Here is a 576,716-nt window from a genome sequence, read left to right on the forward strand (position 1 = left end):
CATTATATAAGTATCATTTAATTTTGGAAGGCCATGATAGTGCGTTCGATAAGTTTGATAGAAAGTTTAAGATCAACACAAGTATTAGGTAATAACCTTAATCTTATTCATTAAAACTTTTTTTAACTCAATACTTCAATAGTAAATTAAAATAACAAGAATAAACAATGTTTTTTTTTAAATACCTTGAACAATTTTTATTATTAAGGATGTTTGGATGTGCAAAGAATGATAAAGGTATATTATTAAAAGGGATAAAAAAAAAAAGTAAAACAATTTTTTTCAGATAATAATAAATGTCCTGTTTCATATTTGATAACAGCACAACAATTATCTATTTCAATAGGTACATAGTATTGTATAACATTATCTAATAACCTAAAATAAATAAGTAATCAGAAGATTTGCGTATGAAGATTTCATATCAAAGTAATTACAAAATGTACACAATTAAAAAAGAAAAAAGTGTAAACAAGCTTAACTTAAAAAGTCATATATTATATTATACATACATATTATATATTTACATTTATATAATATAATAGACGAATACATGAACATACATGACATATAAATATGTATCAGGTAAGGACACTCAAATAAACAATATCAACAATGTGGAAACAAAAAAATTAAATTTAAAAATGGTATTTTTTTCACAGAATTGCACTTTTTCTAACATTAATGTCTGTGAAGGTGACAAATAACATAAAAAAAAAAAACAGATTACAAGAAATACAACCCACATAAAAATAAAAACATCTAAAAATCTAGGGCGAGAATATTTTCTTAAACAAATAAACAAAAACTTAAACTTCTGTAATGTTGTTTACAAGACTAACATATTGACTAGGTTTAGAGTCATGGCCACACAAAGATGTATGACTTTCATTTTTTAAAAACTTTAAATGCTTAAATTTCCAAAATGGTCAAAAATAATCAATTAAATCAGGCTCAAACAGCTTAAAACAGGCTAATTTAATAAGGCTTAAAATAGTATTTCACTGTATTTTTTACTAACTTTTATTTTTCTACAAATAGAAAATCCCAAACACTAGAGTAATGTATAATAAAAACTTCTAAGAAATTTTAAATCAAGAACAAAATTACATTATTATAACAATATTTAAAAATGTTTAGAAAGATAATTCACTCAATGTTTTTAAAGAGTAAACTACCTGGACCAAATGGAAGTGATAAAAATATATATTATATTTGTACACAGGTTTGTGGGAAGAACAACATGGGATATACATAAGTATATACTGTTATTAGATCACACGCAAATTAATTATACATTACAGAATTAAAATTACCGACAATCATTACCCTATATTACTAAAAATTTATTTGCCGAGGTCATCAAAGCACAGGTAATGTTGAAGTTGTTCTCATTGGTCCGAATTAGACATGTTTGCGCCTTCTTCTTTAATATCACCAACTGTAGCATTGATCAGTTTATTATCCTTTAATGAGATCAACTGCAACACTTGTTCGCCATTTTGCCCGGTGATGGCTACCAACTGATGAGGTACATTAATGGTTTCTACTTCACAATTTGATGAATCCATCCCACCACCGGGCTCTGACTTGGGCATATGATGCATAACTGGTGTGACGACCTAAAAAAAATAGAATTGTCAAATGTAATATTTAATTTATTTAATTTGTATTCAAGAAATATACCTGTATGCTTCCTTCACTAATTTGTTGACAAACACTTTGGTATAATGAAGTACTTACAGGGACTGTTATCATGCTTGATACTGAAAATACAACACTGTACATATTATTAAATAATCATTAGTAAATAAAAATAATAGTTAATCAATTATAAATGTTAGTTTTAGATTCTGAACGGAATGAATGTATTGATTCTACAATGATGTGCGTTCTTTTTGTGTACACAATAACTTATCGAAATAAGAAATAATACTTTAATTTAAAACTTCAGAGGTGGTTTCCGGTGGAAAATTTAATATTTTTGATGCATTATAGAGATCAGCATACATATAGTTTTCAGCAGTTTTTAAAAGCATTGGGAAAAAGAGGCGAAAAAACGGCAATTTTTACACAAAACCAGTTTTAGACTCTGTTTAACTCTAAAAATTTATCACTGTAAATATTTGAAATTGTCACCAAATGTTTATATTAGTATTATCTATACACAATTATATTTTCGAAATATTCTGAATTTTTTGAGCTATTTGAAATTATCGATTTTTCAATTTTTTTTTTTTTGAAATATCAAAATAAAACAATTTTTGGAGAAAAAACTTGAAAATTTGATACAAGGTTTCTTATGAGGTGTACTTATGCATTAAAAAAAAAAATAAGAAAAATCATTAAGTTATAATTTTTTTTTTATAAGTATTTTAAGTTCAAATTTTTACAAAATATGTCATAATCACAAAATTTACAAGTAATTTTGTAGTTGAAAATTCATAGTTTTTAGTATTATAAATACTAAGATATAATTTAAGGTTAAAAAATGCAACATAAAATATTCCATAAGTATTTTTTCAAATAGCTTTAAAGAAAACTTGAGTGTCATTATAGGAAAAATATTATGAACTTCTAAATTTTAAATTTCTACGATATTGCGTAACAATAACGCTTTATCCTCATTTTCTTAATGAGGATTATTATCATAATAATTCAATATAATTCAATTTTATAAATATTTCCCTTATTTTATGACTATTTATATAGATATTTGAAATATTCGTTTTTTTTTTTTTTTTTTATCAATTTTTAATAATTTTTTTTTAGCAAGTCAAAATACTTGAAAATGTAATTCAAAGCTCTTTATGAGTTAGACTTAAAGTGATTCAAAAATTATAAAAATACATGCGCACAATTTTTTTTATTGGCGTTTGAAGTTCAAATATTGATAAAATTTGTTTAAACTTAAAATCATTATGCAAATTATTTTGTAGTGAAAATCGTCCATAAGTTAAGTTAAAAATTACTAGTCGTAGAAACTTGAAACATACACTTGTTTAAATTGCCATTTTTTGTACAAGAGTTTATTTTTGTATATTCAGGTCATTAAAACATTAATCAATTTTTACACCACCCAATGAAAAATATACCTAGGCTGACAAATCATCTCAGTTCAAAATCGTTTTTCGTATTTAACACAACCATTGTAGTCACCTATTCTATGACCGAGATATTTAGACAGTAATGGAATATGTGAATTGAGTCCCAGAAATACTTTTAGTTTCGACAGAATTAAATCCAACAAATATTTAAAAAAAAAAATTAAGAGAACGCTATACCCTTATGTGTTGTCCTCGTCTTATAAATGTAAAACATAACAAAAACTGGTCAGGAAAGACCCAAGAAGGCTACTATAGTCATAATTAAGAAATAATATTTTCACCACATAAAAAGGAGAACTTCAGCTGTAAAATATTGTTTTTATTTTTTTGATATCAGAACTACAAAAAAAGTTATTCAAGTTTAAAGATAATTGATTTTGAAAAAATAATACCTTTTTTAGTATAAATGATATCAAAAAATAAAAACGATATTTTACAGCTCAAGTTTTTCTTTTTATGTGGTGAAAACTTTGTTTTTCAGTTATGACTGTAGTAACTTTGTCGGTTCATTCTTGAGTTAAACAGTTTTTGCTATGTTTAACATTTATAAGACGGACACAACACATGAGGGTATAACGTCTTCTTAATTACATTTTTTTCTATAAACATATAAGCATATTTACCTTGTCCATCTTCACCAGTAATAATTATTTGACCTTCTTGATTTAATGTGGCCTCAGGTACATTATTTAATATATCTACAGTTACACCATCCTGATTTTGGCCTTCACCAAGGGTATGAACAGAATGAACTGTATGGCCATTTGGTCCTTGAGAAGCATTTATCTACATACAACAAATATATATATATATATGTGATCAATATTTTTTAAACTAATTTTTAATGTATCAAAACAATACTTACAACTCCTTGAACATGAGCCTGAGTTCCATCAGGTAATGTAATAATTGGGTTATTTGGATCAACATGAAATATGGACATTGACCCATCAACATTACTAATAGAATGGAGGAACGCCGGAGAATACTGTACCTATCAAAAATGTTCGTTGTAAATATTTTTAAAAAATATTTTTGAATAAATTTCAAATTATACCTGGGTGAGTTGTTGTTGTTGTTGCTGTTGTTCCTGTGCATCTGGGGAATTTCGTGCTTCAATATTAGTTGCTTTTGGATTGAATTTGAGCACAGAAGTAACAATTGATTGACTTGCAACATTATTAACAATTGTTTTTGCTTCATCTTCTTCGCTAAATGTAGGCAATAAATCTTCTCGGCCATGATATTTATAACAGTTTATAACTATCTGTCGTAATGCTCGTGTCCAAGAAATCTGACAATACAATGAATATTGAAAAATGTATTGAACAATGTTATTAATAATTACTTACTTTTTGTTTCTCATCTTCACATCGAGCATCCATTCTAACATTTGCCCAAGGTAGTTCATTGGGCCACCAAGGTGGTCTAGTACTTTCTCTGCCCCAACCAGGTTTCCCTCTACCTAATAAATAAAATAAAATCAATTATTATAAATAAGTTATAAAACGAAAATAAAGACTCAAATTTTAATTAAACAAATCAAATCAGTTGTTGCATACAATTTTAATATATATATTATATATTTAAATATACTGATATTCAAATTGAATTTTTTTTTTTTATTTATTTATAAATAAATTTAAATTTGATTGTGGCTTTAATAGTTTAAATCAGGTTCTGATAATAGTTAGGCACATAAATTAAAATCTAATTGTTCAAATCATAACTATAAATTTAGCTAATGTAAAACAGGAACTCCTGTAGCCTAGTAGGTATTCATATTATATGTAAATTAAAATTAATAAATTATCTGTTCATATCAGTAGATATTTGTTTAATGTATTCATATGATATATATGAAATAAAAAGTTTTGATCATTCTAACATCCATAAAATCCATTTCATTAGTTTATATTTTAAATATCCAAATAATCTTACCCGTGGAATACTTCAACATTAAAGGTATAAACGCTCTTAATTGAGCTTGGGTCATTTTTTCAACTGGAGTAGGAATTCCATCAAGAATGAGTGGTGGTAGTTCATACAAAGTAGGGTCATCTGGAATAGGTGGTGGTGCATGTTGTGCTAATGCAGTATCCAGTTGGTCCATAATAGTGGCACGTAAATTTTTTACCTTCAGATATAAATGATACAATATTAATTTAAATATTATGTTACATTATAAATCTAAATGTACTTACAACATCTTCTAAAGGTTTTGCACCAAAGCATTTAAAACCCGTGGTTTCTTTCCCAGGTGTAGCTACTAATACGATTGCTTGTTGACCAACTCTGGTAGCAAACTCATCAATGGTAACCTTGAAAGCAAAATTTTTAATTTTTAAGTTAAAATTGTGTGTTTTAATGCTAAAAAACTTACTTTGAGTTTACGTAGTAACCGATTGTGCTGTCGTTTTCGAATGGATGGATTGGTCTCAAATGAATGTGGCCTTTTTCGTTTTTTTGATGACACAATTGCAGCAGCAGCAGCCATTCCAACCGGTCCTGATCGACACAAACCATAACAAAGACCCCTAGTGTTCGACGATCCGCTATTGCGTTTTTCTACCAGCCAAACACAAACACACACACGCAAAACGAAAAAAAAAAAATAGTGCAAAACAAAATAAAGACAAAACATGCATAATAAATACAAAGTTGAATCATTTTTTTTATGTTCTATATTTAAAACAAAAATAATATGTTGATAAAGCTATAAACATAAAAAATAACAACATAAAGTCCATGTCTATTGTTTTTATTATTTTTATAATTAAATTATTAAGTATTGTATGTCAAGTTTTCTAGTATTAAAAGAAGCGGTGAATAATAAATAATAATAATAGTAATAATAGTTAGAGCTGGGATTTCAATATATTTTGAATTTTTTTTCCAAAGTTAGTTATGCTATGCTCGATTAATAATACATAATATGTTATACACGATTCATGTATTTTTAATCATGATGAGAAGTTTTTTGAGAATTTTTAAATGTAAGGTTATTCTTTATTTTCAAAAGAATTTTAAGATTTTTAATGCTAAAATTCAGTATTTTTTAATTGTATTTACATTTAAAAATAAGTTGGGAACGTACTAAAAATGTTTTTAGCTAATCAAATATTATGTTAGTTATATTTTTCAGAACAGTTCCATGTGATGTAAAAATTGAGATTATGAGTGACGATGGAAAATTAAAAGAGAATAATTATTTTTTTAAGATTGAGAGAATATACAGAAGAGTTGAAAGTGTACAGTTTTAAAACTGAATAAAAAAATAATTTTAGGTTCAAAATTTTAATAAATAAAAAAAATTAAATACATTTTATAGGTGCATTATTTTGAATTTTAAAGGAAATAAAGCATTTTTTAAGAATAATATTCCCAGCCCTAATAATAAAAAGTGCGATTGGTTAGAACACAAATATTAACATAACATTAAACTAACCTGCTGCAGCAAGCTGTGCAGTCACATCATCTCCCATTGCTGCAGACATCAAATCACTTTTACTCTGGTTGGAGTCTCCGTCGCAATCATCGGAGGATAAACATCCATCATCGTCTAGATCGCTGTCTCCAGTCATGTTGATATCATTTCCACTACGATCCATCATAATAATAAGGTATCTTAAAAATGACCTATAAATAAAATTGTAATAAATAATTTATTAATAATTTAAATAAATGATAAGATATTTCATTACCTCAAAGTTAAAATTCAGTCAAATATTCAATTAAAATCTATAAGATTGGAACAATTTTAATTCCCGATGAATTGAATTTTCTGGTTGAAATCCAAATTGAATAATCTATAAGACAAAAATATTAATAAACTTAGTACATTTTTAATTTATAAATTTAATATACAAATGTTTAATGCATATACCACAATTATGAGCTATAATCAAATACATATATTTGAAAAATGAGTCATAAACATATAAGTAGAAACCTATTTCAGTATTTATATAAGTTAAAATTATTTTATACATTTCAAGATTAGGTATCTAATTTGTGAATACTTTAAATTAAGAAAAACTAACGGTTGCCTAGATGAAAACCATTATTGGGGAACTACATATTATAAGTTTCAATAGGTATATTTAGATATTTTTTGTTAAAATTGTAATTGAACATTGTTTTGATATTAAATTTATGTTTAAAAATAATATAAAAGAAATGAAAAAAGATAAATTATGCTTACCCATTTATATAAAACAACCCCAAAAACAACAAAATAGCCATAATAATCATGGTAATAAATTAAAATATTGTATATTATATTATTATTAAAGACTGGTTAATTTTAAAAAACATTAAGGTAGTAACAAACAACAATATTATAATAGGATAAATATTTTACTCCAACATATTAATGATATTAATACAAACAATTAATGCAAATTTAATTATAAAATGAGAACAAAAACATTTAAAATAAACAACCAAAATTACATAAAAAGTAAATATAGTTAAAATAACTAATAACAACTAAAAATCAGATAACATCTATTGTTTAAGAGATTTAATTTAATCATTTTAATCCCATTACTCTTATCTACAACCTAGTTAAGGATACTCCTGCATCAGGGCGCTATCAACAGTATTTTCCAATATGATAACAAATTTAATAAGTAAAAAATGTACTGTAAAACAAAATATTTGAGTGAGTTTGAACTCTTCGCGATTGTAATACATTAACTATTTCAACATGTTAAAAAATAGACTAGGTAAAATTCTTAAAGTAGGCAATCGGAATAAATTATTATTATCAAATGTAAACAAAGTTAACATGATAATCTGAATTACGGAATTGATGATAAGAGCAAATAATTTGAAAACGAGTAGGTTATCATCAAATAACTATGTAAGATATACTTTAAAGATAAATTTAATAACATTAAAAAACCTCAATGATTATATTTTCATTTTAAAATCGGTTCAAACCATATAACATACATGTAAATGAGCTATAAAAGTATATTATGTAGTTTAAAATTTTATAATTTCTCCATACCTACTAAATGTAGTCGATTTCCAGAATTGTTTATATATTTTGTTACGAATACGAATAAAGATAAAATAATTTTAATTCGTGATTGCAACTTGAAATTAAATAGTTTTGAACGTCTTATAATAGGAAAATATCTAACTCAAACCTCTAAAAAAATCGGTGGATATCCAGAGATAGGTACTGGCAGTTAGTGACCACATCGTTAATTATTGATAGATAGAGACAACCGAGAATGAAAATAATACACTCTATCGTACGTTTGGGAATTTATTTTTTTGAGGAATGTTAGTGCATCTCGACAACGAGATAATAATAACACAGTCAATATAGATAATAATTTGAAACTCTCGGCATGTATTAATTTTAATTTATGTTTTATGTCGACTCATTGGAGCATGCAAACGACTGAACGTTATAGACGTCGTAAACACGTTTCACGACGAACAACGTCGTGCGTACGTACTTCCGAGATAATGAAGTAAACAAACGCTGCTTCGCACGAATGATAAGTCGATAAAAGGCGGGACAAAGGAAATCGGACTACCGGAAAAATGATATACGTCATAAAACACGTTAAAATATTAGATAACGCGTGGATTTCCACCGACGAACGAAATTCGATTGGACTAGACCGAATGAAATCGTAAAAAACGTATTGTAAACTCCAAATTAGCGGGGACGATGAAAGAAAAAACAGAAGACATAATAACGAAATAAATCCGAAAACCCCGAAGACGCATCTCGGGTACACGGCTGGGGGAATTTCGAAAAGAAATTTTTTAACGAGTATTCACTGCACACCCGATCTCAGCAGGCTCGTCTGCCGACGACATCGGCGTCGGGGGGGTGTACGTCCGAGTTTGAACGGAAGCCCGCGAAACGGAAAAAAATTTTGGAAATCCGAAAAGACAATATCATATCTCGGCGGGAGAACCGTACCGTATACCGCGGCGACTGTGCCACCACCGAGCATCGTACCGTCGTCGCTCCTAAACAAGTCCAAAACAAGTTTCACCGCCTACTACGAGACGGTACGACTACTAGTCGTTACTAGTTCACTACTACTAGTACTACTATTACTACTACTGCTACTACTACTACTACGTTACTGTCGCGGATCACACTCGTGTACACATTATAATAATAATAATAATAATATTATGCCGGGCGCAACTCCTAAGGCGCAGCAACAACAACGTCGCGGCGGCGTCGGCGTCGACGGACTTCCTAGAGGAGCACCGTCGCCGCCGCCGCCAGCACCGCAGTGTGTGTCATGTGTTGTTCGTGCGTGTGCCGCGTCGATTATAATAGACTCGACGATATCGCGAGAGAGAAGAACAAGGTGACGGAAAACAAAACGCGGCGACGACGACCGGTCCGAAGCTCGGGGGGAACCTTCCGGCGAGCCAGTCGTGCCGGGCGATGGTCGCGCGAGAGACGAGACGGGCAGACGGTAAAATAAAAAAAAAACCTTTGGCCCGGTGACGCGACGGCGTCGTCGTGCCATTAAAATCGACGCGACACACCGATGGTGACGATAATGATGATATTACCAGAGTACGGCTGCGTACGCACCTGCGTGACGGGAGAACGGCGGCTACGGCTCCGGCGTCGGCGTCGACCACGGCGGCGGCGGCGGCGGCGTCGGCAGTGCCCGTGTCGGCTGAGTCCATCGCCCGTACGCGGCGCGCGCGAAAAACCGTCTCCGGCTCGTGACTGGCCGCGTCTTTTTCGCCGGCTCGGCGCCTTTGGAACGGGCCCGTCCGAGCACGCACACGTACAGGAAGAAAACGCCGCTTCGTCTCGGGGGTACGGCGACGCGAACGGAAGGTAATGTAAAACTGTGATGACGATACGTAACGACGACAGAAAAAAAATAACCCGCCGCGCGTATATATCTATACGTTACGGTACGACATTATATGCGATTAATTTATTTCGCGTGTGTGTGTATGTAATATAATAATATATAATATTATGGTTATAATATCGTGTGTAATGGTGTACGTGTGTATTATACCGTGGAACACACGCACGTCACGGGGACGCGGGCGGCGCGTTGTTATCGATCGGCCCCGTCCGTCCGGCCGATCGATGTCGTCGTCGTCGTCGTTGTTGTCGTCGCCATTTTGGTTGTTCTGCCGTCGTCGTCGTCTACCGTCGGTAACCAGCAGTCGCGTCCCGTGCGACCGTATAGCTGCTGCTGCCTATGCGATACACGGCCGATTATCTGCCCCGTCCCACACTGTTTTAGCCGCCCCTAAACACCCGTAAAAAATATATTTTTTTATTGTAACAATAATCGTATACGTATTTGTATAATTTATTGTTTTAATGATATCGTGATTTATACACCGCGCTCAAAGGTATATAATATATATATAATAATAGTAATAATAATAATAATATTATTATTGTGTTGATCGCGATAAGAGTTTTTGTGGTATAGACGTCGGCGTAGTCGTCTTCGTCGTCGTCGTCGTCGCAATTAAATACGCGTCTGCGCACCGACCCGTTCACGTCACTTTCGGATACTTCGCCGCCCCGGCGACACGTCGCGCCACTCGAGACCGTTGCCGCACCAGTACGGCCGTGTCGTCCGCGAAAAACCGTTCGCTCGAAAACCCGAAAACGTCAAATCGTTTTTCCCGTTACAACGGTGTTTCGACGTCAAAACGGTGGCGTGTGTGTGTGCGTGAAAGTCGAAAACACACGCGCGCGCGTCGTCGTCAGTAGGCCGTGCGGACCCGTACGTGTCGGTGGTTACTATTTTGCGCGCGTCGAGTGCTGAGCCGCGGCAGCCAGAAGACATTTTGTCACTCACCGTACGCCATTGGTGCGCGCGCCCCGCCATCTACCGGTAAACGAGCTCGTTCACGGTTTTCTTTTACCCGCCAAATTTCGAAATCCCCCGCGGAGTACTGTTTTTTTGGGGGGGTCCGAATGCGACTCGAATTCCCGAGGCGCTCTCGTTGTCCCGCGAATTAAAACTATTTTCGTTTAGTATTTCTGCGTACCGTCCGATTGACACATCGATTATTAGTTTTGATGTACGTCACATCAAATTATAGTCGATAATTTTGGTGGTCATTATAAGAAACGTCGTACTATATATTAATCGACGTTGAATAATAATTATTAATTACACTTTGGGAGATAAATTTTAAACCGTTTCAATTTGATAAATAGATAATTTATTTTAATATATACATCACACTTAAAAAGGTTTAATTGAATAATTTCACTAAAATATAATTATTGTCCATAGATAAGTAGAGTATTGTTTTTGTTTTAGATGTTTGTACAGTAAAACCTCATTAATCCGGACTAATTGGGGCTCTAGGTTGTCCGAATTAATGAAAGTCCGGATCAACAAAATAATCAAAAATCATAAATTATAAATTTAAGAAAATTTTAGTCTAATACATATATCTAACAATATTAAACCTAAAAAATGGTACATAATTGTATTATAGTCATTAAATATACATACATATCGTATTAAGGCATATCTTCTAGCACTTTCTAGTATAAACTAGCATAATTTATGTATTATAAACGTCTGTCTGGATTAATGAGGTTTTACTGTATTTGGTTATGTTATAGAACGATTTTAGTAACTTATTTTATTGGTTAGTTGTCGTTAACCTAAGCACATACATCTCAAGAAAATCTATATTTTAAATATACTTTACAAATCACAGATCATTTATTTATACATTTTTTTTAACACTTATAATTTCATACTAATTGAGAACAGTCAATGCCATCTATGATGGCTTTTGGGCACTTCATCATAATCATCCATATCATCATCATCGTCTTCACAAGAATGTGGATATCCTGGCCTATGGTTATCGTGTTTTGGCTTGAGTATTTCTAAATAAAAAAAAAAAATAATTAATTTAAAATGTTAATTTAAATAAATAATTATAAAATTTACTTCTCTGGCAAAATTTTCCAAACCATCCTTGTTGACATCGACAGGTTCTATTTGCTGTACAGTATCCATGACGACAAGGTCGTTTACAATTATAATATTGTTTTATTGGTTGACCAATTTCACAATGGTCTCCTTGAAAACCAAATATACATCTACATTTATTCACCCCTTTACATTTGCCACCGTTTAAACATGGTATAATACACTTTGCTAAAAATATTGAATATATATTAGAATTAATCTAAAAGGAATCTTTTTTTTTTTTCAAAAAGGAAAACTTACAATATTCACATCGTAAGCCATAGAACCCCTTGGGACATTGACATGTGTCTTTTTGTATACATTTTCCACCATTTAAACATTTTTCTGCACAAATACCTGTAAATTGTATACAAAAATGATTAATAAGTTTTGTTTTTCATGTTATTTTTGATCATAGGCTTTTAATAACAACAAAATCAAAATGGTTGTCCAAAAAATGACATCTTCCAGAATAATTTTCCAAAGAGGATTACACGGGGCTAACAAAAAATTAGATAGCCTCATAAGAGTCAATCACGCTGGTGAACTTGGAGCTGATCGTATATATGCAGGACAGATGGCAGTATTAGGTATGTTAAAAAAATGAATTTTCCGTTGTATATTATCATTATTATCAATTGTATTTAATTATTTTTATTATTTGTTCTCATTTTTATTCTTAGGAAACAGTAGTGTAGGTCCAAAGATTAAACATATGTGGGAACAAGAAAAAGTACATAGAAATAAGTTTGAGCAACTTATAACCCAAAACAGAGTGCGACCATCACTACTATTTCCTTTATGGCATTGTGCTGGCTATGTACTTGGAGCTGGTAAGTATTATTAGAAAACAACTATTGAATTTAAAAATGTTTTATTTATATTAAAATGGTATTTATAGGTACAGCACTTATGGGTCCTAAAGCTGCTATGGCTTGTACTGTTGCTGTGGAAACCGTTATTGTAGAACATTATAATGATCAATTACGAGATCTGATGGATGATCCTGAAGCTGATAAAGAGCTTCTCGAAACCATTAAAAAGTTTAGGGATGAAGAACAAGAACATCATGACTGTGGTATTGATCACGGAGCTGAGCAAGCTCCATTTTATGATGCATTAACAAAAGTCATAAAAACTGGGTGCAAAGTAGCTATTGAAGTAGCAAAAAGAGTATAAAGTTATTGTCTATATAAAATCATATTATAATTATGATCAAGTATTTAAATTATATGTATTATGTTTGAAGAATAAATATTTATATTAATTGGTTAAAGCTTTTACCTCCTTCACAGTGTGGTCCTTGAAAACCTTGTGGACATCGACAAACGCCTGGGGCAATACATGTTCCATTATTCATACACTGTGGATAGCACAATGCTGTTTTGCAGTACTGTCCCATGTACCCTTCAGGACACTGACATATTTTATCTGCATTGCACCAACCATTATTCTCACATTTTTTGTCACATACTAAATCTAGACCTTTGAAAATAATTATAAACATTATTTCACAATAACGAAGTTAGGTAATTACTTTAAAAAAAATAAATTTTGGCTAATATGAAATGAATAATAAATTATTTAGTTAGATAATTAATTTGTTTAAATTCAGAATTCAAACTACAAATGAAAAATCACTGAAGGTTTTATATTATTTTTCATAATACAGTAGACTAAATGTAAATTATGTAGGTAAAACCTATGTTAATATTTTCTGAAAACAAAGTAGCCAATTTTATAATGTTAATAAATATAAAATGTTTAAATATTTAAGGCCTTAAGGGTATCTGTCTATCCACAATATAAGGTTAATTGATGTAATTTTTCATTCCTTTAAATTATTTTTGTTAAACTATTTCATTGAATTTTCTTTGAAATAAATTAAATTTGATAATTGGACATTTAATCTAAAGAACAATATTTTTATCATAAATATTAGTATCTCTTTCCTTTCAAGAGTTTCTACTGATGCCATTATTATAGGTGAAGGTGATTAGACTAGACTATTATCCAGTAACTAACAGTTCTTGCATATGTTTTTAATTTTAAATACTTTTGTAGCTACAATGTGATACATATAATAAAGCTAAGTATGAATTGAAAAATATTACATTTAAATGAGGATATAGCATATTTTCTTACTTGTACTTTTACTTGTACCTCTAACCATACACTCTTTTCTGAGTTTCACTTTTAATGGTGTATCAGGCAAAGCACGACCTTTTCTATTTCGTATTAATAATCGTATGTTGAAACTAGCGATGCCTGATCTATTTCCGGAACAAGGCAACAATATACTAAACACTGAAAATAATAAATACATATTTAAAATATAATTAACATTAATATAGTATATATTTTAAACAGAATATATTTATATACTTTGTATCTTCAAATTAATAATTATACAGCTAACAGGGATAAATAATATTGAATTAAAGTGGAGCCAAATTACAAAATGTCTATGACGTTTAAAAAATCATAAAACTGAATTAGTTAAAATAAAAATTTTTAAACAACTGTTGTATAAAATTTTATTTATTATTTATACTTAAAATTATTTATTTTTATTAGAAAAATCAATACTGACAGTACATTAGCATATTACTATTTTAAAGTATATGAATTGACAGAATTAGGATGTACCTAGTTACTATTTATGATTTATAACAGAATTTTGTGAAAAGATTATTGGAACTCAGATGCAGCATTTCTATATAATAAATTAATGTATCAATTCATAGGTATATAAATACATATATATTTGGTATATAAATATGTTATAGGACTCACATATATTAAGGGGTTTAATTTAGGCAATTTTAATGACACGTTGAAAAATTTATATTAATTACTTGTTCAGAGTATTTTTAAAGTGGTTCAATGTCAGTACAACAATGGTTATTGAGTAAACGAGATAATTATAGAAAAACGAATTATCATGGCACAAATTTACAGTCTACAAGAGACTATATTTATAGAATTTTACCAAATTTTTAATATGTATAATTGTGATATCTATAGATCATCTTTTATTCTTCTACATCAATACTCACTAATTTCAAGTACCTAATTTGTAGTAATCAAATTATTAAAAAGACGTTGGTAAGTAGGTATCACTCTACTGTACATTACGATAGGACGGCGTCAATGTGGGGGGAGACAAAGATAGGCGTTGCCCCCAGATAATTTAACTGGTGTGTGGCTACCAGACTAAGTTATAATTTAAACAATTTTTGAACAGAAGAAATATTGCTATTAAGCAATAAGTATTAGATTTATGTTATATTATGGAGAAATGCACTCATTCAGTATTCACTGATAAATAAATCATTCATATTTTTTTTTTTTACTGACAGAATTAAAATTGCTATGAACTTGCCGCTTCGAAAAATTGACTTGCCTCTAACCGCCTTCATAGAAAAAAAAAATTTGACTCTGTGCCTGCATTAGGGTAGAACACATATCTGTAAGGGTAAGGCTCTTATCAGCGAACGAAATTGAGTACATTTTAACACAGACTTCTATACTAACTAGATGAGGAACTCGTATATTATTTATATTATTAACATTGAAGCTCGCGCATCAGTTTCCGCCATTTTTTCGGTCGGCAAAACATTACATTTCCTATAAATATGTATTAGAAATAACATCGTTTTTAATGGTAAAATATAGAAATAAATGAAAAATGATTTCTATAAAATATTCTTCATTTTTTTTAAACAACAGGTTTAGACATCATAAAATACAATACAACAAAATTAATATTTACCATTTAAAATACCATATAATGCCAACCGAAAAACCTGGCTTCAATTGATAGCAGGAGTTCGCTATCTAGTTCTTTATAGAAATCTGTTTATTTTAAGGTACGCGATTCCGTACATATCTAAGACTTTAGTGCTATGTTGCCAAATTTCCATAAGGTTACGTAAGTATCTATTTGATGTTTGACTTATAGTTTTAAGACACATTTTTTTTTATACAAAAATAAAATCAGCATTTAAAAGACGTTTCAATCAAATGGTCTTAACCGACAAATAGATTATTATTATTATTATTATTTAGATCATATAATCAACGAATATAATCAATATTTAATTCATCAAAATATAGGTTATGAAACATTTGTAACAAGTACCAAGGTATCAAATAACAATTATTTTTATTTTATAGTAGTTTGTATTTTCTACTTAGTAGAACATTTTGTATACTATACAATTCAGTTGAAAAAAATGTTCGATCTAGCTATTCAAGTAAGTTCCTAATTTATTTTACTTTTAATATTAAGTTAACTAGTTATTAATATCATTTTTCCAAAAATACTGCATATTTTATTATATTAAATACCTAGTATTTTTTTTTAACTATTATTTAATATTTATGCCATGTTAGATCAACTTATATTCATGTAACTCAAATCTGAATAACATCTTTCTGTAAATAGGTACTGTAAAACAGTAAAAAAAGGTTTATATAGTATAAAATAGATAATATCTTAAAAACAAATCTAAAATTTCATAGCAAAAATCATGTCATTATAATATACGTAAAAGTTTTAAGTTTAAGTTATAAAACTATGATTAACATTATTATTTATCATTTAAATAAGTAATTTCGTCAAATTTTGAACTTAAAATATCTGTACAAAATTACAATTTATATATTTTTTTAGATTTATGGTTCCACTATTAATCACTTATGAGGAATCTTGTGTTAAATTCTCAAGAGTTTTGACCTAGTAAATAATTTTTTATCAACAATTATATCAAAATCTATAAAAAAATGTCGAAAATTTATTTTAATTAATTTATTCATTATTATAATATAATGAAAATGATAACACAAAAAAATATCAAAAATTGTTTTTAATTGAGAAATTAACAATATATGAGGAGCTTTGTATTACATTTTTAAGTGTTCTGTTCTGTGAATAATTTTTAATCGACATTAATAGAAAAAAAATGTTATGCTTCAAAAATTGTCAAAATATTTTAAAAATGTTCTCATAAGAAGAAAATGATTAATATAAACATTTGGTAAAAATTGCAAGTAGTCATAGATACTTGCAATTTTCGATTTTTACCAAAAAATCAAATCTATTTTGTCGAAAATTGAAAGTGTGTACAAATTTCTAGTTTTCTTTAATTTTTTTTTTTTGTGTTTCACAATTATAAAAAAAACAACAGAGAATTTTTTATTTAAGACCTGTCAAAGCCCCAACAAGGATGGTCGTTTTCGACCAAAAACGTATCCTTCCCTTCCCTTTTCTGCCGATTCACTTTTCAACCCAATTTAAAAAAGGCTGATTCCCTTTGATAACCTAAATGGTTGGCTTCGCTTTTAGGTAAGAACAAAAAGTTTGATAATAATAATATTACCTATTTATTATATTACTTTAAATCTTTATGTACAACACATAGAAAATTATTAGAATTATAACTCATCTATAAAATATTAAAATGTGTGCACTATATAGTATATAATATAAACAAATAATAATATATCATTTATGTCAATAATTATTTGATAGAAAACAAAAAACTATGAAAAATATAAGTTCTATAAGATGTTGTACGACCACCGATCAAATAATTGATGACAAATATTATTGTACATTAGACTTTGATAATTTTTGATATGTATCATAAAGTATGTATTAAACTTTTTGTTTTGGTCGAAAAGGGAATCAATATTATTAAAATTTGGTTGAAAAGTGAATCGGCCGAAAAAAGAAGGGTTCGTTTTTGGTCTAAAGAGGTTCCATTGGTTCTAAAGAAAATTAAGAAGACACCCTATTATTGAAAATAAATGCATTTTTATTGTACTTCAAGGTGACAGACAGAAAAAACCGCACACGTCATGGTAAAATCAATGCATTCATCTTTCAATTCGTAATCTAAAAATGAATATAGGAGTAAATTATTTGAATGTTCTTATTTTCTTCAAAATATGAGAAAAAAAATCCTATAACATTGATAAAATATTTCTCTATGTGTTGTGAAAATTTAGTAAAACTATTGCTGAGAATACTTTCATTGTAAGCTTGTCTTATGCCACATTATTTTAGTAGGACAATAAAAACGGATGGTATGGTGTCCTCTTAAATGTTAATAATTGAGTTGTAATTTTGAATAACTAATATGCAATCTTATATTTAGTCCAAATAATAGTCTTATTTTTTTCTTGGTTTTATTAAGATATGAAATTTATTCAGTTTTCTTGTACCTAATAATATGTACTAACTACCTATTCATAATCAAGCCACGGTTATATCACAATAATAATTAATATTTATACAAATATACTGTAAATTTCATGTTTAGGTAATTTCAGACTATTGTAGTACATTAAACTAATGCTCTTATAATTATTCTATTATAATCTTCCACAATATTCAATTTAATTAACCATTGTTCAATAATAACCTACATGATAAAATAATTACATAATGTTATACCTGCCTAATTTAATATAAAATATTACAATAAAAACGTAATCATTCATTGTATTGATTGTAATATTGATGATAGTTCGTGTCCCCCTATCCATGTAGCATTATTTTATTAATCTATATATTATAATAATAAGTAATTTGTAATAAGTAACTATAGTAATCCTTTAAGTTGATCTGCAATGTAGATTAAAAAATGGGGCATTAGGGCATTGTACTTATATCTGTACATTATAAGAGCTACTATAATTATATCATCATCAATATTCAATAATCGTAATAATCAAGAAGAATTATTTAATTTTAAAATAGTTTGTGTGTTTGATAAAGTATGGACTGTGGACACAACTGACAACTCAACAAAACGTTTAGGGGAGAATGTATTTCGTTTTATGTGTCATATTTATATAATAACAAAATATATTTGATTTGTGTATAATAATGTATATTGTAATATTGTATTCAACGAGTCTTTTGTGTTTTGTCATTTTTGAAAACGCCTACTGCTTTTATCAAACATAATCCTTATTATTATCCTTACAAAATCGGAATCTGTAGGTACAAATTGTTTAGTTAGGGTGCTATACATAATAGGGTGTAAGTAGTATGTAACTACTAGCTGTTGTCTGATTATACAATAAATCATATTACAATAAAATACCGATTATGGTCATTTCTTTGAAATTCATAAAATCCTCTTTTAGCCCTAAGGACTAAAGGAACATAATATTTATGACTGTACTATAATATATATTATAATATAGTACCTACCTACTACTTATACATGGCTACACACATATTTTTAACACAAATTGAGTTTTCACAAATTTGACAATCATTCACCAGTGGCAAGTACCAATTTATAATAACATGTAGTCGTATTTTTTTGGTATGGTTGGTTTTGGAACCCGTACACATTCTTATTCGATGTCCGAAGAGTACCTATACACATTACACACCTAAAGTATGTATAGGTATATATATTATATACTTATAATTTTACGACTTTACGTAAATATAATACAATGCAAATAAATTAATAAATGTTCAAAAAAACAATAAATATATTGTAAAAATAATGAGGAGGTACAATAGTTTAGTGTAGCTTTATGTACAGCAATCATAGCTATACATAATATATTATTTTTTGTAGTTTTTTATACATAAATATTTTTAATAGTATACGTATTTTATATGTACTATAATAGTATAATCTGACATTATAGAATAATGTCATAATCTAAAACAGTTTTCACAAACCCCAAAATTTACTTTTGTTGTTAGTCCTATAAACCTGCGAAGTTGAGAAGAAAAATTTTGTTATAAAGACCAACTCCTGTATTTCACGGGGTACAATAGTACTATATATATATTATATATACATAGTATTTAATCATTATCAGAAAAAACAATGCATGTGGGATAAATTCACTTAAGCACTAAGGTAATACTTATACAGTTATAACTAGTATACAAACATAATTTTCGACTATGTCACTATCAATCATTAAAAGAAAAAAAATTGTTAATTATAAGGTTCAATTATTGAAATTTATTATAGAAAAATGAAAAAAATGATTACAAAATAGTAATATATACCTAAAATATTACCTATACATGTTATTTAATTTAGTGAATTCTTATGGTGAAGCACCTTGCTATTTACCTTATTATAGGTACCTCAGTACTTGCTTATATATTTTAAAATGTTACATGTTGGATTTATGTTTGAACACACAATTTTTGTAAAACGTCTTGATTAAACATTGTATTATTTTAATATTAAAAAAATATATATCAACGATAAAATCTGAGTAACCCATCAGTAAATAAAAATGTGACGCCCTAGTTGTGGCACCGACGCCAATTCATCGCTGTATATTATTAATGTAAAATAATTTTATTGGCTACTAGTGATGTAGTTACAAAAATGGATTATAGACAAGTTGAATCTTGAAGAATTCTTCCCGATTGCCGTATAATATTTTTGTTAGACGTTTCATTTTATCGATTATTAAAGATTTTTGTAATGGTTGTAATTTATTCAGGTAAACCTGAATTACCTATATAAATAATTACGACACACTATTTTGTATATACATTTATAATTCATTTATATATAATGTATCGTTTATCGTCTTCGTAGAATCAGTGCTTTTAGTAGCATATAAACTGATTTCATCAAATAAAATCAGTATTTTAAAGGTGGCTATTATTTTTACTAAATATCTTTCATACATATGACAGTTCTAGTCATAGAATTAAAATTCGTATATGTGGATATGAAAGTGGAAATATCATACATAGGTATGAAGTATGGATGACAAGTGACAGCCCACAATCAGTTATTGACACAATGATACACTACCTCATTGTACAAATAATTTAGTATCAAATATATTAATCTACTGTTAAGACTGTTTGACATATAATTACCTACCAATTACTTCAGCTACACCTGTAAGAACGTTTACTACGTTAAAGCGTTTAAAATCATATACTCGTATAGGTAAATAGTAAATACATAACTACTTAAAATCAACCATGACAGATTGACAGAGGAATATCTCAGCGGATTAGTTGTATAGCCATCATAAATTAAAATGAAGAATTAATTGACAAGTTGGAGCTATACAAGTTTTTTTTTTTAATAAAAACTCATCTAAGCGTACCTATGCATTTAATTGACCTAGGAAAAAAATTGTAAATTAATTTTATGTGTCTATTGTTTTTGTTTTTGTTTTTATTTTTAACGTGTTTTTAACAAACACTATAATAGCAATAGCAGGAAAGTTAGAGTGCAATGATAGTATATTACGCACATATACATTATTCTTTCAAATTTGTTGTATCTTCAAATTACTTTTTTTTTCAAGTCCCTCGTCGTAATAATATGTTGCTTATGTCGTTGTAGGTCTCACTATACATCAATTATAGCTCTGGTTCATTGATGGGTAATGATGTAAAAATGTATAATTCTTATGTGATTTTTAAGTTTGTAATGTTTCAATATGATAGTATAAGTTAATTTTATTACATTTTTTCTCGTTGTTTAGTGTAAATACTGTCTTAAAATTAATATTAAAATCTATATTTTATAATTTGTTACGGTAAAATCGAAAAGTTCAAAATTTCGAGTAATAAATCGCGAAGTTCTAGAAAAAAATTAAGTTCGACGCATCTCCGTAAACAATAATATATTGTGCTGCACTGTATGGCGTGACATGAACGGTAGTTTATCACAAGTGTACACTTATGAGTTATTTTGTAGATGAAAATTTGACGGGATTATAGAGTATAGTGACGCTTATCGTGTAACAGATTTTTGACTGTCGCTCGGCCGCTTTGGGTGTCGGCCTAACGTCGTAATCGAATCGGCTTCAGCACGTAATCACTGGTTGTACACTTGTACAACGTCGACATATCGTTTGAATTTTTTGGATTTTCCGTATACTAGAAAACCCGATCGAAACTCTTGTGAGCCGCATCTCTCCGGCGGCATCGGCGGGCGACGTTAGTTACAGTCACTAGTCACTACCTAATACCTATAGCACTTCAGAAGCATGGGTGCATCATCGATTTCATTACCCGTCGACTGGAAAAACGAACCGACGACGGTCAATCGAAACGGAACTGAAAATAGTTTTTCATATTGTTGTTCGTGACTAGCTGTGGGTCGAAGTACAGAATTTTACTGTATTATAATATTATACAATATTAATTGTAAAATTTAAATTATATTTAAATATTTACAACGAGATATCATTTTTATATCAGTAATGTAATATTATAACGATAATAATATTATTATGATTTTACTACCTGAGGTTAGGCAAGCTTAATTACGCCTATCGGGTGTACCGTACATGTCATACACGTAATATTTTGTAACTGTGCACTATGTCGGTGTAATATCGCGGGACACTTCTCGGAGGGCCACGACAGAGGACAGCAGGCTAATATATATATACAAAGTATATGGTAATAATTAGAGTCGTCACTGCCTTCCATCATTAGGCTGCAGAGAAAAATATTGGCGTTGAAGCATTATCGACATGTTGTGAAAATTAAAGAGATTTATTCAATAAAAAACTATGTACGGTTTTTTTTAGTAATTAATACTCTTTTGAGAGTAATATATTCTATAAGACTTCAAAATAAATATGCGCTTATAAAAATTACTAAATAGAATATATCTTGGACGTAAGACATTTGAAAGCCGGTAAAAAGTCACATACTTATATGCAATATGCGTTATTTAAACCTACTCATATTATTTTCACTCGCGCCTTATATGTGTCTCTTATTATCTTACATCGATATTGCAACGACAATGGTAATTATTATGTTTTGTTGTAATCACAGTAAAGGTTTTTAGTTCTTTACGGTAATCCATATAATAATGAACTTCAGTTGTTGTCTTATCTACATTCTCCATTACATATTTACATAGAAGTATAGAACAGCACGGGATTAACCCACCTAGCAGTTGATATTTGATATACGTATCATTAGTGACGTGATCAAGAATTTTGAATATGATATAATTTAAAATTTAAATATAATTGTTGTTAAATTCTTATACACTACCTATACAGGTAATTTAATTTATTTTTATCTTGTACCTATCAGTATATCTAATTTTTAAATTGTAAACACTATGTATATAGTATAAACATGTTTAAGATATAGATAACCCTGGGCCTCTACACGAGTTATCTCAGTGAGGCCCAGTAATCTATAAAAAGATTTTTAATAAAAATAATTAATATAATAGTACTGAACATATTATTACAGTAGGGCATGATGCGTATTAAACTTCTTTAAAAAATGTCAGGACAAACACAATTCATGTATTTTCATTTTAAGTAATTTTACGGTATTGAGAATCTTGTATTTTGTTCAAAATTATGTTCACACCTTAAATGGCATGGAGTAGAATATATTCGTATAGAAAAAATATTAAAATCTTGATTTTTAATTGAAAAATTCTTAAAAAACGTATTTTTGTAACTTTGATTTTGAAGAGAAGGGATTATTGTATAATTTTTAAAATTAGATTTAAATACGGTCAAAGGAATGGCGTTTTTATATGCTTTATTTTTATGTTTTAGTTATGCAAAAACAAAAAAGGTAAAAGTTCATTTTTAAAATTGATATGAAGTCTGAAGGTCGTAACATATTGGCCGACCGATTTCGTGTATTTTTCATTTATGTATTTTAAAGGGGGTGGATTTTAGTATGAATTTCAAAACGAATTTTGTATACTATTGCAGGGCATGACCTACATATTATATTTGTAAATTTCGAAAATCTTAATTTCTACTCAGATGGAGGTAGAATAATGTGTTTTTTGCCATTCCATGCAATTTTGGTTTTACGGGAGAAGGAAGAATTATTAATAATTAATACCTATAGGCTATAACAAACTTTAATATAAAAGATAGGATGCTTAAAAAGAAATTACAATTGTTAAGGTTATAAAGGACAGATTATAGGTTACATACATAGTATAACAATTCCTTAGATTAATTATATTGTAACTATATTATTATAATAATCAACTATCACACGTGGCAAATTAAAGAACTATTTTCTTTTCTTTTTTTTTTTGTAATAAGTTGTAATGCGGTTTGAGAATAGTCAAATAGTCAAATATTCATATTTCTCCTTTCAAAAATCCTAGTATACGTTACTGATATCAGGTGTATTGTATGTTTGATAAATTTTTTAACCATTAAGCATATTTTATAAGATATGTTAAACAGTGCTTTTTATTATTTTTTTGTGAGATAAAAAACATGCTATTTGTATATAAGTGTAGTGCGAAATAAATAAAGACTATTTAATTTGAATGACAGTGCCTCACTTGTTTTGGTTTTCAAATGCTGAATGTAGCTGTATTTAAAAGTGTGTAAGTGTACGGTTTCCGTTCAGTGCCAAACAGTAACACTGCACAACGTCATGAAAAAAGCAGCTTTATACGAAAAGAATAGTCGGTCACGGAAACACGTCATGGAAGTATCGTTAAACATTTTTACTTTTTATTGAAATTCATAGCGAGCCACATCATTTAGGCGGCGGCGACGCCGCGACGGGCCGCATTAAAAACGTATCAAAATATTATGCTGTATAATTTATAATGTATATAATTGATTGATTTTATTACTATATGATATATATTTTTGTCCCTGGTTGTATATTATAATAATTGTCGAGCTATCGTGTATATTTATTTTAGTAACATTATACATTTATAATAATAATCAAACTTTAATTGTGTCAACTTTTTTTAAATTTTGAGTGAACCATGCATATTAATCGTGAATATATTAATAACTGTATTATGTATACACGACGAACAGTCGAATTTAAACTTGATTGATTATGGTTTCTGATTGAAAAATTAAACGGAAAAACAAATAAACAAATAATTAATGAAAAACGGGAATTTTTACTCAAAATCAATTGTTGACAAAATCGATTTTGTATTTTGAGTGTGACCAAAAACGAGTAACTATACATATTTGAAATTTTCATAAAATTTTTATATTAGAATTTCGTTCATATATAGTAATATTTAATATTTTCAAATTATTTTGATACTTATTGAATTATTTATAGACAATTTAAATTATTATTATACATATAAATGTCAAACAAAAGTTTTTCTACTTATAAAAAAAAAATAGCTGGAAAGTCACAATATTTTTTTTATCAATGTGTATTGATGTTTACATTTTGACAAAATTCGATAAAATCACGAACATTTATAATTTTTTTTCTGTTGAAAATCTATAAAATGTAAAATTTTTATAGTTTATTCTTGAAAATTGAATACAAAGATCCTCATCATATATGATATAAGTGTTTAGAATAAAACCAAAAATATAGAAACGTAATTTTGCTTTTCGGACAATTTAAATTCAAATTTGAACGAAGTTAAATAATTAAATAATGCATATTATAATGAATGTATTCATTATTTGTTATTGTATAAATAAACGTTAAATTCAAATATTATTGTTTAAAATTTTTACGTATATCAATATATCATTATATTTTATACACACAATGGAATTTTAAACGCAATGTTTTCGACAACAATTAATTCAACCTATTGTATTACAAATAATAAAATAAATTACTGTAACTAATAAAAATAATGCAATTTAATATAATATAATAAAAGAAGATATATACTTAGTAACATAGTCTGATAAACCGTCTTTGATCAGAATTGTTTTTCGCATACAATATTAATATATCATTTAATTTAAATTCAACACATCCATAATTACAATAATGCGCACTCAACATTTACTATATAGCAAAGCAGTAATTCCTTAGGCCTTAGGTACTTAATACCAGATATATATCTGTTTTTATTTGTTTTGGACCTATTTTTTTTGTAGTCACCTAGATGTGGTATTAGGCGTAAGAAAAACGTTATATTTTAACGTTCACTATTATATGAATTCGTATATGGAAATTATAGAATAATTGTATTTCAGTTAGACTACTAAATTAGAGTATATTACTATAGTAGGTACTAACAAATATAGAGTAATATATGTATTATTATGTGTATGCCCGTAAAATAGGTACTAATTTTTTTTTTTAATGTTTCACTACCCTGTTTATATAATTTCTTATAATAGGAATATACAGGACTTTATTGGGTGGGTAACATTTTTTTTCTTCAATTATATATGTTTTTAGAACGTCATAAATAATTTGTGCGTTTTATATCATAATTATTATTATAGTATAAGATTCGTTATTTTGTATGGTATAAAATCCAATGTCTTGTTATATAAATTTGAGGCTCATTAAACGGATGCATGACACGGCCTGCGCCTATATGCAGTATATAATATTATATATTATATTGTTAGGTATATTTCAAAGGTTTTACATCTTTAACACGTGGTAACAGCTGTTTTAATTTTATAGTTCATAAAACTAAGAAGCCGTTATATTTATAGAGTATTTTAATAGCACACAATACACACCTAGTTAATAGTTATAAAAACTATAATTAAAATTGGATTTTAGTGTATATTATATCAGAAATGTATTTTACCTTTGGGTCTCTTGGGTATTTTACCATCGGTTTTCACGGTAACGGTTGGTGGTTCTAGTATGTTTTTGTCATCTGAATCTAGAGTATCGAACATGTAAAAATAATTCTTATTTCCAGACATCCATGTGAAGTTCACATAACCCACCTGTATGTGATTAACGTAAATATAAATTTGCATGAAAAATAATAATAATTTCATAACGCTCGTCGCTTACCTCAGATGGAATAACTGGCAAGTACTGTTCAAAATTTTTGTCCAAAATATACGGCGTGACTTTACCTTCCATAATTGCATATATTGGCATTTTTAGACCTGAAAAAATAACACTTGAAGATTTTAAGTTATAGACACATAGATAGAGTGTTGAGGTTTTTTTAGACGTCTAAATCACTCGATTTGCTTACTTGGGATGGTCACTTTTTGGTGATTATTGCTTTAATATTTGAATTTAACATCAAATCTAACTTAATAAGCAAATACACATAAAATTGAATTCGATTACAACTGTACTTAAAATTTATACAGCTTTACAAAAATCTGTTTTCATTTTGGCTTCTTGCCAACCAGCGTCGTTTTACTCGTTTTAGACTTTAGAAGTTAACATTTTTAATATATTTACATTATCTTTAGGTATAAATATTTATTTTAAAATGTTTAGCTTATAATCATCAAAATATTATGTTGCACCTCCAGAAATCAAATACTATTAAAACGTACTTATGAGATGTTAATGACACATTTTAAATTATATTTACATTTTTTCATACGTGTTTATGTTATGCGTCTATTACTATAAGACAGTAATTGATTTTATAGTATGAACTAATTATTGATTAATATTAAAAAATTTATAGTGATATATATATTATATAAGTGGTTTGTAATAATATTATGGCATCTACATTATAGGTTTTGTAATAATTAGGTACATCGAAGTACAATGTATACATTGTAATAATATCATAAATTTATAAATCATAATCATTAATTTTTTAAAGATTCTAACTACTTAACTAAAATTATAAGTAGGTACACATTACACATATACGTTCATATTATGATGTATCTATGCATACGTTTATTAAATATTGGATAAAATTATATTAGGTTTATTGGATGTTTTATAATACTTGTAATTAATGAATCTTTGAATAATTATTAGGTATAAATTATACTTTTATATATTTTTAGGTATATATCTAGTTTAAAATTAACGTTTCAGAAAACATATTCAAATTTCAAATACTCAATGTATTACAATTTAGGATAAGTATTTTTCTTATTTTACTGAAATATTAAAAATAAATAAATGAATATGGTTTAAAATAAAAATGATAAATTATTGTTATATTTAACTATTTACTCATAAACTTAGTTTGAAAATTGAATTTTCATACTTCATAGTTCATTTTAATATTTTCATAAAACTTTTAACCTAGATCTAGATGATCATTAAATATGGCTAATAATTTTTGAGGGGGTAATAATTATTCTTCAATTCGTGACTCGTGAGAGGTTACGCCCCCCTTACAATCAACATATGTTACGTCATCCTCATTTAATCTATTTAATAATCAAATATAATCTATAAATTATAAAACTAACTTTTATTTTATTTTATTTATATAGATAAACAGTGTTAAAAGTGTTTATGACAGACCAACACCTGTATCAGCATTTTTTTTTTTTTATATAAGGTATTATTTTATTTTCTTAGTGAAGTGTTAGCGATTCTTAAACATGCAATTTTCAAAATGAATTATGATCAATAAGTAGAGATACTAGATCATATATTATTAATTATTACTTGAGAAATGGTTTAGTTTTAGTATAAACAAAACCAATGTATATTACTATCTTAGGAGGTAGGTACCAATATAATATGTGAATGAATTTATCGTGCAAGTGGGATGTGACGTAAAATATTTCGATATTATAATCTAATGCATTGAAAAAAAGCATTTTGAAAAAATAACATTAGACTAAAATATTCTTATATTATTTTTGTCCATAATAAAATTTATAATATAAATATAGCTTTTAAAATGTTAAATCGATAATAAATTTGACAAATATCGAAATAACAATATTACAACAGTAGTGTACTTGTGTTTTAAACTTTAAAATTGTAAAATAAACTGGTCAAAAAGGTCTAAATTCTACAAAATAAACTCTAACAAATGTTGGTCAGTAATAATTTAATATTTATTTTTATGCTTCATGATAATATGTTTTAAAGTAATAATTAATAAAGATCTATGAGTTTTTTTTAGTAGTGATATGCTTGTATAATGCACATTATCATAATTATTTGTTCTTTGTCAAAATATCCACCGAAATTGTATAATATATATGTTAATTGTTAATAAATAATAATATTTCATTATTTGTAAATACGTGTTCACTGTTCACTTATTTACTAACTTTTAGAAACTACATATTATGTAGTTGAAAATAGCATTTTTATAATAAGGCCTGTAATACATAATTACATCTTACGTATATTTGACTTAACTATTTATCGTTACTATTAAGAACTAATAGAAAAGTTGAAGGATAATTAGGTAAAAATTGACACTCACATAAAATATTATGTATAATTTAAAATTTATCTCGCTATAATAATTAAATACTATAATTAAATAATATAAATAAATACGAGTATTTGGCTTCAGATTGTTAAATTAATTGTACAAATTGTTATTTGTTATTTTACTATAGTCTGTACGTATAACATAAATATTTCAGTTACCTATTAGATAAGGCTGACATCGTAGTTGTCACTTGTTTTACATATCTGAAATTTGCTGTATATAAGTTAATTTTTCTAATTTATACATATACACCTATTTTACCTATTATTTTAATGGGAATCAAACTTGAGTTTTATGTATATAATAATTATAGATAGTCCATGTAGTCATTAGTTAAAATAATTAGAATGTTTCTATATTTATTTAAATAATAAATGTAGCATACAGTTAGTACTAGGTATGCAAAAAATGGAGAAATCGTAGATATATTAGTAAGGATATTAGCTATTATAGTAGTATATAGAATCAAACAATCGGTTTTTAGTATAGATTTTGAGGAAACAATTAGGTTATGATTATGAAAAAAGTATAATTAGGTACAACTGCGTGCAAGTATAGGCTTTGAACAGTTTTGACTTTTTTTATCCAGACGCAACTTATTTACTATTAAATAAAACTTGGGACCCAAGTAATATGCATTATGCATTGAATTATCTGAATAAAATACATTATTAACAGTTTTGAATTTATTGTACTGTGTATATAACCTTTTTATACAAACATTATTTTTAGTACTTATAGGGTATCGGTCAATTATAAATATTATATTGGTCATAAATTTATAATAGGTACCTATATATGGCATATTTTTTAACATAGTTGAAGTAATTGCCGTTTCATAAATTTTTAATATTTTTTAGAACCTAACAAAATTTTGTTCAACAAAATAAATGTATAATCATTAGAATGTTGAGGAATTAAAATATAAAAGATTTAAGCAACAATCAGCAATAAAATATGATCTTTGATTATTAACAATGATTTATTAATTAGTATATTTAATAGTTAAACAGTTGTTTAATGATAAATATTTATTATTATTAAGTACAGACTGGTATCCAATAAAAAAATATAACTAATATTTGGTAACAATTATTCTATATAACAACAAATTTAATAATGACATTGAAATTGATGGAAAAAATAACGAAAAACCTTTAATAAACTTTAATAAAGATTCTTTGTTATTTTTTCTTAACCTAACCTAACTTTATTAAGTAATAAAGTTTATTAGTAAAGTTATTAACCTCATGATAAGATAAAATGGGCTTACTTTTTGTATAATTAGTTGAATTAAAGAAGATGTGATGGTTTTTATTTTAAATGAGTGAGACGAAAATTGATTTTAAGTTAATATGAAAAAAAAATTATTTAACCGAAAACGAGCTTGTTGAGAAATGAAATGTTTTTATGAATTATGAGTATCAGATAACGATTATGTATAAAAAAAAATAATGAAACAGTCAAACGAAAATACAAAATATCAATTTAAGTGTTATATTTTCAATCATATTAATATATCTCGCAATAGATAATATAGGTATCTATGATATGCGCAACAGGTATGCATTGTATTGTTTAAATAAAAACTGTAATTACAATCCTTTTGATAAATAACGTTATTATTAAGAACAATTCACGTGGATTAAAAGACAAAAAACTATCACTTCTGTATTCACCTTTAAACGTGTGTCCTTGAAAAATATTTATTGCTTATTGATACATGAATATAATTAAAAAGTTGTAGAGTAGCTAGTATATCTAATACCTATGCTGTGTACTTGTATAGAATATATAGTGTACTAAAACTTCTAAAAACACTTGCATTCACATTCGTTTCAAAATGTATTATCATTCATTGAACCTCTATAAAAAGTCCCTTGAAAAAACTATAAACCTAATCAAAGTGGATACTTATTTACAAACATTTTTAGCAGAGCTAAAATATGACATTGAAAAAGCATATTTTTATGGTAAGTTTTTAATTTTTATGACTAGTTCAAATTAAATTTTGAATAGAATTTTGATTATAAATAAATAACTGAAAGGATAACATTTAAGTGATTATATATGTGATTTACGGTTGATAATATAGTATACCTATGCATAATAATATAATATAGGTACTTTACGTAATATTTTTATTGTAAATAATTATTATTGTTATCTATCTATTGTTATATAATGTCATAAAAATTGTATTCCAATAACATTAAGTTTAGATGACCATGTAAGAAGAACTTATAATACTACTTATTAGAATAAAAAAATGTATTATATCTACTGCATGTTACTCATAATACAGTTTTTTATTTATATTTCTTAACAAAATTATAATTTGAAAGTGTACGCAATCTAAATTACTGATAATATTAATAAATTGAGGTTTCACACGTATCATTTATGATATTAGGTATTATTTATTTATTTATTAGTGTTATTAGTATTTTAAGTATTATTCATACATATTTTTACATAACAATTATCTCTTATTAGTTAGTAGTTACCATTAATTTCAATTATGTATATACGTGTAAATCCTCACATAATATACAGGGTGATGTTTTAGTAAATATTAATTCTTCTTGAAAATTTTTTGGGAAATCAACGTTTTGTATTTTTAAATAGCTCACTACTATACTTGTGTCTCATAATTTATTGTGATATTTTATTAATTAGCCCTTATAGTTTTTTATTATAAACCTAAGTGAAATTTACTCTACGCCCTTCTTCGAAGTTTTTTTTTATTGGCTAATAATAAATATAAATGCATATTAGTATATTTATATATTACTAACTTAGCCGGAAATATTTTGCTACTATATAATTTAAATTTCCTATTTAATTAATTATATTATGTTTCCGATACATTGTATTATTTAATAATTTCACATATTATTTTTAAATATTCAAAATAACTAAATTTGACAAAAAGCCTTGCACCATAATTCTATTCCAATTATTTGCTTTAATAATACATTTTTCGTGACTTATTGTATGATAAATTATACTTTGGGGAGTCATGTAAATATTTTTATCACTACCTATGTTGCATCAATGACTGGGTGTCCCGGAAGTTTTAGATGAACCTCGAGGGTGTCTTTAGCAAATATAAGAAGTCAAGCATCATTATCCATTATCATATGGTAACACAAATTAATGTTCGATTTTCAAATATCATGTTCAAATAAATTATTTTATCGGAAATTTTTATACACATAAAGCATATAGTATACTAGAATATAATATATAATATAATATAAAAACTACCTATTAGGAAAAATAATTACACAAATACACATGTAATCATTTTCTTCTCCAACAAATTATAAATCTAAAATAATTTTAATAAATAAATTGTTGTCCCGATATTATTATTATATTATTGTAAAGGTATACCTATTCAATAATTTGAAAAAAAAAAAATTTGACAACTTAACATTAGTATAATAGAATGTACCTACACCAATTTCAAAATTTTAAAAGTAAATTTAAATTCAATACATATCATTATAGTGGCGCACCCTAGGGGGGGATTTGGGGCTTAAGCCCCCCCAAAAAATATTTTTTCATTAAATTACACATTATTATAGCAAATATAGTATAACAATGATAAATTATAATGTTTTTTTTTCAAATTTTATTATTATGTTAGATACACATGTATAACATAATAGTTCAATATTATGCGATAAGGTTTACTTATGTTTAAGGATAAAAGAAAAACTATCAAGCCCCCCCCAAACAAAAATTTGGGTGTACGCCTGTATCATTAAAATAATTGAATAGGTAAAAAAATTACTCATTGTTTAAAAGCCCAGTTTTTTTTTTTTTTTTTATTAGCTTTCAGTATAACTATTACAGCTCAACAATTATTTTAAAAGACATAACAGATGCAATTCTATAGAATATAAATAAAAATACGAATACAAATACAAATATTAATATAACCTATAAGTATAGATAAATTATAACGATGAAATAAAAGGTATTACAAAGTAGTAAATAAACAAAATCATATTATGAAACCAGCCTCCAAAATAAAATTAATAATTAAATTTGTTACTATTACCGAATTAGAGTTGAGGATGGAGGTAAGAAAAGCCCAGTTATAAAGTAGATATAATTCGGTTAAGTTAAAAAATGATAATAAATAAAATAAATAAACTAACCACATTCATAAACCTTTCTTGAAATATGGTATTTGCGTTAAAAAATTACCCCATGAAATACCTTTACAATAAAAAGTTATTGGACACCTTAAATGTTACTATATAAAGAGAATGATCCATGAGTGTACACGCAACGTTCGTTTCTGAATACATATTTATGGTTTTAAAAAACCAAAAACATTTTAATTTTAATTCAAATAGTTTTAGATAATAATTTTTTAACAGAATATTTATCTGAAAATGTCGATTTATGTATGATATTAAACATTCAAACAATTTTTTTTCTTATTTATAAGCACTTAAAAGTTTCGATAAACTATAAACCATATGATGTATCAGAATTTCGAGGGGTGTTACTAGCTATACGGTGTTGTGGCTCAGCCACTTCAATTCGGATCTTATCTAAACTTTGAATGATAATAAGAAACCAATATTGGTTCAATATTGGATGTATGCATGTATCCATCATGTATTTGGAAAATATTCTACTTCAGAATTTCGTTAATGAATATCGTATGGGTCGTAGCCACTCAGAAAAGTAAATAATTACCACGATAAAAAGAAGAAAAAAACCATTAAAAATCAAATCTGTTTGCGAACTAGCATTTGTCGACACGTCGTGTTATAATCTATGTAAGTACTTAAATAGTACTTACAACTATGCATTAAGCGAGTTAATAAAAAAAAAAAATCACTAAAATTCGTCTAAAAAATCGAGCGTTATACACGATATAATATACAATATATACATAATAATAATCGTTGTCGATGCTTACCACTATACATTTTCACTTGCTGTTCGTCGATCCACAGGGACAGATCGTCCTTTTTCGTCTGTTGCTGATGCTGCTGCTGCTGTTGCTGCTGCTTGTGCTTGAGCGAGCACACGACCACTGCCGCTGCGCACAGTGGCAGCAAGTACCACCCCACGGCCGGTAGACGAGCCATGCGGCGTGGGCGGCGTCGCGAACTTTTCGCTGGCGATCGCGTGAACGGTGTACTATTTATGTCTTTTAAAACGTACGATTTACAATATTATACAAATAATTTAAGTAGGTATAAGGAGGAAGATTATAATAATTATTATTGCGCGTTACGCGGCACGGTTGGCTCGCGGACGTGTGAGGCACGCCGACACCTGCTGTGCTCGTGATTTATGTCGCTCGGTCGTGTTCGGCGAGACGACGTATGCGCGGCGGTTACGACGCGAAGTGATACACGATTTTACACGCCGATAAAATGATCATACGTGCGTGTAGTTTCGCAAACAACGGGGTTTTCGGAGAAGGGACGTGGCCGGACCCGTTAAAAATGATCTATCGTCGCACGATCGACGTATTCTCGGCGGCAGCGGCGGCGGCGATCGTCAAAACAGGTGCTCGCGCAGTATTTATTATTTTTGGTTTTTCTCCGTCTCTCTCTCACTCACGTCACCGTCCAGGGTCTATGGAAATCCCGTCCGGTCCGCGGGGTTACGGTGGTGTGTATTTAGCCCGCGGCGAGGTTCTGTCAGCGGCGGCGGCTGCGGCTGTGTCGGAGGTGGCGGTGGTGGTAGCGGTGGTGGCGACGATCGACGGTAATAATAATAATAATAATAATAATAATAATATACAATATGGTATATATCCAATATTTAGTGTATTTAAACCGATTGTGGTGCGAGCGCCGCGCCAACTGGTTTTCTCGCCTAACCTAACCCAACTGACCGGGTTCGCGCGTCGGCCGGCGGAACGTCTGCCCCGTCGTCGCTCCCGCTCGCTGCCGACGACGACCGCGACGCTCGCCTGTTACAATGCTGCCGCCTGTCGCCGCCACCGCCGACCTGCCCGTGACGGGCGGCGGCGTCGGCGACGAGACCGGCCGGACCAGTTGTTGTCCGCCGCGATGCGGACACCGCCTCGGCCCTACTCTTTTCACACACCGCCTCCGCCACCGTCTGCGCACATATTATTATAATATATAATAACATTATACTTTTTTATTATATTTTATAATATTGTAGATGTACGATAATCACCTACGACTGCCGATTCGACGACGACGAAGTCTTATACCGCATCATGTGTTTTATAATAATAATTTTATTATTATCGTCGTCGCCGTCGTTGCGATGCGTCGTACGCGTAGTTGCGTGTTAAGCTTAAAATCGCGTACGAGTACTACGCGTGATTCACCCTTTGACATTATTTTAAGTCCGGAAAATATTATCGGGGTTAAAAATACTATGTTCCCTATGTATGAATATTAAGCACTTGTGATATCTCAAAACATAATTTAATTATAATATACCTCCTCGGGAATCATTATAAACTGCAAGTTTAAAAAGTCAAATTAAATGTCATTAAATTGATTGTGCGGTATTGATTTCAACAGATTTTTATAAATCATCAGTATTCGCAAAGGGCTGCTCGTCACGTCCGTAAACGTATACGTACAACATATTTATAACAAATTTCCGTTCGACCGCAGTCTTAAAGTTGGCTTTAATTTTAGATTAAATTTACCAATCATCAGACTTACTGCTAAAATAAAGGCCGTTTGTTTTTTAAGATAATTACAATTCATCTGTGGTATGATCATTTTTCAAATGTAATAATTTACACATTATATTCATTGTTCATAACTAGCAAAATTAAATTAAAATATTGTAAAAAAACCACGCACAAACAACACAAGTAATATTTGTAACTATATAAGTTTGATAATTGATCAATTCACTCTAATATTAAAACTAACAAGAGTTTGTTATGCTAAACGCTAATCTATCATTCTGTACGAAGAGATAGAGAAGATAACAAAATTAGCTATAAACATTGTTGTTAATTACGAGTTGTGACTTATAAAATAGATATCTACTTTATTTATGCGAATATATATGAACTTAAGACTTAGTCTCGTCGTGATGACACATGTATATTATTATAGGTTATGTTCGAAGATTCGCTTGTTGCGTCTTTATCCGGTGAAATAATTTTATTATTTTTTTTTGTTCCCTACTCATGTACACTTACGGTATGATATGGGCTTATATTATAGTGTATCGAACATATTGTATTTTATATTACATCATTTTCGCATTTCGCACATCACGCATGTAAAACTATTATATTGCCTGAAAATTGTCAACGATTGCTTATTTTAATCCTTTTCGCTAGCGTGTTGATTTTCTAACAATTTTGACTATATACACACACACACAAATTATAGTTATAGTCACTTATACCTACTAAATTATGCATATATAAGTAATAAAACAAATTTTCATCTCATAAGGTAAACGATAGATTTATACTTACCTTGCTATTACATATTCGATTTTTATTTATTACATACTTACAGATGCGAGTTAGTCTGTGTTTGTGTTAGTTTTTAAATATTTTTTTCACAACCCTTTTGTTAGCTATTTTAAATTTATTTGCGTGTTATAATATAAATCTTCAGTAAACATCGACGTTAATATTGGTTACCATTTTCGTTTTACATTACCTTTATACAATATACATTATAGGTACATACAAATATAAATTAGCGCAATGTGCATGGTTAAAAATATTTTTGTGACTCACTCTGTACGTAATTGTTTAACTTAGTCCATTTGTATTGTGTCTGTAAATGGAGTGGTGAATAGTGATGATCACGTTACAAGAACTATTGTTATTAATAACAGAAACAAATTAATATGTCCCTGTCAGGCTGTAGTTAGACAGATTGAAAGAGAATGCACCTATATTATAATATAATGTAGGGAAGATAATTGATTGTGAAAAAAAGAGGGTGTATTTTTCGTTTTGACGTACGAACGGTATATCTTATAATTGTTCAATGTAACACACACACACACACACACACACACGAAAATAATAAAATGCGAGTTTTAGGTACTTACATATACTTATAATAGTCATTTTTATTGTTTTGATGTTGACTGTACCATGCATTCATATTTCATTTATAATATACAAATATATATTATATTTACTATAGATTACCTATAGGTATAAGTACATATAGGACATAGGTATATCGTACATATTAATGTTAAGTTTTTAATATAATATATCAATTTTATAATTAGTAAAAATAAAATTAGATTCATTATATTTATATTATTACTCTTCGTTATATATGGACCTTATTCATAAAAAAAAAAACATAAAACTTATAGAAAAAAGGTTATTAATACTTACGAAATGTCAATATATTTTTATACAGTAACACTGCTATAAGTATTAGTAGTGAATATGGACAATGGATTAAATATAAAAAATATCATATGAAATTATGTAAATGTGTAATAAGAAAAAAAATAATCGATGAAACAATAATAATAATATGCCTATTATAATTTATAAGTTATAAAATAAATCAATTAGACACGATTATTGTTATACAACTACCTATATATATTATGATTATTTTTTGTTTAAATATATAAATATACACCATAATATATATTAAGTGCATAATAATTTTTACGTAAATACAAAATCCAAGCCCTTAGAGTTTATAAAGGCGTCAAAATATTTTATTATTGTTTATTTGTATGCAAAATATTAAAACCTATTAGAAATATATAAATATAAGTATCCAATCCTTAGAATTATTTTGTTTAGAAATAATTTTATTTAAATAAATAAGATTTAATAATTAGTTTGGTAATATTATTTATACATATAGGTGTTAACGCAATACTTTATGTGGGTGTTTTATTTTACAAGTTGTTTGAATATAAAAATCGCACTACCTACTGTTTGCTTTAAATAGTAACTTTTATTTTGTAAATATACTCGCAGACATGGAAATGAAAATTAAGATAAATCTAAGTGAAAAAATCGAATTAAACATTAAATAATAAATAATACTCCTTAAAAAATTTAACCATACATCCATTAAAATATTTACTATTGTATTACCTATCGAATATGTAAATAATTATGTAATTAAGATGATATTCTTATTTAATATATTATGTAAAACACTAAAACGTTATACTTATTATATAAGTAGGTAAGTACCTATTAAAGGAATATGGAATAACCTTTACAGCTACACTCTGGCATGAAATATTGACTTTGACCAATGACCATCACTAATAAATTTTTGTATAATAACCATATAGCAGGTATTTAGTAAAAACAATTTAATAGGTATACATGATTTAATATATTATTGTTTTCTTTTATAGAATGTTAATAAAAAGATAAACTATAATCACTAAAATAATAACTACATCGCATCTAATATTTCAGATTTTTCACAAATATTTGTAAGTAGAATTAGAAATTATAAAAAAATCAATCTAAAAAATCCAAAATATCAACATACTTAACTTTTATAACATGGGCACCTATACTAATCGTAAAAGTTCTCTTTCATACAACTGTTGAGCTGAAGTTTGCCCTTAGATCTTGGTACAAAAAAATCTATCTTATAGAACATTCGTGATAGTTCAGAACTACGATGTAAATAAAATTATAGCATAAGCATTTTCGCGTGTACCTATTCAATATTTATCCAGTAGTCTAGGCTTACCTAACTACCTATGTATTATGTATATAAATGCCACTAAAAATATATCTTAAATTCGTTACCTAGGTACTGAAAGAAAAACTCTAAAATAAATTTATAATTATATATGAAAATCCTTTAAGTCAATTAAATAGGTATTAATAAGTAAAGAAAATAATTGATTTATACTTAAAGTGTACAAATATTATAATAATTTATACTAAATTAAATATCATACTGGGATATTATTTGAAATACATTAAGAAATAAAATGTTTAAAAATTATGCGTTTAAAATATAAATACTATTATGATACTTAAAAACCAAATGATACACATATTTTAAAGTTTATTATTGTGTTATAGTGAGTAGGTACTCTGTTTTTAAAGTAACATCATGATATAATTGTTAGTTAATTTAAGATAGGGGAATTTTCGTTGCATTACAACAATATTATAAATACCTATATATATTATACATATTACACGCGCCTATTGTAGCAACCTATACTATGTTCAATATTCTATATTATATTATTATTCATAAACTAAAGCATCTTTAACTATATATACTATACACTTCAATGCAGTACTCTTATATACAATATCAACATTTTATGTACTTCTATACAATGAGCTATAATTACAATATTAATAACGTATTTTAAAGGTACTATTATAGAGGCATAGGTAGGTACATTTAAAATGTGTTAACCAGATACCTATACTTACTTAATACTTGGAAATTATTTTTGTAAAATAAAAAAGTTAATATGATAATACATTTCAAAACAACTTGTTTTTGTACTATCAAAACGTATAACATTTGCAAAATTATGCGAATGATAATATCGGTACCGATGGATAAACTCAATAATAGCTTTTTTTAAATACAATACGAATAACGCAAGTATAACACTACCTATATATAGGTAGACTATATAGAAATGAAAAAAGGATAATATCCAAAGCGTCACGATATGCCGTGGAGATAAGACTTCTGCAGACACAAAAAACGCTGAATACACAACCCATACTATTCTTTATGCGCATATACACAATATAATATAATATAATATATATATGATAATACATAATGTAAAAAAAAACATGTTTAACAGGACGGCTCCATATTTGGCTCATCGAAACAGGTTTATGAGAGTTTTTACCCTGGGATAAAATATGTTTCGTGCAATAGCTTAGATCTTATAAAATTAATTATAAACACTTCTCGTATAGAAATATACCTATCTATGACTATTAAAGTGTTGCTACAGCAACTAGGTATTGTCTTGCAAACTCAATAGACATTTTGGGAATAACTTTCAATTTTATAAAACAAAATAACACGATCATGCGTGCATTAAATATAATATAAATGCAATGGTTCACAAATTACAAATATTTACTTACTGGCATCTATAATCGATGTATTTTAGAGAGGGTGTGATTATGATATTTTCAGTGTACTTATGTGCCATTTTCACGATTTTAAATATCTAAATAAAGAACCGATCAACTATGAATCGCGGTGAATTGGTCGCGAACATTTGATCGCCGGTGAATTGATCGCGGATGAATTTATCGTGAATATAATATTGGTCGCTAAGATAATTGATCGTCAAACGAACAATTTTAGTTTTTTAATTTTTTATTATAGTAATTACATAGGTAGTTAATATTTAATATAGGTACACATCCGAGTTTTATGTTTATTATTTTAGAAGATTCAAATACTTTTACTTATTTTTAAATAACGTACAGTAAATCCAATTTACAATGTGCAGATTAACAGATATAATAATCTTATATAGGTATTATTATATGATGTACACACGAGATAATTGAACTAGCGTGGCAATAATTTAGATAAGCTTATACGATCTTTTTTCTTTTTAATTTAATTCCAATAACTATTTGACTATAATTAATAATTAATAATTCAATTACATACCTATTTTCATTTGTTGGTAAAGAAAAAAAGTTTTATATTTGTATTCTTAAAATTTAAAGCACAACACCGCATTAAAAAACGTTATATGTAAATATGAAATAAGTTATCAAATCTTCTTTTACGACTTAAGAGCAACAAAGACTTAATATTATACTCCTAAGTCTTAATATAGAAGTCTATTGAAAAAAACAATGTTACTATGACTCTTCGATCAATGTCAAGGAGCTTAGAAACAACTTATACAAATTACGATTACGATGAACTTGTGTAAATAATTAAAACTCAGATGGCTGCACTGCTGAATGGGAAAGAGAGGCCCAACCACTATTTTGTACAGCAGACTCTTATAGTATAAATATAATATACTATTAATATAGTTTAATAGATATATATTGACGAAAATGGGATTTTATTTAAATGGTGGAAACGGAAATCAAACCTTTTTTTAAATAATAGAATGCCTTTTAAAGTAATACTTGAAGGGATTCAAAACGGACTGTTTTTCATGAAAAAATACCTACATTTTCATTACAATTTACAATATACATTAATATTGAATACTAGACACTAGTTGATCTAGTATTCTAGTTAGACGATATGGATTTTTAAAACAAGTTTATATTTTGTCTTATTTTAGCACTTACTAATAACTTTTAAACAAATTTATCCACCATATTTAGAGTTAGAAAAATGTTGCGCACATTTATTACCTATAGTATTCAGAAATTTATTACGCCTTTTCAAATAAATAAATGGAAAAAGCTGTTTATAGTATTTAAAAAAATATATATTCAGACGTTAAATCTGTTTTCAAAATGATTAAAATGTTTAAAATATTAATTTTAATAATTAATTATTAAAGATAAAAAGATTTTTTTTAGTGGCATCACTGTAGAATTGATATCATTAATTAATTATTATTGAGTTTTTAAAAGTGCGTCTATGGCATTCAACGTTTTAAATAGTTCTAAATTCTAATCAGATTTGTATATTTCATATTTTCATAATTCATATTGCTTACCTACAGTTCGTATGATTTTGGTGTTTTTCAATAAATAGAATTCAATTGAAAACTTAATATTATAGAGTTTGGCAGTTTGCATTTTTAATAGGCAACAAATTGCAAGGGATCAGCTGGTAACAAATAAAAAACAATATTAAATAACTTAAAAAAAAATATTTAATTGTAATAATTAACAAGATTGATATTAGGCATTTTAGATATTATATATGTGTAATATAAAAAAAACAACGTTATAATATAATTTGAAATTACTATCTTTTACAATAACTTAAAATGAATATGTTTTTATATTATTGTCGTCGATTGTATGCACAGTATAAATATGAGTATAATGAACAGAAACCATTTATACTACGTGCAACATAGAATGCGCCTGACAAAACTTTTCGTTTGTTACCACAATGATTTAGGTATTCGATTATCAGTTACAGATGACCATCGTCCAGGTCTCCTTATTACAAAATTCGGCATCAAAAGCATATCTCTCGTAAATGGACGGTCGTACCTAAATTACAATTACATACCTTGTCACGGTTTTCAACTATTGTAGGTCCGTTTGAACAGTCGAGTTTACTGGTATCTTCACCTCGATTCCACACACCGTTCCTGTATCAACAGGAAATATTATGTTTTTTGTAGTCTGACCATTAGTGTTCTTATTTATTGTCACTTTGTGGGTGTTTGGTCTATTTGGCTAAGTAAGAATCAATCAGACGTCGCCCCTACGATATTTGGCGTCGGAGTCTGATTTTTTCCTAACGGACCATCAAAATCATCGTTTTTCATGTCGATTTCTACTAGCCCTCTTTTTGGAACCATTGGAGGGCACGGCGTTTTGCTCCAGGATTCAGATAACATAAGATAACATAGGTATGTTATTATGTTAAGCATCGAAACAGAGCACCTCTTCAACGAACTTTAAGTCACATAATTCGCTATCACGTCTAGTGCAGGCAGGGATTTTGACCAGTTTCGATTCATTAAGGAGCGTGATGTTTTGAGTTTGGATTCAAAAGTAGCTGAAATACCAGGCGTATTGCAGTTTAAAATACTCGTGAGTAAATCAAAAATTGATATAATTCAATTATTTATAAATTTATAATATGATATTTTGTCAGTAATAAATGTTATAAAACGTTATATGACTTTGACTACAATAAGTTAATTGTAACAATTCTGAAATAATTATGTAACAAAAACTAATTAAATATGAATGTATATAAATACATGATATAAACAGTACTACAAATTTCCATTATCCAATAAATTTATTGTTTTTGTTTCAAGAATAAATTTAAATTTAAAATAAACCTGGTTATAGGAATGGACATTTGGGTGTTCAATACAAATATAAAGTATAGAAGTAAATAAGGTTAATTTATTTTAGATTTTAAAAATTTTAATAGAATTTAATAATTTAACCTATTTATAGATACATATAATAATAATAAAATGCATAGAAAAATATTTATAAAAATAAGAGGAAAGTAAATAATTTCTCTACGTACAGTTATTATTGATTCTATTTCGTAATTGTATACCTAGTATAACTGTATAAGTCACTGTAATTTATGTGTTAAATTTGTATTCAATGGTAAATTATTGCGTGTTATAAGGAGATTGTATTTTGGCCATTATTTTGTATTTTTATAATTTGATATTATGACATTATGTAGCTATTAGAGTAATTTATTTTTACTATGAGTAATTCGGTGAATTTTTTTGTCATAAACATTCTTTAAAAACTAAAAAAAAAAGGTAGAATTTTTAAATAATTATTAATAGTTCAAAAGTTTTAAAATATTTATAAATGCATTACTGTAAAAGAAATGATTATGTAAACATTTGCTGAAAATTTGAAATATCTTAGTTTATTCTTTTTTGAGTTACAAAACAAAATACCAAATCAATTTTGTTAGTTACAGATTTTGCGTAAAATTTATCTTTATTTTTTTTAATTAACAAGATTTAATTTTCTATTAGAAACCACCCTCAATACGTTGAAAATTATTGAAGTTTTCTGCATTAATATATTGTGGATACATATAAAACATTTCTTATCTCAATACAATCATTGCTCTGTTTAGATTGTTTAGAATCTATAAACTTTATTAACTAAAGATCACAGTTTAAGATAATAGACACTAGCGTAGGTAGTATTTATATAGGATTTTTCATGTGCCTCCCTTTCGTGGTTTACAATAAATACAGTAAAACTTCGATTATCCATCAACTTCTGTTACACGTCATCCATTATTTTAACAGTAGCGGAACCAGTGGCGTGCTCACGGGGGGGGGATCAGGGTGTCATATCCCCCCCTTTGGATTTTTTTGCAATGATTTATTGTTTACATGAAAAAAAATTTAGGTTTAAAATTCAAGATTTCGCTTGTAGATCAAAATGAATATCCCCTCCCATTCAAAAAAGCTGTGCACGCCACTGAGCGGAACCAGAAGTCACTTATGGGGGTGGGGGGGGGGGATTTTCACAAATGAAATATCGGATATCAGTAAGTTCCAGCCAAATATTATAATTTATAATATAAAAAATAAAAAATACAGCCAAAGGATCGCCCCATCGCCCCCCCCTCGTATCCGCTACTGTGTCATAATGATATCGTGAATTATAAATTGGTACATAGAATATTGCACTTCCATTATTATGGGTAAACAGTATGTTTGTAGAAAAATAAAAAATTTTATCTACGAAAAAAGATCGAGAGTTATATTATAAACAAACTAAAATAACTAATTTTTTCAAATATTTTATTTTATCATCATATACGCATAATATTAAAATTATTTATTAATGATATAGGTATAATAATTATAAATATAAAAATCCTAAATAGTATTTTCCTTTTATTAGTCCAATTCAATTATGCGTCACTTTCTTGGTTCCATTTAAGACGGTTAATCGAGGCTTAACTGTATTATATTGTAATATTAATTCTATGTTTTAACTACATACTATGTAAATTGTACTACCAGTGAAATTCATCATAATATAGTTAACCATGTTACATATGAGACTATAATAGACGATTGTGACATAAAAATATTGTACGGCAATAATGTCGTTGTAAAATTATCGCATTAGAAACATTGTGGTGAGTGGTAACTTTATCGCATGTCATGTTATCGGTACTTATGTACATCGATATACTATATCGGTGTTCGGAACATATTTGTACTGAATAGTGGATACCTGATAGTATTGGTTTGGTAATACAACAAGTGTCATAATTACATACATTCAATATTTAAATATACCTACTATTTAACAAGTAGCAAACAACATAAACTTATATGTATTTAATATGACGTACTACTGTTATTGCTGGTGAGGGGAGGAGCAAATAACTTAAAATAAATAAAAAAAAAACGAATACCTATTATTCTAATACTAACATAATTTAGTTAAGTATAATGTATACACTATTTATTCAAAGTAAATATAATCTATTGACCTAGCCATCGAATACTTTATTCTTAATAAAAAACAATTTAAAAATACAGAAGGTTAGTATTTTTTAAAAAACAGACAAGATGCATTGCTGTATAGTAGATTTCGAGTTTAGGTACAAGATACACCCTTTCTAGTATATATAGGTCACTATTATGTATGTGTTAAATTTTAATTTAATAATTATTGATCATTTTAAAATAAAACGACAAGAACGTATACGGTGTGTCAGACACTATTTTTAAGGATATTTTGTAATTTATTTATATTAATAATTAAGTCTATTATTAATAATACCTTTAATAAATAATAGGATAATTTAGGTTTTTAAGCAAGAACATAATTGTAAATACAAATTGATAATCTCAAAATTCTATAAATATATATAACCATATTTGTTTTGAAAATTATATCATGTCTTGGAAAAGCTAAATTAAATATATTTTAGATTCTGAATGGAGTTAAGAATGTATTAATTCTACAATAAGTAAGAAATTTCCATTAGTTTTCATAAAAACCAAGAAAACCACAAAAAAATTACGGGAAAAGGTTAATTTTTATGCAAAACCAGTTTTCGACATTATCGATTTTTTTTAAATAGTTGTGATTCAAAAAGGAATTACTGTAAATATACTTGAAATTTTCACCAAATGTTTATATTAGAGTATAATTTTTATATTAAAGGTTAAAAAATTCAATACAAAGTTTTCTATACGTTTTCCTTAAAAGTTCAAACTTCAAAGAGCTATGCAGAAAAATCGAGCGTTATTATAGGAAAAAATGTTATAAGCGTTTACATTTTAAATTCTTACGAAATCACGTAACATTATAACGATTTATCTTTAAACGATTTTAAATATTTGTTATTATTCAAAAAGTATAAGTTATAGATACTTGAAAATTTCACCAGTTATTACAATTTGTGTTTTCTTTACATAATTCAATTTTCAAAATATTTTCCTTATAGGATATTTATAGACATTTGAAATATTTGTTTTTTATTTTATAAATATAGATAAAATTTGTTTGGCTAAGTCAAATTACTTGAAAATTTAATATAAAGTTCTTCCCGAGTTAGTCTTATGGTGATAAAAAATGTAGTATAAATAGCTAATACTTGAAAGTTTACTACAGGAGTTTCTAAAAGTTTGGCTTACAATAAATATAAAAAAAGTTGAGTGTTGTCCAATTAAAAAAAAATTATCTACAGTTTAAATTTGTATGAACTCAAAAATTCACTCATAAAATAACCATTTATTTCCATCAAATAATTTAAAATTTTTGTTTTTAGTAAAAAACTACTAGTCGTAGGTACTCATTGTTGAATTAGATCCTTAGTTTATCTTACATACTTATGATATTGTATTGTAATCCATTATTTTTAAATCGTTTTTGTATTATGTTTTAAGAAGTTTTCTCCTAGTATGATTAATTCGTTCAGTTAATTAATGATGATACATATTTGGTGTATATGGTCAGTTTTAATAATTAATAAGATGTATTTGTAATTCATTATTTCAATTAGGCTTGAGTATAGGAATAGGGCTGAAAAATTACATACTTTTAATAGACTAATCAATGATCATCGTATTGTCCCTAAAACGAGTTTTTTTTTTTAATTGACAGATGTTTGAAGGGGCATCATCCTTTTTAAATGTATGTTCATGCATATGTAGTTGTATTTGCAGTTGCCTTATTAACATTCGTTTTCATTATTTAGTTAAGCTTGGTTAAAGTCATCGAATCGAATAATCGTAATGATCGTTTTTGTCGATAAGTGTATCGATTGTATCCATTATTAGGATGTCTACAGAATTTTTATAAGTCTTATCAGTTATACTTTTATACTTATTAACATTGCTCAAAAGTATATATCCTGGATAGCATTTTGATATTATGCTAGTAGTGCTGACAGATTTGATTTAGAAACGTACAAGCATTATATCTTTAAAAACGAATTATAAAAGTATATACATTGTATCATTTTATATCTTTCACACGATTGGTTGTCATGAATATCCCCATATAGGAAACTAAAGTTCATGTAATCAATATTTATCGAAAAATATTTCCTTAAATTCATCGTAGTTTTTCATTCTATGGTTTGGTTTATGGGTCATCATAGTTATAATAGTTTGTTTTGGTTCCACTTCCATTTACACATTTTACGATAGATCAAAGAGATTTATAATTGAATATAAGGTTCTTTATAAGTTGTTATCAAATTCATTCAAAAATATTAAAAATATATAGGCACAATTTTTTGCAAGTATTTTAAGTTCAAATTTTAAAAAAATTCATCAAAATTACAACAATTTGTAAATTATTTTGTGTAGTAATTAATTTTTAAAATTATCAATTTTTATAGTTTTATGTAGTTTTAATTTAAACTTGAAAATTTAATACTAGGTTGTTCCTAAGTATATTTATTTCTGAAACCAAAAACTTAACAAATATAATGTATAATTTTTATTGGGATTTGAAGTTCATTTGAAAAAAATCAGATATTTAAACAAAGAATAACGATGTTTATTGAGATTTTTAAATACCTATATATAATATACATTTGAATTTTACTTAACGCAATGAAATTTTAAAATTATGTAGATTAAATTTTAAGATATTACATATTTATAATTTATACCATGAACCTATTTAAACATTTTACGGTAAGGTATAGAATCAACTCGAAAATTAATAATAATGACGTTTAAAAATAATGTGGTGTAATTGTGTAAATATATATTACCTATTATAATAAGTAATCGTTATAATATTATTATCAATATAATAAATGCAATATTTTAGGCATTCATTAAAATAACTTACCATAATGGTAAAACATTAAAAGTAAAATAAATTATTTTAATAGTAATATTATAAAACACGATAAGATCAAATATACCTTCTTATTTATTATAAATTGAAAAACCGTCTATACTCCCAATCATTCTTTGTGTATAATAATTTATCATTGAATTTAAGACATCCATTGCAGTGACCCACTCGATACCTACTACCTATACACCAGAGCGATACCCACTTTTTTCCACCTTTTCCTTATTTTGTTATTAATATTCCTATGATTTCATAGTTTATTTATTTTTGATTATACGTTCGGACGCCAATTGTAAAATTTACAGTATTTATATTTTATTATTTAACATATATCTCAAACCCGAATGTCATCTTACTTTTAGTATTTATTAAAGTTATTTTACGTTTAGGTGTTTATTGTAATGAAAAAACGTATTAAGAAATAAATAGTTGTATACATTTTATGAATTATGTGTATATTTAGTTTTAAATTTTAATAAAAATGAGAAAAGAGAGTCATGTGATAGGACGATTAAATCTTTAAGTTTAAAGACACTAAAAATTTAAAAAGACTTATTAATTATTATATAACATATGACGTTATGTATGGAATAAATCGAATGAATCGATTGGCTTTGTGTGAGTAAGCTACATAAATGGTCAAACGGGGGTATCTAGCCGACTACCTATATGTACTGATGGTCGTTTAAATAAATATAAGATTGATTAATGCTTGGTTAATTGAACGGATAGGGGATGGGATTTATAGAATCAAGAATAAGGTTTATCAAATAAACTAATTATTGAAATGATTATTATTATACATCCATTTATAGTTGTATGACAGTAGTGTGAGATTTAAGGAATTATTTATAACAATCTGTGTTTGTAGTGTGTAATTTAGAAGTGTATAACTGTATAAGGAAAAAAGTAAAAGCTTAAGTCAAGAATTAATTGATATAGAAAATTCGGAAGACTTAAGGTTCTTGGGGATTAGATAGTTAACTCAACGCTCGAGTTGTTTTTAAGGATAGCATTCCTCCTTTTGTAAACTGAACCTATCTGCACGCCTCTACATCTTGATGCCACGTTCATAAGTAATATTAACTTTGAATATCGCTAGATCGCGCCACAATATCCATTTAAAAGTTAGAAGTGAAAATTTATTTTTAGATTGTTATTTTCAATAAATGAAAATTAGGTACCTATTTAACATAAATATTTTTTTTTAATAAAAACTATAACAATGATCATAATTTGTATAAATAAATTATAAAAAGCGTGGTTAAGTGAGTAACGCTCTGCAGTACAATAGGTATCGAGGGGCCTCGGATAAAGAGTAGTCACCTGTTGATTTTTAACGATGGATGCATTAAATGCAAAAAAAACCGAAAGTATAAAGTCACGATTTTCACAAGTCGTAAATTAATTTTACCATAGCGTTTTGGAATTTTTTACTAATATACTTGTATCAAATAAAAACCAATTAAATTAAATGCCGGCAGAAGGCATGTGCAACCTGTGCAACTGCACAAGGTGGCAAATTTTTTTTTGGCATTTTAGGGGAGGCATTCTTTGTAAATAAAAATTTATGAACTATATAAGGGTGGTAAATTATAAATAATTGGCACAGGGCAGCAAAAAAACTAGCGCCGACATGGATTAAATCACTCAATAAAAACATTTAATTGTTATAACTATTATAATTGTATATTAAACATTTAATAAATGAACCAATGTACTACTTTGGCGACCATGCATAAAATACATTATTAGAACAATAATCAGCTAGTATAATTAGTATATTTTTAAGCTATTGCATAGCTTTTATCACGGGCCTGGCGTGGTGACTGAAAAAATATTTTTTTTTGTAACGAAAAACTGTAAGACGTAGGATCTTATTGTTATTATTATTATTTGCGGTTGACGGCGTCGGTGCAGTGTTCCAACCAAGTCCCCCCTAGCGTGCCTGCCTAGACCTCGCATTCCGGACGACCTGCGTACCAACGCCACATTTTCGAGCGGGCTGGTCGTGGTTTTTACTACTTCGTACTACAGCCCTTCATTATATATTGCCAATGCATTCACAAAACATGTATGGTGATCTCGAGTCCCTCGACTGAATATCAGGTCAAAGATCCGTGAAGCACACCGAAGATGAAGTTCAACTGAACCGAAGGAAATGGTTCAGTTAAACTTCGTTGTCATTTGTGAGCTATTTATGACAAAACAATGATGAGAAATATCAGAAAATCTTGTTGAAATATCTGAAATCGTAAAACGGCTGATTTCTCAAACAAATTTGTCAACCGCATCTTCGGTCATGATCGATTTACACCCTTGACCCTCTTATTATTCACATTTGTGCATCCGTTTTTTAAATTGTCAACACTCTCCATCAATCATGTGCCGAATCATCACTCATCAGTATATTACTTTAAAAAAAATAAACCGGACGATGCATTTGAGCTGTGCTATTTCCTTCGGTTCGCAAAAAACGAATTACATTTCGCATCTCATAGGCGGTGAGAGATAAAATTGTACTCTTCATGTTATTTCAGCTAATAGAACTACCTAATAGAACAACACTGAATGAAAATGGTTGAAAGTTGGCTTGGCTTATTATATGAGAATAATGTAATGATGACATTCGGAAAAATGTTACTGAAGGGGCCGTATTTAGTGAATTATAACACTTTGAAGGTGGATTTTGAGATAGCCCTAGTAGATACATATGTCATATACCACGAATATCATATACAATCGTCAACCATAATTTGAAATCGTTACGTTTTCATATTATTTTTGACGATTGTTTGCCTGGTAAATAATACAATTTACACATCTGAAGCACAAAACAAAAATATATTAATTATACTAGCTGGTTATTGTTAAACATTTGGTGAAAATTTGAAATATCTTAGTTTATTCTTTTTTGAGTTACAAAACAAAAAACCAAATAAATTTTGTTTACAACGGATTTTGCTTAAAAATTTAGATTATCTTTAATTTTTTAATCATTAACATTTAATTTTCTATTAGAAACCACCCTCAATGTTGAAAATTGTTGCATTTTCTACCTTTATATCTTGGATACATAAAAAATCATCCTTCATCTCAATACATTCATTGCTGTTTATAATCTATAAAATATTTATTGAAATTGAACAGTGTAAAATAAGGTTTTTATGTATAATTTAATGAATATGCAACAATTTAGGTCCAATTATAAATTGCTCTATGGACTATGAATTAGATTTAATTATACAATTTCATTGTTTTTAAAAATATGTTTAATTTGCCTATATAAAACGCCTTCATTAATACATGGACTCTATATTTACACAATTACACTATATATGTCACCATTGATTATAAAATAAAGTATACACTATTTATTTATAACTAATCGTAACACTAAAAGTTATGAATACACATTCATGTAAATGTTTTCAATAGAATATACATAAGGATACATTTAATATCGATTTATCTAAATAATAACTTATAAGATCACATAAACCGTTTTACCATTGTTATATGATATACTATAAAATATTTTTTTAATAGCTTGGGCTTTCAAAATATTTTAATTTGCTGGGTGTAAGTACAACATATGAGGAACATAATCATATTTAATTTTCAATCAATTTGACTTTAGAAAAACAATTTATCAAACAGATTGAAAAACTAATTTCAGTTTTCAATAAATCTATTAAGTCTTTTTTCTGAAGTATTTAACGAAAAAAAAATCTATTTTATCAAGAATTGCCTATACATGGCATTTCATATATCGGAACATTTTTTTTGTTTTTTTATTAAAAATACATTTAATGCTAATTTTATTATTTACTTTTTATAGTTGAATTTCCAAAAACTCTATTAAATATAAATTATAATTTACTGTTAATTTCAAATTTAAAAAAAAAACCTGTTCAGTTTTATAGTCAATACATTATTGTATATTGCTAATTTTTTTTATTTGATATTATTTTACCTAAATTACACAATAGGTACAAGACCTTTACGAGTCATGATAATACAAATATATAATAATACCACTAATATAATATCACCTGTATAAATCATAATTGTGATTAAAAAAAAAACACTAATTCAACAATTTAATTAAACATAATTTATAATTTATAGTGTAGGTATTATAATATAACAGTTATAATGTAAATACTAAATAATGTGATGTTTGTTACTCAGTTATTCACTTACAATATGTATCCCTAGATTATAATATTGTATCTATTTGTGTTGTTTTCGACAGAGGAATATTAATAATTATTATTGTTAGTCAAAGCTGAGGAATTCGAGATTTGCATTGGTTTTATTGAAATGAATACTTCGTACTTTATCGAACTCTATTTTAAAATATATTGATAACATATTATATTTTACTATTTTTACGTTATATATACTATTTTTTTTAACTATAAAATACTATATTAAACTTTGACATCGTGAGTCATGGGATCATAGTTCAATGGTAAATATTAAAGTAGAGAACAGTGTATCGCAAATTACAAACTTGTATTAGATATTTTAGTAATAATATTTTTAAATTCCAAATACACACTCAATAATTATCATAAGAATTTTAGTACCCAAGATTTTATGGTGATTATTTGATAAATATTTATGAGTTATGAATTTATAATACGATGTGATGTTTTGTAGTCATATGACAACTAAAAAAGTCACTTGAATTGAAAAATATGAAAACAAATGTACTCCGGTAATAAAGCCTACGGAATTGAAAACTCATAAGAGTGACATATAATTGTACAATAATATGTATTACGTATAATAACATAAATGCAATATTTAAAATTTTAAACATGTTTAACCACAAACAAAAAATCATTACATCTTATTAATTTGTCACTTTTATTGTCACCTGCAGTACTTATCATAACCTTTATTTGAAATTATAATCTCAATTTTTATGATTAATTAAATAATATTATATATATATAAATTCGAATATATATTTAAAAGTTAAAACTACAAGAATTTAAAGCACAGGCTTTTAAAATTTAAAATTCTAAACAAATATTTTATCAAACAAGTATAATTTAGTGCACATTTCAACCATAGTATAAAATAATTTTTAATTACTGAAATACGACCGGTTTTAATAATTATATGTTTCAATAAATTACATTTTATAACCTAAACATTGATAAAAAAAATTTACATATTGACTGCTTTTTAAGCGAAAAGTACTGTTTACGTGAAAACACCAAACAGTGTATTCTCTCGATCGTTATAAGGTTTCGTTTTTCCGAGTAGAGTCTAGTACTCTAGTATCATTCAAAGTGACAATCCACTAAAGATCAAATGCAAATATACATTATACATTTAAATGTATTTTGAAAACGGGTGTTCCTAATTACAGATTTCTAGGATGATTTTAAACAAGCTCTTTTTTAATTTTTTGTTAAAATATTTTTCTATTGTTTAAATTAATTCTTGGAGGTGTATTTCATCCCAAAATTTTTTACAGAATTGAATTATCATTATTTCATTAATGAATCGATTTGAATTGGTAATCAAATGTTCAAAATCGTTTCAAGTTATTTAGATTGGCGGTACTTGGGAATTGGGATATTAAAACTTACTAGTAAATTGGTAAGTACCTGCACTACTACACTAAATAATGTAAATATTTGTTTATTTATTGTTAATAAACACCTGCTTAATAAATTATTGTGATTGATATACAACATTAAACATATTATATATTATATTTATCACGCGAATTTGTACATATTTATATAATATTTTTATTGATAGACTTGCAATTTATATTTTAATAAAAAATGATATGTCTACATTTTACTTAAAAAGAATATGTACATAATGTACATACAAATATTCAGATAGGTATAATACAAGAAAAATATTATACAGGTTCAAATAACACGAAATTGAACGATTTAGCTAGTATAATTATTGATATATTTGAGATAGATTTGTACCCAATTTTATAATATAGGTATTATATTATTATCTACTAAGGTATACCTAATATTTACACATTAAAATATTCAATATTATAATACGATGTGGCAATTGGCTCGACATTAAACATCTATCACGAATAGATAAACAATATATACCAGGGGCGACCAAACGGTTGATCAAGAGTAATTTCAAAGTCAATTATGTTAAAATTTATTTTAAGTATATATTATACACTTTATGCAAGTATATTTTTAAATAAAAAAAATTCTTTATGGAAATCTAACCCTACATCAAAGGTGAAGTATATTTTTAGTAGAGTGTGACCAAAAAAAGTTTGGTCACCCCTAATATATACAGTACACTATACAGATAAATATTAACTATAAAATGACAAAATATGTTAGATTATTTTAAGAGTTAAAATTGTACTTTAAATTGTGATTTGTAGGTCTGTTTTTGTAAGAAAACATTTAATACACATGTGTTATGGCGGTTATGCACTCATGCAAGGTGTCTAGACGTTTTTGAAATTATACAATACCTATGTAGCAGATAGCCTAACCTATATAGTATATAAACCTATTGGCATAGGTATATTATACATACTTATAAATTATATACGATCGTTAAAAAATCTATTAACCTTACTAGACACGATATACAAACCGCTATGGATATGGAATATCGATATTCGTATATCTACCAATTTATACTAATTATTATAGAATACTATCCATAAATGCTTAAATGTTAATTGTCTTGCTGTTAAAAATAATTACATCACTTGAGTTTTAACTAGAAATCCATAAATATTATATACACTATAAATTATTTTATTATAATTTTTTAAAATCTAAAACATAATTACTATGTTTAATTTGTTTATTATACATATAGTAAAACTATGTTTAATGTTTATATAAGTAGATATGCACCTACCTATTGTCTATACATCAATAGAAATTGTAAGCTCGATTTTTATTTGTTCATTTTCTCCTTGTGCATATAGATTAACCAATTATCTGTAATATTTCATAGTAGGTATACATTTTCGACAAAATTGGTTAATAAATATAGTACCATATTGATGAATGTAAATTAAAATGGAACATAAATAACAAAACAATATTATAAATTGATTAAAAATATCATTTAAATGTAAATTATGAAAAATTAACATATTCCTGAAATCGAAATAGATATACCTACCAACAAAAATTAAAACAAACAACTTACTAATAAGTAATAATTATGAAACAAAAATATTATTTTGTATGTAATATACATGTATTTCACATAATTATTATTTTATGAGATTATAATATATAAAAATTATAATTTTAATTTTTAAAACTTCACTGTAAGTAAATAGGTATTTTCGTCATATACATTATGCTTGAACCTTATTATATTTTTTAATTCAATAAATACTAACTCCAAGGAAAAAAATCCAACTTATTAAAATTAAATATTTGTAAGGTAACAAAAATTCAATCCGTTACGCGTACAATTACGACATAGATCATAATACAATAATGTGCTAAATGCATAAATTAAACAAAAATAATCAATTAAAAAGTCTAAATTTTTATTAACGTACAATTATTCTTTTCTCTTAGATAATTTTTGAATTTAGAATTGTACCATTTAACCTTTGGAGATTAGATAACATTTATATTTATTTATCCATTTCTTTTACTGATATATACTATATACAACATGAAAAGTACAATAAACATTTATGATGAGTGTACCTAATGTTGACTTATAACTTATAAGTATAAAATAAAGTAGTGACTCATTAGTAATAACATGGGGGGAGGGGGAGGAAGTATAGTACCTAAGCCTGAGATAATATTAAATATACTAAGCAATAAGTATAAATGTATAATATAATGCCTGCAGTGAAATTGACTTACCAATCACAATTATATATTTTTATGATAATATATAACTAATAATAATATAATGATACATTAATATACCTTAGGTACATATTATAGTTTGAACTAAGGAGCGTGTTTATGTCAAATATCGATGTATATAAATATACTGATTCGATTTTTATTAAAAATAAATGGTAAATCGTAAATATTTATTATCATTATATAGGTTATACTTATATATGTGTTCTGCAATAGGTACATTTTTAAATATATTCATACTATGTATAGTATATTTAAGTATATACAATAGACACATCGCACATAATAGTGTTAATGCAATATGGCAAATATTAAAAAAATAAAATAAATAAAATAGCAATATAAATAGTAGATGTAAATTATATTTATATTGAAAAAAATATGTGTCTACATATTCTAAGAAAATCTTAATAACTGTAATTGCTATGAAAATTTAATATTAATATTACTTTTTTACACATGAGAGAAATATTCAAAATGTTTTTGAATACCTATTGTAGTTATTATATAACCATAATTGAAATGAGCATTAAAAAAAAATCTTTTTATTCAGTACCTATTTAGCTAAGTGATAAGTAGTCTGTAGATATCACAATGTGCAGGAGAAGTATCTTGTACAGTCGTACTAGGTACCTACTCATACAGTCGAACTATAGTTGTAACTAAAACCATTGATTATAAATTTATTTATAATCAATGCTAAAATTTATATACTCTCGACTCCGTGCATGCCATGGACCATGGCGTATTAATTATAATAATTAATAATAATCATCGTATTAATATTTACTCAAATAAAATACTTAAGTGTAATACTGATTAATTTATCAGTGTTTGAAAATTACAAGACACATTCATATTCATAATTAGCGAACGATGTTTGAATGTCACTAATTAGTAATTTATATGTTATATCAATGATTAGAATGTGAACGTAATTCATATTATTAATGAATTTAAACAATTTATAAGTCGTTTAAAAGAAATTACTTTTTTAAATGTACTTTTAATTTTGTTATAATGTATAGTATAACTGTTATCAAAATTGTATTAGCTTTGTCGTGTATCGACAAATAATTATAAGCTATAACCATTATGTTATTTAAATATATCAAATGTAATATTTTTTTAAATAAGTTTTTACATTTTTAAAAATACTTAGCTTATACGGGCATCAAACATTCATACGAATAGGAGAGTTGATAAATTTAGTGTTTATTTTTAACATAACTTACTAGCAAACCCATGCCGACGATTTTTTACGAGAGTAGTAGTTATATTAGTGATTTAATCTAGTATAGATAAATTTAGTTAAGCAGTTAACTATACGCTTGCATCGTTGTACCATATATAATATTCATTAATGATATTAAGATGCGTGTTTATCTCTGACCCCTGTGCTTTATTAATCATCTTTGAGAAACATAATATTATAGAAAACTGGAATTATTTAAATTGAAGCGGTATATGCATAAAATATAAAAATGTTAACAAAGATCCTCATAAATTGTTCTTATAGTAAACAAATAAAACAGCCATAATTTTAACACAGTATAAATTAATCATACAATAGCATTTTAAAATTTATAAATAATAGGTATAGAAAATAAGAAACAGTATTAAATAACTTAACAAAAAAATATTTAATAATTATAATAATGATTAAGATTGATATTAATCATTTTAGATATTATATATATGTATATATATAAAAAAAAACAGGGTAATAATATAATACTTGCAACTTATATCAAATGTTATATTTTACAATAATTTGAAACGAATATTATGTTTTTATAATCATGACATCGATTGTATGCACCGTATACCAACAAGTATAATAAACAGAAACCATTTATACTAGTATATAGGTACTACGCGCAACATAGCATACGCCTGACAAATTGTTTGGTCTGGTACCACAATGATTTACGTTTTCGATTATCAGTTAAAGATGACATCGCCTCAGGTCTCCTTACTACAAAATTCGGCGTCAAAGGCATATCTCTCGTAAATGGACGGCCGTACATTACATACCTTGCCACGGTTTTCAATTCTTGTGGCTCCGCTTGAACAGCCGAGGTCACTGGTATCTTGACCTCGATTCCACACACCGTTTCTGTATCATCAGGAAATATAATGTTTTTTGTTGTCTGACCATTAATATTCTTATTTATTGTCACTTTGTGGGTATTAGGTCTATTTGGCTTAGTAAAAACCAACCAAGCGGCCGGTTCCTCGTGATCGACGGCTCCAGACGTCGTCCCTACGATATTCGGTGTCGGAGTCTGAATTTTTCTTAAGGTACCATCTGAATCATCGTTCTTCGTGTCAATTTCTACTAACCCTCTCGTTGAAACCACTGGATTGCTCGACGATTCAGATATCATAATTGGTATGTTAGGCATCGAAACAGAGTATCTTTTCAACGGACTTTTCACCACATAATTCGCCATCAAATCTAGTCCGGGCAGGGATTTTGACACGTTTCGATTTATTGAGGCGCATGATGTCTTGAGATTGGGTTTAGACATAGCAGAAATACCAGGTATATTGCAGTTGAAAATACTCGTGAATAAACCAGCGATTGATATAATTCAATTATTTATAAATTTATAATATAATATTTTGTCAGTAACAAATGTTACAAAACGTTATTATATATCTTTGAATATCATAAGTTAATTGTAACAATTCTGAAATAATTATGTAACAAAAACTAATTGAATATGAATGTATATAAAATATAAATACATGAAATAAACACTAGATAAAAATTTCCATGACAATAGCAAATAGCAAGTTTATTATTTTTGAGTCAAGAATAAATTTAAATTTAAAATAAACCTGTGAATGGTTCTAGAAATGGAAATTTGGATGTTCAACACAAATGTAAAATGTAGAAATTAAATAAGGTTAATTTATTTTAGATTTTAAAAATGTTAATAGAATTTAATAGTTTGACCTACCTATATTTAATATATATATAATGAAATGCATAGAAAAATAATTTTTAAAATAGGAGGAAAGTAGATAACTTCTCTACTGTACAGTAGGTATTGAGTCTATCTCGTCATTGACGAAAAATCTAAAAATAAAATAAAATAAAAATAAAAGTACTGCACACGTAAATTTTTTTTATAATTTAATAAAATTTAATATTAAACAAAAATTAGAATATTCTATTTTTAGTTTTAATATTTTATCAATAACTATTAATCGTAGCACTTAGGGTACTGAAACTTTTCACCATTACTAAGTATACTATTATTATATTCTTATACTTACACAATAGCATTATAAATGTATTATAAATATTACAAAAGTAAAATTTAATAAAATTTGTTAGCAAAATTGCACGTACAAATAAATAATATTAATGATTTTAATTACGATTATAAAAAATCTAAATGTGCTCAAGTTTTATTTGAAAAAAATAGTGCAACAGTTTATCAGAACAGAACGATAACCTTACAAACTTTGAGTTAATGTATTAAGTACTATAAGTATATCTACTACTATCATTATTTATAGGATAATTATGACCAAATATGAAATAATCACAATTCATCCTGCAAGCAAAACCATGGTAATCAAAGATAATGGTCTACAATGTCTAATAAGTTATATACATTCAAATTGGGTGTGAACTGTGAACATAAAATAAAAACTGAAGTGGTAAAAAAAAATATGGTAGTTTCTATACAAAATTAAATTGGGATAGGTAATCGGAAATTCATACATTTTCTCGGCAAGGAACACTTGAAATCTACAACTATACAGCTGCAGAGTGACTTCCCAGCTATTTTTGATATTTTGCAAATTGCGATTGTATATTTGTATTATACCTATTGTTTTATATTTCTTATTCATACTTATTCTCCTCAGTATTTCTTATTTTTATTAGTTTCACACTTTCACTTGTAGGTTTTAATACTGTAAACTGTAATTATAATAATAATAATAAAACATTTACTTTTTAAAATTCATCGTTTCGGTAAATTATAAATTATAACCTAGTTTGGTTTTTGACTAAGGTATTGCACATTGTGTCTTTTGTAGTAACGTGTCATTCGAACTTTATTTTAACATAATAATTTTTGACATTTATAGGATTTATATTTTATATTGTATACGAATTATTCGTAATATTTTATGAAGTTGTATGTGAATTTAATGTTTCATTACGTTTTGAGTTTCATTATTATTATAATTTAAATGTTTATAAATTAAAATGATAAACACGTCCCCTCAATTGTGTAACTAAAAATTATAATATTTACCTACTCCTATATTATTTCATAATGCATATAAATGTAATAGTTTTGAATATGTGTAGTAGTTACCTACTATACCTTTTTTTTTTTTCTGGTTGGAATCGACGACCGGGAGGGGGCCGCTTTCGCATTACTTCCTCCCATACCTACCTATTTTAATCATATTTCCTTCATTTTTATTAATGAATAATGAAAAATAGTTATTTTCAATAAAACAAGTCAATTCATAGTAAATCATCAGAATGAATGTAACGTTTTTTGTTCAAGAATTTAAGATAAAAAACTATTTGAGCCCGAAACCATAGATAGGTATATTATAGTACTATATTATAGTAGTCATTTAACGATTGACCGACGGGCGACGACCGTATATTATTTTGTACATATTCACTGGTACTCGAATGGTTCACATGTAGGTGCACCTCATGTATATTCTATAATTTCCCAAGGTCAACCTCAACCGGTAAAAGTTGAAAATTCTAGTACGTTTTATTTTAAACACGGATAGACGTGGACAATAGGAAATATAATATATTAATGAAGCAGAGTATTAGCGGTACCTGCTCAAAATTACATTTTTTATAACTTTGTAGTCGTAGATACCTAAGAGTTAAGTTATACTATACATATTACATACCATATACGACCATGCATATTATCCATTAGGCACTTTGGTCATTATACGTAATTACTAATTTCTATAATTACAAATGTTAAAAAGAAATGTAGTAAGAATCAAATTAATTAATATTAATTATTTTTACGAGCGCTATCGATCAACAATTATTGACGTAGACGTAGTGTAGAAAGATCGGGAGAGTATTAACATCAGTACAACAATAATGAAAATTAACAAAAATAATATAGCCTTGTTAAATATTCTTATAGTGGTTAGTACAGAGTCTACCCGCCATTTTGTTAAATTTGTGAGTTCGTACTCGGAATGTTACTAAGTATAAAATAGCTATAATTATTGGATTCTACACAAATACTCAATAAATTGTTTTTTAATACTTATATATTTAAGTGTGACGTGTGGAATGTACAAATGTAGTACAAATATAATTACACACAATACAATGCAATACTGCAGCATATATTTGTGTTGGTATATTGTAAATGTTTATTATTATATAGAGTACCTATACAACAGAAAAACAGACTACTACAACCAGGCAGTGTCTATATAGTGTGTCCCGCGTGGACACAAAACGAAATATACAGAGGCAACACAAAGAAAAAAATAAAGCATAGTTGATAACATAAAAAAAAATAACATTAAAACAACATTAGAATGACATCGATAAGGCGCGGGACCTCTACCACAGTGCTTTGTATATAAGTACTAAGAGGCACTACGCTACAATCTACGTGACGGCTGACGGCTATCCAACCGAACTGTAAATCTGTATATTACAATATAATATTATTATGTACATATAAGATATATCTACTATAATATATGTGTTTGGATTTGAAACTGCATTTTTATGATGCGTCGCAGACCTAGGTATTTTATAATTATAATAAATTATAATAAGAATGTTATTTTGTTACTTCTTAGTTATTTTGTTCAATAACCCGTGTATATGAGGGGATATCAACCTAAACCTACCTAAAAACTACTTAAAAAGGTCGAGCCATAAAGAAATCAACCAGAATGCGTGTCTATCTATATTATACTGTATGTATACATATATATGTGTATAGCTAGATAGAAGTGATACTTGCCCATATTGACTCGTTTCTTTTTTTTTATCAATTTAAATAATCATCCCATTTTTCACCAGAATTCATTAAAACTATAACATAGGAATACGTTTAAGAAACTAAGGGCATAACATAATACATTTGTAATGTAATGATATATTATGATAATCGGATAAGTTTCAGATGTAATCTTTGCCGTAGACTGTGGGCTCAGACCACAGTGTGTTATTTGAGTATATTTTATTATTGATATTGCATCAGCGGGTTATACACTACACGTGTTTTCAATTTGGTATAGACACCAGAAATATGTTCAACTGTATTATGTTTTAGGTATATAGATGCGATAACCGGCTAGAGCTATAATATTGTTTTTTTTTTTTCGATTAATGATAATCTTTGAACTCGCTCCATGATTCTTTTGTAAATTATTAAAATATAAATATTGTAAGGACATTTCAATAACAAAAAACTGTTCTTGTTCGATCAAATAAGCACATAACATGTCTATATTTTCATCAGCCTACACTGTAATTATTACATGAACGTAACTGTTTTTATTTTAATATCGACTAATTACCTATATTGTTGTTAATTTTAATTTATGACGATTAAATTATATTTTAACTAATTAGCATTAATTTATTTAGATAAAACTATTACGTCTTATATATTTACAAAAAAACTACATAATGTACTTGTAAGTTGTAATTTAATAATATATTATAGTCTTTCAACGTGACTATTTGGCACATTGATACTTCCGCTGTCTTATAACTTAAGAATATTTTAAATTCTAATACTTACATTTAATACATTATTCACATTAATATACTAATAAATAAATAAATTTTCAAAAATGTTTTATACAACGATTGATGATAGGTTAAAATTCGATACTTTGTCTTTATTATAGTGTATAATTATTATTTTAAATGATTTAACGTAATTCGAAAATGAACTATAACTCAAAATTCAATAGATAATAAATAAATAAAATTAGAATATTACACAAGACCAAGTTTTATGTCATCCGAGTATTGATCTCTTTCTAAGTAGGCCAATCAATATAGTACCTACCTTTGGTATTATATTATATACTGGTATATCATGCATCCACTCACTCTTCTCAAATGATATGGCGTCTGCGTATTTGATGAACCGTCATCTATATGGAAAATATATTATTCAAGTGAATTCAATAACGTGAACCTTGTAAAATGTATCACCTAACCAAACTTTAATCTTAAGTTATATTGTAAGTAACATTGAATATACGGTACGTAATTTATAGTGTTTTATAAATTTATACTGTCAATATATCTCGAGTACCTCCTATAGATCACTATTCACTATAGATGGTTCCCAAAAAATAATAAACTATACATAGTAAATAAACGTCAACCAATTTATGGTTTTAAAGGTTGACATACTTACGTTTAATGAGTTTTTCATATTTAAAATGTATTTTGAAATTGAGGTAATAAGTAAACATAATAATAATAATATGTATTATATATACAATGTTATACAAAGAAATTTTAATATTTCTATTCACTTTTTTCCTTTTTGTTTATAATAATTAATAATTACTTACTAATTGCCCAATAGTCAATTATTCCATACAGTATGAATACATATATTATATTATAATGTATAAATAGGAATAATATTTAACTTCTCGAGTAGGTATATACATCCAATATCCATAAAAGTATTAAATAGGTAGTCATGTATAGGTACCTAAATCAAAAATTAAAATTAAAACGTGCTCTATGTATGGAAAAAAGAAACGAATGACGTAGCTATTTACAATGATAACTCTTTGTGTAATAAATACAAAACTTACATAGGTTTAAGGTTATACTGGTTAATGGTTATAGGTATACAATATACATGAATATTATATAATATTATTTGTCAAAGATTATATTTTTGTTTTTCTTACCTGTAGCTTTGTGTATCTATACCTATTTTGTAAATAGTAACTACCAAAAAAGGCATGAAATATGCAAAGCATAACAAATTTCACTCAAAAAAAAATCTAGTATCTGCATATAATTAAATAAGAAAAATGTGATGTGATAAACATTTGACGATACTTCCAATTAATATTTATGTACATTTTATGATTTACCTGCTAAAATTAATAATTAATTTTGTAAGTAGTTACCTACATATGTTAGAAATATCATAGTTTGTACAAGTGATACAAGTATAAATACTTTTAATAACTACTTTTCTTGAGGTTTGAACACTGATCGAACTTTGGGAGCATAATGTATTATTTAACCATTGCTTTTACCTAAATTATTTGGTTAGTCGAGTTTTACTTAGCCATATTAAGTATACATTATACATACATAAATAATTTTTTGTACGAATAATTAATATTTTCTTTATATAATAAAGCTGAGTAATTATAAATATTATATTTTTTTCTATTTAAAATAATAATATAGGAATTTTTTCCTTGAACTTTATTACTGCCATTCTCTAAGAACAGAATAAAAATATAGTAGTAAACGTGAAAATACGTGCGTATCGCGTATGACGAATAACATAATATAGTATATTATACTTATACATAAACTCATCTCTCACAGTACTATACGATAGACGATAGACCATCACAATAAAAATACGTTTCACAATTCGATGAAAGCATCATATGACAATTATTATCATAATACCTAGTATCATACATTCATATACTAGGTATATAAATGATATATTATACATTATACATACCTAGTACATTCGGTGGACACCTGTTTATTTTTGTCGGTACAATATATATATATAGGTTTTGGTTGCGTTTCTGGGACTCGTATATCCCTATTATGTACATAGATATAATCACTAATCGAATTTTATATTTTCTTTTCAACGGCTGTATACGTCGTTATAACCATAGAGCGTCGAAGAAGCAGCTGCTACAGCCAAGTACAGACACATTATGTTCAGCACTTGCTGAATATTGTCTGCATTCTGCTAGCTATAAATTTTTCGATTTATAATAATGTGAGCCGAGGGTGTGCAGTGTGCAACCATAAAATAGGTGTATAAAAAAAAGTAACCGGGTTTCCACTTTTGGGTGCGGTTTATAGAGGCTGTCGTGTGACGCTGTAGTCTTATCGTTAACATTATAAAAAATATAGGGGTGAGCCTAACTGCCTACACATTATATTATATATTAGGGGTGGCCAAACTTTTTTTGGTCACAATCTACTAAAAATATACTTCATCTTTGAGAATCGACTTCCATAAAATATTTTTTTTATTATTGAATAACTATAATTATTAAGAAACATATAGAGCGCGTGGCCCTTAAAATAAATTCTAACATGATCGACTTAGATATTGTCCGAAATCGATCGCGATCGACTGTTTGGCCGTCCCTGTTATATATTATACATGTGCATCACGGCTATAGATACTATAGATACCCGTGATGTGCATTATATACGTATATAGATAGTCATCATGTTGGAAGTTGAAACTCCTAATAGTCGACCCGCAACAGCAGTAATGCTGTCGCACGATTTACGAAGGGGAGAAAACTCGTTTTTCACCGTACATACACATCCGACTATCCTCATTCCTTATTACAATATACCTATATACCTATAGTGTGATATATAATATTATATATTTTAACGACTAACGGTTAGCTTTAAACACATAGCTAGCTGCAGGTTATGATAATTGTGCAATACAGAATGCATATAAATTTAAGTAGCAGTCAGCAGGAGCATATAATGTATACGTAGACATTACATTTTTTGACCGAACTGCAGGGTTGCTAATTGCTATTCGACTAATATAATAGACTCAATCCGAAGAGATATGCGGATGTCTAAAGAGGAAGCGAGAAAGAGTAAGAGAGAGAAGGGAAAAAGATGTTTTAAGTTATTTTAAAATTAAGAATAGGTGCCCGTTGGGCTTAAGCCGACCACTGTGAGATATAAATTAATGTTTTATAATATACGACACACAAATCGTATTGCCGCGTAGTTCGGGATTCAAGGCAACAGGTTCTTCTAGAATATTCCATATAGACAGAACTGAGCATACTGCCATAGTGCAGTTGTTCCAGAACGACGTGTTATAATCAAGAACCTTCGTCATTCCAATTTCCATTTTTACGATAGACCCGATGAAAATATTATTTTCAAAAAATAACGCGTAAAGTGCGCGTGCGGGATGTCTGGGAAGTTTGTGAAAGGCCAAATGTTTCGACCGGGGAAAAAACGAGTTAATCGCTGCGATGTACGCCACATCAGTTTGTGACATCATCATTTACATGTTATTAATTACTGATCTGTGGGAAATTATGTTTATATTTTTCGTAGGAACCGCCGCTCGATCCATCACGCACACGACGAGCGCAGCATTTGGGATTCGCACGTAGGCGGTCGGTCACCGCTCGTCAGCTCGATCGATCGCCGTTCGGGCACCGATTCCACGAAAACGCTATGTGAAAGCAAAAGTGCGGGCGAGCGAACGAACGGAGCATCAACAAAGCACGGGAGGGGCGGGCTGCGGACAGCAGCTCGGCGGGGGGGAGCGCCTGACGACGGTGTCGTTCCGTTTTCACAGCGCGCCGCCGTGGCGAACAGCTGTTTTCGTCGGAATAATGTTGTTGGCCGCCTGCCACCGCCGAACCGCGACCGACCTTCCTGCCATTATTGCCGAGCAACTGTAACTGCGTAGCACCGCTGTACGTCGTCCGTCCCCGTCCCGTCAATCGACGACGTCACTAATCCCGACGGAACACGAATCCGTGGCTGGTGTCAGTGTGCCCATTCTCCACACGGACTCCGCCGCCATAGGTCTGCTCGTCTTCCGCCGCCGACGCTCTGCGCGTGCGCCCCCGATTCCAGTCGCCAGTCGGCTCTACAGGGACATTCATACCGGAGTCCAGCGGTCGCAGTTGGTAGTTGTGCCCGCACACTCTCACTCGACCACTTGCCGTTGTCTCCTCTCACTTGCGTTGTTCAGCGTTCTCTCGACGGGGGCGGTTTTCAGTACGTCCCGTCATTGTGTCCGCTGACGACAGAGGCAACCACCACCACCCCCCACCATATCGCCGTCGTCGCTGATCATCTGTTCACCCTTATTCGTTACCTGACCAACACCACAAGAGCGAGTGAGTAGTGTCCTCGAGTATGAGATAGTCTACCATATATATATATATATATTATATTTATATGTATATTTTTAATTTTGTACTATTATTATTAGTTATTGTAGAGCGGAGTATAGATTTAGTTAGACTTCATCTATCCTGCGCCACTTCGAAATAATACAGTAAATTATTCTAATTTAATCAATTAAATTGTTAAATATTTACTATATTAATTTTGATATTTGTCTATGTATTAGGTCGACTACAAAATATTATTTTTGTTTTGAAATATTGATATTGCTTGTTGCTGACGATACACATCTCCCAGACACCTTCAATCATCTCTTTAAGTCATGGATGAAGACATGGACTGCCCACACATTGTCGATGCGGCTGAGAAGTTGAAGTTGGATGTGGAGCAGATCAGAGCTACACTCAACAACAGGAGTTGCAATGGTGAGATGTCACGTAGACATGTAAAATAGAGAGTACATGACACCACAGTAATAAATATATATTTTAATGTAATGTGGTGATGACGTCTCTAGCAACTATTATTATTATTAGTTATTACTATGATAGGTTTCTTAGCTTTTATTGTTATTTGTATTGTTATTACCTTTACGGAGGTAAGACAAGAATTACACAATTGGCCATATAGGTTCAGACAAGGTAGGTACTAATTAAAATATCTTAGCTTCTATGATCCTTATGAATTTATAATAAATTCCTATTAGATTTGTTTTCAGCAAGTAGGTTAAACTCTTTTTACCTAGTTAAGCTTTTGCATGTTATAATATAAAACCTATTTTTTTTTGGAAAAAATTATTTCTATTTAAATGTGAGCTTGTTGTTTGGTGTTCTTATAACTATCATATTAAAGTAATTATAAATATATTTCATGACGTTAAACTGAAATTTATCAGTCTAATTAATCTTTGACCTTTTTTTATAATTTTAGTTATTAAATTAAAAACTTTTTTATATTGCATGTAATTTTATTACTTTTATTGTTTTATCTCACAACTATAATTAAAATACCTAAATGTAATTAGTATTTATTTTGCTATTCTTAATATGCATGTGACTTTAGAAATATAATTGCCTGGAATGGAATTTGAACATTTTTTTTGCTCATTCTAAGGACAATTTTAGGTATTTATTTGTTAAAAAAAATAATTATTTGGTGATACCTTTATTTTCAGATATTTTTAAATTCCTTGGGAAACAAATACTTGTATAGTACCTATATATTTTCCCCTTAAGTATTCACCAATCGTTATTTTCTTCAGGTGTCAATTCAGACAGTTTATTAGTTATTAGTTACAGTATACATTAAATAGCATTGAAATAAAATAATTACAGAACGTGTTAATAAAAAAGTTAGGGTATGACTTTAAGATTGATTAAAAATATTTGGGGTGGTTAATATATAATTGATCTTAACTATTTTTGGAATCTGATATAATGTCTTTGTTCATCTCACAAGCAATATAGAAATATAATCATTATCTCTTTCAACTGAACAATTAATCTTGTAATAAGATATGAATTCTAAAAACATTCGTCTAATTTGAAATTATATATTTTTTACTTTAAGAAAATGTTTTGCCTTACCATTTTTAAATAGATTATGTTCTGCTACTGGCAACTGAAAACCATCACTTATGTGCAAGCTGACTGAGCTGTCACATTCCTGACCCCCTAAAATTATTTTGGGGCTCTGTCTTGGTTCATATTCTTTTTAGTGACCGTGTTGCTGTTATATCTGCACTTTATATTTATTATACTATGTTCAACCAATTTTAATTATAACAAACTATTTTTTCTACCCTAAAAACTAATATTGTGCAAAATTAAAAGAAGTTGTTAATTTGGCGGTTTAAGCAATCAAAACAAAATTCTCAAGACAATTAAATTTGATTTTGTATAAGAATTCCAGTAAAGACCCAGTTAATTCGTAACCCAGTATAGCAATTATATAAGAGATTTTTCACTGATTTTCAATCAACGATTATACAACTATTTTTCTAAAGCAGAAGCCGCCAACCTTTTTAAATAAGTGAGCTATATTTTAAATTCGAAGTTTTGGGTGATCAACATCTAGGAAAATTTAGGTGTTCAGGAAGAAATTTGTTTGATGAACAAAAAAAAAAAAGGTCTAAGCTCTAAGTTTATAATATTATTAATTTATAATAATAATAATCCAATATTCTAATAGTACACGAGAAAAAGTAATAATTTCCAATTACATATTATGCGATTGAATGATAATGGTAAAATTACTTTTTTATAATGGTTGACTATTCCTAAAAAGATCAATTGGTTGGAGACCCCTATTCTAAAGGTTGGGAATAAAAAATAGGCTTGCTGAATTAGTTTTTTAAAAAATTATTGTTATTGTCTTTAGAATTTAGATTAATATGGTTTATGAAATGAGATGGTAAAACAAAATGTTAAGCTTTTTCGTATAATACAAATCGTATTGTATCATTGTAAAGTGTGTTCTTATCATTCAATGTATAAAATGATTTTAGTTTATAAATTCCTAGGACTGAAAAGTAAATTATAATATTTATAATATTTATTTATTTATAGATGTTATATATAAGATAAAAACTTGATATTTTAAAAAAAAATTAAAATAATTTCATTAAATTTGTATAATATGTATACCTAAAAATTATTTATACTCCTTTTATTGAATATCATAATCTTCATACTGTTATTTAAAGTTTGTGATATTTAAAATTTTTACTATCTGTATAGATTATAATTCAAATAGTATTCCACAAAATGAATACTAGTAAATAATTATTTAACAATATTAGGTATATTTTATTGAAATACATTCGAATAGTCATTAATTTTTTTATGAACAATATATTATGAAAAATGAAAATGTTATGATTTTTTTTTATGATTTTAAAATTAACTTAATTTAATCAAAAAATTCAAATCATCAAAGATCTTCCCAAATTATTCATACTTATATATTTATTAAAGACATTTTTGTTGCCTATTTTTGAAATTCCATACTCAGTTACATTTTTCCTATTCAATAAATAAAAAAATATTAGATTTCAAATATCTTGTTATTTTTATTTTTACTAGTTCAAGTTTAAGTTTATTGAAAAATTAAAAAATGTAGTGATCTTAAAATATACATCACTATTTATCTCTATATTTTCATCACTGAATTTTTTTCTATTTTTCAGGTGTTATTTTTTTTTCAAGTTTTCAAAATTGTAAGACTTGAATAATAAATGTAATTCTTCATCTGTACTAAAATTATTCACATTAGGTAGTAATTAATATCTGATAAATATCTTTGACTGTACCCAAATTTATTTCAACAGATTGCAGTTGTTTATTGCTATAATTAAAGCATCAAAGAGTATCTCGACAAAATAACAATTAGACAATTTTTCAGCTGTCAATATTTTAAATGTCAACTAAAATTGTAACAGTAATAACAGCACCGATCATTATATTATTTGTAATTGTGAACAGTTATGAAATCAGAAATTATCAGTATAATTAATAATTTTAAAAACAAACCATAAAAGAATCTAACATTTTCATTATATACATTTAACAAATCCTACAGTAAGGGTCGCCAAACTTTTCAAACAAGTGAGCTATATTTGGAAATTTATGTCTCTGATGATCGACTTCAGTGGCGTAGCTAGACGCTTTTTTTTGGGTAGACCCAATATTTTGATGTAATGATTATCAATGAATATTTGTATTAAATAAAAAAGTAACAAAATATCGTATATTATAGTACATTTATTATATTATGCATATTACGAGGCATATTATGAATATTTATTTTAAAATTTAAATCTCATAGTACCTACTAGTATTAGTCTTATAGACTACACATTTAATGTGATACAAAACATTTTTTGGAGGAGAAAAGTGGGTAGGCCCAATATACTTTATAATATACTTTATACTTTATCTACTTTATACTTTTATTCTAGATTAGTATAATGAGGGGTATAATGTTTCCTAATAAAAAATGTTACTTTTTTAACCCAGTGTTACACGCGTACAATTTTATTACATAAACACAGTACATACACATAATAATTTTGACTAGGTACAGAAAAATTTCTCTCAATTTAAATATTTACAAAATTTCACTTTGTTATTTTTTTTATTTATCAGTATACATATATTATACATTAACAATTTCATGAATACAAAAACAAAATAACTATCAATAAATGCAAATGAAAATTATTTTGATTAAAAGTATAAAATTATATTTACAAATGTCTAATACAAGAAGTTCTATTCTAGTTGCATAAAATCATAGTTCAACAGATTAACGAGTTTTATGTAAAAATAAAATGATTTTTTTCTTGATTGAATACATAATTGAATTCTCAAAATATTGAATGCTCATATAATTATCATATTTTAATAATTTAATCACCTATTTTGAGTAATTTTTTTTTATTTCATTATTAAATCTTACATTAAATATTTTTTTAAAAAAAAGTGGCTAAAATAAAATAATTTATTATTTATAAACTATGTAAAAACTTATTGATAAATAATAAAATGTTGAAAGATAAGAACTCACTTTTAGATACATCTTGTAATTTGAAAAATATGACTCATTTCATACTCTCAATAGTCATGTCAATTACAGTTGTGAAAGTTCATTTTCCATGATGAATGTGATAAAATTAAAATTAAATGAATGTAGTCAGTGCTGAGCCTAATTGTATGTCATTAAAACTCACAAAACACACAAATGTTATTAACAAACATCCAATGATAAACAAGTACAATAATTACATAAAAAATATAATGAAATAGCCATGGATCTGTTAAGGTTAAGTACTCGTATTATAAAAACATTTTAATAAGTATTAAATATTTATACATTTTTTTTTTCAAAGTTCCTAGATGAAAGTATTCTTCACTTTATAGTCCATGTTCTGTTTTATTCATTTTCACCCCTACATTCCAATTTAATAAAAAATAAATTGGATACAAACATTACTATCACATTTAAAAAAAATGATAATTGACATATTAATTCATGGTCTGTAAATTTAGTTGCTTTTTACTTTAAGGTTGTATTTATTATTGTTTTAATAAAACAAACATTTTTAAGGAATTTATGTATTTAGGGTTTTAAAAATGTTATCCTAGTTGTTAAAATATGATATATATATTCTAACTTACATTAGGTACTTATATTTTTTCATAATACACTGTGCCTATTTTAGATAATAAGAATGATTGATTAGGGGCGGACTAGGATTAAAATTGTCACTGAGATTTAGAATTAGAGTAGGCACATCTATAAACTTATTGATTGCACATAAAAAAATATTTTTTATTTAATTTTGGCAACAACGATCATTGGCCACAATAGGCACTGACCCTGATGATTGATCCATTTTTTCAGCATTATCTTGAATTTAATATAACCATCATAGGGTATTATTCTGTAACTTATTTCTCATAAATTTGACATTCCCTAATTATTCTTTTGTAATCTGTGGTCTTGATATTTGAGAATTAAATTAGATTAAAGTGGTGTTTTATTCTAGAAAATCTGAGATTTTTAAAACATATTCTGCATTCTAAAAGGAGTTTTCTGTTAGAGAATTTTAGAAATATGATAATGATGTTCGCAGTATTTAACGAATTCATACTATCCTTACTAGAATAATTTTTACCTGAATTTTTATCTATAAAGTAACGACAGTTCTAAATTTCTAAGTACTTTTATTGATATAGGTTAGTGTTTCTTAAATTTTTTTATCCGTGGAACCTTTTTTCATGTTCACTTTAATCGTGGAACCCTACGTTTTTTTTAGATTTTTAGCTACTTATATTAAGCTTTCAACAATACGTTATTACAGCTCGATGTTGAACTCTGTACTTTGTTACTTTTAATAGTTGTAATGCGTAAAACATTTTTTCCCGCTAGTTGCTTATCTTTAGTACGATTTTTTTTGAACATTTTGAAAAAAAAGCACTTTAGTTTTTCAGAACCTTGAAAGAGTTACGCGGAACACATTTTAACACGTTGACTGCCACATGGCCGCCGGCGGTCATCTACAATTCTTAAATTTTGTGAATTTGTGACCGCTGGCGCCCATAGGTCAACATTCCTACCACACCATATGACCGCCGGCGACCACATATGAATTTGGTTTTACATTATTAACTTTTCTATGGCGCTACAATAATTCACTAAAATAAGGACAGTGGCGTAGCAGGAATCATTACAATTTTTCTGATATACGTTTTTTTTTTGCATTTTTTTTTCAATTTTTATTTTTCTATTTTTCTATTTTTTCAATATTTGAGGTATACAAATTTGGAATACATTGAAAAATATGCTTGGCATATAACAAATACCAATTGAATGACCGCTGGCGGCCATGTGACAGTCAACGTGTTAATAAACGCTGATATAGGTAGTTGCATCCTGGTTATTTTATTTTATAAAAAAACTATTAATGTTAGTGGTTTATAAAAACATTTTAAGAGCATATGCTGCTTATAAAAGTACTCATCCATAATTTCTCATTGTACTCAACAATTTTTATCATATAATATTCATTCTAAAAATTTTAATTTTAATATTATAAAATATTGATAATCTAGACCCTAAACTGTTGACAAGCTATATTGCTATATTGGATGGTTTTTATACCTGGTATATATATAAATATAGTTTAAGTAGTTTATCGTAGATATATTCCTAGACCAGCAGTTCACAAACATTTTTGATTGCCTTGAGATGCTAAAAAACAATCCACAGATCTGTCATAGTAATTCATTAAGTTTCATAATTTTTAATGATTTTGTTTTATACTTGTTCATGCTTCAACTTTTTATGGGTATTTTATGTGATACATAAACCATGTTGTTGTGGACAAGTGAGTATGGCATGTTCTCTATATCTAATTTAAATTAAATTAATTATGGCTATGACACTGGGGCTGTGTCAATACATTACTTACCATCCATTTATATTTATAATCACTTTTAATTGTAAAAACTATAGATATTGTATTTATACATTCTGACTATCAATTGCTTCCAACAAAAAGTTAAATACAATTTATTTAAAATTTGAAAGTATTTTTAAATTGATTATTTATTGAATACAATTTAAATATTTTAGAAACGGTTCAAAATATTTTGATCACTGAAAAAAATTATAATTGTATGAATATTTTTTTAATAGAGTAATAATACTAATAACTCATAAAAGTTTAATTTTAATACTGTGTCAGAAATAAATTTATTTATAGAAAAGTACATACACCCAAATTATAAGTCTAAATAAAGAAATACTATTAAAATATTTAGGTTAGGTATAGGTTGTATACATATAAATAATATGGAAATTATTTACTGAAACAAATATGAATTTATACTTAACTAATCATTAGTAAACTGATGTATTGCCTAATAATACTTGCCAAAAATTAAGTTTATAATTGATTTATTTAGATAATTAGATAATTATATTGTAGTAATTATTTAGTTGTATGGTAAATAGTTTTACAAATACTGTATATAATAAAAGTTGGTGTTTGTAGAAAAAAAAGTTGCAGAGTTAGTTTTCAATAACAAGATAAGTAATTATTATACAGTTACTCCTAAAATTATAATACAAAATAATATAAAATTGGATTTCATTTATTATAACTGATGTTAAATTGTTTCTGTAGTATTGACATTTAGTTTGGTTAGATATTCCATAAAGAAAAATAAATGCCAACAACTGAACCTGTTAATTTTTTTTATTAGATTTGGTCTGACATAAATACTGGTTTTATATTTATTAAGTGTACAGTTTGAAATTCTAAAATTTTTTATTTACATAAGTTTTATCTTTATACTTAATGGGTTTTCATTTTATTTTAACCTTAAGCATAAAAATAAAAATAATATAATTTATCATGACATTTAGAATCAATACAATAAACTATTGTATAATAACTTGTGTAGTATAGCCCAGAATTTTTTATTAAATGTGATGATTAGTTGATATTTTTAATTATTTTAATTATTGTAAGCCAAACTTATCTTGTATAATTTTCAACTAGGTATTGTTTATTAGCTGTTTATACAAAATTTTTTGCAAAAATTCATGATTTTTGACAAATGTTGTCAATATTTGAAATTCAAACGCTAATAAATAATATATATATATATACCTAATTGGATTATGTAAAGAAAATACCAATCTAAATAATTTATGACTAAAAACCGATATTTTGAAGTATCCACGACTTGTACTTTTTGAATAACAACAAATATTTAAAATCGTTTGAGAATAAATCGTTCTTTATTCTATTTCGTAAAAAATTTAAAATTCAGACCCTCTTAACTAGGACTGGGATTTTAATGCCCTAAAAAATCTCAAAAAATGCAAAAATGACTTAAAAAACTCTAAAAGTGCATTAACATTAATTGTTATGGCTTAATAAAAAATTTAAAAAAATTGTATAATTAATTTTTTTGTTATTGTACATTGTTACTTGTTTTGTTTTGTTGTATTTCTGTTTTCTTAATCATTCATTATAAAATAATAATTAAAAAAAAAATTGTTTAATATTTTAACTTGTTTTTGCTAGTACAATAGTACATATTAGCCAATAGGTATATAACGGCGATAATTTAAGCGGAAAATCCTAGCTATGATAAAATTGTTATCAACGATAATCGATTGTCATGCTATACAATTTATAAATTGTACCGTCGAGGGTCGGCAGTTTGCCAAAAATATTTTGTTAATCACAACAATTTTCGTTAATTTTATGAACTAATTGTGAAAAATACTCTAAAAATAAAGAAAATGCCCTAAAATCTTCAAATAATGTATTTAAGATTAATATTGACATAAAATGGAAAAAAATAAAAATTACTTTAAATTAATCAGCATCACCCAAAACACATTTTATACTTACAGAGCAACGTTTTGAAACACTAAAAAAAAAAAAATGTATTTGCATCAAAATCCCAGCCCTACTCATAACATTTTTTCCTATAATGATGCTCAATTTTTCTCTATAGTTATTTCAAAGAAAACTTTAATTTAATTTAATTTTTCAACCTTAGATATAAACACTAAATATTTTATGAATTTACAACTACAAAATTACTTGCAAATTTTCACAATTTTGACAATATTTTTAAAAATTTTAACTGTAGTACGTACAACTTACCATAAGAAACCTTGTACTAAGTTTTTTTATCAACATTTCAAAAACAAAAAATACTTAGAAAAATCAAAAATAATAATATTCTGAAAATTTAACTGTATATATAAAATTATAAAAATCTTATGATAATTTCAAGTATCTACCTATTTACAGTGAATAGTTTCTGAGTTACAACAATATAAAAAAATTGATTTTGTCGAAAACTGGTTTTGTGTAAATATACCCTTTTTTCTGTCATTTTTTTTTTTGAGGTTTCTCTTCATTTGTTTGAAAACTGCTGGAAACTTCTTACTGTTGACCTCTATAATGTACTAAAGATATTCAATTAGCCATCGAAAATTACCCCTGAAGTTTTAAATTGAAGCATTATTTCGATAAGTTATGGTATACACACATAAAAAAATTTAAAAAAATTAAAAGTACATTCTCATCACTCATTCAAAATTTAATATAGAGAATAATAAATAATGATTTTGTTCAGATTTTATATTTTAATTTTAGATAGATAAAATATATGTTCATAAATCTATTTGAATGTATTGCAATTTGTTTTAATATTTAGTGTAAATAGATAGGTAAGAAAAAATGGGTTATTATTAATTATTCATATGATCATTGTCTTTGGATTACACATATATTTTTATTAGTTAGTTAGTAATTTTTTGTAAGAAACTTTTTAATTTTTTTTACATTTCCCATTGCAGTATTGTTTGCTAATATCTGATATCACATCTTATATTTATTATTTATTTTCTAGATTTGACTTTATATAGTACAATTTCTATAGGTTTGGTTTTTTTTAATAATAATACATATTTAATTCAACACTTGTCAAAATATATAGTTTGATGTCTGATGTTTGTAATTGTGTGTAGTCTTTATGAATTATAGTCTGATAATAATGTAGATAAAGATTTGGAGAAAAGGAGATACATAAATTAAAAATAAGTAGGTCCAAATAAATTATTTAATGTTCAACAAATTCAATTATTTAGGCTTAGTTATGCAAAATAATGATGAAATTATAGAAGAAACTTTAGAATATTCAATATATATATGTGTTGTGGGTGAAGTAAAAAAGAGTATACTAATATCCTTAAATATAAATGGTACATAAAAAGATTAAAAGGAAAATATTATTCTATTGTAGTCTTGATGATTGAATTAATTATGGTTCATTGAGTTGAAAATATAATATAATTTGAAATTTGAAAGTAATACAAGTATTATCAATTTTTTATATGCTTTTATTGATATTTTACTTTTGAAGTAAGTTATAGTTATGTAAAATATTAAAACTTTAAAATACTTATATATTCGTAACTTACTAAAAAATTAAAATATCATTAAAAGCTTATTAGATACTTTTTTTTTTTATCAATCCTAAGATTAGTTAAATGATTATTGATGTTTCTCTCCACTTATCTCTTATCACTTATAATCCTCTTAATTTCTCAGTATGTTCCTATACTGGTATCCATAGATAATACATCACCTGCTTCATAAATGGAGTTCTGGGCCTTTCTCTACCAGGTTTTCTTTCGATTTTTCCCTCTATTATTATGGTTAACCAAGGACTATTCCTTAATACGTGTCCGATCCATGCTTTCCTCTTCAGTCTTAGAGTATTCTATATTGATTTTTGGGTATTCATTTTCCTGAAAACCTCAGTATTTTTTATCTTCTCTGTCCATAACATTTTTAGCGTTCTTCTCCAACACCATACTTCAAAGGATTCTATTTTGGCTTTTTCAGCCTTCATTATTGTCCAAGTCTCTGTTTCATATAGAGCTACGCTTCACACAAAGCTTTTTATAAGTGCTTCCCTGGTGTCCAATCTTGGTTTTCCGTTGGTTTATTTTCATGTAGTGTTCTTTAAACGTGTTGTTCATGTTAATCATGTCTTCTTCACTTTCTCTGACTTCAGTAATATCATCCGCGAAATGCAGAATTTGTACTAGTATTTCACGTATCTTTACTATGTATAACTTCTATTGTTATATTCTGTTCCAATGTCTCTCATAATCTTAAAAAGTTTTGTCCATTTAACATTATCGAAAACCTTCTCCAGATCTAAGAAGGCAGTAAATAATGGTTTGATGATTCTAAATATTTTCTCTATGATTATTCTTAAGCATATTATCGCCTCTCTAATGCCTCTATTTTTCCTGAAACCAAATTGGTCTTCAGTTAAATTTTCATTTATCTTCGACTCTATTCTTTTGTCCATCATTTTTGTGAGAATTTTAGAAGTATGTGTTATGAGGCTAATTTTCCTGTATTCTTCACAATCTCTGATTTATTTTTCTTGGGAATGGGAATTATAATGCATTTTTTGAAGTTTTTCAGAATGATGCCGTTCTCATATGCTTTTCCTATTATTCTAAACAGAATATTTTTTCCATAACCATCTAATGCCTTTAATAGTTTTCTGTTTAACTCATCTATCCCAGGTACTTAATTACTTTTAAGTTCTTTTAAGGCTATTTCAAATTCTTCTCTTAATATAGGTTGTCCTGTGTTGCATTTCATATCTTCCTGCTTCGTCATGGATAATCGTATAGTATCTGCTTGCTCGTTTCCATACATTTTTATGTATTCTTTCCATGTCCTTAGTTTTTCCTCTTCATCACTTATAACAGTTATAACTTTTTCATCACTGCTTTTTAAGAACCTTGACCTGTTTTTGTGTTCGCTGAAAAATCTTTTTATTATCTTGTACGCCTTATCACCCATACCTTTGGAAAGGCAGTCGTCTAGTGAAGAGCATTTATCATTCAACCATTCTTTTTTGCTTTCTTTGACTCTCTTAAAATCATGTTTCTATATACTTTGTATTTTCTTTTATCTTCATTTTTTTTTCCATTTTTATATTTTCTTCTTTCTTCTATGAGGTCTACGATTTTATTCGTTATCCAAGGGATTATTCATTATTGGGATATTTCTCCTAGTCTCTAGTTTCGTTTCCGCCACTGTTGTGACTGCTTATTTTAACGATTTCCATTCGTCATTTAATCCATACGGCTCTTATATTTGCAATTCTTTTAGCTTATTATTTACTTCTTCGCTGTAATTATATCTTATTTCTTCATCTTTCAGTTTATCTAGATGCCATTTTTTCCTTGTAATTTGTTTGTTTTCTACTTTTTTAAGGCTAAGATTGGATTCCATTATGACTAAATTATGATCACTATGCGGTCCCCTCCCGGTCGTCAATTCCAACCCGAAAAAAAAAAAATGATCACTATCTATGTCTGCTTCAGGAAAACTTTTGCTTTGTTTTACTTAAATTCGGTATCTTTTTCTTACTAGGATCTAGTCTATTTGATTCTCAGTCTGGTTCTCTCTCCTGGCATAGTCCACATATACCTTCTATGTTTAGGCTATGAGAATAAAGTGTCTGTGATTATTAAGTTTTGTTCCTTTAAACCTATTAGTCTTTCGCCTTTTTGATTTATTTTTACCAGCTCAAAAGCATCTGAAATACTTGCTCTTTTATTTCTCTTACGAATATCATATTATCCTTCCCCTTTAATAACTTTATAACTTCGTCAATTTGCTCATACATTTCTTCAATTTTGTCGTCTCTGTACCTTGAAATAGGCATTATACTTGGATAGGTAACAAAGATATTAACATACTTTGTATGCATTTTAATAGCAATTATTCTACTATTATATTGAATAACAGTGTTAACTCTTTTCCCCAAATCTTTATTCATGATTATACCCATTCAGTACTCTTACTATCTGGTTATCGTCTCCAACAAAAATTACTCTAAAACCATCCGACCAAAAATCATCTTGATCAGGCCATTTTATCTTACTCATGCCTAGTATATCAATATTATGATGCTTCATTTCTAACTTGTTGTTTTCTAATTTTCCACATATTCCTAACATCTCACATTCCATGTAGTAATTCTCCTCTTCTTTTTTGATGAAATGATAGTGTTAATACCCGTCCGGAGATTCAAATGGAGGACTATTTACCTCTGGAATTTTTTAACTCTACTTTATTCATCATCAACAACAAATTATTAAACTCAGAAAACAAATTCAATTATTTAGGCTCAATTATGCAAAATAATGAGGAAATTAAAAGAGAAACCGTAAAATATATATATTTATATACATATATATGTTGTGGGTAAAGTGAAAAAAAGTTTACTAATATCTAATATTTTTAGATATAAATGGTACATAAAAAGATTCAAAGAAAAATATTATTCTATTGTAGAAAAACTGTCTTGGTGATTGAATTAATTATGGTTCATTGAGTTGGAAGTATAATATAATTTCAAATTTGAAAGTAATACAAGTATTATCAATTTTTTATATGCTTTTATTGATATTTTACTTTTTAAGTAAGTTAAAGTTATGTAAAATATTAAAACTTTAAAAATTAGATACTCTAGATAATATTGTTACCTTTAAGTTTGATTGCATATAAATTGACTCAAATATTAAAGCTAACAGCATAAAATTGATTTTGCTGAACACAAATTTAATGTGTTTTATATTCATAAGACAAAGACAACACATACAGGTATGATTGATTGATAGGTATTATTGCTATATGTTAAAAGGAACTATTATAAAAATATTAAAAGAAATTAGAAAATTAAACAGAGAAAGAAAAGTATTTGGAAAAAATACAAATAATAAAACAATAATTTAAAAAAATAATAATAAGAATAAAGAGTAATCGAGTAATAAAAACTTTTAATATTTTTGAAAGTGTATTGACTAGTTTAATCATTAATTGTTTTATCAACCTTTGCAAAATGAGTTATTGTAAATACATTGCTTGGTATTACTAGTAGTATATAATGAAATTAAAATAGTTTAATACAATAAACAATTTTAGACTTAATATTTAATATTACCAAACATAACTTTTAATATATAGACATTTACAACTAATTTACGAGGTATTTCAAATTGTAATACTTAAAAAAATATATGTTGTGTATAGATACATAAACATAATTATAAATAATTACTTTTTTGAAAATTTTTAATGCAATATTAAAAATAATTAGTCATTCCTACTTTCATAAAAAAATTGGAACTAGTTGTTCCCGACATACATAAAAAAATATTTTGATCTACCACCTTTACCTATAATACTTTCTAATAATTAATTTGTTTATTAAATACTACCAAAAAATATATTTAAAAAAAATAATAAGTATGTATGTAATAATAATAACTATACAAACAAAATTAAGGATTAAATTCAAATGTTATATATTTTATAATTTGATTTAAATTATTATTATACAATTTGACATAGATTTTTAAAATACAATATTTTACAAAACAGTATTAAAAAAATTGGGAAATCAAAACTGAATAATAAAAAATGTATCAAGACTTGCACAAAGTGGTTATAATAGGGTATTTGATTTATCAGTTTGATGATTGCCTATCAGTTTTTCCAGCAGTTTTTAAACAATTCAATTAAGTAATACCTTTAGTACTGTATAGCAGACCATATTTTCAAGATCATACTAATTATTATAGGTATTAGTTTTTTATAAGCATTAAACTTAATATTGACTGTAAGAGTGATGAGACAATATTACTACTGTATTGGTTCAAACTAGTATTAAAAATTAAATAATATGTAATTCTTATTATTTAGAAACTGCAGTTTTACATAAGAAAAATACTCAAAATGCACTTGTTATTAATTTTATTAAACTAATACAAATAACTAAATATTTAGTTAATTTAATTTATAATTAAATTTAACTAAATTCAGTATTTTTTTTCAGTTTGTTTACGAGTAGATCAATTATGGATGTGTATGGAGTGTCGACAAATTCTTTGTGGACATAATGCTGCAGGACACAGTACCGCACATTATGAATTTCACGAAACTCATTGCATATTTATAAATATAGAGTCTGCAGCTATATTCTGGTTAGTTTATAAAATAATTACCATATAGTTTATTTGACCTAAAGATATATTTCAAAACATTTTTAAATATATTTTCATAGGTTTATACATAATAATTATCATAATATTGTTATTTTTTATAATATCCAGAGTTTTTAAATTTTATTTTTTATTTTTAAAGTTACAAGTGTAATTCTGATATAGAACCAAAGAACCATGATGATGAATTGAACCGTCTTCGACAATTTATTTTGTATAATCGTGGACCAATTGTTGCAAATAATAGTAACAAAAAGAGAAGACGGTAATTATTTTAATAAAAAAAAAAATAATAATAAACAAGTTGACCATTTTTAATTTAATACATTATTTTTATATATATATAGGAGAAAAGCACCTAAAATTACTAAATCAAAAAAGAAAAGTGTTAAACAAGGTCCTAAAGCTATTAAAAAAGTCAATGTACCTAATATTGAAAATGACTGTTTAATGAATACAGTTTCCCAGGCTCTTAGGTAAATATTACTATTGATTAAATTTTAAGTGTTATTTAAAATAACTGAAATAGGGTTAGATTTCATATAAAGTGTATAGGTAGTGTTTAAAATTAAAATGTTTGTAAATAAAATCTGAAGTATTTTATTTATGTCTTATAATATGCATTCTATCTTATACTTGACATTATATATTATAAATTATTATAAATTTAATTTAATTTTTAAATTGTTCATTCAATTATTTGTGTTAATATTCTATAAAAATAAAATATTATTCATAAATTACCAATTTATAGAATGAAATTATAGAAATCACACCTCTATTTTTTTTCAAAATTGTCTTTAATCATAGTTTTAGGTTCCTTTCTATATTGTTGATAGAATACCTTAACCTTGATGTATCTGTTGTAATTTCTGTTGTCTTTGTTACTAATACATATATTATATTGGTTTTACAATATTTTTTGGCTCATATTCAATGCTAGAGAAATATTATTGTGTATACTCAGTGGCGTATTTATAGAGGAGATCTAAGGGTACTGACCCCCCTTCCCCTCAAGGAAAAAACTGATACATATTCTTGCAAAATATAAATATAAAAATCGGTATTCTATGTATTCTGACGATAGTTTTCAAGTTACGGCTAAATATAATGTGTGAAAAGGTAATAGGTATTATAGTTATCAATTTTATCATAGTTTTTAAAAATTATTTAATTATGTATAAACTGTGGACCCCCACCCCAGAAAAATTTTGAAAATACACCACTGTGTATACTGATATTGTATGCTATCTATACAGATTGTTTGGTTATACACGATCTCCACAAAAATGTTAGATATGATGTACCAATTTATGTTTAATGGTGCCAAATTCTACCACTCCAACATTAGTGTCTATATATTATTTTATAATTTGTTAAACAAATTAAACGAACATGCTATAAAATATATTTTTATATTTTGTTAATGATAAGTCAAAGATACCAATGTTCATTTTGGAATCAATTTAGTTTTATTTTAGACATTTTTATTTGTCCTAAAAGTTTTTAAATTGTTGAATATACAATCTATTTAAGACGATAAGTCTATTAAAGCTTAATATATTTTTAATATTTAGTGAACAAGAACCTCAAGCTGTTGTATCAGAAACTGTTGACAATTCAAACAATACAGTTCAAGCTGTTGTACCAAAAACAGCACTGAAAGCTAAACCTAAAAAACTATTATTGAAAAGAGGTCCTAGAACTAATAAAAAAGTTGGTATATCTAATAGTGGAAATAATTGCTTTATGAACGCAGTTTGGCAATCACTTCGGTAAATATTATATTATTATTTATTAAATTAAAAGTTTAACTTAGTTAATCCTGACTTATTAAATATAAAGAGTAGAATGTACTGCACTTAACCTTTAGGTAATAAAATATATTCAAAACTTTATTTAAACTTTCCTAATCATCTTAAAACATAATTCTATATAGTTTTATTTTTATTAAGAAAAATATGAAATGCTTTAAGAAATTTGTTAGCCCAAACCGTGTATTGTCTTTACTTATACCAGGGGTGGCCAACCGGTCGATCGCGAGATGAATTCAAGTCGATCGCGACACCCTTTGGCATTTTCTTAAATTTTTGAACAATTTGTGGATCTTTGTATATCCCACGAATATAAATATTAGATTTAGAAAAACGGCAATAAATAACTATGAAAAACAAGATTATACACTGATATGTAACACGCCTGTACATATAATATATTTTTTGTTTATTGACAATCTTTTTTTTTTTTTTTGGTCGATCGCGACCACTTAGAAAAACTCGGAGATCGATCGCAGGTCTATCAAAGTTGGCCATCCCTGACTTATACCATTGATATGGTTCATTATCCCGATAATAATTTATTTTTTACACAAGTTCGGAACAACAATATTTTGCCTTTTTCTTCTTTAATATTTTTTTTATTTATTAATATAGTGTGTTATAGGAAATTGATCATTAAATTAATTATTTTATGTATAAGACATCCATGTTAACATATGAATGACTAACTAGTTGAATTTAATTTCTATATTATTATATTTGACAACATTTTTCTGAAAATCAGCTCCAGGCAAAAGATTATTCTATAATTTTTACTCCTATATTTCAAAATCAATTCTTAAGTCTCGCCTATAAGTAAAACTATCCCTCATTATAAGCCATTAATCTTCTTTAGTTTTATATCAACATTTCCAATAGATAATTACATTTTTATTTTGTATTTGATCTACTTTCTCTGGTAAAATTCTAACTCAAATATTTTTTTTTTTTTTTTTGGTACTCTATACTTCACTGTGATTCAATTTAATGTACAAGTTTTAAGTTCATATTTTTAAAAAATCATCTTAATATTTGTATCATGCTTTCATATAGTTGTTTGAGTGATTCATTAACCTTATTAATCAGTATAATATTAAATGATATTGTACACATATTTAAAATAAATGTTAATTATGTAGGTAGATATAAAAAATATAAATTTAATTTCTTAGTTATTTAATTTCATTACTTTTATGTTTAATTTGTTTTTTACGCTTAATATGTAAAATCATTGTACTTGAACTTTACCAATTTAAGTATATTCTACTCAATAATTCTTTTATTATTGCCAAAAATCTTTAATAATTATATAAAACTTATTTCTTTTCTGAAATTGATTTCTATAATATATTGAAATTAGTACTTTCTGGGTGTACATAAATAATTTCTAATCAACTAATTTTATTTTTTGTTTGTTTAAAATTTAACATAACAGTCATTTTTTCTGTTTTCATTTATAGTTATAACTCATGTTAATTGATGTCAAAATTTTAATTTATTTTTATATTTTGATATGATTTATTAGTATATTATCATTATTAATAATATTTAAGTGTAATTATATTTTTTAGCAAAAAAAGTTAAAAATTAACTCCAATTATAGCTATAGCTATAGCTTCCTTTTTTTAGTGTTACCCATTTTAATAAACTAAACACACTGTAGCCCATCATAAATATTTTTTATTGGTACATTGTACATTAAGTAAAGTAATCGACTTATTATAACAATTGCAAAATTGCTTACATATATATTGTATGCATACAAATTATTTTATTTATTATTCACTAATCACTAAATGTCATTAATTTAAAATTTCCCTTCTAAATATTAACATACCATCTATTCCTTTTACAATTTTGTATTAAAGACACTAATAGTACAGTATGTAAGAACTTATTTCTTGATTTAGACCATTAATGTTCAGGAAAAAAAATTAAATCTTCATTTTTGTCTATCAAATAGATTTAAACCTAAATAAATACACTTATGAATAATTTTTAATTAAAAGTGTGAATAAAGTATAATTTTAGTTAAAATTATAAATAAGTAAAAATATGTAATTTATACTTTTAAAACTCAAATTTTCATGTTTAAGTAATTTATTTTATTTAATTTTTCAAATATTTCAGCCATTTAAAGCCGTTTATATTTTGTATGAAATTGTTCAAACTTGCTGAAATTAAAATATCCAATCAAAATAACAATAATAATTCAGATCCAAGATTGGAACATTGTATATCCCAAGAAATGTGGAAACTGTTAATGTCATTAGTTGAATGGCAAAAACCTGAGGGTTATAAATTTAGAGAAGCAATTTCACCAACTGCTCTGCTCTCTATTGTTTGCAAAATTAAACCTCGTTACAAGTTAGTAATTAATAAAATACATTATATTTACATGGTTTAAAATTAAAATAAATAAGTATATTTTATAGGGACAAATAATAGTAATTTAAATGCATAAAATAGTTGTATTTTTCTATTTATAAATATAGGTATAATTGTATTTTTATGAAGCAGTGATAGTAGTATTAATACATTTTGCTGTTATAATTAACTTAGTATACAAAAAAATGTCTATACTTTTAATCATAATCATGTAATTATTTAATGACATTATTTTTATATAGGCGTAAAATATTTTTTATTTAAGGTATGATTCTCATTATCTTCATTACATATAAATATTATTTAAAATTAAGATACTGTGATTAATGAGTGAATAGTTGTATTTAGTATCTACAACTATGGTAACTATAAAAGTAACTTGCTAATGATAATTATTTTCCATTAGGTATAACAAAATGAATATGTTAAGAATTATAACATCTATTAAGAATCTTAGTACAACAATTGTAGTTTTTATTTTATATGAATTTCAAGAAATATTTAATGTCATCATTCTGCTATTTATAACATTGTAATTTGTAATCACGAGTTTTTAACATTTTACTAGAAGTTCCAATAACTACACACAATACAATTCATTTAATATACAATGTAACTACCTTCCTAGATATATTGACTATCTATTTATATTTCAAATGATTAAATCATATAAATTCTCATTCATTTTTTTATAATATATTAAAAACCAATGTTAATTAATGTAGGTGGATTTACTAAAAAATTCCTAGTACTTAATTAATATTAAATAAATAAACTGATTTGTACAATAGACATTTTGAAATTGATGTACTTAGTTTATTTTATAATAATTGTTATATAATCTTGTATAAAAAAAGTATTAAATAGGACTAGAAAAATTGATATAATTTTTACAATCTCATAGGCTCTAGTTTTAATAAATATACTTTGAATTAGGATTTTTACTCAACTTAATTGATTTCGGTTTCATACATCCAATTTCACATTTATTCAAAAATAAAAATGTATTTCAATTTTCAAATCCTAATAATATTTTTAATTTATTAGGTAGTAATTATTCAAAATATTCAACTTAACAAATATTAAATTTAATTTTATGTAAGTCATTAAGCTAAATATTTTTTTAGTATAGTAACTTTCTTTTTCTTATACACTAAACAATTATATTTTTTGAGTAAAGTGTAGTATTATAAATGGTTTATAGTTATATTTAATTAACATAAAATTATTTGAATTTTGCTTTTTACTGGTTTATGTAATAACTATTTATTCTAGTTTTAAAATGTCTCTTTTAATACAATTAAGTCTTATTTAAGATTAATAATAATATATTTAGTTGAACAAATACCATTTGTAGCATAATGTGAACCAAAAGTCACAATATTAATATGAAGTTATACTAAAAAAAATGCTGTATAATATATATTTAATAATAATATTGTACTAAAATTATAATGAATATTTAGAGGATTTCATCAACATGATGCTCATGAATTTTTGATGTTTTTATTGGATACTTTACATGACGAGCTGACAGATGAAAAAAATAAATTGTTGTTAGAGGAGGGAATAATACATCAAAATCCTAGTAAAATTGATACACTTGTGTCCTTGATGTTTCGTGGGTATTTATTAAATGAGGTGATTAATTTTTCACTCAATCACTATTCTTTTTAATTTTCATATAATATAGAGTAAGGCGTAAAGTTTTAGTCGGATTTAACCAAAATTAAATGGGATATTTAGAATAATTAAATATATCAGAAACTTTTTAAAAACCTATTTTTTTAAGTATATAACTTAAATTATATTAATAAGTTTTATGTTGAAAAATTACTTCAAACTTTTACTGACTAACATTAATTCGACTTTTGGAAAAGGTTTTATTTAAATAGTTTTTAGTTACTTACATAGGTATGTGAATAGCTTAAGCTAGAGAGCCTATATAAGATATTATATACATTCTTATATAGGCTCTCTAACTTAAACTTTTAAATACCATTTAGACTGTTTAAATGAAATTTGATACAACATTACGCTTTACTCTATGTGATATAAACAAGCTGATCCATGGAATGTGGTACCAACAGATCATGTATTTTATCAAATATATAAAAAAATTTATCTACGTTTAATGGATCATCTTATGTTATAGTAAAATGTGAATTTTCCAAACAGGTTCTTTCAAATTGTATGTTATATGATATTATGGGTGTTCAATGATAACAAATTCAGTGATATTTTATTCAAATTTTAGTTTTTTAACTTCATAACTTTTTAAATAATTAGAAAATACTTAAAATTATATTCTGTTTTTTCTTTTTTAATAACATTTAAAAAAAAAGTGGATGTAAGATATTTTAATAGATAAATAGATAAATATATAAAATGTGTAAGGCCCGTTTTTAAAAACAATAATATGATACTTTATTAATTGTATATTAATTGTTTTTAGAGTTTCCATTATTTATGATCATACAATTTGTAAGAATCTATAACCAACTACTATATTTAATTCAGTGAAAATAATTAATATTGGTTTTTTATTAGGTGCTCTGTTTAAACTGTAAAAAACCTTCCAGAAAGAGTGATGCATTTTCAGATATATCATTAGATATTCCAGATCGTAAAATTGATAAAAATGCTGACCCATCAGTAGTTCAGCCGGTTGATCTTTTAGCTAGTAAATTTAACCTAAATTATATAAATATTTTTAAGATTAAAAAAACTTCTTTTTTTTAGAATCTTTGGAACATTATTTTGAGATAGAAGAACTAAATGATAACAATTCTTATTTTTGTGAAAAGTGTAAAAGCCTACAAAATTCCACTAAGAGATTTTGGGTTCACGCTTTGCCTAATGTAAGATTTTGTTTTTACTAATCAATAGGAAAATAATTCTACTTTTCTATACTTAATAAAATTACTAAATTTGTGCAGGTACTTTGTCTCCATCTAAAACGGTTTAGATGGGATAAATCTCATCGTTCAAAAGTCCATACGTATATTAAATTTCCTATGACATCATTAGATATGTCTCTATATTTGGCTGAAGAAACAAAAAGTGTGTTGGTTAAACCATGTTCATACTTGTATGATTTAGTTGCAGTTGTTGTACACGATGGAGAAGGGTAAATAAAAATCTAATTCTTTATATATATATATATAATTAATCATGTATACTATTTTCAGAGGAGGATCTGGGCATTATAAATCGTATGCTTTAGATGTAAAAGAAGGTAATTTTAAACAAGTATTAAAGTTTTAAAGTTAAGAAATAAAAAAGTTTAAGTTTTGTTTCTAAGTGCAATTTTTTATTAGTTTAAAATCTTACAAAAAAAGTTTAGGTGATTTAATCTTAGAGAAAGCATGTGTTGTCTCTGTTTTATAAACATAAAACATAGCAAATTAGTGTTTAGCATAATTAATTGTATTACTGTTGGCTTTAATATTATAGTCAATTTATCTATTATCAAACTTGAAAGTAATAAATAATATTATCTAGTGTTTTTCATAGGCTTGTATTGATATTTTAATTTTTAAGTGAGTTATAGTTGTATAAAACTCTTAATGCTCGTAATTCACTTAAAAACTAAAATATCAATAAAAGCCCATGGAGATATCCTAGATAATATTACTACTTTTTAAGTTTTATAACAGGTAAATTGACTCTAATATTAAAACTAACACCATAAAATTGATTTCGCTGAAAGCTTATTTTCTATGTTTTACGTTCACACAACGGAGACAACACATGTGGGTATATCACCATCTTAAGTTTTTTAAATCCCGATTATATTCCTAATTTTTTTTTTTTATTATTATTATGATTAGATTAGTAGTAATTTTAAATATTATGAGTACTACTTAGATTGAAAATATTGTATTTAACTAATACAAACCCCAAAAAAATGAAGTTACAATACAATAGATGGTGATAGTAATTTCGAAAAATCACCAAATCTAAATTTCTTGTCTTTATGTCATAGATTTTTATACATATTTTATTTTTTATAATTTAGGTCAATGGTATGAATATAATGATGAAAAAGTACATGAAGTTGGTGCGTCTTTGGTAGAAAATGTGCAAGCTTATATATTATTCTACATTAAGAGGGAAATGGGTGTTAATTTTTCTTGACTGGACATGTCCTCGGTTCATTAATCGAGCAGCTGTAATTTAAGTATCAGCATTTTATTCATCCTAATTATAATATCCTTTGATAATTTATAAAAGAATATCTATTTAAAAATAATTTAAACAGTATTCTTATTATTGTATGTGTTTTTATGCTTAAAATGTCATCACTACGTGAATATTTACTTCTTATTATTATTTTTTTTTCTAATAATAAGGTTTTTTTATTTACAAATAGTACTTTAAATTATATATTAGTTGAGTTTTTGGCATTTAAATAACTATAGTTAAAATTTAATATTAAAACTCATGTATGAATCATATTTTGGTGGCTGGGTTAACTATTTAATCATGGTCTCTAGTTTTATTGATCAATATAATATGAGAAAATAATATAATAATATAATATAATATCAAATTTAAATTCAAGAAATAACTACTATCTAATTTCTAAAACTGATAAAAAAAAAAAATGAATTTGAATAACATGGTTAGGCAATTAATTTTAATTTTCATCTTTTAATGCTTCAAAATTTTGAGATTTTAATAAAATATCAACTTGAGGAGTTAATAAATGTTAGGTTTTTATTTGTTACTTTACACTGCCAATTTTTTTTAAATTATAGGTATATGTATTTTTTTTTTTTTTTTTTTTTTTAATTAATTTTTGCTATGACCAATGACTTATTTGTTGAAAAACATTCCCAAAGTTTATTTAAATGTTTATTAGTTATTACTATAATCAATAATAATAACTACATTATTGTTTTAAAGGTTTATGTGATAAGTATGGTAATGGGTATAATTCCATATTGACCATGAGTATATACAGTATCATAATTATTTATTAAATTAGAAAATTATATACCTATTCTTTCATTAATTTAGTACAATTAATATAATATCATAATGAATTATATTTTTTTCATGTTGGGTTGTAATTAATTTATAATTTGATAAAATTGTATTTGTTATATTGGCAATGATGGATTTTGGATAATTAAATCAGGAATTTGGATAAAGGTTTCTCTAAATTTGGATAATTTTTGTGTTATTATTAATAATTATTCAATTATTTATTCTTAATTTGCCTATGTTTAAAATGTATAACTGTTGACATTTATATGCAAAAAATTATAATTTTAAAATATTTTACTAATTGACGTTCAATTTATAATTTAAAACAACTAATATTACTACTAATTATTAATTTTTGATTGCATTTTAAAATATAAAATACAAATTATCGACAAATAAATAAAAAATATTAATAAATATTGGAAAAGTAAATCATACAATTATTTTTCCTATATAAAGGCTAATAAATAAATATTATCTACATAATTTTTAATTTAATAAATTCATTTTCAGTAACTATATTATACACTGATAACTATTATTAATTTATATTTATTTTTTTATTTTTTAATAATCGTGTTCCTATATTAAGGAATTAAAATATAATATATTTATTATTGAGTAATTATATTATTATTAAAAATATTAATTCTTCTCATATATTACTTATTATATATTATATAAATACATTTAATTATTGGTGAATTTTATTTTTAAATAATAACTATTTTAATGGTTTTTAAATAAAACTAGAAGAACAGTAGTATAGTTTTTGTGTGATTTTTTTTGACAAATTTTAATAACTAACAAATGCATTTAAATAATGTATTATATTAGAAAATTATTGTGTTGTCATTTTTTTTTTTTTTTTTTTTTTTAACCGTTCATTGGGTGAATTAATTTTATGCATAAAATCCTAAAATATGTTCATATTATACAATTTCATATCCAGCAAATATCTGTGTGTGTGTTTTTTTTTAATTTGTTATCTGTTTAATGTATTTTTAATTATGGATTTGTAGTTTTAATAGCTGTTAAAAATTAATCTGAATGTATTCATAATATATATTGATTTTAAATAACTTAATTATAAAATAATTCTTAAGGTGTAGCTGTAATTTACTTTTACAATTATTGTGAAAACTATGTAATTCGTGTTTAGATTTATAATTGTAATATGTTACAATATAGTTTTATGTTAGTAATTAAAGGCATGATCCAATAACTTGATATTCTTGATTTTTTTTAAATAAAAGTGCTTTAAAACAATTGCAATTTTTAAGAAATACGAAGAAATGGTTCTTCTTTTCATTTACTATTTAACAATACTTTCTGAAAATAAAAATTGATAAATCTGGTTATTGAATCAAGCCTTTATTTGTTAAAATACAGTAGAACTTAAATAATGAAAAAAAAAAAATAATAATAATTTGTAATAGTTGTAAACCGAGCATTTCCTTAGTATCTCATTAACTTAAAATTACTTCAATACCTCATTAAAAATAATTTTTTTTTGATTTTCAAATTAAAATGGCCAAAGTTCTACTGTATTTTGGAAAATAAAATAATTTATATTTATCAGATTATTATACATTTTATTATTAGTTAATTTAATTTAACTATGCTAAGGCTATAATTTTAAGAGTAGAGAAGGCTTTGCAGTATAATAAGTACTACTTATCAATTAGTTTTGAAAACAATAACATATTAATTGCTAAAATGTTTCTTTTTAAAAATTTGAATGTTATCCAAAACTTAGAACGTTAAACATATATTTTAAAAGAAAAAAATATTAAATTTTAACCGAAAATTGCATACCTATAACTCTAGAACATTTTAATACTTAAATAAAATTATACCTTAAAATTTGTTTAAAAATAAAATAATATGGTGTGCAATTTGACATCTTTATTGTAATATAAGTGTACAGGATAACACTTATAAATTTAAAAATGTTGACTTTGTAATTTTGAACAAACGTGTCCAGTTTTCAAATATATTTAATGATATGTTGTCTTCATTTTCCCACTCCCTGATAAATATTGCTAACATGAAGCAAATATTTTATAGGTTTGGTGCAAAGTACTCATGCGCTGTTGTACCTTCACCCATCTATTGGCTATATTTGAATTATTTCTTATTGAAAGAAATTGTTTTATTTTGTACTCTTCAAATATTTTGACTTTATCCTTGGTGTGTTCTTTTGAAATAAGGTTCTATTTTAGGATGCCTTCAATTGACAACATCGGTGGTCAGAATTGGTGCCTATTGAATATTTGAATCTATATTTGTGTAAAGTGTTTTCCTCGTTATTACAGTAGCCATGGGCTCTATAAAATATCTGTTCAGTGGTAACTCTTGCAACTAACTTTTTATCAAATTCTGATCGAGTAGAGATCCGTTATTAATTCTATATACATGCATGACAATTAATAAGTTGACAATTTTACGTGGAATTACTTTACTGACGGATGAATCGCAGTTTTTCGTATACAATCATCTGTATCTCCGTCGATTATGTGTATAAAATCTACCTTCGATTTGGAGGTTTTTTCGTTTTATTCATGGTTACCAATATTACACAGATTCCCAATATTATTGAAGTCTTATACTTTTACCTAACGTCCATGAACGGAATGTCTGATAACGGATTAATTTTCTACCTCCATCGTCTAATTGATCTGCTGTCAAACGATTTCCATCAACAAGTGTTTAAGTCAATTTTTATCGTTTCCGCGCATTCGAGCCTTCACAACATAACGTCTCTACTTCCGAATTCGGTGCAGTAATCTATTTGTACCCTCCTACGACCATTCTACGAACGAGACATTTTGCGCGTATTGTTTCTACCCCTGTTAGTTTCGCGCAAATCTACCTCCGTTCGGGTTGACTTAGTTGTTAAGTTCGTGAGTGGCGTTCGCACCACATATCTTTTTTACCTCCACCAGACAAGAAACGTTCTGTGTTTTTCAACATTTCTTCTTCCTCTGGCAGTGTTCACCTCGCATCTAAATTCGATATTTAACGGGGTTGTGGTGCAGTGGACCCTATGTCTCCGCTCATAAGGACTGAAGACGATTTTGATTTTAATCTACTTGATAATATGTATTATTAGGAAATAATTACAATATATATTGTACGTGGTTTATTTGAATGAACCTCCTACATTATAGCAAGCATAATGATGATCGCCGCCTCAAAAGTAGGAGACACATAATATATTATTACATATGCGATACCTGTACTAATTCGTCCATACCAGTAATCAATCTTCTCCCCTAAACGTTATCTCGGTATCTCTATTAACCGGGCTACAGATTATACGAAAATATGTGCCCGAACCGTTGAATTTTTATTTTATATCATTGAATGGCCAAAGAAATGTAATTTCCTCTCACGGGCTATCATCCGAATATGAATTCCCGTTTGAGTTATAAAAGCGTTATGTACTTTTAACGCGGCCGAACTTGATTTATAATACGTAATACATACTGCAACTCATTCGCTTTCATTCGATCGATATTGTCCCATTGAACAGACTTCTTGTCTTTTTTTTGTTTGTTTTTGAGTTGTGCACCACTTAGTTGTTTTTCTTGTGTAGAGCACATCGTTTATTTTTTCCTAGTACCTATTTTGTCTTTCATGCGTGTACGAGTAACTGTACTATAGTATATTAATATAATATTTAACTATATTATATTGTATATTATGTATTTGAACTTGATTACAATATCATACCTAATTTATAATTGTGCTGTGTAGCCGTGTAGGTATCGTTGTACATATTTTTGTACCTCAGGCAAAAGCCTGTTAAATATTCTAAATTAATACCAAAAACGAATTTTTTTGTGTACTTATACTCGCTTTAGAATGTATTACGATTAACGAGAGACTGTGTTTTATTTTATATATTACGATAAATTGTAAAATAGCGTTGACATATTGTGTATTTTTTTAATGATTATAAAACAAAGTCATAGGTAGGAATATATTATGTTTATTTAAATGCAAATAATGTTGTTAAATATTGAATACTTTAATTTTAATAAATATGACAAAACGAATTTGATATTTCGTGATATATTTTTCTCTGTTGTTACTAAAATGTATACCACGTGGCACGGACGTATAATAAATAATATAATATTGTATAATTTGTGTGTAATACCTGTATAACCAATAAACAATTATATTATCTATATGTACCTAATTAGTAGTAATTATTTTGTTATAATTATGTTACCTATGCCTATTCGTTTTCACTATCTATTGCAATAATACAATACATAATATAAAGTAAAAACTATACCTTTATCATATATTCTATGTATGTCATTGGCTATTTATCTAGTGTATTTTGACGAAATATCGTCAATAGGTACTACAGTTTTTTTTTTTTATATAGAGTTGTACTAATTTACTATCGATGTAATTATTCATCGTCTAGTTAGGTAAAAGTTATTATGCTTTTTAAGTCGGTCTATTGTATTAAAATATTTTCTCATTTAAAATAAGACTTACTTAATTTGGAACAGCAGCTCTGCAACTCCAACGTTATACATCATCTTTTAAATTGTATGAATCCGATTCGTAATACCGTTAATTAAAATTATTTTTTTTACTGACAAATTCATTTTTGAACGAAAAAACTAGTTGTATTATGAAACACTTGTAAGTATACTCACATTTTAAAACGCAACGAGTGCCATTAGAATAACGACTGAAAAACTAAATCGTGGACACGATAATAACAATGTTTAAATGCAGTTTTGGACGTGTTATGTTTATACGTTTATTTATTATTATATAGGTACCTATATACTATCTAATCCGATAGGCGATAAGGTTAATAATGGGGAAATCCAAATATCAATGAAAAGTGCCTGAACAAGTAGTAATTCACCGGATAGCAATGATATTGTCCAACTTGCAGTATACAATTTACAAAATTCATATCAACATTTATTTTATCAGACACAATACACCGAAACCGATTTATTTATACCATGATAATAATTATAAGAGTGCTTTCGAACGAAACCTTCTCCTCAAAGCGAATTCATTGTTTCCTATCAACTAAATTTACATAGTTATGATACAGAAAATTGGTATTGTAAATATTTACAGTATTTTTTTTTTCATAAAAAAAAAAGAGGTGAGCATGTGTGTATTGCTCTGTTGTAAATTAGGTGATGTCTGAGTCACTGTAATAACTGTATTAGTGAGGGTATGTACATGAATATGTTAAATTTGAGTTCAATTTTACACGAAAAAAGATTGTGAGTTTGTTAGCGTGTATAACAGATACATTTTATCATACGTGCAAAAATTAGTTTAACTACCTACCATACTACTAAGTGTAGATAAATAAATTATCAATACAAATGTTATTTAATAAAAAATAAAATATTCTTGTATAGGTAAGTTCGAGAATATTTGTACCTGGTTAATACAGCGGTTTCCAACCCATGGGCCGTGAACTATACAATATTAAATATTATATATACTATTATGTGCATATGAGTATACGTGTGTTATTAGTGAGTCTCAAAGATTTTTTTGCAAAATGAGTGCTCTGCATAACTAAAAAGGTTGGAAACCGCTGTTAAATTAATATAATAAAATGACTATTTGCTCATAAATGATGAGATTGAGGGTCATGTATAGATCTAAGTACGTTATGTACTTATGTTTTCATCAACACTCATGAAGATACCACTGACTAAAATAGGATAAATATATTTTATATTTAAATATACAAATTGCAAATTGTTATTACTAACTGGTAATAATAAATTACTATAATATTTCTTTCAGGTGTTTCCAAATAGTTTTAATACACATAAGTACAAAGGTCATAAAGACAGCTGAACCACAACACGACTTATTTTAGTATTTAATTAAGTATTCTGTGATAGTGTTAAAGATTATAGTGAACATGTGACATGTGTCATGTGTGACAGTTGGTATTTAGTAAGTACATGTACCTGGCTGGTTTTTACTATCAGTAAGATGGAAGTTAATTATTCTAGGTATGTGAAATGATTAGAAGAAATTGAATTTTCTTTCAAATTGAGCTTTCACATATTATTTGCATATGTATATACACAATATACTGACCTGCTTTACTTTATTGTGACAATCAATCTGCAGATGAAACTCTTCCACTCCTCTCGTATAGTACTATAGTCGTATTAGAATATTAATTAAATGACACCATAAGTATCCTGGTTGAAGAACTTAAAATCTATCTATGAAATGGTAAGTACGCCATGATTAATTTGGAAAATGCATTTACACCGTACAATGTACATCCACACAAATGCGTATTTATACTAAAAGGTAAGTATTGATTTAGTATGTCTAACTATCTATAGCTAATAATTTTTTTTTGATACGAATGATACTATTATAATGATATTGTAAGAGTTTATTTTCTATTCATCATATATATATATCATTAGTCTGATATACACCAGTTCTTATAGCTCTATCATGGCATTGTTATTTCAGTTATTTGTGACGGAAACTATCATAATATTATTTTCCCCACTGTTACCATCTATTATTATTTAAGCTATCGTAATATTAATCATCAGTCACGATTACAACTATTGCGTTTTACCAACATCGTGTAGATACGACTTAATATTCCAAGTCAAAAAGTGATGGCTAAAGTGGTGAGATTGGTGGTTAAATACTTAAATCTATTGTGTCTAGCGTGTGTATAAAATATAATTTATAGAATATTTTAATACTACAGTTAACTCGTGGTGTAATGAATTCCAAGGGACCGAAAAATAAATTGGTTATTAACTATCGAGATTTTCGTTATACCGACTTTCATTATATCGCGTGTTAGCTGAATGGGTACAACTGTTATACTGTGTACTTATTAAGTCAAATGACAAATTCGTACGTTACTGCTGTTTGTTATTAATTATTTCTTTATCAGGAATATTTAAATATTGTATTATGTACAATGAAATAATTTAACTGGTTTTTTATGAACATAAACAGTATTATGACTTATATTTTGAAACGTTTTCTAAAAAAATACTATCTCTTTAAAAAAAAAATCGTGTCATGAGGACTGAGGAGTGTATCGCCCGCCAATCAGTCTGTTGGCTAGGAATAGGAAATATGAAAAATCTTATGACTTAAGCCGTACGCATTGTCATCAATGCCATCTAGTGATTAAAATCAAGCGCCAGCAGCAGTCACGGTCGATTCATATGGTACAAAACAATACAGGTAGATAACGATGAAGTTATATATTGTCTTGATTTCTGACCTAACAAAGGAGGGAAACTGGGAACTATCTATCTTGTCAGTTTATTTCGTCTGTTCGTTAGTCATCAATGTCTGAATGTCTCCGATGTTAAAAATTATAATTTCGATTCGAGAAACAATAAAGTTTCTAAGACAACTAAGTTTCAATTATAAAGTATACAAAAATCGTGTTTGCTGGTGTTTAATATACAATAATATTGTACAAATCGTCTCCACTCAGAATTGTGTTTCATACAGATAGATGATTATAACTTTACTTTAATTTTATTTTATAAACCTAATCAATTTAATAAGTTACAAGAGGTTTAATTGTATGATATCTAAATACAAAGGTTACATAAAAAATGTTAACAATATTTTTACTCTATTATTATACTTCCGGACTAATCGATTATGAAAAAAAAATATATCTGTGCTCAGTCAATCGTGAAGGTCATCAGACGGGCGACTTTGTTGTCTGGCTGTTCAATAGCATATACTTCAACCTAACTATAATGTATGTCACAAAAATTAAACTAAATTGTCCACTAGTTACATTACGCTACAAATTCTGAACGAAGCAATAAATATATTGATTGAACATTTTGAACAACGATGGATATTTTTATTTTTATAAGTAAATTATGTGCATCATTTGTAGAAGAAAAAATTGCTTCGATCTTAAATTTTGAGGGTGGTTTATGATAGAAAATTATATTTAGGTAATTAATATTTTTAAAAAGCTTAAAATTAAAAATGTAAAAAATAAATAGTCGCAATACTTTTTAATAAGCATTTAAGTTTTAACGACATTTGTCAAAATTATGAAAATTTTCAAAATTATTTATTTTGTAAGAGTTGGAATTTCATATCATTTTTAATATTCATACTATTAAATTACTTAAGATCTGTAAATTTAATATAATATTCCTTATGAGTTATTATTTTTATTATCACTGCATTTAAAGAAAATATTTAGCGTTATTTCGTAAGTACATTTTATGAGCGCACGTTTGATGTTAATGTTTTTACGCATTAGAAGATTTAAGTGCAAAATAACGATTTCTCATAAAAAGATTAACGATACCCAAAAACAAATAACTGTAGATACTTGAAATTTTCATCAAATGACTATATTAGTATTTTCGATAAAATGGTATAAATTTATTGCTAAATATTTTGAGCCTGGGCTATTTATAGATATTTCAAAATGTTCAGTTTTTTTCTATAAATGTTAATAAAAATGTTTTTGCTCAGTGAAAAAGTTTGAAATGTTAATATACAGTTTCTCATAAGTTTTATTATAACCATTTAAAAGTAGCAAAAATTTTCTATATAGTACTCGTATATAAGACGGAAACAACATACATAGGCACTAGGCAGTGGCATATTTACGGAGGAAGATGAGGGAGATATATCTAGATAACCTTTTTTTAGCTTATTTTATATTAACTGCATTAGCTTGTATGAAAAGATTAAAAACATATTTAAGAAATTCTATGAAGGAGGTAAATATTCCCTATTCATTAATAAAATATTTGTTGTATATTTTATTAATTGTTTAAATTTTGAATATTGTTTTGATTTTAGTTCAGATTGAATGGGCTTACAATTACAAAGCTTAACATTCATAACAAGATAAGAATGGATGTTGAAGAAATTATTGACGAAATAGTTAAAACCTAGAAGGCTACAGTTTGATTCATATTATTTAATATGTTATAATTATAAGTTTTATGCACCTACTATGAACATTGAACATAATATAATAATTAGGGCTAGGATTTTAAAGTATATACTTATTTTTTTATGTATAAGATAGAGATCTAATTTTTATACATAAATTCGTTTCACGTCAATCTGATTTCAAATAAAGCAATTTTTTTTTGCTTTTTTAAAAATTATTCTAGCTGTGGATTTTTATATGTTTATTATGCTACTGTAATAAAAAATAATAATTAATAAGAAATATAAAAACCCAGAATTATTATTGTTTTCGTTATCGGAATTTATAATGATATACATTAGGTATGATGTAATAATAAATTGATAGTATCTTCATATATTTCGAGTGGAGGAAGAAAAATTATTTCAGTCATATCTCCCCTCTCAAATAAATCCTAAATACGTCACTGCTACACAGGTACGACGCCTCTTAACAAATTTCGTTATTCAAATGAAACTTTTGTTGTATCATAGTTCAAATTTTTTACGAAAAAGAAGTACTATATCTACTAATAATATAACCTTCGATATTCTATTGTGAACTAAAAAAAAATTTAAAAATTATTTGTTTCTTAGTATAAGATGTATTACTAGTATCATTCATTAATTACGTTAATTTACACAAATGTTAAGAAATAATGTACCTACCTACCTAGTTGTTTAAGTAAAAAAAAAATTAATTCTTTACATAAGTAGCTATGTATTAATATAAGTCTTATATTAAATATATATATCAGTATTCAGTATCATTTTTCTGTTAAAATAAGTTACAACATATAAATTTTAGTGATTAAATGCAGAAAAATGCAATGAAATTCGATTTTTTAATTTTTTATCTTTAATGAAAATGAAAAACAAATACATTTTTCAACACTGGCACCTCTTTCAATACTGAGCGAGTTAAATTGTTATATTTCATATTACTTAACAGTTAATACCTTAGTATTACTAATTAGTAGAATATTATGGCGTAATAATAACAAGGAGCTAAGACTACGTGTAACACTATTTATTATAACTAAAATAATGTTATTGAAATCGAATAAAAGATAATATATAGTATATAGGTAATAGGTATTAGTGCGTATTAATTGTAGGTAGGTACTATTAATACTATTTCATAACTTCATTGTTATTGTTATATTTTGTTCGTATTGTAGTAAAAATTTGTAAAATAGGTGTTTGTGTGAAAAGTTGAGATCTATAAATTTTAGAAAATGATCTTGGTTTTTATTTTTCTCTAGATGTTATTTGACGTACTGCAGTGACAAACTTATTGTTATTTATTAAGACAGCTATAAGCAACCTATTCTAAATTGCTTCTATTCTATAGACAAATGTGACACCAAAGCGGTCACATCTCTGATAATAATATTCTGAGCACGAACACACAAAGGAGTTAGGGCAAAGTTGCACCTAAGCAACGATTTAAGTATGGTACCTACGCAGTTATCAAATTCGGCGTATTTTAATAAATGAACTCTGATATTTCTGGACTGTTAACTATACGTGTTTAGAATGACAGATAACTTAGAGTTAAGTTTTCTATGTGTCTAGAAAACGAAAATAATAATGTATTTATTTTTACATAATACGACATTACGACTATTACGAATACCGAGTATGTAATGATTAATAAATAATGATAATATTTGTAAAAAAACAATAAAGATATTGATATAATTATAATTTATAATTTATAAATGAGATTTAAATTTTAAATACTATGAAAACATTCGATACAACTGACACTTTTAAAAACGTTTTACAGAATTATTCTCTTTAAACTTTTAGTTGATTGTATACTTTTAAATTATTATAAATCATAATCTATTCTGATAATTAAATTAATTTTCATATTTATAATATTATAATAATATGTTGAATAAAATTCCACTCATCTAGACAATTTTTAAATATTATGATACAGCACTTCTATATAAAAACGTAATCACGTAGTACAAAAAGTAATATATTTAATTGTAACATAGCTCAGAATTTACAATAATTGAATATGGTTCAGAACTCCAGAAGCATTTTTATTTACTGAGTTATAATCAAGTAAAAAAATCTTAGTTTACAATTATTAAAAACAGAACAGTTTTATAGTAGTAATATACATGATAAATGAAATTCCTACCTACCTACTTCATTAGCGTTCTTTATTATTATACGTATACTAATTAATAAACATTTCAAAGATAATAATAATATAAGTTATAACTGTTATGAGAGACGTGTTAAGAAGTAGTCTAAAATTATCTTTTAACAAATAACTTACAATAACCAATAAAGAGGCGAGTTTAAGTGGGGTGAGGGAGTAGTTCATATTCGTATCGATTATCGAAGTCAATTATTTAGTAATACATAAAACTAGTACACACAATATTATAATATATTATAATATTATGGTCGAAGTGTTATACATTAAAACGTTTGTATATTATGTATGATTATATAAAATATTATCGAGTATTTTTATCATAACTATGAATCCTTATTTTTATTATATATTTGTAGTCTTTAGATATGATAGTATAATATTGTATTTTGTGTATGGCATTATAGAAATTGATACAAAATACAACTACTTGTAGCCAAATTTTTGAATCATAAAATATTGGACCGCCCACCACATACCATAATCACGATACGAGAGTGATACATTATTATCAGTTTCAATTGATAATTGAGCACACAATTTATAAGAAAAACAAAACATAGTTATTACAAATCTTTGAATAAAAAAACCTTATTTATCTATCTATATATTACGTATAATAATAAAATGCACGAGAATGTATTGTGGTAACTGGTAGGTAATAGGTTCATTTAATTATGTAAACTATGATCATGATTCATGACGCGTGTGTAATGTGTATAAACAATGCGGTACTTTTTTGTCTATCAACTAGGTATTTACTAGTACACAGCAGTGTTAGTACTTAGTAGTTAGTAGGTACCTAACAACTACTTGTAACAACTATACTGACTAGTGACTACTAAGGCCAAAAAGAAATATTAGTTAGTTAATACCGACTTGTTAGTTGTTTATGTAACCTATTATGCGGGTACAACTACTCTAGTTTACACGTAAAATGGATACAATAAACATCTATTTTAAGTATAATAACAATATTATGTTCCTATTGACCTATTTGTTTTTGTATCGTATTGTCTATAATTACTAATTAGTTTCTATTTTTATATTTTTCACTCCAAATTAAGTTAAAAAGGCAATACCGTACGTATTCTTTGATATATTAAAATGAAGTAAGATGACTATTACGTAAAAAAATCAGCAAAAATCTCAGTTTTAGTGTAAAATTTTAAAATATTTTTTGTTATGTAAATTTCTCCTGCTTTTTTGTAGTTCAAGGGTTTTATGTTTAAGATTTTAAGAGCTGTTATTTATTATTTTGTTCAAGTAATATCTATTCTTTTTAACCAAATTTGTGATAATAATAGCAAGTTAAATTGTGTAAACATATATTAATTCACAATTATTAATTTAAGTTTACAATTTATTGAAAATTAAAGTACTTTGAAAAAAAAAAAATATAATTAAAATATTTTATAATTTTAATATTAATTAGTTAGTAATTTGTTTATTGTTATATTATATTATACTTACAGATTTAGAAATTATATTAGTCTACTCAATAATAAGGATATATATATTTTTATATTACTAATGAGTCATGTCTAATAAGTAATAATAGCTGATTTATTAATTTGTTATATAATAAAGTACATTTGTATACAACTATTTTTTATTATATATTTGTATAACCATGGACGTCCCAAGGGGGGCAAGGGGTGTACTTGCCTCCCTAGAATAATGTTATTTCCACAGCAATTGGTAAAATTCCCAATAAAAAATAAGCTTCTAAAAATAGGTCTACCTATGTATCCAGATAAAAAAAAAAATTGCACCCCTTAGAAAAAATTTTGGGGACGCCCATGTATATAACTACTTTTTATTTAACATATAATTATTTATTTGTTTAACTCTTTTATTGATGATTTGTTTGAATATGTGTTTATTTTTATCATTTGATTGATTTTATTTTATACTCACAGCCATAAAAAAAGTTACCAATTAATTTTATTTTCATACTTCGGATATATTGTATATCTTATTAGGTAGTCATTACTTATTAGGCATATTCAAAAATATCTTTAAAATGGTTTTTTTTTTTAAAAAGGGAAGAATTTCAATTGTAAATTCTTTAGTGTTTATTGTTTACCTTCTGCTACACAATTAAATGTATCTTTTATAGTCCATTAGATAAAGTAATTATTAGGTAAGATTATATGGTGTACTGTACTTTATTTGTTTAAGACTATAGCAATAGAATACTACACATTTCGCGAACTTCTGCATCAATAGAATAAACCAAGACAGTAGGGAATACTTAAAATGTCGTTTTCATTGCAGTATAATATAAATGGATCTATAAAAATTTCCTTCATGTCAATTAAACTTAATGGTAAGAATTGTATTAATCTTTCCAGGATTGTTTATCTTCATCGTAAATTATATTCATTTACAAATGAAAATCATGAATAACTATGGATAATGGTTTATGGTTATAAGTTTATTAAGTTTAAATAAATAGGTAAATTAAACATTTTTTTGAATGGATATTTTAAAACATTATAATACAATTATTAATATTAATTTATTTCAAAACAGATATAGAAATTAAAAATCAGCCATGTATCAAATATTAAGCCAAGATACTAATTTACCGTTCATCATATTCGGCAAAATGATTCTTAGTTGAGCTTGGTAGGAAGTTTTAACTATACCTATGTTAAAATTGTCATGATAGTTAGAAAGACTATATCTAGGAAACTAAAAAATTACTTCTTAAAAACTATAAGCCTGATTATCGATCGATATAATATAAGGTCATCCTAAACTTTTAAAGTACTAATTTCTTCGAGTCTTTCTATGAAGAAAAAAAATTGTAAAAAATGAAATAACATTATACAAAAATTCTACTCATCGCTAAGAATCTTAGATAAATTAAATACCTAATTAATATTTTTTGTTAAAACATATTACCAAAATGATTATTTTAGAGTGATAAAGTTACAAACTGATTCTTTCAGAACAAATCAAATTAAAAAATTTGCAAGTTTTGTTACATTCAGAATTCATACCCGAACTAAACTTAAAAAATATATTATGTCGATAAAATGGTGAAAGAAAATACGGAAAAATATCATATTATATTCATTCTAAAAATTCTATTTTATTTATTTTTATCGTTCGATAAATATGTAAACTTATTTAAAAGACTGTACAAATTCTGTTTTTATGTATAAATTTTTAAACTCTTATATTTTAGGAATTTATTGTTTTGAAATGAATATTTGCAATTTTTAGTTGGTTTAAGAACACTAATAGTTGGATAGATACGGTACGAAAGTCGGAAATCAAATAGTTTCTGCAATGTTACAGCTTTATGCCATATTATGTTCTCTTAACTTTATATTAAATGGCGCTTCTAATTTTAACATATGAGTACACATTTGAAATATATATATTATATTATTATTAGTATTATTTAGTTATAAAGTTTTAGAAAAAATAGTGTTTTTGAAAGAAAATAATTCTAAAAAATAATTATTTAATATTTTTGTTAAATATATAAATATGTCCGTACAACCAATAATAATAATAATTATTATAAGTAATGATTTCATGATTTTGTGTTCCTATGGGCCACCTTTTTCCAGCACATAGTGATCTAAAATATTAGTTATTACTTATCCTATAAGTTAGAAAACAAATGATAAAAATTCACTGATAATAATAAGTAGGTAATAACCATTATATTGTTATATTATATTGATATACATATAACATTTTATTGAAAGAAATTGCTGTGGACAAATTTAAACAAGATTACAAGAAGCCCGTGTCACCATTAATTATATTTTATATGTCTACAAGGCGAAGTTTAATAAAATATATTTACATCGATTCGGTATGGTAGAAAAATTCAAGACAGGAAAATTATTTAGCAAGGCCACAAGTAAAAAATTTCCAGAAATTATTAAATTCTGAATTTATTAAGTATTAGGTACCGTTATTTTTCTATAAATTAATAGATCTCAGCTTTTCTCAATCAGAATATACTTATAGGGCATAGGTTGTAAGTAGTGATGAACCTATACACTGATTAATGAATTTACTAGGTATTAATTAAAAATATTTTACCACCATAAAGTATAGAAATTCTCATGAACACTGAACAGTTATAATATAAACATTAGGTGTTTCATGAGTTATGATTTATGAATTAATAAAAATAATATAATAACAAAATATATTGAAATATTTAAAAATACGAGAAATGAGATTAGTTGTGAATTAATTATGAATACATAATAAAAATAATTTAATAAAATTGTAGAAACTGTATGTTAAAATTTGGTAAAAATAGTTTATTTTTCTATTTGTACCTTCTTTTATATACCTTAAGGCTAAAAGGTATAAATATCTAGTATTGTACATAGACTGTAAAAATTTTCAAATTATAGTAAATTTAGTAAAAAAAATAAAAATAAAAATATAAATAAACATATAAGTTGGAAAATTATAACTAGGTTAAATTTGTGTAGATACTTTGAAATATGTTTTTAATCCCCAAGATTTTAATTTCAGTATAACTGCAAGTTTAAGTAGGTAACTTAAATAACTAGGTACAGTAGTTTTATTTTTATAATTTTTTTTATCAAAAAAAGGAAATAAATATATTTTTAGAATTATTTGTTGAAAAATATTTTCAGTAGGTTGTACCTAATGTACCTAGAGTACTTTTTATAATGGTATATACATACTATATATAGACTTATAGTTATTTTATAAAAATAAAGTTTCATCTGTTTAATGGTTAAGTTTAACACGAGAATGAAGTTAAAATTCAGTATATCTAGTTAAAATGATGACTTATTGAAGTAAAAACATTGACCTACTTTTTAAAGTTTGTTCAATGCATTTATGCATATAAGAGTATCTCAGTATTTCCTATAAATATTAAAGAATTTTTCATGATACTATTGTAAAGTCTGGGAATTGGGAATAATTTAGAACAGTAAGCAACTTATATTTTTTGGCTTGATAATATTTTCTTTTAGAAAAAAACGAAAAGTGTGATACTCAAAATTCAACCATAATTTCAGAATATTTCAATGTAATAAAGGTAGGAATACAGAAACGCAATCAGTACGCCTGAGTTTAAACCCAAAGAAGTTTTGGGAGGAAAAATATGTAATGCAAATATACGATTCATTAGGACTGCCAGTAGTAGCGTTTTAAGTATTTAATAAATTGTTATACAGTCGTTGGGTATTGGGGTTTGACGACTTTTATACAAAAGTTTGAAAGATAAAACTTATTCAAGTTTTTGATTAAAAATTTAAAAATTGAATTGTATATTATACAAAATAAAATATAAATACTTAAAAATTCTAACATAATAATATAATAGTAAATAATTAATTAATTTTTAGTCATATATTTTATTTATGTTAGGTATATTATTTATTTTATGTATAAGTAATTTATTTTTACATTTTAATTCAAAATCTTTTTTTCAACATAAGCAAAAAAAACGTACAAAATATATTATAAATTAAGTATGTAGGAATATGTACTTACGTCTTGTGATTCAAGATGTATAAAAACTACAGCTAGGAGCTGATCGGCTGATGTGTTAATAAATTAACAAATCGATAATTTTAACGATAGTAGTTTAATAGTACCTATTGCATACTTATTTTTAGCAGTAATTTAAATTTGTTATTTTATTTAACACTAATTTTACAATTTTACAATTTTATTATTTATAGATAAAATAAATGTTTGTCTGCGTGTGTGTTTTTAGTGTTATATGCATTCCTAAACTGTTTATCCGATTGCGATTTAATTTGGTAGAGACTACAGACTTCTGGGAAGAAGATAATCTAATTTAAAAAGGGAGAGGTCCAACTCGGGAAGGTGCTCAAGCAAGGATTTTTAAATTTACGATCGAAATTTTTGTTTGTAAATCCCTAAATTTTATTATTATTAAAGTCATAATAATAAATTATTTATTAAATAATTAAATAATAATTTGTCCGATATTTTTTCAATGGATGTCTTTGGATTTATCTTTTTTTTTCATTGGTATCACTGTAGAATTGTCAACATTAATATTAATAACAATTATTATTGTCGAGTTTTTTAAAGTGCGTTCATGGCACTGTAAGTTAGAAGCATGCATATTATATGCGTCTATATAGTTGTAGGTACTCAGTTTTAATCAGATTTGTGAATTGCATAGTGCTTAGCGACATTTCGTATGGTTTTAGTGTTTTTTTCGTTAATATTTCGTTGATAATTTGTCTACTGTATTCCGTGTGTTTCGTGAATATTATTATTAATACTGATTTATTCGCTCAACAAATTTGAATTCATTTCCAACAGATCTCAACGCCATTTTGCAGTGCAGTTATGCCTCCCAAAAAACGAGCGATCGGTAAAAAAAGATAAAAATCGATTAAAAACTTATTAATTAGAGTTCGAATTCTTAATAGGCACTGAAGTGCCTCGGATCAGCTATATTAGATATTTTAATATTTACAATTTGTATTTATATAGGTATAACTAAGTTGTGATAGGTACTACTATTTTTGTTATTTCATGTAAGTACCTACTTAAATACTAAATGGTCTTAATCGTAAATTATTAATTATTAATGTACCTAATGATGTATTAATGATCTCGTTCTCGTAATTCGTAACTCGTATTTCGTTAAATTCCAACCGAACGAGCTATTTCATTTTTATACGGTACGGTATAGCATAATTATTGTAACAGTTTACATTCTGGTTTCACTGTGCGGCCATATGATTTCTAGAAACGTGCGATGCTATATCACTTTGTAGTCAATTTTTATCAAACGAGTTGTAACTTGTAGACTGTAGTTTACCGTCAGTCAGTTGATTCCCGATCTCCGTGCTTGTCATTCGGTCGCTTACTAATTCTAATTATAAATTTAATATATCACACTATTCAACTAACGTCTTATTATTTTAAAACTATCGCTTTCTATTATTTTAGTTTTTAATCTAACTCCAGTGGACATTACTTTAATGTTTTAAGAATTAAATTTATTTATATTTAACAGTTCGATTACAAATTGTTTTCGGAAAATTAAAAGAAATCATTAAATTACATTATGTTTAGTGGAATTTTGTGAAGTGTATCAAAACTCTTAGTCTTCACCTCATTAGCTCGTATGTATTTATTTGTTTAATGGAACTTATGTTAGGTTTTAAATCGTTACATTGTTTATGGTTTACCTGTTTTATATTATTTAATTAATAGATACTTGGATAAAGTTTTTAAATTAAAATATTGAATAATCTAATTTATTGAGCTAAGCTAGATTAATTAGATTTAAGATATTTTACAGCTTTTGTTAAAATCCTTCATTTGTTGATCTTTAGCATGAACAATAAAATAATCCTTATGACAACATTTAAGATCCTTGTTACAATTTGTACTAAAAAACATTTATCTATTTAATTGGGTAGTAAAATGATTTTATTTAAATTTACTTAATGCATTTGTGAATTTAAAATATAAATTAATTTAATTCGATATAATAAAATTTTTTATATTTTGTTTATTTTTGAATAACTAGGTACCTACTTTAAATATATTTTAAAATATTTATAATTAGTTGTTTTTATGTTCAACAAACAGACATTACAAACATTAAAGTGATAGGTGTATCATTTAAAATGACTAAAAGAAATAGTAATAAAATAAAGTTATTATTCTGGCTGTAATAGAAGATTGATTCCTCTTAAGTATAGAAGTTACAGTTCCTTAACCTCTTTAATTTGAGTTTATTTAGATATTTTTGCAATAGGTATTAGTTTTTTCATAAAGTATTTTAATATTTGTTTTGAAGTTAATAATGAATTGATTGTTGTTTAAACTGTTTCAAAAAATCTTTGTTAGGTTCTATTGACACTTATGGTCCCTGGTTTAGTTTGATTTTTGTTCAAGTATTTCTTCCTACAAATAAAAATCATAGATTTTCTCAGTAAATAAGATTTGTATCATTTTATTAATTGTGTTATTTATCATACTAATTAGGCATATGATCATATTTACTTATACTTAATACATAGTATAAAATAGGTATTAAAAAAAATATAGATTCTTGACTTGTATATCTACTATTTACTCATGACATTTTATCAAAATTATTTGATATGTCAAATGCTTAGTAAAATATATTGTTCAGGTCAATAAAGTATTTTTTAATAATTAGTTGTCTTAAGTGGTCATGAATAAAATTTATATTTATTTAGTGATATCTATTGAACAAATGTTAAATCGATTTTATAACTAATATTATTGGTATCTAATTATTTATTAGTTTTATATTACTATTTTAAAAATTGTTAGTTTTATTTTTATTTTATGGTTGGAAGACTTAATATTTATAACTAATTTTGTTTTTAATCAATGGTAAATAATATAATATAATTATGAATGATTTTGTGATAATTTAAGAATTTAATTGAATGATTTTGAGTTAATAGATTAGTTTATTACTTATTTATCAAAAGTTATTTTGTACCTAGTACCTATTACTTATTGGTTGTTTATATTTATATCATATTTTAGAAAGGAACAATTTATACCTTATTTTATTAATTATAGTAAATCTTAATAATATCATTGGAAGTATTAGTTTAATTTTATAAATTTTAATTCATGATTCATATTATAAGTTATTTGACTTTTTATATTTCCTTTTAGTAGATTAACCTATAAGCCATAGATTATAAGATTTAAACATTTTATATTATTGCTTTTTATTATTATTCAAACTAATACATTTATTTTAGGATCGTCTACGTACAATGAGACCATGGTTTGGCCTGTTGTGCCTAAGCATTGTCACCTTGTGCGTGGGACAGCGTCAGCGTCCAATATATATGAACCAATTCGCCGTGCATATACCAAAAGGGTCTGATCAGGCTGAACAAATTGCAGCTAAACATGGTTTCAATAACGTAGGACAGGTAAATTCACTTTTTCATAATTTAATTTAACAATGGATTTAGTAGAATCAAAATTACTCGTTCAAATTTGTACAATGGATACATAACTTAAACTTGAATATAGATCTGTAGTCCGTAACTAATCAATACTAATGAGTTAATAGTTGGTTTATAAAAAGGTTGATAATAATATGGTCTATAAGTGAATCCTTTTATTATCTTTTCTTAGCATAGCCGTAAAAGAAATATGTACCTATAAGATATTTTTACTACCTACCTATTCAAAAATATTTCTTATAGGTTCTTATAGTGAAGAACTATTTTTATTTAATTTTATTTGTTGTCTTGGATATACTTATAAGTTACACGTGTGGAAGTCGATTTATAGATTTGAGTATAGATTGTATTCTCTGTTGTTTAATTTTAATGTATTTTCTTATGCTGACTATGAGATTTAACAGTTATTTAACAGTAAACTTGTAATATTTTTAAATATATATTTAATAAAATATCTTCATATATTTTATGTATGATATATATATATTAATTAGAATTGAAGTTCACAATTAATACGAAATACTTAGTGTTTTACATTTTACACTTTTGAATATAATATTATAATTGATAAAATGCTAAATAAAATGCATTGTTCTTTTGTAAATTGAAACTATCATAGTTTCGTATAGTCAAAAGCTTATTTTTATGTTTTTTCATTATATAATTGGAAAAATAAAAAAACTAGTCTTAAAAATTGTTAAATATTTTTCATATTTATTCTTGTTGGGCTTGGGAAAAAAAATTGCTAATTTGCTTAGTGTGGAATGGGACTTAGTCGGGATCGATTTAAAATTTAAAATACTAGGAGAATAAGACGAGCAGAATGAAGCGTGGTGACTGATGAGTGTCTAACACCCACTCACTGTATCCTTGCTGTCCATGCTCGTTTTATTATCACTTTTTACTCTCGATTTCTTTGGTGATGACCCAATAACAGTAACTTTATGTTCTTGTTGAATAAATTGCATAACTGTCATTTTATATTAATGTAGTAATGAGTAGAGTAAAAAGTACAATCAAACCGGTTATGGTGAATTGGCGTAGTCTAAATGACGCGTATGACTTTTTTCCCTGATCCTTTCACGCAACTAGTGTGTTCCTTGATGGTCATATACTCATATGTTTATCGTGGAAGAATTTTTTACTTTCTCTGATCACGTCTGAAACATTGTAATTATTTTGCGTTTGCTGTCGTAGTACTACGACGACAGACTCGACAGAGTACCTCAGCTGATCGTCGTCTCCCTAACAACTAACTGGTTTTGAATATAGGCTCTTATATAGATTTGTTGAACAAGTATAAATTTATTCGTTTAGCTGAAGAAGGTATACAGTTTTATAAGTTATTGGAGTGGGAAGAGTATAGTGACTACTGACTTCATAATATTAGTTTATAATAAGATCTACGTGTTTAGACATTTCAGCTTGCAAAATTATGTCAGCGCAACGATATTTTATTTATGTGATCCGATTTATATATTTTTTTCTGGGGCGTAAACCTTAAGAAATAATTTTTTACATAATATTAGTATATTATATAGCAGGGGTGGCCAGCGAGAAGAGATGGATGAGCCAAAATGAAAAAAAAAAACAAAAAAAGATCATATTATTATTTATTATAATATAATACGTAAATTCATATTAAAAAAATTTGTTTGTAAAAATTTTACGATAAGATGCGAGCCGCATAAGTATGTGGCGAGCCACATGCGGCTCTCGAGACGCGGTTTGGCCACCCCTAGTATAGGTATAGTTAAACTTTATTACTATAAATCCTTAATGTTAAATAAATACAAAATATACTTTAGTTTATAACTTTGGAAACAACTAATATATTAAATATTGTTAACAAATAAAAATAATATGAATTCAATGAACTTTCTTACATTTACTATAAAGAGTAAAAGTTACATTTTTGTAAATTTAAATAGAAATATTAATAGGTATAATTTATAACTTATAAGTATGTTTCATATTATATATGGTTAATACTCCGTTTATTTAATATTAAAAATATTAATGATTTTAATATGTTTGTATTTCGTTGAAGTTGTAACTTGGAAATTTTAAATTTTAAATTATTTATATTAGCGAATATTTTTAATTCAATGAAATCCTTGTCACTAGTATATATTAAGATACTTGATACAATGTTTTTTCGTATATTATTTGTATATTTTTATTTTTTTGTTCCATCTATTTTCCTTGTTAATTCATTTAACTACTATATTATTATAAAAGCTCAATTTGTTGTTTCTGTGTATAAGTAATGATACTATTGTGCTTAAGTGTATTGTCCCTTATTTATTATTATGTAGATATCATGCAGTAGGTACTTTAACTTATAAAAGGTATACAGTATACAGTATCGTAATTCTTAACGTTTTGGTAGGAGAGCGAAATTATAAGTGTGTTTTTCATTGACTCGTGTCTATATTTTGTGCTTATTTAAATTTTTTTTAGACTTGCTAGTGTTAATAATCATTTAAATAGTAAAAAAGCGCGTCACACTTTTCCTAAAAATTACATACTTTTCTTTTCCTTTATACATTACCACAAAAACGAGATATGGCTGGTTTCTCAGTTCGGCTAATAATAATTAATAATAATAATAAAAAAAAAATACAATTTCGAGTGCATATAATATAGTAATATAGTATTATACTAAACTTTGCAGAATTTAGCAGAAACAGAATATGTTATAAAAAAAAAAACTATTTTGTAATAAATTAAAATCATTTATCATGAACACTTAAATAAATTTAATATAAATGGGTCATTTACGTAGGGGACGACTGATAATTTAAGTGATAAAGTACCCGAAACGTACTCGTTCAGTCCCCAAAAATGTAAAGAATACTAGTGAATCTTGGCATTTTTATTTAATTATTTAATTTCGATCTAATATACAAAATACAGAAATCAAAAACTATTATTAGGATAATCGAAAAAATGCATTGAACGATTTAAAAATTTGTTTGGTTGGTATTATCTAAGTAGAAAGTATATTTTAAAACTATTATTAAATAATATGTATTAGAAATTTTACTACACTATTTATTTATAAATTATATTTAATGATTAATATATTATATTATTCTACAATTTAATTTAATTCAATTATCAGTTTAAAATATCGATAAATTTTCTGATTTCTAATTACTATTTGTTATAGCCGTTATATAGATATATTTTAACAAAATCTTCCAGTTTCTTATCACAATAAAAACTTATTACTTCCTTAATTAATATATTTTCTTTTCTTTTTACAATGAATTGCATTTTGTGTGTGTCTCGTTTACAATATAAGTATTTCTGTTTTACAAAATAATGTGAATTTTTTAATTTCTCATTTTATACTACCTATTACTTATCATAGTGCGCCCTTGATTACATACTCTACACCGAGGCATTAATTTTGTTTTGTGATAACTGATAAATGTTTTTATATATAGTACTTTTTAACACCACATTTTTCTGACGGTTTAATACTTAAACGACGTTAGATACAACTAGAGCTGTAAATGTTCATGAAAATTTTCAATAATCTTAAAAATTTTGAAAAATAAAATAAAATAAAATTTTTCATTTAGACTTTTTAATTACAGACAATTTGTTAATTGTATATTTATACCTCAAAAACTCAAAAATTTACCAACTTACTTAAAAAAATAAAAATAAAAACGGTTTAAGATATTTTATTAATTAAAAATATTCTGTTACAAATTAAAAAAAAAAAAAAAAATTCAAATTAATTAAATCTTTATTAGGTAGTTAATTACCGTTATAGTTATTACATCTTACATAATATGTAAAATTTATTAAGGTATTATATAATACTATAATTATATATGTATAGCTTTTATTATTATTATTTTTTATTATGAAAACCGCAAATTTCAGTCATTGAAAATTTTCAATGTAGCTAGCTGAAAATTTTCAGAAAATTCCAATGAAAAAATAAATGTTCGATTGAAAATTTTCAAGCTCACATCTCTAGATACAACTAAAATTAAAGATATCTGTTCATTTTCATGGTTAAGAATGATTGAGATCTATTAAATTGTAAAATATATTATACTATGTTATTTATTTTTTTATTATTCTTCATAAGATATACACAATCATCTATACAACATTAGTGTAAAATAAAGTTATTGAGGGTAGGGTTTAGGGGGGGATCTTGGAATTATCTGCACGCATTTATACTGAGTAATTCTTCTATTGAATAACATATGTTATAAGTTGTATTTTAATTTTCTGAATGACGAAATACATTTTTAGTTTCATATTCTAAAGTAGAATTAGAAAATATATATATATATATATATATGAATATACACTTTTTTGTCATTCAAAAAAGTAAACATCTTAAAAAAATATAATTTTTTTTAAATGTTATTTTTTTTGACTAAAAATTATCTAAAAATAAAAATGTCAAAAATATAAATAGATTTCGAAATAATGAGTTTTTTTCGATAAAAGATTCGTCGTGTAAAATTATAGAATAATTTGATTTTGGTGTGAAGACTGAAGAGTGACGTCGATGATGTGAGCGACTGTTTCTTTTACAGTTTATGCAGGTAGGTACTTACTCGTATATGTGATAGTCTGCAGAATGTAAAGCTTTATTCTATGTTACTGATGTATGTTTTTATTGTATTGCGATGTAAGCCGGATTTTATTGTGTAGTTTGTTATAGCAATCAAAATTATAGGTATTAAATTAATATATATATCAAAAGTTGATTGATATTGATTAATAATACACTTGATTCATAATAAAATAATATATTATCAAATTAACACAAAAAAACTACACTCCAAAAAGTAATTTATTTTCCTATGTATTTATTGATAAAAGTTTAAGATAAATTTATGTAGAAAATTTATCGTTTAAAATAGCATAAATTATTGTACATATAAATATCAATGAATAGTGTACTTATTATTTAAGAACTAATAATATATATATATAAGTTATTATAACCAATTAAAATAAAGTAGTTTGTCGATTTGGGCCATTATAACCTTGGATGAAATGGCGTATTTCTTTAATTTTTGTCGGATGAAACACAACCATCGAACTGCTTTTGACGTTCGGTTGTAGACACAAATCAGCGTCATGAGTCGAATTATTATTGTTAGTAATTTTCAAAATCGGAAAAGTGGTTTTTTCCCTGGAGAGCTGCTCGGTTTTTGACAGAGATTAATGGCGTACCGATCATCGTTGAGTTATAATTTGTTTCTTGGCAAAAGGAAAAGGGGTTCTTATTCGCAAGTAATTTAAAACAAATTACATTAGTTCTGTCTGGTTTGGTGTACAGGAGCCAAAGAAAGATACTGACCAAATACAACCAGACCATCGTCGCCATCTCATTGTCAGTACATTAGTTTAATTGTTGTTTAAAGTCGAGATAGATAACATATTCAAAACGTTTATAACTTGTTATTCGTTTTTAATATTTAATTCCAAATTATTTTTATTGACAGTATTATAGTATTTCACTTTAAAAAATAGCGTACTTTATTATATATTGTATAGGTCTGATCTAATATTCACTACTATTCATTATGAAAATTAATTAATCAATCATACACGTGCTATATTTGTGTTGGATATACATATACATGTTATATTATTATTTATTTATATCACACACATTTTGTGCTCAATTTCATCAAATAAATAGCCTGTGATGCGTGAAATTAATGTTAGTTTTTAATCATTTAATTATAAAATGCACGTAGAAAACATACTTAGTACCAATTAAAACTGGGTTAGAATTTATACTAAAAATACGCTTATAAATAGGCTTTGATAAGTATAGCTAATAAGAAGGTAAATTTTTAGTAATAGAATATAGAACTGTGTGTTGATTGTTGACTTTGTGTCAGATTGATTGTTTTTTTTTGTTAAACCTCGATCAGTCTTTTGGTTATCCTTAAAGATCATAATTCTGACTGACTATGACACCTGCTCCTCTCATACTTCTGTAGCCACCTTCGTATTTTTCATCTTTACCACATTGTACCAAGTTTTCTTTGGTTCATTTGAATACAAATCACATTATTTACAAATATATACGCGCACGCGCGTGATCACATACACATACACATACACATTAATATTAATGTTGATTGTATATATATCTGAAATTTAGTTCAACTTCCATAATTTAAAACTGAAAAGTTACAAAACAAATTTGAGTTGACGAGTTTACAGGAAATGTATTTAATTTTTCGAATTATGAAAGTGTTGGAGTACCGAGTATAGTAAAAGTTCGAATTATCGAAGTTTTCTGTATAATATACTTTAATTATATATTTAGTGTTTATAAGTTAATGTTTTGTAACAAAAATATTTTATTAAGTTTTTGAGCTTAGAACTTTTTGTAAGCTTAACGTGCCGGACGTTTTAATGGTATACTTTACGTTCATCGCGGTTAACCGGACTACAATTCAATATGATGGTTACCGAATCATCTTGATCACGTTTTGTTGTTTTTTTTTAATACTAATAACCGCATTATCATTTATTTGTTTCATTTTTTAATGGTTTTTGGTTATTAAATTTCATATTATTAGCAGAAAAGTTTGGTATCTTTGAAAATATATTTGAACCAAACAATTTATCTATCTAAAACGTATTGTACCAACCTGTCTTGAATGAGTAGTATGTAATCCTGTCAAAGTTAACAAACAAAATCAGTAAATAAATGTGACTTATGTTTGGGAAATTTGGCTAAACAATAAGTTTTAATGTGTCCGAATTATATACTAATTTCGTAAATATAGTAGGTATACAGACGTACGGTTAGTTATACAATAGCTGTTGTTTTAATTTAATTTAATTGATTTATGTTATCTGAAAAAATAATATTTTGTTACAATGATTGATTAAAACTACCACAATAAATTTGAACAGAAATTTAACAGGTTAAATAAAACTTGATATAATAAAATAAAGTAAGATTAAAAATGATAAAGCTAAACAAATTATTCGAATTTGTTATTTATAGTTTTTAATCTATTGAAACTCTAATTATTTTGACTATTATTGTGTATAGTACTATATAGTGTTTTGTTTATTAACAGTACCTAGTAAGATATACTTAACCTGTATTTTTAAAATTGATAAATTATTAAAATCTGTCATATATTAATGCAGTTTTTACTGTATGTAATTATAATATTAAAGGTACATATATTACATTTATGATATTTTTATTATTCATCAATATAGTATATTTAAGTATATTAATTATAATTATTGTTAAAACAAATATCAAATAGATACCTATATCAAAACAATACATATTAATTTAAATGTTCAGTTAGTCATACTATTAATTATATTAGGCAGGTGTTTAAAATAAAAGTTAATAAAAAGATATAGGTACTGTTTATTTTGTTGATGAATAAATTATATAATGCTAATACTATAACAAGGGAGGGCTACGTTTATTCTTTGTTGATAATATTGACAACCCATTTGTATTGCGTCCGTTCTAGAATAATTTAATTTTGGATAGAAGTGGATCGAACAAATTATTTATGCGTGAAAATAAATTTTAAAATACTGTTAGTGAAATTAAATTCTAACTCATTAACAGAATGGTCTTATTTCACAGTATATCCCTTGTAATTTTAAAATTTGTATAGAAAGTGTTAATACTAAATTAAAAAAAAATAATATTCAATTCGTACCTACTTGTTTATAGTTGTCTTGTAATTATTTGCAGAATGTATTTATTGATTAAATAGGATAGTATAATATAATAATAATAATTTCATGACGTCAAGTTTGTATCATTACGGTGTAAATTAATAAAAACAATTGAAAACATTTTATCAAACTGTAGTTTTACAGTTTTTGATTTCATTCAAAGCACAATACTATTTTATTTATTGATTAAGGGATGTGTAAAAATTATAAGACCAAGTTTTTGTTTAAGTTAAATAATAGAAAACGTTTTATTAACTGTAGTTAATAATGGCTAGTTATATTTGGTTTGATTGTGAAGAAACTCAAGAAACCACTTGGATTGACCACGATTTAATGTATTTGCTTTAGTTTTTATAATATATATATATATATATTTTTTTTTTGTGTTAAGTAGGTACTCGATATTTGTGGTTTTGGGGTTTATGCTATAAAAAAGGTCGTCAAAATATCTATAATATATATTTATATAGTATAATTAAATTTGTATAAGTTATCATTGTTTTACATTCATTATATAGTTACTATATTATAGTAGATAAATGTTCACATATTCATCATATAGTCAATATTTATTATATTATTATACTGATAGTCAAGATGTGGGACCACGCATCCAAAAATACATCAATGTTTAAGAATAAAAAACTATTAAAATAAAATAATAATGAATTGTGTTTATTTTCTTAAAAATTCGGTTAAATTAAATTTTTTTTTCAGTTTCTAGTGTTATTATTTATAACTACAATTTTTATACTTTTTTTAATAATTTATTATTACCCAATTAGTTAAAAATTATTAAGTATGTACCTTGTGTAAATTTAGTATTCATGACATACATATTTTGTTCAGAATATTTAAAATGATGTATAGTTTTTTTATCACGGGTAATTTAATTACCTACGTGTGAATATTATTCAAAATATTCAAATGTTAAGCTGGAACGAATGGTAAATTATAAATCGGACCGAAACGATTTTTTAAATATCTCAGTAAAATATAAATATAATTAATTTTCTTAAATCGAACTACTTACAAGTCATAGTAAACTAATAGAATATCTGTCGTAAAATGACATTAGAATCGCGTTACACTAGGGTACCTATACATAACATTTTTTTCAGTCCTAATAATTCGGATCAATAAACAAATATGTCAGATCTTAGAAATATCAATTCATTATCATTGAATATGACGTACTCAAATTACATATATTTCATGTACAACATATTTTATAGAGGATCAATATTAGTTTTAAACTAATTAATATTAGCGGTGTATTATTAGAAAATTACGCTAAATATAATATCATAGTAGGTATAAGATATTAGATACATCCAAATACAAATAATTTGTTGGAAAGTTAATGATATTTTTTTTAATTATGTATGTCTAAAAATTGTTTATGCATATGATATCGAAATCTTTTGTTATGTAATCAAATTTAAAATACATTGAATTGCATAATGTTATGTAGGTATACGTTTTTATTTTAATGTGAAGTTAATTTTATCATTTACAGTCTTGATTCAATTAATAGGTAATTTAAGTAATAAGTACTTTGGCTGTATTAACTCAATTGAACATGTATTGTTTTAGGACTTAGGTTCCTATGTTACGTTTAGAATATCTATTTTACCTCTAACTACCCATTATGGCAGTCCATCGAAAATTTTGTTTTCATTGCTACTATCTAATACCAATTGTCTTACCAATGTTGATTTTATAAAATATTATTTAATTATATTTTTGGTTTACATTTTATGTTATTTAGTTTTGTAAATATTAATTTGTTTTATTAAATTGTCTTCTGTTGTTTATTACATCTACTCTGTTTTAGGTATTATTTACCATTTGAGTTAAGATATTATATTTACAGTTTTAGTATCGATAACTTAACCGAGTTAAATATGATTAGGTAATTATTGGTTATATTTTATTTTAGATTCATAAATTATTTATCAAAATCAGAAAGTTCAAAGACAATGATATTCTTTAATTATTTATATTAGTTTTAAATTATTGCGTAATTCGGCATTTATGTCAAATTAGAAATTTATTATTCATTTTAACTTTATACAGTACCAACAAATTGATTTTTATTATTATAACCATGTATAATACATTTAACTTGCAAATTATACATTTTATATTTTGAGTGTAGCAATGTATTGATTTTACAATGATGTGTGTGATTTATTTTGTTTATATATATATATACGATAAGTAGTCAAAACATTTTCCAGTTTTCAATGTTGAGAAAGACTTTTGATATAATTGGGTCCAATTTATATTTTAAAGAGGTAAAAATTAAAATTTTTTTGAACTTTTTAAAATAATAGGAAGAAAAAAATATTATAAAAATTATAGTATAAAAATAAAAATTTTTATGCGGAATTAGTAATTGACAAAATCGATTTTGTGATTTTTTGTAGTTTAAAAACAAATAGATACACCGATAGATTTTCACTGAATGTTTTTAGGTAATAGGTATTATTATTTTCTATATAAGATAAAAATGTCTAAGTATTTTGATTTTATTTGAGTAATTTACACATTTATAGACATTTTAAGTTTTTAATATATTTCAAATTGTCTATTAAAAATTATTCACCTTAAAATTCATGAAAATTGAATACAATTTTCTAAGTAAGTTGTTCTTATATCTGTACGAAAACGTTATAAATACATACGTATATATTTTTTTGTATACATTTGAGGTTCAAATTTTGACAACATTCTTCAAAATCATAACAATTTCTTACACGAGTTTGTAAATTCATTTTAAGATATTAATAATATAATAAGGGCATATGTTTACTGCGAAAAAAATTAACCTACTGTAATACAATAAATTACTTTAGTAGAAATATCAAAAAACACATCAAGAAATGTATTTAGTGATATAGGTTGACAGATCGTCTTCGCTTAGGATCGTTTTTCGTATACAATGATGTATCATTGGATTCAGATTTAACACATCCATTACAGTGACCCACTCGACACCTGCAACTGTTCAGCAGAGTGAACCCACATGCTCACTTTTTTTTTTTTTTATCTATGAATGATGTTTTTTTTATGATGATGTTTGAAATTTTAAGTATTATAAAAATTCAAACACTCATAGTATCAAAATCTTAATTAAGACATTTAAGCCTATTTTTATAAAACATAATTTGACTTGTAACATAAAACTGCTTAAATCTAGTTTAATAATTAGACTAAATTTTAATTGCTATTATGGTTTTTACTTAGTAGACTAATTTAACTAAACCCGGTATTTTTTTTAGATATACAAGAAATAATGCTAGCAATCCCAGCAAAAATGTTTCTCGAAAATCGTACTAGTAAATTAAAATCTTTTAATATTTCATTTAATACTTGGTTGATTATAGCACTATTATGCGTATACAATTCGTATATATTATAATATACATTTAATTAAATAAATCATAATTTTTTATGTTATTTATACATATAAAATATAATATTTATTTGCTGGCTTTAAACTACTTAGATTGTTGCAGTATTTAAATGTCTACAAATTCTGTTTCATTTTGGTGTTAATTTTTTTATATATTATATTGATCTAGGTATCATGATTGGAATGTTTTAGTAAAAACTTAATTCTTGATAATCGTAGGTATTTGGTTTAACAGTAATTTATATTGGATTTAACCTATAAGTTTTAACTCTATAAAGAGTATAAGTATTTTCTTCAAAAGTATAGTGAAATCTGTGATTTTAATTTATCAAATTACGATTGATATTCAATATAATTCAATAGGTTATAGGTATCTCTGAATTAATCTCGGATTGAAACAATTTAAACTGTTAGGTAGTTATTTGTGATTATAGTGGTACTCTATATTTAATATCTAATAATTTATTATTCATAGTAATTGTTTGTAAACATAGAAGCTTAAATAATTAAAACTGTAATATGTTAATTTATTTATTTTATGCCTTTTAAACGAGTCATTGTATTGCTATATATTATCTGTAATAATTTGACGTTAGGTTCAGTGTTAAAAACATAAACTTTATTAAAATAATATTAATTTTCTGGAAAGTTTATAGTATAAATTAATGTTTCGATCGAGGGCGTATGGTAAATATTTTTTTCTTGCCAATTAGCGTCTTGAAGTTAGATCCTTCTGATTTTCATCTCACGTAACTTGTGCATAACGTTAAACGTAAAGTTGTTCAGAAACTTTTCGAATTCGATTATGTATACAATCAGGAAGTTTCCGTTCTAATTAAATGAATTTCACTGATAAATTTGGATTAGCTCTCCTCCAAGGATAAGGAGTTATCGCGATAAATATAATACAGTCAAACGGATGGCACATAATACATCAAACAGTAATGTGCTTACCTAAACCTGTTATCCTATTCCTGAAATTATTATTATGGTGTTGTTTAATCGCTTGGATTAGTTAATTCCTTGCAATCAATTTATCATACAGTTATAACTAGCTCCGTTCAAGTGGTTTTCACTATGTAATAATTGTATATAAAACGTTACGCTTTGACTATGTTATGACTTGATCGTTGTAGTAAAATCGTTGAATTTTTTTTTGCTTGTTAGAGATATTCAGTAGTTAATAATTAGTTGTAAGCTATTATTTGTACTATATGTTATTTAATTTTTTTTTTCAGAGAATATATTTCTTTTTTAATTATAATTATCTACATTATAAGATGATAAATAATCGTTGGATCAGTTTAAAAAAAAGTTAAAATGTTCTTAATAATCTTTTAGATGTTTAGAGAAATGAGAAATGATGTATTTGTACTAAAATTTTTTTTTACAAGTAATTGTACGTTATTTTATGAAGTTTTGTACGATTTATTTTGTTTATAGAAGAGCTTTAAAAATGTTAAGTTGCATTATATAGATCGGTTATTTTATCTAGTTGTTTTCTTAAGATTAAATTAACTATATTTATTCTATATGTAGGTATTAGAATTATTAATTAATAAGTTAATTCATGAATTTTATTTTATTATCTGTCTTTATAATGACGATATTTATACCAAATATAATTATTTTAAGATGGCAACTAACTGATATCTAAAATAATAAATTTTAAGATAAATGATATATTTAATCACGGTGAAATTTATGCTTAAAACGTATAAATCGGTAATATTTGGTAAAATCATTTTATTTTTATGAAACAAACAGACGTTTGAAACAATGTTGTGGTGTTTGGAATTAAATATGCGTCTTCTAAAAACACGAAACTGTAATTTTACAGAATTTAATAAAATTAGTGTATTAATTTTTGTTTTTCGTTAAATGATACATATTTTTAGATTAAAACAACTTATACTTGTTAATAGTATAAATAATAATAGGTTTTCTTAATTTGGGGCCTTTAAAAGAGGCAAGTTGACGAGAGATTATTTTTAATACTCGCTAAATCGCATTATTATGTTTTTAATTTTGCTCATTTCATTTTCGACACGAGTCGGTAGTTAATTTTGTTCATTAGACAAAACTTGATTTATAAGTTATTATTAAGTTTTGCGTGTTGAATAAACAAGTTTAAAATTCGGTACACATATAGGTTGTGTGTGTTATGTACTAAGAAACGATAATTTTTGCTCACAAGTCACAATGATGCATGTTAGAACTCTTGAAACAAGAACTATTCCTGGATCTCACTCGCAGGGCTCTATGTGGTTTTATTACTGTAAATGGATACCACGGGACTGCATGTTATTGCAAAGTTTTCGCATTTTCGAGCCCGTTTGGGAGGGCAGTTACTGTTCTGACAGATCCCTAGTGATTATGTTATTCATACTACCATCAATGTGATTTTCTCTTCGAAGGACAGATTTATCTGATGAATAAACGTAAAAAAGGATTATCTTGTTTCGGTATTAGTGGTATTGTAACCGTTTTAATCGATTTAAAACACATGTATAAATTGTAAAAATACTAAACCAAAATATTACATTAAACGTTATGTTTCGACTGACTTTATGTATCTATTATTGTATTTGTATTTTCATAACTATTGAAAAATATATGTTATAAAAAATAAATAGTTAAATAAAAATAAACTTAATTACAACATTTATTATCTTGATAATTTCTGTTATGTTAATTATTTAATTTTAATGGAACGATTTAGGCTGTATTTACTAATGTAATTTTCTCTAAATTACTATGTTTTTTTAAGACTAATTAAATCATATTTAAATATCATTCTTTATTCAGTTTCACTGCTTCTGAAGATTTTTGTGAATATATTTTTTTAAAGGAAATATTGTGCCTACAATTCTTAGAAATATTAATTAATTTACGCTTATATAGTTGATAGATATTTATTAGTTCATACCTAAATATTATAATCTACCTATTCCGACTATTACTTTATGTTTAATTTCGAAAATGATACCTACATAGTTTATAATTTATAATTTTAAGTTTGAGTAAATTATAAAAAAAAAGTATGAGTATGTCGTTTTAAAAATAATAATATAAAATAGGATGTTATTATAGAAAAATATTGACTTAAATCAAACGAAATTAATTAAAATGAAATCGTAAAATAAATTAAACTATTAACTAACTAGTAAAAGAAAAAAAAAACGTTTTGATATTTTGTTATAAATTATAATGGTAGATGACTGTGTTGGATTATTTTTAAACCTGTCAATAGATATCTATTAATTACATTTTGTCGAAGGTTTTAAAACAATTACTCGTTTTTAGTTGATTTTTTTTAAAAATGACACATGTCTAATTTAAATATGAACCCATAATATAATAATGTATTATACATACACACACACACATATATATATATATATTTGATTGTATTATATTATTTTTATTTAATTACATGAAAACCAGTCATAACCATAAGTATTACTTAATAAATAGATAGTAACCTAATATATATAGAAGAATGTATCTCATCATTAATGTCGTATTATTCTAAAAATCGTTAAACGGTAAATGTTTAATTTTATACCAAAAGTATATAAATAGTATAATTAAGTGCAATTTTTTTTTACTTTTTAAATAATACGCACGCCTAAGATTTAAAACAGTTATTGCCTAAAGTAGTAATACATATTATTGATAACATAATAGCTATTATCTCATATATTCATTATTATTATACTACAATATTAATATTAATGTGTTGTTGAATATCTTCTCGATAATGCAATTGTCCATTTTATATTAATCTGTGAGCATGTTTATTAACATATTGGTTGATAAGTAAGCAGGTATTTATTGTATTGATTTTTTAAAAGCAACAATTATGATGAAAAAAAATCACCCGGGGTTTGAACTGTTTGTTTTGGTAAATATCGTATTAATTCATGTATTATATTATGTGCAAGTTGTAGTTTTAAATTCGTTCAATAAAAATAATATACTCGAACCTTTCTTAGAGTTTTCAATATACCGATCTGTATTTTATGTTTGTATATTTGGTGCATACATTGGTCCATCAATTGTTTTTTATTGTTGGTTTCAAGGTCTTTACATAAGTTACAAGTACACCACCGCGCTGTGTGAACAACCAATAGTCGTGTTGTTCTAGTTGAGTGCAGGGCTGTTGGCAGCAGCCAAGGTTCGCGTTTGTATTGAGTGCCCGGTGAAATGTTTGTGTGGTTTTTGAGAGCAAGGAGAAATTATTTAGTTTTATTTTTTTCGTCAGTTACCTGAATTGTGCAATTTCGCTAGGCATACATAGTAATAGGTATATAATATGTCCCGGTAGCGTGATGAAACTCATTAACCGCCTGTCCATTTTTTACATGGTCGGAAGAGAGCTGAAGAAGAATAAAAATAAAATGACCAAAATCAGTGGTATAATAAGCAGTACTTCATTGCTCTGTATTTCAGTGGCACTGGGGCTCTCTCGTGTATATACAGTATGCATTATTATATTTTATTCTGTTTTTATGTTTTAATTTGCTTTTCCAAACTTTTATACAGTATATTTTAAAATAATTTGGATTTGAACATTTTGAACTATTTTAATGTAGCTAAAATAATTGAAATAATATAAGGTCTAAATAAAATTCAATTTTTTATTTATTAATCTATGCATTTGGTATTATTATTTTAGAATTCATAAATTGTATAGAAGCGATGGTAATTGTACCTAGTGTAGTTAGCAGACCGCAAAGATAATACCTATTTCATATATTATACAAATACGGTGGTTCAAGGAAATTGTGTAGGTACCTAGTATTTTTTTTTTTTGATTTGCCGTTATCGTTTAAATTTTAACTTTTTATTATGCTCAATAGGTATTTACTTTTATTATTTTTTCTAACAACTTATTATTGTCTAATTTGTAGATTTTGGTCATTTTAAGAAAATAATAGTTGTAGCATTATAACTTTTATAAGCTACTAAATTTGAGTGTTGATTATGTGAAGAGAATATTATATTAATATTATACTCAGTAAAGTTATTAGTTATATTTTTACCAGTAGTTTTCATGTGTTAGTTATTAATTTTTCATATTAATTCAATAAATAGTATTTTGTGGTAGCAAGTTATCAATAATTCATCATATGTAAAGATAGGAAAGTAGGAAATTACTTGAAATGTGAACCAATAGTGTTGAAAACTCAGAAATTCGGATTATGTAAGAAAATTAGAGCGAAAACGATTTAGAGCATAAAATATCGTTGAAGCGGAGTTAGACCACATGAAATTTATGTAATGGAGAAGTATTCTAAACTTTTGTAGTAAAGTTTTACAATAATGTGGTAAATCAGCGATAGAGTACGGGTTCAGATGATGTACGTGTTGTGCATTGAATAAGAGACAAAACAAAAACTGTGTATAAAGGAATGAAAATTATTATGAGGGTATGTTATTTTAGCGTGGGTGGGTTAAAAGCTAAGAAATAGTGATAGGATATTTTATAAAATTTTATTAAGACATTCAATGTATACTCATAAACTTGAATACTAGTAAAAGTATTCTTATATTGTCTTAAACTATATAACAAAAAACAAACCATTTTCTTTATCTATTTTAGTGACGTAAATTATACAATTTATACTTAAAAGATCGTTATCTAATTAAGTTAAATTGTAAGTGTATGTATTTTATATTTAAAATGTTATGCAAATTAGTTGTTAGGAGTGATAAATTAGTGTTCATCACTAAACGTCATTTAATTTAGATGTTTTAAAATATTTCGCTTGGTAGTTTTCTGTAATTTAAATATAAAATAAAGACCATGAGTGAAACGTCAAGTTGGTTGTGCTCTTATGAACTAATATATTAGAAATCAACTATAGTGATATACATCATTGACCATGAAGGTTTTTTTCGTATTGATTTCTGGGTTTAGAATTTATGTGTACCTAACCGGTTTAGAGCTATTTGTAATTAAACATTAACTTTAACCATAAATACATTAACCCAGACACATACACACGTATATATTATGTACATATATTTTATATGTATACATTATACGTCGTTAATTGTCCGGTTAAAGTTACTGTAATACGTATGAAATGGAAAGTAATTATTTTTACTACAAAATGCACATCGTGCAGATTTGAATAATAATAAAAAACAAATGTGTATAAACGACTATAATCCGGACTACAGTCGTGATAAAAATTGTATTTAAAATTTGGTGCACTGTACAAAAAGAAAAAAAAAGTGTGTCTGGTAATTACTTCTCCCTTTATGTAAACCAGCTTTAGAGAAGGTCGAGAGATTGTGATTTTTGCAAGTCACGCCTATAAGACGAAGGTCGATTATGGGCAAAAAGAAAAAAAATAAAAGGAAGGAAACACTTGGGAAACACCCTATAGCTTATTTCAAATGGTTCTGATCGTTTTTTTTTTTATCGTTACGATTATTGCTAGATTGCGTTTTTAAGCAAAATATCTAACGTACATTGGTTTTATTTAATACATACACTTGTATCGTATATGTAGTATTATGTGCGTATGTACGCTGTATATTATAGGTACATATAAACAATAATAATATGATCTGACCTAGACTTAATTATCAGGACTGATTATGGCTTATATGGTAATTGCACAGAACCATAATAACAACACAATATTACCACATAACTGTCTCCTGATCTTGTAATCGTATATGCCTACATAACAATCGCGTTTCCGGCGTTATTCAACTATATTGTAATCACAGCGATGACGGTGTAATTAGGAATATTATGATATGCATAAAAACAAAAAGGAGAGTAATATTATAATTATAACTATTATGACCATAATCATTATAAGATTGGTTGCCAGCATTTAGTATATCTAAGACTATATTGGCATCCCGACTGTTGTAAATTGTAATTATTCGTCATCAAATCTTTCGAAGAATCGAGGTTTTGGTAAAAGAATGGGGAAATAAAGGAATATTGTGATAATGTAAAAAAAAATTTAAGTTAAAAAGGAAGTAGGTTTTATTTACGAGATCACTCCTTTGATGTGAAAAAGCCCTTTTAGTTTTTACATAGTTTATTTTTTTGCATATTGTTTGTATCAAAGTATAAATGTAACTTTGAATGTATTTCAACTGAAATTAACGTACTAGTGAGGTACATCAGGGTTGTTTTCGTGGATAGGTATTTAGAATGCGCACGCACATTTGAAACATATTTTTGTGTAACTTAATAAAGTGTTTTTTCAATCTATACAAAAAACGCAGTAAAAAAATTACATGTCAATGGATTTTTAATTATTTTTGGTTTGATGTGGGTGAGTGGGAAAATTTTCATCTACAGCACCTCTTATGTACTTATATTTTTTTCTTAAAATCATTTTTTATATAGTTGAAAAAGAAATTGTTTTATTGGTGTATGTGAATATTATTGTATAGTGAGTTTATTCTTAGGTACTGTAATTAACATTTTTTATTTTGTAACATTTCTTTTTAAATGATATCAAAATAAGAAAATGATCAATTTCAACGTAAAGTAAATATATAATGGATGATAAATGGTTGAAAATGAATAATTCATAATTAATACATTTAAATAATTAAAACTATTTTATAAAAACTAAATTTAAACAAATACTTGAAATTTGAATTTTTAAGATGTATCGGATAAATTGATGTAACGAATAAAATTAATATTTAGGTATTTAATACACGTACTTTAATACTTATAGCGAGTACCTACTCATAATCATAGCCAAGTGCCAACTAAAAGTACTCAACAATCTATTCTGTAAAACTAGTAGTTGTTTAAATAAACGGTTGTGGTAAAAGTAGTATTGCTTGATACTTCTGGAAATACCTGTTTAGACTTTCTTTCCATTTAGCCGTTGCGTTTATTATAAGCATTTATCGTGCACCTAATCTATTGTTAGCAAAATTAATTTATCCAAAAAAATGAAATAAAATAACAATGTGTTATTTGAAAATTTGTAATTTATAAAAGTTTTACATTTTATTCTTACTCAATTTGTTTAAATGTTATGGTTATAATTTGTATAATTTATTTTTTTTTCAATTACGCGTAATGACGAGTATGACAAAATATTTAAGTATCTTATTATGATTTGTGTGTAATGGTTTTCAAATATTATTTTATTTGTTATTAAGTATAGTTAGATGGTAATTCAATATTATTTTGGTGTAGTGAACATTCGATTTTTAAGTCTTGTTGTATTTACAGTATAAATGTAGTATGTTGTAACCATTTTAAGTGAAACTTTCAATTACTGGTTTTTGTTGAGAAGGTCAAGGTTTATCACAAATTAGACAACAAAATATTATAATATTAGCTGTATATGTACCTATATCAGATATGTATATAATATTATAATAGTTCCTTATTTTAACACTTAATTTATTGTTAGTATAAATTTGAATTAATTTTTGAAAAATGAAACGCTTTAATAATTTGTTATTGAAGATTAATTTTAAAATTATTATATAAGCTTGTATAAGCTTAAAAATTTGGTAAACAAATCGTTTTTAATTATTTGCTTTATTCTTGAAATTTCATTACAGAGTAAATAGTTTTTCTCCGTGTTTATATAAAGTTCTACAAAGGCAAAGATAAATCTTTGTCATTCGATGTTTAAACCCTTTTAGTGATAACTAGTCCATGTCATTAGTCATTATGCAAAATTTTTCAGTTGAGTGACAAATCATAATGTGTACATAAAAACTCAATTGAGTAGCCAAGTAATACGTTAAAGTATATTGCATTATTTACATATATGGTATTAACATTGTAGTTATAGCATAAAAACTAAAAACTATAATAATATTAATATACAATAAATGTAAAACTCATAAAGTTGTTTATAAAAAAAAGTTTTCTCTTAATTTACTACCCATATAGTGCTTTTGTTTTAATTTTATCAATGGCCTAAAATTTTAAAAAGTTAAGTAAATAAAGTAGTAGTTTTAAATTAAGTAGTTTTTATTTTCAAGACACTATTTATTTTACTTTTTTTTATTCTGTCATCTATTATTATAGATTCGTTTATAATTGACATAATATTAATCTAAAATAAAAGTAATTTTTGTACATGCATTATATTGAAAATTTATTAAGTATACTGTATTTTATTCCTAGTAGTATTTTCAGAAAAAAATGTCATAACGAAGTCGAGGAAAACTAATTTAACGTATTCGACTCTGTAAATAATTTAGAGATATATGTTGCGGGAAGTTTTACGTCTGTATACATACGATTGTGGGAAGTTTGTAACATAATAAAACCATTTTGATATCATTTTTTTATTTCAACATGTGATATTTCGGTCGCCGTATTGTAAACGTATCAGCTTTATGTTATAAAATAATATTTCGTCATCGACGAACACACACAGTATGTAAAATGTTTTTTTGTACCTAAAAACTTATAGAAACTGATAATCGTTTACAATTTAGTAATACGAAAGTCATTTCCGTTTTGTCAGCTCCCACGTATATAATATTATAATATGCGTTTACTCGGGTACATAGATCACACACACCACCGATACTAATAACACTATAGCACCACCTTTTTTTATCACAACCAGCTTCCTTTACCCATTTTTGGCACTGTTGGAGACTGAATGTAGAGGTTTTTCCTCGTGTGGAAATATAATGTACGTGCACAGTGTGTGAGTTAGTGTGTGTGCATGTGCACTTGTACAGTGTACACATAATATAATACTTGTATTCCAAACTAGTGGAAGACGGCGAGCGACAGTACGCAACTATCATCTTCTCTCTCTCGTGTCTCTTCCGAACTACCACTTCACTCGGACAGATAATTTATCTGTCAGAAAAAATACACCACCGGATGGTATATATTATTATATTGTGCTCTGGGTCTAGATTTAATTTCGAGACCAAAGTATAATAATTATGATCATGCGACTGTGGAGATGGAAGTTATAATGTAGCGACAGCAAAAAAGCGTAGACAATTTGTTATCGCTTGGACGTTGTTTCATTCATCACAATATTTCAATTATAGTTAATAGGTGTACTGTTACATTATGAATAATGTTTTGAAATGTAGAAGTACTATGAAATATTATAATTTGCAATAATGCCTTCAAAAAAAAATTTCATGATAAACTTAAATTATATTATTATCTATTGGAAAAAAATATCTTCATTGATTATTGATCATCTGTTTGTAGTAATATATTTGATGGTTTAAATTGTCTACTCAAGCAAGATCAGAATGCTATAAACCACAACACAATTGGTATATTTAAATTTCACTAATAGCTTTCATATCGGAAACTATTTAAAATGTGTAGATTTTAATTTTATTTTCTATTGATGCAGTATGGACTAGTTATCGGTGAAATAAATTCTGTTAAATTATTTAGGATTGTTAATAGTGTGATGATCAGATGATTACCAAACATTTACGCTCGTAAAAATTAGTTTATACAACAAAAATAATTTACAGTTATATAGTTCTATATAATATTATACAAGTATAGTTGTTTGTTTCAATAAAATCTAAGTTTTTTTTTCATTTTTAAAAAAAAAATTATTTATGTATTTATTTTAAATTGTATACTTAAAATGATATAATTACTTATTAAAAGTATATGAAATACATTAAATGTTTTAATAATATTATTACTATTGTTATCTAGATCTTCAAACAACTTTATAAACTATAATAATTTACTTAACTTATTACCGCGGTGTTAATATTAATTAAGTTAGTTGATTAGTGTCTTTAGATAGTTTTTAAACTTCCTAGTTTTTATTTCAAATAATATCCTTAAAGATAGTTATGGATGCATAACAAAGGCAGATCACATATTGGAAATGATTATTTCTAAACTTTCACTTTTGATACTCGTCCAACTATCTTGTGGAGACTTACATAAGTCATTACTTTGTGCTCTGGATAACGTAGTCTTACTATCCTTTCTTAATTATTCACAAAACATTTCAAAGTTATTGGCAACATTTCAGAACATATTGAACTTTTCGATGTATTGGCAAACAACTGTTGTTGTACGAAAAATGAAAATAAACTAATTTATGAGGCTAATAATATTTAGATTATTTAAAAAAAAGAAAATAATTTAATGATTTGTAATTGTTTTTTTTTTTGTATATAATTAAATATTTATTTAATTATATGAATAATTGAATGCATTAATATGATTAATATCTATGCTATTGTATATTTTTTATTACCGAATCGTTTTTTTGATAGTAATAGACAGGATAGTTTTTAATTATTTATTTTTATTTAAAGTATTTAAAACCTCATATTGCTATATTATTTTAAATCTACTCCTAAATATTTTTAAATATTTTATTTATATTAGTATTGCGGTATAAAGGGGTTTTTATTTTATTAAATAATAAGTGGTCTATTATGATGAAGGTCTTGATAATATTAATTCATTTTTAATACATTAAAAGAAACATGAAAAATAACATTCCTATTGTAAAATAGCCAATCAATATTTTATAACGTATGAAATTTCTTGAAAATAAATTATTAGTTACAATTTAAAATATTTAAATTTTATTCTTTGATTAATTAATGATTATAAATTATTTATATTAAGAAAAACTATAATTTTAATTTTAATTTTAAGTAAATACTATTTTTAATTACCATTTTATTTTAAATAGTACCTAGAATGAATATTTTTCAAATTCACTTTCATATCTACTTATTTAATTATAATTTTTTATTTCATAATGGTGATTTGTATAATATAATATTCGATAATTTTGGTCGCCAACTTTATGAAAACAACTAACTATTCAACTGTTGGTGTTTTTAATAGGTTTAATAATTGGTTTGGCAGTGATTACTTTCTTTCAATTTATTACGTGATTTGCAATTGTTAAGCAAATTTTAATGAATATTTATAATGTACCTATTTGAAAATTATATAACATAATTTCTCCGAATTGTTTAACCTCATTATACGATTGATATTTTTTCGGTACATAAATAGTCGTAAACGTATATAATTGTAAATAATATGATTTACTAGATAATTTCTTATGTTCGTATTTAGCATAAAGATTTTATTTATTTTACTAAATGTTTATTTATAAAAAATATCTAACTTTTATTCTTAAGTAGGTAGAGATACTTTTGTTTTTATTAATTGGAAGTACATTTCTTATAAGAAATTTAAGTTAGAAGAATTTGGTAATTTTAATATTCTTTATATTACTTATCATTAACGTTTTTACCAAAGCCATTATTACACTTATCATGTATACTATTTTTTGCTGTGGACTTAATGGTTGGTAAACAATAGACATTTTCATTCTATAACATTTGAAGGACGATCTACAATATTCGAATTGTATGTTGTATCAATATTTTTGATTGGATAACTAAAAAACAACTTTTATTTGATTGTATGAAATATTAGAATACATAAAAGTTAATAGTTTCGAGAATTTTTCCACAATCCACAAAGTTTATTTTATATCATATATAATTTTATTTTATTGTTTTTGTCTGTGTAATTTGTCTCAAAATATAATTGATCAAATAATCCTCATTTTCCAACCCTCAAAAAAAAAAAAAACCCGTATCATATTATATTACAAGTATACTTATCTACTTTGGTATAACGATGATGATATTTGTATTATGAGTATGATCAAACATTTTGATAATAAAAATAAAATAGAATCAAATGAATGACTCTTTGAATAGAACAATTGAGAATATATTAATACTTATTACTTTCTCTTTTTTTTTTTAAATCAGTTTTACACTTTTGCACCGTACACTTGACGTTTGTTTTACTACTGTATTATATGTGTATAATATATGTTGGCAGAGTACACTCACATTCCATTAGTGACCACGGATATATTCATTTAAAATATTTAATTTTATATCAAATAGAATTCCAGACCTCAATAATAATGTATGAATTTCGGTATAAAAACATAAATACAAACGTGTTAGGTCAATATAATTATTAGTTTTTATTTTTTACGATATTATGCATTAAGCATATTATATTATTAGACTTTGTGTAATATTTAAGTTAGGTTTTGAAAGTAAAAAATTAAAATTTTAGAGCAGATAAATTTCTATTTTTATTTTTTTGTTACTAGAATATAAATTATTTAATATAGTAAATTTATTGTTGGGCGTGAAATTGGTATATTGGTTTAATAAAACACTTAAGCTATTTTAATTTGCATGTTGAAAATAACACCATATTATAGAACACAAAACCATCTACATTTTTCTTAATTTATAAATGTAGTAAAGTAAATTTAGACACTTGCGAAAGAATAAATATTTTTGTATACACCATAATATCTGTTTTAAAACGTAGGAGTGTACTTCTCAAAATTTGCGTCTATTTGTTTGGATAGGTAGTGAATATGGTAAAGTCTATCCTATATCCAAGAATAGTTGAGCTCTTAAATTCTTACTTTCCATTAAAATAATGATCTTGGTTTTTAGTTTAACATATATAGTTAATATACCCAATACTTATTACTATTACATTAATATATTAAGAATATAATGTAATTAGTATTTTTGTTTTTTTTTATCTAAAAATTCATAATCTTTAACAATTTTAATATTTTACAGTAATAAAATATACTACAATATTAAACTATAATTATCTACTTTTATCATCATAAATACTTTTATACATAGTTTATATAAGTAGTGGTGTACCTATACGTAACTTTATTGTATATATTTGAGTTGGGGTACGGGGGTTTAAAAATATGCGTTTTATGGTATAAATATACCATTATATAAATAAAATGTCCCGAAAAAAATGTCATTCTTATATAAAAAATAATTTTAGTTGTGATTCAAGTCCTTCAAATTCGAAGTTCTAGTTACGCCAATTTGTATATAATAGTTCATAATAGTTCTATAAATTATATACGAATTGATGAGTTTATAAACTATATAGCAACTACCATCTACCTATACACTATAATAATAAGTAATAATATATATATAATATATATATATTTAATACACTACACATATGTCATTGTGACAGAAACTGAAATTATCGTAACATTGTTCTCACGGTGACAGTCTCTTCAATAACTATCATGATATTAACTGTCACGATTGCTACTATCGCTTTTTACTATCATCGTTTGGACCTGATTTTAAAGCATAATACTATCCAATTCTTATTTGTATTGCGCTGGTTTTTGATATTTTAATAATATGTAAATATTGTGAAATATGTATTGCAATGAAAAAACTATATATTTTTTTAATGAATAACAATATGTTGTATTTTCAAGCTTTTTCTAAAATAAAACGTTATTTCATGAAATGTCTTTTAAAAAGAGTTATCTGACCTCATATCCTCTCATCTGTATAGATGCTTTTGTGTATAGGTGTAATTATGTATGTATGGTGTATTTTCGAAGAGTAAATAGTAATTACTAGACTCGTGTGTTTCGAGGGTTAAGAAACATATTTAATATATAATTACACTAGGGCTGGTGGTATTTTCGGCTTATCGAAAATGGGTTGTTATACTGATATACCAAAAATAGTTTCTTGTACCAGAATATCGAAAATATCGAATAGCCAAAAATACAATATAAACCGAAATAATAATAAAAAGAAATACAATTTATTAACTTAACTAATAAATGTTTTTAATTTTATTGTATTGTGTTTTTTTTTTATTAATAATAATTAATATCTGATACAAATGTCCTTTATAGTGGATTAAAGACTTAGAACATTTAGTATGACATTTTAAGTTATTAAGAGTTAATTATTGTTTTTGATTATAATCAAATTATTTTGAAATACCGAATGATTGAAAATAACAGCCAATACTATCAAAAATACGGAATAATCGAATACAATTTGTAAATACCGAAATACTGGTATTCGTATCTCTATACCGTCAGTATACATAAAAGTTATTGGTGAGTAAATCGGATTATGGAAATATATAATAAATGCACAATATTTAAAATTGAAGATTTCTTTTTTTTTTTTATTGGTGAACGCTTTTATTATTCATCGTTTCTATTAAATTTGAAATCGGACGTATGGCTTCGGATGTAGAATGTGTGTTCCGAGAAAACACTCTTGTCATCTGCATGATTTTCGTTGCCGTAACCCGAAGAAGGACTTTTCAAAAACATGTATTTTTGCGCGAGTACATTATATTTAGGTATACACTCGAAAAGAGGGAATAAAAGCTTTCGTCCACACACGCGCACTCGCCTATACTATAAACATCATCTATATAAGATATTAATATGTTAAAAGCTACCGTATCTAGTTTGCAACTTTTCTGTAAACGTTTGCTTTGCGCTCGACAATAGATTTCGTTAAGTCTGAGCGGGTGTGTGTAGGCGACTACTTTTGTTACCACGAAAATGCTGTACATATAGCGTGTTGTTCCTGGCCATTCAATCGCAGTGCCGCAGTTCATTTTCCGTTTCAAAAGGGACCGCTATTATATAGTTGCACGCGTTCAATTTCTAATTAAAAGTTAAGCAAAAATGAACCGCGCCAGTTGTTGTTGTTGTTGTAATTCATTTTGAAAGATCTTGCGAGCTGGAGAATTTTCTAAAAACAGTTCAATTTAAGTTGTCACATAGCGTTTAAAATATGATCTCCCAGATTTCTGCGTCTGTGCTAGACCCGTTCGTTTAATTGAAAACATGCTTTTATTAAAATATACAATTAACGTATTCGGCGTAAATTTTGATTGTTTTTACTATAATGATCAAATGACTTGTGAATGCGTGGGATATACATAATAATTAATTTGTTTATTATAGTGCATAAGTTAAATATAGGCATTGCGTTGTTAGATTTTTTGTAAGCAATTCAAATTTCAACATTACTTAACGTTTAGTGTGTTTGCTTTGTCTTCAAATTATAAATGTTTTAAAGTATCTGTATTTTCAAATCATATATTAAGCGTGAGAATATGTCTAATGTCTATATTTTTATGTTATGATTTAGTAACATATTTGGTAACGAAATATTGCAAAAATAAAATAATAAAATAATTCCGTGTTGAATGTTTTTTGTGTAAATTCGATTATTTTATAATATAAATTTATGGACTATAAAGATATGTTTTAAAATTATGTATTTCACACCTGTCACTGTATATACAGTGTAATATCTACCAAGTATATTGTATTTACTTGAGCAACTGTATTCAAATTACCATTTGGAATGTAGTCCACTGGATATAATTTCAAGGTTTGGGAAAGTAAAGTCTACTTGGATAATAGTCGGATGATAAACCAACTATAGTGTTTGTATTGTTTATAATTACGGCTAGGATTTATAGATCGGTTAAGTTAGGCCTGTTTTTTTTACAACGTCCTTTAAAAAAATTGTTTTGTAATTTTTTCGAATCGCCTAATATTGATACAAATAATGATATTTTTATTTCGTATATTTTGAGAACAATGAACATTATCGCATATTTTAATTGTAAACAATAAAAATGCAAATTATAAATAGTAATGTGGAAGGTGTAAAAGATGCTAGATGTCACGACGTCATTATACGCTCCTGATTTAAATTTCTAAAAATCAGTACCTAATCTTAATGTTGACAAAATCTATAAATATTTTCTAATATATTGGAAATGTTACTAATTTATTTAAAAGTATGACCAACAAAAATTATATAATTCATTTAAAATAAAATTTGTATTCAAAAATGTATAAGTTTCTATACTTTTTCACTTATCCACCTATAATAATAGTGTGGAAATTATTGGTAAATGCATTGTATAATAATATATTATAATGCTTTTATTGTATACTTCACTATTTATATTGAATTTAAATCCTGTCGGTTATAAAATTTTTATTTTCTATTAAACATTAACTTAACATTAAATAGCAAATCCTATGCATAATACTTTCCGCATAATGTTGTTTGTGATCTAGCGTCATCTAATTCACCAACGAATTTCAATTGGGATTTCTGTTTACTAAAATCGGCGGTGTTTTGTATGCATTATTAATTATCAGTTTTGATAAATTGGTTTTACATAAAAAAATAAAATAATCAGAACGCTTGACATTTCGGAATAACCAACGTCGTTCACATTTACAGCGTGCTCATGTTGTACAAACCATGTGAAATAACATCAAATCCTGTTTTACAATGTACGTATAGACAATGTACAGTTGTCCGGCGGTGTGTTGACAATTTTTGGGGCGGTGTCCAGACAAAACAATGCAAAAAAAAAATAATGTATATGCAAACCATATTAATTCGAAAACTTCCTGTTACGATAGCTGCAGTATATCAGTTTACCTTTATATTATTACGCTTCAGATGCATGTTTGCGTTTTAGTTTGAATTTATCTCGTTACATAATGAAATCATATCGCCCACGTAACGGACGTATTATTATATTAAGAAGGCGTATTTCATTGAAACAGTATTTAGGTACCCGAATTATTTTGAGGTCACAATCGACATAACAATCTGGTTTTTGATGCTCTGGTTTTCAAAACGATCAATTATTATATGTTTTAGTTCAATGATAATTAATTTGTTTATATAACGATTTGTTATTATAATACAATATAGTGTGGTGTATGACGCTAACTATTTAAATTCATATTTTTTTAGATTAGAATATAATCTGTTTTGTTTCAAAACATTTGATATTTTAGTAAATTAATGTTTCTTATTTAATGTCAACGAATGACTTATATTTATTTTTTTAAATACGTTTCTGGTTTCTATAATTTATTTTAGTATTGAATTGATATTGTATAATTGTTTTAGGGTGTGCTTAACATAATATTATATACAAGGTACATTTTTTACAAAAAGTAGTAATTTATGTTAGGTATATTATATTAATACATTATTTAAATTAATTATTTTTATGAATTGTAACTTAGTTACTTTAGTTATCGTATTTAATTAAGGGTTTTGATAATTCGTGTAATTGGTATTTACGTTTACTTTTTACTTTTTAGTCAATTAACTGTACCTAATTTTTAAAGCCTTTTTGTGTGTACACTAATATTTTTATTAATTAATAGACATTGTATATTCATAATTATTTTATAGTTTTAGATACTGGCGCACCTCCATAATGATATGCTAATAGTGCAGAGTAGGTATTGTTTAATTAGCTTACAATATTCTTAAATAGTCCTCTAAATTTTAGACTAATGTGGTAGTTATGTTTAAAATAATTATATAAGATAAATATTCAAGGTTTAGAGGTTTATTTATTTTTTAATTTCTATTAAATTTATAAAATAAATAATTTATAGCACTTACAATTTACTTACCTACCATTATATTTGAAATGTGTAATGTGTATACTATAAATATATTATATTCATGTTGTACCTATTATGTATAGAAAATATTATATTATGCAAAAAAATATACATAACCTTGGAAAAAAATCACCATTAAATTACTGGAAAATTCACAAAATATGTATTGTAAGCAATTTTAATTAATGTGAAATAACTAATTTTCTTATAAAAATTATTATTATTTTTTTTTTACTAATATTTAAAGGAATTATTGCTAAATATGGCAGCATCTTAATATACGTGGTTATGTGGGTTTATGTATTATGTTTCTTGGGAAATGTTTAAATTAAATCTTTAGTTAATGGATAAAATACTGGCTTAATTATATTCTATTTGAGTTAAATATTATTTTTATTATACAATGTTCAACTTTATAATTTTGATGTTTGAGAATATTAAAAATATGTCCACCGAAATTACCTTCTGGAATTGTCGATTTATGTATAATGTTCTATATCCATGAATAAGAATGCATGAATGAATGTATTATAAATGTATATCATAAATGGTTTTTTATTTCTAGCTTGTATAAGTAGGTTAGGTTTATTGTTTATTGGTAGTGTATTACTTATACATATACATATATTTATATAGTATCTATGGAATTAATTATTTTTTTTTAAATTAGTTTATTTTTCAATAAATATTGGTATTTATTTAAATTTTATTAAATCCCTATCAATATATTATTATTCTGAATACAAATTTTGTTAACATTAAAATATAAATTAATATTATGAATAATTTAAAAATCATCGAAAACAGAGTCATGGATGTTTTTATTGTATAAATCGTGTAATTACAGCTAGTTTACAAAGTTTTTTTTAGTATAGGTTTGTTACACTTAAAATTATGTAGACTGAGTACAACTGAGAAAATATTTTATTTGACTTGAAAAAAAATGTTTTAAAATTATATATTTTATGTTAACATTTTTGTTCACTATGAACTATTTTATTTATTGGCGGAAAAAAAATACATCTTAAAATAAATTCGTAAACCATGATAGAATTTCACGTTACATAGAAAATTGAATTATTTGATTTATTTGTTTGGTGTTTGTTATAATTCGTAAATTATAAATATTTTTCATTTTATTGTAATTGGGAATAATAAATAGATGATTAATTAACCTTAAAATTACGGTAAAAATATTTTGTTTAAAAAAATTAAATAAAGTGATTATTGATGGTATAGTTAACCGTTATCATTAAAAGCATTTAAATTAATAAAGTATATGATAGTATTACTTCGATAGTCAGGTAATACGATCAGGAAATCGAACGCGTGCACGCAGCTGAATCGTTGCTAGGAACGAATCGGATAATAAAAATCGTATAAACACTTTAATATGTAAACAGAGCATAACAGAACAAGTGATGATGCAGTTTTGTAATATCCATATTATATATATACAATCCATATACACTGTACAATCATAGATAGGTAGATGATAGATGTAAACATGTGTTTAAACATGATTTTAAATGCTTTTTACTGCTCGTCTCCGAATTTTTTTTCGGTCTATTGAAATAATGAATTCACCGTGTTTGAAATGTATCATTTATCTATATTGATTAATATTATACAATTGAACTGTTTATTTTAATTGATTACAAATATAAATTCGTTCAACACTAGCAAAGAATTTTTGTGAATTCAAAACTGACACGTGATAGTTTAACCATTCATCAATTACTATAGTAGAGTTTAAAGTTATCAAACATAAGTTTTGAACAATAATAAAAACTGCCATTTAGAACATTTTTTTATTAGAAACATATTTTTAAATTGAAATGATATAGAATTAAAAGTTTGTGTTTTTGCGGTTTGCTGCTTGTTGAATTTAATATAGTCATATATTTTTATTTTGAACAAACTTGTTTTCCAATCGGAGTTCAAAAGACCATTTTTTAAAAATAATAAGAATTGATTTTATTATTAGGTAGATAAACATCATTATTTTATAATCACAGTAGTTAAATATTTTTTTATTTTTTCAATAAAATATTACATAAATATTTTGACACCCTGAGAATGTTATGTACAATATATTTATGCCCTTATATTATACGATATTATAGATAATTATTGACTAAACCATTCAATTTAAAAATCAATTCAGTATAAAAAATACTTTTTATTGAAATTTTACTTCGTAGATAAATTGTTTTAATAATTTTGTTAAAATATTAATTTTATAACGTATTCGAAATTAAGTTCATTATATAACTATTATTGATTCGTATTTTATTTTGAGTTACAAAATACAAACCATATTATCAAAGAGAGTAGTGTAATTATGAATATTTTTTTTTTTGTTATATTTCATTGTGTTTTAAAATTCTCAATAGTCACCTGAATTGTTGATACAATAATGGCAGGATAAAAAAAATATTGGGAAATATGTAATAATAATGATAATAATAATAATAATAATAATACCTAATCCGGTTTGACTCTCAAATATTAAATTTTAAATTTTAAAAAATTTGGGATATTCTCTAATTAATAATATTATATTTAATATTTAATAATAATTCTAGAATATAGTATATTTGATTTATGTTAATTGGCAGTAGCCCTTTTAGACGTACATTTTACTTTTGGGTTTTCAACTGGGAAATGATCTCTAAATTTAAATAAAAATTTCAAAAATAATTTTCCATTAAAAATAACTAATATGTATGCATTCTAATATAAAAATCAATATAAATATGTTGATGATTTAGAAATGTCTAATTCAGTTGGATTTTATGACTAGGTTAATAATTTTAATAATTTTTTTACATAGAAATGTTTAAAATCACGTTTGATTATAACCTTTGAAATAATCTTAAATATTTTTAGGCTGGAAGTAGTGTTAATTTTAAAATACTTTTTTGTTGATTGAAAAAATAAAATAAAACCAAAGGTTAAATTTTATTATTGAATTAGTCAAATAAATATTTTTAATTTTATTTATTATAATATACTATACTCACTCCAAATGTTTAAGTGAAGTATAGATTTTAATTTAAATATTAACTAAAATAATGTTGGTTATTGATTCACAACAGTTATTTTAGTATTTAATTTAAATTTCTCTTTATTATTTTGATACTGAGTGTTCCGTCGTAAAGGGTTAGTAATTGAAAAATTACGAGAATAAACAATTCCGATTTAAAATGTTTATAATACATTATAAATGTTAATTTATTTAAGATCCAATTACTTTGTAGAAATTGTATCCATTATGATTACCATAGTTATGTTTTAATTTTTATTTGGTTTTATAACTTAGTTTTTATTTTATTATTGTTATTTTTATGTTTACTGCCTTACTGGTTATTGTTTAACATAACAAAAAATACACTGTATAAAATATTTAATAGTTTATTACCTATGTAAGTTTTAAAAAAAATGCAGACTAGGTCTAATGTGTTTTTAAAATAGTAATTTAAACTGTTAATTTTACTATCTAAATTTTTAATTTATGAAAAGTCAATTATCTTTCTATCAATAAACCTTATTTAAAAAAATTAAAATGTGATAATTAAACTAAATATTTTTGTTTATTTTTGGAAATATGTAGCTTATACTTATACTATTGCTAACAAAGTGGTATAATATTTACAAAGTTGTTGATATGTTTACACTTATATATGGCAATTTACCATCTTCTCAGTTCTTAGTGTTGAGCAAAGGTATTTAACATCCTTTTATTTATATTTTAACAACAATTTTATTTATTTTAAAAAATACAGCTATTTATATTCTATTAAACAAATGACAAATTTATATTCCTCACGGTTCTTAACATTTTACAAAAAAATATATATACTTATATATACCTTTATTATTTAGAATTGTCTTATTTTTAAGTTAAAAAAATGCAATGAAAGGTTGTTCAAGTATTAATTACTTTCTTATATTCCTGTAATAATTGTTTTGTATTATTACTAAAAAAAAACTATGGCATTTGAAATTAAATTACTTTTAAATTACATGAATAAATTTAATTGATATCAAATATAATGGATGTGTGTTTATAGTTTGTAGTTCACACGTTAAAAATTCAAATATATATATCTACACTGAAAATTAATAATTAAAAATTGTCGACGGACATCACGACCACAACTACCACCATCACCACCACCACCACCACCGATACCACCTCCACCAATACTACCATCTTCACCACCGCCACAATATTACCGCTCTCGCTTCAGTAATATTGTGTCAACGGATGTTTGGTTTGGTTATTTTTATTATTATTATTTTTAATTAGTGCACAGAATTTGGACTAATTGCGGTCGTTTCGTGTGATTAAAGCTTTTGGTGGGATCTATTCGCGAATGGCCGACGTGGAGATATAATAACAATGGCAATAATAATAAATAAAATTGCACTGTAGCGTGATGAGACTTCCGAAAAGCCCAACGCTAATTAAAATCCCCACTGTCGCCTCCGTAAATATTCATCTTTAGAACATATTCCGGTGCTGTCGTCACTATCATCGCCGTTGCCGCCACCGTACAAAACAGGGTACAAATGGGCGATTAAATTTTTTTTGTCCTTTCTTTATGCCCCGCTGAGGAAAAGATACATGTTTTTAGATATGAACTCGAAATGGGTAATCAACAATGACCGCTGCGGTCGTTATTCAACCGCTTTTGATTAAAAAAAATAACCGTTTTAAATGCGAAAAATTATACTGTGAAGAGGACGATAACAATAAAGACGTTACGCGATAAACCCATGTCGTCATACTATTCTTTGTCTATGTATTATATTTATACTCTTTGCAATTTCATCAATTTCGAGATTAAATTTTATAAATGTTGTTAAATTTCTGCTTATAGTTTGAAGTTTATAAATATGTTTATATATTCGTATAACACGTGTCGCATACGTATAAGGTTATCGATTTTGTTGTAGTAAATTTAAAGTCCAAACGGATTGATCAGTATTTTTATTTTCTGTCATCGCTGTAACATTATATAATAATTATAAATTGTTAACTATTTCAGTGATATGTTTTTTTTTAACAGTTAATTATTCTGGTGTACTTACTACACTTTATTTCCATTACATATAATAACAATATGTATCAGTTACAGTTTTTCCTATTTGTATTTTCATTTTGATTATAAACAGTTTATATTTACCTCGTTTTCGTTGATGTCAGCATCATGTTTGTCATAAACAATAATTTTGACGTATTCCGTGTTTGTCAATTTTCATAATATTGACAGAACGGCACAAAAAACAATGATAAAATAAAATTAAGCACATCATTGAATTTTGACGAACAATATTGTAATTTATATATTGGTATTTTTAAATCTCTCCTACCTGAAAAGCATTTTGGTTGCAGGATTATCAGCATTTTTATTAACAACCCGCCATTTCTGTATAAAGAGTAGGTCCCATGAGCTTTTATCGATATAGAAATGCATTATAATTTTAAATTATTGCAATATAAAGTCGGTAGGATAGAGGTGCAAAGGTATTCTACAGTTATTTAAATTTCAACTCGAAAAGGATAATTAAGTTCTCGGGTATGGTGTCGGCTGCGTTGGGTTTGTTCGGAAATTGTGGGTAGGGGTTGATCGTTATGCTTTAAAGTTTCGCATATTATATTCAAATATAATCCTAGACAAAGGGTTTAAACACGCAAATGAATATACATGCATTCCTTCTGTTTGAGGTTGTAACATTTAATTACATTATAAACATTTATCATTTGATTATTCGTGTAACACATACCAATAATAATAGTTTTACTGAGTATCTATTAAATGTATGTATGTCAGTATAATACAGTCATAAAAATCATGTTTATATAAAAAAAGTTAATAACTTTGATATATATATATTAAATATGATTATTGATTATACACTTTGTTGTCATCAATGGTAACTTTAACTAAAATGATCGTTTATAATAATTATAGTATTTTATATTTTTGTTTTGCTTTTAACGTTTTTGATAATATAATTTATTTTAATCAACTATAAATCAAATATCGTATACAATAACGATTTTACATGGATGAATCTAACCTTGTATACAGTTATCGTTTAAATGGTCAAAATGTTTGATATTATAATGTTGACTGTATTATATTCATTGTATACGTTTTCTTTTAAATTTCTTCAAATCTTTATTTTCTGGTTCGTAATTTTTATACACAAAAACCGTTGCATTAGCGTTACGGGTCACAAATTTCATAATATATATGCGTAAGTTATGAACTTGTTTTTGTGTTCACCGAAAAAAAGTCGTTGGTTGTACATTTCAGAGTTGTTGTTATGGTTTATTGTAATGAATATTTATTTGAGTAAAAATGTGTTTGCCGCGCTTGTACACCGTACATAGCTGGTTCTTCCATGTGCCGAATACTTTGTATCTTATAGAAGGGATGAGAGGAAGTATCCGATGATCAACGATTAGAACTATTCGAAATATTTCCATTACACACATGATCCATCCAGTACTCGCACGAGGGCTTGTATATTGTCTCTAGGATATTTGAGCTGGTATTCGAAATTTAGTTGTAAAGTTAGTCATTATATAATAATATATTATATTATATATATTATCGCGTTTATATAATATTATATTGCAATATTACGACTAGAACGTCATCCGCATAACTTTATAATTAACGCGCTCTTGACGTTGTTGTATCAGGACGATAATAAAGGTGTTTGCTACTCTTGTGGTATAATTTTAGTCGGTAAAATTTCTGTTGATAAAACATGTATAAATATTTTTTGGAACATTCCTTATCGTGTAACTTATTCGTTCTCAATGTTGTACTTTTAGAAATAAATTTGAAAATCATGTTGATATACAGTATACATTATATTGTAATAAATTGATAAAATTAGTTGGATGTCATTACTCATTAGACCTACGATAGTGTACAATGAATTATATGGTAAGAATATATTGTCGATTATAATAATTTACTACAATCATCACTTTATTTTTATTATTAATTTTAGTTTAATAATAATTATGGTATAAATTGGAGAAATTATCATTTATTATAATTAATAAGTTAAAACATAATATAACTTAGTTATTTCATAATACCACGTAGTTTTATTACAATGTTATGAAATTATTAGTGTGCAGATATAATACGAATTCTTGGAATTTACCTCGTTTAAAGATTAAATAAGGTTGTTGTCGCCGTCATGGTGTTGCCCAGTAACTTTTTGTAATTACTGAACAACAAACCTGACCTCGACTTAACTTTGTAGTACACACTACACACCTTGTTTAAGCTCAACGATATGTTATAAATCGTTTAATGCTTTAAAATTGCTAAAAAGAAAAAATTGTCACTTATAATGGAGTGTAAACATTCACAATTCTCGGTTATCGCGCACTATATATTTAATATAAAAGATGCTAATCTTTTAATTTTATGGCTAAGTGATAAAATAAACTCAATATTTAGTTATTTAGTTTAAAAATTAATTAAAATTTATAATTATTATTTTAAAGCTCTTATTGGATGTAATGAATTAAAGAAAAAAAAATTGTTAATTAGAATTCTACAATAAAAGTGTGTAATTGATTTAATACGTTAAATAATTTATATTATTATAATTAATTTATAATGAGAGATTTGTGGTATGAATATATATTACTATATTAGTTATACAATTTTATGGAAAATAAATACATATAGCAAGTGTTTTTTTTTTTTTTAAATGATATATAAGCTATTTTAATAAATACAAAACTAAAGATGAAAAATAGGCAGGACCGTATTTTGATGAATTTATTGTTTCCCGTTGACTGAAACAAAATAAAGTATAACCTTTAGTTATTAAAACGGAATACGTATAGAAAAAAAGTACAGGAAGTATATTTTAATAAATTACTTTTTTATGAAAATAAAATCAATTGTTATAACTATTGCCGAGGTTTGAATACAAATGAGAGTTGACGTGACTGCAATAGTATTACGAAGGAAACAATAATAATTTCTTTCATTTTTTTTTTTAAATCTCAATTTTTTTTGAAAATCTTTGGGGAACGTGATGTTTTTATTCAATTAACGTAAGCCAAAATGTCTCTCGAGAATAACATTGAAACCTCGATACCCGTGTGAAAACATTTTCAGTATTCGGACAAGGCAGTAAATAATGTTATTTAATTAATTTAATTAATTATAAGCAAATCAACAAAAATAAAAAAAAGTTTCATTTTAAAAGTATACATGCTGATTTTTTTACCAAGTAGCACTCATTATTTCAAAATCTATTGATTTTTCAGAAAATATTTTTTTTTATACATACACAATTTCTATTTAAAAAAAAAACAAATTTTTAAAAATTATATTATTTTTATGTTTATAATTTTAAGTTTTTTTTTTAAATGCTAACATACTTTTTTAATTTTATATGCTGAAGCAAAATATTTTTCTGAGTATTTTCGAATAAATGGAGTAGATAACTAACATTTTGTGGGTAATCTCCATAATACACCATCCCACTCCGTTCACCTAAATTTTAAATACTTATCTATAATATAGTTGTAACCCATATAAACTAACGTCAGAATTTCGATTTGATGTATCGATATTCGATATACCCCGAAAAATATCCTGCTTCAGAATATGAAATTAAAAATATATGTTGTCAACAAATTAAAAAATTATAACCATAACAAATCTCAATAAATATTTTTTTTTAATTTTATTTTATTTAGACTAGAATAAATTAGTGAAAAAAAAAAATGTTTTCAAAAATTTTGAAAAAATGAGACAATATTCTTAGCCTACCTGTTGTATCCTTATGTTTGTAAAAAATACCTATTCTTTTTAAATCAAATAGCATGATATATAAATATAGTCAATAAAAAATTATGGCATTTTAAAAGCTTTCTGATTTTATGATTTGGGATAATGATAGCATTAATACCAAAGTTGGTTGAACTGCTATCAGGATATTTTATAAATACTTTTTTTTTATTGGAAAAATCGATATAAAGGTTTATTTTCTGCTATCTAAAAAAAAAAAAAACAATAATGAGGCCAACCGAAGAGGTCATTCGATTTATAGTGTTGTGTTAAGAATAAACAAATTAAATTTTATGTTTTTGTATTCAACCAAGAATTACTATTTAATATTTTATTTACATTACTATTCGTGGAAATTTTTTTAAGCATTTTTAACTACAATATTGAGTTTACGTTACATATTTTGTCAATTATAAATTAATATTTCTTGGTATAAACATAACATTATTAAAATAGGTAGAATAAAAATACTTAATTACAATTTAAGATTTTTGATTCTGATAGTAATCGGTGAACGTATTGATTTTACATTGAATGCGTGTGTATGGTTTTTTCAAATTTATTTTTGTGTCTTTCATCGCCTTTTGAAGTTTTGAAGCAGTAAAAATGCTTCAGTATGTTTTATTATAGGAAATTGAACTTAGTTGATATCTTGAGGGAGTTAAAATTATAAAACTCAGTATTTTCTTTATAATTGGCCAAAACAATAGGTATTAATAGGACATTTATGAAAAACTATAGTTTTTAATAAAATCGATTAACTTATTTGGTAGTGGCATCTAATTAAAAATCCTATTATTTGTAGAATCTTAAAACAATTCACCGTTACTTAAATAATCATTTTTTAAACTTTATAAATGTTTTATAATATAGGTATTTAGATTAATTTTAAGCTATTGCCTATTCAATTTGTATTACTTGTATTAAAATAAATAACTGTTTAAATATATTACTATTATTACTATAAGTAATACAATATAAATTTAAAACTTTGTAATATTGACTATTGACTAACAAATCAGAATTGTTTTTGGTATGAAATGATTTATCATTGAATTGAATTCTAAAATATATCCACTACCGTGACCTATACTCAATGACATACAATCGACTTCGGTTGTAGAACAGAGTGGTTACTTACTTGATTATCCTTTTTTTTTATAAATTTATGTAAAATAAATTATTTAATAATAACTTATATTTTGATATTTCTTAATATTAAAATTATACTATAGTGAGTTTAAACTTTAATTTATAATGGAATATGATATTTACCCGACTTATTTCTGCATATATATGAACATTATACATTTCATCATAAGCTTTTGCTCCGAAAACAAATTCGATGTACTAACGGTCTGACAACCCATTTGTAGTAATACGTATTTACTGTATTTTTATCTTTTAAAATACAAAACGTGTAAATACATCATCCTAGTAAATCCGAATCGGCTTATGGTTAGGTATAAATCGCTTTTCTGGTTAAAATCATTTGATCATATATATATATACTTGAGTAACGTGATCGAATCATATTTTATTAAATCAAATTTTCACACTTTGGCGTGGCGATAAGGTTAACGCGTTTGTTATTAATAGCATTTACCTGTTCGTTTTTATCTGTGCAACGTTAAATGATATTGAATTTTCGTGGGATTATTGATTTTATTTTTTAAACTTTTTTTTCTATTATTGGTGTCACAATATAGTTTTTAAATTGAAAATTGTCATCGTAGGTGGGTTTCTTTTATAAAACAACATCGATCACTACACTACGACTGCGAAGACTCACTCGTTCGATTTAGTCCCTTGGCTACAAGTCCCACGAAGGTTTGTGTTACAACGTTTTTGACAGCCACTAAATTTTTATTGCAAAATATAATATGGTTGTATAATTACGCTCAGAGGTTAAATTGGAAAAATAATTGTTTTAATAGAAACTGTTCAACTCAAACCAACTTGTAAGCCTTCATCACCTAACCATTAATCTGTAAACAAACAATTCATTGTTCGATAATGTCAGTATTATACTGGTAGTATAATAAGACTACTTATGAGCAATTCAAATATACTTTTTAGAACTTAAATCATTGTAGTTTGTTTATATTTTTTAATTATCATATAGAAATGCAAACATTTAGTATAATTGTAATAATGTATTAATAATAAGTGATTTAAATCATCAAATTGAGACTTGAGTAGTATATTTATTTTCAATTTGATAAATTCAATCACTTATTATTATTATTATATTATCAAGTACAGTCTTCTTCGTTTTAATGACAATATCTCTATTTGTGGGGAGATGTTCTAAAAATATAAAAACAAATAGTAGATGACCTTCGTTATCCTGCTTTCCTCCCACCAATTGGAACACTTATTGCACCTCGCCACGTCACACGGGTGAGGAGGGTTTTTGTGTCCGTATAGGTTTGTAGCCGTTAGGCGGACGTTTATTAATAGTTTACGGTTCGCAACTTGCCGTTTGGATTGCGTTAATATAGATAAATGGAAGCAAACGTGTTTTCGACTTAATTGACTGAATACATTTTCGGATTCAATAATACGATTTTTAACCGTTTCATTATTTACCACCGCCCCACTGGTCTGACGCATCCACATCCTTCGATCGTGTCGTTTGACGGCAATCAGTAGTGTAAACCTCTGTTAGAATTCCGTCCCTTTCTTCCTCGTCTACCGTAAACGCACGTTAACGCGTATATATACACCAGCATAGTGTCATAATTAGCGACGTCCGTCGTGTTTCGTCGTTGGGCCTGAACGTTTGTTTACATTTTGTGCTTCTGTACCTATTGTTTTTTCACCTTTTCGCTTATTATTTGTTTTTACTGTTCGCTGCACGACATCGTTTTCCGTTTCGCACACTTCCGCAACCAACGAGCTGCTCTTTTACGTCTGTATAATATATTATTTCGCTTGCTGTTTGTATTTATGTTTAGATGATTCGTTGATATCGTTGAGCCCATACACTGCCGACCATTTATTTCTTATGTACACAGACCAGTTATTTTGAGAATTTAACAAAAGATTTATTTATTACTCATAAAACGATATTGATATACATTATTTTTAAAATATTGAACAGTATTTTAACTTTTTTTACCTTTTACGAATCCGTTTTTTTTTTTATTATTTTTCTATCTCCAAGTGTTTCGATAATATAATGACAAAGCCTCGGGTTATTCTCCGCGGTGTATTCGTAGTTTCATTAGTGACTATACTCATATGATTGTATATTATTCATATTTCAGATATTTTACGTTTTTTAATGAGATTTTCCTGATAAATGTTACTATTGTTTACATTTATCTCTTTTAACTTGTTCCCAATATTAATAAAGATAATACCGCATTATAACTGTTCATTATTATTTCCGATTATAATAAGTTTGTATTGTATAAGTTATTATTATATGTTGTTATATGCCAATTAAATTCGTTATGTATGGATATCATTAGTTTGAGGTTTTTTGGTAAAGTTCTAAAATCCCTTTCCATATAAATTTTTGCAGTATATGTATATATATTTCATTGTTGCGTCGTTAGTTTTGTTTTCTTCACCCAAAATTGTTACAGGAAGTCCGAAATGATATCGATGTATTATTATTCATATAACTTTTGTCTGAAAAGCGTTGACCGAAACGCTAACAACTCGACCCGGAAAAAAAATAAAACGAAAAAAATTTTTTTTTTCAAATTATATTTCATATTATAAATAATATTATATATTAGTTTATTACATATTATTATATTATGTACATATCGTCGAACCAGATTTTTCTTCTTCCACAACATGCTTTATGCATGCTATGTTTGTTGCATACGTCATGTTCATCATCCTGGTCATTATGTCATTTAATAAATTCAACATTTAAAGCGAAAGTAGTCTTTAGCTTTCACACTATGACAGTAAACTAATATTTAGTTTAATTTATGCACTTCCTTTAGACAAGTTATCTTTTTATTACTTAAAATTGAGGACGAAAAATATCAAAATTAAAGTCGACTTCTTGCTATTAAACCCATTTGTAAATTTACTTATTATTTTTATTTAAACCTTTCATTATAACTTTTATAATTTATGTATTTATTATAAATAGAATTGTTGAAAACATATCACTTTAGGTACATCCTATACAATTTTACAATTGTGAAACTAAAATCGTTTAATTTACTAAATTATAATTTTATTAGAGTTGTTAGATACATTTTTATATAAGCATAGACATTATATAATATGTAAAACTCTAAATATTTAGTATTTGTGACAGTTAAAAGAAAAAGACAAATTTATTGTAAAGCTTAAACTAAAAGTGAAAATATCTATATAGTTGTTTATTAATATTGATTTATAAATTGTATTAAAAAAAAAGGATAGATGATATCATTTTCAAAGTAATGTTGTTTTTATTCAAAACACTTATCGGTGATAATTATAATTCAGAACCTTAATATTTCAATATAAAATGTTTATAAAGTATAATTAACGATATCTATCATTGGATTCAAATTCAACACATCCATTATAGTGACCTATCTACTCTTTGTCCGAGGTCCACTCGATACCGCCTACACCCAAAGAAAAATCATTAGTAATATTGATCATGCAAAATTGTTGACTGCCAACAAAGCAAACACTGTGAATTTGACAAAATCTTTTTTAAATTAACTTAGATAATTGTTGAATTAATTATATTTTTGTCACTTCGATAAAAATGTATTATCAAGAAAAGAATAATGTATAATATTATTATTGAATCGACAATACTATTTATAGATTATTATATTATATTTATAAACAGTATACACACAGTATATACAACCAATATGAAAGGGACAACAATATTTTTTTTAGATTGAAAAGATTATTGTTATATTAATAATATGACTTATCAATCAACCGCGATTATTATATTGTTCTATTCATCAGCTACACATGCTTTATTTAATCGTTTAAAGTGCTTTAAGTGTTTAAACACAATTATTTTGAAGTTGCGAGAATTCTTTTTTGTTATTTGAAAATCGATCATCGGGATCAGGCGAAAGGTAAGTATAACTTAATTTAAACAATAAGTATGATTTGTTATATTTGTAAGTCATCTATTAAAGGATGGTTACCAGCATTAGTGGCTCACTATAAAGTGTTCCACATGCTTAAGCCTGACAGTAATTACACTTGTTGTGAAGACTCGTGCAATCAATCATTCGGTAACTTGTCATCTTTTAAAAGGCACGTGAATAAAAAACATATGGAAATGGTACCTCCTAGCAATATCTCAATTGTGCCAGAAAATCAAAAAAATGTTACAAATAATGCAATTTTAAGTAGTGATATGATGATTTCTGAGGACCACGGTGTTAATGTTTTCAATAGTGTTACTATAATTAATGAATTTAATTTCGAAAATTCTGTCAAACAACTTTATGAATCTACCGTGCAGTTTATTTTGAGTCTTTACAATAATAATAATTTTAATAATAGTGATGTCATTAATATACAGACTGGAATAAAGGATAATATTTTAAAACCAATGGCATCAATTTTAAATAATGTAGTAAAAATTGAAATCCAAGATCCTATTAAACTTTCTAAATTTAATAACCTTGAATCAGTAATTAAAGACCCTTTTCTGTATTGTAGCACTGAGTATTGCTTGATACGTTGGTTAAATGCAGAAAAAAAACTGCTCACAAGTATACAACAATTTACAATTAATAATGAGATGTGTGCTGTTAATATTGGGGGTACTCTTAATTATAGTGAACATTCAACTAAAGGTGTTCTAATGCCTTTAAAATTTCAATTTAAAAATTTTTTTGAACATGGTGACAATTAAAAAATATGAAAAATAGAGTAGAGAGTCTCAGAACAGATAATAGTACTATTTCTAATTTTGTACAAGGTAAATTATGGCAAAGTAAAATAAGGCAGTTTGAAGGAAGGTTAGTTTTTCCATACTTCTTATATATTGATGATGTAGAAATTAACAATCCACTATCATCACATGCTGGTTTTCAATCAATCTCTGCTATTTATTATAGCTTTCCCCTTGTTGAAAATAACTCTAAACTATCAAACATTTTTTTAGCAGCATTAATTAAAGCAACTGATATAAAAGAGTTTGGTAATGATGCTTGTTTACTAGAGTTAATAAATGAGATGAACAGTATAGAAAAAGAAGGTGTTAGTATTTCTACTGAATTTGGTAATATACAAATTCATTTTGTGCTTGGTTTAGTATTAGGAGATAACTTGGGCCTAAATAGTTTACTAGAGTTTAGTAAATCATTTTCTGCTAATTACTATTGTAGGTTTTGCAAATCACACAAGTTAGTTTCCCATAATCTATGTGAAGAAAATAGTGCATCTATGCGTACTATAGAAAATTATGCAGAAGATGTAGCTTTAAATAATTTTAGCGAAACTGGTATTTATAAAGAATCAATACTAAATAAGTTAAATAGTTTTCATGTGACACAAAATTATGTTGTTGATATCATGCATGACATTTTTGAGGGTGTTTGTCATTATAATTTGTGTCATATAATTAAGTACTATATTGACTTACAGATATTCTCTTTGGAAACATTAAACCTAAGAAAAAAAAATTTCAACTATGGACCACTTGAAAGTGGAAATTTGTCTCCCGAAATCACAGAGCTACATTTAAGTAAATTTCGTTTAAAAATGACAGCAAGGGAGATGATGACATTTGTCCATTATTTTTCACTTATGATAGGGGATTTAATACCCATATATGATGAAGTTTGGAATTTTTACTTGGTTTTTATTAAAATAATTGATATTCTTTTATCATACAAGTATACTGAAAGTACAATATCATATTTAAAACAATTAATAAGCCAACATAATTCTATGTATACACATTTTTTTAATGATACGTTAAAACCAAAACATCATTTTCTAATTCACTATCCTTCTATTATTGAACAATCTGGACCACCTAGGCATTACTGGTGTTTTAGATTTGAGGGTAAACATAAAGAATTGAAGATGTATGCTCGTACAACATCTTCTAGAAAAAATATAACTTTAACTCTTGCAAAAAAATTTCAGTTTAAGTTTGCTCACATTATTTTACAGCCCCCTACACCAAATGTTTCATTAAAACACAAACATTTGACAAATAGCATACCTATAGATAGACAAATGATTTATAATAGTTATTTTTCTGGTAATTCCCAATTTTCATGCTACAATCAAATAGAATATATTGGAACTTTGTACAAAAAAGGATATTATCTTACCAAGTTTACAGACCAGGTCTGTTTATTTGAAATTGATGAAATTATAGTTGTGCATGAATCTATTGATAAAGTATATTTATGTACTAAACAAATTGAATTAGAAGGTTTTAATTCACACCTTGAGGCATTTGAGGTTAATATAAACAAAAATATATTAAATAACTGCTTGATCTTAGGTATCGATGAATTTAGTGGCCCTCCTATAAATATTAATGAAGTATCATCAGGCAAATTGATGATTCGCCTTAAAGAATTTTATTAAACATAATTATTATACCTAATTTAGTAATTTGTACATATGTATATATATATATTTTTTTATTTATTAAGAAACAAAATGAATGATAATACTGCAATTGGTAATGATTCGGATTTAGCCTTAGTTAACGATTTTTGGAACTGCAGTAATTCAAATGTAAGTATATGTTTACTTTTTGTATGTAAATTTTAACAAACTTACATGATTATGTACCATTAAAGGAATTTTAAATATTACTACTGTAATATTATTATTATAATTTTTCTGTTTTAATATTTTATGTTCATAATATAATTATATTATTTATATATACAAATATCAAATACTAATATAAAATTGATGGTGCATGTGTAGGATAGTTTTAGGGACGAAAATGTTCAGGAATCGACCAATCCTCAATTTTTAAATGTACCTACACTGGAGGGATATCAATATCCAGTTGATGACATGGTACCCCTTCATGATTTACTCACTAATTGGGGCTTAGGGTTTCTTTTTCAAACTTTACTAGGTGAATACCTGTTACATTTTTATTTATTACATGATTAAACTAAAAAATATAAAATTAAAATATCTTTTTGTTTAGATGAACTTATCTGTATGAAAGGTATAATAATTATGGAAGCTGATCAAGCTTATGAACTTCTAAAACATTTTCCATTAGGGATAAGACTGTTGTTTGTATATAATTTAAAAAAATGGCAAAAAACTCAAGAAAATGATATGAAGTCTACCAACACACCACAGTTGAATTTAAAAGCCTCTACTAATCAACCTATTCAATATCATCATCAAAATAATATTAATAATATAAGTATAAATTTAGGAGAAGTATTAAATTCATCAAACACTGGTTTAATGATACTTCAATATTATAAGTCAAACCAAAAATTGAATGACGGTATAAGATCAATGTTAGTAGATACTGTAATTAACTGGGTCATCACTAAAAAGATAAACATGTCTGTGAACCTGGCAGAACAGTTGGCAAATCAATTAGTGTCTATATTTCCTACAGAAGTGAAAGTAAATAACTATTATTTAATATTACCTAAAATTTTTAAGTACAATCTGTTTTGGCTATTTACAGGATTTGTATTTTATGAAGCACGATTCAAATAAAAACCCTAAGGGAAAATTATACGCTAAATATTATAATTCTATAAGGCTTCTTAAGACAACAGGTTTAGTGGCAACAAAGTTGACTTCTAGAAATCAAGAAAAACATAGTGGTCGTAAGCATTGCACAGAGTTTGGTAAGATTATATAGAACATTTTAAATTGTTAGTTGAATTGGTATTACAAATATGTTGCAAAAGTATATATAATTATTCAAAAACACTACCTTTATTAATTTAACTACAAAATCAAACCTCTACAGTTAGTCGCTCAAAAATGTTTCTTTAGCTTATTTAAGTGCAGTGCCTTTTCAATTTTGTACCTAATTTGATGCATTTGTATTACACTTTTCAACTTACTGATTTATTATATTTTGCAATAATATTATAAACTACTCTAATGTAAAGAAACTAGAAACCTTATTCTTGACCTTACCCTAAGTTTTAAATACTGATTTTTTTTTTTTCTTTTACTGTTATTAGAGCCGGAACAGAGTGTTCAATATGCAGTAGATGAAATAAAAAACAATAATAATTTTTCAAATTTTAATGATTTGGAAAAGTTGTGGAAGGAAACTGTAAATTATCGACTCAATTCCATTCAAAACACTAATTCTACAAAAGAAATAATGGGAATGTGGAAGCCTTACACATTGCCTTATGGGTTTAGATTAGTAAGTTCAATCAAATTTTTTACCAATTTCACTTATATAATATATACAAACCAATTAATTACAAATAAAAATGTTATATGATATACTTATTATAGGTTGACATTGATTTTAAAAAATTGTATCCAGAATGCCCAGACTTTATTAATTCTTATGAACAAAAACACATCAAGGTTAAGGAACTCTTCGAAATAAAAATAAAAGATAGTTCTAGTAGAAAATTATTTGAAGAATACAAAAATTCTTCCTGCATCACAGAAAGTAATTATATTTATTGTTACTACCATAATACAAAATTACTACACTATTTACATCAAATTATAAGTTAATCGTGAATTACTATAATTAATCCCATAGGCGGAGATTCTATATGAAATATTGAAGGGGGCTCAAATATTAGATGCCAAACAGACCTGTAGGGACAATTTTTACATTAAATCACTCATCAAAATCGTGGAAGATTTTCGTTATCACAATATCTTAAATGCTTACAAACAAAAAAAATAGCTTCATTACTTAAAACTTTAGTCTTACCTTTTTCAATACATAATACTGAAAGTTCTTTAAATTCTTTTTGTTGTATATAGATGTTCTTAGCCATGTTTTTATTTTCCTCATACTAGAAAAACCTTGATTTAAATTTAAATATTTCAAACATATTTGAACTAAATTATTTATTAAAAATCTAAATCACAATCTCAAAAGAAATGTATTCCCAATAACATCAAACAATAAGTAAAATAAAATTAAGTACAAAATAGTCAATACGGTTACGCACAAGGTTACGGAATTACTGTACGAATACGAATGAACGATACCCATCAGAATGTACGAATAGGTATTAGGTACATTTCATTCAATCATGATAAACGTTACAACGGGTCTAATACAGGTATAGCGTTTTTCCCATAATAGCCCCCTATCTGTTGGGTTATTAATTATTATCGCTTCTCGAGAAATAACAAATATTAGAAATGAAATGATATTTCCCCCATCTATAAATAGAACAGTACCTGTAATAATAATATGTTATTATATATTAATGGCCAATTGATACAAAATATGTACAATATAAACACAATATAATTAATGATTATTTATTATTACAATAATTACATTAATATTATTATTACAATATTTTTTGTTGTGAATTGTAACTTAATTGTTCGGTATATTACCGTAAAAAATAAATTGGTATTGGGTCTTACCCCCCTGATCTCCGCCTATGATTAATCCTAATTCCATTGGACCCAATCCACGCTTACCTCTAAAGATAATTGTTATTATTGATTTAAATTATATAAAATTCTACAAATTACATTTTTGTTTATAGGTGGAAAAAATACAGTTTTTTTTTATTTACTACATTCCATATTTGTACCTACTTCTAAGAAAGTAACAAGGGATGGTAATGGGAAAAAAAATCAAATTAAATACTCAATTAGAGATTCCCAAGATACATTTTTTGTATTCAAAAATACAATTGGCGAAATTGAAGAATATATTTTGCATCTTGGAAATGAAAATATGCCTATTCAACCATTCATTCTTCTCGTTGGTACTCCATTAAACCATAAAGAAATTATTGTTTATTTTGATTCCATAAAGTATAGAATGTTTAATATTTTATCTGCAATTGACATATGTTTTAAGATTTTTCATCTTTTTAACTTGGAATATCCACCTGCCAGTAGTATTGTATGGACATTTATACAAAAATATTTTTACTGTTTTAATACAAAATATGACAAACCTTACCATACTTTGAGCCAATTTTTGTCAGATATAAACAATTAAATTAAATACTTTTATTTTCTTTCTTTTATTCGACCATTAAAATCATACTGGCATACATAGGTAATTCTTGCCACTATTCTCTATATATTGACAAAATATGTCAACCAGGATCTAACTAGATTCTTAATACATTATTATAAATTATCATATTATCCTTATTAACTATTACTCTTAGAGTTATATTTTAAGCTGTATGTATTTTTTTAAATATAGATTTATAGATTACACATACGTTTTATTGCTTAAATATAATAATATATACAAATGTTGTTACTTCGTTAGCTAAAAATTTGCGTTACTTTTATATTACAATTTGAATTTTTTTTCAGTTATTAATTTATACAACATAAGTGATTTGATGATATTGTTTTGATTTAATTAAGTTTCATATGTTACACATGCATTTTTTTATTTGAATTAAATAATATAAATGTTAGTTAAAAATTTGTTACTTTTATATTATTATTTGAATTTTTTTTTTAATTACTTTTATTTTAGCAGTACATTTTTACATCATAAATTATTTAAAAATATTGTTTTGAATTAATTTTATACATTAATTTTTTTGTTTGAACTATAAATATTGTGTTACTTTTATACTACAATTTGAATTTTTTTTAATTACTTTTATTTCAGATGTAAATTTTTACATTATAAATTATTTAAAGATATTGTTTTGAATTAATTTTATACATTATACATTAATTTTTTTGTTTGAACTATAAATATTTTGTTACTTTTATACTACAATTTGATATTTTTTTTTTTTAATTACTTTTATTTTAACTGTAAATTTTTACAACACAAATTATATAATTATATTGTTTTGTTTTTTAGTTATGTTTTTAATTAAGTGATTCAATGAGATTGTTTTGTATTAATTTATATGAATTTAATAAAATACATTTTACATTAACTTAAGTCTAATCATTTTGAAAATTTACAAATAAATAAATTGAAGATTAACAATTAAAATTATTGAAACAATAATAATTTTGTTGATTCAACAATGATATTTGTGGTATTAAAAAAGGTTTTTGTCTTGACAAGAATATATATAATTTTTATTATAAGATGTGTATGTTAAATTAACAATTAAAATTGCTAGAAAAATTATAATTTTGTTGGTTCAACAATGTTATTTGTAGTATTTAAAAACGTTATTGTATTGGCAACAAAACATAATTGTCACTATGACTATCATTATGATTATGATAAGAAATATATTATTATTTCAACCATAATTATTGTTGAATTGACAATTTGACTCATTGGTATTATAAATTCAAGACTGTTATTTTCAACAACATGGTTTATTAATTTCACAATAAAACTTTGTTGGCTCTATACTGACAATGTTATTATCAAATCTACGTACATTATTATCAATATGATTCCAGTTTTTTTTTCAGTGTACTGTACAGTAAAATGTTATCCACTTTTTTTTGGATCTTATAGCAATTACAAATACATTATGGGTTTGTTTGTTGAACAATATTATTCATACAAATGTACATCAATGAATTATTTTTGTTTTTGCAGTCCAGTATAGTGAATTCCCTTGGAATTTCTGAAAATTTCTAGTGCTCAAAGCTATTGTTTTACTCAATTTAAAACGAAAATACCAAAACGAAATCCGCTTAAATATGGGAACTTAGGCACATTGTGGAATTTCGGATTGAAATTTACCAACGTTGAACGCATGAGTGAATGGTATGTGACACACAGCGAACAGTTGCGTGTTGTGTTTTGGCCCGGGTATAATAAATGTTGGTAGAATCACGCGAGTTGGGTAGACCGTTTTTATTATGTCAAACCACTGTATCATCATGACTGTAGTCGCTATGTCTGCTAACATCATTGGAGAGAAGGATAAAAAAAAAACATTAGTTTCTCTCTATCATTTTTTGTTGTCACGTATCCGTTGGTCAATGTGAAGTATGCTAACCACGTGCAAGTAGAACTCTTCTTGCAACGTTAACACGTTTTCTCTATTTTCTACGAGAAGATGAAAGGGATGAGGCTTAAAAACAGCTCTGTAAGATGAATTTGGTGAGGATTTTTATTTCATTTTATTTTATAACTATATATGTATACTATCAGAAGACTAATCGCATTTGCATGCATTTTAAATGTCTCGATTTAAAAAAACAAACTTAATAACTTTGCTAAACACACTTTTTATCTTGAAAATAAGTTAGTTAATTTTTATGTTATTATGTTTTGACCTATGATTAAAAGTCTTTAACCGACTTAATTGTATTAAAGTGCGCCAATAAAACAACCAAATTTGATAAATTGCTTCAACTATAGTTTTAAAATGGAAATAAAAATTGTTGATTTATAGAAGAAATATAATATAATATAATATTAGAAAATGTATGGCTATTTTTAATTTCAGTTGTTGTATATTTGATTATTATGTTTTTAAATTTAAATTAGGGTATGTCTTATGTTTATGACAAAAATGAAATAATAGTTAGTATAGGTTATTAGGTTAACTTAACCTATTATTAAATTGTTGTAATACGTAATAAAATGAAAAACAAAATAAGTTATAAGTCTTGATAGAATTATTTTTTTACTATTGAATTAAACATTTCATATTTATGTGTTAAGTGTTTATGTCTCTAAATAGTGTAAAGTAAACCATTTTAGTATAGTATTTTACCGTAATTATATTATTTCAAAAACGATTTTTCCTTTGGGTACAATTTCGTTGTTTTTAGTCGTGGTATTTTGTACTCTGTCGAGCTATTCTATTTCAAATTGCTTTTTTTTTTTACTTATAACCCTTGAATAGCTATGTAACGTTCAAAGAGACCGTTAAAAGAGATTTCACGCTTCCCCGTTTACTCCTGAATACTGAGGTTGAAAGCTATGTACCAATTTTTTTTTAATTAAACGGTTCCACAAAGAGTTGTGTTGAGAGCACACACGCTTATACAACCGTTCAATGTATTAATTTCGTATATTTCAAATATTAATTCAGTCGTTGTATTTTTTATTATACCTGTCTAATAAACATATGTAATCCGACTTTCTAGTTTAATCCAGCAGTACTATACTTTATGATGTGTGTTTTATATATGTATTATTATATTTTGTCATGTGTAAGTAAAATATATTAAATAGGCAAGATTTTTTACGAACCGTTTTTTTTTTTATAGATTGGCAGTCTGGAGGGTTTTTATCTCTTCGAACATAAACACGTGCACAAACGGTCAATGGACGCCAACGATGTACATCATAAGAAACTCACGGACGAACCCGACGTAAGTGCCATCTCATAATAATATAATAATACAATTACGATTATCGGATTACAACAATAACGTTTAAATGACAATAATACGTGTGTATATGTAGGTTGCCAAAGTGCCTTCGCAATATTATTAATATGTTTTTATCATTATTATTATAATTTGTTATCACAATTCAACCTTGCTTTGTCGAAACTGTATTCAATATATTATTATATGTGTATCGTGCTGCCGGCTTAGACACTCATTAGGGAATAAGTTATATTATATAATATTTTAAGACGAAACGCGCACCGTGTATATACGTTTGTTGAGTTTTCCCCGTTCATTACCGTCGCCGATTATACACGCAACCATTCACTCGACGCCTCGTTTAATGCGAACGGCGTAGGCGAGTCTTAGCGCCGTTATCACACACGCGCGGCAAAACATTCTATAAGTGGTGTTTTCTGGTCGAGTGAACAATTCACAAGCCGAGCTGTAAGAAATAAATTCGACGATGTATACTATCGATAGAGCGAAAGTTTATGAGCATTTTTTTCGTTAAAAAAAAAACGATTATTTTAATTCGACTTCTGTATATTTCTGATCTACGATCTTATTGAACCCAAAACATTCCTGCAGTCGTCCACTGCTTGTCAATAAATAATGTGTAATTATTACTACAATTGCGGAGAGGGTTACTTATATTTTCGTCAAATATTTTTAATCGATATTAACATTTTGATTTATCGGTTTGTAATCATCATACTATATATCACTTTATATTATATGAGCACATAAAGTAATAACATGACGAATTAACTATTGTGTGTTGTTCGTTGAAAATTGTAAAAAAAAATACTTCCAACCAATCGTATTCAATGTTTTTAGATGATTTGTATTGGTTATTAAGTATTTAGGAACTATAGTTGTACGTTTCTTTTTTTTTTTTATTAATTATTGTAAATGAGCTTTTAACTATTTTATTTTGTCTCAGTAAACGATCTTTAAGTGGTTTATTATTATGCTTGAATTTAAACTTCCAGTATATTATACAAAATAACGATGATAACTTTTAACTAAAATTGTTCTTAAACTTAAAAAGTTATTGAATGCTAGTGTATTAAGAAATCTTAGAAAAAAATTATTTATTTTATATAAAAATGTTATTAAATATTTAGACACATTGATAATAAATAATACATTTTTTTTAAGAATATCAATTATAAAATAGTAATTGAGTTACACTTAAATTTAAAACAAAATTATTTATTTATGAGTAGGTAGATAAAAGGTAGTTTAAATTTTATATATTTTTATAAATTATTATTATTTGTTAAATATTTAATATTAAAACTAAAATGTGTATAAATATTATCATAAATTATTAGTATTTTATTTAAAGCACGCATGATGCATTTTAAAGATTATCCAATTTGATATTTTTAGGAAGCGACATCATTGTATCTATCAATAAACATAATGAAAAAATAAAAATGCATCAAATATAAAGTTTATCGTTTATGCGTTTTTAAGTGGTTGCCATTTAAAAATGTAGTTAGAAGTTTCATGAACTATATATATATTTTTTTAATATAGGTATTATTTTACTCATATTTTTCTTCTATGAGCGTATTGAAAAGTTGTAAAGATGTTTTATTTCTTAACGTTTCCGTTTGGCTTGGCAAGTGTACAAATAATCATAATAATATTGATGTTTTATTTACTATCCAAGTGTTATCTGTAAAAACTTATTTCCTTTTATCAAAGGGAATTGTTATTTTTTTTAGTTTAACGGATATTGAACAAGAAAAAAAACAAAACAATTTTAATTTAAATAACAGTTCTAAATGTTTGATAAAATGTTTGTATGTTTTAAAATGGCAATCAGTAGTAAAAATGTTCAGTATATTTTTATTTATAATTTTTAGTCTGAGAATTTTTATTTCATTGAAGGTAAATGTAATTGTTGTTAACGGTTACATATATTGTATGATACATTCATCATCGTAAATCGTAATTATAATAAGGAATAAAATAAATCGTGTTTTTATAAACCAGTGTATATATTAACATTTATTTCTTTTGAAATTTTGCGTGTTGTTCATACTTTTATTCGCATTACTTTTAAAACGTATTAATTTATTACTGACTTACGAGTTGTTGTTATAGCTTATGTTATCTTCTTAGTAATTTAATTGTTAGTGAAATAAATGTATTTTTTAGAATTATTTCTTTTGTTTTAAATAACTTTTGTACTGTTAGACTATTATTCGTTATATATCTATATACGATCCACAGAATGGATCAAAAGTTCAACAGCTATATAGTTAGGCACGTGCATAACAATAAAAATCGTAAATCGTAAAGATAATAACATTGTTTTGAATTTTTTAAAATAGTACCACTTAAAATATTTCTGTCAACTATCGTAAAACAACTTTATTGAACAAGTTTAACGTTATACTGGAAAAAATAAATCATGTAGTTGTTTCACTCACAGTTTATATTATAATAAGTTGAAAACTAATGTGACGTTTTATTTAAAATATTATTTGTGGTTCAAAAATAATAAATCATCAACCATAAGAGTTTTCTACCTATATTCATTACATACATAATTTTTTAATGTTATATAAGAGTAAAATAATATAAAATGCAAGTTATTTATAGCTATTTTGGGAATTATGTCATAAATTGTGTACCTAGTCTTAACTTTCAAACACAAAATTAATTAGTTAAGTAATTTATCCTAAATGCTTTAACGTAATGTTGATATTTATTTCATAACTAATTACATTATTTCTGAGTTAACGTTAACTCTTATTTATTTTGACAAAAATTCTTAATCCTTCATAGAAAATGTAAACAACAATAATACAAATAAAGTTAATTCGATTAGGTAATAAAACAAAGTAAATATATGCAGTTTCATTGCTGTTGATTAATGTATATACAAGTTGTAGTTAAACGTCAAAGTTAATTGGTAATATACGTAAATCAACTAGAAATTCACTACAATTTTCATTTGATTTACATCAGTGTATCATTTTTTTTATCTGATTAATTTAATTTACTTAGGAACAGGTTATCACTAACAGAATAAATTAATTTTATAATCCATTTAAATTAAATTTTGCGATTGATAAATATGTTAAAGTAAATAAAAAGGAATGAAAAAATTAAATGGAATTCTAATTCGAATAAAAGTGTATAAAAAAATATTAAAACCTTTGAGAAACAAATAATTTAATTCATATTGATTACACTATATTGTAGAATTATTAGTATAATTTTAAAATTAACCAATATTTATTATTCGATACATCGGATACATTGATTTATAAACAGTTGATTTCTTATAAAATTGATTTAATAATAGTGTATTTAATTTATTAAAATATAGGACCATTAATAATAAATATATATATTGTAAATCGAAGTGCAATTAACACATGATATTAAAGTAAAAACAAAACCATGAATAATTTCGAAAACGAAACCATAAGCTGATGACACGTTCAACTATAAAATAATGTATTTAATTTAATTTTATTATGTTTCTATATATTTAAAATGCACATACGCGATCGGACAATCGGACACCGGTGGTTCGACGTTATAAACCAGGAAGTCAATTATTATTATGAATATGATATAATTTAATTTTAATAATCCAGAAAAGTGTTTATTTTTATAACTAAATTAACTTTTATTTTTGTATCTTTCCCAATCTATCATTATATCGAATAAACGAATTACAGAGATAAACGCAAATTAGGAAAAAAACACACTGTAGTAGGTATAAGCCATTATCACAAAATGCAATACGTAATTAAAAAAAAAAAAAAAATTAAATACAGTTTTATTGTATTCTAAGATTCTATAATGATAGTTTATAAGGATATTATTATTATAATATTATTCTAGATTTCGTGCTGATAATTGGCGTGTATCGGCACGCGGTATATATCAGTTCACATCTGTGATTTTTAGCGTCTGATGTAATGGCACGTATTAGATAATTACGTTTTGTTTTATGATTCGCAATATTATGTATAATAACAATAATATCGCAAAAACCTTCCATAAGTTTGTGTGTATATCGTGCGGACAGGCAATATAGTGGCACGCGATTTTTCGTCTTTCCCGATATAGTATGATGGAGGTAGTATATAGGTACCTCAATTATTTTTCGGTACTACGTCAAAATTACCTTAGTCGAGGGTCACTCCATAGAAATTGTGCATCGCGAAGTAAATCGTAGTCGTAGCTTGGTCTTTAATAATAATTATTATAATGATAATAATATAGTTCTTCGAGGGACGGTGAAAGGGTCGATTAAAATTCACTTCAATACAAAACTCTCTGTGTTTTTAGTATTTATGCTCAAATAATGGTTATATAATAATGCTATTGGTTTTGAATTTAAACTGGGCACATATTTTATCTGTCATGTCTAAGAATCAATTTTTCGGTCTAAAAAAAATGTGGTCATAAAGTTTCTACATCTAAGCTGACCTCTGTGTACATTCAAACTCGTATATAATTATTATTTATAACTATAAGTGCGGCTTTTCAGATAAAGGGGTTTATAATATGTATTATAGTTTACAACGAATATTTTTTTTCCTGACGTCAAATTTGGATTAAAATATATTAGAATTTTAAACTTTGTGACTGATTTCCGGTAACAAATTAGATCTAGTAGATTTTTTTTTTTTGGTGGGGGGATCGAGATCAACAATTTTCTTTTCCTACTTTTCAAAATATACGAAAAAATAAAAATATTTATCTACGCTTAACCAATTTTCGACAAAAATAATTTTTGTTTTAATAATTTTATTGTTTATCTTATTGTAACAATTAAAATATTAATAAAATAATAACTGTAAACATGAATTTTTTTTTATAATATACCTATATAAAATATTCATATTAGTATTTTCTACAGTTATAATTTTGAAAAAATATTGGCTCTTTTTGAGTTAACATTTGAAGTTTTCAACTCTATTAATATTTTTATTTTATTTTAATTTATGACAATATTTTGATTTATCAGACGAAAATCTTGAATGTTTAACACAACATTCTCCATAGGTTTTCTATGTAGTACAAACAATATAATAATTTTAAACTGTTGGTGTTTTTTAATAACCTTTTTTTTTTATTTTTATGATTTTTAACTAAAATATATTATTGTGAAGCTGAAATGTTCGAAAAATCTTGAGTATTATTTATTAAGTTAATATTACAGTGATATTATTATAATTAATAATGAAATTATCGATTTGTATAATAAAAACTAAATACCTTACATTTTGCAAACATTTTATACTGTGTTTTAACATGAGAATCAGTCAACGATCTAGGGATAATATTAAAATTAAGGATTTCTGTTCACAATGACTTAAATTACACGGTCATCATTTATCACTGTAAACCATTTTCTATTGTATTCTTTTGATAAAATAATGTATTAACCACCTGGTATCCAAACATTGTCCGTTTTTTTGTTTAAATAAATATACGTTGGTTCAAAGAGTACCCATGACTTATGACTCGTTCCCATTTACAAATTTCAATTTTAATTAGTATTGGAAAGTAAAATATATTATATAGTGTACAAATTTGTATCGACTTATAATCAAGTAAGGAAAAATTATTTTGAGTTTTTAAACATTAAAAAAACGTATATGTATATATATATAATTATACAAAATTGCAGCATCTAAATATAGATATTTTTTTTTACTATAACAAATATCGCAATTGTATTGAAATTAAACAATTGTGACAAAGAAACATAATATAACTAATGAGAAATGACACATAATGCACCTTTATTTATTAGGGCACATTTCATTTTGGATAGAATACTTAATGAATTATAGTTCTTTTATTCGGTAAAATAATTGATATTTCAATTTTTTAATCGTGAATAAAATAGTGTTTTATTTCAAGAGTAATAGCCACACAAATCATGTTTATAAATAATAATATGACGTTACTATTTTTTATCTTTTTTTTTTTTATTAAACTTTAAGTTTTATGAGTTATTTTATTTTTAAATTACGTACCTACTATTGAAAATATTAAAAAGAATAAATGTGTACTATAAATTCATGAAATGTTATCCTATGCGTGTATGAAATAATTATAAAATTCCGTTAAAAACGTTTTCTTGTCGAAAAATGTAAACCAAGAATGCTGGAATTCGTTTCATTGTATGTTCTTGCAGGTAACGCTAAATTTCTGTAAACCATCAACACACATAATTCATCAGTGAAGGAAAAATGTATTATGGAATACATATTAATTTTGAAAAGTAGTTAGTGGTTTATCTCAAAACATCGCGTTGATCCAATGGGGATATTCATAAATAATAATAATATGGTGTATTGAACTAAAACGAAATAAAGATAAAACGTATGTGTATTTTTGAATTAAAATTAAAATTTGATTTATTTATAATGAACCACGATACACGGTATAATTTTATACAGGCAAACAGCCAAAAACAAAGTTATAAAATTTAATCAAATATTATTTTATTGAAAAACAGATAACTTATCATGACACGAATCAACATTATTTAAAGATTATTGCGCATTGTGGCGACTGATACAATTCAGGACGTCGGTGACTATTGCACAACATAGTTTTGACGACTATGGGGCACGCACATTTAGGAAAGAGTCTTCCCGCGATATTATATTAATTAACCCAGGACATTACATGTGTACATTCAATAATTAACTTACAGATATAGACCATATTATAATATTACAGTGTTATGTCGCACCCACTGCAGAATCGCATCTGACTAATATGGTGTGTATACTAAGTTTGTTAAACGTAACGAAAGTTGTGCTTGGTTAATATTATAATTTCGCGTTCCATTTATATAATATTACATACAAAACATTTTCTTCATAATTAATAGATCAGAATAATGAAAGTCCCGATGTAAAATGCATTTAATCACTTGGATTTTGGACAAATTTGTAGGCAGTCGTTTTTCACAAATTCTCATGTTTATGCCGCATTGCTTAACATTTTTAAATTTTATAAAGTTTTAAATAATTATTTTATAGTTCTGTTTCATTTTTACAATAATAAACTGTTTGTTACTAACTTAAATTTATTAGTTAAAAATATAAGTTTTATTTATGTTTATATACCTATTCAATTTCACAAACATATAATTTTTTTTAAATAACTACCAGAGGTATCACTCGTTATAAGTATAAAATTATAAATTTATAAATAAGGTGTTAAGGTTAGCTTAGATTAATTCATGGGCTGTCTGTAACGTTGCAGTATTGTTTGAAACAAAACTTCTAGTTGTACATCGTATACAATTCTTAGAAAATTACACCTACGTGATGATATTTTATATTATAGTAAATACATTTTATATTCATCGATCTACGGTTACTACGTTATAAAAATATAAAAGTAAAATGAATGAATAATATTGCGATTGGGTATAATTTTATTTAGGAACCTACCTAGTTACTTATTTATGTTTCTATATTTGAGACCTAACATAGACTAATAAATGTTTTGTTTAAAAATATAACGTTTTATTTAAAATATGTGTCGTGCGAATTTAATTTTGAATATTTTATTATTATCATATTGATTATTAATTTCATAATTTTAAAATATAGATAAGAATTTTAAATACTAAGACTTAATAATATAGTCTTAGTACTTAAAATTATGTCTAAAGAAAGACTCTTAATTATATACATATATTTATAATTATTAAATTACATTATAATAAATAAAACAATTAATTGTGAAACATAGTTTAAAATCATTTTGAATTACGTAATACATTTTATAATTAAATCAAAATACATATTTGTTTCTCATACTTGTGTTTGTAAACAACAATAATAATAATAATAATTTGATTATAAGATTATATAATAATTGATAATCAATTAAAATTCCTATATTTAATATTTTGCTTATTACAAAAGTATATAATTACCATAAGGAATTTAAATAGAAATATGTTTTTTTCTTTTGTATTAGATATTCTAACGATCGGAGCGATATTTGCGGGTGGGTATGTGTGTTTGTGTGTTTTTTTTTGTTTACTTTATGTAATTTTTAGAAGCTGTAAAAATGATTTAACCATTAACTTTGGGGGTGGTATCTGATAAAAAATTGAATCGCATTAGTACTTCTGGAAGGGGAAAGGTCAAAAAAATAACTCTTCAGTTTCTACTTTTCAAAATTAATCAGGAAAAAAAAGATTATTTCGTTTTTAAATTAAAAATTTACTAATTTGATATTTTTTGCTCTAATAAATATAAATAGCTGTAGAATTAACATTTTAACAAAAATGAAACAATTTAGAATTTTATAGCAATGATTTACCAAGTTATTGGCTATTACACATTTTTAATAAGCAATTACAAGGTATAAATTTTAAATGTTTGGTTAACAATCTTTATTTTTACTTTTTATGTTCAATGTGTTCGTAAATTATATAAGTAGGAGCTATAATTATAAGCAGTCATCTCACTTCGTTCATTTTGGTCGAGATAAACCTTATGGGAATTGCATTTTAGGAAAATCTCTTGAGCGGGTTTAAGGTACTAATTGTCTTAGTGTAGTCCATTACAAAGTGACGAATTCTAAAATATCTACCCTTCTACTATTTTAAAATCTTACCTACCTTAAGTCTTTAAAACACTAAGCTTCAATTTCATTTATAATAAGAATTAGCTTCTGTACTTAATTTATGTTTTGTTTCATTACTTTAGTGCTATTATATAGTATAAAGTTCCATATTCATTATTATTTAGGTTATATTCATATTTAATAATCTCTCAAATTATATTTCACGTTTGGGATCATCATATATATATGTATTTACTAATAAACTTATAATAAAATTATCAATATTACTGGATATAACTGTTACTTGTTTGCTTATAAATGAAACTATACCATTCTATAAATCGTTGTTTATGATTTCGTGACATTCAGTATATCTAAGACCTAACTATATTGATCTTAAAAACATTTGAAGACTTGCATTTTCCAAAAATGGTTGTGTACTTTCTCAAAATGAAATATTTTAGTATTTTGGATAATTTAAATGAGCTGTATTATGCTAATAGTATATTAAAGAATGTTTAAATTTTTAATTAAAATTACGTTTATCTGACTATTAAGTATAAATATTTGCAAAGAATTGTTTTCGAAAACAAAACATCGCTCGTTTTCTTACTTTATCAATGTTAACAAATTACATAATCTTTTACAAATTAAAACTACGTTCAATGTTCATATTTTATACGGTGTTTATATTTTAGTGTAAGTTTTTTGTGTATTGTAAAATATTAAATTACATAATATTACTTTGTATCTACTTACATAATGAGATTAAAAATATTGAAAGGACGAAGTGAATTTTTTTACTGTATAATGATATAAAATGTACATAAAATGGTAATGAACGGACGAATGTAAATATAGTAATTGTTTAAATAGTTTTATGAACGAAAAATAAAAATAACTGAGCATTATAATTAGCCATTTCCATCCCGTACATACATTAGGAAAATCTTGTTAATTATTACAAATGGTGAGTTGACTTATGTATGGTTTTTCCGCTGTTTTTCCCAATGGTTTTTGTTCTATTTCCTCGTCCGTTTATTAAACAAAGAACCTCTTTTTTAACTTCGGATTTGGTAGAAACATTAGCCTCATTTGTAGTTCCTATGAATACTGAGAGAAAAAGTGTATATGTATTAAAATGTCATTATAACCAGAGAATAGAGGTTTCTTTTTGTATGGGATTATATCTGTATTTCAGCCCGAAGTTTTTTTTTTTAACATATTCATTTAGCCTAACCTACCTTTTAACGTTCTAACGAGCTTCTGGTAATTAGATTTTTGAAATGAATAAAACAGATGTTTAATTTTTTCAACATTTTAATGATTTTATCACTTTTAAGCCACATATAATTATATATTGTTGTTAACTGTTAAGTGTCATAAATAAAGAAATTAATTTGAAAAGTTATCAAAAATATTTTAAGTTTAAATTTGGTGGGAGGTTTGAAAAGTTTATTAAGTGCTAAGTTTTTTAAACTTATTTAAGACAGTGTTTGAGACTGATCATTTTATAGACCTGCGTATTGGCTGAATTATTTAATCAGTTTTTATAGTGAAAAGTTGTGTTAGTTGTGTTCTTTATTGTCTCAAAATAGATTTTGGTTATCAAAGGCTAGCCGAACAATAACATTAAACTTCTATGTGTTGTCAAAGTTTTTTGTTTTGTGTTGCAATTCATTGTATATAAAATTGAAAAAATAGACAATTGGGTTAAACTGAGGGATACATCAGTAGTTCAAAGCTATTATATTTATGAACAATGTGTTAAGAATTGATTTAAATTATTTCAAATCACAATGAATGGTCGTTAAATTTTACAAACTTTAGTATAATTTTTTTTGAAGTATTATTATTGTTTATATATTAACTTTTTTTAATAAATATTATTAATCTTATAACTTATATTGTAATCTGCCCATGACGCAGTGCCTTTATTATAAAATATTTTCACTCCTCTAGGTATATATGTATAATTTATGTACGTATAAATATATAAAGCCACTAATATCTTACAACAGTTACATTTTTCGTGAAAATATACTTACAAATTGTTAGGTAAAAAAAATTAAAAAAAATAAAAAAAAATTGTATTATTTATAGTCTGTTATTTGATATAGATAAACATATATTTTTTTTATTAATAATTTTACCTAAATTGTATTGGCTTTTTATAATGCAAAGTATAATAATATATTACATTATTTTATAAATTTAAGTACCTTCCAAATATAAATCACATTTTGTATCTCTAAACATTTAAAATGTTTAATTTTACATATGATTTGATCATTACATAATAATTAATGACTTATTTATGTGTGTATTTTGATAGTATTTGATGGTTTGGCATTCAGCTTCTTGGTATTATTAGTGTTTTAGTATACAAATATTGTAATGACTATTAGAATTTTTTGATTTTCTAAAGAAAAAAGCTTTAATTTATTTTTAGTTTGTCAGTCAAACGAAGAATACCATTGAATTGTTCTGTTACTTGGGTTGAAGGGTTTTGTCCTTTCCTGAACTCCCTACCCTTGTGCAATTCGAAATGAAATGTATAGTGTTTGTGTTATATTAAATCTGACGTTTTTAGTCGTTAGAAGAAATATAAAAGCGTTTGACCAACAGCATATTTTGAAAATCATGAAAAAAAAATTTGGCTTGCAAATATATAGCCTTACAAATAAAGATTTAAAACAAATACCTATATTTAAATAAGACAATTTAATTTTTTTTTGCATCTTCATATTATTTTAATTCAAAGAAATTTTAATCCATGATATTTTTGCTTATAGTACTACCAAAATATTTACCGAATTAATCTTATAAAATATTCACTAACATCTATCTGACAATTATTAAATTAAAAGATAAACATATGACATTTGCCTCTTTTAAGGTTTCTAAAATAATAGAGTACTTATCGGACATCTTTATTATTTAATTTTGAATAAAAATGTATTTTTTTTTCTAAAATTAAACTGAAGCTACAATATATTATATGTATATAATCGTCTCAATCTCTAAATTCTCAAATTATTTTTTCTTAAATTAATATTATAATAATATTGAATTTTAAAAAATACAAACCTATTATAAACGTTTATTGATATATAAAATAAAATACGGGCATTTAATTTAAAATAATTTTTTTAGTACCATTTTTTTTTATTCTAAAATTGTTCAAACTGATATTGATCAAGTTGATTTAATTATCTACAGTATAAATTATTTACCTCTATTTGTTATCACTTAAATAAGTATCGTGGAGACATTACCATCATTTTACAATTTATGATTTTTAATTATCTTTTATCATACTCAAATATATCTCCCTAATATACAATTTATTATACACTACCTGTGAGGATTTAAACATCTCAAAAAAGTTTTAGTAGAGTGTAATTATTAAAAACTTACTTCTAGACAATAATAACTGAAGATAGATTGTCTATCTTGATAATATAATAATTTAGAGAACTAGCTGCTGAAATAATTGATTTTAACAAAGTTATTTAAATCTTTGCCCAATCGAAAAATTATCCTTTTTTGTTTTGAGTTATAAAAATATAAATGTTTTGTATGTTAAATAAAAAAATTCGATTATAAATAACAGTTTAACGGTTTGAATACACTAAATCAATGATTTTTTAAAATATTTTTTAATATCGTTTCTTAAATTCAGTTGACCTACAGTTATCTTAACCCCGAATCCTCCTCTAAATTTACTTTAAATTTTAAATTAAGAAAAACGTAGAAAATATTCTCCGTTTTTTATTTCAAATGTGATAACCAACCTATACTCTGAGTCATAAAATTAAAAAAATAGTGAACTGCTAATTGATCTAATAATAATATAAATTTAATTCATCTTAATTCCACGATATATTTAAGTATTGTGGATTTAAATATTATATTATATAATAATACTTATTTGTTTTTACATTTTGAATTATATAATTTTATTTTTTATGACCTGTCATTATTGTTGACTTATAACATAGTATTACAAGTTTTATATTTTTATTTTGTTCAATAGGGAGGATTATGGAACCGAAGTGGACCGTTCTATGGTCCCTCCGGTCTATTAGTATACGTTTTATTTAAACTGGGCTTGTAAAGCTCTAATATTGTATTAGGACTCTAATAGCTTAGGGTATTCCAAATAATTGATTTGTATTATGTGAAATTTAAACGATATTGATCGGGAAATAATATTTGTATTAAATTGAATCTAACGATGCCAAAACAAATATAGTGAATTCGTTGTAGGCTATTTGTTATCTATTTTGTGTATTTAATTAAACAATAATGCTTATGCACACAGTATTTCATATTTCGTTTAAATCTAAACGAAACGAAACTGTGTTGCTATATTTTATGTTTATAAATAATTTACGTATTAAATAATCATTTATTTTTCTTCAATAGTTTGTTTTAAATTATAAATAGATTGTATTGAAACAATATTGTTATTCTTTATTACATTTTGTTACAAAAAAAATAAATAAATAAATAAATAAATAAATAATAAAATACAAAATAAGTGAAGAGACTCGTCGTGTTTTCTCTATTGGTACCAAATTGACAGTGCATATAGGACTCTATAGGATGCTTTTATTCAGGTGAGTAATTTACAGCCGTAAGTAGCGTACGGAAAGGACCATGAATTCCAATTAAATATTAGTGTTTTTTCTTTTTTTATTCAGTCACATTTAAAAAACATTGTGTAAATAGAAGGTATAGTCTTCGTTTTGGATTTCCAAAATTGCTCTTTTCCCGACAGGTGATACCCCATTCAAAAGAAGATCGACGGTAGCCCATTATGTAAATTCTTTTCAAAATGATCCCGGAAAACACAGAAATACGATTGGCGATTCTTCTTCTTTCATCTTTAGTTTTCATTCCGTATCTCCCATTTTCGCTCTTATTCTATCTTATACTTCAATTTTATATGTATAAAGGTGGTGTGTATACGTGCACACCACACAACAAAACGTTTCTCATTCAAACACAAATAGTGCTATAGGTTTCGATAAAAGTATCCTTTTTTTATTTCCACAAATCGTCTCGGCTATTCATCTCTCAAGGAAATTTGTATACACTGTTTTTCTTCCTGTTTTTTTATTTTTTTTATTTTTTGTTCTATAAAAGCTTTCTATACGCAATCCATCTTGCGTCTCAAGTGTCATTTTGTGCGGTAGGTAGAGGATGTAAAAATAATATATGTAATTCACTGGTGAATCACTACAAAACTGTTATCAGCCCAGCCTTATACATTATACCGAATCGTGTATCATTCATTCGGAATACACCCATATGTTTAAAACACATTGCATACATGTACGATTTAGATGCTTTGTTATTGGCGTAGAAAATTGTGTTCGGATTTCTGTTAATGGCTTTTTATTATTATTATTATTTATTTTCATTTATTTGAAGTGGATTCTTGTAAATTACGATATACGATTTATTTCGGTCGTATATTGTTTTTAAACAAACAACTACTATAAATTATATATTATTATATGTATTTGAATGAAAAAAAAAATGTAGTGATTTAAAAAATATTTAAATTGTGTGTATTTATACATCTATATACTCATAGAATACTCAATACTTCGTACAATAAAATACTTTGATGAGTTATAGATATAACTACCTAATATGAATTTACATTATACAATAATAACTGATATATTGATTGTTTTATATTTAGGAACTTATAGTTGGTAGTTAGGTGGTATTATTAGATATATATAGCTATAGCACAGTTTATATTGTAAATACTATTAATATTAATTACTTCAACATACATAGTGTTATATGGTATAATATAATATTATATATACATATTTTTAAACTAAAATTTATTTTACTCAGAAATAATTTGTCTTATTAACTTGTTGTATAAACAAATTACATTTTTCTAACAATATCTTATGATTTTCAGTAATAAATAGATATCAATATTTTATATTTATTTGTTATAAGAATCAATTCAATGATTGAAGAAATTGTTTTGTTAGTAGATACTCAAGCTTATACAAAAAAATAAAACATACTTTTTTTTATTGACAAATGGTGTATGTGTGTGTAATGTGTATTTATATAGGTATTCAATATTTACTTTTGAAAAATTGACTAAATAATGTACATTTTGGATAGATATAAGAGTAATTGGATTAGTAATAACAGTCTTTGTTCGATTTCAAGATGTATAATATTCTTTCTGTTTGAAATTAGAAGGATATCTTGTCCAGAAAAATCAATATATTATATAAAACAAACTTCAAAAACTATTACAAATTTAATATTATATTTTTATGAAAATACTTTATTCCTACAATACAGTTATACAGTTTAAACATTAAATATATATACACGTATATTTTTATTTACAATATTTTTAAAGAATAAAGTGTGTATAATTTTTAGAAAGGTTGAAAACTGTAGAAAACTATAATTTTAAATGGGCTACCACAAAATTAATTATTTACCACCATAGGTTAGGTTAGTTATATAGTTTAGGATCTAAGATAACATTTATCAGTATTATATTAATAAGTAATAGATGAATCGATAATTTAATTTAATTGATTTTTATTTTTATTGAAATTTCTTAAGTATACTGTTAACTATACAAGTTTTAGTTTTAATGTATGGTCCGTATTTCGAATTTGAGGTTTCTGAACGTTCTAGATACAATATACAAAGTGTCTAAAACAGCATAGTAAATAACTATATTGACCACGACTAAAGCTGTACATTTTTATAAATATCACCTAAATACATTTACATTAACTTAAATTGTATAGTTAAAAAAGTTTTGAAAAAACTAGAACTCATAATTACCTAGTTCATTTTCACAAAATCCTTAAATTCTATATTTTAAATTTGGGCCGTTGTTTGCTTTTAAAAAAAAAAATGTTGTTACCTATATTATCATTATTTGTACACTAAAAATAATTTGTAATAATAAGCTTTTAATCAAATATCCAAGTTTTGTATTGGTATAGTGATTTTTATATTATCAAAAACATAATTATATTTAAAAACATTTCTATGTTGTCTCTTTTCAAAATTCTAAGTTAATGTAAACTTATTTATTTTATATTATTACATCTATTCGTTCAAAAAAAAGTAGATAATAAATTGAATACGCTGTTATTCACTATAACATTTCAAAATATGGAAATTACATTAAAGGAGTATTGAAGAGAAACTTCGAACCGGGTTAAAGATATTTGATACAAGGTATTTTTAGCATATTCTGTTATTCAATAATAATGTATAAACTTCTTTTTTTTTTGTTTATATTAATCTTATAGCAGACAATTTTTGAAATAAGTTGAAAAATATGGTATATACATATTTATTCTTTTATAATATAAAAGTCAATGGTTTTAAGTTTGTTTTTTAATTTACTTCCAATCGGATATTTTAAAATACATTTTTATAGAAAATAATTTGATCACAATTTTTAGACGAATTGTTTTTTTTTTATTATTAAAATTCTTCAGTATAATATAAAGGTGTATAATAAAAATAAATTGTTACACAATTAATAAAAGACAATCATTTATTATTATTTGAAGGAAGTATTATAGCTAAAAGCGTCTCGTGGTCAATCGTTAACATTTACACAATACGGATAAGGACTAATGTACACTGAAGTGAAAGACAACAACTATTTTCTGCATCATTGCTCTCCCTCAAAAGATAAATACTATCTTTAAACTGTCCTCAATAAGATTTTCAAGTTTCCAAATTATTTAGACGTGTTATTAATAAAATGGAAGTGTAATACGTTCTGACGTCAATTGATTGTGTAACACAATGTAAAGTAGTATAAAAGCTTGGACGTAAATAGAAGCAAAGTTCTTCACATGTACAAGAAAAAACCTTTTTGAGTGAGATAAAGCGATTGTCTGCCCATCCACAAAAGAGCTCGTCGTCACATTTTCCCATTTTCTTTTTTTTTTCCAGTCCAAATATGTCCAATTGGAGGGAATTGTCTTTGATATAATAAATTAATGTCATCAGTTCGAAAGCGGTTTTTCTTTAAATTCTTTTCCAGTGGGACCTGCGATCCGGCGTGGAAAAAAAAATCTGCCAATATAAAATCTCTATAATTAATTACCATCCATTTTATACTGCCTGTGTTTACGACTTATGCAGTAGGTTGTTATATATATATATATATATATATATATATGTATTTAGTAATCGAGAAAAGGGGAAAAACCACGTTTCAAATAGGGGTTTTTTATTATTATTTATGTATATAAATATTAACATTTTATTGAGTTTTATCTCTCATTATTATTCCCGTACACGTATTTATAGGTGGGTGGACAAATTTTTCTATAGTACATTACATTACATATTATTATGAATCTAATTATATCCATCATTCGTTTGTTTAAAAAATTTAAATTTAAATGAGTTCTTCTCAAGTAGTATTTAATTGAGAAATATAATTCAAAGCTTAGTGATTATTATGTATTAAACTGTACGTTTTTAAAATATCATCTTGATGTTCATTTAATTTGTATTTATTATAAATGATATCATAATTTGCACATAATTCATGTTTAATAGGTAGGTATACATAAAATAAATATACTGAATTAACAATCATTAATCAAACAATCATTTATGAAGTGTTCACACGTGTTCATTTCTTTCAATTTAATTTCAATTCAAATTTTGTATAATTTCATAAAATGAAAAACCATTTTTCTCCATAAAATAAAAAAATACAAAAAAAAATCGACACTTGCTGCTTTGTAGCACTATCCTAATCGCTATATGCGTACAATTGGATGTGTACTGTACTTAAACTTTTTTTCTACTACAATTTAATTTGTATGTATTTTTTATTTTTTTTATTTTTAGACCCATCATTAAAATTCGTGTCGTATTGCTCTCCCGATTTAACCAATGTATTGATTTTCCCACTTCTCCCACGTACATAGTGGGTTCATAAATCACCAGTCTCGCCGCGTGTACATGTCTGTACGCGAGGACGAATTTATGAATCTGGCCTTTAGATAAACTGTAGAAAAACATATAGACTAAATATTTATAACGTTGATATTATCAACTTTGCAATAAATGATGGAAACTAAGTTGTTTAAATTTAAATCTTTATAATGTAGGTAAATATTGTATAAATATTATATTACAATTAGTAATTTTATATAAAAGTATTTTAATATTAAATTTGAAATCTAAAATATTTGTATAACTTCAAGTGTCCATGGATACAGTTGAATATAGTTGGCAGTATTATACATATAACTTATATTTACTTCGCGTTCAAATTGTATTTTATTGAAAATATCACTAAAAATAAATATAACTCATATTTTTTAAATAATTTTTCGTTTTTGATAATTTATTGTGAAAGTATAGTATATATACATTTTTAATTTAAAATGTTATGAATAAACATAATACATGGATAGTGAGCAATAGAAATTCATAATTTAAAATGATAAAAGTTAAATTTAGTATGTATTATTTGTTATTATTATTATTAATGATTTAGTGTATATTTTCATAATATTACATACATAAAATGTTGTTTAATATATTTTGTATATATATATTGTAATTGTTATTTATAAATATATAAAAAAATGAAGTATAAGAATTTGGTGGATTTTGGTAAATAGGATAAACTTAAAAACATCGATAAAATATTTTTTTCCAAAAACTTTGACTTACTCAAATCATTTTCAAAACTTTACTTATTTTGCATTATTTTGCTGTCTTTTATATAATTTTCTCGTAAACACTATTGAGACATTTCAAAAATGATTTATATTTAGTTAATCTATTCGGCATACAATTTTCAATCTACAACAGTCCAGCGTTTAACTTTGTGAGCTTTTTCACTGCAACATATATGATTTGTTCAGTGAAAATAAACTTTAAAAAAATATTGTTAAAGCTATTGTATCTATGTTAATCTGTAAACCGTTTATTGCTCAATAATATACATTTAACAACCCTACGAAGTTGACAATGGTAGAGGTTACTCTGTGTATGATGTTTGTATACAACCAGGATGTACATGAGTCAACATATTATGTTGGTAATTATTTTACTACTTAATAGTTAGCGATGATCAAATAAAAATTTACGACTTTTCAATTTAATTTTTGAAAATGGAATGTATTAATAACATTTTGATTAAAATTTTAGTTATACATCACATAACCTAAAATTCTAAACATTTATAATTCTATAGTAAAATTCACAGAAAATACTTTTATTATGCGTTGTTTATGCAGTCATAAACAACATATAATAATTCTAACTAACCTATACTGTTATATACAGTCAATTCAAATCTTGCGTAACCAAACTGGTAGAGATTACGTTGAATATCTTATGCAATCCTCGCCAATTTTGTATCTAAAAATCTCTATACCCTATGTACGTACTCCAGATATAAATCATATTAATTGGTTCGTGTAAATTTAACTATTAATTAAATATTTTTGTGTATCATATTGCCAATGATACTAAGTTAAATTTAATAATTACTATCGATTATATTTTAAACTCAAATTATATCTATTTTTGCTCCTATACACGTGTGTACTCAGATTGCCTATTTACTTTGCCGTGTTACTACAATTTTTTATTTTTTTTTTGGATTGGAATGTTTTTTATAATAGGTATTGATTTATTCAGACTGTTTAATGATTATTTTTTTTAGTTATTCATTGTTTTGAGTTTATAGATGTCATTATTTTAATAAGGTTTAGTCATAAAACAATTAGTTACACTCCACTGAAATATTGGTAATTTTTTTTTTGACCGTAGACGTATTTTATGTTTTAAGTTCATTAGTGTTATTTTATTATGTTACTATAGACTTAAAACTTAAAACCATATAAAAACTTCTTAATACCAAAGATATTGTAAACTAATTCTAACTAAAGACATTTACAACATTTTTTTTTTTTTATAGCTATCTTCATTAAAACTTTAATTTTATGAAAATGACTGCATATCCTACTTCTAAACAGTTCATATTATCCATTAAATAATAATCTGCGCTGTTATTTTTCGTATACAATTTTTTTAAAACTTTAAGTTTATATCTATGTATGTTTTAAATAAAATAACAAAATCATTATGCATATCATGTACAATTATTCCGAGTGTTACGATTAAAATCCCATTGAACGTTACAAAGGTTGAATAGAAGTACATTTCAAAATGTTTGTATTTTATATTTTTTTTCTTTAAAAATACATATCTAACTTGTACCTAAAGCCTGGAGGTATTCAAAAATATACAAGGATACGGGTAATAATTGTATTTTTGACTTCGAATAAACTTTCCTGAGGGTTTATTTTTTGAGGACTTCCTCCTATTAGACCTACACTTATATTATCATACGTAGATGTAAAATAAGGATGGCTATACATTTTAACGATAACGCTTAAACGAGTATCCGAAAGTATGCATTTTGATAGTCGATTTAGTTGATCATATTTTTTCCTTTTTTTTTGGTTGTAAGTTCAATATAATACTATATAGTCCAAAATTACAATATAAATAATCAGTAGAAGTTCCTTGGCACTTTTGTTTACTATAAATTTAAATAACTACTTTGCGTATAACTATTTTTCGTAAGTATAATTGAATTTTTTTTTTAAATTTATTTTCATTGTAGGTATATTTATTTGTATACAATTTATTCTAGGTAATTATATAATATCTAATGCATAAACATTTATTTTGTTCATTATTTTGTTATTATAATTAATTATACAATTGCGAAGTAGATTAAGTTTGTGAAATTTTACGAAACAATGAAGAATAACCTCAATATATTAACCATAAATTAAAAACCCGCTGTAATGAAATAACGGAAAAAGTAAATTTAACTTAAAACAATTATGTCATTCTCGGAGTATGAAAATAACAAAATTATTAAGTCCATTAAGTATGCTAATATTTCAACTGTAAATATAAAGCTTAAATAGGTATAAAAATATAAGTAATCACATTTTGTGTCAAAAATTAAACCCATCGATACGGTGTTTCGGTAAAATAATTATGGAGTAATTGTTGTGTGATTTGTATCTACTATTATCTCAAGTTATTACGCATTTTTATGAATGTGTAGAATAATAACGATGCCACCCTTTTTTTATTATTATTTACATTCTTTTATGTATAAAATGTACGCAGTCATATATTATTCAATACCCCTAAACCTCATAAGATTATTATTATGTTTTAATTGGTTTATCAGTCCCGTACATCGTGCGGAGAAATGACCATCGCATATAGGTTATATGAACCTCTATATTATAAAAAAAACGTTTGCAAAAATGCCTAATTTTTCATTTAAAAATATTCTTGCCGCCCATATTGTATCATATTTATTTTAATTATTACAATCATGGTTCATGGCTAGCTATATAGTTATATAGTTTATTGTTTATTACATTAATAGAATCAATATTTATTCAAACCCGAATTCTAACATTTAAAAATTACGATCACATATTTTTAAAGCTGAATCATAATCTTCAATAAATTTAATTACGAATTATTGTTGACACAGTATTAGCTTTAAAACTTTATAAGTGCCAACAAATGTTATTACAAAAATGTATATCCGTACCGCGTGATTGCAAATAAAGAAAAATTCTTTTGCTTTAAAATTTGATTATCTACCATCATTCGTAGTGAGCGTACATTTTTATATTTTTGAAAATTGTTCAACTAACGTAATTATAATTAATTTCTTTTTTTCCATACGACCATGCCTGTATTTATTATTATATTATATGATCTAAGTATAAAATAAAGTACAATACAATACTAATTATTTAGTAAATATTTAGTAAATAAAATAGTAAATCGCATTACTTCTTTTTTTATGGGAAATCAATTATTCGTTTAAAAAAAACATTTTTTTTATTATTATTATTATCATTGTCGTATATATGATATAATAATTTTGTAAACAATTAAAATAAAACTACGTTTCGCTCAGTTTGGTTGGTTGTATGAAAACATCGCATCAATCAGCGAAAATGCAGTCCGGACGCCCAGTAGTTAAAAATAAAAATTACATGATTACAATACGATCAAAATCCGCAAACTATCACTATAATCGGCCGATTGATCATTTTCCGTGATTCGTTAATCGCATTGGTATACCATTAAAGTGATTCTGTGATAAAATAATTAAAATCATTTATATCCGTACACACACCCACGCTTTATATTGGACGTGCAAACACACCTACGTATTGTTACGATGTATAATATCATTGTTATATATTTTAATACATTGTTTTTATGGCACCGAAAACCATATATTCCAAGATTGATGACCTACATAGGTCCTAATTTTTTTGTGAGGTGGATCACTGCGGGTGGGTATATTGTAGGCGCATGGATTTGTACATTGATGATTAGTCATTTGATTATAAAAACCACTCTACTATTGAGGTACCTACTTGTCTGTATTCGCATTTTTTATCTGTAGATCATGATTAAATATTATAAAACCTTATACATTTTCGTGCAAGAGGTCCCTTTTGAATGGCCAATTCATACGAGGGTGGTTAGAAAAATAATCTACATAATCAGTTTTAAACCACTGCGGCGTCACTGAATTGTTCAATACCTTCCTTCACGCCCGCTAATAATGTCGTTCGTTCCTGCACACGGGTAACGGGAAAAAATACCTATTAAACACCCGTACATAAGTGCCGCAAAACTTTGTAATAATAATAATAATATTAATATTATTGCAATCTACAATCGCGTTATTTCGGATGGGTTTTGCCGCGCGCACGCATCGTAAAAGTGTCGAAAAGCATCCGGCTTGATAAACCGCGTGTTCCGCGTAGTACCTATACAATATAATATATTATACACGTTTATATATATTATATTATATATATATATTTATGACATTAATATTGTATTTCGTATATAATGTATGCACGCGAGATTTATAGCATCGTATCGTCTTGGCGACGGCGGCGCAAACCTCTTTCCGGCTGCTGTGCGAAGGAGTTCTCTCCACCGTTCGTCGTCACAATCTCGTTTGTGAATATATATATATGTTTTACGTCCCTCCGATAAATTAGCCTACAGGGAATGCCAAGTTTACCCGTACCATAGAGGTGTATATTATACATTTATTTATATATATATAATAGTAGGTTTCGCGTCGGACACACGCGTCCCATTGTTGTTGTCCCCCCCCCCCCCACTCTCTATCATTATATATGTGTTATATATAATATGTATAATAATAATATTATATAGTATTATATAGTCTATATATAGCCGCCTGGCTGCAGATAGACGTGAACAGCCACGTTCCTCCCACCCGTCGCTCGCTCGTCCACCGCCGTTGTTATTATTATGCATTTTTCGTCTTGCTTATTTCATCCGCCGTTGTACGTATTTTCCGGTTCATTACCGGTTACGATGGGTCCGGACGTGGTGTGTTGTCGTCGGGTTTGGCGTTATGCCCCATCGTCCGTCGCCGTCGTCGTCTTTGTCATCGTTGCCACCGCCGCGGCAGCCGTTCGCAAAATAAATGATGTGAAAGCGATCGCGCGCACGTCATACACCCCCTGTAGACGGGGATGAAATCGTTGGCGAAGTGGTGAATGCCGTGGGCGCGCCATGCGCGTAAAACATCGTCGGGTGGAGGGGATGACGTGCCGAGGTGGTGGTGAACGTCTGTGTGTGTGATAAAATTGAGCGGACCTCGTAAATAACACCCCACGTTGCGCTTCGTTAGATCGAGTTTGGTGTCCGTGTAAGCGCGAAAAATTTCGTACACGGACAAACATGATGCCGATTGACCTCGTCGCTCGCACCTATATTATCCACGCTTTTCGATAGTCCCACATTATTGTCCTTAAAAAATAAAAATAGGACCTCCTTATCTGACTTGCACGCTACGCACTCTTTTATTTTCTCCTCCTCAACCTTTCTCGTTGTCTCTCTAACTCTCGGTTTTTGACTCATACTTTCACTCTATCTCTTCTACTTTAATGACCCCTTAATGTATCTCTCAAATCCTTTGTGGAATCTTCGATTTCTATTGCGTGGTTTTAGCTTGCCAGTGCTTTTTTTTTATCAAAAGACATACCTTTTTTAATTGGTCGTCCGAAAAGGTTATTTAAACGTCAAACGAGATTTCACAACGTCTTACGAAACAAATTAATCGTCGTTATCTGGTTTTTTTTTTTAATCTGTTAGTCTCTCGTTTTTACTGTTCATCGCTCAGAAAACAATTGCGAACGGTATCGTGAGGATTTAACATTTTCAATAATACGAGTATTCTAACGTTAAAATCCCTATCGACTTAGTCACAAACTATGTTTGTATTTGAAGAAAACGAGTTTAGCTGTCCAAGCGACCAAATAATAATATTTGAATGACCAAGAAATAATAATATCTATCATAATGACTTACAAATAGACGCTATAAGTTTTTTTTGCAATTGAAAATAAATATTTGCTCAGTGTAGTTGAATAACGGAAAAAAATAAAGTCCCTTTCTTTAATGTCTATACAGTTTATTAATGTATTTTCGTGCAATGATGTGTTTATTTAATGAATATAATAACGATATGTAGATATAACCGAATTGTTGTCAAGCTCGTTTACTTAAATTAACGTGCGTTTTGCGTACCATTGTATATTATTTAATTTATTATTGTATATAAAATACTATTTAGTCCTTAACAACTTTTTGTTGTATACACTTTGATATTCATATTATGAGTAGTAAAAATGTCTTCTCGACATTTAACTCTATCTATTATAGGTATACACAAAAATTTTCAGTTGCCAGAGCAGTTAATTGAAATAAGTATATGTTTTATTTTGAATAAGCATGAATAAGTAATGCGAAACCTATAGAAAATCGTGATATTCGCCATCACGACGTTATACTATTATGAAAAACCCTTTATTTATTATTGTATAATTTGTTTTCTGTTAATATAAATTACTGGGTAGTAGCTATATTTAATAAATTGTATGCAGTATTCAGCTACACACGTGTTTCATATTTCATGATCTCTGTCTTTTTGTGCGTTTGAAGATAAAGAGAGATCTAAAGCAAATAAAATATTTTGAAGTGAGAAAAACCAGCGAGTTTAAGATATAAAAAAAAAAGTTTGAAAATTGGTGGTAATTTTGAAGGGACGAAAAGAGAGCAATCGATTTATCCTAATAAACAATCCACTTGCGCGGCACTGTGCGGCTATACGATACTACGGCACCATGAGTATGTGTGTTTTTTTCTCCCCTCCTACTCTTATCTGTTGTTTGAAAATTTCAATTCGTCTACAAGAAGTCTTCACTCGTCTTTCGCCTAAAGTCTGTTTTTATATCGTATCGTACATGTATATATTGTACTACTTAAACTTTCCATGTTTTTCCGTCATTTTGACTTCCTTGACTTTTCTTAGATTCGTTTAGGTATCTTCACATTACCACTGCGTAATAGAGCCTTGAAAAGACTAATTTTACGATGACATATAAAAAAAAAAAATTCCAGTCGCGTTAGACGAATGGGAAGTAAAAATGGATTCTTCTCGTATATAAACGTATTACTTATATAAATGTATACTAGGTATACATTTTGGTCGTTTCTTATAAAGATTATGCATTTAAAGAATCTTATTATCACATATTATATAATAAATTGTATACATTACTGAGAGTTGAGTTTTCTTATCAAAAGATATCCATTTATACATTTATCATTTAGTTAAAGTAATATTTTGAGATTCGTTATTCTACTTTTATCAATGATAACATAATACGTCAACAAGACTCTAAAGAAAATAGTCATCCGTTTTCCCGACATTTTACATTTAACATACAAACAAATCAGATACCCATCTTGTTATGCTTATAAGTAATATTTTCTTATAGACTTAACTGGTATACTTACATATTTATACGCATAAAAACTATTTTCGTATCATATCTATGTGTTTATAATATTGCAGTATATATCGTTCTTAAATGTAAAAAAAAGTATAATACTGTGCAACAGTATAAATTATACTTTGTTATAAAATTATTATGTATTTTTAAATACACATATATACTTATATGTATTATGTATATTGTAGGTATATTTATTAATTACTGTAATAATAAATACTCGTACATTGAAACAGTAATTTTAATTAATTTGACAAAATTTTAATTTCTTAATAGGTAACACATTTGTAAGTAAAAAATGTACAATAATACTACTAGCTGTTACTTCAAATTACTTTACATTTTACCTATTTACTATTAGCAAATTACTTGTAAATACTAAATAATTAGTAAGTTAATTTATTATTAGCTAATTAACTAGGTAATAATTAAATTTGTGTTACTAATTTTTATCCATGGCTAATGAGAATGTCAGAAAACTTTTGAAAAGCTTTTTACTTCATTTCATTTAGTTTTTGATTATATTTTGTTAGTATATTCTTCGTTTGCCATTCAACATAATATTCTACATTTCTCAGAAATATCTGTAGTACATAACCATAGTATTATACACTATACACTGTATACAGTGTATAGTTAGTTTTTACTTTGATACGTTTTTAGTTTATACAAAACTATCTTATTTTGACCATATTTAATTTCGAGTCCCAAGTTTACCGCCTTATGATATGATTCGAATAGTAACTTCACGATCTAACATGTTAAGATGTACACTGTGCACATGTATTTTTTAATTAATCATTGTTGCATATCTTGATATTAAAAATACATAATATTGAATGTTTTTATTGTAAGATAACAGACAAGTAAATAAATGATGCCTCATCGCTAGTTCGTTCAATATGGAATACATTTGTGAATCTGTATAAGACATTATAGCAGTATTTTTATCTTGTTTTGTTATTACATATTCATTCTTAAATATTACTGCAGCAGTGCTGTTATTGCATACCGTATACTAGAGTTGATCGGACGCGGGATTGGCGATACCGGATATGATGTTCGTCTGTGTAAAAAAAACATTACTATTTTTATAATATTATGTCTGGAATCATAATATTAACCATAAATTTAATTTTTTGAGAGTAGTGGGATAAAGTGATGATCCGTGTTACTTATGCCATCTGCAGTGCTCATCGCAGTACACAGTTCCCGTCCTTCGAGCCCTAAAAACCTGCTCGTGTGTTTTAGATTCTGAACGAAGTGATGAATGTATTGATTTTACAATGATGTATGTTTTTTTTTTTTTGTGTCTGTGTACAGCATAACTAGTCGAAATAATGCTCCAATTTCAAACTATGGGGGTGGTTTCCGATGTAAAAGTGAATATCCTTGGTGCATTATAGAGGTAAAAAGTTAACATTTTCCAACAGTTTTCAAAAAAATCGAGAAAAACAAAAAAAAAATGACGGAAAAACGGCAATTTTTACGCAAAACCAGTTTTCGACCAAATCGATTTTTTTTTATGGTTGTAATTCAAAAACTAATCACTGAAAATACTTGAAATTTTCACCAAATGTTAATGTCAGTGATATCCGTATATAGTTAAATTTTCAAAAAATTTTGACTTTTTTTGAGTTATTTATAGACCACTGAAATTTTCGATTTTTTTGAAAAAATTTTTTTAAAGTGTCGATAAAAATTTTTGGATTACCAAAAAGTTTTGAAAATTTAATACAAGGTTCCTTATGAGTTGTTTTTAATGTAGCTAAAAAAAATTAAAAATCGTTAGTCACAATTTTTTTTTATAAGCGTTTTTAGTTCAAATTTTTACGAAATCTGTCGAAAACGCGAAAATTTGCAAGTAATTTTGAAGTTGAAAAATCATAAAATTTTTTTCTTTTATAACTAAGTTTTGAAAATTGGTACAAGGTTCTCCATACATTTTTCTTCAAATATCTGTAAATAAAACTCTACCGGATTCAGGCAAAAAATTTTTATGAGTGTTTGAAATTTAAATTTTTACAAAAACCGCGTTAAATAACAGTTTAGCCTCAAACGATTTTTGATATTTGTTATTATTCAAAAAGTATAAGTCGTAGATACTTGAAAATTTTACCAGTTATTAAGATTCGCGTTTTCTTTACGTGATTTAAATTTCAAAATATTTTGACTTTTTTTGAGCTATTTATAGACAACTGAAATTTTCAATTTTTCTGAAAAAATATTTTTGAAGTGTCGATAAAAATTTTTTGGCCCTATCAAAATACTTGAAAATTTAATACAAAGTTCCTCATAAGTTATTCTTATAGTGATTAAAAACTTATAAGAATACATAGGGACAATTTTTTTTTATTAGCATTTGAAGTTCAAATATTTACAAAAATTCCTCAAAATTATGAATATTTGCGAAATATTTGAAGTTGAAAAATCATAAAATTTTTTGTGTTTATAACTAAGGATTAAAAATACAACACTAAGTTTTCCATAAGTTTACCTTCAAGTATCTATAGAGAAAACTCGAAGCATCATTATAGGAAAAATTTTAAGTGCGTTTGAATTTTAAATTTTAACGAAATAGCATAACGATAACGATTTATCCTCAAACGATTTTAAATATTTGTTATTATTCAAAAAGTATAAGTCGTAAATACTTGAAAATTTTACCAGTTATTAAGATTCGCGTTTTCTTTACGCGATTTAATTTTCAAAATATTTTTTAATATAAGCTGGTTTTTTTAAACCACCTTTTTTACCAACCACTAGAAATTATATCCTAGGCTGACAAATCATCTTCGTTCAGAATCGTTTTTCGTATACAATGATAACTATCATTGGATTCAAATTTAACACTCCTATAATATATAATAATGATCCATACGGCACCTAATGTACAGCAGAGCGGTACTCACTTGCCCACTTTTTATATTTAATTATTTCAGAGAAGTTGCGCAATCTTCCGCCAACAGGACACTCTTTACATCGAACGAAATTTCGGGTTTAACTACCGTAGTCTCCAAGTATATTACATTCCTGATGGAAAAACTCACCGCCACCGCGTCGCGACATCAGTCTACGGGCCATTTGTTTGCTATGGTTTTCGATCAGTCGTTTCGCCTAGCCAAAAGTATCGATTGCATATATACATGCAGTATACCTATGCTATTATTATTATGATTATTATTATTATTACGTACTAGTAACAGTATCGTATTACATTATTTTTATCCGTGGTCTAATGGGTTAGAGTAAATCATTATTTTGATGTATTTTATTTTTGGTCTTTTATGTGTATACCATGTTTTTATTCGATGCGATTTTACAATTCGTTCTCCGATAAAATGTAACAATTATTAGAAGCAAAGCACGTGCATTATAACGATAATAAATCATTTAACTCCATAAATGCAGTATATATAATATATATATATGTGTATTGTATATATGATCAATCAATTATCTCAACTATTTTCTTTTCAACAATTCTATAACAAAGTACCTATAGATTTATATATACCCAGAACCTCTTTACTGCAGTTCATCGTGCTTCCTTCGACGGCGAATTTTATGGTATATTATGATACTTATACATTATTAAAAATTGTCGTAGGTACCTATACTTACCTATATAAATAAATATAAACACACAGACACATGTACGCACACTAAAAGTCGACCGTGTAAATTATTATATTTTCCACAACAATTACCCACCGAAACGTATTTTATACTCCACCGAAACAAATTTGCATTTGTATTTCTCTTTTGATATTTTTCCTTTTTCTAATCGTTTTATATTATGTAGGTATTCTCTTGTACGCGTACACGGCCTTTGTAAATGTATTATATTTTATGCGTATTATTTGATTCTCGCAAGTCACGACTAGGTTGACCTGGAATCTACTCTCGCCTCTCCAGTACCTACAACAACTCAAAATATAATAATAATAATTATAATTCGACGACCACCTGCGACTCCGCAATTGTACGCTCTACAAACATCGTGTAATTCGCAATACAGTTGACGCGAGCCGCGTGTATTATATTATGCATGCCGAGTTGTCGACCTATTTTTCCACTCGTGCTGCGTCCAGCAAAATTCCAAATTATAAACTTCATGACAGTACGTTATTACGTAATATTAGGTGTAAATCATTCGAGCAGAGTACCTACTTTATTGACGGAAGTAAAGATGTGTATCGTGCATTGAGTCTATTTCTGTATCTGTCTCTTTCTTTGTCAATACATATCTATATAAATTTTTCTATGTGCGCTTTTCTTGGGAAACTATTTTTTCGCTTTCCGAGAAAAAAAAGAATAATAGCGCGTACACGCCAACGACTTCGTCCTGACGTTTTGTCAAACACCGAGTATTTCAAAATGGTATTTTACTTTTCTCATCCCTTTACCACACTCACAACAAACGAATAATATTCATCGAATTTGTATGGATGTTACACGTTTTGAATTTTATTGTTCGCCTCTTTCCGCTAGGAGTAATATTTTCGTAGAAAATTCTATTATTTGTATTGTACAATTTTATACATTTATTGACTTAGAAATATTTAAAAAAATTTACACTGAGCATGCATAAACGTCAATTTAGTTTCTTTCATTTATTATATAGTTTATTTATTATTAATTTCACAACAATAAATTAAATCTCAATTGAAAATTATAATTTTTTAAACTATTATTGATTTAAAGTTGAAAAAAAGTATTTCAATAAGTGCTAATTGTAATATTGTGTATTGCTTAGACTTTCAATATAACCCGTACTCTCACGAATTTTAAATTTATATTTTAATATTTATAAATTTAAAAATAACAATGACGGCCTGCAGCTGTCTAAAGCATTTATTCATCCTTCAACTTTCTTATTATGATTTATTGAATTATTTAAAAACAAATAAGAACAAATCTGATGTATACAGTTTGAATAACGTTATTTTAAATCTTAAACTGCAGATACAATAATAATATATCAATTCATTTGGATTTGGTTTTATAAGCGTTTATGTTAATTTGTTTTTTGTTATGCTAAATCTTATAAAGTTAAAGCGAACCATTATTTGTTATAGAAATACTACACAATGCCAAATTATATTTTAATATATCTTGGTATTATGTATTTTATACAGTTTTTGAAAATTTTTATCGAATTAATGTTTTAAAACTATTAATATACAACAACAAATATTTTTGTTAATCAGATGAATACATAATAATTTTTAATGTTTTTCTGCTTGTAGCTTTATCATTATATTTTGTTTAACAAATGTGGTTTGTTCATTTTATTTTATTTCATTAATTTTATTGTCATTATTAAAACTAAATTATTCAATTCTCTATTATAACATTTAAACTATAATGTAACTGAAACAAAGATCTCTTAAAATAATGCTCATAAAAAAAGCTAGAAGTTACTCTAATGAATGAATGTCATTCTCATACTACTAATTTATTCAATTCATATAAATAATCTAACAGCCTATAAGTACGCGAATTATTCATTTAAACATTATTGATTGTTTATTATAAATCTATGAAAATAAATGTTTAACATTTTTCTTATTAATTTTCGAAAATTATTTTCTTTAATTTTAAATATATTCTTATTGTTCCTACTTTATGATTATATGTTTGTAACACAACATGGTCAATAGAGTCATTCTAATTGAAATTCAAAGTTTTTATTTTAATAAAACTGGTAAGAACAAAGACTGTTTGTTTTGATATATATACTTATATCTAATATCATCTGTTTATTTATACTTTCTGTTTTCTCTGTGATAAACCTTAAATCCCATTATACCCCTTTATATTATTTTTAAATTTCTGTTCTTAGTTTGTTTTTAAGAAATTTTTTAATAATTCAAATATACTATCAACTAATTCATTATTTAATCCACAGCAATACATTCACGTGAACATCAATATAGAATAGTGATAAAAAGATATAACGACTATATAAATATGCAGTAGGTAAAAAATCATAAAGTATTCAACTATTTTACTTGATACGTTTTTTAAAAAAGGATTCATCTGTTTTTCTTTTTAAGATATTTCATAATCCCCGTCAGTAAATAACTTAAAATACAGTTCGCACGAACGAGTCGTTTTTTCAGGCGAAATAAATGTTCATTTTCGCCACTGCTGTAATATACTTTTGTCCTTTTACTTAGCATGTTTACAGTATTATTAAAATAAAATGTATTTGATATTGAATTCTTTATTTTATTTTGAAATAATGATTGTCACTATACATGGCATAATGATTAAATGTTTATTTTACGATTTTTCAGGTGCATTGGGTTCAACAACAACATGAAAAGAAAAGGCGGAAACGGGATTTTCCTGGACCTAATTTACCGGCCACTGTATTTACTGGTTCCACAGATTTCTATCAGCAACAGACATCAGGTGGACCATTATCACAACTTACACAAGGACAAGCATTCAGGCGCCTTGGTAATTCTGTCCATAACGTATTTCCGGATCCACTATTTAAAGAACAATGGTACCTGGTAAGTATTATAAAATAAACGTAAAATATAAATATAATTTTAATACTATTAGTAAACACGTTTTATCAATTTATCATATGAAAGTTTTCCATATTAATTTATAGTAATCAAATAAGTAAAAGTTAATAATAATTAAGTCTATGTTATAAATCTATAAAACAAAATTTTAGTTTATAAAAGTTTATGATTTTTACATAGTAGAATTATTAATAAAAATTCAGTAAAAAAATTATTTTCCTTTTTTTAAAGGAAGAATTAAATGTTTACTTTGAAGAATTTTTATTTTTCATTGGTAAAAAACTATAATTTCTATTATTCAAATTTTCAAATTAAGTTGATAAAAATTCCAAATATTAATAATATTGAAAAATATTTGTTCGATAATGGTACTCGTTGGAACATGTGATTTTTCAATAAATCGTCAAAAAAAAAAAAAATAATAATAATAATAAATAAAAAAAACAAGATAATAATTGAAAAACGCAAACATAGGATCAATAGCTCAATAACAGATTTAACGTCCGATTGGTTAAAGCTCTCAAGGTAATTCGCCTAACCTAGCTGTATCCGGTGTAAGTCGATAATAAGGGCTTACATTTAAAATATATATATTTATAGACCATGAACACACGAGACTGGATGTTGATCACTGGTCTCATCAGTCATCTCTACGGAAGCCAGTTATATTATTCTTACTAATTTCAGTGATAAATCATTCCTTTAGAAAAAACGCTTTTAGCTTGGTTTAATAGTGCTAACAGGATATTTCTAAATGTTTAATGCCCGTCAGAAAAAAAAAAACTGTTAAATATGATTATTATTTATTAATATATAATATATGCTAAGTATCTATAACATGTATAAATTAAATATTATTTAATAGTAATATAGGTACTCAAAGTTAATTAACACTTAAATTAGCTATATATACATTGAGTTTATTTCTAGATTAATTTGTTGAATATTTATATTTTTAATAAACTGTATTTATTTATATAGACTATCGCAGACATTTTTTCAAGGGGGGAGGGCATTAAAAATATTTATTTACTAAAATTGTTGCTATGCAGGTTTTGATAACAATATTAGTAGGTGATACAAAATTAACATATCTTATGATAAATTAAATAAATAAATTTCATTAACTAATTAACAGTAAAAAAGATAAAACAAAATTAATTGAAATTATATATAACATTAACATTAAAATTAGTTGAACGGAGAATATAAATACCGTTATTGAATATTAAAATATGCTTTATAGAAATTAGTCAAGTCACAAAAAAATTTTAAAATTATTGACTATCTAAATCATCCTAATTAGAAGATATTTTTTTCCAAAAATATTACGATTTAAATATTTAATGATGTATCATGAATAATTTTAAGCTGGAGGTAAATACACCATCACGACCATCTTCGAATGTCTGCTATGATTTACCAAATTTATTTCATATCATTGTGTGTAAAAATGTAATTGAACATTTTAATTACGATTTGTATACTAAGAAATATTCTATATTTAAAGAGAATAATAATAATAAAAAAAAAACGTATTAGCTTAGTAATTAATAACGAAAATGAAAATATTACATAAATTCTACTTTAAATTATATTTCGCTTATTTTATCTATAATCATATGCATTTAAAAATTTACATCTAAATGTTATGAATATTTAAGAATAGTAAATTAATTTCATACATTTATTCTCATCAATGATTTTTCAAGCGAACTTATAAAAGAATATGAATGTTAAGAAGAAAATATTTAGGCTGATAATTAATTTAATAAATGTTATACTTAAATTTTATACATATAATGTTCTAGAATTTATAACAAATTATTATATATATTTTTCAAAAAAAGTTTAGAATTCATTAATTATTTCCTTTTAAAAATAATTAGTATTATAACTTAATGCGTTATCCATTAACTACAATATTTTTTAACGAATATAATAGTTGTTTTTGATTAAAATATATCTTTATATTCAAATATAGCACAAACGGTTTGTTGTATAATTTTAAGAAAACTCCATTAAAAGTTTGAAAAAGAAACTATTTTTACCAACTGTTTTTACTACCGTGTTCCACATCTTTTATTACTTTTCTAAATTAATATCTGAGAATTCTTCCATTTAATTTCAAATAATTATATTATTATTTTTCTTTTAAACATTATACTAAAAAGACAAAAATCGAGTTACATGTCCTACGCGGAAAAAATGCGTTTGCTGCTTTCTTTTTGCATTGTGTATAAAGTTTGTACAATTCCTCTTTTTTGTTTACATTATGCTATAATTTTTTAATAAATTAAACTCCGTGTAAAACAATTTGAGCGATGAAAAATGTAATATCATTACGAGTGTGGCCCAGCCAAACTTAGTAAGCCTACATATTAACTTCTATGTTAACTTCAAGCCTCATATACGTAAATGTGTATACACTGCGGCCAATTATATATAGTGCCCTTCGCTATATTTGTATTAATGCTAAACAATTATTTGATAATGACAAACAAATAATGTATAGTTAAAACTTAGAACATGTATAATGTATATAATTCTCACTATTTACATATAGGTATACATCAGTTCAGACCTTTTGCAAAGAAATATTAAGGTTTTCTTTATTGCCTATCTACATTTATTATTAATGATTTTTCACTTTCTAGTAATAGTTTATATCCATTTTGTTATTTTATAACATTTAAGAAAAAATATCGCTGTAATCTAAAACTATTATAAAATCTATTCTCGCATTAAGCGTACTCTTTAGCTGAATAAACAAATAGTAAATACCTTTATATTACTCACAATATTTATTGCTATACAATATTTCTTGTTTTAATAAAATAATAATTATATAAAAAATTATGAAAAACATTGAAACGCTGTTTTTTATATACTCCTAACTCCTATTGGTATGACAACTGTAGTCTGTACCCTATACTCATCTGTCATGTACATCTGTCAATTTACCCATTTCAAATCTTTAGATACTTAAACTCTTGTATTATAAATTAATAATAATTTTATTTTTCTTTCAGAATGGCGGTGCTCTGGACGGTTTCGACATGAATATGGGTCCGGCTTGGCAAAAAGGGTATACTGGCAAAAACGTTGTCGTCTCAATACTTGACGACGGTATACAGACCAATCATCCCGATTTGGCACACAATTACGTGAGCAAACACTATGATAATAATAATAATAATCATAAGAGGAGTAACATACGTGTCCGTATTTTCCTTTTCCCTCTTATTTCAGTATTTTTTCCTCTTTTCATTCTCGAACTGATAGAGCACTAAACATACCACGTTTTCCCATCCCCTAATGAGGGTGTGCATTTCGTTTCCCGTCCGAATCAGCCGACGACGATGACGACGCTGCGGAATAGTATTAGTATCCGATTTGCACCAGGCAAACAAATTGCTTTCTTCTCCCCCTCTCCTATCACTCACTCCCTAACAGGCTGTCACACACCAAAACATCGACGGTACGCATTGTAAACTGGGATTTCAGCGTTTTCGGACCCATTTGACGATTTCATATTCAGTGTTCGCAGAAAAGTGCTGTAGTGCGCACCGCTTTTTGCGACAATGAGAAAAACGAAGACCCGGGCGAGTGGGGTATAACGTAGAATAAGGGGTGAAGAGGAATAGAGTAAAAGGAAATGCGATTTTTAACTCTTGTATTCCTCCTTCATCGCTACCGCCACCACATATAACCACTCGCCACCGATTCGATATCGCACTCTCTCCTTCCCTACAGAACAAACCGTGTCATGAATTTGTTGACTCAATAAAGTAGTCGCGAACATTTTCGACGCGAGCATAAGTGTTTGGGGAATTAATGCTGGGGCGTTATACCGTGGGTGTGGAATAGCTGTATCGATTGCTTTTAGTTATTCATCGTAGTTGGCATTGTTATCCTATTGTTATTTTTTTAGAACTATTTTTTCCTATATTAGTTGAATTATTGATTCAACTACTAAATTTCTGCCGTTCCACTATTAAATACATAATGTAAATAGATAGATTACCCAAGAAATAATTACATAAGATTCAAAACAACACTCGTTGTCATGATATGTTACAAAATAATTCAAGAGAAATATAATTTTTTTTTAATGTTATTCTTATCATTTAAAACTGAAATAATTAAGTTCTATCTATAGGTATTATGAAATATGTATGATACATAATACCTTAGAGAATATTTAGTAGATTTTAAACTTTTCAGGTACCTATACAAATTATATATGTACAAATTTAATGTACATTATACAAAACGTGGGTGAGCTTCCAAACAGTATTAGTGTAAAGCCATAAATAATATATATAATGTACTAATGTAACTTTTCATGTTTCACTGAGTATCGGAGTATATAATATTTATATTATTATACTTATAAAATTGAATGTATGTACAAATTATGGGGGCTTAAGATATAAAACATAAAAACCTTAATTATAAAATATCTTAAATTAATTACCTTTAAAACATTCAATAAACAATTATACTTATTCATGAAATAACTATTGTATATTTAAGTGGATTTTATTCATTTCATACTTTTGATATTGATTTTATATTTATTACATACATTTCAAATATTTACTAATTTCACAATTTGACATATCCATTGTATAAATTAATAATTTAGTCAAACGTTTCATATATAATAATATGCGTTTACTGTAGGTATAAAATTCTATCAATATTTATAGTTATACATCGTTGCTTTTTTGTTTTAAAGAGTAAAATTTTGCTGAAGATAAAATAATTACATAACACTAAGCATTATAATCAATATATTATAATACCATACCGCAATACTTTAGGTACTTAAGGGTTTTTATAGTAATTTAAATTATAAATGAATTGAATTAATATGGAAATTAAAATATTTTTTGACATGATTATAATAAAGTTAATTGTAAATAATGAAATTTTATTAGATATCTTATTTAAGTTAAATTCTTTTACTTTTAAAAATTCGCTGGAGGATCGCACACGTGCAAAGTGGGTTTATTTTGATATTAAAATATAATAACCGTGTAGTCTGAAGTAAAATCTGCATAAGGTTTTACATGTGTGTTGAAGTGTATTAAAGTTTAGTCACCTTTAAAAGCCTTGGGCGTTCCAAAGATTTTCACGAAGTCGTTGCTCATAGATGTATAGAGTGTGAATGACGCATTTGTAAAGGTTAATATGCAAACTGTTTAATAAAACTTTGATAATGGAATTTGGCTAAGCAGCTAGTGATGAGCACGTACTTATATAATGTGAGCTTATATTATGTTTATCGAACAATGATGAAGATTCCCATTGCACAAATATGAAATAAATAAGCTTGGTGTGTAAATTATAAAATGATTTGTTGGTTTAGAAAAAAGTCGTTGTTGTCAAAATAATAAATATAATTGTATTGTGAAAGAATTTGCTTATTTTTTTTAATGTTTATGTATTACATATAATTGCCGACTTTCCGGGTTTATTTAAATATTACTTTTTTTGTTCAATTTGACATTTATAAGTACACACACAATAATTGGCGTAGCATTATATACTTTAATATACTTTGTGCTTTTATGTTATTACATAGAATATAAATATTAAATTATTATAAAATACACACATCCCATTTAATATTCGTATATTTTCCTTTGACAGTTGCATATACATTTTTAATGATTTCCAGTATTAGCTGCTTACGTAATTTTAACGAACAATCTGTATTATAACATAAAAATATACACGTGGATGACTTAACAACTTTACTCTAAAAATTACATCTTAATAATATGTATAATAATGTATATAATAATTATACGTGCCTTTATATATATATTTTCATTTCTATATTTTTAATTTTAAATGTCTTAAAAAATATTCCAAAGGATAACTCACGTTATTTTAAATGTTATTGAGCTATACCTAGTATATCAACATTTTGTCTTTTATCGTGTACACAAATTATACAACATTAATGATATCGTTTTTGGTGCTCCAAAAGATACTTTATTACGTGCTTGGGTTTAATTTGGTATTAAAGTATATATAAACGCACATGTACTACATTATACACTATTATACTATATCATGGTGAATTCTACTCTCGAATGACCATCAGATTTATCAAGTATGATATTATATATAATATATATCCCCATAGAAACCAATATTGGTCTAAATACTATGTCTGCTTTTTTTTATAAATTTAAATCCTTATAAACTTCAATTAGAAAAAAAACCACGCCACATTCAACTTTTCCCTGCGATCGGTTAATACATTAAAACACAAATTATATTTTTATTTACTAATAGTTTCTACCAGATATTCCGTCTTATACGTTATTAACATTTTGTATATGTGAGTATTGCAATATTTCGGGAAATTCTTGTTTTTGATTAAAATTATGAGTTTGATCCTTGATGGGTTTGTTTGTATTACTTTACAATTTTACATCATTAATTTTATTCCTACATGTTTACATAATATAGTTATCGAGTTATTGCTCGCAGTTATGCAGGAAAGAGGTGAAAACATTTTCGGTCGTGCTAATGAATGATATTATAGGATTATATTTGCATCTCTTTATATTATTACGAACAACATAAAAATTATGTTTTCGACAAATTTAGTAGATACGAGTTTTTTCATCTTTTGAATAGATATGAATATTGTTTTTTAATTTAAGCTGTATCATCACCATCGACTACTTGAAAATTATCGATTGACTGCTACCAATAAACAGAGAGAGTGCACTCCACAATAATAAGACAATAAGCATGTATACTTAATACTTATATTATGCGTATATATAAAAAAAAAGTATTTCGGGCTCAAGGTGCTTTTTATAACCAATATAGTCTCCATAAGACCATATAGGAATGTAAACAGTTTTTTTAAATTTCTTACTAAAAACTTATCCCTTGAAAACGTCAAAAACAGCAACTTTGTGTACACTCAAAGTTTTACAAACTCGTGTTTTTTTCAAGTCGTGTTTAAGACTGTATAATATATAGTATACATCCAGACCTAAATGGCTTATTTGGTATCTAATTAATAGCTAATGTTTTGCTCTTAAGTTTAAAAATTTTGATTAAACAATAAATTTGAGTTCTTATAATTTTTATTTTATAAAATATTTCAATATTTTAGGTATCTTATATTTATTTGATAAGATAAAGTGTTCAAAAACATAATAAAGCGAATCATCTTTAGTTTTATTATATGTAGGTACCTACTTATATTGAAATCTTAGTCTATAGAAATCTTTTTCGTAATTTAAATACATTTTAAGTTCATAAGATTTCCGTCCCTGATAAATAAAATCTTTTAATTTTTCTTTAGTTTTAATAAAAAAAAAAAAACAAAAAATGCTTTGACAAGTTTTAAATTTAATATTCCTTTAGTTTTTTCCTGAGCCGTTCGATTAGACCATTTAAAATACCATATCCAGGAAAAATATTGTTTTCTATAGTGGGATTAAAGAATGTAAGTTACAACGCAGAACATAAAATTCATTATTTATTATTACCTCAATAGGTTTATTATTGCTACTATTTATATATTTATGGTATGAAATATATCTGCATAACAATTTGAGTATAATTAAATAAACATTTATATTTTATACTTTTATATTAGCTTAAATGTTTTAAATTTAATTTAATTTACGTTTGAACAAATCTTTAAATATTTAAACAATTATTTATATTCTGTAATTCTGTACGCCTGGTCTTATGATTAATTTATATTTGGTATTAGATATATATGTTTTACATGCATCATATTATACTTGTATGTGGATAATATATACATTATACATTCATTTTTATGATGAGATGTTTATATAGAAATATATTTTATGAATTATAGAATAATGTTTTTATCATACTCTTGAATAGTTACCAGTAATTTCCAGCAATCTTCCTATATACTCCATCTTTTAATGATTTGAGTTTCTTGCTAACTTCAAACATCGTGTATTGATTTTAGCTTACATTTAATATAATATATGTATATATATATATATATCATGTTAACAATAATAGTACAATTTTATCATGATTTTACGTTTAAAATGTGTTGAATTTGTTTATGCAGGACCCAAGCGCTAGCACCGATATAAACGACAATGATGATGACCCTATGCCTCGGGACAATGGCGACAACAAGCACGGTACGAGGTGCGCCGGTGAAGTAGCTGCTATCGCATTTAACCAGTACTGCGGTATCGGCGTGGCATATAACGCTAGTATTGGAGGTACAGAATTAATTTAAAAATACAAATGCATAATTGAACCTAAAATGTCACTGAATTTTTTTGAAATAATACTGGAACTATCCATCAAAATTAAAATATTGTTAATACTCAAATAAAAATTATATGTAATCGGTAGCAGAAAGTACATTAAAATTTATCATTTCATTAAAGAAAAAAAATTAACATACTGTACTCCGTTCGCCGATGGGATTTTGTTGCTCTAAACCAGCGAAACGCATTTGACTCTGCCGCGACTACCTATAATTCCCTACATTCCAGTCGTATACGCACAGTATCCACATTCTCTCAGCAAACCGAGTATAATAATATTTTGTTAACAAATTACTGCAATAACTATATGTATATTACGTATTATAAATAAATTCTAAAAAATATATAGGTATATAAAATATACTTTATCACAATATTACTTATTCTTTCTTCTTTAGTAAATACATGTTTATTTATGCTTTTGCAGGAGTAAGGATGTTAGATGGTACAGTAAATGATGCTGTTGAAGCTCGTGCATTGGGTTTAAACATCAATCATATAGATATATACAGTGCTTCTTGGGGTCCAGAAGACGATGGTAAGACTGTTGACGGACCTGGACCATTGGCAAGACGAGCATTTATTTATGGAGTGACTTCGGTAAGTTATATTTGTTATTATACCAATTACATTTTGAACTATAATTGTTTGAAATTTATTGCATTTTGGTAAAACTAAACTGCAATTCATTTATTTTAATTAATTTAACAGTTTAATAGTAGTACAATTCACATAGAATGAACAAAATAAATATGGTTACTAATTTTCAACATGACTGAGTCAATGAACTACAATCGTTTACTCATTAAAAAATGTGATATTTATTTTTTTATTTAATTAAAATTAGTTAGTTTAGGTGAAGAGCAAACGAATAAAATAACAATTTCTCTACAATTGAATTTTAATTATTTTATTATATAAAATGTGTAATTCAACAATTAGTAATATAAATCGCAAAGCAAATCGCAATTTATACCATGAACCTATTAATACCATTCTTCGTTACGTGAATATTAATTTTAAGTTGTATATTATGTTAGTATGTTAATATCAACCTATTGAATGAAGAAAATACTAATAACAATATAAATATAATATAACATAAACTAAATTTATAAATAGATGCTGATTCATCATCTGCCTCATCTACTCAAAATCGATTTTCGTATTCAATTAACGTTGAATTCTAATTCAAATTTAACACTTCTAATACAGTTACTCAATGCACTCAAATCCTACTATATATTGTGTATACACTATGTTCTCTGGTTTTTTTTTTATTTGGTTATTTCCTAATGAAAAAATTACTGACCAAGCGTGTATAAAATGTAGGCATAGAATACATGACATATTGACATTTATTATCCTCTTCTGTAAATACTCTATTTTCGGATATTGTGTATAGCGTTGGACAAATAACTTCATGTTACACTATTTATTTATTGAAAATCTGTTATAATTGGCACTTTGGGATGTCATTTTTTTTTTTTTTTGATTTTCGTATAAAAGTTTCTTAAGCATAGAGAAAAATTACCGATATCTAGTATATAATTCTATGATTCGTTAATCGATTTTGAATAAATGGAGCAAATAATCGTTTTGGTATACAATCATTTATTATTACTTTAAAAACTATACCACTTCTCAGTTAAATAAATAACCAATAATTAGCAATAATTTTATTCTCTCCGACTTCTTTAAACAGTTAATAGCTCCGGTTTAAGAATTGAAAGTATTAGAAAAAAATATGGTTATAATAATATGTTAACAAGAATCTATTTCAACAAACTCTACGTTGAATACCATTTGAATTATTTTTGGAATCAATTGAAGTATTTTTTCAATGTGAATTTGTATTTCGTAATTCGTAATCTTACATTTATAATGTAATAGTAAGGTTATGTGTAATAATCAACTTAATATCTATAACATACAGTGTTAATGGAAATTATACATTTTAGACAACCTAATATGATAATAATAATTAATATGGGGAGCTTCAAGAACCACGGAAATATTGTAACAATATTATTATTACATGAATTTCATGAACCGCGCTGAAAATTATGATTCTAACTATTTTGTATGTTGGTTTCTCTCACTTTCAAAAATAAATATTAATAAGTGCAAACATGTTTGGGCGGAGGAGAGTACAAAGACTATACTGTGTTAAAATTCGTCTTACCATCGCTTACCTACGCAATTGACGTAAGTCAGTATATAATGCCATTTTATATTTTAAATAAATTACAATAGTATGTTAGTACTTGATTATGAAAAATGAAGTATAGTTTACTGACTAAAATATCTATTAAATTTAACATCATTGAAGTTTCATAAAAATATTATATTAATATAAATTGTATAATATAATTCTTCTCGTATTCAAGTATCAAGTCTCAAAATCCAACATAAAAAAAATTGTTTCAAAAGAAATATTCAAAGTTTCGAATTCCAAGCATTTGTCATTATAAACTATTGTAAAATAATATATAACTCATTCCCCCTTGGGAATGGCACCCGATATTTTATTCTGTCTTGGTTTTTTAATAGTTTTCTATACTATTTTCTGAATCGAAATGCATATAAATTTTCGTCCGTAAACCTAAAAATATAAAGAAAATTACCCTAATTAAACTATTAATGTTTATTAAAATATAATAAACATATTAAAATTATTATAGAATTAAATTAAATTATTAAGATTATAATAGTTAGTGGTTATATTTACTTCATTTTACTTGTTTAAGTAAAATACTCTTACTATATATCAAATTAAATATTAAACCTTATTATGCCCTTATATTTTACAGTCTTAATAAAATGAGATCTTATTAGAAGTATAAAATAAATGATAACAAATTCTGAAATAATTGTCTATTGTTTTTTTAATCCTTTTAGTTTAAATGTTGGTATTTTATTTTTAGTAATTTGAAATCACCTTTTTTATTTTTACTTTCATATTTTTGTTTGACTTTAAGATAAACTAATAATTAATAAATCTAGTTTTTTTTTTTTTTTAATCAACATTTCAAATACTCATAAACATTTTCTTTGTAAAGTTTTACTTATAGGTACTATACAATAATTATTATTCGTTGGGTTAAACTTTATAATCACATTTCTTCCAATTTTACCTGTTTTGAAAAAGATCAAGTTTAAACGTTTGTTTACGACTTTAATCCGAAAGGAAAATAAAATTTTAATGACGTTTTGGATTTTAATATATTTTTGTTGTTAATGAACTGACTTTAAAAGTTGTTCGATATTTTTCCCGTTAATGCGTAATCGTAAAACGACCAAAACCGAATCGGAAATACTCTTTTCACCACACAAATTCTGTTCATGCCGACCGTTTATATCTACAAAGGTATATAGTGGTGGCCCATTTTCCCTTATTACTTCTTTTTTATTTCTGCGGACAGTTAAATAGAAAAGAGAAAAAAGAACATAAAATTCATGCACAGTGCGGTGTACAAGTGCCATGTATATGTATATGAACCAGTTATTTATACGAGTTCGAGTCATTAACATTGTGTTTAATATTCTTTTCTTTCTTAAGCACGCACTTAAAAATTCTTTTAATTTCATTTGGTGTTATTATACAGTACTTACCTACTTGACATAAACATGTCTGAAACACATATAATTGTGACTTCATTGAACTGGCCAAGGCATATCAAAAAACCACTTCTATAGCGCTCGTGTTCCTACGTTATAAAATATAGTATATTATGTTCAAAATTTTACGACTACCTTATACTTTGACATAATTATTACATACGTGTCAATTACACGTGAACACCGTAATATATTATTAGTCATTAATAATATGACTTAGTTTTTAGACAACTAATTTGCCAAAAAGATTTTAAGATTTGTGACATTTCTAGTACGAATTTTTATTTTTTTCTTCCTTGGCTACAGAATTATCAAATATGTGTGTTTTTTTCGACAGATGTCATTACATTCGAAGTACACAATTTATACGAAAGCGTGACATAGCCATGAACTTTACTTGTTAAATCGTCTATTTCCCTGGACATTTCAAGTCCTTGTTTGTGACAAGTGATAAATTAAATACTTGAAGAACAAAAAAACTAAACGTATACACTTTTAATTCGGCCAGTATGCTTAAAAACTATTTCGACTGTTATATTGAAATGGTTAGGATTTTAATATAATCTTTAAAAAATTGTATTTTAATTTTCGTTGTTTATTTATTTTAGTTATTTATTATACTATGACTAATATGTAATAATACAATTTTAAATCCAATTAATTTAAATAATGCATTCTATTAACAAGTTCATAGTACTTTTAGAAATTTTATTGGGCTGCATAATAATAATAAAACAACGATTTTCGTCACATTCTAATTTGATTCTATTTTGAGCTCAGGCTATTGCTATGTGAATATATATATTATATATTATATCTAATGTATATTGTATGACAGTAGTTACAAATAACAAGATAATCGATTTTGTTGAAAACTTAAAAATTATCTTAATATAGTAAATCTCTGTCAATTTTTTTTTTTACCAATATTTTTCTTTGAGCTTAGGAAAACTACGTTGTAAAATTAAATTGTATTCCTTAAATATACCCAAATGTAACTGATTTCTGGATTAAATATATCTAAAAAGTAATTTTGAAAGAATTCTATTCTTCATTGTGGTCTATGGTTACAAAATTACTAACATAAAAAATCATGAATTTAAAACATGTATTATCCTATAATCCTCGCTTTGCTCAAAATCTTATACAGGTATTTAATATGTATATATAATAATATTAAGCGCATGTATACTATTAAAATAAAGGATAATAATTATACATACGTAAATTTTATATGGTAACATTATTATATTTCAACGAATATATGGTATAGAAAGTGTATACTAATCACATTTAATAATCGTAATAAATAGTCGGTATACAATTAATAATGTCATAATTGAATATTCATTAATACACATCATAATATTACATTCCAAATGATGGAAGTAATTATATTAAATTAATTAAAAGTTGTTTTCGATTAATTAGACTTTTTATAAATCCATTTATAATAATATGTATTTTTAACAGAAAAAAATTGTCTTACAATCTATCTTAAGTAATAATATTTACACAATTATAAAAATAAAATTTAGTTTTTGTCATAAACTTAACACAAAACTATATGTATTAAATCTTTTTTTTTTCAGAAGAAAAACTTACTTTTAAGTTATAATAGATTATTACTGAGTTAAATAATAATTAAGATTATTCAATACAAAATATTGTTTTATAAACTTTCAATATTATTTCACCACAGGGCCGTCATGGAAAAGGGTCTATATTCGTTTGGGCCTCTGGTAATGGTGGACGGCATACTGATTCTTGCAATTGTGACGGATACACAAACAGCATTTTCACATTGTCAATATCCAGTGCCACACAAGGAGGGTAAGTTCACAGCATCAAAACTTTATTTACATTAAACTTGTAGGATATTAAATGTTATGATTGACAATATTTAGTTAATGATACAGCTATATTAATTATAACGAACTAAAGGAATCAATATTTAGTGTATATAATGTAAGAAACAATATTTATTAAGTATTTGATTGAATCACTGTGTTCTTAACCCTCGGTATGATATTTATGTCCATTGAAAAAATGTAAATACATTCCATACAAAATATAAGCCTTATACAATTTTATTCATAAACTTAAATATGTTTTTATTATACGTTTTATAATATTATTACATTACTACTTTACCCCCTATAGTCATCAATACATACTTGGATTTAAATATTTTCATATATTACTTATATTTATTTAAATCATACGTTTTTGATGAACAATTTTCAAATATATATATATAAGACAATTTATTAATATTTTAGTATAATATTATAGTAATACAAGATCATTTAGATATTATTATTTATTGGGAAATGGACAAAGGCCACACCAAATGTATGTGGTGTAATGTTGCGCTCATCTAAAATTAAAAGTTTATAATGGTTTCAACTGTGAACATATAATGGTGAAAAAGTAAGGGCATTATAAAATATTAGAATTGCTGTAACTTAAGTTTTCCATAAAGAAAATTTCGAAAAAGTTAATACTTTTTGAAATAACGAGTGTTTGCTGTTAAAAGAATCATCTTTAATATAAATATTATATTATATACCCAGTCGTTTGTTAGTAATATTGAACATCGTACCTTCTACCGTAATGGTTGATTTCCATTATTAAATTGATTAACTTTCATGCGTGATATTGTTTCATATCCTGACTTTTTATAATATTTAATTTAATATTCACGATGTAATACCATACGTTATAGATAACTTCCATGAATAAATAAATGTATAAGAACAACGGTATTTCGTATGCATATACAGTTTAAAGCAAAATAAACACAATAACACAGTTATACAATTATTCGCGTGTGTTCTAATAGCATGATACCTATACATGTATACATAATATATTATATTGCATACGTGTAGCTTAAAATTTGATAGTCATTGATAAAAAGTGTAGAAAACGTAATTATTTAAAATTGAAATTCGAGGTTCGAGTAACAGTTAACTTTTCAGAGCGTTAACTTTACATTTTTTTCTTAGAGTTAAAATTCAATATTAATGATCCGTTCCATACACAGCAAGGTAATTAGTTTTTCCAATTAATTATGTTGTTGGCAGAACATAGTGGTTACGGTTTTGAGACGAAACCTGTGGTACAAATATAATTTAATGTACCTATAATATATTAACTGGAAAAAAACCAGAGATATTTCTTTATAGTTCATTTATGAAACAACAATGACTCGTGATAACTGAATCGAGCCAAACTTATTTTTTCTGTTTATAACAATATTGTTATGATGATATTAATTATTTATGAATTCATAGCTAACAATATGTCCTTTAGTCATATAATTAAAATAAAAAGTAAATACAATACGAGTGTGAAACTTTTCCAAACGAGCTTTTGATTATGATACAATTGGGAATATATTTCTACATAATTTACATTTAAAAAAAATACATAATAATAAGAGTGTATAAAAACTAGTCTAAACAAAAATTAAACTCCCGTTAAAAAAAAAGTAGTCATTCAAAGAAATATGAATTCATGACTTACTGTTACTAAGATTTAAAAAAAAAATATTTTTGAAATAATTTTTAAGCAAAGTTTACAAGCTTTCTACACTTGATTTAGTTTACTGATTCATATAAAATGGAATAGACCTATCAAACATTTTAGTATAGTATAAGTATTTACTTGAAACAAATGTTTTAAATGTATGTCTACATAAGATACACTTATTTTAAAACATTGAAATATATTTCAAATTTCATGAAAAAATTATGTGTGCTTATTTTGCAGCATTTGAATTAAAATTCATTAGTGTATAGTTATTGAGAACTATTCAGATTGTGTATCACTTTGAATATTATATTCATATTTTTATAAAATTCCGACAAAACTTAATTTTATTCCCAGAAAACTAAATTCAAAAAAACTCAATCAGAACAAATGTAAAATATCTCTCGTTCCTTATACAAGTATAATAAAACTTCATCAATAGTACTTTATCATAGTGTTTCGCATTGTAATCACTAACGTACTGTTGGAGTTAGTAAATTATAAAACCATTATTTTTTTTAAAAAGCTTGATTGTTAAACATCTTATCAGTATCTTTATTTATTTAAATTAACATATATAATAATGTATATAAACAATAACATAATAAGTATTACATTATCTACTATAAAATTCAGTAGCTATGTTTCTAAAATTAATTTAGAATATTATATAAATCGTGTAACATTCAACATATTTTAAAGAAATGTAATCAACTCATTGATGAAAAATGTTGTTGTTAATTTGTTTTGTATACAATTTAAATAATTTTTAATTAGTTATTAGTTATTTTATTATTTTACTTTGTAATGATATTTTAAACTTTGTTAAGAATTTTAAAACTTTAATCAAAATTAAGTTTGAGAAAATCTAGAATCACAAAACTTCAGAGACACATTAAACTTTTATTGTTAAAAATAATTTTGGCTAATACAATATTAACATTTTTGTAGCTGTTTCGATTTTGAGCTCTTCTTATTATAACAATATAAATAATTTGACCCTTAACTAACTAATCTGATAAAAATGATAACATGATGATATATTTAAATATTTACAGAGTTTCTTATAAATATCACTTAATGCTACAATAAAAATGTATGCACAACGAAGTAATACATTATTTAATATAATATTGCAATATTTTATTTTTTACAATTCTTAATACTTCATATTTTTCAGTTAATATTTTAACAATATGTAATGTACAGGTATATAATAATGTGTTACATAAACAAAGTGTTGCTGTAAAAATAAAAAACAAAGTCGGTTAGATACCTAATTATACTATTAAAAATATAATCCAAAACTGCATTTAATTTTAGTCTGTTCTATAAAATATTAAAAAACCATTAACTTCACTTCTCCACCAAAAACGTTTTCGATACTCAAGCTACTTATTAAGGACCCGAATAAAGTTATTGTAACGACTAACGGTACTACATTCCTTCTACAAATTATGGTTGTAATAATCTATAATAATTGTTAACCTTGTAAACCTGGTATAAGCTATATTTGTGAATGTGGAGTAGTTATTTAGCAAATATTTGTTGGATTAGTAAGTTAATAATGTTACTTGTTGACAATTGTAGTACATTCTGTTTGTATACAAATTATTAGATACTTATTAATATGAAATATTATATAACAATAAGACAAAATTTAATTAATAACTGATACACTAGGTATACAATCTATACATCATAATGTGATATAGGTAGGACTTGGGTTATGTTGTTGGTTGTTGAAATTTAATATACGAATATTAAACATATGTGAGTATTGAGTATAAATACAGTACACATTACACATGCCGAGAATTTTTTTTTACATTTAGATTATAATATATTTTTATTCATAATTCTATCATTGTAGACTATGGCATGTTGGAATAACTTGATAACTTAATACATTATTTTAATATTATATATAATATAATGTATATTACATCAAATGTTAAAATTAATACTCCATTAGTTTAATGTAGATTCTTTATGGATTATAAATTCAACACTAATACCTACTTTAAAAAATCCGTTTTTTTTTTTTTTATTTCTCAGTATTTCTACCAGAAATTTCTTTAAACTGCTGAAAAATCAACATTGTAACATACAGGAGCTTGTCTACTTGAGTTAAAGAAAATCTTTAGAAATGCATGACTGCAGATTTTTAATCACTGTAAAACAATATCTAGTGCCAATATGTGCGTGCCTTACATCCAATATCTGAAATCTGTATCCTTTCGTACTTCCTTAAACTCAATATTCATTTAATCAGCTCTTTATTCATTTTATTTTTTTTTTATTGAAAATTGATTTTAGAGACCAAACCATTAAATTTTACTACATAGTCATCACATTTTTCAGAACAAAAGAAGACTGCTTTTTTATTATCAGCTTTTATGTTACCAATATTAAAGTCATTATTCTCATAATCATCATCACTAATAATCGTTTATCTTATATTTTCTTTTAGTGGCATTTTTCTTAAAAATCGTACTCTTTTCACAAGAACCACATATACGTCATACCCCATCTATTTTTGAGATCAAACTACTCCAATATTTTTATTAGCTACATAATTTTTATACATTCTGTACAGTTTACGATTCTGTAGTACTTATAAAGAATTTTTTTAACTTTTCCCTGAGAAAATATTTGAAAAGGAATACAGCGGTATACATAATTATACTATTTTTTTTTTATTTATTATTATTTTCATTATTGCATCTAATGTAATTATTTTATGCTTGTCTTTTACGAAATATTTTTCATGTTCCTTATAATTTTCAATAATATAATCTCAGAAAATCTATTATATCAACATTGGTGTTAGTAATAGGTACATTCAATTGTTTTTTTCTTTGTAACCAATAATTAACTTAAAACAATATAACAATAAGAAGATAATGTTTCTGTCGAAACTTAAAATTTCATTTGTTTTAATCGATTTAAGGTTTTCTTTGCGTTAAGTTCATGTACTACTTCCATATTGTATTCCGTCTGTATACTTGCGAAAGCGACGATTATTGTGCAATTGAATTATAATTTCTTTGTATAAATGAAATGCTGATTAGTACTGGACAAAAACGTGAAAACACAAAATCAATAAGTATTACCTACTTATACATACAAACAATATTTAATAAATTTATATATTTACTTATAATTGTGTACATATAGCCTTGAGATATTCACCGTTTCTCATAAGCTAATATAAGCTGTTTATATTATAATCTACAATTCACAGAACTTACCTCTCTGGTATACTGGATAAATTAATTATAGACTTAATACTATAATGTTTCAATGGATAAATATATTTGATATTTACTAAATTCAGTTAATCAGATTTATTTATAGATAAACCAATTTTAATGACATTTAAAATTCATCAACTCGTAATATATAGTGAGATATACATATAACAAGAAAAATAATTGTATTACATGAATTAAATGTATAATATGAATCTCAACTCTCAAGTGATTTTCTAATTTAAATTAAGAAATTAAACGTATTATTATATATATATATGTATAATATATATCATCAATATAGTTGCATCTTGTGAAAATCAAAAATTATTTAACTATAAATCATATGCCTAACATCTTGATCAAATTAGTTTTTGGTTGAAACACGTACAATTTTAAAACAATTTAGTAACCTAACGTATTATTATTATTACTTATTGTCATAATAAAAATACTCCATAGGTTTATTATATTAGTCGGCAAAATTATATTAGCATAATTTTAAATATTTAAAGCATATTGTAAAAAAATATCCACATTAGTGTAACATATGGTCTATTATTAAATCATTAGCTTTTTAAATGTAATAAAGTATTATAAATCATATTTACTATTTATTAATTAGTACAACTATTATGATATATTTTTACTTTCATACATAAACTTAATACAAATTTTCTTGAGATAAAGTTTTATAAGATTGTATTAAGATTTACAGCTATACGCTTAAATCACTATAGAAAATTTACAAATATCGATTTATCGTTTTTGATTATTTAATTATAATGTATAGGATGTAGTAACACTATATTTTTTATTAAAGAATACTCGTGATTTTATTATTCATACAGATGTAAATGTAGTTTATTGGAATTGTATTTTTACTATTAATAAGGTATGTGCTATATAGCTAGTATAAATATACAAAATCTTAAAATTAATTTATGTATTTTGAAAATGTATTGATCATCAATAGAATGTAATAACTTCAATAATTTTAATTTCAAACATTTATAAAATCAAAAAAAATCCTCATTTTATATTTTAAAATTTCTACAAAATAACTTATCTGTAGTTCGACATACAATTTTCAAGCGTTTAGCCCAAATTAAACAATGTTTTTACATTAAAAAAAATTTTTTAATGCCTACAAATAGCTAAAAATATGTCGAAATATTTTTAAAAATTTCATCGAATAACTACAAAATAATTTTTAAAATTTCATAAAACTCACGTATAAAAAATGTATGTATTGTATGTATCATATATTCATAAAATTATATTTCTTTCTTCTTATATACTTTCGATATTTTTAAATGAGATAAAATCAACTTATGAAGTACCTTGTATTAAATATTAGAGTTTTTTTAAACAAGAACAATCATATTTAGATCTAAAAAAGCATTGTTCTTATAAATAAAATCTGTTAACTACAAAAGGTATAACTTGTTTTACTGCCCAATTTTTTTTTAAATTATGGCGATGGGTTGAAGTACGCATCTATAGAGCTAACATTGGTGTAAAGGTTTTTATTAAAAAAAAAAATTAATCTTACTCGAATAAAAAGAAACTATAAAGGAAATTAATAATTAATTTGGAAAACTTTTTAAATTTACTAATTATAGAACAGTAATTGGGAAAATATGAATATTATTTATGAAAGTAAAAAACTAATATACTTATATTATTATTTAAGTACTTTTCGAACAAAATTAAAACATTATCTTATCAGAAATAAACAGTTTATCAAACCATAAGCACCGTGTATTTTATAAGAAAACAATTACAAACATATTATTTATTCAGCATGTTATATTTATATAATCTTAAACATGAATACACATTTGGTATATTTTTACATTACATTTGTACTCCGAGACATGATTTTCAAAATTACTTATATAGTTTAAGCCGTCCTTAAGACTAGTGATTCCCAGAGCTAATACACTTTTGTAGGGTTTAAAGTTATAGATTAATTAAGAGAAAAAATAAAAATAACTAAATGTTGTACTGGGTCAAAATTAATATATTTCAATAAAATAAGATGAGTTATTTCATTTTTATAAAACATTTATCGACATGAAAAACATTATTATGTAACAATTATTTAATTAACTATAAAATTATTTATTCGTACGTTATATATTCTTATACATAAATTAATATTTTAATTTAATCTTACAAATTCATATTATCGATTAACTACATATAAGTATATATTATTATTATAGAGTTTAAATTGAAAACTTTATTGGATATAGTTGGTAGGTAGCACAAAACTTATTTTAGTATACAAACTGTTCAGAATGTAACGTTTTACTGTATAGATACCTACAAATGTCATCAAGTTGAATTAAAATTTAATCAAAAAATCTCAAACATATATGTATAATTTAATAATTAAGTTCATCTTACTAAAAATACATTATCCAATCGTTAAGTGAACAATCTAGATATAACAAATGTATATTAATTTTCTTGCAGTATATTATTATAATAACTTGAGTATTTTGAGTGCAGCGAGAAAGATATTTGACAAATAATTATCTTGTAACTTCAAAAAAATATTCTTTTGTTATGATCTATTGATCTCTGATTAAAAGTAGAAGACATTATCTTATTTTTAATGGAACTGTCTGTTCAAAATGAAAAATTAATGTTTTTTTTGTTTTTAATATTTTGCGCAGTGGACTGAAAAATCGGAGGAAAAAGGATAAAAATATTACATACGTGAAATTTCACAAGTATAAAAATAAATAATATGGGGAAACTGATGTATTAAATCATTCTGTCACTCTGTTATAGTTGTTCACAAAATATTATTATAATAATATACTTAGAAATATAGAATTGTGTAAGGTTAAGACAACTGTAAGTAACATTGAGCAAACAAGCATAATTCTTAGTAACTTTATTTTAACTTATTATCTAATTGTTGTAAGTGCCAACGATTTCATCAGCTTATATTATGAATAATGTAATATTCTGAAACGTTACTTCTGTGCGAACTCTGCAATTAAAAACGTTAAGCCGTCTAAGAAATTAAGTAATTCCATTATTTTCGATGGTTAAAAATATGACTGAGCTGATTTCTCCGTGTAAATTAATCGCATTAAACATTAAATATTAAAATATTAATATCATAATTTTTGTACATAAATGTATCAAAACTGAAAACATACTATTTGTCCGTCAGATGTTTGGACCCAACGAATGTCTTGAATGATGAGATCGACTGTTTCGTTTTTTTTTTTTTTTTTAAGTTCCCGTAAATTGAAATTAAATCTATAAACGTATGTAAATTTTATTATCATATCTATAGATTTTCTTTGGGCTCAGTAACACGTTGAAAAACGATTCGAAGAAGGCGTTTTCTAAATTAAAAATTAAAATTGATTTGAACGGACGACGATAAAAGCCCTCTATGCGGTATATCGATAACCACGTTTACGCATCATATGATCGGTGTCTTCGGTGGCGTGTTTACCCGTTGGACAACCAATAACCTCTCAAAGTTCTAGCCGATAGCGATTTCCGTATAGGTTTAACACGCGGAGGCGTGATGTCAGGCGGTGCGCTCGAAACGACGACCAACAGACGTGACGTGTGGTGAAGGGGTGTTGGCAAGACGACGATGAGGAAGTTCAAATAAATGTATATATGTGTAGCGTGTTGTGCGTGCGTACAACGCAGCGTGTCGTCGTCGTCGACGAAAATCTTCTTTTATTGTCGGAAACCCGGCGGGGGGTCAGAAACCGTCGGGAAAAACGCAAACTTCGAGCCAGCTACATGTATGTGTATATATATGTATATAGTAATATACACTCGTATATACATTCAGTGTCACGTCCGTCCGGAGTTTTCTCCGGGAAAGCCTGAGGCTTTTCAGCCCTTGAGCCACTGCAAAACTCGTGAGGATATTATACTTGTGAAAGGTTTCGGACCATGTAGTATACCATTTCGTCTATAGGTACACACGTATATTATGCATGTATTATACATAAAATGTATAAGCTGCCACTATTTTGGCGCGTCCCGATCGATTCATTTCAAGTTTGTCCGGAATAATATATTATTACTCCTTGACCACCGCCGTGGTTGCGGCACAAAGTTTAAGTCCCCGTATTACGTCATATAGCGGCTTATATAGGTAATGCTTACATATAATTGACCTTAAAAACCATCTGACGTTAAAAATCACCTCGACTGAGCTGCGCTCAAGCAAATCGAAGTCTTCGAGCGTAAACTTGTTTTCTCCCGTCCCCCGCTCTTCATGCACAGTTCACCGACTGATTGTTACAATGTGTAAAACTTAAACGGTGTAAAAGCAATAAATATGGCTTAAAATTTAAGTATAATTATAACCTAAATAAAATATGTTCTTATCATATATCTTAAACACTATGCAAACAAATATAGAAGTCCAATTAAAAGCTGTGTAGGTATGTACTAATTACTACCTATATATTTACCAAGTAAAACTGTATAGTTATCATTTATAAGCTTATACTTGCCTCGATTTTACAAACAAACAATACCTATCTACTTATATCAAATAACAGTTTGCTATTTTGTGGACTGTTTATAAAAGTGTGTATGTATTTATATACAATAATATTTTTTCTATACATTATCTATAAAAAAAAAAAAAAAACAAATAACATTTTATCATGTTAAGTTAATATCGTTGTTACTTTTTTAAAAAACAATAGTTTTTTCCTATTATTTCTTTTGAAAATCCTTAAGCTAAATCACACCAGTCAATAATCTTTCAAATTTCATGCATAAGATGGAAAATTATAACATTTTTTAAATTTCTGATGATGAGTAATGATGATGATATCTTTTATCCTTCTCGAAACCACCGTTTGTAATTATAACATTTGAATAAAGTATAGTTATATATTTATTTGCTACTATATTTTTAATAAAATCTATTGATGGAAATTTAGAGCTTATTTGATATTGTTTTTTTTGGCATACATTAAACCATATCGATTTCCCAACAGTCAAATGTTAAAAATATAAGTCCGCGAGGTGCTTCTTTGACTGTGCGCACTCATATTTTTACATAATTTAAGCAGTCCTGGGCCACTGGCTCTCTTTTTACCAACCAATCACTGATCGACACGCCGCGACCGTTCTACATCTTACCACGACGACCGTGTCCACCGGATTGGTCGATTCGTCAGGGTTCAACGTTATAATATGTTGCTGTGGAGAGCGATTGGAGTGATTGGAATGAGGTGCTTGGGTTTTTATGTACATACGTGGGTATACGTCAACGGAATAGGTAGAACAAGAAACAAAATTGTTTTAAGCTAAAAGCGTTGGCGTTTTACGAGCAAACATTTTATTTTTATTATTATATTGATATATAAACTGTATACGGGGACAGAAAAAATGGTATTCAGTATTCACCGATGGTGGCGTCAGCGTAAAGAAGTATATGATTTAAATACAATCAACTAAATATTGTAAAAGAAAAAAATTTTAACCGATACAACAGACTGCAAGAAAATCGATAATTTGATGATTTAAAAAAAGAAATATGTATAAAATATAATATTATTTAAGTACAGTTTGTCTCTGTCCAATAGCAAAACTCTTAAAGTAATAAAAATTCTATTGAAAATACTTTTTTATTGTGTAAACATCAGTTTAATAAGAAATGAATGTTATAATTAAACATCAAAACAAAAATCGAGCATAAAGATCTGAGAAAAACACTCACTGTTGAGTGCATAATGAGATCGTTTTGTGATAAGCGCACTTATGAAATCCTCAACATAGAAATTAATAGAAACGGACCTCGTCGAACGCATCACATGATAGTGGATTGTTGATTTTAATATGCCTTTGTTTTAGATTGGGTTATGTACATGTATATTTAAACGTTATTGGTATTTTGCTGTAATATTATCTATTTAGTATTTGTTGCTTTCAACTCCGTGACTTGTAATTTAATACTTAGCCTTTTTTTAGTAAATGCCCCTTAAGCGAATCATTTTAAATTAAAAAAAAACACTGACGTAAAAATAAAAACTGTAACATATTATTTTTAGGTTTTGAGCAAGAAAGTTGTTGGTATTACAATATAATTTAACTTCCTTTTTTTCTCAACACTAAAGTAATGTTGCCATACTTTTATCTTTAAGTGATTAAATATATATTTATATTAAATATCGTGTAGACAAAAAAAAATCCGAAAAATTTAAGTGAATTGTATATTGAATTAATTATTATCTAAAAAAAAGCATTTTTTATCTTATTAGAAAGGCACCCTCAGAAAAAAACCTTTGATAATGGTAATTATAACGTTAAAAGCTTATTTTATTGTATTTTTGGCTATTTGAACAAGTCTTTATTGCAAATCAAATAATGTAACTAAAATGTATTATTTAGTCTTGCTTGGTTTGTACTTCATAATAATTGTTACCTAATTTAAGTTATACATAATTTCTTAATTGTTGTTCAGGAATTCATGACCTTTCAAAATTAAAATAATATTAAGTATGAAAATCAGAATAACATTAATGGCATTATTATATCATTGTTTCTCAATCTCTCAGTATTTGTTATATAGAATGCAATTAATAAATAATCGTCTTAAGTGAATGATAATCTCATCAGTTATACATTTATGTACAACACCATCAACTTAGCCATGTCTATTAATGGCGCATCTGAATTTAGTATACCTGGATGAGGAGATTACATCTTACTATTAATTTCAAAATAATGTGTTGTTATATAGAGAGTTAAAACTCAAAACTGTAAAGCTGTTTAAACTTTTAAAAAAAGCATATTAAAAATGTATAGGTTGTATGTACCTTGTTATCGATGTTCATCCATAATTAATATAAAAGAAAGTTATGATTTAAAAAGTATTAAAAAGTTCCAATTTTTGTTGAATTCTGCCCCTGTTGAATATTATAATATACATTACAATTTATATGAATGGTGTTTAGTAATGAAACTACAAATATAGTATATGTTATTGTTATTCAAATTATTATATATTAAGTCAGTGTTTCGTCTTATAACTTTTTAATTTTAAAATTAATAATATTTTTGCTATAATTTTGGAATCTATTTCTATAATTTTAAATGTATTGTATCATCTAATTCTTATTTTAAGCTGTGCATCTTCTCTAAGTTTAATTTATCTTCTGGGAATCATTTCTATCTATTGTGTTAGGATACGATTAAGTATCAGTTATTTTTAGGTGTCAACTTTAAAAAACAATAGTATACCTACACACCATCAATTAATTATTTTTTCAATCTATTCAAATTTGCATAAATAAGTTATTTTGAAATAAATTTATATTGTAATTATTATTTATTGGTTTTAGATTCTGAGCAGAATGATGAATGTATTATTATTTTAAAATTATATTTTTTATCATCTTGATATAGGAGTAAACAATTTGCTTCCATCTTTACATTAAGGTTATTTCCGTTATTCAATTTAGTCTAATTGATACTATGGGTATAAAAAGTAGGAAATTTCTCAATACTTTTCTAAATAATTAACAAAACGTGGAAAATCGAATATTTATGGAAAAATAATGTCTACAAAATTAATTTTCTTTTCTTTTTGTAATTTAGAAAAAAGTAACCATAAAAATTTAAATATTTATATTAAACTAACTGTCACCCGCGTGCTCCGCCCCCGTGAATAGTTGTTTGCAAATTGTGGAGCTGTTTCCAATCCTGTCTAGTCGTCTTATAGTTATTTCAATCATAAAATGTTATTAAATGTACATACCTTACACCTACGCAAAATTATAATAATTTAAGGTGTTTATAAATTCTCATAAATATACTTATAGATAATAAAAACAATTTTATTATTATATTATTATTAAATAATATTATAATGTCGTTAAATGAATAACAATAATAATGATTATTAAACTATAACATTGGACATGACATTCTGTAGGTCTTCGCATCATACAGCCAATCAGTGCTACTGACTTTTTATACTACTTTTCTATTGGTTATTATTATTATTGAATGCGTTTTAACATATCTTAAATACTCAAGTTTCAGTCCTAGTCGTCAGTCGTAGTTAGAACGCAGTGATCTATACTTCAAACCCCGCAGGACCGTTCAAAGCAACGAACCGTTGTCACATCTCATATACGTCGACAATAATAATTGATTCTATTTATACATTCTGAGGTGGGTCGTGGGTGATTGCTTAATTATAGGTATGCTTTAAACAATTATTTTAATATAGGTATTATAATATATAATACATCGATACGTCGAAATTCAAATTTTACGGGAGAGACAAAAAACTTATTTTGTGTAACTTATTATGTTCGCTTTTCGAAGTAAATGAAATAAAGATATTCATACAGTTACTTAAGGAACACGTAGATATATTTTGTTTTTACATACCAAATAGTGTATTTAGAATATTTAGATACGAATAACATATTTCTGTAAAAATCTGAAAATGTCAAAATATTGAACATGTTCCCTAACAAAAGTGGTACCATCAACAGATTGTCAGGCATAGGTATAACAGTAATAAATTTGGTAACTATACGTTGAACGGTGTAGATTTGTATGCGTAACAAAAAATAGAGACTTGCTTTTATAATATAGAGTTTTTAGACATGAAATTATTTTTTATTTCAAATTTAAAACTTTTCCAATATTTTTTTTTTGGTTCGTGTTGATTTGAGTTTTTATTTTCGGTCAAAAATCTTAACATAATAAAAGATAATAATCCTAAGGAATAAATTCTAACTATATCTCTTATTATTTTCATAATCTCGTTTTATTATACAATAGTTATCATTGAATTCATATTTAATTTATATCAATTACCAATATTTTATGATGAGGAGTGTGTATAAGGACTGCATTTGTTTAATTTTATGTGTTATGTGTTTTAGTTACAAACCGTGGTACCTTGAAGAATGTTCATCTACACTAGCGACCACTTATAGCTCTGGAACTCCGGGACACGATAAAAGCGTAGCAACCGTGGACATGGATGCCAAATTACGACCCGATCACATTTGCACCGTCGAACATACTGGTAAATTCAATTTTAAATGCGACACAGTTTATTATATATCACTAAATATTATATAGCGTTTAAAGTATACATAAAATTAACATTCACAGCAATAATATTATTATCATTAATATGTTCCGGTATAGGACCAACATTGTTAACTGCAAATCGCTACGATTGCTGTATTTAGGATTGACTATACATTTAATTTCTTCAAATTAAATTGGAAAAGGGACACGTTCATTTGTATTATGATAATACATACAAGTACACATGTACACGCGTTATTTTTTGTTATTGTTTACTCAGTTTACTTATATTAAACTTGTCCTTGTATAAAGTTTTATAACACATCTACAGGTTGTCGTCCCTGGAGCATTGACAAACTTTTGTATATAGTTTTAGATTAAACCCCTGTTTATTCCAACACAGTTGTGTGTTATTTAAAAAACCACATTTTAATCATTTTTCTGTTTTGAGTTGTTATCATCTCAATAAAAATTTTCGTGAATTAATTAACATTTGTACATATAATGTGTTTGTTGTTTTCGGTACCGCTGCCTAATGCAAAAGTTTTACGGTTTATGTGCGAATTATGTTAATTATGTATTCTTGTTGCATCCAAATAACGCTACATAGGTAAATTGAGCTAAACTTTCTAATTTTTTTTTAACATATTTTTTCTAATTCCCGCATCGTTACGTTTGTTTTTAATCGGTTTAGAGTATTATTTGATTTATTAAAAATAACAATATAACACGTTCACATAAATCTTAAAAAACTAATATACCTACTTTTACAAAAAAAAAAAAATATATCACATTATTTTCACATTCTTATCAATGGGTCATTTTCAGGAACATCGGCTTCTGCTCCACTGGCTGCTGGGCTTTGCGCACTGACACTCGAAGCAAATCCTGCATTGACATGGCGTGATATGCAATACATTGTGGTACTCACGTCCAAATCGGCACCCTTGGAACGAGAAGGAGGTTGGATATCCAACGGAGTGGGTCGTAAAGGTAAACTTAACTTAAGTAGTATAGTAAATATAGGATACAATAGTGTATACATTGATATATACATCTATACTTTATAGCATACACGAACTCACACACTTACGCTATAAATGTATAATATATTTTTGTGTTGATGGTGGGAGGGCTAGATCGTAAAATATCCATGCCCCATTACCGACTCTAGTAGTCGATGGGAGGAATGGTGGAAAGTTATACTCTGTGCTTGACCACTGGTCGTTGGCGGCCTCCCGTGGCATATGTACGTGACTGTCCGACAGTGCACAATAAACTCATCGAAGAAAATTCTGTTTTCAAAATAATATTTCTTCGGTTTGGGCAATATAGCCAACGCCCTTTTTGTTGATAGACTAAAAAAATATATATATTTTTCAGATTTCCAATATGTCTTCAAAAACCGATTTATTTTTAGTATTATTTATTATTATTATTATTTTTTTTTTTTCATTAATTTTGATCGAACAATTTAACGCTCTACATAACAACGACGTAAACAAACAATTACGCCAACCATCTCGTTTTCCTAACAAAAAAACAATTCGAAACAATTACAATTTTCTATGACTTTTGTACCATTATTATACATTATTTAGTTAATCCAATGAACTAAAAGGATTTATATGTATTAATTTAAGCATGACGTCGTGTATACAGTCGTATGCTCTACTAAAAGCATTTTCTTTTTTCGATAACAATTTTATTGCAGCTTAAGTTTATTTTCGAAACGAAAATGTTTTAAAAACTGTGATTTTATTGTATTTTATTGGTTTTTAAATCGTTGATTGAATTTTAATTTAGTAACATTTAATTTGGCATCCATCCAATTAAATTTAATAAATTATCATACACGCTCACATATTATATTATAATATATTATATTTATTTCACTTTTTTACTGACACTGAAGTTTTGTGTTTGATAGTTTTGGTAATTATCTTTAAATATAATTATAGATTTTTCCCGATTTTTCCGATTTTTGGCAGCAGCTAAATGTTAACGCATAAAATAATTATGTTGCTTTTGATGAATTACTAGAGTAAAGCCACGAAGCTGTAATTTCAAAAACAAAATATTTAAACTTTTTATTCAATTATGAACATTTCAACTCTCGTATATTTAATCAATGTTATTAGCTTGAAAATTGAAATGTAGGTCAAAAATTTAAAAATTAAGTAGAAATGTTTCAAACATATTTGAAGTAATTATTAAAAGCTTAATCATTTTTCAGTTTAATCGCCTCATAATTCCCATATTGTTATAAATAATTATCAACTCCGTTTAGTTATTAATTATTATTTATATAATTTATTTTTAATTATTTTAGAATTATTTTAGCAATATTATCAATTAAAATCATTACAAAATTGTAATATAAAAACATCATTAACTAACTTTAAATAATTATAATATACGTCATGACACATTACTCCTAATAATCGAATTGCTTTGATCGTTTCGTCTAATTATAGATTACAATAGGTACTAAAATACCTATATAAGTTTATAATATACATACTAAATATTATGAAACTAACGGAACTACTATAAATTGTAGTCAATTTTTGTGACGTGTTAATTCATGCATGTTAAATATGACATATTTCATAGATAAAACCTCTTTTTTAAATCCCTTCAGTAGTTCAATTCGTAAATTATTAAAGATTCAAAAATAGTGATATTCTATATCAAAATACATCTATTTTGCTGCAAAATATCTACATGAATAAACATTTCAAATTAATTAAAAACAAACAACTGCACATTGAAGTACAACTAAACTCGTATAGTTGTGTACCTAAACATATAGGTCAACCAATTACCTTTTATACTTTCATTTTATTAATTTAACCCTATCCTTTGCTATTGTAGTGTTATTTGCAGCGCACATAAAATGTATAATGCGTATTATGTGTGCATCAATATCTCGTCAACAATTATTATTCTTTGACAAAAATAATTTATAGATATGATACTGCATTTAAAAAATATTAAAAAGTATACATTAATTTTATGACATCATAATATTATATGTAATAAGAATTTAGATCCTATTACGAAATTTAAAAAGTCAATAATTGGTCATTGATCAATATATTTTTTAATATAATAGTATATAGTATTATAATAAAAATGAAATGCCTAAGTTATCATATTTAATTTATATATTTGATTGTTATGGCATGAATGTATTAAGTACTTATGTATCATCATAAAAATTTAAAATAAGTTCTCTTAACATTACAACCAATAATATTTTATTTATTTATTTATTAATTAAATAATAGTATACACACTTATACGTTTTTAGTATCTATACAGTACCATCTACGATTTTTTTCCACTTAAACATAATCTGTATTTTCTATTCGTATGTATGTTCTGATGAATTATTTATAGCTTCTTATAAGAATAATAATTTTATTTGGCGTGGGTAATTCACCGATTAAGGTTTTTATATGCTAATCGATTAATTTCTCGGGAAAACTAAAATGCGGTCAATAGTGTGTCTTATATCGAGAAAGTGTAAATAAAATCTTATGACCCAGTTTTCTTCGTCGAAACTATATTACAGCCATAGGGAATATAATAATATCCATGGATGGATAAAAATCACTTATTATTTTTTTTTAATTGTCCCTCCGGTAGGGGTAGTAGGTAAATGCTATTCGTTTACTCTACTGTCAAATAGCATGTGCGGTGTATAATATGTATACGTAGTATGCGTGTATTGCACTATTCGTCCAGAGATATTTAATTTTTTTATGTTGGTTACAGTTTCTGAGTCAATATAATTTACAGTTTTATGAACAAATGCGTATTTGTTCAAGACAGCTCGTCTAGTTTTCCAGTTCCCTATTTATTTCAACCTCATAATTGATTTTGAAATGGAACATTAATTTGCTCGTTTCCACCGAAGTGTTTGTACAGATAGTTCGAATTCGAATTATTTCGTTCACACGTAGTATATAACTGCAACCGTATAAAAATCTACAATAAGGAATTTGACACATTATATTCCAATAGATATTATATTATATACAGATGTACTGTTGAAAATCATTTTTTTTTCGTTTGAAAACAATATGAAAATATTAAAATCGATAGCATCTACTACGTTTCGGTATTCGTTAAAAAAAAAAAAAAAAAAAAAAAATATACGCATATTATACATTCAAACTCTTCGTGTCCATCGCCATGATTTCACGGATACGTTCAAAAACCCACAAACGTAAAATAAAAAATAAATTCTATTTAGCCGGTGTGACGTTTCACGGGATCCGCAAACCGCGAACCGAATCGAATGCAATTAACCCTAAGCCTGTTCGTAACATGTCGGACGTGTGCGTCGCATACATTATACATTAATGATATGTATGTATAGTATGTACATACTATATCTATATACTTATGTATATGTAGGACGTAGGTGTCTACACACGTAAAATAAGTGTATGACGTAAATATACTCGTGTATATTATTATGCATTATTTGTATTATTATATCGTTTTTGTTTTCGCGTATTTTTATAGTGAGTCACAAATTCGGATACGGTCTGATGGATGCTGGCGGTATGGTGACATTGGCCGAACAGTGGACCACGGTGCCGCCGCAACACATATGCAAGTCCCAAGAGATCGCCGAAGAAAGGTGGGTACACCCGATATTGTTTTTTTATATTTTTTTTTTTTATACGTTGCCATTTTGTTGTTACATTTGATTCGACGCAATATCGCATATTATAGTATCCAAACTATATAATATTATACATGCATTATTATTATACAATTATGTAGATATACTGCGTAACACCGTTGCGATAAGAAACATAAACGATAGCGATGGGCGTGTGTGTTTATATTATATATATATATAAATTATGTTTATATACATATATGCTTATAATATAGGGTGTATATTAGCTTACGCGCCTATGTGTGCGTGTGAAACGTGCGCTCGCAGTCGCTGAAAAACAAAATATAAAAAAATAAAACCGAAGAGATCGACTCTTTCTTGGAGCGTGCGATAAAAGAAAAAAAAAGTGTTTATTTCCCCGAGGAACCCCGATGATGTATAATTTAACGTCAGCATCTCGTCCGTGACCGAACGGTACACATATTAAGCGTATAATATTATTATATATTATAATGCGAACTTTGTGGAGGTGCTTACGTGCAATATGTATAATTATTATATGTTATATTATTATCCATATGAATTATAATCGACTGCCCGTGCGTAAACTTGCTGTAAGAGGATATAGGTACCTATCTAAATTGTTTTATTTTCTATGCGAAACCTTAAGACGATTTATAATATCATGGTTGTTGACGTGCGTATGTTTAGTAACACCATGAATTTCAGGGGCGCCGTTGTATCAACAGTCGATACGAAAAAGCTTAATATGATATCTACTCGGTGTAGGACACGATTTGATAACATTAAAAATAGCATACCATCACGACTAAGATTATCGGGATTATAAATAAAATTACCAGGAATGAAAAATGTTGTCACTTTTTTTTCCTAGTAATAAATACATAATTTAATTACTTAAATTTAAATACCTATACTTTTAAGTTAAAATGTTTAAAAATGTTTAAAAAATATATTTCATTGTAATAGAGAAACAGTATTCGTGCCGAAATAAATATTAGTCAGTAATTCGAATAAATTACGTGAATCATACCAATACAATTATATAATTTTATTTTATTTCAGCCGGATGTTTTAAGTTGATAGGTAAGCAATTCTATTCAAAGAATGTATTGGACCTTGAGTATAACGTATTTAATTTTTATGATAGAATAAAACTACAACACAGTGACTCCTTGTACCCGCTGAATAACTATTATTATTCTGTGGTATAACCGCTGTGATAAGCGCCATTTAAATATTAATATTTACCAGTTATCAATTGATTCAAATTTTTGTCACGTTTTAACTTTATATTTTATCATCACTTTTAAAGGCATACACTCACAATACGTATAAAATTATTCTTTAATGGCTTACAATAGCACTGTCGCTTATTTTGAAAAAAGTTTAGCAAAAATCAATTAAAATTTAAATTATTTTAAAATTTTTTTATCGATTTATAGAAAATTAAGTTTGATTTACTTATATAATTTATGATTTATTGTGTTTGATTAAAAAGGGACGTGTTAAACACAATTCAATAATAAATCATTGTATACGTAAAACGATTTTTTAGCGGAGGCGGTTCGCAGTCAGCCTATATATTCCTAAGGATATTTTATTATAATATATTTCATTGCCTTTAATAATTTATTTTCCGATTAGTTATACGGTATCTAGATCAAACTAATATCAGACAAAAATAAACCACATATATTATTACATAATATTTATTAAAATATAATAATTTTACTTCATATAATATATTACTTACTAGAACGGTATGAATAAGCTCGTGATATGAGTAGTTTAAAATTTGTTGTATAATATAGTAAATATTAATATACGTAATAACTTATAAATTACATAAACATTTAAGTTTCTACAAATATTATTTTTTGAATCACAATAAAACAACTAAAGTCGTTATATTTTATTCAAATATCCAATTCCATAAAAGTTTTTCCTAAAAAATATATTTAAAAATAGACATAGTTCATTACAAGACCAATCAAATATCTAATTGAAATATGAAGTGTACAATATCAAGTATACCATTAATTAATACATTGTTTAGTAAATATAGTACTTAATTATTTCTCATGAAATGTTTAATATTCCAAGGATTCAATCCTTCCCGGGCATTATCATGAATTCCCAGTTCCCACCAATAGTTATATCGCCTGAAATTTTCCAACTCTATAATATGCAAGTTTGCAACAATCTAATGATCTTTTTTTAATCAACATTGTTATTTATGTTTCTGGTATTCGTACTTCAGTAATTCTCAGTTTATTGTGTGCAATGATTTTCTCAATCCCAAGATCGGTGTTCTAAGAATTTAAATTTGTCAGTAAAATATTTAATTTTTCTTTCATAAATCTACTGATGAATATTTGATTTATTGTAATTATTTGGGTAATTAATATGCGGTATTATATATCTATCACCCATTTAAAAAAAGGCGTAAAAGAATTGTTTGAAAAAAATTTTTTTGTACCAACGAATTACCAGTATGACTACAGTTATGTATGCATATCATATACATAAATAAATACATAAATACTCACAATATTTATATTCAATTCGTTTTTCAATTTTAATGTTTGAGCTGTATTTGCTTTCGGGTTTTTGTTATTCTTTACCTTGCCTTTTTTTATACCATTTCAAACCAAATATTTTAGTCGTAATTTATTATTAATTAATAAACTCTGGTGGCTTCCAAACATATATTTGAACAGGACTGTGCACAACACAAAAGGTTTAAGAACCACTGGCCTACATACAATTTAATCATATTTACTCACATTTATTCACTTCCAGTCATCTGCAGTCATCATCCAGAAGTAAATTCAACGAAGTTCTTTAACAGAGTTGCTATTTTAAAGTCGAATAATTCCTTTTAAAAAAAAAAAATGAAAAATGAATCCTAAGAGAGCCCTTTCGGTTTCCTTGTACCGATAGTTATGTGTTTTATAGATGTTATACCGAGAATAAGAGTATTCTACGCACTTCGAATTGAATAAAATCGATCCGATTTATTTAAAAATAATTTTTTTATCTCTTGCGTTGTTAGTAAGTATGTGCAATTGCGTGTATAAAAATATTGTTAAACACTAAAAATCGTATTCAACAGATATATTATATATACAATATACATAATATTAAAATGTAACATCAGGTAGTTGATAACATTGTATAGTATATCTATATTGATAAAAAGCAATTTTTGTGTGTATGCGTGAGCTATTCACAGTTATAGATAAATAAGACATAAATCCAAGGATGTGCACCTCAAATCCAATTTTTAAGTTTTAAATTTCTAAAAGGCACTTAGTTTGTATAGGGTTGCCATTTTGTCACGGATAATAAAATAGTTATTATTTATTGTTGAGATAATTTTAGACCTGCATTTTATATTTAACGGAGTTTAAGACCGGATAAGTCATTCACTGTCAACGCCTCGCAGGATCAGTTAGATAATTAATAAATTTACAATATCTACTACATAATATACAATCAGGGACCTTGAGATGATCCTTATTCAAATCCATCTATAGTTTTCCACCGATCTTCATGACATTTTCGTCAATAGATTTAGCGAAATCCGTCTAGTGTCGTAGACTACTTTTTACTTTTCGTCGTATACACACACGTCGATCATAGTTAACTCGCGAAAAACTAAATAATATTGTTTTTATTTATACATACTGCTGTTCAAATTCGCGCAAGCTTCCTCGTACATAACATACGCGTATGTCATATAATATAATATATGTTTTAATAATGTCGACAGGCAAATCGACCCGACACCGGGTAGCACGTTGACCGTCACCATGGAGGTTGGCGGGTGCGTGGGCAGCCTGAACGAGGTGCGATTCGCCGAGCACGTGCAGTGCAAGATTTCGCTGCGATTCTTCCCGCGCGGCAACCTGCGCATCGACCTCACATCGCCGCTGGGCACCACGTCCACGCTGCTGTTCGAACGGCCCAGGGACGTGGTGAGCTCCAACTTCGACGACTGGCCGTTCCTGTCTGTGCACTTCTGGGGCGAAAAGGTGGACGGCACGTGGACGATGACCGTGCACAACGGCGGTAACCGTCACGTCAACCAGCCCGGTATACTCAAGAAGTGGCAGCTGATATTCTACGGCACGGCCACCAACCCGATAAGGCTGCGGTCGCCGCACTCGCAACCGTCGCCGCCGTTCGCCATATCGCAGCAACAGCAACAGCAACTGCTGCTCCAGCCACCGCCGCCCAAGGCTTCCACCGCCGGTTTCCCGTTCTCCCAGCTCGGCAACGGACAAGGTTCCGGCACCCCGTCCATATACCACTCGAGCATCGCCGAAATATTGTCGCAGGCCGGTTTCCGGAACCTGCCCGACGTGTTCGCCGCCGCCGGCAGTGACATCGAGGTGAGATATTTCCGAGTGTACAACATGTAAACGTAATAATATTTTCGGAAATCGTCCCGGGGTGGGAGCAGTTTTAACTTTCACCGGAATAAGGATGTGTAGGGGTAGCCGGAAATAGCGTATGCGGTTTGCGTCGAATATTGATTCGATGTACTTGCATGACTTCCCGCCTCTGTCTTGTCTGCAGGCTGTATGACGTCCGGTCCGTCTTTTTATGGAACTGCCACCCAGTATTACGTTTATTGATTTTCAACAAAAATAACGCATTTGTTATATTATATTATTAATTATTGTAATATATTAATATTATTACTATGATTAGGTATAACCCATAAGTCTATAAACTGAAGTACCGTAAAACGTTGTCAAAAAAAAAAAAAAGGCGCTCATGAGAATAGGTCAGTTATATAACCGCTCACAGTCTAATATAAAAGATTCTGTGTATTGCTTCTCAAATAACTCGTACTCTGTGTAGTATGTACTATCAAAATATTTACGTATATAATTTCGAAAAAACAGTCCATTGGAGTTTTATTATTTTTTTATTCCTTACTATACCTGAGATACCTGAGATAGTGCATATCACTCGAGTTTATTTTGTTTAACTTGTTCGTCATTAGTTTATTACCCATGATCTTAGGAAATTATCGTTTGCCATTGTCAATATAATGTCTATAATATGACCGGCATATTATTGTTCATCGCTGTAGACGATTTCTGATAATTAAAAGTCCATTTTCCTAGCAACCCAACTTCAAAATTCCAGATGAAACTTTTATACATATCGTTTTTACCTAATCTGTACTAGCAAACCCTGGCACTTGTTATCAATACATTTTTATGTTACCTAAGTTATTTACTTTCCGATAATGTGGATGCGATCAGTTACTTACATACACAATATACACATGTTGCGTATGTGTTTACTTAATTGATTAATGTGCCATGCTGTCGAGCTGTATATCGTGGGTGTTCTTGTGTCAAATGATGTTTTTTGTTTCAAAACAGTTTTTTTTGCCATTTTTCATCGTTAAAAATATTATGTTTGAAAAGATGACAATTTGTGCAAATTTTGGAAATCTTACTTAAAAATTGATAGACCGTTAGCCCAATCATACTTATCTGTGTATAAATATCAAAAATGGAAGTATATAACAAGCCATTTAATAATAATAATAATAATAATAATAATGATGATAGTATTTTTTCAAATAAAAGAACAAATAAGTATCAATATTATACAATATATATATATCAATTTATGAAAGAAAAAAAATAGAGTAAAAAAAAAATGAGATATTCATTATGCTTTTAGTTATTTGTTATTTGTATTTCTAAAAACATTTGCCATGAAAAATTTAAAAGTTTACAAAAAAAAAAATCAATATTCTTAACACAGTAGGTACCTCCAGACATTAAAATGTTGATTGGAGAATTTCGCTTATAATTTATGATTAAATGTTTTTAGTAAAATAAATTGAAAGATCGTGGCAGCTTAATGTATTTATTTTAAAATTTATATTTTTCACTGATTTAGCACAATCGTTCATATTATTTAGTAATTTATATAAAAATTTCAATTTGGTTGGCGTGGACCACTTTTCCAGTGACTGTATATTTAAAAAAAATTAATCGTAGCATTTTAATTAGTGATTAGAATCAAAATGAGAATCAAAAATTCTGTGTGTAAAAAATAAATATTTCAATCCATCGATGGATATATAGGCAACGTCTATTATTATTACTTGATTAATATTTAATACAGAGAAATATTTTTTTTTTTATTATTTTTCAAAAATAATATTATTTGTTAGAACACTGGTATCCTATATATCGCAAACAAAATGATACAGTTACAATGAATACGTTTCCAAATTACAGTTACGCTATAAAAAAATGCATATTTTTGTCGTAGACTAATGAACGAACTTAATTTTATATACTCGTTATATTATTAGGTTTATGTCGATAATATTTACATTTTTTTTTCATGTCGCAATGTATTATTATACTGAAAATTCGTCAAACAGCGCGTTTTACATATTTACACCTTTATAAGGTTTTCTTGGGATTTTCTAAATACCTACCCATATTATATAACGTTGTACATAATATGTAAATACCTACAATAAATTCTAAATTCCAAATAACGGCTGTTATGAAACTGTCTATTCCTTCTCAGAACCTGTAAACAATATAGATGACTTTGTACATCCCTCTTCGACACACGATCCTCGAGAAATGATAATTAGTAATAAACAATATTATGATATAAAATCGAGTTTCACCACAACACAATACCACATACTTATTATAATAAGCACTTGCTAACACATGGTCGTTTTAAAATTGTGCGCTTTAACGGTTTATCAAATTTAAGGTAAAATATACAAAATATGCACCATCGGTTATCGGAGGTTTATTACAACACGATTATTAGTCTTATGCTAATAAAAAACAAAAAAACTTATAAATAATATCAGAAGTTTAAATTGCAATTTATCAAAAAGATACTTTTTAATATAAAATAACATCCGTGACATAAATATGCAGACTTATATTGACTTTACAAACGGACTGCGCCGTTTTCATGACGAATTTATTCATCATCCCAATCGATAATTTATAAGACCATAAAGAGGGCTCTGCTGGAAAAATGAGTATATTTCCATACCTAGCCGATTTAATTTGCTCAAATACAGTGTGTTCTGTTTTATAATGGTTAAATGTCAAGACTGCAGTGAAGTAATATTATCCCTATCACTCTATTGGTATATTTTTATTTGCTGGATACCTATGCTAGGTCCTTCAATTAATATTAACTGGGTCGTTATAATAATATACAGTATTATAAACAAACATTTTAGTATTGCTTATACGTAACATATTATATTAAAATAATTTATAATATAACACCCTCGATATGTGTCCTCGTGACATACGAACGCTGATAAATAATAATATAATAATGATACAAAACACGAGGCGTATGACGTACATATCGTATATTTGTAAGTAGATTATGATAAATGTTCAACTCTATTTCCTCATTTCGACATTTTTCTTCGAAAAAACACTTCTAAAGTGTAGAAGTCATGAGAGCAAACCGTACTACCGACAGCTACACCTGACGAAGTTTCTTCTACACTTATCCTGATCATTCTGGTGTTTGCCTCTCTTCAACCTCTCACATACACAAAACCTTTTTTATTATGTAAAAGTTGAAATAATTCCAAACGTCTCAAATTGTCTCATTCATTCCCGACAGTTTCTCTGCCATCGTTTCCGCCCACGTTCCCATTATGAAAACACTGACGTAACGTACTTCTCCTTAAGCCGGAGATCAATATATTTTATATTAACGACCCCCCCCCCCCCCCCGACGAGGTCGACGAGAAGCAGATCCTGGGAATCTTCGGGCGGATTAAATGACATTTGATTCCTCAAAGACATTTTTTTTTTTTTTTTATTATTATTATTGCAATTGCAATTGATCCCTGTGTGCGCAAGAAACAGCAGAAACATTCGCTAACTTCCGTTATACCTAATGAAAAACCCTTTGTTTTTCATTTTTTATTGATACATTTTCAGTGAAATTTCTCCGAAATTGTATGCTATACACATCAGCCGTGTAATATATAACAAACAACTAATGTTATGCATTGTTTTGTGTGTTTGTATTTTATATATATGCAGACGTCAGTCACGTCGCTCACCAACACGCGTTCAAACTCGCAGACCACCCCCGCCGAAAGACCGATCGACGGACAGACGATTTTGCACGATTGCGACCCCGAGTGCGACGCTTTTGGCTGTTACGGCAAAGGTCCCACGCAGTGCGTCGGCTGTCGAAACTTTAAGCTCGACAAGTAAGACTACTATAAATATCTATCTATACGTGTCGTATGCATATTGTCGTATTATTTCAATGCATATATAGTAATATTGTTATTGTTTAAATGTCATGTAAACCAACTAGCGGATGGGCGTTTTCCATTTTATAACAGACGTGAAATATTGTATTTTAATATTTTATGAGAATTATTATATTATTATCGTATGACGATAATACACACAGACACACGACAATGTGATGACGTAACGTTTATGACAACAATATATGTATATATATAATATATTGTTACACGACGTTTTTGGTATTTGTGTGTGCTAATTCGGTATAGCAGTAACGGTTATTTAACGACGTGGCATTATTATAATACATAAGGTGCGTGCAGCAGCAGCGGGTGCCCACAGTGATTATTATCGATTATGTACTATCCGAATAACCGTCGAAAATCAATAATAATCGTTGATCTCGCCGCGTGTGCCGGTGCGATCGCATATTTTATTTGCAGCCCGAGAAGTATGCCGATGAAATATTGAAATAATTTCAACGGTGTATATACCTTACCTAAATGACACGAATTCGGTCGTGCTAACCGATTTGTCGTGTAACACCGATGCCGTAATGTTATAATCGAGTTATATACCTGTGCGCGTTATATATTATTATGTACACAGACGCCTGCGTTCTTGTATAATACGCGGAGAGAAATTTAGTTCCTCAACATTTAGAAATAATTATTTATGATCATTCCGCGAGTCATTTGGTTTCGACGAGCGAACAAACAATATACGCGTTGTATGTAAAAGCGAGAATTCAAAACCCGATAGAAACGTAGTACCGTATAAATTATTAACATAATGAATCCATTGAAATCGCGCCGTAATATCACGCGGTTGACCTTTACGTATTATACGCCCGTACAACTTATTTTATTTACTTAATACTCTCAGCTACAGTCATTCATCGCTAGTATATACAACGTTTTATTAAACCGATCATGAATCAAAGTATTAACCCGAACGTCTGTGTGAGTTATGTACCTACCTACTTACCTACAGTTTTTATTAAAACGTAAACTTTACTTTTTAATATATATTATTATATATCTCTATAATAGTATAGCTGTGTTTTCAGTTGAATATTAAAGAAGAAATGTCCATAATATTCAGTCATCTTTTAAGGTTTATATTTTATGCATTTCCTTACTAACAAACAAAGTAAACACATTTTTATACCGTGTATATATATATACCTTTATAAATACGACAAATGCAAAAAAACCCTACTGGAATGGAAGTAAACTCGTAAACACAATAAAACAGACGCGCTGGTTTTACGCTTGCTTGTTGTACGTATTATTATAGTGTTATACTGTTACGGCAATGTATTTTTGCCATGCAACCCCCGTGAAATAATAATAAATAAAATTCGATCATTGGCATTAAACAAAGTTAGGTATGCGCACCTAACGGCTACAATAAAATATATATATTCAATGGTACAACGCACGCATACGCGATTTAAACTATATTTCGAATGGAAAATATAGAGGTACATAATATACTATTTTTTATAAGTTGGCCGTATTGTAGTAAATATTTTAAGCATTCGCATTTCTAAAAAACAAACAGTACTATAGAATTAGAGAACTTTGAAAATGTTGTGTTGTGGGCGCCTATATGTATATAAATATATAATGTGTAAATAAATGGATAAAATGAAAAGTTGTGAGAGTATTTTAAAATAAAAAATATGTTTTCCGAACAATTTTATAACTAAAATATAAATAAACTTTTTGGGAGCTGTCAATCCCAAATTTAAAAAAAAAAAAACAAAAAAAAAACTTACTCTAAATAAAAAAAAAAAAATCGAAAAAGGGGAAAAAAATAATAATAAATAAATAACTAAGTAGAAAGTTTTAAATTCCATGCATTACCTTCACATTAAATGTTCTACATGGTCACCTCCAAAAGCTATGCAAAGTTGTATTAATGAACATAACCGTGTTTGCAACACTATTATTACCGTGTCTCGCGCGTGCAGCGCGGCGTATATTTGTGTTTTGCGACTTTCGTAATGCGATTTCTCAGTTGTTCAACCGTTGTTATCTCTACGGCAGAACTTTTCATTCGCAACTCGTCGTCTCCTAATTTATCCTGTTGGCTGCGCGTCTGCAATAGGTATTGTACACATTGTTAGAATTTAAACATCGTATAACCGAAATACGTGTTCGTAAAAAGGTTTATTCGTCCTCGAACACATTTGTGTTTCGATAACATACTATTGAAATTTCAATATGTTTTTATGAGTTCCGTGTTCCGCCTAAAGCCTATTCTTTTCTCTTGTGTATATATACGTACCGACATTTAACTCGAAAAGTTGTTGTTTATTATTTTTCTAAAAAATATTTTATTTCCCACGCAGCATCTTTTTTTCTTCTCTGTTATTAGTCATTTTATTTATATTTTGAGCGTGAAATTCAATACGTGTGTGGGCGTTTACATAGGATTAAGTGTAATACTCATATTTTTGAAATGTTAACTTTGAGACAACCTCATAGCCATTATAAATGAAATATAAATTTTGCATTGCATTCTGCTAATAATATATTTATCGAACCGACGGTGTCCCTCTGGTCTGAAAATTTCTTTTGACGTCAAATTTACTTTTAATGAGTTCTGCTATATGTACGTCATATATATTATATATATATATACTACCTATTAAAATAATAACAATTGGAATGATTCCCATACTTAGAGTTCAATAAATTTATTTGCCAATTATTTTTATTAAACTTCCAGAGAAGAAAAAATATAATAGCTATATTTTTGTTCATTATATATTAATATCAAACTAATGGTGGTATATCCTGAGGTCGAAACGTTTTTTTTTCAAACAGACCATATTTTAAAATGTTGATATCATAACTTAGTGGAATTGACCACATTTAAATTGCACAATTGACAAACGTAAATAGGACAAACTCGGTTGTTCACAAAATCGAAGTATATTTTTTTAATAGTATATTTATATACTGCTATTTTTCGTTGTATATGCATGTATATTGCATTGATACTACTGCGTGCTGATCCTGCGATGCGTGCATATTTAATAATGTAATTTTTATTCATTTTTTATTTTAATATTATTCATTGAATTTCCGAATATAATGAATGTCAATAAAATTAATGCAAAACAATATAATATAACTAAATAGTTATCATTTCAACCCTTAAACTAATAATAAAATTGGTTTTAATGTAGTCAGCGAAATTATCATTACAAGTGTAATATAATAATAAAGTGCTTTTGCTCCTTCTAACGTAATTGAACTTAAAAACCTCGAAGGGTTTTAAATTTTAATGTTTAAATATTCAGATTTTCTGATAAAAAAATTGATTATGAAAATAATATTAAGAAAATTTTACTAGTTAATTTGCATTAATATAATCACTTCTACTTTGAAACACTTTCATCTAATTAATTATTTAATATTTTAGTATTACATTTTGCATAGTTGATAGATTTTTTGAATTTAATTAATTATTCTTGAAATGATAAATACTCAATTTCGAAACTTCGTTTTTCCTTTATTAGTTATTTATTTATTATATATTTATAAATTATAGTCGTATAAACAATTAAATACAATGCCGTTTATAAACATATTTTCAGCTCTTAAAGTTTAAAATAATGTTCAAATTATTCTTTAAAAATTTTGAACTTAAATTTATACTTATCCTTACAAGTCAAATACGCAAAAACTACTATTAAAATATAAATGAATGCATATTTACGTATAATAATGAGTCACTTTAAAACATAGAAATTCTGAATTAATTAGAACGCGCTAACAATAAGGATATTTCCAAATTGATACTTTGCGAATTATCAGTCTTATAATTTATTTCCGAAATTAAAACTTGCTTAAAATACGTTTAAACGCATTGAATTCTTCTTTTTGTCACTATCCCCGTTAAACTTTATTGTGTTTTCCTAAAAATAAAACCCATATACATTCTTGAACTTATAAAATAAATTGAATACTGATTATTTACCATGTGACGTATGTCCTTCTCAGAAACAAACAGACGTGTCTGCTTTTAGATTTTGAATGGAGCGTAGAAACTATTTACAATGAATGATATTTTTTCTCATTCTTCCGCATAGGAAAACTATATTTGAAATAATAAAAATCATCCAAAAATGTCTTTTGGTTGAATATTGAGCATAGTATATTGTTAAACTCGTGAACTAAGAGAGCAATGATTAGATTTTACTGGCAATTTATATAATAACGCATTTCAATAAACGGTGAAATTTATTGCTCACCTGACACCTATTTTTAAGAAAATCTCGACCATTTTTTTTTGGTTCCATACCACTAAGAATCGTTTTACAGACGTGATCGTTTATCAATTTTCTTTCAAGTACCTTCCTAAATAAATACTCCTGTCCCAGATGTCCACCCGAACGCGTATCCGCTTGCAGTATATACCTCACTTAATCAAGAACGGAAACTGCGTGTTTTTCTCGGCGGAAAATATTATATTTATTTAAAAAATGATATATTTTTTTTTTTTGCACTTTATAAAGTTATCATTACGTTTACGAATACATTATCGATTCATTCGTTTTCAGCACTTGCGTCAGTCGTTGTCCGCCCCGCAGTTTCCCTAACAAGGGCGGCGTGTGCTGGCCGTGCCACGAGTCGTGCGAGACCTGTGCTGGAGCCGGACAAGATAGTTGTTTGACATGCGCTCCTGCTCACTTAAGGGTTACCGATTTGGCCGTCTGCTTGCAACAATGTCCGGATGGATACTTTGAAAGTAATTATTTTCTACGTGTCAAACATCGTTTGTCTGACCAACAATATAATATTATGTATACTCAAAAACCACCGATTTTCTAATCCGTTGCGTCTTTTGCGCACTTGTGTAGATACGGAAGAAGGCACTTGTGTCGCTTGCGGTCCAAACTGTGGGAGTTGCGAAGGTCGTCCGGACCATTGTACTAGTTGTGAACATCATTTGGTACTCCACGATAATCAGTGTTACGCAAACTGTCCTGTCAACACATACGAAACCAACGATTACCGGTAAGACAATGTTATATATATATATTATATATACTTATACGGATCGCTGTAAATTGGGTTTCATTTTTAATTTTTTCAACCCGAAGAGTATATGTTTTATACAAATTATGTAAATTGCGACCCAGGTATATTTTATTCATAATATGTAAATTGTGGCCTAAATATTTTTTATTCATACGTAAATTACGTCTAGAGATATTTTTACAAACCGATATTTTCCTTCCCATTTTCGGACTTGCAATATAATTTTATTATGATGTTATTATGGTTAAAAACATTGGGTTTGTAGTTTATTCTTAAAAAATGTAACACCGCAGGCTGCTTTAGTAATATTAGATTAGTGGACAACATGTTATCTACATCGTAGATTATTACTTATCTTGAAAATGTTTTTCCAACTGGAAATAAACAGAATATCCCGAGACGCAATTTACGTGTTTAAAAAATACCCTGACCGCAATTCATGTAGTATATGATAGTAACCTTTTTTTGGTAACGAAATATATCGACTCAATACCTACTTCTCAACTCAGTTTTGTAAAGTATTTCTGTAAAATTTTATGAATTCTTTCATTACAAAATATTTAAATACCTTAAATATTTAAATTATTATTGGAATTGTCTAGACTAAAAAGATAATTCCATATAATTTAATGAGTTGTATATGTGTAGTGTATACGGATGACTAATAAACATATTTCGAACAAATGATAACGCCGAAATATAATAATGGTTTATTTAAACAAATATTTCATTTTCATTTAATAATTTATTAATATGATTTTAAAGTCTAAACGGAGTTATGAATTTATTTATTTTACAATGATGTGTATCTTTAATATCAAATTTTTTTAAATATCCTAGCTTTGCTGAGCTATTTATAGATATTTTTTTTTGTTTTTTACTTTTTAAATGATAAAAAAAATTATGAATAACTAAAAAAACTTAAAAATTTAATATAAAATTTCTTATTGTAGTTAAAAAAAATCAAAAATTTGTTCACATTTATTTTTATAAGCGTTGTTTAAAGTTCCACTTTTTATGAAATATTCGTATGTGAAAATCAGGAAAATTTGCAAGTAATTTTGTAGTTGAAAATACATAAACAATTTTTTATATATATCTTAGGTTAAAAAATTCAATACCAAGTTTTCCATAAGTTTTCCTTCAAATAGTTATAGATAAAACTCGAAGCGTCATTATAGAAAAAAAAAATTATGAGCATCTGAATTTTAAATTTTTACATAATCGTGAATTTAAATATTTGTTTTTATTCAAAAAGTATACGTCGACACGTCGTAGATACTTGAAAGTTTCACCAGTTATTTAGATTGGCATTTTCTTTAAGTGAAAATATTTCGCTTATTTTAAGGCAATTTATAGGCATTTGAAATATTCATTTTTGTTTAGTTTTTTTTATATAAATGTCGATACAATTTTTTGGCTGAGTCAAAATACTTGAAAATTTAATACAAAGTTCCTCATGAGTTAATCATAAAGTAATTAAAAAATTATAAGAATACGTACCTAGACATAATTTATTTTTATTAGCTTTTGAAATTCAATTATTGACAAAATTCGTTAAAATCATGAACATTTGCAAATAATTTTCAATTTTGTAATTAAACATTTTTAAAACATTAGTGTTAAAAAGTTGAAGCTAAGAGTTGAAAATTTACAAGTTTTCCATATGTTTAGCTTACAATAATTATAAAAGAAGCTGAACGTTGGCCAATTAAAAAAATTTTATCTTAAATTTAAATGTTTACGAAATCAAAAATTCACAAGTTAAATAACGATTCATACTATCAAATAATTTTAGATTTTTTTTGTAGTTAAAAATTACTAGTCGTAGAAACTTGAAACATGCACCTTACCTTTTTCACCACCCAATGGAAAATATACATCCTAGGCTGACAAATCATTTCTGTTCAGAATCGTTTTTCGTATACGCAATGATACCTATCATTGTACTCAAATTTAACACACCCATTTTAGTGCCCTACTCTATATCCGAGGTCCACTCCATATGTACAGCAGAGCGTTACCCACTTGACCGCCCTTTATATTTTTGTTATTAATTATTATTATTTTAGTAATTCTGAAATACGATTACCAAAATATAATATTATATTATGCATTTAAATTTTAAATACTTTAAAATAAACCGCGCGTTTTTGAGTAGTATTTTAAAATTATTTTTTACAATACTGCTTGCCCGTTTTTATTTAATTTTTTTAAGATCGATTATGGAACCGCTAAATGTTCATAGAATAATAATCATGTATTTCCCCGTAATTATCCTTTATTTTCTATACATTGATTCACATTTAATTTTAATTTACCACGGTGCCATCATATTATGTCTGCACGCATTTACTTACATAAACGCTTTGATGATTAATCGTGTCTTGAAAATCATTTTAGGTGTGGCTCGTGCGATGCTAAGTGCGAGTCGTGTACCGGACCGAATGAGGACCAGTGTATAACTTGCAAGTCGGGTTATTTCGAACTCAAAGGCACGTGCCATTCGAAATGCCCGGACTTTTATTACCCGCACCAGAAACGCCACGAATGCCTGGAGTGTCCCGTGGGCTGCGTATCTTGCAATCTGACCGAATGTCACTCCTGCGACCAGGGCTTCACGTTGAACAAGAAAGGCCGATGTTTGAAAAACGGCAGTCAACAGTGTCAACCAGGTGAGAAAACGGTGAAACGCGTTTAGTAGTTTGCTATAAACGAAAACGTGTTTATAAGTATAATATGAATTTCGCACGCCTTGCCGCGTGCACAGAAAACGATCGTGGACTCGTAACGATCGGTCGACGTTTTTCAATTATTATTCTTATAAAACATAAACTAAACATATTTTAAAATCAACGAAGCAGGCCAGTTTTGGACCGGAACGGAGTGCGAACAGTGTCACGGGTCCTGTGAAACCTGCAGCGACTTTTCCAACGAAAACTGCCTGTCCTGCCGTTCGCCGACCATGTTCCAGGCCCCTGGATCGTGCGTGGAACAGTGTTCGCCCGGGTTCTACCCCGATTTGCGTTTCGGCAACTACGCCACGTGCCAACCGTGTCCGCATCCGTGCGTCGAATGCGTGTCGCGCACCAACTGCACAATGTGTCACTCGCCGTTGCTCTTGCAAACCGGCCAATGTCGTACGACGTGTGCCCCGGGGTACGTATAAATAATATATATATATATTGCGGTTCATAACGATGTGTTTAACACGGCAGTTTGTACAAAGTGCTATTGTGTCGCCGGTTTTACGTGTCGGTTTTCGTGTGTATTCGATAAAAACATAAATATTTAATCCGTATATATATACAGCTTGAACAAACTGCGTTAACTTTACATTTTTACAGAAAAAAATTCGTCGTTTTAATATCATATTCAGTTTTTATGTGTATAATTATATTATATTATAAGACAATTTTTGATGTCTTATAATCTTTTTTTTTTTTTTTTTTAATACGAATATCGAATATTAAATGAATAGAGCTTAGCAGTATATACATTTTGTATGTTCATAGCACTTTTAAGCAGGAAGATTGTAAAAGTTAAGTGGAATATACACACCTCTCAACGCCATTAATTTTTCTTCGTAACACTAAATCATAATAATTTCAAAATTACTTACTTCACACAAACCTTTTTTCAAAATTATTACTTATAATTTTTTTTTTTTTTTTTTTAATAACTGTTTCAAGTTATATAAGAAAAGATACATATTATCGTATTCGATCATGAGCAATTAAACAATAAGCAGTTGTTCCGTGTGAGAGATTCTGATGTTTCAATTTCTAATTAAACATCTACCGTTGAAACTGTATAGCTGAGTCATTCTGTTTCGAAGTATCAATAACCATAATTGGAGAATCGTATAGAAAAATAGAAGTACTTAATATCAGGTTCCATTCCAAATACTATTTTCATAATACGATTCTTGAAACTATAGTGTATACATATTATAAGTATAATCACTGTTATTTCGTGTTACGAGGAAAAAAATGAGCTCTAGGGGAATATTGCTCACTTAAGCTTTTTAAGTCTCCCTGCTGAAAATCGCTGTGAACATACTTCTTCGCTTTTATGCAGTAGTGTGTATAGCTCGTAGTACGACGGACATACCGCACAAACAATTTATTTACCACTAATCGTGTAATATGTTTTATAACAACGAGTGGGTTTAAAATGTGTTCGCAGATATTATAGCGACGTGGGCTCGTGCGCCAAATGTTATTTGAGTTGTATGACGTGCAGCGGACCCCGCAGGGACCAATGCGTCAGTTGTCCGCGTGGATGGCAGTTAGCCGCCGGTGAATGTCATCCCGAGTGTCCACAAGGTTTTTTCATGTCAGACTTCGGTTGTCAGAAATGCCACCACTACTGCAAGACTTGCAAGGGTAAGTTTTAAACATTTACTGATTATCACTGTCAGTCATACGTCTCGTTTATGATTAATAACTATTAGTATCGTATTCTGTACTGTGGTACGCTTCGACGATACTTGAAAAACTCGAAATAGGAAAAATGCGATTTACATAATATTCTAGATAGTCTATCGATAAATTGATAATACTTTTTCACTAGCACTCCTATATAACATAATATTACCTATTATTTTTCTTGTAATTTTTCGAAATCGACATAACGTGGTTTACTGCATAAATATTAAAAAATGCCAATTCGCAAAACAACAATACGTCACAGATTTTAAAAATAAAAAACATGATTACATGTTAAATTATACTTATAAAAAAGTGTTTTTACTGTTTTTAGAAAAATACATTTATCGCTCCGCTCGAAATCTCTAAAATCAAAATGTTTATTTTTATCTATAATTTACGAATAACTTCAAAATGTTGATAATACTGTTTTTTAACTATCATCTGAAAATATGGAAGACGAGATAAATATACACAGTATATATAATATTTATAATAAAAATATATAAATAATGATATATAACGACGTCAACTCTTACAGGTGAAGGCCCGTTGCAGTGTACGTCCTGCCCGCCGCACTTCATGCTCGAGGACGGCCTGTGCTCAGAGTGCTCGGGTTCTCAGTACTATGACCCGCCCACACAGCTGTGCAAGCCGTGCCACGCGTCGTGCCGAGCTTGCAGCGGACCCGGCCCGTTTAGCTGTTCGGCCTGCATGTTCCCGCTGCACCTCGACCGGAAGAACACCCAGTGCGTTTCGTGTTGTGGACCGCGTCCGCACGAAGGTTGCTGCAGCTGCAACTCGGACACGGGCGAGTGTCACAACTTGACGCCGGCCGAGAAACGTCGGACGTCCGTTGACAGCGAACTGGACAACTTGGCCGCGGCAGAGTCTGTTGATCACTATTCGATCGCCAAGTCATCCGGCATCAAGCCCGACGCCACTTTGTTCGGTTATTTGGCCTTGGCCATGTTCGCTTCCGGCTTGGTCGTATTGTCCGTAATAATGGTGAGTATCGTCTCAAATAAAACACTTCCGTCGCGCTCAACTGTCACCATAAACATTATTCGCCATTCAGCACAGATGACGTGCACGAGCGCGATTAATATCAAACTTTTTTACCTGTCATTCTTTATAGTACGTCCACATAACGCGCTATAAAGTTTTTTCAAATCCATGAATCGAAATCTTGGTTCGGTGCTTATGAATCTTTCTTATATGAAATACAGTTATAGAATTTCTGAGTCGTTCTCCGTTACCCCGGCCACCAGTTCGCGATCGGCCATCCGAAATAAAATACTCATCATTTTCTATCGCTTTTCTATATTTTTTGGGGGGAGAGAAAAACTCTGTAGGTCTTGAAGACGATATCACCCAAATCGCTCCCTCCTCCACCTCACCACAATCTCGTGTTATTTTCGATAAGCGAGCACGTGTCTGTGAAACGATGTACAAAACGGTACAAGTTCGCCCCGGGGAAAAGAAGTTTCCGTAGCTCATCAACCAGAGAGAAAGACGGTGCGCTTAACAAAAATTAAAGTATAGGTAAATACTTTATTAACCCAAGAACCGCGGGACGAACCGATCCACTGCGCACAGACCTCCGCTCTTTACGGCTTTTTACGGACAGATTTATTTTATCTTACCGTCGCGGTTGCGTTCATAAAGAACTCCTACAATTTAATGACAATAAAATTATTGTTGCTAACTTACTATAATTTTTGTCGTCTGCTATGTAGGTGAAACGAAAACAGAGACAGCATTCGGGTTACGTGAAGTTATTGCGGCCGCAGGGCGACATACACTTGGAAGACAACGACAGCAGCACTGCACTGTTCGCCGAAACGTGACCGGCTCACTCGGCATCATTAACTCGACAACAACACGCCAGTCCAAGCGGCACTTGACCGGGCAGTAGCATCAGTGTAGTCTCCGGCGGAATGTATATTTTAAAATCCCAAAAAAAAAAAAAAACATAAGAAAACTACCAACAAACATACAAAAATTATGATAATATTATTATTATTATTATTATTAGTGCTTAATACGTCTTCTCGCTATTTGTGTTTAATCACTCTCTCTGTCATAGCCAAACCGTATATACATATATTACCCAAGTGTTTATCAACGGCTTCTCTTCGTCGTCCTTCTCTTTCTCCTCTTTCTCCTCTATCAAACCCCTTCCTAATCTTGTTTTTGCCGAATCTCAATATGTTATTCTCAATATCGTCAGATATCGTATTATTAAAATATTTTTATATTAATGTTATTCCGCCGCTTGTTAAAAGATCAAACAATTCATTACAATAATGTTATTAATTTTAATTTTGGCATGAGTTCCTTTTCAAATGTAATCGTCTCTCGAATCACATTTCTTTTGCATTCCGTATTTTAAGTTTATTATTTTTTTTTTATTATTATTATTATTTATTTTAATTTGAAATCGATGCTCTCTTTTCAACGCAGAACAAATTTCTTTATTCAAACATGAATATAATATTATAAAACACATGTTTTTGCATATAATAATATGTACCAACTCGAGTCGGGTCCATCAAAATATTTTATTGTGTTAGTATTGCCTCACAAATTTTAGATTATATACCTATACCTCTAAGTTAATAATTGTTAAAGATTATACGTTAACGATCAATATGCGAAATAAAAATAAGTTTAATTTTATTTACTTGAAAAATTTACATTCCATGTATACGCTATAATAGACATTTGTTTGCCACTTATGGTATTATTCTATGTTTGTTTTAATTGCCCTATCGGTTATAACTCATAATAAAATGTGTCAAGGATAGAATCACCATGTATTTTATCAAAGTATTATTGTTTTGTTTTGTTTGTATTATGTTGTTATTATAAATTATAATTCTATCAGTCTCAACGGGTTAATTATTATTATTATTATTACATACGATTAAAAATACAGAATTATTGCAAGTTGCCATGGTGATAAATATATTGTATAATTTTCTGTTGCTACTTCTCTGTCGATATGACCAAATAAGAAACAAAAGAAACGAAGAATTAATTAAAAAATGTACAATTCTCGACCGTTTATATTTGTGTAAATAAAAAAAAAACCCTATTAAATTATAGCAAATATGTAGAGTATTCCAAGTTTATTATTATTATTATTGTTTTTATCCCCCGTGGAAGTTATATACTACTTAATGCAAAAATAATTTATGTGTTGTGTTGGATCTTTACAATTAGATAATATATTATGAAATAAAACAATATTATAATTATTACCATTTATTTATAATCTATAAACGACCTACTTAGGTACCTATATATAATATTTAGCTTATATACCGTTTATGTACCTGCATATCGACGAACATAATATTATTGTTATTGTGTACTCGTCCGTTTTCTACTTATTTTAAACATAAAGTATTACGTAAAATTGTTATATTATGATAAGAACGTCAGTAAAAATACTCTTAAGAATGAATCTTATATATTATCCATAATGTATATGTATTCCATGTTATGGAAATTAAAAGCGTACACATCATTTGCGAACACTGTTCAAAATGTCTGTGATTAAGTTTGTAATATGTAAATATATATATTTTTTTTTTTTGTTATGTTCCAATAAATTATACCATTATTATTGTAAGATTAAATAAATATAAATTCAATTATCAAAAAAATTATTTGTTTACAAACACTCTTCGTTAAGAAGCGTAAAAATATTTATAAGAATATTCAACAACTGTTATATTCTGATGGTAGGGGTTAAAAATTGGACAGTGCGTAAAGTAACAAAGTATAAAACCTTTCTGGTAAATAATTCTTGTGTAAAATGATATTATGACGTAAACATACGTATGCGTATTTCACCATTGATATAATTTAGTTTTGTTTTAAAATTTCTCAAAGAAAACAAACTTAGAAGCTAATGCTCAGTATAGAACAATATATAATTTATAATTTAGATTAAATCCTCTGCGGCTCTACTTTATACTTAATGTTTTGAAACAATACCGACTAACCAAAGATTCTAAATGCCTGAAGGCACGAGTTTAAAATTGTGTATATAAAATAATAAAACAACTTTTATATAATGGTATATTCTAAGACATTATAAATCCTAAATTCATAAACCATAATTTTCTACAAATATGTTTTGCACAGACTTGAAAAAATTATGATTATTATTGTTTATTCAAAAAAAAAACCCCTGTTGGCCGATACTCGTTTAAACAATTCATTGCTTTTAAAAAGCGATGTGAGCGATGTTTATGTTTTGAATACGAATAAATACGGGTTCTAAAGATAATATAAAGAATTAATAATTACTTACAGTTTAATAATGGTAAATGCTTTTAAAAGTACTTTTACTAATTAACAAAAATGTATTTATCATGAGTCATGTCATTTATTTTTGACTTTTTTTTTAATTTTTACCTAGTAAGTTGAAAAATAGGTACCTATCTTGATTAAAACTCGTTGTAAAAAATGTAAATTGATTCATTGATACATTAAATATATGACAAAAATATGAGATCATAACCATCGGCACAAATAGGGCATCCAATATAGGAGCTTGGTGGATCACTTTCCTGTACAATTATTCAAATAATTTAAGTCCGCGCGAGTTAAAATCATCACTCATCCAAACCCCTCACTGAGTGCTTTACGTTAAATGAATCACCTGTTACCTATAGTTTATGATATACCTACAGCACCTATATACATGGCTACATTAAGTAGGCAGATAATAAGATTTAAAATTTAAACAACAAGAATTTTAAAACATTCATCATTCTTTTACAATTATGTGATAGAGAATTTTTACCAACTTTATAAAATCATACATTAATACGAGTTAACGATTAGGACTTTAATTTATGTTACGTGGTTTGAAAATTATCTTCGTTTTTCGTTAGAATATAAATTATAATTTAGAACTATTATCAATATAGACAATTAAATATTATTATGGTACTGGTAAATTGTAATAACTAAACATTTCAAACATTTTTACCTACGAAAATAAAGGATTTGATTATTAGATTGGGGTAGCTTGGTAGATTTTAGGTTACACATAGATTATTTTATAAGCTCATTTCGGCACTGATCGTGGGATGTCATATCTATCGTCACTCGTTATATTATATAGTGTTTCGCGTGCGTATATATTATTATAATATTCATACCTTCAAAATTAATCGAAAATACGATTTCAATAAAGGTGGACACGTGTTCGCCAGAGTACCAGATAATATTATAATAATTTCACATAATTCGATCGACAAAAGCCACTCGACAGAAATGTATTGTCAACCACCATTTATACTATCGACGATCCGCCCACCGACAGCTACCGGTGTTCGGCATAAATCATAATCAGGGTTCGAGACTTATATCATTTGCATATCCATCATAGAAGTGGTAAAACATAGCAGCGAGAGTGATATAAAAATACGTATTATAGTACGAAGAATTCAAACATACCTTTTAATTTTGTTTGTTTTTGCATATTTTTAATTATTTTGCTATATTAACGCATATTCAACGATTTTTAACGATTTATGGATGATGTTCAATATGTAATTAAAATGTTGGACGATTAATTACAAAACATGTATTGAGCGTACATATTAATATTATAATTTGTGTAACTATATTTGTCATAAAAATGTTGTATTTAACGTGATTTATAAATACCTCAACAAAAGCAATTTGAAACGACCAAAAACAATGTAGACATCTGAGTTGATTTATTGAAAGTACTCAAGTATTCTCCCATAATATCTGCAGTTAACGTAAAATGTTCATTTTCGGCGTATAATTTTATTCTGGCCGACTATAGAAGTTTTCCTGTTTGAAAACGTTCGAAAACAACTAATAGTTCAATGCAAATCACAAAGATAGAAATGTTATTAACAACAAAATATGTTTAATAGGTAAATATTTACCTATATTTTATAGGTATCTATTATACCTACTTATATTTTTTTTTCAGAATATTCAAATATTTAGAATATACCAATTTATAAATGTATTATAATATTAAAATGTCCAATAATAATAACAATTTTTTTTCATATCAAATTAATCCTTTTTTTAATTATTTTCAAGTGTTTTTTTTTTCATTTTTAGTGCATATTTTTAAGTTTATTGGGTCATATAATATAAGCGCATATTTTAGTGTTTTTTTGTGCTATAAATCCCAAACTCTGATTACAATGTTATTGTGGGTAGTCTTGTTATCGTTATACCGCCAACAACTTACGTACTTACTGGTTTTCAGAATTAATATTACAAATTTATTGGCTTCGAACGTATAATACAATAATATACATATCGACATACACATAAAATTTTGTAATATTATTATTATCATCGTTACACCACTTATACAAGTTATACACCGCCTCAGCAACACACACACACATACATAGGTTATATAATATATGTAAATATAGATTGTACGTTGGTATTGAAGCCGTGATGTGTATAATATAATATTCATTATCCTGCGTATTGTAATAATATAGACAATATAGTGTTGTTTATGGATTATGAATTGAATTATGCGTCCGTGTATTATAGCGGGTGATAACATTCCGGAATTAGGATCGGTCGCATTAAGTGAAAAAAAATATAACAGTCATCTATAGTTTAATTCATATATTTCTATTGGAAATTCAAAACTCTATATATTTTACACGCTCTTCATTTGATAGCAAACTTATGATATGTGATGGCCCATTCAAATATTAAAATAACAGTTATAATAACCTAATTAGCTATACAAAGGTACTGCATAGAGGAAAATAATTTAGAATCGAGTTTAGGTAGACATTTCAATTTTTGTCTCAACAACCTAAAAGTATAGATACTAAAATTTCATATTTTATAAAATATGTATACTCCTTACTCCTTAGGTGTTGATGTATAAGGTCCATATTACATTTTACGAACAATATGCATTCAACATTTATTTTATTCATATTATATAATACAATAGACTTGCCACAGCTGTAAGACAGTTATATTTGATTTGTTTTGATTATAATTAATGAAATTCACCATATAATCCAAGTTCGAAATATTATTCCAAATACCTATTAAACAGGTCCTTAATTATTAATCTGGCTATAACACTATTCCGCAAATTTGCAAAATTTAAATTTTTCTTTGTTGGTTAGTAAAACGTGCAAGTACCTACTTTCATCTAGCGGCTACTCAATTGCTCAATAAAAAGTTCAATGGCATGATATTATGATGCTATATTCAATATTGTATACCTAGTACATACAGTTATATTAAACAGGTCGTAATAGGTAAGTATAAAATGCACAAAAAAATGATCAGCTATATTAATTATACAATTCAAAACATTTATTAAATAAAAAATATAATAATGACAGTTTTATTCGTTACATCGATATTTTTATTGTATCATTATTTCGTTATACACTATATTATGTGTAGAGCGATTTTGACGCGCGGTGAAAACGCGCGTGTATCGCTAGAGTACCGCTCGTCATTTTAATTCGCGTTACCGGGTATCACCGGTGTATGCTTAACGCGCGCCAAAATTACTCTAGTGAGGCTCGGCCCTTACAATAATTTACATTTTGTTTTCAGAATGGTTACATTTAAAATTATTCGGAATTGTGTGTATATAATATATTATATATTATATATGGAATTTGCGGAGTCGAGTGTGCATATCAATGGCTATTAAAATTAACACGATTCCGCAAATTTTCAGAATCAGTTTCCACCGATTAATTTTGCCAACTGGCGGTTTGGGATTAAATATATAGATATATAATATACCTACCCAATTTCCAATGTTCCTCATCTCTATTACTATACTTATACATAAAATAAATAATTATAACCACGTGAATGTCACTTACAACCTATAACACCCTTAACTCATTGATTTTTAATGGATCTGAAATATGAGTATATTTAATCATTACTTGAACGGCTACTTCATCCGAAGTGCCATGGGCATTTGTTCGTATTCTGATTGGCTTTGTGATCATTCTCTATAACTACGATCAATTACTGATACATTTCTAGAGTTGGGCCGAGCTTGACTTTTAGACACGACACGACACGACAGACGATGTGTATATACATGTAACTATGAATCCAGATTTACTTCTATAGTTTGGTACCTACTTACGTAATACATATTATATTATACATTAAAATAAAATTTTAAAATAACTTATTAAGAGTTAAGATCAATTACAGTTTAATGAAAACATAAAATACCAAATTAAGTCAATTATAAGTAATATGGTAAAGTCATTTCCAAATTAACCTCTTTATTAGACATCGATTTTACTTTTTATCTTAATTTTATAAAAGATAAACTTTTTTTTAAACGTTAGTGGATTTTAGGTTTCTAAACATGTGCATTTATTGTCCATGGTTAGTAGTTGCTACTTATATAAAAATACATGTATAATATTATATAATATATATACATAAACTTATATACTTATAGGTATTTATAACTTTTTGTATTATGATATTCTGGTAAGACTGTTAATATTAAGATAATTACTTATTGTCAATAGTTACTCTACATAATAGAGCATAATGGTAACAATTTTTTGTAATAAGATATTTCATTACCTCGAAAACTTTTTTAATTGTATAATATGAAATTACAGCTTATTCGAGTGTTTTAAATATACGTTTAGAAACTGAAAATTTAGCATGCTCACAAAGTGAACTTCCTTAACTTGTTTTCTTGTTATAAAAGGGTTACAATTACAAAATGCTTCAGATCTTATTTACTAATAGGCACACCATTTATTTTTGTTTTAATTATCAAAATTAAAAATTTTTGTGATCCGGAAACTTGTAATATCGTCTATACCGTGCGTACTGCATTATGACATGCATAGGCTACATAGGTAAAAAGACTTTCAGTGAAAAATACAATCGTATTTATCTATAATATAGCTGATCATAGGTTAATACCACAAAGAAAATGTATTTTTATTTTTATATTAGAAATAATGCTATTTGATAATTAAATTTACTTTTAACTAACTATTAGTCATTAACTCTTGAATTCATAACAAAATTGTACTTGTCTGTCAGTTGAAAATATAAATTATAATACATTTTTCAGTAGAGAGGTTGTTTTAGCTCAGTCCTAAAAATAATTAAACATTATAAAATAATAATAATTAATAAGTTATTCCTATAAAAGTATAAAAACTACTGTGATTAATAAGATCATGTTTTCAATTTCAGTGCCAACAGTTAAAATAATCTTTGTGACGTCGTCTTAATAATTGGTAACAGAAGCATATAACATAATAATATAATCATAACAGCATTATAATAATAAACAAGAGCAAAATAAATATACGGTATCGGGTGTACAATATTATGTAGTTTATTTTTAAATTCTTAAATTCATTTTTAATTTTGCTTTAATCAAGTTAATTAATTTTTTTAATTTTTTTTTTTTAACAATTTTACCAGTTAGCAAAATATCAAACGCTTTTAGAGTCTTTGTTTTTTATGGTACGTATTTTTATAATTTTCTCAAGCAACCTATAATTAATCGTCCGGAATAACAGTGTTAATTTTATACAATTTTCCGGAGAGACAACCAATTCCACACCCCGAGAAAAATTGAGTTATGTGCATTGCAAATTGACAATAATCAATTTTCATTATTCCAACATCATAAAAACAAAAATTGTAAAATGGAATCAATAATTAAAGCAAAATTTAAAGCAAATAAAATAATTTAACTTACTTCTATTGTATTTACTTTCTTTTGTTAATTATTATAAAAATGTTATACAACGTTTTAAATCCATTTATATCCATTCATATGCATATAAATTTATGAATATAAATCCTGAAATTTAGGAACACCTCTCCCAACCACCATCCACAGACAGTTTTCTGAAAAAAACATTCAATACCTACTAATGCTGTCGATGAGGGGCGAACACGCGCCACGACTAATGATGAAAGATCGGTAAATTTACACAAATTTTATCGATGTTTTTCATACTCGGTAAATTATTTTACCGTTCATCAAATCGAGTGACCCCTCATTTCAATCGTTTTCACGTGTGGAATAATATTTAGTCCTCGAGCACGGGACAAAGGACGTGATGTACCACAATGTATAATTACTATTAAAGTATAAACTACAATATTACACTATTATAGAGATTAATATGCTTGTTAATAATTATTATTTATAAGATCAATATATATATACTGATATTGATATATCCGCTGGTTATTTAGTCTTTAACTATTGATATTACTGAGTTTGTAATAAAAATTTTATACCTACACTGGCTACACCATAATATCAATGAAAAACATTTTAAAAATGTACTTAAATTTAAGTAAAATTGCGAAACGTCTTATTCTCTCGTTAAAACTCTCATGTCGCTGGTCACGGCCATAAAAAATATTACACTATAGCGTATTTTAATCGCGGTCATGAATATGTGCTCCGAACGATCGTGCCGCTTTGACGCGCTCCGGTCCGTATCGATTTCTGCGATTCGGACGCCTCGCGGGGGTGGCCGCGGCGGCACAGCTGACTGGTATTCGTGCCGCCACGAGATAACGCGCGTTGCCGTCGTCCGCGCCGTCAGCTGCGAGTGTCGTCGTGCTGCTCTGCACTCTGCTTGGCGTCCGACGCTGCGCCGCACCGCCTCGAGTCGTCGTAGTCGCCACTGTTGTTGTTTTTGTTGTCGCTGTTGTTGTTTTCGTCGTCGCTGTTGTTGTTTTCGTCGTCGTTGTCGTTGTTTTTGTCGTCGTCGTCGTTTTGCGGCCGTGGAAATGACGGTCTCGCCATCACCACTGGTGCAGCAGCAAGCCGTCGCCGTCACCGTCACCACTGCGACCGTAGCGTTCCGGCTGTCGTTGGTGATGTTGCTGCTGTTGGACGTCGGCACCGCGTCCGCGTCTATATGCAAATCCGGACTGTGCTCCCGCGAACAGTATTGCTGCGGTGACGGCAAGTGTTGTGACAACGTGTACAGCCTCTGGTACTTATGGTGAGTGAGACGCACGTCCCGTTGATTATTTTTGCTCCTATGCCCCCAAACGTTTTAAGTACACTTTTTTCAACTGTCTACGTAAATTTTGTGGTGTCGTTATAAAAAATAGAAATCAAATTTGCTTAAGACCTTTAAGTGCTACGAAAAGAGAAAACCGCGGGGACAACTGACCGATTTCTTCTATTATAATTATTATTATATTTTATTGTTATTCTTCGTGTCTGCAGCGGGGGTGTAGCTGTTATGCTGTTCGTCGTCGGTTCATTTTGTCCGGTCATCAGACAGTGCTGTTGTTTCCGGACTCCGGTAATCGTCAAGTACGTCCCGGTGCCCACGTCACCAACTAAATTCGTAAGTATAACACATATAATACATATGGGTAATATAATGGAAGCTGGCGGTGTCATTTTGTGTAAAGTAAATGGTATATTGTCCAGTGAGTGGCCTAACTTATAAAGGAAAGCTGAGAGAGTTACAGCATTGCCCTAAATATCAGGAAAATTAAGAAAAAAAAATGTTTTTTGTGTCACGAGTTGAGCACGTCTATCAGTCGAGTAGCCATGATAAAGTCTATTTTCATCAATTAAGCAGAAAATTTTCGCCACGTTCAGTCATCTGATTGATGCTGTTTAGTTTCGTGTTGTAGACATATTTAGAGATAAATCTGTCAACAATATCGCTAGAGATATCAAAAAATAGAGAAACAACATTACTCAGAGAGACCATGGGAAGGTACAGCATCTATCCCATCCACTGAATAGTTTCCTGTGAACGTGTATTACATAAGAACAGTGACGTAATATTAGAACCATATTGTGGGAGGTAATATGGATATTCCATAATTGTCACAAGTTATAAGGCACAAAACAAACAAACATTTATACCTCAATAATTCAAACATTATATTTATTATTTTTTATTTTTATAGTAATACTTTTAGTTTTCCTAATACACAGTATATAAAAAAATATTTGGGAGATGATATATCACCCATATCATTCCCTAGTTATGTCACTGCATAAAATATAATATAACCACGTAACTATAAACATATTAAAATCGAAATTTGTATGAAAACTGCAGCAAAAGTCTAAAATTATTTCTAACTCACGATATCTACCTACCAACGTCATGAGGATTCCTATAGTAGAATCTCCCCTAGGCAATAATTTATCATCCTCGTCCCCCGAGAGCAAAATTTTATTCATACCACTGATGTTAAACTAGTGCAAGTGTAGTGGAAACTGTATATTATCATACGACGAAACACAAATTGTCGCGTTATTATTGTACACACCTAATTACGAGGCGAGGAGGCCGATTTTCAATCAAATATTATTTTATAATCAGTTTCTGTTAATATCGTTTGAGAAAATAAATAAAGTATTTTTTTTTTACCAATTAAATCCACTAAAATCATCTTCCTGGAACTCTATGTGGTAGTACAACGGTCTATATCTAGTGACACAAATATCAAATGAAATTTTTACACTGTATTGCATTTCTTGGTAATAGCGATTTCATTTAGGATATATTGTTAAAGAAAGTGTCTGCCTCTCTATTCCCTTCTCACGTACTTTTTCCTTTAGATACCTGCCTACATACCGTAACTATCTATTTAAAGTAAAGTATTTAATCCAGAGCCCAACTTAGAGGGGGTTAGGGGTCTGCAGCCCCGGGCCCCTGTTAATATTTAATTATTAAAGTTGAATTTAGATAATAATTAATTTTAGGGCCCCATTAGAAAATTTGACCCGGGCCCCAAAATTCCCAAGTTGGGCTCTGATTTAATCTAACCTAAATACCCAAATATCTTCCTATCTACCGCGCACTTAAATATTAAAGCTTTAAAAAAATTATAATAAATTTTAACAATTAAACCTTTTTCAAGTATTTATACTACTTTAATATATTAATCAAATTTATAAATTAGCCGTTTCAGATTTTATTAATAATATACGAAAACAAACTTACATTTTTTTTTTTACTTTGACTTTGTGTTTAATTTGTATGTCTGCATGTCTGCCAAAGATATATTAAACAAATATTATTAGCGCCAATATATTAAAATTTTTATTAAAAGGGGCCAAGATCAACATAATATTTTTATAGTTTATTACAAATACTAAAATACCTGTTATAAATCGCCAATATCAATATTATATCTGACACCTGGTATTTTGGCGCTGCTATGTACAATATACTATATATATATCTTCCTTCTTAAGTCGTTCTGATGTTTTTATGACAAACAACTACCGAAAGTATGGCGTGCATCAACTGATGACTGCATGTATGAAACGAAACGCACGTTGTGCACGTTTCAAACTACTGAAAATATTTAAATGACTACCGCCAGTTACCCTTTTCGGGGTACCTAAATAGCAACTCTTAATTTGTATTCAAATGTTATTATATTTATGAAAACCCGTCGAAATTAATTATTTGTAAATTTTTTTTTATTGTTCCCGTTCAAGAAATATTCTGATCATGAAAAATGCACCAGAGTGGACGTGACGCTGCCCATGCCGCCTCAAGCTACCACGATGGGCGTCACGAACTGCATATAACACACGGACACAACACTACTAAAAACAGTACCTACACATATTGTAATATATTAATAATACTATTGTTATTCACGATAATCGCGGAGTACACGCGGTCATGTGAATTGTTGTTTTCCCCCTACCCAACACCATCGGCAGACATCATGTTTTAGGGCATATAAGGCGTGTACTGGGATTAACCATTGATAATATATTATATAATCATTAATAATACATAATTTACCTATGTTACATGTAATATGTAAATATAGCGTAGAAGTTAGAAGTTTAGAACACGTCTATTGTCGGAGTAGTGAACGAATGAGGTCTCCATCGAGGCTTCGTATATTTTTCTAACTAGATAGATACCTATTTTAAAATATAGTAAAACTGACGGTTGACGGGAGCCAAAATTATACACTTCTCAATACACAAACACCCTATTTATAGACAGACACTTTAAGTAGCTAGGTACACCTAAATCAGTCAATATCTTTGTATATAGGTACATATGAATTATGCCATCGTCATGTCTTATAAGTGCATTTTCAAACGCTGTAGTGCACTCGTATTCTCGTCGTTCATATTTATTTATACACGATAGTCTGAACTTTATGCTGAGTAGTGCGATAAGATTTTTCTGCAGGTTATCCTGTGCTATCCCATTCGCCTTATGTTCTTATAATATGATATAATATTTTAATTTAATTTAAATATATTACTTATAGTACTAAAATATGAAAATTAGAAAAATTACGATTTACGCGTGTCTTTAAGTTAAAAAAAAATAGCCACTTCTGAAATTCTAAATATCTATGTACACTTGAAAACGAATAAATGCATTCCCTAGTCAAAAAGCTGTAATTTAGAACTTAGACGCTTATAGTAGCAATAATTCAAAAGCGGGCGTAAAAAATAGTTGCAACATATAATTGAAGGGTTGAGTGAATGAATAGTTAAGTGACATTATCCATAGGTTTTTCTAATTTTTCACACCTTTGCCAATGTTACGTGGTGACACGCGTGATGTAATGATATCGCCTCAATCAACGCGTGTATCTCGGAAAATTATAATTCAAATGACAATATTGTAACACGCATTGACAATCACATTCGATTATACATACTAAACGAGTACAATAACCCTTCAATTTTTAGTTTATTTTCAATTAAATTACCGCTGTTACTAAATTAATAGGTACCGAACGAATATACACGAGCTGCATATAGTAGGTACGCGTGTGAATATTGTACCATAATTTTAAGCGAACAAAATATAGACGTATACTAATAGGTATTTTAATAATATTAAATTTCCGTCCAATTGTGTATAATGCCTACAACAACGTATGTGCTTATTATTTTATATAACTATTTACAAGTTAATCTTAGAACTACAAACACATTTATATTATATACATAACGTCAAGTCTTGTTAATTGTATTACATAATATACAAGATGATTCACCAAGTATGCTCGCCCTAATTTTTTTGTTTAACGATGAATTTATTCAACTTCTGAATTTTAGAATTTTAAGTGTATATACTTAAAGTCCGCCTATATTTTTCATTTTTTTTTTTATCCTATTTGAGGAGTCTCCTGCGGTAATTCAAACTTATTCATTTCAAATGAAAATTACCCTTGAATGGGAATAGTCTACTCTATTATTAACATACGACTTTTTTTATGTCGATATTCTCATCAAAATCGAAATTCAAACAAGCAGTATCTGTGTTATTCGACTTTATGTCTTTATAACAATATAAGGTTGATTTTCATTTTAAAAAAGAAGTTTGTATTGCCGCAGAACTCTTTTTAAACGGTATAAAAATCTAAATAATTTAAAATAATATTGTACTCCTTTGATTATACGTAAAAATTCGAAAAATCAGAAATTGAATAAATTTATTAGAAAACGGGTTGATCACTAAACATGTTTCAATTTTTATGTATACGAGTGGTTTTAAAAAATAATATATTATCCACAAATTATTGTTATATCATACCGCGTTTTGATTCGTAATCAGAAACCAACGAATTTAAAACAAAATAGTTACTTGTTTTCCTTTTTAGAATACTTTTTACTCTTTTTCTGAGTACTTAATTTCAAGTGTGTGTACTGAGATATTTTTGATGAGAAAACACTTTTGTAAAAAATAGCAAAACACTGTTTTACTTATCTTTTCTTAAAACAGTATTCGTTATCGTGATCAATGATTTGAAAGTAAAGAGACTATAAAATGTAAATCCTGCGGGGTCTTGTTAAGTAATTCACTAAAATAAGCATTAAATAATTTTTACCAATATTTTATCATTTGATGGTTTAGGTACGATTTAAAACCGAAAAACATTTGTTCTATACGTCAAGCATTAGCATGGCATATACTACACAATGTTTGGTGAATCATCATGTATAATATATTATTATTACTATTTAACGTATTTAATGTTTGGCATAATAATATATTCCTTTTACTTCCTACTCAATTACAATAAATAACCGAAAATATTATCGTAGGTAGCGTTCAAGAGTAGTTAAAATCGGTAAGATACATACAACCTGTCTACGAAATGACGACATTCGATATAGGTATGACAGCAGACGGAATATCGATTATTAACATATGTTATAAACATATATATATATATAATATTATAATATGTAGTGGGTCAGTCACGAACATTTAAATATAGATATTGTAAATTATATAATATTGCATAACAATGCGTACTTACGATGCGTTTCATTCGATGTTCTAATTGCTTGTGTAGATATTTTCAAAGGGGCCGTTAGCATTGACACAACTATTTTTTTTTTTTTTGTAAGATCAACATTCTGGGATGAAAACGAGGGCTTATATGTAGCTCCGAAAAAAAAATAATAAAAGCAGCATAATAATAAACTGTATTACATTATATACAAAAAGTTCACATCAAGACTAGAACTGTAAAAAATTAATATTTTTTTTCGGGGGGGGGGACTATTTCTAGTTATAGATCTGTTAATATATTTTATTTATTAAAAACCTACATACATGAGCCTAAATACGTACTTGACTCGTCGTCCGTAATATCTAAAAAGGTGTACAAGTGTTGTTTACTTTACCAATTTGTCAATTTTCGGAGTATTTTGTGAAAACATCTAAAGCCAAATTAACAATTTAGTGTTAATATCTGTATACAATCAAATCGATTTTAGATCATAATATGGCCTTCTCTGTGAAAATAATATGATATTTTTAATGGAATTAATATGTTATACAATCATTTTAACATAGGTAGTTAGCAGGATAGATTAGGGAGTAATAGAAGTCTCTCCCATATGACCATATTAACTGAGCATTTAAATGCAATGATTATTTTTCTCAAATTCTTTGTGTCAAAATTCCCATGTCATTTAACCATATACGCTTTTGCGTTTGAGTATGACATGATAAGAATAATAAGTAGGAAATTACCTAATTATCATTTAAGGGTTATGTAAAATTACATAAATAAATATAAGAAAAGTATCAGTATTAAAAGTTAAAACACTACCTATATGGCTGAATTAATTTGTGAAAGATATATTTTTTAATGTAATTGTAAGACTTAATTAATGGTTTATATAAATCATAATATAATATAATATAATAACTGTTACCTATGTATACTAGTTTAAGAGTGCAAATAAACATTTTATTTGCCAAAGATAAAATGTTGTTGACTATTATGTAAATTCTGTTTGTGTCAGTATTTAATAAAACATTATTACTTATGTTATTGTATAATTTATTGTTGTATTCTCCTATTCTGTATTTATATAGTAATTTATGATCATTATTACCTACTTATACACAATTGGTTCAGTTAATTTAATAATAAATAAATAAATAGAGCAAGAATTTACTTAGGTACTTGATTTTATAATATCTACATGAAAAAGGAAAAATTATTCTGAAATTATCATTTCATAGAGTGTATGAAAAATTCAACAATTTTATAAATTCATTTTTATTTTATTTTAATTGAGATTTTTAATTAGATTTAAGAATACTTTATGGAAATTAATTTGTGTGAAAGCTTTTTTGTCTTATACAATCTCATTCAATATCAATATTGAGTTTTTATTTTGAGACATATTAATAATTAAAATTGAGGTTATTTATTTTTTGAAACAAGAAATGCAAAGAATATGTTCTAGAAAAAAATCTACAGTTTGAATGTCAAATATAAACTAACGACTATCTTGGAAATATTCAGTACTTTAAAGTACACAACCAAAATCATACATTAAATTATTTCAATTTGTATTTAGTATTATTAATATTATTATATTATATGATAAAATATATTACCTATCCATTGTATACTTTATCAAAATGAACAGGCATACACAGCTTGCAGTATAAATATAAATTTTGAATGTGGCCTGCAAGTTAAAAAAAGTTGGACACACATTAAATAGAGTATAGACAATTAGGTAGACAACTATAACAAGAGATTATGTCAAAGAAGCCGCCTCTATATTTGAGGGAGGGTACACAAGCAGGATTGTGGTACAGCTTTAAACTTTTAGAACCAAAACACTATTATTTAATTTTTCACATTATAACAGATAGTACCTATTTATTCATTGTATTATATTCAATAAAAGGATATTAAAAAATTCTTATTTTTTAATTTATTAATTATATAATATTATACAGTTGAGTCTCAACTCAATTTTTTTTTCCTTAGGGAATTCTTATATACTTAATACAATATTTGTAACTCGAAAAAACATAAGTCAAATTAATGTTTACCTCTCTTGAAATTCAAATTATGGAGACTCAACTGTACAAATGAGTATGTAAATAATGAATTAACATTAAGATGATATTAAATATATTTTTTAACAATACATACATATTATACAGTCTAGTTATATAGGGATGAAAAAATATAAAAGGCACACAATTAGTATGAGGATCTTATGGCCAATATTGTATTGAATATTCAATTAATTTGCTTTATTCCTAAACAAGAAACGAATAGTTTTTGATACTCCAAATAAGTTCATAGCCTAAAACAAAATTAAAACATTAAAAAAACACTGTATTTAACATAATATAAAATGTTAGAATTAATTAACTATAATTAATTTAAAGAATTTAAAATAAAACTAATGTGTCTGTGTCAACCATAAGAATATTTTCAAGGAAATTTAAAAAGATTTTAGTGTTCTATCAACATACATTACATAAGAAAAAACTATATCATATTGTATTAAAATTGTAATTTATATGAAAACTGCTTTAAGTCTAAAATGACTAACTCACAACATTAGCATACAAAACTTATGAGGGTCCTATACTTAAATCTCCTCTATTCGACAAATTATCAGCCCCTTTCCTCAAAAGTAATGGTTAAAAAGTTACTAAAAAATATATTAAAATTCTAAAAGATATGTGAAATATTTAATAAACAAGATAAAATGCAATGTATTTTACTAATAATCTTGAAATAGATTATTATATCAGCCAGCATTAAAATAATATGACTTTGCTAGGTTGAAATGCATTCACTTTAACTTTTAAGCCCTGATAACAATATTATGTTTTTAAGTACAATTAAAAATCAATAGTTTAGACAATTGATATCCAATGAATATAGTAGTCAGCACAATATGTTTATCAATTAATTGTAATGTCCAAATTTTAAGGATACAATTAACACCACTTGCATATTTATATATTATACTGTAGTATTATTCAAAAAATAAAAGTTGAGAGCCATACTGTTCTTAAAGAAAAATTTTTTTCACTAATAAATAATTTAATGTAACCGGCACTTTTTAGACACCTTTTGTATTTATATTTTTAATTTTTTATCAGAACTAAAAAATACTATACTATTATACTAACTTCTAAAACACCTTTATTAAAAGGTGATGAATGATGTTCCCATTTCATCAATTCATTTACACGTAGTGGTGCTTCCGATTTTTTGTCATCACATTCAAATGTACTATTATCACTAAGAACTAAACCTTTTCCACCACAATTACACTCCAATAAATCATGAGTTGAGCATAAAGCATCTTTTTGGAAATTGAATAAATCCTAAAACATAAATTGTCAATATTTTAAGTTATTAAAATTCTAAAAATGTCCAACCATACTTTAAGTTGATCAAATGACAATTTTGTATTATTTTGATTATCAGGATTTGTGATGGCTTCACTTAAACCAGTTTTACTAATTTGTCTTTGGAATATTTTTTCTTCAATTGTACCACTTGTTAGCAGCCTATAAATGTGAACACTTTTTTTTTGACCATCTCTCCAAATTCTAGCCATAGCTTGTTGGTCAGAAGCTGGATTCCAATCAGAATCATACAAAATCAAATTGGATGCACCAACAAGATTCAGACCAACGCCACCTGCTTTAGCACTTAATAAAAGAACACCTATAAATAAATTTAACTTATTATAAAATTAATTTACAATGAATGTCTTTTTGTAAAAATTAATAAGTACTGTAATCAGAATTTGAATCATTGAATTTTTTAACTATATCAGTTCGTTGAGCAGTAGCAGTAGATCCATCAAGTCTCAAATATTTGTAATGTTTCATATCACATAACTTCACAAATATATCTAAAGTCTGAGTATAATATGATATCAAAACTGTTTTTTCAGAACTATTTTTATGTAACTCTTTTAGTAAATTGTCAACAACTATAAGTTTTCCTGAACTTTCTATTAATGAATGTTTTAAAACAATAGTGCGATTCAAATGTTGACTTAGTGTTTCCTAAAAAAAAAAATATTAATCATACATCACCTATTTATGGTTTTAAATTTATTTATTATACATAAACTAGTGATGAGTTGAGTTGTTTGAATCACAAACCAAACCTTTGATGTTTTGTTCAATTCAAAATTCAAACTCAATAAGAAAAAAATTTAAGCCGATCTATCAAGCATCTTTTACTGATTGAAAAACGAACTTGATAATACTTGTTGAATCAGACTTTCTGACCATAATAGTTCAAAAACCAAATATTAATACAATTCATCAAAGGTTATTTTTAAAAATTGATAGTAACTGTTTAGAAATAAATAATAATTATACTATTAAAAGCCGTGTACCTATATTATAGCTATTTTCGTATGTATTACATTTATTTTAATGGCAAAAATCTATATGGGTATACCAGACAGAAACTTTTTCTTTAATAGCAAAAAATTGGTATTTCTACATGATAATATAAAATATATAATTAATAATAATATTTTATACATTTTTATTTTTGAAATATGTATATTTCTATTACTAATTATTGTTTATTGTGATCTATGTAAAAAAAATAAAATAAGAAATTATCTAAACTTATTGTAAACACAGTTGTCAGTTACATAGACTTAAAATTTAGAATAGATAATATGAAAACTCAAAATATAATTGTAATTATAGTTCATTTCATTTTAAAATGATAAAAAATGTTAGAGTTCAAGTTTGACTTAAATTGTTTTAATTTTGGTAATTTGATTTGAATTTCAGAGTTCAACCCATCACTAATATAAACATTAAATTTTTCATACTTCAGTAGTATCATTGTTATTGTAATTGTTTAGTAATAATTCTGGATGATTGCATGCTTTCTTTAACATAGTAATGACACTGAAGTGTGAAATAGTACTTAAGCCAAATTCTTGTACACGATTTTCCCAGTATGAAACAGTTTCTTCATATAAACGACACTAGGATATTATTTACATTAAACAAATTATACATTAAAATATCAAAAATGATTACCTGAATAGGAGCCATTGCACAAAATACTACAGATTCATATTTAGAAGGTAGATATTTATTGTTAACATCTTGAGTCCTTCTTAAAATAAATTTTTCAGTTACTTCATTAAGGTCTGAAGCTTTTTGTTTTCCCAAAGAAATTATTTGTGGATGGCATTCCGGTTGTTGAGATTCAACAATTTTATCCTCAAACTCACGTTTAAACATTGTATAAGTTCCCAATATTCCAGGATTAACAAAGTCTATTAGTGCATAAAACTCAGCAAGTTCGTTTTGAATTGGTGTACCAGTCAATAAAATTCTTCGTTTACATTCTATTTTTCTTAATGCTAATGATGTATTAGTACTGTTGTTTTTTAATCTATGGCCCTCATCACATACCATCAAATCAAAATGTATTTTTTCAATTTCTTCAATGTAACGCACTAACATTTCATATGAAGTTATCATTACTGGATAACTCCGAGCAGGTAATCTAGCAAACTCTGAGGGTTTTTTTTTCTATACATTTTAAAAATAAAAATAAATATTTTATATTAAATCTATAACCAATTAGATATATAAATATGTATATAGTGCATATATTAACTCACTTGATCTACAGAAAACAACCTTAGTCTATCCCTTCCTAACCACCTAGTAAATTCATTTTCCCAATTTCCCACGAGACTACTAGGAGCAACTATCAGTACTCTTTTGGCCAACGGTATACCTCCATACGGCCCTCGCTTCAGTAACATCCTGTATTAAAATATACCAAACAAATTAAATTGTGATAAATGAAATTGATAGTTACATACCAAACCAAACAAATAGTTTGTAATGTCTTTCCAAGACCCATTTCATCAGCTAATATAGCACCAAAATATTCTTGAGCTTTAAATCCAGAAACACATTCATACAAAAAAATAACGCCAGTTTTTTGATGAGGTCTTAAATGTTTTGCCAAAAAAGGTTCAAGCACAACTGGAGTGATTTCTTCTTGTTTTTTGTTGAAGAAAGACTTTATATTTCATAAATAAATAACACAATGAGCATACAATTATTAATTTATTTTAACTTATTTACTTGATGATCAATATCAGGTTTAGGCATAATTAGTGCTTCAGGAGAATTATCATCTACCAATATCTTTGGTCGTTTACGGGGAGGTCCTGGGCATGAAATAACAGTTGGTTTTTCAATTGTTGCAGTATCGAATTCATTAACTAAATCTAATACCTGGACTTGCTTATTACCAACAACAATAATTGAACCATCTTCTAAATCTAAAGATTTTAGGTCACTGGTAGTACCTAATTTATGATCATCTAAATCCTAAAATTATAAATTATAATATTAAATAAGAAAACTATAACAAAATTATGAATATTTAGTATTAATTATTACATAAAGTGCTGCGAATTTATCAGATACAATTAAGTATCCATCACCTTCCCATGTTTTGTGCTTCTTTTTTGTTTGTTTACCCCATGTAACATTATACCTAAAACCAATATTTTAATAAATTAACATATCATCTATACAATATTTCAATGTTTAACTATAAATAATAATAACTTTTTATTTCCTGAGGTATTTGATGATTGAACAACATTCTCTTTAATTTCATGTTGGTCTTTATTTTCAGGTACATGTAAACTAGGCTTGATTATCCTTTTATGTTGTACAGACTTAAGAATATTTTTAGTTATATTTTGAGGAGGTTTTAAAGGTTCAACACAGTTGTTGATGGTTTGGTTATCAGACTGAACTATACCAGACACATTTTTTATTGTTGTACTATCACATGTATCAATCAGTTTAAGAATTTCTGATGGTGATCTTATGACTCTCACTCCTTTTTCTAAAATTTAAATACATTAAGATTATAAAATAATAGATATAAATACTAAAATACAAAAAAAAATATTTTATAAATATATTTTTAATTTTCATACCTATTATAGGTATATAAATCAATGTATTTTTGTAATTACCTATAATAAAATTAATAAATAAATTGTAAAACTACCTAGACACTGCTATAAAAAAAAAATAATAATATAGTAGGTACAGACCAAATGTTGGAGTAGATTAATATCTAGCATTAGTACCTAGGTACCTATTATTGGTATATTTCTATATTAAATTACTTTTAAAACTATAACAGCTGCAAAAGAATCAAATTAAATTAAATAGAGTACCTAGATATTATAAATGATGGCAGATAGAAAAACAATTAAGTTATCTTATACTTTAAAATAATTATTGATGAATAAATTTACATAATTTATATGAAAAGTTTTCAACACTAGGTAAAACAAAAGGATTTAAAAAAAAGTATTGATAGAATCTGAAATTGGTTTCAATTTATATCTATTGATATCAAGATTCAAAAGTAGTCTAAACTATTAAAATTAAAACATTTAAAGGTATAATAATAAAATAAATAATAAATAAATAAAGACTTACCAATATCCTCTTTAGGAACAAGTGGAAACTTTTGGGATGGTGCACGGCTTCTTCTCATGATAATTTAAACAAAGTATTTGTGTAATACACTATCCAACAGTGTAGTTATAATTTACAAAAAGAATAGCTATTAACAGTTAAAATGTAATAGTCATAATAATACATTTATTAACTCTTAATAATTCATATAATAATAGTATAAAGTAATTCAGTATTACGGTCACTTAAGTCTCTGCCGTTTCTGGTGGCCGTTAAGAGTTTAAGACTGAATTTTAACTTCCGGCGAAATAATAGATAGTAGATGATAAGGTACTATATAGATAATATAATACATAATCATAAACATAAACACTATACATATTATATACGTATATATTGTATATTATCACTTGTTTTGAACTTATACTTATTATTATCATAATTTAAGAATCAATCCAAAATGACAAAAACAATAACATCATTTGACATTAACTACTTGCCGCCAAAATATTTAATAAAATAATTGTATGAATGTTATAATATAGTTATTACTTATTATACTGTCATAATTTATGAATGAATCGCATCATACGATATAAAATAAGAAATTATTTTAATTAAAATTATCTGTGATTTATTAAGTTATCCAAATTTGTAATTTTCAAATGAAAATGGTATAAAGCAGACTAAAATATATAGGTATTTTCAACATCCCAGAAAAATTGAGATTTTCATACCTTTTTTTACAAGTATAATATGCTACCATATACCCGTGAACATACAAACTTACAATTTTAAAATCCGTATACAAATAGTCCTCCCTATAAAATGACGTAAAATTAAAAATACACGAAAACAGCTAGTAATTATAGGTCTCTCAAACCTCTAGCCCAAACAGATTTTAAAAATTAACTTTTTCCTTTGCAGATGTGAATGAAAGAAAAAATAGTTATAATTTTTGGGCCATAGTACTATAAAACAAACCCAATTCTGATGCTAGGATTTGATTATAAATACTTATTAGTTATTTTTACTGCAATATGATAAATTACCTAGGTAAATAAATGATATATATATAATATATATTATATAATAGGTACCTACATAAAAAAAAAATACATAATTACCTATATGAAATATAGGCATAGGTAGTAGCCAATAGGTATACATAGGTACATCATAATATAATTGATAATTATACACATTTTACCCCTTTTTTTATCAATCAAAATGAGTAAACGATACCGTGGTATAATATTGTATAAATAAAGACGGTAGCTACCTAAAATATAATTAAAAAAAACTCGCAAAAGAAGAATCCTCGAACAAACAGTGAGATGCTTAGTGTTAGAAATTTTAAGTTATAAAAATCAAGCCTTGATATTCTCAGCTTTTGTGTTAAATATTAAATAATATGAAATTTGTTACAATAAACGAGGTTTTTTATTTTTACCTGTAGAATTTCTTGAAAGCTAACATAAGGCAGTAAAGCACATTTAAGCATTAAACGATGGAGGCGATTAAAATACAATATTTTATTTTTATGCTATTTTTTTTTTTTAATATAGACAGTTTTTATTGAGTAACTAAAAGTGGATTGTAATTTATTTTAAAATTTAAATGCATTAAAGTATTTTATTTTAATAATAATAATGGATAGGCGGCCGCGGCAGCCGGCAGTAGACCGTTCGACAACGCTGTCGAAGAGAGACTGACTATTGAAGAGCTAGCTGCTAGATAACCAAATAGTAAACAGTTTTGCGAATCGCAACTTTTTGCGATAAGTATTTATTTATATTATCTTTTTGACGTGTTAATTTTGTAGGTACGCTACTATTATAATTATTTAAATAAATACCTATTTTTGTATAATATAGTTCAAAATTTAAAATGGCAACATTGCAAAGTATTTTATCCTCAATCGTTAAAATCGTTTAATATTTAATTTTAAAAACTTAATCAAAATTTTAATATTTCGATTTCTTTTGATACCCCGATAATTTGCTCAATCGTGTTACAAAAAGGCCTTATATGCCATATTTTATAGAGTGCTGTAATTTAGGTATAATTACTAGACAAAGATTGTTTTAGTAGTGTTTATGTAGCTTGTAGGCACCAAAATATATTGACATAATATTGATCAGTGATATGATTTTAATATTATGTTAATTACTCATAAAGTTTTCACGATGTTTTCTATGATAAAAAAAACAAAAATTGTCTAGAATTTAAAACCAAAACCAATACAAGACTTTACAAGAACTATACTACCGTCTACCTAGGTACCTACCTAACCTACAAAAAAAAATATCATATACATCAGTGGCGTAGTTATGGAGGGGGGTATGGGGATAGATCCCCCCCAGAGCCTTTTTTTTTTAATGTTTAATGCATTGATTGACTTATTGAGCCCCCCACTTTATGTCTAACCAATAAATTATATATCCCCCCCCAGAACAAAATCATAATTACGCCACTGATATACATGTTTAATTAATCGTTGAATCGCTATTTAGTACAACAATAATGTAGGTACAACAGTATTTTATAAATAAATATTGTGTTACCTACATATTAATATTACCAATAGACAACAGTTAATTACATGATACATATTATTCATATTATTTATGATTTTAATACACATAGGTAATTATCAATTATTCATGCTATTTTATAGCTTTATAGATACCTACCTAAAATGTACATAGCTATACAGATGTTTTACACATTTTACTGATTTATGTATTGTTTTTATTTATTTAGATGTTGTTGAAATTAGGCATATAACGTCTAGGATTAATTTTTATTTGGTACTTTCTACGTAGAATTTTAGAAATAAGCCACACATTGTTTTGCTACTGTAGTTACGTAACTCGCTCATTATTTTACTATTAAAGTATATGACAAATGTAAGAATACTATTTTTTTGTAAACTCACATACTTATTACGTACTATCCACTATCCTAATTGAGTTATAGACATAACACTTAAAATTGAATTTACCCATCAATATGAGCAGCTCAAATTTTTCAAAAGATACAGTGTTGCAACTAAGTGTGGGAAAATTGAATGGCGGTCAGAATAAATATCCCAATTATAAATCGAATATTAAGCGATGGGTAAGCATTAAATATTATATACACTTCTGAAATAATTATATTTTTGGTACCAACCTAATAAATTATAAGCAAAACAGAATGCTATACTTATAGTCTATAGGTAAATATTATTTATAAATCACCAACTTATATTCGCTATTATCCGTATTATAATAAATAATAAAATCAATAACAAATTTTGTTTTCACGGAATAGGTATTTATGTATTACAGAATACAGCGACTATAGTGAACTTGATTTACCTGTAATAATGTCTGATTTATATCATTAATCGAGTCAATTTAAAACAGTAGCCAGTAGGTAGTAGGTACTATTATAAATTTATAAAAAATATTTATACCTTTTTTATTTAATTGAAATGGGTGAATTTATTGATTTATCGATATTTGGTTAGGTTAATACATTTGGTTAGGGTACATTTTTCTATTAAATAATACTCTTATCCATGAAACCATAATTAATATTTTAAATCATTTTTATAATTTAGGTAATAAAATCATATCACAAATGATTCAAAATTCTTTTATCGTCGATGAGCTAAAATATAATCATTATTTAATCTAGAAATTCAGGTAAAATGTGGCCTTACTCGTCTCACCTCCATAGCCACCATTGGATCATCTTAGGTTCTAGAATGCACCTAAGTTCGAAATCTGCACATTAACTTATACGTACTTGAGACAGATAGACGGTGATACTGTGGTCGGGATATGGTATTTCATTCAAATGAAGTAGGTATGTGTGGGACGTGGGTACTCATATTATTACGAAAAATAAACAAATAGGTAATTAAAAAATATTGAAGCGAAAACATTTACAATTTAAAGTTTCTTAAATGTTATATTGTTCAGTATTTTCATCAGTTATTAATTAAATAATTAAATAATTAATTTGTATACACCAAACGGTTATACCTACCTATTCAAAAATACAAGTATTGATTCATATAAAAACAAACTAATTGCCGTTTTTAATAATTAAATGTCGTCTTGATACTTGATAATCTATCAAATATCAATAAATTAATAATACTTTGTTTTTTTTTTAAGTTCAGAAGATTAAAGAACTTATCAATTAAAAGGATAATCGTTTATTTAGTGCTCATTGTGATTTTTTATTTATTATACCCAACTACGCATCACAATCGAGTGCAACAAAACAAACCCGCCGAAGTATCTTCAAGCACTTCAAGTACCTTGAAAAATGCAACAGAAGAAGATAATGGTTATGATAAACAAAGCAATAGAGATCGTAAATATTTTACTCATGTGTTAAGAAAATTCAAGAAGATAGACTAGTTAGATTGGTTTGTACAATATAAATTATTATAAAAATTATATATGTAATATACTATGAACATGTGTTTAATATTTTAAATTAAAAATTGCTTGCAATTGGAGAATAACTATTACTAAGGTTTTATTTTTTTTTTATCTTTACAAGCAATATATGATTCATAAATCCCAATGGAATAGTAAGTACCTATATGGGATTAGGGAGATATGTACAATTATATAGGTACACAAAGAAAAAAACAAACAAAATACATTTGATATAAATAAAGTTTACAATGTTGAATAGAGAATTTAGAAACCATCCATTAATGACATGCAAGTATGTACTATAATTGAATAAGGTTAGAATACATTTTTATCTTTTATTGGTTAATGTTTTGTAATTTTCTAAAATTTTTGTTTTTGTTTATACTATCATATTAATGTACATATTTTATTTTAGATATTCAATAATAAATATCTATAGAACTTACTAAAATTTAAGAGTAAAACTTCACTAATACCAATAATAATATTCAATAATTTCACTTAGATAGCACTAAATTTCTGTTTATCTGTGTGTTGATGTTAAAAATATATAGTCAAATTTTAATCAGTATAAATAAAAACAAGCTATATTGAATTATAAAGATTTTTTATTTTTACCATTTCCCTCACAATAAACATAAAATAGTATTATGCAAAATTTAAACATAATTTATATACAAAAAATGTAGGAACAATTGGTAATATAATCTGAGGTAAACAATATCTATTCTATTGAAGTCAATACTAGCAATAAGTAACCAAAATTGACTTTAGAAGAAAATAAATGTAGAATATTTATATAAATTAGTAGGCATTTCTATAGTATTTGATTAAATACAGTAAAAGATAAAATAATACATACACAATAGTTGATAATATATATAAATATATTATAATGACAAGTAAACAAATACAATTTTTTTTAGGACATTATAATTAATAAATTGTATTATCGGTAAAATTTTTACTCCGCAACTAAATTGCTTCCAAATCACAAAAACAATTTTCTTGTTCAATGACCATTGCTATTGACCTCTCAATTTAATAAAAAAAAATTAAATAAATATTTAATTTTTATACTATTAGACTGGTACTTCATAATAGTTCATATTAAAGGGAATACTTAACGGATAGGATAACCAATAATAATATTATAAAAGTACCTAGACACATAGCATCCATTAATAGTACTTCAATATTTATTTAGATTATTATTTAAATTATTTATGGACATTAAATTATGTACTTAAATATTTTAATATAAATTATTTATTATCAAAAGTTTCGAACTTTATGTTTAATATGATTACTAATATTTGATTTATAATGGACTTTAAATTTGAATAAAAGAATTTCCAAGGCCAGCTTTAACTCCCAGTCCAAGAACTATTTTGGAGCCTCTCTCTATGATTAAACTTTAATTTAGATTTAGACACCTTTCGTGCATTCTTCTAATTTTAGCACTCTGTGCTATACACACATCAATCATAATATCTAAAGCTGCCCAGACAATTTTAAACCAGACAAAAATAATTGTTATAATATAGCCATATAGGTGTTTAGTCAATTTTTCAAAAGTTAACTTTGATAATTTTATCAAATTAAGCTGTATATATTTTATACCACTTAAATATATGTATAAGTTTATTTATTTAAAAGTGCATAAGAATATTCATAAACTATAGTTTATCATTTACATTACCCAATGTCCCACTGGATACAAATATTATTTAAACCTGTTAACATTGACATTTATTATATGTATACGTATACCTAATGTTTAAAAGTTATTTTAAAATGTACTAATAAATTAAATAAAATTTAAATGTTACACCATAGTCTTATATATTTCAATAAATTGATACAAAGCAGTAAGTTGTAATAATACTTATATTAAAAAATAAAAATAGAAGAAGAGATTCTTGAATTCATACCTCTTGCTTACAAAATAGAAAATTATAATGATAAACTCTAAAAAAAAAAAAAATATACAGAATATAAAAATATAAGGTTAAACATAATACAAAAAAAAACCTTTCATATGTACACAGTTTTAAGGTAAGCATTATTTGGACATTCAACATATTATCACAATTCAGTCCAAATTGTTTACAAAATTGATTTATAATAGTATTAACAAATTTTAAACCTCCAATGTACATGAGCAGTACTCATATAAATATTAAAATATTGTCTGAATACAAATATGTTTTATACTATTATACATTTTTAAGGTATAATAAATAAAAACGGAGCACATAATATCATATTAGAATAAACAGAAGCATATACCGATATACCTAAAGGTTATAAATTGTGGCGATAATGTATTTTATGTAAGTTCCACAAGTAGGAGCAAAATAAAACTGATATGTGTATCACACTGAAACTCTTTAATTATATACACGGTGGACAGTATTTTCTACATGAACAAATAGGAAGATATAATGACTTGTAATAAAGTACAAAAAAAAAAAAAAAATGGCACAATTGTTAATTTATGATATATTATACTTCTAAAGATGAGGAGTTTCTGCATGATAATAATTAATAATCTAAAGCAATTATGTAGGTAATATCAAATTATCAATGATTGTTGTTGAATATAATTATGGGTTTTCCAATAGAAAATTCTACAGGATAGAACTAAAACACAATATTATTATTAGTTATAGTAATTTAAATATTACATTTTTCAAAATATACTTTTTACTTTAAAATAATAGAACCATTTTATTACACTAATTAATTAAATCAGGTCCTATAATAATCACAGATTTAATAGAAGATATAAGTGTAATTTATTGTATTTTTAATTTAATGATTGCATTGTTATGTAAAAATTATAGTTACTTAATTATAACTAACAATAATAAACTGTAAGGGATGAAATAACTTCATTACATTATTGAACATTCGCAGCATTGCATGGTAAAGTATAAACACTCCATGCCACAACTAGTTTTGTCAATATCATCATCAACTGGGTGTTCCTTAACAATACCGTTGGAAGGTTTGCCTCCAGCCCCACCAGATTTTCCATCACCATTACTCATGTTGACAGGTCCATCAGAATCGTCCTTGCCTATCATTGGCTGATTAAGCTCATTAAGTTCAATCACTGATTCTTCACTGTCACGTTTTGCAGAATCTGCACTATTCAGACTATCGACCGAAGAATTGTCACCACCGTTGGTCATCAATGTATGATTTGTAACGCTAATGTTGGCCTTACGGAACTGCAAAAAAAAAACAAATATATTTTTACAAAAAAAAAAATAAAAAAACAAAATTTTACTTATCCAATCATATTAAATTGCGACCAAAGTAAATCTAATATACTAAAATTTTAAAATCACCCGTTTTTTTTAAAGAATTACTGTAGAAGAATATTAGATTTATATTTTATAATTTTATTGATGTCTCTTTAAATAAAATTAAAAAATAACCATCACACTGACCAATTCGTTGTTTGTAGGACCATCGCTGGTGGTCGGGGCTTCTGTGATCACCTCGACGGTCGGTTCGTCTGTGTTCGCCTGCGTGCCTCGGTCCATGGTCTGCGGCCGATTGTTGACGTTTTCCAAGAGCAAACGGCCGGGCCGCGGATTCTGCCTGGAATGGAGCACGGACGCTATGAACGGGTCCGACGGTGGCTGAACGTTATGATGGAGAGCTGCTGCAGCGACGGCTGCGGCTGAGATGGCTGTGGTCGCGGAGGTAGCGAACGACGGCGACGACGACGACGACGACGACGACGACCTTTTCTCCGACTCGATCAACCTGCAGAAATATAACGAGATTAGAACGAGAAAAAATTTAAAAGAAACGGTAAATCGACCGCGCGCGAAAATCGTACTTCAACGTTATAGTATTATTTTTATTATTATTATTGTTATTATTGTGGTGTTTCTCTTCGTGATCTTTCCACAGTAAATAGATCAACAGGTGCAAACATACGAGTTGCAAATCGTACGGATAAGGTACGTTGTCCATGGTATTATTACAATTACGTTCAATTACAATATACGATGTATAATTATGTGACCAAGGGTCTGTCACTATACAACGACTGTTTATACAAAAGAAATACTTTACGACTGAGCGATAAATATTAATTGACTGTTGAGCACTAAATCATATTTTAAAATGTACTGAGTAATAATATAATAATAATAATAACGCTGCAAGACGACGGGTTTGCGCGTGGTTTTCGTTTTCCCCTCCGATAATTCTGCTGATATCTATAACAGTGTAAAGTATTATATTTTATTTTATTATGACCGAGAAGGAACTGACTACCCAAGTACCACCACCGAATCGTCGTACACCACACGATCTCGGGTTACACAGATTATTCATTACACTGGTCGGGTGTTGTTCATCAATGAGAAACATTCACATGCAAAATTAAATAAAACAGTCTGTCGATTAAGCAAATTATTGTTGCACGTGTAAATCGGAGAGTCGACAGACGATTCCACAATTTACGGAATATATTACAAAGAATGATATTATACTGATTAATGTATAATAATATTATACAATCTATATTATTAATGATTGTTAGGCACAATAATATAATGACTAAATTTTGTTTCATTTTTTCCCCACCACTGGCTCTTCTGTTAAATAACAATAAAAATTATTCATAAAGACATTAGGCATATATAGTTTATAATATTGTATGTGTATATCCGTATAAACGTTTATTTTTAAATTTCAGAAATCTTATCGTTCGACCTCTGACAACTATTGCACACCTGTTGTACTGTGCTCGTACACATAATATAGGCCCCAACACGTCAACACTGAACACTGTCCAAAGTGTGGCAGAAGCTCACTGATCAGTGCTCAATGTATATTAAGGACTATTTTTTATCTACATAGGATAGCTTGTTGTCTTTGAAGAGGTAATCCTTCCCCCAATTATCTTTATTGTATAGACTAGTTTCTCTTTTCAGTTCCTAATGTTCCTATACATAGGTATAAGTTGATTGAAATGTGAATTAGGTATGAGTTATGACTAACTAGGATTACTAACTTGTGGGAATTTATAGTAAAAAGTAAAATAAAAGTATTTTACATCTTATACTTATTTAATTAATAATTGTATATAAAAAACATATTACATTTTAGATTCGATTGTCAATCATTTTCTTAATTTGATTTTTTACTAAAAACATCGCTTACAACTCATAAATTACTAATCAATATCATCATACCGCAGAATAGAGTAAATAGGTTCGTGAATTAGCCTAAGATTAGTAGAAATATTTGCAAATTTACATTGTTGAATGCTTAAAAGAACCATTAATACATGTCATGTTTCAATATTGTTTTTGAATTACAAAAATATAATTAAAATTATTTGAGAAAATTAAATACATATTATAATTTACAATATTTAATATCCAATTTCGTTAAGTATGAAGTTTAAACCAAAGTTATCAATAATATGTATTTCTATATATTTTTTCTGTTAAAACAACTTATGAGAAATCTTGTATTAAATTGCTTAAAAATAATCAAAATATTTGAAATTTCTAGGATAAAAAATTGATTTTGTTGATAATTGAAGTTGTATAAATATTCTTGTTTAATCACTGTTTTTTTTTTTTGCAACTATCAAGAAAAGTGCTGAGATTTCACTAATTTTTATTTAATTTCAAAGTATTAACTTAATTGCATATTTTGCTACCCAAAACTATTCCCTTAGTTAAATCCATCCTTTCAATCAGTTTTTCTTATATGGGCATATTACTATATGCGTCTATGCATTTTTAATATTTTTACTTAAATTATTTTCACTAATTCGCATATTGTACATATGACGATATAAATATTGACACATTATGATTTATGAGTATTCATTGCTAAAACAACACGTACTTAGGAGTTTGTGTAGTCGTAGTGCCGCTGACAATTTCGTGATATTGTAATAATGAACGTAGTGCCGTCATAGCAGTAATGAGGAAGTCAAAATACTCAAATTGAGATATTTATATTTTAATTTACGATTTAAATTAAAAATAATATTCATAATAAACATATTTTATAATCACCTCTGGTTAGCAACGTATAGATTAATAAAACACAACGATACCTGAAGTTGTCCCCATAACGACATGAAAGTATTAGATAACATAGGCTGCATAACTATCGGTAGGTTACCTGGTTACCTACCCAAGTAAAATATAAGTAAAAGTCTCACGTTTTTAAGATGTTACGACAGACTTGTTGTCTGTCATGAGCTGTCAAAAAGTTAAGCTTTATCCAAAATTACTCGGTAGATCATCGTGAGTAATACCATGATTAAAATTTACAACTGCCATTTATAATACGGTAAAAACACAAGACACCTTAAATGATGTATAGCTGTGAAACGCTTTTAGTAGTATGACAAATTGTCTATACCAGCGGATTAGTCTACTTTATATTCAAGGAGTACTGTATAGATAATAAATTTACATAAGTGCACGTGTTGAACTTTATAAATTTATAAATAATATTTAATATAATATAATATTTAGTGAGACTTCGCGTCAACAATGAATAACTAATAACCACATTTACATAGTACCTTTAGCCCTTGTAGCTTTTTTATAAAGAAGGCCCGTATTATTAAAATATAAATTTTATCGAATGACATGATAAAAATTGTTTTTGTATTTTTATATTTTAAATTATCGACTTTTTTCAATTCGTGTAAATAAGTTTATTTGTCAATTAAATAATCCTTAACTGTATAATAAAGTGCCGAATAATATTGATTAAACTAAACGAAAATTCTCTCCAATTCAATTTTATTAGTTGCTTTATTTGGCGATGAGTTGTAGATCAATAAATAAATATATGTCGATAAAATATACACAACCAGTGACGTAAATCGTTAATAATATCTATAAGTATCGAATAACATTAATAAATAAATACCAAAATATTCAGTTAGTTAGTTACTTGATATATGTATATATGTATACGAGTATGTATGAAATATGAAACCAAAAATTTGAATAGTTTCAAATATTTCAATGAATTTACCGTAATATACATAATATTAAATATTCTTAAGATCTTAACAAAAGTTTACATATAGTGGGGTAAATTATACATATAAAACTTAATTATGCAATTTTTTAAAACATATTTATAGCAAAATATTTAATTAAATATTCAGATAGAATATCTGAACTTAAAAGAAGCAAGGATTTCTCTAAATCACAATTATTAACAATTCTACTATTATTACTTATTACGTTACAAATGGTTTCATTTCATTTTTACCTTTTAGTAATTAAACTTCAAGAATCATGATAATACAAATTTGAAATGTGTACTTGGAAACATCCGTGCAGTTATTTCTGAGTTATAAATGAGTCCTAAATAGTGATTTAAATTTTAGTTTTTAAAGAATAACCACAATAAAACTATAAATAAGTCATAACACATTTGAGTTATATGATAGAAACACAGAGTAGGTGCCATCAACTGTTCAGAAATAGGGGACAAGATACACTATATAGCAAAGCTAGCAAAACATGATAATCAAAAAAATTCTGGATGTATAGTTACTATAAGAAAAAGTCTCTCGTTGAATAAATACTTTTTTTTTCTAATGTCCTTGTTATTTTATTTATAAATTAAATTTAGTTAACAAACATTATCTATAGATGACAATTGATACGTCGTGTTGATCATTATATGTTTATGTTTCTAGTTGTATGCGTATATAAACATTTTTAAATCAAACAAAGATAATGATAAAATTACATTTTATTATACTATTACACAAGACATTTCAAAACATTCGATGAAATTGTTCAGAAATATTAATACAATTTGAGCTGTAGGTACTACTAAAATATTTAAACACTAAAATTGTCATGCTATACTAATATTAGTTCAAAGAACACGTGCATATCAAACAAAGTATTAAGAATATTAACTTGCTATTTCTAACATACTAGCACAATTTTTTAATCTCCGATAAAACCACAGAAAAATCTAGTACCTTAAATTGTAATCATGGTTTAACTTAATTTAATATTAAAACTAACTTAATGAAACCAAAAAAGAACGTCTTCTAATGGCAAATTTGTGATTGAAAGACGGAGATATATACACTTAGAACTTTTTTATCAGTATTTATAAAAAACAAGCCTATGAGTCATGCCATATTTGAAAGATATCATCAAACATTAGTTGATAAGAGACACGGTTTTTTTTTTAAATTGCTATCATATTATAGGTCGTTAATAAATAATAATAAACAAAAATCAATATTATATTTAACACCGTCTACAATGTCTACATACTATTAAAAATGGATTAACTTTAATGAACGATTAACAGTTTCTAGTTTTTGGTATTTTGTAATAAGTTCTAATAAAATTAACATAGCGCGGAGGTATACAATTATTGAGTATTATCTACACATTAAATACATTTTTCAATGGATAAAAATAAGAATGTTTAACATTGAAAATGTATATTATAACTACTCTACTTTTATATTATAGATTCCCTTATACTTAACAATACTTATAATTTATAAACACTGAAAATAATAAAAATAAATATTTGTATCATGATTTATTTTTATTAGACAGGAGTGAAATTATATACACTTAAAAAATATCTTGAATATAGTCTAGATATTTTGTATACATATAACATGTGTGGTTAATTTCTAGAAAACAAATTATTATTTTGTTGGATAATTTTTTTTTATGAAACATTTAATGTATAGGACATTTCAACATGTTAAATTATCCTCACATTTTACTACTATAAGTAGATAATTTTGAAATTATAAATATTCTACATTTCCACCAGTAAAATATCATTGTCTATAACTATTGTTTAGGTTAGTTATGATAGATAAAGGTTATTTTAAATTCTAAAATGTATTTTTTTAAATCAAAATCCTTTTAAAAAGATAAACACTAAACCCAAATAAATAATTAGGGTCTTAGGGACATATTATTATGTTTTTACTAAGTTTTACTTATACTTCATTGCAATTCTTAGGTTAATAATAATTTACTCCTGTTGTAGTAAACATAACTATATTTTATTATAGTCTTATGCACAGATGTTTTAACGGGGCACTTACAACATACATTTAATAGATCACCGATTAAACATAATACTAAGAACTAAAATACATTGCAAAATAATTGCATAGTTCGTACGCGATAAAATTTAGGAATTATGTGATAATAAAGTACAGAGAACATGATAAACTATCAATTAAAGACTAATCATTTTATAAAAATATATTTTTTTTTAAATTCAAAATAGCGCATATACTTTAGAATTTATAAAAATACATATTTATATTACTGCACTATCCATTGAACTTCAAAGAGTCGTCGGGGAACTAATCTTTTAACACTTTCCATAATAAACATATTCCAAGAACCAATTTTATATGAATAATTATTTTTAAAAGTTATATTACAGAAAAAAGAAATATAATCATACAGTTAAAATTTTGTATTTTTAATTGTATATTAAAGTTTTATTGTTTGAACTGTATAAAGTAATTTTACGTAAGTTTCATATTTTATTCAAAAAGCAAAAAATAATTGTTTTATACGTAGGCCATTTTTTTTATTAAGTGATAATATAAATTTTTATTTTATATGCTTCAAAGTGGAATACATATTAGTAAATTGTCCTATTAAATGTATTATAGTGGGCGCACCCGAAGTTACTACTTACAATTATACATACATATATAATACACAATACTCGTACATTAAATAAATTAAAAAAAACATATATAATAATCGTCTGACGGTCAGACCTTGATTTGTTCACATTGCAAATGTTTTACGTCATTTTTATTATTAAGATGCCAATTGGCTATGTATTATAATATATACATATTGTTTTGTTAAAATTGCTTATATAAATATTAAAATATAGGTACATACAATTTAGCACGACTATTATAGAAATATTTAAATACTAATTTTATTAGGTACCATGAAATAGTGCGTGAAATGTAAAATAATTTTATCGTTTACCAATCGGAAAGCCGAAGGGGGGAGAGAAAAGGTATTCGATACACAGTGTTAAGTTGCCGGTTAGTCAATTTAGATTTTATACTAACACTCGTGCGCGAGTTACCCAAAATACATAAAATATCGTTTTTGAAAAGGGTACGGTCGTTAAGTTAGAAGTTTACGTTAGATCGATGGAAAAAAATCCATTAACACGGACGACGACAAAATGCAATGACAATAATAACAACAACATGAAATATACAACCCAATCCATAATAATGTGGATATAGGACGCGTACGATGCACACCCCCGCATTAACTTGCCCGAGGTCAGTGTCCATTATTTACAGAAACGTCCGGCGACTTACCTCAACGGCGTCCACAACAACGACATTACCGCACCGCGTCGATATACCTGTACTAATATGTGTGTATAAAAAAATGATAATAATACTAAAAAGACGAAATCGCGGTGGTCGTGTCGCAGCAGTGCATTAACATAAAATGTCGATAAGATAGCGCGCTGCGAGTATAATAAAATATTAATTATTGTTATCATCGGCAGGACGTTATTTCATTGGTACTATTATGTGTTTATATAATATATAGGAGCTACATCGGCTGTAGACTGAGACAATATAGCAGTTATCTCGCGGGATCTGTTAGGTTAAGTCGGTTATTAATATAAGTTAGATAAGAATTTCACGAAATGCGTTACGTGCCGATTAAAAAACAAACAAAATCGGCAGGTACAACGGATTTTGAAAATTCCGAGTAAATCGCCAAAAATCGCGAAATATTGTGTGCAAAAATGAACAAAGTTTTAGTGCATTAAATCATATTGTAATTCGTATATCATTATTGTTTTGCAGTACCGCCGGCACACCACTTCACTACAGCATCATCGCGATATTATACTAATAGTATAGGTACAATGTTGCGCTTTATTCGCGTCACAAGACTACGACACGACATCGACAGCGGCGGCGACGGTAGGTAACGAACTGTGGATGTCACGTCGGAGGAGACGTTTGGAACAAAATTAAAGCAATAAAAAGAAGAGAAGTAACGCGTCAGTGATTTATTATTATTTTTTATTTCGCGACAACGGAGAAGGCGTACCTATACTACTCACGGCGGCGTCCGTATCCGAGTAGGCGAACGTCTATAATATAATATCTATATTGATATATTGGACGTCGGCGTTAACTGTTAACTTGTACCTTATATATATATATATTATTATATGTATACTAATGCGAACGGCCGTGATAATAATAAATAGTAATAAAAAGTGCCGCCAATACTTTAACCAAAAGACGTGATTTTCTGTGGTCAATAAATATATTATTTTATAGTCTATAGGTAGTCCTATATAATAAGCGCACGTGGTGTTTTTCGTAACGGGTTAAATTGAAAATAATCGTTTGAATTGCGTTGATATATAACAAAAATAAAAAAATAAAAATATACACGCACATATCCACAGTATACATGTATATTATATTATATACACACGTACAATAATAGTAATATTATGGTGTGCACGCGCGTATAGTGTACAATTGCAATACAAATAATATCGCGTGTAACTATAGATACGATAATTGTTATGACGAATTTTCAAAAGTGAGACCTGTTGAGGTGCTTATGTGCACGTGTGGTAATGGTACGACATCGACAGCGAGAGAAACTATGTTGCACTAATTGAACAATATGTAGTATATAATGATATGATGCACTTATTTTTACCTTTACAGTAAATGACACATCATTTGACCATTTTTTTTTTTGGAACTTGGAAATAGGTACCTAAACAAATGATTAAAAACTATATATTCCATTGAACGTCAAACCGCTTCAAGTACACAGTTTTAGAAAAATATAGGATTCAATAATTACAACTTAAATATTCTTATTTAAAATACTATGGATAAATTTCTACTCGTTTTTAAAATGTTGAATAATATTATAAAAATGTAATGTAAAATGCAGATTTGATTACTCGTGCTGCAATAATATGTACATAAACCAAATATATTATGAACAATCACTTTGTGTAGAGTATAGTCATTACGCCTTTAACTAGGTTAGGTATAAATATTTTGAATAAATAGTTGTTCAGACTACATATTATGTTAAAACAGCAATATCAACATGACTAAGATATTTTGCTAATAATCCATTTACCAGCAAACGATTATTAATATAAAAAGTGATAACATTGTACGTTCTATAACTATTGAATTTATAATTAATCAAATTATAAATAATCTAAATTAATTATTATGCTTTGCAATTTTTTCTATACAATTATTCGCTACATGGATATGAGCATTTATTAATAATTATTCCAAATACTTGATCCTATAATAAACTTGCATTATAATATGAGAAAGAAACTTAATTAGAATTTTTCTCATACGTAATATGGAAACGTATTAACCATTAAGTAAACCTATGATGTATATATTATATAAAAAAAAAATCAATTTTTACTCTTAGAAAATGACACTATAAAATAAACATATTTAAATAATTCACTTGCATATTGTTATCTCTAATTTAATCTTTAAGGCCCAGTTATTCAATCATTACGTTACTTTTTTAATTAAAATACTGGACCTAGGAGAAATGTATTTATGTAGTACTCCAAGCTATACCTATTACTGAATTCGCCCGTAATGAAATTGATCTATCTATCGAAATCGAAAAACAAACATTGAAATTAGCTTTATATTATACTAGTATTTGTATCAAGTCTCTATAAAATTAATAAATTATAAAATATAAATATAATACAATTCAAAAAATATCCAATGATGATCCATTTTATTTTCTATAACTAATGGCAACTCTATAACATAGTCTAGATAATAGGTATACAAAAATTCAAATTTCAAGTATAATATAATATTTTTCAATTTCGCGAATTGAAATAAAATTCTTAAGTGAGCCATGAGCGAATCAAAAAATATGAAGTGAGGGGTACTAATTGTATAGAAAATTTAAATGTTTACAATGTTAAAATATTAAAGACTCATATAGTCTCCCCTCTCCTTTTAGATCCGCGACTGATTTAAGCCAATATTTAGGGGTTTAATTATGCGATGAAAAAAGCTTTCAACCTGTCGTGAAAACCCAAAGAACGTGTGCAAAATTTGGTGATAATAAGTTGAAAACTGAATTTGCGTAAGAAATATCAGATAGAATTTTGATTTTAAACAATAAATAATCTACTACTTACAACATTCTTAGGCGTTACAATTAAGACGTATATTATCTAAGTTAAAGTGTTAAATTTTCTAGTTTTTAACTCTAAAACTATACCACGGACGTGTGAAGTCAAACAATGCTGAAAAGGTTTGAAAACTACACATTGATATTTATCAAAAAACAAATACAGAATCTAATTTTTGTCATTAGGTATTTTTAATATTATACCTAGTGAATTGGCTTAATATTAAATTTATGTGTAAAACGTAAGAATATTATTTAGATTTCAATACAAATATACGATAATATATTTTATGACAACGACACCAATGATAATATTTTTACTTTTGACCTAAATAATAGACTGATATTTCACTTTAATACTGAAATTAAAACGTATTTAAGTATAAAATGAATTCTTACCACAGGTATACCACGGAGTAGGTAGTTATATATAAGATAGAGACGAAATATGCGAATATAGCCTCCTTTTAACATAATAATTACCCGTAGAATACATTAATTCAAATCAGCAGGAGTAAATAATGACGTATAGTGTAGTAGGTAGTATAGTCCCTATCCGTCATTGAATGCGGGTTTATTTGTTGCAAATTTATGACATTATTACCGGAATAATATTATTTACCTCAATGGACTTGATGTTTAAAACATATTATACATATTAATGCAAAGATTAAAAACAAACAGGTATAGTTATATATATTTTATAAGCTAATGTAAGTTTATTAACCTAGTAAATTTTAATTAATATAATACATGGATACATAAAAACACTAAAAAGAAGTTAATTGATAATACATTTCACGCACTAAATTTAAAAGCGCTAAACAATAAGGATGTTATTATCTATAATATATACATATTAATATATATTACATAAGAATTATAAGGTGGACCAACTTCCTATACGGTATAAAATTTATATATGCGTCCATTGACACGCCTGCAAGACGGATCTATAATATCCATGACAAAAAAAATCTCGCCGATATACCATACAAAAATCGTACACACAATGATAGATATAATACATAATAAAATATAATTCACATAATGTCCCGTGACTAAGCAGGTGAAAACTGTACCGCACATTTTCAACGAAAAACCTACCGGACCATAAAGAAATTCACAACGGGGTTCGCTATATAGTTATAAGTATATATATACTATAATATACGCCTATATACTAAAAGAATACGCGTCATAATACGTAAGACTTGATGTATAATATAGAACGATACGACATATTATATTATATCCTGTACATCAGACATATGGTGACACACAATGATGTTGAAAGGAAGTTTCTCTATAAACATATTATGCCAAGTTTGATTTTTACGGCTCTACCATACAAGCCCCTTTTAAGCTGACGTTTTAAACACACGACAATAGCTTTTTCATTTTTCCCGCAAAGAATATAGGTACATAAATATGGGTGTGTGTATTTTATACGTGGAAGTATAGTAAAAAAAAACAGGGGGTTACGATAAAAATCAAAAAAAAAACCCTCTACTGCAGATGTTTTTTTGGTGTGCAGGCTGCAAACGTACGTTTTGTTTTCTTAGAGTTAATTGTAAATGATAATAATTGGTAATATCATACACGTGTTTTATACATATAATACATATATTTAACAGGCTACGCTAATTTCCCTTGGTCGCTTTCAATTTTTTTTTGTTCTTAACAATGGTATAGTATAGTGGTGTACATATTAATTTATTATATATTTTTTAATAGATTATGTCGATTATGACGAACTTGATAACACTAAACTTTTCCAAAATAATATATTTTTAGTTACTTTAATTTTTATCATGCAATTCGATTGATAAAGTTTAAAAAATTGAATGACAACCAATATTTAAAATTTTATAATTAAGAGCATTTTATAAAATATTTATCAATAACTTTTAAAAAATTGAACAAAAATAAATTAATAAAATATTTTTTTCATAAAAAAGAAAATGTTAAATAGCTATATATAAATTCGAGATGATAAGTAGACCACAAATTTCACAAGATACTCATTTTATTTTAACGCTTATTTTTATAAATAAAAATTGTTTCGTTATAATAATTTATAATACTATTAATACGTCACACATATCAACGTCCGTAGAAAAGTATTTCGCTTCCGAATATGAAAAATAAATGGATTATTTTTGTGAAATTAATGTAGTGCTCTAAAGTTAAACGTCTATAAACCATATGAATATATTTTTTTTAAATCTCAAAACCCAATATACGATACACGTGTAGTGTGTTACGATTTGATAATATATTTGGGGGAGGGGGAGAACTACGCAATAAGGCTGGTTCTTTTTTTTGTACCAGCAGCTGCTGTCTTTTTAAAGTCATGAGAACCCCTGAAAGACTATAACCATCGAAAGACCGGTGATTTTTTTTCATCCACACTCGCTGGACGCCCCGTACGGTGTTAATAATCCGCCGTGATATTTTGTTTCCGCTGCAACTTGCAGCACTGCGCCACTGCACGTCGCACGACACGCACTCGCCGCGATTATTATATATATTATACCCACCGCAGCTGCCGAAGTTACTACGACACGTCGCGCAGCGGGCCGGTACTACACGACGCTGCCGCCCGCCATTGATCGCGGCCATGCCGGACTGGAGTTTTATGAATGAAGCCTGCACGATTTTTTATTTATGAACCGTGCACGTCGCACTCGGCTATTATAATGATACATAAAAATGGACTTGAGACATTCGGAAATATTAATAGACCACGAGAACGGGTGATAGACTTCCTCCTGAACGTGAACGATTTAAATTAAAAAAACACGTCGTTTTATTATACATTCTCCGAGTGATGAGTATTGATAGTATTGTATTGATAAAAGTAGAGGACAAAAGGTTATATAGGTGCATTGATTAAATAAACATTTAAGGTGTAAATCAATAGTATAGAAGCCTAGAATGTGATATTTTATTTGTATTAAACATTGATTATTCAGTATTTGGGAACGCCAAAAAATCAAATACAATTAAATTATATCTTTTAAAAAAACTAACGAATCCCATGACAACGCTACATATTAAAATTAATACTACATACAGACATAAAATTAAAAACTGTACATGTGGAGTTAGCCAAATGCTTCTATATAAGATATTTAATGGTGTACAAATACGAACAATGAAATATGTATTTATAATTTATGAATAACGAGGTACTATGTGCAAAATTAAATGAAATACTTTATCACAATAACTTGAAGTTAATCATTTGACTTTTTAACCTTTAATTTAACTATCAAGAAAAATATGTTTGCTGAGAAATAAATTATTTCAATATTTTAATTATAATTCCATAATAGTGTGCTATATGTAGTGATAATTGTAATATTACTATAATAATAATAACAAGTAAAAACGTAGCACAAGATAGAAGAAACTACACCTATATTATTATGGTATTGTAAATCAAACAGATAACATATGTTTTATTGTATTACATTACAAACAATTGTGAAGTCTTAAAATTTTACTGTAATAAAAATAATTTTAAATCATATATTCAGGACCTAGAGTAATTAAAAATATTTAATTAAATAAACTATACCAAAATTTCGATAATTTTTCATAAGCAATCTTCAACTAAAAAGTGTAATTTTTATTAATTTAAATAAACAATTAAAATACCTATGCGAATATAATATATTATATATGTGAATTATAAATATTAAAAATGTCTTGTTAGCTGCACACCAAAATTTAACATAAAATAAGTATCATAATTTAAAACTTGATTTCAATTAATAAATCATATAATTACCAACTACCGTATGACCAAAAAATGAGTAATAACTACTCAAAAAATGCTAAAATGTTATAATAATAAAAATTTAACAATACTTTATGTAACTCAATCTTTGGTTAAACCTGCATTTACTAATATAAATAATAACTAATTAAAATTAAATTGTTTTAAATTTACTAAAATGTCAAAATTAACATAATTGTTACTAGTATTATTGTTACTAAAAACTTCATAAGCTATCGGTTACAATAAGATCCGAATTAATACGAATTATTGTCATCATTGAGATTAAATTTCTAGGTTTATGGTATCAACTACCTATAAACTTGCCTAAAAGTTTTATAAATAAAAAATAAACAACTACAAAACCCACAATCAAAAAATAGTGTTATTATCTATAAACCGAAATCTTCGTATAAAAAAACATATTTATAAAATATTTATTTTTATAAATTGTTTTCTATACTTGAAAGAATTTAAAAATACTAAATTATACTTGTTTTTCATTTACAATCCTACAAACTACAATGTACAAACGTTCACTAAATATTACGTTTTTGTCCAAAACTTGTAATGATATTCCTGGTCCATAATAACAGCTTCAGCATCAATCCTTTCTTTTAACTCCTCCAATAATATTTTCATCGTATTTTCCAATTTTTTTGTGGTATTCATGTTTAAACTTACGTATTACAAAAAAAGCAAACGTTAAGAATTGAAATGTAGCAAACCATAGAACAAATAAAGCTTTAGATATTTCAAAAGCACTCGCCATTATTATACGCACGATACTATGCGGTCGCGGCTTAGTGATCATGACCTTGTCATACAGGACCCTTCCCCTATATTTAAGTGTTCCAGGGTTACCATTTATCCAAAACAAAAACCAAGTATAAGTTAATTGTATGTATTACACACATTATTTAAAGCTTAATTTAATATACCAATATTATCTGTATATTATTAATAGCCAATAGGTATATACATATTTTTTTTATAAATATAATTATATATATATATATATATATATGTATATGACAAGCCACAAGCATAAGTGATAAAATAATTATTTTTTTAATAATATTCCAACATGAATATACTTTTATTTTATTATAATTATTAATTATTTGATCAATGATAACATAATTTGAAGAACTACATTAAGTCATATCAAAAATCAACTTACAGAAATATATATTTGAAAAACTGCTTAGTAAATGTGAAACTTTTTAAGAATAAACGGCATATATTAGTATATTACCAATGTAATAACAATATAAATATTCATCTTATTAAGTAGTAAGATAACTTATCCATACCCTGTTAAATATATATCAATGTTCTGTGTTAAATTTGTTTTGAGAAACATTTTAGAAACGGTTTATACAATAATATAAAATAAAATCGACTATTGTGTGCTATGGCGTTTCAAAGAAATGAATTCAATTCATTTTTAGATACAAATGATACAATTCAATAGCAGGTAAACGAAAAAATGCCATCATGTTTCTGATGGGAAATACTTGAAATGATTAAACCATGACCCATGACCTACATTTGATACATTAACCGAGATTTTTTATTATGGGAACGCCACTTAAGGACAAGTTGTAACAGGAATATATTGTTTACACTAGAGGAAGTAATATTTATTTTATTGTTTACAGTGGATTTAGATATCATGAAAATAAAAACAAAAAATGATTTATTGAGTTATTTGAATAAATTTAAATCAATTAGGCATTATACTGAATTCTATGGTAATTTGTATCGTTAAAACTGAGAAATATCAATTATCGTTATTATCACCAATAACACACTTTGTTTACGCCGTTTACGGTTTCGAATTCAGTGCAATACTTGGAAAATCATTGAGAAGTATAATAAGACGTATTGTATTTATACTATAAAATACTTGAAATTAATTAATAAACACAATTTAATAAGAAATGCCGAATCGATCATTAGCAAATATTATAATAAACAGATATTGCTGTGAATAATAAATTGTAGAAGTTGCGGAGTTGGAGACGTTATAAAGGAGGCGGAAACTGTTGGGAGGAAAAAATTGAGAAACAAAATGAAATAATCAAAACCTTTCGTTCGATGTAAACAATAATAACGTACATATGGGACGCAAAACATAATAATATTATTATTGTCACGTATCTATATAAAAAAAGGATATTCGCATATTATATTTTACGTCATCTGCAGTGAGTTACATTTTGATTATTGATTAAAATAATATTATACAATGTGTATGCATCATAGTATTCATGATTCATCTTACATTTCGTACCATATTATGTAGTCGACAGCCTATATAAGTCTGTACGTACCAATGTAACATCATCAGTCCGGTGTCGATGGAATGTGACAAAGGTCACGGTCGGCTGTATTGTGCGCGTAAGGTACATAGTCAGCCTATAGACCAACTCTCAGAGCATTCATGAATCACGTGTATCCACGAAAACTCTTTAGAGAGTGATACTGTATAATATTATAATGCACACGGATAATAATAATAATATTATTATTATTATCGTAATCGCGTCCTCTAGTCCTCCTCCGGGAGTATTCATTCTCAGATGTGGTTTCTTTATTCCACAGACTAGTTCAGAAAAACCGGTTTCCCGTGAAGCGACTCACACTCTATAACACCACGCATAAAACATATTCTGTACACAATAATTCTCTGGACCGTGATCTGTTTCTGAGGCTGTGTGTGTGTGAAGACCGTATAGTAACAATAATTATTATGATACTTACAACACGACGTTTGTACGAAAAAAAAACGGTTTTTGGCAGACCATAGTGTAAATAAACGGCCGTGGGAGTCGAATAAGATTTAGTTTTTCCGTACGACAGAACGTTGCGACAAACCCCGTCCGCGCACGCGCACAACATTATCGGCGGCGCAAACTACCATCGCACCCCACCGAAGTATGCCAGCCCTAACACTTTTCGGCGTTTCGTCCCCAGCGATCCCGAAAAAAAACCCACGACGTTCCCATTCGTGATAATGTAATCTCACTTTTTAATATTATAATGCTTTAGTTTGCTTCACAGCAAATTGCGCGTTCTTATCATCAAAACAAGTTCTTATCACAGCCGGCAACAAAGTAGTATAATAGTAACAGTTAAGTTGTTGTTGTTGTTGTCGACGTCGTCGTCGTACACTCGTACGGCGAGTAGTGTAGTTGCAACGCAAATTCAACATTTCAACCGACTGAGAGATAAGGCAGACAAACAATCGCCGACTCGAATAACTCGATACGAGGTCGTTAAAGTAAGATAAAAGTCGAGATCCTCGAAAGAGACGACACGGCCGACGGATTTGAAGGGGGACACAAAATGTCCGGGAACGGGTACACACGGGAAGTACTGTTATCTCTTTCGAAAACAATAGAGTACGTTTCAGACGTCATATCGTAGCGCCAACGACCGCTTTACGATAATATTATAAAATAATATAATATTGCGCGAGCGTAGATACGTCATTTAAGCGTCGTAACGAGAAAATAAAACCCAATCGCGTGAGTGAGCGATAAAAACTAAATAAAAAAATAAAAAATAAACGAATAGTTATACTGACGTGTTGTGATAGCCGTTCTGGTAGATGAAATTTTTCGGGCTGTTGTGGTGGTTCTTGTTGTTGCTGATACTGTTGTTGTTGTAGTGCAACAGTCCGCTCTTGTTCGGGCTGCCGTTTTTGTTCCTGTACGGTTCCGTCTCGAACCGGAGCACTTCCACTTTGTCGGAATACATGGCGCGGGGCGGAAAATTTAAAGAAAGAATACCGTCGACGGCCTACCGGACAACGTTCGGGGGAAAACCGGCGTCCCGGAGTCTTGGCGAACGGCTAAAAAGTTCGAGCGAAACGTTATTTGTTTTTTCAAAAGACGTCAAGGCGGCGGATAGCGGCGGACGCGTTTACGGTGACGCACGCGCGGACTACGACGAGTGAGATCGGCGCGGGACTGGTTTCGGTTTTTCTTTATCCGCCTCGGTCGGGCCGTCCGCCACCGCAGCGGACGGATCGGTCGTGGGAAGGGGCAAGCCCCTCGTGGATCGTCGTCGTCGTCGCCGCCGCCGCCGCCGCCGTAGTCAACGTTTGCCCGTAGGCGTATCGCAGGTATTATTAGGCAGTGTTTACAGGTAGGTGGGTGGGTGTGTGTGGTGTTGTGTACGCCGGTACGCAATATTTTACAACCATAACAATAACAACAGCGCGTGTCCACGAATCGTGGTTATTGTGCAGGAATGCCGCGGCATTATGATACGAACGTACTCCGCAGTAGGGTCCGCCGGTCGACGATACCGATAATTTTTCCCCCGGCGATCCGTTCGGTTTTTTTCCACGTTTGTTTGCTGTTTGATTATTCAATAAGGTCGGATTAATAAGAGGAGAGACCACGAGAGACGTAATAATGTGTGCGATGCTGCGTGTTGTTACCTCTTTTATTCCATCGCATATTTCACCCACCTTCAAGATTTTATTTAAAAATATTCTATCCTATAATATGTTATAATAAAAATATATTATGTCATTTTCGTACAGAGATAAACCAAAAACGAGATAACGACGTTTAAGACGCGGACTGAGATAATATTATAATATATATAAGGTATTTCTTAGTCCTTGATTTAAGATAGGTAACACTTAAAATATTTATCTAGATAAAAAAAAAAGATGACATAAAACAACGTAGGAGTGATTATTCTCTCGTGTTTACACGAATAATAGAACAATCGACTAAAAAATAACTACGGAAAAACACACGTGATAAATGTACATAATTACAACAAATAGAACTTTAAAAAAATTGAATAAGAAGACAATAGCTAAAAAATATCACCGCCTCCTCATCGCGTAAAGACCAAAGAATTAAAAATATTCATATAAAAAGAAAATTGAAAATCTTGTTATCACGGAAAAATAGGCATATTTGTATATAGATGATACACAACGCTGTCAATATCAACAATGATTAGTCTATGAACAAAAAGATACCTTCTAAGCAGTTTTAACCAGGCTTTTAGTTAGCTTATATAAGATAGGTACTTTGAATTAAATACATTTTATTTTACATTTGTTTATTGTTTAAGGCTAAATATTTAGTATTGAAATTGAGTTAAGTGCAATTTTTCATATTTGAATTATATATTTTTTTTTATATATTGATATTGAAGTACCATATTATTGTATCGTATAACTTTAAATGTTATACCTATTTCAATAATAAACTCATAAAAGCTGAAAAATAATATAATTATGCCTATACAACAATTAAATATTAAATTATAATTAATAATTAATACCTAACTACCAAAAAATTTAATTTTGTAAAAAAATATACAGTAGTGGAAGCAAAATTTGCTAAGGACAGTTAAATTCAATAGGCACATGATAGTTGTATTGATATTTTTAATTAATAAATTAATATTCGTCTTTGCCCTTTGAATATATTATTTGTATCATATAAAATACAAGTTTGAATACATTCTTATATACTCTATATTTATGATCAAACGTACGTTTTTCTTAACACTTTAGACTATGACTATCTCACTATAGTGTTTCAATATACTTCAGCATAAATTCCTATAGCATGATTACCATAATATTATATATTTATATTTCTTTAAACAATGGAGTTCGACAGCAAATGATAAAAACATTTTTATTTATTTATAATATAATAGCCGAATAAAATATAAACCAATAAGGAGGGGAAACTCGATACAATTATATCTATGTAGCTATTAGCCATATATAGGCTATAGACGTTAAAGGTTTGAACAATCCAATACGATTCACCAAATAGATTTCTATGTTTATGTATTTACAATAACCATTAAACAAATATGTTTATGGAAGGTATACACTTTAATAAATGAATAAATAATGTGAGGTGAACTATAAATGGAGTATTGGCGCCTGTATGTAGTATTTTATTTCAGAAAATTCCACTGATAATCATCAATTAATGATAGCGACACCCTGAATTCCACAAAATATCCTGTCACATACGTTATAAACTTTATAATATAAAGTGTCTGATATTACTGATATACATAATACATATACATACTTTGTACGATTTACCTAAAAAGTGGTAGTACAATTTAAAAGTTATATTATATTTATAAACGAATATCAAAATTCAATAAATGCGACAAATGTGTAATCTATTAACAATGTTAATGACAATATAATCTCTTATTATAAAAGTTTTTGGGGTTACCTAGCGTAAATAAGAGGCACATGGGTACGTTTATCGTTGTGGGGCCGCATTCAGTCTTTGAAGTGCCTTAAACACAAAACAATGTTGTGCACTTATATTCTGAATTATGAATACAAATTATGTTATATTAATTAATATAATGAACAATTTTTTTATTCAAATATTTATAAGATTTATTTTATTTTAATATCTAATGCTCGCACTAATACAAGATACCTATACCATGAGGTTTTTTTTCTGGAATATATTATTAAATTGTATTCTCCGGCTCTATTATTATGTAATAATTAGTACTTTGTAAAATAAAAAATTTAATGTAAGTACCTAATTCATTAATCTGATTAAGATTAAGTCATAAATCGTAATCATAATTATTTATAATAGTGATCAATTTTAAATAATTGTAGGTACCTACGTTTTAAAGTTAATGTGATTTATTTCAAAATTCTAAGTAAACTGATTGTAAATTAAGGTTTAAACAACAAAAAAAGTTATAGAAGAGAAGGTTAATTTCCATCTCAGAATCAAAAATGTACCTACTTCATATATTCTATTTAATATTATTGTATGTGTGTTAAACTGTTATGCAGAATATTACAATACATCGTATATTCGTATTTATTTGTGTACTAATTATTATGTTTACGCGAATTCCATTTATAAAAAGATAATATTAATTTTTTTCAAGAATATGGTTAGAACAGTGTTTCTTAAACTGTGTTCGCGGAACTCTGACGTTTCGCGAAGATCACTTCAGAATTCCGCGAAATTTAAGTGGTTTTTTTCAAAATTTTCAAGAAAATTACTTTGAAAAATCTAACTAAAGATTAGTAGCGGCTAATGGGAAACAATATTCTACGCATTAAAACTATTGAAACTAAATTCTAATTATTGAGCTGTAATAATTTACTGTTGAAAGCTAAATAAAATTAGCAAAAATCTAAAAATAAACGTAAGGGTTCCACGATAAAAGTGGACATAAAAAGGGTTCTATGAATAAAATAATTTAAAGAAACGCTGAATTAGAATAATTTAAGGTGACTGATGAAACAATATTATTATAATTATAATATATTATGTGGTATAGTTTTTTAAAAACTATTTGTCCACTAAATTATGATAAAATACTTGTTAGTTATTTGTATTATTTCGAACTTACAATAAATACATTTAATGTATATAATTTAATAATTAATAATAAGTTTACGATATAAGTACCTATTATTATTAATCATACATTATTTGTTATTATTCATTAGATTAAAAATTAAAATGAAACAAAATACAATGTAAGGATTTCTAAGTAGGCAATTTATATTTTATTTTTCTAGAGACGTAAATATGTTAGTATATGCAAGATTTGGGACGGTGCTACAACTTTCTTTAACACACGGAAAATTGAATTAAGGATTTTTTAGTAATTACTTCAAAAATAAAATATTTAGAAACTGTGTTTATCATTAAGTTAAAATAAAATACATATAAACATATTTATACATTTTAGATTATATGAATTTTAAATTAGTTAATGTTTTTTATTTTTTTAATAACCAAAGTTCAAAAGTATCTGATAAAATAAAATAATATAAGTATTCACTATTCAGTTAACAAAAACATAAAAACGTTAAATAAATATTAATCATAATTGGATAGCCTCCAACAACTATATGTAGTTAATACTTATAATTCCACGAACGCCGTGATTCTGTTAAATATACTTCATTTCATACACAGCATTGTAAGGAATATATTATCATTGTGTTACTACATTATTATTTATTACAATCAGTTTTACTGTATCTCTATATCTAAATATCGTTATGCATCATGTTACGGGCAAAGTAGAAAGCTAGGCATTTTATAAAATTCTCAGGCAGTATAGTATAGTATAGTATAGTATAATGCATAAATATTGAAATTGTTACATATAACCTGGGTTTTTTATAGTTGTATACGATGCCTACAACATCTAACGAGCAATGTTAAATATTAAATCATACTTTAAGTTATATTTAAACTTTTCTACAAAATAAAAAATACTAATTTATAACAAGAATGATTTTATATTTTTTCAACACGAATTACGTACACGGCATTTTGCTATATATTATTATATTAGATTATCCAGCTACTTTGCACATCACTTATAATTTTAAAAACTCTTCATAAAACATATTTAATTATAGTAGGTACATTTTGTTTTGAATATAAGCAGTAAGCACGCCATGATAGTTAAAGTAGGGTAGACGGTTGGTTACATAATATTTACATATTATGATATATTGATTTTTTTACTATTTTATATTTTATAATGAACAAAACAATGGACTATGGAGACCTCTATCGTTCATTGCTGCATTATATTGATTTTAATAAGTAGGTAATAAATAATAATGCAAAATAAGAAATTAAGCACAAGTTTTAGCTCATTTGATTTTAAACTTATAAAAAACTCAAAAACATAATTTATTTGCACGAATAAATTGCTAGAATTCTTATAATACATGTTTGTGCTCCCGGAGGGAAGGAAACTCAAATTTAATTCCCTCACTGAACTTAAATTATAATTTTGAAAATTTTAACTTTTATTGTTGTTTAAATAAACATTTTTTTGATATTTTAACATATGTATATATATTTTTTTATTATGCTATTTAGTGTTTGATGTCCTACACCTAACGCTCGTCTTTTCCATATTGATCGTAAGATAATATTATAGGTACACATGTGTTTTCTTATATTAAGAATCTAAATTATAGGTATAAATTCATTCTAAAAGAGAAATATAGTTAACACGAACAACAAACACGAAAGCATTAACTACTTAGAACCTAACTAGTCTGCAGTATAGGTTAGTATACATATAGGTGTTATATTATCATAATGACCCAACTATATGTATCAATCAAAAGAATATTTTAAAAATATTTTGCTAATTAAATCAATTATTACAATTATAATATAATAAACAATAATTAGGCAAAAGTTATAGGTAATAAAATTACTCCTTAATAAAAAGTATCCAGCGTGACAGTAGAAATGCGGAGCTAAATAAAAAAGGCGTAGTATATATTATATACTTGAAAAATCTATTTTCAATATAAAAATTCAAACTTACAAAGTATTCAAAATGAATAAATAATACACTCTAAGTTTTGTAGCGTATATTTTTGTTCAATATAAAATTTAACACAATAGAAACTGTGAATATATTTTTTTAAACATTTTTTCTTATTAAATTTTACAATTTTACAAACAAAAATAAAATTTAAATTTCATTCCTCCAGTATGTAAAAGAACAAACATCATGAATTTTCAATTTATATTGTCTAAAAACAGCAATGTTAAAATACCGAATACTAACATCTATGTGTATTTTTAAACTGATAAGTCGACAAATCCTTTAATAGTAAAATGTTTGTTTTTGTCGTTAGTACGAAAAATAAATGAGTAACACATGTTAATATATTTAGAACTTGGAAAATAATTCATCACTAGATACCTACCTGAATATGAGAAAGTTTGAAATTTTGATTGAATGTCAAAAAATAAAAAAGCACATATTTAATATGTACAGAAATCAAGAAAAAGTGAGGTAATTCACCCTAAAATCATTAAATTTGAAATTTAAATGTAATATAATGAAACTTAAATCATTTTAGGTTAATGGTTTAATATTTAAATAAATATGTAAGGGATAAATCTTTCAAAGAATTTATCTGCATAACAATTAAATAATATTATTTTTTATAATTTCTTTATATATATTATGTATAGAAATTATATGTATATTAGGTACCTATTGGCTATTACCTATATATTACGTTTACGTCACTGGATTATAATAGTTAATTTAATAATTTGAATTAATCATTAAGTAATAATAATACATATCTAGCTTATAAAATCATGGTACGATTAAAAAAACTAAAAAGAAAAACCCAAATGGTTTAATTAAAATAAAATAAAATAAAATTTATTTAACTTTAAAAAACATCATAATTTACCTATAATAAAGCTTGTCTGTTTAAATAATTTAAGAAGTATCTATAAAAAAAAACTTAAAAATAACAATATCTACATATTTTAGTTCTAAAATATTATTTAAAGATCAATAACTGATGTCAATGATGATATAAGTCACAATTAAGTATCTTAAAAAGAAAGTGGTATTACATTATTTGTCAAAATATTATAAAATAAAATATTTTTGTTTTGTGGTTTGAGAAATAGCATCTTACCGTTAAAAATATGTTTTCTACCGATGAATTATTTTTCAGGAAAAGAAATTTTCTTTCATTATTGTGGTTTACCGCTATAGAATGAATTAAAAAATCTCCGTTGATAATAATATAATTGAGTAATTCATATTATTTTATTGAATAACAATATAACTTAGGTATATTACCATTAAAATAAAGAGTTTTCATTTTCATTCACACGAAGTAACGGTTTGTTTGTACCTAGAAAACTATCATTCAATCATTTTTCATTTGTAATAACAACAATAATTTATTTTCTACTTACCTACTACCTATAGTAGCTACCTATTTAACTAATTGTACATACAGTTATAATAATTATATAAATTAAGTACTTAGATGATGATTTATATTATTTATAATTTTAAATATATGGATTTATTATTATTTATTATTCCCATCTAGGCTTGAAGCCTTGAATGTTAAACTTTTCAATCGATTAAAGTAGCCCAACTTTAAATAATCGACAAAGAAAATTTAACTATATCAATAATATTTTTTTTGGATGCAATAGTAAAATACAACCAAATAAACATTAAATTTGTTTATAAAAAGTATTACATAATATAAGTAACCAAATAGACATATTTTATGTCGTGCATATAAAAAAGTAAGGAATGCAGTATATACAGCTAGTACTTAAAAATGTACACATAATTTCTCTGATTTTTATGTAAGATAAATCGTTTAGAAGGTATCTACTGAGTACTGATTCTCCTGTATTATAAACATTACGATTTACGAGGATAATATGCATTTAGTAATTGAATTGTCTGTTTGCAGCTACCTCTGATCGTTTATAACTAATTTACTGTTGATTATGATCTCAGGGCCTACGCCTATACCTACGTATTTTTAACGCCTCGTAATAATCATGTTTTGCGTACCGTGTAGATATCACAGAATTACATCGTTAGTTTTGCAACTATTTAATAAAATCAAAAGATTTAAAAAAGTATTCGTGTAAATTGTACTACCATGGCTTTTTTAAGTTAAACAAAGAAAACATACCTATATTGTAAATGTAACATTGCAGTGTAGATATAAAACTGTTCTGAACACTACGTCAAGCGCGGAGAGCACATTTTTTTTTGTACAATCAATTTTGTTCTTTTGAATACCTATTCCGTCAACGTGATTATTCAATATTTCAGTTGATTATATATTTTGCTGTTATACCTGTAGGCTGCAGTAATATTTGCATTCGTAAAGATCATGTATAATATTATGTTAAATGACCGATTGTATAGTCACGCATGCGGTCATAATAGATATTATTATAATTGTTATTCTTGTTACAATATTATTATTTATTACAATGGACCGATGAAAAATATGGTTTTGGACTTAACTCTCACTGACTAATAAGCCGATGTAGAGATTAATCGCGAACGGTACGTCGGTACCCATGAGTTAGTTTTCTACCAAAAATATTTTACTATTTCTTTACTATTAAAGGGTATTATATATATTAAAATAGTAAGTTCCTATTTAAAATACAAATATATAAACAATACATATTATTATATGATAATACATAATAGTATAATATGAATAGAAATTAAAAACATTTGTTTAGCAATAATATAATAGTCTTTGTACCAGCACCGTAGTCATGAGTGTCGGATACGTGAAATATTTATTAGAATGAAAGTTATATACTTTTAAATTTCAAATAAGATTTTTACAAGTTTATAATTTAAGTAGGTATTATAAAGATTTCGGAGGGGAGTCTCGGGGCTTAGCCCCAAACATAGATTTAGCCCTAAAATGTACCTATTTCAACGCCAACTGCAATACCTTTCATATAATACTATATTTATATTGTTTGCATTACTATTTTTATGATTACCACCCCCCCCCCCCAAAAAAAAAAATTAAATAAATAAAAAAAAACAGAAAAAAAAAATAATAATAAAGTTGGGTCTATAGTTGCGCCAATGTATTTACGCTAATATATCTCTCACCAATGTCTGAGCCCATCCCGCCTTGTCGGCGAAGTATCATAGAGTCGTTTGTCGTTTGTCGGGACACCGGCAACCGCGGTGACCGAATAGGCGTATAATATTGAGTTATACTCAGACAAACAATATTACGCCGACAGAGATGTCTCGTGTCAGCGTACGTCTGTGCGTGAATAATAATAATAATAATAATAATAATAACGAATGTGCGTGTGTGCAGTCTTGTAGAACATTAAACACGAACGTACGCGGAAACTCGCGACGAGTGGGCTGGTGCGCCACACACTCCAACCGGTTTTTTACGACGTGCCGCGGCGCACGGGTACCGCGTCCAAAGACAATGAAGCGCACGCACGCGCAAACGCGCTCTCGTTCACCGCCGCCCGCACACAGAAACTTGTGAGCGCAGGGTCAATCGCATTCTTCACCTCCCCGCGAACGATTTCCTCGTACTTTTCTGTCTCTCGTCACATATCGGTGTTCTTTTGTTAACGTGCGTCTCCCACACACACCGCGGCGGCGGCCACGTTCAAGGCTGATGTAAATATTATAATATATTATTATTATACATTTTATTTAATTACATCAGTACAGATCATAAAAATATTATTGTTATATTATAGCATAATTATTCCGCAGCCGACTAATTATGTGTATCGCGTGCATTTCAATTTTTTGAAACTTTCTTTTTTAATTTTCATTATTCAGCCTGTATTATATTCTATAGGTTCTCAGTATTTTTCTTTAATGATAAATTTATTCAAATTTTTATAATTGTGATTTTTAAGTAGGTACCTACTATACTTAAAGCGTGTCACGTGATGACAAAACCCACTTAAATTATTCAAATAATAATCACCTTTTTTTTGTTAATAATTCACCAATATACATAAATATTGAATATGTATAATTTCATATATTGTTAAAAAATTTAATTTCTTTTATACGTCGCTATATTATCTAAATTGAAGTTTTCATCTAGTAGTTTTTGAGTTCTAATTCACTTCGTGTAGTAAGAACTATATATTTAGGAGATCCTTAGAAAATATTTTAATAACTCAAAAACTCAAATTTTAGTGATCAACATTGGGTATAAAAAATCTGTTTGGTAATTAATCCTCTGTAGTCTATGTACACATATGCGTGAATATGACTATTTACTATTAATACGATAATTTGGTAAACGTAATCAGGTTTATGTAGGTTTATTGATTGTTAGTTTATTACTCATTAGTATACTCACGGGTAGCGTGCTATACATAGAAATATACACAAGTAAAGATTTCTTATCTAGGTATTAAAATTTTTTTTTATTAACATTTCAATTTTTATGTAGATTGTACAAAATATTGTATTCATTATACTCAGAATAGTATTTCATATTAATATATTATAAAATATAATATTATATTATCATTTATATATATTATGTAATTTATGTGCATCATCAAGATTTTTCTTTATTTATTTTTTTTAAATTAATAAAGGAATTATAAAGCAATATGATTCTGTTATATCATATGTACACATTAGTGATTAATATTTTGTTAGCAATTGTTAGTAGATATTAATATACATATTAACTGAAAATGTACAAATTATATAGATTTAAATGGTTTAATGTAACATAAATCATAATACTGTTATAAGTATTAATGTTTTAAATATTGGCCTTTATAATTATTATCCAATATTAAAATAGATATAAATTTAAAAAGTTTAAATGATTTTATACGTGCGTAAAATAGCTTAATAACGATAAAAAAATGTCATCATAAATATAATTTCAAATAACATTCAACATTTAACAAGATAATAAACAATTAATTGATATTAAAATATCGAACAATTTATAACATTTATTATATTTAAATAACACTTATAATTTTATTTTCATTCAATACCCTTGTAAACACTAAATTATAAAAATAAAAGTCAAGGGGGATTTGACACTCTGATTACCCCTCGTAATCATGTTAATAATATGCAACAATTAACAAAAATACTGATAATTTTAACTCATTATGTGGTTAATTACTGGTTTTAGGTGAGATGTGGCTTTACATGTTATTTATAAAATCGGAAAAGAGTAAATTTCGGCTCGATAGCCTTTTGGATATATAGATGGCCGGATGAGTTGTGACTCGAGTAACTATATATATTATATTGCAGCAGCAATATATATTCATGATTATCGATGATAAATTCATTACGTTTAAATTAGTCACACATAAAAGCGCAGGTTAGGCCTTTTATGGGGTTTTTACAACACTATAATATATACTATAAAAAAAAAATAGAAAAACTTAAAAATATAAATGGTATAAGATAGATATAAAAGAGTTTGGTATTGCTGCAATTCATAGTTCATACATCCTTCTTATAAACTCGGGCTGCAACTCGTATAGGTACTTGAATTAGGGATTAGACCACGTGAAATTCACCAACACCGCATTTGTGTATTATATGATAATATGCATCAACGAGTCAAACATTTCAAATTTTCAAACATCAAACTACTAAAATAATATAATAAATATTACTTTCAACTCTTACTCTCGGATATCTATCTTCCAGTTTCGATAAATGAATTTTTGATTCCCTTATTATTACTTGAGTCAAATCACTTAAATCCTTAGGCTTGATATTTTTTACTGACAATTTACCTATTCTGTGCATCAAAAATATATAATAAAAAGCTCATCATACGGTTTCACATGTATAGCCTTTTATTTACTGAAATATATCATTAAATACAGACTTGGGTAAAATACTTTTAAATAGTATTTCAATTACATCATATACCGAATAGTTCGACTATTTTTTTAGTAGATTTTGATAACAAAACAATATTTTATTTTAAACTATTTTTTTTTTCAATTCGATATTTATGAATGAATATTCAATATAATTTAAGTTAAATTAGTTTGAATACAATTTATACAGAAAAATAATGAGATGATTTAGAAAATGTGATTGGACGTTAAAAAAGTAGGTATTCAAAAAAATGAATAAAATGATTTGAAAAAAAAAAGTTTTTAAAAAGTATTCGGAATACTTTCTCTACTACCCAAAGTCTGATCAAATATTACATTTTTCCTCTATATAACATCGAATTTAAATTTAAAAACATGTCACATCAGTATATGTTATCTTCATTTTAAAAACGTATAATAAATTATATTCATAAACATAACAAATAAAATATTCTTTCATCAGAACCAGTCATTTTTATTATTAACTTATATTAGAATTAGCGATCTAGCGATTATTAATTTTAAATGTAAAAACATTATCTGTATTTGTAATTTTGTACGTTAATTATGAAAGTTATTACAGTAACATTTTTAAATGAGTAAAAATGTAATGTATAAAATATTACAATTTAAAAATTACTTTAAAACCAACCTACAAACACAAATAATATTTTTACCTTTAATAGCTTAAAAAATGGTCAATTTACTTAAATATTTAAACAAACCACACAAAATTGGTTCTGCTAAAGTGTTAAGCGTATATATTTTTTATTTTATACCTACGTTTGTTCTAAGACATCTGACAAAACATGCAAATGTGATGGCCTCTTACAACCTAAATAGATCCAAATGAACCTATATATGGTCTACGAAATCTCAATAAGGGAATGTAAAGCAAAGAGCATTCTAACATAAAAATATGATCTCACTCCAATCTAAATGCCTGCAAATAGTTTCAAAGGTTCTTCTCAAGTATATGATTACAAATGTATTATAACATTTCAATCTCAAACTAATTATGTTAGCAAAAACCACAATATTGTTTAACAAAAATTTCCATAATGAACCCACATACCATGAAAAATCACTTGTTGTACCTATACAGTTTGCTACAAAAGCTCTTTCAGAAATGCTGTAAGAAACTAACCAGTTATCTTATTTAATAAAACCTTCTTAGTTATTAAGTTAGATATTATTACAATTGTGGAACTTTCTATTTAGATATATCAAAGTTTGGTACTTGGCAAATATATTTTAATATTTTATAAATTATAATAAGTTAAAAAACAACTACATCATTTGCTTCATATTTTATGTACAGATTGAAGTTATTCAATAATAATAATAATAAATACAGATAATGACGCCTTCAGAATATTTAGACAAATGTAGATAGACCGATGTGTGATAATACTTCTCCGTATTATAAATATATTTATACATATATATATATATATACAAATACAAGTATACAAGTATACAACAACAAAAATACATTATTTGAGTAGCTACAATATTATTTAAAAATTAAATTGCACAAACTATATTATAGTTATAGATTAATAGATTATTAACACTTAACAGAATATATAGTTTATTACATTCTACTATTATAGACCTATTATACCTAATATTTTATTTTATTATCAAGTTTATGATGGTAATTGGTAGGTATTTTTTGTATATATATATTATTTATATATAGTTTATGAAATCATTAGTCATTACTATTTAGTGTTTTGAATATTCACAAATGTTTATTGAATTGATTTATTCATAATATAAATAACAACTAACAATAATCTGAAATCCACTGATTACAAAAAATTTAAAAAAACGCAGCATAAAAACTGAGTCTGAAATCAATGTTATTTTTTTGTTAAACATTGTAACGTAAGTGACCTTGAATATTCGAGGTTGTTCATGCCCTTATAATTAGTGTATAGCTACTATATAGCACCTATAATAATACAGTAGCAAAAATTACCATTTAGATAGGCTAAATTACAAACTGAATTATGTAGGTAGTACCTATTCCTAAGTACCTAACTATATTTAAGACTGAAGGTATTGACGTATTTTATTAGTAAACATTATTTTTCCTTTCAATAAAGTATATTATACTTGATGTTATTAAACATGGTAGTGTATATTTCATTACTAAATGCGTGTACGGTTTACTACATTACAATTAAAAATAAGGTACCCAGTTCCACCAAAAGTACTTAGAATGTGTCTAGTTAAGAGTAAAATCATATTTGTGTGTGTGATTGTATGTGTATTACGTAGGTAATTAGTAAAATAAAATTTAGAAAAATATGTATCCATGGTTATTATTCTTTTAATTATTTAGTCGTTATACATATCAATACAATTTTTAATAATTTTTAACTTCAATTAGTAGGTAGAGCCAATAGTGAACACAATACTATGCTACAGGGACGTACATATGCAGGGGGGATGTTTTGAGTGTTTAAACACCCCCCAATTTTTTTTTATGTGTAACTCACTGCTATGCTAACATGATGTTTAGATTACTTTCAGTTAATTATTAGTATTCTAGTAAGGACCGTAAGGGGAGTAAAATAACTATGGAAAAAGATTATTTGACGAAATTTAATAAATTAATTACATTAAGAACATTATTATATTACAGTTATTTTCACAATAAAAAATAGTTATTAATGTACCTATATATATATAAAATAATAACTACAAAATTTAATTTTAGAATAGATTATGTTATGAACTAATACCTATATTATATTTATTCAGAAATTTTTAGAAAAAATTAATTTTAATTTTAATATTTTATTACTTCTAGTTAGATACTATTTTGTTAGTGTCAGTTCCTATAGCAAGTACAAATCATAGTAACTAGTAAGTTAACCTATATAATATGTGGCTATATCTATATGTTCTTACTCCTAAAACTAATTTTACATTTAGAAACTAGAATAATTGGTTAATTTGTCTACGTAATGGAAATTCGACTTGTTAAAAAAAATTACTAATTTTACCCAGTCGTGTAAAATGATATTAATGACAGCACACATAGGAGTATTATTTTACTTGATCAGCGTTTTCTATTGGCCAGTCAACTACTGGTTTTCGAGTAGACTTCTGTGTAATATTGTGATACTATAATATAGACGCGTGTAAAATAATAATTATTATTGTAGTGCCGAGTGTGCATTATAAACAGCCTACTGCACAGGTATATTTCATGAACTTGTCGATACTTAAAATATTAAGTTAGTCAGTAATTTCTATATTGTGTAAATTTAGGTCTACCTACATAAATAATGTGAATTATTTATTTATTTTCAAATTTTACGAAATATTTATCTTATTATTATCATAATTTATTTTTTAATTCATCGATTTTTTTTATGTATTTAATACAGTATATATATTTACACTTTCTAATAACAATTGCTATTTACAAACAGTTAAGTTAAATATGATTTAAATTTATCACAAATATAAAATAATAAATATTAGTTTGTACTTTGAAGCCTTGTAGGTATGTAAAAGTAAAAACAAAAATCGAAAATCTCGTGCAGAGACACGCAATTAAATTGTTCAACGAAAGTACGTCATAGTCAGATTAATCATTGTGCGATGTGCCACTTTTCAAAATACATGGGAATGTTTCACTTCATATAAAATAGTGTATGATAAAACAAAATGTATAATCTGCTTTCTATTAATTGCTCTATGAATATTTCAAAGTGTGATGAAAAGTAAAAAATAATAAGGATGTAATATATCTAAGAAGTTAAAAACATTATTTAATTGATTACGACAGTATAAAAAAATATTTATTTTTGCTTGTTGAAAATTGTCAGTATAATGTACCTAAGTCTAAATAAAATAATCCAAATTTTTCTCAAAACCTACTTACTTATAACATTTTCTCTGATTTTTGATATATATTTATTTTTGTTTCTTTTACACCTACTTATTTAAATATCATTAACCTTTCCTTTTAAAATTAATTGATCAAAAATAAATTGTAGGATTAATTCTTAAGTTGAAATGTATTTTTAATAAATCACTATAGTTCGATTAAGAAGTTGTAGTATTATATTATGTCAGGTGTCTTCAACCTATGACGCTTAAAAGTTTTAGAACCCACCCGTAAATTAACGGCATTGGTCTTTAGCAAATATATTAGCGTGAACTATTATTATTATTTCTTTACTAAATTGTAAATAATAAATTATTATAGAAAATTAATTTATAAAATGTATTAGGTATAGTTAAAATAATAAAATCATTTTTCTAAAACTTCTTTTTATCAGTCTCTAAACAATTTTAATCATGGATGCCAAAGCATACTTCAGATTTGAACCATCACATAAGTACAGACTACGGGGTATACTATACACATATATATATGTTTGAAAACTCTTCTACAGAAAAGTTAAAAATTAAACTAAATGCAATTCTTACCTTGATGTGAGCGATATCACTTCTTAGTAGCTGCTGCTAATGGTAAATAGAGTAATTACATATGTACCCATCAACGACGTTCGTCTGGAAGTATATATACAGACACTGGAAGTCTGCTATTGGACACAATTACGATTTAAAATTTTGGTGGAAATTTTTTTTCACTTAAACTTTATTATTATATTATGGTTGTAATGACGAAAAAATCGAAAACGAACCTTTTGATGATTTAATTTAATTTATTAAAATATTGTGTAAAACTACAAGTGAACTCAATCGTCCTGAACGATAAACCACGTGTAGCGCATTCAATAAAGTATAATAGGTATATGGCTTAAAAGACTACGACGATGAAACGAACGCACGAAATCAAAACCGGTGGTGACGGTGCGACCAGAACCGCCGCAATGGCCAATGACGATAATATATATAAACACCAAACAGCAATGGCCAATGTTACAATCGAATTGAAACTGACAAAACCAGGAGGTAGAATGAGCTATATAACTTGTAGCAAAACGGTCGATTCGAACTGATGCGTCGGACACGACTATAGGTAAATCGTCGTTGAGCGTTTTCCGCGCGTGAGCGCTTATGATATTGTATAATAACTTAGTGGCGGCTGTACCATTTCTCTCTCACTCTCTATTTTTCTCTCTTTCTCACACACACACACCTCTCCCTCACTACCAGGCGAATATCAACCGCCAAACGACGACGCCGCCGCAGAACTGTGAGACTATGATATGTATGTAATATAATGTTATATATACATATATATATTTAGAAGCAAAAAAGGAGAGGGGTTAGATTAGGTTAAACCAAGTCTGTCTGGTTTTCGTTTGTCGAGGAAGTACCGCGCGCAAGAATCACCCTCTATAGCTGAGTGTATCTAGGTATGACGTCTATATCACTATGCTATATGCCGACAAAGCGACGTGTCGTCTTTCTGAGTGCAGTCAGCGGGGTCATCGGACCGAAAAAAACCAGCGCACCACACGTCAAAGGAGCTACCGGAATTCACGTGATACGACATGACGAGCGCGTGCTTCTTCGTCTCAGGACATCCTTGCGCGCAGATCTTAGCTATGTGCGCTATTATCTACCGAGCATATAGACAGGCGATCAGCTGGTGAACAGAAAGGGAGGACTAAAACCTCTTACCTCCGAAACCGATAAAAAGTGTCCACTTTAACACATTTACTTTAAAATATACGCTGTAAGTACGCTTCAATTAGACTTAAAATATGTTGTACCTACCTATTTGTTATACTTGATGAAAACATTGAAAACACTCATTTACATTCGAAAATGTATCTTCTTCATTGTTTTACCAAGAATAAAAGAAATATAATATTTTATTTTTATTCTAATACAGAATTGTACTTACTTTGCCTAATGAACTGCAATAGTATGTTGAATTCTTTCATTGCCTGGTCAGCTTCTGCGCTATATTGAAATATGTTATAACTTATAATAATTAAACAGTAAGTCACATTGAAGTAAATATAAATTTTAAATATCTTAACTAATGTCTAATGTTATTTGTGAAAACTCATATTATACAGAACCGTTGTAAGGTTCATTAGTTTCATAACTGGCTTTAATTTAATATTGAAATACGTGTATCTACTTAGAAGTTAATACCTACCCAAAAATATTAATATATTAATAACGAAAATTTTTAGATAATAATTTAGATTCCTATTTTTAAACATTAGATACCTAAACTATAAAAAATAAATAAAAACACATTATTGGCCGCTAACAACTCTTAAATGAGTTAAAATATATTATCACTCGGCATAATAATATTAAAACATCACGTTATTGTGTAAACATTTCATATTTGTTATACTTGAGCAATAATATATTATATATATTATATATACCTACCAATTACCATACATATTTAGGTACATATTAGATTGATATATATCTTGTGTATTAGTGGATTGGTCGATAATGAATTGTTTATGGTTTATTAATATATATACTACACAGCATACAATATAATACTAACTAACCATGCCTGTGGCGATTTTGCATGCGCAAATCATAAAAAATAATAATTATATAATTTAGAATTTTATCTGATTTGCATTGAAACATGATAACATTTTGGTGGTGTAATATAAATCATAAACTTATAAGACTATATAATATCTAAACATATTATAAGTAAACTAATACATTTATGTACGTATTTATCACTATGTCATATGAAACTAACCATTGCTTTAATATAATTATCAGTAAAATTTTATATTAACCAATCAATGGTAATAAACTAATAACTATGTAATAATTAATAAACCTTATAAACCAATAACTATTATAATCCCACAATATAATTAATATTACCTATGTAGGTATAAATTTATAACATTATATATAGGTACTATATTATGGTATATTAGTCTATATTGATATAATGGATATTAAATAATAAATATTTACCTATATCGAGTTTCAATTTACCACTACCCTTTTAGTGCAAGGTAGATTCGAAAAATGAAAAGTTGATTATATTATAAATTAATTATAGTTATGAGTAGGGCTGGGATTTTGATGCAAATGCATCTTTTTTTCTAGTGTTTCAAAACGTTGCTCCGTAAGTATAAAATGTGTTTTGGGCGATGCTGATCGATTAATTTAAAGAAATTTTTATTTTGAATTTTTTTGCATTTTTGGTCAAAATTAACCTTAAATGCATTTTTAGAAGATTTTAGGGAATTTTCTTAGTTTTTAGAGCATATTTCACAAATTGTTCTTAATATGAACGAAAATTGTTGCGATTAACAAATATTTTCGGCAAACTGCCGACGCGCCACGGTACGATTTATAAATTATATAGCACGACAATCGATTATCATCGATAACAATGTTATCATAACTAGGACTTTTCGCTTAAATTATCGCTGTTATACCTATTGCCTAATATATACTAGCGAAAACAAGTTAAAATATTGAACAATTTTTTTTTTTAATTATTATTTTATAATGCTTGATTAAGAAAAGAGAAATATAACAAAACAAAACAAGTAACAACGTACAATAAAAAAAAATTAATTATACAATTTTTTTTAAATTTTTTTATTAAACTATAATAAATATAAATGCATTTTTTGAGTTTTTTAAGTCATTTTTACATTTTTTTTAAAGACATTTTTTGAGGTTTCTTAAGGTATTAACATCACAGCCCTAGTTATTATGACTTTATGAGGTTCGTAACAACTAATGAATCACAACTTCATAATTCATATAGCGATACCATTCCAGTATTAATACGCGAACTTGATTTATAACTCATAATTTAAATTACAATAGCTTTTCAATAAATACTAAATTATGTCCTCTCTTTATATTTTAATCTAAAGAATAAGAACTTAAATAATTATTGGTATTATAATAATAAATGCCACACACTAACATTGCTAATAAACAAAAAGAAGCAATATAAAACTCGTTCCAAGTAGATTAGCTAAATTAGTACCAACTTGGTATTTCGGTTTTATCAGTATAATTTTTATAATTACTAATAACTAGTAAGTAAATACTAAATAGTAAAAGCACTAAAAATTTACTTATTAAATTAGACAATTTTAATAATAATAACTGCATATTAAATCAATGAAATGCTGATTTTAAACTCGGAAAATTGATATCACGCAGTAGGTACTTAGTTTGTAACTATACATATAACATATTACAATACATTAAACAATTGAACACCTTGAACTAATATAACAAATTTGTTAATTGTTTTATTGTATTGTCTATTTCTTTATAAGTTCATTGACTTTATATTACACTTATTGTTATAATGTATATACAAATTAAGTTAATTCTTCCAAATACATTTTATATATCATAAATAATGGGCTTCTATTTATGCATTAACAATTGATAGGAATATAGCATACATATTTGGAAAATTTAGTGTTGATGGATACTCCCTTCTCTAGTGTTTTTCAAGTATTGTACAAATGTTAACTAATTTACTTACATAATAAATAATTAACTAAATATCATTTATAAAATATTATTAATAATAATAATAATAAAATGATACACATTATATATTATAGTATATTATTACTCGTCTATTATAGTATAATATAGTACCTACTTACCATAGTTGCCTATTTTACTGTTAAAGAATGAAAATATTGAATTTCTTTATTAAGAAGCTAGAATACGTCCCAGTTGATGCCCATCTCTATACGTAGATCACTGGAAATGAAAAATACATTTACGAGTATCTGAAATAAATTATTGAAAATAATTTTAGAGTTGAAATAAATAGGTATATTATTGAGTAATGAGTACATTTTTTAATCAAGTTTAAGTTGTTTTCATTATGTAAACTGTATTTATACGTACATAAATCAGCAAAATATCGATATACATTTTAAAAAAATATCATAGCAAAACACCTTTACTGTACGAGGTAAGTAAAAAATGTAATTACAAAACTAGAATCTATCGACTCACTATAATAGCTTGCGACAAGCCCGCCAATATCAAGTCACCAGGCATGGAGGTAGTTTCAGACGACCGCGGTCGTGGTATACTACAGTTTTTTCATAACCTCATAGCAACAGCTGCTGTTACTGGTGTAGTGGTGTTCCAGTCAAACAGACGGTTCTACTTGTATAGTAATAGTTGTATTATTGTTTTTTTCTAATCATCAGACATCAAGCTTTCCTCTACGGGCTTTACGGCTCAGCTCAGGGCCTTTACAAGTCTACTACTTGGCAATTGCGTTCTAGTCAGCCATACTACTACAGTAAATTTTCGACTTTCTTTTTTTCAACACATTTTTCGCTCTCGCGTCTGTCGCACGACAACGTTTCGAATTCTGACCGTAGAGCCGAAGACGTTGAGCTCCGACTTACAGACATACGATCCACCGGTCGGTCATTTATCACCTCCGTCCTATTCTTGTGTATACGTGTACGTGTGTGTGTGAGTGTGTGTGCGCGCGCGTATTGTACGTACCGTTTGCCCCGCGACGTTTTGCAGCGTTCGCGCGAGCGTGTGTGTGTGTGTATCTTGCGTTTGTGTGCGTGTTCCTTTGAGGTTCGCGCCCGCGCATTTGTGTCAACTCATAGTCGGCTATCACTTAACAGCAGCTTAGCTACTCGAACAATATAACAGCAGCAGCAGTCACCATCGTCACCACCTTCGCCGGTTCTTTCACATCTGCGAACATTAGATTGACGACAGCTTTACCATCTTCTTGATACCACTTGAGACGAGCAACGAACCATGTCGTCAAAGATCGAACAGATACTATTCATCGAGCCACCGCACGAGCTCAAATTCAAAGGTTAGCAAATACTCGGCACGAAACCAATGATTTTTGGGTTTGTGTGTGTATGTGTGCATTGTTTTGGGAAAAAAACGATCTATTACTATCTCTTTCTATAAGGTTTAAAACCATCGTAGCTATGTAATTATGTATACTAAGGCACATGTTACATTGCAGGTAGATACCTCGGAGTCTAATGATTTAGCTTAACATACTTGATACATGTTGGCGTCTACTACACAATCGTTTGTTTTTTATTTTACTCTTCTATTGAGTACTGTTGTTTTCATGTATATTCCATTGCCACCCTTGTTGAAAGTTTTCTCACAAAATATTGCTGTATGATGTTGTCCGTTCATGTTAAAATTGAAAATATTAATTACCTTGTTTCTTTTTCTTTTTTTTTCAATTTTACGTTGTACCTTTGAACAATAAAATTAAGGCTTTGTTTATAAATTATGTAGTAGTAGTTTCTGTTTAAATTGCTACATAAGTATAAATTAATATCCTTTATTTTCATCTTCCTAGTGGGTTAAATGTACTGTTTACTTAAATAATACCTACCTACTTAATTTTACTAGTCATTATAAAAAAGAATTTAAAATTAATGTTTTTATTTATATTTGCATTACCTACTAGATTATTTGTGTTGTGAGATTGTGTATCATTGTTAAATAATGATAAATAAGGTCTAAATAAAGAAGATTAGGTACATCAATATATTATTAGTAAATTAAGTTTTTAATTAGAAATATTTGTATTAAATAAAATAATAATTTATGAGATAGGTTAATTTTAGCTTTTCATAACTGATATTTTTACTGATTGTATAACTTAATATAGACACCTACCTAACTTAGGTATTCTAAAAAAATTTTTTGTAAATATTAGCTTTATGCAAATCAATTTTTATTAATGATTAAAGATATTTTTATGCATTTTGGTCATATCAGGTAATTGAAAAATATACTTAAATTTAATGTAGAATTAGTGTAACATACAAAATAGTTAAAACAAAATAAAAAATTGAAATACTCATTTATAGTAGGCAATACATTGATTGCAGTCATATGATTAATAATTCAAGAAACAAACTAAGATTTTTTCCTTTGTAAATGAAGCAAATGTCAAGCCACCACCAATTACACTATAATTAATTTGCAATGATAATAGGTACATTTTTTTTTTTTAACTAACATACTGCTATATGCCAAAATGCCAAATACTAGCAGTATGGTTCTTTAGGATTTTAAACAATATGATCCCAGGTTAAAACTTAACATTCCTACCGTTATATTTAATAAATGTTCGATAACTAAAACCAAAATTTTAAATTGACTGTTATTTTACTTTATTTTTAATTTATAGTAGAATTTAAGTTTTATGAATCATAATAAAAATAGGTAGGTATGTTACAAGTTTAATATGTTATAAGCAACAATAATTTTCACTATTATTTTATATTTTTATCTTATCATAAATTCTTAATGTATGGCGTAAGGCAGGGGTTCTGAACATTTATTAACCTAAAAAATCCTTTGAGTCTTGATACAGGCTCTTAAAAGTTAAAATAATCATGGTTGTTTTTATTTTAGACTATTATTTAACACGAATCATAATATTATTATAAAGATTATTAAAATATGTTAAATGTATAAACTATTAGATCATAATTTTCAATTTTTATCATAGAATAATTAACTAACAACATTCATATTTTAAATTTATCTTTAAAGTATAATAAAATAGGTTTACATTAACAAATTCAAAGCTCTGTGGACTTTTGACTGAATAAAGTTTTATTTTATATTTTAATTATAAATTAATTTAATTTAAGTATGATTTGTAAAAAAAAATTTTTTTTTTTAGGTCCATTTACTGAACCAGTTCAAACAATTATGTCTTTGAAAAATCCAAGTGAAAGAAAAGTGGCTTTCAAAATAAAAACTACGGCACCTAAGCGTTATTGTGTAAGGCCAAATTGTGGTGAACTTGGTCCTAAAGAAAAGGCAGAAATTTCAGGTATCTATAAACAAATGTACTTAAATATTTTTATTTATTTGCATCCGATCTTTAAATTAACAATCCTTTTCAGATTTTTTTCCCTTTTTGTCTGATTAATTTTTATTACCATGCTTTTTTACCATTTTATAATATTTTAATGAACCTTAAAAATATTTTCCCCTATATGATTGTTCTAACTTGTGTTTTTGTTGGTGTGTGTTATGAATTTGTTATCCAGTAATATTGCAACCATTCGACTATGATGCCAATGAACGAAATAAACACAAGTTTTTGGTACAGACTGTTCTTATCGATCCTGCTGCTGATTATGGTGAAGATGGAAAAGCTTTTCAGGTTACTTCTATGTTTCATAACAGTTTTTAAGTCAAAAAATAATAACAAAATATTTTAATCAGATTAAAAAACTAAAATATTTAAAATTTTATTTTATTTTTTATTTGAAATATATATTTATAATCTATCCAAAACATTTATCTTATTTAAATGATAACTAACATTTATTTTATTACAGTGGAGAGATGTCGATGAAGGTAGAATAATGGATTCTAAACTAAAATGCTCGTTTGAAATGCCTACAGTTGAACAGTTATTAGAATCTAAAAACATTCATGATGATACCACAGTAAATTATTTTGATTATTCCAATTCAATAAAATTAATAACCATTAAATATTTTTTAAACAGGCTGTACTAGAAACAAATACTGAAACAGAACTACAAAAAGCAACCACTGAAGTAAAAGAATTACGTGAGGAAGAGACAATCTTAAGACAAGAAAATATGAAATTGAAAGTAAGATTCTAATGATTTTATTTTTAACATTTTATTTAAAAAAAATTTTACTTTATAGGAAGAATTATTGCAACTTCAATATGAACTCAAAAACCAGCAATCTCAAAAACGTTCTGTTGGTGGTAGTCAGCATTTGGATATGCAAAACAGAAATGCCAATATCACTTTGATGGTTGGTCTGGCGATAGTAGTAGCATTGTTGGGTATTATCGCTGGAAAATATGTATTTTAGTAAGATATTTTAAATTTACGTTTGAAAAAGAAAACATTTTAATTTGAAAATAAATATATAATATTAATTTATAAAGCAAAAAAACAAAAAAATTGTATTTCAAATTTTTAATGCAAATTCTTTGTGCATAGTCCTATCTATTAAGGTCCATAAAAAACAATTTATAAATACATATTATTAAGTTGCCATCAATAATTATAATCCAATATTCTATAGATATTCATGCGCATATTAATTTGGAAAAATATATAAATAAAAACCTTTCTTTTTGCACAGATCAATTAGCTTATAAACCCGTTATGGTGCAGGTAATTAGTTAAAGAGTATTTGGTTATTGTTTTTTTCTTCTGTGAAAGTTATTTTTTTTTTTAGTTTGATTGAATTTTTAACTGGTTAATATCTTTAATAGCTAAATATATTGGATTACTGTTATTCTCTCTTTCTATCTTTTTCTAATAGACTAATATTGTATACAAACAAAATGTATTATCTTTATTCTAAAACATGTGTTTTATCTGTCAGTTCCAACTGTTTGTATTTATTTTTTAATAATAAATTATTGTAATCTTGTATGTATTAATATCAAATTCTTATTTATTGGTTTTTACTCTTATTCTTATTATTACTTTTTTAAATATTTATGTTAAAATGTATTCATATTGAGTAAAACATAGTGTTATTTACCAATGTGAAAAAAAAACAAAATAATTAAAAACTTAATAATATAAATTATTGTAAGTCTATAGAAAATAAATCATTTTGTTTTAAACTAAATTATGTGTTATGTACATATTATACAATACATACATTTATATGCATGAATTTAGTGTTTGAATAATATTTACATTTTTAACATAACTATGTTCAAAATTCAATAATTATTAAACAATGATTAAAATGTACCAAATATTAACACATTATTATGAAATCAATTTATTATTGTACATATTTTTGAAAAACTTTATGACTATCACATTTTAATTGGAAACATTATTAATATTATATTACATGACAAATATATTTGTACTACTAATGAGTAATGTGATACAAATTAAAATTAAAGTAATTAAAATGTATAATACAATTTATACTTTTCAGCATAATAAAAATTAGGTACAATATTTTGTTTTATCATAAAAATAGATTAATTTTTAGAAATATTGTTCATTAAGGGGATACTCGGCCAAATGTATTATACTTATTTTATAAACATACTTCATAGAAAATTTGATTTCAGCAGTACCAATTGTATGTCTATAACTTTGATGTTAGTGAATTATTAAAATCATTAGTAAAATTATTGTGTTCTTTCGTTGGGATTTACAATATTTACATTTTTAATAGAATGCTTAGTTATTAGCATTTTAACATTTAACATATGCTCCATATAATTACTTAAAAATTAAAATACAGTAAACAAAAAAAACAAAAACAAAAGAGAACATAGACAGATTTATTCTAACATTATAGCACAATAATATTACATCGGAACTGATGAACACAAATTTACCGTGTTGTATGTTTATAAGACAGACAACTAATCTAACTCAACAGGGATGGTGGTGGTGGTGTATGGCGTCCTATAACTTTAAAATAAACTGTCTACTTTCATAGATGTATACCATAATTTATTATCAAAAATATAATGTTTATTGGTTTTAATATTTTTATTTTTCATGAATACCTTATTACATTTTTCAAATAAATTACAATTTATACTGGTCGTCTTACCTGTGTTTATTGTCTTCGTCTTACTAACATGTGCTATGTTTGTTCTACAGTTACGATATTATTTGTAGTTACTTAAGTATAAAAGAAAATTGACTTATTGTATGGACATTATCCATGTTTGCCTAATGAATTTTTACTATATTTAATTTTCAAGTGAATTGAGAGTGTAAAATATTACTATTTAAAAATGATTATAAATATCTCTTAAACGTGTCTGGTCAAAGTACATAAATATGAAGTGTATAAAATATTAATATATTGAACAAGATATAATTTGTTACTTAATATTTTAAACATTTATGTAACAATAATTGTGGTAAGAATATCTGATAATGTAACCTAAATGGCTATTATAAAAATAAATAGTATGAAGTTTTAGCTTTTTATAATACATTAACTTTTTAATTAAAAACTATTAAATCATTAATTAACTATTATATTATTATTTAGGACATAGTTCTGTTTACTTTTTTTATATTAATTGAACGCGTACAATATATATTAATCAAATTGTCCTTCATGATCATATTTTTTTGAAAAGAATTAAAATATTTATTTTTATTCTTTTATAAAAAGTTCTGTTTTCTTAAACTTGATAAGATAATTTTAAGAAAGGATGGTTTATTTTTTAATGGAATTACTTTTTATACCTAAAACACAGTAAATTTTATTAAACATAACACATAGTACTAAGTACTGTTTATTAACTCAGTAAAAAATGAATATAAAATAAAATAAAAACATTTATAAGATAGATTTAATATAATCGTTAGGTATGTTACATTTGTATACACTTGATCACAAAATGATTTATTAAAATTTATTTTAAATCAAGCTATCTTAGTTGACAGGTTAGAATCAGCCTTAAATTTATTTAATATAAAAAAAAACTGATTCAATTTTCAATATAAGATGTAAATGATGATAGTGTCACCAATCTGTCTAGAATTTCTTGACTACCGCCTAGTCCCAAATCAGGTTCACTGATTGCTATTGGCATTACATATCCATTTTTACATGTCCAACCTTCACTTTCCACTATTCTCTCTGCTTGTTCTTTGTCTACTCCCATGTACGTTTGAAATTTGTCGAGTTGAATGTTTTCGTAGTGCATGCTAATGAATTTTAATGTGTCCTGTTGGATGCGACGCTTGATTGCAACCATAATAGGCTCAAGTACGTCAGACCATTTGCAGTCAATCAGTTCATATGCTTGTGTGTAGTGTTTTGACCAGAGGGCTTTGCCAATTGACCAAACCTTATGTAATTCGGGATCGGACTTCAGTGCCTCAGGTACGCGGCGCCATAAGAATTTTGCGGCGCACAATTCGTTTGTGTACAAATAGGCGGAAAATAATTTGGTGTACTGTTCAGCCGTCAGAGACCCTTCTTGGATTTCGTCATTTTCGAGCTCTTCGATAACGAAACTAAAACACAGACAATAATCCACTATACAATTAAAGTTGAACCTTAAAACAAAATTGAACGATTGTGAACTATGCCTACCTGACGTCGAGCGGTTCAGGAATCATATTTGGAGATGGCATAGCGAAAAATACACTGGATGAATATAAAATAATGTAAACTGTCGACGGTTGGCTAAAATACTATAAAGAATACTAGTTAGCAGTTTTAAACTTTAAAATAATAGATTAGTGGATATGAATATATAATATGATATTTAATCATATCAACATTTAACACCGACAAAACATCAATTATTAATTATCATACAATTTTTTATTTTTTTCATATCATGATATCTTACAGGTTGGCCGGGCTTATAAATAATATATAGTTTACCACTATTATTAATTATTATTACAAGATCGTGATATACCATAATGTTGGCGAATGGCGGGTAAAGCACCGACTATAATAAGAATTCTTATTGTTATACGGGATAAAAATACTTCTTCTAAAAAACAATAGCTAAAAAAAAAAATTAATTATTTATTTTCAAATTCAAAATTGCCAACTTTGAAAAGTTAAGAGTGCCGATTGTATTATAAGATGATATCACCAATATCGGCAATTTTTAAATTTTTATCATTAAAAAAAGAGAATTAATTTGATGATTTGATCGTTTTTTCATGAAATAGTGACCTAGGAAATGATTATGTGTATGTATAATAATTAAAACTGAGGTTTAGCAATGCGTTGTTCTAAATCAACTGACAAAGCGTAATTAATCGAATAATTTACTAATAATTATTAATTAATATTGTTTAATATTAATACAATCTGTCAAACAATATCAAACCTGTTAATTGTTATTGATATTAATATTTTAAAGTTAATGAATACTTCTTGGTAGAACCTGAAATATATCTTACCATTCACTAACGGACACTTCTTGTTTGTTTCAAGATTATATATTTATATATTTGATAGTGATTAGAATGTTAAGATTCATGTATTTATGTATACAAGTCATACATTGTAACACAATTATATACATATACATTTCACCTTCTAGACAAGCTTACACAAGTCTGATTTTTGAATTTAAGAGGAAGAGCTAACTACATCTTGTAATAGTCATAGTAGCTGTAAGTTGTAACCAGGGACTAAGATATAATAATATATAACATTTTAACCCCTGAGTTATGACTGCTAATTGTGGTTGTAGATAAAAGTATAAACCATTATAATAATTATTATGTTCTATCAACAACTATACTTCTAAATACTAATATTAAAATAATAAAACAAATCTTGTTCACTAATGTATTTTTATAGGTTTTTTTATAAATAATTTTGTTTAATTAATATTGAAATGATAGAAAATAATATTTATAACATTTTACTTCTTATCATTGATTCTTGAAGTCTTAAAATTATAATGTAAAAGATTCAGTACTACAACTGATGGCATTAAATACAAAAGAGTTGTTTACAGGTTTATATTGTCGTGTGATTATTTTTATTATCTCGTGCGATACACAACCACCTGAAAATATAAAAATATTTAAATACGAACAAACTGAATAGTAATTCATTTTAGTAAAAGTATATCATAATTTAAGAGTAAATAAATAATGAAATTTTACCAATGAACGAAGATACACTATGTAATTCAGACTTGCCATAGCGACAATACTCATGTATAGAGTCTTCTTTTGTCGAAGACATACAACCCCATTCACTTAATAGTTTGGATATGCATACCTAAAAATATATAACATATTACCGAATGTAAAGTTTTTATTTAATTAATAATTATTGTGTTTACCTTCAGCTTAGGAATATCAGGTTCAACTTGTTCATCAATTTCACCAGGATATGTATAATATTCCGAATAAAATCTTTCTATACCACGCAGTATAATATAATGTTCAATTAAACTGTCTGGATCTTCAAGGCTTTGACCTAAAAAAGGTGTCAATCATGTACAAAAATGAAACAAATAGTAGACTTAAACTATAGAGATAGTTAGGTTATTTCTATTTCTACTTATTTCTAATTAATTTTTTTATAGACAATCATTGGGCAGGGTATGTCTTAATTGGCAACAAAAACATTGAAATTTTCTGTTAAAAGAGAAAAATATTAATTGATTTAAGTTCAAGTCATCAATTATCAATTATTATTTTTCTAATGAAATAGGAAATTTTTCATTCTGAAGAAATATTAAAAAAATATAATGAGCTTTTTCTTGAAGTTACAAAATATATAGTGTCATTCTCTACTCTGTGATTTTTGAATAATATTAAACATTTAACTCACATATTTCATTATCAGTATTCCCTTTACGTTCATATTCATCAGCTATCCGTGTACCTCTTATAACACATAACTCAGATGCATGTTTACAAAATATTTTAATATCTTGTTCTGTGATGGTATCATCAGGAAGGTTAATATCCTGAAGAAGTTGTTGGACCCGGTTATAGACTGCTTCTGCGTCTTTAGCAGCTTGCTCATGATATCTAAATACACATTGACAATATTTTTATGCTTACACTATATTAAAAATATTTTAAAGGAATTATGAAAATATTACAATTGTTGCAAACTGATGTATTTAAAAGTGTCAGCTGTCATATCAGGCAATGTTCCACGAACTGGAAGCCTGCCACATCCTTCATTATCCACAAAATCTTTAAGTGCTTTGACCATTATCCAGAAAGGTTGACTCTAAATTAGATAAAAATTAAATTAATTGATACAAATATAGCATTTTCTAGTTTAACAAGATTATGGCTATCATTGAGACACATAATCTTGCTTCAGTTTACAATTACCTATTGTTATAACGTTATATTATTTGTTTTATAATTTTGTTTATTCCTGTTTATGACATTTACCTGTTAGTTAAAACACCATTAGTAGTCTCACTTTAATTTCATTATAAAAATCACATTTTAAGATTTAAAATCCGTTTTATAATTAATATTATTTAATATTCACATTATGAAAATTTGGTCCCTACTTAAGACTAAAGAAGAAGTAGCAAGACTGATTAAGAATTTGGTATTTAAAATACCAAAAAAAAAAATATATATATAAGAATGGTTAAGTTGCAAATCTATACTTTCGAAAAATTTATATTTTGTAAGTATAATATTAAAAAGTGGGCAAGTGGATACCGCTCTGCTGTACATTAGGTGCCGTATGGATCATTATTATATATTATAGGAGTGTTAAATTTGAATCCAATGATAGTTATCATTGTATACGAAAAACGATTCTGAACGAAGATGATTTGTCAGCCTAGGATATAATTTCTAGTGGTTGGTGAAAAAGGTTGTTTATGTTTTAATGGCCTGAATACAACAAAATTTAAGTTCTTTTATAATAATTGTAAGCTAAACTTATGAAAAACCTTGTATTAAATGTTCAACTCTTAGCTACTTATACAAAAATTTTTATGAAATATACCTACAAAATAATTTGCAAGTATTCATAGTTTTGACGAATTTTTGTCAATATTTGAACTTCAAATGCTAATAAAAAAAAATTGTGCCTATATATTCTTATAATTTTTTAATCACTATAATAATAACTTATGAGGAACTTTGCATTAAATTTTCAAGTATTTTGATAGGGCCAAAAAGATTTTATCGACACATAAAAAAAGAATTTTCAGAAAAATTGAAAATTTCAGTTGTCTATAAATAGCTCAAAAAAAGTCAAAATATTTTGAAAATTAAATCACGAAAAGAAAACGCGAATCTTAATAACTGGTAAAATTTTCAAGTATCTACGACTTATACTTTTTGAATAATAACAAATATTTAAAATCGTTTGAGAATAAATCGTTATCGTTACGCTATTTCGTTAAAATTTAAAATTCAAACGCACTAAAAATTTTTCCTATAATGATGCTTCGAGTTTTCTCTATAGATACTTGAAGGTAAACTTATGGAAAACTTAGTGTTGTATTTTTAATCCTTAGTTATAAACACAAAAAATTTTATGATTTTTCAACTTCAAATAATTTGCAAATATTCATGCTTTTGACGAATTTTTGTAAATATTTGAACTTCAAATGCTAATAAAAAAAAATTGTGCCTATGTATTCTTATAATTTTTTAATCACTATAAGAATAAAATATGAGGAACTTTGTATTAAATTTTCAAGTATTTTGATAGGGCTAAAAAAATTTTATCGACACTTCAAAAATATTTTTTCAGAAAAATTGAAAATTTCAGTGGTCTATAAATAACTCATAAAAAGTCAAAATTTTTTGAAATTTAAATCACGTAAAGAAAACGCGAATCTTAATAACTGGTAAAATTTTCAAGTATCTACGACTTATACTTTTTGAATAATAACAAATATCAAAAATCGTTTGAGGCTAAACTGTTATTTAACGCGGTTTTTGTAAAAATTTAAATTTCAAACACTCATAAAAATTTTTTGTCTAAATCCGGTAGAGTTTTTTTTACAGATATTTGAAGAAAAATGTATGGAGAACCTTGTACCAAATTTTCAAAACTTTTTGGTCATCCAAAAAATTTTTATCGACACTTTAAAAAAAAATTCTCAAAAAAATCGAAAATTTCAGTGGTCTATAAATAACTCATAAAAAGTCAAAATTTTTTGAAAATTTAACTATATACGGATACCACTGACATTAACATTTGGTGAAAATTTCAAGTATTTTCAGTGATTAGTTTTTGAATTACAACCATAAAAAAAAATCGATTTGGTCGAAAACTGGTTTTGCGTAAAAATTGCCGTTTTTCCGTCATTTTTTTTTTGTTTTTCTCGATTTTTTTGAAAACTGTTGGAAAATGTTAACTTTTTACCTCTATAATGCACCAAGGATATTCACTTTTACATCGGAAACCACCCCCATTGTTTGAAATTGGAGCATTATTTCGACTAGTTATGCTGTACACAGACACAAAAAAAAAAAAAAAAAAAACACACACCATTGTAAAATCAATACATTCATCACTTCGTTCAGAATCTAAAATATTCAAAAAAAGTTAAATCCGAAACAACACTTGTTTTAAACACAATCATCTTCTGTTTATTAATTATTATTAAACAATTTATTTTGCTTGGACCTGAGGTGTTAACTTTTATAGTTTTATAGTAGGGCACAATAACAATTTGAAAATAAACAAATATACTGACTGGGATAATTATTTGTGTTCTCAATATTGAGGCAAGAGCATAATTGAGAAAGATAAAAAAATTGTTAAAACAGATAAAAATGTATTTTCTAAGAGAAAATAATAGATTTTCGGACAAATATGTTATGAAACTTATGAATAATTTTTGATCCAAATTCTTGAAACTATGTTTACTTTTCTAAATGAATTTTGTTAAATGTAAAAAGGGGAACATTAATTTATTCAGAATGTTGGTAATCATCACTCAAGAAAACTTAAAAAAAACAAATTTTAAACATTTGACAATAAACCACAGCAAAAACTGATAGATTCTTTAAGTGGATTATATACTCAAATTATAGAATTTATTAGATCAGCAAAATAACAGAAATTAAAAAAAGCATTATAGAAAAAAGTGTCATCGCTCAAAATCATATTTAGCTAAATTTAGAAAGTTTCAGAATGCAAAAAATATAAATTCACTGGTGTCTTAAAAAAACAATCAAAATCTGATATTCTCCAATTGATTACCCATGTATCATGTTTACAAAAAAAAACATGTAAATTTTGCATACATTTTAGTTATCATTACAGCAATACTTAACTTATTAACAATAATATTAAATCATCCCATTTTTCATGCTTATTAAAAAAGCGGGTAAGTGGGTACCGCTCTGGTATACATTAGGTGCAGTGTGGATCACTATTATATATTATAGGAGTATTAAATTTGATAGTTATCATTGTATACGAAAAACAATTCTGAACAAAGATGATTTGTCAGACTAGGATATAATTTCCAGTCGTTGGTGGAAAAAAAGGTTTATGTTTTAATGGCTTGAATACACCAAAATTTAAGTTCTTTTATAATTATTGTAAGCTAAACTCATTTAAAATCTTGTATTAAATTTTCAACTCTTAGCTACTAATGCAAAATTTTTATGAATTATACCTACAAAATAATTTGCAAATATTCATGGTTTTGACGAATTTTTGTCAATCTTTGAACTTCAAATGCTAATAAAAAAAAATTGTGCCTATGTATTTTTATAATTTTTTAATCACCATAAGAATAACTTATGAGGAATTTTGTATTAAATTTTCAATTATTTTTATTGAGCCAAAAAATTTTTTCAGAAAAATTTAATATTTCAGTTGTCTATAAATAGCTCAAAAAAAGTCAAAATTTAACTGTATATAGATAACACTAACATAAACATTTGGTGAAAATTTCAAGTATTTAAAATGATTAGTTTATGAATTACAACCATATAAAAAAATCGATTTGGTCTAAAACTGGTTTTGCGTAAAAATTCCCGTTTTTTCGTCACTTTTTTTTGTTTTTCTCGATTTTTTTGAAAACTCTTAGAAAATGTTTACTTTTGACCTGTATAATGTACCAAGGATATTCACTTTTCTATCGGAAACCACCCCCAAAGTTTGAAATTGAAGCATGATTTCGACTAGTTATGCTGTACACAGACACACAAAAAAAAAAAAACACACATCATTATAAAATCAATACATTCATCACTTCGTTCAGAATCTAACACTATATAAAGAACTAAATGTGATTTATTAAAAAGAAATATAAGGCAGACTATTGAAATAGGAAAAAGGAAAATTTTGTTAGTCTTTAGTCAAGGATTGTAGCATTTCACAAAAAAAGTTAGTCTCATAGAACAAGAAAATACCCAAAATATTTATAGTTTAGATAGGTACTTACATTTGATGTTAAATTCTTTAACTTTTCATCTTTAAGTATAAGCCGTACATTTTCTGGCAATGAAGTACGATTATAAGCAAAATTAACAGATCGAATGGCTTCTTCGAAATTCTCCTCATGATGCATGGTACCATTCTCATGTTTTCTAATACCTAAAAGTACATGTTCATAAAAATGATATATTTCTGAATAATAATAATAATAATAAAAATGTCTTAATTTTAATTAAATTACATTTTTAACTTATTGAAATCGAGACTATAGCACTTACAATAATTTAAAAAATTATTATTTGAGATAAATGGTATTTCAATAGTTCATTTTATTAGAAAGTTAAGTTATACAATCTAATCACATTAATATTTTATTTAATTTTTAATTTATAAACATTTATATATTTTAAAGTTAATTTCTTAAATATAAAATAATAATAAAACATCGAAAAACTCTAAATCGATTTAAATACATAAATTGTCATTAAAAAAAAAAAAATATTGTATAGCGAAGGGATGCGGTTTTTCTTTTCTGTATTCAGATTAGTTGTTAATTTACATTCAAGATAATAATACTTTAATTAGTATTTAAGTATTTTATACTTGGGAATAGATAAAATAATAAAATATAACATTTAAACTATAAAGTAGTGAGTTAATATTGATTTATAAAACTATTGTTTAATTAATATTTTATACTCATAAATAATGACTATAATTTAATTTATATTACCAAATACATTATTTTTCTTAATGGACAACAATTACAATTTAACTTGATCTAATATTATCTCAATAATGACTAATGAGTAATCATTTAAAAATAAAAAAATAATACTAACTATTTTTTATATTTTCCCGGATAACTTGTTTTTGCTTATATGCTTCAGGCAGCATATTGACATCACCTATATCATTACGCCATTTTTCTAAGTGTTTATATAATATTACAAGGTAAGGAACATGTAAATGATTTGTAAGATCAAGAGCTTCTAGATCATAAGAATCAAAATGGGCTTTAAGTTTCGGAAAAGGACAATCTAACCGAAGATCGGGATTTTGGTTGTCTGGATGAGTTTTTATCATAGTATGTTCGGCAAGTTGAAGTCTCATAGAACCAAAAAATCCATAACTTTGACATACTAAAAGAGGAATATTGTAAGTCCATAGTTTATGTGACAAATCAATTATTTCTCTAAAAAGGAAAAAATACAATGTTTTGTTAATATTTAAATTTAACATTTTAGATATATTATTTTTAATATCATTATTAATACTTTTCATGTAGCGATGTAGTGACAACCACAGTAAATGTATTAAATAAACCAGGATTTAAATCTAATAATTTTAGTAAACATTCATCGATAAAGTGACCTCTGGTATCTGGATTTAGTTCACATAGAAGTTGTGAAGCAATTGATCCTCTTTTTTCTCCTATTCTATCTGCTGTAAGGAAAAAACTAACAGAGAAAAAGACGATTATAATTTAAACTAATATTAAGTAATATAGACTTTATAGAACTTACTTAGAACCTATATCCTCTTCAGTAATAACTTCATTGTCAATTATAGTGAACGCTCCAATACCAGGCAAGACCAATGACTTCAATATCTCTGTCCCTAATGCTGTAGCATTAATTAAACACACATGAGCAGTTTCTAAATCTTGTTGCCCTTGATCACCCCATAATCTAAAATAATAAATATTTTAAATTAGGTATATACACAAATATTATGAAAAATATTTTAATGGATTAAGTATAAGTAAACAATATTGTTCTATAATTTAAAATAAAACATTAAACATTAGGTACTTTAATTACTAAATTATAGTGAAATTGTTGGTTAAAGTTAAATTATAAATACAGATATGAATTTGATATATACGTATAAACTTTATTAAAGCCCACAGACTAGAATAATAATATTTAATTAGAATTTAGGGAATTATATTCATTAAATGTTCAGCTATTAAACATATTTTATTTCATGGTTTCTTCATAAAGTAGGTAGAACTACGAATTAATTAAAGCCATTTATGAAGATTATAATTTACTATTACCTCAGTGGCAAAAATCTCTAGGAGAAAACCAGAATAAATGAATGAGTATAAATATATAGTATTTACTCAAATACTGTTACTGTATGGAGACTAATATAGGCATAAGTACGGTTTAAAATCTCGAGGAGGCTAGAAATATCAATTAATATAATATATTAACATTAATATATTGATAAGTTATGATAAGTAGTTATTACCTAATTTTAGAAATTTTTATGGATGGAGAATGGGCTAATTTATGTTTATAGAGGATAAAAGGTTAAGTCACACATCTCCGTTAATTACGCTACCTACTATATTCAAGTTTTAAAACACTTAGATTGACATCTAGTGATAATAGTAAGTTATTGATTAATAATTGTACAGTTCTTGTAAAAATTGTAGGAATAATATTTTTTGAATTCCACATATTATTGTTGATTTATTGATTAACTTTTAAATTTAAATAACTTTTTAAGAATATTGAGTTTTAAATGTTAATATGTTTAATGGTAATTGATGATAAAAATCACCTCAGTTGTCTGTCATATTTCCGACTTCGTTCTGACTGTTCAGGTGATTTTGGAGACGGTACAGCCATCATAAATTTAAAACAAACAGTCTACTAATCAATTTCTCTAAGTATAAAATAAATTAACACACTTCTTAAGATTTAAAATAATAACGTGAAAGTCTTTTATAATTACTAAATGTCTAAATATATTGTGAATGTTAGGTGTGACCGATTATAATATATATTTATTAATAATGTATAATATTTTGTTTGAATTATAACTTATAAGCATTGACTATTGAGCACGGATTTCGAATATGAATACATTAAGTCCTTTACTAGACGATAGTACTGTACTAGTGTTGCAGTAGTGTACTTATACTAATACTACTAGTACTACTGTTTACTACTGTTTGAGTTTATCAAGCAAAGATTGCTAAATTTATTTTATAAGTATTTTGTTTTGTAATTGTATATAAATAATATTAAAATTAAAATGAGTGTATTATTTATTTTGATGATATTAATCAATTGATAAAATATATTTTTTGAGGTTATATATATATACTAGTTTTAATGATAACATTAAAATAATAAATCAATTTTTTTAAATAAATGTGTTTAATTAATAGTTATTAAAACTGTTAAGTCATTAAACTTTTATTTAGTAAACTATTATGATGAATAAGTAGAGGAAAATATAGCATTTTAAATTTTTAAACGTAAGGTTCGTTAAGTTTAGTGTATCGTTCCATTCTTATCATAAACAATATTGTTGATTGTTGATAACGTGCTAGTTCGTCATGGGTCGTTGGTGAAGGAAGGGTGTCCCAGGGGCCAGTGACGAGTATTTATTTCTCACAATCGTATCTGAAAATTTGTCGTTCGTTTTCACGCGAGGAGTCCGACACCTGCTACAATTAAGAAGACCATATTTATGGTAAATATCATTAATACGTTATTCAATTGATTTGCTTGTAGTATTGTTAAGAAGTGTTTGGTTTTAAAGTTAAATTAAAAACATCAGTTACGTCATCGACCAATTAAATTGAGATCTTACTGTCGAAACGCATGTTTCACCAAAGTCGGATTTCTAATGTATTTTAAAATCCATCTGTTGTGGGGGTGTCTCAACTAAATGGTTCAAAATTCTTGCACTCCATTTATTCAAAGTACAGTGTACCTGGACAAACACTGTTAGTGAGTACATATAACCTCAAACATATTCCCACTTAGACTATAGGACTTATTATTTTTACTTTTTTAATAACTTATTTATAAACAATTTACAATTTATTTTAATAATTAGGGAAAATAGGTAGTTATTCTTAAAGTTAAGTATGCAAATGATTTTCATATAACTAAACGTAACCAGCCATTATTTTAATTTCCCATAGTTGCTTAATCATCAATTATGCATATATATACATAATATGTGTTTTTGTATGTTTAATTGAAAAAAAAAAAGAAAAAAAAGTGTTGGAACTATTTTTATAGCTGAGCATGTTAAGTTTTGTTTCATATGGTACTAATTTAATTACTAAGTAAAATATAGTAGTGGTGGAAAATTATGTATTATTTTATAATACTTACAATGCAAGTAGACACATTCATAGTTTTGCTTAGTTGAACTTTATAAACCAGCATTAAATTAAAATAAATTCATGACCTGTAATTATTTTGTTTATATTATTTTTTTGACCTACAAAATTTATAATAACTGTTAACATTTCTTAATTAATATATGCTTAATTTAGCTTAATATATAGGTCATTGTTCAATAATTATTAATTTTAATTTTTTTATTAAACTATATATTTAAATGCATTTTGATATAGGTAATTTCTGTATTTAGTAAACTTGAATAAACTTTTGTAATATTAATATTTTGCAATATTTTTGAAAAATAATGAACTTAATATACTTTCTTAACAACTAGTTTGTATTATTACCTATACAACAATACTATTCCTAAATAAGTATTAAATATTTTCAATAACATATAATCTGTTATTTGATAATTAATGATTGGCATGGGTAATTTGATGTAGTTATTGTAGTTATTTTACTTTCTAGTAACTTATATGTGGTTTATTTAAGGCAGAATTTAAAAAAATGTACCCAATAAATAAAAATATACATTTATTTTCAAATTAAGTGCATTATAAATCGGTTTTAAAAATTCTTTGATTAATTAAGATTACATTTATTGTATAAGTTTTTAAAAAATATTTAAAATAATTTTTTATACTTATATCATAGGTACTATATAGGTACAAATATAACTTAATACTTACTTTCTTAAATCAAAAAAATGATATAATGTTAGTCTATTGAATAAATTAAAAATAACTTGAGAACTTGCTCAGTTTTTATTTATTGGGTAAGTTAAGATTGTTGTGTTAACATTTTAACAATAATAAATAATATTAATAATAAAAAGTAATTATTGTATAAAATGAAAAATAATTCTGAGCGTACCTGGTTTTTGTCAGTCTATATTTCTCAGGATAATCTCCTTTATTAATATTGCTAATAATAATACAGTAGTTAAAAATTTTTTACCAGTAACAAATTACATATACTAAATAGTAGTTATTATACTATTATTTAATTTATTTTCACTAGTTGTTATTTACTTCTAAGTTTATGGTATAAATCTAAATATTTTGAAAATATATTGTGTATAGTGTATAGAAAAATTATAAATAAAAGAATCAAATTTAAAACTATTATGATTAATAGGTATTTTTTGAATTACAAAAAAATAACAATAATAATAAATTAAGTTTGATATCCTGGTTATAAAAAAATTATGTGGTTTTATAGTTATTACTTATTACTTTTTTTTAATTCTATTAATTAATATTTTTGAGTAATTTTGTACTATTTACATTAAAAATTTTATCAATCAACAATCATAAATTGAAAGAAAATCTAGAATATTTTAAGTATTTATAAATAGCACTACCTAATTGAGCCTTAAAAATTATATTAGGTCTAGTAAATGCTAATATGGATATAGTAAAAAATTCAAGTCTTAACATTAGTCATTTTTTAATTTTAATACTACACCTGAGAATTTATTTTTGTCCCCTTAAGTAGGTACCAACTAGTTTTAATTTTCTGCCAGGAACCACTCAAACTTATAGATTGAAGATTATTACTGTTCTAAAATATAGTTTAAAACAGACACAAAAAAACAATATTGTTAAATTAATATAGTCATTAACCCACTCCACTCAGAATCTAAAATTAAAAAAATTGAGTAGGTTAATTGTCTTAACACATCTATAATATAAAATATTAACCAATTTTTTTATTTTATTTCCAAATTTTTAATACTCATCTAAAGAGTTATAACTTGATTATCATAATAATAATTACAATAAAAATAAGTTCATTAAGTTTAATTAAGCTTGTAAATTTGAATTTAAAATAAATGAGACATGTTTTCTTTTAAAATTATAACTGTCAAAATATTTTTTTATTTTTATTTTTATTTTTTTTTCAGAATGGAAGGTGATCAATTGGATTTTGAAGACCCGTCTACATCGTGCCTTAAAAAGACTGATTTTACCAGCCAAAGTCTGACTATGTGTCCAGTAGTATTGGAGACAGCAGAACAAGAATTGATAGCAGAAGAGTCTGCACCAACCACAGATTCAGATGAACTTGGAGTAGCTAATATTGAAATGAAAGATGTATATAATATGGATTTAGTTGATAGTACATGTACAGAACAGGATATTTACTCTGATGAGAGTCCTTTACCCGGTGATTGGGGGGTTAATGATGATTGGATGGATAATCCTAGTGAACAAGAAGATGCTTCTAATGCTAATGCTATTTTGGTAAGTAAATTATATATTTTACTAATATTTCTGTGTACAAAAAATAACTTTATGAAAGTTATATTTTTGAATTTTAATTCAGGAAGTCATGTTGTGTTTTAATTTTATTAACTTATTGATGATAGATTAGGTTTTAAATTTAAGTTTATTGTATTTATCTTGTAATTAATAGTCTTAATTACATTAAAACAATTATTTAACTACTTTTAATTACATAGATTTTGACATTAAAATAACCTTAAATTAATTGTTTCTAATTATTACTTATTAAAGTTAATCTGCCATATGAACCTACTAATTTTTTCATTTTAATATTTTATTACATTTACATTTTTTAGTAAAATTTTTATAATTTTCAGATTTTAAATTTAAGTATTTAAAATATGTTTGTGAAACTGATGTAAATAAATAATTTAATGATATATTTTAAAATACATTTTATTTCCATTAGCGAAAAAGAAAAATATCAAATTCCACATTCACGTCTGAAGATTTTCCGTCCAAAAAACAATATTATGATCAAAACAATTTGAATCTTGAAAGGTATGTCATAAAGTCTGTACACAATAATATTATATACGTCTTGTATAGTCACTTATTTGAAATTATATATAATTATTATACTGTTTAAGTGTTGTAAATACCTACTATAATTAATTATAACAATTATTGTATTTTGTGGTTCTTAAAAATGTCATTAAATTATGTACCTATTTAAAACAATTATCTATTGGTTGAAGAGTAAAATATATAATACTATTCAAGTTATTGTAAGTAGAGTAATGATGCAATTTGAAGATTTTTTAGTGTATGCGAAAACTTAATAACATTTATACCTTTTTTTTTTTTAATTTTCCCATTGTTTTTAATGTTTCACAATTTCATTGACATTTTTCCTACTGTGAATATTATACCTACTTTTAATTTTGTAGTTATCATATAGGCTTTTTAATCGTTTTTTTTTTTTATTGTATCTATGGATGTTAAATTCCTATTAAGAGATTAAAATGGCCAATCCTGAAAAATGTAACAGTAAATTATTTATTTAAAATTATCATATTTTTATTCTGTTACACTAAAAACCCTTTTTAGTTTGAACCTTACAAACTTTATAGTTCAAAAAAATATTGATACTACCTACAATTTTCTTTTAAAATGTATACACTTTAATCAATAATATAAGTGTTAGTACAAAATACATTATAAACTTAACTGATTGGTACTGCTATGCTGTCATCGCAAAAGTATTAACTTATATTATGATGCTTCTTTGTTATTATCACCGTACTATATTGTTGTACTGTATTATTTAAAATCTATTTTAATTAAATTACTTGTTGATTATTTTGGAATTTATGAAAAGGTATTAAGTTTTGGATACAATTCTAGTTTGCTACTTTCTGTATTTCATTTCATGGTAATTCTAATGGAAAATAAATATGGCAATTGACATTATACCTTATAGATTTAAAACTACACTTTTTATTTTATGACTTTTTGCTTAAAGTTTTGTTTATTTAAGTACCAACTCTACTATTCTTAAATTTTAAATATTTAATTTTAATGTAGATTATATATTTTACTCTATCTACCTCAATTGATTTATAACTTCTTCTATCCTACTAACTAAATAAATACAAATTTGACTTCATGATGACAACTTGTGCCTCCCTAGTTTGGTAAACACTGATTTAGTTAGAGCAGCAGTTCTCAACCTGTGGTATGTGGAAAGTTTATAGGTGGTACGTGAAGAAAATCTCCCTTTATAAAAAATATATACCTATACATTATTAATAGCCAAAAAATGGTCAGGTAGTACGTACAAATTTTTAAACTGTGTAGGTGGTATGCAAATACAAAAAGTTTAAAAACCGCTGAGTTAGAGTTGTTGATCATAATCAAAAGTCGAAACCTCAAAGTAGTTATTACTTATTGCAATAGTTATTGTAATTCGTTGTAATTGTTCTTAAATTGTTAAATACATATTCTATTATTACGTAATTATAAAAAAATTGTTATTCAATTTTAAATTTTGTTTTCCTTATTTTTAAACATTCTTTCAATAAATTATTAATTTTAATGTATAAACATTAAATGTATTTGTGAAAATTGTTATTTTTAGACTGACACCTAAATTAGCTGAAAATGAATTAGATAAAATAGATAAAATAAAGATTCGTCGAAGTTGTATACCGTCCAAAGATGATCCTCCTGAAGAAATGATGGAATGGTTAAAAACTTTTACGGTTTGTAAAATTTTAGTTTTTGATAAACTAATTTGAATGTTGATCTTATTTCTATGGTTATATGTATTTTTCTGTTTTTATATAGAAATGGTCAAACGCTGAAAGGATGTTAGCTATTGATATGTTAGTAGATGAATGTGAACCTACTCAAGTTCGTCATATGCTACAGCTTATTGAACCACAATTTCAACGAGACTTTATTTCTCTACTTCCTAAAGAAGTATAATAATCATTTAACTTACTATTTTATTTTGTGAATTTATTTTTATTGTTAAAATTTGTTTCATTGTAGTTGGCCTTATATGTTTTATCATATTTGGAACCCAAAGATTTGTTAAAAGCAGCTCAAACATGTCATAGTTGGCGATTTTTATCTGAAGACAACTTATTATGGCGTGAAAAGTGCCTAAACGCTAATATACCTTTGACGGATCCGTTTACTATTAAGTGTTCAAAAAATCACAGTGTTACCTCACCATGGAAGGTATGTCTATAAATTTAAATATTTTAGAATATTTTATTTTAAAATTGACTGTACAATATTATTTTCTATTTTAACAACTACACATTTAATAATCATACTTATTTATCAATTTATAACTTTTTTCTCAGTCTTCATACATGAGACACCATGCAATTGAAATGAATTGGAGAATAAAACCAATTAAAATGCCAATAATACTCAAAGGCCATGATGATCATGTAATCACATGTTTACAATTTTGTGGAAACCAAGTTGTCAGTGGTTCTGATGACAATACGCTTAAAGTTTGGTCAGTTATAACGGGAAAAGTAAGTGTTTAAACCGTTGTTATTTTTATTTAATGTTTAAAAATATATTCACATACTATATTTAGCATTATATTATTTAACTATCATTAATTATTATATTGGTAACTTTTTTAGTGTTTGCGTACATTGGTTGGACATACTGGAGGTGTATGGTCATCACAAATGGCTGGTAATGTTATAATTAGTGGTTCCACTGATCGTACTCTTAAAGTATGGAATGCAGAAACTGGTCAATGTACACATACATTGTATGGTCACACTTCAACAGTTCGTTGTATGCATTTGCACGAAAATAAGTATGGACACATTTATTTTTATATTAGCTATCAGATTTGGAAATAACATTTTATTTATTTCTTTAGAGTTGTAAGTGGTTCAAGGGATGCATCACTCAGGTTGTGGGATATAAAAACTGGTCAGTGCTTATCTATATTCCTTGGTCATCAGGCTGCTGTGCGTTGTGTCCAATATGATGGCCGATTAATAGTTAGTGGTGCTTATGACTACCTAGTTAAAGTATGGGATGCAGAAAGTGAAATCTGTTTACATACATTATCTGGTCACACTAATCGTGTATATTCTTTACAAGTTAGTTTATTTTTAAACTTAAATTTAGCAAATTTTTATAATATATTTTATATAACTGTACTATTCTATGTATACAAATATTTATATTAAGTTAAATTATAAATTTAGAATTAATAATTTTTTAAAAAATTTTATAGTTTGATAGTATTCATGTTGTAAGTGGATCTTTAGACACTAGCATAAGAGTGTGGGATGTAGAGACTGGTACCTGTAAGCACACTTTAATGGGACATCAATCTTTAACTTCTGGTATGGAATTAAGAGATAATATATTAGTGTCTGGAAATGCAGATTCAACAGTCAAAGTATGGGATATACTTACTGGACAATGCTTACAGACTTTATCAGGTAAATATTTGAAGTTCAATAATTTTTTTATCACAAATTAATCTTCTCTAATTTTTTTATGAACAGGTCCAAACAAACATAATTCTGCAGTTACATGTTTACAATTTAATACCAGATTTGTGGTAACTTCTTCTGATGATGGAACTGTTAAATTATGGGATGTAAAAACTGGTAATATTATATTTTTCAGTATGTATTATGATAGAATAATACAAGAAACTTAATTATTTAAATTTTAGGCGAATTTATTAGAAATCTAATAGCACTAGAAAGTGGTGGAAGTGGTGGTGTTGTATGGCGAATTCGTGCAAATGAAACAAAGTTGGTATGTGCGGTTGGCAGCCGCAATGGCACTGAAGAAACCAAATTATTTGTATTGGATTTTGACGCTGACTACAAGTAACATCGAATAACAAATTTGGTAGTTTGCATCACACTTTTTTTTTTGTGGTTTAAGGAGAGTTACGAATATTTGGGACTGTTAACTTAGGTTTAAAAATGTCCCTTATATATTATCAGTTATCACATTTTACCGTTTTCATAATGTTTCAGTATTATGTTTTTTATTATTATTATTATTATTTATAAAGGAGGGGAATTAAAGTAAAGTGGTATCGCAACCTTCTGGATGATCTAGAAAGATACATGGCGTGTTTGTGATTTATAGCGTATTAAAACGAAGTTATAGATTAATTTACATATTATTTTCTAGTCTTTGAAGCTATAATAATCATAATTTGATATTCTTTAAGCCAATTAAAGTGGTTGTTCTTTTTATTATTCCCAGTATACTATTTAACATGATATTTGAGAAATAATTAAGATACAAATTATTGAATAATTTAATAATATTTAGTGTAAATGAATAATAAAACTTAACTAAATATTACTTAACTTGAATAGATCATACATTTGCAAATTACAAACTTCTACCAGAAAGTTGTTTTCTAATAAAATTGTTAGTTTTTAAGTTTAATTCATTCTTTTTGGTTAAGAAACAAATGTAAATGATAACTTATAAAAAACTTATATGTCAGAAGCTTTAACTAGAAACATTTCATAAATTCAAAGACTTAACTTTTACTTCTTTGCAAAAGTTTTTAAAATTTTGTTCTTTGATTTTCCTTATTATTATTATTATTATAAATTTTGTTATTATTATAAAGTATTGGTATATTTTTAACTTGCCATAAGTGTTAAGTTGTGAGGAGGAGGAGAGTTTGAATTCCAAGATTTTGATTTTCTTGACATATTTTCTATTTTCTTCTTCCTGATCTCAAAAAAAAAAAATAAAACTAAATTATAATCTATTATATTCTGTATAATCCTTTTCTATCAATTTATTTATTTATTTTTATTATTGTCGTATATCTATATTATGTTCTTCAAATTTTAATTGTCCAGCTATGATAAAAAAAAGCTCTAATGATAGCTTTTTTTTTATTTTTTTTGTAAATTTTACTAATACAATGTATGTAGAGTGATTCACCAAGCATGCTCACCAATCTTACAATTATTTATTAATTTCCTTGTTAATAAAGAGAAGAATAATTTTAATTGATCTTTTTTATCAAATTTTATGACTTAAATGATATAAAAATATCTCTTTTAAAAAAAGTGTATGTATAATATTAGAAAATTCCCCAAGCATAATTAAGGTAAACGCGTAAATTCAAAGACTATTCTATCCTTAATCTTAACATATTTTAGAATATTAATAATTTATGTCATTTCAGTTACACTTTTTGTAACGATTGTATTGCATCTTTTATTTACTGATGGAGAATGCAGTGAATACATAGTATTTCAGCTATATAGCTGCCTTTTCATTAGTAAATACTGTGGCTATCTTTTTGTTAGCAGTTGCAGTACTAACTAACCCAGAGCATGTTCATTTAATGCAATTCGGCAATAATTTATTGTATTAATATTTGTTTATACCAGGTATCAGTGTACAATAATTTATAAATGAGCATTCCCATGCTTCAGAGTCAAAATAAGTCACTAGTGTTTATATGATATACCTAACTATATTTATCATAAATATTATATATAATATTTTTGAAAAATTCACTAGTCTTTTTTTTATTATTGTTGGACAACTTTAAATTTACAATTTTAAAATTATTATTTGTTTATCAGTTATAATTAAAAACAATGGTTCAAATCTATGATTTAAAATTTAATATTTAATTTTGGATATTTGGAGGTAAATTATGTCTGAATTGGTGAGTTTTAATATTTTGTATCAAAACAAAAAACTTGTTTATAAGAATTGATTGTACAATTTCATTAATAACGAGTTATAGTATGGATACTAAATAATAGTTACCAATTCAATTGTTAAATTGATTAATACAAATAGTGGTCTTCATTGTTGTTTTTTTACTTGGTCACAATTGTGATAAGTTGTAAAAATTTAAAAACTAATAAAAATACTTTTCAGAAGTATTAACACTGCCGAAATAGTGTAAATATCTAAATTATAAAGTCACAGATCTTACATAATAGATCATTTTAAAAAAATTTATGGAAACAAAAATATTTGTCATCAAGCATATTGTATATTATAATTTTCTTTGATCTGTCATTGTCATTGTAAAACAAAAAATTGCTGGACTTGTTTAATTATGACTAATATAAGAGTTAATAAAGAACAATTGTTTTAGCCATTTGATTTAATTAAATTTAAACTTTTAAAAGATCTCAATTGATTGTGAATGTTTCCAAAAATAATGCATACTATTCAAAGAATAATTTGACATTATTCTTAGAAAAGCAAACTAGTGATTTTATATTATGTCATCAACTAACATAAAATTAAATATGATTAAAGTATAATTAGGACATTTTTGTACGCGGGAGAAGGGAACTTAAGAAAATGAAGGGCGACTTAAGTGCAATAAAATTGTTTTCTTAAATGAATATTTAATAATATTGCTTTGAATGTAAATATGTATCTTTATTTTATAATAATTATTATTAAAATAATTTAAGGATTAAATTTGTTGATTATTAATTAGACCATTAATTATTTTCATTTAGAAAATAATTAAGAACTTATTAATTATAATGCTCAATGTTGATAGGATGTAAATATTACATTAGTAATAATATTAATTAACTATCATGTCATTGATGATTATTTAAAATGAACAAAATTACCATATTTTGTTTTGTAAGTGCCAAAAACTAGACTATTTTGTGGTTAATTTATGTAACTATCCCATGTAATAATTACAATAATATTGTATCCACCTAACACATTCGTAGTTGCCAATTGCAATTTTTTAATTATTATAATTTTTATTTTATTTTTTGGTAAAAACATGTTCACTTCTTTACGTCTTATTAAAAAATTTCTATAACATTAAAAATTGATGTCTGGTTTTAAAAATTGTTCTTACCAGATATTAGTATTACTATTCTATTGACCAATGCATTACCAATAAAATAGTATCAATTTAACTCTATTTTATATTTATTATTTTTGAAACTGACAAATAATAAATGCATATTTATTTTTTTATTTATGTAAATTATATTTGATGAATGAATTATTGATTTTGTTGTTGCGACTGTATTAGGTACATAAACAATAAATATAGTAGTTCAACTATATACTAAACATAGTAAAATTATTTTTAAGACCTGTGATTTATTAATTAACTTCTTTCTTCTTTCGTTATATTGTAACATTAACCACAAAACTATATTTTTTAGTTTTATATTTTGTTTGTGAATATATTATTATTAAATTTAAGTAACTTTATACCAATAGATATTTGTAATGAATAGTAAATTATTTTAAGTTACAACTAATGTTTAAGTAATTCTGTTGTTATTTATTTTTCTCTTGTTTATAGACGTATATAAAATTGTATGATTTGCGTATAAAAGTAATAAAAATGTTTATATGAAAAAATGCATATCTTATTACAATTTCTCTATCGGGGTCAATAATTATAATGATGAATATATTTTATGAGTGTAATAGTGTGTTATACATTATTATTACAAATTTGATATTTTAAGGATTTATTTATTTGATAGTGATTGAAGTTATTTTATATTTGTTTATATTAGTATAAATAAACACAATGTAATGTACAGTTGTTTGTTAAGTGTAATACTTTAAAATTTAAATAAGTTTAATAGAAATTGAAAGATTGATAATTCATCTTGTTTTGTGCTATAAAAATGATTGTAATATTGTCAAGTGCCTTATTTATAACACAATCATTGAAATGTTTTCAAAGGTTTTTAACAACAAGGAAAATAAAAGTGAGAAAAAAAATCAAAACCAACATCTAATTTATAAAAATTAATGTGTTCAATTATAAAATAATACAAGTACCTATTACAAATAATATAAATTTTAAATTTAAATTTCTTAATGTTACATTTAATGTTATTTATATAAATAATTAAATAATTTTTTTTTCTTGTAAAAAATCCGTTTTGTTACATAATATTATAATATATATAGGGCTTGGATTTTAAAGCATAATAAGCAACAAAAAAGCACATAATTGTTTTAAAAATGCAAAAAAGAAGCATGTTTAGTTTTTAAAAAAGCAATTTTAAAAAAACATGACCGAAAATTAACATGAACTAGTTATAAAAATGAATAAAAAAATTTGAAAAATTAATTTAAATTAAAAAAAGAATTATTTACCATGTATTTCCATAGATTTGTAGTAGTGAAACTAATAATTGTTGTCCGACAGAGTATTTTTATATATAGAAAACGAACTCTTTACATCCATTAAAGTGATCGGTGCATACCAGAGGTTTCAAATATTAACACTTGAGTCTTAAATTTTGAAACGATCAATATCGATGTTATATGTATACTGACCGTACTGCAGGCTATATGCAAATCGATAATCTATAATATGTAATACGTTTAATACATTTAATAAACAAGCCGATAACGAAAACAGTAATAATCCAATATAACCATTTAGTCCGCATTCTGGGTTTTTACATTTCTTATTAATTTTTTCGTTTTTATTACAATAGCATAATTAACATATAAAAAATCTACAATTGAAATAATTTAAAAAAAAATTACATAAAAAAGCAAAAAAAAAAAATTGGTTTATTTCATTATTTGGAATCAGAATGACGTGAAACGAATTTATATTTAAAAATAAGATTTCAATCTCATATATAATAAAGAAGCATATGCTTTAAAATTTGAGCTCTTATTATATATGTTCATAGTAGTTGCATAAACCTTATAATTACAACATATAACATATCAAATAATGAACCATTTATTCATTTATCATAATACACAAAACAAACTGTAGCCTTCTGGGGTTTTTAGGTTTTTAGGTATTTTGTTGATAATTTCTTCAACATGAATGTAAAGCTTTGTAAGCCCATTCAATCGACAATCAGAACTAAAATTAAAATAGTATTCAAAATTTAAACAATTAATAAATACAACAAATATTTCGATAGATTAAATAGCGCTAAATACGCCACTTTTACTTATATCTGTATCTTGTTCTTGGTTTTACCACAGATTAAATTGGTTTTATTTAATCTGTGGTTTTACTTATGTTTTCGGTCTAAATTATGTCAGTAAAATGATGTCTCTGCCAGTGGCTTACATTTTTTTTGCCAGTGGAAAAAAAATTTCAGTGTTACCACTTACATGTTTTATTCGGTACGAAACATGAAGGAGGTTAGGTAATTCTTTACAATTTTTAAGATTGTGTTACTTAGCATGTTGCCTTGTAAACTTATTATAGATTCAGCAATATTTTGGAACAAATTTAATTTATTATTTCCCATTTTCATTAAACATTTTTCAAAATTTGTGATTTTAAGTATTAACTGAAAGCATTTGAGAAAAGTTGGCACGTAATTACTAACTGCACTGCTTACTGCTGTATATAGTTGTAGGTGTCAAGTATACCAAGTCATTTAGTATTTCACTTAATTATATTGTGTTGATTTTGAATTCAATGTTAAATGGCATCAAAAAAATGATTTTTAGTGTAGTAATTTGTCAGCTTATATCATATTATAATAACAAGTAGATATATTTTATTGTATAGAGGATTACATTAGTATATATTACTATATTTTACGACTAGTACCTAATACCGACATACGTTAGACGTTTTACAGGTTTTACTTTACCGTATATAAATAGGTGATAACTTAAAATTAATCTAAATTTTTATACAGCCATATTATTGGTAAGAATAAATAATATTTAAAAAAAGTTTCAAATCTCTAAGAAATTGTAATAAAAATACTAATATTGTGCTTATACATTTTGAATGGTTTTGAATTGCTAGAACTCATCCTTATGCGTAATATTAGGTTTTGACAGATCATAAATATATTAATTAACAAACAAACAAAAAATTGAAATTTTCATTAGGTAAGTATACATAGTCATAAACTCATAACATGTCAGTTGAATGTTTCAACTTTCAAGTTTCTACGATTACCTACTACTTTTTGAATTAAAACGAACACGAAACTCAAATCAATTTCGTTAACATTTAATCTTTAGATGTTCAAAATAAGTAATTTTGAAAAACACTTAACTTTATTTTCTAATTTGTGTAATTTATATAAATAAAACACATTTATGAAACCATGTAGATGTGGTATTGAATTTTGTCGAAATTAAAAAAAAAAAAAAAAAAATCAAAAATTCAACATATCTATAAATAGGTAGGTAGTTTAAAAATATTTAAAAAATCATATTATTTAAAAAAAAAAAATCAGATATTTTTATTTCCTTAAAAATTCAAATACCTACAATTATTTGTTTTTGTACTACGACAAAATATAACAGTCGTCAATTTTATTTAAAACTGGTTTTGTAACAAAATGTTTTTCATTCCTCCTTTCCCAATTATTTTAAAAAGTCGGTACTAGAAACTTTCAATTTTAACATCCAAAAAGTATCAACTAGATTTATTTTATTATCAGAAACAACACCCTCATGTTTAAAGATTGAATTATTTTTTTCTACTGTACCTATATATGTGTCGATTCTTTTATCGAACAACACTCATTATTCAAAAATCTACGCGTTAATACGCTAATGCTTTTAAAAATATTTTTTCTTACTAAATTTCCAAACAAAATAAAACAACAGTTTTTATAATTTTTAGTTTTTTGAATGACAACATAAATTTTTAAATTCAAATTTAGGTGAGTAGTTTATAACTTATAACTATTTAAAATTTAATTTAGCGGATTGGTAAAGTATGGAGATATCTCGAAAATGATAGTTTTCTACTCCACGTACTTAACATTTAAATATTTACAGTTCATAAATTTTATACAAAAACTAATTTTTTTATTCAAGTATATTATTTACTAATTATTACCATTAGCTACCACTGTAGTTATCTTATACACACACGTTGATAATCTAGATTCTAGAATAATACTGAATAATACAATTTTTATACAATCAGAAAATTAAATTTAAGTTATAAATATATATTTTTGCATTTTTAATGATTGAAATATAACATATTTTACACATGCGAGAGAAGCTAAAAATACATTTTACTTCAGGGGATTCGATACTGACCGTTTTTAAAGAGTTGAGTGTAAGTAATTTTCATTGAGTGTACGTGCAAGGCGTATACTTGGGTTTTGTAATAGACCTATTAACAAAATAGGTCTATGGGTTTTGTAGTAAACGATCATTAGTGTGAGTATCTCCGCCCACCCATATTATTGTCTTCGATTATGTCGGCGTGCATAGATAGTAGATAGTATAATATGTCATTCAGAAAATGACAATAATTTTTCCCAACAAATATTAATCACAGCCTGCAGACATTTTTATAATTAAGATATATAGATAGGTAAATAGGTAATTATACTTTCTCTTTATATGTGTGTAGTATAACAATTGTTGTAACTTGTAAGTTATTAATAATAATAAATGCTTGTTTAAAATAATAAAGTTGTTTTTATATTATTATTTTATACGCGATTTTTATGTATAATTGCCAGTTATTACCTACCAGTATATTACCTAAATTGTATTTGGATGTGAGCCCAATACTCTAATCAGTGCACATTTTTTTTAATTTCATTTAATATACGTATTTTATATAGAGGTATCGAATTATAATTATAAGTGTATTCTAAGTGGAAGTCCTCGGTGAAGCTGCGAATCAATTATTTCCGGAAGTAAACATTTCATGTAAAACTTCCTTAATTTTAGATTTATATCTATTCATCCAGAACTCGTCATCCCTTTCAATTTTCTCTATTATAAATCCTAATAAATTAAACAGGTATCTATTATATTATATTATAACTGTATAAGTATTACTACAATCTACATTTTGTTTGAATTTATAAATTTACTAAGCTTTATTTTTATCATTTTTACCTTTATGTGTCCATGTACAAAAACAATATAACTCCCTATTAGTTGTATCACTTATATCTTATATTATGTAGTTTGTAGTTGTCTCTGAATTTGAGACTAATGTGCATGTGATGTTTTCAGTTGAAAATTGCAATCATTGTATTTGTATGTCGTACATTTAAATTTTTTTCATGAAAGGCCTCTTCCGGAGTATAGTATTTTATGGATGCTAGGTATTTATTTTCAACAATAATTGAAACCATTAAACCATTTTTGGACTAGCAGCCAAATAAGGCAATTTTTTATCAGTAAAAAGTCCACAGGGTAATATTTTAGTCCCAAGTTTAGTTTCCAAATAATTTTTTGTCAAAGGTACATTTTGAATTCCATACCTAAAAACATTATTATGACTGAGAAAGTGATACAACCCATAATAGGTATAATAAAATATTTTATAAACGATATACCTAAATAAATAAGAAAAAACGGTTTTGATTTTTAAAAGTAAAATAATAATTATTTGATTTTTTTGTAATTTAAAATGTATTATTCATAGGGACTATCGCTATGAAGTGTAAATAATGTATAGAAAACAATATTAACAATTTACTGGAGACGGATGTCCATTTGTGCATTATCCTGTTCTATTATAATTTAGTATCAATAGTGTAGGTATCATTGTTAGTATGAGGAGAGTTTTCCGATGTCGAAACGTTATTTATTTCTTCCTATATATTATTAATTATTATAATCATACATTTAAAATTAAAATGACATGCACATATAAAATTGTTTACGGTATACCTACTTACGCAAAAAAATTATTTTAACTTACATTCTCAGTGTCAATTTTAAATTTTTACATTTACTTAATGCATTTTAGATAAATATTTTTTTCGTCGTTTTTTTGTTTGTACAACGTTTTCGTTATATCAAGAATAACGTAAGACGGATTATTAATATAATTTAGAAAATAAAATAGTAGGTAGCTAGCAATTGTGGTAACTGTTATTATGCGTACGGCGTATCCAGCAGGTGCAACGATACTGCGAATTGCGATAATATCAATTTCATATTTATGTGTTATCTATAAATTATATAACTTAATGGATATTTTCGTTTTTATCACCGCCGCAACGTCATCGTGCTGAGACTTATTATTATAATATTATGTTTACTCATGCGGTGTGCTTTAAAACAAAAACAGGTTCGATTAGAGGAAACGGGACACTTTCGCACGCGCAGTCACATGTCAAAAACGTACCGTTGCGCGCTCGACAAACATTGTTTACGCGCCACTCCGACGATGGCGCGTTTCGCTGGCCGATATGGCGCGTATGAACAATGTAAACTAAAAACGCGCGCGTACGATACGCGTCCATGTGAAACGGGTCTTCTATTTTTTTTTGTCTAAAAGTATCGTCTTTGCCAACTATACTGAATGTTCTAGCAAATAATCGAAAATAAATTCCGAACACTTATTTGAATTCGCCATAAAGTTGAAAATTGAAAACGACTATCTTAAGCTCAATATTACTATTATTTTAAAATTTATAAAATTAAAATTTGAAAGGTTCGAGTGATCGGTTTAAAAAAAATTAAATTTTCAAGTAAACTCCAAGATAAATTCAAATATGTTAACGGAATTTGATTCTGATTACTACAACAGTCAGTACATTTGACAAAATATAGGGTATATTTTGGTAGAAATCACAGTCGGTTGTAACTCCCTTAAGAATATGTATTAACACCTGATGTATTTATAGATATGCAATGTATCAATAATTTGTTATTTACTTTTAAACATCAACTATCAAGTATTTATATAAACCATTGATGAAAATCTATACATGTATATATGATGACAAATATAGTAACATCTATTTATCATGCCAAATCCGGTTTTTATTGCACGTTAAGGTAAACATAACAGTATAACATAGGTACATTTATTTTAACCCACGATGGAAAACTGTTTCACCCTAAAAACTAGCAAACGCGAAACGTCAGAGGTAGCACTGACCACGTTCTTCATCCCCCATCGACCACACCACGGGAGGAACAGACGATCACGGCATCGTAACACCCAGTACGAGGCTACCAAGGCGGTGGACTTCGGTAGGCTCGTTAAGACACTTGCGGCCAACATTATTAATTATTAACTAATCATGTACACATTTCGTCATTTCTGTATGGGGGCAAGTCGTGGGGACTGTCCCGACTGTCCCTATTGTAATAACAAAGTATTAACTACCTATTTGATTTTAAATAAATTATGGCGTAGTCGCGGGTCAAAACGAAGGCAGTTCCCGCGGCGTCGTCGATTAAAACTGAAAAAAGCTACATTTCATTTTTATTTACAAAAAATACTAATATTTTTACGCACTTAAGATCTCAAACAAAAGTAAGTAGGGTACACGACTTCAAATCGTTTTTAACGCTTTAAACAGTTTAAACGATTGAATACAATATTATATTTAAATATAGTAAAATATAAATATAAAATAAATTATAATATATTATTATAACCCTATCAGTTGTAAAACTGCTATACAACTTTTGTTGATACAAGTTATATTCGCAATAACGATATTCAGTATTTCGATCAACGCGTTAGGACGATATTAACTACCTAAGTACACAAGATCCACTCACTTTCGTCACCAGATAACGCCGCCGTATTAGGTTTTTTTAAAATTTATTTTTTAGTTAGTTATTTATTTAATTAATTGAATATCAGCAGCTTTTTACTAACGACTTTTTCCAAATTAAAAAAATCATCGAATTCCTTTTTAGTATAGGTTTACATATCTCTTTACTTTCTGGAAATTCTCGTAGTAGACTTAAAAGAAAATGGTGTCGCGATCTTCTGATTTAATCCTTTAACTTCTAATTCTTAACTCTTAAACTAAGTGTCACCAGATTGGTTATTTTTAATGATCTAAATAACAATTAATATTATATAATAATATTGAAACCACGAACTACTACATAGGTTAGGTAGTAGTTCGTGATTGAAACATAGTATTTCTGCCATGGAAATAATATAAAATGTTTAAAAACATCAGAAAATGTATGAACAAACTCAGTATTTATCAAATATCTTTGACAAAACAAAATATTTTTATTTACAGTATGAGTCCAATGATAATTTATATTTATTCAATTATATCAACCGATTTAAAATATAATAACAAACAATTGTAACAATATTAGATGACAATACTCGTAAACATGAAGTTTTTTGTTGGAGAATCATAGAAAATATTTGGAAGGTATAAACCTTAGCCGCGGATCGACTTATAAGTACTATGAGAGAATTATTGTTGGGCCACCAAGATAAACAGTTTCAAGATTCAATTATGCGATTTTAATGGGGAAATGTGTAGATAATTATGTTATTGAATGTTGATAGTCTAAACATAGATAAATCGATGGTAGATATAAGACACTTATATAAGTATAGCGACGTGTACCTACGCCATTTAAGATTCTATAAGAGAAATAATATTATTGGTAAAATCCTTTCGTTTTCGAATTTAAGAAATTATAATTATATAGTATTTTTAGGATTCAAAAGTAAAAATTAAAGGAAAACGAGAATTTTTAAACTAGCTACAGTGTAATAGTCGGGTACCTTTAGTGAAGAAGTGTCCATAAAACCCAACCTACATAATATTATAATTATACTGCACATGATATTTTAAATATCATATAGTTAATTAATATTTTTATAGACTCCGAAGAATATAACATCATCGTAATGTAGACTATTATTGTTATGATATAAACATATTATAATATAAAATATTCGATACTATGTGACAAATAAATATTATAATCGTGGTAGGTATATAAAATGTTGTGCACACAACGCACTACATGCAGAATGAATTATCTTAGCCGCGTGCAAGTCATGCAACGATAACACAATATTAATATTATCGATGTGTACGTCAGGCTGGCTTTATATAGGCGTTTAGCAGCCGAGAAAAAAACGGTAGGTAATTCGAAAACAACATGAAATTTACCTCTGTACGGCTTATTATTACCTATAAAATAATATTATGATGGTCGATTGTGTGCATTCGATATTGTACGTATATAAATATAACTATACCTTCTCCGTGGCGGCGGCGACCGACGTCGACGACGACGACGACGACGCGCGGTCGGGCGGTCGGTCAGTCGGTCGGTGTAGGCGCGATCATGGCACGGCGGCGTGTAGCAACTATGCAGTGCAAAGAGGTTGGAAACGGTGGACCGGCGCGGGCGGCGCTTCGGTCGAGGGCCTATTGATCGCGGGACCGACGTGTGTGCGCTAGCGGCCATCGGCGGCGGGCGTATCCTCTCTCCGACCGGGCCCCGCTCGCGCTTGTGTGTATGTGTGTGTGTGTGTGTGTGTAAGCGTGTGAGCGTGTGTGTGTGTGTATCAGCCCGTGGGTCTGGTAGTTGCTTGCTGCTGCTGCTGCTTGTGCCTGCGATTCGCCACGCCGGGTTTTTGCATTTCACTTCGTTTTCATTTGCCGTTGTCTCGTTGTTATTGTTTTATACCGTGATTATAATATCAAAATAAAATAGGTATATCATAAATAACCGTCGGTTGATGTTTAATCTGTTTTGTTTTATTTAAATTTTTTTTTTTTCACATTTTTTGCTCGTGTTTTGTTTATCCTTCCGTTGTTCACGCCTTCGTTTCGAGTTCAAAACTCTAAGGACTCGCGCAACGCTTAAGTACGTGTTTGTAAATCGGTGTATTTCACTCGACAAAACAATGATACAAAAATAATTGCATTTCATGAGTACGAAAACAGTAAGCTTAACGTCGTAAATAAACACCGCCAAGGTTGAAACTTATCTTCGAAGAAGAATAACACCAAGGTATACAATTTACACCGGTTTGGTACAACTACTGATGATCGACGTTCACGTGACAATCGCGACGACCGACCGACCCCTACCAAAGTTTGTGATAAGCTTCGCCGATATTCCGTCGTTCAAATCAGTCCAACAGGTTTCCGGTGAGTTTTTCATTTCAAATGATAATATGATTGAGAGTATTAATTGTTTTTTATGAATTTACATCCCAAACAGCAAACATCCTATTGTAGTTTAGTAGCCCCACAGTAGAAACATTATATAAATGCACCGTTCGAGTTAGACTTGGGTTCCATATTATACATTCTGTAATAATATAATATACATATTATATGATAAATAATTCTAAATACATTGCATCATCTTTATTACCTCTATGTATACACCTACAACGTGCATTGAGAATATGATTTTCTGAAATTGTGAATGGGTTATTTCCTAAAATATAGTCGTGTTAATTATTATAGTTAACTCTATGAAGAACTTATTTTATATTTATATATTAATTACTGTAAAGGATTATTACATTGCGTAAATTTGTTTACTTAGAAGTTAATTGAATAAAATCGAACATAAAATTTAACCTAACCTAGGTATATATTATTTATACACTTTGTATAATAAAAATAATTTACACATGATAAGCGTACAGATAGCTATAAATTGAAAATATAAATTATACAGAAAAAATTATTAATCTTGTTCTATTAAATGGAGCAGGTAGCCGATAAAACGGGGTTTTATTTTAAAATATAAATAAGTATTAAAACCATAAGTTTTCTAATTAAATTGTATGATATAGTTTTAAGATAAAATAACAAAAGGTTAGTTTATCTTCGATAATGTTTTCAAACAATCATTGAATCAAAGGCAGTGGTACTATTTAGTATGTCAATAATTTGTCATGTTCATTCTAGTAACAGGGCGTTTCAAATAGGCAAACTCGCTACTTGCATGTCGTATGACACAAAATATTGTTCGTAGGTACTTTTGAACAATCTATAATAACTAACCTTTATAGATTATTTATAAAAATTAAGTTATTAGAAAAAAATTAATTGATAATATTAAAATACAATTTTCATTGTTTATGAATCGATGAAATATAAAGGTTAATCTTATATTTAACTTTTTATGATGAGTTAGAAAATAAAACCAAAAATATATATTATTATATTGTTATATTTGTGTTAATTATAAACCGTGGCGTAATATATTAAACTATATATTAATAATTACTTAGCCAATTATATAAATTTGAGTTAAAAATAATAAAGTAATAAAATTATGATTATAATTTGTTATTCGAGTAATAGTTTTAAAGAAATAGTTGTATTGTAATAATAACTAAATTCTTAAAGATATGCAACAAAATAATTGTTTTTAAGTTCAATCTATCTTTATTTTATTTATAGAAGTGCATTAAAAAGAATTTTTTAGTCTATTATAATATATATTTAATACGTAATACATAAACAACATGTTCTTATTCATACAAGCCAAGTTTTTTTTATGAAATAGATAAATTACTTGTTTCAATAAAAATAAAAATGCTAAATATTATATAGAATGGAAATTATGAAGACATAGAGAATATAGAGAAAATATATACTATATTTTGTAATAAATGCTGTACCAGTATTTGAGTTTGAAAGTTATTGAACTTCCGTAGCCAATTCGATTAAAAATACCATTTTAAATACAAGTTCCGTAAATTATTTAAAAAAAAATATCATATAACTCATCAGTAAAGAATAATGGTAATTTTCTATCTCAAATATAAACTAAATTAACTTAGTTAAGATACATTAGAAGTAACACAAATTAAAAATACTTGTTAGACATTAATTGTTTTTATTTTTTATAATACTTTATAAATATTTTATATGATCTTTATTTTAATTACTAATAATTACAAACTTTAATGGTGTAATAAAGATTAATAATGTAATATCAATATAAATTAATATACAATTATTTTGTAAATACAACTATTATTTTATTACATAGATATAGTAGAATTTTTCACAATTTTCTATTAATTATTTCATACTTATATAAAAATGTAACTTTTAGGTGATTGAAAAATGTAAATTTATATGATATTAATCATTAAATCATAAAAGCAAAATAAAGATTAATTAAAAATCATACTAAAATATTTTATAAAATATATATAAAATGTTAAATCTATAATTTGTAACTAAATATGCAATAAAACCATATATGTATATCAGTTAGGTATGTGTAATCATATAAAGTATTGTCTAAAGTATGCAATTTAAATTTTTGTATTAGAATTGTAATATTTTTGATTTTGTACCATAATTGTATAATTTGTAGGGATCTCACGATTTTTAAATCGGAATGAAATTTTATTCAATACGTCGATGTGATAAATTAATAGATTTAGATCCCCGATAATTATCAATAAAACCTAAATAGGCTAGTATAAAATAAAATATATTTACCTAATAGTCACGATGCTATAAATATTAAAATAACGTTGAATTAAGTTCAATTGTTTAATCTTATCTTATATATTTTATAGTATTCATAAAATATACTATATTTTAAAATATTTTGTTTTATTTATTTTTTTTTTTTAACGTGGGTCAACAGGCATGTGGGAATTGTGCAATTTGTTATAAATTTGGTCTCTTAAGATATATATACATTCTGAGTTTTGTGAATATATTTATATTTTGTGCATATTTTATTATTATGTATATTGTTTTATATTTGTATATATTTTAAAAATATATGGATTTCACACGTTTTTATTTTTAATTTCGATAATATAACAAATGTTAAAACATTTTAGAATTCAATGTTATTGTAATGATTAAGATTTTAATACTCAAAAAATATTTAATAAGTATCAACAAAATTATCTGTTGTTTTTTAGAATAATTAAAACCAAGGTTTTAATATTAATTGAACTTATATAACTATTTTGGTTTGATCAATACTCTATTAAAAATTATTATATAATAATATCCCGCAATTTTTTTACTTAGTTATTTTCAATTATCAGTTAAATATCTAGTTATAAATTCTTTTAATTCATCATATAAAATTATACACCTTTAACATGCAATAATTTTGTGAAACGATTATTATAATATACAACGAGTATATTGTACAAAAATAAAAAATGTTTATATATAGTGAATAATTCAAAGTAGTATTAAGAAAATAATATAATAACTATATATTTCACATTTATATGTATACGATATTCTATTTTATTTAGTTATGTACATACAAGTTTGAAATTTCAGTAGATCATAAATTAGACCCATGGCCTATTCCCAACTAAAGATAATAGTTTTTAAATATAAATAAATATACGCCGATTATGAATTTTAATTCACAAAATATAAGCTCTTAATGTAAAATAATTGTATTAGGTTACAATAGTCCAGCTTGATAAAAATATTTATTTTCTAAGTTTTTGTTAAATTTTAATGTGTCTTAAAAAGTTTTTTATACACGCAATACGTAAATAACATATGACCTTTTTTTTTCAATGTTGTACAACTACAGTCATAAATTCACACGCAGTCTAAAACTCAGTACTGATTTTTTCATTATTGTTTTGTACTCAATTAAAAATAAATATTTGTATACCTATTTATTTTCTTTTTTCTTTTATAAGTACTACATTACACGCTACAAGTATATGAAAACCCATTAAACATTCTTATATTTAACACTCAAAAAATAATAATAATACATTTGCAATACTTACTATTATGTTTTTACTATACGTGAATACTGAACAGTCGAAATAGTTTTTTCTTTAGGTTATTTTTTTAGTTTGGATTTGAATCGCGTGACATTTAATAACAACTGTTCGGTGTGTTTCGTGTGGGTAAGTGCTCTACTACAGATTATTAAATCTGTTTTCGCTAAATTGGTGTTTTTTTTTAATGTCACTGTAACGAACGAATAAATAAAATCTACAAAAGCTTTCAATTGTTAAACGATTTGAATTGATTTCAAGTGTAAACAATGGACAGTCACAGAAAAGTTCCCTGGCGTAACATTGTGTACACACCTATTTATGTCATTGTTATTGCCTTTTTAGCTTTGAATTGATTTTTTAACTGGATAAATATATATAAATATATATATTATTGTCGTTAAATATTATTTAATGATCTTTTTTTTTTGTAGATAACAGAATAATGGTTTACAAAACGATTGAAATAATAAAGTAATATTAAGACTTTGGATAATAAACAGTTCAAATATTTTTAATAATTTATTATTACAAAACCTAATTTATTGATGTTAAAATTAACATAATAAAATATTTTATACTGCACGCTTATTATTTTAACACTATTTTATTAATTATTTTAGCATATTATTTTTATTCATGTAAAAGATAGCATAAGAAAAAATATGTTAAAAATGAATTTCTTAATCAGGAAATCATAATTAATATTATTACCTATATTATAATTTCATTCAAAATTAAAAAAAAATAAAAGTATTTATTTAAGTAAAACAAAATAATTGTAATTACTTTACTTTCTCTATTAAATCATTGATTTATTACTATAATACCATATATTTTTATTTCTAACTATGTCACAATTACTAGTAGTTAATTGTTTATGTAAAAAATTCTATATATTTATAATTTATACATTGTATTATATACCTAAGTAAGAACTGGTTAATGTTATACGGTATAAATGGTTTTCAATTTATTTATATGTTTATACGAACATTAATAACATTAAATATGATTAAATTTTCGAATTTACGATAATGAACAATTATACCAAAAAAATCGTACATACTAAATTTTCTGTAATCTGCAGTTGAAGTTATAAGTATTATATTTTTTATATTATTATAATATTATATTTAAATTAACTTAAAAATATATTAATAGTTGTGGACCAAAACAAAACTATAATTTGTGTGATGAATTTTCATCTGAATTGAATTGTAATTTATTGTACTGTCAATTAAAGCCTTTAGTGAGTGTTCTTAAAATAAAATACACATAATTGTAAAATCAATACTTAATAACATAGTTTGATCGAAATCTACAAAAATAAAATAATACTACTTAGAAGTTGTTAAAATAATTAAATAGCAAATATGAATTTAATCGTAAAATAATAATGTAAAATTAATTTTCCGTAAAAACTATAAGGGACAGTTAAAAAGGTACTAAAAGCTTAACGAGCTGAGCATTTAATTGGATTCTTTTAAATGACTTACGTGGTTGGAAGTCTGTTAATTGTTAACCAACAAGTATTTATATGTATAAATATTTAATTTTTTAAATTAATTTTATCTTTGAAACGTTGTACCTAAATTATATTTAAGTTTTTTGATGTAAATAAAGCTATAACACTTAGCACATAAAGTTACATTCAAGTTGATATTAACATTTTGTTCAGCTGCTTGATCTAAAAATATTTTCTAATAGGTTAGTGATTGTAATTTATAATGTTCTACCTTTGTATAATATTCAAACTATTTACACATTTGTTTAGAGTGTTCCGTATACTTCTTAGTATAAAATTAAAACAGCGATCTTAAAATTTAGATTTTTTATAGCCGCATTATTCTAATAACTTTAATGAAATTATTATCGATAGTGGCTGAGACAAGTTTACCTCCAGTAAAAACTATAATAATATACCGAAGTAACGTATTATATTTTTAATATTAGTATGAATTTTTATTTTTAGGAAAAACAATAATTTTATTTCAATAAAAGTTTTGTTTATAAATTGGCTTCAGAAATTTGTTAAACGAGCCGAAAAATTACGATTTTCAAAAATGGGTCTATACAGTCCTCTCCGAAAGAGTTCTATTAGGAATAGAGGAGAACTGCAGCTGATGATGGGAGGAGAAATGTCTTAGTGGAAAAGGAAATCAAATAAAAATGTATGATGTTACAACCACTACTACCGCCATCCACCACACCGATACCTACATTACCGTAGCACTATATATACTATATGCGTACTACTATACTATACCCACGGTCCCTACGGTCACCAGTTACCCGACCAACACTGTTCTTTGTCGACATATACATATAAATACAGGGTGATTTACCAAACATGTTCATTCAAATTTTCCCTTCAATAATAAATTTATTCATATTCTGATTTTTGAACTTCTAAATGTTCTTTCAGTACTTAGATTTGTATACCATACAAGAAATATATTGTGGCGATACTAACTTATTTTTTTCAAATGAGAACCTTTCATTTCCTGTACATTTTTAAATTGATGATTTTTTTTTTTAAACTTCTGATGTATATAAATGAGTCCTTACGAGCAGTTTTTTTTAACTATGTGTCGTTGTATATAGGTACTAAGGTTAATAGGTTTATGATATGTATTTGGACTAAATAGGGGCTGGGCTACGATGATTTTAACATTTAAGTAATTAATATTAGTCTATCAATATTTTATAATTTGTAAGAGTTATTCAAGTATTATAATGAATACTAAATATAATATTTCATCTAATTTATATTTTTGTTAAACTCATTTTAAGGACTATTATCTTAAGTAAATACGTTTTAATAACTCAGAGGTATAATTTGTTCGAATTTTAAATTAGAAATTTTTGGGTAAAAAACTTCTTAATTATTTACAGTAAAAAAGATAATTCTCATCTGAAAAAATATAAGTTTGTATCACTACTATTTACAAAACCCTCCTAAAATGGTATTAAAATTTAAATATTTTAAAATATGTACTTAAGTATACTGAAAAATTCCAAAAATCAGAATATGAATAAATTTGTTACTAAAGATATAATGGAGTGAATAATAAAATTGCTCGGTGAATCACCCTGTATATATTATGCTATATGTCGCGTAGGGAGTCGACGGCAGCGGTAGTTTCAGGTCAAACGCGCGTCCGTCCGATTTACAAAACTGGGCCACACAGAGACTGCAATGACGTCATTCACGATGGTATCCATAGTTACGGGCAACGGAATGACGTCACGGTTAACCCAGCTTCCTGGTCCGGGGCCGCGCGAGGCATTCATTAAATAAGGCCTATACAGATATATATATAACCTAACGCATACACATACCTTTTGACGTATTTCTCCAGCCCGTCTTTAAACATACGCATAAAACTACCAACGGGCTGTATACACTATACATGTTCCCAATCCTTTTATAATACATTTTTAGGGACTCCTTTTATTCAATATATTCCAAGCGGTAAAATTATTTTCTTTAGCGACTAAAATTTAGTTAATATATTTTAAGTTTACTTCCTACAGATAAAAATTCTTAATTTTTTCATCTATGCTATAACAATACATCTACCCATTCATACATACACACACACAAACACTCACACACATAGCTACACTCAAAATAAGCTTATAGCTAAAAACCATTATACAATTATGTATTAACATGAACAAATTATATAATAGATTGAATGACAGCATCTGCGGCAAAGGGTTAAAGTCGTTCACGAATATACAGGCTTACTTGTTGAATGGACGTCGTCTCACCCTCTCTCCAAGTTGCTCGCGTTCACTTCCGGTATATAGCACCCCTTCTTGTATCCATTCATCCGTTCGTCCATCCATCTATCTATCCATCCAGCAACCAGCCACCTCTGTCGTTTATCTTCATTGACTCATTTTGTACCTTATATGCACTGGCTGCACATTGGGCTAATAACGTGCGTGAGCCACATTATGCACGTATAGTTAGATCTGATAATTATTTAAGCAGGGTTAATCCACCTACTTTATTTACACTACTAGCGGTAGTTTATGGTTCATACTTATGAATCCCTCGATAGCAATGACTTGTTTGACATTTAAAAATAAATTACTTGCCGCAACTGTTATTCAAGGATAAACAACATAAAACGGTTAGTATAAACGTGTGACATAACTTATAAGTATACATAATATATAATAGTTTGAACATGAAAATAACGTTCTAAAAATACGTTTTCCCAAAATTTGTGTATTATCAACATAACATTTTTTGATCAAATAATATGATTTTATTGTTAATTTTACGTGAATTAAAAATTATATTGCAGTTCTGAGTTTTTGTTATATTTAAAATTGATAGAAAAAAAATGTTGTAACATATTTTTCTGAAAAATAACGAAAGTTTAAGAACGCTGTAATAATGTTTGTTTTATTCAATTTAATTAATTCATATTCACATAGTAAGAGAATATTTCATTATTTTAATATTTTCACGGTTTATAATATACAAAAAATAATATTTTTTCCTTTTTATAATTGATAGCATTTTATGAAGTTGTTGTCTAGCAATAACCATTAACTAAAATACGAAATATCATTAAATTTGAAATAAGTATACATATTCGGTATACGTATCATATGCATTTATATACATATTTAATGTACCAGTATAATACTAATATATATTTTTTTCTTTCGGAAGATAAGAAAAAAAATATAAGAAAATAAAATGAACAATAATTCATTTTAAGGGAATAATATAAACTTGTCTTCGAGGCCCTGCTAGGAGTATTGAAATTTAGCGTTGGCATAGTCGCATTCCCGGATAGAGTGGTACGGTACTCTTTCAGATGACCGAACATGTTATACCACCACTGCTGTGATCTCCGCTCTTGGTTGCCGTGGTGGGTTCTCTGATTGGATTAAAACTACTCAAATTGCTCTAACGCTCTCGATTTTTTTATTACATTACTTCCGGCCAGTAAACACCCCGTTTTATAGCTAGGTTGATTTCAGTTCTATATCTGTGTCATTAAAAACCCAATACATTAATAAAACGAATAATTGAACCAAAAATCATGAAGTAGGCATTTTATATATAGAAAATATATCATTATTTTTACACTGAATTTATCACCTTTTCGTATCATGTGAAAAAATATTTTTGTATGTTTTAACATTATATTTTGATTTATATTTCAATAGATACATATTATAAACCTATTGCTTAATATTTACTTATTATAAGTATATACAGCATAATTAAAAATAAAAACAACGTTGCTTAGTTAGTTTTATGTTTTGTATTATAAATTTAAGAATTAAATTTATTAATCATCTGTTTCTTGTTATTATATTTTAAAAATACTCATAGAAATAAAAATAAAATGAAAAGATTCCACAAAGAAAATAATTAACAAAAAAATAATCTGTATAATATTTAAATACTTAATTGTGTGTATTGATACATAATTATACATTTTTGTATCTAATTGCATTCAAAATTTTGTGGTAGGAGTAAAATAGGGGACCATTATTTCAGCAATAATATCTTATTTTCATTTATAGATAGTACTATTTAATTATATCTATTGAATACAACAAGTGGAAATAATTTTTATTAAACACATTTAAATATTTAAAAAATATGCGATTGTAAAATTTTTGTATATTCTTCACAATACAAAAATCTATATTTTTTTCACAGAACCTTTTAGAGACTCCTGCCCTTGAGCTCCGATAATTAATTTACGAAATATATAAATGTTGTGCCATTATTGTTCAAGAAATATAGAAACATACAGAAACATGTAGAGATTTATGTACATACATATAAATAAATAATAAATAATGAATTGAGGGAGAAATAGCACTCCTCGATGGCTCTATACTTAGAGACTGGAGAGCACATCTTGCCAGTTTTACTTTCATAAATAAACGTAATGTAGGTGAAACGGTGTATAAGTCCCACTTGGGATATAAAAATATTATAGTCAAGTTTAATGGTTAAAATGAAATAATTTTAGTAAATTTCGTGAAAAGAAAGCATTCAATTATTCAATAACAAAAAAAATTAATTTAATGATTTAAAACATAATATTTACTATTTTAAATTATAAAATTATTTATGTTAATGTATTATATTTTAACGTTATATTGTTGCTTTTACTTTTAATTTTTTGTACCTCAGAGAACACTTGAATATAGAAAAATATAATGGTTGGTTGAAATCTGCTAGTTATTACAAGAGACATTTTCATTGTTTAACTTTTAATTAGTTTTTGCAAACTGAATCCAACTGTGTGCGAAATGCGAATAATAATCAGTAATCACAGTTGTTTCTTAACTCGTTTCATGGTTTGATTGTCACGCATTAACCAAATGATATTTATCTTGACCATGATATAGTTTTTTGGTTTTCATCATAATGATATTATACCTACGTAAGTTAACAAGTCAATAATAAAATAATAATAATACGATTCAATACTAATTAATAAGTATAATTTAATTTTTCATTATAGTTTTTGGAAATATTTTTAAAATATTATTTTGGAAAAAAAAATTATGTATCTCTATCTTTTTTATTATACATTTTTTTTTAAATTTATTACTTTTTTGAACGATAGCATACATTTTTTAAATTTAAAACAGAATATTTTTCTAAGTATTTAAATGACAAAAACAAATTTGGAATAAATAATTGATGTATTAATATATAATAAGTTATAAATTATAGGTATTTATAACATATACTTTAATATAAGTATTTAACGTTAAAATGAATGAAGTGAAGAAGCATAAAAAGCACACCACAAAAAGTTGATCCACTACTATCCAATAATATGGACCCTAAAAATTATAGCTAAATAGTTTGAAAATTTAAAAAATGTACTATTATCAATAAAACAATATAGTATGACGAAAATTATACCTCTAGGAACAAAGACCAAACTTATGAATAATATTCTAATATAATAAATATGATACTTTTAAACAACAAACAGTGATAATTATCACAATGGAAACGAAAATCTAAACAAGCATACATCATAACAAATCAAAAATTTTTGAGTATTAATTATTAGTTAATATGATATTATAACTAGGTGTACCTAATAAACTATTGACAAAAAACATATAATATCATCATTGTAAAGAAAATAAATGCATTGCTTCGCTCAGAATCTAAAATTAATTATAATGATGTAATAAATAATTATTATACTAATAATATATAATATTGGTATATTATTATTTCTAGACAATTGATAAATTCTTTGCACATTAGTACATCATACAATTTATTGTATAAAATAATTAATAATAGATACAATAGCGAAATTATTTATTAAACAAACTTAATTTATTGTTTTATATTTTAATTTAATTAAGGCTTATTATCCTAGTAAATTAATTACTTATATATATATATTTTTTTTATTAAATCTTAAAACAAATAGTAGTTCATATAGGTATAGTAAGATAAAATATGAAAATAATTACTTAAAAGCGCTTTTTTTTTTTGTTAGTATATTATTTATTTAGAATAATAAAGATAAAAAAATAACGTACTTCTGGAATTAAAAATATGGTTGGTCTGCCAAATCTGATTGGATTGAAAGTGTGCCAGCTTTTTAATTTTAATTTTTGGAAAACTTATTTGAATGTGGTTTTTGTATAAAATGTCCTATTTCCCTAAGTTTTTACATAGGCACACTCTTAATCAAATTACCTTGGGACAAAAAGGCATAAAAGTTCCATCTGTTGTAGATCTTTTTACGAACACCGTGGTTATAATAGGGAAGAAAATACCAAATCTATTGTTGGATAATGCGAATTGAAGGAATAAAAAAACATACTAAAAGTCCGTCTCTCAGCGTGTTTTTCCATTAACATTATTGTTTATCATCCAAAGAAAAAAAACGTTTAATTACAGAGCATTATTGTACATGAACTAAAAAAACAAATTATAAATAAAAATTCTATTTTGTATTTTTGTGTTTTTATTTTGAAATACATTTATAATATTTATATATCTATTAGGTTTCTTTTAAATTTTCTAAAATCAACTTATAACTGTATTATTATTATTTTTTTTTTTTGTTAGGTATATAAAATAAAATCGAAAGAATATAATATTATAAATTTATTTATTTCGTTTTAGCATTGAATTATGAAAATAAATCTCTGTATAATAATTTATCAAGGTACACACAATTTTCATTACTATTCTAATTAATAACAATTATCTGAAAAACATTGTATTTTAATGAAAGTTATTATATTTTGATGAAAAAGTCATTCTTCAGTCGTAAATTATTATGTGAAAGTGAAAAAAAATATGTTTTTTTACTAACCAAGTTAAAGGGGATGAAAAAGGTATCGTTGGTCGTTCATTGTGAGCTATCCGGGTATTAAATGTGAACCCCTTTAGTTTAGAGAAAATATATGGTGCTGGTTGGTACCATAGTTAATTCACTTTAGAGCCAAGTTAACTTGGTCAATATGTCAGGAGACTGTTGGACCGGTTCCAAAAACACCACACCCTCAGGGAACATGGCACTGAAAGTTCTAGTTTTTTATTTTATGTATATATATATTATGATAATAATAATAAAAATAATAATAAAATAAAGGAACAGTCGTTGTCTTGAAGCCAAGAAAACATAAGAGAAGGACAAAGAGGAAACAATATTTTACAACTACTGTATAAAGTAGATTGTAAGGAGAGGGATAAGGGGATTATATGGTATAAAGCTCCCTAAATGTACCTGGCGCAGTCCAGACATTATTTACAGCGCTTAATTTATGCAGAACGATAATGGTTTATATTTATATTTACTTATGAATGACTAGGAAGGATAACTGGTAAAACTAAGTAAAGTATAATAGGAATGACCAAATAAAACACTTTGGGATCAAGGTAAAAAATTAGCTTACGACTATTTATTTAATCATTTTAGTTAACACTTAAATAAACACAGTAATAAAAATAATGATATTAACAAAACAAATTTATCAATTTCAACTTAATAACTTAACATTATTTGTCTACGATTTAATTATCGTTGTTTAATATCCATTGTAATATTGTAATATAGACTATTGTAAGTATAATACACGTGTATTTCAATTGGATATAATAAATATAAAGAGTCGTTGTATAATATATGATATTTAAAATTTAAATACAATTTTATACACGTTTACTATGTTTTATGAAGAAACTTTTTACCTAAATCATGAATGTATAACACAATAATATTACACTTACCAATGTGGAACATTTTTGGATGATTTTTTTCACGCATAGAAAAATATAATCATAGAAAAATATCACACGAAAACTTACTCTCCCCTTTATCACCTCCTTTTCTCACACTCGTTTTCTCAAGCACATACACCACTCTTTCTTTCGCTTTAACAACATGGTCCAATAAGCTCAAATAAAATACGTTCCGTTAGGTCTCAAAATGTATATCTGCGTGTATGAATTTACTACTATACACGCGCATGCAATGCGGGCAAAGGCGCACAAAAAGGTTTCGCACGCGCAACGTCCCAATGATTTATACACAACTTACTGAACTTGTGGCCGAAAGAATATAATACGAATAAGCGGAGGTCGGGAAGAGAAATAAACATACCGTGAAATTTTTGGTCTAGGTGACGTTTCGACAAAGTCGTTTGCCAAATAAATATAAGGCTGTACAACATTTTGAAATAGTATATACGAAAAAAAAGCATAATATCTATAGAAAAAAATACACCCACACACGTGTAGTAGACCTACATAGCAAACCACTGGACTTCATGGACTGGAAACATGCGTCGTTATTATTGCTTTCCACCGTATACAATTTACTGCTTGTTACATTTACTTTAAGTTATTTGAAGTAATATATTATTATGACCAAGAACCTCACTCACTATAGATTACAAAGTATCTTGATGAATTTACAAGACATTTATAAGAATTATATATATGCATATGCATGTAAGTGTTGACACAAAGTAACAATAAGAAAAAAATATATTATTAGTCGTATATATAATATAACTAGTAGTATAATTTATCATTGAAAACTAACTTCGTTATTAAAAATTGAAATTCTAATATCCTCTAAAACCCAATAGCTAAAAACAATTGGGTCGGTATTGGCATACGTGACTAAATTTAGTTTTGTTTTCAATACTACCTACATATTTGAGTCAATTTGTAAACTTCGTGTTCATTCACGTTACACAAATGATGTAAGTTGATGATGAAACTTCTTTTGTTGTTACAATAAGGGGACGGTCGGTCTACGCGTTGATTGATTGTTGTCATTTCTGCCACTTCAAAATTGTTAAGCGTTTTACTTCCAATTTAACCACTTCATTTATCTTCCCAGATTATAAACATTTACTTAAACTAGTGACAAATTTCCATGTTAGCCTATAATAGAAATTAAAAAATACATTACAAAAGAGTTTAACAAGTAGTTTATATAAATTTAAAATCTTTAAAAATATCATGTTAAATATTATTTTCTTTGATGTTCAATAGTATACAAGAAAAATAGTTTTCTGTAAAATATAGCAGTGTACTAATCCGTTATAGCAAAAATATATTACAAACAGTTAAATTGTCTTGTTAAATTCACTTTGACATAAATAAGAAAAAAGTTCACTTAGGCAGATGAATTAATTTGAACCGCATTTACATCGATCTTAAATTTTGACATTAATGGTTATAAAGGTACATAATCATACTATCAATAAATATATTCAGTATTAAAATATATGAATATAACAATATTTAGGCTGTCTAAAATATCTAATTTGAATAATATATAGTTATTTAAGTTTCAAATCAAGTAGTAATACATACAATTAATTAATTAATTAATAATTAATTAGTACCTACCTATTTTCTGGGCGGATCTAAATTAAATATCTTTTAATGGTACGTGCTTTAACGGCGCACTAACTGTACGGTTTGTAATCATTTTAACGCGAAAAAAATCTAATGTATTAAAAGTTAATAAAACTCGATGTGTTTTCTATAAATGGTTCTTGATACAACACTAATAATACTATTATCTAAACTTCATTCGTCACCATAACTACTAGATCTGCTATTATTCTTTCACGTGGTTCTGGTGATTGTGGGGCTAAAAAAATGAATTTGAACAAAAAGATTTACGCTTCTTCGAGGGGGGAAAGCTTTTTGATTACTGATAATTTACAAATGACTCCAAAATATAATTTTGTCAATTTTGTAACTATACACACGATGAATTATTTATCCATAAATTTTAAGTGCACTACATCATCCGTAGAGTATTACTTATATTTAATATAACAAAATCATAGTATAATATTATAATAATTTAACATTATAATTATCATAACTCCCTATATAGGTGGTGACTATCAAGAACTTGATTTGCGGAATGATTTTTATATTTTACAAATTTGTAATCGTAAATAACAGAAGCTTTTCTAACATAGATAATAATACTTTAATCGTTTTAGAAATATTTAATGATAAAGTGATTTATTTTAAGTATTTAATCAATATTAATGTTTTTCATAAATTATCTTCTGAATTTATTTTCGCCTAATCATTTTTGATTGAAAAAATGTTAGTATACCTAAAATCATATTTTGCATTATACTCGTTTAAATTTATGTCAAGAAAAAAACGGTCATTAAAATGTCAAAATATTTAGTAATAATTTTCTATACCTAATTTGATAGTTATGTTATTTTCCGAGCTGCCCTTATATTATGGCTGACTATTGCAAGTACATTTTATTTTTCATTCCACGCACAAAATCCTTAAATGACTGTCCTCCGGTGGTCCGGTACATGATAATAATTTGCGATATCGTGTGTACATCATAATAATTAATATGTCATTGACACAATACACAATACAATAAATAATAATAGTATAATATATTTACCTATACACGAAAAGTGACATGATATATAATAGACGTAAGTGCGCGCGCGCGCGCGGCTGCGTGTATACTTGTAATATATATATATATATATATGTGTATGTGTGTGTGTGTGTATATATATATATATACATATATATACACACGGATATTTAAGCGAGAGCGGAGCGCATTACGCTGTCTCTCGGCTCTCGCTACTACGACGGCGGTGTTCCCCCCGGATCAATACGCCGGCCGGCCAGCCAGCCAGCCAAGGGTAACTCAGGGCGTGGCGCTCTCATATGGACCGGTCGCCACTTCTTCGCCCTTCCGCGCGCCGCTATGTCCACCGCTACCGCCGCCGACACTTACCCGTTCGCCCCCCCAAGAAACTGCCGCTGTTCTCTCGTTTTCATCTGTCGCCGCCGCGTCAGCCGCCCGGCATGCGTAATATTGTATATATTTGTACTGTAATACATGGGCGCACATTCAGAGGAGAGGAAGTTAAGGGGCTTTTGCCCCCTTTCTCTTTGAACATTTTATGTACTTTATAATATGTATTTATTTATACTTACAGTTGATAATATCATACCTTCGTCTTAAAACTAATAGATTTAAAATATAAATACAATAATGTCAATATTATTGTTATATGATATTATCTGCGGGTGAGAAGAAATATCAATGAATAATTATGATTGTACTTTTTTATATAAAAAAAAAGACAATCTTCCTCCAACTTCTCCGCCAAATTTCCACGCCTGATCATACATATATTACCTATATTATTATTATGGTTTTATCATTCGCCATCACGCTTAAGGATTCCATTTTCCAATTACACCCAAATCATATTATTATTATGCAGAATTAATATATGCATTGTACTCTCGAGAAACGAACACATTTGCATAACACGATTGCCTATTGAATATCAAGACCTAATAATATTTGGCCCCGTTTCCACCCTGTCTGTACGCACCACGCGCGATACGATTTAGATTTCGCGACCGAACATATTATACACGCTTTCATATAATCGCATATTATTATCTATATTATATGAGGATGGATAACTGTACTTAACAGACTAAACGTAGATGTACCAGGAGAAAAAGTAGTATAACATCGTATATTCATATTATATTATTAATAAAAAGAAAATAATCGGTCAACAGCTCTATAAATTGTAGTATATCATCATAATATTCGTATTAATATATTATTATTATTTTCTTTTAATACAATTCCTATAATTATAATTTGGCTACTATTTTGGCCACATTCATCTTGGTTTTAATTCGAAGTGTCTACGTATACTATTGGTCATTAGATATGTTTATTTGAACTTCTATATGAGCTATACGCTACAGAAGTACTTACTGATTAAAACAAGTAGGTACAGATTTTTCTATATTAACACATGCAAGTCACTAAATTTTTTAATTAATTTACAGTTCATAAAAATATTATATAATTATTATAAAGTTACATAGGGATATTATTCAGGTTTCTGACCAAAAACTTGCTAGACACTTGTTCAGCAGCTGATATGCATTTTTACTGCATATATTGTAATTATTGACTTATAATGTGGTATAATCCTTGAGTTTATAATACATATCAAACATCGCTGTACACATATTTATATTATAATAAGATCAGATAAAATAAGTGAATTGGTAAGGGTATCTTATATTTTATAAGTGGTGCATAAAATATTTAAAGTTTAAGAGAGTTGAATGCTCTATTAAAATTTAAATGCTATTATTATTTGTTCTATATTAATATACCTGATTAAAAATTTATAATCTATATATAAAAAAATATATTAATTTTAATATATAACATTGAAATTATGGATCATTATTCTTAAAGAATGTAAATTATAGTTTTGAAAGGATTTTTCTAAAATGGTGCGTTATACGAATTTTAAAATGAAAAACATTTTATTTTTCAAAATTACAAAAATTATTCGAATAAATTACTGCAGCACGAGTTTATCCTCTAAAATATTGACATGGCTTATACTTGTGTGGCTGTGTATTTATTGCAAACTTTATAGAAATAAATCAAACAATGCATTTTATGTAAACTTGATAAATAATATTATTCCGATAAGTGATTAACAGCTAATATCTTGTCACGCATTTATACACAATACACATTTATAATGTATACAGATATTTATGTAAGTGACTTCGTTTTACAGACCGCGATAGATAATTTATAGCAATACATATCTAAATATCGTTCATAATACGGTTAATTCATTCATTGGATTTAATTATAATGTATATGTATGTAAACTCAGGTCATGTGGTCATTATTATGTGTGCAAGTGTAGTTTTTTATGTACATATTATTTTATTGACCACACGGTATAGGTGTCTGCAGGGACTTGCACAGAAATTTCAAACAAGGAAATGAGCATATCTTAAACCTTAATGATGATTAAATGGATATAATAATCAACCATGGTTCATAAATTATAACTGTTAAAAAATGTTGGTCTTATATTGTTATATTATCTAACTTAATAAATTTAAAGACCACTAAACAATCCCTCAATTTAGCTGTTAATATGTAATTGTATATATATAAATATATACATATATAATATTGACATAATATACAATAAGAAGGAAGCTGAAACCGATGATCCTCATTCCTACAGAGTGATTACTACTTAATGGAACTATTGTATTTAATATAATATGTATATTGTATACATAGTATACAACGTTGCATCACTGCCAAGCGATATAATATGTGTAATAGTGGCAGGAATCTGTACAATAATAATATATTATCATATAGTGTTTAAACTTTAAAGTAATTGTTTCATCATACCTTTATGGATAATTATTATCTATCTATTATGATAAAATCTGATTAATCTGGAGTATTATTTATTAACAAAACATACATTAAATATTAATATATTACCTCATAGACTAAGAACCTAAAGGTGTTAATGATTGTAAAATATTATAAAATATTGTACATTTTTCAACAAAATAAAAATATCATTAAAATAATTAGCTTTTAACCATCCTTTTTTGTTCAAATAGGTTTTCCCGAGTAATATACATTGATAAAACAAAAAAATCTAAGTGAAAAAATTATAGATTTGAAACCAAAGAGTTCTAATTGTCAAACATTCTAGTCCTCAATTGAAATTGTTTGCAATATTTTATTTTACAAAATATTTCGCTTGCGTCAAATCTAATTACAAGACTTAATGCGTAACAACTTCGTCAATTTTTAGATTAACAATCATTAAACATTATGCATTATAAAAGAAGATATAGTTTTTGATATTTAAAATAGTGCTCTTATGAAATCTGAATAATTTTATTTCTTTAGATAGCAACTATGATTCTATGCACACTATTATGTGCATGGTTATCATTAATTGTTTATGTGAATGTAGTCAAATGTAATCAATTATGTTACTTTATTTAATTTGATTAAAAAAAAAAATAAATTATAATAAAATTGCATCAAATACTTGTTTGGATTATTAATATACGTTAATGGTTAATCTTTAAATTACTTTCAGTGGCGAATGCTGACTCCAAAGTACGAGCATGATTATTTATCATAATGTATAATAGTTTATTTAATTTGTAATTAAATAAATAGTACAAAATGTAATATTTATTAATAAATATAAAAAAATTAATAACACTTCATACACATGTAAATTGTACACGTAAATTATATAAATCATTGACGAAGTGTAAAACGATAAGCATGCGGAACAAATGTTAAGATCAAGATAAACATGATTATCTGTGCACAGATAAATACAACAGAAACAGATATAATTTTCGTCATATACATAATATAACATTATGATTTTTTTAGATACGTAATATGTTATTAATGAAAAAATAATTTTTGTAGTTTCACAAATTATATATTTTATATTCTTAAGCATGCGGCGCATGAGCATGCCCGGAGAATTCGCCACTGATTACTTAATGCTAATCCAATAAAGATGTACACTGATCTTGTTTAGACAGCTAATTTGACGGATTCGGAAATTGTAGTACTATAAAGTAAATAGCTTAATCAATCATGTTAATTACACAAACTTTACACATATAATTTCATCCGTCAAAATGTCCAACTAATTTATCAATAATATAATATAATAAAGAATAAATTAATACTGTATGTAAACTGGTGGAACTTACAATGTTAATATTAAATTCAATAATATAATAATTAAATATTATAATATTATTTATCATCATACATAATATTTTTTATCATCAACAAAATTGTATTTTAGTTAAATGGATTTAATTTTTTTAATAAATATACACATGTTTTAGTGAAATTTACTTCAATTTAAAATATTAGGTATTTACATAAATACATAGTAACATATTATAGCATCACTAAAACACTTTGGTTTTTTAATGCTACTATTGAAAAATGTATATGATGTATATAATGTATATAATTATCCCTGCAAAATTTATTGTAAAGATTTTTCCATCTGCACAAATATTAATTTATGTTATAATAATTTGATCAAGAGGAAAACTTTACACCACTAACACTACATACTATATTTTATTACTAACACTATACCTAAAAATAAATTTAACACACAAATGCATTTTTGAAAGTAAATTATTTGAAGTAGGTAGATACTAGATACGTGTTATTGTAAACTATACTTATTTTCATTTCCAATCCTTTAGCATAGATTCTAGATTGTTTATAGTTGACATAAAATTAAATAAAAAAAAAAATACGTTTTATCTATACGATAAATTAACAATGAGCATGACGAGGGTGTTATTTTTCTTACAACGTTATTGCAAATAAAATATAAATAGAAAAATAAAAATAGAAACAAAATGCCATACCTGAAGTTATTAGAAGTACAATCAAGAGAAAAAAATAATTAGTGTCGTTCGCCGATATTTATTTAATCGATAACACTATAGGTACAAGCCACTGCCACTAGGTATTCGTATTCCTATTAGCTGTAAGATATAAGTGAACAAAAACATCTTGAACGGGCGTTAAATGTTACCATTTAACACCTATATATAAATATGTATTTAATTACCTAACAAATTATTATTATTTTCTTTAAGTATTAATTTGGTGTTTTTTTACATTATTGTTAATACAGCTTAAGTAGTAAGTACTCTATTCCTCGGTCACATATATACGTAAAGCCAACTGTACATTTTATATTGTCTACTGTACTTTATAATAAAGTTTGATAAATCCATTAATACAATGGTTTTTAAACCATATAACTATCATCTTGTTTGTAATGCTCTTAAAAAAAAAATAAAGTGTTTTAAAGATATTTAATATATTTTTCGGATAAGTGGTGATTGCTATGGGTTACTCATTTTTAGATTTGCCAAATTATGAAATTAATTTTAATAATTTAGTCTCAATTCCAAAAAATAATCATCAAAGACTTGAAAATATGATATTTATCAACAAATATCTTTGAAAATGTTTAAAATATAAACATTAAATACATATTATACAAGAAAAAATTTTTTTCGAGCAAATTTATTCGAAACTTAAAATATAGATAAAAAAAACTCTGTGATGAACTTTTAAAAAACGGAAATTTTTTTATTTTATTCAATTTTAAATGGGTGCTTTAAATTTTGAATTGAACTAAAATTCATTATAAAAGGTATACTCATTTCATTTCAAAAAAATATATATATTTATCTACCAACACTATAATATGTATACCTACCGTCCTACCCATAAGTTATAAAATATAATAAATGTATTATATGCTTGTATTATTATTGAATATATTATATTATTATTATTATTGTACTATTGTATAATTATGCTGATTTGTTTGTTATAGATTTTCAATCTATTTTGTTTTGAGCAAAACAAATACAAGAATAAACATTTTTTTTCTTACTGGACAACCAAGTCTCAGATATTTCAATTGAACAGAACCATATTCATGTTTACTGGTAAGGAAAATCATAATGATATATTAAATAGTAGATAGTATGATATCATTATTGCAGCATTTTAAAGTTCTTGCAGAAATATAGTAGATTAGTAAATACTAAATAGTAAGTGATACTAATAAGTAATAACTAATAACATAAATTAATATAAATTTAAATAGGAATATAAATCATTATTATTACATTTCATACAACAATAACAATATATTCAGATACACCCTTATAGAAAATTATTAATTGATTATTTCAAAATTTAAATGATTTTGCACAATATCACAATTTACAATATCCTAATAATTTATATAAAATATTCATAATTACTTACTAAATAACTATGGTTACAATTTAATAATACGTGAAAAAAATTAAGATTACACATTAAAGTTAAATCTTATCAAAAATTTACCATTAGTTTTTTTTGTCCATTGCGGTTTAGGGTATAGCTTTTTTAATATATACTTTTTATTCATAACATAAATTATAAATGCTAATTTTGTGGGTCCTTTGCATTATTATTTTATACAATCAGAGTAACATTGTAGAACCTGGGATAAAGTCTTTGTATTATACTCTGTGATTACTTTACAGATTTTAATAATAGTAATTAAAAAAAAAAAATCATCTATTTACTGTAGCTTATGTAACATTTTTTTTTTTTACATTAATTTAGACCTTTAGTAAAACGATAAATTTATTAATTTAACAATGTGTTGTTTTTTTTTGTTTAAATAGAGACACGTTATTTAGTAGACAAATTGCTTCAAAGTTCAATTACAATATTTTTTCTGGTAGAACAGTGAATCTCGTTGATACTTAGTGGGTTAAAAGTAAATACTCTTTAGCAAATTTTATAATAATTGAGATTCTTAATAGTTACTAATTATAATATAAGCATAACAAACATGATAAAAAGAAATCTTCCAAGAAAAAATTTACAAGATAAAATTTGTGTGTATTGTTAACTAAAATTTAAGGAGGAATTTGTTCAAACCTTTTTGTTTAGTAATATAATTAATTTGTTTCTGTGGCTTAGTAAACCATTATTATTCCACAAGAATATGAGTAAGAAGTTTATATTGTAATTGTGTTATATTTTCCTATATTGTTTAATAATACACTGGGAAAAAGTTATAAGATAAATTAGTATTACATCATGAATTCATAAAGAACTTCTGGTGTAGAAAGATGAACTAATACTGATAACAGATTTACCAAATTAATTATTTTGTCACTTTATATGACTGAAAAATGCATTAGCAAAAATAAGTTAACATGTCAATAAGGTGAAGACAAAATTATGGATGTAAAAGAGGAATACCGAAAAATGCAACATGCAGTCCTTCCTTAAGATAGGTCAATATAATCTCGACGGAATGGAAAAATTCAAGTACCTATGGACAATTTTAACAAAAAAAAAAAATGAAACGCATTAATGAAACGGTTGAAATGCAAAAAATTTAAAAGCAAGAAATAAGAATACACATATTAGAAACAAATATTTCTTCAGATTAGCGAAATTATTAGTATCTCGATTTATGTAAAGGGATTTAAAAATAACACTACCTTTTAAAGACCAATTGTTAAATATGGAACAAACTTGAATAATAACTCGCAAATCCGATGAACTCTAATCGTAAGTCTCTTAATTTTTGAAAGGAAAATCTTGTTTGATGTGCTAAGGGCAATTTATTTATTAATGATCTGTGTTTTCTTATCGGAGATTTACGAATTTAAATTTTTAATCAGATATGAGTATGTAAAATATTCTTATTTAAAAATGCTCATACCTAATTTACTGAGAAATTCAAGTATCAAAAAAAAAAAAAAAAAAAAAAAAACAAGATAACACAGATAATGTTCTTATACTTTAAGTTTGATAATAGATCATTTTACTCTAATATTTAAGCTAAGCACATAAAATTGATTCTACTGAACGAAAATTTTCCCATGATATATAGGTTTGTAAGACGGAGACAACACATGCGAGTGTACCATCTTCTTAATATAAGCTTGTGCAGTTATACAATTTACCAAATTCTATGTGACTATGTGTGATGTGTGACCTAGCGTCATAATTTAACTTATACTACCAAAGCGTAAATCCGTAAAGCTATTATTGTTTGATACTATATACTCTTAATCATACCTTCGTATACACAAGATATTATAATTCTATTGTCATATTTATGCCTAAATTATTCAAATCTGTAATTTAATAACTTATAAATACAAAAATGCGGTATTTTTCATCTGATAAATATTAACATAGCTGTGCCAAAAATATAACTCGGATGCCAATAAATTAATAAAAAATAAATAAATTGTTATGCCGACACAAAAATGTGAGTTGGAAACAGAAATATTGATTTCAGAAGATTGTCAATTAGAGCGTATTTCCTTTAAAAATCTTTGTAAATAAAAGCAACAATAATTCACAGTAATCCCAAAAATAATGAAGATTTTTCTAACTTAACAATTGTGGTTATAATTTGCATTTCATCATAAGCAAAAAAAAAAATAAAAACAATTCTGGGCAGAGATATTCTGTAAGCCTATATTAATAAATAGATATAGTTAAATTTGTTTTATGATATATTTTTTGGTATAACTATAAATGTACTTTTTACTTTTTATATTACGTATAGTTTAATTTGATTTTTTCCAAAAATATTAAATTTATCAAATTAATAGTAAGTATTAATTATTATAATAATATAAATTAATATCATATTATTTCCATTAACTTATGAGTTAATAATACTTTATAGTAAATATTGCGAATCGAAATGATCAGATTCATAGTATAAATATATAATATCTTAAAATTAATTTACATATTTTCAAAATTCCATTGCGTATACGCAAATACCTATAGGTATAGTGAAAATTATAATATGTATAAAAATTTTAAGACCCATGAATAATATTTTTGAATTATAACAAAATAATTAACATCGTTAATCATCGTTAAAATACGTAATTTCGTCCAAATTTGAAGTATAAAATATACAATATACATATACAAATTATTTGTGTTTGTACATTTTAGATTATTTAATTTCAGTATGATCTGCTTATGAGAAAATTTTTAAATAAATTTAACTTAAGTAGAAAAATTAAAGATTTTATAAAAAAATTTTCTACAAAATACTTGTAATTTGTACATTTTTGTAATTTCGGGAAATTTTGTAAAATGTGAACTTCAAACACATACAAAATAAAATTGTGCATATGTATTTTTAATAATTTTATACAAATATAAGAATAACTTATGAGGGATTTAGTACTAATTTTTCAAGAAATTTAACCTAGTTAATAGTAGTTTATCGACATTTATAAAAAAAAAAAATCTAAAATAAAAATCAATGTTGTCTTATACCTATAAATAGATAAATGAGTCAAAATATTTTGAAAATTATACCATGTACAGAATACGATAATATAAACATAAATTGAAAATTTCTGTATCGGCGGTTATTTATTTTTAAATTACAATAAAACACAAAATCGTTCAGAAAAAAATAGAGATATCCTATGGTTACTTAAATTATAACGCGGATCACAAAAAATTAATCTGACTTTCTGGCAGAGATTTTTTCCATCCACAAAATAATTTTTAATTTTTAAAAATATTAAAATGTCATGAATTGCTTATAAATGATATTGTGACTTAAAATTTTTGATGGTTTTATAGTTGAGAAGTGAACAACTAACTAATTAAGAACATAATATTATTTACTTTAAAGTATTTTTATCCATTCATAAATCTTATCAACTTTTATAAAAGCAAAATCGAAAATTTAACTTGTTTAAAAATAGCTTAAAAAGAGTTAAGATATTTGAAAGTTATATCATGTAAAGAAAACTATAATATTATAATCATTACATGAAAATACAACATGTATTTTACAGTTGTTTAATAGCGATTTAATTAACTATATATTATAATATTATTTGAACATTGAATTTTTATACTAGCTCTATCGCTATATTTACTCATGCACCTATATTTTTAAATTTTTAAAAAAGAAAACATTAAATATTTCTTTTTTATTTCTTATTATATCTTATAGTAAATGGTTAACGCAAAACAAGTTTTTTTCAATTACCATTTTTCAATTGTAACTTAACTCGTCGGTACATATTTGAGTAAGTTGCGAATAAAAAAGTAATGTATAATGTAGATTGCATTATTATTATTCAGGTAACACATTCTAATGCATTACCGTCATATTTTAAGAGAAGTGGATGTGTACTTCGTGTACAAAGCGATTTTACTGAGCATGATATAATATCGACTATAGTGATATTATAATATATTAAGTGTAGAGATAAGTAACGTCGTCGATTTTTAGCACGGCATCATAACGGTGTCGACGACCGCTACGATATCAAAATCACTTTCACATACCATTTTAACCATAGTACCATATCTTATTTTAAATACAGTTTGAACCGAGAACAATAACATTATTACAATGACAGGACATAGTCTACAATGAGGAACCTTATATCTATAATTTTCAAATTAATTAATTTTGCCAAACATAATAAATAAAATAAAAATATTTTATATCATTATAATATTGCAGTCTATAGTCGATGATAAAGCTTTATATCACACAGTGCAGTTGCAAAGCGTATATTATAGAAAATGTGTACAAAATTATTCAATAAATCAGACTAGTACATAATCAATAAGAAAAAATAAAAACATTTTTGTTTAGAATAATTATGTTATCAACTTATTGATTCAATCTTCTCCGAGATTATGGAACTTCATTGTTTTAAAAATTAACTACCTATTTACTATTTACTTTTATAAGGCCAAATTCGACTTAACAGGATGTGTATAATTTTCATTATTATGATAATTTTTTTTTGTAATTGAAAAAGAATAATCATACAGACTTGAAATTTTCACCAAATATTTATACTAGTCTTTTCTAAGCATAATATATTTTTAAAATATTTTGCCTCTTTTGAAGTTATTTATAGACATAGTTTTATCAATTTATGTTGATTTAAACTTAGTTTCTCTAACAAAAAGCTTTGAACTCTAATAGTTGTTTTCATAGTAATTTAAAAGTATAGAAAATATTAAATACATAGCCCTTACAATTATTTTTATATTTATTTTGCATTAAGTTCAAACTTTAAAAAATTGAATCAAAAAATAACAAATTTAACTGAATCTTTGTTTTAGTTATTGTGTTTTAACTTGTAATCTAAAAAATATTGTAGAGACTTGAAACTTTTTGCCATTATTGTATTATACGGTACACTATACTACAGGTATTGAATGATTTATCAATGATTTCAAATTTAACACACAAATTTTTCTAAAGCGTAATAATTATTTTATTCATTTAGGATTTATTTTTTATTCTGGTTCTATATTATTATAGTGTTATCTCAACTACACAATCATTGTTGAAAAATCAACAATTTATATCAATACATTATTGTGTAATATTTTCAACCATTAGCCATGTTGATATTTAAATTTAATTACAATTTTCTGCGGGTAGGTCCTTGTATAGTACAAGTGCACGTTGCATTTACGTTACACATAGAGATAATACTCCCTAGAATTCTTGTGAAGAAATATTCTTCAGAAATTCTCGAAAAGGCAAAAGCATAATTATGTAATACTATGCATTCCAACAAAATATAATGGATCAAATATTTAGTACCTATATATTATTATAGTTCCTTATTTATTTTATCAATTTGCTAGTCATCGCGAAGGCCAACGTGCAGCTATACAATTTACTTTTAAATGCTAACTTTTTAGGAGTGACTATAATATTGACTATGATTTAGGCTATTTAGAGTATTCAAACATTCTAATGTCTATAAAATCTTTATCATCAAGCTTTCAATAAGTCTAATAAGTATCATTCATTATTATAAATTCGCGTTGCTTCATTTCAGAGGATGTCAGCGCATTATTTGTTTTCTCTCTCTGACCCATGCGCAACATAGACAAGACGAATTTACGCAAGAATCGTTTTTTTTATGATATTGAGTAATCTTAAAGTAAAATTACCCATAACATAAACGATAAAGAATAATATTTTTAAGTGTACTCGTATGTTACATCAATTTGTCTAAATATTGTCTCAAAACAATTTAAACATCATTTAAATTTACAAAATTTTTGGGAAGTCGAATACAAAATTAAATAATAATAAAATATAAAACCAATAAGTCATACTATCAAAAATGTTATCCTCTATAGTTTTTATAATAGATGATTTTACTCTAAGATAACTCAAAAATCATAAAAAACGATTTTAGGTGAAAGAGTTTTATTTATGTTATGCGTGAGTCTAAACTCTAAGAGAGAAAACAAATATTACGCTAACATCCTCTTAATCATTTATATTTATTTATTGTTTCTGTGGTAGACTGGTACATCCCGTTTTCGCCATATTTATTAATTTAATAGACAGGTTTTAAGTGTTTAAAATTGGTTAAAAATTTAAAGAAAAAAAAAAGGCCGATCTATTTTATAAATCATACACAATTTAAATTTAATTATTATAAACAATCATAAAAGGTTTATTGGATTATTTGTAATTTATCATGTACAATGTTGTTTATTTATTTTTTGTATTTATGAAATACAAATTCAGAGCAAGTATTGGCACATATAAATTTCACCAATATAGCATTGATTCCATCTAATACATACGTAATACATTAATACATATCCCAGTCAACAATTAATTTTTGATTTTTATATTTTTAAACAGTGTATTTGTATCAATATTTAAATGGAATATACCATTATTTAGCATTATGATACGTTAACTATATTATTTTGTTTTCGTAGTTTCCGTGAAATCTTAAACGTTCCTGAGAATAATTTCCATCCCTATACGCGTGTACAATGTCGAGCGCGATATAAAACGATCAATAGGTAAAATGAATTATTATTTACTTTATTATAAAATACAATCATATAATACCTAATATATAATATATAAAAACATGCGAAAAACGATTCCTCAATAACATTTAACGACGTCGGTGGTGCGCTTGAAATCGATACGCCTGACACCGAACGAAATTGATGACGTCATAAAACGGGCGCGTTGTGACGTGCCTAACCGTTTCTCAGTGCATCACCGCAATGGTCGCAGCGAGCAGCTTAACCTCAGCATCGTTTCAATTCAAGTTTTTGCTTACGTTCTAAAACGCTCCGCTTTAAAGTTGACGATGTCACTACACTACGCATGCCGTCCATACACTATTCGTCACAGTCAGAATAATATATACACAGCCACATAGGTACATTATAGGCATCGTTTACCATCACATCCTCTCACCACTGTAGATCGTCCACAGGACCTGTGTGCTATAATTGGTATCACGGCGGTTCATGGTTTAAATGAGTAAATACGGCTGATGTGATTCACCCAGCGCCCTAATTGTATTATGTTTAAAGAGTTTAACGATACATTTATTATATTTCTTAAGTTTTTAAATACACTTTAAGGACCATATTTACAATTACTTGGAATTTGTACGCTATTTAAGGTGTATCCTGTGACAAAACAAACTTTTTTATTTCAAATGGCGACTACTCCTTTTCACTGTAATTTGCCATACTTCTCATACCGATGATTTTTTTAAAAAATATGGATATTTGAGCTATTAAATATTGGATACTAAGGATATAATACTCCATAGCAATAGGTTTAAATAACATAAGGGCTATGGCGATTCAAAAATTAAAGTAATTTATTACAATGTTAGGCATAATTTGGGAAAATTGTCTGAGTATAATAAGTAATAATATAGTTTATAGTTTATAATTTATTCAAAATTGTATATATATGTAAAGATATGATATTGTAAAGATGTATTCACATCTTTATGTGATTTCTAATTAAACTTTTCTTGTGACCTATAAACTACTTGTACACATTTTGATTGACGAATCAAAATTTAAAAAAAAAAATAATCATCAAATAACAATTTACAATAAAATAGGGAGAATATCATTTGAAAAAAGAAGTTTATATTACTGCCACTTGATTCTTCTTAAACAACATAAACAATCTCATTTTTAGAAAATATATAATATTTTAAATTAGTGTTATTAAAAATCAGAATTCAAATAAGCACGTTCGTAAAGGATAATAGGGACATGAAAACGCTGGGTTAATTACCCTACATAGCACATATAGAGTATTTGGTACGAAGGACGCACGATAAACAAAACACTACCGATCGAATTTCATAATTTTATAAGTTATACTACCCTATCCTATCACCAGAGCTGTACATTACACAACTATATTTGTGAGCGCTATAATAGTGGATAGTAGTATAGTACACAATAAATGCCGTGGCGACGAACCGTTATTATTACCACCACAACACGACAACCCATCATCTAAACACAGCTATTTATAAGTTCACTATATTATAATATATTATCATATAATTTAACCCCTTTTCGTGACCCATGTTACTTATTAAACCGTTCATTTATCACAGATTTAATTGTCGACTCATTAATTATATTGTTATTATTTATAAGTTATTAGTTATTACTATTATAATTATTATAATTATCCATCTTCAATAAGAATATTTACCAGCGGCCAGCGCCTTTTTACCCCTATAGACTATAATCTATATCATTAATCATTATATCTATGAGTGGCGTAATTGCGAGCGGCAACTGGCAAAGAGACACTTGTTCTCCTAATATTTTTTTAAGAGGCATAATTGTTTATGGGGAGAACAAATAACACAATAATTTCTTATTACTTATTAGTCTTTAAAATGTATTTTAAATGTATTTTTACCAACTATAATGATAATAATATCTAATACTATTAACGAATAACCTTAAATGGGGTGAAATAATTTACCTATATTGGTCTATCAAATCGTTATCAGTAGGTATAATTGTATTGTATTATACAAAATAATTCACTAAGCAGGTTTACCCCCTTTTTTTCAATGTTACAGTAATTTTAAATCTGAATTTATACATTTTAAAAATAGGTACCTTAAGACCATATTTTCAAATTCTTTAACTTTGTTGTGTACTACTTTCTACTCTTAATAAGAATATTCTGTGGAGATATAAGTTGTTCATTTAGTTTTTCAAATTACAACTCAAATTTTCCATTGTAGATTATTTAACGGATAATTTTTTCTAAAAATGTTTATGTATTAAAATCAAAATTCGGACGTGTGGTTTTGAGTTATTTAATTTTGTGTACTAAGGATAATAGATTCGTTATAATAGAATGAAAAAATATGACTATACCAGAGCTATTCCAACTATGGTGATTTGAACATTTCATTAGTTGATATTAATGTAACAACATTATTAATTTTTAAAAATGGTCCAAGTATAATATATTAGATCTAATATTTGAGTATCGCCATTTTTGAAAACTTTTATTCATAATATAAATATTTAAATAACCAAAAACCTATTCGTTTAAATTTTAAATTAGATACCTATATTAACATTTTTTTTAAAGTTATTCACTAAATAGTTTATAATAAAATAAAAGATGTTTTCATTTAAAAAGCAAAAGTTTGTATCACCATAAAACACTATTTAAGTAGTACAAAACTATTAATAATTTAAAAATTGTTATTAAATTATAAATAAACATTACAAAACTCAGTATTTGAATAAATAAATTATTAAATGAAAAAATGATGGTGGGTTTGCTTAGTGAATAATTTTGTATACATGACGTTAAGGCATAATAATAATATAATATATATACATAAGCATAATACATATAAGTAATTATGTAATATGTAATATGTGAGTATAAATATATATTTTATATTTTTATTATTAAAGGTTTTAAATAGGTATTAAACATTTAATATTTATAAAAAACGCAATATTTATTAAGTAATTTAAATGTAGAATATTATTTCTTCAAATTACTATAACTTATAAGTATTAAATAATCAACTAAACCTTGTATTTTATTCTTGTTTATAGAATATGAAATAAAATTAAGTCTATTAAATTATTTATTCAGCAATATTTACGAATAGATATGAATAGTTACGTTAAAAATATTTAAAAATAATTCGACCATGTATTATTCTTAGTAAAATTAAATCAATACTTGAAAGTCAAAATACGTTAATAATAGGTCCAATTTCATATTGGATTTACTTTTGATTAAGTATTGAAATTTTATTTAACTATGAATAATCAAGAAATTAAAAAAAATATATTGTATTCCAATTTTCTATGTTTACACTGCTTACAGATATCTTACAGAGTATAAGTAATAAAATAGTTAATCCCAAATAGTTATAATAATTTTTTTATTGTTACAATATTGGCACATTTTTACTTTGTGCAAACTTGGTTTAATTAATCTAATAATAATCGTTATGTATTGATCTATAGAGTTTATAGACAAAATATAATATTATGGTTTTGTCAATGCAAATAATTTTAAAATAATCGCGTGTCTAAAGTGATTCATAAATTCATAATAATTATGAAAATAATTGTTTCGTTTATACTTGTCAGTCGATGTAGAAATATCGATTTACCTTCCTTCTTGCGCATTACATATATTATATTAATACTATAATATATACGTCAATATAATGCACCATATTACACATTAATTATTTTAATAATACGAGTATAATTTTAATAAATGCTTTCTTGAAATAACGATAGGTATGTATATAATGTATGTGCATTATGTTTAAAAAATGTAATGGTGAACATTTTATATAAGTATCAATATACATTATTGAAATGTAAATTCCAAATGTTGAATTTATTTTCAACTTTGCTTTGAAAAATACTAATATGTACCTACTAAGTACTAATAAAAATTATATTTAAAAAAATAACATAAAACTGATAAATTACAAATATATTGACATTTAAAAAAATAAATGCCATCCACTATCCGTGTTAACATTCAAGCTTTTGGCAACTAAAATGTATTTGAAAAAATTGAATGGCCATTTTTAGACTGAATTTATATTTAATATATATTTTTTATCGCAGTGATAATTCTAAAAAATAATAAATTTATGAAAAAATATGACCATTTAATGATATTATACAAAATTAATGTATATTACGTTAGAATGTTGATATTCTAATCGATATAGTATATAATAAATGTTTACTCCTGTATCGGTTTGCTTGTACATTTATAGGTCATAACTTATAATGTATGTATATGATAAGCAAAATTATTGACAAAAGTTCAAATTCAAATATTACCAACTTTTTCATGCATTCTATATAATTTTAAAATCGTTTATTATTATTATTATTATTATTATTACAAATGGCTTTATTGTTTATAAAATACTATATGATACCGGATGTCATATTATAATCTAGGTATTTTGATATTATCTGACTTATACCTGATATAGTGCACCGTGATATATATGCACTATTAAAGAGAAAAAAATGAAATACATTAGTTTTTTTTAAATAATTAAATGCGTTTCATTAACATTATTTGTTATTTTTAACATCTCATAAATTCGAAGCCGAATAGTTATAAGTTATCATCAGCCAACTGCAGCTAGAGCGGCTTAATATACGTTTGCTACTATATTCTGTGGTATTTGTTAGCCATGTACTATGTAGGTATAGATAGGACGCATAATAAAGTGATGTAGGCTTTTAAGACTCTGAGTAGAAACCGCGTGATGGTAGCGACCGCGTCTCTACACAATATATTAATAGGCATATTATTTTGATGACATTTTGACGTAAATGCTCCGTTTTTGCGTCGACGTTTAACGCGGACGCTTTTGTCTTTCACCCCGCCAAATCCGTACCCTATACCTAATAATACTGCTGTAGATCTAGTGTTATAAAGTGGAGTAGGTATACACGCGGGCGCTCATGTGTATAGGATATTTTTTTTTTAATATTTAATGTATACAATCTGTACAACAATTTACAATAAGACGCATATTTTCAGTTGTACAATACTGCACGACACGTAAGACATAAAAGAAGTCACTGAGCAGTGAGCACCGACATTATACCATGTTCTATTGAAAACCATTAGACGGCGCGTATTTATAACGTGATTATTCTACCAAAGTTTTACGACTTTAACTTAGATTTACAAACATTAAACCAATATAATATACTCGTATAATATAATTGCGTTATAATAGGTACATCACGCATATTATATTGTGTAATGTGTTGATGCAATAAATTCAATACATCAGCCGCAGAGGCGTACATTGTACATAATACCTATGTACTAATATAAATAACCATAATATGTTCTTACAATAATAGGTACTTGTGAAAAATATACATCTAATCTTACCTTTTACACGAGCGCGGAGTTCTTGCAGTCACAGTGACACACACATGTAATATCTTCGGAAATCTTTCGAGCGTTATTTTGTTAAAACGCACAGTTGAACGGCTTACAAACGGAAGATAGTTTTCTTGGAAGTGATCACGGCTATATTTAGTCATGGAACTGACCAACGGACCAACGAAAACTATAATGTGATTACCCGATCGCGTGTGCCATAAATATATTATATATATTATATTAGTAAAGGTAAAACTTAGGACTTCACTGGATTTGTCCGCGACCATGGTATATATTATGTATACTCCAACATAATATGGTATCTGGTATTCTTTGTTTTATGTTCGGATAACCGCGCCACCGCGGTATTTATTTTTTGGTCATTAATAACGACGTAATATCGCGTAATGACTATACGCGTAACGTCGCAATGTCACTTAAAATTTTTTTTAAAGGTTCGTAACGGTTTTCGATGATACAGTTTTTTATAGTAGGTATAATAGACAGTATAGTGCTTGTGAAGTAATGTGACGCAATACTGGTGAAAAACTTATGAACTTAGTGTGCGAATAGTGTTAGGTATGTAGATTTTAAACACCTAAGTATAACTACACGTCCCATCACTTCCAACCGGCCGTTTTCTGAGGATATATCCTGTTCTGTTCATCTACATGCCTGCAGAAATCCAGATTCTAAAATGTTTACAGGTTCCTTGTAGGAATGGACACAGGTAATTATCTACATCGTTATACAACAATGATTTAGAATTACTTAATTTTGCACAAAATATGTGTATTCGCCATTCGGGTTTGTGAAATCCAAGTAAAACTTTTGTTATGAGTATATTATGCCGAAGTTACTTGTACACCGGACTTTGCCGTTTGCTCCCGACGGACACGTTCGATCGTGTGCCTCAATTCAGCTGTTAATGTTGATATTGTAACTTGTCACTGCACGCGATTATAACAGGAATATGCATTATTTGGTAGACAAGGTGGCGGGAGGTACAAATTTTATCGTCATGATCCTATGTTTTTAGCTTTATTTTTACAACACATTGTTTTTTAAAATTATTCTTGAATAGTTGATAATAATTTTTTTTAATGCACTTTATATTATAATTACTAATTAGTCGCATTTTATTTACTTTTTTTTAGACATAGGTACAAGGTACACATAATAGATAAAATAAGTATTTATTATATATATGTATTGCCCACTCCCCAAAACACAATTAGTGACATTATCACATTTTATTAGCTAAAATGACTAACTTTGTGGACAATTTTTTGTTTAGAACATCACTGAGGATGTCTCGTAAATAATATTTTAAAATACACAATAATATATTATAAACTACAGCAATAACTATAGTCCTACATTCGCTCTAGTGCATTATACCCACTAGTCACTACTCAGACGGTTGTCATTAACTTTTGCAGACACGTACAAAAAAAAATTTCTTGGGGGGGGTTCACAAAAATAAGTTTATAAATAAAGTTTTATAAATATATAGAATATAGATATGTGTGTGTGTGTGTGTGTGTGTGTGTGTGTGTGTGTGTGTGTGTGTGTGTGTGTGTGGTACTGTGTGCGTTATTTACTGATAATATCAATTCTCAACATTTTTGAGGAACAGTGGTGATCGTGATAATATGTTTACAACTCCAGGGACGTAGCCAGGATTTAATTTCGGGGGGGGGGGGGGGTCAAGTCAAGTCAAAAAAAAAGTTAGGTTTACGAGTACAAAAAAAAACATCATTGTAAAACTCAGATTCTAAAAAAAATTTCGTCGGTGACATTTCGGGGGGGGGGTCCGGACCCCATGGACCCCCCCCTGGCTACGTCCCTGTACAACTCCTTACCTTCGGGAAAATAATTAATTTACTAACGTATAAATCCTTTGACAAAATCCTAAATACCCCATTGGTTTGCACGTGTTTGTAGTTTGTACTATTTAATATCTATTTACTGAACCTGTAGTTTACCAATTTTCCTAGTAATTTTCACTGAATACTGATTATGAAATCACATCACCTAAATTATACTGATACTCATTTCTATAGATATAATATTTCTGCGATTGCCTCCTAATTAATTTTAGAGGATATAAAAATAAATAAAAATAAGAGATCTCAACGTTTCTAAAATTCAAAAAACTTACCCAGCGAATATATTTGTTATCACTTAATTGTAAAAATATAAAAAGTCGTTAGTGTTGTTTGTTGATCACAAAAACAAAAATAAAATTAATAATGAATAATGATGAATAATTATTTGCATCACGTATAATATCGTAAACTATAATATTATAATAATAACCTATTTGGAATTGCTATAGCTAATGGAATAAACCGTTCGTTCGACGTAATGTCGTACTGAAGGGCAACCGTCGCACGTCCAATAAATTACCAACCGGTTTCGCGTGATTTTGCCGAGTCTATTATCGTAATGCGATCGTCACTATCACAACTGTACTCATGTAGACGTAGTCACTGTAATGTCAGTCACGCAATCACTTAGGGAGTAGGACATCACTGTAGTTGCGTGGCTCACCCGCCGCTCACTACTTACCACTCACTTGTTAGTATGTAATTGTACAGTTGTAATGTTTTAGTAATGAAATGATCGCCACGCGGTTAGTTTGTGCGCGTCGTGCGTATCAGTTAAACGCTTGTCCGTTGTTGGTTCGATCGGTATTGAAGTGATTGTAGAACTGTAGTTTTTCGATTCTGCGATCTGCAAACATTAAAACTTATTGTTGTTCTATTCGACACGGCAGTGGGGCACTGAAAAACTGATTTCATTCTCGGTAATAATAAGTTTTAATCCGACAAATCTGAAAATTTATTTTTATTTTTTATAAAGATTATATAACATACCACATTATTGATACATCCGTAATAACTAATCATCTAATCACCTTAATATTTAAAAAGTAAAATATTCTTTCAGATAAGTGTTCCGCTGTCATCAAAATTTAAGTTGTAAGACAATATTATTTTATTTTGCATTTAATAATACAACGCCAATATTAAATTACATATTATTTTTCAAATAGAAAAAGGATATTATTGTAAAGGGCAAAATATGTCTATACTTAATATATATTTAAATTAAAAATATTATGTTCCGCTTGATTTGGCTTTAATATTAGTAATAAATAAACTGAAAATAGTCGACGTTAAATTAAGTAATACTTAAATTTTACTTGGAATTTCACAATAGATATCTCAAAAAAAAAAGCTTCATTAAACAAGAATTATGTTAATGTATCATATTATAATTAATATAACCTATATCAATTTGAAGTTAATTAAATGGTAAATACTAAATAAACAATATCTATATGAGGTAAATAATAAAAGTTCTCTGAATAAATATTATCATCATCTAAAATGATATAACAATATAGAATCTATATAGTATACCTATACAAATTTATTATAATAGGCAAAAGCCATAATATAATTAAATTTAAAACTAAATTAAAAAAAAAATTTATAGATACCTTTACTACTTAAATTTATTTTCCACAATAAATATTAATTACTAATGACATGTGTAGACGCGTATACTGTATAGTGATTATAATTATTATGACAACAAAAATAATATAAAGGCATAAATCCTTTATAGTTTATACGGTAACAGTGTATTGTATACATGACAATTTGTAACAATTACAAAATGTATCTACTGTGATGCTCTAATTGAATCTCTATATCTACTATTTATTATAACTTATAATAGTTAAAATGTATAATACTCTACATATTATTTGAAATTGTAATATCTTGCGTGTCGTTTATTATATCGTGCGCACATTGGTAGATTAATGATCACGCAAACAAGAAGTTATAAGAAAACGTATTCATTTTAAGTTGAATTTATATGTATACTATATACATGTCTAGATACCTCTATTATGAACATGACGCAAATAATACGTGCATACTATATGTAACGTACATACGAGTACACATACCAAAATAGCTAAATAATAATTTAACTTATTTTGATGTATACCTATGCAATGTGTATGTATAAAAAAAATATTAAATACTTATTACATTATATATAAATTTATTATTTTTAATAGTTTTTAGCCTATAAAGAAATTAAATCATTTAAATTAAGTAAAAAAAATAGGTATGTATTAATATTGCATAAAATATTCCTATCTTCGAAAATAAAATTTTCAATTTTATAAAACAAAAGCAAAAATTTTTTATTCGAACTTGAATGTTTAATACAAGCTGACTTTAAATATATTTAAACGTTTTGAACATTGTATAATTTACTTATAAAATATAAAGACGAAGAATTAGCTAGGTAAGTATATATAATTTCGTTAATACTTTTTTTTACAATACAATTTTAAATTACAAGTTAATTACTAATAGGTATATTGCTATTTTATGTGAAAAGTTATCAATACACTTTTCTAAAACCAATACGTCTCTTTTGTCACCGCTCAAAATCTGAAAAATATTGTTATGTATACTTGAATAATAAATTGGATACTTAAATAGAATGATTCTTTTTTTACATTACACTATATGAATACCGGGTGATATTAAGCAATTCTACATAGCACCTATAGTCACTATATAAGTATACTATACTGTGAATACTATTCAATTCTCACAAAGCCCTTTTTAATTTAGAATCTATATTTTATATTCTATATTGGTTAACACTGTACTACGTTCAATTATACATCTGCAGCTACAGAGAATAATTATTTCAATTTGGTCTCAAAAAATATAACTAAAAATTAGAATCAAATTATTTAAAAAAAAATGTATTCATTCCTGAGTCCTTACATTCTCAATTATTTCTTATCTGGTAATTAACTACTATAAACGATATAGTGTAAGGTACGTTTTCTCTGCAGCGTTCAACCACGTTATCCAAACACGGCGTCGAACAGCGTTCTATTAAACCTATGTATTTTGAATGTAACGCTACGTCTGGTGACAGCACTGGTCTCGGACCAGAGTACCGTACGGTGTGTTATAATTTAAACCTATACAAAAATTTTAAATACAAATTTTAATATTTACATTATCATAATACCATCTGTAAATATGTTCAAACAAAGTTAAATAGATATTTTTGAACGAGTTATTAAAACCTCTGTACAACTTCATGTAAAAAGTCTTTTGTTTAGTATACCTACCTTTATATACTTACATTGATGCAACAATTCAATGTATAGTGAGAAAACAGATATTTTGATTTATTAGTTTATTTTGTCTTTCAAATTTTATTAGCATATTATACTATATATATTCTAGAATTGCATGTTGATTTGAAATAAAAGTTTAAAACGTGTTCAGTTGTAAATATAAAGGTACATGTGTATATATATATATATGATATATTTTTATAAAGATTTATGATTGTTTATTTGAATATACACATATATATGACCATTGTTTGATGCAATACGCATAATTAAGTTTTTTTTCAAGTGTTGAAATACTAAAGTTGAAAATGTCATGAGTTGAACCCTTTTACTGCGATAGACGTATATACTTACGCGTCCACTGATAAGTAATTTTTTGGTGCTATAGACACATATTCTATGCTTCTTATAATTTTAAAAATAAATTATAGCTGTATTCATTAATGTCGTAATACAAGAAATCATCGACTTTTATATTAATCGCTATCATAAATAATTAATAACTGGTAAAATAATGACTAAAAAAATATACATATTAAAAATAAAATTATGACTCATAAGAATTTACAATACAGAATAAAAATAAATATTTAAAAAATATAGTTTTATCTCAAAACAGTAGGTATAGTGTAACCTATGCGGCTATACTGAAAACTGGAAAAAAATTAATTTACCAGTATAAGACATTATTGATATATTTGAATACATTTTTTCTACATTACACAGTATAGGATAAAAATTAAGTTTATTTTTTTGTGATTTTATATAATGAGCTTATTTCTGGATTTTTTGTACAATCCATAACTTTGATAAAATCATTTTATTCGACGACTAAAAATAAACAAAAACGTGCATGTTCATATATTATGTATGAACCAGTTCTATCTCATACATTAAATTTATTGCACTCAAGGTATATAATATAAATATATAGTATATTCATGAGAGGTGTTCAACACTACATGTTTCGGCCGGATAACCTTGAATTGAAATGGGGTTTCAGGATGCGAAACATAATATTACCAAAATACATGTTTTGAGAAAATTTAAAATTTGTTATTCTTTTTGAATGCTCTAGCATAGTATATAATAATTTTTTTTAAACAGTAAAGCTTGTTTTTTTTTTATTTACTCTAATATCATTCATTCATACTTGAGAGATAAGATAAAAAATAATTTTAATTTAAAGTAAGTTTAAAAATAATTTTAAATTTATATAATAACTAAATCGAAATACTATATACTAAGTACATAGTATTTATTTATGTCTTATCTGTGTAGTAGTACAAATTAACAATAGCGAGGAAATCTCGAGTATGTAGTATAAACATATGGTTAAAATGTCGCTAAAACATATTATTTATTATTTTTATATTACTCTAACTGTATGTAATTTTTAATTATAAAAATATATTTTATACAAAAAATCGTTTTAAAACGTGTTAGAAAAGCTCACTCTGAAAGCGTGCTGAATTTCCGATTTCTAAAGTATTTTAATACAACTTAATTAACTTCAATTCCATATAAATAACTACCTATGTACAGTAACTACGGACAATAAATAAATATCTTAATATCAACAATCGTAACTATGTACTGGTAACTAACGGACGCCGTCGTGGACGGACACAACGGGAATATAAGATGTTCTAAACTTAAATTTAGAAAACAAATACTAAATAGTCTAATCCAACGTTCGGGACTGAACGTCCGAATTTTAATGAAAAATTGATATTGCTATTTAAAAATAATTTAGTTATCCTACGTATGCATATGTACCAAAAAGGATAAATAATTTAAATATTCTCAAAATGTGTATTTAGGTAACCCTTTTCACTACTTAAAACCCTATTTAATCAAAGGTAATCCAGATAAAATATTTACTCATATATCTTAAAGCGAAATATTAACACACTGTATAAAATAAAGATATAATTTTTTATTAAATCGATGTAAAGTTATTGGAATTGTAGTAAAGTATCAACTATATTCAAGATCGTGGTATACACAGTGAAACTCGATTTAAAAAAAATAAGAATATCACGTCTTAATCTATTAATTGTAAAATGTTGTGTGTATAATATAATTATTATTATTGACAATATTATTCAGAATAATTATATATTATAATATTATGAGTATGATGAAACTGAAATATATCAAAGACTAAGAGACTTTACGTTTTTATAATTCATCTACGTATTATTATTATTATTTACTAACGCGCATTATTTGAATTATTTATATATATATAATATTATATTTGAGTAATTATAGTAAATAGTCTAAAGTAATATGTACGCACTTTGATAAAAATAAGTTTTTTATGTTTCATGTTTTATGTATGTTTCAGAAAGTACCTATCATTATCAACACTTAAATCATAAACAGCAAAGAGATAAGGATAAAAAATGAATAAATACCTGTTTGGGGTTGAGGTAAGTTTTATCTAGAATTTTTAAAAAATTTAATTTATAAATTATAAAGTGTACATCATATTTCTAAATTAATACATTTTAAGTAGCCATAATTGTATAAAACATGAATAAAAACATTTTTAAAATTAATAGTTATGTTAATAAATACATACATATAAATATATAATATATATTTCATCGACCATCATTCATTTTTCATTATATTATCAATATAATCGTACATTCGTGTATAAACTATAATTATTATTCATTGTTTAGTATCCTCGAGGGAGGATCAGCATTAATACCTATTGTCTGCTATAGTGTCAATATAATATTGTATGTATAACTGCCCTGGACTATTATATAAATGTACAAAAGATGGTAATATTAACAATGAATACTATAATTAATTTAAAAAATTTGAAATTTTCGCTTTGGAAAATTTTCTTACACTTTTTACATTTTAGCCGTCTTTATTTTTCCCACATTTCTTGTTATAACTACCAATAATTATTGGTTTTTAAAAAATGTATTTTCAATTTTATAATCTGTAACAAAATACTACGTAAAAATTACTTTGGTATTATTTTTGTATTTTATAAACTATAAACGAATTTAATAATTTTCAATACTACCAATTATATCAATTATCTAATTTAATTGATATTATATTACCCTATCATACCGTATTGCGTATACGTAAGATATCAGTATTAGAGAAGATCAGTTATGATATCTCTATAGATATGTTGTGTTATATATACATGATAAAATTGTGTATATGACCCTTGTTTTGTGTTTGTGGATGGTAGTTACGAGCTAGGAGTGGGTTGGATCAGACATAATATCACATACCTACATGGTACACATATACACTGTTTTAAGCGAAGACCTATATTGAATTAATCATAAACAAGTTTAAGGCTCATCTGACAGGTTACAGTTTATATTTTGCATGCTTCCTGCTCTTTAGCCTGAATTATTTTATTCTTATCATTTCACCTGTTCGACTTTATTTTTCCGCTCGCCACAACGGCACCACTATTCTTTATATAGGTAGTTTACTGTCTATTTATGTACAACGGTTGTATTTTATGAGTATTCGTGACTACTACTAAGATTTTATGTCAATCGTAAACATGAGTGATCATCCTTTGTTGTATGTGTTTTAATTTGATTTTAAATTAAGTAAATACATATATTTAATAACTTTATCTATTGATGCAATTTATTTAATTCTTAATGATAATAATATGCTACACACACAAAATATCACATTAAAAAAGAATTCATTTCTATAAAAGTGTTTATTATATACGTTCATTATATTACCTACAAAGTTCACTACCTATTATTTATTAATACAGGTTTCATAGCTTTAAAATAATAAATCTTTATGAGATATCTTAAATAATTTTATTATTGGTCAGCTAGGTATTCTTACAAAAATTTTAAGATCAATTTTTATTTTTCAGTTAAAATATATGAAATTATAAATTTATCTATTTTGTTTTATTTTGTATTCATTATTATCTATTTTTCAAAACTTTCCTTCTTTTTAAATTATCATTCTATATTTTAAATTTATTACTTTAGAGTAAAATTCTATTGTTTTAAATATTAAGCCAATGGTTAATAGGCAAATACTAAAATATTTAAATATCCATCTAATGTTTTACAAGGCCTCTAAACTATTGTGGGAACAGTGGATAACTTATATAAGAAACCTATTACTTATGTAACATATTAGATAGTATGTAAATTTTTTTGTTGTTTCTCATATCATTACGATCATCATGGTAATACAAGGATAAAAAAAAATATTCAACTAAATAATTTAGGCCAATTCAAGTCTAATGATTAAAATTATGAAAAAATTTCAAATTTCAGTACAGTAAATTTTATAACAAAAATATCTATTTTGAACTTTATAAATTTTATGTTGTTGATACTTGGGCCCTATATATTTATGTATTTATATATATTTGTAAAATGTTGGTGCCACGTGTATTGTAATAAAACATATCAATAGATGATATTATTAATTTTAACTATTGTAGGTACTGTTAAATTTATCCACCGTTGGCAATATTGTAATTTCAAAGAAATTTGATAATAGGATTATTTTATAGCAATGTAGCATAAAATAAAAAGTTTATTAAGTACCCCTTAGCCCTTATTGCCTATATTTAAAATAACGATGGAAGAGTTAATTATTATAATTTTCCATTTAAATTGTTGGAGGATAAGTGAGAGAGGGGACTTAAATTACGCACTAGCGATAATTTCCTTCTATCATGCTCGGTTGATTATGTTGAAAACCACTTTGTTTCATTATAATTATTTGGTAGTTTTAGTGACCTATTAAGGAACTTAGTGACCTTTTTCACATGCCATTAGGATACTTATACAACTTATGAAAATACATTTTTCTTTATTTATTTTGATATTTGATCTTTTCTTTATGTCTCTATGAATATATTTACAGTAATTTAATAAAATAATCAATATTTATATTTTTTAGTATCTATCTTATATTATAAGGCATTAATATTAAATTAAATGTTATTGAAAATAATAAACTAGTTTAATATTTTAATAAATTCTAACATTTAAAATTTATTATAAACTTCTTATTGGCTGTATCATTTTGAATCATGTATAGTGTATACATTGCATAATATAATGCAGATATCAGCTATCTAGGGGATACTGAGGATTCACCTACAACAGAAAATTTTGCTAAAAATATTGAAAACTTAAAAAAATCATCCCTGGCTAATCTATATAAATAATATTCAATCAGAAGATCACATCTTTATTTCCAATTTTTATAAATGTTTGCGTAATATTAAATTTTGATTTCTTTAATATTTTTTAAAAACGTTTTTTGACTTTATAATAAAAATAATGTTCAAGAAATTGTTACTTACAGCAAATTAAATCTATATTTGTTATTGTAGAGGCCAGAGGGTCAAAACTAAGACGTTTCCAGGTACTTAAAATATAATCGTAAAAATAATTTGTTGTTGACAAAATTGACTTTTTTGTACCTACCAAACTCAAAAATAACAATGAGATAAACTTGTTAAATAATTCTATATAGGTAGGTGATTAAGATTTACTTTATTTTCACAATTATAAACTGTTATTAAAACCACAACTTTGTTTTTCGTTTATTCTTAAATTTATTCACATATGATATTTTTATTTTTATTTTGAAAGATATTTTCATCTGTACAAGCATAATAATACAATGAATAAAAAAATATAACATATAAATTATTGTTTTATTATTTTAAGATTAGATCAAATACTTCTAAAAGTATTCTAATAATACTCACATTTAATTTTATTATTTCTAACTATATTTGCATTACATATTATTTATGAAAATATGTTTAAAAACTCACCCAAATACTTTTTATATGTAAATTAGTTTTTATTATACTATTTACAAATACGATTTTTAAAATATTCACATAAACATACCAACGTCAATGTTATACAAACTATTTGAATAGTATATACAATTTAAAAAAAATCTATACAAAATATTGAAGAACTATTTAAATACTAAAGTAATTTTACAACATTTTTATAAATATTTATAGCTACTAGCCACGGGTTAATTTCCTGTCATCGTTATTCAAAGACCCTAGTCTAAAATATTATTAAATCAATTAGTTATAACAGCAAATAAACAAGTTTACCAGTTTAACTGTAAATCCGTGTAAAATATTTAACTTTATTTCTATTAGGTATTTACTTATTTTTTACTAACATAAATGTAATATTTTCCTCCGTCAATACTATAATAATGTTAAAAACAATTCCTTATCTTAGGTTAATCTTTATCCTTTATTTTAAATATACAAACATATAGGTACTATAACTTATAGAACACAAATTATTTAATTAACATATTTTCATAAATTCAAAATTTTTTTTTAAATAATGTATAAATCAAAATCTACGATAATGAGAATGCGAAACGTTATTATGTAGGTACGTGTATTAAACTAAAACAACTGGGAAATATTTAAATATATTTATTATTTATTTATAATTTTGTGGCATTATGAATTCGAGTATCTGTTGTATTATTCAAGCGTGATTAAGTATCATTAACAAATTATCACTAATGGAAAAATGCAATTTTTTTCACCTTTTAACAGCTTAAACATTTTCTCATGAATATAATAAATTATTGTTTGCGTTTTATATGTTTAATGTTAGGTTTGTATTCGTAAAAATTAAAATTTCAAAAATAACTTTGAATTAATAAAAAATATAATGATTTTTTGAATAAAAATTATTTTTATGATTACATGATATTAAATAAATAAATTATTATTAGTAAAAATATATACTTAACTGTGGTATAAATACAAATGCAAAGTGGTTGTGTTATCTTGTAAACCTGTATAGTAATATATCATCAATCATAAGTTGTAATGTTTTCTGACCTAAATACTTCCATGTTATCGATAATTTTATAACTAAAAAATAAAATTAAACATGATGTTTTTACTAAATTACAATCTTCTATGTAATTAATACGGAAAGTCATTTTAACATTTAGTATTATTTTGAACATATTTGGTTGATTTAAATGAAAGTTTAAGGTTATGATCGCTAAAATAACAAATATTAAAATAATTTGTTATAAAATATAGGTATCGTTGAAAATTGATTTTTAATACTACTTTACATATTGTAGTACCTAGTCTTAGTTACTAGTTCGTTACTTTGTAGGTACCTACTTGATTTTGAATAATATTGTATGCTTATTTATATTACCTATATATTATTATTCGCATATTAGATATAGGGACAAATCTCACCGATTCTTTAATTCCCTGTTTCATAATGGAGTTGAAATTATAATCGGAATCGATTCATTACCACAATTATATAAATATATTAAACTATAAATCTCGACCAAGTGATTATATGTAATCAATTTCACAACTCAGTATTCAGTGCCACTACCGAGAGTGCTGCAGGGGCACCCACTGTAAGTTAAGGGCCGATAAGTTGTACTAGTTTGATTGGTTTGATTTTAAATAAAATAAGTTATTAGGATTTAATCTATACTGACATATTTGTCTAAATATATTTTTGATAACTATATATCAAACTAATAATTTAAAAATTATACCTTAAATAAATTGTGTAAAATGTGCTTGCATTTCCGTCGAAAGCCTATGAATACCAAGTTGTGGCACTGTATATAAATTTAATAATAAATCACTAAATAATATTTAGGTGTTTGTAATAAATTAATTTTATAGTTTGTATTTATATTTCTTAGATTTTACTAAAATGTCATGCATAACGAATTATTATTAAGAACTATAGATATTTATTTAATGTAGATGTGTATTCTGATGGGTCAGGCTAAAAAAAAATAACCCCAATAAATGATTCTGATGCACACCCCTAAATGTGTACAATGATATGATTGACAAGTAGTATTAATTTTCGTACTGAACTGCCTTACTACTATTTATTTGTTTATCTCACGCGCAGTATTATCATTGTTTCTCTAACGTGTATTGGCTCTATCTGATTGTGATGTCGTTGTCGTTGTCGCCCACCACTGTCCTTAACCAACGCCAATTTCACCGACGTGTTTCCCACTGTATGTCTACTGCAGATATTTTAATCAGTGCACTTGGCCATGGGGTCAGTTGTCAATCTGACTTTCGTCAGCTGTTCCGCGTGAATGATAAACGATCAGATCCAGCGCCATACAACTCAAACTACCACTAAACGTACCTCGCGATATTATTTTTAGTAATAATGACAATCGATGTTTACCAGCACTTCAATATATACATTTATATAGGTACTTCTGTTGAATTTAAAATGTGTTTCATAAATATTTCTAAATTATAACAAAAAAAAAAAATTATTTTTTTCAAAAATAACCTAGCTTTATTAGCTCTAAAAAGTAATGACACAAAAAAAAATATTGTTGTAATCCTAATACATTATATACTAAATCCCATGCATTCGGCTACAAATCTAAAATTTAAAATCAGAACAATGTTTTAAGTGTTGAGCTTATTCAGTTTATAAAGTATATGTAGAGTAGTACAAAAGTTTTTATTAAGATCTCTATAGTGAAAAAAGACTTGTGAATCACAAAAGAAGTTATAATAACATTAAGTCATTGAAGTTTTAAACCTATATTTATCGTGAAACAAATCGCTAAAGTATAACAAATAATAGTTTCATTATTCTCATCAATAAACTTTTGTTTTAATTTTCTTCAGTAAAAATTAGACTTTTAAATTGTATTTTGTTGTGACTTATATTATTTACCTGAAATGCATCACTTAATACATACTTAATATACATATTAATGTATCAAGGACAAGTTATATAATAAAATAAATTATTTATTTGTATTATATCAAGTAGGTATATTAATTACCTTGTATAATATAGGTACATTTTCCTTATAAGATAGAATTAAATTCATTTTGTAATTTAAATTACATTAATTTTATTAATTACATTTTTAATTCATATATATAGTTACGTTACTTATATTACATACATATAACTAGTGTCTAGTATTGAATTATATTTCAAAAAATTACAGCTACATTTATTTTTATTATAATATTGTTCATTTTTTTCAAAAGTTTTATGCTGAATTTATTATTCGTAATTTTTTTTGATTTAAAAATATAACCAAATAGGTTAGGTTAAACATGTCTGATTAAACTATATAAAATGATTTGTTTATTACATATGTCATCAGCGTATTATAAAGAATAAATACAGAAATAATACAGTTATATTAACTTTTTACTCTTCGGGCTATCAATTAATGCTTTTACCTTTTATGATATTGATAAAAATATGTCGAATTGCAATTTTCGCTTGCAAAAATATAAATAAAATCATAATGATTAAGCATCTATTCAAGAGTATTCTATCTATTTTTTTCAGAAGAGTATTGATTATCATTTTTAAAATTTAATTGATTTGTGGATTTGTATAAATTGAATTAATTTTTCTAGTCTTATCTTAAAGTAAATACCTACTATTTTTCATGTTAAAGATATTTTCATGAAAATTCAGATTTATCTCTCGGAGAATTTGTTATCGTCCTAGAATAATTAAATATTTATAATAATTTTAACCGTTAACAATGAAGTATGTTTTTATTCAACTATGATATTCCAAAAGAAAAATGTATTTACGCAACCACTCACGAATACATAGATATAATTCTATAGGTACGTACATATTTATTTTATTGTCAGCCGTCAGGTATTCATATAATATGTCACATTTTTAATTAATAATATCGTTATTATAATCCTAAAAAGTATGATAAAGATTAATAAAATAACATTGATATTATATTGACATATAGTATATAACTAAGTATCTGTTGGCTATTTTTATTTAAAGACATAATGTAAAATCTGAGAAAAAAAATTTCAACTAGTACACTATGTAAGATCTATTTTATTAATTAAAAAAATATGTAAAGGAGTTTATACAGCTCGTACACTACACTATAGGTATATATTATATTTACTAACTATTATAATTTGTAATGGTATCTTTAACATAAGGTATAGACGATCACGTTTAGTACATAGAGTCTAACTGTCTAAGTCACGCTTGTGTTATTAGATGATTTCTCTTTAGTTAACTTATTGTAAATAATATGGGTTGTGGCTTATGATTATATTTAGTTGTAATAAAACCGCACAAAATAATAATACATAATTATAGAATTATTAGATATTATTAAGAATGTAAACAATAAAAATTATAAAAAGACAATTTTATAATAACACTAATCATTTACTTAATAATAATTCCATGACTATGCTTTCTATATAGTATTTCTTGACCTTAATTATTATATTAAAATATAGTGCCTATGCCATTTTGTTTTTCGTACTTCTCCTCAGATTACTACGAATTAAGTAATAGCAATTGTACTGTATAATTGATATCCTATGTATAACAACTATATAATACATATCCCTCAAAGAATAAAACCATATTCTATAATCTTTGATACCTAGCACATATTATATAGATGTCGGGCGATTTTTTTCTTTTTTTTCTGTTAATTGCTAGTCTACGGCTTTTGTTCGCTTTTTCAAGGGTGTCATTTAATAGAATTTCAGAAAAAAAAATCGCAATATTAAATAATCAATTTATATATTTAATTATAATAAGTACCTAGGTTTCAATACCCAAAAACCTATCAAAAATTCTCTAAAAAATAACAAAGAATGCATTTTCAAAATTTCAAATCAATAAATTATAATAAATAAATAATAATAATTGAAAAATCTTCTAAATTGTTTTGATATACACGCAAGTGAGAAAAAAAATACAACTATTTAACTTTCGGAATTTTTAACACCTCTTTGTCTTAAATAAACTATCAATAGTACAAAATTAAAATACCGAACTTACACAAGCACAATATTTAATAAAATATTACGTACCGGTCGTATTATATCATTAATTTTTTATATTAAGAATATTTATTTTCTTACTATGGATAATTTTTCTAACTACCCATTTAATATTAAGTTTATAATAATATACGATATACTTAGGTCTAGCATATTGCTTACGAACCACATAATATTACCTATACTCATAATGACTTATTATAGTTAACTACTATATACACCATTCAGTGCATGTCGTGTTTGTGTGTGTATGTGTGTGTAAATACAAAGCTTTGTGGTGTATGTGTATGTGATATGGGCTATTCAGGTGTTGGTGTCGACGGTTGGTGTGAGGAGTAATAGCAGCCGGCACGTGGTATCGCCGCTGCACGCCGCGGGCCGGTCTGGTGGAGCGCCGTGCGACGGCACCGCCCGCCGTGGATTCGTTGTATGAAAGTGTCGAGCAGCAGCGGCAGAGTTTGTGGAGGAGGAGGCGGAGGCGGTGTTTGCGGCAACGGTGGCGAAGACGGCAACGACACTGGAAGCCGCGGTGACAGCGGCGGCGGTGGCGGCGGTGCGCCCAACAACAACAACAGCAGCACCAGCAGCACCAGCACCTGCACCAGCAGCCCTCCGTGCAGTGAGGGTTGTGGCGGCGGCGGCGGCGGCGGTAGTGGTGGTAGCGGCCTGGTAGCTGGCGTGCTGGTCAGCGATCAGGGCGAAGTGATCAGCGACCGGTATGTGGGCGTGGCGAGGCAGTTCGCGTCGCGTCAAGCGTCCGAGCGTGGCTCGAACAAGGCCGACCAAAGCGACGGTAGTGACGACGAGACCACGCTCAGGCAAATGCTTGTGAGGTAAGCTAATACGCACCATCACCATATAGTTGCATGCTTTGCCGACTACTTGACAACGCCAACTACGCTGCTATTATATATACATCTTACATAATATTATACCAATAATATATTATAATGACTTTATAGCATATGACTTTCCTACGCGTTAATAGAAGCGACACTGCGAATATATTACGTGTACGCTGTGTATATATATAATTATTATAAAATAGAGAAATGGACGGAGCCGGTCGGTGTAATAGTCCGCCCGCGACTATAGGCTGTCCTAGAGGGGGCCTATAATATTATATTATTAATATATACTAAAAGAATTAATTCAATCATACGTCGGAAAGTATATCGATTAATATATTTTGCTATCTACTGCAATTTATAATTTATAAAACAATTATTGGAGCGCATCAGATTATTTTCCGCTCTCTTATGCACTGCACGTGCTCTCGGTTATATATAAGGTAACCAACAAGTCCCACCATCTCACCCCGCTAACTCCGTTAAGTTAGTCCCGTTTTTGCCCATTCTCACTATTATTATACGCTATTGCAGTGCCACCAGTACCGCGAGTATAGTACTGAAATTATCCAAAATTGCGAGATGGACCGTTGTCATCAGGTATCAAAGCCCACGTCGTATAACGTGCGCGAATGCCGTCAATATTGTTTCTTTATTACTCAATTCTAAGACGTCTGTAATTGAAAAGTCGATTTGTTTCGTATGACAAGGTGACGAATATTTTGCGAATTAGGCTTTATGACTGTTGCAGTCAATTGCAATAGTACCATTATAGTAACTTTAAACTTAAACACGTAGATAGTGTTTATATTATTTATTATATTATACTAAAATCAGTAGAATCACGCAAAACAAAAGACTTTTCAAAAAGTGACACATATAAATAAATATTTTAATTTGTAATGTCTGCGTCATTTCCAAATCCAACCTACTCCCGCAATGATCATAAACGCGTATATATTATATTATGTACAATATAATATTAGTTATATATTTCATGCTTGTGGTTTATGAATGCACATAATATACCCATCGACAAATTTTGAAAATTATCCCGCTAAAAACGCTTTAAATTTACGTGTATACATAATAATGCAATAATGTATAACATAACATATTATTATGATCGATTACTCCATTTCCACTTACACTGTAATCATACGCGAAAACGTACTAATATCGTTAATGTTTTCCGAAAATTTTAAATTTAGAATAACCCAGTGTTAAATACATGAAAATATTTTGAATAACTCTCAAAACGACTAAAAATATAAAATACATTTTAAAATATTTGTCAATTACAAAAATCTGATAAAAATATTATTAATTAATATTTTAAATATTTTTCGTTCATACTTAATTTTTGATTTGATTTTTACTTGTTTTTACTTACTACGGATGTTTAATAATTTAAAATATATGACATTGATTGAATTTTATATTTAATTAAATTAAAAAATAAAAATTAGCTGGAGAATTGTGTTCTAGATTTTAATATTTTACCGTACTAAACGAAAATCATAAACTACGCAATAATAATATACAATATACTCGAATATTATATATATATTATACATATATACTATATACAAACAATCGTGTTGTTTATTTGTAGTGTTTAACTTTTAGTTTCAACAAAAATGAAAATTTTTATCTAAACATTTGGACGAATCTTCAAGTACTTATGAATTCATTCTTGGAATTTGAAATTCGTCTGTATCACTCAAAAATACCAAATAACTGTTTTATCTGATGTTTTTATTTTATTTCTTAAAAGCATAATAATATTATAAGTGGTATTTCTTGAATTTTTCATTAATTTTCAATGTATTGGAGTCTACCTTGACTGTAAAGTCGTTTATATCATGGTATAGGTATTTAATTTTTATTGCAAACAATTATTTCATTATGTATAAGACTATTAAGCTGTAAGTAGATTAAAAATTTAAATGTTTTTGATATTATGTATGTTATTAATTTTTAATCTCTCTATTGCTGGGCACGTGAAACTAAAACATTACTTATACTGTCTAGACGTAATCGTATAAAATATAAATAAACATAATTATTAGAATAATACAATTAATACTTGGGTAACTTTTGTGAAATATAATTAATAAAATTTGATAAATAAATAAAATATAATAAATATTTTAAGTTTTCAATTAATATTAAAGAGATATTTTTTAGTTCACAAATTATTTTAAATTTTAATGTTTTATAATATTAGATAGTAATAGAAATTAAATATTATAATTTTAAGAAAAAGTTAATTTATAAAAAAAGTATTTAGTAGATTACCAAGTAAATAATGTTATAGATACATTTAGCTTTTGGCATGTTTTTAATTCGTTATGTATTGTATATTAGGTACATAAATAATGAATACCCTAAAAAAAATCGCTAGGTTAATAATTTATTATCGGATCTAACTCTATAATCCAAAACTAAAATATATAACTTTTCAAACTTTTAGCTCTCGTATACGGTCTATAGCTTTACTAATACTCATTTATGTACCTGTTTATATATTATATTTTAATATAGTGATATACCTTCTATGAGATACCAATATAATATGTACTAGTTGAAATTTCCTTAGACAAATTACCAATTATTAATATTTTAAAACAATACATTTAAATGCATTATATTGTACACTTATAATGTTAAGAAAAATACACTTTATTAATTTTATAATTGCATAAACTCTCTAAATCGCGAGGCTCCAAATTCCTGATGTGAAGGTCGGATTGTGATTTGCCAGTTATTGTTTCTCCTCACCACCGCTTATTATAACGAAATATACGTATTAGTTATTAATGAATTAAAATGAAAAATTATTTAAATAAATATATTTCCACTCAAAATATTATAATCTAAGTTAGATTGAATCTATTCTAAAATAATAAGTCGAATGAAATAATATGACTGTAATACTACCTATTCATTATTTACCTACTTTTCATTAGAATTAAATGTTGTTAGGTACCTACTATCTAAATTAAATTAAATTGAATTATTTTATAATACATTTTTATATGTGTATTTATTTTATCGTTACATCATAAACATCAATTAAAAAATAATTTTTTTGTCATATAAAAGAACTTGATTGTCTCAAATGAAGAAAATATTCAATTATAGTACTTCATGAAAAAACAAATTTTAAAATGAATAGGCACTGAAATTAATTAGACACTTTAAAAATCTATAATGATTTTTCATATTTTTAATAAGTACACAATTCATTATGTTCAAATTCAATAAGTGTAATAAACTTATGAGTTATGATTTATTTCACGGATTCAACGAAAATGTTTTATATAATAAACCCACTTACTTTATATTGTTTAGTCTGTAAGTTTTCAAATAGGTACCTATACGGTTATACGTTAAGAATGTTTTACTTGTTTAAGAGACGTCCTATGTTACTCATTCCGATCCAGTTAGCGTTCTCCATAAGCTGCTTTCATCGATCGAAATACCAGACAGACACTTTTTGTTAAGAAATCCAAAGACGTGTTCTTTTCTTTATTTAAGTCCCGCTTAACTTTTGGGGTTGCCAAGATGAACAAAAATAGAGAGAATTTTTTTCTTTTTAAATCGTCTGGAGACAAAATGAAAAAGTGTCACCACAAGACAATAGTAAAAGTTTTATAAAAGTTCAAGAGTTTTGAACTGTTTGACTTTGTCAACAGAGCTCTTTTATAAACAAAAAAAAAAAAAAAAAATTATAAAAAAACTTCCTCTTACTCATTTTTCTTTTTTATGAATATCATTACTAACTTAAAAATATATACATAATAGTGTAATGGTGCACGCATACTCATTAAATTTAATAGGTTTATTTTATCAATATTTAAAACAAGTTGTATATCACACAAAAATAATATTATCATATAGAGATTAGGAAAAAAAAGTCTTTATTTACATGATAAATATATTATTCAATTATAGTATAATTTGTTTTATTCAATTTAAGTTATTATCTATTATACTATAAAATATTAATTTAACATTATATTATCACAAAAGAAATTGTATTTAAGTATTTTATTTTATAGAACAATGTTTTGTTTACTTATCTACGTAAGGTAATAAATAGCTGACCCTCATTATCTCGACAATCAGTATTAAAGGTTTTGTTAATATAATCATTTTTTTTTCATACTTATTTTAAAGTCGTTGAAATATTTTCAAGAAACATATTATATTGTATTTCACGAATTGTTATTAATTCCTGGCTGGAAATATATCGAAAGTTGAGAATTAAATATCCGTTCAAATCCATTACGACCCAACGTATAAAAACATTAACGCAAAACCTGCAGTGAGCCACCACGGTCCTACTAAAAATAAACATTTATTGAGATAGTTGTATCGTCCTTTTAAGAATTCATATCGTAAAATATCTCAATAAAAATTAATTTTCATTAATTTTCCCGTACAAATGTCACGCCGACCACGGTACCTTGTGTTCTGCGGTATGATAAAGAATTCCCCCCCCCCGACCTTATCATATTTACTCATCACCCAATCTAGCTTAAATATTAAACATATAACCTATGATCTAGGGTATGAGTATAGCCAACAAGTCGATAGTGACTCCCTTTTGTAATTTTATAATTTTTTTTTCGATCATGAGTCGTGACAAGCTAAAAACATTCAGAGGTTGATCAAAAGTCCATAAAAGTTAGTTACTCCTGCCCTAGAGCACATTGGTATCTGAACTAAACATAGAAATATCAACTAAAAATAACATAAAAAATAATAAAACTCTCTTTTATGACTATATATCAATATGTTTTTTTTAAACTTATATCCCTGGAAGCTTGAACTAAAAAAATTGTTGCATAGTCACTGTTTACGCTCGTTACTTTATCACTAGAGCAGTCATAGTTATAATAACAAACACCTTTATGCGTCCATATGTTATGTATATGTATAATATCAAAGAACAAATATGCTGTATTTACTATAATCATAATACCTAATGGCAGACGGGCGCGTGTACGTTTTATTTACAGTAAAATTAAACAAATAAAAAAATAGATTATGTATATAATATGTATTGTAATAATAGTTTGATTTAGATAAAGTGTTAACTATATAAGGTGGTCCATTTAAATATCTATAGTCTACACTCATTATTTCAAATAACAACATATATATTTTTAATTTTATATTCAATAGCAACATTTTTTCATAATAATAGAGTAGTTACTTCCATCACTATTAATAATTATAATTTATACCTAATTAACTATACCTATTCATTTGAAATTCGATTTTTATGTATTCAAGTACTGTAAACATGGGCGCCCATTGGGACAAAAAATATTAAAAACTTGTAACTCAATAAATATTACCATAATATAATTATTATCTTTACATTTGAGAACTTTTTATTTTGACCCCCCCTAAAATTTTACTTATGGGCGCCCATGATTGTAAAAGATACTTTGTTTCAAAATATGAAATTGAAAATGTATGATGTCACTCAAAAATTAGTAACAATATCGGTAAAAAAAATTTTAAAAATATATTTTTTTCCAAAAATACATTTAATGTTGTTTTGCTATAACATCGAATTGTGTAAAGAAAATATTTCTAAAAAAGTTAAAACTTCTCGAAATAATGAGCGTAGACACTTATAAATTTATCACCGTATATATAATATGACGCACTAAAGTATTTAATGAAAGAATTGACACACACGCACACACACGAACACACATCGTCACTGCGTCATACTCAGTATATAAATTATATCCATCTCCATAACTCTGTATGTGTGTCTCATACTCTCATACGAGCCCCTGATGTGATTTCGAGCGTTCTCTTTCGCGGTCTTGCCCTATACTATGTGTGTATGTATCTCACTTGTACATATATTATATAGGATTACTTCCACATGGTTTACGTCCGCTAATGTCTGCTGTTTGCTCGTGGAATATACGATTACAATATATATATATTGGATTCTGTATATGCGTTATAAGTAGAAGATATACTTCTTACGCGTAGTACATACGAAATAGTATTACATGTACACATATCGTATTCGTTATAATATATATATATATGTATTATGTATATATAAATATGTACATTGTGTAGTGTTAAATACGATATATACGTATAATAATATAATGTATATGTTTGAACGCTGTATAATAGGTATATGTGGCATCAGTGTGGGAATCTAAGTTGGTTCGCCGACGCGTAACGGTGTATTTATATAATGGCTGTACGTATATTTGGCACTTGCATCGTTCGAGTCTTTCATATAATATAAAGAGATTCAATATAGCTATACTATTATTATTAGTATTTTTATAATGATACTAAGAGTAAAGCTATAATTATGAATAATTTTGACTATATTAATAATTGAGATTATATACCACAGTATATATTTGATTGAATTTTACTTACATTTTTACTTCGATGACACGACTATAAAATTATTAGGTACCATTTTTTTTTATTTTTTTTTTTTTTTTTGTAATCACTGTACATACCTACTAACAATAATTTTATAAACAACGTAAACTTTTTTAACTCTATTTTATGATTATCTTTGTATTTAATTATATGATCGTTATACACGCGTATCTATCTTTCTTCCTTTTTCAATTGATTACTACTTTTTATGTATTGAACAAAAATATAAAACGACAAAACACTCACTAAATATCAATAGTTTCAATATAATACACAGTAATAATATATTTTAACAATATGTGCCATGTGTAATAAGAACATAATCTAACGGATACAAATTAATGACAACATGTATTCTATATAGTTCCACAGTCTGCATATATTATGATAAATATTGCCTCAAATAAATATATTTATAATTATATTTTGAATAGCTTTATATATTTACTTAAATTGTAATTTGTAAGTTAGTTTAGCTTAAATTATAAGGTTATCATGTTTTAAGATAGTTATATAGAGTAAACAATTAAACTATTAATAATGAAATGTAAAATATAATTATAATAAGATATATATAATAATATTTACCTATACTTACGTGACAAATAAAGATTGCAAAATATTCGTATCCTACAATTATCGTGTGCACAATACTGCGTATTATTTAAATCGTACAGATGTTATTTTTAATTCAATTTGAATATTTTACTTGAGTATTTCAAGTAGAAATGTAGAATCGAATGGATTTTGTAACCGACGCCATCGAATACCTAAAACATCTACAGGTGTCAGCTAGACAGCTATAGTTTGTAATTAACGCGTTAACATGCTAAATACGAATTGTTGTTCAAGTATAATAAAATAGTTAGTTCGGAGTTAGGAATTTATGGTTGGCATAAAATTCAACCACGTGCAGCTAAAATAGCTGATTAAAAGAGACTAGAACAATAATATATTCACGGGTCAGTTTGTTTATTGTCTAGATTTAGAAAATAACAGCGTAGCACTGTTAAAAATTAAGATCCAATATTATTATAATTTAATATTATTATTTTTATATACAAACCTTTTTACATAGTATGTAGACATAATACGTATGTCTAACATATAGTTGGTGAATGTTGATTGTTCAAAGTTGGTGAGTGCCATTTGGTAATTGTTGAAAAATTGAAAACAATTACCAGTTTGACTACCGAATGTTGAATTTGTTTTACATTATATATAAAAGCACGGTAAAATATTGTCAGACAAGAAATTATCGGTAAAAATTCCATTCAGCGTATTCTTAACGATAAATCATAGATGTTATACATAATACATATCATTTATGTATAAGTTTCAAGTTTGTATTTGAAACTGAATATAGCGTTGTTAAAAAATAATTCGTTATACTTATACATAGGTTTATACATAATTATTGTACCTTCCGGCTCCCATCATCTATTTGGTATAATCAACATGGCGTATCTAGACCGTATAGTAATAAAAACGTAAAATCGAAAATAGATAATAGTGCGTAGAACCGTTTTCCGATTATTTTATAATACAAGAGGTATTATAATATAGGTAACCTATAGACACTTAACCTATATGAATAAATCGATCGATTAACCTGAGTATTTACCTATATAAATATATTATTATTTATTATATTATAATAGACTATATTATGTAGTGTTATACACTTATACCATGCAGTGTTCGGAACGTTCACAAAATAAATAAACGTATTAATATCTGGTTGTCATTGTTCATGCCTTATTCTATTTTTAAATTTAATAATAAAACAATAATCTTAATTTAATTAATTTACTTTGTTAAAAACTTTTTTTTTTGCAAATACAATTTAAAAGTTCGAAATTCACTATAAATCCATAATATAGAATATAAATAGTGTGAACGCAATGAACATGTCGTTTCCGAATACTGCATAATCATTCCCGCGTATTATATGAAATGTATAAGTAGCGTGTGCATATAAGCATATATTATTGTATAATATTATATATATTATAATAATGCGTTGGCTGTACCGCTTGTTCCAATGTCAGTATCGGATAACGATGTGCACGTGCCCTTCTTGTGTGTGTATAGCTCATACATGGTGGATGGTTTGCGCAGCTTGCAACACCAGGTGACGGACATGAGCGCCAATCTAACGACGCGGCTGGACGAGCTGCAGTCGCGTGGCGTGTCACCGAGTCCGGCCGCCTACTACGGCACCGAACACCGCGGCCACATGGAGACCAGTGTCGCGCTGTCCGAGATCCGGACTCAGCTGCACGAACTCACCAGGTCGCTGGAGTCATGCCAATCGGAGGTGACCGAGGTAAAGCGCGACATGGTGGCCATCAAGAACGAATTGGACACGGTGCAACAGGTCAAGGAGGAGATCGAGGAGCTCAGGGAGTACGTGGACCGTCTGGAGCTGCAGTCGCACCGCAGGAAGCTCAGGCTGCTCGAACAGGTCCTTATCGTCAGTCCTTCCATCCACATCGTTCAACCCTAAAATCCATCCCCTCGCAACAACCCCCCTAGGCGCGCCACGAATATTGCATGCTACACGTTCGTCACGCGCCCGCGAAATCCTTCACAATGCGTTCGATGTTTGTCTATGCAGTAACGTTATTTTTTTTTTTTGCTGTAGTAGCCCTTTGTGCTTAATTACCAAATATAACTTGGTGCTTGTCCACAGACGCCAGTAGTATTATAATGATGTGCAGTTAAATATTATATTCAATTTTAATGTATTATTGAGGGTCAGATTAGGTTAGATAGAAATTTCCATTAAGGAGGAGGGGATGCATAAATCCTAAAAACACTAGCTAATTTTCGTAAAAAATAATTATTTTATTTTCTCTATTATCGGTATAATATTTATAGTATATATAAAAATAATGGTCATGGGGGATTCATCCTCAATATCCCTCTCGTCTACGCCCATATTGAAGGTACTTTTAACTATTATCAAACTCAGTAACAAAAGATATATACGTTGTAGTTAATTATAATAATACATTTATGTTATTATTTATTAATAATATCTTGACGTAAATCACAGTGAATAATGGCAGATAAAAAAAAAATAAAAATTACTGAAAATAATATTGAAAACTAGAATTTTTATTTTAACAATAAATTATGAAAAATCAATTGATAATAAAAGCCATAAGAGGGAGTGGGTATGACACACTCATTCTCTCCCGATCACGTCCCTGATGTTATGTATCAATGACTATATTTGTTCACTAACATAATACTATATTATATATAGGTACGGATGTGTACAACGTGACATGCTGATGTGTATATATTATATCTAAATAATATCTAAAAATGACCTATATATACATAGAGTATTATTATTTATTTAACCGACACTCCAAAAAGTTTCAAATCATGATTCAAGAATATATTTAAAATATTATATTAACCCATCTCTATGAATATTTTCCAATAAATTCATTTACGATATGATTTTTTTAAATTGTTTCCAAAGTTTATGCACAATTTGGATATTTTATAAATTATAATGAATGTGCATGTGATCACTGAGTCCTTTTGCACATAAAAGATAAACTTAATATTTATGATAAATGGTTTATTATACTTATTAGCCATTAGGTACTTCTTACAATTATTAATATTTGATTATTTAGAAGTACACAAAATATAAAAATAATAATAGTATAATACATTGGATATCTGAATAATTCTGCTACGGAAAACAATTAAGAAAAAATAACTAAATAGGTTGGTCCTGTATAATGTGTAATCATTATAACCCAACGGGTCTTTTTAATAATTGAAAGTTTATAATATGCCCACCGTGTTCACTATCATACTGTATTATATTATATACAAGCTGAATGCAAGATTAGCGATAAACAAAAACAAAAATCGCGTTCGGTTTCGTAATCCCTTGGAAACAATCTTGTAGTGCGTGACCAACGCACTAATATAATGTCTATTATACAGAATGATTCACCAAGCAAGTTCCTTTTTTAATGAATTTATTCAAATTATGATTTTTGTAATATTTAAGGAACATATTTTCATATACTTACATTTTTATATCATTCAAATAATATCCTGTGACGATACAAACTTCTTTTGAAAATTTTTATGTATCTAAATTAAAATTCGATCGAGTAGTTTCTGCGAGTTATAAAATATATATAATAATAATTATGCATATAAAAAGTATGTGTGATTTAGAATCCAGTATTTATTATACTAGAACAAATTTACATTTATCATAAGATGTTAAAAATAAATATTAATTTCTATAGTTTTCATATCATCACAGCCCCCATATTCTCAAACTCATTATCGTGTACCATATTGATATCATACTTCCAGTCAATTGAATGACATTGGTAAAATGACATATGTTATAGTGTATACTATTTATATTATATATATTCTATTAACTAATAAAATAGTTACATTTAAATGGGAGTTGTCGGTTTCCGCCAAAAATGAACTTTCTATTTTCCGTCAAATTAGAGAAAACGACATTACTTTTTCTACTAGTTATTATTTATTATAAAATTTGGAAACCATTACATAAAGATTAAATAATATTATATTGTATTTTTTTATATGTGTAGGTATACTCGTATATATACACTATATAGTACACACTATACAGATATTTAAATCATTACGCACGAATTATTTCAAGTTACCTATTATATAATAAAAATAATATTATAAAGATTTGTATTATAAAAAATTTATAATTTATTTAATTATTAAAAAATCAAAGACAAACCATATAAAAAAATACCATTAGATTAGTCTTTCAAAAAACTTTTTATTCTTTTAAAATAAATTCTTTTTGTTAGAGTAATCACTAACTTAAATCTAATTTATTATTAAATGTTATGATAAAATTTTATTTTTCTGACTTATAGGTATAATACCTATTATTATAACTTAGTATAATTAAAAAAGTTGTAAGTGTATAATAATTATTATTTAATTGTATACTGCTATCACACATAGTTACTAAAAAATATTATAACATTATTAAATCTTTACATAAGGGTTCCTAAACTTAAAAATTCTATTATTTGTAGCTGGATAAAGGATAAAGGAATGACGTTTTTTCTAATTTGGGAGAGACCGACGACACCTACCCAAATTCATGAACGGGCAATTACAATTATTTAAAATAAATTTTGTATTTTTATACTCTGATACAAAATTTAACGTAATTATTACAATATACTAAATATCATCATACAGCACGAAGTAATATATTAATATACCCTTATATACCCGCTTATTTTAAACATAATGATAACTTTTAGGCATGGTTTGAAATTGATTTATTCAAGCAGATTCATAATAATTAATATAATATGTTAAATTGTATATTTATTTAAGACATACTGTATTTTGCATTACCCACCCCTACCCATATTGTTAGTTTATCGGTTTTATTATGTACTTATCTGTTATATTATATAATATTATATAAGTGTTTAACAGAATCTATAAACTATAGGTTAGGTATATATCCAAACTTAGAAGTTTGTGTATTTGCATTTTGCATGGTTTTACTGAATGAACGTAGCTGCAGTATAGATAAACTACACACTTAAACCCCTTTCAGCATAAAAATTAAATGCTGATTGGTAGCAATAATATTTTCTACATTAAGCACCCAGTATTTATTATTGTTTAATCTCGGCACATTCTGTATTTACGTATTATTTTTACAATTTTTTTCAAATATATTTTATAATGAAAAATGCATCATTTTTATACAATTAAATTTTTAATTTTAGTAAATAATTATATTTAAATAATTTTAATATTTTTGTTTTTATAATATTGTGGTAAAAATGTATAGTATAACAGAATGTATAATTCATGTATCGATATATAAGAATAATTTCATGACACGACTCTAAGTACCCATCAATAAAGAATAAATATGTTAATTACTAAAATCTTGATTTTTTTTTTTTTTTAATTCAAAATTGTTTTACAAATTACAAGCCTGTATAGGTTATTTATACTCTTTACGAGAGATTATAAGCCTTTTAATCTCACTTTTCGGTAAACTTATCTTAATATAACTTATTATTTGTGCGAAAAAAACTTCCTTTACCTTATACGTAATTAAACTAAGTTTACAAACTATTTCATTTTACAAAACCACACTAAATCGCAAACCATTATACATATAAACAGAGAGAGAAAATTAGTATGATGTGATATTTTGCTCATTTCTCATATCATTAATAAAATCGTTATATCACAATAAAATTATTGTTTACCTTGTGCTTCAAGTTTTCTTTGAAATTTTCAGAACAAAAGGCGAACCGAAAAGAGAACTGAGTAGAAGTTTTTTAATTAATTTTCGTCACTGTTTTCCAGGACCAATAGACGTAGTTTGACTGATAATTAATAATAATGTGTTTAACTATCCCTTTCCATATGTTAACTTATATTATAAGTTATTTAAAACAAAAATTAAAAATAATTGTAGTTAAAATAAAACACACAATTTTTTCCACATTTTAAATGAATTATGTAAACTCATAGGTATTTAAGTATACGATAAGGTAATCAATAACATAAAAAATGTTTTGTTATAATTTTATCCATATAGTTTTGTGCAGTTTTATGTTTCAAAATTGTTTTATTTCGTGTCAAAATATTTGTTTTTTTAGTTCAATCATTTTAATACTATAAAGCAATAATATGGATATAAAAACAATTTTCGCTTTCATAGTGTACAGATAATAGGATTATATAGTTTAATAATATAGTGTTAGTACCTATACGTACTAACATCAATCTTTCACGATCGAGATGATCCATAGGACACTTGAAATTAATTTTTTCTGATTTTCTTTGATGGATCGCCGAAAAATTATACATTTTATAACCATCAAACTTTTATTTTTATTCTCAAACAAACAAATCAAAATTAAAAATAAAGGAATAATATTATTCGTAAAACCTAAAAAATATGCTCGCTCTGAGTACCTCCTAGAAAATATGTACTCCAGAGTTAGAAATTAGAATTTTTTACTCTTCTTCTATGAAACAGATACAAAACTTTTTTTTAATCTTAAATTTACTTCTGTGTTTTTAATCTACTGAAAATATGTTACTATATACCTACACAAATTTATTTAAACAAAATATAATTTTTAGTTTAGAGTTTTAATGCATGTGTATTTTATACTTACCTAGTGTTTTGTTATGAACTAATAAATCATATTCTTCAAACCGCATCTATTTTATAAGTACTAAAAAAATTATCTTAATTATGTTTATATATTAATTTGGTACCTAGTTATAGTAGTTATTATATTTGGTATATCATAATATTTTAAGTAAATCTTATTAGCGAAAATATTTAAAATAGTGTAATTTAATGATTCAGTTTTGGTATTAGCACAATATGAAACTAAGTACCAATTGCTCGTATCTTTACCTTAAATGTACCCATTTTGTGCATTAGTTTATTTAATAGTAGGTATGCCAAATATATTTAAAGTATATTATTGTTTATGAATAAAGCATAATTAAATTTTAATCAATAAAATTCCGTAGTGAGACAATTTTGTTTTTGTATGTGATTAATTGTTTTGTTTAATTTTTAAGGACCTTTGATTTGATTTTGTAGCATGTCAATTTTATTTAGAACATATTGTTGTTTATTAAAAAAATAATTCAAGTTTAATCATTTGAATTTTGTAGTGAAATAATTTTGTTTTTATGTTAATTATTATTTCGTTTAATTTTTAGGGACTTACGTTCTTTTTATCCTATACAATCTTGGCGTCAATGCTGGGCATGCTTCAGTTCGGTTACAATACTGGAGTAATAAATGCACCCGAAGGGGTAAATATACAATTTTATTATTTATTTAATAATAGATAATTCTAATTTACCTATTTACATTTTTAGAACATAGAGAAGTTCATCAAAGATGTATTTGAAGATCGGTATAAAGAAAATATGGACCACGCTCAAGCTGAGTTACTTTACTCATTTGCAGTATCCATTTTCGCCATTGGTGGTATGTTAGGTGGCTTCAGTGGCGGCATCATTGCCAACCGTTTCGGCAGGTCAGTCTATATTCTATAGATAATTTTTATTTACTTTAAATGTCTAAGAAAAAACAAATTAAATTTATAACTATTTTTAAATGTTTCAAATGAAGCATATTATACGCTTATATATATAGGTATTATAATAATACCTCACGTTATACTATACAACTTTTAGTATACGCAATTCACAATAAAAAAAATAATAATATGAGTAGCAATACCAGTTACTTATAATTATCTATATATATAGGTATACTGATCAGTGATCGTAATTTAAATATGATTTGTATTTACATTTTAATAACAAATAATTTTTTTATATTAATTAATTTTTGTAATCAAATGTACGTATAAATATAATAATAATACATACATATACATTAGTCAAAAGCCATGAAAATTTTTAAGTTTATGGTTTTTAAATAGGTAATTTCAACTAAATATCTAAATATACACATATTTTACAGCATAATGAGTTATTTATCATCAAATTATACTGAGTAATACTCTCAGTAAATAAACCTACAACCTGCACGAGTTGTTGGTATTTAGAAATAATTCATTACGTTAAAATGGCGTGCTATTGGTTTAAATTAATAAACGTTTCTATAAAACATTTTATATTTTAATGTACCTATTAAATATCTTATTTTTGTTATGTGAAAAAAAAATAAGTTTAATTTTAAATTTATTGAAATCTAAAGACAGAAGGTTACATGAATTAGGAAACCAACTATAATAATATTAGGATGGATATTTTTAATATCAAAAACTTGTAAATTACATTTATTTTTTATGGTAAAATTTTAAAATTTAAAAATTAAATCATTAACAACCCACTACCTAGATAGTACCTAATAATATTTAATAGTATCAATTGTATAAATAATTTCACTAAAGATATTTATCGTTAGTTTACAATAAACCCTGAAAATCCCAACATATTAAATAAACTATAAATTGAAACGAGTGAAAAAAAAACATTGGCGTTTTATATTTTAATAATTTAGTAATATGGAATTACTTTAAAACAATTAGTTCTTAAAACTAAACATTTTATTTATTAAGGAATAAAATGATAATTTTTAATGTTCAATAGAACTAATAAATTGGGTATAGTCTTGTTTTGATAAATAACAATATGAAAATATAATATCCCATACCCTATTTTTGACACATAAGAAGTGCCCATGACGTTTTTGTTATTAAAAATGGAAACAATAAATAAGGTTTAATTATATACCTACTATGCTGTCAATTCTTATCCAAGGACAACAGATTATTAAATGGCCTCTAATGCAATATAACAGAAAAATATTTATGACTAGCAATTCATATATTATTGAAAACGATTCTGTTTATTTATTTCGTTTTAAATTATAATTTTAAAATACATATTACAATATATGTTTTTATAACATATTGTAGTTAAATAATAATTTAAAGCTTAATTTTATTTATTTGTATCATGGTAGCATTGTTGGTTATAATTTTATTATTTCAAAAATGAAAGTATTTTTTTTGTTTATTATATGTATTTATAGATAAATTTTAGAAATTATAAATTTATTATAGTATTCGTTTTATCCAAATATTTATTCCACTAAACATATACATTACACACACTGAAAAAAAATAACCAATAATAATAGTTTTACTATAAAAATTTAAGCTTGACATTTTATTTTTATCGTAGGTATGTGTATCGCATTACTTACTTATTATTTTTATACTGATTATAGAAAAGGAGGCTTACTGCTTAATAGTTTTGTCGGAATTGGTGGCGCTTGCTTGATGGGTCTCACCAAGTACTTCAATTCGTATGAAGTGCTATTTATTGGCCGATTCATTATAGGAGTCAATTGTGGTATGAAAATCATTATTAAATATTTATTATTCATAGTTTATTATTTTAATGAAAGCTTTATCGTCTGTTTTAATAATTAAATCTTTTTATATTTAGGTTTGAATACATCACTAGTTCCAATGTATATATCAGAAATAGCGCCGCTCAACCTACGAGGTGGCCTCGGCACTGTCAATCAGTTAGCCGTAACCACTGGACTGCTCATATCCCAGATATTGGGTATAGAACAAATTTTGGGTACAGACGAAGGCTGGCCTTTATTATTAGGTAGGATTTTTACTATACATTATACCATAATATATACTTACTCAATTATAATTATAACATTATTCATATTTTTTTTTACTTCTAGGATTAGCTATATGCCCTGCCATATTACAATTAATTTTACTACCTGTATGTCCTGAATCGCCAAGGTATCTGTTGATAACTAAACAATGGGAAGAAGAAGCAAGAAAAGGTAATTATAAATACTAAATAGCTATTTAGCTAACTTAAAAATGATAATCTATATAGATATAATATTTTCCACCCGTCAATTTAAATTTTACGTTTCTACATTTTTATCTAATAATCTATATTATAAAATGATTTATTTAAGCATAATTTATTATATTTATCTTAATTAATATGAGGAAGAATAATCCTCTTCCCCCCTTCCCACAGAGCATTTTTCTTCAAATAACTTTAAGTATGATAAATTTAAATGATCATGAGTTATGAGACTATGAGTGCTGTTGCAAGTAAAGAAAATACAAAAGTTTTTTCTTGTTTAGTAGTCAATGGTGCTCTAAAGAGTATTGAAAATAAGTATAATACACCCACTACTGTTCGTACAGTGAAAAATAAAAACTGAAATAACCAGAATTTATTATTGGATTTTGGCTTAATTTGATTTGTTATTCTATACTGACTAAATAAATAAAAATAACAAGCAAATTAACAAATTCAATTATGTAATATGTACCTAACAATAATGATCATTGGATTATGGTCAATTATTAAATACTGTAGTTTTAAATGTTTTAATCCAACGAGAGCCATAAAAAACAGGCCCAAATAGTAAAATGAGCTGAATAAGTGTGGTATGCGTTCTGGATCCTTGATATTCACTTTTCTTAGCCATTGTTCAATATGTAGACTGATTAAAATTGATTTAATACTCACAGACCATAGTCCTGTATCACGTCATAATAAAACATATGAACACATTCGTTCATTTTCAAAGATGCATCGACATTTTATGGACGTCGATACGTGTTGTTTTAATTTTTAATTCTCTGATCAGAACGCAATACCTTTATCTACACTTATAAGGTTACAATCTTGATTCCGTGATATATAGAAATGATCAACTAAGACTTTCCGTAATTTTTTCATTATTTCGAAAATTATTTACGTTTCCCGTGTTTTTTTTAGCTCTGAGGAGGTTACGTGCAACCAATCAGATCGAAGAGGACATAGAAGAAATGCGTGCTGAAGAACGTGCTCAACAGTCTGAAGCTACGATATCCATGATGGAATTAGTATGCTCACCCACTCTAAGACAACCACTTATCATTAGTGTAGTCATGCAGTTGTCGCAACAGTTGTCCGGCATAAATGCCGTGAGTATTGTGTCATATAAGATATAACATTTAAAATATTTTCGTCCCTTAGATCAGATTTATTTTAATTTACAATAATATTTTTGCCCAGGTATTTTACTATTCAACTAGTCTGTTCATAACTGCTGGTTTGGCCGAGAATGTAGCTAAATTTGTAACAATAGGGATTGGTGTAATTATGGTGAATATGACACTGGTGACCATGCCATTGATGGATAAAACTGGTCGAAGAACATTACATCTGTACGGTCTGGGTGGAATGTTTATATTCTCGATATTCATTACGATATCATTGTTAATCACGGTAAGTTTTAAAGAGTATAATATCAAATTTGACGAAGAATGTAATCAATGAAATTCGGAATAAAATAAGCTAATATTCAGTGGTGTTTCCATAGGGTATACATTTACTCTCAACTTTCAAGTCATAATGAATTTGCGAAAAAAAAAAATAGTTAATTTTTTTTTTGTTGTGAGAAATTCATGTCCTTATTGTAAACCAAATAAAATATAATTTTTGGGCAAGGAAATTATTTCCCACTAGCGAAATCTGTGCACTTTGATAGCGTTTGTTGTTTGTCATCGAATATAATCGACGATAACATAATACATAACTAACTGGTAATACCTATACTAATAGTTATAAAAATACTACATTATTACTAAGTAGACCAAATTTATTTTCATCACAAAATTATTATTATTTTGGAAACCTTTTTTTAGAATCCTAAAGTTTTCAATTGAGATTATTTAAATTGTGCTAAGTATACCCCTAAAAAAGTTGAAGGATACATCACCTCTTATAATAAATATATTATTAATATGAATGCAATATTTGAGAATATTGGAAATTTGAAAATTATTAATACATCAAAAATTTTGTCCACGCTGCAAAGCAATAACTAATTCATCAACATTTACTCATTAGGCTTTAAGTTTTAAATAATTTTAAATGTTTGGAGTGCTTAGACTATTGAAGAAGTTATAATCATTACCTATAATTATATAACATTTTTAAAAAACGTTTTGTTAAATTCAGAAATTCGGTATAACCAGTTAGGTTATATAGGAATTCAGACTTCAATAATTTTCGTAATACATATTTATTGAGAAAATAAATGTATATAATCATAATTCAATGTACCTAAAAGCTACAATCGACTTATGGTTGGGGTATGCATCTATAAAAAATAAATTATTATTTATTTATATGTTTTTATTAAAATTACTATTGAAGTTAATTGTAAAATAGTAGGTATATCTACCTATTATCTAACAAAGTTTAATGAATTTTTAAACACTTATATAAAAGTACAATAATCGAAACGATGGGTATACTAAATAATCAATACTTAATTTTATTTAGATTAAGGCATGCATATTTATATATTTTGTTGCTGCTTATTATATGACTTATTAGATTTTACTTTCTTTTAGTTAAATTTTAAATTATTTTCCTAAACTAAATTAATTTTAAATTTGTATAATACGAACTCTTATACAACTTTTTATAGTATGTTTAAAATATACAAATAATATAGTTTATACCTTATTCATATATGACTATTATAGCTTGTATTTTGATATATATTCTAATTTCTAACGAATAAAAATTATTTTTCGTAATGAATCAACCATAATATAATATATAACAACATTAAATAATAAATGGATATTAGAAGAACATAATTTTAAAGTTGACTCAAGACCAAAAATGCTCTAAAAAAATTAGGAATATAAGTACCTATAGTTGTAGGCATCTACATTGTTACATTTAAACTAAATATTTGAAAAGATACATAAAAAGCAAAAATAAGGGAAGTGTACCATATTTAATGCATTTTGAAGTGTATAAAAAGATTTTAAATAAAAAATATTAGTTTTAATATATGCACTCTATGGAATAGGGTTATATTCTAGTATAAACTCTATACTCTGTCCAGCAAGATAACACACCAATTCTCCATATCTCCACTCAACACTCTGCCATCATAATTAGTAGGGTGTTGACGTGTAACGTAGGGATGCATAGAAGTCTTATTTTCATCGAGCCGCGCTTCTGAGACAGGTCACTGGACAGAGTATGTATAAGTAATTAGTTTATCTATTCTAAAAACAAATTATTTCTGTTGAAAAGATTGTATATTTATTAAGTATTTTATTTAAATATATTCTTTGTAAATTTTTCACAACTAACTGTATTCATATTTAATATTATTTTTAGTTAATATTTTAGTAGGTCTAAAAATATTTTTCAATCTCTTTTACTTAATCAGATTATCTGGGAAACATATAGGTAATAATATTAAATTTAAATAGTATTTCTAAGTTTGCAGTTATTTTATGTTTGCAATTAAGCTTTTTATTATTTTTGTTTTTTCAATAATTACATCGTTCCAGCCAAAGTTCTTAAAGTCACAATTTTATTTTTTAATTTGAACGTATTATTATTTTTTATTATTTTTGATTTATTATGACTGAGAATATTGGCTTGGGACGTTGAACTAGCTACTAGCGTCCCTTAGGAGTTTTTCGGTTTTGTGCAGGAAATGATCGATTGGATGTCGTACTTGGCCGTCGTATCCATACTTGGGTTTGTTGTATTCTTTGCCGTTGGTCCAGGCTCCATACCTTGGATGATTACTGCGGAACTCTTCAGCCAGGGTCCTCGGCCTGCGGCTATGTCAATCGCCGTGCTCATAAATTGGGTAGCCAATTTCGCCGTCGGCATAGGCTTCCAACCTCTAAAGGTCAGCTTATTTACAATATTTTGAATTAAAAAAGTTGCAAAATATTTTAATTACATAATATAAAAGAAAATCTAATAATACCTAATATATTTATATAATATTTATTCATAATTGTTTTTCAGACTGCATTGGATAATTATACATTCCTACCATTCAGCGTATTGCTGGCAATATTCTGGATATTTACTTATAAAAAAGTGCCAGAGACCAAAAATAAAACGTTCGAAGAGATACTAGCTCTATTTCGGCAAAACGGCAGGTGAGATGTTCTTTAGAAATCATAACTATATAGATATTTGGTTTAAAACAACATTCTTGTAAAAAAAGTCTTAACGCTTTAATTTTGTAAACGCTGCTAATACAGAGGAAGCGTCTTGGAATCAAGTCGCTTATACGGGTAAGTGCATGAGCCGAAAGATCTTAAAGTCCACGTTAAAATATTTATGTATTTATTTAATTAATTTTATAAATTTAAATTTGTTTTATTTTTGCTCGTGTTTACGCCCTATAGTATTTACTTAAACACCGTGACGATATTGTTTCTTCACTAATAAAATATTTTGTGATACTTATATTAACTTATAAAAATGCACTTTTACTCTATTATAAATATTATTCTTATAAAATATGATAAAAAGGTGTTGAAGCTTTGCATATACTAACGTGACTATTTTTTAGTTCTTTAATGCATGTGTTATTTTATTTTTATTTATTATTAGATATGTTTATTTTGAGTTGTTCGTTATTATTATTATTATTTATTTTAAATATATTTTCAGTTTGGTAGAGATCGAGGCTAGTAAAACCACGTCTACGATCACCTTAGTGAAACCAGAGGACACACCGTTAGACACGGATAAATACGCTTCTTAATATATTCCCAACATACAATATAACATATTAAATATTATGTTTAATAATTATTATTTTTATTATTATTTAGTATTATTTATTTATTTAAGACGTTAGACTTCATCAAAAATTATTTTATGTATTTTTTCTTTTGTACATCATTATATTATTTTTTAATTTTATTCAACATTGATTTATTTTATATTGATATACCTACCACTAATATTTTATACCAAATAGCAGAATTACTACGTACTTAAATGGAAACAAAAACAAATATCCAGTATTAAACATTGTTCACAGGAGTATGTTAAACTATTCAAACGCGTTAGACGAGCATTTACCGCCCTCCGAAAGGGCATCATTAATGGTGGCTGAGGAGAAACCTTTGCCAGACTCATGTAAGCTCAATCGGTTCTTTTTTATGTATTTATCTACGTACACTTTTCTTACATTTTAATTTTTGAAGAGAATTTATACAAAACCATATTAGTAGTGCTGTTATAAATGATAATGCGTATTGAATTTATACACCCACAAAATAACTTCTCGTTTTTCATTAGCTTAGTTATAACCCAAAATCCTGCAAAACATAGAATATTTGCTTAATATAATATAAATATCTCGTTGATTTCTTGTCTATGCTTTTTATATATCTTTTTTGGGTAATGTTGCATGATTCTTATTATTTATGTAAGTGCATACAAGGTATCAATATGTCATAATTACATACAAGTAACGTTCTCATTAAATTTCTTGATTGCAGTATAGGTACCTATTATATTTTGAATGATAATTAAAAAATAAATACTAACAGTTTATTACCAAAAATAATCATTAAAAATTGCTCGTTGTTGGTAAGGATTATATGTTAATCTGTTATTTGATTTGCATTATTTTATAAATGAATAGGCTTACTGTAGGTATAGTACCTACCTATATTTAAAATTTATATTATTTATCAACACACAATCCTTGAAACATTTTCCATAGTTTTAAAATGTAATTAGATAGGCGGTAGATACTAAACTTTATTAAAAACCTCGTTTATTGTTATGTACAATTTTTTGTGTTTTTGGTTCTAAAGTTTATCATATGAATATTATGAAAGATAATTAAATGTCCACTTAATATTCATAATTCATATGGTGTGGTGCTGTACCTATAATTTAATTTTTCCAAATAAACCATGAAAATGTTTTCTCTTTGAATGATTTTATAAACTAATCGATAATTATATAAATAAAAAATGTAATAGAAATGTAAGTAACTTAGTAGATAATATTCATTTTTATCACTGTCAAAAATAATTAATAGAATATTTATTCACTATAATCTGTATACATGAATTTTAAAATCTATAAAGAAAAGAAAAATTATTATGTAGGTAACATAATAAAGGTACTGTAGGTAGGTAATAATCAGGTACTGTCATAATTGCATAATATTTTATTTCATACAATTTGTCATTTGTATAATACATAGTTAAATATTTTACCTTGCACCTACATCTAAGATGGATTTGGGGCAGAAGTAGTTCACTGAGTACCATTATAGTTTATAAATTTAAATGTATGGTATGAACCATATGACATATTATGTCACTGTTATCCCTGATGTGAAAAGTTAGACCGTTTTATATAATTTTAAAATATGTATCAAATAAAAAAGTGAAATTTCAAAAAATAATTGAACTCGAGGGATGGTCTTAACACTAATCATATTACTATTAGGTACCTATTTATCAACGACCAATCAATAACTGCGCCACACACGTACATGCATACATATCATTGTTCGAGAGAAATTTAACTCTTTATTTTTAAATAAATTACAATTAAGATTTCTGAAATCTTCATAAATTTTAATTTAAGAAACAATTAGTTTAAAAGTACCTACAAAATATAAAGGATTATGTAATACATTACATACATTATTAACATTATTTTGTAAATTCAATTTTATATTATCATACCTAGGGTTGGATTTAGGGGAAGGCTAAGTGGGCTGTAGCCCAGGGACCCCCACAATTTAATAAATTTAATAAAAAATATATATATATTTTCTTGTTTCTAGATAAGAGGTCCCCACAGTGCATTCCGCCCACGGGCAACCACATACCTAAATCCGCCCCTGATCATACGTATTTTTATTTATATGTTTTAAATAAGGCTATAATGCTATTGTTTATACATTATAAGCCATTGACTTCGTTAAATTTCTTTTTAAGAAATACCTGCATGTATTGTCTTAGTCTAACTCATTGGTTCCCAATTGGTGGTCCACGGACCTCCAGAGGTCCACGCGTTGATGTTTGGGGGTCCGTGGTTATGTAGTACTTAAGTTTTTTTTTTATTTTTATTTTAATGGAATTATTAAAAATTAAATGTATTATATATATATATGTATATTATTCACATTATGCTCCACGTAGAGCTACACTGATTTTTTTTCATTTTTATAATTAAACAAAATTAAAAAATAAGTTATCACAAATAAATGGTCCAGGCCCGTAGCCAGACCAAATTTTCAGGTGAAGCAAGTAAACTTTTTTAGGGGCATTTTATATAAAAACAATATCTTTCTAATATTTTTAGGGGGCAACGCCCCCTCTCCCCCCCCCCATGGCTACGAGCCTAAAGTGGTCCCCCTTCTAGTTTAAGTTTTAGCTAGGAGTCTGTAGCTCAATGCTAATTGGGAACCACTCTAACCAATACAATGTAATTGTATGTATGTGTGTGGGTAAAAATAAAGAAATAAAATATATATAACTTCACAACAAACGATGCAAAATGTACCATTTAATATTATTCATTAACTGAGTGTTGCTAATTTCCAAAGTTAATGTTACCGTTTTTTTTATTATTATTGTTTCATGGCACTTATACAAAAACAGCACCAGTACAACACTCTCCGACGGACCAGGAGGTGTGTGCTGTATGCGTCAACACTGGCAGTTCCCTCATGATGACGTCTCCGAACGTAACTCGCCGGTCGAGTCACACGCTCAGTAACCACGTTTGCCAAATGGACTAAACCGTCGCATATATATTATATGCATATTATTATTATTATTAAAATATTATTATTATTATTATTATTATTATTATTATTATTATTATTATTATTATTTATAATAATAATAATAATTTAGAACAAAACGTTGTATCAACAAAAAATATTTAACAAATATTTATAAACATACATTATAATAAAAAAAAAAATAGAGCATATATTATATGTAAGGCTTATTCGTAAGACAATTTCAATCTTTTTCATTATTATATTTTATTATTGACATATAACAGCCATAATACCTATACCTAATATTTACCTTTTATACGTTAGGATACCTACTTTCTACAATCAAGCGATACCAAGAGATGAAACCTTAGAAATTAGATCATATGCTAAGTCCTGTGTATCTATTCGTATATAATATGATCTACGGATAAAACCAACTATCTACCAATGATGATGGTCTTGGTAATCGTAGTCAATGTTACAGTCAGTAGACCTATAATAGTACCCTTGCATATTATTATTAATCCTTTATACCGATAAACGTCCTTCGGAGATATTTTACAATTATCTATTGAATATTGTTCATAGATGTAACCTGTACCTACCAGTTGATTAATTTAGTGAAAAACACGTATTTATAATTTTTTTTATAGTTTCAAGACGGACAAAACGACATTTTTGAAAAAATGAATTTATTTTGTGCTTTTTTTTTAATCGTTCCTATATTCAGTTTTTACTTTTTTGAATGACAATATATCTAAATTTTTTATTCCATATTCCAAAGTACCATATTATTCGGAGTATTTCTATGAATAAAATCAAATTTCGTAGAGTAGTTAATTATTTTTAGGTATTAGGTAAGCGTTTATAATTCAAATAAGATGAATAGTAAACCTACATTTTGCAGTATTCTATGGCCCTATACTATTTCACTCGGCTCAATTATATCAACCTACTTAAAATTCTTATAATACACCAATTACTTAGATAGTTAGATCTATTCGTTTAAAATTATAAATTCTCCGAAAATATTATATTTTGTAATAAGGAATTTAAATATTGCCATTATAAAAAATAAAAACTCAGATACTATCTTTTTTTCAATTATGTTGTTCCTATGTTATAACCTTCTTAAATTTATGTAAAAAATTATTTTTTAAAACTTAAATAATTTTTGAAATAATAAGTGTTGCTTGATAAGTAATCATCCGATATAAATAAATTATATACATTTATTTTAATATATTCCCTGCTTACATAATTTATGATAATTATTGATAATCAATTATTTTCAACTACAATAAATAATACAGGAAATTAGATTGTATAGGAATTAAAGAAAATATGCACACAATTTGAATCATCTTTATGGGTTTATCGAGTAAATTTAACTTAATAATAATTTTTTTTAACCAGACTATATCATGAGTCATTAGTTATTACCTATTTACAGTATGTACGAATATGCACCTACACTTCAAATAGGTACACCTAAAGTTATAAATATCAAAAAATGCAGTTCACAATCATATTAAATGAATTAGCGTACCAAATAATAAACGTCTATTTTAATGTCACACAATTTAAAAAAAGTTTACGTCCCGGCTTGATTTGACGCTCAACTATCAGATACTAATAAAAACAATAATATATAATATTAAGGATACTGGCGTTAAAAAACTTTAAAATATTATTAAATTAAACACTCTAAAATAATTAGAATATGAATTTAAAATCATGATAAACAAATGACTACATTCGTGGGGTATAATCTTTTCGTTGTTTTAAAATTTAAATAAATATTATTGTTTCTATATACCCATGTGGTCATGCCTTTATGGCCAATTTTTTTGTACTTTTTTAATATACGCTTCTCTAATAACCATATAATTTCATGATGATCTGACGTTACTAAATTGAAGTAGACGTTTTATTGTTTAACACATAACTCGAACGGTATTGCATAATATAATATAAATAATTGTATGTATGCGTGCGTGGACCAGCCAATTACCAAGCTAACGATTAATATTATATCAATACTAATTAACCATACATTAATTTAATCTTGTTGTTATGATTTTCTATGCGCACACAAGTCGTACACATCACCAAGTTATAAATTATACAAATTATTATTATAGGCCTATTGTTGGTGCTCCATGACTATATTATATGATCACATCATAATATTATAATAATTGTTAATATTATATTTTTTTTACGAAAAATCTCTTTTAAATTTTGCATTCAAAAGTAGATACCTAATTAAGGTATGAACATAATACGGTAGGTTTATCTACACATACTTGATTATTATTTTCATATTAAGATAGGTTCTTCTTATTATAGTTAAAATCTAATAGTGATACTTAAAACATAGAATTTAAATTCATAACAATTTAAAAAAAAAAAATCATCAATACTAATAATATTTATACTGTGTACTGTATTTAGTGTAAACGAATAAGTGTTCTTTGTAAATATTGTTATTGTTTTTATTGAATATTATACATTTTGTTCATTTGTACATAAACTCGAAATTAAATAATTTTTTTTTTTTTTTGTAAATTACAAATAACATTTTAAACAAAGCTCATGATGACTGAGAAACCGTACTATTATTAAATGTTAAGGACAAGGAATTTACAATGTTTTTCCCAAAGAAAACCTATTACAACTTTTTGTTATTCTTCAGCATATTATGTATTTTAAAATATGCAAAACATACATTATTATATAGTCAATTTTGCAATAATATTGTTTTAGAATAATTTATTATGTATTAGGCCTACAGAATAATATAATAATAATAATAGCTACATTTGTCGAACTAAAAAGACTAAGTAGTTATATCAAAAACTTAAACCCTCGTTGATTTTTTTGTAATTGTTATGAAAAATGGTAAAAACTTAAGTACTAATTATTATCAAAAAATTTAATTCTAAATTTGTAGATATATATTGTTGAGTTTTAGTAATTAGTATTCATCAATGTTTTTTGATGTATTATTTTTAATAGAAAACAAATTTATATATTACATATATATACAGTTAAATTTAAAAAAATATATATAAAAAATGCATAAAATGTGTAAACAATTTGTAAAAATAAAGTATTATAATAAAGAGATTTTAGAAAATGGAACTTTTATACTGGAGTTTTAAAAAAAAAATGTTTATATTTATATTTATTGTCCAATTACAAATATATTAAATTATATACCACTTAGTTATACATTTAAATATTTGATAAAAACAAATTGGGCTAACAAAAAATAAACTTACTATTTTAAATACTTCTTAATGAAGTACTAATGAGTAATGGTAATACAATTATTCAAAAAATATATTCATGAATAAATTGATAATAAAACTATTAATTATAGTTAAGTAAGTTAAAATAATAGGACAAAAACAACAATAATAACAAAGCATAACAACTTAAAAAACAAATAAAAAAACTATTACTCTTAGATTTATTATCATCTTAAAATGTTTAAAAAATGAAAAGGTTAAATATTAACTTTAAGTTATAATACATATTTTACTCAATATAGCTCAATTAATGTTTTACAATTACATATATTTTTATATTAATAAGTAGTCAGAATTTTTTTAGTAGTTAATTTTACTAAAAAAAACTTAACTTATAAAAAACAAAAAGTCTAACATAATTGAAAGCATACAAATTTTCAAAATAATAATTCTATTGTTCAGAATACATTTTTTTTGAATTACATGAAACTAAAAAATTTTTTAAAACCGTAAAATCATCAAATATACAACCGCTTAAAGATGGATACTGTTCAATTATATTTTTATCTATATGAACTAAACATGCAGACCATCCAGCATTTTTTGCACCTTTAAAGTCCAATAAATAAGAGTCACCGATATGCAAAAATTGCTCACGGTTTAAACCCTTTTCAATATATGATTCTGCTTTTCTAAATATTTTAATATCTGGCTTCTCTGACCTCACTTCATATGATGACAAAATAAATTTAAAATAATGAGAAAGACCAAGATTTTTTATCATAGAGTTAATTCTTGGATCATAATTAGTCAAAACTCCCAGCGGTATTTGTTCATTATTCAAATACTCCAGTAACTCAATTGCTCCATTTTGTACTTTAAATGTTTCTCCAGTACTGTAAGTCATCATCAAATCGTCAATTATATCTGTTAGAGGTACATTCTCAGTGATATTTTCTAGCTGAAATGCTTTGCTGAAAACATTTTGTGCATAAAGTCTCCAATAGTTTTCCCATTTAAGTCCAGTATAAAGACCAAAATTTGGGTGTGCTTTTGTCATAAATGTCCAATTTTTATTAATCAAATTTTCGAGAGTTGATAATCTTACTTCTAAGCCATATTTATTTAAAATATTAGAGTATTCTACAGCTGGAGAACTTCGATATTTTAATAAAGTACCAGTTATATCAAATGTTATCAACTTGAATGCTTGACGATTCATTTTAGTCAATAATTCTGAAAATGATTATGAAAATGTTCAATAATACAGTCAAATATTATAATTTAGAAAATAAAAACAATGTATATAAATATAGGTTTATTTTCAAAAATGTTACCCGGCTAATTATTTTATTAGGATAGATAGGTAACATTAAAATATATCTTAAAGATTACACTTTTAATTAATTAAATCTTTTTTTTTTTTAATGTACATCAGCTCCACTAATATTATGTTAATACCCAAATCCTAACCTAGCCTGGAAGATAAGGAAAATAGAATTTATAAATACAAATGTTAAATATATAACATATATATGTATATATTTATATAATAATTATATACAGAAACCTTTAACATTTACAAAACAACATTAGAAAATGTTCTGTACAAAAATATTTCTGTATCATTATTAATTTTACTATCTAATATGCCAAATTAAATATACATTATTATACCCTTTATAAATATCTATAATTTGAGTGGATCTCATAAATATCTAGTTAACAAAACAATGAAACTTTTATTTTGACTTAAGTGAATTAAAATAAACTTTGTGACATAATATAATATTTGTTATAAATATATACATACATTAATATATGTGGATTAATCATATAATTAAAATATTCAGTAATAGATTTTATTGAGCTATACACTTATTTTTATTTACCAATTAATAACAACCATCAATTACTAATTTAAAAACAAATAACAATTAATATTTATACTACCTACTTAGAATGTAATAGTGACCAGTGCCATTTAGTGGTAAATTATTTTATTAAAATATATGGAAATTTTGATCAACTGTCGGTAAGTATATAAAAAAATAAGATTTTTAATTCTAATTTGTGCAATTAGAAATAAAAAAAGTACTCAAAAGGCTGGATATTAAGTACTAGGTACTTATGGAGAATTTATATCTCAACATAGGTAAGCCAAAGATGTATTATAATTTTTAATCTATTAACAACAATAACATAATACATTTTACAATATCAATACAGTATATTATTTTAATTTTTTACATATAAATTAAATTACATAATATTGTATTGATACAGTTCTGGTACCAATAATTAAGAGTTCAATAAATTATATGTGCAATATATTGGAAAAACATACCAACTAATACCAAAATCATACCTTGATATTAATCTGTGCAAAACTATTGTTTCAAATTATTCTTTTTGAAAATGTTAATTACCTGAAAAGTTTAGGTACCTACAACCTATTAACGAGTAATGAGTACTTGGCCTGGTATTTGATAGAGCACATAAATATCATAAACAAAAATAAATATATTAGTTTAGTTAGTAGGAATTATAAAATTTAGATACTTGATGTATTTTGTGATAAAATGTTAAACACGTGAATTTGTTTTTAAAATGAATAATTTATAATTTAAATACAGGTTGCATACTTAATATAATATAACATGAAAAATAAATAAAGATTCAAACAGTTTAAAAATAAGGACAAAAAAACTGTAGTGGTACATTATTATAACTGCATCAACATTAGATTTTGTTTGTTACTATTACCAAAAATATCTAATAAATAATTAACTCTGAGGTAACTAAAATTTGTTAATTAAATGCATAGTTATTTAGTTAGTTCTCAGTAGTGTGTAACACTAAATACAATCAGGGTAAATGACAAATGTCCTTTTTCAGGTATTAAATGGAGTGATGAATGCTTGACATGTAATAAATAATTTACTGTAAATAGTAAATGAATAAAAGCAAATTTGAAATCACTTTTATAGTAAAACACTAGGTAAATACTTATATTATTTAATTAACTAATTTGATAAATAGGTACTTCTATATTATAATCTTTGGAAAATTCATTAACATTAAAAAAAATAATTGTCTTCGTTATTTTACAGTGAGTGGATAGTGGATACCCCTAAGTGATTAAAATAAGCTTCTGCACAATAGTTAGTTATTATATTAATTAATGATTTAAAATAATGTATTTTACCTGTCTTTGAGCAAGTAAATTATTCAATTTGTCTGTAGCAGGTAGTATTGTAGTATATTATTTTTAATATTTTGAAAGTATTCTGATTCGTTTTAATCGGTTTCTTAATTTATTATAATCCCTCAAGTTGTAATAATTGTGTACACCATTCATCATTACGTCATTAATTCGAGTGTTATTTTTCTTCTAGATCTAATAAATATTTTTATCTGGTGTCATTAAAAATGTGAATAATAAATAATAATTAGCATATATCAACTAAAAAAGTAAAAATTACATTGAACCTATTAAAATTACTTATCTATTTATATGAAATACTTTTTAATATAATATCAATCACTGTTGTTGATTATTAATACTATGCTACTTTTTTATTTAAGCCTTTCATGAATATTATTAAGTCTTAACCTTAGAGTATAATATTAAATTATCTTTACTCTTATGAACGATCAGCAGACAGCAAGTGATATAACGAAAAACAAACTATAATACCAAAGAACAAACTAATACTACACGAACATTTCAAATATCAGATGTTGTGATACTGAAATTGTTTTTTTTTTTTAACAAAGAAGAGTGAAGGCCACGGTTATTGTTTTGGGGTTTTAATAATACATTTAAATTCTTTATTATTCTAGCTCACAGAGCACAGCAGCTGCTGCTGCGCAGCTGATGTTTATGTTTCTTGTATCACACTTGATAGTGTGATAACAATTGTTGTTATTATTTTTAGGTTAGGTTCAATGTTAGATATAATTTAACTTGTCATTTTGTCATCTTAATAACAAACTCAAAACTGTCTCAAGTGTAATCAATAGTTAAGACTTAAGTTTTACATTAAAATATTTTTAACTAATTCGAGTTAAATCTCAATCCTTAAATATGGATACAATTATTGATAGAGGAGCACCAAAAGCTCGTAACTTTGAACCATATGCAAGTAATGGAGGGTAAGTTACAAATATGATAGTTTTTTTGGTTTTCTTATAACTTATTTTCTTCTTATTATTATTATTTATTTTGAATACCTACCTAATTACTTTTAAATACTTACAGTTCAATTGTTGCCATTAGTGGTAAGGATTTTGCAATTGTTGCTTCTGATACTCGTCTTAGTGAAGGCTATATGATCTATACACGTAAACAATCAAAGTTATTCCAATTGTCTGACAAGTCAGTTCTTGGGTGCACAGGGTGTTGGTGTGACACATTATCATTGACCAATATTATTCAGTCTCAATTGAAGGTAAACAATATCATAACCTTTTATTATAAAATATTTATACTTAAATATAATACTTTTTCAGTCATATTTGTACGATCACAACACAATAATGCAGCCTAATTCTATTGCTCAATTGCTGTCTACTTTGCTGTACAGCAGACGTTTTTTCCCATATTACGTGTACAATGTACTTGCTGGACTCGATAATAATGGTGAAGGTTGTTTATACAGTTATGATCCTGTAGGCCATTGTGAAAAAGTGAATTATACTGCTGGTGGCAGTTCTGGTGTTCTCATGCAACCTTTTTTGGATAGTTGGGTAAGTCACAGTTTAAATTCAATTTACTTTTATTAAACATCTTTTTGTGAAATATTCTTCTAATAAGCTAATTATCACAAAAAATATTTTGTTATTAAGCTATCTATCAAATGTATGTTCTTTATATTTGCCTTAATACTAACAGTTAAATTTTCAGCAACATGATAAAAACTTAAAAACAATAAACATCTTAAACATATATTAGTACTAGTATCCAATATCTGATATTAGAAAAAAAATAGTCAAACATACCTACCTACCTACCTATATTAATTATTAATTTAAAATAAAATTAGTTAATTATTAAACAAATATGTTTTATTATTAAATAGTCATTTTTTCAAATAATATGTTTTAATCGCGCTTATTATAGAGATAGGATTATATACAATGATATTTTAATTAGGAGTATTTCCATATAAAACTAACGAATAACATTAGACTTAGTAAGAATAAATACTAATGATATAGCATACTAATACTGTAGTCAACTGCATGTCATAACTCATAAGTAATAGTATTTTTAAAAGTAATACTTATATAATAATGGATAGTATAAAATGGTAAAAAAATTATTTATGGTGAATTTGCTTAATATTTACAATTCACCATAAACTAACAAATAGCATGAGATGAAAATGTTCTGATACTTTAATTACCAACAGTAGCAAATATATTTATGACATTTTTTAATTAATTTATAAATGTAAAAAATAATTATATGTACTTATTTAAAGAATCCAAGTTTAAATATAGCACATTTAAGAGTAGGGAGTAGTAATAATTTGTTGTTTTAATGTATTGTATTAATTTTAAAATAATAGTTGATTGACCAAGTACCTATTAAATAATATTAATTTTTGTTAAGACTTTTTTACCTTTCGCCTAATATCTGGTGCCATTTTATATATTTATAAGAGGTTATATTATAGGCTATAGCTCTTATTTATAAATTTATAGAGTATTAATATTTATAATAACAATATTAAAGTAAATACAATTGTGTACTAACATATACCTAGGTAATTAATATAAATTATCATAAACTAACAAAATAATATAATGTACTTATTTTTATTATTCATACAGTTGTATAAAATTACTTTTTTGTTGTATTAGTTGGGAAAACGGACTGCTGATAACCCTGTTACTGAAGAAGAAGCATTGAGCTTGGTTAAGGATGCATTTACTGCAGCAGGAGAGCGTGATATATACACTGGAGATGAAGTAGTGTATAACATAATTAAAAAAGATGGAATTCAGACAGGTGTGGTTCAGCTTCGTAAAGATTAAATTTTTGATTATATAAAAATACTACAGTTATAATATTTTTTTTTTTTATATTTAAAATTTAAATACAATCATACAATATAATAAATTATATTTTAATTAATTAAATTTATTATATTGTATTTAATGGAATAATAAAATAATTTGGCAACAAAAAAAATTATGTAGTTTCTTTATTTTATTGTATTAATTTGTATAATGGGTACCCATTAATAGAAAGTACTTTCTTGTTATATGAGATGAATATCATAAAGATATTGTGATATTTATAAAAAGACATTGTGATATACTTTCTCATATGATATGAAAGTAACTATCAATGAAATTCCCTTTAATATAAAATCCTCTGGTTAACTATAACATTTCTTTTAAATTTTTCAATGATTCTCATTAATTATTCATATGTATTTTAAATACCTAATGACGCATTAAAAACATTTTTAAAATTTCACAATTAAAATTGAAAATATTGTAAATTCTTTAAAAAAAAAAAAAAAAAACTATAGAACAATTTATGTGAGATCTTGTATTAATTTTAATACTTGAACTTTTTTAACTTAGAAAATGATATTTAATTTATAGTAAAATATTTCAAGTATTTATCTTTATATTTTTTGAATTATTATGCAATCTCATAAAAATATTATAAATTACCTACAAAACATTAGCAATATTTTGTAATTTTGATGAATTTTTAAATGTTTGAAATAAAAACACTTACAAAAATGAATTTGTATACATTATGTATTTTTGAAGTTTTTAATTCAGGTATGAATAACTTATTAGGAACCTTATAATATTATATATTCAGTAATCACGTATCTTCAATCAAGAGGAAAAATATATATTCATGGAAAAGGTCTTAAAATTCAGATGTCTACAATTTTTTAATTATTATAATTATATTTTGTGAAAAAAGTCTACAATTTTATTATTCATCTTTGATTTACGATTAAAAAACAAAATCAAATTTGTTACAAACAAGATTTGCAAAACAACTCCTATTGTTTCCAATTTATTTTTTAAAATTAGATAACTGAGAAAGTTAGTTTGACAATTATACTATAACAGAATTTATTAAATTTAATAAAATAATAAATTCTTTTTTTATGATAATATTTGACATCTCCAATCAAAATTGAAATTGCTACCAGAAACCATCTCCAAAGTCAATTTTTGTAACATTTTTATTACTTCAAAGATATTCTACGTGACACAGAATAAAACAATATAATATAATGATAAAACTATTGTAAAATTAATAATTTCATAACTTTACTGAGAATCTAATAAAAAATAATATATTATTATTATGATGGTTATATTATAGTTTTATTTCTGTTTACCAATATTTGATAAGGGTTGGTGAAAATTATTCTGCCTGTTATCTCGGGGACGAACTGTACTAGCTATAGGTGACGTATCACCTGTCCTATAGACCTATAAAGATGTTTATGGGTCTATGATGGCGTGGCTAAATATATATTATTATTATTACTATGGTACCACAGAGTCTATAATATTCAGTCTGTGATGAATTTCACCTATTCTGTGGTACTAGCCAGTAGCCCCAAAACCTGAACTTCTTGATTCGTAGTTATAACCACTGTCTACCTCTAGCAGACTATAACGACAACAAAAAAAAGAGTAATCTTTGTGATAAGAAATTACTACTTTCGGAAACAGGCAAACAGCCAACATACCTGTAAACTGCTTAATTGATGTGGTTAGTTCACTGAATCGTAACTCGTGAATGCCGTGTGGCAGTGGTACGATCTCCGTTGATAATTTATAATAGGTACATTTGTGGTCAAAAATTTGGTACTCAGTACTCGAGTCATTTTTAATTTACTGTCATTAGAAGTCTATAGGTAGACCATTCTGTACATAATATTTTAGGTTATTTACTAAATATTAAAATACTTTTTTAGTTGTTAGAGTAATATTAAATAAATTACTATGGAAGAGCCACCAGTAAAAACAGCCAAACAATTAGAAAAGGAAGCCAAGAAATTAGCCAAATTGGAAAAGTTTAAACAAAAACAAGATCAAAAACAGAATACACCAAAAGAAGAAGTATGTATTCTAGCTGTTATATGGCACATGTTGTTGTTACTCGTATAATAAACATAAATAAAACATTTTAGATATATTTTATCTAGTATAAAATATTGGATTTATTAGTTAGCTACATTGAACCGAAATGTCATGTTAATTCAATAATATATATGTATACATATTTATGTTAGAAAAAAGAAAAAAAAGAGCCAGTTAAAAAAGAAAAAGGAGTAGCAGTGTATACACAGAATACTAAACCTGGTGAGAAGAAAGATGTTTCATGCCCAATGCCTGATTCATATAGCCCTGGATATGTAGAAGCTGCTTGGTATAGCTGGTGGGAAAAAGAAGGATTTTTCAAACCGGAATATGGGGTATACCTTGGCATTAATTATGTAGTATAATTATATTTTTATGAAACAAAATTCTTATAAATGATAAAAAATATTTATCAATTTATATTAACTTTTATCGATGTGCAATGGCACTGTAGTCTTATATCATCATGTTCATTTTTTATGTCAATATTTATCTGTTACATTTTAGAAAAAAAGTGTATTGGAAGATAACCCCAAAGGAAAATTTGTTATGATTATTCCTCCTCCTAATGTAACTGGATCTTTACATTTAGGACATGCTCTCACTAATGCAGTGGAGGATGCAATTACTCGATGGTAAATATATTTAAAATATTTCTATATTTCTTTATTGAATTTTAATTTTGATATAAAACTAAAAAATATTTAATAATCATTTTGTTTCCAACATTTACTAGGAATCGAATGAATGGAAAAACTACTTTATGGAATCCTGGCTGTGACCATGCAGGAATTGCAACTCAAGTAGTAGTTGAGAAAAAATTATGGCGTGAAGAAAAAAAAAATAGACATGATATTGGTCGTGAAAAGTTTATTGAAAAAATTTGGGAGTGGAAAAAAGAGTTAGTATTAAATAAATAAATAAATTTATTACTGACTATAATGTTTATTATACACAATTATTTCATGAAATATAATTATGTTTTAGGAAAGGTGATCGTATATATACACAACTAAAGTTATTAGGGTCTTCATTGGATTGGGACCGTGCATGTTTTACTATGGACCCCAAACTCAGTCATGCGGTCACAGAAGCGTTTATACGTTTACATGAAAGTGGTGATATATATAGAAGCAACCGTCTTGTAAATTGGTCATGTGCTTTAAAAAGTGCTATTTCTGATATTGAGGTTAATTTTTTATTTTTTATACAACTTAAGAATATTAAAAATAAGAATTTAATTTAACATAGTTAATTTTAACAAGTTTTTACTGTATAATGTAGGTAGACAAAATTGAACTGCCTGGTCGAACTTTCCTATCCATACCAGGTTATGAAGAAAAAGTAGAATTCGGTGTTCTTGTATCGTTTGCTTATAAAGTCATTGGAGAAGATGAAAAAATTATTGTAGCTACTACTAGAATTGAAACCATTGTAGGAGATACTGCTGTAGCAGTTCACCCATGTGATCCTAGATATAGACACCTGCATGGTAAATATGTGCAACATCCATTTTGTGACAGGAAATTGCCAATAGTTTGTGACAATTTTGTTGAAAAAGATTTTGGAACAGGTAAGTTTTCCAAAAATAATATATTTTAATAATATTACAATATTTTAATAATTTATTTAAGGTGCGGTAAAAATAACTCCTGCTCATGATCCTAATGATTATGAAGTTGGTAAACGCCACAACCTACCATTTATAACAATATTTAATGATGATGGTGTAATTATTGGCGATTGTACTGAATTTAATGTATGTATTTTTTAATATAATACTTTTTAACTTAAAATTGTACTACAGTTTAATATTAAAGGGAATGAAACGATTTGAAGCGCGTAAAGCTATTTTACAAGCATTGAAAAAAAAGAATCTTTATTGCGAAACTGTTGACAATCCTATGATTGTGCCCATTTGTAGTCGATCCAAAGATGTTGTTGAACCACTCATTAAACCACAATGGTACATACGTTGTGACCAAATGGCTAAACAAGCATCAGAAGCTGTCACAAATGGTGATCTCGTAATAATACCATCTCAACATAATAAAACTTGGTTTCATTGGATGGATAATATTAGGTAATTATAAAATATTAAAAAGTAAATTTCATGTAAACAATATTGTTTTTTTTAGGGACTGGTGTATATCTAGACAACTTTGGTGGGGGCATAGAATTCCTGCATATTTTGTTACTATTGATAATCAATCTCCAAATTCTGTAAGTTGAAATAACACACAAAAAAAATTATTTTAAATTTATAAAACACACCATTTTAGATTAATGAGGATGATTGTTGGGTAAGTGCATACTCTGAAGAAGAAGCATTACAAAAAGCAGTAAAAAAATTCAACGTTCCAAAAGAAAAAATTACACTTCGACAAGATGAAGATGTTTTAGACACTTGGTTTTCATCAGCTCTATTTCCATTCTCGATATTTGGATGGCCTGATAAAGTAATTAATTTAAATTCAATTATTATATGTATACAATAATACAATAATTAATATTATTCCTTTATGATTTCAAGACAGATGATTTAAAGATGTTTTTCCCCGGCACTCTATTAGAAACTGGTTATGATATTTTATTCTTTTGGGTAGCACGCATGGTTTTCTTCTCTCAGCGTTTAATGGGTTGTTTACCATTTAAGTAAGTAAAAATTTAATTATTAATCAATTAACCACATACTTATAGTAATTAATAATTATGTTTGAAATTTAAAAAAATTATACATTTACTTTCAATGTTTACTTGAAGCATTATATTAAATTATAATTATTATTGTTTTGAATTTTCTGCTTAAACAATAATTAAAGTTAAACAATATGTATATTAGATATCTTTAGTTAAGATTTAATTTTTGTTTGATAAAAAAAGTGAGAGTATATTAATATTTATATGTTACTATTGCACTCTACTGTGTCTATTCCAAATGGTAGTAATACATTTTATTGACATAATGTGTATGATATTGTATAATTATATCACATCATTATCTTACCTGTTGAGTTGGATTTGAGTTGTGGAGTTTTTTTATGCCACTAAAAAGTGATAACTAGTTTATGTAAATTTTAATATAATATGAAATTTTGTTTATCATTGTATGAGATGTGCATAAAATAATAACTTTTATTTATGTTTTTTAAATTTTTGATAATGCAGAAAATTGGAGTAAAAACTATTTGTTATTAATATTATTACTGATTGTAAATGAAGAGATAATTCACTGTTAGACATTGTAAAAAGTGAAAATAGTTATACATTGGCTAAATAAATGTCAAAACTTAATTATTATGTTTAGAACTATGCAATATATATATATATATATAATAACCTCTGACTATTAATCTTTCAAATTTATAAAAACCAGTGATTCTCAACATGGGCATTACTGCCCCCTTGTGAGCATTTTTTATTTTGAAGGGGGAGTATTTCTGAGGGGGGCACTCATCTATTATTCATATTATTAGTAAGTATTTAAATATAAAATTAACTAAATTTTAGTATTAAAATGTTAAATTATATATTTTTTTTAAATTAAATAGCTTATGAAAAACTAAAGTGTTAATCTTTTGAAAAATTTGATTGAGGGGGGACGGTAAGAGATTTTTTAAAATCTTAAAGGGGCGTTGAGTAATAAAAGGTTGGGAAACACTGAACTAAAACAATATCATTTTCTTTAATACATAATAAGTTTAAATAATCAAATTTAAAATAATTTCTCAATGTTTATTATTAGGAAAATCTTTTTGCATTCCATTGTACGTGATGCACATGGCCGTAAAATGAGCAAATCATTGGGTAATGTTGTTGATCCCATAGATGTTATTAAAGGTATATCATTAGAAGACTTAAACAAACAACTTTACGACAGTAATTTGGACCCGAAAGAAATAGAAAAAGCTAAAGCTGGACAGAAGCAAGACTATCCTAATGGAATCCCAGAATGTGGAACAGATGCCTTACGGTTTGCTTTGTGTTCATACATGTCCCAAGGTATGTATATTACAATTTAGTGTTTACAAAATCATAATTTTATTTATTATATTATGATATGTTATTGTCACTTATAAACTCAGCATAACTATATTATGGTTTTACAGGTCATGATATAAATTTGAGTATTCTCCGAGTACAAGGTTATCGTTTTTTCTGTAATAAACTTTGGAATGCCATAAAGTTTGCTCTTATGTACTTTAAAAAAGAATTTGTACCTTCCCCATTATCAGAGGTAATTCAATAAAGTAATTAATTCTATATTTAGTAAATTTTTATTTTTATTTTGTTACGAATTTAAAAAATATAACTATTATTTGAAATTAATAATTTTAATTAGATTGTAAACTTGAACAACATGGATACATGGATTTTGAGTCGCTTGTCATTAGCTGTCGAATCTTGTAACACTTCATTTGAAAACTATGAACTCAATGGTGCAACAACTGCGTGTTACAATTTTTGGTTATATGATTTATGTGACGTGTACTTGGTAATTTTAAGCAACATATTTAAGTTTAAACAGATGTAATATTATAAATTCCAATTTCAGGAATCTCTTAAACCAGTATTTGCATCTAACGATATAAATAAGATTGACACTGTTCAAAATGTATTATTCTGGTGTTTAGACACAGGATTGAGATTATTATCACCATTTATGCCATTCATTACTGAAGAACTTTATCAAAGATTGCCACACTCGAATATTACTAGATTTCCTAGTATATCTGTTGCTTCGTATCCCGAAACAGTATGTGTAATCTTGAAATTATTTACACTAAATTATTAATTATGCATATCAAAATTTATTATTTAGATAAAATTTTCTTGGAGAAATTTAAAAACCGAAAATGAATTTGAAGTAGTTCAGAAAATTGTTCATAGCATTAGATCAGCTTTATCAGATTATAATGTACCTAAAAGTTCAAAAACTGAAACATATATTAATTGTTCTGATGAAAGTACATTACAAATTGTCACTAAATTTAATCTAGAAATTGCTACTTTTGCTAATTGCAGTAAAGTAGAACTTGCAAACACGTCTTCTATACCAATTGGATGTGCCATTCTACCTATATCTGATAAATGCCAAGTTCATCTTTTATTAAAGGTTAGTTACAACAATTAATGTGAAATTTTTTTTTTAATAATAAAAATTACTCCTAGCATTATTTTATGTTTTAACCAGGGCTTGATTGATACATCTAAGGAAGTAGAAAAGTTGAAAAAAAAGAGTGATCTATTAACTCAAACTGTAGAAAAACTAAATAAAGCAATGAATGTAGCAGATTACGAAATAAAAGTTCCTGAAGATGTAAGAAGTGCAAATAAAGAAAAACTTAAGCAGTCGCAGGATGAATTGGATAGACTCGCTGAAGCAATCGGAGTACTAAAAGTAATGGACTCATGAACATGATTGAAGAATAATAGACAACTTTAACAACAACAAAAACAATGTTTCTACTTCATTTTTTAAATTTTTTGTCCATAATATTAGTGCTTATAATTTAATTTATAAATTTTAGTAATTTCTTTATTTACAATAATATTAAAAATTAAATTTAACGTATTATTTTAATACTTTTTATCTCTTTGTTCTAATTTACAAAAACAATCCATTTGATATTTTTTGTTATAGCCATACTTAGATTAATTGCTATATACAACCAATGCTTATCGTTTTTCAATTTAGTAAGAATATTCAAATGATTCTTACTGTACAACCTAGATAAGTTTTTTCCTATAAAACCAAATTTTAATTTTTAATAAATTAATTGATAATTCTCCTAATTAATACTCAGTGATATTGAAAACTATAATTGCAAACTTATTGAATAAAAGTTAAATTATATATTTAATAAAAATGCTATTGAATTTTTGTAAATTATTAAAATTAATCTAAGAGAAATACAAAACATATATTTATTTAGCTATTATATCATTTAAACTTACATATTTTAGTATTTATAACAATATTAAATGTGCAATATTTTTATTTTTACAAACATTTTTTAGATAGTGATAAAAATATCAAATTTTTAGTTTATTAAATGTATGCCCTTATAAAACAAAATAAATCATTAACTCTTTCACTTTAAATAAGTGTGGGTTCTTGAATCCTCAAATGTAATTTAAAAAGTTTAAAATTCAAGAAAAATTTAAGTAAGATCAGATCAGGCGTACCCAGAATTTTTGTTTGAGGGGTGCTTAATACTTTTTTTATTTCCTTATACACAAATAAACCTTATTGTGTAATATTGAACTAGTATGTATCTAACATAATATTAAAATTTGAAAATAAAACATTATCATTTACCATTGTTATACTATATTTTCTATAATAATGTGTAATTTAATGAAAAAATATTTGGGGGGGTTATGCCATAAAGCCCTCCCCCATTGGGTGCGCCACTGGATCAGATTTTTTTTTTGTCCAATTTATTATACAGCTATTAGTTAACTAAAGTTACCCACTCCCACCTTAATATGATAATTAATAGTAAATTAAAATAATGGTAAAGTATAGATATTTATGTTATATATATTTTTATTTATTTTATTTTATTTTCAATCAACAAAAAAAATAATGAACGATAAATAAACATACAATCTTTTACCATGTATAACATGTAATATACAACTACATTTATGAGCCGTTATACAATCTAAATCAGATACAACAATCTGGTCCATTTGTTAATATTTGGTGTAACAATAATATATGAGTATATAAAAAAAAATATTAAATAAAATGTAAACATGGACAATATTATAATATATTTATAAAGTGGTAACCACTAAATTAAAAGTAATATAATTGCAAAATAAAATGATTTTTATCACAAGGATTATAAAAGTAAATCTTGATTTGTATGATTTGTAGTTTTATTCAAATTTCGTCCAGTTTGATTTAAAATTGGATGGTTTGGGTGGTAATGGTGGTACAGTTGGTTGACTTGGTGACATAGATGGACCTGGTTGGTCAGAACAACTTAACAAATCAAAATTTAATCCATACTCGTTAAGAAGGTCATTATTATTTTTGGTTTCTAATTGAGTTTTATTTAATGGGACAAAATATTGATACAGAGGATTACTAAGACCTACTCCTGGAATCAAACCATTACTGTTAGTTGGACTGTTTAAAGGATCAAAATCTTCTATACTAGATGTTGAATCTAGTCGAATCAGATCTTTAGTTTCCATTGGACACTCGTTTGGCATAGACCCAAATGATGAATTGTTTAAATCATCATTGATAATGAAGTTTGATTTGACTGAATCATCCCAGGACTGAACATAAAATATGTCATTCATAATTAGATAATTAATAATCATAAAATAAAAATCATTAAATTTATTTAACATACTGATGTATAATGATGTGTATCATTAGTATCACAAGTTCTGAATATAACATCTTGTAGATCTTCCATTAAATTTAAATTAATTTGTGGTAGTGGAGAAATTGAGGCATCTTTTAAACTATGAAAAAAACAAAAATTTCTATCTGATAATACTGTAATAATATCAATAAATATTTGCTAACTTTTGTGATGTAGTTAACTTTTGTAATCCATTGGCAGTTTCTTTACGATAACTAGCAGATGCTGTTGTATGTGACCATGATAGTCTCTTTTGCATAGAAGGAGAGTTTGGTGCAGAATTTGGCTGGTTACCAATTTTGGTTCTAGGATTTTTATTCGGTACATTAAATTTTGATCGAATGTCTTTGTAGGCCAACCGAAAATCTTTTCCTCGTTCTTTAACCTAAAAGAGTATTATATAATATAAAAGTTTTAAATTAACATAAAAATAATTTACCGTTTTTACAGCATTTCTTACTGTAGGATTAGCCTGAAAATTAATGATGAAAATTCAATAAACTGATTAATTTAATGATTTTATAAGAAAATCTTCATAGCCAAAAATTAAACTATGTATAAATTGTTCATAAAAATAGTACTTCCAAAACTCCGTCTTTTTGAATTCGTGTTCTATAATGTACAGGAGGAAATTATCTACCATATGCTGTAATCAACTTTATACAATTTTAGAATGTTTATTCTCAAAATCATATTTTTGAACTAAAATATTTTATATGAATAAAAATAAAATTGTAATTGTTATTAATCTGCAATAATAATTTACAAACCAAATAAACATCACATACAAAATTATAAACCTTACATTTTTTTCATATACATATATAAATCATATGCTCTATTATTGAAAAATGGTTTTATGTAAATCAAGATAATGATTAACAATTACAATTACAATATCTAACATCCACAATTAAACAAAACTTAAAATTGCTAACTTACCGCATTCTTAACAGTTTTGAATAATGCAGTTCCTTCACGTTTTACTGTGAATGTCCAATCTTTATACTGATGCTTTAATTTATTACTAGATTTCTCGTGATAATTACATACTTCCATTTCAAATTCATCAGAAAAACCAAGTCCTGCATTTAACATCTCTAATCGTTCCTCAATAAACTATATACAAAACAATAAATTTTATATTTTTAACTTTAAAGTAATATAGTACTAGGTAGAGTAATTTTACAAATAAGTATCATTACTTAAAAGTTAATATATTATAATGATTATACCTGTTGAAAAATCTGTAGTTCTAACATTTTTTTTAAAAATGGTTGCATATTTGATGATCTTGACTCTATAAATGCTTCTTTATTAAACGTTATACGTTCTCCTTGATGAAATTTTAATGCATCTCTATAGCCACCAATTAACTTAACTAAAGCACGTAAAAATGCTCTTGAAACACCATCTCCTAAAAGTGTACCCTTTTTACGTAATTGTTGCCTTAAAGTTGATACCTAAAATAAAAATAAAAATAGATCTAAAATAAATTATAACTATTAAGTGATGGGTTACATTTGCTGTAAATTATAATATTGAATTCAAATCAATAAATCACAACATTTGCAAAAAGAGTTTTGAATAAAGCTCAGAGAATAAACAGATTAATTATTATAAATTTTTATTTACTAAAAAAATTACTTCTTAATGTACCAACTGGATTTTAAATAAATACATAGTAACTTTGTACTTGAAGCTTTTTAACAAAAAAACTCCTTAATAAATAAAGTTAAAACAAATTAAATATCTATCCTTTAAAACTGATTTATTTCTGTTTAATATACCCTCAAGGTAGATAATTTTTGTCTGATTCTATCACCATGAGTCATGATTATACTTTTAGATAAATAATTTTCTTCAACAGCTTTTGTTTTCAAAGATAAGCCGCAATTAAAAGTCATTTGACTATGTTAATCTTAGCATATGCATCCAAGTATGACAAATGTTAAGATGAAAAAGTAATGTATTTGAGAGTGAGAACATGTCATGTGCCTTATCTATTGCTGTTATCCAATGTTACTTTTATAAGTGACAGAATACATAGTTATATTTCATAAAGTATTTACTGACCACATCTGTTGGAAGATTTTCCAAGTCATCAAACGGAGTTTCTATAGTATTATTATCTGCATCTAAAACAACAACTTCTCCCAATTCATTACGCTGCAAATTCTAAAAAAACAACACAAATAGTAATAAATATGACCAAATATTAAATTTAAATTACATCAAATATTTACTTGGAATAATGAGTGAGGTAAACCAATCAAGTATGGCATTGGTGCTAATAAGTAATCAATAAGTGACTGAGGCAATACTGGTATAAATATATGTTGCCAATTCATTGGATATAAAACTGCATTAGCAGATTGAACACAGGCACTCAATCTGTATAGTTTTTTAGAAGTAAAAATAATACGACGTTCAAATAACATGGAAGCAAATATAATAATCATATTTTGGCAATCAACTGCACTATAATATTCTGTTAAATTTCTCTAAAACAAAATTTAAAATATCAATCATTAGTTGAAATTGATTAATATAAAATGATAAATCTTTTAATGAAATTCTTTAATTAATGGTTCAATACGAAAATATATAAACTATATATAAATCTATCAATATCTAATAATATAGATATATATATATCTAAACAAATATGTGTAATACACTAAATAATTTTTCAAACCATTGCTTCATATTATTTTTAATCAATGAAATATAAAATATTTAAATTGTTTAGAAATACATAGTTTGATTAAATAACAAATAACATACATTTTCTGGAATGCTTGGTAACTGGAATTGAATTGGCGATTGACAAACAAATAACTATAATTATAAAAAAAAATATTAAATGATGTTAAAAAATTCTAAATTATTTAATTACCTCTTCACCACTATCACTATTTATTTTTAAATCAAGTCCTTTTATTGGTAATTTACTATTATAAACAGATTCCAAAAATGACCATAAATCTTTAGAATTGTTACTATTTGTGAGATTAGATATACAATTTAATAATCTAAAACAAAAGAAATATGATACATTTCTATTAACTGTAAAAAATAAATAAATATAAATTAATATTTACTTATAAAATGATTCATGCCAAGGAAGATAACTGAGAACAACTAATGCAGTCTCAGATTTAGGATCATGTCTACAAAACCCAAAAATCCACTTTGATTCAGCATTGGTCAGTACAAATGAATAGTGCTGAATCATGGTTCTAAACATTTAAATTATTAGAACAAAGATTGACATTATTAGTTCATATTTAACACTACCTGTCAAATTCACAAGGATATGCAAAATTAGGTACAGTATCGAGCAGTTCATCTTTTCTATAGTGTTCTGGAAACTTTTGGAGAATCCATGGTTCAGTGTTTTCCTTACTAGGGCCAGCTACTTCACAGAAACACTCAAATAATCGAACAACATCATTCCTAATATAATGCAATAATGATTAATATGTATAGTATTAAATTCATAAATCAAAAATGTTAACCACTTATAACACATGAAATTCAATACAAATCAAATGCACAAAAATTATTAAATCACTATGATAGTTAATGAACACTTTACAATATTACAATTTTTTAAATATTTAACCACCAGACTACCAGAGAGAGAGGAGAGTAGAGACTAATAAATGGTATTATATTACCAATGTCATAACAATTAATTCAATGAAATTGTAACATTTGTAACTACTCACCTTATCCGTGACCCCATTCCATCAAAACTGTTATGAGTTGACAAACAAACATATAAATATTCCTATATAGGTAATGAAAAAATTAACTTTTAGGAAGACATCAGAACATTGGACACACGTCTTCAAAGACTAACAGTTAATTAATTCACAACTACATTGGTTTTTAAAATTATCCGACTTTTTAATACAACATCAACTGTTAACTGATGAGTAATGAGTATTAACTACTGAGTTAAGGAACTCAAAAACTCCCAGGTTTCATTTCAAACCAGAGATAACACATCAATCTAATATTATAATCTATAATCTACCCCCCACCGTGTCACACAAGACTGATCATATTATTTTTTGTATAGTTCTGATAACAATGATAACACAATCTAAATAAAAGTACGCAGTAAACAAAACAAAAACAAAACGTCCCAATAATAAACATAGGTATAAAGTTATTCGAAAGTTTGAAATTTAGATGTGGCCACATTGTTGATAGCTTAGTACCGTCTGTTAAATTGTGTTAACAGAAATTAATTTCAACAACTTACTATTGCATTGGCAAGTTCAAAGTTTTTTTAGCAATTGTTTTCGTTAACAGAAGACTGGGTAGAAGGTGCTAGGAGTATAGCGACGTTTTATATTTTACTATTGTTTGGTGCCTATTCATGGGTATAACAATGTATGTTATAATGTGTTATTTAATTTTGTCCAAATTGAGAATGTGGCACCTGTCATTAAACTCATTTGTTTTTATCTAGCCTGGGTCATGTCTAAAGACGGCCGTCACAACTACGATCGTGATACAAGTAGTGACACTGAAGATTATCAAGATACTGAAGATCATAGGCGCCGTGTGTTCAAAACAAGACTAAGGTATACTTTTCAAACTTATTACTATTTAATGTTGTTGTTTATAGTATGATAAAGGCTTCAAAGTAAGCAATAACTTGGTCATAGCTATTGTTTATGCAATAAAGTAATACTATAAAGTATGATTGTCATTACATGTTTTAGTATTTTTAGTTTTAAATATTTTTATTGCAGTTATGGAAGTTCCTTAAAACCCAAATCGTGTTTGGTACAACGTCATTCAACTGGTAATCAGTTGACTCTGACACCAATTAATAAACAACAAACAACTTCAATGAGAAATAGGTAATTTTTAGTGATTTCGATATTAATTTATTGAACTTTAATTTATTATGATTAATTGATGAATAACTACTGTGTCTATTAAGACAGCTAAAACCACTTTAACCTAACAAATAACAATAAAATAAATGATTTATTTTCAATTTTTAATAAATTAAATACATATGTTTACATGATAACTCGTGACATTAGAAAGAAAACTGTTTAGCACACTTGAAACAGCTGAAACCAATAAAATTAGTTCAGAATTGATGGATTATGGTTTTAATTATATAGATTAAAATAATCAATCATAACCAGTTATTATGTCTCTGATTTAAGTAGATTATATTTTTTTTTAACTAGAAATTCCACAATAAGTTTTAAATATTTTAAAATTATATCAAATATATTATTCTTACATACTTTATTCACTTCATCCTTAAAAAAATAATTTTTTAAGATTTTTAGTTTAAATTAGTGTTTAAAACCACTTCCAAAAAAATAGGTAATTCATAACTGTTTCTCTAAAGAGGTCAAATTTAATACAAATCAAAGGTACTATAAAGATACTATTACATTGCTTCCATATTATTTAAGTCGTGTGATTAACCCTTTACAATAATATACCAATTTATTGAAAATATTAAACTATTTCATCATGAGTAAGGTGGTTATTAATTACTAGTGAAATTGTATTGCCTGAACTATATAATTAATATAATTTAATTTAATGAATAACAAAAAATATTCTCAATACGATTACATGAAATATGATGGCAGTATAATAGTACCTTTAATCACTTTCATTCGACTGATTCATTTTTTTTTTCTTTTGATCACTAGTTATGGTTTATTATTAAATTAATTTTTCAACAATTAAAATCTGCTATTGAGAAAAATAAAAAAAATTGCTTTAAAAAAGGTATTTTAAAAGATTACTTATAATTGAAAAATATAAAATATACACTAAGATAAGAATGTTAAATACATACATAGTTATTAGATGTATAAATTTCAGTTTTTACTGTAAAATATATTAATAAAAATGTAAACTGTTAATTAAGATTGAGTTGTAAAACTAGGTTTGAAAATAACTAATTTATTATTGATATAATTTTTAGATATTTATTTTGATTACTTATAACTGGTTTTTATTATTAAATCAGTTTTAATATTTTAATGTAATAATTCTTTATAAAATTTCAAAAGTATTCTTTGCATAAATAATTATTTATCAATTTATCATTCTTTAATGACTAGTAAAATTGTATATGTGTATGCATTATTTCTTATAGAAAAGCTATGCCCAGATTTTCTTGCTCAATGAATTCAATGAAAAGTCTGATGAATCAAAATGCAGCTACTTCAGGTTCGTCTTATCCAAGTACTTCAAGTTCAGGCCATTTAACTAACTCTAGAAACAATATTGCTAATAAAGAAGAAAGAGTATCTCTTATTGTAGATAACACTAGATTTATTGTTGATCCGGCTATATTCATTGCCCACTCAAATACAATGCTTGGAAGGTAATAACAAATAAATTTATGTTCTTAAATAAAAGTTTTTGTAATTAACCACTTTTTTTGACAGAATGTTTAGTTCTAATGAATATACAAATAAAAATGAACGAGGAGAATATGTAGTAGCAGAAGGTGTCTCAGCAAATGTATTCAGGTGCATTTTGGAGTATTATAAAGGCAACGTAATGCGGTGCCCTTCTTCAATTTCAGTGCAAGAGCTACGAGAAGCTTGTGATTATTTGTTGGTACCATTTGATGCTAAAACAGTCAAATGTCAAAATTTAAGTAAGTAATTGATGCCTAATTAAGATAATTTTAGAAATTAAAATTTGGTTAATTTAGGAGGATTATTACATGAGCTGTCTAATGAAGGAGCTCGTTGTCAATTTGAAGTATTTTTAGAGGATCTAATATTACCTTTAATGGTCAATTCTGCTCAACGAGGAGATCGTGAATGTCATGTTGTAGTCTTGCTAGATGATGATATAGTAGATTGGGATGAAGAATATCCGCCTCAAATGGGAGAAGAATATTCACAAAGTAAAAAACATTAAATTGAATCCATAAAAATAGTACTTAGGAATCATAATTAATAATTATTAAGTAATTACAAAGAACATTCAAATTAAATTTGTTTTCAATTAATTATTATTTATTACATACTTACAAAATAATTTACATAGTACACTTCAACCCTTTTGTTCAGCAAAACTAACCTAACCTAAAATGGTCAACTCATTTTTAATTTTAACATTAAAATTTGTCAATTTTTATTTCAGCTGTAAACAGTACTGCCTTATATAGATTCTTCAAATACATTGAAAATCGAGATGTTGCCAAACAAGTGATGAAAGAACGTGGTCTTAAAAAGATTCGTCTAGGTATTGAAGGGTATCCCACTTATAAGGAAAAAATTAAAAAAAGAGCTGGTGGTCGTGAAGACGTGATTTATAATTATGTTCAAAGACCTTTTATTCATATGTCATGGGAAAAAGAAGAAGCTAAGAGTCGACACGTAGATTTCCAAGTAAATCATATAACATTGATCTCATTAATAAGCTATATATTATTAAACATCGTTCATATTTTTTTCCAATGGATTCAATCTTAAGTAACTTCTTATCAAAATAAAAGAATTTAATTTCCTACGGTATATAAACATTTTAATATTAATAAAAATATTGAAGTATAATCCCATTATTTTCTTTCTTTTATTACTTATTAGTGCTTAGTAATTTAGATCTAAAAGACTAAAATCATTGATTGTATAATGCTATAACACACGACATCTATACAATAATTTTCCACTCATTATTTTAATTTTAATTCTGCTCACTAGTAGCAAATATCAGAAAGAAACAAGATATAATTATTTCCCACCTCCTTCCTCAATATGCCACTAATGAGCTGAATCTAAATTAAAATAATGAGAAAAAAGTGATTGAATAAGCCTGTTACCCATCTATAATATATTTAATTTATGCTATAGCTTTCAGTTACAATAATTTAGAGCAAGTTTTTTTTTTTTTTCTAATTTGAAAACACCCACCCGCCATCTTATTTTAAAATATTATTATCTTATTGAATATTTATAAAAGAAATGCACAATATTATTAGTCTGTGATTTTAAACAAATGTAATTAAATGCAAATTGTTATCATTTATAGTGTTTGAAGTCCAAATCTGTGACTAACTTAGCAGAAGCAACTGCTGATCCTGTTTTGGAATTAGATGCTAGAGGTAATCCTATGGGAGCTGTAGCCATAGATCCAGACATTCAAGTAGTTGATGGTCATGATCAAGATGATGGAGCTGTAGACTCACCTCCTCCTCCAGCAGTTTCAGAAGCTGAACAAAATGATGAGTCTTAACCCAAGGATCAGTTATTTACAATGGAATTTATAAATTCCATGTTTTTTTTTTATTGTTGCTGAACAATCAAGAGGTGATCTTCTCTATTTTTTTCAACAAGCATTTTACTACTATTATTATTAATAAATGCGTTTTTTCTAATGTCATATATAATTATAATCAATTTATTATCATTTGTATTCTTATAAATAAAGATTATTCAAATAATCTAATGTAACTCTTATATTTGGTTATAACTTATAATATTATTAATAAATTTAACTAAGATGACTGATGGAGCAACTTGTTGAATGCGTTGTAAGATGATTCAAGATCAAAAATCAATTGTCTCACTTGGGTTTCATTTAATTCATCTGATGCGTTCATAGATGACAGAGAACTTAGCCATTCAGATACTTTTTGTTTTCCTTCAAAGTCAGCTGGTAACATACTAAGCCTGTTCATGGTATCCATTAAATCACGAAGATCCGGTTGCAATTCATCCATTGCTTTAATATCCAACCTAAAAAATGTTAAATGTATTAATTTTAGGAGTATTTATTTAAGATTAAAATAATACAAAATTAAAAATAGATATTTATGTGAAATAAATTGTCTATTAAAAGTTATACAATAATATAACTACAGAATAAACTTTTGAACAGGTGGATACTAAAAGGAATTTTAGTTAATATGGTAAAAAACATTTTATTAAAAATCTAATGTATAATAAATTATTTCTATCATATAATGAATTACTACATTTCTAAACATAAAAATAAACTATTCAGTATAAGATAGGTAAAAACTATAAATAATTTTTTTTTTTACATAATTCCATTAAGTTCCATATTGAAATAAAAGAAACCATGAGTAGCAAGTAATCAAGCCAAAAATAAATATTAAATTATAACTATATATGTTGTATAAGTTTGCCTAGACATCAAAGGTGACTTGAAAATGTATAAGACCGGGGCTTGGTTTCTTTACTTTTAATTTTCACTTAATTATCTACGGTTTGTATTACTTATTTTATTAATTAGGCATAAATCATATAAGTAGATAACATAGTTACACAAAGTATTGTATGCTATTACTTATTAATTGGCTAGTTAAAAGTACAGAATAAAATAAAATATTTTGAAGAATTTGAAAATTTGAAGCTAATTTTTAACCTTAAAAATGCAAATTTAAATTATTATGTAATTTATATTTTATATGTCTGCCTTTTGGATCCGAAGTATATAAATGTTTTTTTCTAAATCAGTGTTTTCCAAACTTATTTTACTCAACATCCCTTTTGTTTTCAAAAACCTCACAATGCCCCACTCCTTCAATAAATTTAAAAAAAAATTAGTTTAATTTTTATAATCAGTAATTTAGTTATAGGAAAAAAACAAAACTACAAACAATTTTTTATTTTTTTATACTAAATTCTTATTATAAATTTTATGAATACCCACATAGTCTTGTATACTACTTGTGGTACATTATTTTAAATTATTTTTGACTGAATAGTGTACACAGTTAAGTATACATTTCATTCAAAGGCGACTTGAACATATATAAGACCAGTACAAAATCCTGTTAAAAATGTAGGGTGGGTGATTGGATAATCATCATTAATAATATTGAAATTGTTTGAAATAGCTATACCTAACTTATTATTTATCCTGAGTATAAGTTAATAATATATATTAATAGGTGCATTATGATATTAAAATATAAGTACTAATAACTCGGTCAAACTGATTTTTATTTAGTAAAATATTAAATTTGTGCAGTGGTAGGTGAATGGTATATTTTAGGCTTGTCCCAGTCAAATAACATTTTCAAACCGCCACTGCTAAACATTATCATCAAGGTGTTTCAAATATTATAATATATAAGTATTCACGTTCTTTAGTTCCTTTCAACCATTAATAAAAGGCAGATAAGCTATTTTTTTCAAACTACTATAAAAATTTAACCGTAATAAAGTGTGCAGCCTATCCTGACTAAACCGAGTGAACGCTTATGATGTATGGTACCAAGTAGTTGAATTAAGATACAATGAGATATTAAATAAACAAAAATTAAGTAGATAAGTGTTTCCAAATTAAATTATTTGAGTATTTTCAAAAAACCAATATCTTATTCTGATATTTTCAGTATTTCTTTTTTACAACCTACCTAACTTTGTAACTTAGGTTTTAAATAAATTACTTATAAACAGACAAAAAATTTAAGTATTAATGTATATTATTTTATTCTAATACAAACCTTAGTTTATCCATTATGGTTATAAATAAAGAAACAATATCTGCAATGCATTTACTAGTATTGCCTTTGTCGTCTTTAATAGTAATCGGCCGATCTTCTTTAATACGCTCTATTGCTGCTGGACAATCTAATTTGTATTTTTTAACAAAGGACTCAACCGTTGGAAAATCGTCGCCCTGTATTTGTTTAAAAGAAGCTTTGCACTGAACAAGCAGTTTTGAGCAGGCGGCAGTATACTCTTTGGGCGTCACACAATCTCGTATATATGCTTTTTCCAAATGCTGCAGTGTGTTGACTAGTGCATAGAAGTCAGCCATATTATCATACTTTTCTCGTTCACGGGCGTTGCGAAATAGTCTTACTTCTTCCAGCAGTTCTGGACGATTAGCATCCTGAGAATCCATCATTTTTTTTTTTTGTTCTATTATTTACCCTTTTTTCCGAAAAATATATTCAGGTTTAAAAAATAAAAATTAGATAACAACTCAATATAAATTATTATATTATGTGAAAATACGTAAACAAAAAATTGTTTTGTTATTAAGTTTATGATTATTAATTAGTTATAAACTGTTGTGATTATGAAAAATTATTAATACTTCTTTTGTGAATTATTGTGATTATAGCATATAATATATAAAAATGTAATAAAAAATCATCGGAAATAACTAAAAATCTGAAATATATATCTATTACCTATTAGAATAGATATTACCTATCATGAATAATAATAGTTATAATATTATCAAAGCTACGATTATTCTTCATTATCAACTAACAGTAATTTTGCAACGATGATAACTCGAATATGAACAACTCCTTACCGAAGGAGTCGAAACTCGAAAAGTCGAAAATCACAAACTCGCTATCCAACTACTATAAAAAGAAAAATAGTAGTACACTCAGTATAGTCAAATATTATTGATCTAATAGTAAAAATATCTATAGTAGGTATTTGGTATAGTGTGTAGTACCTACTATAATACTATAACTATAACACTATAGTACTATTAGCAGTATTAGGTACTCAACTGTCTCGTCGATATTGGTCTACACATTTGTCTTTGAGGTATGAGTTTATGGCTGTAATAATTGTTAAGTTGTGAATGATAAATACCTATGTTGCCTTACCTTACACAATATTAATAGCCAATAGGTATTATACATTAAGTAATGAGTTTGAACTATAAAGTAATTATATTATAATATATTATTATAATTTAATTTATACCTACCTAATCCAATAAATCCACATTATATTTTTAGTAAATAACACTTTAATGATCATTGTTAATAGTACTTGAATAAGTACCTCAAATACCTGACTACTACTGTCCTATCAATCCTTTGTTTTCGTAGTAACAGCATTTATTCTAATCACAAACATAGATCTTTCTTAGTTCATGATTCTAGTGTAATTTTATACACAATGCTTTGTACAATAACGAAAGAACATAGTCGTCACCACAGCCTTTAATCTTTAATATACCACTAAAACATTCAAATATGTTTTTTTTTTTTTTTAATTTAATTATTACTTTAATTAAACTCATTAATAATTATAAATAATTACCTTGTACAAATGTACGGCTATGGCTGTATATAATAAATCAAGCCAGTCAACTATATAATATACATGTACTTTTTTTTTATTTTTACAGTTAAGTTATACATATTTATATCTATTTATTTAATAATGTTTTGCAGTTAACTATTTTTTTATTTGGATTCTGAATAGAGCAATGCATTTAATAATTTGATACTGATGTGTGCTTAATACAAAGTTCCTCATAATTAATTTCTTACTGAAACCCTTAAATATAATAGGTAAAGAATATTTTATTTTTATACTTATACATTTCAAGTTCATATTCTGACAAAATGTAGTTAACTTATTAAAATTATTAATAGTACCCCACAGACTCTTATAGTCTGTGATAATATCATTCCTATATTGTCTATTTATACCACGGACTAAGATATTAGTCCGTGATTTATATTACCTATTAAAACTCTGGTACAATTAGAGGTGAACGCATGGAGTATTGGTAAACCCAATTTTTAAATAAACCCTCTTATATTTTTCGTGTTTATACATTAAAACCTTTAATTATAAGAAAACCAAAACAACTCATCATCTGAGTATTACTAAATAAACTAAAATAACTCTAAATGTGAAGGTTGTAAAACTATAATAAATGTATTAAATGTTATTATTATGTTATACCCTTATACCTTATACAACATTTTACTTAAAAAAAACCATAAGCCTTATCAATTATAAATTAAATTTAACTCCCAGAATATGCAAAATATACAAACACCCTAAGTTTTTTAAAATTGAAATTATGCTTATAACTACAAACCTATTCACATTGTTCTACATTAAATCAGTATTTACTCAAAAGCTAATAATATTGTCATATGAATATAATATGATGTATGCAAATATAAACTAGGCGCCTATATAATAGTTTATAATATGATAAATACTAGGGTTTTTTATAGTAAGAGTTAATTTAAAAGTTATACTTTTTGACAGCTTTTTTAAAATGTATGTACAGTGTACACTGTACACATATTTTAAACTGGATTAATAATTTTATTCATTTAAAAATAATAGAACATTAGGTACCTACATCCTACATATCCGATTAGGTACTGATTACTAAAATATTATATTTAAGGTAGGTACACTACAATGAGACAAAGATTGAATTATATTTCTAAAAATGTTTAGTTTTTATAATCATAATAATAAATAAAACTTATGAATAGTTATGAAAAATAATCATTACTAACAAATAACATTTTTTTTTATTTAAAAATATTCTATAACTATATAAAGTAAGTAGGTATGTATTAACTATTAACTATGCTGTAGGTACTATTGTACTACTACAAATAGTTAAAATAAATAAGATAATAATAAATAATTTGTGATTATGAAGAGATTATTCTTTATAAATATTAATAACTTAAATAACGATATCATCAATTTTATAATATATATATACAATGTATAAACAAGTATAAGCATTAGCTTTATATCTTATAATAAAAAACCCATCAAAACAAATTTTAGGTAGATTATAATTTTTATGTTAGTTAATGAAATTGATCTGTACAGTACTGATCCCTGACTTGGGTTAGGTTAGGTTAGGTTTAGTCTATATAACAATTAGTATTTTCAGACTAACATTTAAGTCATAAATGATCACAATACATACATATCGTATTTTCAACTTAATGTCAACAACTTAAATTTAATAGGTACATATTGTCTATTGATTTAAGTTACAAATTCATAGGCGCAAATAGGGAGTTACATTAGCGGGGGCTTAAGCCCTTTAATATATTCAACAAAAATTCCCCATACCCCTTACACATCAAATAAAAATATTTATTTTATTTTTTTATTTATTAGCTTCTAGTATAAAATTATTACTCAATGTACCTACATATTATATTTATTATTAGCTAGATAATAGGTATATTTATTCTCCTGTTGAATTTGACAAATTATATTATATCCTTTTCAATATTAATGAACCCTAAACTTCTGAATCTTTCTTGGAGCATTGTTCATCTCATTCTCATCCGTTTTCAATCTCCAAACACACGGACGTTATTAACTATACTAGTGTACTACGGAGTACGGATATTATAAGTTTATGATAATTGATTACGGATTTGAAGATTTTAAGTGTCCGTTTTACAATCATAGTTTAAACCACGGTCTTAGATTAATTTAAACCTCGATTACTGATTTTACTGGCCGAATTCAGCGGTTTAACCTTGGTTTAATTTAACTAATTGTAAGACGATTTGAAAATTTTAGTAATTGATAATAATCTATTATTAAATTATTTATTAATATTTATAATTCAATATGGTCCAAGTATAATAATCACTAAATTCAATATTCTTGGTCAACTTTATATTTTTGTTAAATTAATTTCAAAGACATTAATGTTTTTAAAAACATTTTAATAGTTGAAAACTACTTGTTTGAATTTTGAATTAAGTACCTAAATCAACATTTTTTAGAAAAATAATCCATATGGCATATAGTTATTATTGTTCCTAATTAGTACATACAATTTCTGTAGCTGAAAACAAATTTTGAGGGTGGAGACGGTGGAGGGTCCAAATTCTTTGTTCAGAATCAATACCATTGTCAAAAATTAAAAAATGTTCCTACTCAGGAATTCAGGATGACCTGTTGTGCGCATTAATTTAAGCAAAATAAACACTTATTAAGGGTTAAATGTTAATTAATAATCATTTACTTGAATTAAATTAACTCATTTATAATTTTATGATAAATTTTATAGAGAACAATATTTCAAAGGGAACCTTATCGAGGTTTTGTATTAATACAAATACAGAGCTCGATATTAAAGACACAAAAACCTTTTTTTTACATTTTTTAAATAACTGTCACTTTTTTACTGCTTAATATTTCGAAAAACACCGATGGGGTTCCCTCCTAAATATTGTTCTTTATAAATTTCATATTGAGTTTTTTTACTCTAAAAACACTTATTGATGCTGTTTCGTTTGTTTTTCGTAGACGTATTTTTACCGCTGAAAATGACCAATGTGACATAATCCTCTTAATTTGAGACAACAATAATTAAAGTATGATATCAAAACGATAAGTGATAACAATCAATAGTTAATATAACATATAATATGATTTGACATTTTATCTATTTTAATTTTTAAATATAACTTATTGTTGAACTATAAGGTTAATTCAGTTTCACACTGGTGTTACCATAACTACCAAAATCACATAATTTAAAACTTTGTCATTCAACATACAAATATATCAACCACAAATTTTTAAAAATAACTAAGAGTAAATTTCTAGCACTAAAAAGTATGTATGAATAATTTAAGAAAGTATGTACCTATTTATTTTACTACAACGTATACCTATTATTTAAAATATGTATCAATAAATAAATGTAAATATATTATGCTAACATATTAATACATTTATTTTTATGATAAAAAAAATCTTTCAACTTTTAAACATTTCGGAGGGGGGGGGGTCCGAACCCTGGACTCTACTATCAGTTACGGTCTTGCACCCTTGCTTCAAATATCTTTAAAGAAAACTCGAGCGTCATTGTAGGGAAAAATGTTATAAGCGTCTAAAATTTAAATTTTTAAAAAATCGCGTAACGATACATACACAAACGATTTAAAATATTTATTATTCAAAATGTATGTCGTAGATACTTCAAAATTTAACCAATTATGTATTTAGGTTGGTATATTCTTTACATAATTTTAATTTCAAAACATTTCGCTTATTTTTAAAGGCTATTTATAGGCATTTTAAATATTTTTATGATAATATATCTTTTTATAAATGTAAATAAAATTTTTTGACTGAGTTAAAATACTTGGAAATTTAATACAAAATTTTAAGAATTCATTTTTTTAATTAGCGTTTGAAGTTCAAATTTTGATAAAAATCATGAATATTTGCAAATTATTTTCTAGATAAGCTTATATAAATGTTTTTTTATGTAGCTAAGAATTGAAAATTTAATACAAGATTTTTCATAAGTTTGTCTAACAATAATTATTTAAAAAGTATTAGATTTTTGTTATAGTTAAAATTACTAGTTGTAGAAACGTGAAACATTCACTAGTTTTTTAAATTGGCATTTTCTGCACATGATTTAATTTTTGGGATAATCAGGTCATTAAAATATAAACCACCTTTTTCACAACCTAGTAGAAAATATATCCTAGGCTAGTTCAGAATCGTTTTTCGTATACAATGATTATGAATTATGATACTTAATACCTATTATTGTATTAAAATTTAACACATTCATTATAGGGAGCTACTCTAATGTCTGAGGTCCAGTGGCGGATCTACGAGGGAGGGGATGATATGGGGGATAGATCCCCCCCCTGTGGCCGCAAAAATTAAATCTTATTGTGTAAATTTAGTAGAATAAACCTTACATACTTATACATAATATGTAAGCAAATACGTATAACCCATTAGACCACCTTTTTAAACATTACTTGTCTAGTTGTATAGTTAGTAAATATTTTTCTTAACTTTTGGACAATATTACCATAAAATTAATTTAATTAATTAAATAGATTAAGAACTATTAATCGTTCTCGTTGTTTATTGACAAACTATATATAATTATATAAATAAGATTAATTTTACGACATGGAGAATAATTCACTGTACCCGTAGTCCGTAGATTTGTATGTAAAACCGGATATTATGCTGGTGAGAACTGAGAAGCAACCCTAAATAGAACGCGATCAATATTGACTTCTATTTAAATTAAGAACGAAATTGTTTACCTTAATTTGGAAAAAGTACCAAATACTATTAATAGGTACTAAATATGCATTCAACTTACTAGCCACATATATAAATATTAGGCATAAATGCATGACATGACTGCATTCGTTCCAAATATTAACTATCTACACGCAGACAAAAAATAATAACTAATATTAGATATTAGGTATGTTTTAGAAATATTTTTTTATAAATTATAATTGATAAGAAAAAGAAAAATTTTTATTTAATTATTATTATTATTTTGAAACACGGTTAAGATCATTGAACTATACATAAAAAACTATAGTTCAATGGTTAAGATATACTATAATCTTAATAAAATAATCTATCTTAAACCGTGATTTTAAACTAGCCTGTTGTGGATGATAACTGATAAAAATATAAAATTAAGTTAGAAGTGGATGTTTTTATACTTTTAAGGTTTTAACTCTCATTTATCAAGCACCTCTTTAATGGGCAGTGGGCACTATTGGTGACCGCCGTGTGATTGTGAAGGGAAAAAGCGGGAATACCAAATAGGTACTGTAGTCTGTAATATATTTAAATATCTTATATTCTTATGTAGTTTTATACCTACATTAAATATATTATTGTTTATAATAAATTATAAAATAACCATTACATAATAATTAATAAAGCCAAACGAATTAATAATATATAAAATACATAATATTATGAATTATTATCAGTTGGAAATTTAATACGCACATGTATATGGACTATGTAGTTCGCCTTTATACCACCGCCGCTACTTATCGATTACTCTCTCACGCTCTCGAGTGGTTATTACTTATATTTTTACCTGTGTAAATGTGTTAATTTAATACGATTTTTAGATTATTTAAAAGTCTGTTTTTGACAATAGTAAAAATCATATATTTATATCATTATACAGAATTAAATCATACCATGCCACCGCACGCGGTTTATTTACGAGTTACCACAGGCATAATATGTTTTAAAAATATGTGTACACAAGATCTTGCAAGAATGTGGCGCCAAACGATGTATAACATTAGCGTAGTACCAACCGCGCGCGTTTAGGTAAAATCCCGCAAAAATCGTTCGCATTCTCGACGATCTGAATAATGCATATTTTTTTAAACTTCATAATTTAGATACATGTATTGTTAATCTATATTATATATAACTATATTATCATTAATACTATCTAATATCTTAATAAAAGTATTTTTGTGACTTATGTCTTATTGTGTGATGTGTACCTATATAAATATGTAATAAATTATTACCGGACGAAATTTAGCATTTATATACGATTATGACTGCGACTGTTCGGCGATAGGACTCTAATTTCAATTTTCAATATCATAGTTTATTCGCTCCGTAAACATTAATTAGATATATTAATATTACTATTGAAAAATAAATCGTTACCAACAATCTTGTTTTTATAATATTATATTATTATTTTCGGAACTTCGGATGGTTTGTATAACATTTAATTACATGAAGTCTGAAATTGTGTAAATGAAATACACAGTATTATATTATAATTTCAAATATTGTCCCCTTATCTATAATTAATCTACAAGCCGTGTCGTACAAACATAATAATATAAGACATTTTTATTTAAGGGTAAAAACAAATAACGTTAAGACGGGTAAAAATAATAATACTAAGTAATAATCACGAATTAAGATATACTAATAAAATTAAGGTATATCTTAATTCGTGGTAATAATATATTAATAGAAAACGAATAAATACAACAGAAATACCACAGTATTTTACATCACAAAATTCGAATTTTATCCGTGATTGTCCGTCGAATCGGAAGGCGTTCGTATATCACGAAACGGTATTTTCTTGTGGTGGGGAGAAGAGTGGCGCGTCTGTTGGCAGCACTGTAGTCATCAGGAGCAGGAAGGTGTTTTTTGTTTTTTTTTTGTTTTTTTTTTTTTTATATACCAATATCGCCAATCGCTACTCGCAAGTGTCGAGCATGAAACGATAAGTGCGAAATCTGTACCGCTCGCATTTTGGTGTGTCCGTACTCCTTGTTTATTACCGCCGTTCGGACGTCTTCCGTCGCGTACACGTCGCCGCGACCGTTCGTCCGTTTGCGCATCTCGCCGCCATCGTCCATTGAACCGCGCTCTCGCCCGACCCGTACCGCCGCCAATGTAAACGGGCCCCCCCGACCGATTGTATAGGACGTGTTGAGAGCTGTTTGGGATTACTTAGTCTGTGACACACACATGTAAGTACGCGGGTATTTGTCACAATTTCCTTGGGTTAGCCAGATCGGACTACGACTCGGACGAGTCGCGGAACCTATTGCAATTTCAGTTGTTAACGATTTTTTTTTCGTCCTTTTTTTTCTCTTTCCCGTCAAATCAAAACACGAAAACACGGGAAAACGGCGGTGGTGCCATCTGCCGGCCGCCCGCATTTGTTGTCATTATCTACGTTTTATTATTACGCTCCCGAATGTTAAAATATTAATTATGTTATATTAATATTATATTGTATATTCTTTCAATACGAACTTATACTAATTTTCTTAATTTTTCATGCCCCCTCCCCATAACTTATTTATTGTGTAATTTTACTGCACGTGCAACTCAGTCCGTAGATTAACAAGCGCCCTAACGTTTTTTTCTTATGTCTCTCGTTTGTGTTCCTAGCGATTGTCAAATGACGTCCCGCGTTTCGGCTGCGATGGAATGCGCTAGCATGAGTACAGTCCCAACCTGCTTGGCGTTAGAAAATTGATTATTGCAAAACACGATATACCTGGTAAGTCGTCGACACTTGTCACAAACCAATTCATGTAGTTGTTGTCATGTAAGTGTTTGTGCGTACAGTGCACCGATAATTTTTAATTATGAGTAAACCATCTTATATAGATCCTATAACTTTATTTCTGTATGTACTACTGACACAATGAATCTATTCTTTCAGCTTGCTAAATTGTTATCCTCTTATTATTTTGCATGTGTTGTTTAATTCACTAAGTATACATTAAAATTATTAAAAGTTATTGACAACATATTCCTTTTGTTTACTTGTTAATATTGTGGCTATCTGTGACCCAAAACCTTCTTAATATCATCATAGAAAAAAAATATCTAATTGTTATAAGTTAGATATCTGTATGCTATTTATTTCTATTAATTTTCTATAACAACCTACTTTTTATATTAGTTATATTTTTATTGTTTTATTTAAAGTAATCCTCAGTAACAGTGATTCATTAGATGGTAAACAAATACAACAGTCAAAAATATAAAGTATGTTTAAAAAATTGGTGTTAAAAATAAGTTTGATGATAGTGGATATAAAGTCAAGGTCTTAATTGAGTGATAATTATTTAAAATAATCAAGTTTGAGAATATTTAAAGTTTAAATGTATTATGAAAATTTTACTTTAAACATATTTAATTAGGTACCTAGGTACCTATGGGTTAAAGAACTCAAAATATATATATTTTTTTTATTTTGTCTTTAAGTTTTATGCATTTAAAACAATTTTTGTTATTTGTTTATTAAGTGTTTCTTTCAAATGTTTTATAACAATAATAATAAATCGAACTATCCAATGATAACTTATTTTTGAATTCAATAGGATTAGAAATCATTAATAATATTAATAAGTCTATTATATAGGATGCGGTTTACTTGCAGTTGACAGATTTTTACACGGGCTTAAAATTTACTTTAATAAATATGGTTGAATCGTTTTCTTTGGTTAACACTTTATCTTTATGTCCTTATACTTTATGACTTTCAATAACAATACTTCAACGTTTTGTAAAGGTATGGACTCAGTAAAACTTATATAAATACCAATGAAACTGAATTTCAACCATATACCATTATAAACCATTTAGCTTCAAGTTAGCAGACTAATACTTATTGAAGATTTGATAGCTTTGATACTCTTGGTGCACTATGTTTTACACTGGATTTTATACTTGTTTTTTTTTTTTTCTTAATCAAGTTTTTTCCTAAATTAATTCACCAATAATTTACGGATATTTCATCAGAGTTTAGCTCACACAATGTAAGTGCTGGCAGTCTTTAAGTGAACCCCAAATATTATTTTTGGGAATAAATTAAAGTCATAAGGTACTAAGTCTGGCGAGTATGGAGAATGTTTGAGTACTAAAATGTGTTAATCAGCTAAGAATTGCTTAACAGAAATAGCATTGTGCAGAATCCATGCATTGCCTTCCATAAATCTGACCTAATTTGATCTAAACTGTTTCTTTGTCAATATTAACTATGTCTGCAATATGCGAATGCCGAGACGTTGATTGTTTTAGACAATTTTTTCGATGTCAATTTGTTGCAAGGACGACCAAGATGCTCGCCATGTTCCACTTCTTTTCCATTTTTAAACTTCATATACCTACTCAAATACACATAACAAGAAATTTTGAATTAACCCGCTGTCTGCCTTTAAAATTAGATATATTACCAACAGATCATACAATATTGCCCTCTTAGAACAAGGTGTGAATGCATAGCAATTAACCAAAAGAGATTAAAATAGTATTATTCAATGCACTGGCTTGTATAATTGATAACTATGTCAATATTATCCACCTAAGAGTTGATTATGTTCTGAGTAGAAAGCAATTCCGTTTTTAAATAGCCACATCTCGTTTGATGATAATTCTTCTATTTTGTAATAACTCACCTCAGTTTCTTATAATTTATATATATATGTAAATAAAAATGTAACTAGTGGTTGATATCCATTGCTTAGCTAATAGTATCTTTCGTGGAGTCAAGTATTTCAATTAAATGTGCTTTTAATAAATTAAAATCTTAACTTCTGAACCAGAATATATAATTTTGGAATATTTCTATGATATATATTGTAGAGAGTAAATGTTTGAAAAAGTCAAGAAAAACTTTAAGTGTAATTCAGCTTAATATTTTAATTTCTTTTTTATAAATTAACTACCTATATTTTTATTTGTTTATTAAACCATACTATAATATGTGAGCTGTAAATATGTATATACCTATTTGTTTTTGTATTTCTTGCTATATTGACTATACTTAATTTTAAAATGTTAAATATTTGGCATTTTTTGTAATGTAAAATTAATTTTATTATTATATGCTATAATAATTAATGTATTATATATTTTTTTTTCAGTTATTTTTTCAAAAACTAAAATAAGAAAATTTATCATACACCTTCATTTTAACTCTGCTATGTGGTAAGTACATGGAGTTTTTTTTAATAAATCTTTTACTATTATTATGGCTTAGAGATTAATGGCATATATAGAGCCATAATTACAGATATGATAATACTTTATAATATAGTGTATACTTAATTTATACAAGTAACTACTAATTTCTCATCAAATTATGTTAAATTGAACCTTTTTTGATTAGGTTAGGTATTAGGTTAATACACATTATTAGAAACACTTCTAGTTTTTAATTTTCATATAGGTCATACATGTATATTGAAGCTTGTATTTTCTTTAAATATCATTACCTCGATCAATACCTATTTATTTTACTAATATTTACATAAACTCACTATAGCCATTTTGACTTTTATTATAATATGGCTCTAAAATCTAAATTGACTGGATAAAGAATCATTTAAAGTTAAATCCTAAATAATCGTTTCTAAAATCTTTTATATTATGAATTATCGTGTAATTGGAATAATTTTATGAAATAGTTGTTACTAATTGGTATTACACTTTACAGAATAGAATAAAATACCTTAAATCATTAAAAAAAAGAATACAATATGATTAAAATTTAACGAATTAATAAAAAATAAATGTAGGTATATTATGTTAATTAAATTTGAAATTGTTCTTATTCAGTTAATTTTAATTTTATAACCTTAGTGTATTTATAAAATTTGGTCTATCTATTTAGTATAAGGCCTATGTTAAAAATATACATATTTGAATATTTATGTATACAATTTATTTTATGTAATTGAAATATATATTTTAGTTGTTTGATCTTTGGTCATCTTAGTTTTGTAAATCATTTTATAATTTTTGTATTAAAATAATATGCCACATTCATTTATTGTTATTTAGTAATTTATTATAATTAAGTTATATCTATAGTAAATTGAATCTGTTGAATCACATTTTTAATAAATACTAATATTTTTGAAAAAATTAAAAAAAAACGGTTTTACATTATGACTGTTATTATAAAACAGGCATCAATGCTGCAGAAGGCGGAGTTAGGTTTTTATCATTTGCAAACTCAGCATGTCATATAGAACTAAACGTCAACCGATCTCTAAAGATGAATGTCCATGTAAGTACTAATTAGTATAAGTATATTAAGTAATTTATTAAAATATATTTATCTATTTTTTCTTTTTATAGTACCGACAAAGAGGCGGAAGGGGCGCCCTTCGACGCTACAGGAAGAAGAAGAAGCGTCCTCCTTAGATACTCAAAGTGGCTCGCGTTCAGATATGAGAATACCATCATCAATTTATAATACACGGATTACCACTGATGCACCAGCAGAAGTAAACTGTTTTTCTTTACTTACATTTTATGAATTTTATATTAATATATATATATATATATATTTTAAATATCCTATTATAGTTATTTCGTAAAGACTTGATCAGTGCCATGAAGCTCCCTGATTCTGAACAGTTGTCTACTGATGCATACTGGATTATCAGTGACCAATGGAAACAAGAGTGGGAACGGGGTGTGCAAGTACCAGTTAATCCAGACTCTTTACCGGGATCAAGTGTTCACGAAATTCCCGTTGTCTGCAAGCCGTCTTCAACTAAATCACCTAGGAGTTCACCTTCATCAATTTATCATACTCAACAAACTGAATTCAAACTGTAAGTATTTTAATATATTAAATCTTATAATATAATTATTATAATATGATGTTTTTATTTTAGGCCAAAACATAAATATATTCGCATCACTAAAGATGAACATTTTAAAACTGAAGAACATCAATTGTCACTTTTACCTCTGAAAGCAGAAAAATCTTGTTCATATGATATGGATGATTTAGATACAGCTTGGTTAAAACTATGTAATAGTGAAAGATCATTAGGAGGTAATAAGTTGAAAGTTTTAAACATATGAATTGAAATATTAACTTAAATTTGTAAAATGATTGTTTAGGCTTACCAAAAATAAAAGATGATCAATTTGAGAATGTTATGGAAGAGTTAGAAATGAGGTGCTGGGAAAAAGTGCAAAAGATAATCAAGGAAGAAGAAGGTCTTGGAATTGAATATGATGAAAATGTTATCTGTGATGTGTGTCGATCGGTTAGTTTATTTATTAAAATTTATTATATATCTACATAATAAAATAGAATAGTTATTATGTATTTTATGCTAAGAAGACGACATACTCACATGTGTTGTCTCTGATATATGTATAAATTGAATTCAGCTAAACCAATTTTGTGTTCTTAATTAGGTGAATAATAAATTAAAAATTAAATAAATTAATCTATTATATTTTAATATATTAAGGTAAGAACATTAAATGTGTTAGTATATTTGTTTTATTATATTTTATCTTTAAATGAGTAATACGTATTTTTAAAATTAAATATTTTAAAAGCTAGTAAACCCATTAAATAATTAAATACTATAAAAATCCAAATTGCTAACATTTTGATATTTGATCAATTTGCATTCATATTTAAAATAACACAAAATTGGTTCTATTATACAAATCGTCTGATGTATGTTGAATGAAAGAGCATTACATACGCCTAGAGCTATGTTATTGTCACTTAATCAATTAAGTGACAATAACATTGTTTAAAATAATAATTGATAGAACATTTTGCAAATTAATTATTTGGATTTTAACATTTTGCCAAGATTTAAAATTCGCAATAATATTTTGTTCTGTTTTCATTATTTCTGTAGGTACTCTTAAAACTAGTTGCCATATTGCATCATTTAAAGTAACTGGGATGCTTACAACATTTTTTAGACAGTTAACAAAGAGCTTTTGTTTGGACTTTCCTTATTTTTATTTTTAAAAGGGTGAACATTTATCAACACTCAATTTTATTTTGTTCTTCTCAAATTCATTTTAACTATTTTCATTGAACTTAAATTTATTTTTTAGGTAAGTATTGTAATAACATGCCTTATGAATTAAAATACAACTGTATATTTACATGCATACAACTATCAATTAATTTATTTCAAGTACTCTGAAATTATACCCCCTTAAAGTTATGATTATTGATAAAACAATTAATAGTTTAATGTTAATGATAATTTTGGTTATAAATTGGTTATTTTTTATGATTTTATCTGATTTACTAGTATTAAACTCCTTGAAGAGTTATAGCAATGATCTAATCTTTCAGTTAATTGGCTTTCGATGCACAAGTAACAATAAAAATTAGGATGATAGCGCCATTATTTACAATCATAGTAAACAGATCTTCTGTTTAGAAACATTTTGAGATTTTTTTTATATATTAGGTTAATGAAATAAACAATGGTTTAATTAAAAATATATATATATATGAAGATTTTAAAGTTAAAGTATAACTTAAATAGTTGTTATTGTTTTATGTATTATTACAATTTAACTAAGGGAAGTATCATACAAAGAATATACTTAAAAAAATACAATTTAAAATTAAAAATCATTTAATAAAACTATTGTCATTCAAAAATAAAAACCTAATACAATGGTAAATATATCATTTCTTACCAAAAACGTTAGTGTTGTTGATGTCCATACATTGAATGTATGTTAGGTGTACATTATGTATTATATAATAATATAATATAAACAATATAGGTAACAAAATATAAAAATGTTTACATAAATTTAATAACCTTTTTTTTATGAATCCATGTTTATTTGGTAAGTAATTTGTAATTTAATATTAAAAAAAAAAAGTGTCTATTAATATTGGTTTCAAATTGTGGTGTTTATAAATTCATAGTAATGGCGTCTCCGTTACCAAAATATATACTTAGATGCTAGTGGATGGGAGTTGTTAAGTTGCTGTTGTATGGCCATGGAAGGCTCCTATTATTTTCACATAGGAGATGTTTGATAATATTTTCAATACCATATTACCAACAGTTATTATTTTATTTATTTAACATACTTTTAGAATATATTTGTTTATAAATAAGATAGGACTACCTCTAAATAGCTCTTTTAACCTTAGATATTTGAAATACTCTATGGCTCACTTAATATAACATATTTTTATAAAATAAAATACGTTGAATTCTTATAATTGTTGATAAAGTTGAATAGCTATGGTTATGTCATGCTTAAAAACAGTGGTTCCCAAAGTTTTTTTTCCTATGATGTCTTTTTTGGATCAAATTCAGCTGTGGTGGAGTCCTTGCCCTGCTGTGAATATCTTGAAAGACAAAGCCAAAAAAATTTCTTTACATTTTAAATTAATAATTTGTGCACGGTTTGGGAACCACTGCTTTAAAACATAAATTTTCTAAAAGCATTGGTGTATAAGTTAATTAGTGATTAATATTGGAAATAATTAAAGATTAATAAATATTTAATAAATGTTTTTTATCATTTTAGCCTGATTCAGAAGACGGAAATGAAATGGTTTTTTGTGATAATTGCAATATTTGTGTTCATCAAGCATGTTATGGTATTACCACTATTCCCTCTGGGTCATGGCTGTGTCGTACTTGTACTTTACGTTTTCGTCCTGAATGTGTACTTTGTCCAAATAAAAATGGTGCAATGAAATGCACACGATCAGGCCATAAATGGGCACATGTGTCATGTGCATTGTGGATACCTGAAGTTAGTATTGGATGTGTAGAAAAAATGGAACCTATAACCAAAATATCTAGTATACCTGTACGTATTTTTACTAGAAATTAATATAGTAAATCATGAATTAATAATATTCTATAATTTTAGCCTAGTAGATGGGCACTTATATGTGTCTTGTGTCGAGAACGAGTTGGAGCATGTATACAGTGTTCAGTTAAGACATGCAAGACTGCGTATCACGTTACTTGTGCTTTTAAGCATGGTCTTGAAATGAGAGCTATTATTGAAGATGAGAGTGCTGAAGATGGAGTAAAATTACGAGTTAGTATCATTATACATTTAACATCTTTTAATAAGATTAAATAGTTTTATGGAATAATATTTTTAAATATTTTAGTCATACTGTCAAAAACATAGTGTAACTAGTAAAAAAGATAGAAATTCTGATTCAGAAGATGAAGATTCTACAAAAAGAAAACGTAAAGATATGACATCGGAAGAAAAAAATCAAGCTAGAGCTGCCAAGTATGTATATTACATAAAATTTTAAATAATTCGTTTTATAAAAATACAAATGATTTTCCTAAGGCTGCAAGAAATCGAAAGTGAATTTGAAAAACATGTTAATGTCACTGATGTTACACAATGTCGTGATGTTGATAATGATGGTATTTTATACATTTATAATTATTGGGTATTAAAAAGAAGGTCTGGAAATAACAGGCCATTGTTATTACCAAAATCTGACGATGGTGATCTTCTTGGAAGACAGCAAGAGCAAGCAGATTTAGAAAAACATAAAATGTTTGTACAACTTAGACAAGATTTAGAAAGGGTAAGTTATAAATCTAAAATAAAAAATAATTGTTATTTTATGTTACAATTATTTGAGTTGGTTAATTATCAAATTAAATTTGGTTGTTAGGTACGGAATTTGTGTTACATGGTCAGCAGAAGAGAAAAACTTTCTCGTAATTTACTCAGTTTACGTGAGCAAACTTTTCACAAACAAGCGGCAGTTCTTTCAGATAGTAAGCTTAATCTTAGTTCAGCAGAAGTATCAGCTGTTCAAGAAGCTAATCATGGACCATCAATATATGATAGATTATACTCATATCCTGATGCTCCAGACTTAAGCACTGATTTTGAAACTATGTTATCTCGTATTGCTGGAGGTGTTTCGCCAGAAAAATCTAATTATACTAGTTTAAAATGGCCCCAAAGTAATAATCCATATAAACGGTCTTATATCAATGGATCTATACGATACTCAAGTTTGTCAAGCAGTAGTGATCTTGAACTAAAACCTCCTAAACTAATCAGTAGTGAACGATCAAGTATGGATGAAGCTGAATTAATCAAATCTATGTTGAACAAACGTAAATTAAAAGAAAAAAGGCTGAATAAAAAACGTTCAAAAACAAAACTTTCTACTGATTCATCTACTGAAGAAGAAAATGATAAAGTAAAACAAAAGTGGAATGTATCACCTAATAAAAAATTATTACAAATTGAAAAGCAATTTGGTAGTGATGATAGTGAGGATGTTTCTTTACCTAAACTTTCATCAAAACGTCCAACTAAGGTAAATAATATTTATTCAGACTCAGATTCTGAAGTATCAACTAAGGAAGATGGCCATTCTTACACACATACAAAAGCAGCAGTTAAAGAAATCTCTCAAGGAAAGTCTAAAGCTAAAGTTGTAAAAGATAAAACTACTTCTTCTATTTCTAAGACTAAAGAAACATTGGAGAAGGATACTAAGAAAACGAAAAAAGAAGATACTAAAAATAATCCTACCGTGCCTACAGAACTTATTGTACCTCAAAGACAAGCTGCTAAGAAAGCTACTGAAAGTATTCATCGGGTACATAATAAGCATGATGAATTAAATGAAAAGAAATCTCCAGAAAAATTATTTTCAACCCATAAAAAATCTCCTGAAAGAGTTACATCTAATATTAAATCACCAGATAAACAGCCCACTAAAGTTAATAAAATTAAAAACGCTGAAAAACTAAGTTCAGTAGAAAAAGAATCAGATCCGCAAGATTCATTCAGTATTGTTCCACAAAGGCAAGCCGCTAAAAAAGCCATTCAAGGCATTAAGAGTGGTATGACAAAACCTGTTGAAGAAACTAAAGTACCTGAACCTGTTAAAAAAGACGATTCAACTAATAAGTCAAAACGTAGTACAAAGTCTTCTTTATCCTCTACATCGAGCAGTAGTTCTTCTAGTAGTTCGTCAAGTACTTCAAGTACTTCTAGTTCTTCATCTTCATCAGGTTCATCTTCTTCTGAAAGTGATACAGAACCTGAAAAGAAAAATAAATCTATTGAACGTGTAAGTCCACAAAAAGAAGTTAATAAAACTAAAAGCCCTCCTAAAGCTAAAGCTTGGTTATCAGAAAATAAGCCAATTAAAATTAGTTCCTCCTCTAGTAGTGAGTCTGATAAAGACCAAAAAGTGATCAGGGCGCCAGACAAGAAGCTTAAAACTTCCGACAGGCGGCCTGAACACAGGTTTCAGGATCCGCCACCTAAGAGAGAGGAATCTAGAAGAAAATCGATTGGAAGTGATCGATGCGATACTGTTCAAATCATCACATGTGGAGATTCTAGTGTCAGGGATGATGGAAATAGAAAATCGAGCGATCGTGACTACGTTGGAACATCAACTAGTCAGCCGGTCGGAATTAAACAAGAAACGAAACAGCCCATACATGCAATTGAGGACAAAGAGATTGAGAAGAAGTTGAAACTTGATGATGGTGATCAGAGAGTTCTCAAGGAAGATCATGGCCTTAACAAAAACATTCAAGAAGTGAAAAATAAAAATGTTCCACCAGTACAACATACATCTGATAAAGAAAATAAAAAAACTGATGAGTTAAACTTGTATTTACCAGGTGGTCATCGTTTAAATGATCTCAAAGATGAAAATTTATTAAGTTCTTCGTTTTTAACCAGACAAGATATAGAACGAGAATTGGTTAATAATATTGATTATGAGAATAAAAAATGTACTAAAACTCCATTCAACTGTAATAATCATTTTTCTGGTGGTCAAAGATCAATTTTTTCTCCACAACAATGTAACAAAGATATTCCAGATTTTGACTTTGATAATGATATGCTTGCTGTTGAACAAGCAGCTAATGAAGAAGGATTTGGGTTGACAAGAGATACTGATGTTCGAAATGCTCCATTGTCTTTCACATTCAACAATGAATTCCTCTTCAAAGATGATTCAAAAGAAGTAACAGCTAGAGAAACGTTAAACCTTGTTGAAAAGTTAAGATTAGGAATCACCAAAAAATCTGTACCATTAGAAAATGAGAATATAGAAAATATTGAGTTAATAAACGATACTCCTAAAATACTCGACCCTCCTAAACCATCTGAACCAGAACAAAAGACAGATAATATTCTTTATAATGCGTATAACAAATTCAATCAACAGTCCAATGAAGTAGTAGATGTGAATAAAGTTCCAGAACGAGATAAATTGGATAGGAGCGAAAGTGCTTTATCCGATGAGAGGTGGGTACCACCAAGTCAGCGTAGTCAAGCAGAATCTCCATATCAGGATATTAATGATGCCAACCGTTGGTCAGATAGCGTTGTTATGCCATCCAGACGTTCAGATACATCAAATGAACCATCTCCGGAACACCGAGATCCAAGTACAACAGAATCGCTATATCAAAATATACATCCATTTCCTTCATCTGTTCCAATGCAAATGGATAATATGCAGTATTCTCAATATTCAGATGCTTCATTTATAATGAATCCACCTACTAGTAATCAAATGTCATTTATGTCTTCATCACGAACTTTTAATCCTCAACAATTTTCAATACCTCCACCATTCTCAACTCATCAATCATTGATGCCAGAGTTGAATAAACCTTTGCATTTACAAACTCCATGTACAGCAGCCTTCACTTCATCAACCCAAAATATGGCATTTACTGCAGCAATGATATCTCCAATGACACATCACGATAATTTTATTCCACAATTTAATGATATAAGTATGTATAACGATAGCAATCTTTTGATGGGTCCTGGTACTAATAATTTACCTTTGCATACAGAAACTGTGATGCATACTGTATTCAACGCAATTAATCAAGCATCTATGATAGATAATCAATTATCTATTTTACCAACAATACAATCTCCTAAGGCTCCTAGAGTCTCTACTAGTAATCAAATGTCTAGTGGTCATAATCTAATCCCAACTTCAACAAATAACCAAACTCCAGAAATTAACGTACAATCAACATCAAATCAACATCAAGTACCAGTAACTTCAAATAACCAAACTGAAGTGACTCTTCCACAAACAGTTTCTAACAACCAAGAATCTGTTATTAGTCAAAGTAAAATTACTAATACAGAAGTAACATCCAACAATAAATTAACAACACCAACACCAAACCAAATACCTTCAAATAAACAGTCAACTCCAGAAGTACATACTCCATCAGTATGTCAAGCAGAGGTTAGTCAAAACATCATTAATCAAACACCAGTACAGACACCTATCAGTGTTAGTCAAGTATCTAATCAAACTACTCCGAGTATACCAACTCCTAAACAATCCCCTGCTCTTCCTACAACACCTTTACCAGAACGATCACCTATGTCCATTATTGCTTCATCTCCTTCGGTGACTAGTTCACCTCATTCAAATCGCACACCTTCTGATAAAAAATCTCCTTCTAAACCTACTCGATCTTCAAGCCGTGTTACTGCTCAATCCTATAAATCACCTGAAATAGTAGACCATTCACCAGAAGTCAAAAAGCAAAATAAACGAGGGCCAAAACCTCAGTCTAAAACTTCAGGACGTGGTCGAGGTCGTGGGCGTGGACGTTCATCAAATCATTTTACTGATTATAATCCTGCTGTTAGTAAACTGGCTGGTACTGCTTATGATCTTGATTTTGTTGAAGAATTTGGTAATGATAATAATGGTGTTATGGAGAATCTTCGAGCAATGCGTGAACGCAAAAAGTCTGATGTTAAAGCGGATAGTAAATCGCCCGTGTCTCCTAAAGTCCATAGTAGTCCTAATAACTACAGAAGGAAACATGCGAGTATAAAAGAACTTAAACCTCCTTCGCCTATTATTGAAACTACTATTGAAGATCCACCAGCTCAAATAATAGATGAATTGACTCCTATGATACCGGGACCTGTTGATATGAGAACATATAATTCATATGACAATACAGCATCATATTCCGATAACATTTATGATGCTAACACCAATGTAGATGATAAAGTAACTGATATTGTGAATACATTAAAAGAAGACTTACAGAACTTATCAAAATTATCTTCAAAAGATAAAGATATAGAAGATCAATTAATCTCAATGGATGACCAAATCAAAATAGTTAAACTACCACCTCCTGTAGAAAAAGAACCGGTAGCCTCGAGTACAGTATTACAAAGCGAATCTAGGAATCAATTAAAAGTTAAAATAAAAGGTCCTTTCTTAAATGCTAAGTATAACAATGTTCAAAATCAACCAATATTACCAACAATTGATACATCAGCTATAAGTATGAATATACCAAGTCATTCAGTTCCTCCTTCAGAAGCTGCTAGTGTACCCTCCAATTTCAGACAAATGAGGAAAAAGGAATTGCTTCGGCAATATTGTAACCAACAAGATAATATCGAACAGACAACTAACCATCCTATAGTCCCTCCACTAAGTCGAAATATCATTACAATACCAAAAGCAGTTGCATCAATGACTACAATTCCTACTAAAGAAGACTACAAAGCAGTAGTAGATGCCAATATGGAAAAGAAGCGTACTAAATATGGATCTGATGATCCAAAATCCAATTATTTTAACAATATTCGTAAAGAAGCTACTACACCAAAGATAAAAATCAAAATTGGTGGCGAACAACCCATGGTTACAACAATGGAAGAAAAACGTAGTCTTCGTCCACCTAAAAAAAGAATTTGTGATACTCAAAATGATGAGACTAATCATTTGATAGCACCTACCATGGAACAATTACGGCGGGACAGTATGAAATTCAGAAAAAAAGTATTTGCTCGTTTTGAAGAAGATGCATTAGCTTCTACTTCAATACCTATAGCTCCTGTTACAAAGAATAAAAAGAAACGCCGATCTAGTCCGTCTGTATCCAGGAAAAAGAAACCACGCACAAATAAAGAGATATCTCAAGTTCAGGTGATAGAAGCCAAAGAAAGCACTCCGAAATTGATCATTAGATTCTCAAAAGCAGCGCCTGATGAAGCTGCAGTCAGTGCAGTAACAGAACCGAAAAAAGCTTCTCCCATTAAACTGAAAATATCTAGATGTAAAGAAGGGTATGTTATGAAACCCCCAAGTAACCAAACTAATCCTGATACTTCATTAAACAATAATTGTGAAGTTCGGTGACGGTAAAAATTCTTATAATTTTAGATCAATCTTATCATTGATAAGCGTTTTGTGTATAAATTTAAAAAAATGTAATTTATTATTTAATTTAAGTTTGTACATTCTTATTTATTTATTTAAAAAAATAATTAATTAATTTCAAATGTATATTTATAATATTAAAATGTTGTTTTCCTCAATTTGTTGTTAATTGAACTAATAATACAAACAAATGTTCTATGAATACTCCAAGTTATTGATATTATCATGTTAAGGCCAGCAATGTCAATTAATTTTAATTTTGTTATCTAGTTTAAGATAAGAAATTTTCATGTTAATGTGCAATATGCAAAATATTATGTAAAGTAATTTTTTTTTAACTATTTGTTAACCTTTTACATTAAAATCGATCAATTTTTTTTTTGTACTTGTTATAATATTACCAATTTTTTTTAAAGTTTACGTTATTCTAAGCCTTGGGTTGTTTTTTTAACTGTGATTGTTTTATTTTTTTGACAACATGACAAAAAGGTTCTATTAAAAAAAGCTTGTAAGGGATAAAAAATTATTCTATTTTTTTTTCAAATCTTAATTTTTTTTTTATTTAAATTTTTAGTCAATATTCAGTTTTTTTTTAGCTCTAAGTACATTTAATACATTTGACAATTAGTCAAAAAAAGATCTCAATTTTCACTTTTGTTAGATTTTAAGATTTTATATAGAATCTAAATGAAATAAACGAAAATTTAGGACTATTTTATTAGCTAAAACAAAGGTTTTTAACTATTTGGAGAATAAATTATTTGGTTTTAATTTGTAGGATTCTTTTCATTATTTATACATATATTTATTGAATATATTTTATTTGAAGCGTTTTAATTCTAAATAATTAATGGACGTCTGTTTTTTTTATTTAAAAATAATAGACAATCGTAATATTTTAAGGTGATCACACATTGTTGGTAGTTATATTAATACAATTTTGTTGTAATTGTATTTATAAGTGTTCAAAACATTTAATTTTACAGTGTTTAAAAATACAATTTTCCATAATTTTAAGATAGCTCAACTGGCAGATATTTCATTTAACAAATAAATTATACTATGGTGTGAAAACTTGTAAATTCATGATAAATCGATGTAACAAGTTTTATAGAACATAATTTATTTTTTTGTTATCAATTTTGTATAAACTTTATTCCATAATAATCATATACATATAAACATATTCTTCTCTAACCTATGTGTATATTAATTTTAGAATTAAGTTATTGATAAATTGAAAAATCTTCAACGATTTTTATATAAATTATTATGTTTTGTATATACTTTATCGTTTCGGTCTTTTTTTAAATTAATATAATTATGTAGATAATTATACTCATTTATATTTATTTGTAAATAAATAATTACAGAAATAATATTTGACGGTTGTAATTTTATTAAACAGTATATTATAATTAATAACTGGCTACAACTCGTTTGAGTACTATTTTCGAACAATAAAAATCTTTTTTCGAAGATGTTTAATGACGTATCGTATGGAGTGTACGGCCGTAGCCATTTTCCTGCAAAAACGACGGTAAACGGATGTTTCGTCCCCGTCAAAAAAAAACCAATCCATGGACGTTTCGTCCCGGAGAGTTATAAGACAGGACTTTAGTCCCCGGCATATTTTGAATAAAGGACATTCGGTTCTCAGGTTTCTTAAATCGTTATTATTTATTAATTTTTAAGTAGATTTATAATCTTTAAGTATTTAAAAAATATGTAGGAATGTCACTATTATCCAATTATTTTAAATCATTGGAAGGATTAGACGATATCTTGGTGTATTCAACCAACGATTCAATTTACATCAATGGAACTTACAAATTCACAATAACGGAGTACGGTACAACTCGCTTTCTACGACATCTACCAATATTTTTACCACACATGTGGAACGTTTACAATGCCACAAAAGAAGGCTATGGTCGGATCAACAACGTGTCAGAAAGGTTCAACAAAAAATTTAAAAAGTATAGTAAGAATTAAACATCCTAATTTATATATATTTATCGAATTAATACAGATGTGCAATGCGTCTGCAATGACTGCATTGATACAAAAACAAAATGAAATAATAAATGTATCGAAAATACTTAGTTTTAATAGGAAAAGAAACTACAGTCATTTTGTACAACATTTTAAATATAATAACCACATAATGACATTTTATATTATTTTAAAAAAATAAGTCAGTTGACCTAAAAATATATTCATTTATTCATTTTTACGAAATTTAATATGACTTAATATAATTGTGATTTATTTAAATTTTGACTATTTGTAATTATATTGTATGAATATTGAGTATGTATTTGTAATTTTGTAATATTGTCATTTAAAAATTAAATTGTTCATTTAAAATTAAAGTACTTATCAAAATATGCTGGGGAGCAAACGTCCTATGTCTAATAACTCTCCGGGACGAAACGTCCTATTTTAAAAATTGGCGGGGACTGGTTTTTTGACGGGGCCAAAACGTCCGCGATTCAAAAACGACATACCATTTCCTCAACTGTCCATTTTCCTCTAACATTTTAGCCAGTGTCGCTTACTTGCGTTCCATATTATAAAGATAAAGCAGAGATAAACCTGACACAATCTCGATTTCGAAAAATTCAGTTTTGATTTAGTTCAAGAACCAAGTGTGAGCAGAGTAGCAGACAGTAGACACGCACATTTCATAAAATGCTACATTTCCGCCACTTACCTACCTATTTGGGCAAAATCGTCATCTTCATTATTACGAATTACCATTGAGTATAAATGGTACCTAAAAATAATTTTTTTACCCGTTCTCCAAAGTAACATTTTCAACTAATTTATTTATTTATTATTTTTTTTTCAATTTTTTTTTTTTTTTTTATTAAATGACTAAAAACTAATTTTTTCATAAAGAAAAACTAAAAACTATTTTTATTAGAGATCAGACAACTAATTTAATATTACTATTAACTATTTTTTTTTAAACTAAAACACTTTATTTATAAAATACTATCGAAAAAAAATATATTCCCAATTTATCAGTCATTCTGCCATCTTACAATCAACTACCCATTTAAAACTAAAATATCTATAATTATTCAAGGGAATTTTTTGTTTACTTCACTTTCTTATTAATTATATTTTAGCTTTTATTAAGAAATGTATGTAATAAAAATAATCACGTAACTTGGAAATATTTAATGAGAAAATTAGCAAAACACAAATTTTATGTATATTATATAGGTATTAGATATTCATAATTATTTCTATCATGATATTATTATTATTTTTAAGTATTATTTGAGTAATAATAAAAATACACCCTTGCTTATTAAATTAAGTATTTGACAGTGATTTCTAGATACTAAGGTGTTAAGTATATTAAAAATTATTAAAAATACACCTTATAGACTGTTTTAGTAAACAATAAACAAACTTATACTTAAATAGTTTTATGCAGTGTCAGGGTAACTATACGTAAATTAGTGTAGAAATACTAAAACTGACGTATCTGAACAATTTTTAAATTGGTAAATAAGTAATTATAGTAGTGTAATTCGATTATGATTATGAAATTTGATTTTAATCATAATGAAAAACTAAAAAGAGGTTAAAACTTTAAAAGCTTATAAGGAAGACCTGCCAGTGTCCAGTGGTAAATGGTAATAAAACTCATCATGATATGAAATATATAATAATGTGGTATGCGGTCTTTGACGTGGTACAAAACACTTATCACTATAATTAACCGAAAATTGATAATAGCTTATAAAAATTAAAAACAATCGTTATTCTGATTTCTGACTTCATATTATCTCAAAAATCAAAACTTAACTATTTATTGTTATTTAAGTATATTATATATACCTTTAATTTTCTTTATTGATATGAGTTCAATGGATAATATGGCTTACAGTGTCATAGCTGCTGTATCAAAAAATGGAGGTATTGGCTACAAGGGTGATCTACCATGGAGAATTAAAAAGGAAATGGAATATTTCAATCGAATGACTACTCAGGTGAATCAATCAGGCCTTCAAAATGCAGTTATTATGGGTCGTTGTACTTGGCAATCAATTCCAGACAAGTATAGGCCACTTAAAGGACGAAAAAATGTTGTAATCTCTAAAACTTTAAATGTTGTACCAGAAGGTGTTTTACTGTATCCAAATCTTAAAGAAGCCATAAAATCATTATATTTAAATGATCATATCGAAAAGCTTTGGGTAATTGGTGGTTCAGGTTTGTACAATGAAGCTATTAATGACAAAAATTGCAAGAAATTATATATTACAAAAATTGATCAGGAATACTTGTGTGATACTTTCTTTCCTGATTTTGATCTTAAAGAATTTGAAGAAATAAATGAAACTAATGTACCTAAAGAAGTTCAAGAAGACAATGGTATTAAATATGAATTTAAAGTTTTTAAGAGGTTGTAATCTTTAAAATATGCTATATTGGTATTGTTGTATTCATACATCAGATACGTAAACAATAATAGCACCTATATAATTATGAAAATATAATTATTTTAATTATTAATAAAACTAATGTTATAAACTTTTTATTTTTATAACTCTTATTTGGAACATTTAGTTATCTATTTGGTCTAAAGGTTTCAGAAGTCCTATCCCAATAGTACCTATATAATCTAATGTATACTGTTAAGTATTAATTTTTAGATATTTATTAAACATTTTATATTTATTGGCTTAAAAATAATTTTAAGACTAATGTGCTTAGCACCCAAAGTTTTTTAAAAAACACCCTCGTAATTTATGTAATTCATAGTTTATTACAGTTCTTATTTTATATTAATACATTAATAAGTAGTATCATGGATAAATTACTAGTGTCTTGTAGATAATGTAGCTAATAAGCCATGAACAGTAATAAAGCCATTATTATAATATATTAACTTATGATAATTAAATGATTTAATGGGTATTGGATGGCGATGGTAGGTAATTCTTAGATGAATTGCCTACTTGGCATTTGCGCCAAAAATAATTCATTTTGGATTGATAATGGAATAGTTTACTCCACTATGTTCTATGAATGTAGTCTATTTTATAATATAATCAATGGTAGGTACCTATTGTATAAATTTGTGTCTATAAAATATATTAATTAAACCAAGTATCAAGTCGTTAATATAAAATCTTAATGATGTAGAAAAAATATATTCTTTACATCGTGTGTGAAATACTATGTTTACAAAGGTAAATTTGGCACAGTTGGACGTCTGTAGTACTCTACTACTGTACCCAAAATGGCACAAATGGGCAATGCCCATTGCCTGCTCATAATCTAATCCATGATAACAAAATTAATTGCATAAATAAGATATTATTGATATTAACATAATATACTGTGATTTTATATAAATTACACTCGACGTGTTGATTGGTTTTTTTCTCGGCTAAGATATGTAAAGCCGTGGTTTTTTTTTATAAAAGTATATTGACATATAATTGTACATTGTTTCTTTTTAGTAGGCCTCAATCACCTTTTTGTTTGGACACTAATTAAAAGTTATCCAAAAAAAAGGCAAATAAAAATTATTAATATATTAAAAAAAATAAAATTTAAGTATTAAAACTATTATTGTGTTTATATTCTTCCCTACAAGAAACTTTTAAATTAGTATATTGGAATTAGAAAATATACTAAATTTATTCATAATTTTTAAAAAATAAATAGATTTTAAAGAACTATATTATTGAAAAAACAAAGTGGTCGAGCATATTTATTATTTAATGAATCGAAAGTATGTTGTCAAATATATTATGGTATATTATTTTAAAACAAATCATGATAGTTGACTAGTCGAGTACAATAGGTATTAATTTAGACCCTTCGACAGTGTCAACTGTCAAGTATGACCATAATCTTTAACGGCTTTTATAATCGTATATTATCATAATCATGAAATAAATTTATTTGAAATTGTAAGTTTTAAAAGTCTAAAATTACTTTGACATTATAATATTATTTAGGTATTATGACTTATTAGTTATTACTATAGCCTTTTGGGCTTTTTAACATTTGTATAAATCTATTTTAGGAGGTGTAACAATTTAATTTCCCGTGTATCGTATATGTATATCAACAATAAGAAATATAGATGGACGTGATATACTAACATATAACTTGGATTTTGGAGTGGAGCATGAAAAATTTAATTTATCATGGAGTGGACTGTGGAGGCAATTCTAAATTCGTGTGAACGTCTGATGAAACGTAAAAACTAAAAACGTTCCAAAATTGTGTAGCTATATATCAATTTTGTTATTATTATCACATAATAAATGAATTTTGTGTTATTATCATTATAACCGTTTTTGTTGTATTAGATAAGGTTATGGGACGCTTAAAATTCCCGCTCGTTGATTATGATAGCCGAATCACAAAATACATGAAAAACCGATTGTTTAACATTAAAACATAAACATTACTACCTCAGACCTCTTAAATGGTAAATGACTCAAATAATTCTTCATGACTTATATTCAATAATTTGATTATTAATATTTAATTTAATAAATTAATGTCGATTTCGTATTGAATTCCGGTGTTTTAGTTATACTGTAAAACATAAATTAACAAATACCTTTATTAATGGATCATTAGTAAGCAGTTAATTGAAAATAACGCTCAAAAAATGTCTTCTTTATCAACTGGTAAGTAGTTTTTTGCTTAATGTAGTTTTAAATAATTCATTAATTTTCTAGTAAGATGAAGATGGATCCTCTATGATTTAGGTATGCTTGGTAAATATGTATTAAATGTTTGTGAATTTAAATATCAAAAATATATATATTCGTTGGTTTATGTACTGTGGTACATTTTAAAATTTATAATAAAAAATATCAACAAAATTCTGTAAAAAATATGAAGTTAAGTTAAGTTAAGTTTTTTAAAGGGACTTTAAAATATACATTTCATCTAGTTAGTTAATCAATAAATATGTACTTACTAAAATTTTATAGATGTAAATTAAATTTCATATCACTTTTACAAAATTTAGAACTTTAAGTCTAAATATCTATCCAAATGCCATAATCTTAATCATTTAATTACTTATCTCTTTTATTGTATGGTTGAGATGTTCAATTAGCATTAAAAAGGTTGGTGTTACTTTTATAGTTATAATTTATAACTTATAACTATACTCATGAGAGATCATTACCACTATTCAACCAAAACTTGTCCTATTTCATACATCAACCGCCTACCAACAGCGGCATATAGTGGGGGAAATAATACTCTGCACCATTTTCTGCATGCTCGTGACAGTACTGCTCTCTCGTAGGCCAGAGTATAATGTTGGATTTGTAATTTTTATGTACTTGCAATATTTTTTCTTTTTGTCTATTAAGTATACACATTGAACATTTAATAAATGTATCTTTGCTCTATTTAAAAAAAAAAAAAAAAAACTTGTTAAGTAATTTTTAGTTTATATTAACAAATTGTTATAATAGTTATTCTAATATCTTAAAGCATACTTAAATGTTGTATTAGTGAAATACTATGTATAATTCTATATTATTTTGTGCATTTATTTTGGTAAACATTTTTACTAGGGTTTATCTGCCATTAGGCTTTTGAGTTTTTTCTTAAGCTTGTTTTAGGGTCTTTTACGATTTTTAATTTTACATAACTTCACAATAATTATTTTCTTTTGTAATTTTACAATATAAATTGTAATACTTACCTAATATTTTTATTTTGTTTTATCTAATACTAATTGAAGTATATATTTAGTTTATATATAAAAAAAAAATATATATATAGTTACACATATATTTAAGCAAAAGGAAGTGTGATCACTGTATGGTTTCTTCCCTCACCCTTTTCATGTTTTTTAATATAATGTAGCACATATTCTTATTATGCCTTTGGGTATAGATAGTATATTTTCCGAGATATTTTCTAATAAAATTATATAAAAAAAAAACTTTAATAAATGATTTACATTTTTTGTTTCAGAAGCTTCAGTAGGAACTGATGTGAGTGATGTAGTTGACATATTGACTGGCCTTCAGTTAGGCGTCATATCTCAAGACTATGTGGACCAAGTTATGAGTAGCCATTATAGTTATTACAAATTTCCTGAATCGTACGAATTAATTGTCATGCCAGATATTGATTTTCCATCAATTATAAATGATGCTTGTGAGTTATTAAACGTTTATTTACAACAACCATCTACACATATATTATGGGATCAATTTTTTAGTGATGATTCATGCTATGTACATCCAAAACCATTAAGTTGTTTACTCAATTGTTACATTCATCATGGACTAAAATTTATAAATGAACCAAGTGCTAGAAAAAATGGATTGTCTGCTACACGTTTATTTTTTTTAGCATCTACATTTATGGGTAGTAAGAATATTGGATTTTATCACATTAGCATACTTACAAAATGCACTGAGTTAGTTAAATCTTGTATTGCCATGTTACATATCACCGGAGGTATAAATAGTGGCGATGATGTACCATTGGAAGAAGATGAAAAGATGGATTTAATGGCTGATTTATTGGCTATTGTTAGAACCATAGCAATAATGGTCAAACGATTTCAATTCTTTGATGAAATTAGTTCTTTAGATATGATTATAGATATAATGATAGATGTAACCCATTTAGAACGAAATTCTGGCAATATTTTAGAACAAGTGCCTACTGAAAACTTAAGCTATGGTATATTAGCATTCAATGCATATTCGGGTTTGACAGATATGTTTAATGACAACTGTGGATCAACACTTGTTATAGGCCAAAAACTTATGCATTGTATGTTATTAGGTTTATTAGTTGATGGACAGCGTGAAATGCAATTGACTACTAGGCAATTTAATACAATTCGTGATCATCATTTGTCATTTATTCGTAAAATAACAAGAAAATTGGGATCTCCATTTGAGCCTGTATTAGAAATACTATTGCAACATTTATTACATCGAGGACCTGAACGTAGTGAATTAAGACCCCGCCAATTTCAAATTATATTAGAGGTTTGGAGATTATGCCCAAATAATGTTCGAATTAAAATTAAATATTATTTATTACGTATGGTATATGATGTAGATATTAAAATACGTATTGTCGCATTGGAGACTCTTTTCAAATTACTTTCAGAACCTGAAGAAATCGAACCTGAAGATCCAACTTTATTACAATTTATGCCAGCAACTAAACATGAGTTTATTGTTGCTGTAATTCTTTCTAAATTTCAAGATTTATTATTAACAGTTCGTTCAAAAGCGTTTTCATTATTTGCGACTTTGACAGCAGGTCCACCTACTGCTACTGCACATCAAACAGCATTAGCCAAACGTGTGCTTGTTGATCCTTACCTTAAACATGATAATTTAAATCATACATCATTCTGTAAAAAAGATTTTCATGATTTTTATCAATATTTGGATAGTAATATGGCCAATTTTGATCCAAATAATATAAGCAATTTAAATATTTATCCCGGTGCTAAAATATTATTGTGGGTGTTAAATGTACATGCTCGTGATGAACGAGCTTATATTCGTCGTATAAGTCTTACACTCTTGTGTAATTTATTTCTAATTAATAATAAGTTAATGGAAAAATATTATTTAACATTATTAGTAAGTAGTTGTTCAGATAATGCAATGACCATCAGAAAAGTGGCAGTTTCTGGGTTAACTGATTTGCTTTTGAAATATCCTGATAATCAAGATGTGCTTAAGTATTGGTTTAAAGGATTAATTCATTTAGTTGGAGATCGAGATAAAAAAATTCAAGAATTGACAGTTGAATCTATGAATAGAGTTATCTTGAACAATATCAAACCATACTCTGCTAAATTAATTGATGATAATGATCCGTTAGACTATTTACCATGGCGTGTTTTAGACAATGCTTTAAATGAAAATGTATTCAAGTACATGCAGTGCTTATGTGAAAGGTGGCGCATTAATGGATTCCTTACAGATCGTAATGTGAAGGACATAATGACATATGTGGGTTCTTCAAATCATGAATGGACTGTGCACAGCTTATATTTGTTACAGTTAATATCCCAACAATTAACAATTAATAATTTATCACCTATCATTAAATATTTTGATGCACAATTTGATACATGGTTTGTAAGAGAAGAAAATCCTTCTGAACTGAACATTTTGTTAACACATGCACAAATTACAATTGATATATTATCTTTAAATTATAAACGGTTGGACAAAGATACAAAACAAAGATTGTCAAGCACATTTGAAGAACTTTTGTTTTCTTTTAAAATACCAACTCGTCTTATATCTAAATCTTTGGATTTATATACAGTGTTACATAAAGATAATTCTGAAAAACTGAATTCCGGTTTGAAAAAACTGTTTCATGTGATTTGTAATTGTATCGAGACATCTACAAATATGGATAATGAAGAGATTATTATTCGATATATATGTACTCTAGGTGACATTGGTTTATCACAACATTTACAAATCAAACCCAAATTTCAACAATATTTGTTAGACTTTTTAGGAAAACATGATGAATCCGTCTCTTCTGCTTTAAAAACTATTGTTATCTTAACAATTGGTAAATTAAGTATTGTGGATGAACAATTTGCAAAAGAAGCAATAGTTCTGTATGGAACAATATTGAAAAATCCATACCATCCATCAATAAAAATTAATGCTTTAACTGCTTTAGCTGATTTATGTTTACGCTGTACAACTTTGGTAGAACAAGCTATTCCAGAAATGTGTGTTTGCTTGAAAGCTGAAAGTGTTCCTGTCAAAAGAGTAGCATTAAAATTACTTACTGGATTAATATTAGAGGATTACATAAAACTGAGAGATGTAGCTTTCTTTGCTTTGTTGTGCATGCTTGAAGATCCTGATGATCAAGTACGTCAAGAAACTTCATCATTTATTGTTAACTATTTATTGATTAAAAATAAAGATATAATGGAACGGAAGCTAATAGAAGTGATTTTTCATTTTAATGGCTATACTGGAGTGCGTGCAAGTGGTGTTGAAGATTGTTTTACTAATCCTGAGCTAAAGGCATTTTTTTCAATGGAAGGCGATTCAAAGAAAGCATCACGTCATTGTGTTTACAGATTTATGTTAACACATATGTTGGATGATAATAAGTTAAAACTTATGGTGAAAATATTTAATATTTTTGAAGAAGTTGTTAAAGATGTTAGTGCAACAGCTAACAGTGAAGTCAGAGATCGGGCTACTCAAGTTATGAGGGATGCTTTTTGGATTTTAAAAGCTAAAGAAATGGCTTTAACATCTGGAAAACCACGTGAAAACACCAACGATGATGACCCAGGCACATTAGAAAAAGTGGCTGACTTAGCTAAACAAAGAGTAGTTATGGAAACGTATAAGATGGTGATGACTGACTACATAATACCTGGTGTATTGAAATTAAAGTATGAATTAGAAAAGAACAAAAGAAAAGTACCTACTGTTATGAATGATTTGCGTGCCTATTTATGTGCCCTGACTTCGGCTAAATCTCCTATAAAAGCTGAAATTGTAGAATTGTTGTCTGTTGATAGTGATCTAACTGCTGAAATTTTACATGATAATAGGCTTATGAAACAACATAATAAACATTTAGATGGTGAAAATGGTATTGGAGAAATTGAATCTGAAGATGACGATGATGATGACGACCCTGCAACACATTTAATGCAAGATTTGGAGTATGTGACTTGGGCTCAAACAATGCAAATGCGTGAAAAAGCAGAAGAGTCAGGCATGGATGTATCAACACAAGCTCAAATGGAAGAGGAAATTCAACAAAAAGTATCAGAGATATCTATTAATGATGATGATTTGCAAGATGTTGCTGCAGCCAATTTTAGTCAATTGACAGGGGAAGTAACCGTAAGACCTATTAATAGTGATAAGAAATCAGTTTCTAATGACACATTTAAACAAATAACAAATTCTAAAAATAATTCAGTTACTCAATTAACTCCTAAGAAGCGATTATCTAATAATCATACAGCATCCACTGATTTAGATGATGATAACTTACCTGCTTACAGATTGTTTGATTAGTAGAAATTAATTGTTTTTAATTAAACTATGTAGAATAATAGGTGTATATATATATATATAAATGTGTGTATATTATGTGTATAGTTTGTAAGTGTGATTTAATTTAATTTTTCAAAATGTTTACTTTTATAAATTGATTTAAAATAAAAATGTTGATTTTTGCACTATGTAATATTCAATAAACATTAACTCTCCCCTAAGTGTTGGAACTTGGGATAATATTTAACAATAACTAAAATTTATGTTATGGCATATTAATGGGTCACCAATCAGTAATCAATATTATATTTAATTGGTAAGTAATATCACTGATTATATATTATAATTTATAATTATATATTATATATTATAATTTATAATCAACAGTAATACATATAGGTATTGTAAATAATATAAATCAAAATATTTGATTGATGGGCTTAGAATTAAAATATATTGAAATTTGTGAATATTTTAAACGATATGTTTGATAGATTTTACAACTTAAATTTTTAGTTTACTTAACTAAACTGGTATATTATAACAAAATATTCTTTAGTTAAATACAACTCAATCTAGAATTTTCAAAAAAATTTTTAATTATATACTTGGCATCTTGATTATTAAAACTGCTCAAGGATAGTTACATAGTACTAATCGGAAAAAAGTATATTTTATTTTAGTGAATTATCCTAAATTTGTAAGTATATTTACTTAGTAGGTACCTAATGAACAATGCAACATTTTGAGAAGTTAATGTAGGGATGCATTTAGCTCTATAAATAAATATTAAATTAGGTACTGATATTTCAAATTTTACGAAAAATGTCTATTCACAGAAATTTTCGATAATGATTACAGTAGGTACAAGGTCTCTTCAATTTGCAAAGTACTTAGTACTTAATCAAAAAATAAATAAATTGTCTATTATATTTTTATACAAGTAATTTTAAGTACAAAATAATAATCTTTAAAGTAGATGACTGAACTAAAAACAATAAAGATAATAGGAATCTATTCTTCATCATCTGATAGCTTCTAGAACGTTTTATCTCCGTGACTAAAGATATTTGATATTTGGTCCCTTGTGGCTTGGAAATTTTAATTTAAAACATTTATTGGTTCATATAATCAAATATTGGTGTATTGAATTGAAACTTGAATTAAAATGCACATGAAATGATTCGTATGCATTAGTTTTTAAATACTTATCAACTACTTATGCAATTTATAACATGTTCCTAAAGAGTTGTAAACTTGTAAAGAATGAATCAACTCTTATTTGATTATAATGTTTAACATTGTTAACAACTTTTTAAAGTTATTTTTAACAATATTGCACCTATTTTTATGTTCTTTAAATGTGCATTAATTTATCAAGTAATAAATAAAAATTTGAAGACGAGTTGTTTTTAGATATAAGTGATGATTCGAATGATGTTGATACTAGGTGGTAATTCATGCACGTATTTAATAATTTAATAATTCAAAATTATTTTGATTTGTGTGGTCTCAAATTCAGCGAACGTTTTAGATTTTTGCAAGTGTAAGTTGTTTTCAGAAATTGAAAAGTGGCAGGTGTATAAGTGGAATTAACTTCAAACATTCAAGAAAACTGAGCGTGTTGATTTCGATAGTATCGAAATATAGACGTTTCGAAGAAAAACGAGCGTACAAGATACAAACATACAATAGTCGAAAAAAAGATATATATTTAAACTATTTAAAGTGTATCGAATATCGATGTATTATATCAATTCGTATTGGGAATTCGGTTTCATATTTATTGTTTCTTACCACGAATTGAAATAGTTAAATAGACACGGTAATACGGTAGGACGTAGGTACCCACAACCTTTGAAGACTATGATTCATTGATAATGGTCAACGGATTATCTAGTTTAAATTTATTCTTCACACAATAATAATTTAAACGTTCACGAAGTATTGAAATTTGAAGTATACTTAAGAGTCTTATATACATTTTGTAGGCCAGATTAAGGCCTGATTTTTGAAATTATAATTATAAAAACTAAAATACCTATGCATTTGAATAATGCACAATGTTTGTTATTTTTCAAATAAATCTTTTTTCTAGCATTATTTAAATTAAAATTAAAATTTAGGCTTGATTCTGACCTGTAGGCTGTAAAACCTCTCATCTTAAGATAAAAAAAAATTATGTGTGTAGGTACATAAAAATCCGACATTTGCGTGAAGGTTTTTTTCTGTAAAAACATTTTTGTTCATCTAGGTAATGATAAATACCTAAAAATCTAAATAGTACTTCAATAAAATGGTGATCGAAATCGTTTATAGACTTTAGCGTGCGTGTGCTTTGTGTCACACAAACAGTATCCAGTATTGTCGGTTTTGCATATACTATTAATACTAGGTATATAGAAAGGCAAAATCAGAATAGGCTATAATACGATAAATTAGCGAAATATTTTGTAATTTTTATAATCTATAGAAAATGTCAACAAAAATATTTGGTGATGGCATGAGAGCTTCAAGTTCTTACGATTAAGAATAACAATAATTAAAAATTAAAAGTGGTAATAAGACTTTTAAATATATAGTAGAATTAAATAATTATTATTTATTAGAGCTATCAATAATGTGATTTCCGGTTGATAATTTGTTATAATAAATAATAATAACTTCTATCTAACGATAACGCAAGAACTAATATAGATTTAATATTTATCTTTTCTAATATTAAATATAGATTTATTATATTAAAGTATTAAACCATGGTTTAAGATATCTTAAATCGTGTATTAAACACACTAAAAAAAAATGCATGAGCATTGAGCATGACCCATGCGCCGCCGATATCACACGGCTAAGTGTTATTGTAGACATTAGTGCATTATAATTTATAGCTCACTCTGCACTCGCACTATAATGTAGAATAGATTTACAGTTTACACATTTACATGAACAGCCCGCGCGCCATTATAACATGTGAATAATTGAATTGCCAAATTTACATCCTTTATTAAATTGGATACACTTAAGAATGAAAGCATAATTTAAATAATTATGTATTTATCATGATTAGCCATGGTTCAAAATACTAGGTTTTAAATTTACCAAAAAATAGAAATGTGAATAATTACTATTTCCTAAAATAATACATGTATCAACCAAAATCAATAGATGGTACTTAGTATGACCTATATATTAAATATATGGAACACAACACGCGTGACAATGTATGGTAAAAATTGTAGACGCACGAGTAATGTTGGCGTAACTTGTATAGGTACGTGTAAGTAGTAAGTACAAACTATATACAAAAATTATAAATAATAGGTAATCAATTTTAATTTGCACTTCATAGTAATGATTAAAATTAATTAGTAATTACTATTAACCGTAAATGATAGGTCGATAGACCAATATTTAACGCACGGCTATAGTCTTGTATTTCGTCTATGATATAAATATAATGTATTTACGATATTATAGTTACTGTAGTGTTTTCACATACTTATGTTGATATAATACGTATCGATTTATGTATAAAAATGTATACATTTGTTGTTGCTATAAACTGTGCACACTGCACAGATTAATTAGGTAATTAAAGATTTAAGAAATAAAAAGTAATACTGGTGGTCGGTGGGTATATCAGGTGTATTGTGTATGGTATACTGGCATAATATGCTTTTATCCATAAATAAATTTTGTTTGTACATTATGTTTTATGATATTATTGATACAGATATGAATATAAAATATAAAATAAATTATTAAATATTAAAATAACATCTAAATCGTCTAATAATCTATTCTATAATCAATGCTTCAATGGTAACAATAAATGCGACTCCAGTGCAGCCTATAATATGGCCAAACACCAGCAGCTTGGGTTGTATATTATGTATAATATAATATGTATGTAATTACCGTGGTTGTGAATTTGTGATACTGATAAACAATGTTACCAAATTATAATATAAGTTTTCCCACACTGCATTTCATAGTATTTGCGGTTTTTCAGGTTCAATCATCAATGTTTTCATGATTTGGTTTAAAACGTTTGTTTTGAAAATCATTTATTAAGTTTATTTTGTAGTACTTAGAACAGTTATATCTTTAATGTTATTTTTTCGATAGTATATTTGGTTAAAATGTAATGGATTAGTTTAAGGTTTCGATATTTGTACGCGTAGTATAAAAGTGTTTTCATAAATTCAGTGATATCATTTTTTAAAGGTTTATAAAATCTAAACCTTGCCACCATGTAAGAATTTAATTATATTATAATATATATCTTTAGTAGAATACTAGCATTAAAAAAATATTATTAAATATACCTTATGTTTGTTGTTACGTTTTACTGACTGCTTTTACGTTACATGCTATTATATTTATATTTGTCATAGGTTCAAGATTAATAAGTATTTTTATATTTTTAGGTCTCCTCCAATAAGAGGTTTATCACAAGATTGTAGAGATTCCTTATTGCATGAATTGCAGAAATTCATTTCGTCCGATACAATATGTAACCATATTATTTATAAATAGCGTTTTACAAATTATTAACATTTAATTATATACAGATTTTGTAATCATTTAATATAATATAAACTATGATGAAGCTGATAAAATTATAAATATATACTCATCGTAAATATATTATGTTAATAATAAATTCATAGGGATGATAGTTATAACATAAATTTTAAATCTAGAATAATCATGTTTGGTTTTCACTGTTTTTCATCTTATTATTTACTTATGATTGTGGTATTCATACAACCATACCATTTAAATTCTTGTTTATTTCTTTTGTTGATACGTTATATAATAATATTATATTATTGAATGATAATGTATAAAATTTGAGTATAAGAATTTATGCTTGAAAAAATTTTAAATATTAATTTGACATAAAATTAAGAACACATTTTTTAAATAAATATATACTTAATATATTTTTCATTGTTATATAATATATATCTTAGTTAACTTAATATTATTATATATTTTTTTTTAGATACAAAATTAAATAATTTAATACCTTCCTTATAATATTAAAAACATAATATACATTCATTTGTTTTAGCTTACACGTTTCCATCTTCATTGACATCAGATGAACGTAAATACTTACACTTAAAAAGTGCTGAACTTGGATTAAAATCTAAAAGCTACGGGTTAGTAATGACTGTTCGAAGTACATTTTCTGCAATAAATAAAGCATAATTATATTTTAAGGAGTATTATTTAAAACGATTATAGATAGAACTATTATGGTATCAATAGACCAAATATACCAAATATATGTAAAAGTACATTGGTCTATTATAGTAATTTAACTTTTACTTAGTTATTACAGATTTACTATGAATTATGTTACTTGATGAAATATATTATTATGGTACTAAATGTTTTTTTTAATAAACCAGTTAAATTAAAGTATTTTAAAAATTATTATTTAGTTCATAAAAGTTAATTTGTATAATTTATAAATGTAAATGTAATTTTTTTTTTAAATATTTATACTTGTTGACATTGGTATACAATTTTAAACCCACTGATATGTTTTCGACTCTTGTTTCTTAAAATTAAATGGTGAAAACTTTTTTAAAATTTCAGAAAACCTGGTCATAGATCAATAACAATTAAAATGGATAAAACAAAAGTTAATAGTAAGGCTTGCAGTATAGAAGTAACTGCAGTTTCAAATGATATAATGAAAAAAATCTGTGATCATATTCCTATTACTAAACAAATGTATGATGAATTACTTCCAAATCCTATGAAACCATATCGGCGAATGGCAGGTATGTAAATGCTAAATAGGGTTAATTTCTAAGGTATATTCTTAATAACAGTTAATAATAATTTTACTCAGGGTAACTTAAGGGACAAGGGTAATATACTTTTAAATAATTAATTGATACATATTTATCTATATATTTTATTGTTAATAGAAGTTTTCATAGAATAGTATGAAGCTTGGGATATCTACATTTATTTAAGCAACAATCACAATGGAGTGTTTAATAATTATATAGTGTATACTTAATTAAATAAATCTAAATTATATGAAAAAATAATTGAGGTAAAATTTGGAAAGGAGTTCTTCAACCCTTCCGGTGCTGACTAAGGCTTGAATATGGAAAAATGGATAGTTTCATATTTTTCAAATTTAATTCTAACAAAACAATCTCTTAATGTCAAAAGTGTGTAAAAATCTAAAACTTAAGTTGTATAACCTAATATTAATGAAATTATTATACATTTTTTTGAATTTCGAAAATGTAATTTTGATATTTTCTGCGATTTTCTTAAATAGTTAAATAATTATTAATATTAACTAAAATAGTAGTAGAGAAAATGTATAAATAAAAATTAATTTGCTCTGTTTTGGGAAACCTTCAAATCATCTAGACTTGGTCTTTGACAATATCATTAAAATATTTTGATGATCAATAAAATTAGTTAGTGATTTTTTTTTACTTTTGTTGTACTGTTTATCATCTCCGTATATATTGGATACAATGTTATGAAATTCATTTAAAATTTTGAATATCAAATCTTTCAAAATTTTTTATTGATTTTGATAAAATTTGATCAACAAGAAAATCTTAGCTTCTGAAAATAAATGTATTTCAACAAATACTTTTTTATTAATTTTTTTCTACTTGTTCATAATGTTGATGTTTATACTTATTAATTAAAGAAAATTGATGATGTTACACATTAATTGTTTCTGTGTTATTATATTAATAGCGGTTAATAAATAAATAAATAAATTTGTTGGATGCAATTTATTTATTAATATTGTCTATAATTATATAGTTTTTTTTAAATTTTTTTTATAAAAAGTAATAATTTTGTTATTCAAAAAATTTTCTATTGAGTTTGGAGCAGTGAGCATTCATTTAACATACCACATAACATTTATTAACGGTAAAACTAATTATTTTATTCTAATTCTATTTTTAAATAATATAATAAATTATAATTACAATTATAAGTACATTTTGTTTGTTGATACGGTTAGGTTAGAAGTAATTTATTTTGAAAATTGTATAATATTTCACTCTGAAATCTGAATACATAGTTGTTAATAACAAAAAGTTTAAAAAATATGTATAGAAAATAAAAAAAATAACCATAAAATATGTAAAATAAAATGTAGGTATTTGGATTTGTATTGAAATAATTCAGATTTGTATATCTGATGATTTAGTACTCATTTGGTAAAATTCCATGCATTTTTGGGCCTTAATAATCTATTCTAACATAAACATTGATTGCTGTTTTTCGATAGTTTTGTTTATTATCTTATATATTAATACTTCTATTCTTATTATAAATATAAATCATAGATTTATATGTATACTGCTGGTATATTAAAGAGTAATTATGTTTGATTATTATAAGGATCACCCTATCCCTCCTAACAAACCACCACAATCACCATATCCATTATTTAATGTAACAGCTCTAATACAATATTAGTTAAAAGTTAAGTTTAATTTTTATAATATTGAATAAATATATTTTTTGTTACTTATGCATCTATGTTTAGAATGAATTAACTAACAAATGTTTTATGTTTTTTATTTTTTATATACATACATATTTAGTGGCAAATTGTAAAAGAAATCTTCCTCTCATGTGTGATAAACCCATGTCTATACCTCGTTTTGCTGTTGATGAAGATTTATTATTAACAAGGAAAGCTTTACCAATATGGGCAAAAAAAGGACAAATAACTAATGCAATTGAGAATAATCCTGTTGTAATCATTACAGCTGAGACTGGTTCTGGAAAAACCACTCAAGTATAAACAATTATTGAAATACTAATTTTTAAATTTACTTTCTAACACATACTTTATAATAATAAAAATTTTAAAACAATTTACAAGCCAATTATATATTTTTATATTGTTATAAGAGTTCAATATGTTTATTTTTTAGATTCCACAGTTCATAATTGATGATAATGCTGTAAAAAAAAGACCATGCCGAGTTATATGTTGTCAACCAAGAAGAATTGCAGCTATATCAATGGCTGATAGAGTGTCTAATGAGCGTGGAGAAAGTATTGGAATGAGTACTGGATATCAAGTTAGGCTTGAAAGCTGGTAATATAATTATTTGTATTAATATGCATCATCTTATTGATTTTTAAATGTATACAATTTCAAATCTAGTGTCAGTCAAGATACAACAATTATATATTGTACGACTGGTGTTTTGACAAGGACACTTATGGATCGGCATCAAAAGGACAATGAACCTAACAAAGGGATGTTGATGAATGTTTCTCATGTAATAGTAGATGAAGTTCATGAGCGTGATAAACATGTAGACTTTCTTCTTATTGCATTGCGTATGATTTTACCAAAATATAATCATTTGAAACTTATTTTAATGTCTGCTACAGCAGATATACACCTGTTTTCAAATTATTTTGACAACTGTCCTGTATTGAAAGGTAGAAATCAAATTACATATGTATTGTAAATAATAATTTCTAACAATATATGTATACATTTTTAAATTTTTAGTGGAAGGAAAAATTTTCCCTGTACAGAATTATTTTTTAGAAGACATTTTAGACACGTAAATATCTTAATATTTTAATTATATTAATTATAAGAACTATTATTACATTTTAAGAATTAAACTTATTTTTCTTATATTATAGAATTAAATATGAGTCTCCAGCAATGGCAAGAATAAAAAATAAAACTAAAATTGGTTATTGGGATAATGATATTGTAGAAAAAACTGTTGAAGCTGTCCAGACTTTGAACCTTAATGAACCAGTATTAAATATATTAATATTTTTATAATTATAAAGTATTTTATTATATTTATTTTTTACTTATTAGATTACTACATTGATGCCTGATCAAGAATGGTTAAAATCAGAACTAGATGATTGTATGCACCAAATCTGGTTCAATGCTGAAATTGAGCAAATTGATAGAATGATTTATTACATTATGTCAGAAGGAATTCCAGTAGATTATCAAGTATTTATTTAAATATTTATTTTATAAACATTGCTTTGTACTTACTGTATAATTTTGATACAATTCAACAGTTTTTTTTTAAATATCAAAAGTTAATTCATTGTGATTCAGACATTGTAGATTTCTTACACATTAAATTAATTACTTGGGTAGATCAGTAGATCATTGATAGGGCTCAGATTTGAATATCTAAAAACATGAATAAATGATTTTAAGTAAATATGTAAGCATGATTAAAAAATGTGTAAAATTAATCTCTTAAAACAGTTAAAACGCTTAATAGGGCATAGGAAAAAATAAATAAAATAGCTTAATAGTGAAATAATAATTTTCAAAATTCAATTTTCTGGGTTAAGTGATTTATTGACATTTTGCTTTGATACTTTCTACTAGGCTTTCTACTGATGAATTACTGAAACAGAAGCTTCAAGCCTATTATTTATAGAATGAATTATGTTTATGTCATTGGAAAGCTTTATATTTGTTTTACAAATGTACAACATAAAAAATTTTATTTTTAAAATTAGGATAAATTAATATATTATGAAGCTTACAATTAAGATTATCTTTAAAAAGATTTTGTTTTCAATCATTAAAAATTAAACTTATATTTAAACAAGACAATTTAGACTAAAATATTATGATCATAAAAATAACATTGTGAAATGATTCTTTTAATTTAAAAAAGGATTTTGTTTTTAAATTTAAAAAAATATTTATAATAAAAATGGTCTTCCCAATTTTTTTTATAAAATATTTGTTTTAATGGATAATTATACCTAGACAGAATAATCATTATTCATTAGTATTAAATTTTATTTTTAATAAACTTCTGGCTGAGTATGTTTCTAGAATTCATTATTGCTCAAATTATAATGAAGACTAATATTTGTATATAATAAATACATATTTATCAACAATTGAGTATATTACTATAAAGTTATTAATGAAACTAATTAATTAAATTTTGATTTAGCATTCAGATACTGGTGTAACTTTATTGATGCTTGTAGCAGTTCATGGATTAAATGATTATGTTTCTACATTATTAAACATGGGTGCTAATCCAAATATACGAACAAGGGTATACAATATGGATGCAGCTACTTGGGCAGCAGAATTTAAGCAATTCGATACTAGAGATTTGATTATTAACAATAAAGGCATTCTTACCCAAACAGATATCCAGAAAAATGAAAATTTGGATGAAGTAGAAATTAAAGAAAGATTAGAACTATATAAAAAAAGTTTACCTCCTAACATTATAATTGATGCCTATTTAATTTCTTATCTCATAAAACATATAATTTTAAAAAAAAATGCCGGTAATTACATTTAGTTTTTGGTAGTTGAAAATAAAAAGTCAATAATGCGTATTGTTTTAGGTTCTATTTTAGTATTTTTGCCTGGATTTGAAGATATGTCTATGGTTAATAAAGTTATTGTTGAAGAACTTATTAATAAAGATAATTTAAAAATCACAATTTATATGTTACATTCTATGATGCAGGTAATATTTATTATTTTATTATCGATTATTTTAAGTGTTTAAATTCTATTGATATTTTTTTAAAGACATCTGATCAACGCAGAGTTTTTCAACCAGCGCCTAAAGGTCATCAAAAAGTTATATTAGCAACTAATATTGTAGAAACAAGTGTTACAATCAATGATGTTGTATATGTGATTGATTCAGGGAGAGTAAAACAGGTAAATTTTATTTTATTTTTAACTTAAATTATTTACTGAAAATTAAGTTATTAATTAATACGATATTAGATAAGATTTTAAAAATAAACTGAACATTTTATACTTATTTCTCTAGAAAGGTTACAATGCTTTTAACGGTATTAGTTGTATGAATGTAAATTGGATATCCCAAAGTTGTGCAAAACAAAGAGCTGGTCGTGCTGGAAGACTATGTGCCGGTGAATGTTATCGGCTTTATACTAGAGAACATCATTGCCATATGGCATCTCATGATGTACCTGAAATACTTAGAATGCCTTTACAAGTAAATATATACTACAATACTACATGCAATATAATAAAAAAAAAATAAAGTTTTCCTAAAATAATTGAAATATTCTCATCTAATTAACTTTGTTCATGTTAAAAAAAATTATGTACAATCTTATATAGTCTTATTATGTTCTAAAGAATACTTTTATATTTTTATTTTAAATATTGTTAGAAAATTAAATTATGTATCTGTATAACATTAATTTTTTTACTAAACAAAACTATTTTGTAGGAACTTTGCATGTTAGCAAAAGTGATTTCCAATAATATGAGAGTATTAGACTTTTTAGCTTTGGCTATACAACCACCTCCAACATTATCAGTTACATCTGCTCTTGAATATCTTAAGACAATAGAAGCAATGGATGTGAATGAAGACTTAACAGATCTTGGATTTTTTATGTTGGATTTATCTATTGAATCTCATTATGCTAAATCGCTAGTATTTGCTATATTTTTGAAATGTCTGGATCCTGTATTAACTATAATTAGCTGTTTAGCTAATAGGTATAATATATTTTTATAACATATACAGTATTTGTAATAACTATAATATATTATTAACAGAGAACCATTTAACTTAACTCTCAATGTTAATATGAAGACTTCATTAGGATCTATCCGTAAGAAATTAGCTGGTGATTCATTAAGTGATCATATAGTCCTCTTGCGTCTATATCAAGTAAGAAATAGATTGAAATATAAAGTATGGTTATGGTGTATGTATTCATACAGACAAATTATTGCATTTCAAACTATTGTTTCTATATTCTACATTTTTTATATATTTAGAAATCTTAAAATTCTACAATGTTCTGCCGTTTTTGATATGATCTCATTTAAAATGGATAGAAATAATACATCTTTTAAATATGCATATTAAAAAGTCATAATTTTTTTTTCTAAGTTACACTAATTAACTTTTTATTAACTTAAAAAAGAAAAATTTCTAAGATTGATTTTGAAACATTTATCTACTGATGAGATTTTAATAATAATTGTGTTGTATTATTTAGGCTTTTAATGAAGGAAATATGGTTGATAGTGATTTATTTAACCTTGTTTCACAATCAATTATGGGATTAATTACACAAACAAGAACTCAATTATTAGGCCAGTTAAGAGCATTAGAACTAATTCAGACTCGTCCTGGACCTAACGATATTAGGGATGTAAATATTAACTCAAATAATTGGGCTGCTGTTAAAGCTTGTTTATTAGCTGGATTGTATCCAAATTTGGCTAAACTAGATAAATCTAATCCAAGGCCAATATTGAAAACAAAGTAATTAGTAACATTTTTATATAAAATAAGAATAGATAAAAGTATGAATTGTAATTTCATCATTTTGTAATGCTATAGGACAGAAAAAAGTGTTATTTATCACGGATCAAGTGTTTTGCGTGAAAATTATGTCAAAGATTTACCATCGGAATGGATAATATTTGAAGAATTAAGTTCTTTCAATACTAAAAAATTTATAAAAAACTGCACAGTAGTATCATCTATGTCAGTTGCACTTTTTTCTAGTGCTATGAAATTACCTCAAGATTCAGTTAAAACAGGGGGTAGATTAAATAAACCTCAAGGATTAGTTAATACAGATGATGGTAAATTAAATTTTATATACATTGGAACCTCAATAAATCAGCCTCTATAAGAAAAAATTTTGATAATTTGATGAAATGCCTTTGCCCCTGCCTTACAATATATATGTTGTAAATGTTCTGTAAGTTGAATTTTTGATAACTCAAATTTTTTTTGCCTCCAATCCATTCGAGTTATTGAGGCTCCACTGTATATTGTATTATGGTTTTACTGCTATGAATGATTTTAAAAATAAACTTTTCATTTTCATAGATGATAGTGATGACAGCGCCGAAAGTGATGATAATTTGGGAACGTTAAACTTGGATGGTTGGACTAGTTTCGTTGGAAGTGCAGATGATATTGCAAAAATATTAAACATGCGATTATGTCTTACTTTAGCTTACCGAGAATTTCTTAAAAATAAAATGATCTCTCAACATAGTGTAAATATATTAATTTAATATTTTGTGTTTTTAATAATCTAATATGTTATATTTTTCATTTAGTCTTTCAGTAGTGTTGTTCAAGGAGTTGTAAAAATATTATCTTATGAAGATAAGGCCATAGGGTTGGAGGCTCCAGATGATGTTGGTAAACGTCCAAAAGAAAATAGTAATAAAGGTTAGCTTTTAAAAGTATATAACAGCGATCTTTGGTAGTGACGTCATTGGGTGGCTTCCTTCTAATGTTTATGAATATTCTGTTACTTATTAGCACATATACTTTGTACCCTAGGACACAGATTCAATTGTATATATTTTGTAAAAAAAAAAAAAAAAAAAATATAGTAATAATAATAATTGCAATCTATCTAGATCTGATATAAGTTTATTATATTTATTTTGTTTATTAGGTCGTCATAGCAAAAATAATGACAGTTCTTCTTTTCGCAAATATCCATTTGGTCAACACTCTCAAAATAAAAGTAAATTTTATTATTTATTGCATTTATACTTTTAATTTAATAAAACAATCTTAATTAACAGGTTACACTGATAGCAGCTCAAGCTTTAGAACAAATAGAAATAGTTATAACATGCCCAGTAAGTTATTTATTGCTATTTTTAAACAAAAAAAGTTAAATAACTTTTCTATACTTGGTTCAAGTCGAGAAACATAGTCAGTAACAACCACCCATTTGTCTTCCCTGACGACTCAACTATTTTTATGCCTAACATGTAGTTAATCCATGCACAGTTGTTCACTGATTGTTTCTTAACTTGAATACAGTATATTATATTCTTTTTGTATTAAAATGGATTCATAGCAACTGATTTACACCAGCTAGATTTTCTGGAAGAAATTAGATATTACGACATGGTGGAAGGGTTTGGACAAAATTAGTAGTCTCTATAATTCCAAATATTAATAAGTGCAATAGTATTTGATTTTATTTGATTAGATAATAATATGTAACAATAATACTTACTATTCGTATGTATCTACAAAAAAAAAAAAATAATAATAATTGTTTGGTTTTAGATAATAGAGGTACAAGTAATAGACATTATCAACAGAGTTATTCATCTCCAAGTACATCTCAGGTCAACAATAACTACAATAATTGGTAATAATACAGACTAATTTTTATTTAGAAACAGTATTATAATAAATATAACTTCACTACTCACATTAAAGCAGACTTTTTTTTTAATAAATATAATTTATTGTTATTTTATTTAAGTAAAATACTTTTGTTATTTAGTTTCTTAATTAAAACATAATCTGTAAGTTTAAGTTACTACCTAATTTTATATTGTTTTAAATATTTACTAAGAAAAATATGTTCCATAAAAATTAATGAGTTCATGATTAATTTAATAATTTGTTGCTTTTCTTGATTAAATAATAATTCATTGAAAATTAAGTATTTTTAATTAAATTTTTTTTATAAATGTAATAAGTTTAAAAATATTCATTAATATAATGAATGTTATTAAACCATTCAATTATACTTTTAAATTGCCACTAGTCCTATTTAAGGGCATGTGATATTTTTTCAATGACTTTTGGAAATCATTTTATGATATATTATTTTTTACAACAAATTAAGATCTTTTATAGTATAAACATTTATTGTCATTACTAATTAATATGTGATATTGTTAATATTATTTTTTAATTAAACTTTTTCTATTTGTGTTAATATTTAATGACTCACAAGCCTATAGTTAAACAATATGAGATGATTATTTTCAAAGTACTTAAAGATTTAAATTTGTAATTCTTGTTATTTATATAGGTGTTTATGGGTTTTTGGAGAATTTTGTATTTTGTGATATGTAAACTATTCATTTTTAATTATGTTAAAATTTTAAACTTAAAATACATTATACTATGATCATTATGATCTGTTTAATATTGTTATTAATATGTATACTGTACAGTATTACCAAAGAAAGAGTTTATTTAATGTAAATCAATAAAATATTTTTAATGTGTTAAGAATATTTTATTTTTGTTATTTACTGCTCTTTAATAAAGTACTCATTAATATTGTAATAATATACTTACATTAAATTTAAATTTAAATCATATAAGTTTTTATGTTATTTTATGGATATTAATTGGTGATTCTGTAGTTTTTAAATAAAAAAATATATTTTCATTTATGCAAATTTATTATTATTATAATTTATAAATATTTTTTAAAAGGTGATACGAAATATTATCTATTGAGTAAAGATATTTGGTAAATAATTATTGTTAGCAACTGGCAGTATGCTGTGAAGTTGACTACAATAATTAACTAATCTAGTATAGTGTAAAATGTTGAACAGCATTTCATTATACAATAATATTATACATTATGCTCTACAGAAACATACCACAAGATTCTGAGTGGATTAAGATGTTTTAACAATGTTTTTTATTTATTTTAATTTGTATATTAATAAGTAATTGAAACAATGATTCAATTTTCAACTTAGAGGATGGTTTCCTAAATATCAGGTTTCTTATATAAAATTAGATATAGTTTTTTTTTTTTTTTTTTTTTAGAGACAAAATTATAATTAGGTACTAGAGAAAAAAAATATAAGGAAAAACATGAATTTTTAACCAAAACTAATGTTCCTATTATTTTTTTTTTAAACAAATTACCATGGACACTTTACATTTTCACTTAGTATGTTATAATTGTTCGTGGATAGTCAGTGTAATTTTCAAAATATGACTAAAATATTTGAAATTTTAATATAATGTTCTTCGTAAGTTGTTCATTTACCAACTAAAAAATATCAAACATTTGTAAATTATATTTTATTTTTACTATTACAAAATAAAAATAAAACGAGTCAATATACTTTATTTTATTCCGTACGTATTACCACAGATTAGAATAATATTATAATGTATTATCGTGCCTATATGTATTACCTACAAATCAATTATGATTTTTACTGAAATCTTATCTTTAAAAAGTATATGGCATATAATATCTTTAAGACCTATATTTATATTGGTTCCGGGTTCGTTTGCACCTATTAAAATGTGGACTTCCCTTAACATTATTAACAATTGTTACTTCTCGCCTAATTACTAGTAAGTATCGATCTAGTTAACGATCAAATTGCTCCACAAAAATGCATAAATTGTTGCACACTAGTATTATTACCTATAATTAATAATTATTAAAATTACTTGTTAATTATAATGATTAAATTTTAATGAACTTTTCTATAATTTCTATTATCTAGTTAAAGAAAAAAGACTTAATTTAATTACACATTATTAATTTACAAGTTCGATACCTATACACTTTTTAATAATATAGAAAGTTAATATACTATAGTTAATTTCTATATCCAACCACCATACAACATCAGTTTAACATTCATTATTATTGGTCAATTATAATTTTAATATAAGTATAATCTAATTATAAAATAATTTGTTTTTCAACAAAATCTTATATAAATTACCATGTTCAGCTTGTAGACAAAATATTTATGGATAGTACTTTTTATCTACTGTGTGTAATATTTTTTTCAGCTTTTTACTTCTTACTACCATACAAATGTATAATAGACACAAATATGCGCCATCGTTAGGTTAGGTATGTCGTTGAAAAATGTTCAGAAATTAATTGATCATTCAGTTTATCGAAAATTATTCCCGATTTTGAAGAAGCTATGCATGTCGGTGCAAAAAAATATAGCCAGAATTACAGATCGTTGGATGCCGATTTCATTTGACATAAAATTGGTGGAAACACATTCAAAGTCTTGGTAAATATATATTTGAATACGCATACAATAATATATTTTTTTATTTATATTTTTTTATGTATTATTAATATTATTTATATTTATTAGTATATATTTTTTTTTTAGGATTACCAAAATAATACAAATATGAATCAAGTGAAATAGGTAATTTGCTAAAATGCGGGTATTCGACTCAACCATTATTGAATCAGGAAGAAGTAAGCGATTGCTTTACGACAGATTTGATGTCATTTTGTTCAGACGATGAAAGAGTAATAAAGTTCTGCAATTATTTAGTTGAATATTTTATTATTGATGAAGAAGTAAAATTCAATCTACGCATTAGGGCACCAAGGGAAATAACATCGGGGGTCTAGGACATTTCGGCTCGGCCGTTTCGACACGGCTGTTTCGGCGCGGCGTTTTTTTTTTTTTTAAACTAACTATTATTATTATGAAAAATAATCTTAATAAAATCGTCAATAGTACGATCCTACCAAATATAGCTGTTATCGTGTAACGTAAGAACCGACTATATGTCTATATAGGTAAGATAAAAGTAGGTATAGGTTATTATTTATTAACCCACAGCAGTTAAGATAAAGTGACGATTATGTATACGTGTAGTGTATGAACACTATGAACTGTAAAGCAATCAGTGTGATCCAGAATCTATAACTTCAGATAATCTTTAGAAGATAATTATATTGGTCAAACTAACCGTAATGGTCGAGGAAGAAGAAATGCGTATTTTCTAGTCCAGTTCTCAACCTGTCATCATTGCTGCACAAAAAATTATACTTACTTAAAATGTCTAATTTATTATCGAACTGCGGACGTGAAATTTTTGTATAAGACGATTTCATGTATATCTTCGACAAATTTAATTTTGACCATACAAAGCGATTTTGGAGGTGTCGCAATAAAGATATATGTAATTGTCGAATTCATACAGGAATCGATGATTATATTAAACAAAAAAAAATTAACGACCATACTATGATTAACTAACTGCTGAAGAGAGTCCCCCTAAAAAGTTAAAAAATATACCGACCTAAATCATCGATTACATAAAATAATTACTAATTAGTGAATATAATATACTATTTAAAGAATTATTAATTCATTTTTTTTAAATAATTATAAAATCATTAGGTATCATGATTTATATTTTAACAATGTAATCATATATTTTTAAAATGTATGTGGGTTATTAACCTACACCTTTATCTTACTTATATAATCGGTTTTTACGTTATACGATAACAGCTATATTTGGTAGGATTGTACTATTGACGATTTTATTAAGATTATTTTTCATAATAGTAATAGTTAATTTAAAAAAAACGATGCGCCAATATAATATCTTCGCGCTGAAATAGCCGTGCCGAAATGTCCGATTCCCTAACATCGGAACGTAATACTAATACCTATAGGCTGCAGTGAGTTTTCACTCTTCTTTTAAATTAAATTCAAAATTCATAAAAGCCATCCCAAATTTTTCACAGTTACTCATATTTTAAATACAAACTGACTTTTACATACATATAAAATATTAAAATGGAATGAGTATCGATAAAAAATAACAAAAAATAAATAAAATAATGTATTAAAAATGTATCTAATGATTTGAGATTTGAACGACAATAAAATTTCTAAGTTCACTTATGTCCAAATATTACCAAAAGTAGTTAGTAATTACTGTATACTATAGTTATTATATAATATGTCTGTACATTATATAAAACTAAATTAATATTTTACTAACATTTGATTGAATTTTTCTTTTGTGCAATTCAATTCTCAAACAGTGTCCAGAAATTTTTTCGTTGAGTTTGAATGTAGAATATTATGGTTTTAATTTTTAGCTAAACCAGTCCATTGCTTACACTAGTTACACTTCTACCTTTAGACATGGTAATAATGAAAGTATATTTTAGTATTAGAAACTCGCTAATTGTATTTATGTATTTTTGAACATTTAAAAATATTGTTAAACTATGCTAGATAGTAGATACCCGTGAACTATTATTTTGTTAAAAAAATTTGTCTATTTCTATAGAATATAGAAAAAACCTGCCTAGTAATTAATAAGATGTAGTAGATATAACCATGACCCATAGGAGAATAGCTACCTAGTTATTAGAAAATATTTATCGATTATTAATAAATATTGTAGTCCCCATCCGTCAATAAGTTTAGCGACGCATGAGTCCTATAATGAATAATAATTAAACTACGTATTTTTCTGTATTAAACCTTTAAAGTCTATTAAGGGGACTATTTCGACCGCATAACTAAAAAAACTTATAGGTATTAATATTCTTTAATTGTTGGTTGCAGCCTGCAGGCCTCTGCTGCATTCAATAATAATTCTAAAATGCATATGGTTTCTTAGTAGATAGTTGTTAATAAACAATCTACAATAGTCTACAAGTACCTAATTAAAAATGCATATTTGCATCATAAATTATAATTATACATCACATTTTTCCATATTTTTTTTGAAAATGCAACCGTTTATAAATGGTTTTGTTTCACAACTTGCTGGAAATGTACGCATTGTATGAATAACAATAAACTCACATTAGTGTAAGCTGTACCGAGTTAATAACGTATTTTAAAATAAAATCGAACTTCCTTTTTTACAAGACACACTTTATACAATAATAACACCACAGTTGTTTGTAAGTATAACGCGTGTTCACTTTTATTTAATTTTATGATCTATGTAGTGTATTTCGACCGGTGAAATTCGAAGTATACATAGGCGCCCGCAAGGGGGGGCAAGCTGGGGCATTTGGCCCCCCTGGCTTTTCAAAAATATGTTTTAAATTGAATGTTTACAGATAAATTACTATTTATTATATAACAAATCCTAACATTGCCCCCTCCTAAAAAAATTTCTGCGGGCGCCTATGGAAGTATACAAACTATTTAATGGTTAAAAAAAAGTTTGTATACAATTCAACATCATAAAACCGCGAAAATTCAATATCTACGGAAAAGATTTGTTTAGTATTGCCCCATAGATTATAATCTAATATATTACAGCTTACATTCATACAACGAGTACTTATTCAATTTATACGGCCTATGTGTATTTTTTGATGAATACTTTATTATAGATACATAAACGTTGATAACTATGAAAATTCAAGACAATGACAAACAAATTTTCAATCTGGCGTTGGCAAAATTCATCGGGTTCTATCAAGTCGTGGACACCGAAAAAGTAACATTTCTAGGTCGTCACAACGTTCGGTACAAAATCTTCGTATTTCTCATTGTTTACGAATGTCTCATAGCGGCGATATTGTTGTTGAATTGTTTGTATTATTCCGAAAACAATCCAACTGAATTTATACGCTATACCGGGTTTGTAGTAAACATGTTTTACGCATCCTACAAGATGTACATTGTCCTCAAACGCACAAAAGACATATGGGATTGCTTATCAATTACACAGTTCGACTTCACGTCATACGACCACCGAGACCGGCGTATAATACTGGACTTGTGGCGAAATCGTTCCATCTGGTTCACGAACACATTTGTTGTATTTTCTTTAATAATGTTAATCTTTTATACGGCATGTCCGCTAGCATTTAACGACACGTTTATAGTGATGAAAAGTCGTGACGGCTTGTCCAGTAACTATCGTCTGAACGTGGTCAATTTGTATTTATTCGTCCCGGAAGAAGTTTATAACGCCTACTTCAATATATTTCACATCATCGAAACGTTTGGAATTTGCATTTTTGTACTTTTCATCGTTGTTTTTGATACTATTGTGATGACATCGTGTTTGGCATTATCTTGTCAGTTGCATATGAATTCCGCTGCTTTCGAATCAGTTGGACATACATCCGTAGTTGACTCCCCAAATAGTAAGTACATCAATGTGCATACATTGGAGACATTTAAAGTAAATATTATATAACCGAGGAAAATATTTTTTTTTTAATAGTTTTAAGTCGTTAAAAAACAAAAAATCCTTTTTTGCTCATTGTCATTTCTTATTTTTTTTTTTTTTATTGACAATATAAATTTTTTCATTTTTCATTCCAAATCAGAATATTTTAAGGAGTATTTTGAAGTATAAAAATTCAAAATTGAATTTTTGGCTAGTTATTTATGAGTTATAACTTGATAAGTAGGTAGTTTAAGTTTAGATGAGCGATGCAACCCTGTATTATATTTTCAAATTAGGTATGAATTAGGTATTTTATAGCCTAACTAGCGTAACACCGCACTAGCGTAGTTTTCCGTAATCTATTTTTATTTTGTGATAAGATACTTTGTTCATTGTTGTACTTTTGTTGTGTTTTTGTACTAGGAACAAGCTCATAAGAATTACATTTATAAATATATTATTGATTGGTTATAAACAATTATAAATTATCCTTATATATTTGAATATTTGATACATTTAAAAAGTTTCAATACATAAAATTTCATATAATTTATTACATTTTCAATGACTATACAAATACAATAGTGAATAGACTCCAGCGGTTCCCCCAACCCATGTGGCGCGAACAACATTGTTCTGGACCGTGAACCATATACCTAATATAAAATATTATACAAACCTATTTAAAATAATATTATTATATATTTTTGTTATACACTTAATAATATTTAATCAATATTAACTACAGTGTACAATAAATGTACAATTAACGGTATCGAATATTTGAATGTAGTTTTATCTCATATATATGCATGTATAATATGTATTATATATTACAATTATATGAATATGTATATAGCTAGGTGTATCATTATAGTGGCCCTCTAAGATTTTTTTACAAAATTGGTATTCCTAACAACTAAAAAAGTTAGGAACCGCTGCAATAGACAATATTTGTTATTTATCACTACGTAGTACTTAACAATTATACCCAAGCGGCCAAGCTCACGCTTCTTTGATATTTTACCGTATTGTTGATTATAAGATATACAATTATTCAAAGTACATACTTACAATGTATACTGTATAGGTTATTCTTAAAATATATTATTTTTGTTTAGATAATATTGATAACAAGATGAAGTTACCTTATGAAAATATTAATGGAATAGCTATGTACAATAACTTAAAAACAATTATAATAGACCATCAAAATGTTCTGAAGTAAGTATTACGGATTTTAATTTCTATAAGTATAAAAATATATTATTAATTTTTATCTTTCATTCCAAACTTTCATTATTAAATGATATAAATATTATACATAAAAAAATAATAATTTCAAACTTCTGGTATAGATGAAAAACGATGGATCATACATGTCTTATTGTATGATGCGTGTTTTATTTTTAAATAATTATAATTAATCTTTTTTTTTATTTAGGAAATATGACGAATTTCTATCAATATTCAAACCAATAATGCTATTAGAAATATTTGTCTTGTCGTATTCAATCATTATACTTTGGCTCATTTTTCTTACGGTAGAAACAAATATAAAAAGAAAAATAGTGTTCAATAACAATCAGCATTTAATTATTTAGATTAAAAGAAACCTAATTTTTTAACATTTTATTTGTGTAACTACTATAGCTAGCTAGTTTGCACATAATTATGATTTTTTATTTATCACTATGTAGAAATCATTTGTGATTCACCAAACATGATTTAGTGGGTAATGATAACTTGAAAGCTGTAATAATTTATAAAAGTAGTTCAAGTATAATTCAAGACCTGGAGTTAGATATATTTTATATTTTTGTAAAAAAAATTAAGGGCTATTATTTTTCATATATAAATAAATTAGTAATTGAAAAACTTCTGGTAAAATTTTTGAATTAATTACGATGAAATTAAAAAAAAAAAAATGTTTATACTAAATAATTCAATGTAACTCTATTCTTATTTTAAAAACAAGTTTGTATCACCACAGAACACTCGTTAAATAGTAAAAACAGTCTCAATATAGTAGGTATATTTAAAAATAGTTATTTAATTATTTGATTAGGTATACATCTAAAAATGTCAATAATCAGATTTTGAATAAATTCAGTATTAAATGAAAACAATTGGATAAGCATGTTTGGTGAATCACTGTGTATAGTTAAGACTTCAGACAATTTATCTCATTTTTAAAATTGTTTAAAATATTTTCAGAATTTTATCGTAGGAGAATTTACAGATTCTAAGGGAGTGGCATCGATGCAGACTTGTTTTGCAATTCCTTTCTGTATTATGCAAATGTTTATGTCATGTTATGTATTTGATATCTTACACAATAAAGTAATTAAAAATATATATAACTAATTAAAATTATATTTTGTATGCGTAAATTACAAAGAAATTACGTATGGTTACAATTTTACGTAATTTTCATTTTAATATACATCATACAATATAGGTACATAGGCATTGATATTTATAAATTCATTTTTTATTTATAGTTAGTTATTTTTATCTTTATGGTTTTCATCACCTTTTGTAACAGTAAAAATTCTTTAGTATATTTTGTGGTATCAACGTGTATTCAGCTCAGACAGCTGGGCACTTATCTATTTGAAATTTTTGATTTTTTTTTCTAAAAATACAGTTAATCTTCCATAATATAATGAATTTCCTTAACGAAATTGTCTGTTTAACAAATTAATTTTGAAAATCATGACCTTCATTGAACAATGAAGATAATACCTTTTTGTAGTACATAAAGATACAATATACATAAGTAATAATATAATATTTAATAGTGTGTGAAAATAACAATATTTAGAATCAAATTTCCGTGAAGATGTTAAACATATTTTCTAAAGTAATTTGTTATAACGTATATAAAATACAGCATAATAACAATATGACAATTGACTATAGACTAGGTAGTAATAAGTAAGGCTGGGCATTAACGAATAAAAAGTTAAAATTAAGTTAATACGTTAAGTTAATTAACTCGTTACTTTTTTTTGAAATTAACTTTTAACTTAACAAGTTACTTTTTTTAAAGATTAATGTGTTAACTTCAAGTTAATTTTATTCAAAAATATTTAAATTAAGTTAATTTTAGTCCAAACAATAATACAAATTTTTGAATAGTATTTTTAGAAAAGTAGGTTTTTTGATAGATAGTTTATACTTTGATGTATCATTTTAAATTTCTTCAGTTATTTTCTTGTGCATAAAGAAAAACTATCTAATATAAACATTATTATTGTGTCTGGAATTTTTTTTTTTGAAAATTAGAAAATTTTAACTTTAAATTAAGTTAAGTTACTTTTTTTCAAAGTTAACGCTTAACTTAACGAGTTAACGCAAAAAATATGAGTAACTTTTAACTTAACTTAACTTTATTATGTTAAAATAACTTAACTTAGCGAGTTAAAAAAATTGTTAACTTGCCCAGCCTTGGACTAAAGTAACTGCAGTTTGCAATATCTATGGTAACTCTTTATTGTTTTAAAGCGTTGCAGTTTACTTTTTTGATCTTAATTCTTAATTATATAATAATAAATAACAATAATAAAAGAAACCAAACCAAAAATTAGCATTAATAACTATAGGTTGTAGGCCGTAGGTAAGTTAGGTTAGTAAAGCAAGTATACTTGCTTATAAGTACATAAATTAAAGAAAAATTTAAAATGGCTCGAGTAAAATATATAATTTTCATTTTAAATGGTTCCTATATATTATGTATATTGAAAACGATTTATAGTATTGAAGCTATATTGTAAATTGTAAGTCGGCTGTGTTTATAAATGCTGCAATATGCATGTATTGTATAAGATGCTAAAATGATTGTGAATTAAGTACTCTTTTTTTTTTATATGTTTTTTTATAGAAAGATTCTATGACATTCGCGTTGTACAGTTGTAATTGGACAGAATTCGATATGAAATGTAAAAAATTGATTTTGTTAACAATGGTAATGAATGATGCACATCACCAAAAATTACAATATACAAGAACGAGAATTATTAACTTGGAAATATTTTATCAAGTATGTTTCACATCATTGTCATAATTATTATAGTTGAATGACATAACATCTATCTAGTACGTATATTATTAAGTATTATGTTGGCAGTAAAAATTGTTTTCCATAATTTTTATTTTTTAGTAGTAAATAGTAATTTTTCCTTGCTACAAAGAAGTGAACTGTGCAGTAACCTGGGAATGTTCTGAATCTTTTTTATATTCTTAGCGAAAGCACGTATCTATTGACAAATTAATTTACAATTATGTCAGTGCTGTTTGAGATCTTGTTGTGTCCCTATCAGGATACAAAGTAGGAAAAATACTTTGATCTTCAATTTTGGGAGTAGTTTTTAATATCTAGTTGAATATAGTAATTGCCTTGGTACTTTTGATAGGAAAAAAAAGTAAGCAAAAACAGGAATTTATACTCATATTCAGTTTACGAAAAAATCGAATTAATTGGTTGTAATTCAAAAACAAATAACCATTGTTATTTGAAATTTTCATAAAATATTAAAATAATTTTTTAACAATTTATACACATTGGCGTTTTCGAATGTTTTTGATGTTTTTCTATTTTATTTATTTTATTATTTGGAATTCGAAATCTCCTTACTGTATACAGGTGCCATAGATTCATCTGCTATAATGATGGTGGTGGGGGGGCAGTGTGAAAAACTCAGTTTTTACATATATTATACATGCGTATAAGTTCTTAGTTGCTTATTTTTTTACTAATACATAATGTAACTAATTTTACGTCCAGTATAATCCTTTTTATTCTGTTATTTGACTTTGAACGGAGTGGTAAATATATAATTAGTATGTATAATTATAGTGTATAATTAGTATATATATAGGTATCTGGTATATGCATTTATCATTCGCGTCATCCTCATGTATATAATTATATTAATATCAATGTTAAGACAGTTCCTTACAAAAAAAAATTCTACATAAAAACTTGGACCACTTTTTAAAAACTATACAATTTATGCCAACTATCTATTATCTCCCCTTCAGCTCATCCTATTGTTATTTATTTCATGTTATATCTGTGAACAATCTGCTTCTTGGAGTTACCGCACTTCTTCAGAACAGAAATTCATTACTTACAGAATTTCATTACTATGCGATTTTTTTTTTACAAAATATCAGAATATTATTAGGTACCTATAGGTTCAATTTTCATTAAATGTTTTATTTTATTACAGACTTTGCGTGTTTGTTACTCAATTATATCCGTGCTAATAAACTACAGAAACAATAACTGATGTTATTTAACCGATTTTGATCATAGTTAATAATGCATTATACAATGCATAGGTATAATTAGAAAAGTATAAATTAAAGCACTAATTTATGTATTGTTTTAACACATTAAAAAAAATATTGCACTGTGAATATATATATTAATTTAGTAGCTATAACACATTATTATGTTTATATTAAATTAATGAAAATCGTAGATTAATTAAATTTATTGTACAATATTATGTGTTTTAATTTCTGACACTTTTTAGAGTTGAAAAAAGCTTAAATCATCAACTTCGAGAAAATCTTCTACATTCTATCTTCTAAGTTTTAGTATTATATGTTGGATCAAATTTAGGGAAGGGCTACAATTTTATAAGTTACACAGACCTAACATTGATAGGTAATAAGTTATAACTGAAATAATATAATATTTGGGGGTTAGCTCCACCCTAGCCCCACATTATTTCGCTTATGATTTCGTAGTATTTTTAAAGAATTAATATCATGTAGAAACTTTAAATAGGTATACCTACTCCATTATTACTTAAATTACCATTTTCTATAGGTGCTCAATGAATTTTTAAAATGTTTTAGCTAAATTGAAGGTCTGGTACGGAATTGATTCTCGAGCCCGTTTGAAAAACAGAACGTTCTAATGACCCTAACCCCGGCCGTAACTATAGGTACTTAGTTCCCCCTCGGTTTTTTCCTCTGTTCAACCACTGAGCTGGTTCTACACACTGCCCACGTTGGTTTTACGAGTAATATATAAATTATTACAATCATTATAACATTTATAACATATCACAATTCACATGTCATAATAATATAACAATATAAAATCATAAGATATGAATATAATTATTCTTTATAAATCTAAAATCAGTGAACACCGATGACACCGCAACGTCGCTGTAGTTACACACGTGCGCAGAGACGTATTTAGGAATTTTGGACCCCAGGTTATCTAAGTGCCATTACTTTTTTTTATCACCCAAATGACCTAGGCACCGTATTGTACTAAAATGTTCTCCAAAATTTCCTGTCGGGGCCCAAGGCCCCCCTAAGTATGTCACTGCACGTGCGCCTAACGACCACCGTTTGTATATATACACACACACACCTACATGAGTATAATATGTTCATTTGTGACGGGTTAAAATGTAGTTATGTTAAGATGCCATATACTACAGTAAAAAATTAAATACTTTTTTGATTATGAATTTTGGTAAGTATCTATTTAATTATTATTATATTCAGCACATCATTCGCCAACGACCATACCACGTTGAATACACCAGTTCTCGTCCGATCACTGAAGTTAAGCAACGTCGGGCGTAGTTAGTACTTGGATGGGTGACCGCTTGGGAACACTACGTGCCGTTGGCTTTTTTTTGGCGGTTAAAATAATTTAAATATTTACAATTTTATATAAAAAAATATGTTCAGCTATTAGCTTTTAAAAGTATAATTAAATTCGTTGACTATTAGACGGTAGAAAGTTCGCTGGTCAGCTAGTATATTTATATTTTTAAATGATTTATTCAAGCTGTTATTTATAGCTACAGTCACAGAAGATAAGGTGGTGATTTTGTTTGTTGGTATATAACATTTGAATACATTAATAATGTAATGCTGAATACACAATATAAGTATATAACACATTAACACAGCATAATACTAAAATTACTGATGAAGTAGAAGAGAAATAGGATAATACGACATAAAAAAAACAGTAATCTATTACTAATTTCTTCTATTAGTAACATTCGAACAAATAAAGAGCAAAGCACAAACTTTGAGTGCATTAGCCGCTAAGAAATGCAATATTTTAATATTTAATATCTGTTGTCGTGTTGATCTTACAATTAAAACGGAATGTTAGCGGTCCATTTTTCAATAATATAAAATCATTAATTCATATTTACATACATTTTTGAACTGTTAAGAGTAACAGAGTTTGGGGTATTCAAGTACTTTTCGAATATTTTTTATTACTAAGTCGGTCTAAATTTTAAGCGACCTACCGAGTTCAACTCGGTAACTAGCCGGGCCATCCGGGCCTGGTGGACCGTGATATAATATTAACTTAATAATTAAAAATAGTGAATTTAAATATTTCGAAAATATCAGTTGTTTATTTAAAATTTATTATTGTATTATTAAATATTAATTATTAATAATACCTTTAAGCTAAAAACTAAATATAATTTTTTTAGATGAAATTGTAAATATATATTTTTTTAAACACCAAAAAAAAATGCCAACGGCACGTAGTGTTCCCAAGCGGTCACCCATCCAAGTACTAACTACGCCCGACGTTGCTTAACTTCAGTGATCGGACGAGAACTGGTGTATTCAACGTGGTATGGTCGTTGGCGAATGAAGTGCTGAATATAATAATAATTAAGAATCCTGGAATAAAAATCCCTGACCCAAGAAAAAAAAATCCCAAGATTACATTACTGCATTACATATACAGGATGATTGATTAAGCGTAAAACACTCATTATTTCCAAAAGTATTCATGTTTTTGAAAATATTTTTTATCCTTATAATTTTTTAAGTTTTTTACTTTTTTGAATGACAACATAGATTTTTAATTTCATATTCCAAAGCAGAATAATTTTTTGAGTATTTTGGTACATAAAAATCGAATTTAGGGTGAGTAGTTTATGAGTTATACGTATTAAAGTTTAGCTGCGCGGAGTGGAGTGGTACGGGGTTACCCCGCAAAAAATTTATATTAATTATTATTATTTTTGTATAATACATTAAGTATTAACTAGCTATCAAAAACCTACTTTTCTAAAAATCTCATTAAAAAATTTGCACTACCTACCTATTCTTTGGACGAAAATTAACTTAATTTAAATGTTTGAATAAAATTAACTTGAAGTTAACACATTAATCTTAAAAAAAAGTAACTTAGTTAAAAGTTTATTTAAAAAAAAAGCAACAATTAAATTAATTTAACGTTTTAACTTAATTTGAACTTTTAATTCGTTAATGCCCAGCATTGAAAAAAATAATATAGATATATATATATATATATTATATAATAACCTGAAATAAAATATTACGTCTTCTATAAAATTTGTTATAACATATTTTTTATATATTATTTTTTACTACTATTTCGCTACAGAATTTATTTAAAATTATTTATAACATTATATAAAATAATGATTTTTTTATTTTTTGACTGAAAACTATAATATATAGTATACTTATTTGTAATTACATTTTTTTTTTTTATTACAGAATTTATTTAAAATTATTTATAGGTACCTAATATTATATAATATATTGATAACTTTAATATTATAGTATACCTATTTGTAATTAAATATTAAAATCATTTTATATTGTGGTTGTGAGTAATATTGTAGGCTGGGGATTTTTATTCCGATTACCAATAATTAAATACCATAATGCATAACATATTATATGTGTATCAAATAAGTATTCAAATTTTTATCATATAATTTGTAGTTAAAAAGTGTTAAAAAGTATAAATATTAAATATCTACTATGTAGGTAGGTATATAATACAATATATATCTTTTTTTTCTCATGCAGCGTCGTTTATTAAGAAAATAAATATACAATATATACACATTTGATAAGCCCTCAAGGGACCGGGAGTTACTTTCCTCAGCGAGAAATGTGTATGCGTAAAACATGAGCCCAAGTGAGTGATCACTGATCAGGTAAATACAATTTACATGGGTTTGCACGGGACATACCTCGCAGCATCCTCTTTCCAAAACATAGAATTAGTAATATACGTACACAGCGTAGTGGCGAAGTCTTCTCGAACTGACTTCGTGTTGCCCTGGACATCTCGTTTGGAAGATCCGACTAAGCAAACGTTTAAATAACGTTTTCATCATTTTCGACTAGACCGATTGTTGCACCGGAACGTTTTAAAATTTCGCTCACGGGTAATGACTATCATAATAAACGTAACCTCAAACAAATTATTATCTACTATCCAGCCCACAATACGCGTCGGTGAGTGATGATAGGCGATAGCGGGCCGACTGTCTCACCGAGTTAAACATTTAACCTCGTGTTCAGAACTGAGCGAGTACTGCTGTACTGCAATTTACTATTTTTACAGTATTTTTTTATACGGTACGACACTGTGGACCACAGTTGTGTTTTAAATAATCTTATAAATATTAAACATCAAACACGATCGACGACTATAAATATATTGGACATTTTCGACTTAAGTTTATAATTATTTTTATTAATTACATCTTCGTGGATGATCTAATCGCTCAATCACAAATTCCCGCTCTCTTCCAACGTGGGCATTTATAATTAAGTACCTATCAAGCGACGGTTGTTTTCCGCGAGATTATCACGTACTAGTTTTGAAATCTCCATTCATCGTTTTTGTAAGTATGTTCAGATCAGTATTATTAAATAATTTACTTATTACTGTAAGTATTAATTCGTTTTTGTGTGTTGTTTTTATTTCCATAGCCATCCATAACAGCGATGAGTACCTCTAATGTGAAAGTAGAATTGCCGGCTGAAACTAAAACCATTGAGATCGAAAAGGATACCGAGGTTTCTCCAGTAGTGGACGTAAAAGTAGAATTGCCAGCTGAATCCAAAACCGAAAATGAGACAGTGGTTCCTGCTGTAGCCAACATACCTGCAAAACTCGAGCAGAACATTGTTAAACAACTAGGATTTTACTTCAGTGACACCAATCTACCTTATGACAAGTTCCTACAAAATGAGATTAAAAATGATGATGGTTGGGTGAAAATCGATGTTCTGTTGACATTTAAAAGATTAGCATCTCTGTCCAAAGACCCAGCAGTGATTGCACAGGCTGTCAAAAATGCCACTGACAGCATTGTGGAAGTATCAGACTCCGGTGATAAAATCAGGCGCAAGGTAGACAGTGCTGTACCAGTAGCCGATCAAGAGTTCTTAAATGAAATGATTGCGCGGTCTATTTACTGTAAAGGCTTTCCTAAAACAGCTACAATGGATGAATTGCTGGAGTTCGCTTCCACTTTTGGTGATAAGATTATTACAAAAGTAACACCTCGAAGACTCAAAACTAAAGAGTTTAAAGGTACCCTTTACTTTACATTCAGTACCAAAGAAGAAGCTGAGAAGTTTTTGAAACTAGAATCTGTTAAATACAAAGATGTTGAACTGGAACGCAAATGGGAAAAAGATTTTCTTGAAGAGAAGAAAAAAGAATATGAAGATAAACTTGCCAAAAAAGATCAGAAAATTAAAGCAGAGACAGAGAAATATTTTAAAAAAGGATTTTTACTTAAAGTTGATAATGTGGACGAAAATGTTACAGTCGAAAGTATCAAAACTATTTGCTCAGGATTTGAATGGCAAGTAGCATTTGTGAAAATAGTCGAAAATGAAAAATTAGCTTGGATTCGATTGAAGCCCGTGAAAGCTGCCAAAGATTTATTAGAGGAGGTCGCAGATAAAGTGAATGATCTGAATATTAAGTTCTCATTGCCAGATGAGGAGGTTGAACAAACTGTGTTGAATGAAATGACTAAGGAAATGAAAGGTTTTCTCAACATGAAAGATAAAATGAAAAGGGAAAAGAAGAGGAATAAAGGAGGGAAAAGGTATAACAAGCGTAAAAATGACGATGGCAATTCTAATAACAAACGATTTAAAACCAACGGAAATTAATTTAGTTATTTATTATGTATATTTTTTTTTTTTATACAATAAGGACCTAAACATGTTTATCTTTACTAACTAAAATTAAAGATAACCTATTATAATATTATCAAAACAGTTTTATTATTCATATAAAATATTTATGTATAATAAACACATACAAGAGCATATTATCTAAAATGCGTGCATTGCTGGAGGTTTTTCGTACTCTGGTTTAGCTTGACGCTCGCGTTCATTTTGCATTGCTTGGACTCGAGACATCTACAAACAAGAAATTCTTAAGTAATTATATCACCATTTACAATGGTGATTATATATTTCTATTTAATTTAAAGGTAATATATATTTATAATGAACAAAACTGTACAAGGTATAGTAGAAAAGTCGTAAATACTTATATTTAAATAAAATGATTAATTTTGATTTTTTATGATTAATCATAAACTTAAAATACAAAATATAGAAAATAGTATCATAATAATAATAATAAATAATATAATATAATAATAAAAAAAAATAAATATATATATAATATAATAATAAATAATATAACTGCACAATAAAAATATTTAGAATTAATACACTCAGTCTGAAGAGAAAATGGAATAGAAGGAATTGAATAACTAATTTGATTTTACCTAATAGTTCTTTTGTATTTTAAATATTTTGTTTGTGAGTATATATTTATCAATCAATTTTATAAAAAATTATTGTTCAAACCTTTGAAAATTTCTATACAAAAAAGAACAATTTTTTTTTAGACAACATATTTAACCAAACTAAAGCATATTATACCATACTTTATAATTATAATATTCAGATATTGCTTTAATATTGTCTTTATTATAAATAAAGATATTTTTAATTCTGACTAAAGACTGTCCTATGATTTGGTGATTCAAAGTTTAACATTTGTTAGGTACCTACGCCTAATTTTTAAGTTTTTGCTTACCCCAATTGTTAACTAAATGGAATCTAATTTTGGTCATAAATTATACATATTTAAGATGGTATCCAGGCTGAAATTTATAAATTACGATGGACCATGGGTTGTTGCAAACAGTTCAACAGTATAAGGAACATAAGAATCCACCAAGCTTGTAAGTATATGCCTTAAAAAAGCTTGATTATGTATGCAACTATAGGCACTCCTAAAAATGCTAAATATATTTAACAGTACAAAACCTAAATACGTCCATAGGACATCCTTATGTAATAAGAATATTATGTGAATTTATTTTTAAAATTATTAAATGAACTGAATCAAATCTAAAATTTTGATTTTAAACTCTATTTAAATGCATTTTATAACTTATCTCACAATACTAATAATTCAGATTGATTTTTTAATCAAATAGGTGAAAAATGTTTTCCATCAATGGTTATACAATCTGAAGACTTAAGTCTGTTAGATAAATCATAGTTGAGGTGATATTATTTTTTTCAAATAAACAGAATGGTACTCAAATATTGTATAATTTGATTATTTAATGTGCAATATGGAGTTCTAAATTTTTAGCAGTGGTTAATTGGGGTTATCTAAAATCTGAATGTATGGACCAAAGCTAACTAATGCATTTGGTCATAATTTCTTTAATTTGATATTTAGTTCTGATGGTACCATTCCCAAAATTTAACATTTTACCCGGTACTGGTTTGTTATAGCCCCGCCGCGGCGGGTGAAAACTTTATAGCCCCGCCACTCAGGTTTGTTATCGCCCCACCATTCATATAACAGTAAATACATCAAAACTAAATAATAGTGATCCGTTTGAAACAATTTTAAAAGATATAACAGAATTTTGGGAATCACATAAAGCATAAATTTTTTTAATATTAATTTTTTTTAAATCAATAAATAAACATTTTTAATTATATAACTTTTTTATATTAATTATTATTCAATTTTTTTTAAATATTTTATCAATATATCGTCAATAAATATACATTTTTAATTATATCACTATTTTATATTTATATTTATTCGATGTATTTATTGTTATATGAATGGCGGGGCGATAACAAACCTGAGTGGCGGGGCTATAAAGTTTTCACCCGCCGCGGCGGGGCTATAACAAACCAGTACCTTTTACCCATATGGCTATACTACAGTAAAAACATTTAATTTGTGAGTTAATGTACCTGTTTATCTCTAGTGCAACATTCTTTGAAATCATCATAATACGCTTGACATACTTCCATGCCTTTCGGATAACCATACGCTTCGTAACAATTCATCAATTTCATTTCAAAATCTGCACAGCGTACGCCTGATTGAGCGGTTATAAGTGGACCGGTGAAATCGGTTATGGGATTGCGGAAAAAGGGACTCAGAAATGCCATTTTCTCTTAGCTAAAAAATCGAAAAGTGTAAAGTGATATCATCGTGTCTGAACTCTTAGTATATACTTACGGTGCTTGGAACGAAGCCGAATCCGATGACAGGAAAAGTTATTGAATAATTAGATAAATTTTCGTTTTTTTTATTGCAAAATGGAAATTAATATTAATTTACTAAATTTTCTTTCCAAATACTTAGGCTTATCAAACATCATCAAATTGTTATCATACTTATCACAGTAAAATTCTTAATAACCGTGTGCAGAGGTCACAGCCAGCAGAATTGTTTTCTTAACAGTTGCGCGCCAAAAGTAATGTAAAAAATGAAATAGTATAAAATAGTTATTGAGTATACAAACTTACCGATTATAAACTAAAAATACATATTGTGTGTTATTGTTTTATAAATTTTTAAAAGAAAAACTATCAACTGAACTGTAAGCCTAGATAACATATAAAACTGAACTTACTGTAAGTTTAAGTGCACTTCCTCATTAAATTGAGGAAAAAAAATATATACTGTGAACTGTATAAGACAATAATGTAAATTTAAATTCAACGATCATGCAAACATACATGCAACATAGGCAACCAAAATGCCAAAAGGATACAAATTTTAAATATTAAGATGTATGTGTATCAGAAGACTATGTTTTGTTATATTTTATGCTATGGACATTTATTTCTAAAAATAGTTGATATTTCATTATATTTGTATTAAGTATAACAAATACATTTTTTAATTTTCTGGTTATTCTCCAATACTATCTCAACCTTAAGGAAAGTCGTCTTCAAACTGAAAAATCAAAATCTACACCGACAAATCAGTTCATGTTCTGTTCACTCTTAACAAAAAAAAATTATTCCTACTCCCTTATTCTAAGAAGTTCCTATCTCCTCCTTGATTTAAGTTAAATATCTAGGTATTATTTTAGACAAAGGATTAACCTGGGGGTCCTTACCTCAAAACATAGAGCAATATTACTCATCATTACTAATTTAAAAGAGGGTCATTGAAAACTAGATCCCACTTATTACGCTCTGTACTAAGATCCAAACTTCCACTTCATAACAAAATAATTATGTATAAGTTAATGCTAAGATCAATTTGGTCATACAGTGCCCAAATATGGGTTGTACTAAACCAATGCAACTAAAATAAATCAAAACCTATCAATCGATTAGGAACTTATTTTTCATTTTTATACCTATATCTTTAAATTTAATACCTAATTGTGAATACACTTAAATATAAAAAAAATATTAAATATTTGCTTAAATAAAAATAAATAATTTAAAATTAGTCTCAATATTTTTTTAAATGTCATAGTAAACAATAATACAACCATATAGTTGATAGGTATTGACATTTGACATAAGGTTATAAGACTTCTGAGCAAGTATTTTCTTAATTACATAAAATAGTAATCAAAAACTTAAATCTTTTGAGTTTTCACCATGGATAAAATTAAATATATCTACTATATTTTATTTTTAGTTTACTATTTTGTTTTCTAGTTGTTTGTTTACAGAAAAACTCAAAATAGTTAATGGTCTTGTACAGTTTACAAGTGACAATAAATCATTTTGGAATCACATTTATGGAAATTGTGTACATGGGCCCTAGATTGACCATTATTAAAAAACGTATTTTAGAGTACAATAACAACCCTAATGCCTATTTAAACATGACTTTTTGGTAGATTAATTTTTAAATATAAATGTATAAAATGCTTAATATCTTATTTTTATACTATTTCGTACTAAATTTAAAAAAAATGTGGTATGCAACATATTTAACCAAAGCCATTCTACAAAATATCTAATTTTATTAATATTTTAAAGTTAAAAGTACAGATATATTTACATTTTATGTATGTACAAATAAAGTAAACATTCTTCAATATTAAGTAAATTAATAATTTTTTATTGATAAATCAGAATGTTTTTTTTTTTTACAGATTTTTACAATTAAAATATGAAAGTTTTAATAAAACAGCATAATTGTGACACTTGAATAACATTTTAAATTGCTCATACTACACAAAATTAAGTGAGACACAGAAAAAAGTCTCAAAAACAAGTCTTTCATAATTGTATTAAATACAAATAAAATAATTATTGAATAAATATATACATAAATTGATAAATGTAACAAAAAGTAAAAAAAATATATTAATAGTCATTATGTTCATTTTGCACATGATGCATTAGATTCTTAATGGTTTCCAAATTGAAATTTTTTTGCTGTAAATCAATAAGCACTAGATAATATCAAATTTGATTAACATAAACAAAAAACAAAAATAATTATTTAACTTACTAGTTCATTTAAAGCATTCTTGGCAAATTCAAAGTCTTCCATAATAGTAATTACATCAGTTTCCAATTCTTTTTTACGCAAATTACATTTATTAATCTCAAAGTCCAACGACTTAATAGTTTCAGATTGATGACTGGACTGTTTTATCATACTGTCAATTTCTCTGAAACATAATACTTCACTTGTAAATAAAAACATAAATTATATATTCTATACTATTTAAAAGTAATTATGGTTTAAATATATTAATAAAATTGTACCTAATTATTACAAAAACATATTAACTTTCAAGATAGTTAAAAAAAATGTTTTGTTTAATTGATATGGCATATAATATTTTTAATCTATAAATAAATTAACTAACTTCAATTTTAACTTTATGTGTAATGTAAAATTCTTCAATCAGTAGTTTATTCTTACTTATTTAATGCATCATATTTAGACTTGTATGAATTATGTTCCCTCTCCATTTCCTTAGTAAAATAATTTATTTTATTGTTTATATCTGCTCGTTCACGTTCCATAATTTCAATCTTTTCTTTCAGATTTTCTGAAGATTCTTCTAATTCGCATTTTTTTTGTAACATTGATTCAATTTCATTGAGTAATTTACTAAAATGGATAAAAAAAAATTGAATCAAATATAATAAATATATACATAATTATCATTTCAATAATCAAAAATGTATAAAATTTCTATCATTCTGAAATAAAAACTGTTTTTTAAAAGATTGTTTGGTCAAGATTCATTTAAATATTTAATTATACAAACATGCTTTGGAACTTACGAAATTCTTTCATTTTTTTCAGTTACATCTGTTAATAAACGTAATCGTTTTTCTTGTGCTGTTAGTTCTTGTTCCAGAATTATAACAGTTTGTTTTTTAGCACTGACTTGTGCCATCATTGCAGTTTTCTTTTCTGTTATTTCATTTTTCATTCTTTTTAAACGTTCATGATCAGCTTTTAATAAATCTGGTGCTTCTACAATTTGGGCTCTAAGATCATTTATATCTCTTATGATCTGAAATCATTAAAAAATTCAAATATAAAATAATGTGAATACTATAATTAAAAAAAAGTTTATCAAATCAACTTTTGGTTAGTCACTGTTCATTAATTATAAACTTGTTATAAAAAACAACATATGCCCTTTTTTAATGTAGGAAAATCTTTGTTGAATTTTCATTTAAAACATATTAAAAAATTAAAATGGTAAATTTATTCAATCAATGAAATTTAAAAAATAAATAAATTACATTATCTTTTAGTTCACACAACTTTGAACATTTTTTCTCTATATCATCTTGATCTTGTTTCACTTTATCCAATTCTTTTAATACATCATCTCTATGTTTTTGAATTTTCGCTAATTCAGACTTTCCATCTTTCACTTCTTCAGCAATCTAAAAAATAATAAGATAACCAAAAACACAAGTTAAAAATTAAATAATAAAAAGGTAACTATTTATTTACTGTTTTTAATTCAACTCCTCGTTGTATACGGTCTAACGACTTTTTATTAATTGTATTCACAATTATATCCTTTTGCTTCTTGTATCTATCAATGGTATCTTTCATGTTTCTAACAGCTTTCATTTTAGCATCAACTTCGTGTATTTTTTCATCACTATATTTAATGAAGTTTATCATTGTTTGAAGCAAACGGTACGTTCTTTTTGAACCTATAATTTATAAAATATATTTGAAATATTACTAATAAGCTTTGACTGATACAGAAACACACATGTTCCTTATTAGTTATTACTCCATGTTCAGCTTTGTATTGGTGAATAGTAGAGTTACTAATAATTTTAGATATTTAAAGCAATAATTAAAGTATTAAAAAAATTTTTTTTTTGGTTGCAAAGCTATTGAATGTAATGTAATGTAGCATAATCTATTAAAAAAAAAAAATGTTCTCGTGTTATGATTTGTTAATATTTATAATTTTTAAGAAATTGTAAGTGTTGTCTTATTTCTATATTTAATTGATTAATAGTATAATTATAATGTTTTGTATTTTATAATTCTAGACATTTCATTCCCTTACAATTTATTTGTAATAATTACAAAAAAAAAAGTAAAAACTCACTTGGATCACAAATATCATTCAAACCAAAATCATCGATTCCCAATTTTGAGTAAATATATTTTAAAGCTGTGCACATATTCAATATGGGTACAGTTTCAGAGTACATTTCATTATACGTGAGATTTTGATTGATATGGATCTATAGTAAACAATTGTAAATGTAGATAAAATATTTAAAAACAACTTTACAGAGAATTAGGAATTAGCTAACTGTAGAATAGAATAATAATTAAAACGTAATATATAATAATATTGAACATTACCTCTGTCAAATTGTTTACATCACAGAAGAATTCACTGAATACGTCTGTGTAGAAATCTGTCACGAATGATTGAGAAGGCTCTTGTAGATCTTTAATAGTTGCTTTGAATTGTGGCATATACTGTTCTAATTCTTTAATAAGATTACCATATTCGACGTACATCGAAGATTTGTTTTGCTTGTTCATTGTAGTGACGTTCGGCTGCCAAGTCATTTTCTAGTTCTTCTTGGGTAAAAAATAACCTTTCTTTAGGTAAAAAATAGGTATTTTTATTTTTAATAATAAATTTATTTAATATGATGTTTAAAATTCAAATATTTTGAATTCAATAGGGATTGATATTGATGCTGTAATAGTCAAATACTCAAATCGTTTTAATTTTAACGATTCCAATTACTCTGGTCTCTGACCAGGTAAGTTAATCAACCAATTTTTCTATTATTTGATTGGTGGAATGCATATGGCCGTTAGTCAATGATGATAAGAGTAACTGATAATAATATTACAAATAGTGGGAAGATGTAGATATTATAGATTTAAACTTTAAAGAGATTTATAGTTTAGACAGATTGATGACATTAATGGCAACAAATATTTTTCTGATTCTAAACAGCTCTTCTTATTCAAAATTGAATAAATATTATATATCAGTATATTTTACCCTAAGAACAAAAATGCTGTTTTTAAAAAATAAATAGCTTTTTTAAATTTTTGCGTGAATTATAATAATGTAAAACATATAATCTAAGATAATTTAATTCCTGATTTATACACAATGTATAACCACAATGTTTAACTGTGTATTATATTTATATTCAATATCATAAATAATATAAAGGATGTAAAACGCAGCATATTTTTTTCTTCTGTTTCAGGTCCACACACATAATAGAAAAAAAAACATTTAAATTTTTTTTATAATTTCCTGTAATTTTGTAATAAAATCATTATAACAAATATTAAAGAGTATATTTTTGAGTGTTTTGAATTCATTTTTATATTTTATTTTACCTTAAAAACAAAGAATGTTCTCAATTAAAATGAGTATTAAATTGTTTTGATATAATATTTAGATAAATTTATATATCATACTCAATACTTTTATTATCTATATTTTCTCAATCGGTTATTTTACTTCAATGCCTAAAAAATAAAAATAATTTTGTCTGAATGCGTTGTCTATATCGTCTGTAAACTAAAGAGAGAAAATAAACATACTGATATTTTTTGAGTAAGGAGTTTTCGGGTTTAATCATTTTCTAACAAATATATCATACCATATAGATAATACATAGTTGGTATCATAAAATAACAATTATTATAATGCATAATATGTATTTTTATTATATTTTACTTTGTGCCATTGGGTAGAATGTGGTAACTTAACAATTATTTGTATATAATAAAAATAAAATTGTAATACAGAAAATTTATAAAATAATATATTACCAATAAAATTCAATTTATCGGGCAATATTATAATAAACTGAATAAAGTAATTAAGTCATAATAAAATAAGTAACTGGAAGCAAGTGGCCCATAAATCTCCAGTTAGTAGGAATTATGATGTAATAACTTAAGTATAACATCAACTGAAATCCTAAAAATAAAATTTTTAATTTAATAATGGTTTTAAATGAATCATAAGTTATCTAACTACAATTTTATCATACTATTTTATAGATGAATTTAAAAAATATATATTTTTCACAACTTTCATAAATATTATATTATTTAATAAATTGAAAGTTTAACTACACAATATACATATTCAAATAATCTACTTTTATTTATTTACATAAAAAAAAAAAAACAATTTTTATTGGAATCAAAAAAAATTACATGGCAAAATATTATGAATTTATTTGTTTGTAATATTTGTAATGGTTATTCATACCATTGTTCGTCTCGTATCACCTGCCACTCGATCTAACAGCTAAAACAAAATTAATTAGCAATATTTATTTAGTCTTGCCAAATTATTAACAACTCACTCCAGTAATGCCAGGCAAATTGAGTAAAGTACCCAATAATGGTACTCGGCGCATGAAATTTATCACTACTGGGAAGAAACCACTGAAAAAAAAAAACAAATAGATAAATATTTGAAAATTTATAATTTAAAACTAGGGATTGTTAATTAACACTTATTCAGTTATAAACCTATACATATAAAATTTAAAAATATTTATAGATAAATTAAAGAACTTAACAAGTTAAATAGTTCTTTTATCTTATAGATCTACTGTAAAGATACGAGAAGAACAGTTCCTCAAAATCAGAACTAGAGCAATAAAATCTGTAATCAGCAAGTATGAGATATATTGTAGTTTAAATCTATGTACAATTGACTAAGTCAATATATATATTTTTTTTAAGTAAAATTGATGATGGTTGATCAAATAGTAAATGTAATTAAATTATTGGAGTAGAATACTAAATTAAATATATTGTGACTAGCAAATCCAAAAGAGCTAATTACTGACCTGAACAAAAGTATGAATCCATAAATTTCAAAAAGCATTCCTACAATTGGCCATCCAAAAAGAACAACTGAAATTCCACCAAAAAATGATAAAGATGCTTTGATCTTTTGCCTCTGGAAAAAGAACTTTAAAGTTCGTTGTACACCGATAACACAACTAAGACCCACTATGAACAATATCTAAATGAATAAATAAATAATAAAATTATTAAACATAAGTAAATTAAATATTTTAAAAACTTTGGTATGCTTTCTAATTGAACATATATTTGTATAATTTAACTTAATATAATTGACAGTAAATCATTCAACAAATTATATACTCACATTGCCAATTGCTAAAAGTCCTTTGTCAAATAACAACAACATGCCCAGGAATAGGAACGATATTCCAAAACCGGCCAGACCAACTCCGATTTCTGTTGGAAAAAAATTAATTGTTTTAGATACAATACAGTGTTATACAAGACAAACATGTTCACATACTTTGTAAATCAGTTATTTCAAACATTGAAGACATTTAATACAAATGTTGTCACAGAAAAATATTGTATTTGTTTACAAAAATCATTATAAATAATAAAAATAATATATAAAACCACTACAAAATTACATTATGCACCATTTTTCGACAGCCAAGTATAGAATACAGAATACTGAATAACGGTACTTCAGTTGATAAGTATAAATATCGCAAAATCATTAAATGATGATTTGTGAATAATGATTATTATATTATAAAATATTATAAAATATTATAAAATTCTAAATTGAAACGTGTACCGTGTAGGTGTAGTCGTATTTGTTATTGGATTTAGGGAGAAGTTAATACTTATTACTTAGTTAGGTAATTGTATATTTTGTTAATAGTTTATAGTATTTTCATCTTATTCCACGACACGATTTAAATTTGATAACATTTTTGATAAAATTTGATGTATTAAAGTAATTTATTTCGATCTAAAATATTGTAACCTTACTATTATTTTCGCTCTTTTAAGGCGACACTGTATCAACTACGACACAGTTGGACTATAGATAGTCCATCGTGTACGTAGTAGAGTTGTTATCAAATCGATGATAATAAGTGAAATTTCAAAACAAGTTTTCTACATGGACTAGTAGGCTTACTAATATTTTTTTTTTGGGGTAAACCAACGTCAAAATGGTTTTGGCCGATTTGGGCCGCAAGATCACTTCAGCCCTTCGGGGTCTGAACAACGCCAGTGTCATCAACGAGGAGGTATGTGAATAATTGATGGTGTATATTTAAAATATGTCAACTTCAAATTATGTATGTCTACCATAGGTGTTGAACTCCATGCTGAAAGATATCTGTGCGGCGTTACTCGAAGCCAATGTCAATGTTATGTTAGTCAAAAAACTTAGAGAAAATGTACGTAATGTCATTGATTTTGATGAGATGGCCGGAGGTCTGAATAAGAGGCGCATGATACAGAGCGCAGTATTCAAAGAACTAGTGAAAGTATGACTGTATACTTTTGACTTAACTCTTACTTTGTTTCAATCTCACAATCATTTTGATTTGTTTTCAGCTGGTGGATCCTGGTGTAAAATCTTACCAGCCAGTAAAAGGCCGACCAAACATAATCATGTTTGTCGGTCTACAAGGTTCTGGTAAGACAACAACTTGTACCAAGTTGGCATACTACTATCTTAAAAAAAATTGGAAAACTTGTCTGGTATGTGCGGATACTTTTCGTGCTGGTGCATATGATCAGTTGAAACAGAATGCTACTAAAGCTCAAATACCATTTTATGGAAGGTATATTAAACTAATTGATTTTTATTTATTTACTACTGTATAACACTAATTATCACTTACAAATTGAATATATAATCTTAAAGTTGTTAATTATTATTATTTCAGTTATACGGAAGTAGATCCTGTTGTGATAGCCCAGGATGGTGTAGATATGTTTAAAAAAGAAGGTTTTGAAATAATAGTTGTTGATACTAGTGGACGACATAAACAAGAAGCTTCTCTATTTGAAGAGATGTTACAAGTGTCAAATACTATTGTGAGAAAACTTTTAAATACATTTTTCTATATTTCATTAATATTTCATAAAATACTGGTAATTTATTTTAGAAACCTGATAACATAGTATTTGTTATGGATGCAACAATAGGTCAAGCTTGTGAAGGACAAGCTCGAGCTTTTAAAGATAAAGTCAACATTGGTTCTGTAGTAATAACTAAGCTTGATGGCCATGCCAAAGGAGGAGGAGCACTTAGTGCGTAAGTGGTTGAAATATTATTTTTTGGTATTTATTTCTTTTATTAAATTATATTTAGAAAAATGTTTGTTCCATTTATTGATTGTTTATTTGATTTGTATCAGTACAAGATGCTTATAATTTGTTTAATTTGTTAAACAGTGTGGCAGCTACAAAAAGTCCAATTATTTTTATTGGTACTGGAGAACATATAGATGATTTTGAACCATTTAAAACAAAGCCATTTGTCTCTAAATTGCTTGGTATGGGTGATATTGAAGGACTCATTGATAAAGTAAATGAATTAAAACTGGAAGATAATGAAGAGCTAATTGAAAAAATTAAACATGGACAATTCACAATTAGAGATATGTATGAGCAATTTCAAAATATAATGAAGATGGGTCCATTTTCACAAATCATGGTAAAGCTTTTGTTGATTTTCTATAGTTAAAATTATTATGAATGTGATCTTTTTTTTTTTTTTTGCTATAGGGCATGATACCAGGATTTAGTCAAGACTTTTTATCTAAAGGTAGTGAAATGGAATCTATGGCTCGATTAAAAAAACTTATGACAATCATGGACAGTATGAATGATGGAGGTAAATATTTCTGATACAATCTAATGTAAAATTTATTACTAATTACAAAATTAAAAAAATATATATACCATACTTAAATTTAATAGAACTCGACCATAGAGATGGAGCAAAATTGTTTACAAAACAACCAGGACGTATAATAAGAGTTTCCCAGGGAGCCGGTGTTACAGAACGTGAAGTACGAGAGCTTATATCTCAATATACAAAGTTTGCTGGAGTTGTAAAAAAAATGGGTGGAATTAAAGGATTATTTAAGAGCGGTGACATGTCCAAGAATGTCAATCCATCACAAATGGCCAAGCTCAATCAACAAATCACGAAAATGATGGATCCTAGGGTTTTACAGCAAATTGGTATGTTTATATTAATTATAATATACTGAGTAATTCTAAAAATTATGAAATGATCTTGTTTATTTTATAAATATATAACCCTATAATTTAAGAAAAAAATTTTTTTGTTACCTATTTAGTTAACCTAATATTTATTTTTATCAACTAATCAATAACATTTTTAGGTGGAATGCCAGGATTGCAAAATGTTATGCGGCAGTTACAACAAGGTGCTGGAGGAGGTCTTGGGAATTTAATGGGTGGTTTAGGAAAATAAAACTTGTAAACACTTGTAACTTGTAAACAAATAAATTTTTTTTCTAAAACATATTATGTACTTTTCCATCTGTACAAATTCCATAAAGTAAGACAGATAATTATCTCGTGTAAGTTGTTTTATTCCCATATGATAATTACTCTATTTTTACTTATAATGCTGGTACTATTGATTCAAAAATTAATATTTATATCAAAGTGAATCTATTGTAAGTATTTAAATACAATTTATTAATGTTTTATTTTGTAAAAAGAAAAACTAATATAAGTTTGTTTTTGGTTATTAAATATTATAATATTATATGACATAAGCTTAGATGCTTGATTACATATTTTGATCAATGTAATTTTCTAAAAAAATATATATAAAAATAGAAAATATTTTGTGTTAAGGATTATTTTTTTTTCTTGTTTTGTTTTATTATTATTTATTTTACTAAATTTACCATTTTTTACTATAATATCTAAGAAAATTAGCAATTATTTAAAATGATAATATGTTTGGTTTTATTTTATCAGTGTTGCATATTATAGCAGAAAAAAAAAGTGAGATAAATAGCAATAACATATCATAATTTTTTCATCGAGTTACAAATTAAACTATTTGATTTTAGTCAAAAGTATGAATTATAAATACTAGTTACTAGTATTTATAACCAATAGTTTAATTATTGGACATTGGTGTTACAGCTTTACTACCAAGGGTATTTTGTGCTTTTAAGTCATAATATTAGGCTGATAATGATTTGATTTTAATTTTTTTTTCTGAGTAGGTATTTTTAAAATCTCATAAAATTTGAATGAAAGAGAAAAATGTATGTTTCATTTACCATGTTCTAAATTTTAAATCTTCATTATAGGACAAGGTAATAGAATAACTGTGATTTTAAAAATTAAATTGTTTGTAAATTTTATTGTTGCCATTCACTCAGACTTTAAAATCTAGTCAAGTACAGTTTAGATTTAAAAGGATATAAATTGGTTATATTATGATTTAATTTAATTGTATTTAATACTGAATACTGATATTATATCTGTATAATAATATTCTATTTGAAGTTAGAGAATTTCCAGGAATAATTAAAATTAAAACAATTAAACTTTAAAAAATGGTTTTTACTCTATACATAATTTAACATTATATTAATAACACAAATTTAATAAAAATTGTGGGTGCCAAGGAGCACATTTTTTGATGATTTTTAAAATGAATTATAAACTAGTGATTGAGGTAATATTGATTTTTTTAAAGACCATTCGGTATATTGTTTATAGGTACACTACTAAGTAATATTTTTATTGCACCCTCACTAGTATACGAGTGCCTACTGAAGTTTGTACTGTACTGTGCATTTGTTATATTTTGTGAATTATCAATTAAGATCATAAGATAAGCCATAGGCATGGCTAAGTTTTTAGCCATGCACGTTGTTTATCACTGACTAAGATAGTCGATACTCAATAGAATTTTATCGCAGTTCGTGATGAAGTAATGAAGTATTACAGTTCCGGTGTAATAATACCTAATTGCTTAAATGGTTAAGACCATTAACCATGGACTAAGAATATAGCCATAAAGGCATGAACGGTATTAAATAATGTAATAACTAATAAGTATGTAATCATTTAATAATTTATACACGACTATGGCTACGCAATATCCGTATAGACTGACTGGTTAAAAAAAATTAACATATCATACATTTCACTATACTCCGGGTATTTTTTTTTTTTTATATAATCTTTATTTTTTTTCATGAATGAAATTTAACCAATGGCTTACGCATGCCTAAACAAAATCAGACTATCAGAGGGTACCTACAGGTGTATTCTGGCCTGTTCGGTTAGGGGCCCAAAGTAATATACATTGTTTTATTTTAATAATTTATAGTAAACTACCTACTTAATAAACCATTTTTTTTTTTGTTCTAAAATTATTATACAATATATTGTATTTTACTTAGTTAATAAAATATGCAATAATATTATGTATGAAATAATTTTAGTTAGATGAATGCACCTCCTCATATTTTTCAATAGATAATATAATATCTGGTTGAGAAAGGGCAGTTGACAATTTCACTCCCGGTCCCAATTTTCGAAGTTACGGCACTGAATATAACATATACCAAAAGTGTAGGTATAGAATTAACTGGCTTAATTATATTTTTACGTATAGGTATAGATTAGTCAGTTTTGATTATTAATTACCTAATAATTAATATTAATACATTTATGTATTCTATAAAAAGTAACTAATATACTACAAGTAACAAGTGTCAAGTGCCAAGTAGGTGAAGTAGGTATATCAGTTCTGGTAATCTAATATTTATATAATTAGAAGATCTTAGCCTACACAATCTTCGCTAATTAGTACCTATATCTGTTTTCTGTACTTACTAAAATTTATATAATGTTATAGATGTCCCCACTTCAGTTGCAATAACATAATTATACAAGGAAAAAAAGTACCCAATACTATAATTATTTGTTAATTTCATAGAGATGAGGCAGTACCCATATATAGCTCTATATACACCTATATATGTACATATTGGCAATTTGATACTATTATAGCGGTAGTACAAATACTAATATATCTATACCTACCTACATCCGATTCACATATTATTTATTATTAAACGTTGAAAATGTTTTATGTGACTGCTTACATAATATATAATACACCATACATCAATATGACAATATATATGTATATAAATTACATAGGCAGAGTACCATGACAAATTTCAAATTGATATAATGGGCATTGAACCGGGGACTTGTATGCGTTATTCAATATAGGTACCTAACACATATTATATTTCTCAATTTCTCATTCATTTTATACTTAATGGTAAACGAATTTATATTATTCTTATTGTAACTAACGTCTAAAAAGCAGTTTCTATAGGTATAGGTACTGCATTCTGTAATATATTATGTACCTATCTAATGACTAATATACCGTGTATTTTATACTCATCAATAGTCGGTACATAACACATAATGTACATGCTCACTTAATAGAAGACTTAATAATTTCTTAATCTTAAAGTATAATCAGGTTAGAAATTTTTTTACCAATTCGAAATTTAGTAAACCGAGCTTTTTAAAATCTAAATCACGGAAAGTATTTAAAAATAACGGGTTTCTAAGATGTAAATACCTATAATAACCATGGTAAATATCTATTGTTCTAGCCTTCTATAGGTTTTATGAATTAATTTGAGTATTATACAGTTATAAACTACCCATATTTAATATTTTAATATACTTGTATTAAATAGCTTTATAGGTAGACATGTATTTCGAAGTTAATTTTATAATACCACAATTATAATTTGTAACAGTGATCTATTACCAAGTAGGTATAGGTAGTAGGTACCTACTTCCTATTATTAGTTATTTAGTTCTTTACTTAATTTGTACTAATTGGTTAATCATTTTTATTTGATTTTTTTACACGTACCTAAATTGTTTTATACTTTTATTATGTATATTATAATAATATGTTACTTCCTAGACTCCTAATTCCTATCTGACATTTAGACGCTACGAATAGATTTTTATAATTTTTTTTTGAGATGGACTAAGAGAATAAATAGTTTTTAAAATTTCTTTAAGGCCAAGTGGGGAAATTTTGAGGTATCATTTAGTTTTAACGCGCGGGTGCAATAAGTTAATAATCAGAACGAAGTAGTATTGTGGTAGTATTATTAATATAAATTAGGTTAGGTAGTAGCAACGGCGTAGGAACTAGAAAGGATAATATGTATAGTAAACTGGACAATGTCATCAGGTCCACATTACATTTCAAAAGTTGGCGTATAATAATATATGTATGTAGCCATGCAGCGAAAAAATATATTTTGTGTGATGACCTTGTCATAAATGCTAAAACAACTAAAATAATACACAATGAAAATAGAGATTATTGAAACATAAGTGTATTTTTCACTTTTCAGTGTTGATTTGGGCGCATTTTTCATAATTTGTTAGGGGCGTTGTTGAGGCTTCTTAATACGCTGCTGTGATGGCAATAGTCGCTATATATTATTATTCACAGAGTATACTGACTGAGCAGTAAATTAAGCAAAAATAATAATAACCAATTAATAAGCATACTATTACAATAAGCTAATTACACGTAGATAATAGAAAATAATTTTAAACATCATCGTCATCGTAGGTAATATTATTATTACTGTAATGTGTACATTTTTTGTATTTTTGTCGCGGCGGTTCACCCGCACGACCAACGGACGGTGGTGAATCATCGTCGTCGGCGTATTGGCAACGTCGCACTCGCGATGAATGGAATTCTCACAGCATGGCCGCCGGCCCGGTAATTATCGTTTCCCCCAGACTGGTGCCGGACCGGGTTAATATCACCGCAGTAGCTGTTGTCGTCCGATCGTGGCGATATCGTAATTTGTAATCGTAGTCTATAATTGCGTTTAAAGTGTGTTATCGTGCGAAAATAATTTGATATAAATTTGTCGTTCTTTCGTTTTGCCGTCGGTTCGCGCCTGATCGAAAATCCACGTTTAATCAAGCGAGCGATTACGCTTCGAGCCTCGACCGGAGCCGAGACCCGTCTTATCTGACGGCAAGTGTCCGCGACAAGTCGAAAGGTACGTGGGTTCTTATCATACACCGTGCTGTCCGTAAACCGTATTTATACTTCAGTAATCATTAAGACATTATGACACGTTAAAATTATAAGATTTATTGAGATTCTAATACCAAATGATTTTTACTTGAAAACAAGTATGAGTTGAGTCAAAATATCATGATTCGTGAAACGTAGTAATGACGCGATAATGCGATATAGCTGGTACGTTTCTTCGCTAGGTTGTAACTTGAATATTTTCTGTGAAGGGATCAAAAATTTAACTCTTAACTTAAAATAGTAAGACTACAGTGAAAACAAAATTGAGGAGGGTTCCAATCACTTAGAATCATTTTAGATACGGTATAACCAATGACGTAGGTATCTTATTAGTTATTTATTATTTTTGATGTACGATTTGATATAAATTGGCAGTCTCCTGTTGTAGTAGTTATAATGTTTAGCTGAAAGTATAAGTTAAAGTATTCGTTTTATTCGATAAATTACTTTTATCCATCCACATATCACTTTAAGATTTTTGCCTTTTATATGATTCAAAATGTTTTAATGCACCAGCCCAACGGGGCCTTAGGCTTTTTAGATTAATTTTGCTGCGGTATTTGGTCGTTCGACCTTTTCGCGCGCTTCGTGTGTCATTTCGACTGATAAGAACATTTCGTCGCACGTGGCTCCCTGGCCACCGCCTCGTCATCATTAACAGCTTTTGGCGCGGTTTCCGTTTCGTATTCAACATAGTCTGTGGTCGTTGTATATTAATTGATCCTTTTCGGTGATCGATCACATATTATACTGAAGACTGAAATACCAGTCACGATTAACGTTGTGTCGATAATAGACGGGTCGTAATATATAAAATATATTTTTAAAAAGCATTTTTAATTATTAGTTATTTTCGTTTGGTTGAATAAAATATTTTAATTCTAAAAATGTCTAGTTAATTTAAATAGTCTCTAACTCTGTGTATCGTAACCTTGTACGAAATTACTGTAATATTGATGTTTAGTGATGTGACGATTATGACGGAAATTTTATGTTCCTGGGGTTGCAACACTTCTTATAGAGTATGATCGAATTGTATTTATTTTAGTCGATCTGCACTTGAGTAAAAAACAGGTAGTGGCCACACCAATGATTAAAATCGTTGTCAGTCCTAAGCATGTAAGTGGAATAGGAAATGAATGTTTTCTAAATGTTTAACCCCCTTCAAATGCATAATATTTTTGTGGAAATCCATTTTTTGAGCCTAAATGCAGGTTTTTCTAACCCACTAATTCTTGCTATAAACTCCACTTCGAATTCATTCCAGAAAACTCGTCTAGGAGACTAAACCGTAACTGGAGTCGTGGCATAAAATAAAACTAATAACCTTCTAGCCAGTAAGCTTTGCCGCTGGATGATTGATTTATCATGTTAATCCAGCAATTATAAATATTCTAAATCCTCAAACATGCTAATTATACCTACAATTGTTTATAAATTGTATTTAATTTATAATAGGTAATTAAAAAAAAAGAAAGATTTATAATACATAATTTAGCAGAGCCGTGCCATTAAGATTTAACGCCCGTGGCAAAATTAAAAATATTAGCCCCCTAATATTCTAAAAAAAATTTTTGGCGCCCCTTTAAACAGTTTAAACCATGCGTCCGGGGCGCATGCCCCCTAAAACCCCACGGTACGGCTCTGCAATTTAGAACAAATAGTTTTTAATGGCTAATTGTATAGGTACATTTGAGAAGGAATCAATTCGTTTAATTTTGTAGGAATCACTTTCTCCTCTTAATAATAAAGTGCCTTCAATACAAACCCGATTATTGACGACTGTAATTTATATATAGGTACCTGACATTCTAACACAGTGATGTAATTATTAACTACAAATAGTACAAACATCTGCTATTAATTATTATCATAGTCAGTGCAGTTATGTAAAAACAAGTCATCGTTTATAGTGTTGTATTTTATTCCAAGTAGCAAGGCATAATATTAATATAGTAAACAAATATTACGACTTACCTACCTCGTAAGTATTTATACACTTACTTAGTACTTTAAGTACTAATATTCTGTAAAATTATATTTGTACCTAATAAACTAATGCATAGATTATTATATAACTATTATATTATAGAATACTCATATACCTACCTATATTTGCAGAATAGGTATTGATTTCGTTTATTTATCATTACCAATTCCTTAATGCATTTTGGATTAAAAATAAATTAAAAAAATTAGGCTAGTATACCTATTTAGTAGATTTATTTAAACAATACAGGATTGTATTTAAACATTTTAAACCTTTAGCAATGATAGACATGACCGCGTAGTATATTTGAGCACGTTTGGGTATTGACCATGAAAGTAGGTTGTCGTTTTTGTTATAAAATGGTATGTTTGAGATACATAATAGTATCATTAGTTCTAGGTACTTAATCAAAATTTGCTATTTTTTCATTCCCTCACATACACACAGATATATATAATATTATATATAGGGTGGAACAATTATTTTTTGTCTTTTATTTGAAGATATACTTAAAATAGATGTAACTATTTATTTAGTTACAGGTTTTTAAACATTAGTTAGTGTTAATATACGTTTATACGAATAGTATTGTTAATTAAATGTAAAGGCAAGGATAATTTATTAATGTTTATAGAATTTTTTTTTCGGTTCTGAGTGTTTTTTTAAATATTGTTTTTTTTATTACATCAGTTAGTTATTTTATTGATGTTTTCGATTAGACATTCTTAAGCTATAAGTAGTCATGTGGCTGTCTTGTATGTACACCGCAACCTTGAACGAGCCTCCTTAGGTTTCAATAAACAAGGGAGCACCCTAAATAGGAAATGAACACGTTTTACAACGTTACCCATAAGACGATCAATGAATATTGAATAGAAAGTAAACTTATTTCAAAATAAAATGATATTTTATAAATATGACATGGGTACACATATTATTTTTTTACTTTATTTTTATTGACAATGCCAATATCGTCATAACTCTCGTTACCTAATTATTAAAATGTAAATTTACTGTGGTGCGTAGTATATATATAGTTTTAAAAAGTAAAAGCATTTTAAATAGAATTATTTAGTTCAAAAGTGCAAAAGTATAATTATTTGTGGATAATACTGAGAATTCCATTTGTGACAATAATCGTGTTATATAAGATATAAACGAAACTTAAATGTAGGCATGATTATATCGAACGCCATTTGAATCATCGTTAGTATTGTTATTTCCATACTAGGTCGATTGTATTTACTATAGCTAGTATAATATTCTGTATTTCTGTCTCATTATATAGGTAGGTATAATATGCGGTCCTGTAAAGTAAAATTTATTAAACTACCCATGTTGAATATTCTAAACTTGGAGCGGTTGTATAATAAACCAATGCATGTATAGGTAGGTAGCTATAAAAATTAGATTGGTAAAAATGTTTCCTTTTGTAATTGAATTATGTTTTTCATATCGGCGTATCTATACGTATATTATAAGAACAAGAAGCACATAAAACCTTGTAACGTGAAATGAAATAGAAATGACCTGTTGAGTTTATTGCATATTCAATGCATAATATGCGTGTATGTTTAAATGTATATTATATTTTATAAAGAATGGAATTTTTCTAGGTAGTTACTTGTTATAACATAGTTGAGGTTCATGCTTAAAAAGATATGATATTCATGGGAAATGCTTTTAAATTGTATGCAATATTTTTCTTTTTAATGTTTGTCAATATTCTGAACACCAAATTGTTTTTTAATTCACATTTTTTTGTTTTAAACACGTTAATATAGCATAAGTTTTTTTTTCAAAAATGACTTAACTATTTCATGATGTTATAAGTGATATTTTGTGAATTCTTAAGTGTAGATGTACTAAATTAATATTTGGTCAAATTTTGATTATTTATGGATTTTAAGTAATTTAATTGTCGAAAATTAAAACTTGAAAACTATGGTATTAACCATATTGTTCATATTTATATCATAATTAAATAACCGAATACTTTTTTAAAAAATGTATTCATTTTTATATTATAGTTTTTTTAAAGTACATATTTGAAGTTAAAAATACTAAACCATGTAATAAATAGTAGATATTTTTCAAACGTTAAAATATTTAATTGATTTAAAATTGCCTTCAATATTCTTTAATAATGCGGCAAGTCTCTTCCTTATTGGTCTGTGTGTTCTACTCTAAATATAATGGTAAATTATAAAGAATTTCTGTTTCTGTAATCGTGTTTACCACAATAAATTGTATGTGAATTTTATAAATCAGTTATAAAACTGCTTATCAATTGTAAAATAGTTAGGTAACGTGGGAAAATATTTCCCAAACTTCATAAATTATAATAATAATTATGTTTACTTTCAATTATTGAACTTTTTAATTTTTATTAAAAATATGGAGTAAAACAAAATCAATGACTAAGTATAAATAAATATTATTATGATATAAATTTGTTACTTCACGTCTTCACCGATAATAAAAGGGATTATAATTGTCTTTCACGCCGTATGCAACAATTTGTAGATAGTAAAAGTTCATTCACGCATTTATAAATTATTCAAGGAAAAAGTTGAGATTTTAGAGTTGAAACACTTAGGTAGGTTCTTATTTTAAAACTTAAAATATTATTCTCATAAAATTAAGATCTTCTTTGTAAGATTTTTGTACATTAAATAGTATAAAATCAGTAATATCATTAATACCTATTTAATCATTGGTATATAATATCATGTTGGGTACCATCATTGGTTGATCTTTTCATATTTATTATTCATAGTTAAAATGTATGTAAAAAACGTACTTGCTTATTATTGTCCTATTTTTACACAGCTTGTAAATGTTCTTTTTTTTTAAAAGTAAGATAAGTTAATAAATAAAAGTTTGAAGTTTTTTATCTAAATTTCTGTAACTATTTATGGATAAATATTTCTGAAATAAAATAAAGGCTTATTAATGATAAAACGAAAATATGGTTTCCCTTAATTTATGCTATTTTTTAATGAAGTGTATTTTAATAATTAAAACAAATAATAATAATAATTATTATTATTCTTATAGAATACAAAATTAAGTTAAATTACAATAATAGATGAAATTACTTTATATTTTATTAGCTTTGATGAAAATAACAAATTTTGATGTAAGTAGATCTGTTACGTTCTTATATTTTATAAATATAGTTTTCTATACATATCATTTTCGAATATAAGAATAAATACATGTAACATGTATAATATTATAATTTTATGTTAATCACTATTTAGATTATACTATAAACTAATTGTTTATTTTATCGACAGTTATTATAATTCATCTATTAGTCACGTTTTCGCGATTTTTTTTTTACTATTTTGTTGTTAAATCGACTGTGACCATTTGGCATGGAATGTATTCCTTTCGCAAAGATACCAATTATGTATACATATATATAGTTAAAACTATATCTAGCGAAATTAGTGAATTCCAAGCTGTTGAATAAAAATACACAGTGCATTGTATTTAATATACATTATATGTTATCTGATTATTTGGATAAAATAATACATATTTAACAAAAAGCTAAATATTTTTAATGCATTTTATCAAAATCTTTTCAAAGGTGTTTCCGGTTGAATACGTTTACACAATTGAATCTTGATGAACGAATGTTTCATTATTTTAACTACATAAGTGTAGTATGCACGCTTAAATTATAATTATTAAAAATAACGTTATCTATTTTTATACAGATTCTTTCTATTTTTTAGCCATTTAGAATTTATTGGTTCAACAATGATAATATTTTTTTTTTTGCTTACATTTTTCAGTAATGGAGATAGTTTCTGGTGTTTGGTTTAAACATTTGTTTATAATTATTATTATTGAATTAAAATTAATATACTTTATGGCTTATTATAGTTAAATTTTTACAATGATGAGGGTGTGCTCCAAATTTGTATACAGGAGAGTGAGTTCTTCATTTATTTTTAAAATTAACGGCTATGCTTTAGTTATAGTTAAAGTTGGTGATGGAAATGATTATGATAATTTTAATTGCGTAGACACTAGACTGTAATTACTGAAAGTAATTAGGTACTAATATATAGTATAGAGAAGATATAATTAAACAGTTAGAATTACTAAACATTTATATTTTTATTTATATGACTTATTTTTTTTTATAATACTGGTGCTATAGTTTGATCGCTGTTTTATTCAATTTTCTAGTTAGAAATCTTCAAATAAAGAAAACACTCCTGTAAGTTATAATTTTTCTTTTGAGGAAGACATCACTAGGGAATAAGAATGATATAAATTTATGACTTTGTTTTCTGAGAAACTTAAATCCCTCAACAATGCGTAAGTCTGTATTTGGAATTCTGCTTGTGTACCTATATTTTTAATGTTTTTTATTATTATTACAAATATACGTTGTTTTTTGCACATACTTTTAAAAGATTCATACACATCGATTTAATTAAAATGTATAGTGATATTTGTGTTTTTAAAACAATTAATTTTTATTGATTCTAGTTGAATGGAATGTTTTAATTAAATTTCGTATTAGTTAAAATTGCTTTGAAGTTGCCTACTGTGAAAATTTAATACGTCCAAAGTAGATCGATTATTATTTAGACTATCGTATTTATTACTGAAAAAATAACTTCAATGTTTTATTTGATGATCATTTTCTATAAGTTCTTTTTGTATTTGTCATTTAAAATATTTTTGTAAAGTTATTGGTGTAATTTAAATTTAACTCAAAGATGTATATCATTTATGTATATTTATATTAGATAGTTAAATGCGTGGTTAAATAATACCGTACCTAGTGATTATAATATTGCATTTATTTCTGGTTTATATTTGTATACATTCATTTTATTATCAAACATTTCTTTAATATAAATGTTTAAACATTTTATAAGGTACTTAGAAATCGTATACTTTCATCAGGCAAAAAAAAACAATAGCATTTTAGACGTATACAATAAATCATATTACTTATGGAAAGAATATCATATAGAGAAATGCGCGTAATTAAATGATAAAGTAGTTGACACAATTCTTGGCTATACATATTATAACTAGGCGTTCTTTTAAGCTATCTTTAGTTAACACGTGTCACTGTTGTTAAAAACTATTTATCTAGTTGTAAAGTTATATTTATATTGCAGTATAGAGGTATAGTGACTTTCGATTTTCACTTACTGATAATTCGAAATATACCTACAATTTTACCTCATTGTTTGGTTTTGGACTTATTTCAATGTATAATATCGTATAATATCTAGTATTTATGTGCTTTACATATTTGTTTAAGAGAAGAAAGTTTGTTGTGATTTTTTTCCAACAATGATATATTATGATAATACTGGTAAACAATGTAAGCATGTGTCAAAGATAATTGACCCAGTTGATCTTCCACGGATCTCCAGCAGGGCCTCGAGGAAATAAGAAAGTCGATTCTCTTGTTCCCCTCATATGGTACAGAAAATGTATTTTACTATCGAATTTAAATACGGAATAATATGGTCAACCCATAGTATAGACTTTGTGGAGTAGTCAATTAACTTTATGTATACACTGTACAGATGTTGCATGGCCCATAGTCGGGACTATAGTACTTCAACTACTAAGTAACTCGTTTAAAATAAAACCTGCATGCAGTTAAACATTTACTAGGGGAATATGTATTGCAATAAAATATTTTAATATTTCTAGCGTCTTATATTTTAAGTTGTTTGAAGTAATTAAAAATATATTTAGATTTAAGTGTTTATTTTAATCAACCTGTTTAAAAACTTTTAGTTTTATATTAACCTAACTAATATAACTATTTAAAAATTCATATTATTATTATAATAACTGTGACAGGTTATGATATTCGTTGAACTTAATCAAAAGAGTAGTTATTTGTGTTAAGATTTAATATTTTGATCTTATTATATTTTAAAAATAATTAATGACATAATATTATGTATAAGTTAACTTAGTTATAAATAAATTATTGTATGATTACCATGGTATTTTTTTTTATCTATAATGTATATGCAGTTAAACGTAATTGAAAATTAAAAATAGATTGCATTTTTTTACACCGAAGTTGCATCTTAAAATTTGGAACATTTATCATAATCCTATTAATATATTTATTCATAGATACTCATTATTATATTAGTTATGTGTATAGGTACAGATTTTACATAATATAATTATTGTTTATTTAAGCTCTGACAACTAATCTAAACGACATTAAAAATAAAAAAAACAATCATAAATCCCTATAGATTATTAATTTGATTCAATATTTGTTATACTTTTAAATATTACTTCAACGCTTATAAATGATTGTATAAATAAAACAAATATGAAGTATTATGTTATTATAATTTAAACTGAAAACAGTGAAAATTCTTTATTTTGTTTTTATTTTTGTTAATGTCTGTGGGTAGCAATATATTGTAACTATCTATAATAAGTATACCTATGCGTACTTTACTATAATTTCTGTTTCAATTTAATTATCTACAAAAAAAATGGTGCCTTAACATTGTTAAAATTTACTGTAATATATAATGGGTTAGATTGATGTCAATTTAGAGACGATCCTCGTTAGGTTCTTTTTCTTTTTATTTGTTATATTTGTAAACAGGGAGACATTTATTATGTATATAGTCATAGTGGAATACTGGAATAATATATTATCATGAACCCGCCCAAGTAAACGCGTTATAACGCATTTATATGGTTGTTGACCGAGTATATAATATTATGTATGTTATATATGTGTGTGAATCAGATAAAAATTGTGCCCGGAAATACTACTCTTTCACTATAGCACCTGCAATTTATATAAATATGCGTTGAATTGTATTATGTGTACTGTACATAAAGTTAGAAGAAAGTAAAGAATTAACGGATCATAATACTGATTTGATATTATGATAATACCTATACACTCAAAACAATTAAGAATTTAGAATCGTTTAGACTGTGAGATCTTTATGGTTTATTTTTTATTTTTTTTATTTTTAATAAATCCCATAAACGTATTAACGGTAAACTTTCACTCTATAAGCGTTACTGAAAAAAAAATACAGAACATCATAGTTTTTTCCCCCTCACGGGTTTTCTATCATCGTTTAATTAAATTTTAATTATGTATATCATATCATATATTATGCTCCATTAAATACAAATTAAAACGGTATGCAACTTTTGTCTGCGGAATAAGTCGTCTTATGTATAAAAAAAATACAGAAGGTTTGGATTTTGACCTAGAGAACATGACGTTTCTATAGAACCTCCTGTATACATATTGTACATCGAATATAGTAGTATACCTACATTCTTTGATTATTAACAAAACTATGATGTATCGTTCAACTTTGACGGCGCAAGGCAACACCTACGCTGCGCTTGCAGCAATATTGAGACGCGCGTAGCCAAATCCGGACGTTTGTTATTAGTAGGTATGCATTTCGCCCACTAGTTCATCATACTTTGTTTTACGTAACTATTTACACCGTAGACCGCATGATTTTTGTCACGACATGAAACACGCATATATATTATTATTTTTGACAATTTTTGTATAATTTTTACTTTCTATAAAACTATTGAGTATCTCTCATATCAAATCCGCTGTGTTTCTTTCAGCATTATAGTGTTGTGGTATGTAATTTATCAGTATTAAAATCGCAGTATATCTGTGTTTGTATAATCTTAACGTTAAGATATGAAGGTTTAAACGTTATAAAATTTTTTTCATATATATGCGTATTAATGATAATAATTAATAATATAATTGAATATTAAATATTATAATAAATTGTACTTTAACTTTATTATATATTCAAACCGTATATTAAATGATTGTACTTAAATTTACATTTTAACTTTTGAGTTAATAAATGTCTACCGCCATTATTCCATTATCTGGTGTAAATATCGTTTAAGTTTGAATGACATGTCACGTGACAATTATTCACTTAACGATTGTGTTATATACTAAGGTAGATTTTACCACATTTTCCATTCTGTATTGTAGTTAAAATTTACATACTTCGTGATCACAAATGAAACTTCGACGATTTATTCATGAAATTAAAAATAAAAGAGGTCAATTTCTTGCGTTTCAACTTTTACGACGCTAAAAAAGCTGCTTACACGGCGACATTTTACACTCTTCTAAGTGTATAAAAGAACACCTAAGTGTTTCTGAAATGATTGTACATTTTTTAACTTATAAGTTATAATTTAATATTCTTTAGTAATATGATTTATGTATATATCTCGGTTGTTGATCGCATATACTTTTATGTACCTATACGAATAAATATTTGAAAAATAATTTCTATGGATGTTAAAACAAAATACAAATAGATCATAAATGTATAAATATAAGTAATATATATTATATACCTGGTGTAGTGTGTATACATGGTTTGGAAGAGGAATCAGCGATAATTTACGTTTAAAAATAATAAACCTTATTTAAGTAATTATATAATTATTAAATTGTATAAAATAATACAGTAAGACTCAAGCCTCCAAGGGCCCAAAACATATTTTACTATCATTGTGTGTATTCAGCACATGAGAGCATTGATAGAAATTAAATCCAACGACGTAAACATGTTCATGTGAAACATTACGAAAATGTATTATAAAGTAGTTTTAGAATTTAGAGTATAAACATTAATTATAAATGAGAACTATATTTTTAAAACAGCTTCTTCGGAGTAGTGTATTATTTTAAATAAATGATTTTGTATAGAAGGCACATAAATCTATATTTTGTATTTTATATTTGTAAATAATTGTTATAACTAATATTCCAAAAAAACGCTGATATAAGGTTGTCTTCTAAATATTGAATGTTCTCTACAACTGTCACAATACATGTTTCAAGAATAAAATTCATGATACCACTCTAAGTCGTAGATTAAATTCTGTTTGTCCAGATATAATAAAATCAAAAATAAATTAATAAAAAAATAAGTAAATTGATTAATTTAAAACACTTGAACATTATAAGCAACAATGTATTATTACAAGTTCTTCAAATAGTTGTTGTGCCCTATGAACATAAATAAACGTCTACAGTATCTATGTTTGTATAAAATACATTATATTGTATTATTTGTATTTGATACACAATATTATAAGTCTGGTTCATAGCTATGTACTATGTAGTCTATCGTGTCATGTAGCTTTTCGTATTTTGATTGATCGTGGTAACCATATCATTCGCTGATTAACATGATTTACCAAAAAATATCCAAGTTGAGTTGAGCTCAATTTTTTTACTAAAAGATACCTACGATATAGCCGTGAACTCGGCTTTATTGTTGTTAGTAATGGCAACTTTGGTAGATCTAAAATTTTGCAGGTATACATAATATGTATTATATATACAAACCTCTTCCTCTGTATTTCACGCAGTTACATAATATTATAATACGTACGTCTGTTTCAACCGTAGTATTCGACTATCACGCATAAAATAACATTTTTTAATAACCGTATGATGATTATTTAGTGATAATCTATATATTATACGAAACATACGCGCGGGTAAAATATTTTCGGTGCTCTAAATTGTTTTACGGAAAAACGTGTACAGCCAGCATGAGCGTGTGCGCCAACCAATTTCAAATATTGTACGTTATTAGTTTGGAAAGGCGGTGGGGTGCGGGGAAAAGTCCGTTGGTCGTGTTGCTTACAAGAATTCGCGTAGTAGGAGCGCTCGGCTCGCGCGCGCGCGCTCACGATCTGCCGCCGCCGACAACAGACGCGCCGCGCGACCAGTGACCGGTAAACTGCGAGAAAAGTTCCGAGAGTTGTGTGGTATACGGTTTCACGCGTTGCACACGTGTTCGTTCGCGTCCGTTACGCGATCCCGGAACGTTCGGGATTAAAGACGAATATAATGTGATATGAAATATTCACTATGATATTGTAAATAAATGCGCGCGAACGAATTACTCGATTTTTTTGATTTTTTATTTCTTTGACGATAATAACAATTATAATAGCATAAAATAAACTTCCACCGCCTGGCCGTTTTTTATTTGCGTTTCGACACCCGAGTGTAACGCATGTTTGTTGTTCAAAAACGTCCGATGTGACGGAAAACGATGCGCCGCGGTTGAGACGATCAACACGTATACGCACCGCCGACCGGATCGTAAAAATGGTACGTTATATACTATCGAATATTGACTATATTGTTATATTTATGCACATTGCATTTAGGTATTAGTAATTTATTATAGTTCATTAAAACACGCCTGTCAGGGTTGAAATTGATAGGAGTGCTGAAGCTCTGCAATTTTTAAGTTTTACGATTATGAATTGCTCGATGAGCAACATACCTTGCTCCCACAATTAAATAATTAAATATTTAATCATAGCTTCAATCATTTTATTAACAAAATAATAATTAATTTACTACGCAGATGTCATATTATATAATGTGGGTGCTAATTTAAAAATTTGGGGTGCCAAGCACACGAGTGCGATCGTCACGTTGTTATTACAAACGGTTCACGTGAAGTTGTTTTTTTTTTAAGCTGGCAGAAATTCGGCAACTATAATATTATTATGTTGTTGATAAGTTGTAGGCTTAAAATCTCGTTAAAATATCAGTTCTGTATACGAGTTGAATATAGTATAATATAGGTACTATATAGAAATATTATAATAATATATATGCACTATTGCACTCAAACCTGACCACATAATACCTGGATATATGTACTCAAATATATAATTGACCTTTTAGTATTATGTAACTGTACTATATACATCTTATTGATGTTTATTCATTGATTAACAAGTGTTCGTTATCTTTAATTAGGAATTTTTGTTTTTTGATTATTTTTATAAAACAACGGCTGAGATGCCTAAAAATAAAATTTAATATTGACAATAATAATTATTACTCACATTTTCTGATAGATATGTATCTTACGATTGCGATGTACAACGGTACATAAAATCTGTTATTTTTGTAAATCCAATTACAAAATCTGTACTTCTTATTACTTTCTGACTTTATTTAATGTAGTTATTAAAATTATAGAATTGTGATAAACAAATTACTAATGGGTTGACATATCTAATAGATTTATTTGTTATTATAAATTAATTTAAAATTTAATTAAAAAATATGCGAGTAATAAAAATTTTATATTTGTATATTTACAATGGTGCTTATAGAATCTAATCTGTCATGTCGTGTGTCATAGTTTAAGTATTAATATAACTCATATAATTTTTAATTATATTTTTTTTTACGAATCTTATAGATTCTAGAATTTGTATTATAATACATCGTAATATATTATGTATATTATACATCCGTATATACGTATGTTATGTGTGTTTATTCCAATATTTCACTTTTGTGTTAAAGTAGAAGTAAACCTATATTTCTAAAACTAACACGAGAGCCCGTTGTCAGGGTGTAGTTACTATTTCCCCCAAAATATGTCAAGTTCCATCATTATCAGCGTGTTGGGCTCTCAAGAATATTAAACTCTCCCCTTTTGACCAAAAGTACCTCTCACGTAAGCCAATAATATTGTGTTTGTTACCCTCGTGCTGTGCACATAAAGTTCACTACCCCAATCGAAGTTGACAGATATGCGTGATTAGCACCTATATTATACTGTAATTAATTAATTTGTAAATTTTTAGTTTTCACGGTTGATCAATAATTTATTTTAACTTTTTAAAAACATTTTTATCATATTTTTTTATTATTTATACCTCATTAAAAACGTACTGTGCTTTCATATTTGTGCATTTACAATGAAGGATATATTTTTATATTTGTATTAGCTTTATCAAAAAGTTATTATACCTAGTTACATTTTTATTTGATTTACAGCTTTGTGCATACTTTCGCTTTCACGACATTTTATATTCAAAGAAAGGGCAAAATTTATTTTGTCGGGGGAGATTATAGAGTTAAACAATTGCAATGTAATCGATCTACATTTAAGGTGAATGCCGTCCGGGTGCCATACCACCGTGACATCTTAAATCGTCTACAGCGAAATTTCACCGATCACGATCACGGAATTATAATTGAATATAGAGTTTTTGTTATTATTGTTTTTACTTTTGAGGAAATTATATCTTTTGGGATTTACCTACTGTCGAGTTTTCATTTTTATGTAACGTGTAATTGTTAAGAATAGTATAGCATGTTCTAAGTCTATATCGAGAGCATATTATATATTTGTGACTTAAGGTAGGTATAATCGATAACCTATATTAGAATATTTTTACATTGAACGTATTATAATTCTGAAAATGTAATATAATAAATTGATTAATTTGTTCCAATTTTTATTTTTCATTAATATATAGAATCGTTTTCTTTTTATATTTAATGAACAAAATAAGACCTTGAAAAAGTTGTGTGTCAAAATGTTATGAATATGTTATCTTATCTTAAAATTACAAATTATTTAAGTAGGTATATAAACATTCTTCATATTATTATATTATCTAATATTTACACCTAATTTTCAAAACGAAACACTTTGGATTCAAACTAATACAAATGAGGAAATAGTTGAGGAAAAATGTTGTTTATTATTAATTTTATTTATTAAATTGTATATGTGGAAATATTAATTATAATATAGCATTAAGATAATAAATTATTATAATATTGTATATTATGTAGGTACCTAATACCTATATGATTACATATTAGTGAATAAAAAGGTGGTTATCGCCTCTCAATATTTTATAAAGTATGAACATATTTCAATGAAATTTGTGTAAACAATTTGATGACAAATTATTCCGTGACTCATGTATCTATTTGAATTATATCATAATAATACATATATATTATAAACAAACTTATACTTAAACTCTCACGTTTGAAAATCTTGTCTAAACTTAATCGTTTTTTTTTTTTTAATTTTAAAGTAGGAGTTTACATAGGATCGGTCGGGTGTGGGTTGTTAGGTCGTTGAGGCGTTGACTAATTCGGAAAACGACAGGATTAAAACGTAGTGTTGCAGCTACGGGTTCACCACGCCTAGATTTATTATATTATAATAAACGTTGCACACGAACCATCAAAAAAAAATTATATTATATTATTTTGCTTGCCGTTCGTCACCGACAGAAAACTTTGTTGAGAAATTAACATCTGCTCGTTATTGTTATTTTTATGCAGATAAATATACATCAATAATATAATATATATATATATGATTTATTTACGAAGAAAATTATACTTACCTATAAATATATTATTTGTAACAAAACCAGTAAGAAATACTCGCAAAACGCAGCGTTCACTGCACGGAAAACGTAATACACTGGGTGTAGCGTCACGATAGTCTAACGATTTTACATTGAAATTACATTTGGATATGTCAGAAATTTGCGTGATACATCCTGTATAATATGTAATATGTACTGTACGATGACGATTCCGTGGTTGTGTGGTGTTTTCTGCGTGAGAGGACGTCCGCCGCCTGATACATTCTATTGTCATTTTATCTCGAGCGCGTGCTGAACAGATATAGCATTACAAATTTACAATATAAACGTTGACGACGATGATGATGATGTCTTGTATATCTGTATCGCGTGTCAACCTAAAGATTCGTCAATTCTGTTATATTGATATGTCCGACCAGTCTTATCAAGACTCCGAATAATAATATTATAATATTATTATAGATATGTATTATGTATAAAGTTTGTCGTTTTTCATCGGTTTCCCTCGATGATTACTTTGCGTATAGTTTAAACGACAGTAGTAAAAGTCAATTTCTCAATCGACATAAAGGGATAGTAACGACTTTATACGCATGCGCGTTTCCTAGAATTTATTGATAGTTAGTACACCTAGCCATGTTACTCATTTTTAATGTTGTAAGACAAAGAAAAAATCACATTGATTATATTTGAATGCAGTCCTCTGTCTTAATATAGAGAAAGAGAACCAACCATAAACCATATTAGAAATCTTTATTTAGATAATGCATTATTTTCGTATGGTTTATTCACAACATTGAAATGTAGCTATCAAATTTGGAATAGGTATTTTATTTTTGGCTAAATTTCTAAGACGTAAAAATATTATTACCTAACCAAATTTCAATTGTTTTCGAGCTTATCGGATATTGAAATCGAATCGAATGTCTTAATATTTTTTGATGTATGGATATCGATATCAAAATATCTAAATGGTATATAAAATAAACTCGATATTGTTTTTTCCGTACTGCAGAGATCCGTTTATAGTTTCTGAAATTTTAATTTTTAAGCATTATCGAAAAGAAAAAAATATCTTGTTAACTTGAGTGTGATTAAATTTGCAATAGAAAATAAATAAATAAAAAACTAAATAAAAATTCTACCTCTGTAGGTACCACACATATATGTATTACATCAGAATTGTTTTTTTATACGATTAAACATCTGATATATTGTATAGTCCACTTCAGTTGCAGTTCATATAATGTTCATTGCGTTCGTTGTATCGATTTGTATTGATGTATAATTGAAAGTCAAAACCATTTATTTTACTTTACTCATGGTTTTATTACACATTGGTACTTGAATTATCTTTAAACTCCTACGCAAGACATATTATGTACTTATTTTAGATACGATTGGTTGATATTTTAATGGTAAACTAGTATACTAAAGAAATAGCTTTGGTACCCATGTTATAATATGCAGTTGTGTATATTTAATAATAATATATGCTGTACCTATACGTACATTTTTCGATATAAATTTATAAATTGTTTATATATTTTTTTTTAAACGGACAAATATTTTATATTACCTATGTAGGACATATAGGATAGACAACAATAATATCATAATATTAAAAAAATATATTTAACATTTTATTGTTTTGATAATAGCCACAGAGTAATAAACATGCTCATTATATTTTATGAAAGTAAATAACTTCTTGCATGTTTTATGTGTCACGTTTCTTATAGTACAACAATGGTAGAGTATAATAACATTTAAGGGTAAAATAATTTATGAAATGTGTTCCTCATTATTGGTTTAAGTACTAAAATATACTTCCTTATAATAAGTTATAACCCAAGTAATACCTGTGCGAAATAATTTAGTAATGAAATATCATATTTACTATGTAGGGTGTACCTACGTAGGTATTATACGTCTTATGATCCTGAATATTTAAAGTCGTAATTCTATAACATAAAATATAAATAAATAATAATCGTAGAAAAAGATTGCGTTTACAATCTAGTCGAGGGTGGATCATATAATATCGTAGCCAATGTAGGGAGATTAATATTTTATGTTGAGGTAATAGAATGAGTTCTATAATACATTTATGATACGACTAACTACCAAGTTATTTTTATATAGTAGGTAGTATTTTACTATGTAGCACCTACCTACATAAGTTTTTATATTTCAAAATTTATCATGTCCCTTGTACAAATACAATAATTTAACTTTGAAAACATTAATTCTATTCGTTAGGAATTTTATAATTACATTGTAAAAAATTAAAGTAAAATGGTTTACATTCATTCAAAATCATTCCATGTGAATAATTTGATATTAAAAATAGTACCTAAGTTTCCTAAGTATTTTAAAAATTTGAACGCGTAGAAGTTTCTTTTTATACATTTACAGGTTTGGAATAAAATGTGGTTTATTATTTTAATGACTATAATGATATATTGATCGATTGTATAAGTTGAATGATTATTATATTTGTATGGGCTTTAAAAAAACACTTATACATATATGAGAAAAATCAACAGTTGGACAATATTTTTAGGTAGTCACGTTTAAATTAATATGTTTTGTTTTACATAGAGTTTTACGTATAGGTATAGCTATGGCTTTGCAGTTCTATAGATTGTCCAAACAATATTATGCAAGTTATAACTACAAGTATCATGCGAGTATTTGGATGTACGAGTACACTTGGGTATTTTTCTGTTTCTTGAGTCGTCCTCCCCTCTTTTGACGGATATAACTCACAAGTCCGTGACCGAACTGACAATGACATTTTTTCTATACATACAAACGATATTCAACCATATTTGGTATGTCTCACGAACGCTGAATCACCGAAAACGATGTATAAGTTACCGTCAACAACGATAAACAATAATATTATACAGAGGGAAGCATATTCTGAGTTAAAAGAAATTATATAATTAAGATATTTGACAGTATAAGTAGGAGCGCAGATGTGCACAGAAATGTTTAAATATTTAATTCTACCCACCCTTAACGGACAAGCGGTACTTAGTGTAATTTAATGTTATGCGTCTATACCATTATAAGTTTTATAAAGTTTATAAAAACATTAATTATTAAAAATATAACCGCGCACACTTAAATTCAGTTTTTGGGAATAAATTTATCATTTTATTATCATAATAATCCAAATTGACTATATTATCTTTAAAATGATTGATAATGATTTTAATCAAGTCTGATCAAGAAGTACGTAAAACGCGGATTTAAAGTAACTTATTTATTTTTTATGTAAACGAATATACTTATTATAATTGTTTATTGTAAAAACTTGTAAAATGTTGATATGTTTTACTGTTTTAGTTCAATACAAGTCTTTTTACCGCTTACCGATTTTCATATTTTTTATTAGATTTCATGTTTTGCTCTAAAATATATACAAATTTAATATAAATAATAATATGCAGGTACACAGTACCTTTATGTTTTGGAATTTCCCACTGTTTTAAATGGTGACTACAGCTGTAGAAAGATACAACACGTAATTTAACCATTTTTAATAATTCATAATATAGTTGAAGTCGATTGTGTTTAAAAGTCGTCTTGCCGTATGTACCTACTACTGTGATTTGGACTGGCGGTGGCACCAGTAACCGGTAAAGGAAAAACACATAATAATAATAATAATAATATGATACTATATGGTATATAACCACGCGCATTTAGATCCAAATATAAATCTACTGTGACGTTCAATTTGCCGATAATCTAAAAGTCCTATGCCGTTTTCTTTATTCGTTGGGAAGTTGGTATTTATACCGTACCATTGTTTCCGTACCTGTACAAGCTTAACGGTTTTCGATGTGAACATGACAATCTGCTGCGGTTGTTGGGAATATGTTTTTTTAGCATCGTATAAATTGTATAAATATATTGCAATTAAAGGCAAAACCAAAAATTACAGAAAAGTAGTTAAATCTAAATAATGAATCGTTCAGCGGTTATTTTTATGTCTCGAAAATTTGACTATTGGCCATTAGAATAATTATTAACAAAATTAAATAGTCAAATACTTCCTCAAATACTTCGCATATGACACCTGCGTACATTATAATATAGTGTCAACGACACTTGTCAAAGTCTGTATGATGTTTCATTGTCAATATAATAATTTTTTGTAAATATTCGAATAAATGCGATTTGTGCGTGTCGTATAGTCGTGGGTTGCACGTGGTGCGTTTACCGCATCGTTACACGCGGCTTATTTTGCGACCACAAACCAACTAAACGTCGTCCTTTCCACCACAACCTTCCAATATAGACGACCTTTTCCCGTATAATATTTTATATTATTATATTTTGCTCCAGCTTGGCGACATTACGCGATATTTCGTATATACACGGTATACACGTCTGACTTTTTTTCCCGCTCGCCAAAGTGGTCCTATCCACGCCATCGGAATTGATTCGTGAATTATTCCTACTCACGTTTCGTTTCGCGCACGAAATAATTTGAATTTCCTGCCGAGTTCGTCGAATACGGAACTATATATAACATATATATTTACCTACTCAACTTAGCTGTACGGATGACGCAAAAGTCGGTGGTCGTGCTCTATCGGATTCGCTACCGCTGGGATCTATATACAACATATTACACACAGGCATGTCTGGGATTCGAAAGCTCGTTTTAAAATATTTAGATATTTTTAGGTAGATAGGTATAAGATATGTTGTATGTACCCTGCAGTGTCGGTCTGGCTCATGATTGGTCCACTGCAGTCCTAGACATTTTTAACGACCCCTGTGCCACATAGTTATACAAACTTAAAAAAAAAGTAACTCTTTTTTAATACATTGCTACTATTGTATTTTATTTTTAAATATTTGTTATTATAATTTAAAAAATAATATAGATAATAAATCATGTTTTTAAATTTTTTTTTATTATGCACAAAATAGATAAAACTCGTTCAGTTTAATAATTCTTAATACGTTAAGTATTTGATTTGAACAATGCTCACAATGTTGAATTTACCAAGTGCTGTCGTTATTTCAAAAACAATTTGAAATGTCTCATTTATGATTCAATAAGTGATTTAATTATAAATTTTTCCATTTGACTATGGGACCCCAATATTGAAAAATATCTCTCAGCTTCCGACAATCGCTGGATGAGACAGATCCTGTTATAGGTAATAGGTACCTTTTAGTATATTTTGATTCAAGGGATATTAATATGCAAGTACATGCATGTAGATCGACGACTGTAGTTGTCCTTGGCTAGTCTTTTATTCGATTGGTTTATTGAAGATTTTCCCTTATATTTATACCTCGTGGGTCGCAACTGTGCAATAGAAGAACCTAATGCGGTAGTACCTGCGGCTGCTGCAACCAACACTGCGTTGTATAATCGTGTATGGTTTGAATAAGAACTATATTATTATATATAAAGTGCACCTATACGATACAACTATTATAATAGTACGTAGAAAATAGGACACACGACGTCGTTTACCTATGTGTGCGGTTCGCATAGTCGGTATAATGATGTGGAGAAGAAAACAAATCGCACATTTAACTATAATATTATATTATCTGATTTTCGTTTTACGCGTACTAGTGTACGACTTTAATAGCTGCAAACGTTTCTTACCCACGAACGACAAATTTTATATATTAAGACTTAAACTTAGGTTAGGTCTAGGTATTATACAGGATTTCACTCCACGATTCAGCCTGCAGAAGACGCGGGATTGTTATCATAATTTAATAGTATATAATATTCAGTATTATATTTTAATTTTAAGTTTAAATAGATTGTTGGTAGGTCATTTCAATAAATTAATACTATTTATTCAATAACTATCGATATGGGTAGATTAGTTTTTGAAGTACTATTTATACTTTTTAACTGCCTTCGGTTAAAAAATTAAGTTATAGTGTATGCGTTTAATACTTTAATGTTTAATTAAATTTTTTAATTTTTGTTTCAGGTGAGTTATAACTACCTACATCTAAAATATTAAAGCAATAAAATATAAGATTTATCTCGAGTAAAAATAAATTGTAAGTATAATTTTGTAATGCAACTATAATGGTACTTGTAAATAAAAATAAATAAGTATTTTTTTTTTTTATAATTTATAAAATTTATTATGTATAATTATTTAAAGAGAAAATTTTTAATGACGATATAATATATTATAAACGCACTCATAAAATTGTATGTTCGACTTATAATTTATGTACCTATATAATAACGATATCGATGTACATTTCTGTGTAGGTATCTACTATCTATGATCTATCTATTGATACGTCATAATACGTTATACAAATATTACAACTTTATTTAAATACTGAGTTAGTTTGTTTACCTCCTAAAGTGGGTAAGCTACTCGTATAAATTAATTTCATGATATATAGTTGAACATCAAAAGTTAATATTCTTGTTTGATTAGAGGTTTATTTTATTTTATGGGTATATATGTATATATATTTTTATTTTACAATGATATTTGGTGATTATAATATGTCTAATCCATAATAGACATCAATGTAGATTAACAACTCAATTAAAAATTATATAGGACAGTTTTGAGATTTTAAACTTATATTTTACGTATACTTTATGAATTGAAGACAAACCTTACGCTATTATTTATTCTTTGAAATACCTATATATCTATGTTTATTTTATAATTCTAGTATAGTATTGAAAATTGTTTGTAAATGCATGAGAGAATCACGTTAAATGTTAATACCAGTTATCTATTTTAAAATTGACTTAAATTTTAAACTTGACCATAAAATTACGAAAATTTAGGTACAATAAAAATAATAGGTATATTTTTAATTTTTCAATCGCATATTTTTGGTTTTATAAGTGGTTTTATATATTATCACTGTGTGTTTAGGACATTTTTGGATAGCATTGAAGTTTGTGCCCTATAATAAAGCACACTATTGGTGCATATTTTTTTTCAGAATTTTAAGTAATTATCGAATAATTTTAAACACGTTACATTTTAGTAGACTCCATATTATTATATATGGTTTGCCGTTTGGATTATGTTTGTTGTAAATTTCAATCGTCTGCCGATAGCTCCAAATCGGATGAGGTCGAACGTGGCCTCCCGGAGCTCGGGCAATGTACTTCGCTATGTATGTTAGATAATAGAAGAAGCGTCTCTTTGCCGATTTCAGATTGTGTCAATTATCATCGTGATTATTGTTTTCTCCATTTATTTAACGATTACTGGCTTACCATGTGTTGCGCACATATACGAATCATAATATTAATATTATGTACCCCGGAACTCGTATCTGAATAAATCGAATGTGGGTGGTCATATCTAAGAGTATATACCTTTAACCTGATCGAGGACTTGCGTTTAAAATAATTATTTTTACTTATTGTTCGCAACGAAATTTTAATCAAAGCATATTTTTCTCATACGAATACAATCAAGTTGAAATAATTAAAGCTTTGTATTGTAATTACCAAGTCATTTATTTTATTTAGTTGCTGAAATTTACTTCTGTTTTTGTAATATCTATTCAAATCCACAGAGCGCGTCATGAAATATAAAAATTCCAATTATTATTGTACTTGGTTTAATTTTTGTCTGTAAAACAACGCTATAAAATGCCATTAATAATAATTTGAGATGTAGGTAATTAATACTTGTCGGATTTATCAATTATCGTACGTGAAACTGCGTGCATTTTAAATTTATGGGCCGTGTTTATATTTATGTTTATTTTATTTATGTGTGTACATGGCTATTATTTTTTAAATATGTAGATTGAATGTATTTATATATTATATAATGAGCTAAGCTTACGCTTTGAATACTCTTCTTCAATATTTATGTGTATTATGAAGGAAATATTTTAATAGTTTTAGGTATTTACTTAAATTAATAAAAAGTGAATAAAGATATAGAATTACTTATATTTCTTAATTTATATTTTTTAAGAGGACATCATCTCTCGTCTGCGTTGTCTCCGTCTTAAATCTTAAAAAACTCACTGTATAAACATAAATAATGTTCTTACCTTAAATTTTGATTATATTTCAATTCACTGTAATTATTAATCTAACACTACATACAATTGGTTCTGCTGAATATAAAAATATATTTTGCAGTAGGTGTTAGTAAAATAACAGGTGTAAATGTCTTTTTAAGATAACAATTAATTGATTTTGTAATATTTTGCGAATTGTAATTGTTGTATCCTTCTGCGTAACATTATTGTTCAAGAACATTACATTTATTCGTATATGTGTTTAATTTGACAGTTAACTTTTTACATATTTTCACCATTTGAACTGAAAATGCCGGGAAACTAAAGTTTCTCATTGGTTTCCCAAAAATTTAATTTATTTAGACAGCTTATATTATATTCTTTGAAAATACTGTAGATTAAAAAATCATGTGGGTATATAGGTAGGGGATTTATTTCTTAGTGATTTTAATATTTTATTTTAGATCAGTTTGTAATAATAAAAAATAAACTAAAATGTAATAAGACCGATAAATTAATATGTTATCTATACAAGCGTGTACGTTTTGGTACACGTATCGGAAGTGATCACTTATTAAATACCGATTAGGTGTTTAAATAATGCATACCAGACTGCTGCTACATCTGTCGGGATATTATAGCTGATATACTTTCTACTTTTGACGTATACCTATATGTTTAGAATTATGTATGTATAAAAAAATAGCAGTCGTGATATCATATAAAGTGACTCAAGTTTAACCCGAAGGGAAGAAGTATTATAGGTTATGTTATGTGTTATGCCGTGTATATAGCGAAAGCCTGCAAACCGGACAATTGAGTTCGTGAGCGACACTCTCGAGATAAGGTAGAACAATATTATAACAAGTGTTAAAGGTTTTCAATTTATGTTGAAGTCTAATTAAATATCGAAATATGTATATGCCTATAAAATAAATAAATATATGTTGCGTGAATAATAATTGCTATTTAGTATATACCAAATTCGGACGTGCCGACACCAAAAAGAAATCGTGGTGTGAAATATTGCATTAATTATTCGAAAAATTAGTAACGTACCTACCGCATTGATTTTATCGTATTTAATATTATACTCATTACCTAGTCGCGATTTAAAGTACTTCAGCTGTGTTGAATGGCGTGTTTGAAAATTTATTTATCGTCATTCACTTTATAAAAATATGCAGTATTATAGCAGATTATTAAAATTTTAAAGTTATAACGTTTTAATTAGTGCCCCGTTAGATGTTTACTTATATTTTCAAAATAATCTGAAAAAGAAACAGATAAACACGGTGTATTGAGGGCGAATGTATACGAGTATATATAATATTATAACCGATTATACATTCATCGCGTGTTTGGCATAAGGAAAATAATGTATAGGTATAGTTTTCCGTCAGAATTCTGATTAATAATTATTCTTCGTTTTTGAAAAAAATAACCTATACATTTAAACCTCGAATAATATTTAAATATGTTATAAAGTGCACGTTCTCTTATATACGATTGAAATTTGAAACAATACGAGTAACAACAACTAATCATATTCCAAACGATTTAACTCCCAAAGAGGAGCGGCCTGCAGCAACATAATGCTATGGGTCTTAGCAAGAATTCGAGTTTAGATCGAGAAAACTCTAAATGCTTTTGAATAATTCATCAACCATTATTATTAAAATAATGATATTATTTCTGGCGTCTATATTCTACAAGGGTTTGGTGGTTTTTCTATGGGGTTCGAAGGGGTACGCATACAGTTGTTATTAAAAACAACGAACAGATGCGACAAATCTTGAGACATTTGTGTGCGATAATTAATTGCTAAAGCTGCTGTTATGTGCGGATATTAATTTCTATTTAAATAATGATTTTGGAATAAGGGGAAACTCGCGACGAACTCTTTCCGAGCTGTGATTCTGACGTATTTACGCGCACGTAAAAATAGAAATAATTAGATTTATCCGTGTGTATAGTAGAAAAAAGGGAATTGTTTACAATTCAAAATGGCCGAAAGCCAAGAAGTCTGTTCCATTGTTTACCATAAACAAAAAAATCGTATCATAAAATATATTCCTGTAACACAATAACGAGGTTCAGTATACAGATGCGAGTCTCAGTTGAGTAAGAATTTAGAGTTGTTATCATTTTTAAAACTAAATGTGTTGGATGTAAAATTTGCATAATGTGAATCAATTATTTTATTATACCATAAAGATATTTCTTTATTAATAATATTAAATTATATTAAACATAACTATTAACTAAATATTTCCCATACAAATTAATAAAATGAAAAACGATGTTTACAAATTTATTATTTTTTGGTTATCCTACAGTACCTACACGATGGTAGATGGGTAGATCCATGTTAGTAATTTTTGTTTTAAGAACATTAATTTAATAAAATGTTTTAATAATAAATTTAAAAAATCATGCTATCAAAGATTCACGATGTTTTAAGTATTTTAAATAAAATTCGCGTGTGTCTATAATTGTCCATATTATACGAGATATCTTTCTAAAAATTCTTTATTTTGTACTTTTTTCGTAATTTTATTTAACGTGTTATTGATTTGCTTTTTTTAGATGAAGGTAATACATTTTCATTCGAACATTTCATGAATGTCTTTTGTTTATCGGCCATTCGGATCGTTTCTACAACCATTATTTTCTGTTGTTTACGTTTTTTGAATTTATACCACATATTATGCTCCAAAAGTAAATTACAATTATTGTTCGAATGATAAAAAGCTTGTCAAGGTTTTATTTTCTTGAAGTAAAGTTTGATTAAATGTCAGTGTCTTTTTAAATTCCACATTAATTATATATCAATGTTTTTAATAAATATGTTTGTGACAGTTAGTTGAAAAATACAAATATACTTGAAATATAATAATATAATATTACAATATATCATAGTTAACTATAGTTATTCATTACAATTTTAAATGTGGAGTAATTATGCTATTTATACTATTATATTAATTATAAGTTATTAAACTATATGTGTAAAATTCTATGAAGTGAGGACAAAAAAGAATAGAAATCGCAATTATTTTATTTTATTATTACTATTTTTTTTTAAATTTTTTTTTAAAAGAAAATATAATATTTACATGTTTATGATATAAATAATTACAGACAAGCTAGATTATCAAATATATTTGTAGCTTATAATCTTTATTATAGCTTTATGAATTCAAATTTTAAACTTGACATTATTAAATTGTTGCTTATAATTTATATAATAATTTTTATGTTTAAGAATGTATGCAATTAACAACATTTTTAATATAATATGTATATTTATATATTAAACCATTATCAATGATATGATATCTTATTCTTATTGTGTCGGTCACTGTTCGTACTTCTGTTTATTTGTTAATAGTACACGTATTGTCGTATTATAGTTTCTTATTAGCTTATTATTTTTGTATACTCAATTATTTTTAAAATTAGAACAATGACTGTTTATATTATATTTTCCTTGGTTTTAAATGTAGACAATACTTCTATAGTTATGATGGAGCGATGGATGGGTGATGGGGTATTACTATTGTTTATTTTTTGATTTACACTATTTATACCTACCAATTTTTTTCTTTTTAATTAAGAATTTTTTAATTTTATAATTTAATTATTATTGTAATCAAATTTTAAATTAAAATATGAAACCTTAAGCTTTACCTTAAGAGACAAAGATCATATGTTTAGCACTATTGTTTCGTTCATATGTCGCAGGATAGTGACTATGTTATATGATATTAAACATTAATAATAGTAATAATAAATCATCGAGTTAAAAAAAAATAAGCGTAAAATTTGTTGATGTTAAAAAAAATATCGTTGGTATTTTTTACAATAGTTTTTTCTCGCGCCCAGAAAAATATATTTAGAAATGATGAGCGTGATTTAACTACCCCTTTAAACACCATTCATACCTACTCGATTTATGATCTATAAATGTGATTTGTGAAAGTATCCATTCTACCCGTGAGAGCGTCTTAGAAAAATATGATACATCAACGATTTTGAAAAAGAAATTGTGTTAACGAGCTTTTTTTTATTATAAAGAATCATTTTTTGAATACGATCGTTTTTAATTGTTTTAAAATCTACAATTATAACATTCCGTTAAACTTACTCGCTGAAGACTGGTTGCGTTTCTGCAATTTCGTACCAAGGCGAGAAGAAGAAACTTGAAGAATAAAAAAATTATTTTTATAATAATGACTTTATTTTAAATTGGTTTTTATGTCAACGTATGTCAATGTGGTGTTTTTCGAATGATTTGATACATAATAATAGTAATTATTGTATTTTTATTCTATTTCCATTTTCTCATTGCAGTTGATATAACTGTATTAGTCGATGGTTTATAAATTGTTTCTTAAACGTTTAACTGTTATTCTTCATTTTTTTTTAGTTTTGAATCTTTATAGAATAACGTTATAGATAATAAATAGTATATGTTATTTTATTTTGTTGTAATAATTATTATATAAGTTTTTTTAAGGTTATCGGCCTATACGATTATAGTAGATATGTTTGGTTCTCACCTCCGTTATACATCATATATATTATACGAATTTTATTTCGTATCGATATAGTGGATGGTCTTGTTTATACACAGGTGAAATATTTTATCCATTTGCCATACAAGCATCATATTATATTATGTACTATTTGTACCGTACTAGTCCGTACAGTCTCGTCTATATTGTCATGCACGACAGGTGAATAAATACCTGTAATTAGGTTCAACCACACAATTTCCAACTTATACATGTATACATATTCTATATTATATACAATGCTCAATTAGCATCTGTTTGCATTCGTATCATGGTGTTACAATGTTACATATTATTATATTATGTTATTCATTGACACGTGTGTTACACTGTTACTGGAAAAAAAAACAACGTTCCCCTCGATTATTTAAATGTTCATACGACCAAACTCGCTAGCTTACGCTTTCGTCTAATAATTACGTTTTGTAAATAACGCTTCGTGCCCAACCTTAGTAGGTTCCTTACTACAATTCTATATAGATTATTGTAAATTTGACAAACGCACAATTTATTCATCCAAATCAGTCGGGTTTGTGTTAGATACCGCTTTTACTATACCACATTTACACAATAAATTATAAGCGCGTATAGTCACATATACGTGTTTGAATATATTGATGGCTTAGTGAAAAACACACACTTATATATTATTATAGGTTGTATTTGACCTGAAATAAAGTTGTCTTAAAATATAAAATAGGCGTTGAATGATCTTTGATTTTTGAGTATACTGCATATTTGCGTGTTTATACGTTTTAAATTACTCGAAGTTGTTATAAACATTTTAATTAGTATAGTAAAAAAGTTCTAAAAACTATGAGACCTAATAATTGTCGTTTGTGAAAATGATTTAATATTTCGTGTGCTTAATAAGCTGTGCATAGATACGATGACAATCACAAAAAATCATCAAAAGTACTTTAAGTACTACAAGCTATCATTATATAATATGTATATCGTTTTAAAATACGCATGCAGAAAATGTTAAATAGCTTAATTCGCTTACAGTGATTTATCTCATGTAAAATAGTATTGAGATCGTCTAAGAAAAGACGGATATTTAGAAATTCTTGACCACATATTGGATTTGTTATTAAGAGAAGTCGAAAGTGTTCGCAGACGCATCGAACCGTGTGTCGGTCGGACACGGTTGGTAGTTTCGAGACGAGGTGTACGTCTGAGGCTTTTTAACACGCGATGCTATCTTATTATAATATATATTATTATACAGTGTAATTTATTGTAAATATTCCTTAATTGTATGATATATTATGTAATAACTATTATTGATATTTAATTTAGTATTATACATTATTAATTACTTAATTATTTTTATACCATATAGTATATAATATAGTGTTGTTCATAAGTATATTATTATATAGTTTTAATACTTGAAATATATTGTTCAATGTTCGGTTTTTTTTTAAATCAAATTATTGTATAGTTAAACAAGTACCTAAGGTTATAATATATCACATACATATATACACTGAAAAAATACAGAATATGTTTATATAAGTATTTTTAGTAAAACTATATAATATATACATTATACACATAACGCATGTGTTTAGATACATACATTTGTATGGCTTAAGTATACTTAATATTAGTTCAATAATACACGATGTAACGAACTTGTAATCTTATGTTAAAACGTAGTTTTATCGCCTTAACTTAAACGTATAAGTATTTTAAACGATTGTATGAAAAAAAAATAGAAAAACGCAAAAATCGTTTTATACGCGCTCGTTTGTTTTATAACTACAATTGCATTAAAATATAATCACTCGCGACTGCTTTACTATAGCTAATATATATAGGAACTCGTAAATGTTTTGCTTAATATAACCGAAATTACATGTTATTAAAATGACGTATAAACTATTTAAACTTTCGGATTGCTTTGGTTTCTGCTTTCCGACTCACACACCTCAAACACGACATATTCGTTTTTCGCTAATCCACATTGCAGTCGGTTTAAATATCGCGGAAAAGCGACGTTTAAATCGACCGCAAACATTGTAAAAACCTAAAAACAAAACAAATGATTATAAAATCAATGCCATTTTTATCGACATCATACCCATACATGATATTATTATATTGTTAAGATTCCCGCGACGACCGGACGCATCCACCAACGCCGCCTGCAAAGCCAAACTGAACACGCGTGTCTGATCGCCAAATTGGTGTTCGTGTGATTTCAGAAGAAACCGGTCGTCGTCAGCGGTAACGATCGCGATGTGGTCGTCGTCGTCCCGGATCGGTCGCCAAGCGGCCTCTGCGTTCGTGTGCGGCCGTCACACGCAGCTGCTCCATCGCCTGCAGAACCCGCAGCAGCACCAACATCACCAACTCCCGCAGTTCCGGCACCACCAACAGCACCTGCACCGACTGTATTCCTCTGCGGCTGACGACGTGGCGGTGGCCGCGCCGCTGCGGAGCACCAAGAAAAAATCTGACCGGGCGCCGCCCAAGCACCTGGTGGACGTGAAGTCGGTCCGCGCGGCCGGCGGTCGGGGCGGCGACGGTCGCGTGTCGTTCATGAAGCTGTTCGGCAACGAGAACGCGGGCCCGGACGGCGGCGACGGCGGTAACGGTGGCCACGTCGTGTTCCGGGCGTCCGAAAACGTTACCGGGCTGGGGCACGTGCCCGTCGAGCTGAGGGCGCCCGCCGGCGAGAAGGGCTACAACAAGGACTGCCACGGCAAGTGTGCCAACCACGCGTACGTGGACGTGCCCGTGGGCACGGTGATCAAAGACTGCGCCGGGCGCGTGGTCGGCGACCTGAGCCGGCCGGGCGTCATGTTCGTGGCGGCCAGGGGCGGGGCGGGCGGCCACGGCAATCGGTACTTTGCCACGGACACGGAACAGGCGCCCGAGGTGGCCGAACTGGGCGGCGCGGGCGAGGTGCTCCGGTACACGTTGGAGCTGAGCAGCATCGCCGATTTCGGGCTGTTGGGATTCCCGAACGCGGGCAAGAGCACGCTGCTCCGGGCCATCACGCGGGCCCGGCCCAAGGTGGCCCCGTACCCGTTCACCACGCTCCAGCCGCACGTGGGCGTGGTCCAGTACGACGACCAGGAGTCGGTGGCCGTGGCCGACCTCCCGGGGCTCATCGAGGACTCGCACCGGGACCGCGGCCTGGGCATATCGTTCCTGCGGCACGTGCAGCGGTGCACCGCGCTGCTGCTGGTCGTCGACCTGTCCGCGCCCGAGCCGTGGACGTACGTGGACGTGCTCCGGCACGAGGTCCGGTGCTTCTCGGCCCCGGTGCTCGACCGGCCGCAGCTGATCGTCGCCAACAAGGTGGACGTGGACGGGGCCCGCGACAACCTGGCCGAGCTCAAGCGCCGTTTGCCCGACGACGAGATCGTCGACATATCCGCCAAGCACGGTGTCAACTTGGAGCGCCTGTTGAAGCACATGAAGCGAGTGTACGACCAACGGCGTAAATCTGCCGAAGCGGACGGCGCCGCTGACTCTGACTAGTATAGCGTAGAACGACATAATCACGTTGTCGTCGTCACTTCGTGATATATATACTTTATATAGGTCGTAATCGATGAAATGATTTTTGTTTTTCGTATAAAATGTTTTTTACACTCTAAAATGTATAATTATAATAAAATAATGACTATACTTTAAATCGTACTAGGAAACGATTTTTTTTTTTTATATTAAATCAAAATTCCTTACCTATTTATCCACTTACTATTTGTTGACGTGTGTTTTCCTTAAGAACATTTAGCTGGAAGATAAGTCGAATAGTCTTATACGACCATTGGTCTATTTGATAAGTATTTGTAATTGATTGCCAATATGTTATTATTTAATTAGATTTGTGTATACAGTTCTGCATGCGGTAAACATTTTCCTTTCTGTACTATGTATTGGTGAAGCCTAAGAGGACAAATTATTAAAAAAAAACGTTTTGCGTAAAAAGAAACAAATACATGTATATGAAACCGAGTTTCCGCTATTATATAAAAAAAAAAAAATTGTCGGTACTATACGCAGTTTCTTTCTTCCAAAGTAAGATGTGGAAAAATTTTTCTCCTTTTTTTGTTGTGAAAATTTGGTTTAAAAACTGATGCTGTAGTATTTATCATCGATTGTTTCTCCGGGCAAACCCGTTTTTATATAACAATTTGTGTTTATGCAGCATAATGGTATTCACTTGTAAACTACTCCGAATAACCGTTTAAATGAACTTAAGATTTAAAAATAAAATTGTTCTCAAAACGTAATTAAAATTGCCTATATCAGGCCCCTGAAAAAGCGGGCGATGTTATGCGTGGAAACAGTTGCACTGCAGTATTACAATCGTGTGGTATTTCTTCGAAAAACGTGTCAGACCAATAATCTAACGCAGTGGATCTATTACAATGCACATATTTTATACACACGCACTTGTACATATTTACGACAAGTTGCGCAATGACGAAAACATACATCATGTCCTCGGACGGGTGCAAAGGTTACGCGGCGCATATAGGTAGGTATAAGTCGACATCGGCCAAAGATTTCTGTAGCGAGCGGAAAATAAAAAAATAAAATCGAAAATAACGAATAATGATAACCCATAGCTCTATCACAAAATATAAATCACACCGAATCGCATAAATCACTCGAGAAAAAAGCCACCACCGCGCCCCCACACGAGTACTGCGCCGCGGCTATAGGTGGTGCTCGTGTGTACATGCTATGCGTGTATATTATAATGTATGTTAATGAAGACCGATACGCGCCACCGAAGAGAGAGTTATCGCGACTCGGACTGTACGTTACACGCGAATATAAATCTTCGGGATTTGATTGTTTAATCGACGAGTCGTGTGCGCGTGACCGACCGGTGACCGATCGACGTAGGAAAGATCGTCGTCGTCGTCGTCGTGTAATCCATTGTTGCTTTGCACGAAAAAATAGTCGTTTTGTATCGAACGTACAACATTATTGTTGTATTAGATATTATACCGAAAAATCTGGACCGACGATACGAAACCTGTTATTATTGTCGTCTCGTCAATGTGGTTACAATAAAAATACGTACGATATGTACGATGCGCGTAATTGAATAATTACGTACGGCAATACGATTTATGTGTACGGCGAAGACTATTGCACCGAGTTTGCTGCGAAATAATATTTCATTCGATAGAGAAAATCAGTGCTTCACAAACTTCTTTTTTCTATATCTCCCTTAATTTATTGTTAAATTATCACGGCCCCGCTCCGGGTATAAATTTTATTTTTACACTGTCAACATTGTTAAAATAATAGAGATTTTTATTTTGCTAAACTTTTTTGTATAACTAGGTACTAAAATTGTGACTAGGTATGTACAATATACATACACGATACATAGGTAGTAGGTACCTATACGTTTTGTAATTCCTTTGAAAAAAATTGTATGATCATTTTTAACTTAACATATTATACGTAGGTATGCGTATTAAATACATTAATAATAGTTATAATTATTATTAATAATTAAGCAAAATGACTGTGTACATTTTATAAATAAATGTACTAATATAGTAATATGAAATATATCTTTCGATTCGTCACTCGTATAATAGCTGTACACTTGTACATAATAAATTATAATAATTTATGTATCGGTTATTGTTATGTATGCTGTCTACGGGTTATTTCCGTGTTCCCGATTTAAAGCGAATAATTATTTGTCGACTGTGTGACAATTATAGATTTTTAAATTTTAAATATCATTCAGTGATCGGTTTGTCGCGGGTGTTTCATGATCAATCATACCATGCGTTTGCGTTCCTCAATTTAAAAACAGTTCAATGTAGAGTGAGTAGTGACTATACATTCTCGCTTAGAATTTATTTAGCAATGATATCGGTATAATTACAATACACAATTATATGGTTTTACATAATATGACGTTATAACAATATTAATAGTTTAAAAATAATTGGATTTAGTTTAGACATATGATTAAAAAAAAATAAGAATATTGATATATTAAATTATACAACTAGACACTAGTTAATTATACATAATAATATATACCTAATATTATTATAGATAAATAACCTGTAGCTGTACTTAATTTTCCAGCTTATAATATGTTTTTGGTGTAATACAAGCAGTTGCGTATCAGTGGTTGGTCCCGAGTTGCGACCCTTTACTGAAAATATAATAAAAAATAATATAAT

General features: G+C 26.6%; 33 protein-coding genes, 3 long non-coding RNA genes and 2 other non-coding genes across 85 annotated transcripts; 22 read left to right on the plus strand and 16 right to left on the minus strand.

Moving 5' to 3' along the window:
- Positions 1-477: 477 nt before the first annotated feature.
- LOC114125628 (DNA-binding protein Ewg-like) lies at positions 478-10,981 on the minus strand. Of its 7 annotated transcripts, none has more exons than XM_050205017.1 (12): positions 10,142-10,981; positions 6,812-6,916; positions 6,556-6,746; positions 5,491-5,675; positions 5,312-5,428; positions 5,049-5,244; positions 4,460-4,572; positions 4,165-4,401; positions 3,973-4,101; positions 3,731-3,893; positions 1,687-1,766; positions 478-1,622 (listed from the first exon to the last, which is right to left on the minus strand). In XM_050205017.1, exons 3-12 carry the CDS (start codon positions 6,719-6,721, stop codon positions 1,392-1,394), a joined length of 1,617 nt encoding a protein of 538 aa, XP_050060974.1. In that variant the 5' UTR covers positions 6,722-6,746; positions 6,812-6,916; positions 10,142-10,981; the 3' UTR covers positions 478-1,391. The 7 variants fall into 7 exon arrangements, 6 of the variants coding, with proteins under 6 accessions (XP_050060974.1, XP_027845165.2, XP_027845166.2 ...); XM_027989364.2 differs by lacking the exon at positions 10,142-10,981 and adding an exon at positions 9,697-9,846; XM_027989365.2 differs by lacking the exon at positions 10,142-10,981 and adding an exon at positions 9,675-9,824.
- LOC114125630 (5-demethoxyubiquinone hydroxylase, mitochondrial) lies at positions 9,650-13,361 on the plus strand. The gene is given in 6 exon segments (XM_050205026.1): positions 9,650-9,664; positions 9,667-9,829; positions 9,832-10,025; positions 12,504-12,675; positions 12,769-12,918; positions 12,987-13,361. Coding segments are annotated over 6 exon segments (972 nt in total). The 3' UTR covers positions 13,265-13,361.
- LOC114125629 (protein shifted) lies at positions 11,299-40,949 on the minus strand. 2 transcript variants are annotated; one of them, XM_050205024.1, is made up of 8 exons: positions 40,857-40,949; positions 26,844-26,941; positions 26,629-26,773; positions 14,231-14,392; positions 13,370-13,570; positions 12,347-12,442; positions 12,065-12,274; positions 11,299-12,000 (listed from the first exon to the last, which is right to left on the minus strand). In XM_050205024.1, exons 1-8 carry the CDS (start codon positions 40,864-40,866, stop codon positions 11,882-11,884), a joined length of 1,041 nt encoding a protein of 346 aa, XP_050060981.1. In that variant the 5' UTR covers positions 40,867-40,949; the 3' UTR covers positions 11,299-11,881. The 2 variants fall into 2 exon arrangements, with proteins under 2 accessions (XP_050060981.1, XP_050060980.1); XM_050205023.1 differs by lacking the exon at positions 40,857-40,949 and adding an exon at positions 34,172-35,260.
- Positions 40,950-57,773: 16,824 nt separating this feature from the next.
- Positions 57,774-96,221, minus strand: LOC114125627 (uncharacterized). The gene is made up of 4 exons (XM_050205025.1): positions 96,073-96,221; positions 63,652-63,797; positions 63,135-63,222; positions 57,774-58,635 (listed from the first exon to the last, which is right to left on the minus strand). Exon 4 carries the CDS (start codon positions 58,599-58,601, stop codon positions 57,942-57,944), a length of 660 nt encoding a protein of 219 aa, XP_050060982.1. The 5' UTR covers positions 58,602-58,635; positions 63,135-63,222; positions 63,652-63,797; positions 96,073-96,221; the 3' UTR covers positions 57,774-57,941.
- LOC114125626 (ubiquitin carboxyl-terminal hydrolase 3-like) lies at positions 66,749-95,134 on the plus strand. 2 transcript variants are annotated; one of them, XM_027989359.2, is made up of 14 exons: positions 66,749-67,206; positions 67,302-67,367; positions 67,443-67,641; positions 82,186-82,333; positions 82,494-82,616; positions 82,699-82,827; positions 83,929-84,126; positions 86,299-86,535; positions 88,023-88,197; positions 89,107-89,239; positions 89,299-89,417; positions 89,496-89,686; positions 89,748-89,794; positions 90,578-95,134. In XM_027989359.2, the coding sequence occupies exons 3-14, from the start codon at positions 67,539-67,541 to the stop codon at positions 90,694-90,696; spliced, it is 1,722 nt and encodes a 573-aa protein (XP_027845160.1). In that variant the 5' UTR covers positions 66,749-67,206; positions 67,302-67,367; positions 67,443-67,538; the 3' UTR covers positions 90,697-95,134. The 2 variants fall into 2 exon arrangements, with proteins under 2 accessions (XP_027845160.1, XP_027845161.1); XM_027989360.2 differs by lacking the exon at positions 67,302-67,367.
- Positions 96,222-109,532: 13,311 nt separating the features above from the next.
- On the plus strand, positions 109,533-248,808 carry LOC114120060 (furin-like protease 2). Of its 2 annotated transcripts, none has more exons than XM_050205015.1 (20): positions 109,533-109,845; positions 111,478-111,654; positions 164,322-164,426; positions 196,321-196,542; positions 199,593-199,727; positions 204,662-204,821; positions 205,300-205,472; positions 210,196-210,326; positions 224,203-224,348; positions 225,185-225,349; positions 228,896-229,013; positions 232,798-233,419; positions 237,116-237,288; positions 241,914-242,101; positions 242,214-242,370; positions 244,798-245,069; positions 245,256-245,553; positions 246,583-246,782; positions 247,366-247,832; positions 248,564-248,808. In XM_050205015.1, the coding sequence occupies exons 2-20, from the start codon at positions 111,493-111,495 to the stop codon at positions 248,672-248,674; spliced, it is 4,005 nt and encodes a 1,334-aa protein (XP_050060972.1). In that variant the 5' UTR covers positions 109,533-109,845; positions 111,478-111,492; the 3' UTR covers positions 248,675-248,808. The 2 variants fall into 2 exon arrangements, with proteins under 2 accessions (XP_050060972.1, XP_050060973.1); XM_050205016.1 differs by having other exon boundaries at positions 245,259-245,553.
- LOC126551497 (uncharacterized) lies at positions 157,620-161,303 on the plus strand. Its single transcript, XM_050205018.1, has 6 exons — positions 157,620-158,076; positions 158,152-158,591; positions 158,656-158,821; positions 159,167-159,357; positions 159,453-159,615; positions 160,688-161,303. Exons 1-6 carry the CDS (start codon positions 158,013-158,015, stop codon positions 161,149-161,151), a joined length of 1,488 nt encoding a protein of 495 aa, XP_050060975.1. The 5' UTR covers positions 157,620-158,012; the 3' UTR covers positions 161,152-161,303.
- LOC126551498 (uncharacterized) lies at positions 240,910-241,914 on the minus strand. The gene is made up of 3 exons (XR_007605413.1): positions 241,605-241,914; positions 241,331-241,526; positions 240,910-241,268 (listed from the first exon to the last, which is right to left on the minus strand). It is a non-coding gene; the product is annotated as an uncharacterized LOC126551498 (long non-coding RNA).
- An 8,702-nt stretch (positions 248,809-257,510) lies between the features above and the next one.
- On the plus strand, positions 257,511-262,974 carry LOC114120002 (uncharacterized). Its single transcript, XM_027981758.2, has 3 exons — positions 257,511-257,872; positions 258,103-258,226; positions 260,353-262,974. The coding sequence occupies exons 1-3, from the start codon at positions 257,655-257,657 to the stop codon at positions 260,443-260,445; spliced, it is 435 nt and encodes a 144-aa protein (XP_027837559.2). The 5' UTR covers positions 257,511-257,654; the 3' UTR covers positions 260,446-262,974.
- A 1,803-nt stretch (positions 262,975-264,777) lies between these two features.
- On the minus strand, positions 264,778-272,319 carry LOC114120031 (DNA repair and recombination protein RAD54B-like). 3 transcript variants are annotated; one of them, XR_007605122.1, is made up of 13 exons: positions 270,662-270,984; positions 269,768-270,053; positions 269,597-269,693; positions 269,276-269,524; positions 269,008-269,210; positions 268,801-268,948; positions 268,208-268,708; positions 267,994-268,152; positions 266,926-267,202; positions 266,569-266,855; positions 266,312-266,509; positions 265,314-265,470; positions 264,778-264,837 (listed from the first exon to the last, which is right to left on the minus strand). XR_007605122.1 is itself a non-coding variant. In XM_050204127.1 (13 exons), the coding sequence occupies exons 2-13, from the start codon at positions 270,717-270,719 to the stop codon at positions 265,408-265,410; spliced, it is 2,526 nt and encodes an 841-aa protein (XP_050060084.1). In that variant the 5' UTR covers positions 270,720-270,788; positions 272,094-272,319; the 3' UTR covers positions 265,276-265,407. The 3 variants fall into 3 exon arrangements, 2 of the variants coding, with proteins under 2 accessions (XP_050060084.1, XP_050060083.1); XM_050204127.1 differs by lacking the exon at positions 264,778-264,837 and adding an exon at positions 272,094-272,319 and having other exon boundaries at positions 265,276-265,470; positions 270,662-270,788; XM_050204126.1 differs by lacking the exon at positions 264,778-264,837 and having other exon boundaries at positions 265,276-265,470.
- Positions 272,320-273,443: 1,124 nt separating this feature from the next.
- On the plus strand, positions 273,444-275,168 carry LOC126551478 (uncharacterized). Its single transcript, XM_050204922.1, has 2 exons — positions 273,444-273,763; positions 274,813-275,168. The coding sequence occupies exons 1-2, from the start codon at positions 273,656-273,658 to the stop codon at positions 275,059-275,061; spliced, it is 357 nt and encodes a 118-aa protein (XP_050060879.1). The 5' UTR covers positions 273,444-273,655; the 3' UTR covers positions 275,062-275,168.
- A 1,737-nt stretch (positions 275,169-276,905) lies between these two features.
- LOC114120003 (putative uncharacterized protein DDB_G0293878) lies at positions 276,906-296,157 on the minus strand. Of its 4 annotated transcripts, none has more exons than XM_050204914.1 (3): positions 295,724-296,157; positions 278,547-278,868; positions 276,906-278,324 (listed from the first exon to the last, which is right to left on the minus strand). In XM_050204914.1, exons 1-3 carry the CDS (start codon positions 295,894-295,896, stop codon positions 277,986-277,988), a joined length of 834 nt encoding a protein of 277 aa, XP_050060871.1. In that variant the 5' UTR covers positions 295,897-296,157; the 3' UTR covers positions 276,906-277,985. The 4 variants fall into 4 exon arrangements, with proteins under 4 accessions (XP_050060871.1, XP_050060872.1, XP_050060873.1 ...); XM_050204915.1 differs by lacking the exon at positions 295,724-296,157 and adding an exon at positions 292,679-292,923; XM_050204916.1 differs by lacking the exon at positions 295,724-296,157 and adding an exon at positions 280,978-281,127.
- Positions 296,158-316,502: 20,345 nt separating this feature from the next.
- Positions 316,503-321,844, plus strand: LOC114120014 (vesicle-associated membrane protein-associated protein B). Its single transcript, XM_027981771.2, has 6 exons — positions 316,503-317,151; positions 319,003-319,155; positions 319,376-319,491; positions 319,670-319,780; positions 319,843-319,950; positions 320,009-321,844. Exons 1-6 carry the CDS (start codon positions 317,091-317,093, stop codon positions 320,180-320,182), a joined length of 723 nt encoding a protein of 240 aa, XP_027837572.1. The 5' UTR covers positions 316,503-317,090; the 3' UTR covers positions 320,183-321,844.
- Positions 321,845-322,578: 734 nt separating this feature from the next.
- LOC114119997 (COP9 signalosome complex subunit 8) lies at positions 322,579-323,642 on the minus strand. Its single transcript, XM_027981754.2, has 2 exons — positions 323,420-323,642; positions 322,579-323,340 (listed from the first exon to the last, which is right to left on the minus strand). Exons 1-2 carry the CDS (start codon positions 323,458-323,460, stop codon positions 322,809-322,811), a joined length of 573 nt encoding a protein of 190 aa, XP_027837555.2. The 5' UTR covers positions 323,461-323,642; the 3' UTR covers positions 322,579-322,808.
- Positions 323,643-324,629: 987 nt separating this feature from the next.
- Positions 324,630-353,318, minus strand: LOC114120046 (NEDD8-activating enzyme E1 regulatory subunit). Of its 2 annotated transcripts, none has more exons than XM_050204912.1 (10): positions 353,080-353,318; positions 331,729-331,893; positions 331,480-331,662; positions 331,045-331,397; positions 330,210-330,361; positions 325,920-326,053; positions 325,643-325,845; positions 325,149-325,285; positions 324,967-325,084; positions 324,630-324,866 (listed from the first exon to the last, which is right to left on the minus strand). In XM_050204912.1, the coding sequence occupies exons 1-10, from the start codon at positions 353,289-353,291 to the stop codon at positions 324,754-324,756; spliced, it is 1,770 nt and encodes a 589-aa protein (XP_050060869.1). In that variant the 5' UTR covers positions 353,292-353,318; the 3' UTR covers positions 324,630-324,753. The 2 variants fall into 2 exon arrangements, with proteins under 2 accessions (XP_050060869.1, XP_027837630.1); XM_027981829.2 differs by lacking the exon at positions 353,080-353,318 and adding an exon at positions 332,777-333,262.
- Positions 333,506-344,510, plus strand: LOC114120036 (F-box/WD repeat-containing protein 7). 3 transcript variants are annotated; one of them, XM_027981803.2, is made up of 12 exons: positions 333,506-333,697; positions 336,272-336,611; positions 337,063-337,154; positions 338,734-338,857; positions 338,943-339,077; positions 339,150-339,341; positions 339,470-339,649; positions 339,764-339,945; positions 340,012-340,237; positions 340,375-340,585; positions 340,652-340,756; positions 340,825-344,510. In XM_027981803.2, exons 2-12 carry the CDS (start codon positions 336,273-336,275, stop codon positions 340,986-340,988), a joined length of 1,950 nt encoding a protein of 649 aa, XP_027837604.2. In that variant the 5' UTR covers positions 333,506-333,697; position 336,272; the 3' UTR covers positions 340,989-344,510. The 3 variants fall into 3 exon arrangements, with proteins under 3 accessions (XP_027837604.2, XP_027837605.2, XP_027837606.2); XM_027981804.2 differs by lacking the exon at positions 333,506-333,697 and adding an exon at positions 333,724-333,957; XM_027981805.2 differs by lacking the exon at positions 333,506-333,697 and adding an exon at positions 333,724-333,953.
- LOC126551479 (uncharacterized) lies at positions 347,634-352,586 on the minus strand. Of its 2 annotated transcripts, none has more exons than XR_007605382.1 (4): positions 351,715-352,586; positions 349,570-349,687; positions 348,981-349,351; positions 347,634-348,866 (listed from the first exon to the last, which is right to left on the minus strand). It is a non-coding gene; the product is annotated as an uncharacterized LOC126551479 (long non-coding RNA). The 2 variants fall into 2 exon arrangements; XR_007605381.1 differs by having other exon boundaries at positions 351,615-352,586.
- A 47-nt stretch (positions 353,319-353,365) lies between the features above and the next one.
- LOC114120045 (glucose transporter type 1) lies at positions 353,366-431,826 on the plus strand. 13 transcript variants are annotated; one of them, XM_027981819.2, is made up of 17 exons: positions 353,366-353,980; positions 375,391-375,505; positions 395,391-395,475; positions 404,233-404,758; positions 413,318-413,690; positions 419,000-419,095; positions 419,162-419,322; positions 421,050-421,174; positions 421,271-421,441; positions 421,527-421,634; positions 422,594-422,781; positions 422,873-423,085; positions 425,328-425,531; positions 425,654-425,790; positions 425,896-425,928; positions 426,687-426,784; positions 429,280-431,826. In XM_027981819.2, the coding sequence occupies exons 4-17, from the start codon at positions 404,355-404,357 to the stop codon at positions 429,417-429,419; spliced, it is 2,451 nt and encodes an 816-aa protein (XP_027837620.2). In that variant the 5' UTR covers positions 353,366-353,980; positions 375,391-375,505; positions 395,391-395,475; positions 404,233-404,354; the 3' UTR covers positions 429,420-431,826. The 13 variants fall into 13 exon arrangements, with proteins under 13 accessions (XP_027837620.2, XP_027837624.2, XP_050060867.1 ...); XM_050204907.1 differs by having other exon boundaries at positions 353,367-353,980; positions 425,307-425,531; XM_050204908.1 differs by having other exon boundaries at positions 353,367-353,980; positions 413,345-413,690; positions 425,307-425,531.
- Positions 431,827-432,576: 750 nt separating this feature from the next.
- Positions 432,577-436,496, minus strand: LOC114120033 (rhythmically expressed gene 2 protein-like). Of its 7 annotated transcripts, none has more exons than XM_027981801.2 (3): positions 436,310-436,496; positions 435,873-436,058; positions 432,582-433,900 (listed from the first exon to the last, which is right to left on the minus strand). In XM_027981801.2, exon 3 carries the CDS (start codon positions 433,884-433,886, stop codon positions 433,116-433,118), a length of 771 nt encoding a protein of 256 aa, XP_027837602.2. In that variant the 5' UTR covers positions 433,887-433,900; positions 435,873-436,058; positions 436,310-436,496; the 3' UTR covers positions 432,582-433,115. The 7 variants fall into 7 exon arrangements, with proteins under 7 accessions (XP_050060878.1, XP_027837602.2, XP_027837601.2 ...); XM_027981800.2 differs by having other exon boundaries at positions 435,873-436,064; XM_050204920.1 differs by having other exon boundaries at positions 436,281-436,496.
- A 137-nt stretch (positions 436,497-436,633) lies between these two features.
- On the plus strand, positions 436,634-438,866 carry LOC114120035 (proteasome subunit beta type-1). The gene is made up of 4 exons (XM_027981802.2): positions 436,634-436,822; positions 436,929-437,118; positions 437,180-437,416; positions 438,536-438,866. The coding sequence occupies exons 1-4, from the start codon at positions 436,755-436,757 to the stop codon at positions 438,707-438,709; spliced, it is 669 nt and encodes a 222-aa protein (XP_027837603.1). The 5' UTR covers positions 436,634-436,754; the 3' UTR covers positions 438,710-438,866.
- Positions 438,867-440,378: 1,512 nt separating this feature from the next.
- Positions 440,379-446,387, plus strand: LOC114119984 (valine--tRNA ligase). The gene is made up of 18 exons (XM_027981740.2): positions 440,379-440,577; positions 440,638-440,782; positions 440,956-441,138; positions 441,311-441,438; positions 441,540-441,704; positions 441,791-441,992; positions 442,088-442,376; positions 442,438-442,562; positions 442,624-442,886; positions 442,942-443,026; positions 443,086-443,262; positions 443,337-443,458; positions 444,549-444,805; positions 444,913-445,040; positions 445,146-445,298; positions 445,359-445,559; positions 445,626-445,919; positions 445,998-446,387. The coding sequence occupies exons 2-18, from the start codon at positions 440,666-440,668 to the stop codon at positions 446,217-446,219; spliced, it is 3,111 nt and encodes a 1,036-aa protein (XP_027837541.2). The 5' UTR covers positions 440,379-440,577; positions 440,638-440,665; the 3' UTR covers positions 446,220-446,387.
- A 951-nt stretch (positions 446,388-447,338) lies between these two features.
- On the minus strand, positions 447,339-452,207 carry LOC114120021 (DENN domain-containing protein 1B-like). 2 transcript variants are annotated; one of them, XM_027981786.2, is made up of 13 exons: positions 451,929-452,206; positions 451,495-451,653; positions 451,299-451,436; positions 451,094-451,229; positions 450,982-451,035; positions 450,441-450,698; positions 450,271-450,372; positions 449,430-449,657; positions 449,137-449,313; positions 448,634-448,666; positions 448,359-448,579; positions 448,180-448,294; positions 447,339-448,102 (listed from the first exon to the last, which is right to left on the minus strand). In XM_027981786.2, exons 1-13 carry the CDS (start codon positions 451,943-451,945, stop codon positions 447,695-447,697), a joined length of 2,046 nt encoding a protein of 681 aa, XP_027837587.2. In that variant the 5' UTR covers positions 451,946-452,206; the 3' UTR covers positions 447,339-447,694. The 2 variants fall into 2 exon arrangements, with proteins under 2 accessions (XP_027837587.2, XP_027837588.2); XM_027981787.2 differs by lacking the exon at positions 448,634-448,666 and having other exon boundaries at positions 451,929-452,207.
- Positions 452,208-452,327: 120 nt separating this feature from the next.
- LOC114119985 (BTB/POZ domain-containing protein 10) lies at positions 452,328-456,660 on the plus strand. Of its 2 annotated transcripts, XM_027981741.2 has the most exons (8): positions 452,328-452,601; positions 452,681-452,795; positions 452,967-453,077; positions 454,352-454,582; positions 454,647-454,861; positions 454,919-455,116; positions 455,356-455,603; positions 456,244-456,660. In XM_027981741.2, the coding sequence occupies exons 2-8, from the start codon at positions 452,689-452,691 to the stop codon at positions 456,445-456,447; spliced, it is 1,314 nt and encodes a 437-aa protein (XP_027837542.2). In that variant the 5' UTR covers positions 452,328-452,601; positions 452,681-452,688; the 3' UTR covers positions 456,448-456,660. The 2 variants fall into 2 exon arrangements, with proteins under 2 accessions (XP_027837542.2, XP_050060870.1); XM_050204913.1 differs by lacking the exons at positions 452,328-452,601; positions 452,681-452,795; positions 452,967-453,077 and adding an exon at positions 453,461-453,611.
- Positions 456,653-459,379, minus strand: LOC114119986 (vacuolar protein sorting-associated protein 28 homolog). The gene is made up of 2 exons (XM_027981742.2): positions 458,690-459,379; positions 456,653-456,950 (listed from the first exon to the last, which is right to left on the minus strand). The coding sequence occupies exons 1-2, from the start codon at positions 459,094-459,096 to the stop codon at positions 456,710-456,712; spliced, it is 648 nt and encodes a 215-aa protein (XP_027837543.1). The 5' UTR covers positions 459,097-459,379; the 3' UTR covers positions 456,653-456,709.
- A 4,179-nt stretch (positions 459,380-463,558) lies between these two features.
- LOC114120044 (PHD finger protein rhinoceros) lies at positions 463,559-482,656 on the plus strand. Of its 4 annotated transcripts, XM_050202557.1 has the most exons (14): positions 466,764-467,272; positions 467,700-467,811; positions 470,186-470,249; positions 471,233-471,333; positions 471,405-471,553; positions 471,636-471,886; positions 471,950-472,113; positions 472,182-472,330; positions 474,603-474,890; positions 474,954-475,127; positions 475,204-475,331; positions 475,395-475,641; positions 475,732-478,849; positions 478,913-482,656. In XM_050202557.1, exons 4-14 carry the CDS (start codon positions 471,285-471,287, stop codon positions 481,252-481,254), a joined length of 7,059 nt encoding a protein of 2,352 aa, XP_050058514.1. In that variant the 5' UTR covers positions 466,764-467,272; positions 467,700-467,811; positions 470,186-470,249; positions 471,233-471,284; the 3' UTR covers positions 481,255-482,656. The 4 variants fall into 4 exon arrangements, with proteins under 4 accessions (XP_050058513.1, XP_050058512.1, XP_050058514.1 ...); XM_050202555.1 differs by lacking the exon at positions 466,764-467,272 and adding an exon at positions 463,582-463,600 and having other exon boundaries at positions 475,732-482,656; XM_027981815.2 differs by having other exon boundaries at positions 466,765-467,272; positions 475,732-482,656.
- A 2,393-nt stretch (positions 482,657-485,049) lies between these two features.
- LOC114120006 (dihydrofolate reductase) lies at positions 485,050-485,816 on the plus strand. Its single transcript, XM_027981764.2, has one exon. It carries the CDS (start codon positions 485,154-485,156, stop codon positions 485,706-485,708), a length of 555 nt encoding a protein of 184 aa, XP_027837565.1. The 5' UTR covers positions 485,050-485,153; the 3' UTR covers positions 485,709-485,816.
- Positions 485,817-487,648: 1,832 nt separating this feature from the next.
- Positions 487,649-493,516, plus strand: LOC114120007 (uncharacterized). Its single transcript, XM_050203932.1, has 3 exons — positions 487,649-487,747; positions 487,853-487,952; positions 489,265-493,516. The coding sequence occupies exons 2-3, from the start codon at positions 487,934-487,936 to the stop codon at positions 493,347-493,349; spliced, it is 4,104 nt and encodes a 1,367-aa protein (XP_050059889.1). The 5' UTR covers positions 487,649-487,747; positions 487,853-487,933; the 3' UTR covers positions 493,350-493,516.
- Positions 493,517-497,366: 3,850 nt separating this feature from the next.
- On the plus strand, positions 497,367-507,694 carry LOC114120013 (3'-5' RNA helicase YTHDC2-like). The gene is made up of 23 exons (XM_027981770.2): positions 497,367-497,583; positions 497,759-497,844; positions 498,409-498,499; positions 498,942-499,129; positions 500,945-501,141; positions 501,281-501,447; positions 501,517-501,800; positions 501,874-501,928; positions 502,014-502,134; positions 502,201-502,344; positions 503,321-503,669; positions 503,730-503,854; positions 503,920-504,054; positions 504,170-504,358; positions 504,599-504,873; positions 504,934-505,048; positions 505,383-505,651; positions 505,730-505,977; positions 506,228-506,400; positions 506,464-506,578; positions 506,811-506,882; positions 506,944-507,000; positions 507,440-507,694. Coding segments are annotated over exons 1-23 (3,546 nt in total). The 5' UTR covers positions 497,367-497,581; the 3' UTR covers positions 507,529-507,694.
- A 2,261-nt stretch (positions 507,695-509,955) lies between these two features.
- On the plus strand, positions 509,956-510,457 carry LOC126551395 (uncharacterized). The gene is made up of 2 exons (XR_007605297.1): positions 509,956-510,186; positions 510,292-510,457. It is a non-coding gene; the product is annotated as an uncharacterized LOC126551395 (long non-coding RNA).
- A 2,565-nt stretch (positions 510,458-513,022) lies between these two features.
- LOC114120053 (uncharacterized) lies at positions 513,023-519,923 on the plus strand. The gene is made up of 6 exons (XM_027981838.2): positions 513,023-514,055; positions 515,203-515,305; positions 515,526-515,625; positions 516,299-516,424; positions 517,968-518,126; positions 519,319-519,923. Exons 1-6 carry the CDS (start codon positions 513,314-513,316, stop codon positions 519,376-519,378), a joined length of 1,290 nt encoding a protein of 429 aa, XP_027837639.2. The 5' UTR covers positions 513,023-513,313; the 3' UTR covers positions 519,379-519,923.
- A 708-nt stretch (positions 519,924-520,631) lies between these two features.
- Positions 520,632-520,750, plus strand: LOC114120061 (5S ribosomal RNA). Its single transcript, XR_003592077.1, has one exon. It is a non-coding gene; the product is annotated as a 5S ribosomal RNA (ribosomal RNA).
- Positions 520,751-521,622: 872 nt separating this feature from the next.
- On the minus strand, positions 521,623-521,741 carry LOC114120062 (5S ribosomal RNA). The gene has a single exon (XR_003592078.2). It is a non-coding gene; the product is annotated as a 5S ribosomal RNA (ribosomal RNA).
- A 1,634-nt stretch (positions 521,742-523,375) lies between these two features.
- On the plus strand, positions 523,376-525,164 carry LOC114120004 (la protein homolog). Of its 2 annotated transcripts, none has more exons than XM_027981761.2 (2): positions 523,376-523,774; positions 523,859-525,164. In XM_027981761.2, exon 2 carries the CDS (start codon positions 523,874-523,876, stop codon positions 525,056-525,058), a length of 1,185 nt encoding a protein of 394 aa, XP_027837562.2. In that variant the 5' UTR covers positions 523,376-523,774; positions 523,859-523,873; the 3' UTR covers positions 525,059-525,164. The 2 variants fall into 2 exon arrangements, with proteins under 2 accessions (XP_027837562.2, XP_027837561.2); XM_027981760.2 differs by having other exon boundaries at positions 523,376-523,770.
- LOC114120005 (NADH dehydrogenase [ubiquinone] iron-sulfur protein 5) lies at positions 525,051-527,628 on the minus strand. The gene is made up of 3 exons (XM_027981763.2): positions 527,463-527,628; positions 527,192-527,402; positions 525,051-525,310 (listed from the first exon to the last, which is right to left on the minus strand). The coding sequence occupies exons 2-3, from the start codon at positions 527,390-527,392 to the stop codon at positions 525,224-525,226; spliced, it is 288 nt and encodes a 95-aa protein (XP_027837564.2). The 5' UTR covers positions 527,393-527,402; positions 527,463-527,628; the 3' UTR covers positions 525,051-525,223.
- Positions 527,629-529,295: 1,667 nt separating this feature from the next.
- On the minus strand, positions 529,296-532,483 carry LOC114120050 (uncharacterized). Of its 2 annotated transcripts, none has more exons than XM_027981835.2 (8): positions 532,071-532,483; positions 531,808-531,946; positions 531,189-531,397; positions 530,972-531,118; positions 530,501-530,736; positions 530,133-530,324; positions 529,713-529,875; positions 529,296-529,653 (listed from the first exon to the last, which is right to left on the minus strand). In XM_027981835.2, the coding sequence occupies exons 1-8, from the start codon at positions 532,281-532,283 to the stop codon at positions 529,600-529,602; spliced, it is 1,353 nt and encodes a 450-aa protein (XP_027837636.1). In that variant the 5' UTR covers positions 532,284-532,483; the 3' UTR covers positions 529,296-529,599. The 2 variants fall into 2 exon arrangements, with proteins under 2 accessions (XP_027837636.1, XP_027837635.1); XM_027981834.2 differs by having other exon boundaries at positions 529,296-529,636; positions 532,071-532,482.
- A 902-nt stretch (positions 532,484-533,385) lies between these two features.
- On the minus strand, positions 533,386-535,426 carry LOC114119999 (vesicle transport protein GOT1B). 2 transcript variants are annotated; one of them, XM_027981756.2, is made up of 6 exons: positions 535,042-535,426; positions 534,883-534,974; positions 534,557-534,735; positions 534,065-534,146; positions 533,968-534,006; positions 533,386-533,670 (listed from the first exon to the last, which is right to left on the minus strand). In XM_027981756.2, the coding sequence occupies exons 1-6, from the start codon at positions 535,073-535,075 to the stop codon at positions 533,659-533,661; spliced, it is 438 nt and encodes a 145-aa protein (XP_027837557.1). In that variant the 5' UTR covers positions 535,076-535,426; the 3' UTR covers positions 533,386-533,658. The 2 variants fall into 2 exon arrangements, with proteins under 2 accessions (XP_027837557.1, XP_050059646.1); XM_050203689.1 differs by having other exon boundaries at positions 533,913-534,006.
- A 204-nt stretch (positions 535,427-535,630) lies between these two features.
- Positions 535,631-538,059, plus strand: LOC114120038 (signal recognition particle 54 kDa protein). The gene is made up of 9 exons (XM_027981808.2): positions 535,631-535,798; positions 535,865-536,041; positions 536,112-536,341; positions 536,447-536,597; positions 536,669-536,817; positions 536,958-537,219; positions 537,291-537,399; positions 537,486-537,752; positions 537,917-538,059. Exons 1-9 carry the CDS (start codon positions 535,721-535,723, stop codon positions 538,006-538,008), a joined length of 1,515 nt encoding a protein of 504 aa, XP_027837609.1. The 5' UTR covers positions 535,631-535,720; the 3' UTR covers positions 538,009-538,059.
- A 4,306-nt stretch (positions 538,060-542,365) lies between these two features.
- LOC114120058 (mitochondrial ribosome-associated GTPase 2) lies at positions 542,366-574,185 on the plus strand. Of its 4 annotated transcripts, none has more exons than XM_050203514.1 (3): positions 542,366-542,644; positions 563,908-563,980; positions 572,643-574,185. In XM_050203514.1, the coding sequence occupies exon 3, from the start codon at positions 572,773-572,775 to the stop codon at positions 574,021-574,023; it is 1,251 nt and encodes a 416-aa protein (XP_050059471.1). In that variant the 5' UTR covers positions 542,366-542,644; positions 563,908-563,980; positions 572,643-572,772; the 3' UTR covers positions 574,024-574,185. The 4 variants fall into 4 exon arrangements, with proteins under 4 accessions (XP_050059471.1, XP_027837643.1, XP_027837644.1 ...); XM_050203515.1 differs by lacking the exon at positions 542,366-542,644 and adding an exon at positions 554,432-554,858; XM_027981842.2 differs by lacking the exon at positions 563,908-563,980.
- Positions 574,186-576,716: the final 2,531 nt, after the last annotated feature.

This window comes from Aphis gossypii, chromosome 3, assembly GCF_020184175.1.
Source record: "Aphis gossypii isolate Hap1 chromosome 3, ASM2018417v2, whole genome shotgun sequence".
Taxonomy (NCBI): domain Eukaryota; kingdom Metazoa; phylum Arthropoda; class Insecta; order Hemiptera; family Aphididae; genus Aphis; species Aphis gossypii.

Bases quoted from the DNA above. Each gene is read 5' to 3' on its own strand.
- LOC114125628 (XM_050205017.1), bottom strand. From the start codon at position 6,721: ATGATGGATCGTAGTGGAAATGATATCAACATGACTGGAGACAGCGAT. The intron at 5,429-5,490 runs GTAAGTTTTTTA...TTTGCTTTCAAG, and splicing joins GGTTACTACGTAAACTCAAA to GTTACCATTGATGAGTTTGC. The intron at 4,402-4,459 runs GTAAGTAATTAT...TTGTATTGTCAG, and splicing joins GTGAAGATGAGAAACAAAAA to ATTTCTTGGACACGAGCATT.
- LOC114125629 (XM_050205023.1), bottom strand. From the start codon at position 34,343: ATGGCTCGTCTACCGGCCGTGGGGTGGTACTTGCTGCCACTGTGCGCA. The intron at 26,942-34,171 runs GTAAGCATCGAC...TTATTTTTTCAG, and splicing joins GCAAGTGAAAATGTATAGTG to GTCTAAAAATGCCAATATAT. The intron at 26,774-26,843 runs GTAAGCGACGAG...AATCACATACAG, and splicing joins TGCCAGTTATTCCATCTGAG to GTGGGTTATGTGAACTTCAC.
- LOC114125627 (XM_050205025.1), bottom strand. From the start codon at position 58,601: ATGTCTAAACCCAATCTCAAGACATCATGCGCCTCAATAAATCGAAAC.
- LOC114125626 (XM_027989359.2), top strand. From the start codon at position 67,539: ATGGATGAAGACATGGACTGCCCACACATTGTCGATGCGGCTGAGAAG. The intron at 86,536-88,022 runs GTTAGTAATTAA...ATGAATATTTAG, and splicing joins AAAATTAAACCTCGTTACAA to AGGATTTCATCAACATGATG. The intron at 89,240-89,298 runs GTAAATTTAACC...TCTTTTTTTTAG, and splicing joins GCCGGTTGATCTTTTAGCTA to AATCTTTGGAACATTATTTT.
- LOC114120060 (XM_050205015.1), top strand. From the start codon at position 111,493: ATGAGACCATGGTTTGGCCTGTTGTGCCTAAGCATTGTCACCTTGTGC. The intron at 164,427-196,320 runs GTAAGTGCCATC...ACGATTTTTCAG, and splicing joins AACTCACGGACGAACCCGAC to GTGCATTGGGTTCAACAACA. The intron at 245,070-245,255 runs GTGAGAAAACGG...AAATCAACGAAG, and splicing joins CAGTCAACAGTGTCAACCAG to CAGGCCAGTTTTGGACCGGA.
- LOC126551497 (XM_050205018.1), top strand. From the start codon at position 158,013: ATGGTACCCCTTCATGATTTACTCACTAATTGGGGCTTAGGGTTTCTT. The intron at 158,592-158,655 runs GTAAATAACTAT...GGCTATTTACAG, and splicing joins TATTTCCTACAGAAGTGAAA to GATTTGTATTTTATGAAGCA. The intron at 158,822-159,166 runs GTAAGATTATAT...TACTGTTATTAG, and splicing joins TAAGCATTGCACAGAGTTTG to AGCCGGAACAGAGTGTTCAA.
- LOC114120002 (XM_027981758.2), top strand. From the start codon at position 257,655: ATGACGGTCTCGCCATCACCACTGGTGCAGCAGCAAGCCGTCGCCGTC. The intron at 257,873-258,102 runs GTGAGTGAGACG...TCGTGTCTGCAG, and splicing joins TACAGCCTCTGGTACTTATG to CGGGGGTGTAGCTGTTATGC. The intron at 258,227-260,352 runs GTAAGTATAACA...TTCCCGTTCAAG, and splicing joins CCACGTCACCAACTAAATTC to AAATATTCTGATCATGAAAA.
- LOC114120031 (XM_050204127.1), bottom strand. From the start codon at position 270,719: ATGAGAAGAAGCCGTGCACCATCCCAAAAGTTTCCACTTGTTCCTAAA. The intron at 269,694-269,767 runs GTTATTATTATT...TATTGGTTTTAG, and splicing joins AATACCTCAGGAAATAAAAA to GTATAATGTTACATGGGGTA. The intron at 268,153-268,207 runs GTAATCATTTTT...ATAATATCCTAG, and splicing joins GTGCAATGGCTCCTATTCAG to TGTCGTTTATATGAAGAAAC.
- LOC126551478 (XM_050204922.1), top strand. From the start codon at position 273,656: ATGAGCAGCTCAAATTTTTCAAAAGATACAGTGTTGCAACTAAGTGTG. The intron at 273,764-274,812 runs GTAAGCATTAAA...TTTTTTTTTAAG, and splicing joins AATCGAATATTAAGCGATGG to TTCAGAAGATTAAAGAACTT.
- LOC114120003 (XM_050204914.1), bottom strand. From the start codon at position 295,896: ATGTATTCCGACAAAGTGGAAGTGCTCCGGTTCGAGACGGAACCGTAC. The intron at 278,869-295,723 runs GTCAGTATAACT...ATATTTCTGCAG, and splicing joins CAGAACGGCTATCACAACAC to GTTGATCGAGTCGGAGAAAA. The intron at 278,325-278,546 runs GTCAGTGTGATG...TTTTTTTTGCAG, and splicing joins GTCCTACAAACAACGAATTG to TTCCGTAAGGCCAACATTAG.
- LOC114120014 (XM_027981771.2), top strand. From the start codon at position 317,091: ATGTCGTCAAAGATCGAACAGATACTATTCATCGAGCCACCGCACGAG. The intron at 319,156-319,375 runs GTATCTATAAAC...TTTGTTATCCAG, and splicing joins AGAAAAGGCAGAAATTTCAG to TAATATTGCAACCATTCGAC. The intron at 319,781-319,842 runs GTAAATTATTTT...TTTTTTAAACAG, and splicing joins ACATTCATGATGATACCACA to GCTGTACTAGAAACAAATAC.
- LOC114119997 (XM_027981754.2), bottom strand. From the start codon at position 323,460: ATGCCATCTCCAAATATGATTCCTGAACCGCTCGACGTCAG. The intron at 323,341-323,419 runs GTAGGCATAGTT...TCTGTGTTTTAG, and splicing joins CCTGAACCGCTCGACGTCAG to TTTCGTTATCGAAGAGCTCG.
- LOC114120036 (XM_027981803.2), top strand. From the start codon at position 336,273: ATGGAAGGTGATCAATTGGATTTTGAAGACCCGTCTACATCGTGCCTT. The intron at 339,078-339,149 runs GTATAATAATCA...GTTTCATTGTAG, and splicing joins TTTCTCTACTTCCTAAAGAA to TTGGCCTTATATGTTTTATC. The intron at 339,946-340,011 runs GTATGGACACAT...TTATTTCTTTAG, and splicing joins ATGCATTTGCACGAAAATAA to AGTTGTAAGTGGTTCAAGGG.
- LOC114120046 (XM_050204912.1), bottom strand. From the start codon at position 353,291: ATGGCCGCTAGCGCACACACGTCGGTCCCGCGATCAATAGGCCCTCGA. The intron at 331,894-353,079 runs GTATAGTTATAT...TTATTATTTTAG, and splicing joins TCGCCGCCGCCACGGAGAAG to ATTATGGGGTGATCAAGGGC. The intron at 325,846-325,919 runs GTAATATTTTCA...ATGTGTATTTAG, and splicing joins TACATCAGTTTGCAACAATT to ATATCATGAGCAAGCTGCTA.
- LOC114120045 (XM_050204907.1), top strand. From the start codon at position 404,355: ATGAAAGTGTCGAGCAGCAGCGGCAGAGTTTGTGGAGGAGGAGGCGGA. The intron at 404,759-413,317 runs GTAAGCTAATAC...GTGTGTGTATAG, and splicing joins CTCAGGCAAATGCTTGTGAG to CTCATACATGGTGGATGGTT. The intron at 425,791-425,895 runs GTGAGATGTTCT...CTGCTAATACAG, and splicing joins CTATTTCGGCAAAACGGCAG to AGGAAGCGTCTTGGAATCAA.
- LOC114120033 (XM_050204921.1), bottom strand. From the start codon at position 433,886: ATGAATCGTCAAGCATTCAAGTTGATAACATTTGATATAACTGGTACT.
- LOC114120035 (XM_027981802.2), top strand. From the start codon at position 436,755: ATGGATACAATTATTGATAGAGGAGCACCAAAAGCTCGTAACTTTGAA. The intron at 437,119-437,179 runs GTAAACAATATC...ATACTTTTTCAG, and splicing joins TTATTCAGTCTCAATTGAAG to TCATATTTGTACGATCACAA. The intron at 437,417-438,535 runs GTAAGTCACAGT...TTGTTGTATTAG, and splicing joins AACCTTTTTTGGATAGTTGG to TTGGGAAAACGGACTGCTGA.
- LOC114119984 (XM_027981740.2), top strand. From the start codon at position 440,666: ATGGAAGAGCCACCAGTAAAAACAGCCAAACAATTAGAAAAGGAAGCC. The intron at 441,139-441,310 runs GTATACCTTGGC...GTTACATTTTAG, and splicing joins TTTTCAAACCGGAATATGGG to AAAAAAAGTGTATTGGAAGA. The intron at 441,705-441,790 runs GTTAGTATTAAA...ATTATGTTTTAG, and splicing joins ATTTGGGAGTGGAAAAAAGA to GAAAGGTGATCGTATATATA.
- LOC114120021 (XM_027981786.2), bottom strand. The intron at 451,230-451,298 runs GTAAATATTAAT...CTTTTGTTTTAG, and splicing joins TGGCATGAATCATTTTATAA to ATTATTAAATTGTATATCTA. The intron at 448,667-449,136 runs GTAAGTTAGCAA...ATTAATTTTCAG, and splicing joins TCAAAACTGTTAAGAATGCG to GCTAATCCTACAGTAAGAAA.
- LOC114119985 (XM_027981741.2), top strand. From the start codon at position 452,689: ATGTCTAAAGACGGCCGTCACAACTACGATCGTGATACAAGTAGTGAC. The intron at 452,796-452,966 runs GTATACTTTTCA...TTTTTATTGCAG, and splicing joins GTGTTCAAAACAAGACTAAG to TTATGGAAGTTCCTTAAAAC. The intron at 454,862-454,918 runs GTAAGTAATTGA...TGGTTAATTTAG, and splicing joins AGTCAAATGTCAAAATTTAA to GAGGATTATTACATGAGCTG.
- LOC114119986 (XM_027981742.2), bottom strand. From the start codon at position 459,096: ATGATGGATTCTCAGGATGCTAATCGTCCAGAACTGCTGGAAGAAGTA. The intron at 456,951-458,689 runs GTTTGTATTAGA...AACATTTTTTAG, and splicing joins ACCATAATGGATAAACTAAG to GTTGGATATTAAAGCAATGG.
- LOC114120044 (XM_050202556.1), top strand. From the start codon at position 471,285: ATGTCATATAGAACTAAACGTCAACCGATCTCTAAAGATGAATGTCCA. The intron at 472,331-474,602 runs GTTAGTTTATTT...TTATCATTTTAG, and splicing joins TCTGTGATGTGTGTCGATCG to CCTGATTCAGAAGACGGAAA. The intron at 474,891-474,953 runs GTACGTATTTTT...CTATAATTTTAG, and splicing joins CCAAAATATCTAGTATACCT to CCTAGTAGATGGGCACTTAT.
- LOC114120006 (XM_027981764.2), top strand. From the start codon at position 485,154: ATGAGTTCAATGGATAATATGGCTTACAGTGTCATAGCTGCTGTATCA.
- LOC114120013 (XM_027981770.2), top strand. The intron at 501,801-501,873 runs GTAGAAATCAAA...TTAAATTTTTAG, and splicing joins CAACTGTCCTGTATTGAAAG to TGGAAGGAAAAATTTTCCCT. The intron at 502,345-503,320 runs GTATTTATTTAA...ATTTTGATTTAG, and splicing joins GAATTCCAGTAGATTATCAA to CATTCAGATACTGGTGTAAC.
- LOC114120053 (XM_027981838.2), top strand. From the start codon at position 513,314: ATGAAAATTCAAGACAATGACAAACAAATTTTCAATCTGGCGTTGGCA. The intron at 515,306-515,525 runs GTAAGTATTACG...TTTTTTATTTAG, and splicing joins GACCATCAAAATGTTCTGAA to GAAATATGACGAATTTCTAT. The intron at 516,425-517,967 runs GTAATTAAAAAT...GTTTTTTTATAG, and splicing joins TTGATATCTTACACAATAAA to AAAGATTCTATGACATTCGC.
- LOC114120004 (XM_027981761.2), top strand. From the start codon at position 523,874: ATGAGTACCTCTAATGTGAAAGTAGAATTGCCGGCTGAAACTAAAACC.
- LOC114120005 (XM_027981763.2), bottom strand. From the start codon at position 527,392: ATGGCATTTCTGAGTCCCTTTTTCCGCAATCCCATAACCGATTTCACC. The intron at 525,311-527,191 runs GTACATTAACTC...TCTTGTTTGTAG, and splicing joins GTTGCACTAGAGATAAACAG to ATGTCTCGAGTCCAAGCAAT.
- LOC114120050 (XM_027981834.2), bottom strand. From the start codon at position 532,283: ATGACTTGGCAGCCGAACGTCACTACAATGAACAAGCAAAACAAATCT. The intron at 531,398-531,807 runs GTGAGTTTTTAC...TATAAATTATAG, and splicing joins GAATGATATTTGTGATCCAA to GTTCAAAAAGAACGTACCGT. The intron at 530,737-530,971 runs GTAATTTATTTA...TAATGATTTCAG, and splicing joins TGTGTGAACTAAAAGATAAT to ATCATAAGAGATATAAATGA.
- LOC114119999 (XM_027981756.2), bottom strand. From the start codon at position 535,075: ATGTCTTCAATGTTTGAAATAACTGATTTACAAA. The intron at 534,975-535,041 runs GTATGTGAACAT...TTTTTCCAACAG, and splicing joins TGAAATAACTGATTTACAAA to AAATCGGAGTTGGTCTGGCC. The intron at 534,736-534,882 runs GTGAGTATATAA...TTATTCATTTAG, and splicing joins GACTTTTAGCAATTGGCAAT to ATATTGTTCATAGTGGGTCT.
- LOC114120038 (XM_027981808.2), top strand. From the start codon at position 535,721: ATGGTTTTGGCCGATTTGGGCCGCAAGATCACTTCAGCCCTTCGGGGT. The intron at 537,220-537,290 runs GTAAAGCTTTTG...TTTTTGCTATAG, and splicing joins GTCCATTTTCACAAATCATG to GGCATGATACCAGGATTTAG. The intron at 537,753-537,916 runs GTATGTTTATAT...TAACATTTTTAG, and splicing joins TAGGGTTTTACAGCAAATTG to GTGGAATGCCAGGATTGCAA.
- LOC114120058 (XM_050203514.1), top strand. From the start codon at position 572,773: ATGTGGTCGTCGTCGTCCCGGATCGGTCGCCAAGCGGCCTCTGCGTTC.